The sequence below is a fragment of the Motacilla alba genome, chromosome 20, assembly GCF_015832195.1.
Source record: "Motacilla alba alba isolate MOTALB_02 chromosome 20, Motacilla_alba_V1.0_pri, whole genome shotgun sequence".
Lineage (NCBI taxonomy): Eukaryota > Metazoa > Chordata > Aves > Passeriformes > Motacillidae > Motacilla > Motacilla alba.
This window is the reverse complement of record NC_052035.1, coordinates 14971672-15461894: the sequence shown is the minus strand read 5'-3', so window position 1 is coordinate 15461894 and position 490223 is coordinate 14971672. Positions and strand designations below refer to the sequence as shown.

Here is a 490223-nt window from a genome sequence, read left to right as displayed (position 1 = left end):
ATAGCAAAGGTTTTTCCCCTTCTCCCAACTACTCGCCCAAACACTTAGCTTTTGGAAAATGAGCGAACAAAATCCATTGTTGGTCGGATGTGGACATCGAGACGTCCTCCACGTGTGCTTTGGTGTGGCCATTTCCAAACATTGCCTACAAACCTCCTCACGGTACCTAAGAGAAAACAGAAAAGGTGACTATTGCCCTCAAAATGAGTAATCCCCAGGACTCCTCCACACCACTGTCCCAGCTCACCTCAAATCTTGATTCGACTCCAGAGGCTGTCCCGAAGATACCTGCAAAAAGAAAAGTACACGCTTAGCATGCTGCTGCAGAACGCTCACCTATGAGTCATCCTGCCTAAACACCGACTCACCCGCTTGCCTCTGTTCCTTGGCACACCTAGGTCAGTGACAGCACCTGTAAGGAAACAAAGCAAAGAAGGATGCTGAGATACTGGGAAAACACAACCTCCCTGATCTGACAAGTATGCCACACCTATACCTAAAGCTTGTACCCACCTGGCATCGGGCATCCTTGCCAGGATAAGTTGCAAGTGGACCACCTAACAAAAAAAACAACAGTGGATGCTTAGAGTTGCACCAGAAATTGAGGCCTCAGCAATAACAAATGCTGGCATCTTTTGATCACTGCTCACCTTGCCCTCCTCAACTTGACTGCTGATACCTGGCTTGACTTCCTAAAAAAAAAAAAAAAAAAAAAGGCAATGAACAGTGCTGCAACAGAGACACCATTTACACTTCCCCTGCAAACACAAACCATGACTGACCTGCTCGGGGGAAACCACGAGCCCAGAATGGGGCGCTCTGCCAGGGATTTTATCCTTCTGCACCTGAAAGAAAGTTAGAGCAAAAGTCAAAGGGCTGCAGGATAACTTCAGTCAAAGGGCTGCAGGATAACTTCAGTCAAAGGGCTGCAGGATAACTTCACAGCTCCAAACATCCAGTGTCAATCTAGGAATACCATCTAGACTCCAACTACACCCCACACTACAAATCTCAAGTCTCCGGGACTTGTCCTATGGCACCAGGCTACGCAGCAGGGCAGAGTGGCTCCGGCACAAATATGTGCACACACCCGTGACACAGGACAAACAATAGGGACACAACAGGGACAGAAATCTCTTGGCAAGAGGAATGACTGCAAGGACCAAAAGAATGCAAAATGAGATGACTGAGGCGAGATCCACGGCGAGCTGATGAGGCTCAGAGAGCCCAGGAGAAAGAAGATGCTAACTGAAATATTTATTCCAAGAAACTGCAAAGATGGATGCCCAAGAATGCTGCGGTCAGAATCCTCTACCAATCCTCACATTCTTACAAGTCCTAATCCACCACAATGGATCCTTGTGCAGCGCAGCTGTCCATGCAGCTCAGAACAAGACCTGAAAAGACATCTGACCGGATGCTTCTAAAAAGAGTGGCAGTTCTGATGCCTGTCTGAGCTCCCGAGTCAAAAGTTCCCTGGCATCGCTGCCAGGCGAAAGAATGCAGAAATCACAGATGCGAAGAATGCTGCCAAGGTTTCTGACAGGCCCCTCAAAGGGCTAAGGAAAAAGACATGGAATACCAAAACAACACAGAATGCACAATAGACAAGTGACACGAGACACACCGGGACTGCTCTGCCCTGCGCACCTCAGTGCTGTGATCACAAGTGACACTTTCCCTTTCAGTGGCCTAAGGGCCACTTCTTCCACATCCCCGTCTCCAAAGCAGACTCAGAAACCCCTCCCAGTAAGTCCCAACCCAGCATCCCACTTTCATCCCCTCTGTGGGGCATGGCCCTTGACTTATCTCTCTCAGACATCCGAGGATGCCGATCCATGTCCGGTGTGAAGGAAGGCCGCCTCACAAGCTGGGAAGTTCCTGCTGTCACTGGGCCATTGTCTCTTAGATAGCTACATTAAAGAAAACCGAGCATCAATGCATGATCTGAGCAGCACGTCGGCCAAAACCTAACACGTCTGCTGCTCACCATTCTGCTGAGAATGCCCAGCTCCTCAGGCCACATGCTTTTGCTGCGCTCGGAGGCCACACCGTCGTTGCAGGGTATGCCTGGGTTAAGAGGAGACGAGGTGATGTGGCTTAGCTGAAACCTGAGCGGACCCTCGCTCCTCCTCCCTGCTTCCCCAACTCACCGCAACTCCATGGCTGTTGCCAAAGGCGACCCGGATGACACCTTTAAGTAAAAAAGGCAAAGGCTTCATCACTGAGTGTTGTAAGAATCCCAGAGGGCTCACGAGAGCAGCAAACGCGGTCCATCAGCCAGTGTGTGACGGGAGCTGGACATACGCCGAGTCAATTGCCTAAAGCACACAAACGAGAATGGAGGCTTAGAGTTGCACCAGAAAGTGAGACTTGAGCACTAGAAAGGCTTCATTCCAGTAGTCACTGCTCACCTTGCCCTCTTCAACTTGACTGCTGATAACTGGCTTTACTTCCTAAAAATAAAAACAAAGAACACTGCTGTAACAAAGTCACCATTTATGCTTCCTCTGCAGATACAAACAGTGACTGACCTGCTCAGGGGAACCTCCTAATCCAGGATGGGATGCTCTGCCATGGATTTTATCCTTCTGCATCTGAAAGAAAGTTAGGGCAAAAGTCAAAGGGCTGCAGGATAACTTCACAGCTCCAAACATCCAGTGTCAATCTAGGAATACCATCTAGACTCCAACTACACCCCACACTACAAATCTCAAGTCTCCGGGACTTGTCCTATGGCACCAGGCTACGCAGCAGGGCAGAGTGGCTCCGGCACAAATATGTGCACACACCCGTGACACAGGACGGGACGTGACAAACAATAGGGACACAACAGGGACAGAAATCTCTTGGCAAGAGGAATGACTGCAAGGACCAAAAGAACGCAAAATGAGATGACCGAGGCGAGATCCACGACGAGCTGATGAGGCTCAGAGAGCCCAGGAGAAAGAAGATGCTAACTGAAATATTTATTCCAAGAAACTGCAAAGATGGATGTCCGGGAAACCTACGGCCAGAATCCTCTACCAGTCCTCACATTCTTACAAGTCCTAATCCACCACAATGGATCCTTGTGCGGCACAGCTGTCCATGCAGCTCAGAACAAGACCTGAAAAGACATCTGACCGGATGCTTCTAAAGACAGATGCGATTCTGATGCCTGTCTGAGCTCCCGAGTCAAAAGTTTTATGGCACTGGTGCCAGGCCAAGGAACTCTGAGATCACAGATGCTAAGAATGATGCCTGGGTTTCTGACAGGCCCCTCAAAGGGCTAAGGTAAAACACATGAGACACCCAAACACACAGAATGCACAATAGACAAGTGACACGAGACACACCGGGACTGCTCTGCCCTGTGCACCTCAGTGCTGTGATCACAAGTGAAACTTTCCCTTTCAGTGGCCTAAGGGGCACTTCCTGCACATCCCCATCTCCAAAGCGGACTCAGAAACCCCTCCGGTGAGTCCCAATCCAGCATCCCACTTTCATCCCCTCTGCGGGTCGCAGCCCTCTACTCATCTCTCAGACAGGTGGGCATGCCAATCTGTGTCAGGTGCAAAAGAAAGCAGCCTCGCCATCTGAGCAGTCCCTGGTGGCACCAGGCTGTTGTATCTTGCTCTGCCAAGAGAAAGAAAACCAAACATCAGTGCACAAGCTTATCAGCACATCGGCCAAAACCTAACACGTCTGTTACTCACCACATTCTTAAGAATGCCAAAGGTCCTCGGGCCACACGCTTTGGCCGTGCTCAGAGGCTGACGCCATTGTCGCAGGGTCTGCCTAGATTAAGCAGAGACAACTTGATTTGGCATTGCTGAAACCTGAACGGACCCTCGCTCCTGCTCCCTACCTCCCCGACTCACCACAACTCCTTGGCCGGTCCTGATGGCTACCCAGATAGAATGGTGAAATAGAAAATTTAAAGGCTTCATCGCAGAGTCCTGTAATATTTCCACAAGGCCCACATGTGCAGGAAACCCAGTGCATTGGCCGGTGTGTGACGGGGGCTGGACATACGCCGAGTCAATTGCCTAAAGCAAACAAACGAGAATGGAGGCTTAGAGTTGCACCAGAAAGTGAGACTTGAGCAATAACTACTTCTGTACACTACTCAATGCTCACCTTGCCCACTCAGCCTCGACTGCTGCATCTGCCTTGACTTCCTAAAAATAAAGACAAAGAACAATGCTGTAATATAGTCACCATTTATGCTTCCTCTGCAGATACAAACAGTGACTGACCTGCTCAGGGGAACCCACGAGCCCGGGATGGGTTGCTCTGCCAAGGATATAATGCATCAGCACCTGAAAGAAAGTTAGGATATACGTCAAAGGGCTGCAGGATAACTCAACAGGTGGAAACATCTTTTGTCAATCTAGGAATACCATCTAGAGTCCAACTACACACCACATTACAAATCTCAAGTCCTTGGGACTTGTCCTATGGCACCAGGCTACGCAGCAGGGCAGAGTGGCTCCGGCACAAATATGTGCACACACCCGTGACACAGGACGGGACGTGACAAACAATAGGGACACAACAGGGACAGAAATCTCTTGGCAAGAGGAATGACTGCAAGGACCAAAAGAACGCAAAATGAGATGACCGAGGCGAGATCCACGACGAGCTGATGAGGCTCAGAGAGCCCAGGAGAAAGAAGATGCTAACTGAAATATTTATTCCAAGAAACTGCAAAGATGGATGTCCGGGAAACCTACGGCCAGAATCCTCTACCAGTCCTCACATTCTTACAAGTCCTAATCCACCACAATGGATCCTTGTGCGGCACAGCTGTCCATGCAGCTCAGAACAAGACCTGAAAAGACATCTGACCGGATGCTTCTAAAGACAGATGCGATTCTGATGCCTGTCTGAGCACCCGAGTCAAAAGTTCTATGGCACTGGTGCCAGGCCAAGGAACTCTGAGATCACAGATGCTAAGAATGATGCCTGGGTTTCTGACAGGCCCCTCAAAGGGCTAAGGTAAAACACATGAGACACCCAAACACACAGAATGCACAATAGACAAGTGACACGAGACACACCGGGACTGCTCTGCCCTGTGCACCTCAGTGCTGTGATCACAAGTGAAACTTTCCCTTTCAGTGGCCTAAGGGGCACTTCCTGCACATCCCCATCTCCAAAGCGGACTCAGAAACCCCTCCGGTGAGTCCCAACCCAGCATCCCACTTTCATCCCCTCTGCGGGTCGCAGCCCTCTACTCATCTCTCAGACAGGTGGGCATGCCAATCTGTGTCAGGTGCAAAAGAAAGCAGCCTCGCCATCTGAGCAGTCCCTGGTGGCACCAGGCTGTTGTATCTTGCTCTGCCAAGAGAAAGAAAACCAAACATCAGTGCACAAGCTTATCAGCACATCGGCCAAAACCTAACACGTCTGTTACTCACCATTCTGCTGAGAATGCCCAGCTCCTCAGGCCACATGCTTTTGCTGCGCTCGGAGGCCACACCGTCGTTGCAGGGTATGCCTGGGTTAAGAGGAGACGAGGTGATGTGGCTTAGCTGAAACCTGAGCGGACCCTCGCTCCTCCTCCCTGCTTCCCCAACTCACCGCAACTCCATGGCTGTTGCCAAAGGCGACCCGGATGACACCTTTAAGTAAAAAAGGCAAAGGCTTCATCACTGAGTGTTGTAAGAATCCCAGAGGGCTCACGAGAGCAGCAAACGCGGTCCATCAGCCAGTGTGTGACGGGAGCTGGACATACGCCGAGTCAATTGCCTAAAGCACACAAACGAGAATGGAGGCTTAGAGTTGCACCAGAAAGTGAGACTTGAGCACTAGAAAGGCTTCATTCCAGTAGTCACTGCTCACCTTGCCCTCTTCAACTTGACTGCTGATAACTGGCTTTACTTCCTAAAAATAAAAACAAAGAACACTGCTGTAACAAAGTCACCATTTATGCTTCCTCTGCAGATACAAACAGTGACTGACCTGCTCAGGGGAACCTCCTAATCCAGGATGGGATGCTCTGCCATGGATTTTATCCTTCTGCATCTGAAAGAAAGTTAGGGCAAAAGTCAAAGGGCTGCAGGATAACTTCACAGCTCCAAACATCCAGTGTCAATCTAGGAATACCATCTAGACTCCAACTACACCCCACACTACAAATCTCAAGTCTCCGGGACTTGTCCTATGGCACCAGGCTACGCAGCAGGGCAGAGTGGCTCCGGCACAAATATGTGCACACACCCGTGACACAGGACGGGACATGACAAACAATAGGGACACAACAGGGACAGAAATCTCTTGGCAAGAGGAATGACTGCAAGGACCAAAAGAACGCAAAATGAGATGACCGAGGCGAGATCCACGACGAGCTGATGAGGCTCAGAGAGCCCAGGAGAAAGAAGATGCTAACTGAAATATTTATTCCAAGAAACTGCAAAGATGGATGTCCGGGAAACCTACGGCCAGAATCCTCTACCAGTCCTCACATTCTTACAAGTCCTAATCCACCACAATGGATCCTTGTGCGGCACAGCTGTCCATGCAGCTCAGAACAAGACCTGAAAAGACATCTGACCGGATGCTTCTAAAGACAGATGCGATTCTGATGCCTGTCTGAGCTCCCGAGTCAAAAGTTTTATGGCACTGGTGCCAGGCCAAGGAACTCTGAGATCACAGATGCTAAGAATGATGCCTGGGTTTCTGACAGGCCCCTCAAAGGGCTAAGGTAAAACACATGAGACACCCAAACACACAGAATGCACAATAGACAAGTGACACGAGACACACCGGGACTGCTCTGCCCTGTGCACCTCAGTGCTGTGATCACAAGTGAAACTTTCCCTTTCAGTGGCCTAAGGGGCACTTCCTGCACATCCCCATCTCCAAAGCGGACTCAGAAACCCCTCCGGTGAGTCCCAATCCAGCATCCCACTTTCATCCCCTCTGCGGGTCGCAGCCCTCTACTCATCTCTCAGACAGGTGGGCATGCCAATCTGTGTCAGGTGCAAAAGAAAGCAGCCTCGCCATCTGAGCAGTCCCTGGTGGCACCAGGCTGTTGTATCTTGCTCTGCCAAGAGAAAGAAAACCAAACATCAGTGCACAAGCTTATCAGCACATCGGCCAAAACCTAACACGTCTGTTACTCACCACATTCTTAAGAATGCCAAAGGTCCTCGGGCCACACGCTTTGGCCGTGCTCAGAGGCTGACGCCATTGTCGCAGGGTCTGCCTAGATTAAGCAGAGACAACTTGATTTGGCATTGCTGAAACCTGAACGGACCCTCGCTCCTGCTCCCTACCTCCCCGACTCACCACAACTCCTTGGCCGGTCCTGATGGCTACCCAGATAGAATGGTGAAATAGAAAATTTAAAGGCTTCATCGCAGAGTCCTGTAATATTTCCACAAGGCCCACATGTGCAGGAAACCCAGTGCATTGGCCGGTGTGTGACGGGGGCTGGACATACGCCGAGTCAATTGCCTAAAGCAAACAAACGAGAATGGAGGCTTAGAGTTGCACCAGAAAGTGAGACTTGAGCAATAACTACTTCTGTACACTACTCAATGCTCACCTTGCCCACTCAGCCTCGACTGCTGCATCTGCCTTGACTTCCTAAAAATAAAGACAAAGAACAATGCTGTAACAAAGTCACCATTTATGCTTCCTCTGCAGATACAAACAGTGACTGACCTGCTCAGGGGAACCCACGAGCCCGGGATGGGTTGCTCTGCCAAGGATATAATGCATCAGCACCTGAAAGAAAGTTAGGATATACGTCAAAGGGCTGCAGGATAACTCAACAGGTGGAAACATCTTTTGTCAATCTAGGAATACCATCTAGAGTCCAACTACACACCACATTACAAATCTCAAGTCCTTGGGACTTGTCCTATGGCACCAGGCTACGCAGCAGGGCAGAGTGGCTCCGGCACAAATATGTGCACACACCCGTGACACAGGACGGGACGTGACAAACAATAGGGACACAACAGGGACAGAAATCTCTTGGCAAGAGGAATGACTGCAAGGACCAAAAGAACGCAAAATGAGATGACCGAGGCGAGATCCACGACGAGCTGATGAGGCTCAGAGAGCCCAGGAGAAAGAAGATGCTAACTGAAATATTTATTCCAAGAAACTGCAAAGATGGATGTCCGGGAAACCTACGGCCAGAATCCTCTACCAGTCCTCACATTCTTACAAGTCCTAATCCACCACAATGGATCCTTGTGCGGCACAGCTGTCCATGCAGCTCAGAACAAGACCTGAAAAGACATCTGACCGGATGCTTCTAAAGACAGATGCGATTCTGATGCCTGTCTGAGCTCCCGAGTCAAAAGTTCTATGGCACTGGTGCCAGGCCAAGGAACTCTGAGATCACAGATGCTAAGAATGATGCCTGGGTTTCTGACAGGCCCCTCAAAGGGCTAAGGTAAAACACATGAGACACCCAAACACACAGAATGCACAATAGACAAGTGACACGAGACACACCGGGACTGCTCTGCCCTGTGCACCTCAGTGCTGTGATCACAAGTGAAACTTTCCCTTTCAGTGGCCTAAGGGGCACTTCCTGCACATCCCCATCTCCAAAGCGGACTCAGAAACCCCTCCGGTGAGTCCCAACCCAGCATCCCACTTTCATCCCCTCTCTGGGTCACCGCCCTCGACTTATCTAAGACATCTGGGGAACCCGGTCCATGTCAGGTGCAAAGGAAGGCCACCTCGCCATCTGGGAAGTTCCTGCTGTTGCTGGGCTGTTGTCTCGTAGTCTCCTACAGTCAAGAAAACAGAGCATCACTATGTGATCTTGGCGGCACGTCGGCCACACCCAACCATTCTGCTACTCACCGCTCTCCTAAGAATGCCCGGGTCCTCGGGCGGCACGATTGCGCCGTGCTCGGAGGCCACGCTGTCGTCGCAGGGTCCGCCTGGGTTAAGAGCGGACGAGGTGATGTGGCATTGCTGAAAACCGGAGTGGACCCTCGCTCCTCCTCCCCGCTTCCCTGACTCACTGCAACTCCTCCGCCATTGCCAAAGGCTACCCGGGTGCCACCTTTAAACAGAAAAAGCAAAGGCTTCATCACCGAGTCCTGTCGGACGTCCACAGGGCTCACGAAAGCAGCAAACCACGTCCATCAGGTGGCTGGTGACGGGGGCCTGGCATACTCTGAGTGGACTGCCTAAAGCACACAAACGAGAATGGACGCTTAGAGTTACAACAGAAATTGAGACCTCAGCAATAACAACTGCTTCTGTCCACTGGACACTGCTCACCTTGCCCTCTTCAACTTGATTGCTGCTATCCGGCTTGACTTCCTAAAAATAAAAACAAAGAACACTGCTGTAACAGAGTCACCATTTACACTTCCCCTGCAAACACAAACCGTGACTGACCTGCTCGGCCGAAGCCCTGCATCCGGAATGGGGCGCTCCGCCATGGATTCTATCCTTCTGGATCTGAAAAAGAGTTAGAACAAAAGTCAAAGGGCTGCAGGATAACTCAACAGGTGGAAACACCTTTTGTCAATCTAGGAATACCATCTAGAGTCTAACTACACCCCACACTACAAAGTTCAAGTCCCCGGGACTTGTCCTATCGCACCAGGCTACGCAGCAGGGCAGAGCAGCTCCGGCACAAATATGTGCCGACACCTGTGACACAGGACAGGACGTGACAAACAATGGGATCTCTAAACACAAACATCACTTTATACTACAAAGTGTGACACAATGATGAGAAAAGAGTTCCTGGCAAGAATAAGTAGTGGTGAGGACCACAAGGATGCCAAAAGAGATGACTGATGCTCAGGGGACAGTGGATGGAGGCAGCTCCTCTAAGGAGCAGAAGACTGGAACAGAGTGACCTGTTATAAGACCTGTTGGTCACGATGATCAAGGCAGCTGTGAGACAATGATATGTTTAGAATGTTCTCTATATCATACAATCTTACGTGCCCCAGGACTTTACAGCTCACGGCTGGAAAGGATGGATGCTGATACAGCCGGGAACAAGGCCTCAAAAGACGTCTATGACTCGATGCTTTGGAGATGTGACTCGAGATGCGGCTGAGCCCGCCGGTAAAAGAACAAATGATACTGGCATCCTGCTGAGAAGCGCCAGCGTTCGAGAACCTAGACACGACAGCTGATGGTTTTGCTAAGGGCCTCGAGGGGAGAAGGCAGAGATATTGGATCCAAGGGACCCCAAAGACACACTAAGTAACACAGGACACCGAACGACACGACACAGACCGGAACTGCTCTGCACTGCATACCCTACAGCTGCAATCGAAAGCAGAGCCTCTCCCTTTAGCTGTCCCAAGGGGCCCCTTAGAGGACATCTCTTCACCCTCTGCAAATTTTTAAATCTGTCTAGGAATTTCCAAGCCACTACTCTCCTATCATCCCATCTCCAGGCTGTGGCCCCCAACTTATCTTTTGGATGACCGGTGAGGTGAATCCACGTTGGACCTGAAATGAGTCTGCCTCAGAGGGCCCTGTGATCCCCTGTTAGCCTCTTAGTCAGCTACAATAAAGAAAACAAAACACAATGTATGAGTTCAGTGTTATGTGGGCTAAATCCCATCAAGGCAGCTACTTGCCCTCTCCTGAGTGTGCCGGAGTCCTTGAGTCTCCAGCTTCATCCTGAGTCCAAGGCTGTGGCTGTTATTATGAGCAGCACGTGGATTAGAGAGACATAAAGTTACATGGCATTTCCGTGACTGCAATAGATGAGCTTGTGCGCTTGTGACATGTGAATGCCTCTGCTACCGTTGTGAAAAGCCTTAGAGGGCCCTCAAATAGACACCATTTCTCACACTGCTGCCTTCAAAACCCCTCCACAGTAACTCCTAACCAGATACCTCCTCCCTCTCCCTCTCCTAGTCACAAACCTCAACTCATCTGAAACCTGAATCTCAAGCATCATCTTTGATACAGGGAAGATCCCTTTTGTAACACAATGAAGCTGCAGAAAAAAACATTGTACTTGACACAACCTGGATTTTCTGGAAGTTATGCTCCTCAAAAAAAAAAAAAAAAACCAAAAAAAAACAAAAACAAAAAAAACCCCAAGAACAAAACCAGAAATTATAAAAGCACTTCATCACCCCTAAACACACAACCCAAAATCATGAACTCAAATACTCCCTGCATTCAAGGCAGTTTTCTTCATAGCATCTTCAAAGCCTCTATGACTTCAGATACCTAAAATTACCTGCTGAAAACAAGCTATGATAAGCTAAAAGAGCATCTTCACTGAAATGAGAGGAAAGCTCTTATCCCAGCAGATCCCAGAGAGGGAATGAAGCCCCTCTGCAAAAGCTGGGGTTAATATACCCCTGATGGTGCCCGCCTCTCGTTCCCATGGCACCCAGGAAAAGGGAGGGGGGCAAATCCCACCAAGTATAAAAGCCCTCAGAGCGGCTGCAGCTGTTTGGCTCCTCTACCTTGAATGCAAGGGGAGTAAAGGGCTTGAAATAGGAGAAAACTCTTCAGGGAAAGGACAACTTTTTCTTTTTTGCTACACCTACTTAGAGCAAAAGGGCAGAAAACTGGTAAGAAATAAAACTTTGTGTTTAGGTAGTGTAGCTAGACAAATTGGGTAATTTGCTGTTAACTTAAATATATATTCCTTGGTGACTACTGAGTAGTACTTCACGTGTGACTGAGTAGAGAGGAATATTAATGATATGAGTAGTCTAGGTCTCCTTGGGACTTCTAATTAGGGCAATCTACATTATAAACAAAAAAAAAAAAAAAATAGCCTCCCAGGCAGCGTAAGGGTTAAATACATGCTAGGCTCACCCTTCTCTGAGATATTTGGTCCTAGGGCATAGAAAGAAGCGCCCTGAAACGCACATTTAAATCCTTAAAATGCTGAAAAAGGTAGAGATTCCTTCAAGTGAACCCCTTAAAATGAGAAAATGGGGCAGTTACCTCTATTGAAACTGATACAATGGCTAATTAATGGCTTCTTCCCTTTAATTTAATCCTCTAAAATATTGGGAAAAGAGGGGCTTTCCTCACTTTAAATCTGTCTCGTGATGAAAAAAGAAGTTTGAAATCCAAACCCTTAAGAAGGAGGGGCAGCTGGGCTTCCCCCTCAATTTAAGCCTTAGGACAACAAAAAGGGGGTGGTTACCCTTAATTCAAAACCATAAAAAACATTGCCAAGGTTTTCCCCTTCTATTTAAACTGGAAAAATAATGGAAAATGGGGACTCACTATCAATTAACATCCCTAACAGCATAGAAAAGGCAGGAATTCTTTCAACTGAGACCATTAAAATTGCAGGGGAAGCAGATTCCCTCACAATTTGAACACAAAAAATAATGGAAAAGGAAGCTTTTTCCTTCCACTTAAACCCCATTTCTCCTAATAACCCCCCTCTTTTTATGGGAGTGCTGTGGAGGGTCTGGAGGCTCTGGGGAGGGATTGACACAGTAAAAGGAGAAAGTTGGAAGCTCTCTCCTGGATCCCATATGCTGCCCCTTGGCAAAAGGTTCTTCCCACGGTGTTTTCTCGAAGCGATGCTCCGTGCCCCGGGTGGGTCCGGCTGCTCCCCAGTCCCTGCTGGATGCTCCAACCATATCTCCTGGAGGGACATGTAGGATACCCCCATCAGCCCCTCTGGACTATCAGCTCCCTGTGCAGATATGCCCAGGTAAGACTCTGAAAGGAGATGGTCACACGGGGTGCTGCTAGACCTTGGAGTGGAGGTTGAGATAAAGAAAGGTCCTGTGGGGAGTTCCCTCCCCTATAAAGCCCTTTGTCTGCCCCTTAAACAATGGGGTGCCAGACTTTTCTTTCCAAGGAAACTAACAAGTCTTTCCTCTCTGTGTGCCCGTGGCCAAAACTGGGATTTGGCCTCCACAATTGCAGACAGAGAACAATTTCTCACAGACCGTAGCTGCCAATACCAAGAACTCTTGCTGCCCCTGAAGTTCTCCTGCAAACAGACATTGACACACAGCAGGGGTGAGTTTGGTTTTACAGGGAAGAGGGCCGGTGTTCGTGCGCAGGATTTCTCCCGGAGCGAAGCTGCCCCCGCCGAGAACTCGGGCTGTCCTGGCAGTGCCGAGCACCTCCTGCAAAGTGGCATCAGGAAACTCGGGGGGTGAGTTTTTCTGTGCAGAATTTCTCCCAGACTAAAGCTGAGGGCATCCAACCCTAACCACAACAACTTAGCTGGGTCTAAAACTTGCAACCTTGGGACTGGCAGCGTGGGATCCAACCCACTGTGCCACCACTGGGCCCCTTCTAAAGCATTCCACTGCAGTCCTAAAACTTTGCCTTTTCAGAGGGTGCTTCTTCTGATCCTGACTGTAATCTTCAAAATATGCTAAAGAATCCTAAAATAGCATTGAAAAAGCCCCAACAATACCCTAAGAAATCCCAGAAAAGTCCTAAAAAACCTTCCAAAGTCCCCTAAATATCTTTAAAAGTCCTGGGGAAAAACTCAAAAAAAAACATGCTCAGCCTCCGCATTCCACCTCTTGCTCTCTATCTCACAGATGTCATCCCTACACCTTTCTGCAGTGGGTCTTCTTGTCCTCTGAGGGTTCTGTCATTGACCTCGTATGAGGGTTGCTGTGTTGTCCCACTGGGAGGGTTCCGGTGCGGTCTCGCTGTTGGGGTTGCCGTGTTGTGCTATTGTTGGGGGAAAAGGCTGCTGTTAGGGAGGCTGCTTAGGGTGAAGTTAGGTCTGGAGTGAGGGGTGCTGTACCTGTACCCTACTCTTGCTTCCTAAGCTGATCCCTGTAGCCCTGATCGCCACTGGACTGTCCAGCCCTCAAGCCCTCTCCCTTTACCCCTCAACCCCCACCCCTGCCCCCAGCCCACGGGCTCTGTGTGTCACCCTCAAGCCTTCTCCTTTTTCCCTTAGCCCCCAGTTTCTCTGTGTCATCCTCCGGCTGCCCCTGCTACCCTCAGCATCTCGGTGTGTCACCCCCTGTCCCCTCTCTCTCCCTGTTCCTCCCTCAGCTCCCAGCCTCTGTCACTCTCAATCCTCCGCAGTGCCCCTCAACCTGCCCCTCAGCCTCCATGTGTCGTGCCATGAAAAGACCCTAAAAAACCCTAAAAATTCCCTAAAAGACCCCTAATCTTCAAAATGTCCTAAAAACCTGAGAGGCAAAGGTCATACACTCTAGGTTAGAACCGGTTGGCATACACTTGCACATGCAGAGCCAAGCAGACACAGACAGACACAGGTAGTCACACACGCTCACACCTACTCACACACTCTACTCAGCCCCAGCATGCGTGTCACAGGCCTACAGTGATTTTGGTGCAAGAGCACTACAGTCTGTGTGCCAGCCCTACGGTTCTGGTGGCATGTTCAGCCCTCATCACGGACATGCAATGATGACAGCTTGAGCCCCAGTGATTTCAGCTCTTGACCCACAAGCTTTATTTCACTGACAGCTCTCTTCTTCCAGCTGCAGCTGCACGATTCTCCAGCTTCAAAGGGCAGCATCTTGCTCTTGGCTCCAGCCCTGCAGCACTTCAGCTCCTCCCCGAGGCTCTCTAAGCCCAGCCCGCCATCAATATGCCAGCCCCACCGTGATTTCAGCTCCTGCCCAACAATCCCCAGTCACCGTGCCAGCTCCTGCCTCATTTCGCCTCGATGCCAACAGCCCCCTTCTCAGGTCTACAATTTCTTTTTCATTTTCATTCAGCCGAACCCTAGAACGTGGCAGCGCCTACGCCGTCACGTGACGCAGGACAAAGATGGCGGCTTTCGGGACGGGGTCTTTTTTTTCGGTTTGTGGCGCTTTTTGTGTGCCTTCCGCGAGTCCCCGGTGCCGGTGATGGTATTCCGGTGCACCCGCACCGGAAGGCGCCGCGGGAAAGTGGTTTTGAAGCGCGGGGTTGGTGACGGACTTTCGATCCGGCAGCAAGCTGGACGGCTGAAGCTTGTTGGGGTCTTTCCTGCGGCACTTGGGGCGTTTCGAGGGGAGGGCCGGGGCAGGGCGCCGTGCCGACGCGCCGAGGCACCGTGTCGTTGGGGGGGGGGGGGCGGTGTGCAGGCACGCGGTGCTCGTCGGCAGGGGGCAGTGTGCCGGCCGGCGGGAGATGGGTCCGGGGCGGGACGCAGTGGCGGCGGTGGGGTTTGTGTGCGGGGTGGGCTTGATGGTGACTGATAGCTCTGTTGGAAGACTGCCTGTTTATCTAGTTAAATCATGATCCAATTAACTCTTGGTTGTCTAATTTAGCTGCTGCTGTGGATGTGCGTACTGTTGTAGTGGTTAATCGATTCCAGTATTAGATAGTGCCATCTGGAGCACTAATTAGGGCCCCCTCTAGACTATGTGTAAAAAAAGAAGAAAAACTATATGTCTGGTGCAGCAGTAGAAAATTCCAGGCTCCCGGGGAGTAAATATTTTTCTCTAAATCGTTATTTTTTTTTTACTCCCAGAGAGTCTAATGATACAGATACCGCATTTCGTGACCTCTACGAACACGAAGCAAGTGCCGCGGGCACGCGCCGGGGGGTGAACGGCATAGCCAGCTTCCCCCGGGACCGCTTCCTCCTCCCCGTTTGAGCCCGCCCTACTGCAGAGACCGCGGCGATGCAGAGGCGACACAGGAGCGCTGGCGCCAGGCTGAGCCTGGCGGCTCCGGCAGCGAGTCCGGCGCGGACTACAAGTACCGTGAGCTCCCGTGTGGGTACTACAGGTCCCACAATACCTCACGCCGCCTGGTGTCCCTGCTTCGGTCCCGATTTAAATCCAGGCAGTGAGGAAAATGGCGGTGCGGGGCTGAGTGTGGGGGAGATGGAGATGTAGCTGAGCTTTGGCTCATTTCCCAGGTGAGTGGGATTCGGAGGGAGGGAGTGAGTAACGAGTGGAGAGAGGGGAGTTCTGGTTCGCGTTTCCCTGCTTCTAGTGTGGAGTGGGACTGGGATGGCGGAGGGAGCGCTGCCCCTTGCCGGGGAAAGGAGAAGCTTGGTGGTGGCCTTGAGGGGTGGCTCTTTTCTGTCTTTCGCCCCCCTCCTCAATATGAACGTGGCTCCCTGACGAGAGGAGGAAGGGGAGCGTAGATGGGTTGTGTGTGAGGAGTATTCCCAGGGCTGGAGATGAGGGGATTCCCCGGGCAATGGGGCAATGTGTGGCTGCCTTTACCTCTTTTTAGCTATTGTAACTTTACTGGTGACTGAGTTCTGAAGGGGCATTCCTGGGGCAGTGGCGGGGAATTGATGTGTGGGCTGAAGGCTTCCCGTGTCGCTATGTGATGCACATCTAAGTGTGGTGATTTTGGGTGGAGGTTCCTCGTAGAATACAAAGAGACCTGAGGTCGCTGTGGACCTGGCTTTAGAATCGTCTGACCCAAGGTTTCTCAGTCTGAGTAGAGGCGGGGTGTGGGTGAAATACCTCGGTTAGAATGGCCCTCTCTACTATTCGTTTGGGTTTATCTGGTACCGAGGCGGTTCCAAAGACCTTGATAATCGCGTTCTCCTGGTCATCCTGTAGCCTCGGTAAGTTTTAGAGCTGACTTCTCTTGTCTCCTTCTTATCTCTGGTAATAAGAAAAGGGATGAAAAACACTGCAACGGAAAGGTTCATTTCCATGTCTCTTGTCCATTTCTGCCTCGTAGCTGTAATGAAACTGTTATTGAGGGGTGGAGATGAGATTCCCACCCCCCCGCCCCGGCTTGGGTGGCATGCCACTGTAGGTGTTACTGTTTCTGGGATATAAATAGGGCGATTATGAGTTAGAATGTAGCGGGAGGTTGAGATAATTCCCACGATCCTCTTTCTTTGGTTCTAAAGTTGGTTCTATTTGTGGTTTCTGCTCCTACTCCTGAGCACGGTCAAGTTTTCCTTTAAAAGCGAAACTTCTCAATTTGTCAGCTCATATTCAGACTCATTTGAATCCTCAGTATCTTCTTCCTCTTTTACATAGAAGTTAACAGAAAATAGTATGTTGGAGTCTAACTAAAATAACTAGACAAAACAAAAGGAAATCTGATTCTGTGAGGGATGGCAATTTCTAGTATATGGTATCTGTAATACATTTTAAATGGATTCTTAAAATAAGCTTAAAATTTTTTTTAAGCTTCATCACTATTGTAAAAATAAGTACTTTCTCCTGGAATATTTCTATCTTAAAATCTTCTGCTTCACTTGACAAAGTCATATGTTCTGAACATAAAATGTAGCTTCATAGAAACAAATAGTATATGAATGAAAACCAGAGAATAAAAGCTTGGGTTTAGAAGAAAAAGACAAAATTGGGTCCTTTTGGGGGTGGGGTTGGGCTTTTTGTTTTGTTTCAGTTTTGTTACTTTTGATTTTAAACAAGATTGTGCATTATAACATGCAGTGATTACATTTACTGTTAACTGCTGTTACAACTGCTGTTCAACTGACTGTTGTAAAGAATTTCCTTCAACTCTTACTACTACTACTACTGGTTTGGTTTTTTTTTTAACTAATGCCATTGGATTTGATGGATTCACTGCTGACGTGTGAAGATAGAGGCAGTGGGATATGGGAAGTGATAGACAAAATAAACCCAGCATTCAGCCTCACTTGAAGTACCTCTCCTGATTACAGTGTGTTATTGCCAGTCTGATTTTATTTGGAATATGACTTGCGTGCATTTTGGGGCTTGCCTGTGGCTTTGTGTTTCTTGGCTTTGGATTTATTAACTTGCATTGCCTAGTTACTTTTTTTTTTTTTTTTTTGCATTGTATCACTGATGTAGACCCTAACATACAGCTGAGCCAAAATGCAGATTAGGAAGAAGCAAATCCATTTAACAATGGAACCTTATATTTTGATCATGGTGGGGTTTTTTTATTAATAGTGGACAAGAAATCACAATCACAAAACCTTTATTATTAATATCTGTGGTATAGTTTCCTAGAAAATGGGGGTTGTTTTTATTTTTCAAGAACTCTGAGAAAGAAAAGGTATCTTGATTATATTTGCTTGCAAAATTAAACCGTTTGTAGCGTGTGAAAAGGTATTGGACACTTGAGTCTGACACTACAGGCTGCTTCAACTCTTGCGTTTAAATGAGTCTCTCTTGAAAGCGTGGTCTTAAAGGAGTGTACCGTACAGGATCTTCTGCATTTCATGTTCAAGGTTTTTGAGTACTTAGAAATATCTTAAATATTCTTCCGACTTGTTTTAATTTTAAAAAAATGGAGGAGAGTGGGAAGGTAGGAATAGTACCCTTTATGCTAAGGACATCTGACCTGAATGCTGGGGCAGCCTGCCTTTGTAGTGTTTTTTGTTCGTTTTTCCCCTTTTTGCCCCTGACTCAATCTATTGATGTTTCTAGGTGTAGTGTATTAGGAAAGAGGCAATTGTAAAAGAATTTAACTGCTACTGATTTAAATCTGCTATGGAATGTATTTCCACTCACTGTGATTTTCGTATGCTGCATTTAGTTGAGTGAAGGTACATCAAATTATTTTGATTTATCAAATACCTCCATATTTATTTATTTTAATTTATCAAATACCTCCATAAATGGGAGGTATATTTCAAATGAATCCTGTTACTTTAATACTACTTAATTGGTGACTTTTTAAATGTACAGTTATGAATAAACTGATTTTTGAAAAGTGAAACACAATTACTTTGCCTTCAATCTCTTGAAGGATATATAGTCTTCTGTGTGCTGTGTGTTTAATAACAGAATGCCCCGCCTCACTGAAACATCCCAAAGTGATTGAACAGGTAATGTAACCGGGACTGGACGGGGTGACTTTTGTTGCGGTATCTTTTAATTGAAGGGTTAAGTAAAAGAGAGAACTAAACGATTTACTTTACTCCAAAAATCCCCAGTGAAATACATGTTCTGCCCAGTGTTTTGGGGAAACGATTGTTCAAAACAGTCAGGGGTTCTCTGTTCATTTTGTGTGGGTCCAAAGAACTAAATAAATCTAAATCAAAGGTAGCATTCCTCTGGTTTTGCTTTATGCACTCAATTTGTAGTTCTAATGCTTTGCCAATTGCCCTATAGAGTATATGAGCATCTTAACCTTGCTGGGTTTTTTCATCACGTTCTCTGGAGGCTAGTAAGGCACTAGAAGGCTAGAAAAGGGTAAACTGTGCTACTTGCTTTTTGCTGCTACGTGTGTCTGAGGGGTAGCATTCTATGTGGATAAACTTTTTCTAAAACCTTTTAGACAGACGTCTAAAAGGAGCACAGACGCGTGTGTGTGTGCGCACGCAGATAAACAATCAGTATATGGTAATGCTACATTGTTTTTTTTGAATCTTATGGAAGAACTAGTAAAGGGTCAAAAATTAATTTCTTGTATTAATAATGACAACTTTAAAATGGTTTTCTATTTTTGGCAGCTTACATCTTAAGGAAATGATTTCAAACAAAAATTTGCAATGTCTTTGTCAGTGATTTGGATCGGCTTTTCAGACATCATCTCCTATAATAATTTCTCTTTCCCCATAAAGGCTAGGCTACGGAGGTTAGGTGGAAATAGGGAATTATGACTTGGTTTGCAGTTCTTTTTGTGCTCAGTCCATCTTTGCTGCTGCAAACTAAAGTAAACATAGCAGCATCTTTTGTTATAGTACCCTCCTGGTTTCATCTTCTATGCCAGCCTTTTTGATGTTCAGAGTAGAGATTTCTGACTCAATGGGCCAGAATGTCACTCAGCACATTGCTTAACATTCTTAGGTAGTAATTGAAAGAATCCCCTCCTAATCAGTATTTCAAGTATTTATCTAGTCATAGGTTCAAAGGTAGCGCTAATAGCAACAAAAGCAAGCCTACTTTATCTGCGAACTGTTCACTTGATTAAAATAGAAAAAAGCAAACATCTCCTGTTAACCTAGAATGTACATTTGATTCCCCCCTTAAAATCAGGAAGGCAGTTTCTCTAATCAGTGCACAGAAAACTGAAAAATGGAAACATCTTCCCTGGCTGAAGTAGCTTTCAAAGACTTTTGTATTACAACTGTAGGTTTTCTGGTGAACCCCCTAATTTTGGTGATGTATGTTAGAGGCTGTTGAATAAGATTTGTAGAGGTCAGGTATAGAACTAGTGCTAGCAAACTTGGCAGGCTTGTATTGGCTGTGTGAGAGACAATAAGCAGGTAACATGGATGATGAGTGGGACTCAGGAACAATGGAAAATTGTTGAGTGCAAATTCCACTAAGTTGAGGGACAGCCATTACTTGATCGTTTAACAGGAACAGAATAGCTTGTGTGTCATCCACTGTAGTTTCTGTTCAAATGTACAGCTACAACGTAGCTTTATCAACTGCTTTGTTTTCTCTTACCCATCTGTATCTCTGTAGCTGAACCTCCAGTGACCTCTATCAAGATTAATACACAGTATAATAATATTTCAGATTGGCCAAGCAATACTTTTGGTAGATGAGCAAATTTTTTTTTTTATTTCTCCTCATATTAGGTCTGCTTTATAACAATGAAACTTTTGCTTTAAACTAAAGAGTCTGTCTAGGTGGAAGTGGAAGGTTGTTTGAGCAGTATATTTGAGACAGCTTTTTAAAAAGCTCTTTTAAAGCAGTGGAAATTTCCAGGCTTCACAAAAGAAAAGGAAAAAAAATTCCTAAAAACAAAAACAACAACAACCAAAAAAAACCTTTTAGGATCCGTTTTAGTGTCTGCTTTGTAAGTTGCAAGAAGAGAAATGTGAAAAGGAACCGCAGACATTCTGGATGTCAGCCTGAGAAATTTTCCACTGTTTCCTTTAATAACACGCAGGCACGCTTTTATTGCTGGAATTCCAGTTAGGAATCTTTTTCTGACTGGAACTTCAAGCTATTTGGTGAGCAAGTGCTTGCTAAAAAATCAATTGTCTAGAAATAAATTCTCATATGCCAGACTGTGCATAAACCACTCTCATGCTAAGTATCAACTACTGCTTATATTAATTTAGTTTCTTGTTTTACAGTGTTCTAACCGTTCCTATTTCTACATGATCACTGCTAGGTGACAACACATCTTTTCTTGCTTCCGATGGTAATTCTGGACCAACCTTTCCAGTAAGGACTGCATGCTGCTAAGCTAAAGGTCTTAATTATCCTATCTTTAATATACAGAGGAAGAAAGACATTAGGAAACACATCTCCTGTAAAACAGTTAAACTTAAAGACTATTCAATGGTTCTTTTTTAAAATATTGTAGTTTCAGATACAATGGTGAAAATCAAACTGAAGGGATCTATAGGTTCAACCTCATTTGTCTACCTTAAAGCTCTTTTCTGTGTAAGTTGCTCTTATTTACTAAAAGCTACCTGACCTTTCTCCAAGATGTAGAGCACTCTGCACTTGGAATGTGTCTTGTCTTTCTGTCACTACAGATATTTATTGTTGGCTTCTGCTGTTTTGGGGTAGGGCCTAAAGAATCCTTCATATACTGGATTGAGGTTTTTGTTTACTTAAATGCTGGAGTGGGAGCTAAGATACTGTATTTTGTAAAAAGTAAGCAGCATCACAACAAGCTCTTGTCTTACTAGTATTAATTGAAAATACAAAACCAGAACCCTTTAAGTGCACATTAATGGACTTTTGTCTTTTTAAGACAGCATAGTACATTTCCACAGCTCTCGAGCCAGGTCAGGACCATTGTGCTTCCTTTTCTGTTACCTCTCTTTGTTGGGCTACTTTTTTTTTTTTTTTTTTAATAATTATATAAAAATTTCAACATCTGGCTTCCTGACGGCTCGTAATCCTTTCTCATGTATTTACTGCTAATGAGAATGCTAATGACTAAAGTTAAAAGTAGCGCATGTTGAACTTGACATGAACCTTAATATCTTTTCCAGCTTATGTAAGGATTGTATTGTGAATTGTGTATTTTTTAATTGGTTGCTCACGGATTAAAAGTACTGAAATTACTGCCACTGTTTTGTATATCTTTTGGGTATCTTATATAAGCTTGTTACTTAACAAATTTGATGCAAAGTTAAAGCTTGACATGGACTTCTAAGTTGCAGTGAGACTTTTTTTCAAATGTAGATTTAGTAACTACAGGTAGTAATTCCAGTCAGAGTGGTCACTGAAGAAGAAGCCACGGTGACTTAAGAGAACTTTCTTTTCAGGGTGACTGACTGAATATATCCCTATCATTTGGTTTGGGAGACTTGTCCTTACTCCAGTGATGCTTTGGTCTTTATTCTTAGTGTTTTACCTAGGGAAGAAGAGGATGTGCTATAGCCAATAGATCTTTGTTCAATTTTCCTCCACCCAGTAAAATAAAAAAAAGTAAATCTGAATTAATTCTTCTGTCAAAATGACTGACCAGTGCTAAGTAGTGTACCAAAAGTTGAGTGTTGTCAGTGAAGAAAGAGATTAGAAGATTGAAAATACTACATTATTATACAGTCATGCTATGCCTTCCTCTCGAATGTAAGTATTTCTGGTATATGCAGTATCAACGAGTAAAATGGACTGTTTCTGTGTTTTTAATGAGACACAGTATTTCCAGCTTTTTTTTTTTTAATGTTCGCCTTACAGTACGAGGTAGATCTATACAAAACCACAAGTGTAATGGGAAATCAACTGGAGGAAAGTGTTTTCTTCTTCACTCATTTCAGTTACTCTCCTTATTTCCAGATGGCAGGGTTAAAAATAAAAAAAGGCTACTTTCAGATAGTGTAGAGTTTAACTACGGAACTGACTGCCACAGAATATCCAGCAGCTAGGAGACTCAGTCGTTTTGAACCTGGAAATTCCTGAACAGTAGATTGTAAACTTTGAGAGCATGCTAAAACACATTCATATGCTTTTTTTTCCCTAGGCATTCCTACTGGCTTCTGCTGTAGCGAATACTGTGTTCGGTAAGTTTTCTGTCACAACTAACTTTGTTTTCTCTGGATCAATTCTCATGAACTATTGATATTTAGGGAGTTAAGACAAGGAGAAAATAATTTCAATTCCCTTAGAAAAAGAAAGGGTTTTTTTTTAATGTTCCATGTTAATATGGTATATATTTTGCTGTCTTCCACCTCACTCGAGGAAATGCATGGTATGACCTGGCCTTGATATGTATCATGGTATCTAACACTGTTAGACTTTTGGGGAATACCTGGACCATTAAAGGATGCTCCTCCTAGGATGCGGGATACAGTGTATCCTTGTGTGTATATATCTGCCTTTGGTTTTTAATTCTCTCTATCACTAGTACTAGAGTTTTCTTCTTCCTGAAGTAACCGATAATTATTCTGAGCAAAGTATTTGTGTTATTTTTAAGGACTGATGATGAAACAGGATTTCTTAGCTAAATCTGTTCTGGGCTCAGTGCAGATATAATGCAAAACGCTGCTGGATATTGTTTGTTTGAGGTTCGGTCATAGCTTCTGGGGTAAGCAGTTTGAGCCTTCAATATTCGATTACATTGATATGTCAGCATCTATCCCTGTTGCTGGAGGGTAGTGAACTGAAAACTTCTCTGGACATTCTATTCACTGGGATTTTGGTCTCAAGAAAGGAAGCGCCTCCTTCGGAATAATCTCTTGTTGTAAGTTCAACCTGTATGTTGTGCAGTTTAGCAGGTGCCCTGAAATAGGTGAGCTGGCTTGGTTGGAGTAAGGTGGGGTTAAAGCAAAATGAAAGAAAATGAAAGGAGACAGTTGAAGGCAAACCTTTGGAGAATGATCTCTTCAAAGGACAGAATAATTTGAGGGTTTTTTCAGATACCCGTGTTCATCAAAACATTACTTTTCCTAAGCCATGTTTTGCAGACAGATGACACACTGGGGTAAATGAGGTGGAGACAAGTAAGAGTCAAGTAAGTAAGATAAATAACTTTTGATCCTGACTGGATGCTGGCACTTGTCTGAGCATACTGTCTAAGCATCCGTCATAAATCTACTTTGGATGAAAAAGAAGATCACATAAGTTTTATTCTTAAAGAGGATTAATGATATCAGGCTTAAGTTTAGTATGTTCTTACCTTGTGTTCCCTCCATGGTGTGCTGTGATTATCCTGTTATTGCTTGTACACTGTTACTTATAGGCTTCATCTGTATGAGAATGTAACAAGTTTTCATACGGATGAAAGCTCAGGAGTAAGGCTTTGTAGCTTTTTCATCTTTCAGTGGACTGTAACATACACTGAAAAATACTTACTGGACTTTGAAAAGAGAAGCTATTCTATGCCCAGAGACAATTACTAGTAACCTTTCTCCAAATAATTTTGACAGTGCACAAGAATATAAACTTCTGACTGCAGTGTACCTAAACATAACTTCCCATGCTGTGTGGGATGTCCTGTAGCAGAGGATCATTCGCTGGATGAATGTAGTGTGGCATTTACTGATAAGAAAGCGCATTGCATCCATCACGCTTCATAGCCAATCTTCTGCAACTGCATGACATAAAGGCATGACTGTGTGCTCCTCAGTTAGTTGCTATGTTTTATTTGCTAATCAGATGCTAATACGACAACTTTTCAATGACTCTCCAGCTCAGTTTTGTTGACTGTTAGGTACAGTTCAGTCAGTCTACTTGTATGGGAACTAAAAAAAAAAAAAGCAAGGAAATGTAAGGAAAAAGTAATAATAAAAGAAATTTACAGCTCTGTCCTGGCGTTTCCACCAGCGCACTATATGAGAATACATAAAGTTTGCATCCTGATGATGTGAAACTGTACAACTGCTTAGCCATTTATCTGTAAACAAGGAAGGAACTGGATCTGAAAACATAAATGCTTTTGGCACTTGAACAGGAAGGATATCATCCCATCTGGTTTTGGTAGTCGTAGACCTCTTGTACTAACTTCCAGAATGGTTGCTAATCTTCATAAAATTGCTTTGAATTTCTATGCTAATGTTGACAGCGTCATTTTGGAGAGTTCTGCGGATAAACATTTCTGCTTGAGGAGTGCCACTTGTATAAAAACTTTCATGAGTAAGACTGATTTTCTGCCTGCCTGAGGAGTCCTTGGGAGCTCATGTGAGATTTGTTGAAAAATGGCTTTTTAATGAAAGGTACTGGTTCTTTAAAAGAACATTAGAAAAACTGGAAGCATAAGGTTTTTATGCAATGGAAATTTCTTGTAAAGAATAGAAAAGTTTGGACCAAAAAAGAAAAATCCAGAGGACACTGAGAGCCTTACTTAAAAGCATGCCATTTTTTCTCATAAATGGGCAGGAACAAAGATCCTTGATGGTAGGAATGAATGTTGTGGTCAGGATTACATACTCTGTGTCCAGTAAAGATGGGACTGTTGATGTGTGTGTGCAAAATCTAAAGCATGCATGATATTAATAAGACATACCTCTTAAATCAGAACCAAAAAGAATGTGGTAATATATCTTAAAATTAAACAAAGTAGGGTCAATTGTAATGTTACTTTGCTATCTTAGCTGCCCATTGTAATAATGGTTTATCTCAGTATCTTATGTACTACGTCCCAGTTTATCTCTGGGCTGTAGTACATAATTCCCTGACAACAGTGTTTTACTGAAAGTCATCGCATAATTATGCTAGCATCAATCCAAACACCGTGACCAAAGTTAGTGTTGGTGGGTCAAGGCTTTGTTCAGTCAAGCATAAAAAAAATCTCTCAGGACAGGGATTCCGTAGGCTATCTGAAAGTGGTTCTGGTGTTCAATCACTATTTATAAACTGAAATTTAACTCGTTGCAGGTAGTAAGGCTTGCCTATTGCTCTTTTCTTGTAGGCCTCGGAGGAGACTCTGTTACTCTCCGATCTCTAATACCTCTCCGGGTGGTACTGCACTGTTTTATGTAGTATTGAGCGAAGATACCAATCTTTGGGCTTTTTCCTTTTTATTACTCCATCTTGCTTAATTTTTAAATAATTGAGCCCGTAAATCAAAGATTTTATTTGACCAGAGACATGCACAATACCACTGCAGCTTTGTTTTGAGCAGTAAATTGTAGCAGATGCTCTGTGATAACCTGACTGTATTGAGGAAAGATTAATTAACCTGATTTGGGGGGGATTCTGTTCTGTCCTTATTTTGCAATTTCACTGAAAGTATTGTATCTACTAAGCTCTGTTCGCTACGAAGGAAATACGGTACGGATTATGAAAAAGAAATAGAGGAAAGGGGATCCTAATTAACGGAATGCTCAAATCTGTCGGTATAACACAGGCAGAGAACTGATTTGGCTTTAAATATTGAATGGTAGGCATTGTTGTTGAACTAAATACTTTTTGCAGAATACCTCTTGCAGCCAAATGAAGTGTACCTGCATATACTCAACCTTAATCAGATTGTAATTACAGCATTGAGCTTGAAACATTTCCATATTTCAAGGACAAATTGGGGTTTAGAACTGGCGCCTTTGTATTAAGTAGCTGTACTTATTCCTTTCAATTAAATTAATCATAAAGAAGCACTGATACTATGCATGGAAAATGTGAACTATTTTGATTTCCTTTCTTCAGTAGCTTATTTTGGTTTTATTAGTTTCTAATCTTGTACTCTCATATCGGAGAGTCTAGTTTTGCCGAAAACTCGTTTACTTCATTAACAGGCCTTTAATTATTATTAGATCGGCAAATACCAAGATCTAATCTTAAAAACAAAGAGGATGTGTGTTTTTCAATAAATTCTTTAAAGACTGTATTTTAGTAGCATGACAGGAAAAGATACTAAGTAGGATTCTCAAAAGCATTCTTAAGACACCAGGCATTTAACTCCCCTTAAGGCCAGTTTGTGTGAGTCTGAGTAGACTCACACAGTATGAAACCCTGTAATGGATAGATGCCTTCCTCCCTACCCTCTGCCCACAGCACTCAAACACTTTTTCAGAATGTGAATCTACATTTTTAAAAGTGTAACATTTCTGGTGTAAAATAATATATTTGCTGACATTACTTCTCTAACTTACTTCTTGTGCAAACACATAAATAAATGTTCTTAAGTACTGCATCCGCTGACTAGCAAAATGTGCCAACGGCAAGGCGATGTGATTTATGGAGTATATTTGTTTCATGCTCATGGGCCCACCCTTACTGATGGGTGTAAATATATTCGTTGTGAGCTGTCATAATCAAGACAGTATGTATCACTGTTGTTTACTCTCCATTGGAAAAAGCCTGTGTGTTCTGTTTTGAATGTCACTGGAGCTCTCTAAGTACCCATGCTGGGCAAAGGCCAAGTTAAGATACAGGTCCTCGACAGACTTCAGATCTTGATTTATGAGATAATTATCTATTACTGTGTGGTAAATTGGAAGTGATTGCTGTGTTAGTGCTCATGAGACTTTGTGTGGGACTGGGCCCCATCAGGTCACAGAAAAGACTACTAATAGCCTTATTTGTCTGTTGCATCATCTGTGCAGTGCACAGTTTCAGGAATATGCTTAAATTAAGAATGTGCAACAAGGATTAAAGAAGTCTTGAGAGGTGGAGCTGACAATAGTATTTGAAGTTTTTGGAATGACCTCACATCCTTAGTATTTTCATGTAAGTTTCTGTATGTCTTTAAAAAGCTTATGGAAAAAATAGTATAATGTGCCATAAGGAAATTTCTACTCTGTTTGCTGGCAAGGTAGTCATCGAGCAGGGTGCCACCTTGCTTGCTAAACTGAGTGTGCCGTCTACACGGGTTACTTGCTAGAGGGGCAGGAAAGTGGGTTTTTAGCACTGTTGCATGAGACCTCCAGCTACCATTTCAAATGAAATCTTGAATTGGGAGGGAGGTAAGGGTGGCCTTTGCTAAGCCCTCGATCCTGCTGCTGCCTCATGCTTTGCGGATGCTGTGTATGGGTGCGGCAGTATAACCTAGGAAAATGTTCCCTAGCTACTGTGCTGCCAGTCACTTTAACTGCTTTGCAGCTGGCAGGTTTATAGAGAAGTTGCTCTTGGTCTTGGTACTATAGTGATAAAGTGTGCTCTGTTCTGTCAGCACAGAGACTAAGCTAACTTGGTTAGATGAAATACTTGAGGATCTTGGCCACTGGTTTAAAACAAAACTGAGCATGTTAGAGTACTTTAAATAAGGCACTTACCAGCTATACAGATATCTTCATTGGAGCAGCAAGATAAAGTTCAGTTTGTTTAGACATTCAACCAGTTTCTCTTCCAAAGCTTTAACTTCTTGGACTGAATAAAAGGTTACACTTTGTTCAACAGAAGCCTCTGCTCATATTTCAAATGTCTGAACCAGAAAGTAGTTCTGAGGCGTATGTCAGAGACAGGCATTAAAGAATTAGAACAGACTGCTGTGATGGAAAATGTTAGGCATCCTTAACCACAGATGTAGTTGTGCCTGCACAGGCACTGATATGCTGTAGTTTATTTTTCTATTTTAGGCAAAGATGCCTACCCAAAACTAGCAAGGTTCCTTTCTTTTTACTGCACCAATATGTCAAATCTAACTTTCATTCAGTAGCTCATCCTAAATTCAGCCTGAATCAACAGATGAAACATCTGTTGCAATGCTGGGTTTATCAAGGCTGTTTTATTAAAGATGAAGTATATTAAGTAGAGGGTGAGTGTGTGTATGTCCCTGTGCCCTCAGATGTACTTGTGGAAATGTCTGTTGGTTTTAAATGTTTTAAATGGTTTTCAGCGATAGATTCCTTCTATCCTGCTGCCAATGTGGTGCTACAGATTGTAGAAAAAGCAAAAATAATACTATTTCTGTTTGTTAGGGTGTTATTTTCACGACCTGTTAGTTTTAACAAGGAAGGGCAAACTATATCTGATTGGCCTCATGCATGATGCAAATGTGGCACGTTTTAAAAACAACTTATTTTCAAAAATCTTTACAAGGCTTAAAACATTTTTACACATTACCGGTGAATGCGGTTTACTTCTAATTGTTTCTGTAAGCTAGGTACAGTCTTCAGAAACTGGACAAATGCATGCTGTAGACTTCAGTAAAGAGCTTGCGTGCTTTCCCAAAATGTGGTTTTCCTAAATGACTTCAGAATAGGACAATGTGGATTGGGTGGAGCTGCACAGTCTCAGTAGGACTGAGACGTGCTGTTAATTCAAGGGCAGTCTCTTACTAGCTTCATTAACTGCATGATAAAGCAAAGAAAGAAAAGAAAAAAGAAAACTAAAAGATATATTTTTAAGGAAATTGCATAGAGTTTAGGAAAGGGTTCTCAGAATTAGTAGTTTTTTGTAGGTTTGATGGTGCAAAATCATTGTGAATCTTGTTTGCTTGGAACAGTAATTATACAGACTCAGACTTTAGTTATTAGGTTACGTATGTGGTGATGTAGTAAAAAAATCCAAATTTTACTCAACTTTTGTAACTGGTGTATTTTTGGAGACAGTGCTAGCAGTTGCCAGTATTGTCTTCCCATCCCCCAGCTTTTGAGTCTAGTTTGCTTGCAGCTGCAGTAGTAGGCATCCTTCTTTCAGGAAGTGACCTTGGCTTGTATTAATCAAATTCAGAAAAGACAGAAAAACTTCTTGCTAACATACTGACTTGATATAAAATTTTATAGTATCCATTTTCTTCTAAAATGAGGCCATCTCACAAAAAGGGCATTACTTTGTGATATCTTACTGTAAAAGAATTTCTCTAAAATTACGTGGTATTCAGAGAAGGCAAAACAACAAAACCAAACTGCACTTTTTACTGAGAAGAATGTATTGAGAGCTTTTAATAAAAGTAACTCAGTCTTAAATTGGTATTGGCAAAACTGTGTCCTAATGTGGCTAAGCTGTGAAAATACAGCATTATTTGATAGCATTTTCTGTGGTGTCTCCATTTTTGAATTACAGTAGTAAAGTTTGGTAGTAGGGCATGAATTCAATCACCTAAGATCTTGTGATGGCTTCAACTTTCTGACTTCAGGTGTTTTAATCACTTCCTGCATCTTTCGTTAGCATCTCTGAAGGCATTACACTTAGCCTCATAGTAGCTGCATTAAGCTGCTGCTGTGCCTATTTGCATGGATTAAGAAAGTAATCTACCTGTGTCGGTTCAAGAAATCACTGACCTTGCCCACCAGCTGGAAATTGGTTTTCTTTGGCTGCTCTGGAGTGGCTGACTATACCTGAAGCGGGTTTTAAGAGGCTTTGCATGATTATCTTATTGCCTAAAACTATTTCGTGAATTCAGTCGCGGAAGTATGATTTGCAAAAGTATGATATACGTAAGTTTGATTGGCAATGTTTTCATCCGGCATAGCTGTTTTGTAAGGGTCTTCATCCATTTTCTGGACCTGTATAGAGGTCTGAGACCGGAGTATCTTTCACCATTACAAAGTGCACTGAAAGCCTTTAACGTTCTGGGTAAGATAACTTACTGATTTTGAAACTGCATGTTGATGGAAAATTAGTAATAGCTGCCAACTGACTAATTTTTTTTCCACCTTAGGTTGTCATGTGCATTATCCTAAACAATCTACCTCGGCTTCAGGTTTTGGAAAGCTGGGTTGTATTTTCACCAGCATCCTTACTATAAACCTTTTCTGTATGTGGATGGCATATTTACTCCTTTTACCTCTTCTCAGTATATTCAGCTTCTTGTCAACCTTTCTGCACTGTGTTGGAGATCAGGCTATGCCGAAATACATGCCTCCAAATGTTTCCCAATTTGACTGCTTCCTGCTTTGGAATGGTTAGTTCTGTGTGTTTTACTCTGCAAATGTATGCGATGACTTGCCATTCTTGGTATCCAGTCAGAGCTGCTAAAATCTCTAAGGAAGCCTACGTGTTTCTGCTGTATTGAATCATTTTCTTAGGTTACAATGCTAAAGAATTTGCCTGAACTACATGCTTTACATACTTCCCTTCATGCTGTCTTGTGTTATGGTGTCTGTTGCTGCACTGAACTGAATGTCTTTACAGGAGCTTTAGTCCTCTTTCCTTGCAAGACCAATAAAGGGGTCATAGATCTGTCGCTCTCCTTGCTTGAGTATAGCTGGACATTGATTTTTTTTTTCAAGTTCAAATGCCAAAACACAATCATAGATCTTGTCATTCAGATTTGGTGTCATCAACATTTTCACCACTCTCCCAGAGAAAAACCTGGTGGCAGCACAGATTTTGGGGTACCCCTCCATGGACTGATTCACCTGGGTCTGTAGTTCCTGGGGTGAAAACTGCTTTGTTAGTGATGCTACAGTGGAACAAGAAGCCTGTTCTATGTTTGTGCTCTAGTTATGTAATAACATGAGTGAATATGCATCTTTCTTTTCAGGTGCTAAATGAAGACAATCTATTACAAATCTCATGCCCAGGGCATTTTTTACTTTTTTTTTGGTAAAGTTTTTTGTTTTCTTTTGCTTTTGTTTGTTCTCCTTTGCAAGATTTTGAAGACCTGAGGATTTTTGTAGCCAAGAGCCATGACTTCAACATTCATCCTTCATGGAGTAGATGATGTCCTTTTTTGTAGTCAACATCTAGAAGCAGGCTATTATTACTGGTGCTGTGAGGACTGGGCAGCAGGTCTTCTTGGGCTGCCCAGCCTTATGCCACAGTACCGTGGATTCCTCGTTTGACGTGAAGCAAAGTAAATCACTGCAGCTCTGGACTGTGCATTCAGAATCTTGTCTGACAGTTTTGTGTTTGTGCTCTCCCTCCCCTTTCTCAAGGTCGTTCCTGTTTGCCAGCACAAACAGGCGGCTCGTAGCTGTAACACCTCCAGAGTTAAGCGATGCTTTGATAATGCCTAGTATCAGTTCTAGCCCTTTGCTTACGGTCATGGTTTTCAGCTAAAGCGGGGGGAAAGGGGCCCTACTTCTGCAGGTCTCAACTTCTGACTCGCTGCCATACTGCTTCGGACGACTCCCCTTTCCTTTTATTTCCAGGCTGAAAGCAATTCTCAGTCCTGAGGCGGCTGCTGGGCGTTCTGCTGCTCGTTCGAAGGGAGAGGAAAGGGAGGAGAGGCCCATCTCCCTCACAGTCCGCTCCCTGACGGGGGCGGGCCGGGCCGCAAGGAGTTAAGGGCCGCTGCCGCCCGCGGTTCTGTCTGGAGCCGCCGCACGCTCATTGGTTGCAAAAAGGTGAAATTGAAACCACAGTAAACTTTTGACCCTGTAGCAGTTCTTGTGGAACGCCTTCCCCTTGCCAGGAGCAGAGGGCTTCTTCCCCCCCCCGCCCCGCTTCCCCCTTTTTCCTGTATTTTTTTCTCTGTGATCGTGTTGCACTGCATGCAGCCTCCCCGAGGGGAGGGGGAGGACGACAACAAGCGAGTAGTTTGCTTGTGTGCCGCTAACGGCAAAGCTGGAATTTGCCTTAAAGGCTACTGCCAGCTATCTTCTGAAGGTCTCATCGCTACAGAAGTAGGAGTCAATTTTTATTTTTATTTTTTTTTTCAGTTTCCAACATGTTTCTGAATGATTGAAGCAAAAACAACCCGACTAAAAGCAACCTACAAATTGATGCTGACGATCAGGGCTAATTAGAAAGTGGGGAAGGGAGGATGAGTCACCCGGTATGCTGGTTTCAGCGAGCTTAATAAACACTGTTGAGTTTTTTAAAAGACTGAAGTGGTGTCTCCTTACTGAAATCCTACGTTGGAATATCTCAATATTACAACTTAGTTCATACGTCTGTGAATTGAATACATATTTACCTAATCACTTTTCTATTCTGCATCTCCCTTAAACAAGAAAAGCTCCAAGACCTCAGTCTGAGAGACAAGTAGTGTCAGCTGAACTTCACTGCCAAATTGTGAAGTGTTGGAGGCCCAGAGTAGCCAATGTTAGGAATTTTTATTTAGGGTGTGACTCCAGCAAATTCTGGACCTAATTAACGTGTGTGTCATTTTCATACTCTGCAGATTTTATCATAAACCTGAAATATCTGTGGCCAAGAAAATTCACCTTCCCCTTTGTAGCTTTGCCAAATCAGACAAATTGTAGCAGCATTACATTTTCGATGAAGTATGAAAATGACATTTAGTTATTTCACATTTCTTTCCCCTTAAATGTGTGTCTTTTCACTGACAAAACAATCGCTGACTTGCTTACTGCGTCAGTTTCCATTTCCTCCCTCACTAGCTCATAGGCACAGGTATGGCCGCCTGTTCTTGCCGGACCATTAAATTTATTGAATGTTAAATGCCACTTAATCAGGAATCACTCAGCACCTTGCCTAGAGATAACATTCAAAACTCTTTCTCAACAAAGAGACCTGATGCCTGACTGCTTCAGTCTGTTGTTTCCACATCTCTCCTGTCTTGTTCTTGCAAATAGTTTCATCGGATTTATATAGTGCGTTCGTTTTCCTAATAAGAGATTAGGCTGGGGAGGGACCCACAACTGCTGTGATTTGGACTCTTTAAAAATTCAGTTCTGTAAGCTGTTTAGTGGTTAAAAAGTGCTTACTTTACAGCAGTGTTAATAGAGTAGGACAGAATTGTGGTAGTTCCGTGTGGGCTGTTCTTGTAGTGCTGCTTTGTTCTTAATGCAGCTTTTTCTGGGAATTGAGGGAGTCTCCAGAAGCATTGCCAGCAACTTCGAGGGAACGATGAATATTAAATTATTAATAGCAGATCCTCTGCACCCTCATGTGTGCAATTCTCCTTGCAACTGCAAAAGAAACATGCCCTGACATTGATCGTTTGTGGCCTCCCTGTTTATTCCAGCTAGTGTACCTAAGCAGCAGCTATTATATAGTTTCTTTTTCCCCACTCCCTGTAATTCGTTGTTCTCTCCTTCCTGTGCCTTTGTACATCCTGTCTGCTTCTCATTGTCTGTTTCATGGCAGTTCTCCTGCCTTCGCAGTGGAGCTGCAGTGAAGCTGCACATCATGTTGCCTATCGCATTAAAATGGAATAAATGCTCTTCTAAAGGAGAGTGAGTAACAACTGTCACAAATTAGGAATCAATTCTGAACTCTATTTCTGGAGCATAATTTAACGTGTCTAAGACTTGTCTTGAAAACTTGCGTGGTTGCATTGTGATAACATTATGCGTACCTGCCTTTTAGTGGTAAAAATCCATGAACTCTAAAATTGTTGCTGCGGATGCCAGCAGAAGGGTGGGAAACTGGCAAAAAAAGTAACACTGATACTGAAGCTACAGAAGCACAAATTTCATTAGTCCTATACATCCTATAACTTCAAAGGACCCCACTGGGGGCAGTGTTTTTGAAGATCATCAAGATTGAGAGCTAACTGCTGATAATGAAAAATCACTAGTGTAACCATTTCCTGTAATGAATATGGCTGAAAAGAAGGGTGTCACGGATACTGTGAAGGCATTTTGTAACCAAAAAGCATTAAATGAGCGGTCGCAAACTGAAAATATGTGTTGGTGATCTCTACTGCTTTATTCTGTGTGTTTATTCAGAGTAGATCTTGACGTTGGTTTCATCTCCCCATATTTCAAAATAGGGTCTTGCCAGCTGCTTTGGAGCTGCCCTATTAGAATTTTCTCCCCCACCAAGGTTTCCACATGGTGAATGAGAAATTTAAAGAGAAGCTCCTGCCACGGTGTTTTCTTCTTTTTTTTTCTCTGTCTAGAGTAAGCAGCTTTCTATCTCGAAAGCAGTTTTCTGCTTTCTTCTAAACAAAAGGAAGGAAAGGTGATTTAGAGGAGGTTTTAGAGCACAGCCTCTGCATTAAATGTGGATCGTAGAAACAGAACATTCTTGAAAGTTGTCTGTGAGCAGACAGATATTTTATCTGGTTTTGCTGGCTCTGTGCACAGTGCACACCTATGTTTCTAAGCAACTTGGGAAATAGTTGTAAATAAATTTAGGTCTCCAGACAGGAAAAAACACATTTACTGTCCCTTTCTACTTGAGGTTAATTTAAATATTTGGGTAAAAGGTTTTTATTTTCGCTGCTGAGGGTAAGATTTTGAAAGAAATACTACTTTCAGGCTTAGTATTTCCACTGGAACTGGTGATAGAATTCTCACTGAATGAACAGAAACTGTCTTTAACCAATGCTAAGTGCTTTTGAAAATTCCAGTAGAACTATATTAACTTTCAGTTTACCAGTGTATTATTTCTTGAACACAGAGAGGGAGAGGCATTGATATCACACATGTATTGCATAATTTTTTGACATACTGAGCTTTTACCTTGTTCAGGAAAACTAGCTAATACTTCTAATAAAAATTCACAAAATACTGTCATAATACTTTGTGGAAGAAAAAGTCTTCTTGTTAAAAGTATAATCACAGTGACATTTTTTACACTTCCCTGTCTGGCTTGGTAACAGTAGCACAGTAATAATTTTTCACTTACCCCATTGTAAATGATACGTGGTATCAAATGGAAGAGCTGGGGAATGAACAGTTCTGAAGTGGGCTATGCTGTAGGTAGAGTTGATTGTTGTATTTATATCATGTTATTAAAAAATAAGGTTTCTTTTTAGAAAATTCTGCCATTCTGATCCAGCCCTGCTCTTTTATTGTACATCTAGTGTTCCGAGACTTTGCTTGGTTTCTTGGTCTAATTCTGCGAGAAACAATTAGAATTTTCTAAGTGATTACTACAGCAGAAAATGTTCAAGTAAAATTGGACTGGAAAAATACAGAATTGAAAGTGGATATAAGAACAACATTCTTTTCTTTCAGGTTGCATTTGACTTGGTTAGAAGTTGACTATGTCCATTCTGGTAGAAAGTGTGTTTTAGAGGATTATATGTAACTAGATGAAAGATTTTTTAGAAAGGCTTCCATAGATTTCAGTGTCAATGATGTTTGTGTCACAATATCCTACTTTGGAAGTTAAAATTTGAAAACAGTAAACTTTTGACCTTGGGTAAATGTTGCCTTGTATAATGCGTAATACAGGAAAGTAAAGTAAAGTAAAAATTGCATTTTACTGGGCTCTAGTTTGTGGAAAACATAGTGTGTATTGGTTGGCAGTGCCTGACAGCTGATATTTATCAAGGCTAACATGAACTTTACTCATTCTTACATTTTGAAGCAGCTTTCTAAGCTCTGCATGTATACAAACGTTCACATGAACTTTACTCAATCTTGCATTTTTAAGCAGCTTTCAGAGCTTAACATGTGTACACATGTTCAGCCTGTGTTGTAGCTTTTAACATTTTGTACGAGAGATGTTAACTCTTACTAAGATGAGAATACACCCATAATGATTTTCATTTCTCAAATTTAGTCGCAATATAAGCATTTTGTAAACTAGCACTATAATGTAAAAATGTAAGAGTAATGTTTAAAGATCAAAAATGCTGTTAACTACTAACTACTAGTTGACTTCATACTTTCAGTACATGGGATTATACTTAAACATGCGATAAACTCTTGGAAGCATACATTTTCTAGAACTCATAAAATTAAATACAGTTAAAAGGCAGTTCCTTAGTAGAATAAATGCTAAAGCTTTTCTTTAGGTAAATAAAAATGCATGTCAGAGAGAAGATATATTTTCTGGCCAGGGATGACCAATTTTTGTGGGAGCCATTTTGGTATTGTGGTTAAACAGTTCATGTTCATTGGCCAAATAGTAAAAAACCTTGTCCTCCTTGCTTTAGATGTCATAAAGAATTATGTGATTGTTTTGGAATGTTAAAAATGCTGAATGTAATTATTCTTGTCTAATAGTCCTCTTGAAGAGAAAAATGTCTGGAAGAAATTATTATTTTCATGTTTTTCAGATTTTCTGTCAGTCCACATAGCTTGCTAGTCTTTTGGACTTACAGTTTCCTGTTACTTCAGTAACTCAGTGTTGAGGTGAACAGATCACAAATGTTGGCTGCCAAGTAACTAAAGACTGAAGGGGGCTTAAAACTAGAATGGATGAATATAATTATGATCATCATAATTTTAACCTGTGATCAATGGGGAAAGATACATTTTTTCCTCCTTACTAAGATGCTTATTAGAAACTTCATTCTTATATTTATTAGCACTCATACTAAACCTTTCAACCTGGAAGACACTTCAAATGACATAAGAAATAAATTCCATTTTTCTTTATTTATATTAGGGAATAATTTTCTTTCGTCTTTAACGAATATCCAAATTGCCAAAGACAAAGCATAAATTAGTGTCTGAAGCCAGTCTGGAATTCAGAGTTTGCTGGACCACTGTTCAAAATTCAGGGTTCCTGTTAGGAACCAGCAGGGTTTTAAACCTTAGATAGTCTCGAACACTCCTAAGAGGCAGAATGGATTCAATGCATTTTCTCTGTTGTTTTAGGTTGACAAAGGTGAAGGCCAAGATGAAGAAATTTTCAGAGCTACACCTTCATTCTCTCCGAGTGCCCCGTTTATGCCTTTGACCACTGTCTCCCTTGTTGGCTTCCTGTTTATGATGTGCTACTTAAGCATCTTTTTATAATCAGCTGTAGTTCAGTGCAAGGTGCAGTCTTCTCTTTTTTTAGTTCTGTACTTCTGTTTCAATTCATTTTCAGTTCTTCCCATGTAAACAAGCTTTCCACTTTTTAAATGCTAACCTTTTCCCTGTGGCATCCCTTTTAACTTTCTCATAGAGCCATGTAGGTATTTTTTGAGGTTTTTATGTAGGTATTTTTTGAGGTTTTTGTTCTCTGTTCCAAAAGTTAAGTAGGTGTAACAGGTATTATCCAGGATTCACTTGAGAGCCAGCATAATTTCTCCCTCTCTCTCTCTCTCTCTCTCTGTTGTTATTACGATACAGTCATAAGAGGGTCAGTGTAATCACTTTTCTCTCTTGAGGGCTGGGGATGTGTGGTGATGTCCTCACATGTGTGTAGAGATGTGTAGGTTAATATTCCACACTGCTTCTAAACTGCATGTTGTTTTGTTAAACACAACTAACCTCAAAGGACAACTATACCATCTTTCACAGTTTCTTTGATTTGTGTGCACAAGCAGTAGCTGATTAATTTGCTGCCTTCCTTTTCCTTTTTCTTTCCCGGTTAAAACTGTTTGATGAGATACCTGGTTTTAATAGTTTGAACTGGAGCTACAAATGATGTGATGTAATGAAGGAATGAATACCACGTTGTAATGTGCTAGAAGTGTTAGAATATATGTCTCATGCAGTGTATGTCTCTTTAATGAGGGAAAGTCTACTCCTGTTTTCTTTTCCTGTTTCTGTGTCTGAGTTTGTTTCATGACTCCCACCTGATTCATCTAAAAATTGAATTCAGCAGAGAGATCCAACAAGAAACAGACTAATTTAGTTACACCACATGAGGTTTCCTGACTGCATTTTACAAAATTATTCACATCTTCGTGTTACAAATAAAAAAAGCTTGCGAGCCTTCCTCCCCCACACCCTCCAGTATTGCTGGAGGCTTGTGTAAGGCTTCTATTGTCTCTGTTCATATTGAGATGTCACAGATGTGTACACTTTTCTGGGTTCTTTCCTCTCATGAAACTCTAATGACCATTCCTCCTTTGATTCCTTTCTCAGGCAAATTGGCGTAGGCTATACAAAATAAAATTTAGGTCACAAATGATTTTTAAATTATTCTACTTGAATGAATGGAAGATTTAGCTGCTGGTATATGTATATACTGGAAATCTGTGGCAAAGTAGGGCAGAAGATGGTTGACATAAAAATATCACCAAAGGAGTGTGCAGTTTTAGTGCGAAATGTAAGTGTGCAGTTGAGTTTTAAAGCTGTATTTATGCTATCCTGAAGATTAATGGTAGGTGTGTTCACCTGCACTGTTGAAACAACTAGGAGTATTAGGAATAACTAATTTTGAATAAATACTTTTAATTTTGTGGATTTTACTTTTAATTTCACCGGGGCCCTGCTTTTCTCTGTCATGTGTTTTGTTTGCTGTTAACATGGTTCTTTATCTGTTGCTCTTACTGGCAAACCGGGATGCGTAGGAAACAAATTAACAAGTAATGACATTCCAAAAATAGATCCATATGCATTTTTATCGGAGGAACAGGAGATGAACTCCAAGCATCTTCCACCTCTGACCGTGTCTTAACTAAAAGTGTCCTGTCATATTAATGTATGCAAAGTGAAAAAGGTTCAATTAATTGTCATGTTTGAGAAATAGCCCAGGAGTGCATGGTGTTTACTAAACATAAGCACTGCAGGGGAATTGTTAAATGAAACTTGGCAAGGTCTGAAAAATCAGTCTCTCTAAGATAGAATGTATAATATAAAATGAATGTGCATGAAATTAAAATTATTTAACATGTTGCAACAAGGTGTGCTTCACTGGCATTATAGATGGCACCTTTTTTTTTTTTTAACTGAAAGTCCTGATTCATTGAAGTCTCCAAATCATTTATTACCTAGTAAATCACCTTTTTGTCTGTGGGAGGAATGTGAGAGGGTGAAAGAGTAAAGAATTATCAAAGGCCTGTGTTTTGGAATAGTATTTTATTAGTTACTGTACTGATGGGGGAGGTGCTGGATAAGCACAGTGGTGTATCAATACAACTGATATAATGTCCTGTTTGCTTCATAATATATGCATAGGTGCTTTCATCTGAAAAGGTAATGAAAGACTTTTTAGTCTAAACTAGTTACACGAAAACCTCTTTATTTACTCAGTGTACATGTGTGTCTGTTTCAGTGGTTTGTTTCATTGCACTTTCAGATTCACAAAGCTGTAGTAAAGGTTCAGTGGCATTTTTTATCTGCTGCATTTTCTCCTTCCTCAGAGGTTTAAAAGTATGTTGATCTTATGCACTCTAATTTAAAGCGTATTGTATTTGTGTTCTTTTTTAAAAAGGCACAGTAATATTCTCTGAAGCATTTAAGGAAGATTGCAAGTGCTACCCTTTTTATGTCTTATTTTAAAAAGTAACCATTGTGTTCACCATATCTGGCACATTATATATAGGTATATTTTTAACCTGAACACAGTGTAGTGTGTTCTGTCTTTAGGTGTCTGTCATGTTGTTGTTGCCTGAGCCACAGGTAACAATATGACTTGTCACTTAGCCATCTCACCTGGACTGTAATGTAATGCTCTTTCTTTATGTCTTTTAAAAATTTGATCAAAAAATCTATCATCAGTAAACTTAGATTTGGTAGCCAGGCTGTGTTGGATGCTAAGGTTCTACATGGTGTGAATTGCTTATCTTTGTAGCTCGTCCCGAGAGTGGGTAAATCAGTCAAAGGTCAGTATGTTGAGCCCATTGAGATCAAAACATGCTGAATTATGGTTTTGGTTGAACACTCTTGGGTTTTGGTTGAGCAGGCTTTAGATAGGAAATTGTATGCTTACGTGTTGGAAGCTGTACTGATGAGAGATCCGATGGGGAAGCTGACTGCCCAGCCCCAAATGACAAGCGCTTAGTGCATGGCTGTGCTTTGATATAAGCACCCTAATAACGTAAACTAATTCATGTGAAGCGGAACAGATCACAGTGTTAAAATAAAATATTTTTTAAATTTAAGATGTTAAGCAGTTGGCTAATGCCTCTGTATTTAGAAGAGGAGCATGTGGGTTTAGCATAGGGACAAGAGTTGATTGGTCTACTGTTCAAAGTATAGCAGAGATGACAGTTACTTGAAGTTACCTATTATGTATTATTTTTGTTTTACAGGATGTGACTTAAAATGAATTCTGATTCTGAAGGTCCTCTGAAAAATATGCAGTGCTTGAATGTTTGCTAAGGACTAGTAAGTGACTGATCTCATATTTGGACTATATGTACCTTAACATTTTTAAAGCTACAGTTTAGGATATGAGAAGCATGTACTTAAAAAAAAAAATAAAAGGATGGGAGGGAAGAAAGAAGAAAAAAACCCAACTCAAACCAAAAACCTTACTGCACCACTGCCAGAAAGTGAAATTGCTGCTTATATTCTTGTGGATTCCTGTCTATGTAAGTGGAAACATCAGTTGTTTCTGTGGTCAGTCTTGGAGCAAAAGAATCTCTGCATAATATCAAGAATATTTTGAATCAGAAGTTTCAATACTTTTGATACTTTTTTATGTGTATTTGAGGGAGATACAATGTTGAAATAACAAATTTGCACTACATATACAGAGTTGCAGAATGGAGTATCTGTAGTTTTATTTATTATCAAAATTTCAATATTGCAATCTGCATCTTGCAAAAATATGTGCCTTATATCTTGCTTTTTAGGAGGGAGGATTCTATTTAATATTCTAACATTATATGAAATTCCAGGGCATGATCATGGTTCATTTAAATGAATTTGTTTGGTTTAATTCTTTGTAACCGGCTTATTTTGAATAATGCGAATTTCTGCTTAGTCAATTTCTCAAACAAGAAATCAGCTCAGACAGAAGAGCTTCCAAGGATGCAAAATACCACAAGTACACATACTTAATATAGGAAAAACTTGGTGGTTTTATGGGACCAACGAAGTATTTTAAATGTTTTCATGCAAAAAAAACAGGATTTAAGAAAATATTTTGGATATGTTTTAAATTAGTATTGTATAGTTGTGCATTTTGGAGGGTAGTCAACTGTTTCAGCAAAACAGATATAAAAACCAAATCTGAAGCATGTAATTGTTGGTATTTTTGCGTCCCTGCTAGGACAAAACCTTCACACTTGCCATGTCCTGTCTGCTGGATAGGTCTTTCATCTACCAGCTACGGAGAGCAGTGGCACAAGGGAATAACGCTTGAGCTGGACAAGGAAATGAGTGCATTGAAAGACAAGGTAGCAGAAAGCAATCTAAGGGATATTAAGTTAGTAGCTTTCTAAATTGTGTGGGGGTGAGTTGAGTAAGATGAGGGAAGAAATAGGTGTATCAAACTGAAAACTTTCTGCTTACTGTACTTAGTAATTTCAACGTCATTTTGGCTTCATTGTGCTGTAGGATGTGGCCTAAGGCACTTTGCCCGTTGCAAACATACTGTATTGTTGGCATGTGCATCGTTTTCTTGTTATTCCAGGGTGGAATTTTAGAAGACAGGGTCTTCTAAATTTAAAATTTTTGATTTTACCCTGGCAAAATACTGAAGCTGTGGCAGGTTGGACACTGCTACTCATAAGCTCTCATGATTTCTTTAAAATCTATGGTTTTGTTTGGAAGACAGTACATAGGCTGTTGCAATAGATGAATTAGTAATTACTGCAACTTATTTTATCTGCCATGTGCAAAACCCAGTACCTTTTAAACAACTCATTTATGCTTTTCACTGAGAAGTGAATAGACATATGAAAAGTGTATGGTACATTGCAAAGGATGTAGGCATGAGCACCTCAATAATAAGGACTGCTGTTTTTTCACCAGTTACTGCTGAGCAAGAAGATCTTTGTTATTTTCTGTTTTCTTGAATTTAGAAGAATGTCGGAAAATTTAAGATTATACATGCAGAGATGTTGCAAATAATCATGAAAGTTTGGAACTTTTGCTCCAAATATTGCTGCCTTTGGTTCCACTCCACTGGTGGGATTAGGAGCGTCCTGATAGAGTGGTTCATTATTGCTACAATCAATGGAATTAAACAGTGCCTTGCTTTGAAGACTTTGTTTTCGGTAATTTGTACTGATCTAAAATTTAATAGAATTTCTTGCATTTGCCCAGTTTTGTGTAGTAACTGAGCTATTCAATCAGTTTAAGCTAGCTTTTAGATTTATGTTAATCATGCAAATAACAGAAAGAATTTCACTGTAATTATTTTCTTTAAAAAATGTTTCATTTAGGTAGATAATATAGTGTGATATCACTAGCGGAGAAGTCTTTCTAGCCAGCTTTAGTGGTTCATAAGCCAGAAATAGTGTTGTTGCCTCTTAGCTCAGAAAGTAAGTTTACAAAGATGCCTGTGTTTGTTTTTTTGTTTTTTTTTTCTTTCAGTAGTAAAAATGCATAAAAGTGTCAACTTTTGAAACCTGTGTTTCAGAGCTGTCTTTTGAAATAGTTAACTTCAGCAAAACTCCCCAAACCCCCAAAATAGCCTTCCTTTTGGATAAACCTTTTAGCCCGTTAGAAATTACAGATTCAACTTCAATGAAGAACTATAATACCTGGTACTTTCAAAACCGGTGATTTCTTTCATTACCTCACTGAGGAGTTAATAATGAAAGAAATTGCTTCTTTTGCAAATACTACGGGAAATTAGTTTGACTGTTAAGAATTTGTACTGTAAATCCATCTGTATTGGGAAGCAGCTTCTGTAATTTCCTTAGCTAAACAGTTACAGAGTTGTTCTAGGCATGACCTGCCTGCGCAGCTTGTAGCGATATTCTTAGCGAAAGGAAAATGCATGTGCAGCAACTCTGCAGCTTCAGGCCAGAATAAACTACCACCAGCTACTTGGCTGTAAGAGTAGGGAAACAGTCTATGCAAATTACTGATTTTTCCTTCCTTGTCCAAGCTCCTATATTTCTCATGTTTCTGAGACAAATTGAAGTAGTTTTTGGTTTTCTATTTAATTACATTGTGAGTTATCTCTCAGTACAAGTAGATGTTAAACCAGAAATGACATGTCTATTCTAATTAATCTAAAACAACCATGTAACCTTCAAAATTATGTTATAGTGAAATGTCTATCCTAGCTCAAATTTTCAACTTCCTAGTGTGTTTCAAAATGCTTCCACTTAAACAGAATTTACTCTTGGATTCAGACATACTTGCTTTGTGCACATCCTTCCTGAGTTAGCCTTAAGACTTACATTTTAAGCTCTTCCTTTCTCTTTCCAAATTAGCTCTTAAACCTTCAGCTGTGACTATACTGAGCCTGTAAATGTAGTTAGAGAAGGATAGAAGCAGCAATCCTGGAAGTGTGTGCCGGTGTCACCTACAGCAAGCCTGAGGATGCAGCCTCAGCTGTGAGGTCTGTAGACATAAGACCTTGAGTCGTATGTAATGCTGAGTATCAGCTTCAATAATCAACTGCTTTTTGCGTGATCATAAGCTGGTTTTATAATCGCCTTTTTTCCAACTGCTTACCTGTTCAGATGAGTAGTTCTTCGTTCAGCTGAATGACGCTAATTGAAGGAAATACGATCCCTGCAATTGTCCAGTTCTGTACTGGCATCTAGTGGCCTAACAGTGTATTTTTCTTGAACTTTATGTAAAGTAGGCCACTACGGATGTATTTGGGATTTTTTTGCCCTGGAGGAATATGTGAATGGATAAAGCTCTTCAGACTTGCTCTTCCATCGCTCTGTTGGGTTTGTCTTATTCATCCTGTTTCTTTAGCAAACATTTATATGTAAGACCAAGTTCTTAACTGTACAGTTCATGCCCATAGTACAGAGTTAAGCATCTTTTGTAATTGTTTATTTCAAATGGAAGATTATGTTTGATTGTTGGGTTTAATTCTGTTGTAATTTTAAAAACATGTTATCCTCCCTTTTGTTATGTATATTGATTGACATGAAGATTGGTTATGATAGGATTTTATGTTAAGCATTGTAACATTTTATTACCTGCAAAGAGAATTTTTACTTTTAAAAGGTGCCATTTTATTTCTGGGCTTTTTTGCACGTGCTAGAGCAGTCCAGTCCTTTGTCCTGTCTAGCTTTCAAAATTTTGTACTGCTGTAGGAAGAATGTTCTTTTAAATTCTCCACGTGTAGAATTAAAAATCCTCCATGCTGCTTCATGCAAATCTGTTCTCGTGTGTCTTTGTCCTTTCAGTTTAGACTTTAGAAAAAACTACTAGCAGATATCCCGCCCCCGCCACCAACAAGAAGCCAATAAGCAAAAATTCAGTCAGTCAAGTAATACAAAAAGTATTGTCACACACTCATACATAACTAACTTCTTGTTCAACAGGGTGCTCATATTCTGTTCTGCAGAGCTTCTTGAGCCAGTTGGCCACCAGCCTCTGATACCTTAACATAAACTTAATTTAGTTCTATCACTTCCTTGTCCTTGTGATAGGTTATCACTGACTCCTAGGAATTTGGTCATCCGAGGCCAGTTTCTTTTAACAATTGTCATAATCGTAGTTTTTGCTTGTGGAGACAAAGAACTTTTTCTGTGAAAGGTTTCTTGATGCTTGGGTTATGTTATGCAGAAAGGTTCTCTCTAACTGACAAGTCTAACTCTGTTAACTAAATATTTAGCACCATTTATTGCCACTGCTGTAACGGGTAAAGATCTGCAGTCTGAACTAGAAAACAGTAAATGAAATTTACACTTAATTTGGAAATTTCTGTAAAAAGGATAAAATAGTGCTTAATTTCTAACTGCCTAGATCTGTTTTGTCTCATTGCAGTTAGAAGACCAAAACCAATTTTTTACATCTTTTTATATTCTGGTTGTGCTCTAAAGTACTCCAACTAAATACATAGCATAGATCCATTAAATTATTTTCCTCCCTCAGCGTGTTGTTGATCCTAGCATAGCAGGACTTCACATGGCTTTCTTCTCTCGTCTGTGTCTGTGCTCCTTTTTTCTCTTGGGAGTGAGGGGGGAGATGAGTGTCTCATATATATATATATATATATATATATAAATCTGCCAGGTTTGTTTAATGTAACTAGACTTCGACAACATCGCCTGATATTTTATTGGGTTGTGGCCCAGTCTTTGCTGCAGAAGCAATAGAAATGAAAGACGGTTGAAGTCTTTGCTTGCCTTGGCCTCAAAGTTTTTAGAAAACTATATGGATTTTAGAAGATTTTGTGAGAGATGTGAAAACTATAGTAACCTGTGAAGATGGCAATAGTAATCTGTTGGCTTTATGAAGAGATGAGTATGAAACTCCTGTAAGCCCCCTGATACACTCCTAAGGAGGAAAATTATTTGTTTCTGCAACTGTATTTTGGTATAACATTAATTTATTGCTTTCTTTTCAGGTTACCTAAATATGTGTTTAAATACTGAGAATTTCTTTTTTTTAGACAAGTTGGAGCTATACAGTGGTCCCAGTTTAATGGTGCAAATTTAAAATATCTCTGAAAAAAATTAAATTTTTAACCTTTACTTTTGCTTAGAGTGATAGAAAGCAGTAATAACCTGTGTTTTTGCTAAATAAAGGGTAGATTTTAAATTAAAAGAAACATTAAAGAAAATTAAAGAAACATTTTTTAGTAGCAAAATGTTTATGAATTTGCAGTAAGAAAACTCACTTGTAAATCTGATAAAAATACATTACTTATCTGGAGAAGTTCTGTGTATTTTGAATTAGTATTTTGAGCATTTTATTTACAATTATTATGTCATTGCTTTTAGCTGCTGATGCAAGGTCAAGATGAGCGGATTAGGAGAAAACTCCTTAGATAGTTTGACTAATGAGTCAAGGAAGCGTAAGCCATTGCCCTGTGATACACAAGGTGCAAGGTACGTTTACATAGAACTTAACTGGTTTTTACTGAGTTTTTAAAAATACTTTTCAAATTTGCATTGCAATTTAGAAAAAGTTCTAACTAAGGAATTTCTTTAGTTGAAAAACTCTCTAGGCCAGCTTCTGTTGTGAAGATAGGTAACTTTACTACTAGGTGTAGCTGATGAACTGTGCTTTATAATTAGACTCTTGTGGAAATTTTATTACAGTGGACATACCATAGAATGCGTTGAGTTGGAATGGACCTTAAAGATCATCTAGTTCCAGTTCCCCTGTCATGGGCAGGGATACCTTCCATTAGATTAGGAATTCCTTTTGAAGTTGTGATTGCAAGGCAAAAGAAAAAAACCTCTTGCTTTGCAGGATTTTTAAAGGCATCATCTCATATCTGGTAATTGATTTGACAGGCCTCATTTCAGGCGGTTACATTTATCAAAGTATACTGCAAGAATCTGAGCTTTTTGCTGGTTTGTTTGTACTTCTGTTTCTTTTAAGTTCATCTTAAATTTTGGCCATCTATGCTATCTTCCTGCCCCTCACCCAGCTCTCTCAGGTACTGTTGTCTGAAGGACTCCATTTTCTGTTCCCCAGGAGCTTCATTGTTCTCCACCACGTGAAGTTTTTATCCTTTCATGTTTCTTCTTCCTCTAGAGTATTAACTTGTATTAAATTCATTGTCAGGCACTGTGTGTACTAATATTTGTCCCTTTTATATATACATCCCCAGTGCCACATGCCAATTGCCTTCATCATTATAAGAGATCATGTATGAGAACCTTAAATGCTTCCATTGTATCCCAGTGTCTTTTTATGAGTGTCCTCCATTCCATTTTCTCTTTCCCTTTCTACAGTGTCTCTCATGCAGGAGCTCTTTTTCAGATTGTCACCCTTCATTAGCTTTATCTTTCAAGCTCCTGCTTTGTCATGTGTTTGTTTTTTCCAGTGTTGGTCCATGCATACTTTCCTATCTCCTTCACGTGGTTTCTTCTCAAAGAATGATTATTCTCTTTCAATTTCCTTGATGTGTCCATTCTTACCCCTGCCCCGAGTCCTTCTTTTCCTATTCTTGTCATATTGTGTATGACATTTCTCCCTGTTGGTTTAGTCTGTAGACAGTCTCTTTACTCAGCCATTAACCAGGGTAGGAAAAAGAATTTGAGAGAGACATTTTATCCAGCAACGTTAGGTTGTCTGGGATTCTGCTTTTCTTGCATGTTGAGATGGCATTTAGGTCCTGATGCCTAGAAATTTGTAAGGTATCACCTTCTGTAATCATCTCTTTACAATCAAACTGAAGGGTGTTAATAGAACTCTAAAATTCAGTTTTGTTTGTCAAGTAAATTTTAAGCAACTGTAAAGCAATTTCTAAGATTAAAATATACTTTCTGTATGAGTGCTACAATTTTATAACAAAAGCAGCTACTCTTTTCATTAAATCTGACAATAGAGTAAAAGTAAAAACAGGAGGATTTTTTATTAATAGCTTTCTTCTATTCTCTTGATATCAATTTGTACTTAAAATTCTTAAAAAATATGCAAACCAAACACAAACCCCAAACCAAACAGCAGCGTAACAAAACACACACATTTGCCCTTCAGATTCATGTTTGCTGGAAGAATAACTACGGCCTAGGTTTAATGGGTGAGTGTTAAGTGAAGTACGTTATTGTCCACAGAGTGAGCACAGGTTTTGTATAGGATGATATATAAGTATACAAAATAATGTTTTTGATTCCTAGTCTGATCTGCAGTGGTGAGAAGCGTCGACGTGAGCAGGAAAGCAAATACATTGAAGAACTGGCTGAGCTGATATCTGCTAATCTGAGTGACATTGACAATTTCAATGTCAAACCAGACAAATGTGCTATCTTAAAAGAAACTGTGAGACAGATTCGACAAATAAAAGAGCAAGGTACAGTTCCCTGCTAAGTCAAAATTAATAGTTTAATTTCATTGTGATTTCTTTTTTGTAGCAATAGTCTACTTGGGAAATTGAGTGGTGATTTTCACAATAGCATGTAACTGAACAGGTCTTTGGACTTTGACTTGATTCAAAACTTGAATGCGCCTTAAGTAATTTTCTACTTAAATGTAAACAAGTATTTATCATCACTTTTTATTGGGAATCAGGATTTTAAAACTTCGTATGGCCCTTCTTACCAGTTTTGTAACACAGACAAGTTAAAAAAAACATGAGATGGTACTCTACCATCTGCTTATACACTATACCAAATACTCACTGGTATGAAGAATACATGCCATTGCCTTTCACTTCAAGGAAACCTATCCTTTTCTTACGGGCAAGGCTCCAATCAGAGATAGTGATTTTTATGGATTTTTTTTAATTGCTTTTTTAGTGTGATTGAATGTACTCATAATATAGCCAACTCAATAAAGGAGAAAGAAGCAGTGCATCATTTCTTGGCAAATTCTGTCAGCTAGATTAAGCCTAAGTGATATAACACTTTTTTTTGACCGACAGGTGTATGCAAAACCCATGTTTTGAAATATAGTGTGAGGAGTATATATAATTTATTTTTTTAAACACCACTCCACCCCCATCTCCACCTCCCAGTGACTAGCCTCCCATGCTTATATGTGTCATTTGGGCAGTAAAATATTAGAAAAACAGAATATGCTGTGTGAATCTTACCTGTTGCGGTAGATTGCCACATCATATGCTAAAACAATTTTCAAAAATCATCTTCTGTTTTCAAGGTTTTTTGTAGTGTCGTTGAATGTATTCTAATATTTCGTTACAGAATTGAGATGTTGTACTCCTCTTGTGGTCTGCTTAACCAGCCAGCAAGTACCACAAAATAAAGCTCACGGTGTTTTTCTGTAATTCTGCTGCATGGCGTGGATTCCCGTTCCACCTTCCCTGCGATAAATTAACTTAGGATATTTTGATTCTTTAAATATGACTTTGTTATATGCATGCACGCACATACACACACGTATATGCTCATACAGACACACAGCTGTTAACATGAATCAAAGCCTTTTTGTAGAACAGTGATGATGGCATCTGAAGACCGTGACCAATGATAATGAGATGAAAATAAAACCTTAAGAAAGAGATATATATGAGTGTGTTTAATGGCTATTGAAAGACTCAGCAGGTATTCATCAGACAGTGTCTGAAAAACAACAAGAAATGTTCACAAAGCAAGTTCATCATGTCAGCTTCAACTGCCAAGTCAATTTATGTGAGCAAAGAGTTTGGCATTATGTGGCCGTGACGTATTTTCTAGTCTTAGCGGCCAACTGTATATGAGCCCTCCTCTCTCATTTGTGCTTCTTTTTGCCTTTATTTCACACTCTCCCTAGGATCTGGCTCGTAATATTAGAATGTGGCTATCACATGAAAAGTTGCTTTATGGAAATGTATCTTTTGGCTTTCAGGAAAAGCAGTTTCTAATGATGATGATGTTCAGAAAGCTGATGTATCATCCACGGGTCAAGGAGTTATTGACAAGGATTCATTGGGACCTCTTTTATTACAGGCAAGTACAAATTAGGCCCTAGTAAAACCCTATTTTCCCCTTATGGCAGGGGAAAATATTACAATAAAGTGTGCAATCCTGTAGTAATAAAATAGTATGCAAGCACCATGCAGAAGTATGTTTGAAAGGTTCAGGAATAAAATCTATCATGTTTTCTTAATTTTGCTGAAATTCTCTGTAGAAGGAAATAGAATAGCCTTTGACTTTTTCTGATATTCCTATGCTTTATTTGCTCTAGCAGTTATTAGCAAATTACTACTGAAACAGTGCTTATTTGTACAAGGAATACTTTATTCCTTTTAGGGGATAGACATTAAATGGAGGAGTTTTTGCAAGGAGAGGTTGTTATGTGTGTCTGCATTTGTGTTACTAAATTACAAAGCATTCTTAATGAATGTTGCCATCAAGTAAAATAATCCAAGATTAATAGTAAACAAAGATACATAGCAGATGGCCTTTCTTTATGCCTGGAAAACCAATCTGATATTCACAAGTTCATCAGAGCATTTTTGAATCTCAGTTTTTAAACATAGATATTGAATTTCTCTTTCAGTTAAGAACATACAGCATTTGGCTAGATCCTCCTATCTCACCACTTGATAGTGGAAATGTCTTCATGTTCATGACTCGCTACTTGTTTCTACTGAACTTCTTGTTTCAATTTGCTAACTATTGAATTAATGGTACAAATTCATGATCTAGTGTTCATATGAATCAAGAATGAAACAAGAAGGCTGGTTATCAATGTGAAAGCTGAATGGAATATCACATGGACATATTAATTATTATTATTTAAATAATTCCCTACCAGACACACTTTTCCTCAAAGAAGAATTTAAAACTTCATCTCTATCCTTGAAAATAAGAGAATATATTATAAATTGACATTTATCACCCACGCAGTTTTAAAATTAAATTATGTTGAGAATTAGTCGATATGTCTTACATGATATGTTGTCGTGTTAATATTTAGGCATTGGACGGCTTCCTCTTTGTTGTAAATCGAGATGGGAACATAGTATTTGTATCAGAAAATGTCACACAGTATCTGCAGTATAAACAAGAAGATTTGGTTAATACAAGTGTGTATGGTATCTTGCATGAAGAGGACCGGAAGGACTTTCTTAAAAACTTACCTAAATCTTCAGGTAGTAAAAGTTTATCTACTACACTTACTAGACTATTTGAAAACAGTCAAAGAAGACAAAAATACCTCATAAAGGATAACCTTTTGAAACAGATTACTTATATAAAGAATATTTTACCACAAGACTATCTTAATCTTGATAAATATTACTGTATTTTTACAATAGCATGCTATGAGAAATAAATGTGCTGGAAATTCACACTTTAGCCTTTGCATTTTGTTTACTTATAACTTTAAAAGACCGACAATAAAGGAACACCTTCCCTGATACCACAAGGCTGCTGAAGGAACTGCTTGTTTTTAAAATATGTGAATGACTTCCCAGCACTCTTTCAAGTGACTGAAAGTGTCATGCAAAAGAGAGAGTGTTTTTTACTTGGTTGTCAATATTCCTGTTTTTATTCCAAGCTATATTGATGGTATATTGCGAAGGTATATTAAAATAGTCTTTATTATCTGTAACTCAGGAAGAGGGTATCTAAATTAAGAAGAAGCAGTTACAAGTTGATTGTATCTGAAAATCTATACGAATTCTTACTGTGTTCTTTTAAGTTAATGGAATTTCTTGGAGTAATGAAACACCTAGACAGAAGAGCCATACATTCAATTGCCGGATGATGGTGAAAAGCTCTCATGACCTCTTTGAAGATGTAGGTGGCTACCAGGATATACGTCAAAGATATGAAACTATGCAGTGCTTCGCGTTATCACAGCCAAGAGCTATGATGGAAGAGGGGGAAGGTAGGAATTTTTGTGGAATTGTCATGCATAGAAATTTCTGTGAAAAGCTCTTTGGTGTTAAGCAAACCATTTTCAAGAACGCAGCAGCTTTAATCCTTACTCTCTGTACTTCCATTGTAACAACAAAAGATGATTCAGCTATTTTATTAGATTCTTCAACACAGTAAAACATGAGATGATGAAAGAAGAAACATTCTTGTTTAAATACAGATTTGCAGTCCTGCATGATTTGTGTGGCACGTCGTATCACAACTGCAGAAAGGGTATTTCCAGCAAATCCTGAGAGCTTTATTACAAGACATGATCTTTCAGGTAGGAAGGATACCCGGGAGGAAGGTATGAAGGAGTCTTCTTTGTCCATGTGCTCTTGTTTTAAATAAATGGAGTGTGTATGGTGTATGTGGAGTGACTAACAGAATTCATACTGAGAATTCCCAACTGCTTTTTACAATATACCATTGTTGGTAGTGAGGTGTAATAAAACCTGTGGTAGGCATTTTCTTCTCTATGTTACTGTTTGGTAGGTTGGTAAAAAGCATTACTTGTGTTTTAGCTAGCATTTCAAGTGGTTGTCGTTCTGCTTTCCTTTACGTAGAAGAAGTATTTTAGGTCATAGCTGGAAGTCCTTTAGAATGTTTATATTTTTATACAATACATGAGCTAATGAGTTTAAAGTGGCTTATGCTGTTTAAATTGAAAGAGTTGTATAATCTAAAAGGGACTTTGTGTTTATGATGTTCGTTTGAGGTAGTTGGTCGCTATTTTTTAAAATTTTACTCTGTGTGCATCCCTTAGGTTCCTGTAACCAGAGTCATAAGTTACTGTTTTCTAAAGCTCTGACATTGACCTATGGGGGATTAACTTCCTCTTACTCAGTTACATAAATCCCTTTCAATAGTGATGCTTTAAGAAGCAGCATCATATTCTCATATGGCAAATAATTCGTAAATATAACTTCTGTGTGCTCAGAATTTGGTGATTAAAAGGGTTATATTGGAGAAAAAAGAATTGTCATAGTCATAAAGAGTTTAACTTGTATATTTTCTTTCCTGTTAAGGCAAACTTGTCAACATTGATACAAACTCATTACGATCTTCCATGAGACCTGGCTTCGAAGATATAATTCGTCGCTGTATTCAGAGATTCTTATGCCACAGTGACCAGTCATGGTCAAATAAACGCCACTATCATGAAGGTAAAAATCAGTTTACAATGTTTGGGTCACATTGCTTCTCCTAGGGGCTGCATTTTTTTCTGGGGAAAAAAAAAAAAAAAAAAAGCTGAATTATGAATTATATAAGCCTATGTTCCTTTTTTTCCCCATGGTTTTTTGTTAATTAATGACCTCCTGAGGATGAGGAATTCTGCTGGAAGTTGTTCGGTTTTTTCAACGTGTTTGTTTTGGAAATTAACATGAAAAATGCCAGATACATGATCTGGGGTCCTCAAGGAAGGTGGTTTTCCACAGATGGATACAGCAATGACAGAGACAGTTATATTTCTATGATGATATGTCTTCTTTAATTATCATTATATTGTTATTTTTGGTTAATGTTAGTTTGATGTTATTTTATTTCACTCTTTTCTTTGTTAAAGAACCACTCTCTGAAAGTGATAACAGTTGTGTTGATGCCTTTTTCTTATTCTCAAGACACAGGGCTCAAAATATTTTCAGCGTTCCAGTGCTACACGTTTTGTAATGCTAATTTGTTAACCTGTATAGATAAGTGAAGTACAGCCACAGTCTTCAGTAAGAAAGATAACGTTTTCTAATTATTCCAAACTGTAATCTTTTTGAACAATTTACAAAGTAATTCAAGCACAGGGGATGTTAAATAAAGAGAAACTCATACTGTCAGAAAATGGATTTTCCATTCCGTTGGAAGTTCTTCAACATAACTGAACAAATGAATCCTAAATTAACAAGAGACTTGAAGCTCAATTTAAAGCCAATAGTTTCCACAATTTTTTGATTGAAGCATACTTAAAAATTCTTCCCCAAGCAGGAGCCATGGACTCCAAAATCTAGCCTTGGAAGTCTGTTAACAAATGCAGAACTTTGCCAGTTGTGTCTGGTGAGCACAAAATACTGCAGCATCAAAATAGTCTTGTCTGCTATTATCTTCCCTCTATTGATAGAGGAGAAATAGTGGAATACTTCCTTTTTCTCTGTATATGTTTTGGGTAGGTCTTATTTATTTATGTATTTATCCATTCATTTATTCATTCATTTATTTATTAATTTGTTTATTTTAAAGTTTTTTGTGTTTTGGAGGGGAGGAATCTTCAGTAAATGAAGGATATTGTGTCAGAAATATCTTATAATTCATACTAATAATTCTTGGGATTTTAAATATTAACTATATTTGTGTATTCCCTTTACAGCTTATACGCAAGGTCATGCTGAAACCCCATTGTATAGATTTTCTTTAGCGGATGGTACAATAGTGACAGCACAAACAAAGAGTAAACTGTTTCGAAATCCCATAACTAATGACCGCCATGGATTTGTCTCTACTCACTTCCTTCAAAGGTGAACTTAGTTGTATCTGTTTATAGTTTAAGTGTCACAGTTTAAACATGTATATCTGACCTTGAAGACAACCTGAGAAAAATAGCATACTAAAATATTTTACCTGATTAAAACTCAGATGGGGAATAATTTGGAAAACAGAGCTGCATAGCATACAAATAAATGTGTAAACCTCACAGAGTCCCATTTTAACTATGTGGCAGAAAGACAGTCACAGTCAGAAGAGATTTTTTTTCTCAATACCTGCGCAAAGCCTGATATGTTTATATTAGTCTTTTGTGGTAGCATTGATGAAACACTGAAAATAGAGGTGCTCAGTCATGTGCTTTTGCAGACCAATTAAAAAGACAACAAAACCTTCTCAGATGCATAATCCATAACTGAAATGTACCTTAGGTAGTATTTCCTATGATCTGTTCTTGTTCTTTGCAAAAATAATTGAAATGTCACTTTGGAGGGAATCTGTCTCCTTCTGGCATTAGAGTGCCTCCAGATGCTGAAAACTTAGTAACTTAGCTTGTTCAGGGTCACACACTGTTAACGTGCACAGTAGAATGGTGTCAAGCATTGACTCAGGAAGGTAATGAAAGAAGAAGGATCTGTAGATGGATAAATCTGATTAATTATCTGATCATTGATAAAAGCTTTTTGAGGCAATGATACTGTATGTGCTCATAACTCAAAGCCTTCAAAGGATCAAACATTTTTTTTTAGTGAATAAATGAATGTCATGGCTTAGTTTTGCTTTTGTGGAAGCTTGAATTCTCACTGCTCTTTTTTGGAAAAAATATTTGGGCAATTAATTAATAATGTCTTTGTACCACATGATTCCAAATAAAGTTTTAATTTGTTTTCTTTGGGTTTCTGGGGCTGACGTTGAATTTACAGAGAACAAAATGGATATCGGCCAAATCCTAATTCTGTTGGGCAAAACATCAGAACACCTGTGACTGGAAACACAAATTCTGTTCATGGTCTTATGAACATGTCACCTGGTCAAGCCATGCCAATGCAGAACAGAAACTATGGGATGGGAGATCCCAATGCAGTGGGTCAGCTCACCAGCGCTCGATATGGAAGCCCTGGGAATGTGGGGCCAGTGAACTCTGGAACTGGCATGCAGTCCTCTGCTTGTCAGAGTAACAATTTTGGGTTAAATATAAGTAGCCCACCACATGGCAGTCCTGGCTTAACTTCCAGCCAACAGAATCTAATGGTATCTCCCAGGAATCGAGGGAGTCCAAAAATGAGTTCACACCAGTATTCTCCAGTTACAGGTATTTTATTTTTGCTACAAACTCTTTTTTTTTTCCAAGCTATTTTTTCTCACTTTTATCTGAATTCCATCTTTCATCCATTTTAACTGTTCTATATGACCCTATATGTGTTACTTGAATGTAGTATACCTGACTTCATGTAATAACTCAATGTGGCAATCATACATAATCCAAAGGAAGAGTACATACAGGCAGTACTGTAATCTAATAAGTTTGTTCTCTGTCACATGATACAGGTATGCACTCGCCAATGGGATCTGCCAGCAACACTAGCAACAGCACTTTTTCTAGCAGTTCTCTTAGTGCTCTGCAAGCCATTAGTGAGGGTGTTGGAAATTCCCTTTTATCAACACTTTCTTCACCGGGTCCAAAATTGGATAATTCTCCAAACATTAGCGTAACTCAGCAAATTAAAACAAGTACCCAGGACTCCAAAAGCCCTTCTGGTTTGTATTGTGAACAAAACCAAGTGGAAAGTTCCATCTGCCAGTCAAACAGCAGAGATCTCTTTAGTGAAAAAGATAGTAAAGAGGGAAATCTGGAGACATCTGAAAGTCAGAGAGGACCATCTGAGAGCAAAGGACATAAAAAACTCCTTCAGCTTCTTACGTGCTCCTCAGATGAAAGAGGACATTCTACAGCATCAAACTCACCTTTAGACTCAAATTGTAAAGAATCTTCTACCAGTGTTACCAGTCCTTCAGGAGTTTCCTCATCAACATCTGCAGGGGTATCTTCCTCCTCAAACATGCATGGGTCCCTCCTGCAAGAGAAGCACAGGATTTTACATAAATTGTTGCAGAATGGTAATTCTCCAGCAGAGGTTGCCAAGATCACAGCTGAAGCTACTGGTAAAGACACATATCATGATGCTAGTAACACAACCTCCTGTGGAGAAGGCACTGTCAAACAGGAACAACTAAGCCCAAAGAAGAAAGAAAACAATGCTTTACTAAGATATCTACTAGATAAAGATGATATTAAGGAACCGCTTTCCAAAGAGTTGAAGCCTAAAGTAGAAGGTGTGGATAGTAAGATGGGGCAATGCACAAGTTCTACAATTCCTACTTCAAGTCAAGAAAAAGAGATGAAAATAAAAATGGAGCCAGCAGAGGAGGTACAGTATGATGTAAAATGATGTCAGTGGGCTAACCAGTATTTTATTATTAAGTGAATGACTAAATATAGAACACTCTACAGTGTGCATGTGCATGTGTAAACATTTCTAAAAAGGTTCTGTGCAAATGATTTGAAACAATAAACTCAGGTTTAATTGTGAATGAAAAAGCACAAACGAAAACAACTACAGGATATAGATATAGATATAGATATAGGTATCTATCTATCTATCTATCTGTCTGTCTGTCTATCTATATAACCAAATCTGATGTCCTGAAGTCCTGGATATGGTATGATTAAGGTAATATTTGCATATTATTCCTTAATATTAGATCTTAGCACATGTTGGGTTTTATGACTTAGTAAGAAATGGGCCTGTAACTGCCTCTGTACTTAGTTGGCAATGCAAGAGCAAAAGGTAAAACATGAGTTCATTTTGAATATATAAACAATACACAAAAATGTGTAATACTTGAAATAGCCATGATTTGGTTTAGTTCATTCATTGGTTTTAGCACTCTTTTTCTTTCTTAAAATGAGGGAATATGTTCTTCCAAGTATATATATATATATATATATATATATATATATATATCTCCAGCATTCAAATAAATACATATTAAAATATATAAATGTATATATAATTTGTATAAATAAATACAAATAAATAAATTCTAGAGCTGGAATTCTGCGAAATGTCATGATACAGAAAACTAGTACCATGGAGCAACTATTCTGAAACCAGCAGTACACTTGTTAGGAACAGATGTTCTTAAAATTATAATCTGTATATAATGTTTTTGTGTTTAAGTCCTAAGATTTGGAGCTTCATAGTAAACAGTACTGGTCAGTATGGCAGAATTTACTGAATCTATATAGATTTCTTAGACCTTGAATTTCCCAAATCAGTAATAACTGGGTAAATTAAAAAAAAAAAAAAAAAAAAATAAAAGCACCACTTTTTTGTTAGTTAGTTTGTTTGTTTTAGCTAATGCCTGACTATAAATAAAACACCTTATAACATTGTTTGAAGATCACTAATGGAAAAGTCACTATCAACTCTGTAGTAGTACACAACATGTAGTTTCAGTACTTGCTCCTGAGATGTAATTAAGGTATTCAGAGAAGTTTCTTTCATGAAGATGTCGATCCACTACATATGAATTATTTTCTATTGAAGCTGTATCTGATTTAAAGACAAATTTGTAAAGAAAGTTAGGACTCCAACTGACTGGAAAAACCTGTGCATAATTTTCATGTCTTGTGGTGTTCACTATTGGCTTTTTGATAAGTATGATAGATAAATTATTTATCACTGAATGGTACACATTCTCGATGTTGTTCACTATCATTATTGTTTTTATCTTTGTAACTTGTGATGTTTGAAATATTTTCATTTTAGTTATGTGTGTTTTCTGCTAATTCTCAAAATTGCCCGAAGAATTATTTATTTCAACTCTGTATTGAAATGCAGAATACCATAAAAAAAGGTATCTAAATGGTATCTGAATTTCTTTGGAAGTGGAGAGATAGCTCCAGATAGTGCCAGTGAATTAAAACATTTGTCTCCCAGTCATATATTTTAAGATTAGCAAGGATCTAAGTAAAAATTGAAGTACAGCCATATGAGAGTAAATAACCTTGGTATTTTACTGCATCATTTTCAGATGAATGGAGACTTGGATAATTTGGATGCAATTCTAGGCGATCTTACTAGTTCAGAGTTTTACAATAATGCTATGTCTGCAAATGGAAATAACCCTGGAACAAAGCAAGCATTATTTCAAGGAAATGCCCTGTTGGGTAAGGAATTAAATCTACCCCCTGGGTTTTAAAATTAGGGTTTTCTTCTTACTTGATGCAAACATAATGCATTCTCATATCCTTAGAGAATACCTTCTTCATCTCCTATATCTTCAAGGACAAATGTAATGCAAAATAGCTAATTATACTTTCATAGGCTATTATGTACACTATTAGCTGTCTTGACAGCTACTGTATACACAATAACATTCAGTTCCTTGTTTTATGATTTATTCTGGCTTTGTCTGATGTAGATTTCTCAAAGACAAGTCATCAGGAAAGATGTTTTGTGAGATGTAAATAAAATTGAGAATTTTCATCCCTCACTGATGACTAGGGATGTAATATGGGATTGGTGACAAGTTTTTAATTTCTTTCTTACTCTGTGTGAAAATATCTTGTGGCCAGTAAATTCTACTACTCCTCCTTGACATCCAAAGGAATGCCCTTCCGTAGTAGGAGGGGAGGATAACATAGCTGATAAACCAGCGACATTGCAGTTGTTGCTTTCTTTCATGACACTGGTCATCTCCTGATTATATAGGACAATGGATTGCTGAGATAACCAAAGGAGGTGAAACATGGATAATGAAAAATATAAAACCAGGTACAAGCACACATAAGGCCGCTGACACTATTGGCTGTGAAGCACAGTGATTTGTAGGTTGTCAATAGAGTACACTGTGCTCAGGAACACACCATGTCATTACAGAAAATTAAATTGAAATTAAATTAAATTAAATTAAATTGTAAAGAAGCTCTTTTTATTGTGTAGGGCCACAGGGAACTGTCTTTTACTTTTTCTGCAAAAGGTCGTAACTATGTGTTCAAAATGGGAATTTTTGTTGTGAAAACATAGGCAGCATAACTGTTCCTGCCTTGCTTAAGATCAAGTGTATGAGTTCATTTAAAGAGATGAGACTAATTGAAGTCATTAGTACCGTATTTTATTTAAATGTACAGTTGCATGCATCTTTTAATTCTTTAACAGGTGTGAAGAGTCCCCAGTCTGTGCAGACTACTCGCCCACCTTTTAGCAGAGCCTTGTCTTTAGAAAGCCCTGTGGGTTCAGGTGCTTCAGTGAGGAATGTCAATGCATTCTCTGTGTTACAAAAGCAAAACTTGATGGGTGGAAGTCCAAGAATGATTGAAAACCAAGAAAACTTTGGAGCAAATCTGGGTTTGTTGGTTGTATCCAAACAGCTCTCATTGTAAAGGAAATAGCTTTAATGTAAAAAAAGTTGCAACACTAAAATACAAATTTCAGTTAGAAGAAACTTTAACATGAAAGAATTTTAATTTTACCATCATTAAAACTTCTGAATTATTGTCTTAGCTAAAATTACAAGAACATAACAGTTTACTACCTGTGTCATTGCTAGTACTTTACTATAAGTAGTCATATTATTTTTTACTATTTTGAGTGTTTAGTTTAACATTTGCTTTTGATATATAGAAGCAAGAACAGTTCAGTGGCAGCCAGTCATTATGAATTTCATGTATCTTTAGACTTATACAGTTTTTGTATGATTCAGAGCTTGTCATGGTGAGCTCTAGATGCTTTTGTAGCACGTCAGTCAATTGCTCTGATATTAGCAGGTGCACTTTTATGAAATAGCAAAATAATTTGAAAACCAAAATACATCGTGTACTCCAGATAATAAATATTTGTGTTTTCTGCTCTTTGTTATAGCAAGTGCTCCCCACAGAAATGTGGCGATGAATCAGCATCAGCCAGGAGACTGGGGTTTGCCAAACTCCAAAGTGAACGGAATGGAATCTGCAAATTCTGCTGCAGTGTTGAGACCAGGACCTGAATTTAGTACAAGCCTTCCGAGGCCCCCAGAGGCTGGGTCTGTGTGTGGGCTGCCTGTTCGCTCTAACAGCATACCTGGTACTAGGCCAATGGTGCAACAGCAAATGATTCACATGAGTAAGTTCTTAACTTCTTATTGTCCCACATAGCACTATTTCCCTGGTTTCTTGGTAAGCATTCATCGTAAGAATCTTTGCACTATTGGTAAAATGCTAGATTTTCGTTTATAGGCTTTTTGAGGTAGAGACTGTTACTGTTCCCTGACTGTGACATTTTATGACTTTTTGGTGATATTCTTGTTTTCTTCTGATGCTGTGTGTCTCATACACAGATAATTTGTTCTGGGTCCCGAGATAGGGGTATAATTTCTGTGTGTTTCTTTAGTGCAGTACTTCTCTGCTAAATTCCAAGAACTAAATGGCATCTGTGATTCCATGTGTAAAGATACTAGCATTGTGGTTAATTTAATTCATCCTGTTTGATATGGATGCTTTTTTTTTTTTTTTAACTTCTTGGTTATCAATGTCTTTTAAAGTTTTTCTCTCGAGTGTTTCAAAATTCTTTCTACATGGAGTAGCCAAATTTCATATAAAGCCACATTGCAAATACCATTTTTCTTCAAAGTATTCTTATGTGCATGAGAGAAAATAAGCTGTATGTCTAAAATATAAACAGTCTTAAAGCCTGTGGGTTTTTTCCATTTTCTATGTCTAACAAAGGTTTAGTCTAGAGCTGAAGTTCTCCACTCAACTATGCCAATACCAGTATGCCACAAACCAGCTTAAATAGACAGCATTCCTTTCTTATAATGGAAGGCTACCAGGGCTGTCACCAGTTCCCTTAAAGAGACTTACTATATCAATACAACAAATGGATATAAGATTAAATACAGAATAAATTTGTGCAGTCCTGACTAAGTCAGAATTTCCTAGCTTAGCTTCCTAGAAATCATTGATGCTAGCTGATTCATACAGATGCCGAGAAATAATGCGATGACATAAACTCTCCGATGTCGTGCTGTATGTCCCTGGATAGGTAGAGGGAAAAAGGTACTCCCAAAGAGCAAATTGTTATGTACTTTATGTTTCTTTTAATTTCCACTCTGTATTGGAATTCAAAATGCCAGATTTTGATGTCACTGTGACAGTGTGTATTTGCTGGTACTCAGATGTCATTGTCCAGAATTTTTGTTGGGGTTTTTTTCATGAAAGATGCTGTGTCTTTCATGCTCCTATTTTTTAGAGACTAAAGGATTAGAAATAGCAATTCTGCTCTGACAGGGTAGCAGGTCTAGATCACTGTCTGCTGTATTTAAATTTGTTGTCTATTATAAATGTGAAATTATCTTGACTGTGAGTTCATGCGTGTATACACTGTAAAACATTATAATGGAAAGCTCACAAAGCTGCTTGACGATTTATGTGATTATCCTAATTGAACACTAGTAGAGCAAGATGAAACCTTCAGTTTTTAAAAAATATACAAATGTTTTACCTTGCAGGGCCAAATGAGATAAACATTGACATGGGAGGTAGTCCCTATGGACAGCCTGGACCTTCTAACCAACCTGGATTGTGGCCTGACAATATGATGTCCATGGAGCAAGTGTCACGGGGTTCACAAAACAGGTAGAATTGGGGAAGGTTTTAAGGTAATTTTAAATACAACTGTTCACTGTCTGTCAGAAGAATTGAAGACCTGGAAATAAAATTGCATAGCATACGCAGTGGGGATAACAGATTGGAAGCAGAATTCCATTTCTGGAATGTTTCAGAAATGTTTCCATTTCTGCTGGTGATCTGACTCTGGATATTTTTAATCCAGCTCCACAAAAGTAATTGTTAACAAAATCTATCAATCCTTGAATTGGGAGGCACAGAAAAAAGACATGGTAGACTCTGAAATCATATCTCTGTGGCAAAACTAGGAGAAAACAGAGTTTATGTGTGTTTAGGATGCATGGAAGATGACTGGACATTTTAGGGCATAAATTCTGAATTAAAGTTAAGTTTTACTTTGGTTATCTGGGTGACTATAACACTTAATCATACCCTGGTCAATATATTATATAAAAACTGTAGTTTTCCTTGTAATGGTTGTAATGAATTTCTTCACTGAAAGAGTGGTCAGGTATTGGAATGGGTTGCCCAGGGAGTTGGTGGAGACACCATTCCTAGTGTGTTCAGGAAACAACTGGATGTTGCACTTAGTGCTCTAAATATGGTTGACAAGGTAGTATTCCCTCAAAGGTTGGTCTCCATGATCTTGCAGGTCTTTTCCAACCTTATTGATTCTATGATTTTAGTGTTTGTTTTTTTTAATTTATAGACAATTAGTTAGAAGCTCTTTGGATGATTTCCTATGTTCGGCACCAAATATGGAAGGCCAGAATGATGAAAGAGCACTTCTGGATCAGCTGCACACACTATTGAGTAATACAGATGTCACAAGTCTGGAAGAAATTGACAGAGCATTAGGAATTCCTGATCTTGTAAACCAAGTAAGTAAAAAGATATTTTGGCCATTTATTTTCCGAAGACCAATATTATTTTGTTACTTGAACAGAAAGTCAAGAGAGCCTCCTCATTTACTTCGTCTCATCACATCCTCATTTTCATATTCATACATTTCCCTTTGGAAGCATTGATATTGACTAGTGATTTTCAGTAGAGGAGCTCAGTATGGATTAAATTTCTTGTGCGTGGCAAGAAATACTAAGTGGCATGTTCTTACAGAAGTTTATTGTGTAAGGCCTTAGTATATATAGGTGGAGTTTGGGGTGTAATTCATTATAATTCCATAAGCTGAGAATTCTGTTGGGTTTCCTTAGTAGCCTGCTGTCACCTGAGCTTAGGTTGTGAATTATTTGACTGTCAGTGATGTAGATGCTTCCCTCTCCTTCAGTTCCAGGTTGAATTTGCATGGCTAGCAAATAGAAAAAAGAAATTCTGTGAGTACTTTGGAAGTTGCTAAGACCCACATGACCACCATCATTTGTACAAACAGCATCAAAAAACGCAGAAGGGCTTGAATGGTGACACTGATCTGCCTGTGTATGCAGTGTGCAGCAAAATTGATTTTAAAAAAGAATTATTATTATAAATCACTTTTGCTGTTTCATTAGTTTGGAGACAGAACTAACAGTAGCTGTCCATGCTATGTTCTATCCAAGAAATTGCTGGCTGGTGTATTATGCTGAGTTAGCTTTATTGCTAATTTAGAAATTCTGTATCTACTGCTAGTGAAAACACTTCTGTATCTGTTGAAGGGACAAGCTTTGGAACCCAAACAAGATTCATTTCAAGGTCAGGAATCTTCAGTTATGATTGACCAGAAGCCTTTGTTATATGGTCAGCCCTATCAAGGGCAAGGGACAGCAATGCCAGGAAGTTTTAGTAACATCCAGGGACAACAGCCGTCTTTTAATTCAGTGATGAATCAGATGAGCCAACCGAGCAATTTTCCTCTGCAAAGTATCCATCCCCGAGCAAACGTGATGAGACCTCGGACCAACACACCAAAGCAGCTACGCATGCAGCTCCAGCAGAGGCTCCAGGGACAGCAGGTAATTTTTTGCTCCTACATTTACACTTCCTTCCTGTTTCAGAACGGAATCACTTGTGCACGGAATCGTGTTGCTTTACATACGTAACAATGGATATTACAACAGATGATTGAGAGGATGGATCTTTTATTTTGACAGTGCTTCTCATTGAATTGCCTGATGACTGTAGGAGTACAAGAACATTCATTAGGACAAGTGTTTCTCCTTTGTCAACCTCCCTAGGTACAGTTTGGATTGGTTCCTGCAGCACACAAAATGACTGCTAGCTAAAACAGTGCTTTTGTACAATGTAACTCTGCATGATCTCTTTATCCGTGTTTAGTATTTTTTCGGAACCTCACAGATAGCATTAAATTGGAGCTATATTTCTACTGTAAATCAGGTGTTACTTCTTTCTCACTGTGTTTTCTAGCTAATCGTTTGGGCTTATCTAGGGGTTTGCTTTCCATTTAGTGATTTGGTGTCGTTTTAGGTATTTCTTTGGATGAAAGGTGAGAGAATAGATACAGCTACATAGATCTTAACACTAGGTTGAAAACACTGCTTAAAAAATTGGTGCATGATTTCAGCATTGAATTCCCCACATGAAAATGCAGGCTTGATGTTAGATACAGTGTACAAATAAAACTAGGAAAACGGAACTACTGCTGTGTGACATGGTATGTGAACAGAATGCATGCAGGTAACACCAAGGCAACAACAACACATAGCTGAAGTACAAAGAGTAGGTTTATTCCATCATCCTGATTCGAAAAAACAGAGACACATACACTGCTAAGCTCATTTTAGAAGGGGCAAAAAGCACCCAGGCCTGAGCCCTGCATTCCATATCAAAAGGGCCTGGAGCATACACAGTCCTTCACCAGGCTGTACTTTCACATCCCCAGATCGTCTTATCTCCCTTCCTCCACCTTTACAAAGAGGCACAAGTCTTTGGGAAAGGCTTTTAAAAGTATTTAACAACATCCTGCTCCATTTTGTGAGAAAATTCTGTTTCTTCTCTGTAGACAGACAACATCCCAGAGCGAACATAAGTATGTGAATTTTCTCAGCCAGAGTATTTGCTAACATCTCCCTGGTGCCTGGTTGGTCCTTGAGAGAAAAAAATTCTAAAAACAACTTCCTTTTCTCTCTCCTTGCCAATCTTCCATTTTTCAACCGCTTCCCCTCCACACATGAAACGGCAATGCTAGGAAATACTGTGTTCTCTCTTGTTTTTCTGTGACACTTACTGTTTAAAACAAGTAGATAATCTGCTCTTTATTCCTAAAGAGAGATAATTTCAGGAAGATAAAACACCAAAGCCAGATAATGCTGCACTGTTTGAAGAGTTTTTCTTTTTGTGTGTTTGAGCTGTTTAAACAAAGTTTGTTTAAAGACAAGGCAAAAATTAGCCATTGCACTTCATGGATTCAAGAGGTCTGTAAAGAAAGTGTTCTTGCAGGAGTTGCCGTTACTTTGTTCAGATACTGTTATTTTCAAGCTAATAGTGCTAAAATGTCTTTTTCCAAGTTTATGAATCAGACCCGTCAAACTCTTGAAATAAAAATGGAAAATCCAGTCAGTGGTACTAACTCAGTGATGAGACCAGTTATGCAGCCACAGGTGGGATCCCAGGTAAGTATTTACTACAGTAGCCATTTGTTTAGAATTTCAACCTTCTTTCATGGCTTTACAGCATTCCTCTTTGGTTTTGTTCCTCTGCATAATTTTAGAAAAAGGGGTTTTTTTACCTCCCTTATTGCTGAGATTGCCGGGGGATTTGTTTGTTCGGTCATGCCGTCAATTCAGTATGCCAAGTTTTTCGTGTAAATATCATTTGTTTAGCACTAATGACAACTTAATGAAAACTTGTCTTAATATTTTGATGATTGTTTTTTGTACTCTCTGTGGGTTTTCCTTGACTTGCCGGGTCTTAGGAATGAGTTTGTTTGACTCTGACATGATTTTATTTGTAAAAACATCTTCTAATATGATTTTTCTTCTCTTTGGGGGATAGCAGCAAGGTTTTCTTAATGCTCAAATGGTGGCTCAGCGTAACAGGGAACTAATAAGTCACCATTTTAGACAACAGAGGATGGCAATGATGATGCAGCAGCAACAGCAACCTCAGGCCTTCAGTCCACCACCAAATGTGACAGCCTCAGGAAGCATGGATAGTGCTTTGACAGGCCCTCCAATGGCTCAAGTTCCTTCACAGCAATTCCCCTATCCACCTAATTATGGTACTAGTACTAACATGTTTGGCTTTTTTTTCCATTTGTCTGGTTTTCTTTTCCCTTTTTTTATTAATCCAAACTACCTAAATACCAATCATTCTGAAAAATGGACTATACTGCTACAAAAAAGGATGACTTTTCTCCTTCCAATCACTGCAAGAAGATGAACTAGAAGTACTAGGTAATGGTAACTGAAGTATTTTGTATCTGTCTCCTTTGTTTTATTTTAAGGAATAAGCCAACAACCCGATCCTGCATTTAGTAGAGTATCAAGCCCTCCCAATCCAATGGTATCATCAAGAATCGGACCCTCCCAGAACCCTATGCTGCAGCATCCTCAGTCAGCAACAATTTACCAGTCCTCAGAGATGAAGGGCTGGCCCTCAGGAAGCATCCCCAGAAACAGGTGAACTTCAGGATTACAACCTGTTTCTCAAAAAGTCTTTCATTTTGCTGGAAGTAGAAACTATGTTAAATAGCACGTAGCAGGAAAAGCATTTACAAGAGACAAAAGTAACTTTCTGGTATTGTGTGTATTGTCCTTCATCCTGCTCTGGTTTAGGAAATAAAATGATTATTTTATGCTTAGCTCCATTCATTCGTATTGGACCTCCACAATCTTTGTAACCAGAAGCAACATTCAATCTTTAAACATTAACTTAATATTTAAAGAAAAAATAACTTGGGGGAGGGGGTGGAGAAATACCAAATGTCAAATAGTATTACAATAGATGACACAGCTGTAATAGTAGCCTCCAAAAAGGTTGCATTAGGCATACACATACAACTGTGCATTTCTAAAAACCCAAATTCCTTTTGGGACGGGAGTTTCCATGTTAAACAGATACTAGGTAAAACAAACACGTAAATGTGAAAACAGTTTTATCTTTCACGTGTTGACAGCTGGTGCAGGGAAGGCATCAGTTTACATCAGTGTGTAAACTTCTTGGAAGGTAATTTTATTTGTCCTTTTGTACTTCAGTTCTTTTCCCCAGCAGCAGTTCAGCCATCAAGGTAGCCCAGCAGCATACAGTATGATGCACATGAATGGCAGCAGTGGCCATGTTGGACAGATGAGTATTAATACCATGCCTATGTCAGGACTGCCTATGGGTCCAGACCAGGTAAGTTGTACATCAAGACTGATGAAAAGATTTGCTGACTCTTTTTCTATTGAGTACAGTCTGCTTACATCCATTCCTCCTGGACAATCCTGCTCTCAGTTATCCTGTTTGTATTTGCATCTGTGGGCCTATTAATTTTATGTCCTAAGAGATACTTTCTTTTTGATGATACATAAGCAAATTCACAATGAGCCCAAGCTGTATGCTGGGATTAGCTGTTGACTTTGAAGTATCATGGATAGGACCAAGCCTTAAACTGCACAAAGGATGATTAAATACTTCTGAAGCTGGAAAAACCCCAGGAAAAAAACCCATGGACATTGTGAAATGCATGTTCAGCAGATCTTGAAAATTACATGTAATAGCTCTTACAAGTCAGGCTAAGAATCCTGCTAGTGCGGCATCCTTCTGGCAGAAACTGATAATGATACTTGCCCTTACAATACCTTAGAATAACTTGTGTATGCATAGCCAGAAACAATGGAAAATTTAGACCCCTCATTTAAGGTGAAAATGTGCTAATAACAGGCACTGAAAAGAAAGCTGAAATACAAAATACACTTTTGCTACAATCTTTCCACAAAATACCTGATGAGCAACATAATACTGACATAAGCTAAATCTATTTATGTAAAAAGTACCTCATGAAATTTTGTCCAGCATACCTGAGGAAGCAGTCAGAATAATGAGGACTTCTGGGGGTAAGTAAAGTTTTGGAGGACTTTGATACAACGAATGCCTTTTATAAATAGGAGAATATAAAGGTGAAATGTCAGATTTTACAAATCTACATGACATAAAGATACCCAAATAGTATGTTTAAGAAATTCTAGGACCGCATTTATTTTCTAGAAATTTATTTTCAAAGTGGAGCACTAAAAAGCTATTCCCCTGCTTCTAGGCATTGATTGGCAGTAGTTCCTTCTTCCAAATGCAGTACACAAACCATTTCTTTCAACAAAGATGTCTTCTCTGATGAAAGTATCTTTTCTTTAACAGAAATACTGCTGACATCTAGAACCACATCTTCAAACAAGAATGGTTGAATGCACTAGTGTTAGAAAGGAAAGTGACACATTCTTCATGGCAAGTCATACTGGGCTTAACAGAAACCAGTGATAAATTTCCTCATCCAGAGGAAAACAAACCAAAAAATCCCCTACCCAACAAAAATACGTTTTAGTAGAAGCAGCCTGTGAATTACTGTATGATGTAGGGTACAAAAAAAGGTCATTAATGGTTTTGGCACTCTTCCTCTAGGAATGTGAATTTGGTAATGCCATTTTAATAGATTTGATGAGTAGACTCCTGGAATACCTTATCTGTTTACTGTAGCTATCCAAAGCCCTTTAGCCCAGGCAGACGAAAGTGCTTGGAGAAGTCATAGTGGTAAGAATTCCCTGAATTCTCTTATAACAATATCTCATAGAGAATGTAGTTCTTAGCCTTCACTCTTTTATATGAATCCCTGAATAGAAATGCTGCTTTTAGTCTCCTATCTCAAGAGTCAGGGATTTCCCAAGCAAAGTAGCAGTGCAAAATTAATTGGCACATGCTAGTCCAAAATCCTGTCTGTTAAAGCCAAGGGTTGAAAAGAGAGGAAAAGCAATTTAAATTATTTAAACACAATTGTGACTAATATTTAGATATTGCTGTGCAGCTGAGTGCACTTTATAGAGGACTATAAAATGGATTAATGCAATGTCTTTGATAAGGACTTAATATGAAGGTAGGGTGTACTCATATTCCTTCACAAACACAATCTCTTAAGAATTATTTGAAAAGACTGCATAATGTAATGTTTTCTGTGTATGGAAAATAGAGCAATAATCTTTCATCTTTTTTTGAAAAAAAGCTTCAGAAAACTCAAGGCAAGACACTTCAGCCAGAATCAGAATTTTGCAGTCTTTTTTTGTGAATAAATTTTGTAAATATAATCTTGAAAAGAATGTATTATATATATGACTTTTGTAGGTCACTAACTCATTTTTGCAGAGTTTGTGAAGCTAAATGTTTAACAAAATTGATTTCTGGAAACTGAGTGTAGTTGAGGTCCAAATTTTTTTTTATTTTTTTTTTTTTTACATTTAAGGACTTTGAAGCTGGGTGACATTGGCCCACATATTTATCTTCTTTGGTCTTCAACACTTCATTTATTTTTACATGTTTAACATAGAGCTTTTTATAAAAAAATAGACTGATTTTTCAATACCTTCTCCACCTGTGAGCACTTTTGTTACCATTCTTTTTACCTGAGGCAGTTTGACACGAAGGCTTTGCTTTGTAAGATCTTACAATTTGTCAGGACAGACACGTCTGTCTATAATAGGTTGCCTTTTCAGCAGATGAATCTGGATTGTTTCTTTTTGGTGAATTTTAATGAACTCCGTATGTTCTTAGAAAATGTTTGTCTGTTGCAAAATACTTGTTTTTATGTAACATCCAGAAATCTTTAAAGGATATTAAGCCACATTTTAACCAAATGTCTACACCTCATTGGATTATTCTAATAGTAATGAATGTATTTTCTAAGCAGATTTCTGTCATAGCAGTATTTAAGTGTGGTTGCATATTATTTGCTGATAGTACTGGGGTTTTTTTCCCCCCTCCATTTTGGGTGCTTGAATCGAAGATCCCTTTGCACTTTTTGCAGTTACAAGGAATTAAACCGCTAAACCTTCCTAAGGGATGACCCAGAAATGTTTAAGATGTGTGGTGCTTCTGTTACGTTGTTCGTTGTGTAATGGAAAACTGATTTCTCCCAACTGAGTAAAAGAAACCAAAAATCCCCTGATCTGTGTTCTTTATTGCTTATTCTTGGTACTGTTAGCAAGATGGGGGTTTATTGTTCAGAATATTTGGTGACCTTCCATTTTAATAGAAGTAAGTTTCACTAGGAATAGTCTCATAAATTCAGCCTTAGCACCTAGCCAGCTGTGTTTCAAAGGGAATGTAGAGTCAATCATTCTACTTCATGTAACCCTGTCTCTTCCATTAGTACTGAGTATAGAGATTATCACAGCACTTCCTTGGAATTTCAGTCTGATTAAATGTGTGTTTATAATGCAAAACTTTTAAAAGCCTAAGGAACGTCTATCTTCATTTCTTGGATCATATCTATTTGTTGAGTAAGTGCTTTTTACTGAGGGTGAAAGGCAACAATCCCTTGCATTCTATATCAAATCAGAATAGAACAATATTTATATTTTGTAGTTGGTCATTATACTGATGGGAACTACAAACAGCAGTTGCTTTCATTAGGTGAGCTCTTAGACTATATACTGCTATATACATCTTGCAGTACAATTTTTTTAAATTAGTAATTCTATTTATAAATCTTTGAATAACTGGTACCTACCTGACTGACATTATAAAAGCGCATCCTTTTCTCCTATGTTTAGGATGTTGGAGCTTTCCAGTACCTACTTCTTTTTTTTTCCCCTCAATTAAAAGATGTTTAGTTTGAACTTGATGAAGGGGCAGGGGGTATTTTTAAAATCCATTGACGCCATATTTTGTGGCAGCACTAAATAGTACATCTAGTTTGAAATCTGCTGACATTTAGTTACCACCATCAATTTTGCTTTGGCCCTATAGCAGTAGATTTTTGTGAATGTTTCTTAAAATAAAACCCACATAACATTACTCAGCAGTAAGAGATAAATTAGCTAGTACAGCAAGCTCTGATCACTGCGGCATAAACAAGCATTGTTTTGCTTTGTCTCTCTTACTTTTTTGATCACATGTGTTTATTAAACTTCCATGTAGTGCACTTTTTTCCTTGGCCTAAAATAGTGCTTCTAAAGTGAGAAATTCAGACCACATTTCTGTCACAAGACAAAACTTACTTGAATGTTGCACCAGTTAGCACACCTTTTATTATAGAATTTATGTGCAGACCACCAGATGACAGAATGATACAGCAAGTGTGAAACTATGTAAATCTGAGAGCAATATTTTAAGAAATTCTCAGGAAAAGGCATACGGTATTGAGAATTGCATCTAAGCTTAGTTTACATTACAAGTATTGCTTGAAATATCTGTATCTTTATTTTGCAAAACAGAGAAATCATGGGGACTGATTTATAAAAGGATTGGTTGTAAGGTGTTACTGCCCTTCTGGGTCTTGTGTTTGGATGTTAATAATAATGTAAATAAAAGTTTCTATTTATAATCACAACTTGGTGATACTGTATGAGCTAATACTTTTAAGGGTGATTATCCAGTACAGGTCAGAGAAAATTCCCTGCTATCATGGATGAAAACTGTGTATAAAGAATGATTTATATTATATCCTAGTTGGCCATAAAAGCTGAGGGAGGAACAACTGAGACCTTTCACTTACAAGACACACATTTAGCACAGACACCGACTAGAATTTATGTCTTTTTCAACTTAAATAGCAAACTCTAGAAGAGCTGAAAGGAGGTGTTATCTTTCCCCAAACTTGGCAACAATGTACCTTTCATCTAATACCAGCTGCTCCTTGTGTCACATACAGGTCTCACAGCTCACTATTTTCTATAAAGGGACAAGATAATTTTTCAACCTTCTGCCTGACAAGTAACAGGTGCAGTAACACTGGCCCTGCAGGATTTTAACAGTCACAACCTCATCTTGCCGGAGACTATGAGCTAAATACACAAGGGTGTGCAAATTTTTGAAAAATCTAACCTCATATTCTTTCTACATGCCTACTGGGAATCGCAGATAGCTAAAACTTTTCTCTGGAAAGCACAAAAAATGTGGGGGTTTTGGGGAACTTAAGGGTTTTTTTAACTTACTTGTGTGGATCCAGGATCTCATCATCTAAGTAGATTTTTTTTTGATAATCCATGAAATTTTTAACAAGTTTAATGAAAATACATGGGTAGACGAAGACAGACATTCAGATTTTGTGCATGATTTAAAAAAGCTTGCAAGAAAGCTTTGGGTAGTGAATTTGACTTACCACATGTCATACAAATACTCAAGCCCAGTCTTACTTAGCATATATAAAGACTCTACTTCTGCTTTTTGAGCAGGGTTTTTTTTCTCATTCCAAAATACAAGTACATTTTTTAAGTATGGGGTTGTGATACCAGGGATCTACATGTCTGGATATAATTCCACTTGATTTTCCAAACTGCAAAACCAGGAAGGGTTTCAAAATAACTTCCATGCTGTATTTTTGCACTGCATTTCTACACGGGCAAGTTAAGTTTGCATTTTGAAAAATACCTCTTTGTTAGGAGTGAAGGCCACAGTTGGTTGAGTCTGTCCCATAAGCGCCCTCAGGCATTTGCCCTTAAACACAGATAGCAAAGTAACATGAAACAAATGATAAATACAAATCTTAACCGTTAGTGCCAGTACTACAACATATGTAATAATGTTCTTATGAAACTACTGAAATAATTCTGTACACTGTGCTTTCTTAGTAAAATTATAGGGTTTTTTCCCTGTAAAAACCTTTGAACAGTAACTGTCATTCACAACATCTACTCTTCTGCAGACTAAAGTATAACTAGATTATTGATTACAAGTACTGATCTCTCAGAGCTGCCTTTTTTTAAAATAAACGTAAAAGTTACACTGCTAAGCAAATGCTACTTTCTCAAAGGAACTGGTCTGGTTTTGAATGTACAGTATAATATTACCACATAAAAAACCTTCATACAAATCTGATTTTGTTAAAATTTAAGATGTACATTTACTGACATTTTTCAGAACCTTTAAAAATTAATAAATTCTGACTTAGCATTTTGAGAAATGGGGTGTGGGCATTACACTCTTTTTTATTAATAAATTTCTTCACAACCTGAAGGAATTTATTTTCAAACAGTACACTGATCAATATTTACAATCCCTCCAAAAATCTGGCATCCTGGGAATCAAGATTTTCTCTAATCTTCATAGAGGTGACAATACAATGAAAAAGTAGAAGTGGAACTAAAATGTATCCTCAGAGGAAATTGAAGAAATTCCATGTTGTTGAGAAGACTTGGTGCTGCTGACTTCAGTTCCTGAATCTTTTTGATGAACATTACCCCAGCATTAAACAAAAGCACCTTTGTTATCTAAATCTTGTTTTAGAGTTGTACTTGGTTTTGAAGTTTTTCTCACGACAACTAAAGACACAAGTGAACTGGAAATTGTTGTAAGGTCCCATCAACTGTCTGTGTAAACACTGCCACTGCAGGGGCAGTCCTCTTTGGGATGTGGCTGAGTTTCCTCCTCTGTCAATTCCTGAATCAGCGTTAGTTGTGTCTTCTTGAAGTAAAATGCCTTGTGAAGTAGGTGAGGTATAATCCAAAGCAAAAAAGCAGGTACAACAGTGGATTTCAGAGACCTGTATTTCTGACAGCATTTCCCATCATTTCACTGCTTTTATTCAACTCACTCACCAGTGCAAACGTTCTATCTATTTCAGCCTCAAAGTTTATCCAGTCCTTCAGATGAACGTTATAATTCATTTAGTCTATACATGGAGTCAAGTCCTGCCCCGTTTGTATCCTCATGCAGGTGCAGCAGCTGGGGGAGATTAGCCCTCCCAGCCTTCCCACAGTTGTCCTCTTTAAAATAAAACAAATGCAGTTTAGTGTATAACAGTCTAGTAGAAAGTGGTAAGAAAGGTATTTTAATGGTTCCATGCAGTAAAAACCAATGGAAACAATGTGAACCACCAATAAAAGCATAGCAAGTGTATGACAAACAATTCAGCGGTGTTTGAAACTTCAACCTGTACAAAGCTTGTTAATTCAACCTTCATTTTGGTTCTAAAGCCAGTCTTAGATCTCTTCAACTAGAAATAAAACTACTGCATTATATGAGCAACTCCTCTCAGGCAAGAAGACCAGACTGTGCCTAGGAAGGGACTTGCACCTGTGTTTTCCACTGCACAATTGGAGAGCACTTCGTGAGTTTTAATGAACTGAAGTCTCTGCTTTCTTTTTAAGAAACAGTAACAAGCAATGGTAACTTTTTAATAAACTTAAATTAGTACCTCATCTAGTGAGCTGTGGCAGTTTGAGAACTGCCAGATCATCACCACATTTTAAAAGGCAGCTCAGTAAGAAAAATGCAGTTGTAGATACAAATCTGTCTTGTAGTCTACTTTCTATTTTAAATTCCTTTTTCTGCTCACAGCACAAAGGCTGTAGTTGGATAAAGAGCAAGAAAATGCACGATGCTGCCTCACTACTTGTGAGAAATTACAGTCAGTTTTGTTCTTTCTGGATTGTGTGAAAAACCTCTAGGCAGCTGCTACTAGTTAAAGTTTAGACAAAACCAATGTACTGGTCTTTAATTTTTATTGGCAACTGACCATAACTGGTTTCTTAACTGAGCATCTACCTTTACTTGTTGGAAAGTGCCTTGACTTTAATGCTCCAAGATTCTCAAAAAACATGTACCCAAGAGGTTTTGTGCAGCAGTAGTTGTCAGTAATGATGGCAGTATCATACTTCTTGCATAATTTAGAGGACTTTCCTCCTAAGCATTCCGTGAGAATAGATGATGATGTTAAAAAGGTGATGCATGCAAAAAGAGAAGGGAAAAGTTAAGCAAAAGCTAATGCTTTTGGGTGAATTGCTCCCAACTCACAGTGACTTGGCAGCTGATGGTCTCTTCACATCTGGCCATTTTCGACGCTGAAACTGCCTAATTTTCAAGCAGCAAAAGGAGAAAAAAGTTAACCATCACCAAGAAAACAACCAGTACCACAATCTGAAAGATGAGGAAGAATAATTCAGCCAGAATTTTGATGACCAGGATCAGAACACATTGAAACAAAAAGATCCAATGTTTCAAAGCAAGTGGGGTGGAAAGGTCCTTCAAATGCCCTTTCAAGCCAGGCCTTTCCATGTGCTTCCCAATCCCACACTTGCTCTTTCAGCATGAAGGTAGTACTTAATAATGTAACTTTTTTTTTTTAATTTACCTGTACTGCTCATAGCTTCCATCTTTAAGTCCTAGATGAAGAAAAACGAACAATGTTACTAACAATTGTTTGTATGAGAAAAAACAGAGACTCAAGAATTTATCAAATTTTCTGATGCCTTGAGTAACCTAGTATGCCTTCACATCTGATCCTGCGCTGAGCAGAAGTTTGGAGCAGAACTCTGGAAGTCCCTTCCAACTTGAACTGACCTGTGTTCAGGTCTGTGAGCTTCATAGTGGCTGTTAGGGTATTCTCTCCCTTTTCACGATTATTGTTCCTTCCTTGTCTTCGCCTGCATCTCAGCAATATTTATCACAATGCTAAGGGTCTTTCTTCATCTTAAAAACATGACATAACATGAACTAAACATGTACAAAAATCTGAGAATGCAGCTATCACCCTCAGTGGCACATTACTATTGAAAGTAAATCCTAAAATCCTTTTGACTGATTCAAGTTTTATAATGTTAAGAGTAGTTTGGGGTTCTTTGGGGTGTTTGTGAGTGCAATAGAACAGGCACTTACCAAGGTCCATGTTCCTGGTTCTTGGATTGCATTGCTTATACCCTCTGCAACTTCTGAGTTCCATGAGCTGGACATGCAGTTGATTAAGAACATCTCTGTCAAGTGTATTGACTGCATTAATTAGCTGCAATAAACAGGAGGTTTTTCTTAGTGACTACTGCTCTGTAATTTGGGCATACAAATTACAGAATGGGCATACAACTTTGGGAATACAGCTGGTTTATCTCTAACAGGAAAGAGCCACTTTACTAGTTTAAATGATACAGGCCTTAACTTCATCCTACAGCAATACTGCGTGATTTCAATTTATTGTTGACAAGTAACAATGATGTATTTCTTGAGCTGTGATCTCAAGGTCTATGATCAGATACCTGATATGGATCGGTATTGAGATCAAAATACTCCAAAAATCCAGTAGCAAATTCACAGAACAGGAAGTTGTGGGTCTCGTTGATTGTCCTCAAACACCAGTATGTGTTGTTGTTGGCACTGGTACAGGCACAGAAAGGGCCCACTGAAAATTGAAGAGTTATAAAGACATAAGCTACTTGCTTCTGTCTTTAGCACTGCTAATTACTTTCTGTTTATAATATTACTTTATTCATAGACAGTTACTCTTATTCTCACTCCTGAGCTCTTAAGCAGAGAATGCCTTCCAGCATCAATCAGCTTCTTGTTCTGTGCATACCTTATCCACATGAAATGACTAATTACAGTAACATCTTGTCTAGTTCCTTTCGCTGGTTGGGAAACATTCCAGATGGTGAGATACCTTGCAGACCAGTGTACAGTATGCAATATATGTAGCATAGTTGCAGTTGGCTTTACGTCCTTGCCTTTCATGCAAGAATAATTACAACACTGAAAAAACTGTATGGCTTTGGTTACAGAGGTAATACAACCAGTAACTACTAGCAACCCAACATCCCAGCCCAGTCTAGCCAAAATTTGCTGACCTATTCTATAGTTTACAGTATTCTTACGTGTCCACAGGGGAGCAGTTTGCCAGTGCTGGTTGTCATGGGTGAAGCAGGTCAGACCAGGCATGCTGCATGTGTCATTATTTTTAATTCTCTTAAGCAATTTGCGCAGTTTCTTCTTCCGTCTCTGCTCTCGCAGCAGCCACAGCCTGTCTTTCTCCTGTAGGCCTTTCCTGCACACATGAAATGTTAGGGTCATGCAAACACTGTTAGACTTGAACATAGCTAAAACACCCCAAAGTAGCTAATAAAAATAAGTCACTCAGAGGGAAAGAATCCACATTTCTTACTTAAATGGTGTTTCATACAAATGGAGACAATTCTGCAATTCAATAGCACAGGAAAAAAAAAGCAGCCAAAGGGGCTTGTAGGCCTGAGGTTTGCAATGTGCTTTTTTTCAAAACCTTATCTTAGAATTTGCAAGCATTTTGATATGGGCTTAGTTCCTTGCCCAGGTGTCTCTGTTTATGCTTTTTAATACAGGATAAATTGAATACTATTACTGTTGCCTAGTGTGTAACTGGTGTGTACAGACCTAATATTAATATTACATTTTGCACATCCTCTCTCAAAGGAACAGGCCTTCACTTACTTGAAAGGATGAAGACTGGATCCTTTGTGTCTCAGTTTGCTCTTGTGTTTTGAATGGTAACTGGAAAATAAAAATAGCATTGCTGGTGAACAACAGCAAGACAACTGCCCCTATTCTTATAACATTATCAGACCGGATTTGGAGCAGATTTAATCCAGTGTCACTTCTCCCTTCAATTTATTAGTGTATGTGATGAATAAAGGCAGCCTCGCTCGACTGCATAGGCACTTCCTAGCCTCACTGCATCTCTGTTTCCTCAGATCTGTTGTCCACAGTGACATTCGGCATGCTAACGCTGCATTGCAATGTACATCCACGTCCAGCTACAAATTACTATTATTTTAGTTTTAACTGGTTGTTTCCCTACATGAGGCACATAGAATAAATAGATTTGTAATTAAATTACATTTCTGCAACAGAGTATTCCCTAATTTGTTCTGATAATGACAAATTTATACTATCCTCCTGTCATTTTCCTTCCGAATGCAAAAATTTCAATACCAGCTGTACTTTGTAGGGCTGGGAGGGGGTGTGGGGGTGTCCTCCAGTATTATTAGTTGGAAGTTCCAGGAAAACTTGAACAAGATGGCTTGAACTGTCCCAGCAAGAGCACTGTCTAATACATTCAGAGATATGCAGAGAATAAGCAGACATACACATTCTCGCTGGGTTACCACTGCTTTGCCTCTCAAGAAACGCCTACAGTATTTTGCAGAAATTTCCTTTCTGTGGAATTACAAAAGTCTAAAAAAAAAACAGCCTCAGTCACTGGCAATATTTTCTTATTGGTAAAGTTACTACATACACAAATCAGCAAACACAAACTTAGTTTAATAAATGTTGTTTTCTAAACAGTACATCTGAATTCAATTAGTTGCCAGATTAAAATCTCCTTCAAAACAAATCTTTTAAATTCTTAAAACTTTTGGGAGTTTTCATTAAGTTTAATTAGTATAACAAATTAATAAAGTAAGATGATTTAAGAACTATCTTCTTCAGTCAATTTTTTAATCTTGCACAGATGCTGGACATTTCATCAACTAATTCTAAAGGCTAAATCAAAGCCATTGCAATGCAAACACTTGACCATATGTAAGTCAGATGATTAATTTCTTTGATTTCAGTGGGATTAGTCATCTCAATAAGGCTATGCACAAATATAAGTGTATCCTATATCAGTCTGAAAATAAACATTTTTTACATTTTCTATAAAACATTCACCAAAAATAACTTCATCTTTACAGTACATATTAGGTAAACTCAGTTTAGCAGTGCATTATAAACCAATATAAACTTTCTGTCTGTTTACCATTGAGAATAATACATCTTAAGCAGTTTTTGACATGGGCTCCCATAACCCAAGAAATTGATTCTCTCAGAATTTTAGTGGATCTGCTGCTGAAACTCTGTTGCAGGATCCACACGGGCCACATCCACAGTCCACAATTGTAAACATCGTGTCTGTAGAGTACGTTGCACCTCTGAGGTTTTAAGCATGTTCAAAAAGGCATTCTGTGACACCAATAAGGTAAAGTTTTATCCACACCCTCTCACAGAGTCTACTTGGTAACAGGTGCTTTACGTGCAGCTAAAGCACAGCTGCCTTGCGGTTATGACTCCATTCAGATACAGCTTTCATTTTTGGTGATACTCATACCATTCTGCCACTGTGGCTGCAGTACTCTCAGTGATATCTGGCTCTCAGCAGCCTCAGAGCTGGTTCTGTCGTCACCAATGAGCAGGAGAAGGTGCTCCTGGGACTCTTTCCGAACAGCTTTTCTCAGGGGCAAATTCTATTTGGGTTACCATTTGATTTTGGAAGATTTTCTGTTGTGCTTATTTGCAGAGCAAGAGCTCAATTGTCCAATTAAACTCCTGCCTGGCAGACGGTGGGCCTTGTACTTGTGCAGCAGCCTAACTTCCCCTGAATGTGTACACAGGAGTACAGTCAGCACACAACCACTGAACAAACCAGATCCTGATCTCTCCTGTGAGGACATAAATCAGTTACATTTGCGCACTACAAATAATTATTCAGAAGTACGCAAAAAATTACCTTAGCTTGTTACAATCACACTCTTCAGGTCGCTTCTTCTTTAGATGACCTCTCACCTCCCTCAGGTTTTTTATTTTATTTTGCAAAGTTTCAATCTAAAAAAAAAAAAAAAAAAAAGAGGCACAGTGACAGACACAGATAGTCAGCATGATCCTATCACCCCACAGAAAACAAAGCTAAAAACACACACTGAAAACATCACTGACCTCATGGTCAATATGAAGTTTATGGTCCTTCCAAGCTTGCAGTGACCTGTACAGATCTGTGTCACACTGAACGGTATCGTTCTCCAGGATATAGCACCTTGGCATGGAAAAGCAAACAGTGTTTATTACAGTGGATACACACACAGAGAGCAATGCAAACAGCTGCTCTTAATAACACAGCTCCAGGACAAATGAGACCATGGATTGGAAATGACATTCAAAAATTCAAAAAGAATTCAAAGAACAATGTTCATTCAAGAAAATACAAGTGTGCTCTGAACCAGGAAGGAAGTCTGGGTTGGAGTTGCCATGGAAATCTTTAAGTAGAAAAATTCAATGAGAATATTTTTATCAAGCAGAACCTGTTGACTAAACAGTTTCTCTATGTAAATCATGCTACACAGAATTCTTGCTAATTCATTAGACTTTCTGCATAAATAATCATTACTAACTAGCAAGCATTGAAAGCATTACTCAGAAACAATTTCCCGATGCATAATTAAGTGATGCAGGGGTAGATGCAAGGTAAGATGTATTACTACACCATAAAGAAAAGAGAAGAAACTCAAAGATTAACAAACCAGAAACAAGGAAGTTTTACAATTTTCTACAAAAGTGATACTATCTTTCAAGGGTATCTCCTTCACATTGTAAGCAAAACACCCTCTGACAATATGAAGTCTTTATGTTTCACTAACTTCTAATGAAATCCAGTTTTAAAATTATTTAATAAAGAAGAAAGCAAAAAATCACCACTTGACAGATTTACCTGGAAAGTTTATTAGGAGTTGAATACCATGCAGCCATTTCTAAATGCCTGTTTAAATTAAAGCTGAATATTTGCAGTGTTCCTTTGTTTTCTTTAAACCACCTCATGTATGTTGTCCCACAGCCTTCTTTTCTGCTAGGGAAGGCTCATGAATAATGTACAACCTTCCTGATAGTTCCTTGTACAAATCTGGGATTCACCCACTACAGCAGCAAAAGTAAATTCAATTTGTTCCAGAAGAAAAAAAACAGTGATTTATGAGGCCTGAACATTCATGAGAGCTGGGATAAGAGGGTACAATTCTCTGATGCCTACAGTTCCTCATATTGGTGAGTTTCTAAATCACTTCTGTGAACAGAAGTCAAATGGAAAACACAGATATCAAGAGCAGCTACTTGGCTCCTGCATGTTTACATGAGCTAGTCATTAAACAATATAAAGCATGTAATCAATAATGACTGATGGATTTTCTGATAACTCACAAATGGAAATGGTGACTAAATGAATTAAAGTACAGCTGAAGAGACATTATCAGCCCCTAGATTCACCACGGAGGAAATTATTTTTAGCTGCTAGAGTGGTCAGATAATTGCCTCCCCTCTCTCAGTATCTTCCATTTCCCAATGCTCCTGGTCCATCCAACTTCATCCATAATACAGATTTTCCTCTACTAGCACTGATTTCAGAACAGTCTGTACAAAGCAACCAGTGACACAAAACCGGTTCATGCTCCAGTCAGAGCCTTCGGTCTCCAGCCAGGCCAGGTTACCCCACTGCACACTGATTTCCAGGAGTAAGGCCTCTCCTGGTTTCACGCAGGTTTAACACCCCTGTTGCCAACAGTTTTGCTTGTTCTCACTAGAAGCATATGCACTGATGAGTGGCTACTGTCTCCACCCAGTGCAGAAGACAAAAGCACTGCAGCAGCTCTTCAGGAGCTTCATGCCCCTCTGCACTGACAAAACTAAAACAAAACTGAAGACTATTGTGCACATGGGAATAAGAATTTTAGTGAAGCTAGACTGGGTATCCAAAAGGGATGCAACATGCTTAGCACACTTCAACCCACACATTTATGAAAAAAGCAGTCAGGAGCAAAAGGAGAAAAAGCTTTTAAAAACCTACCATGTGCACTTACCTGTGAGTCACTTTGATCAGATTAGGGGCTGTGTACTCTGCAATGCTACCAGTACCACTATATTCCCCCATGTCTCTATCTTCCTCCTCATGGAAAACAGCCCTCTGCACCTTGTGCCGCTTGGTGATGTTCCTTGGTAAGATGGGTTGGTATCCATCCTCTAAAACCAGGTGATAGGCAGCTCCATCCAGCTCAACAGATACAGAACGGATAGAGCGATTCCGGACATAGCTTGGTTTGAATTCTGCATGGATAAATTGGAAGAGCAGCAGAAACCGCATGTTAACAGTTTGCTCCTCTTTGTGGCTCTTGGAAGGAAAAACCCCAGCCCATACTGTGCTGTTTGGAGTTAACTGGATGACAGTGTTTGTTGCAGTTGTCCTGTGAGCTGCTGCTTCCTTAACTTTGGCATGGACAGAAGTACCAGTGGGTGGATGGATGAGTATGAGAGGGCAGGTACATGAGAGGGCAGGTACAAGGCAAATGCAAAAGAATGGCAAAGGGGGAAAAAATGCTCCAGTCCAGCATCAGTGAGAACAAATAGCTTGTTCAAATGGATGCTTGCTCTTCCCCCACAGTCACCAGATGGCAGTCACACCTTAAGCACTAACTGTGACAGTCATGACAGCCAGGCCACCAGTCACCCTCAGGGACCAGTTCTCTGTGCTTTTCTGCTGTCCATCATACAGTTCTTCCCTGCTATGATGCCTGCAACACATTCTTGAAGTTGTCCCAGTATTCCCAGTGCTCAGCCTGAGCCTTTTCCCAGTTCTATTCTTCAAGGCTAGGGCTAGATCCTTGATTTTTTTGGAAGGGATTAATACTTGAATCTTTATTTTTATCCACATGCAATTCTTTTCTTTGCAATTCTTTCCCTGATGTGCAGCCCAGGTACTCCCTCAAACTTTGCTTCTTCATTTGCAGCTCGAAAGCAAAATGAAACATTTGTTATGAATTGCCACTGTGCAGTACAAGATTCTCATTGATCTTTTCCCTATTACTATTTTCCAAAGTTCTCCGTTCCAGCCCAAATCCCCAGAACTCCTCTTCTGTTTGGTCTGGAATGGCAAAAAGAGAATGTAGTTATGAAATCTAAATCTGTATTTAAACTTCCCTGAGGTATGATGGGTCCATCTCTGACTATTTCCTGCTCACCACCAATGACTGCTGAGAGTCACTCATTAGGCACAATCATCTCATCCCTTGAGAAAAAAGTATAACGTAGGTATCACAGACACTCTTGTGCTCCCTGCCCTAGGGGAGCCTGAGGCTTTACTCTGTATATGAGGCTTGGAGTTATCACAGACATTACTACAAACAACTGAGTCCCTTGGATCCTTTGATCACTTCTCATTTAAAGAGACTGAAACACACAGCACACCTCCTGAGATGGGACTTCCCTCTGCAATCTGATAAAGGAAAAATTCAACCAACGTGCCAAATGAGAAGACCGATCCTTCCGACAATCCCAAGCTCCACAGAAAGGCCAGCTTCTTCAATGGGATAATCTCTCCAGCAAAATAAGCAGGGGGAAAAGAAAATATGGGACCGGAGGCTGAACAACCAAAATTGACCAAAAAATACCTTAACTGTCACGCTCTGGCATTAATCCAGAATGACTTTTTTCTATAAGCTTTACATTCATTTTAGATAGATTGCACAATCTCAAAAGTCGTTTTGCAGTCTGTGGGAAGCAGAATAAACATCTCCTCCCACCTGAAACTTGGCCAAGCATGATATTTTTGTCAGCACCACACAGAGAAAGCAGAATACCAGCTGGATTGTCTGTTTTTGCACATTTTCCATGTGTAGTTCAAAGTTTACTGCTGATATTAAGCCAGGTGAGTCACAGCTGAAGGGATAAAAAAAGCCACAAAAGACTAGCCCTATTTCAGGCACCCATTCAGGAAATGTTTGAATAAATGAGACGGAAACTCCCATCTTTTCCAAGGTAGGAAGAAGTTCTAAAAAGCTACACCCTACCAATGAGATTTAAAGTATAAACTCCCATTTCTTTAATCGTATCTTCATTTTATCTTGTTCAGCGCAGTCAACTAACAATTAATCTTCCTTCCAAGTCTAATACAAATTCAGCCTGCTAGACCTCAGTAGATAGCCCCAGGGAACCATCATCTACATGTCCCTAAACAGCTACGAGCCAGGTTACACCTCCCTTTTTTGCAGCCAAAGTAACACAGCCTTAGCACTAATTAATTGCTGTGGAGTGAGGCACCTCATAAAGGACTGCTTCTATTGCTTTATCCTAACATGTTACCCACAGTGCTGACTCAGTGCTGTGATTAGTATCAAATTCTGAAGTGGTTAAAATATTTAATAAGATCAATATTCATTTGTACTGTGTGCTCCCATCTGCTAAGTGGACTGCAGACATAAATACTAATGTTTAATTACTTATTAGTCAATCCTCCCCCAGGTTTTACTCTCCAATCTATTTACCTCCGTACACAGCCTATAAATAGTCAATCCAGGGCTGTTAAATATTTGGCCAAAAACATCTATGCTCCTTTCTTCAGGTTACTAAAGTCTGGCTTTGGTAAGTTCTCTGAATCTGATGCCTCTCTTCCTCAACTACTACATAAACCAGTTGTCTTAGAGATGGTATTGCTAAGAAGTTGCAACCTCAAAACTGGGTTGCAAAATGGAGTCCAGAGGAATTAAAGCCAAGAAAGTCAACTGCTTTCAGAGCCCAAATCATCCAGCTGGTGTTGCACCACTTGACCAGCATGTTTGTCCTCACTGGAACCCGAAAGGAACAAAGTTTTCCACTAATGTCTACGTATTTTGCATTTGGTACATAAAAGAGGGGTTTTTTTTTGATAACACACAGTAAAACTAGGCACTGTAAAGACATTTAAAAAAAATATCTCTAGTATTTAGAAATATAGATTAAGTTTAGATGTACTTTCTTATATCTCATTCTCACAACTGCCATTAAAAATCATACTTCAAATGCATTATCTGTAAAGTAATGGAATTTTTCTTTTTAGTAACAAATAATATTATTAAAAATGTCATTTTGATTTAGCATTGATACCTCCTCAAAAGTAAAATGACTGTCAGATAAATCTGAATAAAAATGCACTAGCCTCTTTTTACACACTACTGTTTCTTTACTATTCAGCGTGGCCAGTCCTCATTTTCCTACATGCAGCTTAAGAATTCCTTTGATCACATATGCTTGCTCATCACAGGAAGAGATCAAATCCACAGCAAGAAAATCATAATAGGCCACAACATAGCCAATGATTTTGAGAGCTCATTATTTAAATTTTCCACCTACTGCAAAGCTCTGTTTGATCTTTCTTATAAAAATAAGAGTATATTAAAGAAATAAAGAGGACAAAAATGCAAACATTCCAGACACCTAAACCCAGACATACCAAATATTCATGTTTATGGGTTTCTGGTGCTTAAGTGCTTTGCAGTCAAGTTATGTATTTTTACATTGTCCAAATAGCACATATATGACACAGCCCTGTTGTGAAACTAACTTTACTCAGTTTAGAAAACACCGTTGCCTGCTAAATGCACTGGTGCACCTGAAAATGCATTCCTACACTAGAAAGTAATTATTTTATCAAAATGTCTGGTGCTCCAGCCTCTACCAGCAATTTAGTCTGGTCTTTTAGACCATCTGTTCTCACTATATCTAAGTGATTTCAATCTTTCTGAAAGACCAATCCTTATACCCTATTAGGGTTTACAACATGCTTGATGCACCCTAGATGCAGGGCATCAATTCTGCTTTTCCACAAATGACTGTAGATTGGAATCCGATAAAATGACCTTTTGCAAATCTATCAATGTTATGCACAACAGAAATGAGTGATCAGGGCATTTCCTTCAAAACTTTGCTACTGCTTGGAACTACTTAATTAATGTGGACGTGACCCTTAGACCAGTTAGAAACTTCTATTTTCTGTTTGGCAGTAGTTCAAACGAATGAATAGCATTTACTGGCATTCAAGCAGGGCTGCAATGTAATCTCATGCACTCACCAAACTCTGAGTAGCAGAACCCAAAGGTGTCCTTGCAATTATGCAACCCAGCACAGACCACACTTTTTCCCAAGTCTCACAGAACAGGTCATAAAACCCCAAATACACATCATGAGTATCCAGGTCACTCTCTTAACTAACCATAGTCCAGTGAGACAGCTTTCCACATAAGCTGTTTAGAAAAACCTTGGTATGTCACCTTGACTTGTACAGCTTTGGGCTCACTTGCATTTGGTGTGTGATTTATTAGATAAGTGCATGTAGAAGAAATAGCCAATGCCAGTGAAAAGGTCTCTGGCAATAGGTCCAAGCTAACCTCTTCCCTGTACAGCACACCCCAGATGTGGGAAGAGGGAGAAACAAAGCATCTGTGGCGGCAAATACTTTAGACACAAACAGCGGCTATGTGATTGTCAAGATCCTGTTTTGTGTTGCTGAATTTTATGCCTTAGGTTCAATGAGGCCAATGACCTGAAGGTTGTAGTATAAACTCTGTCTCATCTGAGCAGAAAATGGGGAAAAAGCACCATTCTGATCCCTCTGTGAGAGGGAGCAAGTTTCACTTTTTTTTACCTCAACTTCCTACATACATAAACTAAAGATAATTCTACACTTAACCACCTCCTTTGGATGGTGTGAAAATTAGCAAATGTTTGGAAAGCAACAATGAGAAATACTTAAGTAAGTATTATCAGATAGCATTATATTGCCCTCACTTTGTTTTCCTGTCCTCATAAAGTGCCTTCCATCTACTGGTGTTGACTCCCCATGACTCAATTCATTCTGTGACTTTAAAAAAATTAGTTAAATAAGTACAAATTCTAGTGTTCTTTACAGATTGTTGGCTGTAGCACATGTTTAAACATCAAGTATAGTTGATGGAACCACTAATTTTTTTTCAACTCAGAATTTGCTTAGTAACTACTAATCAGGTTGCAAGACAAATATAATGGGAGAAAATAAATTTAAACTCTGTGCTTCAAGTTTGTGCCATGATATAAAAAAACTAATCTGCTAAATAGTTAAGGCTCTGTATTTGTGGAGTGAGATGAAAGAAACATTATAAGTAACTAATAATTCTGTGTTGCCATTTGCCTCTAATCTATAATTAAACTATATACTTCAAATACAGATGTTAGTCTGACTAAGATTTAACAGAGTCAGTAAAATGGGCTTTCTGAAAAAGCACTAACCTGTGCCAAAGAAACCACTCATCCCCGTTGGTTGCTATGTCTGATTAAAAGTCAGCCTTGTCTCTGCTGACTGAGCAGAAGAAAAGGATGTTAGAAGCAAGCAGCTTCAATAACAAAGTACACACATCCTTATTGAAAATAAATTACTGAAGTAACAGCTCCAAGCATTGCAGGAGCTACTGAAAATTTAAGTATTTGCTGTATAACACTGTTCATGTTCCACAGCCTATGTCACTGTGTGCAATTTGCCTTTTCAGCATGGGCACTGCATTTCCCAGAACGAAACATTCTTCCTACAGCCAGATATTCTCAACTCTGATTGTCCAATTCGAGACTCACTGTTTCATAGTTGAGATACACAGGAAATATGCTAACACAATTCAATGCCTGTGATTGTGGAGACAATTATGTGAGTTAGCAAACAACAGCTTTCTAAGGCAGAGACAGAAGATGCAGTGGGTTTCCTTACTTTTCTTGGAGAAGAATTTCTTTCGCTGTCTGATGTGGCTCAGCTTGTATTCATTCTCTTCACAATTGCAGTCTTCACTATTCCTGTTGTAATACTTGGGCAAAATATTGGAGGTGCCTTTGCCTTTGCTTGTAGCTGCCAAGTCTGCCATTCCCTTGCACTTGTGCAGCTTGAGTTTTCCACTGGCATCTTCCACACACTGCCATTTCTGGAAGAAAAATTTGGTTATTAAAAATCTGTCCCAACTGTGGTCTATCTCATGGCCAGCTCCAGCAATTTATCAGATATTCCTTGTAGTAAAATGGGGCTCATCTATCACCTATTATCAAATCAGATTATTGTAATCTTTCAGACAAAACAGCAACTCTTCAGAACACCATTGCATTTGTTTCTGATTTTGCCTCTTGGAGGCAGAACAATTGAAATTTCTTTTAAAAATCAATACTACAGCTAAAAACATGAGGGTGACAAGTGACAACTTTTAGAAGCGTTAACTGCAGCATAAACCAAGGACATTTAAGCCGTATCCTAATCCTGAGAGTCTTATTATAACTCTCAGCACAGTGGGACCAAAACCTTCCAGCTGGAAGTTTTCCAGATAGAATCATACTGGCATGGATTGACCATCTCGTCTCGTACCTCTTAAAGACCATCTCGTCCCACTCTGCTGCCATATGCAGGGGGACACCTTTCACTAGATCAGGCTGTTCAGAGCTCCATCCAAGCTGTCCTTTAACTCCTCCAGGGATGAAGTGTTTTCCAGGATTGCTCTACAAAAGCACCTGTTTCTCTTCAGTGACTTTTCAAAGGGTCAGATCAGCTGTGGAAGTCCTCAGCTGCATGAGTTTATCTCCACCTTGAGTGGTTTTCTTAACAGCTTTTTCCCTGTCAACACACTTGGGCTTGACTTGTAAGGGTGAGCTGCACTGGATGTCTGAAGTCTGAGAAACCCCTCCCTCTCGCACTCAAAACTAGACAAAATACTAGATGTCCCTGAACTCCAATTCACTCTGATACTCAAAACCTTGAAGTAACTTGCTCACAGTTCCTTCATGCTGTTGTCAGACCTGTACCTAGGGCATGAGAGTTTAGCTGCCTTCAACCTGGCACAGAAGTTCTACTCACTTCCCAGGTACATCACAAAATTATTTCACCTACTCCTTAATTATTCAACACTTTGCTAGCTACAGAGGCTTAGAGACACATAAAAAACCCCTTACAGTAGCAGTTGCTCCTGCTTTAAGAAAAGTTTTTCAGAAACACTCAGCTTCTTGTTGAGTCTTGAGAAGTGTTCCTCTTCTTCCCTATTACAAAGTCCTGTAAATTCCTCCAGGACTCACTGGAATATTGAGAATCTTCCAAATAAAAGAACAGAAGTAAAAACAGCAGCATCTTCCAGGGAAGATGACATTTCACAGCAGCCTGCAGCTCTATGAGGGAGACTCAGCCACTTCAGTTTGCACAGCAAGGTGTGCAAAGGTGTATATTTTCTATGGACATTCACTCCATTGTCTGCAGGTATGCATGTATTAGCATGTATTATGCATGTATTAGCAAAGTAAGAAAACAAAATCACTGTGCTTTTATTATCAGACTTTAATAGGAGTCAAAATTGACCAGTTCAGCACATTTACCTGCCACATATCACTGTGGCAGAACCCCTCATTTAAAATCATCCATTTCATGGTGTGCCTACTGATTTCCTCAGACACCTGGATGCCAAGTCTCCTGAGCTGTATCTGTGTTCTGCCTTCTGTACAGCCCAAGCCTTGCTCTGATGCAGATAAATCCAGCTTAACTTACAGCACAATGAATTGGGAAATCAAGACGAGATACTGACAATAAGATCTTTGCATGACTATCTTCATCTGTAAAGCAGTACATATTTACCTAGATTCAGTAACAAATTAATATCTGAAGAATAAATTCCTCTCTTACTTTTTATAAATGCCTAACACTGATGGATGTACGTACAGACTGAGGTTTGAACTAGAAGTTGTTTTACCAGAATAAACAATGCTTTCTTTCACAACTAAAAGAGATGTAAAAATGTTCGTTGCTGTTTCCCATTTCATCTGAACATTATTTTTGAAAATATATAAACAAACTGCATTTTCTGCTCAGTAGAGCTCTATGCTCTAGGTACATTTTAATACATGAAAAATGAAGTTTCAACAGAAGGCAAGTTCAATGCCATGATGAGAATTACTGCAAGTACTCTGATGTGTAGCCAAAAAATATTTTTTCTTTATTTCTTTCATCTCTTGTCAAGAGACTGATGCTCATTTTTCCCCTCCAGGTAAACTGGAAAAAATCCTTCAGTTTTTCGTGCAGCTGTATGCTACAGTGAAAACATCTCAAAGATTTTGCTGAAGGGCACATTGTATGCATTAACAGGCCCCACTGCTGAATGACTGCAGTGCAGATCTACCTAAATTACATTAGAAGCAAACATTGAGTACATGGAGTGGGCAGTGGACAGGCAGGAGAGCAGGGGAAGGAAAGTCTCAAGCCTTTACATTTTTCCCCAAAACAGACAGACATGGGCATCTGTGTAAATATGTCTGGGGTTCAACAGCTTATCCTTGGTCTGCTCACACTTCACATTCCCTGGGACTTTTCAGATTTCTCTGTGCATGGAATAGGAGGTCCTTAAAACTTGTTTACGTCAAAAGAAAGAGTTCCAATGACTTCAGCAAGCTTTCAACTAATTCTGACCCAGACGGGTTTTATCTTTGCATTAGGATATGAAAATTCACTTTTCATGCTGAACACTTCAAGTACTGTTAAATAGAGTGTCCGGCAGGATCAGAAGACATCTGCTAAATAACCACTGCATCTGCGTAACATCAACTCCCCAAGGAGGTGGTATGTTATTAGCTCATTCTACTTACTGTGCAGAACTATGAACAGCACCAGCCAACAGAAAACACTCATTTGTCATTTGAGAAGTTAGACTTCCTTCACTCTGAAGACATTTTGGGTGCACCCAAATTTAGACACAATTTATCCTCAAATAAGCACATTCATCTCCCAGTATTCCTATTGTCTAGATAGACTGCTAGGACATATTGTCTAGAGTAGGGGTTAGAAGGATTGAGATTCCCTTGAGAGCCCTTCACAGATTTTATTTGACTTGATTGTTTGGCAATTTTTTCTGATGTCCAACATAATTTTTTTTTTGCTCAATTTCATCCTATCACTTCCTATTATGCCTGACTGAACTGCTCAAAACAAGTCGTCTCTCTCTCTCCTGACAATGAGGATACAGCACAAGCATCTCTTATTAGCACATCTATACTGCAGAATTTATTGGTAATTTTGACTATGGAGTTGACATTTTATACTTCTCTTGAAGAGAAAATACTGATGGGAACAAAAAAAAAAGCTCTATTTCCCCATCCTACTTACTGGATAATGTTGTAGTAGAAAAATAACTTTTCTTCCAGTTCCTCAAATAACATTGCAAAATCATAAAACAATGGCTTGCTCCCATTCAGCTAAAATTTCAGCTCAAGACTCCTGATGACAATAAATTACTGCATATAGTATTCCTTAAAGTTTAGTATTTTTACAATACAGAAAATTATAATTGCTCTGTGTACTAAATCTGACATAGAAGCCACAGGAGGAAAAGAACATCTGGAAAATTCTTATACATAAAAATTGGATCCAAACACCTAAGGAACAATGGACTCATTTCACAGGTGCACTGAACTACATGATCAGTAGAGCCAGAAGTATGGAGTCTGGCCTTCGACAGTAAAAAAATTAACTACTGCAGCCTAAGTAGCCCATTACTGACTATAGCTTGGTACGTCACTCATATTACGTCTGCAAGAACAGCTACATTCCACAGACTAACTCATCCTGACAGCCCTCTGGGCTGCCAGAATATGAGGTAATGCCGGTGTGATAACAGACACATTAGCATGTGGACCCATTTACCTTCACCCTTTTGTCCACAAAATGTATTACAGTTCTTGGAAAGGGGTTCTCTGGCCCACACCTGCACGAGAGAGCAATGACACAGAGTCAATTTTGCCAAGAGTGGTGAATTCTCTGGAGATAGCCATGCTTTGCTTTTGCACTGCCCTGAAAAAAACCACAAAATCCTCTCCTGTGTATGTCAAGACCATGTATTGATACTACCGTGATTTTTTTTCCATTAATTTCTTCTACGTAACTTGTATCTAAAGTGAACATATTGTCATATCTGCCCCAAACAGTTACGCAACAAGGGAAATGACACACAGTCAATGAGCTTTATGCCCATATACACACAGCCTGTCTCCAGTCACACCTGCATGTGTGTTTTCCCAGTGTGTTTTTGTTAAGAGGAGGGATATACTGAGTTAACAGAATTTTAGCTTCCAATTACTATATGTAATTCCAAGTAACAACAACAAAATGAATTAAAAAGAGAATTCGAAGCAAAGCAAATTGTATGTATTTAAAAAGACCAATCTGTTATGTACATTGTAGCTTCTCATCACTAATGAATCCCAAACCACATTCTCTTTGGGAAATAAAACATTAAAACAGCCTAGGCGGTTTTCTTAGTGATAGTCAGAATCAATACAGAACACTTGAAGCAGCAATTTCCTGACTGACAGTCAATCTCACAAATGCTGTAATAAATAAAAATTTGAGCAAAGGTCACAGAACGAGCCATTTGATTTATACACTGGCATTGATGATGAGGTGAAGGACATTGACACAGTGAAGGTGTTGAGCTTAACCCAATTACAACTGCTTAATTGCAGTCAGGGGTAACAATGCCCTACCTGGCCAAGCTGTTCACAAGCTGTTTGATACTCAGCTCGCTGACAGAGGTCTTTCACACGCTGGTATTTGGGGAGAAAATTTTCTTCTTGTGCATCTACCTTCTCATTCTCCCTTTTATGCAGCAGTTTACTGGAAAAGAAAAAAAATTATTCTTACGTTATATTAACTCCAACACACAAATACAGTTAGCTGAAAAGACTCAGAGGAGTAGTTATTTTCCGAGTCCATAGCATCTCTGGTAGCCAAAACTTAACAGTCCAGTAGAAACTAGCATTTAGCCTGACCAATAACATACAAGTTATTCACGTCCTCTCTCAGGGAGCATACGAAAACATATAAAATCAAGACACTGTTACATGCCTGAGTGACAGGCAGTGACAACTGTCAATATAGAGAGACCACATCACATTCTACAGGGCTGCACTTTGGAAACCCCTCTTGCCCCCATTTATGTACTAAGGCAGAGGTGCAGAGGGAATGGCCAGCAGATGAAGATGCAGAGAGGAAGGGTTGTTCATAATCCCGTGATACAAGCAGGAGGGTTGGAGAACAGCAGCTGAGAGCAAACTGGGATGCCTTCCCATCTCTCAATCCAAGTAAACTCCCCTTCCCCCACCACAAGAGCACATTTGTGCAGGCTGTAGGCAGAGGCCATCCATTCCCTACAATCACACAATCACTGCCATTAGGCATACTGCAGCCGTGTCCCTGCTGGCACAGCTAAATGGCTTTAGACTGCAGCAGAGTGCTGCTTTGGCTTCAGCTATTCAATATCCTTCTATTTTAAAAGACTGGGCTTTGTGATTAACACTTTCCTTACCCTCTTTCCACAAGGAACGAGTCTCTCCATACCTTCATCTTTTTCTTTAAATGAAACCTAGGAGGAAACGAGGAGAGGAAGACGCAATTCCCACAAAACCAGTAACCAAGTTATGCCCCGGTTTTCTGTCCCACCCCTAATTCCAACAAGAAACATGCCACATAACTGCACAAGAGGACATCCAGCTCTATGAAGCAGGAACATATGCCTCTCCACTGAAAACCACAGGACATGCTTCTCTCACAGGAACTAAATTCGCAAAACAATTTCTTCAACATAAGCATGTTGAAGGCACAAGAGATTAACTGAATCTTCCTTGTTCACAAAGGATCACAAATTAAACCAGGATTTCCTGACTCATATTTGGGCTCTTACCCTACATCTACCCAAAAAGAATCCTAAAGCATCTGCTCCATTCCCCCTTTCCCTCCACCCAGCTACTTGTAAAGCAAATAGTTCTCCTTCCCTTTTTCTGCTGATTTTCTCTTCCAAGCATTCTCCAGCAAGTCTAATTCTCTTCCTCAGTCTTTTTCCAATGAAAGTACTGATGGAAAGTCTTAAATTAAAACTGCAGTTTTTAGTGCTAGCCTGTCTTTATATTAAAAGTCTGAAACACAACCATCACCTTCAATTATTTTACTATTTATTCAATATGAAATGCTTTGCTACAAATGATGCCATGAAGACATTTAAATATATAACTTACATAGCCAAAGACCTTCATGTGTAGCCCTCTCACTTCTACACAGACTACATTTAGTATGTACAGATGCCATGCATGCCATACAGCTAGAATATGAACATGGCAAAATGAAAATAAATAACTGAAGTGAGTTGTATATGCCAAATAGTCTTCAGACTTTCCAGTTTATGAGGTACTTAGATAGATGGTGATTTTATTACATCTTCCTTTAAATTTTCTGCATGCTGCTGAACACTTGTTCAGTCTCTCGTACAAACACATGCATGTTTCCATGCAACATTTTCATTTCTTACCTATTTACTGGTCTCTCAGAATCCAGCAGCTTTAGAATGGATTTACCATCCATATCAGATGGAATATCCAATCCAGCAATATCTAGAATTGTAGGTGCAAGATCAATATTCAACACAATGTGAGGATTCCTGAAAAAAACATAAGACAAAACAGTTTAAAGTCTATACAATAATACCAAGCAACTCCAGCTTCCACAGAGTCCAAAGACCTGAAAAGGCTTATTTCGTGACATCTGCAAATAAAAAAGGACACATTGTGATCCTTTTCCGTGAAGGGAATTAACATATAATATACAGATAAGTTGCATAACCTCAAGGGGACTAATACAAGTATTTAAAACTTTAGTAAAGAGCATTTCTGAGAAAACAAAATAGTTCATATGGTAAAGTTAGTTATTTTTGCACAAGACAGTTTAAAAACCATTGGAAAAACTGTTTGGTTGTCTTACAGAATCAAAATGCCTGTCAAATATGCTGATGACTTTCTTAAAAAGTAGATTTGGCAGGTAACACATGCTTTACCTGTTTTAAAATCTGGTATAGAAATGAGTACTTCAGTTCCTATCACAGTAGGCATGTTCTGAAGAGAGCATGAGAAATATACTGCTAGGCACTAGTAACAACTAAAAGAGACTGTCAATTTACAGTGTGAGACAGAAAAAGGAAAGGGATGAAGAAAAAAGCAGCACAGGAGGAACAATTATGAAGAAAAAAAGCGAGAAAATAACAGCTTGAACTACATGCCAATACTACGTGCTACAGCACTAAGCATGTAGAATTATTTTGTTATGATGTGCAGGCACAAAGAAAGGACGGGGCCAGATGGGCCGAAATAAATATTAGTGCAGAATTCCAGCTCAAAATACAGGACAGAAGAAAGCTGTTAAAGTCACACTATTTAATGAGATACTATTTTAAAATTACTACATCTTTGAGAAAGTAAGCAAACCAGGGCTGACAAGAACATAGGTGATGAATTAAATTGATGTCTCTGATTTTATTTTAATTACTAATAATTATGATGTAGCATATCTGGTAACTGAAATGAGAGGTTACTAATGACTTGCTATGGTCATTGCTATTAAAATTTCCTTGGTACCAAAAGGGAGTCATAATAATTATTCTGCAGGAAAAACATAGATGACTGAAGTTCTACCATTTAAAGAAAATCAGGCTGAGAGGGAAGATCAATTTATTATCTGATGTATTCCCTCTCCAAGGTGTTTCATCCTGTTCTTCCTATTTGCTCTACTGTGACAGGCTCTGTTCTGTTAGGATCTTGTCAGGCTGATTCTTTCCATTCTAACAGAAACACGTTTTCATCTTCAGAAGTCTTTGAAATATAAAATTCAGTGGGAAGGTTTCAGAGCTTTTAGGGATTATCTGGGTAAAGATCCTAGAACTACAGTAGACACAATGTGGCTGGTCTCTAGCCTTATATGTTGCAGAAGCACTAGCTCAGTCACTTGGGCCATGTTAGCACTGACTCTCCAGGAAGGTGAAAAACTGCAGTCAAAGCAAAAGAGAGCAGGTTTTTAGAAGGCTATTCCAGTTCATTTGAAATTCTGGGCTGCTGCAGACAAAACTCTTTCAGTGCTGAGGTAATATGTTTAGTCCCAAGTGAGGAATCCCTCCCTGCTCTTCAGAGAATATTGGTTTTTTCACATGAAAAACTTCTGAAAATAAATCAAACACAATGCAAAATCTACAGAATTTAACATTTTTATGCCTTCAGATAACGTGAATGAATGAATTTAACCAGCATATGGAATGAGAGGTTTTTAATAACTATTTGCTGTCATATTACACATTAGATCCATTCCTCTGCGGTGAAGAAAAAATTGTGTGTGGAAGATTGTGTGTGTAAATTATGCTAAGTCACACACACTGATATAAATATTAGGCAGTAATTTATGGCACTCTGTCCAAAATCATTACCTAAGAGCAAATATTTGCTATCTGAAATAATTGCTTAGAAAGTATATTTACTTAATTTTTTAGCTGATCAAACCTACCATTTTAATTAACAGTTATACTCTGCAGGCTTGTGTGCATCCAAATAACAGCCCTAACCATGTAGTCTCAGAGAATGAGCCAAACAGAATATTTTCTGGATGCCAATATATGAACTGGTGTTTATAAACTGAAACAAGTGACTCCAATGTTCAGCAATAATTATCTACATTATACAGTATACTTTTTTAACTTAAAAATGACAGTTTTATGTCTAATTTTCACTCCTTAAAAGAATGTGTTTCCTAGACTGGACAAAATTCAAAGTGGTTTTTCAGCTATATCCACAGAAGTGCAGTGGCTTGTGCTGCACACCCATGCAAGCAAAAAGGCAATAGCCTTGAGTTTGTTATGCCATCCTGTGCTATCAGTTCTGCTTTCTGAGGAGATGTAATTTTCTGCCAAAAATAAGCAAGACGGGCAGAACTTTGTGCCTCCATTTGGCTGCTAGGTCAATACAACTAGAGATGTGAACATGAAGTTTTCATGTAAAAAGCAAAGAACTTACAAGGAACCAGCCTCCACATTTGGTCCTCGGACATAGAAAGGGACTCTGATATCGAACTCATATGGCATGGACTTCCCCTTCACCAGCCCAAACTGTCCAATATGATAACCATGGTCTGCTGTGTATATTAGATATGTATTTTCCAGTTCTCCTGTTTCAGTCAACATATTGTAAATCTGAAAAAAAAAGCGAAACAAAATATGAAATTTATTCCACTGAGTAGCTCTACGCATGGAATGCTGCATATCACTTTCTGCCTATGTGTAACATACAAAAAACAACAGCTAAGGGTGCTATCATAATGAACCACTCTGAGTACACAATCACATCTTAATTTTACTAACTGAATATTGTGGCTATTACAAGACAAAATTCTGTGTTAAGGTAAAACACATTGGCATGCCATTTCAAAAATGTTTGGGTTCAGTATTTTGCATGAGAGCTGTCAAGATAGTACTAAATACATTCAGTAACAGAAATAAAAATTTCAAGGTGTCATTTCAAAGTTTTCTCTTTTATCTTCTAGCAGAAAGCAGTTTTAATAAAATGACAGCCCTTTGAATCTCACACATATTCAGGCAGCACTCAACAACCTTGCCTTCAGACAAATGACTCCCCATTATGCAGAATATTTGCAAACTATCTTCCAGATAAAAATCACTCAGTCATACTCTCTCACAATGGAGAATTAGGAGGTTTAAATGTGAATACTTCTACAGATTTACATGAGATACTATGTGAAATGTACCAACTTGAGCATCAATTTTTATGTGACATTTTCACTTGAGAAAGGTGAAAAGGTGGTGCGATACCACCAAAGTGCAGCCTCACACAGGTGCAATACATCAGCACAGGAGAAAAACTGTTGTGTTGGTTTGGGAGTTCATTTCTGGTTCTTTTTTCAGGTTGTTTTGTTTGCTAGTTAGGCTTTTTTGGGTTTTTGTTTTGGGGACTTTTTGTTTGGTTTTTTGTTTTGCCTTTTTTTTTTTTTGAGTGTGAGATTGTTTTGTTTTTTTCTTTTTAATTTTGAAAAACTAGTAACGCACATAATTCAGTAGAAAAAAATCGGGCTAACTTGGTAATTAGAACTAAAAACCAACCTAACTGATTTTGCCTGCCACAAATCACCCAGAGTGAAACCCTTTTACTAAACAGAAAATTCAAATTGCGTGGTAAAATCACCAATTTCCCCTAATGCTGGTATCCGATCCATCTAAACAGCTTCATTAACATGAAGCAGAGATCATATTTGCCTGAATCAGTAATTATAAGACACTAGTAACAAGCTTATGCAATGCCATCTACATAATCCCATTTCTGCCTTAGAGGACTCCTCTATTTTTATGTTCTACCTTTTTTGAATAAGAATGCCAAGAGATAAGCAGAAAAATTGCAACACCTTTAAATCCATGAAACCATTCTTCTTCAGCATAGCTTTCAGTGAATACAGACATTGTGTTGAAGACACATAGTTTGCATTAAGAAATCCCATTGTTACATGATGCAGACAATTTTAAAAGTACTCATCTATGTATTTATTTACTTCCAGTATTTAACCTCCTCCTGGGTCATTCCAGTTAGGACTCCTGTATCATCACTTTTTGCTGCTGCTGTTTTCTTCTCTCAGAAGCTCAGTGTTACAAGATCAAAACAGACACACATTTAGGTAGTTATTTCCAATAGGTTGTAGGACCACTTTATCAGAGGGTACATTTTTCGGATTTATGATCTGTAGTTTTTCAGGCAATCCCTTTCTCTTCCCCTTTATCAGTAGTGGTTCTGTGGCAAAAAACCAGCTTGTTCACACCACCCAACTCAGGGTACCTGTTTTTATGAGATGAGGAACCTTACACATTGAATAAAGAGACAAAATTATCATCAGAGGTGAGAGGCTTACACATTATTAAAAAACTGATAGTTTTTTAAACAGTCCTGCTTCTCCTTCTTTCTCCTTTATCTTCATATGAAGGACAATGTGGAGCTTAACTCAAGAAACAAACACATGTTTAGCTGAAAAACAAAAGTTGACTATTAATCTTACCATCTCCATAGAGTCATCCACAGACATGAGCGTTTGAAGGCGCTTTCTCTGGAGCATGTTAGTGAACTCCATGTGTATGGGTTTCATGGGACCAGTGTACCTCATTATCCAGTGCTTGTCTGGGTTTGGAGCATAATTATAACTAGGAGTACTAAGGAACAGAGAGAAAACCACAATGTTTTAGTCAAGTAGAAAAAGTCACAGTAATGAGTATTAACTTCCATTTGATCAACACTATAGGAAGTACTATCTGAGGTGCATGAGAAAATATTAAGATTACTTTTGAAACGTCTTCTACTTTCATGTTATGAAGCATGGGAAAATGAAAACCACTTGAGGGGGAATAAAATCTATGAAAAACATTAAACACACTTTATCTTTCCAGTGATTTCGAGCTAACAAGTACACATTTCAAGGCCAAGAGACTTAGCCTCAGAAGACTTAACTCCACGAGTATGATCAGGATGAAGCATGTATTACAGAGCTCCTACTCAAGCAATTGCTTTGTTTTCATTCTGCCCACATTAGCACCAAATACTAGGTCTTGTGCAAGCTGTTTAAAAATAACTATAGAACTTGCTGTAAAGGTTCTACTATGTTCTTTAACAGCTTTTTAGATTTCAGCACGACTGGTTACTTGAATATTGTCACACTTATGCACCAGAGGAGCACAGGCACTCTGCCTACTGGTATCCAATTGCATGCGAGCAGCAGAAGTCAACAAATAGCCAGACTTTAAAGACCTGTGAAAAAAAGTGGGATGAGGAAATAGGGCTGTATTTCAAGGACTCATTCCAGCCACCAGCTCCTTTGCTTGAAGTCCTGGCAAAACCCCAAGAACCTGATTCCAGGTGCCCCTGGAATCTCACTGTCCCTCCAAGTTCTTATGGTTCTGGGACATCATTAAAGTGATGAGGAAAAATATTGTCCATAGTTTCACATGGTTGGAAGTCCCAGCAATCACTTTTCTATGCATAATTATATAACTTTAGTTTAGCTGAACCTAAATAAAAGATTTATTTTATCACCATGATGTCAACTCTCTGCATAACCAACTCACTAAAAACTATTATTATAGCTTACATTTGCAAGAAATACTATTCTTATGTGCTATATTTATTTCTTAGTACTTCAGGTTGAAGACCACGTTTTACAATTTCTTCACATCATGGCTCAAACACATCATGCGCAGAGTCTAAAACATTAAAAATTACTTTTGCTACGTAATTTGGTTAGGCTTCCTTTTTTCATTCAAAGCAATAAACTCGGTCTATGCAAATTAAATACTCATTTATTTTCCTCTTAGCAGCACAGAATTTCCTAACAAATTCCTATTTGAGAAATTTCTACTTTTGGTTTTGTATAGGCAACAGAGCAGCAAGGTTATTAAAAGTTATTAAGCTAAAAAATAATGTAAGTTGAAACTTCTCATCAAAATACCGCATATCTAATGTATCTTTGAATGTGACAGTCTTATGAGATTTAATATAAATATTAAACTAATAATCTGACCATGACATTTTTTATGCTGAAAGCCTCTGTTAGATGCTATCTGAAAAATGTGCATATTTGGCAAGGGGAGGCTTCTTCATACAGGGAGGAAAGGGCTGATGCCTATTCTTTTTGTATTGTTAATATTCTCTTGAATTTCAGAATGTTATTGTGGTTGAAATAATGACATTGCCTCTTTGAAAATGATGACAGTTATGGAAACTGTTGCTCTGTGATGCTCAGAATGAATCAAAAATGCTTTGCAAACTCCTTTTCCACTTACTTTGTGACTTCCTGGCTGATTTTAAACCTCCCACTATTTAATCCAACTAAAGCCCACAATTTTCTTTGATTACTACAAATGTAACTCTTTAATCCTTAACAGATTTGTCCGTCTTATGGGAAAAATACAAAAATTAACATTTTGGAAGCTAACTGAGGCAGCTTCTTCCAAAGTACCTACAAGGGAAGCCCCAGACAGATTGCATTTGACCTTGAAAAAGATGGGTGGTAACATGTACCCTCTACTGAAGTAACATTTCTGATCACTCTTAAATTGCCCAGCTGCCACATTCTCTACAGCTCACAATATAGGCAGCAATAAGGGAAAACCATGTAGCTGAGGGATTTGCTCTGTGAATAATTTTCAAACAAGACAAGACTGCAGATGCACATGGAGAGGAGCTCTACATTATGAGATGGAGAGAGTCTGCAGTATAGGGCAGAATGGTCATACCAGACAGAACATGGTACAGAACCAAGAGAACAGCAGCATGAATTAGCCACAGAAGTACATATCAGAGCTCAGAAGCAAAGCAGCACACTGACTAAAATCCATACCACTGGCTTTTAGTTGTTACTAGCAACGCCGCACGATGCAGTATGTACATCAGTCAATACCAAGCACTACCCTCCCGCTTTCCATTGGCTTCTCTTTTCCTCAGAATCCACTTACAGACTTCACCAGCACTGCCACAGGGAAAGGTGGAGGATCATATCACCTGGTACACTGCCTTCTGCTTTGGGGACTAGGCAAAGACTTTGTTCAGGGTATTGCTTATTGCTTTAGGGCAATTTGTAATTGTTCCACTGCATTCTGATCCTTTCTTACAATATCCACATGACAATGAAACAGTAAGAACTGCCTGCAACCCTTTATCATTGACAGATTTATCTGTCACTGAGACTCCCTGGAATTTGGGAACAAGGGAAAAAATGGAAACCAGAGAACTAATTTGCATCATTTCCCTCACTATATGTACATGTTCTGCATTTTTAGATTTACTCAAACCCAGGTCAATGAAAACTCTGACAGAATACTACTACTACTATTACTATTACTATTATTATTATTATTATGCAGTGCTGGAAAATTTGTTTAGAAGACAACTGTCAATTTGCTTGTGTGAGATGTACAAAAAATCCTATTTTATGTTCATATCCAAAAGAAAAACATGGTTCCTTAATCTACCAGGATATCTTTTTCTACAAACAAAACTTCCTTTCAAAAAGTGATACTTGCCATGTAATCGTTATCACTCTAAGAAAAGTCACCTAAAATTAAAAAAAAAAAACAAAAACAACTAAACCAAAAGTGTAACTACTTTATAATTAGGAAGATAAACCTAATTTGTGTGAACAATTAAATTTAAAGTACTAGCAAAAGAAAAATAGATGTATTTAGTCAGTATTTTTCATTGCTTCCATCCTTCTACTCTTTTTCATTCAGCTAGGAAGTAAATTGCTACAGAATGTTGCCTGATAATCATCTCTGAGATCCAAATGCCTTCCAAAGGAACCTAATAAAACTAAGCTCAGTACTGGATATAAGCCATGAGAAGTTGCTCACTGGGCATTTCCACAATTTTCATTTCAAAGAAAATGAAAGCATAAGATGGCAAATAAACAAGAAACACTTAATTGCTGATGATCTGTGCCACAGATTCTCTTGGACACAGCAGAAAATAACAAAATATGTAATTCCAAGTTATGCAGTAACCAGACAATAAAACAAAGGAAACTTCTCTCAGACTCTATTTTAAATAAAACAAAAAAGCTCAAATGGCTTTCACTGGACTTTGGGCTAGCCTGAGGAGCTCTGGCCATCAATTGAAAATTGTTTCCACCAGTTCCCAGCTCCTCCACAAACCCAAAATAAAACAGAATTCGCCTTAAAAAAGGAGGGGGCAACACAGAGGAAGAAAGTTACACATGTTGAACATCAAGGAAGGCATGAAGCCAGTAATTAGAAAACTGTAGGAATGCTTTCAGTTGCATCAAGAGGTGATTTGGGAGAAGCATTCGTTTTACCTCCTTGTGAGGAGATACCTGTAGTGCAGCATTAAGAGTTGTACGTGCAAAATGTCTCTGTGCTATAAACAAGAAACATTTCAGCATGGAGCTTATGAGCATGTTCCTTCAGGAACCAGGTGATACTGCTTTTGGGATCTGTTCAAGACATTGTATTGGGTCATGTACGGTGTAATCTGGTGCTGCAGGCCTGTATTCCTGTTCTTTCCATAAAAGAAACAGGAGTAATATGTATTGCATACTACAGTTTATAAGTAAGGACAGGGAGATAGAGTTTCTTCTCCTGAAGAGATTATAGCCCAAGAACCAACTTTTGATCATCGTGCTCAGAATAAAAAGTGCTTTACTTCCCAAATAAGCTGTAGCAATGTCCAATGAGTTCAACATGAATCATTTATCTCAATGAGCTACAATTCTGAGTTCTAGATGCAGCAGCCATTCTCAACACACTTGTACTGCCCCTTTACAAAAAAAAAAATCTGGAAACTCTTCTTATATATTTGTGACAAAGTTATGCCAAGAATACTATAAAGAAAACATTGTTCCCCTGAGACTACCCAGAACTTCCATATTCCAGAACCTGAAAATCAATCAAAGTTTTTGTTTTTTCCTTACATGTGTTCTGAGGCATTAGGAAAGAGTTGTGAGTACTGAGGGGCTGAATCTTCAGGACCATGAGGAGCAGCATGGCTTATAACCATCAATACAGGCCTGTGAGGATACATCTTCTTTGATATTCTAAAGAAGGTAATACTGTCATTTGTAATCAGATCAGTCAGATAATCCTGCAAGTAGAAGCAAAAGTATAATGAGACACTTGAAAAGGAATTTCAAACTGGGGGAGGCAACAGGAAGGAGAGGTCTGAGGTATCATAAGAAACAGGAAAAAGGAAGCTAGTTCACTTAGAATGGTATGAGGAGGAAGTAAGTTACAAGTACTAAAAACTCAAATAAGAGAGATACTAACTTTCAAATAAAGACTCAAATAACTCTTCACTGCCTAGAAATACAAAAACCAACAGCTTCTAGCTTTATTCTCAGAACTGAATGGCACTAAAAGAGATCAAATAGTAACCCTTTCTTCCTAGAGTGGGTAACGACACAATGAAAACCACAATACTAAATACAATGACCAGGTATGAATTAAAAAAAATTATCAGTGTCAGTATCTTCAAGATGTACAGTCCAACCTTACATCATAAAAATACTTTGAAAATGTGAATGGCTTGATGTTCTTTTCTTTTTTAACCTTCTTCTGAACCAGAAATCACTAACACGAGAAGATGGTGGGCTAACAGAACCAAAGACTTCATTCACTATTACAGTGACAATCTGATAGATATATAGCTCTGTCACACATTGTTGAGAATTTAGAAAACTTCCTGTAGAAGAGTTGGACTATCTCTATATGTTCTAAGAAGTATCATTATCATTCTTAAGATATCTGCAAGAGCTATAGGGATTGAAGACAGGATTTTTAATGACAAACCATGCTCTCCCTTAGGTGCTCCCCTGGAAACACTACAAATATAAATACCCCTCAAACATGAGTAGGATGTGAAACTACACCTTAAAAAAAACCCAAATAACTGTCATGTCACAGCAGAATGGAAAATCAGACATAACATCTGCCTCTGGTCAAGCCAACAGGTACAACGTGTGGTACAGACTGGACTGCATCTCCTTTTGAGTACAGCTTTCTGTCCACAGTTAAGACACTTGCTCCTCTTCACTTCTGTCAACAACCTTGGTCTGAGGAGTCAGCTTGTCATTCAAAGGAAGCCTTTTTCGTGGACTATATTTACTTCCCCCAAGTTTTTTCTTGTCTATCCCAGAAGAAGGCTGGCAAAGTCTCCATTTATAATTTTACACACTGATACAACACAAGGCATGACTGTTACAAAACTGCCATAATTATGACTGTTACTGGGGTGGCATTTTCACTCTAAATAGGCATTAAATGAAGAACTTCCACTCATAAAAGTACACAGGAGAAGGGAAAATGTACTAAAGCAAAATTGACTTCTGAACATGCTTTCAATGCCTGAGACAATATTCATAGTTCAGAGAGAATACTTAAGTGCTCTCAAAAATGGACTGTCATTGATCTTCATCATACTGCTTCTTTAAGCAGGTCAATCACTTGAAGTGTGCAACTCATCTTTGATTTAGCCACTACAAGAGTACAGTTTTCCAATTTCATTTTAAAGATACAGGTTTCCACATGGTCAAAGTGAAAATCACTGCAAACCCAGCATTTAACAGGCCAAAAGACCAAAGAGAAACATTTCACTGACCTGATTTCTAATAGTTTTTTTTTTTAAAGGCCCATACTGTAGAGGTTGTAGTTGTAGAAAGTTAAAAGTTAATCTAAAAAATGTTGACAGAAACTGAAAAAGAAAAATCAAAGTAGAATATATCCTGTAAGAAAATCTGAAAGAATTTAATTTCCAGAGGAGTTTAGCAGTTACTTTAGAGGACAGAATAATCAGTGAATTTTTTTTCTAGTTTTCCACTGGCACATAATTAACAATAACTATGTTAAACAGATAGGACTAAAAAAAAAATCATCTGATTATGCTGGTAATTGCTGGAAAATCACATTTCCAGCAATAAAAATGGCAGGAAAGAAAGAGAAAGAGTCTTCCATTTCAGCTTCTGTTTGCTCATTTGAACTCCAGTGTTAACGTCAACCAGCACTGTTCTGCACACTGTTTTTCACTGTAGCTGCTTATTATGCAAGAACATGAAGATTATAAAAAGCTTGTATTTCTATCATTTTATTTTTTATTTATTACTAAACTCTGTAAGAAAAAACTAAAACAAATGAAATGTAAACATTTTCAAGTCTTGCACGCACGAAACAGAGCTGAAGGTATTGGAACATAAAGCTCCCTGTTGGCTCCTTGGTACAACGGAGATGGAGAACAGTGCCTATGAAATCACTTGGCTGACACTTTTCTACACAAGATATATTTCCATCATAACATTTCAGTACACAGCTGTAACAATTAGCTCTGTCATTCTCCACAAATCTGAAGGAAAATAGAAGACAAATTCTGCACACTAGTTTGCCCCTTCCCCTTAGTAGCTGGTGATGGAGAAGATAACCCTAGAAGACTGCGAAGTTCTATCTCTCAGCACAAAGTATGTTCAATTATAAAAGGCAAATAGGGCAAAGGAAAGTAGAAATCCCTGACATCAACTTTTTAAAGGAGAAACTGGCTGTGAACACTATGTTAATGAAACACAAATAGGAAGGCAGGACTTGTGATCACTAGGAGAAAGCAAACAAAACACGTGTTAAACAAATATACATTACTAATCACTCCAGAGTGAGTCAACTTTCTTAGTTATACCCTAAAACTAGAGCAGTTTATGGATAGATTTAGTCACCATCATACTACAGAGTCACTTCTGCCTACTTTAGGACTTCCGTAAAGCTGGTTCCTTTGGAAAGGAACGCTTTTAGCTGAAATAAACATATTCCTGACTGCAAGCAGGTTTTGAACTGTAACATGTTAGATGAGGAAAAAATAAAACTGCATTTGACAATGACTATGAAGCATTTTTGTAAGTTTGATCAGGATATAACATCCTTGAAAGGATATTAAAAAACATATACATCTGTATGCACAGAAATACAAACGTAATAGTTAGATTCTCCAGTGATTCAGAATTATCATCAACCAAGATTCTGTGAATACTCCATAGTATTGTGGCTGTGAAAGAAGGTCCTTAAATGAAACGGGTGGGTCTAGCTGGAAGGAAATAAGAGTCTCGTCTCATTACTTCTTGTGTAACTCCCCTGCCACAATAATTATCATTCAAAACGCAGAAATAGTTAACCTGAAGCATTTAAGTCTACCTTCACATCTTCAGCTTGTCATATTTAACACAGTCTCAGAACATTTTACTTGTTTACCCTGTCAGTAACAATGGTTTCAGTAACACAACCTTCCCAGAATGGAAGATAATGTCCCAACACTACTGTAACTGGTTGTAGATAATGTTACACATAGCAGCTTTCAAGTACAAAAAGAGGCCGAAACTATAAAGTGCAGCTTTCTTGTGGTCATGTCCAAATGTTAATAGAAATGAATCAACAGGACCTACCCTGGAGTAGTCATATCCATGCTTCTCCTTCACTCCATTTCTACAGAGTGTGTAGTTGTAAAATCGAGAATTTTTAAGTAATCCAACCCATTCTTTCCAACCAGGAGGCACGTAGGAGCCATTGTATTCATTAAGGTACTTTCCAAAGAAAGCTAGGGGTAGAGAAAGCAGAAGCACAGTAAGAAGGCATAACAGAAACACCACTGCTAAATTGATTCACTCCTTTCTGTTTTTATTTAAAATAACTTTGTTCTCTCCGTTACAACAGATCTGAGATAAAAGTTCTGAGTCTTAATCTTGCCTCTGTTTTTTTGTTATTTATATCTCCATAATGCAGATATTTTGATTTACAACCTATGTACAGGAGAAACTGGACCAAAATACCCATTATAATTTCTTTTTCAGTACCTGATATATTTGGAGTCAGACCTCACATTCCTCCCCCCAGACTCTTCTCTTCATATCCTTCATGATGCTGAGCTGCATCTATTCACCTATTAGTGCCCCGTGAAACTGCATTTACCATCAAGAGTGTGAAATTAGAACTCATGTTTTCAGATATTAACACTCTATATTTCAACATGAATGCTGCACATCAGGTATTTTGAAAATGCATTTAGAGCACTGCTCCTCTGACCTATTTCAACAGACAATTTTCCAGACAGTGACTTGGGTTCTGAGCACGAGTCTTAATTACACATAAAGATTTGTTTACCTCTCTAAAATCTTTTACTTCTGTATTTGATACCAGTTTTCCTCAGCCCAAAGTTAAACATTTGCCCAATTGTTAGTATAGTGATGGAGTGGGGGGAGAGAGAGAACACGTCTGTCCTTTTTTTCAGATGTGTATCAAGCAAAAATTACTTTTAATACTTTTTGTCCCCTGAGAGACAATCAGAGGGAAGCAGATGAGAAAGTACTCTCAGCATTGTGTGGAACAACCAGTTAGCCCAAAGGTCAACCAAATGCTGCATTCACATCATGGCCAAATATACTCTTAGACCGACAACGTATAGTTGAATAAACCTAGTGAAATTATTGAATTTACTGCAGAAATATGGGGGTTCTGAGATAAAAGTCCTGTCATTAAGTATTTAATTTTGTTCCATGGGTAAGATTTTTTCAGGAGATATCAGTTCTTTTTAGGTATTAAAGTAACTGACCAGATTTTCCAAAAATCAGTAACTCCTAAGTACTGAAGCCATCTTCAAAATTGTCAACAAAATGGTCTCAAGTCAGCACCTTTTGTGACAACCAAAAATATGACACTACTGTAAGGATTAGAAGATGTCGTGTTAGTATAATTACCTTAGTAACTGCAAGAAATCTAATGGGTTGCATAAAACATACAGTGAGTCTTCTGCATCTTAAGAGTATTTTCAAGGAGCAGCTTAAGACTACATTTTATTATCAGATCCCTTTAGCTCCTTCATTGAGATACTTCATCAGGTAGACTAAGAGGAGAAATACAGGTGTGTATACACACACCCATTTTAGTCTACTGCGCGCTGATGGCCGATTTTTCTATACCTTATGGCACACCGACAGCACAGTGTGCTGTCACATGCTCCACCCCTCATTATCACAGCCAAAGGCTGAACTTCCCTTGAGCTCGGTCTCTCTATTCTTCCAAGTACAGTGCCTAACAAAGTTAGTCAAGCATTTTAAAGTGCCAAAGTTGAAAAATATGAAACTGACAACCGAGGCTGAAACCAAAGAAAAAATTAGGGGAAAGATGCACCTTTTCCATCGCCTATTTTTCACTCACAACTTGTGCAAGAAAAACCTGCACCACACTGCTCCCTCCTGCCTGCATGCGACTAGCACATTCCCAAAGGTGTCAGCAGCAGCACAAGTCTCTACAGATCCCAGCCACAAATGCCACCACCTCAGAGAACATACTACACAGCAGAAAGACTGATCCCCAGAAGAATCATCTTTTGCAACAGAACAAAACCCAGGGAAATCACAATGGATAGAGAAGTGGCAAAGGAGATGTGAAAACAGCAGCAGAAAAGAAAAACAGATGGAAGCTATGAAGTGGAATAGAAGAGTACAGTTTCTGCCTTCAAGATTACACCAAAGAGAAAAGAGGAGAGAAAAACCACAGGGAGATGGCCTGGGTTATGAATTCATTAAAAAAGCTTTCTCACTCCAAGGTTGTGAACTGAAATATATAAGCAAGCCTCAAAAAGCTTTACTCCTCGAAAAACCCCCAAAATAAACAAACAAAAACCCCACCCAAGCCAACAAACAAACAAACAAGCCGCACCACAAACAAGGAATTGGGAAGCTAAACTGTACATCTGCAGGGCAAGCCAGTAGTACCAAAGGACCCCAAAACTAAAAAATAAAACCCAACAAATTATTATTGCCAATTATTCCTAAACACCTTTCTAGGAATTGATTGCCTAGAGAAATCATACCAGCTGACTGCCCCAAAGCACAAGAGGAGCAGTCCCTTCTCTCTCATTCTTAATTTGTTTCATATATCAGTTTTATGAAAGAAGTCAAACCACTAATTCCTTTTTATAGCACCTTTCTTGGTTGTTCTGCACACTTCAGGTAACTGTAGGCCATATTCTAGGTTTGCTAGGTCTTCAGTTCAAGCACACACGGTATTTTATTTCCACCTTCTGAAAAAGGGAAGTCTTGGGATTTTTGTTGGCTGTTTGTTTGTAAACAAAAAATTCCTGAAGTAAAAATAGAAGGAAGTTAAATCAACACCAAGACTTAAGCTCTGGCATTATGTACTTAAGAATGCCAGAAGTCAAGAGGAAATTAGAATTAAAATACATACATTAGCCTTTGTGCTAAGTCTGAGGTAAGCTTCTAAGGAAGCTTTCAGATGGACCCAGCCTTGATCTTACCTGTCCTGTACCCTGTATTGTTGAGGTACACCGCAAAGGTGCGTATTTCATGCTGAGCCTGCCAGGATGGAGAAGAACAGTTCTCATTATTGGTGTAAGTGTTGTGGTTGTGGACGTACTTCCCCGTCAGGATAGAGGAGCGAGATGGGCAGCACATGGGCGTTGTCACAAAGGCATTGATGAAATGAGCACCTCCGTGTTCCATGATACGTCTTGTTTTATTCATCACTTGCATAGAACCTGAAAGAGGGAAAACATTTCAGAAATATTTTCTTGTTTCAGTCACAAGAACTCAGATACCACATGAGAGACCTGAAGGAAGCACAAGTAGTAAGGGCACTGCTATCTCTGAGTGAACCCAAATCCAGAGAGATTACTGATCCTGCCTCAGTGAAGTTCTCCCATCGTTTCAGTAAGGACTAAATACTGAAGTCCTAAGTGAAGATTTGACTCAAGCATGTTGACATAGAGAAATAAAAGAAGCATTATGATCTTTCTCTAAATTCAAGATTTACAACCGTAACTATCTGCAGCACCTCTACATCCTTTCTAGAGCTGCTAGTACTGTTCCAGAAGCTGAGGGTGAAAAGCACTTTATGCAGCAACCCTGACCAAATCATACCTAGTCTGTAAGTGTTACTTAATTTTTGGTTTCACAAGAAACCTCATGTTACCTTTTGTGCCAGCCTTATGCAAAAGGCTGAGGGTTGTAAGCACAGAATCATTCCATCTGGAAGACTATTTAGTCCAAACTACTGCTTAAGAAAGGTCTGCTGGAGTTGTTGTGTAGTTAAATAGTTCTATTCCCTAATGTAAGACATTAGGAGGTACTGATTTCTCTAATTGTCACTGAACCAAAGACAACAAAAAGCTCCCATAATAATTTCCATAACAAGTTCACTGAGTTCTAGCTATCTGCTTCACCCATTCTGGTAACAGTCTTACTAGCTACATTTTCTTAGGTTTGATTCTGCAGAATGAGATTTTTAGATGACTACTCAGGGCAGGTAATACTCTTTTTTATATAACCAAACAAATAAGCAAGGGACTTTGATAAATTGGGGTAACATGAATAAAAGTCTTTTTGACCACAATTACTGAATGCCACAATGCTGCCAAATGGCTTTTCTGTTTATTTAAGATAAGGTTTTGGTCAAAGACTGGATCTTTACCATAGACATCCACCTAACTAAATCTGGATCCATATCAGCACTCTTCCTAAACCCAGAAACACCAAGGATCAGACAAATAAGAAATTTAGTTTCCCTCCTCTATCAGTGCCTAATAGTTAAAACTGAGCAAGTTAGAGAAAAAATTCTTGATCTAGGAAGAATTTCAATTTTCTAAAGAATTTTTCATGGTACATGTCAACAGCATGACCTTGCAAAGGAGATAAAACCTGTTCATCACCAACCCTCCCTTCTCGTTATGAGCAGAGAAAGCCAATTGACAACATGGAAAGGAACGTATGGGCTCATGCTAGAATAGGGTTGGGGTTAACTTGCCCAAGGCTGAGTTGGATTAACAGCTCAGCTTTAATCAAAGCTAAAGGTTGCATCCTACAACCATCTGGCACAAACTATGTTGTTTCTGTCAATAATGGATTTAGGTTTCTTCTAAGCTCTTCTAAGCTCAGGATTTCATCATGAAATTGCAACAGTACAGAGCACATTGATATAACCAGGAGTCAAAACCTAGAGGCAAAATGGTCATAAGCCACACACAAAATCTGACTCTCTGGCATCATGAAGGAAGGTTAATTGCTACGGTAGGTCATTTTACCTAAGAACTGCTGTGGCATTAGTTTGAGACCATTTTGTTGGAATGAGTATTAAAAAAAAATTAAAAATCTCTTTGTGCATTTCTCAGGTCAGAGCACATGTCATATTACTTTGTGTCAAGAATCAAGGCAGGTTATTGCACTGCCCCCTTAGAATTTGCTAAACTTCAGATATCAAAAAGGAGTTTCTGAAGAAAGCAAGATTGTACCTTTTTGTTTCTATAATAGCTGTGTGTTAAGTGTCAGTGCTTAAAGGTACTAACAATACAGTTAACAAATATAATAGCTAATTATACATTATGTGAGCTTGAAAACTGCGGATGCTTCCTCTGCTGTCTTATGAGCTAGCCCAAGCATAAACAGGCAGTCTGAAAAAATGTTTTGCCATCGCAATATTGAAATACAATTTAACAATGCCTTTAAATGACAGAGGCATTTATGCATAAATAACAGTACATGTTAAGACTCCCCTTGGGGACAGTAAGCTTCTTTAATAAAAGAAGCTGTACTGCTGTAATGACAATGTCCTATATATCAACAGTCTTTAACACAAAAACATATGATCTAATCTGCTTCTCCAGCTTGAGAACTAATACAGAGTGACAGGGCAGTGCAAGGTAAAAATCCAGCATACTCTTCTGTATAATCTTAAATAGGCCAGCTTTAAATATTTTAAACACCATTAAACCAGTCAACTAAAACTTATTTTCTTCCGTTTGCCTCCCATACACAGACATCCATTCTCTGGCAGATTATTTGTGTGTTAATCAGCAACTGGGACCTCACCACATCACCTTGGAGCTAGAAAACCTTCTGAGGTTTCACTAGCGGATATATGACAAGAAGTCATGCTTTCTAAGTGTCAATATTTAATTCAGAAAATGTTGCTAACCATCTAAAACCACTGATAATAAACAAAAATCTAGCAGTTAAAAGTGAAATTTCTATGCCATTTTAAGAAAATATTCATTGGACTACTATGAAAATATGGAAGTTCAATCAATTTGAAGTGTTAAAGTTACTCAGTGAACAAAGTTAAGCAAACTTTATGTTGAAATGTCACTTGAAATGTGTGCTTTCCATAACTTTGTTTCGCCTATCTTCACAGTTCACCTCAGGGACAAAGCTGATATTTTGACTAATATTAATGGAGAAAATATACATATTAATTATTAAAAAATATTGACTTCCTATGAGTTGTGTTTTGTTGAAGGAGGGAATAATTTACGTTTTATGGCGCTCCAACTGTTGAAGAACTTGTATTAAGTATCAAGTGATTTGTCTACTCTGAAGCACTTCAGAAGTGTTTTCCAATAAACTGAACCCCACAATTTTAATTAACTGTCTCGTAAAGAGTTCTCTTTTTATTGTATTTGAAACTCATTAGACACCCTTTTCACATCTTCATTTCCCTTTCTTGAACCCAAGACACCCTCACATTTAACAAAGCATCTCCACATAGGATAACTAAGAAAAAATTATCTTCCATGCTACCTTTGTAGCTTTTCAGAGGAAGGTCTCAAAACAAACAAATCACCTCTCACTCAGATTTCTTTAATGTGGTTGAAATAGCTCCTAAAAAAATCAGATCTTTCTCCAATTAAGACTACGAAATGAGCTGGTTGGTTAAAGCCATAGCAGTATGGTAGACAAACCTGACTCAACTGGAGATACTGAATCCACCACACAGGGGACATCAGCATTATACTAACTTGGATGTAGCAGGGAAAAAAAGTCCATTCCTAATTAATTATTCCTTGTCACCATATTCCTCTTCTTTATATTATGCTTGTCAATACAAGTCTTTTGATTAGACAGTCTATCCAATATGTCTGTGTCCGCAGTTCGTGATGCTCTCATTTGTCTTCTCCCATTTGTATCCATTACAATCTACACTTATTCTCCTTTGATGTCCTTCAGAGATTCTGCATTTGATCTACCAGCCCTTCATCAGTATTTTCCTTCTTCCAATACAAGGCCAAGTTTTGGTTTCCAGTAAAACTCAGTAAAATGATTAAGAGTAATGTGAATAAAAAAAAAAAAAAAAAAAAAAAAAAAAAAAACAAACAAAAAAACCCCCACAACCCCAAAACCCCACAAAAACCCAAAAAATAAAAACCACACCAAAAAAATCAAAACAAAAAAACACCACCACCTCCTTTCAGGAAAGGACAACATTGTCTTTCCGGTAAGCTCCACCTGCTACTGGCACATTGCTAAATCTATCTTTAAATAAATAAAGGAAAGGCTGTTAAAGGCACTTGAGATTGTGTTGCATTCCCTTTTACCTCCAAAGTAGCTACAAGAGAACAATGAAAGCTAAAACACCAATCAGTTGCAGAATATTCTTAGAAACAGATGAAATCTTACCCACAGTTTTCTCTGCTATGCTTTCATAGGTTCCAACTTTTCCTTAGCTTTTATTTGTAATTCACATCTTGTTTTCATCTTGCTTAAATGCACTAACTACAATCACCACAAATGGCAATTTTGATTAACTTGGACAGCTCACCAGACAACAGACAAGAATAAAAATTAATTCAAACAAATATTGAGTCTCCCAAAGCCATTAGTGGCAAATGATGAATATCCAATCTCAGCTCCATCAAATGGATTTTCCTTAGTTAGATCCTAATTTGCGTGGACACATGCCCATTATCCTTGAAATTGGAAAGCATCAAGTTATCAGGGAAGTGAAATATACTGCCCAAAGGACTTACACAATTGCATCAGAAATACAAAGGCTAGCACAAAATAGAAGATGATACATTTTTTAGGACCACCTTCCAAGCCTGCAAGAAAACATACTTGGGTTCTTTGGGATATACGTTCTTGAAATTGCTTAATTTCTGATCCAAATAACCATTAAAAAAAGGTGACAATGACATCATCTGATCCTGTTAATTTGAATGGCATTTAATTAGATGAGATTACTTCCACAGCAGTTTTCTTACCACCTTGAAGAAGAATGTGACGTCTATGATACTGCAGACATACAGTAATATTGATACAAAGGAAGCATCTGTACAAAGACTGCAACATTGCTGTGATTAACTTCTCAACAAGATGAGTAAGCGTATGAGAAGTACAAGTTGATTAATTTTATGTTCTATTTCTTCTGTAAGGTCTGTTTTCCAAATTTTCCTATCCATACTAGAAATCGGATGCAGAAAAATTTGGAGGCAAAACTGCCCCACCAGACTACACATACAAGCGTTCTCATTTTTCAGATGACTGAGGTTTCATACACATATGAGAGTATCATTCTAATGCAAAATTATTAATGTTAACTGGCTTGCGTTAATCACTTCTCATAACTAAAGACAGCATTTGGTAAATACAAGCTTGTTCAGGTAACACAACAAAAGCCAAACTGTCAGTTAATTCATTATTCCAAATCATTAGGCATAGCATGCGTTTAATCTTCATCTTCTTTCTTCAACAATTAACACAGAGTTGATAGCAGAGTAGATCTTTTCATTCTGTGTCATTTTGGTCAGTAATCAACTACACATCTAAATGGACAATTACAAGAACAGTATGACTGTGTTAGGTAACATTTAAGTAAATAAAATGAAAATTGTGTACGTAATGAATGGCTGCAATTACACAAGAGAATTTGGATAATTACATGATGCAATTATCAGTTATGAATTTAAACCTACTGTTTTGGCATGCAGCTTCCCAGGTTATACTTGTAATTGCCAGAAGCAAAGCTTAGGTGTTTAGATGAAGACAGACAGGCATGAACTTTGTATTTCCATAGGAAGAGGAACTTTAACATTTTGGCCCTAACTTTTGCTGTCCCTGAATTGCAGGCAGATGGAAAGGATGTTCATTATAAAGGCAGGTTTAAACTTGTTCTTCCTATCATTTTTCACACTGAAAAAAAATTTCTTATTTTGAATGCAAGGATCTAGCTTCAAGAAAAAGCAATGTCATACTCATTGGCCAAAATTCTCTTTGTACTGGTCTCTTACCAAGTTCTACATCCTGATCATCAGTAAGAACAAGGATGATGTTTGGGCGGATGTTTCTACGGTCTCTTTGAAATCTTCCCTTCAGACGCTGATTTAACAGGAAAGTTGAACTTCCATCCAACAGTGATAAAACAGTCATCATGAATAATCCAAGGACAATACTATGCTGTGCCATGTTGTGCTGATTTAATGTTCTCTCTGAACAAGGTAGCTTAACGGCTTCTATTTCTTTTTCTTTGCAGGTCTCCTATAAGGGAGAGGGAAACAAGTATTTATCTATATTTTCACCCCTCTGCACCCATCAAGGAACAGCCAGGCTCTCTCCAAAGAAGTAAAAAGCAATGTACTTGAAATAATCTTAACTCCTAAGAAAAAAAAAAACTAACCAAACTTCCAAAACAAACACTTTTTTTTCTAGTGCCAGCTAGAAGCAGAAACTTGAAAAATTAAATTCATAAGCTGTTATCAACATAGGCAATGAAATTTCGCTCCAAGCTCAGATCTGGCAGCAAGCTCAAGGATTTAGCAAGGTTTCAAATTCTTTTGCTTTCATACACATAAATAGCAATCACCCTCTTTCTTCCTTAGTGATCCATTTACAGATGACATTTTTGTTTACATCAAAAGTGCAGATGTTGAAGAGGAAAAAACCCTATATCTATCATAATTCTTAAACAGGACTGTAGTAAAATTTACTGAGCTAACAACATATTTGCAAAGTCAGAGAACACTCAGACAGAAGATTTGTTCTATACTGATTTATCTTACAAATTCCATTAAAGAGCAAAGCTGCCCTGATCTTGGAATTATGTCATGATATTGTTTGAAGTCTACTACAGCTTTGATGTTAGTACAAGATCCCTTTGGCATTTCTGTTGGCTTCCAAGATTATTTTTAAAAATATCATTATTAATAACAAACACATTTGAAGGCCCATTACTGCTAAAGTTCGGGAATGGATGCACCAAAGTGACTTGCATTGCCTATGACTTGATTGCAAAACAGAGCACATCTAACTGGCACTACTCCTGTTAATGAGGCAATGAAAAATTCTTAGTAATTCCTACAAGGAGATTACAAGAAATGAATTAGCATGCTGAAAAATCTTTGAAATCACAGCTTTGCTCAGTCATCTTTTGATATAAAGGGATCTTCTCTTGCCTTCAGAAGTCAAAATAACAATACGAAAATGTACCGAAAATATCAAGTACTAATTATTTCATCAGATCCAGCAATCAATGAGTCAGTTTTTTATGAATTCCCTCCTTGCTCCGTGTTTTTTTCTGGACTGGTACCAAAGATCTTTGGTACAAGAAGGAAAAATCAATTTAAAATGATGCAAGAGAGATTCTCTGATTTTTGTAAAGCCCAGAAATGTCAGAGCAGAAAGAACATAGCACAATGTGTTTTACCCTAAGAAACATGTTGGCTATTCTACCCCTAGAGAAAACAGTTTTTACTCCAGCAGCTTATTTCATAGCCACATTATTACTTTCTCTCTAGTAATTGCTCGTTGAGATAAACTTTCTTAATCAAAGTTTTCATGCAACAGCAAAACCATTGGTCTGAAAAATTATAATCAGTTTTTATGCTCACATAAGAAATGTATATTGAATTTTCACATAAGTCAACAGATACATTGCTATACTAATATGGAATATTTGTTAAGGGTACTTTCCAAATTTGCACACTGATAGGGTTTGGAGGAAATGAAAAATCCTCCTTCCTTACTAGTCTGTCCAGTGGGTTTCACAGGTAGGGGAAGTTACCTTTTTTCCTAATAAAAATGTATTTATATATCCCAATACTTGTTCCAATGGGCAGGGAAAGAGCTTTCAAATTTTACAGATGCAGCTTTTGTATCTGCTGCTGCTAAGAAATATGCCAGGCTATAGCAAAAGAAACACTGAGAAGTTCAATCCATTTTCATTCCTTGTACTAAGAATTCCATCTCCAGCAGTATAACTGGGAAGAATCATGTCAGAGTCAATGTGTTACTACTGTCCGGAGCAGACAAAAGCAGCTTGAGAAAGAAACCTGCATCTGTTTCAACAGGGGAGCGTAGAAAGAAAGTTTGCTTAGCAGGCACATACTCTCAGATACGAGCTTTTTGAGGGAGGAGGTAGAGAAATACCGTCTGCTCCTCAGAAACTACCACATATGTACTTTTGTTTAAAAAATAAACTAACACTACAGATGTATTCATTACACACAAACATTTTTCTGAAGGTCTGGAAGTTCATGTGGGTTTTCTTCAGTCTATACTAGCCAACAGCTTCCCAAAATAAAAGGATTTGCTAACTTTTCTTGCAGCATTTGGAAGGCTGCTCATTCTTGCTATATCTGCTCAGAACCACCTTCACCACAGTGTTGTGTATCTGTCTTTCTTACATTTTTCTCATCAGTAAAACAAATACATGGAAGTAACCTCCCGACCTCATTGCCTCTCTCCCCTCAGCCAGTCATTTCCTCACACTTTATTGCCCCTCACACACTCCATAACTAAAAATAGAAGCTGTCCCCAGCTAAGAGAGCTGCTTAGCTATCTATGAAATACTTAAGACATTTGAGGACACACATAAACTGCTCTCCCGCAGCTATTTTATCCACACTTGTATATTTGTGATTAAAAGAATTAGTGATCTCTGAAAAGATACTGTGAGTGGAAGAGAGAATTTCATGTCAGATACAACAGACATCTTCCACCAAACCTGTTACCTCACTCCCCCACAATGAATATTTTTCAGCTATTGTGATGTGTTATGTTCCCATTGTTATCAGGGTAAGAACTCCCAGGAATCAACTCAAAGTGTGTAATTATGTGCAGAAGTCATACGATAAGTAGAAAATCAAAGCAATTTTAGAAAATAACCTATTTCTTAAAGTATGTTTTTACAAGACATACATACCACAACTAACAACATATACACAGTACAATCCAAAAGCTAGCTTTAAGTAGTTACCAGAATAGCGACACAAGAGTGTCCCTCATGGATTGCCAGTGGCCAAATACAGATTGGTTTTTTTTTAACCGCCAGTCTTTGCTGAACTTCTAGGAAGAAACATGAAGTTCTATTAACAGTTCTTTTCCCATTTCTGTCAACAAGGTGAATCTGCAACTTACAGATAAAGCCAGAACAGTTCCAAGCAGTGCCCCAACCTTTTAATATAGCACTTTTCATATAGAACCCTCTCCAAAATGCAATTGTGGTATGAGTGGTAGAGATGGTTCATTGCTCTCTGTGTCTTTGCAGGCCATCCTCCAGTACTAAAGATGCTTAATCTGTAGTGGTTCTCATGAGAATTAGGCATGTCTCGTATTTTCTTCCAGATTACACATACGAACTTGAAAAATCTAGTCACTCATGTTTTATATTTAGGAAAGTGCAATCAGAAATTTATGAAATCTTCTTCAGATGAGGCATCTAGATGAGCTTTCTTAAGCCTGTCAAACTTCTTAGAAGGCTGCTTTTGAGGAAGTCTGGTCCTCTTACTTCCTCCTTTGTGGCAACACAAAATGTTACACTAACTCACGTTATAAATGTTGAAGAGATAAAACTGGACATCCACACTCCATTTATAAAAGAAGTCAGCAAAAGGCTGTTTCCAGGTAGCATTTACACCAAGGAAAAGACTTCTTTATAACACTGCCCTCAGTAATCAATGTCAGTTCTATAGCAGCAGAATGCACAGGGATGACTGATGTCCGTTCTATCCCAGATGGTATTTTTAACATGCTATTGATTAATATTGCTTGGCACAGATGTAAGAGGCCCCATGTGTGCAAAATTATTAACTGGCAATAGCTTGCATAGACTGGTGCTCCCAACCTCCCTAATGCAAGTCCCAGCACAACTGTCCACTGCATAAGCTCTGTGCAACTTCACTGAAGTCAGGTAATTCAGTTATTATAACACAACCAAGAATAACATCAGACTCTTCCTGTAACTCTGTATCAAATATATAAGTCTGCTTCAAGTCTACTTCTAGAAATTACCGCTTTGAGTAATGGTTGCATTAACTGGCTTTGGGTTTTATTTGTTTTGGCTTGTTTTCCTTTTGAATAAGTATACTACAAAACACTAAGTACAGAATTGGTATGACAAGTCCAACTTGCCCAGCAGCCACCACAGAACGAGGTAGCTGCATGTGAGCCACACAGTGGAACAGCACATTAAGGGAAAACTGGCTACAGAGAGGCAACACACACCTGCTCTCAATATGGCTGGATATTTTAGCTGGAGCCAATACCAGGTGGATTATTTAAGCAGACCTAGGTGTGCAATTCATCCAACGTTTAAATTCATTGAAATACATGGTGCTGGAGACATTCCCTAGCAACCAACCCAATCAAATCCACTCTACCAGTTAAATGGATTCAGCTGTGCTGCTATTCTTTTAACTGGAGTCACTCCTTTACATTGAGCTTCAGTTATGCTAGGTCTTCTCTCACTAAAGCTGTCAGCCATCACTTCAAACCATTATATTGTGTTTGTAAGAGATAAACACATTTTCATATGCGGACTGGGAAGAATCTTGTTTGCAATTTAACAAGGTTCCCAGGGGGGGACTGGTATCAACATTACTGCTGTAATCTAACAACATGCTGCATTTGCTTATAGTTTTCTTACTTTCTGATTTTTTTTCCCCCCAGGCAGTCAAAAATTTATGAGAAAATACAAAAATCAAATCCCCAGTGCTAAATGTGACTCTTGAAGATTACAGTTGTGCTGATTTACAGTCACTGAATTACTATTAAGACACATTCTTCTGACTTGCTTGCCTTATGCTGGTGAACACTAGACAAAAATGAAATATTTATCACAGAGAAGCTTGGTCAAATTACAAAATCTCATTCATATTTTGTAACTTTATTTTGAATAAAACAGAATTGTAAATTAGTTATAAATTTCCCTAGGACTTGATATTTTAAGAAATGTTCTAAGCACCTCAATCTACTTTCTTTCTGCCCACTGCTTGAATATTACTGTTAGAGTTTCCCAGTGACACAAAAAGAGTTAATTAGTCCTCTGATAGGTAAAATTGCTATTTGGATCCCCCAAATACATAATAATAAACATATTTTTCTGCACCATATGCAACACCCAACAAAAACTTGAAAGAAACAAAGAATTATTTTGCTATTTTACCTAGTATTGTCACACATTTTTATATAATAGATGCAGTCTTTGACTTAAGGATAATTATATTAACTTGTATTAAGTACAGTAAAAACCACTGACTTATACTTCTGAAAATACTGTAAGGGAATGAGTGCAAATGCTTCAAGACAAAAAAAAAAAAAAAAACAACAGGCAAAACCAGATACCATTACACATACACATCCTACCAAACAAACACATTTTTTGTAGCTGTATACAGGGAGGGGGGGGCGGGAATCTCCCTGTGTTTATACAGCTGCAATCACACAAAGGCGTTCAGATACACACATTGCCCAGATCGGTCCGGTGATGTGCCAAACGTGAAGCTGAGAGCTATAGTATCCAATTGTCTTTTGGGAACTGTTTTCCGCACTGCTCCGCCGCGGCGCGGCTCCCTCAGCCCGCACCCCCGGACCCCGCCGCGGCCGCCCGGGCCCTCTCCCACTCGCGAGGGGACGGCACGACCTCCCTGGCCGGTCCGCAGCCCACGGCGGCAGCCAGCGAGCGCCGACCCGCCGGGCCGGGCCGGCAGGGCCGCAGCAGGGCGGGGGAGCTCCGCAAGCTTCCAGCACGGCTGGCCGAGGCCGGTGAGACCACTTCGCCTCCAGTCTCCGCCCGCCCCTCGGGCCCCCTCGTTCAACTTCCAGCCCCACCCGATCCCTATACAACTACCTTAGACCCGCCGCCCAGCTTCCCCGCGATGGCAGCCCGGCTCTGTAGCCAGCAGCGGCACAAGCGGCACGGCCGCCCGCCGTCCCTAGCTCGCGAGGCGGGGCGGGGGCTGCGGACCTCCCCTCTCGCACTCCCCACTTACCCGCGGAGCCGGCGCTCAGCCGTGCCAGGCCAGGGCCGGTGCACCCACCGCCCGCCCGCGGAGCCCGGGGCCCGGCGGCGCGGGGAAGTGCATCCTCCGGCCGCGCTGCCGGGCAGCAGCCGAATCCTGTTTCCCAAAGAAGCGTTTAGAGGAAGCGCAGGGGCGGGTGCTGCCCCCGCCTCTTCTTCCTCCTCTCCCTTCTTCTCCTCTTCCCGTTTAAAAAGTTCATTTACCTCGAGGATCCTCCTCCCGAGTTTGCGCAATGCCCAGCGGCGCACAGGGAGGAAACCTGTCCCACCAGCCCCGGGCTTGTTCAAAGTCCAGCGGCAGCGCAGCGGCGAAGACGACGGCGCAGCCCCGCACCCCGGGAAGCCAGGAAGGTCCCAGAGACAGCCCCGCTCCAAAGAGAAGGGACCGACGCTGAGCTCCCGCCTGGTGCACAGAGCCTTTCTAACCGAAGGGGATAGTCCATGGCGGGCGGAGGAAGGGGAATTTAATTGCCCCTCATAGTCTGTGCTCTTCTTGTCCCCTATCGCTAGCTCTTGCCGAGTGCTGCCAGCCCCACGCAGCAGCTACCCCCCCCCCCCCCCCAACAGCGCTGTGGGGCGAAGGACGGAGGTGACAGACTCCAAAGGGGCTGAAGGCCTGCGTCTGCCCCGGACCCTGCTCCGAGACACCTGTGATGTTACTTCAAAGCTCTTTGAAGCTTTCGACTGTGTTCACAGAAGGTGCTGTCTACACTATCGGTGACCAGTTACATTTTACTCCCGGAATTTGTTTGGCTAACTATCTAAATTGGTAAGTTCTTCACTGGACACTTTAAAGACCTCTTTAAAAATATCTTTTAAAAAGTACTTTAAAAGTACCTTTCAAAGATACTAGCAGATTAACACATTAAAAAAAAAACCAAAAAACAAAAAACAAAAAAAAAAAAAACCAAAAACCCAAAAAACAAACAAACAAAAAAACCCCCAAAACTAAAACAACAACAACAACAAAACCCAAAAAAACCCATAAGAATGAAACGTTTTCTTCTGACATTCCCATGCTGATACTGTCAAACATTCAGCACAGGTTACCCCAGAATTTCCTGACACTTCTTATTACATCTAATATTCTGTTCAATCTTTGATTTATTAGGACTTTTGCTTTAAAACAAGCATTGCCCTCAGTGACCTTATGCGGACTTTGCTGGAGAAGGCTAACAGTCTTGAACAATTTTTCACTGTTGGCTCTGTTCTTAGCTATGCATAGACAAATCCTAAATAAACATCTCGGGGTGTTTCAACGTGTTGCTGTATGATACTGTACAGTAAAATGGCACACACTTTCTCCAAACACAAGGATGTCACTAAGTTACCAAGTGTGCTCCTGTAGGGACAGGAATGAACAATCGAGGTGAAACACTATATGTCAGTACTACAGTGTTCACACTAGGGGCTGCAACAGCACAACTGTGTTGGAATAAATAAACCACTCCATGACAGGGAGTTACACTAATCACAGACTCACATGATGTGCATAAAACAGGACCTACATCTCACTAGCATTGTGATAAAATTCTTTTACTGCTTTCTGAGATAACATTCAACATCTAGCTAGCAACTTTCAACTCACAATGAAACAATTCACAGACAATTTTACAACACACATATAAGCCAGGATGTACTGATTCTGCATATTTTAGACATAAATTCGTGTCTAAAGGCAGCTTAGAGTCACCCAGAGTCAAACAGCCTTTCAGGCCAGGAACAGAACGAGGAACCCAGCATTCCTGTGCCCTAACCACAGGCCAACAGTTTGCTACCTGCAACATGCAACCTCTATAAACTACCTCTAAAGGGACTGCAAGCAGTAACTACAAAGCCAAAGAAAATACTAACTTTGCTATACAGTCGTTTACATTGAAGAGGAAAATTGATTATCTCCCTGTTTCTAGAGGACTACAAGTGGGATCTTCCATTTTAAGAAACACATGACCTAATATAAAACTACAATTTCATTAATATAAACTACAAGCATCAAAAGATACTGAGACTAGTGTTAGTGACATTAGTCTAGGAACCTAAATTTGATTTCATGTCACTGGAAAATCTGTCACAATAGATTAATCATTTCAACAAAAGAGTACATTCACCTCACAGGGAGTGCATGTAATTTCCATTAATGTTAACGGGAGTTATACAAGTGCATTAAGAGGATAATACAACCCCTGCTCTGAGACAACCCTGCAAAGTGGAATGTGCTTCCTCTTCAAGAGAATGGCATTTTCATCTCATGCATTTCAAAAGAAGTTGTTCTGGCATGGGTACAAAACAGGATGGGTAGCAACTGTTATGCATCCAAACTTGAAGTGGTTTAGTGATTTCAGCTAGTTTAATACTATTAATAATGCTCAAGGACGCACCTGAAGGATGAAGAATGTTAACTAAATGAACTATTGTTGGTCACACAGCCCATAAAAAGAACAGCAGCCTCCATTTACCCCATTTGTAAGTGACCCTTAAAATAGTGGCCTGTAGGTCAGTAATAATTTAGTAACTTATTTTAATAAATAATTTTCATTTTTATAAAGAATTCATATTTTTCTTTTGTGCATCCTGATCTTATTTTCCTTTGTTGGCTTTCAACAGGTAGTACTACAGTGCTCAGGCTGCCTCCTCTTCCAACACCTGGATGTTTTATGGATATGGAGCGACAGGCCAATCATCAACTGAACACATTGTTTAATTGACGATTAGCTGCACTCTCAGCACAATCTGGTATGTGACGCAAAATGTGAAAGAGTACTACATTAATTTTTACTAAAAATTCTTCTAGGGAAGACAACAGTCACTCCCTTATGTAAATAACATTTCCTATTAAAATAATAAAGTATGTAATGATAAAATACTCCATGTCTATCTAAAAATAACTATGCTCTGATTTGTAAGTATTAAAGCAGAAAAATGTAAAATCAACTGATAAAGAGGATGGCAGAAACAGCAAGCCTCAGCACGACAAGCCGTGGTCCCCCAGGCATTCACCATTAGCCAAGGGTCTCCTCACATGACCGCACTGGCTCCATTTATCTCCAGCAGTCCAGTCCTAGCACCCTGAACGGTCACCTCCATGTCCTGCCTCTGCACATTTCACACACTAGCACAGGTATACAATCTATGTTATGCACTTTCTGCCATAGAAAGGTTTTGTTTGCAGTTTTTGGGTTCAGATGAACTTGATGCGCCTACAGCAGAAGTACTTTCACTTACAAGGCCTATCCTGTAGACACAAAGTCCAACGGGATGCACCCAGACTTTACCTCTATTAGGAATATTAGGAAAGCTAAGTTTATTTACTCTGCTTTTCATTGTCTTCTAATTACCACTCTACCTCAAATACTTAAAATAGTTATATATATATATATATATATACATACACACACATCTGGATCTGACCGGATATTTATGTCTTCTAAGCTAGGCTTCAAATGGACAATACCAAGAAATATTAGGAGAGAAAATTACACAACTGCCTGCATTTCGCACACTCGGAAAGTAATTTTCTTGTTCTCTTGCCTCAACAGCACAAGTGAGGCAAAGCTTATGGTGAGATGTGATATCTGTTATTGGATCAACTGCTACAGATGGGAACGAACAGACACAGCCTCAGGCATATCAAGTGCTTCTTCAGATCTGAAACAGAAGCAGCTATCTTCAAAGTTAAGCTGCTCTAAATATAACTAATGTGTTAATCAAGCCATGTGAAAGAAAAGTAGTTCAGATCTCTCATACAGGAAGGCTTGCTAACAAAGAAAAAAGGAGACAGATTGTTAAAATAAGTAGTAACTAATCTGCTGAAAAACACAGACTTGTTACTGAGGTGGGAGAAATTAGAAGAGAGGTTAAGAAAATTACAGTATACCTTTAAAACCTATGTCTAATAAGTCTATCATTTTTACCTTTTATCAAAGTCATGAATTTTAATATTAAGGCTTATCTTTTGAAGGTGTTTTGTGGATTTCCCTTCAGGGTCAGGACTGATTCATCAGAGACAAAGTAGTTACTTTATGAGAAATGTTCATCTACCAGTCACTGGCATCTTTCTTACTGATCATCTGCAAGGACCTTGAGGATTTCGCAATTCCCTTTGTGTGAGGTCATGTGGTGCATTTGGGTATGCAGGTTACTTCCTCTAGAGACAACAGAGATGTATCAGCAAGTACATATGCAGTTTTGATAGTGTTATGGTAGCTTCATTACTGGTAACATGCAGTCTTTTTTCAAAGATATAATGCATACCTTGTACATTCTTAAAATATAAACTACTATAATTTTTAAAAAGTTGGTTTTTAATGACAAATCAGTTTCATTTTTTCTACCAGGTATCAAGGGTAGAGATTATTTATATCATGTTTGAGGGACACTAAAGCCATTCGAATTCTTTCTACTTTGTTCAAGACAAAAAAGACACTGAAACAGAAACATGTGCTGCCCCTGGCTAAAGAACACTTTACTTTCATTTCTAAAATGTTAAAAATAAAGTTGAACCTACATATGAGCTTTAGCATCAGTCCCCTACCTTGAGAGTTTACAATCTTCCATAAGGTAGTGGCAAGACTTCTGCATATGAAAAAACCTAGATCATAACTACAATACTATACCATTAATGGCTACTGACACAGTGATGTCTCAAATCAGAATTGTTTGGGTTGGAAGGGACTTAAGGATCATTCCTTCCAATCTCCTCATGGGCAGGGACACTTTGCACTGTCCCAGTTTGCTCCGAGCCCTGTCCAACCTGGCCTTGATACTTTCAGGGATGGGGCAGCCACGGCTTCTCTGGGCAACCTGTGCCGGTCTCTCAGGTGCCACCCTCAGACAGAAGAATTAAACATCATGGTTGCCCTTCTGGCTTAGAATACATATAATTTCTGATTTTCTGATTTTTTTTTCATAATTATGTCTTATCCTGAATTCAGAAAGAAATGTATTAATAACTAGAAGCACAGTTTATTTTTCCACCACTGCAAAGCTCTGGCATTATCAGTAAGCAACAAATTACAGGCAAGATATCTTACAGTAAGCCTCATTTACAGCCCTGAAATAGAGAGGACTGATTTATCAGAAGTACTAAGCAGCCACACAAAACAGTTCTGAAAATTTATGTTGCTTTTTTTAAGTCCTGAAACTGTAGTTGAACATTTTTGATGTCTGGCAATGCAACCTCTTTATTTGTACTTAGTTCACTTTGTCTTATTAGTATGCTCATCATTCTCACGACTGACTTCAGCAGTAATTCTTGAGAATCCCAAAGTACACTCACTACTTCCCATGCCAAACATGAGTGTCTGACATGACATCTGAGTATATTTCCACAGAGATTATTTTTCACAGACAGGTTGAGCCTCACAGACTAGAGCTGCAGCCCTCAGGACACTTGAAAATTTCCGTATGCCCAACTTAGAAGTCCATATCTAAGTGCCCAGAGCCTTCATACTTAGCTCCATGCTTTGTCATCTTCTGTGCTGCTGCAGTGAGGCACAGAGATGATGTATCAAATGGAATGGCAAACAAGAGTTCTCTGGTCCTTTTTCACCTGAGAAGAAAAAGTGGAAGCTTATACAAGAAGCCAATACTCACTAAAATGAAAAAAAGGTAAAAGACAAAATGATTGAGAAGAGTTCAGCAGGCAATACATCCCGTTGCTGGAGGCAGAAAATTTGATGGCTTGAGCTGCAGCCTAGGTCAGAGCCCCAAGATCTTACATTGAGAGTATCACTACTGTTAGTTCACTGATTGAGAAAAGGTCAACCCATGAATGTGTCTGCCAGAGTATATTTTTTCTGGCTACATCCCAAACAGTCAGAAATACAGGAATAATTTAGATGGCTCATATGAATATAAAATGACTGTACAGACAGTAAATAACAATAAATCCCTGTGTATAGATTCATTCCCTTTAAACAGCTCCAAAAGGCAATACAAGCCAGGAGAGTAGAGAGAAGCAGGCCCAGAACGAAAGCCAACAAGAAACAATGGATTGCATGCAATAAAATTTAATACAGTGCAGTTCCCATTCAAATAGGCCTCAGAGTTTAATGATGCAACCTGACTGATTGTATCAAACATAATGAACTGCCCAAGAACATGAATACCACCCTACTACTCAGCATAATTGGCAGCTAAATCAATCACAGCCTATGTTTATGCCATCTTCCTTCTCTTTACTGGTAGAAAACTCTTTTTGAAAGTGCTTTTGCTCTTTCAGAAAGCTTTTAATTTCTTGCACCATAGTTCAGTCAAGAATGTTAAAGAAAAAAAGGGTGGTTTAATTACTTGAAATAATTGGAAAACACCTGAGGATACTGTTTCTGCTCTTCCAGGGGAAAAGGGTTGAAATTAAAATAGCTGATTTTAATGCAATTGAAAGATCAGTACCAGACCCCATGGCAAACTAACAGTATGTGTAATAAACAAAAAGAGGTTGCTGCAAGAATGCTGAGATGTCACTGAGCAATGGATCTACGGGTCTAAGATGGCTGCAGCTTCCTGACCTCACTGTGAAAGTGAATTAAGTATCACAATCACTAGATGGAAGTTTCACAAAGAAGACACAAATCCTCCAGAACAGATTTGTGTAAGATAAGTGGATTCCATATATCTAGGAAATACATGCATATGTATAAGTAGATCCAAGGGGATAAGGAGAATACAAGATAAGAATAGATCAGAGTAGGATTTTTTCTGAAGAGGTAATGGGTTATGTGAAATGTAAGGCACAAGATTTCAAAGTCAATTTTTTTTTTTTTAATAGGGAAGAAGTGAAGAAGCACACAAGAGACATGATAGTGAGAATAAAACCTGGAACAGTGATGACACATCCATTAAAAGCCACAGGATGGATTTAGGCATCTAGAATGTAACTGTGCAAGAAGTTGGTACTGAAAACTAAGATAATGATGAGCTCTTGAACTCAGAATAGCTGAAGTTACCCAAGACTTCTCATGTTTAAGACCGAACCAGTTGTAACACCAACCTTTAGTTTATTCAAAGATAGAAGGAAAAAAGCCAAAAAACTTCACCATTGCTCTATTTTTCTAACTGAAAGAAAAGCCTTTGCAAGTCTTTGGTTTGCCAAGAAAGCTTTCATCACAGAAAGAGGAAGCTGTAGCCTCACATCTATGGAGATGTTGCTCTGTGCTGTAACACACAGTCCTTCAGGACTCCCTGCTATTTTATCTGCCCCAGGAAGAGATTTCTATGCTTCTCTGAGCTCGCTCCCACCCACACACCTTTAGAAATGCAGACGTATTTTGCTGGGCAGAAACAGCTTTATGATACCTTAGATATCACTGTTTTCCAGGATGCAGATTCAGAACTCTTAAAATATAGAATTTCAACTGAAATCCATAGCACTGCTTCCTGCAGAAGTTGGACTGGATGGGAAGGTTTTCTTCTCTGACATGGACAATTTAACTCTCAGCTACAAACAGCTAACAAATCTTTTCCAGTTATGTAATACTGACTCCTCTCAATTTCTGTATATTTTCATCTTTGGTGAGCAAGGTCAGGAAACAAGTCCTGTCTCTAGCTAGTCCTCTCTGTCAAGTCCTGTCTCTAGCTAGTCCTCTCTGTTGTCAATAACCAAACTCTAGGCATTGCTGAGCATGTATCATTATTATTTTTTCCATTATCCCATAAGAGCTCTAGCTTTTACAAAATTACCATCTTACAAAACCACATGAACACTTGTATATTTGTACACACATTCACAGTAATCAACAATACTATTTTTTTTCCTTTGCCAACAGTCTTGACAACTTTAAACTGTACAAGAAGCAAACAATTTTAACTACGAAGTTTACATACCTGTTTCTTTATGCAGCATGTAATTTATACACAGAATAACTGGACCACAAATGACAATGATGAAGAGGCAAGATTTTTTTTCACTGCATTTTAAAATGGCTGCAGCAGATGCCTTTTTTTAGTCCTCGAAAGATTGATGATTCCATTATTTGTAGTATTCAGCAATAAATCTCTGAGTTTAGGCTAAAGTGAGTACTTTTCCCTACTTTGAATCTTCCATTACACTGTTATTAATCACGTTTAATCATTCATTTACCTCTCACTGCTATTCCATTTTGGGAGGACTGGCACATTATTGATTTTTGACTTTTACCCTTTAGAAGCTGGGTAAAGGGCTTTGCAGTTGCTTAATCAAAAGTGACATGATGAGGGCAGGGAAGCTGCAGACCTCAGCGAAACAGCAACTAAACAACATGCCAAGTTATGATAAAATTAAATTAAGAGTCAACAAAGAAAGCAAAATATAATAAACCAAAATTATAGCAGATAACCTCATGACAGAGACCACAGAGTACAAAGCACTCCTTTGCCTTGCAAAACTCACATTGCTAGGAAAGAGGAGACCCAAGATTAAGAAGGAAGTTAAACTACAAATTCCCACAAAAAGAAAAATGCAAAGCTATGTTCTGTTACAGAAATGTTAATGTGATTTGGCTCAAGTAGATTCTCAGTTGTTTATCATGCTTTTTTCTCAGAGGAAGCATCACTTCAGCACTTCAAATAGCAACTGTAACAAGAACAATACACAATGTAATATTTTGATAGCTGGCTTCTTCTCTACTTACTAAAAAAAAAGATATTTTTAAGAAAGTCAAAGAACTCCATTTGTATCTTTAAAAAGAGTGCATATAAACCCTTAATTTCATCTACAATATCTAGCAAATTATGCAATAAACAACAGATACAAGTACATTATCAACTCCGTAAGAGCAGCAGTAATGTTGGCTTCATATTTTAGAAGGCCCAAAGGAAAAAAAAAAGCGCATAAGAGATTGTTAAAATTGTCAGGTTCTTGTACAACCCAGTTAGAGAGGAGCAACTAGAAATGGGAGAACCTGTGGACAAATAAAAGAGCTCCAGTTCCTATTGCTCTTTCCTGAAATTCTCAGCTTTATTGTTTTTTCACCCTTGACATCATGTTTTGGCCTGTTCGTCATAAGTCATGCCACCCCAATTCCACTAACCTCAGTATAGAATATGAGAACCAGAGGAAATCAAATGAATTTATCAAGCATTACGTTTCATTAATGTACTTATTTTTTCTGTGTATCACATTATTAAAATGTGTAACACCCTGGCAAAAGATATTCTCAAGACCAAACTACATGGACCAGTACAACTCTCATCATTAGTTTGTCATGCACCCTGCATCTACAGCACTTAATTGTCAGTAACTGTTTACACTATGGCTACTATGCAGCAGTACTTCGGGTCACATGCCAGTGACCTCTCTAGGATCTCTGCTGCTGAGTAAAATCATATATTTTGTCAAAGGCCACTGCAAATGTTCTAGTATGACTTATTTTGCAAGTTAAATGAGAATATGCAAGGTGTGTCACCCACAGCATGACTTTAATCTGGCACAAAGAATGCAAGTAAAGTAGTTCTGATATGAAAGGTGGCACTAGTGCAGGGGAGGTGCTGTTCCCTGGCTACATTAACTGAATGAAGATTATTAATAAACTGTTTATGAAAGTGAAGTTGACCTCTTAGAATGTGATAAATGACAGAAGAAGCTCAAGAAAGAAAAATCAATAATGATGCAACTTTAAACATAGTATGCACAAGCCTACACATGTGCAAACAGCATGGGGTAACTCCCCCGGCCAGATTCTCATCTGTCTGGCAAAAGATACTGTCTAGAAGAAAGGGTCCTTCAGAAGAAATTTGAAATTGAGTATTTCAAGACTGTATTATATACAGAAATTACTAGTAAATTTTCAAAGCCTTGTTGCATTATACCTACAAGTTGTCCGAATTCCAGTTTTTCACAATCTGATACATTTTCATGTAAGCATAACGCAAGAAAATAAAATTGCAATGCTCTTACTCAAACAGTATGATTTGCAAGCTCTTGTATTAAAAGGAAAGCAAAAATATAAGGTGAAAGGGAAAACATTAAAATTTAGGAAATGCTATTGTTCATACACTGTAATTCATGTATAGCCCTTTCACTTTAATTGTACAATTAAAAATATTTTCATAAATGCTTCAGCATAGAGAATGCAATAACAAAATACAAGGATTGTATTTCTGAGGGTGTTCAGTATCTTGGCAGATCAGAAGAAATACCGGGGGAAAGGCCTTCTGAACTCTGTTTTGCTGAGTTCACTCCTAAGGACAGCATATGCAAAAAAAAACTAACTGGCCAAAAACAAATGAAAGCATGGATCATATAACCAACACTGCTTTTTGCTTTTGTGCCGGAGTAAGATTGTTAAATCAGAAAGACCAGTCCCACAACATCCTCAGCCAAGCTGAGTCCCTGCTCCACGCGAGAACAGTTCTTAACACACACAGACACACACAAGAAAATGATTTTTTTCTTCCTAAAGGCTTTTTTTCCTTTTCCTAGGAAACAACAGTATAGTCTTTCTCAAAATTCAACAATGTCAAACTGTCAGAAAAAGCTCAAAGTGAAACTAGCACATTCTAAAGTTCTTACAAAATAAGGGACAGCAAGCAATGCAATTACAGGAGGTAATCCCTGTTTCTTCTGTAATATTAATGTGTGCTCTATGTCCTGTGGTTTGTCAAAAGAACTGTAAGATGGTACCCTATAATTGTTATCATTAAATTGTGGTTTCAAATAACATGAAATGAGACCTATCTTTTATAGTATGAAGATCTTAGCTGATATCTCTTTCTTCCTTAGTCTTATCATTATTTACAGCAATTCTGAGCAGTAGGGCCTCCTATTTACTCAGACGGAAACAAGGTGTGCTTCATATCTGCAATACTCAACCCTTCTGACAGGCATCACAAAAGTTTAACATCACCTCTCAACCTTACTTCAATCCAACCATTTAATGAGATCTTTTACTTTGTCTGGACACTTAGACTAGCTCGTAGTTGCTGCGACCAACTCCAGTGCAGGAGTTTTGATGAAATGGCAGGGAAGTAACTGGTTTCCCAGCCATAAGCAACCTGATGAAAAGGTTACTGCTCACCAAATACTGACTGAAGACAAATTTATCTATAAGTTTTCCTTATTCTGTCCCCACCCCAGTTAAAAAAGAATAACAATAATACAAATGTTTCTCACTAATCACTACAGCACATTTTATATATTTCATTTTTAAAATACAAGTGTCTTCATCCAAATAATCCTACCAATTCATGTTATGCACAATTTTCAGTTCCCCACTATCGAAAAAAAACAGACCCAGAAGGAGACAACACCTACTTTTCTGATACTATGTGGCAAAGTAGTGCCAAAGTCAGATGCTGTGGAATATAACTACACTGTAAAAACAACACCATTATTCCCCTGTTATATTTCATAATTTGAGTAAATTAAAGCAAAATGCTCAGTGCTCACACCAATCAGCAGCAGTAAATTCCAGTAAAACCAGTTTCATTTGGACTACTATTTTGTATAAAATGTTAGTGTTTAAGTAATGAAGCATTTGGTTGCTTGGGTTTCATGCAGTTGATTTTATTTTACATTGCATTGCAGGAAATCTGAGCCAAAGGAACAGAGTAGAACACAGTTGAGTTTGTGGGCATATATTTCTGGTTTTTGACATCAGTGTTTGAAAACACAAGCCAAACTTATTTGCCTATAAGACTTGAAACGAATATTCACCATTCTGATTCAATTCTAATGATTGACATGATTACAGCTCTGGGCAATGAGTTGGTCACACAGCCTAACAGTGTGAAAAGAGAAGCAGCAAAATTAATGGAAGACAGAAATGGAATAATTAAAGTTTGTTAATTACTTAGACCCCAGCGATCTTGAATTCCACAATTTCTGGTTGGCATCACGCACTGAATCACAGAAACATTCCAAGAGAGCAAAATCAATACTAAAGCACACTGCATCATATGATATCCACTCTGACTACCAAACAGTTAATTCAAACCAATGCAGTTTTGAGGATGTAACAGCAAAGTATCTAAAGCTAAAATAATAAAGTGCTGGATATAATAAAGCCATTTCAGAGTGATAGTACTGAATCATTAAACTTGGAACAAGCAAACTCTTACTACACTGAACACAGAGGTAAAGGCAGCCTTGCTCTTGCTATCTCTGAGGTTACATGCTAGATTTTAACCATTGCTCAATGGCTAAGCAGACCATATAAGCTGACAAGAGTCATAGCATATGTGCTTCTTGGTATCCAGAAGGACTAACTGGTCAAAAATATTCACTAAGGCAAAAAGGTACCTGTCTAATACAGGCAAACACGGAGCCCCCTTCAATTTGCTAGCAGAGCAAGTAGTGCATGGGTGGCTTACAGCAGATGTAGCTGTACACTTGTATTCCTCTTTCAGTGGCTATACATACATGCTTTTCTTAAGTCCAGTTGCATGCTGATGCAGACTCTGGCATAGAAATTGGAAATAGAAAAAAGAAAGCTCATTTTGGCAACAGGAGGCCTTCCTGAAAGCATAGTAACTGAACTCTGACACTACTCAGATTCTCTGAATCAACAGAGGCCATTCAATTCGACATCTGTTCAGCAAAGCTAATCACATTCAGTGTTTAAATTTCAGAGTAGACAGTGAGACTAATTAGAAATTTGAATTCTTAGCAAGTAGAAGAGGAAACTATTGGCAAGTTTTTAAAAGCCAAAAATTCCCAAGGTTCCCTTAGATGAAGAAAATTTGAGATGTTTGCTTTGGAGTTTTAACTCTCCACTCAGCAGACATACATTGTCCCATTAGTTGTGAAAACAAGCAAACTACTGTCCTAACACCTCCAGTATTTGAAGCCTACTTTGCTTCACAAATCAATTATTAAAACTGTTCTCTCAAGAAAAACAGATCCTTTCCCCATTTTTTCCTCATTTACAGCACTGTAAATGAACTGTTTTACCAAACAAGCATTATTCCAATAAGGCAAATTAGCTGAGGTAGGTAAATCACAAACTCATTGACAATAAGTTTTATGAAAAATTAAGTAGCTGACATACAGCAACATTGCCATAAGCCTCTTACTCACACTGCTGTATTTCTCAGCATGGCACAGGCACGACTTTGTTTCTGAGGTATAAAGAGACTCCTAATTAAATCTTCATTCTTCAGTGTACCAGGATTTATTCTTCTTTATATGAGCTCAGATTATTATATTTAATGCTGAAAAATGTTAATTTTCTGCCTAAATTCACCAAATTACAGATGGGATTTCCTTACAATTCTCGGTTGTTTCCAATTTCTTTAAAATAAAGTGCAACACATTCTTTTGGTTGAAATTAATTGCACTACTATTTCAGTCCCCAGAGTAGGCATCTGAACAGCACCATTCTTTAAAAATTTCCATTTTAACATATGGTTAGTATTTTGGAGTGATCTTAATCCATAGTCATAAAATTCCATGTAATTGCCTGTGTCTTAATGGCCTTAGGCTTTGAATACAATCACTGGTCTTTGAACACTGCCTGTCACTTTTAGTGCTTGAGTATTGACGTTGTATCTCTTTTAGGTTCTTTTGAGCCCTTTAATGACTATGCCAATTAATAATGCATCATTCTCTCTCCTCTAGGTAATTTTAATTGCTGTAATTTATGTCCCTAGACAATTCTTGCACTACAGATGGAATCTATACTACTGTAGCAACTTAGAAGATCACACTCTCAAGGTCCTTACCAGATAAACAACACAATATCAAGTTTATAGACATCATCTATAATTGACATCAATTACTGTTCAAGGAAACAAATAATGATATTACAGGTAATAAACAGTTCATTTTTATGTTCTGGAGCAGTGGACTTCACCAGTAAGGCTTTGACAATTAATTGTAGCTTCATAGTGCTTTATGAAGTTACTCAGATCCCTCAAAAGGGAAAAATCCACCTAAAATTAGCAAATATAGAGGTTACACACTTCTTCAAAGAGGCCTACACCTTTACATAGATGTTCTCAGAATATTTATTATTATTAATAATAATTAGATATTATTATATCTAATAATTCCCAGGAATGCCACCTCTGAGGTAGTATTAGAAGGCAGCATAAACACTCAGGCTTAAAGCCTGAGACAGCGCGTAAGATCAACTTCAGCTTTTTATTAAAACATGTTAGCAAAGCTCATGGGCACAAAAATAAAGCAAAAAGAAAAACTATTTATCATTAATCTCTATTCAGCTCTACAGACAGACCAAAGTGAGGGGTATAACCATGAACTGTGTCACATATTAGATTATTATTCAGTTCATCCCCTTGCCAGTATTAGGGATGCTTCACAAATCATACTCCAGTGTTTTGCTTAGTACAGCTTACATTGATCCATAGCCCTATGAAGTTCAATCCCTCTGTTTTTACTGTTGTTATCTCCTCATACTTTCAATCCACTTCATGAAAACCATCAAGCTCCTTGTGCCAGTGATTTCCACTTCCCTTCCAAAGCCAAGCATCTTTCTGGCCTAAAGTATCACACCCTAGTCTCATTAATCATTTTTCTGAAGCACATTGGCCCCATTCATCTCTGTCCAATGGACATAAAAACATTAAGAGAGCCTACAACCTGTGTGTGCTTTTAACTATGCACAGTACAACCCATTCAATTTTCCCAGTAGAACGTCACACTGTACTAGAATACTTTGTCTTCTCACGTGCATCAAAACCCATTAAAAATGTGTTATAAATGTCAGCTTTGGACCAAATCGTATTTCCCCTTTTATGGATGATGAAAGGTCAGATGAATGGTTCGACTTCAACAAGGTCAGAAATCCATGAAAAAAGATGTGAGTGGCTAACTTGCTTGTTACATCAGTAGACAAATATATACACTGGATTTAACTTACTCCTAACCTGGAGTTCACCAGAGCACTATTGCAGATTACTTTAAGACTAGAAACCCCTCCCTGGGTTCAGTGTTGTACTGAATGAGACTAAAGATCCTGGACATAATTTGCTATTCCTGCTATTGATATAAGTACTATATTTCATTCAAATGACTGCCCTCAAGCACAGTAGTAACCATAATTCTTGCATAACTAATGTGCACCTGGTTAAATAATCAAATAAATTCACCTCTACAAGTGTCCCAGACGGTGCAATTTGTCCCAGTCATCTTTAACTGATCCTTTCTCTCTAGACACAGTGCTGTTTTTAACAGACAAGATTACTAAATGAAAGATAAACTGAAAAGCAAAACTTGCTGTGGCTAGCAATGCATATATTATCATTCAACTTCCAAGCACCCACTGAAGAATTTCTGAAACACTACACATTTTTAATTAGTCTATAGTGAACTCTGCTGTTGTATGTTATCCTCAGAACTCATCTACAACACTCCATAAATGTACAGGCAGAAGTAAACAGAGAAAGGTGAAATCCTTTACCACCCTGGTAATACATGTTAAGCCAGAGCATGCCAACTTACCCAGGTAACATCCATCATTCTCCATTTCTAGAAATTATCAATTTACACCTGCAGATGAAGTTTGCATCTAATGACTTCAGCATTACCGTCAAACTCATTTTGAATTTTTTTTTGTGCCATACATCTGACAAACTTCCTACTGTTGTGAACTGTCATAGCAGATGAGTCAGTTAAGAAGTATACACCTTACACTCATATCTTATTTAGCACTGCAGTATTTCTTATTAATGTCATGTACTGTATCTTACTCTCAAGCTGGGGAAATGCTCAGCTTCATATTCATATCTGCTCATAGTTCTGATGACTCCTTCTATTATTCCCTCTAAGGCACAAAATGTGCAGAGATGTACCTTCTCTCATGTCTTTCAGAAGAAATATCCTATTCCAATCTCTGCTACCTTCTTTTAACCTCACACACTTGCCTCCTTCTCCACTTTTCAATCTCTAATAACAAATGCATGACCGATAGCCACTTTTCTTTCAGAACTGTATCTGGGGATAGGCAACATGTCAGACCCACAAAATGAACTAAAGCTTTTTCTTTCTGCATAAAAAAACTCCCCTTCCCCCAAGCTGACAAACTGGGATCTTTCCTTCACATGGTTAGTCTCTGCAAACTTCTAATGTAAACAAGACATCTTCAAAGAGAAATAGTCTAAAGAGGCAAAAGTAAATGCCTTTTCTCTTCCTATTGAATTATCCCAGTGCAAATGTACTGAAGTCACTTGACTCCAAATTAATGCCATATTCTGTTCTTGTCCTGGCATAAGTAGATTCAATTTGCTATTAAACTCATGGATTTAACAGCTACCTGTCTTCCTATCTCCCAAATCAAGAATATTTTTCCATACAGAAAACTTTCCAACTGCAGAGTTTTACTCGGCCAGTTGGGTGTTATAGAAGAGTGACATTTGCAGGCATCAAGACAGCTTGATTGTTAAAAAAAATCCAAATTATTCTACATATATTCAAGATACAACAAAAATTAATTCAATAAAATTCAACACAGCCACGGTATATTCTTTCTATAAACATTCTCAAAAAGACATTAGCATTGCATTTGGTTTACACTGTGGTAATAAGGGAAGAGGTTTTTTTTCAGTCTTAAACATCTGCAGTACCTGGGGAGATCACTATGTCTTGTTAAACTCTTCCTGGAAGAAAAGTGGATTGACAGAAGTTACTTGAATTCTGCACTCTGTTGAAAACTATTTGGCAGATGAATCGTTGTCCTTCTCACAACAGTTAGGGAGCACAAGGAGGAGAAAAGAGAAAAAGAGGCAGATAATTAAAAGCTTGGTACTTTGTTTCAGAGTTTTTAGGTATATTGTTTAAAAAGAAAACCATAACAGGATGGATTTGAATACATTAAGTATGTATTCAAATCTTGGGTATAGTAATGGAATCAGTACTGTTTGCCAGCACTAATTTCCTGTAGTCCTTACCCCTAAAGCTGCATGGCAATTTACATTTTAACTTTTGAGAGGAAGGTTTTTGAAATTATATCCATTAGGCTAAACAACTAGATTCATGAATGTCATTAACACACAACTTACAGTCATGTTTAAAAGATCAAAACTCAACTTTTTTTTTTACATATTTGCCTTTTAAATACAAATCTAACCTCACAATAACACTGTTTTTTCCATTAGTGTTTACACTTCAAACAGAACTATTTTCAAGCACAAATATAGGAGATAAGCTTCTTCATACCATTCCTATATTACAGAATATTTATGCAAAGTATTTTCAGTCCTTTGAGACAAACAGAGGTAGTATCTAAAGCGTCCTCAAGTGCCCACAATGTAGGCACTGGCAATTAACCTTCCTGAAAGTGTCAAAGTGCACTGAAGAAAGAAATCAAACAGGAGTGGAATCTCTCACACGTTCAGTTAAGTAATTCAAATTAGGACCATCACAGAGGTAATTTCTTTTCTATAAACAGATAGAGATATTATTTATTATGATATTCATCAAGTAGTATATGAAATCTTTGATGATAATTCAAAACATTTTAAAAAATCTTTTCCCTTTTTGCAAATGCACATGCAATGAGAGTCATATTCGGCAAAGAGAATTTCTGAAGTTTCTTTCTGAAATACTATTTCAGAAATGCTTTAACATTTTCCTTTTTCTGTCGTTCTCATGCTTCCCTACTTTCACCTAAAAAAAGTTAATCACAGTTCATTGCATTGTGAGGTTCTCAGAAATTACTTGTGATAAATGAATGCATGACATCAGACTGCCCCATCAACAAGAGGGCAAAATTACTTTTACTCACAAAACTTAACCTGAACACATACCACATGAGAACATTACCCAGAACACAGTACGTTTTTCTTACCCGGTCTTGAAGGAATTAAGGTTCAGCCTTCGATCTAAAAAAGTTGTTCTTGGCTCATAAGCAGCAACTGCACATTTGTACAAACTATGAATGAAACATCAGATATATCTATACAGGGATAACTTCTCTCATTGATTTCTTTTTAATCACAAGGAATATCACTGAGCTTAGGATTTGAAATACATGAAAAGTATACTCCCAAGCTCTTTAAAAAGTTTGCAATCTGGTTATTTTCAACCACTAACCAAGAGAAGCAATTCCCTTATAAATTTAATAATAATAATAATAATAATAATAATAATAATAATAATAATAATAATAATAATAATAATAAATAATTTCTCAGTCACAGTTGGTTTTTTCCTCTAGCAGTAGGAATACTTGGAGTTGATATACGGAAAGGACCCATGGAGACCACCACCAAGTCTGAAATCCTATTAAACAGCTAACAATACCAAAACTAACAGACCCTGACAGAATAAGCTCATAAAAAGAAAAGACCGGGCACTAAGCTGTGGAACACTAACTGCCTTTATACATAGAACTCCCTGTACTCTCAGATGACTGACAGAAAAGTTCTCATTTTCAAGACACTCCAGTCAGTTATGAGAGAGGGATTTAATATCTCACAACTTCAAATTCCTTTTGTTTCAACTTAATTTTCAAGAAAACCAAAGCAAGACAGAGGCTGATATTGTACATCTTCTGCTGCCACAAGAAAAAAAAAAAAAAAAAAAACAAACCAAAATCAAAACAAAAATTCCAGGAAAATACGGGACATATTTTCATCGTTTAAGTTTAGGCACAAAGCCACATTGTAACAACATAACAAACCACAACTTAGTATTATTTCTAGAGATTCACTCTTCTTTTTTTCACCTTTATGAAAAGGAGAAGGGCTGCAGTGCCCAGTAGGATTCAATGTGGTGAATGTTTTACATACATGCCCTTAAAATAGAGGGAAAAAAAACCAGTTTAACCACCTGGTAGAATATATGCAAAATCCCATCTGGATGGCAGTGGTTTCACAGCAAGCCACACCGCTTGTGCAGTCCTGTCTCAGGCATGTTTCTATTATGTTCAATGTGTTTTACAGGTAACAAGGAAATGAAGACAGATAAAAGGGTATGCCAGTTCTTCCCAGTTGGAGCAGGGAGATGATCTCAAGCAAAATTGCAAAACATACCCATGGCATACACTGAGCAAAGACACTGCTTATTTGGTGTGGTGCTCTAAGCCACCTGACTAAACAGAGCAAGTTCCCAAGAATCTGTTAGTGGAATTTCTCCCATCCCTCTAGACATTTCATATTTGTAACATATGATCATCAAGTGACTGGACAAGTGTCCTGTAACAGCCCAAAATTCCACATTCCCCTGCAAAACCCATCTCTCTACATGGACAACAAAGGACTCAGGATTGCCCTAGGAGTGTTGGTCTGCTTTTTGCAGAGCATTCAAGAAGTTGCTTCTAGCTGTTCTTGTTGCTGCCACAGGCAAAACAAAAAATAAGTAAGGATTTTATCTCCAAAGGAAATGTGTGCTAAAAACTTCAAGGAACAGACAGCACAGAAAGGATTGGCACTAGAACAGCTGTTTATCAAGGCTTCACCCTGTAAGTGCTTGATGCTCTAATAGTCAGAAAATGCTCAGGTTGTTTGGGATTATGCATTACTGAACAGATCTGTAACATGGACAGTATGAACTGCTACTATGAAAGGGTGGGAATAACATTTTTTACCTGATCGTTGTATAACTTTACTTCCTTAAAAAGAACATATACTTCATGGATGAGCCCACCCAGGTGCCAGAGAATCCCATTTACATCAGAAAAGTGGTACTCAGATCTGCCCTTAGACAAGATCTTCATTATTATTTTATGGTTATATTCAGATTTATTTGCATAACACTTCCATTCAATACTAGAATAGCATCAATTGCAAACTTCCCTACCAATATCTGTACTGGTTCTAGCTTAATTTAAAGCATGAAAAAGAGGGGAGTTCATGGGAAGCTGCCAGCACTAATGTCCTCCTGCACTTTAAGCAAATAGTTTGTTTCCTCCACAGGAGACAGATCAATACTCAAGAAACAAAAACAAAATCAAGAAAAGCTAAAAGCTTAGTCATGTAAATCAGGGGGGAAGAAAAGTGAAAGAAAGCTCCTCATTGGCATTCTACAACTTCTGCAGACCCCCATGGCCCATTAGCTAATTTCTGTTAAAACACAGAGCTCTGGAATGATAAATGCCAGTGGCACATTTCTAAAGGTTTGTGGTTACTGAAATAAACATGTCCCTGTTCCCAGGACACCAAGAGACAGAAAATTAACCAGAGGTTAACTGGGTCATTAGCTATAGCACAATACAGGTCACTGCAGATTTAATTTAGTTTGTATTCGGCTAAAGAATCAAATACAGCAACCAGTTCTCACAGCAGGAAAGCACGTAACTTATCAGCGTGCTGACGTATCTTAGCTACCAGGGCACCACGTCTGTCATGATTCATACCACTTTTAACTGATGTCACATTATTTTGATGAATCAAAATACAGCATCTACACACACATGCATACAACTTAAATGGTTCTGAATCTAAGTGTTCATATACATGCACAAATACTGAATATTAAACATCAAAGGTTTTCTTCCAAAACAGGGTTGGCAAGAAAGTAGTCAAGACACAAGCGTAAAAAAAAAGTCATGTGGGTTAAGAAAAAACCCAAAAAATTAGGTTTTAATGAGTTTGATCAGCACCTAAATAACATATATAAGTATTTTGTCTCAATACAGTCTCTTACGAACAACATACCTCAGCAGCTCTAACATGAGAAGCCCAATAGCCCAAATGGTTCAAGAATTGGTAATACAAAACAAACATTTAGAACCTGTTTGTACCCCACAGATATGCATCAGTCTGCCCTAAAGAAGAGGATTTTGAAAGAATGCATGAATTATCAAGAATCCTATATAATGTGTTTCAAAGCAGTTGGGTCAATTTACTTTTTTTAAGTAGATTGATCTTAAGGCCTCGAAACAGGATTAGACAGAACAAAACAATAAATAGATTTAAGCAAGCACTTCAAAACCTTTAATTCTCTGCAGTAAAATTTTTATTACAAGTGTGTAGCTCTCCTAGAATTCAGAGAGACATCTAGCACCTGCATTAGTAACTAATAAACCTAATGCTTTTCTTCACTTCATCCAGAGCTATAGAAATGTGTCTCATGAGTTCTCTTGCCAAAACTTGCATCAAGATCAGAACTGAAAAAGAAACCAAAAAAATTTCATTCCGTCATACTATTCAGTCTAGCTTCATAATCACATGAAGGTACAATTTCTGCAGCACAGGGCTTCTAGAGCAGATGATGTAAAACATAATACCATTTAGACATCAGAAGAACCACCAAACAAATAAACCCCCGTGGAATCCTTTCCCTTTCCTCAGGGAAATCCCCAGGGCCTTGCCCTGGAAGAATGTACCAGAGTCACAACCTAGGCTGAAAGACTTCCCCATGGAACCTTGCAATGCTGCGATCCACCCCAATTTACCTTCCCTGTATGTTCTTAAGTCTCGTGGTTTCTCCTTTCCCTGTTTCCTCATTGGTTGTGATATCCCTGGTGGCCAGCCCTGTCTTCCCTGTAGGCCAATGCCCTTTGCCCTGCCCTTCATGCCACCCCCATGCCCTCAGATCATTGGCCACTGACCCCTACTTAACCTTGTGCACGACACATGGCCAGGTCTTTTGTCCCTGATTCCCTTTCAGCGTGCTGGAATAAGCCTTAGCTGGAACTTATCATACAAAAGGCCCTTCTGCCTCTCTTTGCTGAGCTAGCTGTGGTGAGTGTGGTGTGTGGACTAGACTGCTTTGCCTGAATGCCTACCTAGGCAGCTTTTTCACAGGAGATGCTTATTGGGAAATAGGTAGCAGCTTCCACCATCTAAACCCTCTCACTGCTACAATCCCCCAGTACAATATGATTTCCACACCATATGCTTTAGTGTCATTGTTTGGAATTTGTTCTCCCCCCATCCTCCAACAGATGATGTGGAATGTTCAGTAACATCTAAAATTTATAGTCAGCTAAATGTTATTACACTCCTGAGACATCTTTTTACAATACAGTAGTAAATCAACCCATAAAAGGCTTCCTGGGAAATTAGTTTATTAAGTGCCTCAACTCTGTGCCTACCAAGAGTCAAAGAAATCCTTACCACATTCCAACTTAAACACAGTAACCTTCACAACATACCAAACACATTCAGAGGTCATCAGATAAGCAATTCTAAATGCTGCTGCTTCTGAATACAAAGTTTACATGGGATTTAGAATACAGCTTTAAATTAACAAGTCTTTCTGTTTTTTTAAATCTAAGTCAGTCACAGAGCCTCATTGTTTTCTTTCATTGGAAATGTCATCTTTCAACCTGCCATTTTGCTAACCATTTCCTCTCTTTTTCAGCTGTCTTTTTTTCCCCAAACAATCTTATTCTAATATAGTTATGCACATATCTTCAAGTTAGTTCCCTTTTCTTCATATCACGTTACTGATCCATACTCAACAAAGAGCTCAAAAATGCAAACTACTACCCAGAAGAAAGCTTCAAGAATCTTTGTGAAAGGTGCAATCCAAACATAAATTGTTAAAACAGTAATACCGGTTCAATTCAGTGAAAACATACTTTTATAGGCAAAGAAATTCCATCAATGGTTACTAATTGCAACATGTAAACCCAGTACAAATTGCAGAACTTGCTGAGCCATGGAGACTTCTCAGTATCATACCTCTTTACATCTGTATTCTTGTTACATGCTGAAGTGCCTATTATCAGCTGCAATAAGAGATAAAACAATGAGCTTGGTAGGTCTCTGTAACTGCCTTGGTGTGAGAATAAGAATACTGGATTAGGCCAGGACATTACTTATCTGCAGTGGCCCAGTACTATCTTTACTTCTGAGATTCTTAAACAGGTATTTTTAAGTAGACCAATAAAATACACGCCAAGTTATTTTCCAATTTCTGCTGATACAAACTGAGGTACTCCATTGCTCAAAATATGTTTTCACCACCTTCAGTACACGCATGATAATATTGCTTATAAACCCACTGCAAAATAAGGTCTTGAAACCTTATTTTGCAACATCCTTGTTCTATTTAGTAAGGTAGAAATGGACATTAATGTGCCCCTCAACTATGTAAACATGAACATAGCTAGGAAAAGGCTACTGTGGCATGCTTTCTCTCAACTTTTCTGTCATTTGAAGAGCCTAACTACTTCGAAATTGTCACACAAGTTTTTCTAAAGAAGGAAAGAAAAATCAAGGTACTCAAGTAGAAGTCTGACAGATCAGAAGAATTTTCAGTGAACTGCATTGTACTTTTAGTGATTTTTAGCTCAGCCTTGCATTTTCTGCAACTTACGCACCATGAATAGGATTACTGTAATACTGTTATTAAATCCTACTTTAGAAATAAAACAAGTTCCTATCTGCAGTACATAATTTCACCTTGGAACTCCATTTAAGGCTCCAACCACAGAGAATAGTTGACATCTTCTGCAGAGGTTTCCACTTGAAGTACACTAACTTTTCTATTACTGGTTTCTACAGAATACATGCTAACAAAAGAAAGAAGATAACACAGAACAAGTATAACAGTTTTTTCTTTAGTGACAATATAATAGAAAAAAGTAAACTTGGACTATTTCCTTCAGAACACAGGGCAACACTGGAAACACATTTAACCAAGGGAATCAGACACTCTCCCTAAGGCTACTGTAAAACAGGAACAGAATCTGGGACCAAAGATTCAAAGGAAGCTACTTCTGCAGCTGATGATCTTCCCTTCTGTGTCAGCAAAGTACAGAAGGTGAATACAATAAACAATTTGAATACTGTTCTGCAGTATCAGAGTCTATTCTAGGTTATAACCTTTCTAGAGGTAGCAGGAATTCACATCAAGGTATATGAGTTTATAGAGGACATTATTTTTGCCTTCCCCCCCCCCACCATCTCCGCGCAGATGATGATTCATTTCTTCTGATTGATTCCTCTACTGAAAACATTTCTTCAGAATTGTGAAGAGCAGGATTACAAAATACAAATTTCTGGGAAACTGACAGACACTCAAACATTTCATTTTAATTGACTTGAACTTAATAAGCTTAGTTTGTGTCGTGCAAAATAAATCAAAACTAGACAGTTCATTTTCTCACAGCATATAAGAAAGGGATAGGAAATAGAAGAAAATCAAGAGTATAAAAACTGGCATATTGTGGTTCAGTGTTTTAAAATCCTGATCTGCTAATTGTGAGACTTTTCTCAGCAGTAAATATAAATTAAGACTGTGATCAAGAGTCAAATTAACTGAGTCACTGAGATAAATCCAGAGTAGGTTTCTTAAAAACAGAGAGCAGAGGTTTGAAAGACATTTAATTGTCCTTATTCTATGATGCTTTCAAATTTTCTTTCAGGTTTGATTTGGGGATTTTTTTTAATTCAAAAGCACAACTGAAAAATTCGTTTAATACAACACCACATAACTACACTGCATTCATTAGGATTAGCGACATATGTGCTACACACCAGCGCCAACAAGATATTTCAATTTTTGTTGCTATGCACACATGTCTACAAGGATAATCAGCATACTGGAAAATTCTGACCTTGGTTTAGGTTTGTTTTAAATCAAAACCACTTTGCAACAGTGGTTTCCCATGGATGTCAGGTGCTCAGTGCCAACCATCTTGCTCTAAGAGACTGCCTAAAGTGTATTTATTTAGTAATGCAGAATAGTATCTAACTACACACTAGGCGATGAGGATGAAGCTGCTTAGCATACACAAACATGTAAATCAAGAGCTCAAATTTAGTGTTAATAGCTTCTCGGCTTCTGATACAAAACTTCCTTACTACATAGTCGCCATTAAATTTTTTCACACATGTAATTAAATCAAGGGACTAACTTACCTTTATCCACCACAGCAGTCACAGAATATTTTTTAGTTAAAAGTTAAAATTTCCAGTAATTCTTAATCTTTTTTTTTAAATTTAATAGAACTGTTCTTTTAATTGCAACATCTTCATTCTTACTAAAACTGGCAAAAAAATTTCAAGGTATCTGAAAATTATTTTTGTAGTTTTGAAAATTACTAACTATCAAGGCTGTCTGGTTCTTTGCAAAGTACAGCCATATTACAAGATAAAAGCAGGATGAACTCACAGTTTAGTTTTATTGTTTGATAGCACAGTAACTTCAGCTGTACCTTTAATGAGAAATGGCACTGACTGAAATATAGTACTCAGTCATGCTTTAGAACATTGATGCAGAAGCTATAAAATATGCTTATAAATTGTTCTAGGTAATAAGCTACTCTAAATGCATCACACTGTTGAAGCTTTTATGATCATTCTATGATCTAGCAATGTTAGTACTCCATCATGAAACCACAAATCCTTACTCTGCTAGAGACAGGAAGACTAAAAATCACTAGGATTATCTGAAACTAGATTAAGCCTTTCCCTAAAGTCATGGTTAATGCATTCACCAATTAAACACCTAACTTAGTATTACAGTTAGCCATCTGATGGAAAAGGACTTAACAAGTGAACGAAAACTGTTAAAAACTAAAAGACAGTCTCAAAATTTTCAAGAATATTACAAGAGGAGCAAATGGAAACTACACCATTTTTCTAGAGTGAAGTGCTGGACTACTTGCCTAACAAAAGCAGGACAAATTCCAATTCAACAGCGGTGCCTGAAAGAAAGGAATTCACCAATACACATATTAAGTATGTATACCAGTCTCCAGCTTTTTTTATAGAGGTGAAAATGAATCCTCTTTTGCTTAGCTGAAATTCTCCTTTGTTGAACTTGTACTATCATTTCAGAATTTCTTCCCACACACCATTTAAGTGAAGGGTGAGGAAGGGTCATAGGGACAGGCAGCAGAGAAGCAGTTAACCAGCAAAAAACTACATGGAGAAATTCAGACAATTTCCAAAAGTTAAACAAAAATCCAAGTGTATAAGAAATTCATATAAATAGGAAGTGGGGGGCAACAGGAAAACAAACAAACAAAAAGAACGGAAAAACTCCCAAACAACACCAAAAAAAACCAAAACAAAACCAAAAAACCAACAACAAAAAAACACACACACAAAATACCCAAACAAACAAAAAAAGACAAAGTAAATCTCACTCATTAATCTTGTCAGGTTTCAAATTAAATCATGGTTTGTGCTAGATTAAACCCAAGATATTCTCAAAAATGTGAGCAGACCGGAACATCCATTTTATACGTAAGCCTATATGTCATTCTCTATTATGTCCACTCCAGCCTGAGAAACTGACCCAGCATACTGATAAAAAACGAGAACATATTCTGTCAAGAATACCCCAAGAGACAACTAAAAAGGCAGGTTTTATCTACTCTTCATGAAAATGGGCAAAGGCATGGAGTAGTCTACGCAGAAGTACAATCTCACTGAAATTTTTAACCAAGATTCTTTGATGCGTTTGTAGAAGTTCTTGATCTTACTTTCACTCAATTCTAAATTTCACAGTAAGACAACATCTTCAGATGGCTGAAGGAAGTATGTTAAGAGGAAAAAAGTGAAAAAAAGATTGTGCTTCACTGAGGAGTTACAACTATTTTAAAAATATTTTACCAATTTTATAGCATTTTATGCTATCTACAAGTAAGTAGAGAAGATGTAGAAGTATCTACAAGTAAGTTAGAGATATCTGGCTTTCAAATTAATTACTTCTATAAACCATTTTGAAGGGAAGGTAAAATACAAATTTGCACCAAGTTGTAGAGTTTTTCGAGATTAGATATTAAATCTAGCATCTCAAAAATACGTATTTCTATTGCACAGCAAAAGTGTTTCCTTTAATCTATCACCTTCTTTCTCACAACACAGAAGGCTCTTACTCATTTATGTATCAGTTATGAATCAGTTATATTTGCAAATGTGATATCACTAAGTCTGTTTGAATTACCATTTGTAGATAAGCAACCATAACTCTTCCAGCCTGAGATCCTTATAACAGAAATGCTCAAGAGGAAGTCACAATAGTGAAATACATAGACTTTCTTAAAAATAAAACATAGCCAGAGGAAAACGTCATCCATTACAACTTAACATTTTGTTTAATGAAATAATATCAGCTACTTAGGTAAAAAAAAACCATACAGATATTTTCCTATCCATTTAGAAGAAATGATGGAGAAGCTGGTAGTGAAAGGGGAAACTAATCAAATGAGTTTATGCAGTGCAGACAAACGCTTTCAGCTAGAAATTACCCACAATAAGACTGCTTGCAAGGAATCTATTGAAGAAAAAAAAAAAAAAACCCAAACAAAAAAGCCCATCAAATAATATATAGCCAAAACACAAGCACAATTAAAAGTGTCTTTTTTTTTTTTTTTCAAATATCCAACTCCAGGGGGAAAAAAAATCCAATAAAGGATTTGAGACTAACACTATTTTCTGAATGAGACTAAAACAAACACCAACAAACCCCTCCAAATTCAAATGACAAAATATCCACACTAGGGAAACCCTGTGATACCAGAAACCTGGCCTTCAATTCCATGATTTGTGTTGAAGAGTGTACAGAGTTCACCTAACTCCCTAACAGAGATTAAAAATAAAGCTGTCCTACTTACACTTACATTTTGAGCACTTAACTTCTCTCATGTTCCATTTCCCTACCCTCCCACCCCACCCCCAAAAAAAACAAGAGGAGCAGCTAAGGTAAACTGAGATGGCAGCAAGGACAGTTTAGCTTTTGAAAAGCACATTTTAACTTTTCGGTTTCACTGCTGTAGAAAATTTTATGAAATGCAAGGATTAGTTGAAGTCTATAAAAAGGATTGACTCTGACTACTCTAATAATAGTTTAAATCTAAAATATATGCTCATAGGTGTCAGTTTTACTTTAACATAATGAGAAATTCAAAAGAAATATATCTTCGTGCAAACTCATTGAAATTATTCTTGGTGAGGAGAGAGAGAACTGCTATGTACATAGCTAGCACCAAAACAAACACTCCAGTTACATTCGTTGGAGAACTCAACCACATTATACTCTAGTGCATAAGTTCTAAAAGCATGGCCTGCCATGCCTTATATCTTACATGCACTGAGAATAAAAGCTATTGCACTGCAGATTAATTTTGGAATGCAGCTGCCACTTAATCAATTTAAGGGCTTTTCACAACAACTCTCTGACGGTATAAGAAGACATTCACTATTAATAGGGAAAAAAAAAACAAAAAACAATTTATTGCCATGGTAAAAGTTTTGAAAAAAAACACATAGTATTTTTACCATTAATTTCCTACTAAATTTAACATTAGTCACAGAAAAGCATAATCACTTATGCATCCATTCACATGTCTAAAGGTTGGAGAAAACAAAGGAGATGACACAGATGCTGCACCACTGCATGCTTTAACAGCCATACATGATTTTAAAACAAACCAGCGACAACGACCAAAAAAACCCCAAACAAACAAAAAAACACCCCCCCTCCCTCCCCCGCAAAAAAAACCAAAAAAACAAAAAAAACCAAAAAACCAAAAAAACCTAAAAAAAAAAAAAATACTGAGGAAAAAAAGTCCTACAGCCAGATTTATGCCTGGTGCCTTCCAGGGCTGTTGAACAGCCCTGCACAAGGCTAGAAATCTGAAGTTTCTAGGACAGGACGTTATTTGCCACTGTCTCACAGACTGACCTTGGACAAGTCACTTCCCTTGCATCTCAGCTCCCCACCTGACAGTCCGTCCCCCACTCGCCACTGAACGCCGAGGACCGAAAGCCGGTAATTACCCACTACAAGCGGCTCTGCATCGGTGAAGCTGCAATACAGGGAAAGGGGGAGCGGGAGGAGGGAGCAGCGGTTTCCCTCACCTACAGGTGATAAAAATTCCCCCGGCATGGATTCTGTCTCCCACCCGGGGGAGAATCCGCCCAGCCTTTCCCCGTTTCCCCAGCGCACCGGTTAGACCGGAGGTGGCAGCAGCTCCAGCTCCCGGCCCCGAGCGCGGGCAGCAGCCGCGCCCTCCGGGCCTCGCGCCCTCAGGGCCTCCCGCCCCACCGCCAGAGCAGCCCCGAGGGCCCTGGCCAGCTGCGCGTGGATGCGACGCCACTCGCAGCCTGGCCGGGGAGACACTCACAGGTGCTGGAGCCGTCAGAGGCGACCAACGTTCCGCTGCAGAGGTGGTCTCGGCACCCCGGCGGGAGGCGAGCGAGCTGGGCTGCGGGCGCTGCGCCCCCGCCGCAGAGCCGCCAGTGCGGCGCGCCCGCCCGCCCTTTCCCGCGTCGCTGGCCAATGCGGGCCGCGCCAGGAGCCGGCTTGAACCATCTGTTGCGAGGCGCCTCCCCCAGCCCCTCGCCGGGGGCTCCCGCCCAAGCGCAGCCAAGGAGGGGAAAGCCTGTAGGGAGCCCGCGACTCCTGCAAGAAGCTCTTCGCCCTGTGCATCTCGGGGGCTGGGGCCGAGCTCCGCCTCCTTGTCCCCCCCAGGAATCGCCCTGTCCCTGGGATGCCTCTTCTCCCTCAGCGTTCGGCTCCCCTCACAGCGCGCTCGGCGCTCGCCCGGACAGCCACTTCAGGAGTGCCAGGTGGGGCAGCGAGAGGATCGGGGATGCCAGGGAGCAAGAGCTGCATGTGGGACTGATCCTCCTCAGGTGTGTAAGCGATAAAGTCCCGATCTAATAAAATTTTTGCACTTCCCACCTAATAACAGGAATTCTCCACATGGAATGTTGCACGGAGAAATGTGTCTCATCCTGTTTCAGTGCGAGAAACAGGGCTAAAACCTGTCTGTGTTTAGACTTAGACGTCTCTTGTAAGCAAGCTCTCCCAAGAGTCAAGTCTCTTTCACTATTTAACGAGTTTGAGTTTTGGCCTTTCACGTTCCCAGTCGGAGGGTTTTCCCACAAACATGAGGTCAGTCTGTCTGCACAGTCCTTTATTTTGGGTCTCAACAGTAGTTGGAGATACTTACAGCGCAGGTGTAAAATTTCACAAAAGCAGAGCGATAGTTCCTGCTTTACTTCTCTTTTTGTATTAATAATTTCCTTGTTACAGACCTCCCTGATCATGCTTTTTAACCAGGTGCCTATGTTTCCTATCTATTCAGCAGAGAAAATCCAGGGACTAAGACACTAGCTTTATTCAAACAGGTTCTAGAGTAATACTTTTAGGCAGTCATGTCAAGAAAAAGATGCAAATTTCTCTCAACTTTCTATAACTTAAAGTTAAGAAAATAATCTTGAAATTCATGCTGTGTAAAGGAAAAAAAGGTGCATTTCTTTAATGGGTTAACATAAGATCTAATTTGTCTTTTTTTATTTTCATTTTTTGAAACTGTCAGATTCTTATATCTCACCAGAACGGTGTCAAATTACAGGTTTAAAACTGAAGTATGGACCAGACACAATGTGCAGGACTTCAGGATTTGACGTATGGTCAATTTTATGATGGGCTGCTCAGTTTTAGGTGCATTTTTTCATAAAGTTTTTTCTTTGAGATCTTTAGAAACTGAAGAAGCTATTATGAAGTGTTAAACAATATTTTCACTGGTCAAATACTGTACTTTCACAATCTTGTTTTTAACTCACTTCATATGAAGTGTTTAATGTTTTTCCTCAATGACTTTATATTTTGATAACTGTTATTTAAGGAAGTAAACACATTCCAAGAAGATTCTTCCTCTCTGGAGATGCTTGAAACATGTTTTGATTTATTTTCATCTTTGCGTCCCAGCCCTAAATCAATATTGATTTTGATGTGAAGGGTAAGTGTTAAATGACTTACTTAAAACTTGTACTGAGAAAGCTTGCTCTCACTTACCTGCAGGCTGATGGGCAACATGACATTTAGGTCTTGACCTTCTTGGATTCTTGTTCTTTAAGGACTTCAGTGATGCACACAGCTCTTTTGATACAGATAGGCAATCCGAGGAGGTTACATAAAGAGTATCACTGCTGCCAGGAACACAATAGCTTAATGTTAGCATTTTACCCCATGAAGAATAGCTTAACTGCTGGGAAAGGAATGAGGACTGATGACTCGTACAGCCCTGAGGTCATCAAGAAGTCGCTTAGGAGTTTTCTGTTGACTTTGATTTTATTTAACTTCTTCTCTGTGCCTTAATTAATCAAACAGTAAAATAGATGGGAACCTGGGGACTTGAATGCACCCTTGAAGCCATGCCCATCTGTAAATCTGAGGGAGTTGCTCACACCCAACTGCAGTGCTGTGCCCCCAAAAGTGCCAGCACTAACCGTGGCCTTTGTTCCACAGACTGCTTGGTTGTGAGTAACTGCCTGGGAACCCCATTCTGTGTAATGTTACTGAATGTTTCCTTGGTGCACGTAGGAAACATTTGCAGGTGTTTCCTGGTTTTGGGGGCTTTTTTATGTGCAAAAAGTAAATAGCAAGCACAAAATGCTGCAAATTCCCTTTCATGGTCCTTTTGCAAAAGAAAGAAGAGGAAAATTATGTGAGAAGTGAACTGTTACAAATCTATTTTAAAATACAGGTGAGTACATTTACACCATGGATTTGCAAACCAGAAATTAATTGTTTTGTATTCTGCTAGGATGGGCAAAAATTTTTTTTTCTTCTCTTTTTGATAACAAAAAAAGGAAGGAAGGAAGGAAGGAAGGAAGGAAGGAAGAAGACCTCTGTTCTTGACATTGTTCATTGTTAGCATCTACAAAGTATAGAGTATACGAACAAGGTCTTACATGGAGCTGTGTCTCAGTGGTTTGTTTGTGAGTATTGTTATTAAACTCAAATTTAAGTTAAAATAAATCAACAACATAAAGATTAAAAATAACCAGCTGAAAGGTTGTGTGAACCCTGATGTTCTGAGTGCAACAAGAGCCAAATGCTGTTTGCAGAAAACCAATGAAGCACAAAATATAGCAGCATGTGTCCCTCCCTGTGTGCATTATTATCTCTCACACATTATCTGAGGCACCCCATCTTGCACAGTGTGTGGCTGAATAACCCCCTGCTGCTGAGTGGATTCATGCCTGCTGTTCATTTTTGAAAAGTAATTTTGTACAATTATCCTGCTAAATATTGATAGCTTTCACCACTCCAGCCACGGCTAATTAAAACACATACTGTGTAAAATTTTAATTAGGATTCACGTCAGGGTGAATAATGATAAAAAGAAAGAAAGAAAAAAGAAAGAAAAACAAAACCAGTTGGCGTTTGTGGGGGGACTTTATTTATGACCTGCTGGTTTGCTATTGAACCTCTTTTTAGCCTCAGATTTATTTCCCCTCCCAGGTTGTTCTCAACTCCTGATCTGAGGGTGTGGAAGAAAAAGTTCCTTAATGTGAGCCTGTATTTTACACATTCTCAGTAGAAGGTTATATGTTTTCTACTGTTGGTTGCTATCCTTTCAATTGCACAATAATGACTGCAGGAACCAGGCATTTCCTGGGGATTGATGACCACTGAGCTGGAACCTTGGCCCCAAGGAAGAGAAGGCAGTCATTAACTTCAACTGGACTTCATTTATATTCTATACATTGGTTTTGGTTGCACATAAGTCAAAATAATCATTAAAGGATAATACATGTGAGAGAGGAAATGAATCCTTATTTTAACTTACATGGCCCACATTATTCCATTTGCTTGAAAATGGAAAAAATTATGTAAAATCTATAGGAAGATACTTCTCATGAAGCAATGTGTAGAATTCAAGGCATTTGATTGTTATGTGTCAGCTGCACAAAAGCTTTGGAAGTGTTTTTAGGCTTCTCTGATAATGTTAAAATTTAATGCATGCAAGTTTTAATTAAAAATTTTATAGAAAAGGAGTGAGCAAGTATACACCAAAAGTAATTTAAATTCAAAAAGCCACCTACATTTTGTAGAGAAATTTATTTTTATTTGGGGGCTGACTTTGTCTCGCTCACCACTCTCCATATTTGAGGAATTTGCATTTAGGTGTTAGACAATTACAAGTGTGTCCATAATACAAATAATTTCCTTCAGTGCACTAAAATAACATTACTTAGTGTTAATTTTCTAAGACTGCCACTTACTAAAGGCACTGCTATTTTTTTTTTTTGCACCCATTGACTAACAGACTACTCAATGGGCTTTCTTCAGTGAGAAAGGTTAAAACCCAGGTGGATTTGTGTTCACAGACAAAACTTTAGGATCTTAGAAAGGTAATGAAGGCAACAGCTGGCTACAGCTGAGCCTTTTGGCAGCACATCTTTTTAATACATCATGTCTACAGAGGGGGCAAAGTCAGACAAGATTTTAAAGGGCCTCTTGCTACACTTGTGCTGCCAATTTATATTTGTTCTATTCTCCTCAAACTGTGAAGGAAGAATGTAAATTGTAAGTATTGCTGACTGGAATATATGAATGATCCCGATTATGTTATGTGAATCGATGAAGAGATATCATCATTGTTTAGAGATAAAATTAACCAAGTATGGAGAAAAGACTATTTGCATTCATAAAACACTGAATTTATTATCTTAATAATATTGGAAGAAGGTGTATAGGAAGGAAAGCTCCAATGTTAAATATTTGTCAAATGAGCCTTTATTATTTGTCAGTGTGTAATTTAGTTAGGGGTAATTTATTTTTGTTGCTGATTTTAGGGGGTCATTCTCGGTAGTTCTCAGCATGCTGAATTCAGCAACTCCTAAAGCTGTGGCTCCTTTGAGCTGAGAGTCCAGCCCTGGCCCATCTGATCTGTGCTTTGCCTAACTGTTAATGGAATGTGATCACAATATATCTTTCAGCTCTTTTTTGTTTTTTAGGTCAAAATGTAACCATCAGGGGAAAAAAATTACCTCATATTATGTGAAAGTTATGTGTGCACCAATTTATGTATTTATAAATAGTAATTGCAGCTAAATTTTAGATTATTTTCATATTCTGTTGTGGTTTGGATTTTTCTTCAGACAATATAAGTATGATGACAGGTTCCTAAGTAAGCTATTTACAGCTCTTCTAGAACAAATAATAATTAATAGTCATAAATGTTTGCAACATTTAAACAGATGCAGAAGCCTAATATGACAAATACGTATACTAATTTGGAAGTCTGAGAAAGCAAAATGCTGCTGTGACTGTCTTCCAGCATGAAGAATCCTGCTTTTGAAGGGGCTGTCTTCCCCGGCAAAACAACAACCTCTGCTAATGAGCATGTTTGTCACTGTGGTACGTCTGGTAATTTGCTCTTACCACATCCTTATGGAGCAGTAGGGGCCTGAGCCATCAAACCCATTATCAGTATGCTGCAGTTCATTTCACCCCATCTATGTTGGAGGTAATTTTGTGTTATACACCTTCTGTCCAGCAGTCCATTCAATGGGAGTTGAACAAATACTGTGTACTAGTAATGCAACATAAGAAGAGATCAATAGCCTCGGGAGCTTTTGGATCAGTCTGTAACAAAATATAATTGGGTTTGGTACTTAGATCTGCACAGACTTAACATCCTACCTGCTGAGGAACAGGATCCCCCACCAGATATGGAAAACGTTAGATAATTTGGCTGCCACAGAGCATGTAGGGGTGCTATGTAAATATACCCCATGCCATGAAGCCACTTCTAAGCCTTTGGGACTAAGCTCTGTGAGGAATTGCTGGGTTTCCACAGGTTCCAGATCCCGTGAAGATATTTCAGCTCAGGCATAGCATGAGGCTGAGTTGTCTACATCACACCAGGCTGTGGCTGAGTTAAGAAGCTGCCAGAACTCAGAGCCAGGAGGATATTAACTACTAGCAAACAGCACTGAGTGTGTAGCACACTGCAAACATGATACTTCACTATGCCTGTTGCCGTTAATGTTATGACTGGTAAAAAACCAGTTTCATGTGCCTCAGGCGCTGAATAGACATTCAGCTATTGAAACAATGAACTCTGCTTAAACTTTTGTTCCTTTGCCAGTTCTTGGAACATCTTTAACAAAAGCAACAAAACTGACACCACTGCAATGCAATGTCTTTTCCTCTTTCATTAACTAGCAGTGCATAGATGTTAGGGGAAATGTAAAGTTACAGATAATGTAGTTTTATTGTCAGGTCTTGGGAATTACTTTTTAATTTACTTTTTAATTTTCAGAGACTACACAAAAGGCAACAATGTATAATAGATGTGGCAGCATTATAATGTTGACATTTCAGAATTGTAGAATATTGAATTTCTGCAGATGACAATGAGTATCCTGCATCTTTCTTTTTCTCCCCTTGTAACATGAACTTAACATCAACTGTTTTATTAACATTATTTTATTATTAATGTATCAAGATACGCAAACCCTGATCTTTAAGATATGGCTGTAAACTCTGTTCTTCTGGTGACACTGATCATTGATGGAAATGAACTAAAACAGGTTTCCTTTTTCTTTGTGTAAGGAATGATCTCCATTTCTGTCTGGAGATAATGTTTTTGTTCAGGGCAATGATGAATTCTGTGTAGAATGCTTCCATCAGAAGCGTAAAAAGAAAACAGATGTGTTTACATTGTCTCCATGGAGACACAAACACACAAGTTAAATTCACACTAAGATCAGGGAGAAGATTCCTCCTACTTTGTCTTCCAGAGAAGAGGGATTGCAGACAGAATATTTGAAGCAAATGAGACAGAACTGACTACAGACCGTTTTTCTTCCTTGCCTTTTCAGCAGAGGATTCTTTGATCTTTCAGTGAAGATTCTGGAATGCCATGGTGGCTGCTTGTAGTTCCACTAGGATTTTGGTAAGAGTTCAAAGTACTCTAAAAATACTTGTATGAATAAGTACTTGTATGAATGTTTTAAGTAATGATAAACAGGTAATTCTCTACCGCTACTTCATTCCTTGTCTCTAACATTGGAGTAACTTCAATTTATTGAGTGAGCAGGCATTATTAAACCATGTGATGGTTATAAACCATATGATGTTCCTTCTGCTCCTTGTTTGGAGGACCATTGACTAGGTTTGCATAGCCATTAACTATAAAATATTTTCCTACCATATTTCCATCCCTTTGCACATGTCTATTTTCGTGGACCTTTACAAACCACTGTTTCTCCAAGCAACTGCAGTTTGGCCATATGACACATCTGAAAACTGTTTGAGGCTTGTAGTGACTGGGAAAGGGAGAAATCTTTTCCCTTTCTGCTTTTTATCTTGAGACCATTATTTATTTACAAGTGATACAGGGCTGAATATATCCTTTCTAAGTGATGCGGCTTTTTAAGTTAGCTGAAATTCAAGTAATAAAGGAAGAAGAGATCTTACCTTTAAATTTACCTTTTCCTTACCAGAGGAAAATAGGTCAGTACATTACATATGTGATGTCAAGTGAAACTTTGTGCAGTTTCATATTCCACTCACCCAGCAGTACTTAGTAGTCTGGTAGATCACCAGGATCATAAATCTATTGAATATGGTTTATTCCAATATGATTTATCCTCTGATTCCTGCTGCAGTCACAGGAATGGGCATTACTCCTGTTAGTGACTGCTTAGTGTATTAGCTGTCTTCTTTTGTTTTTTCTTCTGACCAAATTAATGACTGTGTCACTATCTGCTGTCCAAAGATAACTTTTGAGGGGGCTTAGGGCATTGCTGAGGCACAGCACTTACCAAGCTACCAAGGTTTTTGTTATGTAATACAGAAGAAATTATCAGAAAATAGAAGAGAAGGAACAGAATCAGTTCAGAAATTTAAACACAAAAAGAAAACTGTTCTTGTAACTAGTTTAGTCAGCTGAACAGTGGCATTTGAAATTCACCAGCCAGTTTGGTTTATTTTCATGTGATCTGTTCACCCTTCCCAGGAAGCAAATGATATGTAAGTATTCTTCACACTGACCTAGAGGGGCCTTTATTTCTGCAGCTGCTATCAGCTTGTCTTATTCTTATAACTACAAAGAGACAAAGAAAACACAGATCATGCTCTATTAGTTCTAGCAGTCTGTGGCATCTCAGTTCTAAGCAAAAAGTGGAACCAGGTCTTGAGGTTAAACATGAGAAAACAAGCCATATAAGTTATTTCTGCTGATATAAGTAGAGGAGCTCTTTTAAAAATTAATATATCCAAACTGACTTATGGTCAAACTTGGCTTGCTGTCATTAACTTCTTTTGCCACCTACTGTTTACTTTAACCCATCTATTTCTTCTGTTGCACAGGAAGCTAACAAAATTAACAGTTTTGAATTCACACTTCACTTGTCTCAATCAAAACATTTAAACCAGGTTTAAAAAGATTTTAAGATGCCTGATTTGCTCATTACACTCAAAAGAGGGAGCTGGATGCATTGAACCAGATGAAGTCATGCTTCCTATATGTATATAAGATTTCTTATGCTGATTATAGTTTTACCTTGTCACATGTAGGACACTTGGCTGTAAAACTATTAATGTCTCCTGGGTATACTGTAGTTTCTATGATGATAAATTACTCTCTTCCCTGGGAGAGTATGTATTAAGGTTAGCTGTGCACTTATCTTCCTGACAGACTCAGTGTGGGTAGAGGAAAACAATTAGCCTATTTGAGAGCAAATATTTTGAGGAAGAAATTACACAAAGAGCCAAGCAACACTTCCTTCATGTAAAGACAGTGTGGGTCATGTCTATGTTTATGTCTAAACAGATCAGTTTAAAATAATTAATGGAAAAATTATTTAATGATAATAGCTGTTCAAATTATTTGAATAATTTGATTATAGCTCAGTCAGAGCAGGTTAAGTCAATGAGAAAATCTGATGGCCAGGGAGGGAGTTTGTATCAAAATAATGAAGCAGCTGAGTTCACCATCTTAAACTGAGGCTAGTGTTGCATCTATGAAGGGGGAGATAAATTTAATGCAAGGCTTGGCAGGGTAGAAGTTAAATTTTTCTGAGGAATGGGAACTTGTTTTTCAAGACAGCACTCAAAGCTAGTTGAGAGAAACCAGTAGTGGGACTATGGAATAAGAACCAAGTAAAATTACTCCAGTGTAAAAGGTTAAAAGGGAAGAAGATTCCTTCTCTTTCTTCTTATTTTTTGCCATGTTTGGCTCTTGTACACAATGCTGAACAGCAATAGATTTTGAATTCCTTTTCCTTATAATATACGGTGCTTTTATTTTATGGGCTTGATAAGGACCAGGAAAACCTTTGTAAGATGGACTTGGTACGTGCAGCATCTTTGCCACCTGATGTAGAGCTTGTTTACTTTGACATTGAGCACGTACTTCATCCTCACTTTGGCACATCCTCTAGTTATTAAAAGATTCCAGCTTTTGGCCAACCTTTTTAACAGTCATGGGATGCTTTGGGTTGGAAGGGACCTTAAAGGTCACTTTGTAACTGATGTACACTAGCGACTTTAGGTTTGCCCGGTTCCTGACATTTTAGTGGAAGACAAACAGCCTAAAAAGATAATCAGATACTGTTCTCCCCTCAGTTTGTGCTGAGCTACAAATTTAGGTAAGGAAGCCTGTAGTCCTGATCATAATCTTCCATGTCTATGCACTTATCTTCTGGTCATAACATTATCCAGCACTTTTCTCAAACCTCTTTGAAAGAATGGCACCTTAATGGCAGCGAGTGTCATTATATTCATCCTGCGGCTAAATAATGAGGTGCTGAGATCCTAAGCAAATAGAGTAAAGGGGGATTTATGACTGCTGATCTGACTCATGCTATTGGTGCATGAAGGTGACAGAAAGTAGTAAGGAGATGTCTTACCCAGTTAATTTAGTGAGGGGGAAAGCGAATGCGTAATATGATTGTTCTCACACAGCTTAACCTTGCACATGTGATTTAAAACCCCAGGTTGAGAGACTAGTCTCTCTTTGATTCCTACATAGTCAAAAGAGAGAGATAGTCCCTCCATTATCTCTTACAGGAGCTGTAGAGAACAGAAGCTTAATCTTTCTCCAATGCCTGCTTCTAAATGGTTGAGATTTACTTCATTTTTATATTGAATTTTTATTAAGAGTCAATATTATATGCTGTAAGAGAAACTGATTTATCAGTACTATTTCTGTCAGGAAAGCCAGTTAAAATGGAAGAGCCTCTGCATATTTAAAACGAGGTTTGTTGATAGACTGTGTGAATCTAAAGGCAAACTGCAATTATATGCTGATGGGTTATGGACATTTTCCCTGAATATTTTATACAAACATATTATTTGTTCATTCAGTAAACCTGGAGCACTTCAAAGCAACTATTTGCATGAAACACAACATTTTGATTGGCAGAATTCCATCATCATGGGTACAGTTGTAAGCAGATATATAAACAATAGGCAGCTAATACTTTTATCCTGAAGTGACAGCTCAAGCCAAAAGCATAATTTTTAGATGCAACATCCTAATGGTGTTAGTGTGTACACACCTATTGGTAGAAACAAAATGACCAGTGTTGGCTGGGAAGTCTGTTTTTGAAGGACTTGCTTGAAGATTCTACACAAGCAAGTGTTCAAGTACAGGCTTCACTTCAAATTACTGCTAGCAGAAGCATTTATCCTTCTTATTGTCATTCTTCTTTTAGAGTTATAGTGAGTCACAATGTCTGAAAAGGTTATGAAGTATGAGTTGAGAGGAGGAGGTGATAATTCCTACATGAGAGCAAAACTGGTGACCCTTGTATTATACTGCAGGAACATAATGCTTCTTGTTATTTCTTAGGGTAGAAAAACCACATAAGTTAAAGGATGAAGCTAAGTAAACACTGTGAAGATGCATTCAAGGGTAGTTACTCAAATGCATTCAGTTCAACTGCACTTAGACAGTTTTTCCTTTTTATATTTCAATATACCGTCATATAAATAGACCTTTGTCTCAGATCCTGGGAAAAACTGCATATATATATAGGCAGTTAAGAAAAAGACTAATTATTTATTTCCAGCTTGGAGGAAACAATAATGGACCATGTGCATCACAAAGTCGACAAAATCAATTGAAAAACAATAGTTTTACAAACCCTGCCAGGCTGTAACATACTTACAAATAAAGTTATGCATAACCAACAACTTCATAAATACGAAGGTCTGTTTGCAGAAAATTACAAACAAATGTTTTATTCATGCCATGCATAGTTTATTACAGATAAAATCTCTGCATATTTGATTGCAAGATCAAATCCTCCTGTGTCCTTCTCTTGCATGTGTAGGAAAGTGAAGAAAGTAGTTACAGTGGACCATGTTTGCCAGCAAAATATAAATCCTCTGAGGGTGAGTGGGCTAATTGTACAAAAGTCTTTTGCTAGCTGTTGAAGTGTTTCTGTGGAGCTATTTAACAAAGTTTCTTTTCACAGAACCTCTCTTTGAAGGGGATGGGTTCTTCATTGCAGAGAAATCGTATATATTTGGCTTTCGGTTCATAATGCTTCCTGGTGCTGAAATGCAAAGGTTCAGGCTGAGTTGAACCAGCAAAAGATCCTCCCCTAATTATGACTTCTCATAATCCATCTCCCTACAAAACCAAAAATAAAGACAAAACGCACCTTAACTTGCTCAAAAGAAGAGAGAAAGAAAGGAAGAAAGGAAAAGAGAAGAAAAAAGAATAAGGAGATGTGAGGGTATGTCTCTTCTTGAGAACCTCAAGGATGAACTTATTGGCTGCTTGCTCAATGTGGATGTGATCAACCAAAGTAGTGCATTCAAGGGATTCTGAACATCATTCTTTCCACTCTTTTGCATGTGTTATGATGCCAGGTTTTCGAAAAGACATTCAGAAAAAGTTGGCCATGGAAGGCAGGAGGAGAAGGGCCAAGATCATAATTCAAGCCTTCAGCCTTGCTGTTTTTCTTGTAGGTACAGTGCAATGCCAAAACTGTTTGCATGCAGACTTCTAGTGTAGTTCTGATCACACTCACTGCCAACAAATTTCAAGCCAGGAGGTGGGATGATTCAACATGGAGGTGCTTTTATGTCCCATAGAGTACATATCCCCTCCTCACATTACCAGAAAAAAAAATGTATATTCCTCAGGATAAATGAGGAGTATAATTAACAAATACAGGCATTTGACTATCAGGGTGTCAAATAAATACAATAAATAAAATTAAGGAGGACAATAGAAGGAAATGTAAAGTAACAAACCTTTTTTGTTGCCATTTTTTGCTTTTTGAACAGTCTTAACCTGGTATGCATGTTATATCTATGAAATATACATGATCATTGTTAAGAAGAGGAACATCTGTCAGCTGGTGATTGGTTTAGATCATTTTCTCAAAGCTAGACTGAATAATATTTACATAGTACAGCCTATCATTCATTATTTACAAGAATTTTCTAAAAAATTTTTGAAAAGGAAAACCTGGAATTTGGTAGATTAATGATCACAAAAATTCAGTAGTTCATACAAGAAGAATCAAACTGCAGTGAGAGTATTTACCTTTAAATTAGCAGTCTCGTGCAGTGGCTTCTGCCCTAGAGAGAATTTATCTTCTTTTCCACTGTAGCTTGTCTGTTGGTTATTATACAGTCAGTTGCCACCTTGATCCCCACTACTTTCTAAGATCCAGCATTTCAACTGGCGTTTTAGTCTCTTGGTGTTTACTCAGTACAGCTTCAAGCAAAATAACCCATTGACATGAGTGGGAGCTGGACCTAAATAAGAACAGCAGATTCTGGCCCCTGAATTGTAACTCTTTGTGCAATGCATTTGTCCTGCTAGTTGGGACACACATTTATGTAACTCTTTATGAAAGATTCTTGGTTTTCATTTGTGCAACAGAACAATGAAAACTGACTAACCTTACCCATAAACTTATTAGAGCTGTGAGGGCATCTTGAGGGCAAGCTGTGAAAGTGCTCAGTGCTTTCCATTCAGATGTTACATTATCTCTTGAATTTAACTGAACTCAGGTAAGACACTGGCTCTTCATGTTTATAATTTTCAGAGGGGCATAAATTCAGCAATGTGCTGGATCAGCTGTCCTCTTTTCTGCTAGCAGTGCATTTACAGCACACACATGCTCTCAGGTGATTATTCTCTTATCAGTTACAGTATCTAAACTTTTTTCCTGATAAATCTAGTTCATTCAAATCAACAGTTCAAATTATGTGTTTTCTGCACCTCAGGAGGAAACGTATGGCTCGCTTTTGGTTTAGTAACTTAGAGAGATTGAGTTTTGAATCATGTAAATGGGAAGCGGGTGATAATTTGTAATGCTATGAGTGCAATTAGTGAGATAAATACAGAGCTAGATTCATTTTCTCTGAAAAGAGGCAGTCTGATTGCTATGCAAAAAAGCACTTTTATTTGTGATACTGGCTGTTCATAATGTGGTTTGCAATGCACGAAGTGGCATTTTGATTTGGAGCTTTAAAAAATTCCAGGATGAATAAAACATGAAATTAATTGCCAGAGAAGAACCTTTGCCAGACTAGATGAGATCTACTGTGCTGAATAGAGAACATAACTTATGACAGGATCTGTTCCACTCCCAAAGAAAATTATGTCAATACCAAAAAGGTTAAAAGCACTTCAAATAATTTGCAGTACCTGTTCATATGCAGGTTGAAAGTGCATATGTAGGTTGAAGGTATACATGTATTCATGTGTCCCATCATCCTGCACGAGGTATTAGAAAAGAAATATGTAAAACATCAAACTCCATGCTTTGTATTAATAAATTAGTATAATTTGCAGGGAATGCTGTTAGGTTGGGATAATAGGCAAATTTGGATGTTTTGATATATGGAGATGTTACCGAAATCCTTGAAATATTTGGGATAAATAAGACTCTTTGCCTTTTTAGTGTTAGGGAGTAACACAGTACTTTATTCTTGGCTAAGAGGTGTATGTATGTAGCTGAGAAAGTTCTGGCCTCCACACAGACCCCAATACAAGACTTTTTCACTTCTCCCTACACTTTTAACAAACAAAGAAATTAATGTTCATTGGTTCTAAGTTGCATAACTCTCTTCGTTACTTAGTGTTCTGTCCCCTATTGGTTATTGATTTCTCACTCTTCATGCTAATCTGGTCCACATTCTTTAGTCTTTATCTCTTGCTCAGATGGGGAGACTCCAGCTTTCCAGGTCTTAATCTCCTTTGTATCTTCTGGTTATGCCAATGTCCTTGAAGTACCCTAAATTTAAAATCCTAGATGCCCAATCTTCAAATCCCTTTGGTTTTGTTTATTGAAGCTTGTCAGGGCTAGTTTTAACAAACTTTAGGTTTGTATGATTTAATGATCCAAATAACAATGTCTGCTAAGAAGAAACTTAACTGATGCTGGCTAAGAATGGGTACTGCATACAACTAATTAAAAATTAACTCAGAAATTTATATAATTTCCAACAGAGGATCCTAAGTCCCTATGTGAACTTGTATATTAAATGTTCAAACTACTTATAAAATACTGCTGAAATCGAGGAACACTCCACATGCCCATGAGAATTCTGGATATCTGTTTAGGAATCTCAATTTTTGTGTGTGTGTTTGAAACGGCTGGAAGACTGGGTGTGAATCTCTGAGTAGCTGTTGCTGAAGTGACTTGCCCTGTCAATAGATGGATTTATAGGGGAACTTTAATCATTCAGTTCTGTCTCACAGTAGAAGTCCAGAAGAACAAATTGAATGTGCATATGTAATTTTAGGAAACATATAGTAGTGAATATTATTTGAGTTGCACTATTTTTTACCGAGCTATTAAATTCAGCTGAGGTTTGTTGTGGATTTGCCTTGAATGAATAAAGGAGCAGGTTTTTTTAGGTTGCTAAAATTTTGTTCACTTTAATTCATGTTGTCTTATATACCTAGAGTCCACTTGAGCACCCCTTGGAAGTGAAATCCAGAAAACAAACCAGTCTGGAACAAAGTAGGAAAAAATGCCATGAGGGAAATTAATAACCAAAGGAAGAGGAGCAAGCAGATTCTTACACAAAATACACACAAACTCCTACAAATCTAGAGCTGTAGAATTTAATATTCCAATATGCTTTTCGAAAACACATGAAAGGGTTGTGTACATGTGTTGAGTGTAATATGATCTGTAGGAGAGGAAAGAAGATAGTTTTAAACCTCCTTGTCTAGTGAATGGTGCCAGAGACCTCACTGAAAATCACAATCCTTCTGGAGGCTGTGATAGGAGGGAGTCTTACCTCAGTTACAGCTTGATTCTTTTGTTTGTAACCTGAGTGATAACAGATACAGAGGAAGGAGATGAAAAGAAGTTGAAAGGAAGGAATGCATGAGTGAAGATTTTTTTTTTCCCAAAATGTGGGTAGGTTTCATGAATTTCTGTTTATTTCTATGTAAATTATGAATTAAAGGTAGAAAGTTTAGGGGATTCACAGGACCATCCAGCAGAGGGAGAGATAAGCAGAATATTTAGCTAAATGATCTTGAAATTAATAAAATACTCATACCAAAACAATTTTTGTATCAGTATTTGTTACACTTTTATTGGTATATTTTAGCTGGATGTTTTCTGCGGATCTGTGAATACCAGTGAGCTGAAATATCTTTTAAGCAAATAGAGAAAGAAGGTAGAGATTTCTCTGAGGAATGAATATCCATACCCTAGATATTCAGGGTTTTGTCTGCAATGTAATTAAGCAGAATTTGAGCTCTTTCACATGTAAATTAGGTCACTGAGAGCACTGCCAGTCTTAATCCTTTTTCTTATTGTTTACTGGACTTTGCAGGTTTACAGGCTACCTTTTAATTGGAAATTCTTAACATTTAAGTATTTGGTCTTTTATGTCTTTTCAGCATTTCACTTTTATCACATTATATTATAGGATGCAAATCATACCACGGTCAATTTAATTTTGGATTAATGACTGTGCCTTCTTAGACTTCTCTGAGGCAGCATTTAATAGAAGGACAGTTCAAAAAACCTATCTTACCTTAGAATTTCTAGACTCACGAGTATTTCCCCAGTCTATAGGTATTGAATCTCTGTATTTGACCTATTGCACCTGTAATAAATAAATGAAATATATTTGTTTATGAAAAATTTCACCTGCCTATCAGAGCAGACATGAAAAATTTTCACATAGTAAGATCTCTTTAAATCACAAAACATGATTATAAACCTATTTGAGCCTAGCTCAAGTATTGTGGATCAGATCTTCAGCTGTGGTTACCACATATATTTGTTGTCTGTGGATGTATTCAGTTTACATCCAAAAGTCTAGACAGTAGTTTGTGGCTATTGGATTTTTTTTTTTCTCCTGTATGCAATTTTCACATTTAGTCTCTGTACAGGTGGTATTTCAAAATATGAAAAAAAGAATGTGTGCAAACTGTATGTGGGGCAGCTGTGAAAAAATTTGATTCATTGGTTAGGAACAGATGGTTTGGAATTCTCAGGACAATGTTATGTGGCTCTGGATGAAACCATGAAAGCCTTCTCCTGATCAAAGGTCACATGTACCATCTTGGGACTCTCATGCTTTCCAAAGACCAGGTTGTTTACACACACAGATTATTACATCAAATCAACACATGGTGTTGATGCAGTAGTATGGATATCATGTTACTTGACACTTCAATAGCTGTTCTCCAGTGGAGAAAGGGTTTGTCATACTGGTAAAAAGACTGAAATATAGTTTATTGATGTCCGTATTACGGATTGTGCAAGAATGACATTTTAATTAAAGAAAGGAAAATGAAAAGCCCAGCTCTTTAAGCCAAGTACTTAACACTAGTTCAAAAACCAGGTTAACCAAGCATAAAAAATACCCTAGAGGCAGGAGAGGAAGAAAACCCAAACTCTTTAAGTAACCTTGAGTTGGGTTCATGAGATATTAATTCAATATAAACTGACCCAGTGACTCTCTAGTTTGTGGTTTCCTAGACAAATAGGGCCAAAAGGTACACTGAGAGACTATCAGAACATTCCCTGAGTTCCAGACCAGGATTAACTGTCCTTTGCAATGTTTGCTTGCCTGTAGGTAACAACCATCACAATGTCTACTTAGTAACCTATCCCCTTGTTTCACTTTGATTGCTGTTAGAATAGGCCATTCCCCACACAGATTTTAAAGCTGTTACCATGTTTCCCTTTGGTCTCCTAAGACTGAAGAAAATTAATTTCAGTCTCTTTTGTAGTAGGTCCTTGTTCTGGTCGTTCTTGTTCTCCTCTCCATTCTCTTCATGTTCTTCTTGTGTTTCTTAATATTTTTTGGATGGAGTTGATATTGCATTCCAGTTGAGGTCTTAGCAGTGCTGAAGAGCCCAGAATAATTCTTTTGCCTGTCGTGCAGGTAGTATTAGCCTTTAGCAAAACCAGAAGTATGGTTGTGGTTTTTTTTGCAAAAGTGTGACATTTTTAAAGTACATTGGCTGATTTATGGGGCTCTTTTGTGCCATTAATTAGGCCTATATGTCATACATAGCTATCATCCATTTAATTTCCATTGCTGTTCTTAATTATTTTTCCACTTTTCCAAGATTTTTTTTTGCATTGCTATCCTGTCTGTGATCAGAATATGAAGGTACTTGCTGATGGTTAATCGTACACCATGCAATGCTTTTGCTGGAAATACCTGCTTGTCTGTCTCTGGTGTTTGGCAAGGAAGCATATCTGGGTTCCACCTGCTCCTCTCTTGGGACTTCCACACAGGAAATGTGTATGCACATGTGTGTGTGTGTTCTGACAAATAGGATGGAGGATATGAATTTGTTTCTGATGAAAGATGAAGATTTTGCAGAGGTGCCATCTGTGTAATGTAGCACTGGACCAGCCAAGAATTGTGCATTTTTGGGAACTCTGTTGTAGACTGACTGCACTTCTCTGTACTCAGACTGATCTGATCTCGTAAGGTGTGTAGTGCTCTTGCCAGCTCACCTTGTATCTGCTTGAGCTAGTGGATCTTATGGCCAGGTAGCCATTTTTCTCTTTTAAATTTGATTTGATTGTTTCCTCGAAAGATTAATTCTTAAATGCTAAAGATTGAAAATTTTATTATCTTCAGGATTTGCGGGATGTATCAATACAAATCTTAATACTATTATTTGAAGAATGCCAGAGTGAATAAGAAGAAATGTATGTTTCTATAGACAGAGAATGTGATACTGCTACTGTTATATGTAATAAACTGCTAGAGAGACTTTTTCTTTAGTTCTGAATTTGAACAAGCCTATTAAGAACAAGTCACAAGCTATTTTGTTTTCAGCCATTCAAAGCTGCCCAGTTTAGACACATTCCTTTGTGGTAGTTTGAAACCACTTTGTTCTACATCTGTATGGTCATCTTGATTAAATTTTAATGTGAAAGCCATATGCATAAGGCCTGGTGAACTAACAGCCAGGGATAAAGTCACCATCTGCTCATTTTGTCAAAGTTTTGTGCTTAGAATTTCTTTTTACATTCAATAACAGGCCCTGAATGGCTCTTACAAAGGGTCAAATGAAAACAGGAAACCAACAGAAGGCACCTGTCTGTTGTACAGAAACTGGTTGCAGTTTCTGTTTCTTGATGTTTGGGTCCATTAACTTTCCTGAAGCATTCTTGGGAATACTTTGGCTTTTACTTTGCTTTCAGAATTTTCTCAGCTTGTTACATGTCCATGATCTTCTGTACTGTACTGTTGCTCAGCCCGACAGTATTTTCTTGTATTGAAAAAGATGGGACTGACTGATTCTCACGGTAATGAAAGATTCTGCACAGATAATTCCTACTCCTGGCTTAATCCTTGGCTTTGGAGTGGCTGTACATATTGAGTGTAAAACAAATTCTCAAATCTTGTTATTTGTACCATCTGAGTAAGGAGAGGGAGCAAAATGAAAAAACAAATCATGTACACTAATTTGGTTTTGCCATCTCTTTTCTGTTTTGTTTTGGGCTTTAATTAAAATTTCTTTTGAGTTTTGAGCTCCCTGAAATCTGGGGAGGGGGTGGGTACTAGTTACTAGTATGTATTTTTTATCTTAGGGTTATGATCCTGTTCCTCTTCTAGTCAAGGTAAATCCTACTGATTTTCAAGGGAGCTGAAACTGACTTGTCACTACACAGCACACCAAAGTACTTTATACTCCAGGAATCTGTGTCACCTTTCAGGAATATTTTTTCAGGCTTTTTCCTTTTTAAAATCTACTCTCTGATTATAATGGTATTTTAGTTGTATCAAACCAACAGATGGGTAAAATGCTTTTTTCTGTGAGTCCGTTTCTTTACCATGTTGCATTACTGCTTCTGCTGTAACCATTTCTTCTGGAACCCAAGCTGAAAAAAACATTTGTTAATACACCTCTAAAGTTTCCTATAACTCCTGCTGTGAGACAGGGCCTGTGTTAGCCTTAATGACTGCAACTGCTATACAGCATAGTGGCCTCTTGTCAAGATTTGAGTGGCACCACAGAAGTACTACAGGGACCCTTGCCAGAGTATGTTTTACCCCAGGAAAGATTATCCCATTTTTAAGAACATATCTGTTATGGAGAAATACTTTTCATTTCCTTTTGGGGGCTTGGTTGGAAATTGTCAATGACTTATACATCCTTCCATTCTCCCAAAGTTTTGTTTCGTTATGGCAAGTCCATATGGCCCTTTTGGTCATTCAGGTGCTTGATAATACTGGGAACTGAGGCACAGGGGTATGTGGCACAGCCCTCCATGTCTGATTCCACTGTCCATGCTGCTCCTGCTTTAGAAGATGGGATGAGGCTGCAGGCATGGGAACAGAGGAGTCATTTAATGAGTACTTGGTTTGCAAGTACTCATTGCATAAAAGAACATGTCATCTGATTCAAGTGGAGATTTTCACAATTTACCAAGATTTTGTTCCCTTCTTCTATCTATATATTCATTCAGTATTGCTGCTGCATTTGGTGGCCTGTGCTTTCCAGCCATGCCATGCAGTGTTATTTAACTGTCTGTAAAGCATATTTGTCTGTGCAATTCAATTTTCATCCATATTTTTCTAAATGTTCATGTTTCTTCATAGCATAATCTTACTCTTTTTAAGCTTTTTAACCCTTTGAATGTGGACTCATAATTTTCATCACCTATACAAAAATCCTACAATCTGAGGACAAGCCTTCAGAATAGGTAGATACATATTGCCGTTTGTGCAGGCAGGGGAACTAAGCATCATGCTTTTAGAGTCACATCTTGACAGAGCAGAACTGATACTATTAGATTCCCTTGGGATCCCACCTCAGTAATGGGCCAATCAATCAGCACATTGTTGTCATCCATTCCACTTTGAAACAGTTTATTTTCTGCTTTAGATCCAATTATTTTGAACAGAGCTCTATAAAAAGGAAAACAGTTTATATCAATTAGTAGAAGCAAACATATGTTCTGTAGCTGTGCAAAGATCCTATTTAATATTCTCAAGTAAAGTTAGGACATGTACATATTTTAAAATAAAACATAACATGTCACATATGATTGTGGCAGAAGGGGAGCTGAAATGCAAAAACATTATGAACGCCGCAGATGAGGGTGTGTGAAAACTTAGAAATATTGATATGTCGCCTAGTTACTGTGTGAGAAGCTCTGGGAAATACTTGTGCAGCATGTGCTTTGCAGGACAATTTCTTTGGCGTAACAACAATTGAGTGGCAGCCTGCATGATTTGCTGCGCCTGAGGCCTGACAGGAAAGAGTACAACCAAATTTCTGATCATGCAGGATGCAGGCTCTTGCTGACTGACCACCTCAGTCACCAAGCAGCTGAGGTGTCCATCATCTCTCACAGAACAGCTGCCCAGTAGAAGTGATTGACCCCAATGGGCCAAACAGCCTGTGCTGCCTTTTATCTGCCTAAGTCATCTCGGGTGTGATAGGACCTTTGCTGCATTTTGGGACACTGATAAGGAAAGGATAATTGAAAAGAGAGAGCAAGCAAAAATAAATTGACAAGGAAGTACAACAAAAGAGGGACAAGACAGAAAAGTTTGGTCTTTGCTATTTTAAAAATGAGAGGGCAGCACTGTGAGTGATGGTAGGACATTACAGGTTTGGTTGGGAGTTTCTGAGGACAAGAGGAGCAGGAGATACTGTAAGGGAAGGGAACATGGGAAAAATGGCAAAGGTACAGAGTTATCTCAAAGTAGGGAACATAAGTCACTTGACAGCATCCATGGTATGAGTAGGGAGCCACAACCTGCATGAGAAATTCATGAACAGAATATCACTGCTCAGCACCTTGCACTGGATTCATGAAGAAAAACACTTTAGATGTAACAATTGCCTTCCTGATAAGGCAGCCATATGTGTGCATGTTTTTTGAGGCCTTTAGCCAAGAAGGAAGGGATTTTAAGGATGTAAAATAGTTTGTGTTCTTAAGAAGAAAAACAGATGTCAAACATCAAGTGGTGTCATGGACATCACTTGCACAGTTCACTTCATGGAAGATAGGCTCAGGATGTTTCTGTGGGAATTGGTCATCCCCCTGTGTTGGTACCAGTAAGCACTAGAGGAAAGCTAGGTTTGTCTTGCATTTTTCACTATTTGTAAGACATGTTTGCTCTCTACTAATTAATAATTTGTTACGTGAAGGAAGGGCTTTTCTATTGTCAAAATTGTTGTGGAGGAAAGTACAGCTGTATATCAGAGTAACTGACATGGTTCATACACTGCGACCCTCAGCCTAATCTAAGGCAAGGGAAATTTCACAATTGGCCACTGTCTCTTAAATCAGAGGAGTTGCATCAGTCTAACATGTGGTTGAATAAACTTGGAGTTAGGGATTCCTGTGTAATTATGACAGTAATTTATCTGAGGTCTGGATTAATTAATTCAATCATTGTGAAAGCACAGCACCATTTCAACATGCTGTGGTTCTCAGCAGATGGAGATGTATTTCAAGCTGTGTATATGTTTGAATGAGACAAGGCAAGCATACAGATAAGCAAAAATAGACTAGGACCCAAAATGCATTTGCTTTTTTTCTTAAAAGCTGAAATACTGCTTGACAACTACTGAACATCTTGTCCTCCTAGAAGCATTTGTTTCTTATTCCATGAAATTAATCTGGTCACATTTCAAAAAATGTTGTTCTGTCTTAATTGTATTTCTTGTTTAATGAATAAATCTCACTTTCAGGGTCTCTGAGTATAGAAGTTAGAGTTATGAACTATAAAGGTGTTGAAATTTTGCAACAATGAATCCAATAAAGAGGATTAATTATCATTTCTGTACTGTAGACAAGAGAGACTGATGTTGTTTTCTTACCTGGCACTATGAAATGATAATCTGGCAATGGATATATGACTTTTACTGACTTTCATGAGCCTTGGGAATGTGGATGCATCATGTGATACATTTTTGCAGTCTGTAAACACTCAAACATTCACCATTTCTTCCAGTCCTCAGGAAACAAATTCTAAGAAGTGTAATAAACCAGAGATGGTATATTTTTCAACTGAGTTATCTCTACAACAATAATAATTTGCATGGCTAATGCACCTCTTTTACATGCAAAATATGGATACACATTCGTAGATTGGATTTTCACTTTGTAAAACTAAAGACTATAAAGAGACTTAGTTCTTTTGTGAAGAACTTCAAGGTCTACAAGTGAACATACTGTGTAAGAGCTAGGTATTACTATCTTTTATTACTTTCTTCAAAAGACTGCCAGGGTGTCAAGGGAACCAAATGTATGGAATGGTGTTTTTACATTGGAGACTAGTAAAGATTCAAGCAAATAACTAAAGTACTTTCTATGGGTTTAATTAATTTTAGACATTTGAATAATATAATCCCTAATAAAAATGTTGATGAACCTCTATTTTATCACAATTTGTAGACTCTATAGAGAGCCTTAAATAGTGGGAGATTTATAATTTTCTAATTAGATTTTTATAATTTGTCTTGGGGTGCATGTGTATTCATGAAATCTGAGAGAGAGCACAGTTAATCAGAAGGATGGTGCTGAGCACTATTAGAGCCTCAATTGTGTGTGCAGCTGCATAAATGTTTGATTGCAGTAACTGGTATTCAGAAATGCTTGTGCAGCTTTTAAGTATGGCTATACGTATGTTTGGCCAAGTTTTTTGATTATGATAGATTGCACAGTTTTAAAAATTGGCAAATACATGCATAAAAGTATGATTTTAAGTTGTATGTACATTGCCCATGACTGTAGGTGGATGTAAATAGGGAATGCAAGCACCTGATTAGTTGATTGCAGCTGAATGTACAAGTTCTCTGTGAGCTGTTATTGAAAGTATTTGCATAACAGACATGTACACCCAGTGGTAAAATAGTTACTGAAATTGGAGCTCCTCAGCTCATTGACACATACAAGTTAGGAATACAAGAGAGAACAGTTTTGGGATGTAGAAGTTTTCTAAACTACACTTCTTGAATGTATAATTTATCATTTAGAAGGGCTTTCCATCAGAAGGTTGTTCTGGCACTGAGGTAATGATGTTGTGTACTGTGAAAGGACTGAAATGAATCATTCTGTAGTTGCTGGGGAAATAGCTCTTTACTTAGCTTGAAAGCAGGGACAATGCAGGCTAGAATGGTGTGAAATTGTAATGAATCGTATGTAGTATCAATCTATCTTTATGACAACAGATCCAAACTTTGCAATACTTAAGCTGGCATATAATGAATATGTTATATCATTATGCTAACAAGCTGCTTCAATGTTTTTGTGGATTCCAAAACACTATTGAGGGCATGGAAGCCGTTTAGCTGTATCTAGCTAGAAATGAGAATGAGTGGATATGACTGAAATCCTGTGCAATAATAAGTTCACTTTAGTTTTGTGTGAAGCTAGATTGCTTTTTAAAAAACAATTTCCGTTCTGAAATGGGTGATAATGATGTAACTGAATACATTATCCAAATCAAGATTTTAATTTTACTATGAATTGCACAGTATTAACAATTTTAGGATTAACTAGCAATGGACCATGTGTTCTTCAGATTATGATAGCTGTTTGAAAATGAACAATCCACTCACTGTTAATGTAACAGGGCAAATTCTATGCCTCATGTAACACCCAACAGAAGCCTGTTGGATTTACATCAGATCCTGGTTTTAAAGTTTGCTTTTTTTTTGTTTTGAAAAACAGCTTTGTATTGCATTATTCTTCCCAGAGATGGCTGTGTAGCTTTGCAGTGTTGTACAGGTTCACTAAACCTTGACAACCAAGATCCGATCCTACTCCAGAGATTCATGCTTGCTAGCCTAATAAGAACATGGTAAATTATTATACTTTTAATCCCACTGGATTTCCCTGAGGAGCAAGGAAAAGACTTACTTCATTGCTTGGCGTGTCAGGATCCACTGCAAATCCACTGCTACTGTTTCAGTCCTGGTGCTCATATGGACTGGGAAAGCAAGTCTTGAAATTACTCCAGAATATCAATTGAGGTAGATAAGAAATGAGGCCATGGTAGTTCAGAAAGTAATGAGAGTAAATGACGATGAGAGTAATTGAACACAGCCAGCATAGTTGGTTTTTACTGAACTTGGAAACTATCAATTACATTTTTACTCCTATTTGGATATTGTGAGAACCAAAAGTGTCCTTATTGTATCCTGACTACATCCACTTTGAATCCACCATGGTGATCTGTTACTCAGAACTGAGACAAAAAATGCAATTCCTCTGATCTTGGTAGGTCACAGAGGAGAGGAAAGCTTCCATTAGAAGTCTCTGCTCTGGTAGACTTTCAGCCTAGTAAGTAATGAGTAACATTGCTGTTCCACTTCAGCAGGCTGTCAAATTAAATACGTTTCTGTGATGATGCTTCTGGCATAGCTGGCCTAATGCATATGCAATTCATGTATTCAAGTAAAATAAAAATTAAATAACATGCACAGTGAGTGTGTGAGCTGGCAAACCTTATGCGATTTCTGTGACTAAGGTAGGTGACTTAGGTGTTAAGTTGTGTTTCCCTGGAGCAGGAGGAGAGGCCTCTGGTGTAGAAAGTTGTAGCACTAGTACAGCCAGGGTTCCTGAAATCATCAGAAGTCTTCACCTACATGCCTATTCCCTTGGCACTAAGAGGTAGAGTGAGATGAGCTGCAATGGCTCCAGCTGTAGGACATATTGGAGTCTTTTCAGTAATGCAGACACCTCTAGAAATAAATTGCAAAACTTACATTGCAAAGTGAATGGCAAAAGCCTGACTTTGAGATGTAGAAATGCTTGAGTGAAATCAAAATTTCTACAGGCATCTATGAGTTTTGAACCTAGTTTTCCCAGGGGCCTCGATGTTTGTTCTAGCTGTTAGCAACTGCTGACCAGAAACAGAGACAGGTCTCTTTTACAAGCTTATAGGAGCTGTTGCAGCTGGCTGACTCTGGGAGCTTACAAGGGCTAAAAGTATGGGAAAGCTTTTCCTCTGTAATGCCGTTTTGCCTTGTCTCTCTTAGAGGTTATACTGAGCACCCTTTATCGTTGAAACAAGGGCTAATCCTGATCCGATTTAAGATCCTAGATTTTTCTTTCACAGAGGTAATAACTGCACAACCCCCTCTTCCAACCAGACAGGTATGAAAAATGTTGATTGAGGCAGACTAGCTTCTGCTTACTGTTTAGCAGTTGAATACTTTGTGTGCCGGAGGGCATGAGGCAAGGAGGGAAATGGCAAACAAGACTGGGAGACCAAGGACATCCGCTGCTTGAAGACAAATTTGGTGTAATTGGAGTAACTGAAATGTGTCCTGTTCAGGAAATAGGCTGTAATATTACATTTTCCAGATACAGAGTATAAGGACAGGCAAACTTCACTGAGAACAGAGGAGGAGATATGACAGTCTGAATGAGGAAGGACATTATGCTGAAAACAGAATAACATTCACATGGATGGCGACTAAGAGACACCTCTAACTTGAGGCTAAAGACTGAAATGGTTAAACAAGTATAACAGAAAACAATTACAGATCTCCAAGGGTTGGATGTAAAGACAGATCAGGAAATATTTATGTAGACGGGGGACTGTACTTGGGCTAGGACATTGATCATATGAAACTGTAATTACTATGACATTGACTGGAAGGGAGGGATTTAGGAAGCTGGAGCTGTGTGTATTGACAGATTCTTCCTACCCTGCAGCTTGACAACCAACAAGATTAGAAGCCGTTTGGAAAAAGCTGCAATGGGTAAGCAAGGCAGCACATTTGCTGATGCCAGCACTCAGGCCAGAATGACATTAGCTGAAAGTTAGGATGGAAGGAAATTGATGTTGAGTGTGAGTATGATTCTGATTTCCAGATGTGAGGAAATCCGTGTTCTGTTGTACTCTGGGGCCATAATTTTTGGGCGAATTGAAGAGAATGTCATTTTACTGGATAACATAAAAGGTTAGATTTCAAGACTACATGTCCTGACATAGGTTTGAAACAGAATCACTGACCCTAGTGGGGTTTGGTTGTATTTGTCTTAAACTTTAGAGAATATATAGCTAATGCAAATATGATTTCTAACTAGGATCAAGGAAGTAGACAGCAAGTATCTGGCCAAAATTGCAAAGGCCTAGCTTTTGTAAAGGACAAATGGAAAATGAGATTATGCCTGTTAACTAATAGATTACAAAATACTAGAAAATGATAGGCCCAGAGCACAATTTTATTCAGTTTGGTTTTATTAGACAAAAGGAAAGAATGTGGTGCTTTTAAAGAAAAATGTAAAGAGATGTTGAAAAGAAGTAGATCCTTCTAATGATCAAATATTAGATTGAAGTTAAATAATCAGGATTTATTGTCACTGATACATGTTACTGCAGTTATAGTAATCACATCCATCAAAAATGTACCTTCTGTAGGTATCATCTGATATATAGCATATATATGCACATTAGTTTGCATTAAAAAAGCAAGGACAATAGCTTTTTGGACCTTTTCATTTTCCTGCTAGTCATGTTGTTTCTGATACATGTGAGTTGTGCTGTGACACCTGTCTAAGCTATTCTCTCACTAAAAGCAATTAACTCATGATTTGGTGTGTTCAACCAAATAGCCTTGCATTTGTTTTGATGTTTTTGTGACTGTAAGAGGGTAAACCCAGCAAGTTGACACTGAAGAAATGAACCTTTAAAGCTGTATCAGGTGGCTACAATGTAAATCTAAACTAAGCTAATAAATATAACATAACATAATATAACAATATTCCTCCTATAGTGAAGGTACAGGAGGAAAGTTTACAAAGAATGTAAAAAGTGTTTAAAGAAACTTACTAAGAAGCAAACTGTGTGAATAAATATTGGCTAGTGGGACAAAAATCTTCACCCTTCCTCTTGCTCAAATAGTGCAGTAATGTTTAAAAGTAACATTTTTTTCATATGTATATGACACAACACTATAAAACAAATACATATTAATGCAAAGTCTGTAATTTCTCTCTTTGGACTGCTATGAGACAGGATGTTAGAAGCTTAATGGAGAAATAATGCTAACCTCTTCCATGTTGTTTTCCTTCATGCCATAGCAGTGTGCTTCCATCCAAGTGACATACACTGCAGTCTGGTGTTGACATACATTTTCTAGCCACTAAGAGACTAAAGGCTGCTTTTAATTTACATATTACATCTGAAAGAGAAGTTGCTGCTCTCCTTAGGCATAGACTATGATAGTTACCAAAACATAAGTGCAATTTTTTTTTAAGCCAATGGAGTCAGTGGAGTCTGGCTGCATCCACAGCTAGCTGAAACTGGACTAGTTTTTGTAGATGCAGAAGAATTATTCCTTGAAAGGCAATCTCTGTCCTCCAACCTGTGGGTGAGGTGAATTTGCTCCACAATGCTCCAGGCTGTGTTAATGTGACTTTTCAGCTTCTTGGCTTGAAATAAAGTTAGCCAGTTTGCTTAGATCCCACAGAGAGTATGCCTACATTTATTTGCAAAATGCCTTGCCTTCTTGCCACAGTGTGATCCAACATAAAGCTATTGAACTTGGAGTGTTCTGTCTGCAGAGCTTCAGTGTGAGCCTTGAGTACACAACCTCCAAGGGACTGGACTGTATCTGCCTGGAGGATGGAGGATTGCATGATGTGGAAGTAGTTAATGCCAGCCTGCAAAAAGACAGCTTGAGGAGGAGTTCTTGCTGGGTAGAAAGAGTTAAGACTGACAAGATGGTGACAAATACTTTTTCTGTGGATGCAGATGACAGCAGTTAAGTGGTTCAGACCAACCACTGAAATCATCACACATACCTATTGAACGGCAGATGACAAAGATGCAAAGCCCTATTCCAACAGTCCTTATGTAATTTTTCCTGCAGAAGTCTTTTAAAAGCCAGAAGACATAATTTACAGGAAGACCCATGCCCTTTCTTTCACTGACATAACATTGTGGACTAACTTGTGGTGTATATTTACACTGATGTAATGAATATTTGATGTAAAAAATTCTCTCATGAGAGCTTCTGTGAGCTGTTTGCTAGGAATGTTCATCATGACTTTTGAAGTGTTAACTCTTTGAATGGGCAAATTATATTACTCCACTTATTCTGCCAGATTTTTGGTAAAAATCTGCAGTTCTTTTGGATTGAGATTAATGGGGCAGTATCACACAAACCCCAACAGGATCTGTCATAGTAATCTGATAAATTTAGATACTTCCAGAATGAATATGATTTTGAAATGTAGTTAGCATTAATATCTTTTAAGAACCACACCAAATTCACTATATTTTTCAGCAGTCTGGCCTAGATATTCCCTCTGTAGAGTACTTCTAGAGAACTTCAGCAAAAGATAAGGAAATAAGCTGTTTCAAAAGCATTTTTCTTATGTATATGCATTTTGCAGGCCAGAGAGTAAGAGTTTACACAGCCACACAACTCCTACTGCTTCTTTAGGAGATTAAGTTTTTTTCTACAGAATGCTACGGGTTGTAAGGGATCCAGTTCCAGCACTCCCCCTGCCATAAGCAGGGACACCTTCTGCTAGCCCAGGTTGCTCCAAAACCCATCCAATCTGGCCTTGGGCACTTCTGGTCTCTGGGCACCCACAGCCTCCCTGGGCAGCTCAGGAGTGATGCTGTTAGTGTGGGCCAAGCCTGAGGCAGAGAGGATTTACAGAACATACCCAGGATATGCTCTAGGGATAATGGTGAGATCTAGGAAGGTGCAAGGGGGAAAGATCGACACAGCACAAAGGGGCAGTGGCAGGGAGCAGTGGTGAGAAGATGCCTGTTCTGAGTCACAGCACTGGCACTGGAATATGTAGCGTTTCTCTGTGGAGGAGCCTGGGGGGAAGGTGATCTCTTCTGCTTATTCAGGTTCTTTCTAATGTACAAGCTTCTGACCATGTTTGCGCAAACAACACTAAAATACAAGTAATATTAACATACATGTGCTGACTGACAGATATAAATTTGCTGCTCTTCTTGAAATATAGTGCTAAAAATAATACCAAACTGAAAGCTCTGCGAGATGTGCATCTCCAAGAATTTTTCTTTCTTTTAGACACTAAAGAGATAGTAAAGATAGTCACAGAAACAAGAAAAACAGCTTAGCTGTATTCCCTCTTCTATCTGCAATGTGATTTTTTTCATTGAGCTCAAGCAGGCTGTTTTCTGCATGTCTTTCCCTGTCTCCTAAACGCAGTCCTGTGTATTTTTGGAGCTTTCTTATTTCTGCAGAGGGAATCACTGCCATCTCCTGGTCAAGCAACAGAGAATAATAGAATCCTTCCAGCCACTCATGAGCTATACCATTGTCCCACTGTGTGGAAGCAGGGATTTTCAGTGGGGATCCCTATGGGTTTGGTGCAGGCCATTCCATGACTATTATACCAGTTATTTATCTGAGCTTTCAGAGAAAAAGGGAGCACTTAATTCATTGTAGGTTGGCTGTCTGGTCCAACGGGTCCTGACTACTCTAATTTGTACATTTGTTCCATGATTGGTGCAATATGTAAATGGAGATAAATCCATTATTTGCACTATAAAAGCGGGACAATTTAAGTGCTATTTCCTTAGACAATGCTACAACATTATTTTGCAGGTTTTTTCAATTGCCTTTGGATTTTGTTATCTTAAATGACATTTAATGATTTTTTTTTTCTCACCACACCATTAATCCCACTTATCAGATCATTGCTGAGCAGGTCCTGGCAGATCCCAAGAGAGATGTGAGCAGTGTAGTGCTGATCACACCCACCCAGAGTGAAAACTACTTTGTTTCTTGTCACTCAAGAATTTCAATGCAATGTTAATGCAGTCATTTCAGTTAAAATTACATCTTGTTCTCATTTCCTATCCATACAGATTTGAAATAGCTCCCTACTACATAGTTTTAAACTACTACTTTAAAAAAAAAAGAAAAAGTGAAAACTTCTGTTGCATTTGCATTATATGCTCAAACCTGTTGGTTGTTGCTGGTTTGCAATCAACTCCATAACACTGATTCCACTGAATTTATTGAAACTTCACCCAAGCAGGTAGAAGAAAAAAGGCTCAAGGTCTGTCATTTCTTGCAGCAAGACATACCATGTGTTGTATCAGCTCTAAAATTGCTTATTATTTCCAAAAACTATAATAAACTCCCTGAAAAATAAAACAGAACTGATGGCCACATTAACTTTCATGCGATAATTTGCAGATAAATTCCATCAAAAACCCCAGTATTCAAGTATCTCTAATAATATTAATTTCATTTTTGCACATTAAAACTGTGATAAAGCCATACTAATTATTTTTAATTATCTCAAGATGAGACTGTCATTCATGTAATTATGTAAGTAATTCAAAGCTGATGAAATAGTAATGCATCTTTCTGCATTGCCTTCAAAGTGCTCATAACTAAATTTAATTTTAAGCAGGATCAAGAAAATAATCACTGATTCAAACATTAATTACTAATTTTAATCCTAATTCATTTAAAAACAGACCTATTTTTTGTAGACTCTGCAAGGCATTAATTGACATTTTACAAAATGAGTCATTATTTTGGCAAGGAGAAGTATTTTTCAAACAGTGAATCATGACAACCAGAAGGGGTTGTTTAAGAGCGCCAAGGGAGCTTTGGCAGCTCAGTGAAAGCAGCTCTATTTAGCAGCAGTTTGGCTTCTCCAGGATGACTGGAAAAGTTGTGGTAACTCTCTGCTCTTCACACCAGCCAGGGCAGTGCTCTCTGCTTTCACTGCTGCCAGTGGGTGAGAGAGCTGAAGAAAGTGTGTCCTAGAAAGTGTGTCCTAAAGCAAAGAAACAGCTTTATTGAGACATGCTGGAACAGGATAGAGAACACTTTAGATCAGTTTAGAAGGGTAAGAATCGGGAGGTTTATTGCATTTTTTCTAATCCAGTTTGAAATGGACAGAGTCTGAGCAATCTGTTCAGGATTTGACCCAGGAGGTTTTCTGTCTAGACCCTCTGTACCTGCTAAACTCCCTTGTTAGGAACTGGGAGAGTTACAACATCCTTCAAAAATGGGACAGATTTTTGGATGTAAATTCCTTTGGTAAATAACTACCTTTTTGATATGTAACTTGTAAGAATTAAACCCAATGGCTGACTGGTTCTATAGGATATGTTAAGAAAAATTGCATTAATATATCAGTAATTTTTCTGATAGTAGATCTTAAGCCCCAATGAGATTATTATAACGATCATGTGCAATAAGTGACAAATGTCATTCATGGGTTTTACCACTTTTTTATGCAGCTAAAATTGAGCTAATTGCTCAATTTTGCTCACTCAAATCATATGCTTTGTAAGCTCAAGAGTGACCAGGACTCCACCTAAGGGAGCGTACTGTATATTGACTACATACAGTCAGCCTACATGTGTTACCAATTTCACCTCTCTCACCCTTCAGCTCCTCAGAGAACCCATCTTAGAACTGAAGACGGCTTGCATGCTCTTCTGCTGCACTAGGCACTGCTTCAGCCTTTACACCTTGCTTCGCACAAGTTATTTCTTTTTTTGTCAAAGCCTGATGGAAGGAAAACTTTCAGCCAATATTTAGCCCTGAACACATTTTCTCCTTCAGGCTGTATTTATGTTCAGATTGAACTGTCTTTACCTTTCTCATTATTATCTAAGAAGATAAAGCCATCCGTTTTCTTCAACACCTAGCTACTGCATTTTCACTTAATTATTTGAAACAAGCAGAGAGGCCTGAATAGTTCTCCATCATAACTGACCACCTGTTTCCTAGTCCAGGCATGAGCTTTCATGATTCTATCAAATTGCCTCTGAGTCATCTTGTGACAAACTTTATGACATGGTCCTTTTATTATCAATTATCAAGAAATATAGCAAAATATTTTGTTCAATCTTCAACAGCATGAACTAATATTTGTGTAGAAAAATCTAATCCCACTAATTTCAGCCCGTTCAAAGTCCTTCAGGGTTTTTTGTATGTGTACTAAGATCCTTTGCAAGATTAGTGTCTCCCAAATCAGCATCACCCCAGCCTGCCAATATATGTGCTTCAGGGGCTAATAATAATGTTCAGCAAACTCAGTTACGAGACACATACACAAGGAATTCCACTCACAGCTGCCACCCAACCACACCCACTTCATCATCAAGCTGCTATAGCTCCATGTTCTCCATCTTGACTGTTGTCCACATTTTCCACACTTCCACTGTATGAGATGTTCCAAATCTACAAAATCTGCACTTGTTGTGTTGTGCCAGGCCTAATTCTTCACTTTTAGCCCTGGAAATTCTGCAGACCTAATCTCTCTTTGCTTGCAAGGTGGTTCGTGCTTTGCTTTCTTCTTTTTCCACTTGAACCTGTTAGTTACCAGCATTGGTTCAAACCCCACAATTTTACATCATCAAACCAGTTTTTCTTTTCTACCTTAACAGGAGTCTGTGGTCTCCCCCACAGCTTTAGGGGATGGCACAAACAGGAAGAGTTCAGCTCTACACTGCCAGTTTGAGCTGAAATCAAACCCAGCTTTCCCCTTACCACTTAAAGTTTTGACTGCTCCCCATGCCATACCAGCATATCAGAACTTAAAACTGCTCAACAGAATGCAGGGCAAAAGAACTAAAGGGTGTAACAGAAAATGAGATCAACCTTCTTTCCTTATAATATAAACCAACTTTTAATAATAAAAACGTCTCTCAAGTTTTAAGTGAGAATAACACATACATTTCAGTGTAAAACAGTGCACAGTGTAAATGCCCTTGGACACCCTTCTCTGCATCTGTCATGTTGCCAGAGGCTGCAGGCATGGGCCAGGATCCTGCCCAGGCCATTCTGCAGAGCACAACTGATGGAGACACAGGCAAGGTTCACCCCACAGGTTCTTCTTTACTTTGGGGTGTTCCTACAGTTCTAATAGTACTAAGTACATTTGAAATTCTGGATTCAGTGAAGAAACATCCATTTTTTCTTCAAATAGCAAATGGTAAGAGTAACGTCTCCAAAATTAACAAAAAGTGCATTGAAATAGAGATCTGTTCATCTGGTTGCAGTCCAGAATGGACACCCAGTACCGAATCTGTATCCCAAAGCTGGCAGTCCATAGGCTGTCCTAGTTCCCTGCAACATGTTGCTGCAGATCAGAAAAAAACAATTAAAAGTAAGAAATAAAAAAAGAGAAAATACAAAATAAGTTTCTTCCCCAAAATTATTTCAGTCTGTGAGAGAAGAAAATAAATATTAAAAAAACTAAGAAATGAGATTCAGAGCAAACTGCATCTCCTAATTTGCCATAAACAGTTTTGTGTTCAAGAGAAGATTAGAAAAATTAGAGACGCCTTCATGTCCAAATGAAAACATCCATTAGTTCTTGAGTTGCTTTGGATGTTAACAAAATAAAATCAAGCCCACTAAAAAACAAACAACAACACAAATAAAACCCCCAGACCTTTATTTTCTAAAATATACATTACTGCAAAGTGCTCCTGGGTTTCCTGACTAGGAGCTGGTTTAAAGGAGGCTGTGGAGGAACAGGAATGGGGGGTTTCTTGTACGCCTGTCATGTTAGGGAGGGCTGGTCATGTTAAGGCACTCACTCCAAAAGAACATTATTTCTGTCCTGAGACTCCTGACATGCTTTGATTAGTTTCAGCCAGTAACTTGGAAAAAACTACAGTGCTTAGGGTAATACTGACAGAATGGAGAACAATTTTTCAAACAAATAAAAATAAAGAACATTATATACATGATTCCTTTTTCCTTTTAACTTAAAAGCACTAATACATCTTAATGACTGTATTAAAGACTACTTAAATATGGAAGATTTTAAATAATGTAGATTTTTTCAGTAAACTGGGAGTAGCTGTGTAACTGCCAGTATATTGGTCCCATTTTAAACAATATAATTTTTATTTTCATCTTGTACATACAATAACATGATTAAAAACACATATTATTCCACTCCACATAAATAAGTATAGTTCTTCTGACCTGTTTTAAAAACTACATCTGTTGAAATAATCAGATGATCAGACTGTATTTTTTCTTTGTAAAGTTTTTGTAAAAATCCTACACTCCTTTTCATTAGCACTGTATTCCAGAGTACATAATCACAAGGCATTAGTAAAAAGAGTTAATCAAAAACCTGAAAGCTACAGTAAGTAAAATGAAGTAATGATAAGAAGTATTACGGAATGTATACTCTGCAGCATAGAGAGATTCTCTCACTGGGCTGAAGTGGAAAATTACTCCAGAAGAAATTCTTTATGTTCCTATTTGAATAAACCACAGACTGTGCTATTCTTTGCTCAAAAGTGCAGGTCAGATGATGAAAACGTGGCATTTCTGAAACTACCACTAAAGGATGTTGACCAAAACCTGGTGGCAGTTAAATGGATGCCAGGGGCAGTACAGGGAGAGAGAGGGGTGTCCAGCAGGATCTTCTGAACCAAGCTGTATCTTGAAGTCCACAACTTTCTGGTGGTTGCACAGACAAGTCACCAGGAGAACTGTGCTTTCTTGAAGCATTAATGGTCATTTTCCAGGCATCTAAATGGCAGCAGCCTCTATTCTTGCCTGTGGTGTTTGTTTCAAGAATTTGAAGTCAAAGAAATGCATGGATCCTGCATGGGCTCCAGGAGTTCAGAGGCAGATTCCTGACGCCTGGGCCAGCAGGTCCCTCTCCTCCAGAGCACAGCAGCCCCATCGGGGTCAGTTCGCAGGGTCTTCGGCCAGGGCTCCTCAGAGCCGAGCGCTCTCGTGGGGCTGCCAAGAGGTGCCTCTTACTCCTATAAATCCCCCTCTGTCGGCGGCTGGCACAACCTATAGAGTCTTTAGTGCAGAGGAAGAGTAGGGAATTAAAGATCACAGAGAAAATGACAAAGTTACTGGATTCATGTACGAGGGTCAGCAGCTTCTTTGTTATTCTGCAAGCTTTAGAGGGTATGATGCATCAAGAATATGCCTATTGTTAATCTTAGTAATTGCAAGTTTAGAAGTGCCACTAGCCATTCGTTAACTAAGTGTTTACAATATTATTTGAGACTCTCCATCATTTCCTCTTAATTTTGGTTCAATTTGGTTTTTCAACAGTCCCTTCTCTCTTTTTTCTATTTCTTTTGATTTTAAACCCAGTTCAGCATTTTTCCTGAACAAAAAAGTTCTCCCTGTCATACAGGGGGTACCAAACACATAAAAGAACATATCTGCTTGTTGACATGCTTAAACAAATCTTAAAATTAATAATCATCTTCTCAGAGAATTTTTTGACTCACAAGAAATTGACAATAGTGGTTAAACACATGTTTAAACACTAAATACATGTTGACTTGTCATTCATGTATGTTTTTGTGAGCTTTTTCTTGGCTTTTTCTTCTTTACATCAGAATAAACTAAAGTCTTTTATAACTTCTCTTTCAAGACAGCTGTTACAGATTTGTGCTAATATAATCCTGGGAGTTAATTCACTAGATCTCCTTTTAACTTTGCTCAGTTTTGTTTTGCATTATGATGGAACCCAGTAGGAACACACATATCCAAGTTTTATTGCCCTGAAATAATCCAAGTCAATAGTTCTGGAATTTATCACTGTGATTTAGAGTGTACTCAAAAGAAAAAAAAAAAAAAAACCTCATGATTTGTTTTTAAAACTGTTTCTTCTTGAAGGTAACATGGTTATGGCCATATCAATGGAGCCAAAGTAATGTGTGGCCATTAATATGGCAAAATAATTACACTGCCAAAACACTGATGGATGGCACCCAGGCCATGGTACAGGAGCCAACACCATTGTTTTATTTGTTTTTGAAATAGCAATTAAAATCTAACAGAAGGATAAGGTTCTAAATGCAAAATTCTACTCTTTTTAATGTCTCTGAGAAAATGAACCAAGACTGTTAGAGGGAGCATCACCAGTGTCTCTAAAGTTTAAAATCATTTTCTATAAACATTTTGAGGAGTGGATAGGAGAGAAAAAAAAGAAAAATCAAAAGAAGGGCTAAACCTCAGAAGTCTTAATGGGCGAATAAGATATCAGTGTTTAAGGATGTTTTCTTAACACTGAACCAATGTGCTCTTTGGAGGACTCAGGCACTAGCAAACACATTTGTTCTGTCTGAAGATATGACACAGATTTTGCTGATGCTGATTCTTGTGGGCCAGAACTGTTTGTCCTTCATGTAAACAATGCCATTAACAACAGCAGAATCAGAAGTTTCTCTGGTATTTGGAAAGATTCTGTATATATCGTCATCTAAACCATGACAAATTGTTACTGCCATTGTGGGAAAATGCTGTGTTACAGTTTATTAAAGAACATTCTTTTCTCTCTGAGAGGTGAAATTGGAAGAAAATGACCAAAGATACTTTACTTAAAAGTAAATGTATTTATTCTCCTGTAGAGAGAGATGCACATGTCTATCTCCCATTAGATGCAGTAGGATTCACAAAGGTACAGGACTTTTCAAAGCTGCCTTCTAGACAAGCCCATATAAAACCCTGGGCAACTGAGGTCCCTTAGGGCTGCATTACTGTGTGGTTACTCTGACTGGAAGTGCTTGCTCTTAAACCTGCTCTACCAGAACTAAACCATCACATTCTTGTAAGCACACTACTGTATTATCTTTGCATATCTGCAGTCAAATTTGCTGTTCAGGAATTTTTCTTTCTAAACATTCCAGAGATGACTGGCTATCACTAGCTTTGCCAACTCCTAGAAACAGTCCAAAAAAGATCAGCTATATTTGATTCAGAAAATGCAGAAACCCTTGAATCTGATGATCTGCAAATTGTAAGCATCAAAGGTGATTCATCTATACTTAGTATAGATTAATGTACTTAGTACAGGGAGAAAAAAGAATGATTCTTTTTTCTTTTTTTCCAGTATTGCTACTAAGATCATCTTTGATTATAGCAGGAACTCCACAATTGTTACAGAAACAAAATCAGCACTCAGAGAAAATGTATAATACATAATAACCTACCGAGGTGCATGCTGTGGCATTTGGTCCATCACTTTCAGATTCTTGGCAGAGATTTCAACCCTTGGTCCCTGTGGAAACAGAGAATTTATGGTACTGACAGTATTGATAAAGCAAATGATCCTTAGGAAAAAATATTATAATGGGAGCGTGGTTCCTATTTGAGAATCCATTAACCACTTCTAAAATATTCGGAATCCATTGGGTGGATGTAATTATCATCTATGTTTAGATGACATGACATTACCAAACCATGACATTACCTAAAAGATAAATTAGTCCCAAACTACTTTACAAACACTGCTGTCTAGCACTAGGTAATTTCTGCTATTTTAACACTATGATTGAGGCTTGGATTTTTTCTGTACAGAAATTGTCTAAAATATTCTGCACATTCTATCTCTTCTAACCGTCAAGGCACACACAATATACACTGAGGCATAGGTTTGAATTGCTGTAACTTTTGTACATACAGAAGTTAACTTGTTTCTCTCACACACACAGGTGTAGTTATTCAGCCATTAGTAGGAGTTGGGACTTGTAGGTGTGCAGTGCACAAAGTACCGTGCCACAGCACAATAAACTGGTGTTTGCACCATGATGTTACGGGACAACAGTGGCATGCAGCAGACACATGCAAACACTCACCTGCTTTCGCATGATGTCTGTAGCTTGCATGATACACTTGGGCAGGAGTCCATGGCTGCGGGCCAGTATGGCTGCTTGCTCCAGGGACACACTCAGCGTACTCCTGAACGAGGGACCAAGAGTTAGGAAATCACAGATCTTAGCTTAGAATGTACAAATAGGCAAATTTAGAAAGTATAAATAGGTTTAGAAAGTATAAATGTGCAGAACACTTACCTGTTAAATATTGCTTCCATTAGCTATTTACTTTTATTTACTTTTTTAGATTTTCTTACATACAAAACTATTAAATTACCTCAGTCTTGCTGCACTTGGATAATGCAATTATTTGAGTCTCCAGCATCATTACTACAAGGCTGTGTGTCACTGCTCTTCTGCATTGATTTATTTTAAAGGGATTCACTAATTAATCTTTATTTTTGAGACACTGGCAGAATAGTGGTGTGTTTCAAAATCAACATGTGCACACACCAAGATTCGGAAGCTATTTTTGAGCAACTTCCTATATTTTCAATGTGCAACTGAAGACAATGCTGACTACAACTTCTATGCAACAAGATCACTTGGTCAATTGCATCAGATGAGGCACTGAAACACAAAGTCTTTTGTGTCAATACTACTTATTAAAAAAAGTATTAAAAGTTACAACCTACCCTGAAGTAAAGATGGCAGCAGATTTAGATCCTTATTATATTCCCTTAAAATTTCCCTTATTTTGCTTTGAATAGGATAACATCTCTAGAAAGAACAGAAGCTGCCATCACAGAAGCAGCACACAGGTTTAACCCTCACTCACCTCTGCATCCCAGTGGCGCACATGGTGATCTGACAGGCTCCCAGCCGGTAGCAGAGCTCAAAGGATATGGGCAGTAGGCCAGCTCCTGATGAGACACTGCTGGAACATCCTGACTGCATTGGCTTTGTACTAATGAAAGACTTCAGCAACCTGCAAAGCTCATCCATTGCATTGATAGGGCGAATAAGCTAAACAAAGCAATACAAAAACAATCCATAGCATATTAACACCAAGCTACAAAAACAAACATTTACAAGTCTTTATACTATTGTCTAAGCATAATATTCTACCTGCAACTGCCACACAGTAAAAACTATTTACAATATTTATGAACTTTGGAAATGGCAAAATGAAATTACTTATGCTTGGGATAGTTTTTTATCACAAATCACACAGATTGTTTACAATGTGTATTACATTGCAAAGATGTTCCCTGCAGCAGCATTTTAATGCTTTACATGCACAAATCCACGTCACCTGCCCAGTCAGACAGACTGCCTACACGTGAGATGCTGGGCAGTACTATTTTCTTGTTTTCTTTGCAACAAAGTGAACATAGTGAACAAAGTGTAACAAATTGCAAATTGAACATTTGTTCGTTTTCATGCATCTGTGGGAGAGGAAAATGAGCCCATTCTGTCTGGCATTAGACACTGTGCTTGGCAAGGGCAGGCAGGGTCACACAGAGTCTCCTTAGTGCTGCAGTGAAGGGGGTTTGTGTCTACCCAGGTTCTGAACATTTTCTCAACAAAAGAACTGTAGCCAAGCTTCAGAGAAATTCAGATTCCCCCCTTTAAGGTCAGGAATATTTTAAAATGCTGTTTGTGTTTGTATAGATCTGCCATACAGGTATCCCACAACTGGAATTTTAGAGATGTTGAAATAATACTTCCATGAGAGAATTTATTGCAGAAATAAGCACAGAAACAATACCTGGTCAATCTTCACTGCAGTAGTATTGGAATCAGTGGGCAAGTTCGATCTTTCTAGGTAAAATGTCCTGCAAAAAGGCCAGCAGGTACTACATTAGTTGGGTTTGTCCCACTTCAAGCACATATATGTATACTATCTTGTATAAAACAGCTGAGAAGGCTATGCTAAAAATCTTGCACTTGAAGATCTGCTTCCTTATTAAACCATTGAGACTGCAGTAATTTACAGAGTCTATACTACTATATTCCAAATTCCCATTAAGAACAATATAATTCTAGCTCTGCACAAAATTCTGAGGTCAAATCTGCATTCCTTCTGAATGGGCTAAACTATTGGGAAAAAATTACTAAGTTTCCCACACAGTGAGGATCTCCAAAAATCCTATTTGTACAAAAATCTCATCAGTAATGAAACATCTTTTTCATTAAATTTTAAGGCCCTTGATAAGGAGTGCCTTGAAATTTTCCATGTCTTCTAAGGCAAAGCAGAAGTACAAAATACCTGAGTTTACGGTAGTATTGCTGCACTTTTTCGAGTGAAACACCATTAATTTGCTGTGGGAGTTCTTCTAGAGATGAACCAGCTGGTTGTGATTGCCCCTCTGTACTCTCCAGAGCTGAAGAAGAAAACACTTTACTAAAGCTATATTATTAGTGTTTTTTAAAAATTCATGTATTTATCTCTGTATCATCTCATTGCTCAGCAGATGACTGTTGGATCATGTCAAGGCTGATTCTGTCAGTCTATAAATTTAATGCTTTTCCCAGTATGGGAGTACAGTGGTAGTATCACAGAGATGAGCTTCACAGAAAGCAGTTCTGTCTGACAGCAATTACTCCCCATTAGTGGTCCCTTCAAAGAAATTTCCTGTGTTGTATTTTGGTGTGAATATTTGTGAATATTTGCTTATCAAGTTGATTTCTAGCTCAGATGATTCTGTCATGGTGTTCGCTTTTTAAAACACTTCTTTGTAGCCTGGGCATATCTCTTGATCCTACACTAGATCAAACTATCCATGTAGTCCAGTATAATGTCTCTAAGGCTGAGGCATAAAAAAGCCCCAAACGAGTACATCTTGTTCTCATAACTGTGTCTAATTCTAAAGTCTGATACTTCCCCGGGGCTTCCTAAAATAGAAATATCTGCTTCCTAAGTAAGTCTGTAGGTCTCAGCTGCTTTTTTAAGAGCTTCATGATATTTTCTTATTTTTAATCTTTCAAAATCAGTAGTTAGTTTATTTTTCTCAAGAAAGCTTTTTATAGACACCTTTTGTAAAGAGCACTGTGTGCAGTTTCAAGGTTCCCCCATTCTGAAACCGAGCAGGCAGTTTGGAGAAGTAGTAGCTGTCAAGATAAAAGATAACCTTCAAGGCCTGACGACTTCCTTCGATGTGGTAGACGACATGAGTATCTGGAGAAATAAAGATAAAACACTTGCTGCTTTACCACAGGAGAAGAATTGTGAAACCATTGCTATCTGAGTTTGTTGGATTATCTAATGACATATCGCATCACCATAAGGTGAATAAGGGACAGCCTTTATGGAGAGAATGCAGGCTCTGAAATCTTATACTTAAAAGATCATAGTGCGACCTAGTATGATGTTTGATCCAAATACAGTAAATATGGTTAATAATTAGAATCCCATGTTGTTTCATGGCATTTCATATCCATGAAAAGAGAGATCTGGCAGGGTAAGACACTGGACACTGAAAAGCTGGGAATTCACCACAGGGAGTGTGGTGCTAATTCTCTGTCATATCTCCTCCCCCTGCACAGAATCACACAGATGAGGCACACTGGCACAGGCCACAGCTACACAGCACAGAACATGCACCACCATTCCATCGTGTCAGTCCTGCTTTAGGGGCTGTGTGCTTGCGGGGGAAGCTGAGGGAATACAGCAGTGCCTCAGAGAAGCTGCCAAGTGCTCTCCAGGTGTGACATGGTCTCTTAGATTTACAATCACAGAGGATATTGGTCCATAGAACATACCAAAAAAAAAAGTGTCTCAAAGAAACAGGGAATACTCACTTGCTACAAGACTTTCATCCAGCTGCTTGAAAAAAAAGGCAACTTTGTCTAGTTCAGCCAGAGTAACCTGGATGTCTTCCAGCATGGTGCGCTCCTCCTTCTGTAGAGCAAGGCAACAGATACAAATAGGTTATTATCTGCCAGAAGATGAGTGACAGGAAGGTACTGTTGTTATGGGCATGTTCAGGACACTTAAAGCGGAGTGCAGAGCCTTCCATTAGCTCCATCCCAGCCAGGAAATCAGCTTTTTAACTCTGTGATACAAGTATAACCACCCTTTGCTAAGATGTCATTTGATGAGATTAATGGAGTAGAGAGGGTTAAAAACAGAGTAAGTTTGAAGGGATCTCTTTTTCCAAACTTCACAAATGTGAAGAACAGCTGATCAGTTACTGCAAAATAAATACTGATACCTTCTATGCAATGCAAACAAATAGCAGTTACACACATAGATAGTTTGGACTGCATTTTATAAAAAATCTCCACACTCAATCTACAATGTCTACAAAGCAGAGGAAAAAACCTCCCTTCTCTATAATATCAGAGCTACTTGTCTATTTTATGCATCTCTTTTCTTAGCATTTTTAGAGTTTCAGCAGTTGATCTCCTGTAGCTGTGGCTCATCTGTTCATTAGGGGCAAATTAACTATGCAAGCACAGCTCCTCTCCTTAGACATGGTGCCTCAAGCCCCAGCACCACAGACTTCTCGCCACAGAGAGAGACTGAACTCTATCTGTCTGAACTCCTGCAATACTCAGAACTTCCTCACTCATTTGGGAGATGCGTGTCCTCACCAGAGGATGGCAGAGGACACACATTCTATTAACAGCTGGGCACTAAAAGCTCTCTAAATGCAGCAGCATTACTCCAGATATGAATCCTGTTTTCTAGAGTGTTCTAGTGTGACAATGGGTCCAGCATTTGTGAAGAGGTGAGTATGACTAGATGAGGAATATGGCACTTGGTTGTCAGCTGTGGAAATATCCAGAGTTTGCAGTAGTGAGAGTCTGAATATGCTGTTGGAATGCAGGTAAGAGGTTCAACAGCTCTGGCTGTGCTGAGTGGCACAGAATCACACAGACAAATGTAAGCAGACCCAAGGACACCACAATTCTTATTCTCACCACGATGGGGGAGAGAAGAGACTGGTAGTTCAGTAAAACTCCAGTGGCTGCTATCTGTTCCAGCCATTTTCTGCTGGCATCTCTGCTGCTCTCTTCATATTCCCCATTGTTGTTGTATCGATAGTTGAGAGCAGCCAGTAACTGCTCTGAAAAGGTGCAAACAGCAGCCACAAGAGACTGACAGAAGATGGAATCGCGTCTCAGCTGTAGCTCAGTATCTGTCAAAGAAGGGGAGAGAAGCATAAAGAAGTCATGAATACTTCCTTCTCACTGCCAACAAAGTAGTTTTTGTGTGTGTGTGTGCGTGCACATGATGTTTGGCTTCTGCTGTAGCTTTGTAATGACTTCACAGATAACCTCTCCTTGCTGTGTGACCTCAGTGGATAGATAACGACAGTACAGCTGGCACATGCACATGTTGCGAAATTTTCTAGTCCAATTGACTGTTCATTACTCCCTCTGCCATCTGCATGCTCCTTCTGACTGGAAAGAAACTAACTACTAGAAAGTAACTAACTCCTTAGTTATAGCAATATCTGGATTAATTCCCTTCTTTTTACATTTACAGAAGCAAGAGAATTATTGAAAGGTCTCCGCCATTACTTCTCTCCTGGGCTATTGGAGATTAATCTTCCCCCATCCATCTGTATTTTGTGGGCTTCCCATATGCCTAATGCATTAACTGGGCCCATCCATACGGTACCCATTGGTTTGTTTCTTGAGAGAATTTCCCCTATGTTAATTTTGCTTCCAGTGTGCCTGCCAGGCAGCCACATGCTGGTCAAATCAATCTTGTCACGCTTCAGGGGACTGCAGGCCAGAGAGGCACATGAATAAGTAAAGAGTTACTTCCCAGGCACCCCCAGCCCCTCCAGCAGGCTCTGCAGTGCTGCAGCAGGCTCTCATTGGCAAGGCACTGTTCCCTAGGGAAAGAAGCTGAAGACATCACTCAGAGGCTTTGAAGGTCTGGATTATTTTTATAAGCACTGAACACACTAGACTGACTAACACACTCCAGGCCCTGGGCCATATCCTCAGCTTAAGGGCAACCATCCTTCTTTCCAGCAGATGTTCATGGAAATGCTGCAGGAGATGGGGCATCCAGAGAGACACTTTGGGAGACATTTTATCTGCTATCAAAACCCAGCTTTTATGGTCAGTAGACTGGCACACAGCTTGGTTTGGACAGACTCACAGACCAGCCCTGGCAGGAGCTGAGAGGTAAGTTAGAGCCATGCAAATCTCTGATCTTCATTCTATGAAGATTTGAGAATCAAGTGTGGCACCAGTTTCCTGTTATGTATTATGATATTTTCAAACAAAAGGACTCCAAGTAAGCGTTACAACTACAATAAGACTGTGCCCAGGCTCCTTGTAAAGACCTGTCCCTTGCTCTGCGAGCACAATGTTTGGTGTGTGGTAAGAGGTTCCTGATGTCCCCAGCGTATTTGGGTTCTTCTTGCACATGTACGGTCTTGATCTGTTCTTGGCTGTAATTTCACTATGCCTGCTTTGTTTGGAATGATGACAGAGTCCATGGGCTCAAAAAAGTTGTGCAATCGATCTAATTTTTGCTGCATGTTCTCACCACAGCAGGAAGGAGTAAAGGGAAGGAGGGTTCTCTTCCATCTGAGGAGGAGGATTGTACAAAGGAAAAAATGAAGACAGAAAAACCCTGTCTTAGGGAATTCTTGGGTATGTTTTTTCGGTAAAAAAAACACAGTCTTAGGGACTTCTTGAGTATGTTGTTTTGTAAAAAATGAAAACCCCTTACCTGTGCATTTTAACAAGGCCAAAAGCAGCTGATTCTTCCCATCTAAAACAGTGAAGAAAAGAAATGCTGTAGTCAACATAATACCAAGGTAGATGTGATTGCAGCTGGTTAACAGTTTCCTCATTCCCCCCAAATCCCTGGCACCTGCATGGCCATGTCTGTTTACTCTGACAGCCCTCACCTGCACAGACATGTTCATGACTGAAAAAAACTAAGTGTAAAGCAAAGAATTTTACTGGCTACACCATCTGTTAACTACCATGAATTACTGGAAACAAATTGCATTTGCAGATGAATCCCTAAGGAGGTGATTACTATTCAGTGCTTCACACTGATCTGTAAACATCAGTTTCATCTCCTGTTTCAGTTCAACCAGACTGCAGTGGTTTAGGATGTTGTAATATCTGACTAGCATTCACTTCACAGTTCGGAATATACCAAACATCTCTCTCTTCATTTTCTAAAAGGGTTTAAAAAGCACAGGAAGATAGATCAGTCTAACATCAATCTGAATGGGCTGATGAAATAAAGTAAGGGGGGAAAAGTTCTTTGGAATTGTTGCACAGGTGCCATTTTACCATAAAGCACCAGGACTCTGCAAACCATAACCTGCTCTACCTGGTCCTCTCTAGAGCCTGGGACAGTCTTATTACGAAATGAGTTAAAATTATGAAATCAACTGCTAGATTTGGTTAAGATCTCTTCTCCCTGAAGGTAGTAACAAATGTTTCCTTATTTACAGACCTTCCACATGTTTCTGTATAACGTCAACAAGGTTCTTGATGCGCAGCGGAAGGTTCCATGGATCTTCCTGAATGCTGGCTTGAATATTATTCCGGCACCTAACTGTGGTTTCTTCCTTCTGTTTAAATTCTAGAAAACATGGAGTATGTTAGCCATTTAGGAAATGCCACATAACTAAGAACGGCTTAGGAGTGATAATGTGAATAATGATGAAAGCAGATAAGCAGTACCAATAGCAGTAACTGGGAATTCAAAAGATCCCTAAATAGAACTGATAGAGAGGGCAAAAGACTATTCCCATAGTCCCATTATCAGCAGCCTCCCTGCATTGCTTTCAGGACTGTGGGCCTGGCTGACATGCACAGTGCAGGGAGCTCTGCCCCACTCACTAGACAAAGAACCCCTGTTTCCTCTGCCTTTAATGATCTGCAGGCAGCTGTACTGGGTAGATCCAGGGAATAAGATCAACTTTTTGGCTGCAACTGTCACATCCCGTAATATGATGAGAAGTTCTAAAATATCCTGCTTTCTTTCACCTGATGAAAGCTAACTATTAATTATAGAGTAGAAAATTTATTCTCCATGACTTAGCTATGTAGTTAAGCCAAACACCTCATTGTTTGTGATGAAGTGCATAAGCAGACAGAGAAACAAAAAAAATTATGCCGAATAACTAATCCTGGAGAGGACCAGAAGAGCATTCCAACGTCCATCCATCACAAAAAGGTGTCTATTGTAGCTATTAAACAGACACTGCAGTCCAGGATTCCAGCTGAGTGTAGGCAGAAGGTTTGTCCATTCCTGAGTGTGATCAGTTAACTAAAAGACTCTCTCAGGGTAATTAATCTACTTTTAATAAATGAGGTTCTGTTTAAGCAAAATAAAAGAAACATCTGTTATTTCTTCACTTCATTCCAACAGTGCATGGAAAGGCTAACATATGCTCCTCAAGTCTACACAAATGTGAATGTGTTCATAGAGATGACTACATATAACCGAACTTCACAGGAGTTATTTCTGGAGTCAGAAAAAAAAAAAAAAAAAGCAGGAAAATATCTCTAGTTCTAGAGTTTGCCACTGTAACTAAAAACTAGAGCCTGTGAGAGGTTGGAGCTCTCATCTCCTACAGCATCTGAGGTATAGCAGGAGTAGTAGGGAATATTTCAGCTTTCAAGTGGGAAAGGAAAAACAGCAAATATTTCAAAAATAAAATCTTGTGTATTTCAGGCAGAAAAGAAACATCCTGAGCCCCAAAAGACCATCAAGACCAAAGAGTCATCACACTCCCTGAAGAAAAAGAAAACATGGTATCATCTCTTTGCTCTCTATGGGAATCAGTTTTCAAAATAAGTGTTATGTGAGGATGAATTTACTCTGGCTATCATCCATCTGAAGAAAAGCAGAGTAAGTCACTAAGCAAACTGAGGTAGAACCTTTGGTGCCTTGGATGTTCAGTGGTCAGACCCTCATCAGCTTATCAGAGCACTCCTTCACCTTGAATCTGACTATCCCTACTTTGTACCCTTTCAAATACGTTTACAGCAAAGCGGGGATTTGGAAACTTGTGAAAAAGCTGCGAGAATTGAGCAGCATGCAACAAAAGAGGCTTCTGTGTGTTTCAGGAGGAATTCCCATGAAAATGACCTCTTAGAGATACAATCATTTCAGTGGTCAGACATGGTACCTGCCTAATGCACAACTGGGTAGACTGCAGAGTTAAGGAATTCTGTGTGGCCATAGCACATATGCTTTAATGTTAAGCTCTGATGTCTTAGAAATCACATTATTAAATACAGTCAATCTATTTCTTTACCTTGCAAACTGTGGTCCATGGGAAAGTGCTTGGTTTCCTCAAAGGCCTTATTTATTCCTGGTCCTTTCAGAAGTGCATTGATTGCATCAACCTACAATTGGAGCGTTATCGATCAGTGTCAGTAAGACTTGCACAAGAAAATCTGAACAGAACTCCTGTGGAAAACTGCCACAGCCCTTACACTATTTGTATTTTGGAATGACTGACATACAGCAGTCAGACTTTGTAGCCATGAACTGGCCTCAAGAGCCTCTCACATTTAATAACAGCATTTTGCACAATGATGATCTGCATGCTGATAAGAGAATAGCAAACAACTCTCTGTGGTTACACATTATAAACACATCTGCACGCTAAACTTGTGAGAACCTCCTGAAATCTGCAAATGTGATCCATTTTCATCAAACAAATTACTAGAAGTTTGTCCTTTTTTTTCAAGAAAGCTTTTTTTCCCTTAGTCTTAAGCCTTAGGTAGGGCAAGTCAGCCTTGCTTAAATCACAAGGCAACTTTAATAACACAGATAAAAGTGATTCATCAAACTGTCCTATAATATACTTATTTACAGTGTACCCCAAAATCTCGATAGTATGCCTTCCTCAAAATATTATTTCATAACACAATTTAGTACTTCAAATTTCTTGATTGACATTGATAAAGAGAAAACAATTCTGCGTAAGAATAATGCTTTACATACCTGGTTAAAAAGGTGTTCCAGACAGCCATGAAGTTTGTCTTGCTTGTCTAAAGGTATTCTCATATCATTGGGAAGCTCATCTCCTAATACAGGAGAAATGAAAAGCTGAATTTACAAACATGATCTGTGATGAGGCATGGGCACACCTTCACACTGGTGTGAAGTAAATAATGATTGCTGCTTTATCTCCAACTCTTAGGAGAGTTAGTTATTAGTCCAATAACTAAAGAAACTTACCCCTGCCTAATACCTCTCCCATGTTCCAAATTTACTGTGGTTTATTAGAAAAAGGCAAATCTGTATCTTTATGGTCTTGTGATTAGTTTTGAAGAGACCACCGGTGCGAATTAAATATGCAAGTGCTTATAACCAGCAAAGACTTCTCAGCACTGCTGCAGGGCCAGGCACAAGAAGGATGCCTGTGACCTGTGCACACACTCACCTGATCCCATCTCATCACTGCCCAGGTAAGAGCTGTTGCTCCGCACGCTGGTGTAGGACAGCACGGAGTCCCGGTTACTGTTACACTCACTGCAAAGGAGAGCACAGAGGGGACTGAACAAAGGCCGTCCCCACACCCAGGCACCCACGCTGCTATTTGGCTTTATTAGCATTGTCTCCCCAAACCTAGCTCTGTGAAACTGAAATGACTGTAACTAATGACATGCACAACAGCCATTAAGCAAGAACTCTGGAGCTGGACTGTCACAGGATGCCTTCTTCTGTTTGCAGTTAACACTGAATGCTTAATACATCATCCTGCTTCTGTAAATAACGAAAACGGGCATCTCCACTAAACGTTTGCTACCAATTCTCAGGGTATTACAGCATCCAAATCCAGCATATAGGGAGGTTGCAGCAGCACAGATACTGGGGGTGGGAGGGAAAATTTAAGGAATCTAAGCCACTGGAAAATCAGGCACTGCAGATCCTGCAATGAAGTGGAGGAGTCACGCCAGCTCCACACCAATCTTGGCTCATGCATATCTGGAAAATTCTACAGTTAATCTCCTCTCTTTAAAGTTCACTTTAACTATTCTCACTGAAAGTAACCAAAAAGACTATGGATCTCAGGCTGTCCCCTTCCAATGAAGTGACAATGACAGTGGTTTTAATGGTACAAGCCCAAAACAAAGCTTAACAATTTCTCCACTGTCTCTCCCTCTGAAGTAATTTTTAACTGAGATGAGAGAAAAATATAAGAGCAACTGGAAGAACCCTAATTGTGATTCTTGCTGTCCTTTTTTAAATCTACTATCAAAGAAATCTGGTTTTTTTTTCTCAGGAAGATTAATACTTATGGCAACTACTCTGCAATACAAATCCTTATGAATTACACCTCCAAAATTATCACAGAAAAAAGCCTTGTTGGCTATTGCAAACAAGATATTTTCTTATCTAAATTTGCTTGAGTTTGTAGCTAATCAATGCTCTTTTAAATGAAAACCCATAAAAACACATTCCCCCTCAAGTAACTACTATCTGTAATATATGCTTAATTCTCTGCCTCTGTCTAATACAGATAAGACAGAATAATGTTTCTCTAACATTTCTCAAACAAATGTGTAGAATTCTGGAACAAGTGACAAGCCCAGAGAGACTGTTTGTGCTGTCACTTTGTTAACCAGAATAAATTAGCCTCAGTTACAGAAGTTTAAACTACAGGGATACCCTATTAACAGTGAAAGAAATAAAGCACATTTCACTGAGAAAGCGCCAAAGCACACGTGCTGATTGAAATCTCACACAGAGATGCCCCAGATCTCAGCACTGCAATTACTCGTTCTATTTCTTTATTGACTTTGTATTTGCTGTCCTCTGAGGCGATCAATATTCAACCAGACAAGACCCCAAGCAACCAATCTTACTGGCCCTGTCCAGAGCAAGGGATTGGGCTGTGCAGACTCTAGGGACCCCTTCCAACACAAATTGCTCCCCTTCTGCCATTCTGGAGTCCTGCACTGGTGGCATCAGTGGCACCTATTGCTACTGGTACAAGTGCCCAACAACAGCAAGTGAAGCATCAGGATTGCAGCAGGAACGTTCCAGAGACAGGTCATTCATTCAGGTCCCTGGAATCCTCCCAGCTCTATGGAGTTACTAGAAATGTAAAAATGGCCTAGTAAGGTTGTTAAATTGCAGTGATCAGACATGGCCGCAATTTTTTTATCCCACTTATTCTGAAGCTGAGTGTCCAAATGTTTCCCCCCAAAACAGAGAGAATTGGGAGTGAGATTTCCTTTGGTAGCAAATATTCCTGGAGAACTAGCAGTCAATCATGTCCCAAAAGGATTTTAAGACACCTGAATAAACATTTCTGTTTGTGGTTTCAAAGGGCCATTAAAAACAAAAAATTCAATGTCCATTTCTGTTTCTCCGTGTCTTAGACTTTCAGGAAAATTGGCTGCAGAACCAAGTGTTAATAGCAGCTATTATAAGACCAAGCAGTCTGAGAATTCTGCTGGACTTCTGTAGTTTCTGGCTACAGGACACAGAAAGTCACAATAAACCTAATTATTTAATTTTGTTCACTTTTCTGGATACCTTAGTTATTTTGGCATTATTTTGAGGGAACTATTTTTGCTGTGTATGTCTCCAGGGCAATAAATGTAATGAATACGTCAGTGAGGTGAATACTCTACTAAGTGAATACTACATAATTGACTGACTGGAAAACAACTTGTTTGTTGAATCCATACTGGAATGAGAACTTTGAAACACAGTACTAGTAAGGTACAAGTGGCACAATCTTCAAACTGACCTGTAGGAGTCTCTGAAACTCATTGTGTCATGTCCAGAGTCTTCCTGGTCCTCCTCAGAAACTTTGAAACAGACCTTCTTGATTCCACCATGCTCCGCTTTGTCAGCATCACTTTCTTCTGTTCCCAGGGCAGGTGAGGATGTGTCCTCAGTAGATGGTGGCTCACAGGCACCAGCTTCTGTAGGTTCTGTTATGGTGGACAAAAGTCTGCAGAAGCACAACATAGAGCTCTCAGTCCCACAAATGAACTGTCACAACTAAGGCTAAATGCAGCCATCATATGCAGAAATCAGAGCTGCAAGACTGCAAGTAGGTCACCCCAAAGCCTCTCCTCCAGCCTAAGAATCCAAATTCTCTCAGCTTTTTCCCACAGCAGAACTGCTCTGTCCCTCTGATCATCTCCATGGCCTCCTCTGGATTATCTCCCACATCCTTCCTGAGCTGGGCACCCCAGAGCTGGAAGTAGTTCTGCAGGTAGAGTCTCTCCTGAGCAGGGCAGAGGGGCAGATTCCCCCCGGCTTCACCTGCTGCCTCTCTGTGGGGCTGAGCCCAGGACACAGATGGCCCAGGACTGAATGATGCTGTCAGTGCACACTGATGGCTTATGTCCAGCCTCTCAGCCACCAGCACTCCCAAGTCTTTCTTGGCACATCTGCTTTCAGTCCCTTTATTCTCCAGCCTGTCCCAGCTAGATGCAGCACCTTGCACTTGGTCTTGTTAAACCTCAGGAGATTTCCATGAATCCCAGTTGCCAGAAGGTCCTGTTTCCACAGGTACTCTACTTCTATAAGGTGGAACTTAATCACTGTAACCATGGTGGCCTGAAAGTCCTCGCTTTCTTCCTCCAAGGCACTGGATTTCTCCTCCTCAGCTCACTGGCTGCTCTACCCAGTGGCCACCACCCTTCTGTATACACAAGGGTCCATGTGCTTTCCACTCAGGTAAAGTTTTGGTCATGTGCTGCTTTTGGCAGGGATACAGGTACATTTTTTTCCATTGCCTGGTATGGGACTGTTGTGGATTTGTGCTGAACACAAAACTGATAATACAGAGATGGCCATGTAACTGCTGAGCTAACACAGAACCAAGGCCTTTTCTGCCCCTCGTAGAGCCACACTGGGGAGGGGGCTGGGGTGTGTGGGAGACTGGGAGGAGACACAGCCAGGACAGGTGATCCCAGCTGACCCAAGGGATATTCCAGATCATGTGACACCATGCTCAGCGTATAAAGTGGGTGGAAAAGGAGGAAAGAGCGGCTGTTTGGAATGATGGTGTTTGTCTTCCCAAGTCACCATTGCACAGGATGGCACCCTGCTCTCCTGAAGGTGGCTGAACACCTGCCTGCCCACGGGAAGCAGTGAATGAATCCCGGGTTTTGCTTTGTTTGCGTGCAGCTTTTGCTTCAGCTGTTGAACTGTCTTCATTTCAACCCTTATTTCTGCCTTATGACAGACAAAATCTCAAGGGCTCTTGACAACAAATAAATTCTTATTTTAGAATATACAGTAAGCAAAACAGTGTCTGTCAAATTCAGGTAGACTTTTAGAAGCAAAAGACAATAATACAAGCACTGGGCAGTGGATCTGCCCAGAAGTAGATCTGACACAACCAGCGAGGACTTGTCATACAAGGGCAGGTGTGAAGAGGCAGACAGCTGGGGCCAACAGCACAATGTGCTTTTGGAGGTTACTGCCTCAATATTATAAGGATTTCTTTCCCCAGTGCATATAGGATTTTGTACTCACTTATTTATCTGAATGACATACTGCTTCATTTCCTTCACTGCAATGTCTAGTTTGTTAAAAAGATGCAAGTAGGAGTCCTGCATCTCCCAATCTTCCTGTTTCAGCAGAAAACTGAGTCCCCTTTCTTCCCAAATTGTTCCTCCATTCTGCTGGCCAAAGCTACCATCAGGATCTCCATCTTCTGGGGCTGGACATCTCCAAGATGGTGCAGCCATAGTGGTGATGCAATGCTGCGTATATGAGACTGGACTTAAGGTACCTTATAAACATTAAATGATCTAGTTAGTATGGCTCTCACGACTTTCTCCACTCCATCCCAGTGATGATCATTTAAGATAAGCGGAGTTCTGACATGAAAAACTAAAATTTCACAGAACTGTTTCATATAATTACATTATATGACAAAATCATTCTGGAAAAATACCCAAAGAAGTTGGGCTTTTTTCCTGCCATGCTAACCAGATATTTTGAATTTACTGCAAATCAGAAACTGGCTAGATTATGCAAGTAAAGACCTATGTCCACATGTATACTCATAGAAAACTTAGAAGCTCTCTAAAAGCATTTGTTGAAAAGTTAATGAACTTGTGTTCTCAGGAATCAGTCTGTGCTATTATTCGAGCTCTACAGACATTTACACTTACACACACACACACATACATAGAAAGGAATAGGATTCTGTCCTTACAGAAGATAAATAAATTATTTTTCATTTAGAATTGCTGACAGTTTTGGTGCAGTACTTTGCTACCTACCTTAGCTCATATTAAAAATTCAACTGCCCAAGCAAGCAGGGGTCCTTTACAAAACTCAAATTGAATAGTCAATGCCATTGTTCAGAAAGTTGGTTAGTCTATAGTTCCCTCTTCCAAACATTCCTGCACTCTGACCTTCACAAGGCAATGAATCAGAAGCATGTTAAGTCAGATGATGATAAAAAAATGTTGGAACTCAACCAGATTGTAGGAGAAATGCTGCATAGCAGCAATTTATCAGAAAATAGATCCCCTGAAACAGTAGAGACTTTCAACTCCACTGCATGGATTTTACTTAGTAATGAGAGTAGAAAGCAGCACTACAATGTGATTGACTTCAGTTTTCCCCCTGAATAAAGCACTAGCATTGACATCAGCCCCTGCTCACTTTTAGTCAGCAAGTCACCTCTACTAAGGGCAACAGCACCCTGGCCATGCAACTAGCACGAGATCATGCCCAAACAGTTCATCTAGCAAAAACATGGCACCTGAAGCCCCTCTATGCTTGAAGCCATTTCTTTTTCACAACACAAGAAGGCTGCCATTTAACTATAAAATTTTAAGGAGGAAGAAAGGGTACTGGCAAGACTATGTTTTCTTGGAACTTATATTTGACCTTGCTGAGCAGTGGAAAAACACAGCCTTTTATACAGATCAAATCAGTATGATTTGGAAGTTAATTATCACCTTGCTCTGGATCAAGACCAATAATAGAAGGTTTCCGTCCAATGCGAATACTGAATGATCTCCCTGCTGAGGTAGTGCTTTTGGGGTATGATACCTCCATGAGGTTAATATGGCAGTTGGTGGGGCAGAAATCCATGCTGTTGAGGGAATGAGGTTCCATAACGGCTTGTTTGAAGGCTGGGCTCACCTTTGTTTTCAATTCATCTGCAAACTGGGAGAAATAAAGTAGGTGTGTGCTACTGCACCTTAAAAAAATTTTTGAAGCAATACAGACAATTCTTTTCTCTTCCTGCTGCCTATTCCAGAAATCCAGGAATTCAGATTTCTGCTGCAGCTGGAATAATACATTAAAAAAAAGCTCATAAAACAACAAAGGAAAGCAATTAGCTATACCTCCTAGCACTCTCTTTTCAAGCAGCTCAGGCAACTGCACAAAAAAAGCACATACACTTTGTTTGTTTACACCATGATACACTGTAGTTACATTCATGTTAAATTAGACATGCATCAATCTGTTCTCATATTTTTCATTAATACAGTGGAAATTAATCTGCAATAATATGTCTTAACCCACAGCTCTGACAAGCAGAAAGGAGTGATTTACAGACAAGGTATTTTCACTCAAAACTTGCAATTTCAGTAACTTGCAGAACTGTCCTCATGCCTCTAGGATATCCACTTCAGAAACAGTTTGGATTCATTAATAAAGAATACTAAGACCCACTTAACACAATGAGGTATTGTTTCAAGACTTCACCAATAATTAGTAGTGTTGTACCTCTTGGTAGCTCGTGAGCCTCCTGCTAATGCTTTCCAGCTTAGTGTCACAGATTTGCCGGAATTCATACTGAGGCATGGTGGCCACAGCACTGCTTAGGGATATGAGTCTTTCGCAGTTCCTTACAAAATTACTGTCCTCTGCGGCAAAGGCCTCTAAAATCTAAACAAAAAGACAGGATGTCAATGGTATGAGTCCTGGCAGGGAGGGAAAATAGTTTTCTTCCACTGAGTGAGAGGCAAAACCCCATGGTTGAATAAAGCTGCCTTCAGAACAAGCTGCCTTTATTACTGCCTGAGAACCACTATGTGTCTAATAGTCAAGAGTCATCTACCATTCCTTAAAAATGTTTAGAATCACAGAAGTGGATCAAAATATCCACTGTCCAAGTTACCTGCTCTAGCATGCTTCCACAGGACATAACAATAACGTTACTGGGATGTGACAAACATTCACTATTAGCTTGTTTTTTTCAGAGATGACCAAGCCACTCAGCACTCTGCTGCTTTCCAATAGCAGCAGTTCTACTCAATTCCTGTAGCAACCCATCCAGCCTCTCAGGTGGGAAAAAGTTGCTTGATTTTCTTGCAAGCTAAAGCAAATTCCTGCCTGAAAAGATTAATCTTAAATATCAGCAAAGTGTATGTTACCAGGCAGATAAAAGCAAGAATTCCACAGCTGAGGGCTCCCCTCCATCTGCCTCAACAGCTGAAGTCCTGGAAGCACTTGCTGATTACTCATACCAAACAAGCTATTGTAACTCATTCTAAGGAATAAAACTCTAAGCAGGGCTGAGAAGACCAATGTCAACCTCAACTGAAGAGCCAAGCCCACAGAGGCCAATAATAAGCTATATTATTGTTTTCCCATTCTGTTTAGGCAAAAGCTGACCATGTATGGTTTTCGGTACCTTTGCAGTGAGAATGAAGCAACCTTTTGGTTCCACAATTTTCTCCAGGACAAAGGATTTGATTCCTGCACTGCTAACATATTCATATACCACCCCGTGCTCCAGGTGGGTGTTATCCACAGTCAGGCTGATGAGAGGGGTTTCTTCACCAATGACCAGTGGAGAAATTACAGTCTGTGGTGTCTGGGCTGGAACCAAATTAAGTCATTAGAGGTGTCTGGCAGCACATGTCAACACAGGCCTTCCCAGGCAAGAGAAACCTTCTGAGAAGAATATTGATTGCAGAGACACAACCTTTGGCTCAAAGAATGTTAAACTATTTGCTGCTGGAGACTGAGAGAATATTCTTAGGAAGACATTAGCTGTTGGCCATTAATGGAGACAGTGAGAGAGTTTTAGGTAATACACCTGCTCCAATCCCCATTCTGATGTTCTTCCATGTATGTGCGCACATATCCACGCTCAGGACACTACTTCTAGTTCTGTTCATGGATCCTAGCAGAAGCTTATAAGGGAAGGGAAGTATGCTAATCTCTGAGTCCTGTTGTCTACAATAACTCTCTGGAAGACTGAGATGTGAGGCAGGGATGTGGTGAGGAGAAAACATTTTTTGCACATAGCAGTTCTATTGTCACTAGAGACCAGATTCAATTTCCAGTCAAATTGAGATTTGCCAGGGAGTTGCTCCCATACTTCTACCAGGGTGCTGCTCCAGCTGTTCCACTGCTGGAACACTCTGTGACAGTGAAATTACCAGCACCACAGACCTTGCATGGGATCCACACAGATGTGCATCTGTTCCTGTTCTGGATGCCAATGGCATCCAGAGAGTCCAGACTCAGTCCTTTGGATTAAATTTTGCTTTAGTAGACTCCCTTAACATCTACTTTTCCAAATAAGCCCTCAACATGAAAGTAGACCTGTTTTTTGAGCTATGCTTTCAGAAGTTGGAGGAAATTCACCCATACCTTTTCCTCAAACAGTGGCAACATGCCTTGAAGACTTGCTCCAGATCAAAGTAATTTAACATCCTAATCTTTAATCAAAAATAACAGAAAAGACAGATTATTCTAGTAACTTGCAGTAACTTGCAGACGTTCCCTCTCCATCAGCTACTGCCCATAAATGCATGGTTTGCAGGGGCTACCAAAAGATTCTAAAAATGCTGAGTATCTTCATTCCCATAACTGGCTGTCTTGTAGAGAAAAGAGAGTCAAAGGTGCACGATTTCTAGGTGCATCTCAATTTTTTCTTCCCCTAAATAAACTGCAGCAAAGAAATATGTCTTCTGGCAGACCTCATTCAATTACAAAGCTTTGCTAAGACAAAAGATATTCTACAATAATAATTATACTTCATATTTCTACTGTGGTTTTTCTTCTGAAAGCCTCTGAATTGTCCCTAGATTTTCTTCCCCCATGAGAATCTTTACCTGATTCCTGTTGGCTGCTTTGAAGGGGTTCCAATTCTGCATGTCCTTCTAGTGCAGAGTTGTCTCTGCTGGAGCCCAGGCGACTGCCATTCAAACATGCAGGGGATGCTGCTTGCTGAACTCTGTCCTCTTCAGCATCTTCATGTGTTCTGTACACCCACTGATACAACCCCTTTCAAGAGATATAGGCTTCAGCTAGGACCTCAAAATGCCCAATCTCCAAATATTTGGACTACAGAGGTGAATCTAGCCATCAATTCTATGTCTTCTAAGTAGACTGAACTATCAACATTACCCCAGTTTTTTTCTGAACTTCAGAGAACATAAAATTTAGATCAATAGCTGGGTAAACTTCCATGGTTAGTTAATAATTTTCAGTACTGTACGCATGAAATGGCTTTCATATTATTTGTAGGTGTTTTGCAACTATGGGAAAATGGAATCAGGTCCCCTCAGTGATAGCAGGACCCTGGCATAAAAGCAAATGAGTCAAAACAAACGTGTAGAGGTTCTTTTTCTGAATATTTAGTGAGCATAAAAACACAGGAATAGAGGAGGGCAGAAGAAAGGTGGAAATTAATGTACTTCCTTTGAGGTTGTGTGTTCATACCAGTGCTTCCTGCTGCCTGGTCCTATATGCTGTGAAGTGCTCCAGAACTTCTTTGTAATTTCCACGTGTTGCATTATTCCCATTAACTTTCAAAATACACTGCCCTGGATGAAGGCCTACGGCTGCAGCCTCAGAACCTGAAAAATAACAGGAGAGAAGTTAAACAGAAATGCCATCTGCCTATGGATGAGAATACTGGAAAGTTTGCAAAAGCTTTCTGGTTAGAAAAAGTAAGAAGAGCTGGGTCAGTCCTGTCATGCCTTTGCTACTATTCAGAGAGCTTTGTTGTGTAAGGATAACATCATGTGTCTATCCTTCATGTCTTCAGCGGTGCTGGCAAAAACAGCAATCTCCTAGGTCTAAATGTATTCATGCTAGAAATTGACATTTCTGTGGAAAATTGTTTGGGATTCTTATATGGTTCTCTTTTAGCCTTATGCGGTCTTGCTTAAGTACAACTGTTGTATTTGTTCCAGCCTCTTGCACCTGGAAGACAGAACACTTGCATGGTACACAATTTGCTACACAAAAAGACCACGATGTCAAATGTAACTTGTCCTTTCCAGGCAAAATCCCGAAAAAGGACAATCTTCCTAGCTACAACTTCCAGCTTGCACTCCAAACAGTGAAAAACTGGTTGTAGGTGCTGCTACAAAATGGTGTAATAAATGTGTGTCCCTGGAAACGCCATCTGTGGGCACTGCCTAAGCTAACTGCACTCAGCTGGAGACACATATTTGTTCTGAAGGAAGGAACTGGTGTATGTTTAAAAGGTTGTATTTTCTGCATCTGCTTAACACGAAGGTTAAAGCTGTGCTTTGCTTGTAGCTCAGGTAAATATGTCAGGCAGAGAAGTAGTAAATATCTCTGTCAAATTGTGTTTTCTCCTTTTAAAAAGATCAAGGTGAGCAGTTTGCCTCTGTCTTATACTGGTAATTTGTAGCAATGTATGCCTGTGTGAAGGGAGAAGTAGTCTCCAAGTCTTATGTCGTACTTTGTGATGTCCAGATTGTGTTAACGACTTGTCTACCGACCTGCTGATCCTACAGCACCTTCAGAACCCAGACCCAAATTGTGGATGACTACAGGTAAAAATATTGAGGAAGCCACAGACAGCACGACCCCTCAACTTTTTCTCAACCATCTCAGTTTTACCAGTTTCTTTTTCCCTGTGGCTGTTAAGCTTTACCTTAGTAGTCTCAGAAGAAACAAGGGAAGGGTCACTAAGCAAGTCCACTTCTAGCTTGCAAGGGCTAAAGTGATAATGCCTTCTAAAGAGTCCATGGTACTGTACATTGCAGCATTAAAGTTTCTTCCACTGTGGAATTAAATTATTCCTTGTATTGTGTTGATGGGATTAGAGACCCAATACTTAGTTCATAAGAATGATGCCATTTGTCTTAGAATTTATTTAGGTGACAAGCAGTTTGAGGCAGGAAATCTGTTCTATGGTTATGTGAATGTGATTCTTTTTTATCACAGGTTCTTGTCACTATGGCCACTAAATATATGAGAATTTGTACAGAATAAGCTTGACAATGAAACCTGGATCTGTCTTTGTTGAAATATATATATATATATATATATATATATATACATACACACACACACATATATACACACATCTATCTATTCAGCTGTACTCCAAACTGAACTGCACCACAGAGTTTCTACTTACCTCTTCCTACTGCGTGAACATATGGTGGTGCTGCTCCCCGGATCTGAAAGCAAAGCGCTTCAGGACAATCTGGGATTTTAATAATCCTGAAGATAAATAATGAAAACGAGAAAGCATGGTTTTAATTTAGGCTGCCAGAGTTCTGGGCAGTTCTTAACAGCATCTTTCCTTAGCATTCACAACTGGGTTTGGATGAAAGTAAGCATCCACAGTGTTTGCAAATAAATAACAAATAAACAGACCTGAAGATACTCCATCTTCAGTCTCTAAGGCAGATGGGAGATTCTGTTTGTTATTTAATATTTGGCACTTCTTAATTTATTACATCTTTAAGTGAATAAACATTTGACAGAAACTTTATAAGGCCCTATATTTATTTCCATTTCTGTGCAAACTTCAGTGCAGCTGTGCTGACCTATACCAGCAGAGGATTTTTTCCCATTAAAAAATTTTAAACAAACAAAACACACTGGACAAGACATTCTGGACTAGAATTCAGCAACAAATGTTCACTGAGTCTTTCAGTTCTATGGATTACAGAATCTAACAATACACAAGACACTAACAAGGCCAACTCTCATTATAAGAAAAAATAATAGACTGAAAAACTGTAAGGGCTGATATTATTAGAGTCATCCAAAAATAAGCCAAGCTTCAGTGAGTGGAAATTGTTTTTCCATGCACATAATAGAGTATGAGAAGCTTCACACCTGAGAAAGAATGACAATCCTTGCAATTCAATTTTGTTTGTAGACAAGGAAACCAAAAGTAATCTGTAGTACAAAGAGAACACATGCCAACGTCTCCTAGTAGCCCAAGGGGCATCACTAAAAACAAGCCATGACTCTTGTACCCCTCATTTCTGTCATGCTTTCCTATTGAGTAGCTTCTGCACAGTCAAGTGTTTACAGAGGTTTCACTACAACTGTAGGAGTACTACTTAGTAACTGACATTTCTCAATAATCTTTTCTCTCTGCCCATCTTGGCACTTACTCCTTTGATTTGGTGGCTACCAGAAGCCTAAGTGGCCTTCGTGAGCAGAAGGACTGGGATAAGATGGTTTCCACTTCAGCAAACGGGCGTAGGAATACTAAATCCTCATTGATGGAATAGATCTTTCTTCCTGCTTGCAGGCCAGCCATCTGCAAAGGGAACAAACACCACAGAGCACTTTGGATCACTGGCAGCAACTCTGAAAGCTCAGGCTTCAGCGTTCAACTGTTCCCTACTTATGGACGTTTCTTGGATTACTTTCACATGGAATATCCTATAAGTAGTGTTGGTTCATCAAGTCATTTGCCACTCCCCCTTAAAGTTTTCTGCACTTACAGAAAACAAAGATATTTCTCCAGTATCTTTGGAAATATGCCACTCTACAGATGTATCTTAGTTTGCAATGGATAAATCTTACTACTTTTCTGCTGCAAATTTTAAAGGGACTATTAAAATAGGAGACTATAAAAAAACAACGGGTAGGGGGACACAGCTGAAAGCTCGGGCCCCATGACAAACTGTCTGTGATACCCAGTGAGACGCAGAAACCCTGGGCACAGGAGCTGTGGACAGTTTTCAGCCATCAGCCTTGCAAAACCAACCCATAGCCAGTCAGTAAATGTAACCTGGTTTGAAGTGGTGATAAGAACTGTCTCTGCTTTAAGTGAAGTACTAGTTCTTCATTAGCTTAAAAAGCCATAAGATTTTGACTTTAATCCTTAGGTTTTGCACCTAACTTTAGTTATTTGGCAATGGTCACAGATGCAATGACAAGACTGAGATCCCCTACTGTGCCCACTGGACAACAGCCTCAAACACACCCCTTGATGATCTCTACCAGTTAAAATGTAACATAGCAACACTTGGACTAGGTATTAGGTATCAAGGAACCAATAGATAAATTATTAAACCTTCCAGATTATAATTACTTGGTATAACTTCAAGGTTCAGCAGTCGGGTTTCCTTCTAAATGTGGCAAACCCTTTTCTATTCTGCCTGGAATCCACTGACAAGTTTCTTGACTTGAAAAAGGAGGTCCACACAGCACTAGTCTCACATAGACTCTGGCTCGGGAAGATGCAGATTTAGTTCTTTGCTGGACTAGTATTATTAGATCAAGTTCAAAAGATGCACTCATGGTCAAAGATTATCTTGAAAGATCAAGAAAAAGATTCCTTAGAAAATGGTGTGCTGCCATTTTCCTCAAACACAACAGATCTGCAGGCTATTCCCCAGGCTTCCAGCCAAAAAAAAAGGGCAGAGCATAATCTGGCAGGCAATGGTTCACAGCACAGGTTTAGATTAATAGATTAATAACATTTTTGGCCAACCTATGTTGATTTTGAGCACTAGATAAAGCATAGGTTTGGTTTCTTTGGTGACCATAAACCAAATGAGAATCAGGAATACTGAAATAATTTCATTCTAACACTCAACTTCAGTTCAAAGTTCCTTCCCGTGTGACATTTTCAGCTTGCTAAAACCAATCCGTCCACTTCAGCTATTTCCATTAGCAAGTCATCCAGGAGTTATTTGTAGTTCAAAGGGGTAACCAACAAATTTTAATGCTGACATTCAAAAATTCTGTAATAGTTAATTAAAATTTAATTAAAAGTCCAGGAATTTCTAATTAGAAGCTCTGTCTTGTTTGCCACTGTGAAACCCTTGACAAGTCATTTAGTCCTCTCTTATCTTCAGCAGTGTATCTGTGCCTTATTTTGGTAAATGGAAGATCACACTGTGTGATCCACATAAGAATTCTGTAGGGCTAAATGGGTGATTAAGAAATACTCAGATCCTAAGACATTTGGGCCATCTATATGCTTCAAAGAAACAAAGCAAATATATTCTGTAGAACTCCTAAAAAAATACCATAGAGAGAAATGACGGCCTGCTTTTTAAGGGAAAAACACATATCTAAAAATACAGCTTTCATTCAAATAAACCTGTTTCCCCATTAAACACCTTTGCTATCCCAAAAGAGTGTTACTTTCCCTCCCTCCTTAAATGAAAGTTGCTAAGGAACCTGAGGTAAGCTATCATCACACAGATACGGCTCTCATCCTATCACTTACCAATAATTCAAGTCCCCCAGTAATGCTAAAACACTTAGCAATTTACAGAAACAGCTTATTACCAGGAATTGTAGAAGACAGCCATCTTCTATTAGCTGCCTTTAAAGGAAACAGATTTTAAAAGGATAGATTTTAAAAGAAAATACTTTTTTCTAAGTATTGAAACATCCAAAATATGAATGTGAGGTCCTACCTCAGCAGAAGACTCTCGTCGAACTGACTTCACCACAATTACTTTGTTCTTTTCTTCTATGTCAAATCCATAGTCATCCTCTTCTGGTAAAATCTTAAACAGAGCACAGTATTTACACATATTTATGCTTCACAAATATGGAGTTCACAGAAAAGGTGAAGATTGGAGATGAGAAATTAGACTTTTCATTGCAAGCCACAACTGATCTGGACTTCTGTCTTAAGATGGAAAGGGACTACCAGACCATTTGGTCTGAATGCCTACAAAACATGAGCCATAAAACGTAATCTTAGTTATTTCTGCATTGATCCCTTAATATATATTAAAGCAGATTTTCCAGAGTTACTCAGGTATGACTTGCAGTCTTTAAGAAGTGAACAATCTATTCCCACCCTTGAGAGTTTTTTCCAATGGTTAATCAACTCTTCTTTTAGAAACTGCATTTGCTTTTAACTCCTAGCCCTTCATCCTTCAATAGATCTTTCACTTTTGGATTACAGAATTCATCATTATTCAGTATTTTCCATTGGCGAATGAACTACAGATTGAGTGCAGTCATTTGTTTATTTTTCAGAATACATCCCACCTACCTGATAATGAATGATCTGAGTGCTTCTCAGCTATCAGTTTCACATAAATTGCAGATCTCAGGCCTACCTTTTATAGATCTAACTGCACACTACATAATTCTACAGCATAAAGGCAGTCTGATGGCTAAAATTCTGTCTAATGAGAGGACAATTCCTGACATCCATAAGTCCTTCCTCTAGAGACAGGCACATAGGCTTTGTGTAAGGGAAAAAACACCAACTCCATACCTTGTGCTCAGTTTGTACCTTACATGGTAGACAGAAGCCTTCATAATTCTTGCTCATTAACTTCTGCTTCCTCTTGTTTGCACTGAGGTCACACAGGCCCACCTTATACATATTCTTTAAAATCATATCAATCATGACAAATATACATTTCATTCATCCTTTTCTAGTGGTTTATTAACAATAAGTAAAAAGCTTAACAACTCACTTCCCATTACAGAAAAATAAACCAAGCCTAGCCACTGGTAAATGGACAAGTGGAAAATCTAAGTGATAAACATCTTGCATTTGAGTAAACATTATGTATTTAAGAACCATCTGATAAAACAGAACTGATTTAAGAGGAAAAAATAAAGCTACTCAATCTAGCATGCCATGGGGGAAAAAATTACTCAGAATTGTTTCCTTGCTTCTGATGATTTTTGCAATACTTTAAAATACTGTCCTTTTTCCTTTAAAGTCAATTCCATCAGATTATAAATGTCCTTCTACAGGAAATCACCTTGGGGGAAAAAAAAAAGTCAAGAACCAGAATAATTCTGTCCTGCAGGACACATACAGTCAAGTTAAAATAATGTATAGCAAAATATCTGGGGAAATGTCCTCATCAGGTGATGTTCACATTAGAGGATGCACAAGAAAGTAAAAGGATTGGAAGGTAAGTTTCCCATTTTTTGGCTATTTTTAAGTATTTTTAGAAACAATGCTAGTAGTGCTTGTTCAACAAAGGACTGTGGAAATTCAGGTCAATTGCAGGTTAGCTTTTTAATGTCGCAAGTGGAATGAGTTTCAGCCCAACACAACATGCATTTTTATCATTTCGTATCTGGGATTCAATGGAAAATTTCTAGACTACCTCTCCTCTCCAATTTGCACTTTACATTTGAAGGGACCATTCAGATTCTTCCGTTGAATTTTGAAAGCATTAGTGAAACAGACATTCAAAAACCTGGAGGCTTTGATATGCCTAACTTCAGTTGCCAGCAGCTACACAGCCTTACCTAAGTCTTGGAGTGCAGTCATCATTACTGCGCATGAAGATCTTTTATTTGCTATTATTTTTAATAGCCTACCTCACCCTAATCATTGGTATTGCAAATATGAATTGTTTGAAAGCAAAGAACTAAAACACTTTTAAGAGCCCCATGTGCATCAACATTAGGAACTTCCTGTGCTGGAGACACCCCTTATGAAAAGTCAGACTATGGATAATATTCCATTTGCAATACCTGGAGAAGGCAATGATTCATTCTTTATTATGAAGTAGGAACACCCTGCTATTCCACAGCTGAACCCCACTCGTCCCTAGGGAGTCCAAAGCTATTAACTGAATTGCCACCTGCAAGAACTACTTCTATGCACCTGAAGCCCAATCAGTTTTTGGAATGTAAGGCAGCAGACAATCACATTAACAGTGAGACTATTTTAAAAACAAGCATGTTTAATGAAAAACAGAGGGCAAATGTATTCAGAACACATTCAAAGAACATTTTGGCAAGGGGAATGGGATCTGCAGAGATGAAAAGATGTGCCAAAAATGGTCTATTACATCTGTCTCACACAGCAGCACTCCTGGGGACATCGACACCAGAAGAGACAGCACAGCAGATCCATTCCCTGAACCTGGGTCCAGGATGCACAATCTTCTCTCACATACTTCCCTACACCTCTCCTGCAAAACCCTTCTCTGCTGGACACACCTGAACACCCTGACATGGGTAGTAATCTCCTCAGGAGCAGTGACTTATCAGAAAATGTCAGATTTGAACAGTGCAGAAAATGGAGGAAGTTTCTGAGGCCCTCAGCAGCATTTAAAGACGGCTACTTTCCTGCCACCCTATCTCCCAGGTTGTTCCAGTCTCCTCAGCTTTTCACAACTCCACAGATTAAGGGGGTGGAGAAACTTATCCACTCAACAACTAGGATTTCATGGCAGTAGGAAAGCATATTTCAAAAGCCAGTGCTGAGGAAATTCCAATAAACCTCCTGTGGTGGGATCAGGGGATGGGAAAGATTAATGCCCTATCATGAGTGTAGAGGCAAGTAGTGATGTTCCACAGACAGCAAAGCCTCAGGATTACAGCTGCTCATAATTGCTAAACACAGCATAAAGCAGAAGTCAGGCGGAATTGCTTTGTGGGTAAGTGTAATGAATTTATTGTACTGCTTTTGCTGGGTCTTCACAAGTCCCTTCACTCAAGGGACTGTTAACTTATGCATGCAAAAGAAAGCAGCTCATGACTTAAGCATGACTGCTACAGATTTGACACAAATCTGTGCCCTCTAAGTAGGAGATTTTCCCTCATCATGTGCTCTTTATTTGTTTTCTGCTTGAGACAGGACTGCATTTTGACAGAGGGTGACTGATGCACTTCAGAACTACAACAGCATTCATATGGCTTAGCGAATGATGCTCAGAAATATCTGTGCTCTTATCAGTCTTTTAACTTGCATCTGAATTTACCTCACACATAAGCGTGTTTGAATTCAAACTGGGCTTAAACTTGATGGCAGATCTCTTCCAAGAGAGTAGAGCCCATTATTTTTTCCTCCACCATGTGCACACTGTGATACCTGCTAAAACATCTCCAGCTCCCAGCTCCCTTACACTCTTGCAAGGGCTTCTTGGAAATAGAGAGGGCTTGAGCCGTGCACTGGAAACAGGTGGGAACTTCCATGCACTTGCACCTGAGTGAACTGTACATCCAAAACTCCCAATACAGCAGGATGATCACAAGCTCCAGAAAGGGGCCTGCAATGTAAGGATTTCCCATGCTCCTAGAGTAAGTTATGCAGTCTGCCTAACTAAAAAGTCAGAGGTATAGAAGTTGGAGATATACAGCAAAGCGGATCAAGAATTAGTAGCATTTACGCTGTGAAGAAACACCTAGACATGCAATTGCCCATTTTAATTCTAGTCTCTCATTAGTCTCCCCTATTATAAAACAATACCAGTTTAGCAGAAACATCAAGGTTTACACATTCACATATTTCTCACCAGAAGATTCTTTCCCAGGATGTTTTCCACAAGCTTGAAGTCATTACGTAATTGTTTGCTCTTGGAACTGGTGCCCTCCATCTCCTCATCAGCATAAAAGCGGAAATATAAGGATTCATCCTTAAATTCACTTTTCTCCAGGACTGGAAATTATATTTATGAAATACATACATGCATTTACATAGAGAAAAAAAGAGAGAAACAGAGGAGAAAGTTAAAGGAAATTCTAAATATTTCCCCATCTTTATAGAACACAGACCTGATGCATCCCTATCAGCCAGTTCCTCAGCTCTGTATTTTTAAGCTAATTCTGTATTTTAGGACAAGAATTTTCTTCACAGTGCACAGTAGCTCATGACATGATGTGACCTCCCTGGCATGCAGAATATATATAAAATGCAAAAGATCCTCTTGGAAGGAAGATGCTACTCAAAACCTCATGCTCCTTTCCCACATCCAAATGAATATTAAAAAACTATAAAAGGAGCAAAGACAGGTAAAGGGGTGGTTTAAAAGCACTTAAGGTGTCCACATAGACTAAGGCTCAACTTTAAAAAAATAATTGATAGGAAAATGAGATCTACAAAATTCTAGAAGGCATGAAAAAGTTCTTTACCAGTTTTTTAAAATACAAGACCTGGGGCCTTCAAATAAAAGCAGCAAGTGATAAGCAGCTCCAACATTCAACTTACGCAAAGGTCTTCCTTTACAAAGAATGCAACAATTGCCATAAGTTTGCAGGGGCTCAGAACAGACCAAATTCTTTAAAAAATACCCCAACTATTCTTACATTATTATGAACTACTATGGAAGGTCTCCATTCATTATTTACAGTAATCTGCTCTCAGAAATACTATTCAATATACAGTGAGTAAATGTTATCTATGACTAAAACGGAATGTTTCATTTGAAAAACTACGTTTACTCTTAGGACTTGTATGTTCTATTTCATACTGATACAGATGTGATTTGTTTACTTCCCCTGTTTGATGATGGATGATGTCTAACTTGGCAATTTGGCACTTCAGATTTGGATGCCTCAGCACTGAGGATTGTGTTTGTTATCCAAGAGGCAAGAAGTAGGCAATTTTACTTAACAGCTGATATTTTTTGGTGATATTTCAGGACAGCACTTGGCTTGTGCATTGCTCACATGGCTCTGGAAGAGATGCATTGAAAAAACATGTTCCTTCTAGCTTGTCTAATCCCTTCAGTGCTTCTCATAACTATCAGCAAGTGGCTTCTATTGGGAAGGCACCAGGCTTAGCCATGTATTAGCTTGAGGACTGTGTTCTAGAATGACCTGCAGGAATGCCTGCAAATTTTGTACACAGCATGTATGACACAGCCTAGAATAGCTAATCTGACCAAAGTAAGAGCTCATTTCATTTGCTGGGGAAAGAAAAATTGATGCATTACCATGATGCATGAAGCCGTTATTGCAGAGTCCCACACCCAGTGCAACAGCTTCCTCCCGAGTCTGACAGTCTCCCTAGAAACAGGAGAATAACATTACACCTCAGACCATTTCCTAAGATAAATTATTCCCCCTTCCCCACCGCATAGCTTTCAGCTCTGAAATTAGCAGGATGATCTGTGTAGGGAACAACAGCAAGCCATTAAAACAGGTATCCCATTACCCAAACACTTTTCATTCCTCCAGATAGCGTCTCTCCCTCCTACAGGAGCCAGGGGATCAAGGACCAGCACTGGGGAAAGATACCATATTATCTCAATGTAAAGACATTTTATTTGAATTCAGAGTGTTGGACTTCAGGACCCATTAGTCACAGACAATAAAACTCCTCCTTTGAAGCTGAGAGATCCTATCCATATTCAGCTCAAGGGAGAAAAAGCTAAGTATGTGAACTCTAAAGGTCAGACAGGTTAGAACTACAGTGGTAGTTTGCTTACGCAGCAGATTACAAAGGCTTCTGTTTCTCACTACCTGAAGCCTTGAGTGTAGTCCTTCAAAACAGGTACCAAAGGTGACTTGCAGATTTACAGACTTCCCTGAAATGGCAGCCTTAAGCTTTATACCTACAAGTCAGTTAATTATAAGAAATGCCTAGTTTTCTCAATATATCTGCTAATTTGCAGCCACAAGTGAAGACTTTAAAAACATGGTTGTACTTTTTAGGCAGACAAGTAAGTTTTAAATAGTGCTGCTAAAAATCAGAAGGCACTACTGGTCTGACAAAGATTGTTAACACTGGTCCCTTGATGTGAGATGAGCAAAGGGACACAGGGGAACACTGCTACCCCAGTGAGAGCAGCTGCTCAGCTCATTCCAGCAGGGAGGGCACCTGCTGCTTTGGCAACAGAAGCAATTTCAGTGTATTACTTTCAGTCCTATTTAACAAGAAGCTGTATCCTACACAAGTATTACACCTTTTCTCCCCTCCATCTGAAGAACTGGATACCCAAAAGCTCTCACAGCAGCTGCAGGGGAGTGTACTGACTATGTTTTAAGCAAAAACAAAGCTGGGTGTTTCAAGCACCCTCTGATCTCACCAGCAGAATATCAGTCTGACTTCAAATGCTGCTAAGGAGAGCAGTAGTTATCTGTCAAGCAAATGTTGGCAAAGACCATCACTATGGTGTATCAGCATTATTTAAAGATAGGATAGAACAGGATCACTTCTGGCCAATCCACAGCACTACTAGCTTTTGTTAAAGAGGCTGCGAGCAGAAAAGATAAAACTTTTACAAATTAAGAACTAAATACTGTTGTCTTAGTAGAAAAGGCATCAAGGCAGTTCTGAAAGAATTGCATGACCACGTAATCACACAAGGAAAGCCAAGAAAATAGCTTTAAGAAAGCAAAAGTTTAACTTTTATTATGATCTAATTTCAAGTCTTCACAAGTCTTCTCTCATTTTCAACATCCTGTCATTAGACAATGCTCAACGCTCACATTGTGTTATTTTATGGGATAAACGGATGGTTTATTTTACAGAGACTGGGATTTAAAAATCCCTATTTATTTTTTCAACTGTAAATAAACCGGAGGAGAAATGCCTTCTAATATTGGCATCTTAAACCTTTAGCAGTCTATGCTTGTTCTAGGCAACAAAATCTTTGCATAGGAAGAGTATAAACTAGATTTGGCTACTCCTATCATGTTACCTTGGCCTCGAAACATTCCCCTAGCCAAACAGCATTCTCTAATTAGAAAACATAGCTTTAATCCTTTCAGCTCACTAAGTACTTCTAAATGTTATGTAGGTATTTGTCCAAATACAATAAAGGCAATAATGAAAATCTTCAGAAAACAGAGCCATTTACAATGATCAGTCTTGACAAAATGTGTCTCAACCTTTTAATACAGAAACTAGATGTGAAACTTGATACACTAATTTTGACGTGCTAACTTAGGTTTATTCCATACAGTCTCTCCATTTGAGTCATCAGAATTACAGAAACAGTTTACACTCAGTACCACAGTGAAGAAGCATGTCCAGAGCACATTACTATTACTCTTATTACTACTGCCACCATTACAATTATTATTACTGCTGTCTAGTTTTGGTAATGATGTGATGTCTCAAGCCCTAATCATGGTGGCTGGTTGCTTTGGGATGTGTAAACCCAGCAATTAAGATGGTCTAAGACCAAGACTGTTTACAGCTCCCTGGGAGGAAGAAAGAAAGCAGATGCACACAGGTAAGAGCAGCAACCAAACCACTTCTAAATTTTCCACTGATAAATTGAAAAAGGAAAGTTTTAGGATTATGAAGTGCTTCTTAGCAAAGAGAGTATCTTAAAACTTTTCTTACCTGTGCAATAAGCCAGTCCACTAGTTTATTTGCAGGGATTACTGATTTGTATGTCTTTAGGTGGTAGTCACGGTCTCTAATTAAGAAAGAGAATTCAGGGAAAATCAGGACAAAAAGGTATACATTTCTTTTACACTCTAAACCTATATATACTATTGTGACCTACTACTAATAAGCAGCCATCTTTTCTCTGTAGAAAATTTTAAACTTCTCTAGCAGCTTGAATTAGGAAGATACTTCAGATCAACACAAAGCAATGTTACTTAAAATTTCTCTAGATGTTGTTTCAAGTCATCTTCAGGGAGCTCACGTTCCCACCAGAGGCAACCAGAAGATTCTTTTCACAGATGTCCTAAGCTGCTGCTGTAACTCAGGTTAGAATACCGCCACCAGCAGTCCCACTAAAAATCACACTTTTCTGGCTGGAAATCATCCAAAATCCATTGATGTCCAGCTTATATCTTTTGGCTCAGTACCAGTCCCATCTATAAGCTTTAATAATTCTTCTCTAGCATTTACCTATTAATATATTCATAGACAGGGACTCTACACATTCCCTCTGTGCCTCCTTTTTGTGAGGCTCATGGAATTAGGCAGCTTTTAGTCTATTTTGTCAAGAGGGATTTTCCTTTCTTGAAGTATTTCACTTCCTTTAGTAAAATAACACGTAATAGCCAGACACAAATATAATATGTAGTATCCTTTAATGAATTAGATAATTTCAGTCATTGTAAATAAGAAGGGATGTGTTCAGTTCTTGTAACACAACTGGCACCAGCTCACACTCAGCCCTTGCAGAGAGCAGCACTGTTCCTTCAAGAAGGAAAAGGAACCCTATTGTAACTTGATGCTTTTTGCAGTTTTCTTCAATTTCTCTTCTCAAAGCCATGGAGATAATTGATGGTTTTAGCCTTTTGTGAAATATTTCTAAAGAATTTTGGTACAAATACAAGCAGCATATGTGGCTCAGGACATCGGCATTAACACCTTTCACCTCCAAGGCCACTGGATTTAATCCAGTTTGGAAGATCATAAAAGCAATTTTAAGGCTGTTTACTGGCCCATGTGAAAAAAGTTTCATGGTCTTGATCCAGTTCCTAGTTCCACACCACAAAAGCCATTACCACAATTAATTTGCATTAATTGGCTCCCTCTCATTGAGAGTCTCAGTAGAGAGGCCAAATGCTGAATGGGTATGAAGAATTAATTCCTCTCTCACCCTTGGGGTGGTCCTTGTATTTGAAGCTTGAGCTCAACTGGCATGACTGCAGAAGGAAGCACAGCCACTGGGGCTTTTTTATAGTCCGGATGGATCCATGAGGCAGGCCAAGACAAGACTTCATTCTTCAGTTCTGTCAAATCAGCCTCTTTCATTAGAACCACACTATCCAAATCTGCCTTTTTTCTAAAAATCGAATATCCAAACACCATCTAAAACCTGTCCTACCCAACCCTGTTCCTTTTACTAATCATCTACAGATACAAGTATGTTGTGACTGGCTGTTGTAAATAAATGCAGCAGAAATGTCTCTGTGTTTGCAGAATGCAGGGTGTGAGAAATTAGAAAGAAAAGTGGGACTTTCAGAGCATGGAAAAAAACCAACCAAACATGACAGTATTTCCAGTAATGTGTCCTCAGAAAAAAAGCTTTCCTCATAGTGCTTACACACAGTTTTCAACTTGTCTCCCAGTAATGCGCTAAACACAGCGCATTACTGTAAGAGTTTTCTGGGCAGATTTCCCCTCTCACACTCTCATCTTGGGAAAATGTACTTTTGAAATGTCAGCACAATAAAGGAAAACATTCAAATATTGAGCACTTATGAGTAGGGAGCTCCAGATAAGAAGTAATTCTCAAAACTTTCCTAGAGAAGCTGACAGTTTCAATATGCTGCCATCAATCTTGGCCCAGTCCTTCCCTGCTTGCAGGTCAGTATCAATTTTAGTTTACTCTCTTTTCTCCCCATTTCAGTCTACCCTGAACAGGAGCAGAACATGAAACACAGAACATTATCCAGAACCATGAACTTCAGGTGAATAGTCAAATACAGAGGAGGGAACAATCGAAATTTTGGCAGAACCTGGCTGCCTCAAAGAAACTAGGGGAATAGAATATTCTTCAGAGGGTCTAGCCACAATGCACTGACATATTGTCCATCACATACATAAGTGGGAATAAGTTCTCCCACCTCACAACTCCCCAGAAGTACATCAGAGATACATTCAGAATTTTCAAAATGTTTTTACTTTTTATACTTCAGTCCCCAAAGTAGCATGATTTGTTTCCAATGGTGTACATCATCTCAAAGTGACAGCGTGTGAAGATTTTACTTGAGGAAAAATATAAAGGCAAAGACGACCAGAAACTCCAAGGCTTCCAGGCAATAAAACTAAGTAGAATTGTATCTCAAGGTTATCAATAAACCAGTTTTGAATTTGTGATTCCTCCAGACCTCTGTGGCACATGTACCTGCTACTCCAAGCAGCTTTGCCAATTTTCTAGAAGGAAGGTTGCACCAGAAAAGGCAGCATGAGTGAAGGGATCAGCTGTCCAGATGCCAGATAAAGCAGTGCTCCAAAGGCACAGCACAAAGCAATGGCAACAAACTTGGCAAAAGCTATCTTCCTTAGGCTAAGATGAGGCTTGTTAGAGGCAAAAAGTCATGATAAGACAAAACAATGACAACCTGAGAGATTAGGTTTTCTAACATGGCTATAAAAGGAAGAAGGAATAAGAAAGAGAAAGGCAGGAAGAAGAGCCCAAACATACTGAGAATTAAGTCCATTCAGAGGGATCCTAAAACTTCGGAGATTCCGGTACCTTTCATTGATTATACACAGATTGTGTTCATGATGTCACTAGCACAGATCAATCCTGATATGAGAAGCTATCCTAATAGCTTCTCCAGCTGGGAAGCTATTACAAAAACAGCACACTGACAAAACACCACAAGATGGGCCTGTGGAGTTATTTTGTCCTTGTTGATTCCCTAAAGCATTACAGTAGGTCCACTTCAGTTTGTGGGTACCCTGAGAACATTTTTTGAACTTCACATCCCATCATTTCTACTCTGCATACGAATTGCCATCTTCGGGGTGGAATGTGTACATGCAAATACACACGTGCATCTACAGAATCATTTTGTCTGCCATTGGCAGCATCATGCTTTCCTGCTCTCTCCACACCTTTTGGGCTAAGTGAAATCTGTGCCATTGTAGAACAGTTATTCTGGGAAAACATCCAGAGTTCTAATGATGCAAATTTATGACTTATAAACTGTAACTATCATTGCAGCTCCTTTTAGCACGACAGTGGTATCTCTCAGTGAAAATTCAGTTGTACAACTCATGGACAAGAGGTCAGTTTTGTTGAATTTGGGACTCCAGACATCTCTACTAGATGTTTTTTCTTTCTCATCAGTTTTTGATTTGTAAAAAATTAAGTTCTTCTAAGTGAAAATGCTTAATCTTCTATGCAGTTGTAGAACAACTACAGAGCTCAGAGTGGTTTCCATTATAGGCCAGAAATATTCATCTGATGTCACAGCAAGGTAAGCAACATCTGAAAAAACATCTCCTGTGCTCTGGGAAGAGTTACCTAGCACTTGCAGACTATCTCAATTCTTCAGCAGTTATTATACAGAGCCAAGTCCTTAAGATTCCACACAAAACTTTCAGGGTTTCTTCAAATTACAGCTTCAGGTTTTATTCTGCTTCAGACTGGCTTTTGCTTTTTAGTGCTCTGAATGACAGAATCCTAGCAACACACTGAAATCTGTTTACATCACTTCAGCGCCTGTTGACGTTTTCTATAACCCAAATAATACAGTAACTACAATCCCCACCACATGGGGCACCACACCTGCCCTGAATCAGAGCCACTATAACCATACCCAGCTGCTCACTCTCCCTGAATCCCCAGGTCCAACATCCTCTAGTGGCAGCGCTGCAACTACTCATCTAAGCTGTGGAGATGCAAGGGCAGTAGAAGAGCCAAGAAAATTCAGAAAACTATTGCTTATAGTAAGAAACAAGAAAGATTTCAATAGTAACATCATCTTTTTAACAAAGCCAGATAATAAATACAAAGGGATCACGAAGGGGAGCTTACTTGACAACTGGAGTATACAGGCAGTGCAGTCGGCAGTACAGCCTCACCCCCTGGAGAATGGAAGATGCAGAGTGTTAGCAGCTTTTTCCTTTCCAAAGAAACACTGACTAGCTAATGCTAACAAGACCTGGACACTGATGTCTCTACTCAGCTGGAATTTTTTAATATTGATACTCAAAACAGTTCCTTTAGCCTCTCTGTCAAATATTCTTTCTTCTTTCTTGTCTTCCAACAGCCAGGAATCTGTTTTTACCTCTAATCACCTCCATTACAACATTTTCTCCATTAATCCTTCCTCACAATTAACCCATTAACCAATGTCCATAAGCAAAAAAATCAAATTTATTAAAAGGTATGTGGACAAATATGGGTTCAACAGAACTCATTTGACAAAGAGTTATCAGGAACAGTTAAATACTGATCTCTTTTATCCCCCTGAACCATAATGCCCAGATCTGCAGCAGACATGTTACCTACTGTTCAAAAACCTTTTGTTACTCTACTGGGATTGCAATCAGCAGTCTTGGGTGCAGTCACAACTGTAATGGTGTTCATTGCTAAACTCTGCTTCCTCTCCCTAATGTGAATGTCTCCTGTGGCATTAGGATGGACAGCTCAACACAACACACATCAACAGCAATGGCAATCTCCCACACAGCAGGTCAATGACATTCAGAGGGAGAGCAAAATTCTTGATGCAAATCACAAGGTTCCAACTAAGAATGATAATGCAAACCTTGGACACGATGTCTTCCAATTCACTTCTTGGCTTGTACGTTCCATCATCATAGCGAAATCTGTACATCACCTGTTCGTTCTTAAACTGGTGCTTATCTGAAACTAAAACATCAATATGATAATTTAAATTGTCTTTTGTCCCCACCATGTTCTTTATAGGCCAGTTGGCAAAAACTGGATTTTTTACAATTTTACATCAGATTCAGTTTATGTAAGTCTTTGGAAACAGTCCTAGTGAAGGGAATTGGGATCATCTGACCTTTCTCAATGAGTTTTGAACAAAGGGTTGCAAATTCCCACAATAGTTATCACAGCACTTATAGTCATTTTTGCCGTTGCCCAAAACCCTGCGACCCCAAAAGCAGAAGCATGCTGGTGGCAGGAAATACAGCTGCCAGAGGTATTCTTCTATCATGGTTCTTACAGTTACCAATGGGTTCCTTTTAAGAAGCAGACTGGGTTTTTTTGTTTGTTTGTTTTTCCACCCAGAAAAGCCATTCCACAGTACAGCAGTTAAAATCTTATGTGGTAATGCTATCTGCTGATGAGCTTCAAAGGTGAGGACACAAAAGATGTTTCAATGTGATCAAGAGCCATTTCAAAAAAAGCATTGGCCAAAGTCAGAAAATACTTTAAAAACATACTCAGATTCAGATTTATCCAATGCATCAGACTGGAACATGGCTGAAGTCTACATCCAATTACATGTAGGTTTATCTAGTCTCTATTCTAAAGCAAACTATTTCCACAGAAGGCAGAGGTGGGAAACCCTCATCCTGAAGATGGTAATTTAGTAACTAGTAGAGGTCATTTGTTTCACTGAGTAGTAAATAAGTGGCGATTTTCAGTATAAAAGTGCCAGGAACTGAGCAAATTAGAACAAAGTAATAAGAGTATCCTGCAGATTTTACACTATGTAGCAGAGAAATGCAATTGTTCCCACCCTGATTTAATGGAAGCCAGTTCAAACAACAAAGAGGAGGAGGAAATCTGGAGAACAGGTAAGGTAGGGCGGCCGAGTCACTGCAGTATTCCCTGCCTTTGCCAACATCCCAAAACCACGACCAGATCTCAGTGCCGGAGTACTCCTGAATACTTTGGATGCACCATTTGATGAACCAAGAGAAAATATGGATTTACACTATTTAAAATGCATCTTAAGCAACATCTGATTAACCTGAGAAAACTGGCTCCTCTGGATGACTAAAGACAATCCCCTGGGTTAGGCAGACTCCAAAGTACCAGGACACAGTCTGAGATTTAGTCTGCCCCTTGCAGAGTGGGTAGGATAATTGTTCAGATGGCAGACACCAGAAATTCTTAAGACCTTCCCTCACTACACAGGACATCCTGGTCTACAATTCAGATTCCTGCTTTTGATAAAATTTTCCCTTAATTTCACAGGATCAAAAAAAATTTGCAGGATTACATGTATCCCCTTTTGTCTACAGGTGAATCTCTAAGATGTGCAAATTATTGACTCCTTCAAGTGTCTGCAGGCTCTGGATTTATGAATTTCTAAATCAAATTGATTCTGTATTTCTAAATCCAATTGAGAACTGAGTTAGCAGAAAGTGTCTTCTGTGTCTGGTACACAGATCAGGTTCTGATCAATTCTGTGCCCTGTGACAGGTACCAGAACTTCCCCATCAGCAGTCCCAGATAAAACAGCCAGAACTAAAGAATATAAGGAGAAAATTTCAGGATAAAACACATGGTGCTCAGCATTTAGCAATCTTCTATGGCCTGGCTTCTCAGACTGGCTGAAAGAGCAACGACGTTATGCTGAGTGAAAATGACACATAAAATATAATTGCCTAATGCAGAATGTGGTTAAGGGTCTCATTATGCTACTTATAAGCTCTTGCTACATTAGGAGACATAATAGGATACTTTCATGTTTTTCATTACAAGTACCTTCCAGTATTTAACAGTAACTTTCACTGAAAACATGAACATCAGGAACTCTGAGGTCACACTAAAACCACACCACATGCATCTTACTGAGGGTATTTGAATAAGGAGAGCAGTAGATCGAACAGCACAACTTTTGAAGTGCAAATTTGAGTTAAGAGAAAAAAAACACTGATGAAAGTGTCAAAGTATGAACTTATGGCAAGGTAAACAGTCACAAGAAATAGCAAGTCTCAGGAGAGCCTTCTGCACCAGCAGTGCATGTGTGCACATTCAGAATGTAGGCCAGTAAGAGTGTTTCAAAGAGCATTTCTCACTTAGAGGGATCCCCCCACAAGGGATTCAGAGTGCTTCAGTTCTCCAAAACCAAGTTCTCAAAAGTGTTTAGTGCTTTTGAGCTCATGCTCCAAACTCTTTGAAGGCTGAATGTGCCTGAAAGCACATCTTGGTATGTGGAGATGGAAGTATATGTGCATGAGGGACTATGGGACTGCTTATAACAGATTTCTCCATGTGCTAATTAAAAGAAGCTAACATACACGATTTCTTTACAGTGTTACTGTCACCTGAAAGACAAGTTTGTGGTGCTAGGTAACCAAGAGATTAAAGTAAGACTAGCCTAATTAAATGGCTCCCTTATTAAAAACTGATTTCGAAGAGACTGTATGAAAATGTAGACCAGTGGTGACTTAAGACCCATCTACAGTATTCCTTTGATGTGCATTTTGCAGCTAAACTCATCAGAATGCTGAAATTGGAATAATTAGAGTAGGACTGTGTTGCTCTGTCTGCATAACACAATATGGAAACAGTAGGAATCAGCAGGAGAAATCTGAATTTAAACAAGGTAATCTGGATAACGACCTTTTAGTAGAAATGCAGGTAGCACAGAAAATTTTCAAACAAGCATACTTCAGGTCATGCAGCACTTTTGTACATGCTGTCCTACCCTTCTAGAACACCTCATCATAACACTTCAAGGTCATCAGCTGGGTCAGATGAAGAAATACAATCCCACACTATTTTAAAAAAGAAATTCTTGCCAAATGAGCTGGAAACACAACCAACCCTCCATTATCCCTTTCTTTTGCAACAAGCAGAGTCATTTGAATGACCCATCACCTGTGCCCTGGTCTAAAAGAGCACTGCTCCACTCTTCTCTGGATTGCTGATGTCTCATGTGCAAAGTTGTATTTATGGAGTGCAACATTTTCAAACACACATAGTACAAAGGAATACACCCGATATACTCCCCAACTAAGATGTTACAGAGAAATCAAGCAACTGCAGACACAAATACTTTCTGGATACCAAACAAGTTCTCTTTTCATGGCATAAATGTGCCCACTCATTAATCCCAAAAATCACTAAACATTTTGAAGATTTGATGGATATGGCAGCAGAAAGTATTTGAACATCATGTGAACAGTTTCAGTAAGTTTCCTACCCTTATTTCCACAGCATTACTGAAATCTGATATCTTTTTATGACATGCCACACTCACCATGATGAATGATTCCATTTTCCAAGAGTGCCTGTCCCAGGTTAACCCCTTCCTCTGGTTTGCTTATCTCTCCAATCTCAGTGAGCCAGGATACAAACTCGCTGCAAAGGGGAGCAGAACACAGGTTAGCTCCAAGTGGCAGCAGGCACTTGCCCCTGCGAGTCCTCAGCCAACCACAGGAGACTCTCCTTGAAGTAAGTGTGAAAACTGTTGTAAGCAATGGCACGTCTACCCAGTGGCATTATTTCCTACATTCCTGAAGGAAATACTCTGTAGAAGATTTAGCCTGCTCCCATCATTGCCCTAAGCTCACTGACAGTGTGCACACAAAAGGAAAGATGACACGGCTGTATCTATAAGGATGATGCAAATCCTTATCTTATGGAGCAATCCAGACAACCATGGGGGAAAAGATTAGCAAGCAAGATTAACTGAGGACCCTAAATCAAGTACAACAGTAGGGTATCCTCCCTTTCCAGTTATTTCTTCCCAAGTTACCTATCCAAGTAGTGTTCATGATTTGACTTAATTACACATGCTCATCTTCCTTCACTAGGTCTGATTTCTGTTCCCAGCCCCATGGTGTAACTGGATTTGCTTTAATGCAATCACAGTAGGACTTAGGACAGAAGACTCAACCTACTGAATTCAGGCAGTACAGAGAAGTAACAGATAGCATGAGTCCCACTGACAGGTTAATTTAAAGTAATTTTCTGAAGGTGGTGCCTGGCAGATTACATACAGCATGCTTCTACTTAGTACACAGAAGATGCTAAGTCTCATCTGCTGCTCATGCAGCACAAAACAAAACCTCTCTGTTGAGGGGCAGAGCTGCACATATAGGCAGAATAAAGGCCAAAAAATTGATAGATATGTAGGATGTTATTCATTAGAAAGGAAGTGCAAAAAAGCAGCCATAGCAAGCCTGATGAATCCAGCTCTGTCAGAGCCCCAGAGGACTGAGCTGTTTGCCAGGTTAATTATCAATTATACTAGAAATGTGTTACAGTCATGGAGAAGAACAAAATGAATATATGAAAGTAGAGCAACTTGTGGGAAATGTGAGTTCAATAAAACACTTGGGTGATTGCCAATGTGCAGAAGGTTGCTGCTTAACAAAGCCAGTATCCATGTCTCCACCTGTGGGCTTTAACTGAAGTATTTTTAGTCTCTTTGTATTTATCGGCACTGACTGATCTAAGCTATAGGAATTATTTGCATTTTGCCTTTAAAATAACAAAACTTCAGGACTCAAAACTTGGTTTGCTGAGGGGCTACCCTGTAGCTGTCATAGTATAGAAAAAGCAGCAGAATCTATTCAACTATGCCAGGAGATTCCCATGGAAACCAGTAGAGTATTGGGAAGTCCCTAAAGCCAGATTAGTGGCATTGGTGAGGATGCACCTTGAGTGCTGTGTCCAGTTCTGGCCTCTCAGTTTGGGAAGGACGTTGAGACTCTGGAGCGCATCCAGAGGGGGCAACGAGTGAATGCAGAAAAGATATCAGCAAAGTTATTTGCTGTGGGAACAGCTAGAACATTAGGAGAAATAATCCTTTTGTAAGAGATCAGGATACCTGTAGATATCTCCGTCTGGGCTCAGTTAGCCATTAGCAAAGGTCCTCACTACTGGAGTGCCAGGTGGCTGTCCAGAAAACTGAGGGCATTGAGCAGGACAGACTGTAAGCAAACACACATTTCAAAAGGAAAAGTAGTAGCAGGAAATCCTGGATAGGACTAACTAAGCACAATATCAGGGAGCCCACAATAGACTCATATATAAAAGCACTGGAAGAATGTAAGTTTCTGACCTTTTACCTTTTTTTTTGCATGGAAAATAAGAATTACCATTACCAGATCTCAAAAGTTTTGGTTTTAATCCAACAAGATCAACTGGGGGGGTGAAGGATGTGTGTGAAGAAGAAAAAAACAACTACTTCTCCAGTATCAAGAATTTTTTTTTCTAGCTGAAGTATCACCAACCGATGCTACCAGCCTGCCTTCTGCCAGGTAGAAAGACACTTCCACCCCTGTGCACTGGCAATGCTGCTGCAAACTGCTGTTACAGAGGCCAGAGAGGGAAGGGAAATGAATGCATAACTGCCTCAGAACTTTTTTTTTTTTTTTCCCACAGCTGATCATATCAGTCATTAACAGCTGAGGTGGAAAAGTCTTAGTCTTCTTAGGTCAGCTACTGAGTACTGTGCCCCACAGGACACATCCCTACAGCAGCCCCACTGCTGCCATTGCCAATCACTGACCCAAGACGCCCACAGAGTCTCTTCTGCTTCCTCACATGTCATCCTTCAGAATTAGTTTGTCATTATTTTGTAATATCTAGCTGAATCAAAGAGGTTTTTCCAGCCAATGAAGTCCTATACTTCTAACAAAAATCAGGTCACATGATGCACAAAATTTCATTGGTGCCTGCTACAATGACAAACCGTAAACTTCTAAATACAATCCTGAGGCTTGGACATTTCAGTGGATTTAAGTACCATCTGGAAACCATTTGCTTGTATACCAAAGAGAGTCCAAGTTAGGCCACCAACAGCCCGGAGCTTGTGGGAGTTTAGGGTAGTTTTCTTACTCCTTCTGATTATCTGAGGCAGCTATTACGACTTGCTGTAAAACAGAGTGAGCTGTCACACTATTCAGCCTGTGTATGGTGTGAAACAAAAATCAATGATTATTTTTTTAATAAATCACTACTGTAATGGGGCTTGTGGTCTTTCTAATTAAGCTGCATCAAAGCACATCTGATCTGTGTCACAATGCCATCCCCAGAAATTCTAGAGTCCATTAGCTGGTGTGAAAACCTTTTCAATTCAAATACTACTTACTTGCCAAGAAAGCACTTGGGAACAGTACTTAATTTTCTTCTCCTGTCTTTGATAAGGTTCACTTTCTTGCTCATCATCATTTGGTACAGCTTCTCTCCTTTCTCTGCAATCATGACATATGCATCCCTCTCCATTCCCAGTTTCAAACCTGGAATATAAAGCAGAAATTCCTTCAGATCTTTAACATCAAATAAAACGTTTCCCTTGAAGTCAAAAGCTGAGGCCAAACAGCAAAACTTGCAGAAACACAAAAATTGATTGACTTATTTTCCATTTAAAGGGGAAATTAGGTATTTTTTTTATCTGCATACAAAACTGTCATTGGTAAGTTTGACACCAGCAAGATGCAGCTTTTCTTCCACATTTCAAAAAGCAGCTTTAAACTTATGATTATATCATACCACACAAAAAAAGAATGGTTTACAGAACATGAAGAAAGTCCAAAGTAAGATGAGCATGGGTCAGGGCAATCCCAAGCACACATACAGGCTGGAAGAATGGATTGAGAGCAGCCCTGGAGAGAAACACTTACTGCAGGTGGATGAAAAGCTGGACATGACCCAGCCACATGCACTGCCACACAGAAACCCCCCGTGGGCTGGCTGATGCCCCAGCAAGAGCAGCAGGGGAGGGGTGGGGGGGTCTCCTTAGATTTGCAAATTGCTTTAGGAGGACAGCATTCACAAAAGGTGTTTTGGTGCTGTAGATGCTTTATGTCTTCTAGCCTGAACACAAATAATTTTCTGGGTATGTTACTCTAGAACTTGAAAATCTGGGCAACTCTGGAGTCCAAAAGAGACACAGATTTTAGACACCTCCAAGACTAGCTTGAAAACAGGCAGCCTGAAGTAGCCATGCCTAATTTTAGCAGAGATCAACATTAGGCAGAATTTATGTGATCGGTGTTAAGCTAGAGAAAAGGAGAACTGTGCATTTTTTGGGAAGAGAAGTTCATCCTAACTGCTTTATGGTAAGATACTGAAATGAATCAAGAACCTTCTGAGACCTCAGAGCTCTTTCCTAGCTTTTGGATAACATTAAGGACAGATTTTAATTTTCTCCATGAAGGAAAATGTGTAACCTTTTCTCTTTCTCTCAAATACATTTATGTGCATATACATTTGTCCTACAAGATCATTCAGTACAGTAAAAAACACATCATCCACTTACTCTCTCTCTGCTCCCTTTCCTTGATTATAGCATCCAGCCACTTCTGTTTATCCTCAGCCGTCTTGGCCATACAGACAAACCACTTGTTTTTGGCTGTGTTGTGAATCTTCCAGCCATTTGTCACCGTGTAGCCATTGCTGTGGTAATCTGCTGCAAAAAACCCAAGCACAAAGCACACAGTGAGCAGGAAGCCTGCTCCTTTAACCAAACCAGTGTGCAACACTTTCAGTAAAATCGTCTTCTTTGCAGACCTTGATTCCTGAGGTGTTCCTCACTGACTGCCCATGGAACCAGCTGTACTTACCACTCTGGAAGTACAAGTATCAACAGGTTGTTCAAACTGACTGAATGCTTCAGTCCTAAGAGTAACACTTGCTGATTTCACCTCAGAAGAACTGAAGTCTTTTAAATACAAGGCCATCAGTGCAAGAGTCTATGATGTTTGTTCAGGGTATTTGTTCTGAATTTTCTGGGGACACACTATCATCCTGCACTGTAAGGATTTCTGTCCCCACGACATGGCAACTCTTTATGTGTCGACTGTTTAAAGGACATAATACTAATTCCTGGCTTATTACAACAGGGGCAGTGGTGGTGCGGCCTTTAAGGATGGAATCAGAATGCCACCCGGTCTTCCTGGCTGTGTCAGGATACAAGAATCATAACAGAACTGCCATTCCTGTATTTTGCTCATGGTCACATTCCATGCTACTACTTTGGATACTAAGGCTAGTATTTAGTAGCATTCTGAATGAGAAGAAGATCCAGAAATTCTGGTTTTTTAGCTGTAATGGCTTAAGAGGTAAGAAAAAAAATGATGGAAAGAAGACAGAAGTAACTTTTATTAAATTAACTTGGACTAGGGCCAAAAATAGACAAGCTTCTGGGAACACATACTCTTAATAAGGTCATTTCAGAAGGAAGGACTAGTGCCTGAAAGCATTTCCAGTCTTTCAACCACATAAGTTGGTCCAATAATGAAGGTGCTACAAGTTCCATAAATTGCTTCAGATTTCACTAAAAGAGATAGACAAGTACTTTTGCACCACGTTCCAACACAAGATCTGAGCTTCCTGTGTCCTTAAAAGACAATATTTAGTCACTTACCTGTTCCATCTTCCACATTCTCTACTTCCATGACTTCTGTATTTATTCGGCCCCTGAAGATATAAAGGGACCCATTGATTGACTTCGTCCTTTTAGATGCTTTTTTCCCAGTAACTCTGCAATTAGGATGAAGACTGTTACAACACATAAGCAAACGGTCTAACATATATATGAATAAATCAATCTGAGATATGACTATTAAAGGAGGATTCCAATATAGCGACTGGTGGTATTTGACCACACCTCTGATGTTAAATAATTGGAATACTCATTCAGATTTCCAAGATAGGTGTGTACCACTGTTAGTATAGCAATAACAAGCTTGTTTTGCCAGATTACATGAAGATGGGGGTGGTTTCAAGATTTACATTCTTGATGGCTGACTGAAATACATGTCCATGAACAGCACATGGTCTTGGGATGACAACTGTAGCATCACCTGACAACATTATCTTTGACTCCTCTGTTTGCCTAAAGCTGTGATCATTTTGTGATGTGCACCAAACTTCAAATATGAAATGGACTACATAAAGAGGCCAGTGTCACACAGTCTGCCACATGTGTTACATGTTTTTGTAGGGAAAATTCTGCTGGGGCAATTTTGCACGCAAGTTTACATCCTTATCCATAAGCTTTATAGTGTCTCTGTTGAATTCAGGAAAGCACTTTTCATTACTAGTTATGTTCTGATTTTTATGGCTAAAATGGGTTTAAAACCATCCAAGTGACACCTGTTGTGCTTTACTATCCAAGAATAACCCTGCTATACAAGCCAAAACACGACTAGTAACAAATGGTCATTAAGAGGTGGCAGGTGTCCAAATTCCAGTCAGTGAAGGTTCTGCTGTGGAAATTTGCCAGTACCTCGTAAGATTCAAAAAATATTGCAGTAAAAATCAGCTGGGGAAAAATTTCTTGTCAGAGTGAAATACCTACAATAAACTGCGGTGAGATTAGAATCACTCTTTATTTCTGAACGTTTTTTTCTTTTACAACTACCTTTAGTGACAAATAGACATTTGGTGATGACCACATATTTACATCCAATCAGATTGACGGGGACTGTGATCTTGGAGCTATTCGATCCTTTCCTAAAGACAACTCGTCAAGTCAAAAGAAAACCTGTCCTGGCTGCCCTAGGGAAACATTTCAACTGTTCCTACATGAAACATATTGTTCCTGACCTCAGGGTTCAATTTAAACAGCAGTCTACAATCCTACTAAAACCAAAAAACAATACTCAGCTCTGAAAATCTGTGTCATCAGTTTGACAGACTTCCCTACACTTCTGCAGAAAGAGCTATTGCAGAGTTAAAATCACAGATCTAGTTCTGATTCTAAACACATCTTACACTGGGTTTGACAATCCAGCTCCTAATTTATGTTATTGTGAAAAAATATGATGTCCAGATTGGAATGCTGCATTGTTGACTACTTATCAAAGACCGAGCCCTGAATTCTGACTGCATTTTTAAATCAAGAAATACTCCACTGATTTCTACAAGTTAGCACAATACAATGAGATGAAAATGAAGTAATTTAATCTCAAATTAGGAACAGACAGAGACAGTTTCTTAATGGGGCTTCAGTATTTTTTAGGGTGTGTCCCACTAACATGTCAGTTGTTTGAGAGCAGCTGGCCAAATGGACACACCAACACAAAGGAAAAGACACTGATTTCCATTCTAGACTAACTATAAATAGCAGTGAGACAGTAGAAATATCCAAAATTAAAGTAGCTCAGTGATCAAAATATATCTTGTACATTAGACAACTCCCAGCAGACTAAATGATATATGCTTTTTAGTGGAAATCAGATCCTCGACAGCGCATCAGTTTGAGTTACATTGTCAGACAAAGGTAAACAATACCAATTCTTTGAGAAATCCAACTGTTATAGCAGGCTCCTCCAAAATCAAGCCAAACTACAGAGGAGCTTGGTAATGTCTCCTGTATAAAAAGAAAGTTCTGATTAAAGGGCACTAGAACATTTCGTTTTCAAAATCTTAGTCTTCCACGAAAACTGTCTGAACAGCGCTGGAGTTAGGCTAACCTCAACTACAAACTGGCTAGAAAAACAGTTTCTAAGAGCTCTGAAGGAGTAGAAGATTAGTATCAAATGAACTGTTTGTTTTTTTTAAGGAATGGTTTCTGTTAAAAAACACACAAATTTCTGAACTCAGTTTCATACAGAATTTTGGACTTTGGTAAATCTGATAAAGGGTCCAAGTGAAGTGTTTCCTCTCCCTTGCCTTATTTCAGAGTCAGAATGCTTCAGGTAGATAACATTTTAAGTCTTTTAGATTTAATGCTGCATTTTCTTTTAATTTAAACATCTATATCTCTTCTAATTTTGAATGTAGACGACACCTAGTAATTTGTATTTAGGCTGTAAAAATTCAGCATTATAAATTGTAAAAACACAGAAAAGTCTGAACATTACTGAAATTAGCTTTCACAGCTTAATGGTTCCAAAATTTGCACTGCTTCCCTGGGAAAAAAAAAAAAAGACAGAAAGAAAAAGAAAAAAATAAAGGACAAAAATACCCAGATTTTGAGAAACTGGAATTTTCTTTGGAGAGAATACTGGTTTTACAGAATTTCTGGTTGGGTTGGCTGTTCTATTTGGCCATCACCAGTAAGGAAGTATAACTTGAGCAGGGGGATTATATTACAGGAAAGGGAGGTAGAGGAGAAGAGAGTGCAGAAAATGCATTGTTGTCACCCTGATTTTCTAAGACTTTGCTAAGCCTTCTGATGTTTGCATTCTTGTAACAAACTTTCTCACACACAGTTCTGTAAACAACTTATGTTTTGCATTCTTTCATGGAGGAGGAGAGAATTGATGGACTCTTGGTCTGTCCAGTGTCATTGGAGAGGTGGCACTGTCACCCTCCAATCCACTGTCACTTTTGGAAAACTATAAATGTTGGAGTTAGAAAATAAAGGTCACTCTTTTTTGTTCACCTGGAGAGCAGCAGTGTCCGTGTCGTCTTTTCGTGTCGTATTGCGACACATTGTAAATTCAGAACAGACCAAGACATGAGAATGAGACTGGGGTTGTGAAGGTGAAAAGCTCAGGATACCATATAATTGCTGCAGAAGCAAGATGCCTTCCACTCTGCCAATGCTATTTCAATTACAAGCAGCAAGTGTTAATAATACTTAAGGTTTATCAGGTGGGATGATGCAAAAAATTACCAGGATAAGAAAGGGAGACAACAAACAGAGCACATGGGCTGTAAATACTGGCAGCAACAGCCAAATCTTCATCTCTTTCCCACTCCCCTGGGCCCTGCATCTACTTTATGTTTGCTTAATCTTCCACTTTCCCCTGTCTTGGCTTTTTATCATTTTTCACATCACCCTCTTATGCTTTGCATAACTTCGCAATGTAAGTTGGCACCTTCACATAATTCCTGGAGATGCAGCTGCCCTCAGAAGCTTTTTGTCTGTAAGAACTCACCTTGAGCTTTAGCTACACTGTTTTAATTCCTCTTTGGACTGCACACTTCTCAGAGGGGGGCACTCTGATACTGCCTGGAATATTTATCCTACCACATAGTGACTTCTCTCTCCTATTGCCTAAGTGATAGAAATAGTCAAGAACAGAGGAAATTTTGACCTGTGACTCAGCCCTACAGAGCAACAGAACATCAGTGATCACAGTGAGTGATCAGTAAATGATCACAGCTTCCACCTACGAATCTTCTGAATGGTAAAACTGAAAATACAGAGGGACTCACCGGGATTTCCTCTTGCAATAGACCAGGAGATTATCAAATAGAAAGAACATTCTCTCCTGGATGTTTCCTGCTGAGATTTTTAACAAAGTCCCTTGCAGCAAGAGCTGTGTGCAAATATCTGTCAGATTTGACCCCTGAAACATAAAAAAGAGAGATCAATTTTCCTTTATGAGTGTACAATGAAGGTCTTTTACTAGCATGCCCTTATTTTATCTGCCATTAAACTGTGAAATAGCTGATGCACTCATAAGGATTTCACCCAGATCTATTTGCCTTTCAAGTGAGATCTACCCATTAGAAATGTCAGCTCCATTCTAGCTCTAACACCTTCCTTTCTTTCATAATCTTCTTGTTCTGCTACAATTTAGCACCAGCCTGCACACACAAATACACTTTAAATTCTAAATTCCTCTGAGTGATGCTGCCTGCACCTTCAAGAGCGTTTACATGTCACAAAAGAAACAGAAATAAATCCCTGTACACAACACGAGTCATTAAACTGTGCAGTTAACAGCCTCCAGGGAGCTTGCTGGTCCTGCATCCTACCTCCCATCCTTCAATGTGGGACTGCAACTGTTCAAGGGCTTCCAGTTTCTCCATCTGTCTCTTGGTCTCATTGATATTTGTACAGACTGTCTTCATTGCCTGCAGTGCGTTCTGGACAGCTGGGTGATCAGGATGCTTGGAGGGAGTCCTCTTAGCTAATTCCTTATAAAAAAAAGAGAAAACATGGAAACTGAGAAGTGGTTCATAGAAAGGTATGAGCATTAGCAAGCAATCCTGCAGGAAAATGCCAGAACCACTGCAAAACTAAAGAGAATTTGGAGGCATTTTACTGCAGATGCTGTTCTCTATTCTTCATGTGTACAGGGTTAATATGAATGCTGTTAAATGAGGCAATTGCTCATGTTAAATATGCTACATTAAGAGAGCTCAAGTATGTTTTGCTGTGTCAGATGTGTTTACTTTGTATATTTAGAATGTGTCCTGCCATCAAGACAAACAACACCTCTGCTCTGAAGGAGTCCAAAAGAGCCTCTGCTTCACTTGTGTCAAAGTACAACAGCCCAGTTAAGCCCTGTCCACTTGAAAACAGCAGAGGCAAAACTCAGAACCTGACAATATTAATGAGTTTGGCAAGAGGGGCAACCACTGTCAACTCACAATTAATCATTTCTTTAGACCAATAGTATTTCATAGTCAGACACAATTGAATAAGAATACATTAAAGAAATCTAAAATATGGCTGGTAATTTAACCTTCAAACATCATATGGTGTTTAAGACTGAAATACTTCACTTTCTCACTATCTTTTGCCCCAATATGTTATTTGGTTGTTTAAAAGTCCTGTGCTGATGAATTGCATAATTCTGCACGAGACACAAGAATGAATTTGGATACAGCCAGAGAGCCTGCCCAGTACTGTGATCTGAATGGAGCTAGACTGCTTCCATCCATCTGTGATTTACAGAGTAACAGATGCACAGGAAAAGGAGGCTTGCTGCTACAAATGTCAGTTGATATCAAAATGAAATTCCCTGTGGAAGTCTTTCCTCTACTTTTGCTGAAAGTGAGGCCAAGAAAAGTAAGTGTTTAAAAAGCAAAGGCAGGAGACAGGCATTATGCTTTGGTGACACTAGCCTCTGTGATTGCAACACAGATTACTCTCACTAAAAATCAGCGAAGTTCTGCAGCTCCAGTATCGCCCATACTGCACTGGGAACAGGTACGTACACACTAGCACTATCTAAACATCCCATTCAGAAATATCCCCAAAACACAGAGAATGACCTCTTCATTCATAGCACGCCTTGCTGCAAGAAACAGCATCTTCCCCATGCCAGTCACACCCCGGGAGCAGGAGTGGAGGCCGGCTGGAGAACGGCAGGGAGGGTGCTGGCTGGGACTGGCACTGGCCCTCCACAGCGCTGTCTAATGCTGTCCAAGGCAAAGCCGCGCTACCCTGACACTGCCATTTCCCAAAAGAGCAGAGCTCGGCGCTTTTGAAACAGGGAGAGACCTCTGGGTACTTATTTCTTTTAGTGACACATTTATGATGTGTAAACTCTAAGAACATTTGACAACATTTTGAGAGGCAGGTGAAAGACAGCTCAGATGGCAACACCTGGGTAAGCCTTGTCCTCCACAAAGCCCACAGACATTGCTGTCTGGAATTGCTATCTCCTGTACTGCAATTGTGTGCTAATAGGGTCAGGAAATAAGGCTGCTACCAGTTGCAGAGAACTACTTCTTGCCAAGGGTTTCTTAAAATAATTCATAAAAGACACATTTCTTTCTTTTTTTTTTTTAAGAAGTCTCTGACATCCTTCCCCATGTCCTCCCTCATTGCACGATATTGACTGTATACGTCAAACTGACAGCAAATATACTTCGCAGCTGAAAGTTACACATTCCTTTATTTGAGAAATTCCTTCCTCCTACCTCTATTCCCCTGAGGACACTCAGACATGGCCTAACATGGACTTTGTCCATGGGATGCTGACACTGTGCACTGACTGGTGCAGATCCCTGCTGCCAGGCTGCCCCGCTCTGCGCCGCAGCCCTGGGCACGTACTGACCGTGGCTTCAGAGCTGCGGCCCTCGCTGGCCTGCTGACCAACACAGCTTCACGGAGATAACAAAAGACAACACACTCCTTTATCACTTCAAAAAGTTAAGTTAATCAACAGTTCAGCTCCAAATGTGCTTAAAAAAGAAAAAAAAAGGCAACAAAAACCCAAACCACCTTTCTGTAAACATATGTGTTCCTGGCAGTTTTATACTTGTATTTTACAGTTTGTAATATTTGCCTGCACTAACCAGAAAATAAATGATACATCAGACTTCCTCTGTGTACCTGCAAATCACAATAGTTTTTTTCATTCTGCATATTGTCAAAACTTGTAATTTATGTCAATGTCTCTGCAGGATAAACACTTGACAAGCAATGGTGGATCAGATAAAATAGATTAGCTTCAATATGCCACTGAACCTACAACACATGCTAATTTAAAATGCAATAAAAACATGTTTCTGGTTTTATAAATATCAGCAGTTATTTGCAATTATATATATATATATATATATATATATGTGGAAGACAAAACCATGATTTATAAATTGACAGCGCTCTTTAGGGAATAGACAATTTTTAATATTACGCTACATAGAGTTGGATTTCAACCACACAATGTCATGAATCTAAGAGCAGCACAACTTTTCTTGGAGAAGGGAAGGGGACGAGAAAAAGCCAAACCTCCAAAGATACATATATTCAGTTGCGGCCAAATAGAAGGTTCTGTCTCTTGAACAGCTACAAGAGGAATGGAGAGATGAGGGAGGCAATAAGGTAAGCTTCCTTCATCCTGTTCTGTATTCACACCAGTAGCTTCCCATCTTTCCTTTTCCAAGTGCAGGCAGTGATTCATGAAGGCCTGTGTGTGCCTCACTGCTGGGCTTTCCTTTCCAGGGGATTCTGCCTTTGGTGACTCCTCTCTGCATACAGGTTTTTCCGCCCCTCCCAGGGCCAGAAAAACTCTTCTCCACACGAAGCAATACATAATTACTGTCCTAATCGCCCATGGAGTGGTACGACCTCAGATGTTTCTAAAGGATCAGAGGTGGAATGTGCATTTCTGGCTGGAGTCTGAGCAAATCAACAGTCAACAGACCAGACCTCAGGCAAGGTCGAAGCCCTGTGAGCTCTGGGCTCTCAGGAGCAGCAGGGTGGGGCTGTCATGTGCTGCGAATTCCTCCTGTGCCAGAGGAAGGAGACAGAAGTGACTGTGCCTAATCCCCACACGATGGTGTGATTAACTCATGATTACCACTGCCCCAGGGTTTGCTTCTTGCTGACAGAAATGCTCTTTATTAAGGGGAAAAGACCATTTTTGTTCAGAGACTGGTGTACACAACAGCTCCTTCTACTCTTAAGCAGTAGAGTTGAGACTAGTTAATAGAGTCCCACAGCACGGGCGAGACAGAGCTGCCTTCACCCAAACCCCCATGCTGGAGGCATCTGCTCGGCAAGTTCTCCAGCCACCCACTTGTGCTGTGTGTCCTTCATCTCTGCTACCTTCCTTCTTCCCAAAAAAACCAATGCCCATCACAGCCAACAGTTTCATTTTGCTTGAGCCTAGTCCAAGCCCCTTTCTCAGTTATAAGGAACTAATTTACTGACTGACAAATTCTACACTAATTTTCTTGTATGTTGTCTGAAGCAGACAAGAACTGCATTGGGGCAAAAATACTTATATTGTTACTTCTCTATTTGTAGAGAGATTATGAAATGCCATGGCTAAGTTTGAGTCCCATCCTTCAAACCATACAAAAGGCTTGCAAATTAGACAGAGAAAAAGCAACAAAAATTATAAAACTCAAGCTCCCACCCCACCAACCCCAACCAAAAAAACTCCAGCAAACCCCACCCACAAAGAAACATCCCACCCTCTCCCCCTTCCCCCCAGAGAAAATCTCCAAACTGAAAAACCCATCCAAAAACCTGTTTACAGTCAGGCACTTCAAAACTGCAACGTTTGTGTCACAAAAAATGGGAAACTAAATAAAATTGAAATGTATTGGACACCATCATCTGAATAATTGTTCTGTCTCCATCATTTGTTAGTTAAAAAACCCAAACAGCTTCATCAGTGCATGAGAAAACACAAGGTCACCTGTTGCAGGATGCCATATTTCTTTGGAAATTACTGCAATGCTTACAATGGATCAGTACTTGGAGATATTCTAGTGCATTATTTCTAATTAAGTAACTCAAATCAACTCCATATCAGATTCTATTCTTCTGAAGAACACACATATATGTTATTAAGTAGTTACAGTATTTAAAATATGTGCCTTAACTTAGTACTTCAGTTTACTTTCAAACACAATCAAGTCTGAATTACCTTGTGCATACTAGCTTTATCAAACCTACCTACTTGGCTACAATAAATACTTACATTAGACAAGGTCATATCAAAGTTACCAGATAATCTGGATGTTCACAAACTCTTGCTGAAAACAAAGTAAAAGAGGAAAGTAGGCTAGCTTTGGTCTAAGACTTTTCTCATCAACTGGAATACAATAGTATCTGTTTGCCCTGGGAATTAGATAAAGCAAGATCCAATCCCCATGAATACAAAAGAGCTATTTCAGGAGCCATAAATGAAGTCCAGTAGCAAAGGGAGAGCAAACACTTAATTTGAAGGTTGCGCTATTTTTAAATCTATCTCTTTTTTCCCTTGCTTGGAGAGCTCCATTTTCCTGGTCAGCATAAACAGAATCTGGCTGAGTTTTCCCTTAAGTGTTCTCATGTCTGAGACTTTTGTGTCTGCTCTGGTAATTTAATGCTAGGAACTATCAAATAAGTCTTGAACGGGACACAACTTATTCGCTATGAATTCACTACCTTTGAGAATCAGAATCAACCACACTCTATAATGGACACTGATATTTTCTGAGCTGAACAACTCCTAGTGTTATGGTATTATTTCACTGACTGAGGCAGATTTGTTGCCTACTGAAAGCCTAATTCCTCTTTGCTTTTTCTTAAAACTTTTATTTCCTGTCCAGGAAGTCCTAGTGCATGATGTTTATCAGCCTGTACACAAGAAGAAATCCATAGCAAAATGGAATGCAGCCCCATGAGGTGCCCCGTCATGGCCCCTCCCTGCAAGGCTGTTTGTTCAACAGGTACACGTGGGTCTGGGTCAGCTGCCCCAGGACAAGGGTAGGCACAGGGGGGTAAATTCATCTTTAGCCCACTGTGGCTAGAAAGCAAGAAATTCTGTTTCAGTCCTCATCTTGGTGGTATTGGCTTTGGCTTTCAAAGAAAGGATGTTTGGTCCCCAGGAGTTTTGACATCACAGAATTCTTATTTTCTTCCAGAACTCATAAAGGGACCTTTCTTTCAAAATGTGAGGGAAAGTATTTTTATTTTTTAAAATTGCTTTTCTTTTAGTAAACACAGTGTGGCACTAGCTGAGGAAGAGATTGATTTCATGGAAGACTGATGGCTGTTAGCCACAGAGTATCTACCAGGCCACTGGGGGATGCAAGCTCTCCCAGAAACTGCTTTCTCCTTTCTCCCTCTTCTTGTCCCCATCAGGCAGGTGACCCAACCCTGACCAGGAAGGATGAGAGGCAAGTTAGCTCTTTTCAGGTCCTTTATGCTTTGTCTTCTATGGTAAGAATACTAGCAAGGGGGCCAATTAGTGCCACATACCATAGTCATTTCTGGATTGACACCCCCACATTGGGAATTCATATGAGACAGCCAAAGAGTTTTCAAACAAGCTGCCAAACAGCTGTCAGAAGATATAGGATTTTGATCATTACTGACCTGCTCACCATCAAACTAGAGACCTTGTAATGAAAAATATATCCCTTTAAGAGTGCCCAGAGCCATCCAGTCCCTCAGAACATAGGCACAATTCTAGATGAACACAGCTTTAAAGGAAGTGGCTGAAACAGCCTGCACAAGCCTTAATAAACATCTGAAGAGCACTGAAGTCAAAAGGCTTTAGTTAGTCAATAAGTCACCCTGTCTGCTCTATCCAGACCATAACAGGATTTAGCAGCCTGCCAGCATCAAGCAGCTTTTTGCCTGTACCCATAAAAAGCCATTTTCTTCAGAGAAGATCCAACTTTCAGAAGCATAAATCAGGAAAGCAATAGTGGCAACAAAAGTCAGGGCTAAAAAAAATGCAGAATCACTCCAAGAATAAAACAATCATCTGGAGAAATACTTTCTCTGGTTTACCTTGAGCAGAAGAGGATATTTGCAAATTCTCTGAATTGGAGTCAGCAGATAACCCTCTAGTGGAATGTCTGTTGTCTTTCTGCCTCCCAAGAGCATGCAACCCTATAATAAAAAAAAGAAACAAATGTTACCTCAGACAAAAGCTTTCAGATTATTTTTGACACAATTTTGTGTTTCTAAAACATGTGTTATGGTGAGAAAGCACTTTACCACACCTAAGGTACAGGAAATGGCATTTCATTCACCATACAGCCATCAAGTCCGCAAAGTTCTGCAGGCATCAGCAAAAGAAAATTTGCTGTGGATAACAATGGCTGTGCAGAATGGTATCTTCTCAGAGAAATACTATACAGCTGTGACTCAAAAACTATTCTAACAATACGATGGAAAACAGCAAACCTAGATGGACCATTACCTAAAATAATCCAATAAACCCCCACAACAGATAGAACCTGTTGTCTTTGTTCACTATGTAAAGTTGTATACTGTCAGTCCAGAAAACTCTTGAAGGCTAAAATAAAGCCTACTAACTAGCAATCATGTAATTAACTTTAGTCCAATTGTTATGTCTGAACTGAACTGGAATTGAAACAAATTAGTCATCTGCATAACATCCACCAATTCTCTGGCAAAACATTGTGCCTGAGCACAGCTGGACAAACAGCCTGGGCACACTGGCTGGCTAACCAGCACACATGAACTTCTCAACAGATTATGGAAATTCATTTCTCAGGATTGATATAGAAAGGGAGTTTAAAAACAGGGGATGACACTGGGAAAAAAATAACCCTTATAGTCCTTAACCTGTCCTTAATTTGTAACAATAATCTGTAATCTTTGTGACAAATCAATACTGCCCTACTGTAAGCTTTTTACACATTCCCTGATGATTCTACTATTGGTTGTTGCTAGAGATAGGTAGGAGCTTCAGGTGGCTTTCAAGTCCATTTCAGATAAACTATGTCCACACTCCTATGCTCAACCATGAATATGGACTTTGCTCCAAAAGTCACTCCAGTTGCAAACCTGTCCTGTCCACACAGAAGTTGAATTTTAAATGCAGTTCAGCCAAGAAGTGCCTGCTTTGGGGCATCACCAGTAGTGTTTTCCCCGGTGAAATACGTGCTGTGGCTCAGACACACTCTGAAATTTAGTGAGCTTTCTGGCTGTAGCTCTTCAATTCTTCTCTTCAAGGAATGTTCACAGGCATCATACATTAAATCTCCTTAGTCCTAACTGGTATTTTTTATAGGCAATTGTCTGTAAAATAACCTATCCCCAGGCTATTCTAGATCTGTGGCATTGGCTACCCAGCTCACAATGCTCCCTGTCCAATTTCCAAGTCTCAAGTGATTCCGTCCTTGCCATCTCTTCTTTCAGCCCTCTCCCTAGCTCTGGGCTCAAAACTGCCCTTTAACACTTATTGACTTTTCAAACACAGTCTCACATTCTATGTTTCAGCAGCTGTGAGGGGGCAATTGGGCCAAATCTATCCTCACAAGTAAAGCTTTGTACTTTAGTGATGCCTTCTCTGCATAGTAGCATTGTAGCACTGGTTTGGGAGGCAGAGAAGAGAAGGGAGGCCTGAAAGAAACTTCAGCACCACAGCTAAGCAGACACATCAGTGCAGCCCTTCTTCCCATATTTACTGCAATTTTAATAGTCTTTTGGATTCGGGCGCTGCAGCAAGCCACAGCAGACAGTGTGACATCTTTGTTGTCCCTCGTAATCAGTTTGCCAGCAGCTGTCTCTAACACAAACAGAAAACTTTGTCAATCCAGTGGAAGTGGAGAATATTCCAAAGGTTGGGAAGGACTGAGTTTACATGCACTTTCCCTCATCCTTCTCATTGATTTCCCTCAGCAGAAGCACCCAAAAAACCTCACGAACAAGTTAAGGGACATTTAGTAATTCAAAGTAGTGGTTTGATAAGGTTCATTAAAACTCAGACATGACAAAGACACTCTGCCTATGCAACAGCACGAGGGCAGGCTCCCTCTGAGGCCTGTATCTTGTGGCTAAAAGAATGCTTTGGTCCTGCTTGTGACTGATGTTTACATGGAAGTTTTCCTTTGCTGTACTACACTGGGAAAGAACAGAACTTTCACAGAAATAAAAAAAAAAGAGCAGAAAGAAAAGCAGGTCCTTTGCAAGAAAGACAGTCTTTATTTCACTTCATAGAATTTACTAGGAAAAAAGCTGATTAGATGAATTATTCCCTCACCTATGTGCCAACCCCGTTACAAATGCCACTCATCCATGGCCAAGAAAACAAGACATTCTAAAATCAAGCAGAACTGGGGTGAAAGTAAGGAAGAGCAACAACCAAGAAAGGAAAGAAAAGTAAGGAATGCAGTAGTAGAAGGCAGTGCCCACTGACTGTTTCTCCTTCTAGCCCAGCCTCTAAGGAGTGTTTGAAGGCTGTATGGCCACAGTCCCTCCTTGGATGGGAGTTAGGTTACTTTTGACTTAAGCAGCAATGATTGACTCAAAACAATTCATCCAGACTACATTTCTTGCCCACAAGTGGACCCATGGAGAAAAGGGTGTCAGAAGCAGGTCACATTTTTCTCATGAGCCTGCAAATGGTGAGTTGGTCAGAGAACTGAGCAGGGGACCAAATCCAGTGAGAACTAGCCTCAGTCTTGCTGCTGACTTACTGCCTTATTCCTTTCATCTGTGCTTGTTTTTTCTATTGATGTTTTAACAAGAAAATCTTCCTTGTTTCCAGTGCTATCACTCCTGCTGGTAGTGCTCCATTCTGTGCTTCAACTCATCAGTGATTTCCGTACCCCTCCACCCTGAGTGCTCCATACCTGCAGTGGGTAATACCTGCAAAACGCCCAGCATTCCTGGGATACCAAAGAGTTATTATGAGCACAGGCAAAGTCAGATTATTCAGTCAAGAGTGCTAGAGAAGGTGCTTACCAGAAGGAATGTTCTCACTGTGGGGATCTTGTTCAATTCCATCAGCAGTCTGAGTGCCTTCTCATGGTTGCTACAGTACTCCTCATACACAAAGAATTTGTCTTTCTGCAAGGAAAAACAAAATAACTTATTGACTCAGACACCACTGGAGAGATTATTTTGCCACAATCTGCTACCAAATTCTTCATAATCAGAGGTGGACTCCAAGTGGCATTAGCACTGGAGTTTTCAGGAAGTGTGTGACACTCGTAATGTGAGTAATGTATATAGGTTCTCACTAATTCCTGACTTACTGTAAGTTAACAGAGACTTTTCTGAGCACAGAGACTTTCAGCCCTTTTCCTCTTAATGCTTCACTGAGACCATTGGTATTCTTTCCTGAAAGGAGGGATTTTGCTATCTTGGGAATACTTGCATGTGTGTCAGGATATTCCACGGAAGTAGCCAGAAGCAAAACAAAGCCAGGAGCAAGGGGCCTCACCACTCCTGCAGGAGGAAGAAAGCCAGGTGGCTGGGAAGAGCCAAGGCCTGAAAGAAGCTCTGAAATCTGGAGGGGAACTATAACACAAAGCAGTCAGCTGGAAATCCCCTGCCTTTCAAGGGGTGAGAGCCAGGCCCCAGTAGGCTGGCTGGTTTACTGTGTTCTGAAACAAGCAACAGACAAAACAGATATATATAATAGTTTCTGTAACTGGAAGAATTTCACCAAATAACCAACATATTACAGATAATAAAGGAAGGGAAGGGTAGCTTCACAACTAGATTGAGCTACTAACACTGAGACATGTCACACCCACCAGCACATGCTGGAGTGAAATCCCCTGTTAAGAAATGACAGGCAGCTGGCAGGCCAGGGTCCAAGTTCTGCTCTACTGATCTTCAGATTCAAAGACAGTGCAACTCCTTCTATATAAAATGATCAGAGATGCTGATCCCATTGCAAACACTAGATATCTGGAAACACTAGAGTGATTGACAAAAGAAGCAGGAACAACTATTTCCATGCTGAGCAGATATGGCAAGGGGCGAGTTGATCCTCTCAAAGCTGGTAGGAAGGGCTGAGCTTTCAGCAGCTATATTCAGAGCCTCCAGTATTGCATTCACCAGAATAAAAGGAGGGTCATGAGATTGTATTAGGCTTTAGGCAAAATGAATGATTCAGAAGCCAAAAAACCCATAATTTTTGAGTGCTTCTCAGGATAGCACTTTATTTCATGGTTCAGGTTAGCTTCTATGCCATAATGCAGTACCATGTGGAGGCACCCAGATAAGCTAGTTTGTATATCAAAAATAATTTCAAAGCATTAATGTGGCACTCTGCAGGGTAATATGTGAGGCTTTCCAGAGCTACCATCTCAGAGCACAAAGCCATGTAGCCAATGCCTTGCAGAGTTTGCTGTTGCATTCACAGCAGGATTCTGGTCTGAAAACATTCCATCTGAACCTTTTAATCTCTTCCAGAAAATCTGAACCTTTTAATCTCTTCCAGAGAATGTTCCAGAATTTGGAAGTTAATTTTTTTGTGTTTTGATTGGAGTTCTAGCACTTTTAGAGCTTCCTGTACCAGCTGAAGGTACTTTTAGCATCTAGCTATTTTTAAGACCGCACACAGTGATCCAAGCAAAGAACTGCTGCCAGCTGAAGGAGTTTACTAGCAGGAAACCATGGGACTACAGCTGCAGTCACTGGGTATTCCCTTTGCTATTGTCATAAGGAAAAGAAATTGCATTTATGTCAGTTTAGGAGAATTTGACATTCTGGTCAGGTGTTCAATGACAGATATACATGTTCAGAGTCCGTAAAATGCTTTTGCGTTTGGTTTAATTAACTTCTCCCTTCCTTGTACTTCAAAAGAAAGAACTGAGAATAAGTAGATTTATGTCCAAACACAAGAACAATGGTACAGAGCAAACAAAACAACAGCCACAAAGGGTATGGTGCTAAGAGTTGGAATGAAGATGTTCAGGACTTTTATCCTTCATCGGCAGCTGTTCATGTTGCTATTGAGGTGCAATACTGGGAAGCTGCAAAGAAACAAAAGTTTCTGACCGCTAGATGCGGAAAAGGCAGGCCTGGGTCCACAGCACAACAGAAAAAAGGCAACAGGATTGTTGTCAACCATAAAAACAGGAGAGTTACAGAGTAAAATAGATATAGAAGTTTTTCCCACATCTCCACTCACTTCTCCTCAACTCCCTGGATGCACACAAGCACCATGCTAGGCATTAAAACCAGCAGCCATTAACACAGAATCATCTGTTACACCAGCGCACACAAAATGTCACTGCTCAGGTTTCTGACTGCAGCTTTGAGTGCCTGGAATTTGGGAGGCTATATTTATCTGACAAAATCCTTTTGCTAAAGCTCAAGACAGTACAATAATTATACACACACCAGAGTGCTTTCCTCAAGTCTTTCCCAGCTGTACCCCATGCCACTGACCCACAAATATGAGAACTATGCTTAAAATTACTCCATGTCTGAAGTGTTTCATTTCCTCTCTGGGTGATACTCAGTCCTAGGCTCTCCCATAGCCTGGTGAGGAAATTATCAGTTACATAATTACAGATGTTAGCCCAGGAATTCTGAACCTGCAGTTGTTCTAGGTTAAAGTGCAATTATGGTCAGAGATGTGACCAGATAAAAATGGCACTTTCTTACTCAGCAAATCTGCTGGATACACAGTTAGACCTTCTGTTTTGGTGACAGAAGACTGTACTGTTCTCAGTTTGGTGAAAATAAGTCTTTAACTATTAGTTTATTCTCCAAACATGTTATTTTGGATCCATTAGTACTGTCCACAAATTAATGCAAATTTGAAAACAGTTTTGACTAGAAAAAAGCAAATAAGACATTTGGAAAACTGCAACATTTTATTTGAACATATTTTTAACGAGGCATGGCGTTTTCTTGTTTCAAAGCAGGCTGAAGCCAACCTTGTCAACATCAAAAGCCTAAACAGAAGACATAATTCTCTATGAAACAATCTCCCAAATGACTTAGACAGTGAAACTGATCACTCATGCAACATTGCTCCAAAAATCGATCATAACACACATTTCCCTAGAACAAGATTCTAGCTATTACATCCCCAAACCTCTAGCAATATGGCAGTATCAGAAACAAAGGATCAGACAATTCTCTGTCCGTCTGCTCAGTCACACACAGTCACACCCTTTCCTGCCCTGCAAAAGCGAGCCTGTGCTCACAAGGTGTGGTCACTCCATGGTCAGCACAAGCGCCCTCTCTGACATTAGAGACGCGTCTCACATGCTGTTTTAGTTTGAGGCTGTACACTAGATTTGGAATGAATATTCAAGGATGTTCTGTACCATCTGTTACAGTCACACTGCATTGCAGCTCCAGAATAAACTCTAGCACCTACCATCAGACAATGAATTTCTGATCACCCAACCTACAGCAGGGCAGACAATGTCTGTCTTCTGAAGGAAAACAATTTTTCACACCTGAATATCAGAGCAAGCACATTTCATTGTCTCTTAAAATATTTAAAAAAGACAACATGCATTAATTTATTTTTTTGAATTCTTGCAAAATCTGCTTGCTTGCTTTAGGTGTTACTCAAGACTCAAATCCTTCTGAACTAGAGGTCCTTGGGACAATATTGGGCCCATAACAACTACCATCCTTTGATGTATTCAAAAAAGGTATCAGTGTGGCACTTGAGCACATGGTTTAATGGTGAACACGGTGGTGGTGCTGGGTTGACATGGGACTTGATGGTCCTAAATGTCTTTTCCAACCTTGATGATTCCATGATTCTATAAAAGCAGTGTTCTGTTTCTGAAGGCTAGTGGATCGTTGCCAAGTAAGGCTCTTCTAGGCCAAGACAGACCAGAAAGAGTCAGGCCTATGTAGACTAGAGGACATTAAGGATACACAAATCTCATGAAGAGGACCCAAGCACTGCAGTCTGATGGAACTCCACATGGTGAATCTGGGGATTGCTACAAGGGTATACGATACACAGAAACTTTGAGAAAACATGGTTCACTAGAAAAATTCAGTGTCTGGATAAAACACTGCTTCAAGAATTCTCAAACTATTCACCAAATTTTTAAGTATTTTTAACACTAAGTTTCTAAAGAAAAGCACCTCTGCTAACACCTGGCTACTGACAAGTACTGGACTTGTAATCAGGACCAGGAATGACCTTGCCAGGTGATCACAACAGTGGATACACTAATACATTAAAAATTCAGGGGCCTTATGTCACTTCTTCACTGCAAGCTCCCCACAGGACTCACTGTGATTTGATGATACTGAAAAAGCAGCACTGAGGGAGTTCCAGCACTTCTTCTGAGCATATTACAACAACAGAACCCTGCCCAAAACAAAAGACCAAAGAAATGTTCCCCATGGTTTCCCCTGCATGAAACAGCAAGAGCATGTGCTGTGAAGAAAGCTCCTGAGCCACGCCGGGACACGCAGCGCTGGCAGCGAGCGGCTGCTGCAACCTGTGACCCTAGGCTGCTGCAAAAGGGCTGCACGGACACCCAGGCTGCTGCACAGAGCACGGACACCCAGGCTGCTGAAAGGGCTGCACGGACACCCAGGCTGCTGAAAGGGCTGCACGGACACCCAGGCCGCTGGAAGGGCTGCACGGACACCCAGGCTACTGCACAGAGCATGGACACCCAGGCCGCTGGAAGGGCTGCACGGACACCCAGGCCGCTGGAAGGGCTGCACGGACACCCAGGCCGCTGGAAGGGCTGCACGGACACCCAGGCTACTGCACAGAGCATGGACACCCAGGCCGCTGGAAGGGCTGCACGGACACGCAGGCCACTGGAAGGGCTGCACGGACACCCAGGCTGCTGCATGGGGCACGGACACGCAGGCCACTGGAAGGGCTGCACGGACACCCAGGCTGCTGCACGGAGCACGGACACCCAGGCCGCTGGAAGGGCTGCACGGACACGCAGGCCACTGGAAGGGCTGCACGGACACCCAGGCTGCTGCACGGAGCACGGACACCCAGGCTGCTGCACGGAGCACGGACACGCAGGCCACTGGAAGGGCTGCACGGACACCCAGGCCGCTGGAAGGGCTGCACGGACACGCAGGCCACTGGAAGGGCTGCACGGACACCCAGGCTGCTGCAAGGGCTGCACGGACACCCAGGCTACTGCACAGAGCACGGACACCCAGGCCGCTGGAAGGGCTGCACGGACACCCAGGCTGCTGCATGGGGCACGGACACGCAGGCCACTGGAAGGGCTGCACGGACACCCAGGCTGCTGCACGGAGCACGGACACCCAGGCCGCTGGAAGGGCTGCACGGACACGCAGGCCACTGGAAGGGCTGCACGGACACCCAGGCCGCTGGAAGGGCTGCACGGACACGCAGGCCACTGGAAGGGCTGCACGGACACCCAGGCTGCTGCACGGAGCACGGACACACAGGCCGCTGAAAGGGCAGCTTAGGCAGGGAGCATGAACATCACACACCCCTGCCTGCAATACCAGGCAAGCACCTGCAGGAGTACTGTTTCTGAGGCACTTGAAATTGTGCTGCTTTTTTTAAACTTTTGGAACAAAAGCAGATAAATTCTCAGCAATAAAATGTGATCAGATGGGTGAGAAAAAAATGAAAAAATTCAACAGGAAAGGGAAGAGTTTGTAAAAATACATCGTTGCTTAGCTCAGTTTGATGTGGTGTCCATTGTTCTAACCTCATTCACAATTTTTTTCCCACCCTACCTACAACTTTCATACAAGAAACACATTGTCACAGTATTGCTACAAGCCTTAGAGAGATTAGGGCTTGCTAAGGGGCTGGAGAGCTTATGACAGGAAACTGTATTTTCAGATAGCATTAAGTCATTGTACTTACAAATTTTAAGAAAACATTTCCCAGTTCATGCTGAGACTGGGGTTCTGGTTGCAAACAAAATTCCAGAGCAGCCAGGAACTCCTTGTGAACACCAAGAATGTCTTCGATGTTAGAAAATAAGATCTGAAATATAAGGAGAAAAACATTGCTTGTTTTCAATATATGTCAGCGTTTTTTACAAAGTACTAATGCCAAAATACTGTGGAGCTCTAGACTTATCATGATAGGATCCAGAGCTCAGACAGGGACTTGTAATGAATGAATTACACTGTTTTTGCCCTGTTTCCTAGCCCCCTATAAAAATATTTATTGCTACTGAAATACCCACTGTAAATTAAGGTTATCTTTGCAGATCCCTGAGTATGATAAATGCAAGCAACCTCTTTTAAGTCTTGAGAATACTTCCTATGAGAACATCCAGGTAAGTGGAACCACAAGGCCAAACTCATTTTGCAGGAGACAGAAGCAGGGAGTAGATTGCCTTTCCTTCCCATGCATTAGAAATCCCTTTCTGGAAGAAAGGGACTTGAAGCTATCACACACAAGGGTGTACCTGTAAATAGGAGACAAAATCTGCCACATGGAATCTAGCCTTACACTGCCCAGAGTACAGAATAGTGTACATTTCTCACAAACCTCAAGAGCAGCATTTAGAGTTCCCTTTCACTGACCTCAGTGACACCAAAAGGCACGTGTAGAGGGGGAGAGCCCCTCATTCAACCTTGTATTAAAAGGTAACAGTGACAGTTAAATGATCCCTGTGATTACAATATACGTGTGCTAAGGGGAATAAACTTCCAGGGTGAAAGATGCTATAAACACATCATAAATCTTGGTCATTTTCATACAAAATATGAGAAGAAAGTGTGAATCCACGTGTAGGAGATGGAATACTACCTAGAGAGGGGCAGAAGTCCTGATGTGAGGTGACAGCCATCAGTAGTGGCAGCCACTGGAGGGAAGGCTAAATGGGCAGAGTAAATCCTGAAGTCTGCAGTGACATACATGTTGCAGAAAATGTTTCTGTCACTTTGCTTTAACTATGTCACTTGCAAAGAGAAGACCTGCAGTGCAGTCAAGCAAGCTTTCACATTGAAAGAAGCCTCTCAGATCTGGCTCAGTGAGCGGGTGACCCTAAAGTATGCAGCATGACAGAACCAGCCTTCATCTTCCTGGCATTTGCTGTGGGAAGTGATCACGCCTAACATCTCCAAACACTTCCTAAAATGCCTTACTGTAACACTAAACTCTTCAACTTTATGCAGTGGAATTTATTCACCAGATGTAGCACTGAGTCAGCCTGGTGGCTGGTGATGTGGAGCAATCGATAAACAAACAATAATCTGTAAATTAAGTCTAATGATTAAAGTTAGGTCTGAAACCTCAATTCCTGGTTTAAAACCTCAATTCCAGTTTAAAACCAATTTCTCTCTAGTTTAGCATGGGTAGACAAGATCAGGATTTCAAGGCTTTCCTCTTTGCAGGTAGCCAGGTTCAACTCCATACTTCCATTACTCACAAAGACGGGCAGAGTACCTATCTCAAACTCCTCCTTCAAGCTGACTGCCAGTCCAGAGCAGAGCCTGTTGTATCTTCCTTGTCTTTGCTTCCCTCTCCCTTCAGGAATTCTGAGATACAACGCTCTGCACCATCATTATTGCCCACTTGTGCCTCAGAGCTCCCTTCTAGCTCTCAAGAAAATGAAAGATTCTGACACACTGAATTTGCACTGACTGGCTCTGGACCCCAAAAAAGGCAAGGGATCTAGGATCCTTTCATTGTTCCCTAAAAACTCCCTCTACTAATTCAAATAGAGCCTGCAAGCGTCCTGTCATGTGGCTGAAAGGGATGTGCTGATGCAGTAGCCCTTGCCTGCATTGCTTTGCCAGAAGCTGTGCCAAAAGCGGATTAACAAGCAAGAGGAAAACATCTGTCAGGGATGACTTTATCCTTCAGGAGCAGTCTTCAGGGATGGTTTTGGCTAACTGAATACTGTCAAACAAAACAGACAGGGGCTGTGGATTCCCTGCCTTTCCTCTCAAAAGCATTGAAATGGCCCCTCAGTACTCTACTCAGCGTTTCACAAATCTTGCCAAAAGTTACTATTTCTGACAACACTACACTGTTGTCAAATTTTACTAAAATTAGCTGGTGAGATGAAAAATTACTGGAAGATGACAGCTATAAGAATGGGCAAACAGATTGACAGACAAACTGTCAACATGAGCTCCTTTCCTTAGGGAATGAGCTTAATAATAAGCATCAATATGACAAGAGAATATTTGATATTCATATCCCTGAATCTAGCCTTTCATTGCATATGACTTCCCCTACCAAGAAAGCAAGGAAGACAGAAGAAATACCTTAACATTCTCCTCTGTTATGTACTTCTCAGCTTTGTCCACTGCATTCTGTCGAATCCGGTGAAGAAATGCCTGCAGAGATAAAAGAAGATTTATGTTCAAATTGTTTGATAAGTTTGATTTCACTCTTTTATTTCCTCTAGGTTTCCATCAACACAGTGTGCCTGGTTACCTTTAAGACTGAAAGAATGTAAACATTTAGGTACTCCCCACCACAGATATCCAGGCTGCATGCAGGCACTACCAAAGACATTTCCTACAAGCTGTTGGGCTTTGCCTGATAATAAATGTCTTCCCTTTGTTGAAGCTTTTAGCTTTAATTATCTGTTGCTAGCAGTAGACAACAGCAGGGTCCATTGGCTTCTCTGAAGGTTTCCTGTGTCTCCAGGATGCAGCTGTTCCGCCCCCGGGGCAGCTTGCTTGGCCCACAGAGATGTGTGTCAGCAAGGGACTGCAGTAACAAGGAAGGGACAGTCACACTGCTGGAGCTGAGGCATATCAGAGCCATGAGCTGGGGCTAGGGACAAGTTCAACAGTCTCAGTATGCGGGGAAGGGAAATGGAAATCACCAGACAGTGCCTGTGATACACTGTCCTGTTCACTTTATTTCAGTTGGTTAAAAAAAGACAAAGCAATGCTACAACTTTTTACTTAGGTCGGGTTTCCCCTTCTCTCAGCTCTGCATAACTCTGGCTTTAACAGCCAAATCAATAAAAAGCTCCACGCCAGATACAAATGGACAGTGATCTGAATCCCAGCCTGAAAAGCATAACTCTGGCTACTGGAAGGAGTTGGGAGGACCTACTTGCATTTGCATTGAACACACCCACAAACCTATTTGATTCAGTGGGAAGGGTTTAGAAAAGAACACTGCACGGGATTTCCATCTCAAGACTCCTCTGGTTTAGCAACTACTGGCTAAAAGGCACTTCTGAACCGAGAGCAGAGAATTTTCCTATCCACAGGCATCAGAGCAGAGATGGAAATATCTGCAGGAGAGACTGAAGGGCAGCCAGTGAGGACAGAATCTGCTGCAATATACTACATAATCTCTGCAAAGAAGGGAAGAGAGCTTTTCTCCCTGGTCTTGTCAGTGGTTTCTAACTTGCCCCCCACACAAAGGAGTGAGCCCTGGGGAATGCAGTGAACAAGGATGAAAGAACTTCTCTTACCCACCTGAGAGAGTGAAAGGAAGTTTGTCATGCCTTTATTTAGGGCACAAAGCAGCTTTGTTACAGCTTGATAATAAAAAGCCTTTAAAAACTGAACTATTCCTGAGCAAGATCCATGTCAGCTGGTGCATACTCCTCTTTTGCTATTTCCCTTTTGCCTGCTGGGATCAGCAGCAGCTTACAACCTGGTAAGAAGCAATGTCACTGAACCAAACTTACAGCTTATGGAATGCCATCATCTCAGGTGTTTTCCTTGGCAGACAGTGAACATGTTCCTTTGACTTTCAGCTCTAAAAGGGGCATATCTCTGTTCCAGCTTAGGCATTGCCATTCATCAGCCATTCACACATGAATGACAGCTCTCTGTCATTCATCAGCCTTTACAGGGCAGGTACCAGTAAAAAAGACATTAATTAATGAGGCACAGAGACCCTACATTCGTTTTTAGCCCTGGATTTTCAACCCACTTCTGAACAAATTTCAGGGACCATAACCACATTGCTTGTCTAGTATTGCTAAATAGGAAGAAGACCTTCATTAGATTCCAGCTAGATTTGGAGAACTCGGAAGAGTTTGTGGGGACTAAGAAGTCTGAAGAATAGATTCCTGCATCAAAGGAACAGGACACATATGCCAGTGACGGAAGGGTTATTTTGTAAGGACCAGTCAGTCCACCCTGCCAATAATCTGGCCAGGAACTGTAGCGCTGAGGAGCAGTCAGGGAACTGCCTGAGATGAAGTGTTCAGCATGATGCCCGAGGACAGGAGGAATAGCTGCTGCACTCCCACTTCAGCAGTGGGTGTTGAGAGCTGAGCATTAGTAACCAGGCATCTGAGTCATACAAGGTGGCACATCATTCTAGAGACACTCATTTGCTAATGGCAAGTCAGGCAGTGATTTTCCTCGCTTTAACCACAAACATATTCAGAGACAACAAACCCAACTGAAATGATCAATTAATCTACATAATTAGCAGCTCCACTGGTGACTAATAGTTACCTACACATCAGTCCCAGTATGAAGGTTCTAATAATAGAGAGCTGTATACAGGAAGTGCAAATCACATTAGCTGTTACAGGCCACTCAATAAAAAAGTGGAGACTGTTCATCTTAAAAACAGCTTTTCTGTGATGCTTGTCTGAAAAGACCACATGATGTGAGCACAAGAAAGGGAGAAAAGAAGAGAGGAAAATCAAAAGAAAAATAAAAAAGGCACAGAAGCAGAGAGAGGAAGAAGGATGAAAGACCTAGAAGGGAAACACAGTCAACTTTGTAGATAGTCTTTCAAATCTCCTACAGCCTCTGATTTGCCTTCATGTGCATGGACAGCAGTCTATTCAGTAATAATAAAACAAGACAGTTACAAAATATTTTGGTCTTACAAGTTTAATAGCCTACTTTCCAAAATGCAATTCCCCTCAAATTAACAAAACTTAGTGGATGCAGAACAAGTTTGTTCCCCATTTTTCAATACCAACTGAGGTGCAAGAAGAATCTTTTGCAATACAGTCATTCAAATAAAAAGTATGAAAACCACAAGCTATTAAACAGCAGCTCACGGAGATAATGCTGCATGTCCCGTTCACATGGCAACACCACTTTCTTCCAAACCACTTCCTGCTTGGAAAAAGCAACCCTTTTCCCAGAGATGTTATTCTGACATTCAGGTCAGCATTTCCCAAACTTCTCCAGTGACTTTTTTGTGCTGCTTGTTTTATTAGGGTCTAAGCTTATCTGTACCAGCACTAGCCTAGTCCTCTAGTCACCTGGTGACACAGACTCCAAGATCTATTACACAAGTAGTGTACAACTCTTTTTGGGGGAAGGGAGTGCTATGATCTTTCATGAGACCTATTGATTTAGCTGGAAAATCAGAGTTATTTGGACCAGAACATCACAAAAGTGATGCCAAAAGAGAGAAGGTGGTGGTGGATGAATATTAAAAATTTTGCTGTGCCTATATCTTATTTACATTCTAAAATATTCTGTTATAGAAGAGGAAGTAGTTGAAAAGGTAAAAGCTTGTCTGGTCACCTAAAGTTACTGAGACAAATTCTCTCTCGCTGCTCCAACCTCTTCGCACTCTACGCAACTCACATATAAATTCAAGGGATCTGGTCCTTGGCATTTTTCACAACGAGCTTTCAGGGACCCCGCAGTATAACCCTTTTCATCTGCAACACCTTCAATCTCTGCAGCAACTAGCCTCCAAGGAGATGTAGGAGCATGGTGGTCAGCTTTCTTAGGAGATCTTGAAAGTATGACCTAGGGACTCTGAAAATCATTCCTAGGACACTGCAAGATGATCACAATCACTCCTCCATTGCAATCAAGAGCAGAAATCTCTGCTGTGGCATGCTGTTGGTTTCTTCTTCTCTGAAACTATCAGATATTACTGAAACAACAACCAACTGCAGATCACTGAGAGTGTTGAAGAGCTGAAACTGATGAACAGGCAACAAAAGTAGGCTCTGCTTCCTTCTATCTTCTTGTGGTACCCTGTTCAGGACTTACAAGGATAACAATGTCACAAAAAGCAGAGATGACAGCTGACAGCACGACATCTTTCCTCCTTATCCCCTCACACTGCATTGCTCCCCTGCCACTCCGAGTGCTCCACTGTGCTCATGCTGGGCCAGGTCTGAGCTACCCAAGCTGTTTGTTAGGGCAGCAGAGGAAGAGAGAAGCACTGGAAGAGCCCATGGATCCAGAACAAGAACAGGTCATGGCACAAGGCAGGGAAAAAACAGAAAACTAGGCTGATCGATTTTTATTCTCCTGACAAAGATCTTCCATTTTGTGGAATGTGCTCAGTATTGGAAAAACAGTCCAGAGAAGACTTGTTTTGGTTTAAAATTCTGCTGTGGTAACATAATGTTTATTTGTGCACTGTAACTTGTTGTCCCAGAGGTCTGCTATTCCCAAACTCAGCAGGCCACAGCTGATGCTCCTCATGTCATGCATAAAAGCACGATTTATAGTTTGTCTTACAGTACAAAGCCTTGAAGGATTCAAGCAAATCTATGACAAATTAGAATGAGCAGAATGAAATGTTTCCTTTCTGCTTCACATCATGTTGCAGTTCCTTCCAATACAGACTAAGAGAAACATATTACAAATCTAGAATTAAATTTAAGTATAAAACTTCATTTCATTAAATAAGTATTTTTTAATGGCCCCATTCGCATGAAAGTGTTTTGTTCTTCTATTCACGGTCCTCATAATCCACTGTTTCAATGAAATCTCATTGTTTTGAGTGTCTTTGCAGCACCTCTAAACCACAAAAGCACAGAGTATATTTTAAGGAAAGAATCTGCTAATTGTTAGTTGTTGTCACATTAAACAGTTGCACACATGAAACACACGAAGCAACTGGGATAACTCTTAAATGCTTTTCATACGAGCCCTGTTAAACTCAGCTTGTAGCCTTAACCAGGGAAAATTAGTATTTTCCATCTTCTATGCAGCAGAAGTAACGCAAGCCAAACACTTGGGATGAGGCAGTGACAGTTTGCTCATGCCCTTTCTCAAAATTTATGTTTAAGGCAGATACTTCCTCCTCAAGCATTCAGAAATAGCAAGAGACTTCTTACTAAACAGCAAGGGAGGCAAAGTGTGCCTGCCCCTGAGGGAAACGAAAAGGAGAACAGAAACAGACAGCGGTGAGGCAACTGGTCACTGGTCCCCGTGTTGCTGGAGAAGCAACAACTTAAAGCACAATCCTGTAAAACCTGTTTCCTGAACAGCTGACTGGAATGTCACACATTGCACTTAAGAGAAAAGTGAGACAATTTCATTAAACTCATCAGTGATCAGGACTGATTCAGAACAAGGGTCCAGGCATGTAAATGAGCCTAGAATTTTCAGAGTTAATATTAATAAATTGCTTTACATTCGTGCCGTCAATTGTTTAAAGCTTCTTGCAAGTGCAGATACCTTGTTTCCAAGAAAATGTGCTCACAGTGACAAATTAAGAGGTGACATGAACAATAAATTCCAACATTTGACCACCACTAGCATCTTCACCTTCCAACTACAGCATAGGGGTCATATATATGAACAAGAACTTGCAAACGTAATTTTAATTTCTCTTTTTTTCATCACTTGAATTAGTGTTGCCACTAAATCTGGCTGTCAGAAGTCTTTGCCCCCGTATCAAAAAAAAACCCCTATTGCTTTAGCAAAGCAGCTCAAAGGTTCAGCTTTACTGAAATAGTCTGACAAATTAAAATGAGTGTTTGCTGAAGTTCAAGTTTTAAGAGCAGATGCATCCTTGCTCATATTACTCAATTGTTAGCTTTGAACTTTGTCATTTTGATCATGTTCTTTTGCTTTCTATCAGATATGCAGTTCATAAGCTAAAGCCCTACACAAATGACAGGAAACAAATATCCTGCATCCTCATCCCACATGTTAAATGCAGTTCTTACCTGAGTTGACCTGAGGTCTGAAAGACAATGCAATAAATAATCTCAAAGTAACACAACAATGACTGCATAGGGCTTTCAAGAATTTTTTTTCTTGAAAAATTATTTATTGAAATCTTTCCTGAATTTCCCTTCAAGAGTGTTGCATGGCTCACAGCCTTGGGTCATTACCCAGCCTGGAATCCAGACGCCTCAGCTGGGGTGAACCTGCTTCAGTGCTGCTGCTCCTGCCACAGCCTGCAGTGCTATGCGCTGTTAGCCAAGATCCACTGCTGTCCATCCTAGAGACAGCTGGATTTTAAAGAGAGATGAAGGAATTCTTGAGCAAATACAGATGACTGGTTTTCCAACATCTCTTGCTGTCCTGGGCACAGGCCAGTATACAATGTAGAATACTGGGCCTGACTCGGGTTTTTCAGTTGTGAAATTAAGTTAGATTATTGGAAATCAGAAGCAACTCCTTTGACATTCCCAGCACTACACATGTAAAATGGAGCAATACTGAAGCAACAGTACTACTTTTAAAGAGCCTGTTACTACACCTCTTACTGGCAATCCAGTATTGTCTGGAGAAGAAGGAAGAACTCAAGCATCAGATGAGTTCATTATACTGAAATTCTCCTAAACAATAGAGCCACAGCTGTGAGAGAGAGCAACGCTGCAAAAACACTGTACCTGTAGCTGAGCTCTACAAGCAAATTAATTCATCAGCAAACACCTGAACAGGGACTTGCCTGATAGACAGAGGTGTTTAGTAAGAGGAAATAGCACCAGAAATATCTTTTATTGCCCTAATTTCAGGCTTCCTGTGTATCAAACTGGCTTTAAAGCCTCAAAGCTTATTGGTACATTTTATTAATCTATCCCCTGAAGAGGAACTAAATTATTAGCTAACCAAAGTGATTAATTTAAAAAAAAAAAAAAAAAAAGAGAAAAAGTCACACGCATCATGGAGCATCAAACACTCTCTGCAAACAGCACAGGCAGTCTGAGCTGTAGAAGCTGGACAATCATTTCACACACACAAAAGCACAGGAGTTACAGGAGGCACCATCTCTTCCCACAGCAGACTGCATGAACATTTGCAAAATAAGCAGATTCCATTTCAGGTGAAACTGGAAAGACCCTCCGAAAAGAAATGCAGCTTCAGTTGCAAAATTCAGATATGTCACAAGGGAGAGATCCTTTGACCTGAAGCATACTTTTGATAGGTATTTTTTGTAATTGTATAGGTACATAAGCAATAAATACATGTACCCATATTACAAAACCACCACTCATACTGGCAATTCAATAAACATTAACTAAGCATTGATCATGGCAATTAGAAACTTCTTCCCCACTTCTTAGTCTGACATAGGGTGAATGCTGATAAATACTACATGAAATATAAAGGAGCAGTCAGAAATTCTGCTATTAAAAATTAATTATAAGTGCATGTATGAATAACATGTTTGAATAAATAACTTGATTATTTCTTTAAATACTAGATAAGAGAAACAGCTACTGCTAATACGAAGTATGTGCCTGAGATAAATCTAAAACTCTGATTTGTCCTTAGCCAATCCTGAATTTTAAGATTCCTGCAGTTATTGGCTGATTTATCTTACATGTATCTTGTCGTTGTTACACTGCCTATAACATCAAATCAATCACAAAATACTGGCATTGCACAGCACTGGGACTTTCAGCTGTGCTTTAAGGACTCAGACATTCCAACTGCTTTCTTCTCACTTTGAATTTCTTGACAGAGGTCCAGCACAATATGGCTCCTGTCAACAAATCTCTGGGGCTTAAGTAAGGATTCACCTCATCTACTCGCACCCCCTGAAAGCTGAAGCCTTCCCCGAGTTAGTGATCCAGGTTCCCACACCAACAGAGCAATGGGCAGGCAACTTAGAGGATGAGTCACTGCTTTAGGAGGACGTTTAAGAAGAGAGACCAAATTACCATCTAGAAAGGTTTTCTCCTTCTGTCAAGAGTGAGCCTGTGTGATAAATTTAGCTCAGACCACAGTCCCCTGCTGTACCCCTCTCACTGCATCGGCAAATACAAATCCCAGGGCAGTGAGCGTTACTGCATGTCTCTAGAAGTGAACCAGGACTGTCTCAGTCACTCATGGACGCTTAGGGACATGGGGGCACTGCAAGTTGACACATGCAAAATTCACATGCACGGACTTTCTCGGCACAGTGGTATTGCGAGACTAATCACAAGTGAGCTGATCTAGCAGCACTTCCCAGGAAGTCTTTTACAAAGAAAGCTCTAAAAAGATCCCGGACCATTATCTGCACTTCCAGCATACTGCTGTTTACACTGGAATTCTGCAACAAAAAAGCCAGTCAAACCAAATTCATGCTTTGACTGATGGAGGGAGGTGGAACTGAAGGGAAGTCAAAGAGAAATACGTTGCAGTGTTTCTCACTCCAAAGAGAGATCCCTTTCTTAAGGAGGAGCAGTTTTCATTTAAATTACAAAAGCCTTTTGTGAAGTGAAAGACAGGCTGGTGCTGCAGAAGGGCCATTGTCTCTTCTCCATCATTGCCCTGACGTCTGCTAGTCCCTCTTTCTCCAGTCACTAATATTTGCATTCTCAGACAGGTCAGAAGATCCCAATTCACTTCAGGGCCCCAAAAGCTACATTTCTCACCTCTGAAATCCTTTAGGACTCATTGCTATTAATTTCTGTCTATCTCCCATAGCCTGACTTCTCTTGACTCCTCTTCATGGTCTCCCTCCTGTACAACGTTATCTCTATAACACTTTGAACAATCTCATTATTGTAGATTTTTAAAGAAACCCAAACCCCTCCTCTTCTTTGCTTAAGCATGCCCTTTGTGAATATCTATCCCTGGAAGATTCCAGCCCACTCAAATATCAATAGAAAATTTATTTGTCTGGATTTTCAAAAGAAACTTAAGAAAGCTACATGGGTAATTCTCTCAAGCCTTTGGAATATTCTCCCTTTTACTGGCCTCTTCATGTCATTTTCCCCGTTCTACAATCATGAGATTTTTTAATTACCTTACTGTACCATTGCACTCTTCAAAATGCTTTCAGGACAAAGTTTGGTTGAACAGTGTGGTTTATTTCATTCCACTTTTATGTACAGAAATAAATCCAGACAAGTCTGTGTCTACTCAGTCTTTATGGTACTTTAACAAAAGTGTTTCAGAAGTAAAGGCCCAGTAAAGAACATATGCATTTTTCAGGATTAAATTCGCATTACTTACATTCACTGTGTTCATAGTGAAGAGATGCCTGCAGATTGCAACCAGTTCTACATTAGAGGCTCCAACTACTGAGATGCTATCAGCACCAGGGGATGTTTAATCAGGTTTCAGGCTCTACACAGCTACTCTTTTTTCAGGAGGGAGGTAGAAGCACCAGAGAGACTAGAAACATCAAGTGGTATCCAAAAAAAGTAAAATCAAGATGATAAATGAAACTGCAGCAAAAATTAGAATTTCTTCAAATAATATTTCAAGATAACAATCTAAGCTGAAGAACTTTCCTATCAGAAAGACTATTCTCTTCGTCTTCTACTCTTTTTCTTTCCAGTGATGGAAATACACTTAATACACTAAACATGATATAGACAACACAGAGGAAAACTTTAAAATTAAATCTAGTTCCCTGAAGTCCATGGAATACTCTTCATTAGTTGCAACACAGCCTAGGGCTTCACCTAACTGAGGCAGACCAGTTCAGCTGACTGCCATCAGTTCACTGACACTTGCTCTAAATCAGCTGTAAATCTAAAGCCCACACAGCATTATCTCGGGTGACCCACCAACTTCATCTACATTGCAAACATGTAACAAAATCCCAGGATCTCATTTCCTAGGAACACGGTCTATGCCCTGATGATACGCATTTAAGATTGTCTCTCATAAGCCATTTTAGCATCAGACTTTGGATCTAAATATTGGTATTGGTCCCAGAGATAGACCTCCCCTCTCCAGGGCAGGTCTATCTGGCGGGGCTGGGCAGCAGCAGCCCGGCTCCCGAACACGGCCGGGAGAGGCTCCCTGTGAGGGGGAAAAGGCTGAGGGTCCCGGGTTTTCCCTGAGGCCCCGAGCAGCTGGCGAAGGGTCCCCTGTTTAGTGAGGTAGGTGTCGATAAGGTCCCAGTTCAACAGGCGCTCCTACGAGCAGAGCATCACTCACGGTGGGAGAAGGCAGCAGGAGCCGGAGCCTCGCAGCGGTGGCGAACTCTCCCTGCAGTGACCGCGCCTGCCTCCCTTCATGCCGAGAGAGGAGAGCCAGGAGCAGCCCCAGCCCCAATCTCCTCTGCCCGCAGTGACCGCGGCCTGCCTCCCCTCATGCCGAGAGAGCGGAGCCAGGAGCAGCCCCAGCCCTGCCTCCCCTCATGCCGAGAGAGGGGAGCCACGAGCAGCCCCGAGAGAGCGGAGCCAGGAGCAGCCCCAGCCCCAGCCCCAATCTCTGCCCGCAGGGACCGCGGCCTGCCTCCCCTCATGCCGAGAGAGGGGAGCCACGAGCAGCCCCGAGAGAGCGGAGCCAGGAGCAGCCCCAGCCTCCCGGTATCTCTCTCCCCAGGAGAAACCCCTCAGCCAAGCGAGCAGCCAGTCCCACCCCTGCCCCGAACCTCGGCCACTGCTTTTTTCTCTCTTCAGTACCGGTGGTAATTGTCTCTCAGCAACAGATGGGAGAAGATTCCCTGAGAGAAAGAATACAAAAGGAGCAATCCTAACCTCCAACACAGTGCATTTACACTTCCCACCACAGGAAAGAAAGTAAGTTAGCTTTTGAGTTGCCAATTTCTTAGCATGTGCTTCGCCCTCACCCGGTGACTGTCCTTGCACGCACAGCTGCACATGCAAAATCTGCCTTGATGTATTTGCAATTATTTACACACACAAAAAAAAAGAGGGGAAAAAACCCGAAGAGCATCTTTCACATGTTGGTTTAAAAAAAGAATTAGACAAATGAACCTCACAAGTACACTTTCATTACTACCCCAGAGCAGGAGCAGACGGTTTGGCTGAAGGTCCAGCAGCTGATCTGAGCTGGTTTTCCAAATCAATCTGCACCATTTTGAAGTGTGCACCACCTGGGTGCTCATGGGAATGGCTCTGAGTTTCCCCACCAGATTGCCTATACTGCAACACAGTGGAAAGCACAGACTGTTTGGGAAAAAAACAAGCAGGAGAAAATCCTTATTAATTATTAAATAAATTGATTTCATAATAAATTTATTATTAAATAAATAATAAATTATTTTATAATAATTTCTATTATAAATTATTATATGTAATTTATAATATAAATAAACATTTATATTATTTTTATAATATTAATATATTTATATATTTTATATCATAAACATTTATATATGCCAACATTTTAACAAAATCAGAAATCTCCCTGAAAGCAATGTCATTCATGGTCCTTAGTTTGGTTTTTTTCTTCTCTTTCAGAAACAGCATTACAGACCTAAAGGCTGCTGCAGAGTGGTCTAGAGCCAATCTCTGACCACAGGGCACCTCAGAAACATCTTCAGAAAGCTTACTCAACTTACTGGGTCAGGGTTTCTGCCCAGCTTTACATACCTAGAACATTTAGGCTACTCAAAACCACATCCATTTGGGGTGCCCAGACAGACCTAAACTCTTCACTGCACCCAATACTCCGTGGTTAGCAGTCACATTTCCTCTTGGACAAACGAAAAATATGCCACTTTGTCAGGTCTGAGAGCTAGATGAGTCTAAAACCACTGCCTGTCCCACTGCCTCAAGCCAGCCAGAACTGGGTTTCATCGTTCCCCTTCAAATACATTAGTTTTCTTGTGACAGACTGAAGAAAATCTCTCTCTCATGGTGGCACTCCTTCTCTGCACACATGTTCTTACAGAACACAATCATATCACACACAGTCTTCAACTCCAGCTTCCTGTGAAACAGAGTGACGAATGAGACCATTATATTTTAAACATAAAGGGGAAGTTGAGCTAGTGAAGCTTGCTGCAGCCCCTGAACTGAAGGGCTCCAGCAGGCAGACTGCTCTCCCCAGCCTTCCCATGGCTTCAGACCGGCCTGGAGGGTCTGCGAGGCCATGCTGGCGTTGCTGGTGCCAGGCCTGGTGTTCTGACTTGTGGCAGGAGGGCGGTGTTGGCAGCTGTGTTTCTAATCTATGCATAGTCTAGAGCAAAGCTAAAAACACAGCTTTGGTATATACACTTGCTCTTTCTTTACAGAGGTGCAAACAGATGGAAAACCTTAAAAGGAATTACTAAAATTTTAATTTTAGAAGGGGCTTTGTGATCAAAACAGTTTGGTTTAAGTATCATGATGTTTTTAAATGAAAACCAGATAAAATTCGACCTTCCTTCATCTGAAGCCAACTGTATTCATTACACTGTTAAGAAACATCTCTCCAATTCTCAATCTGTTTCTGCAACCTGCCCTTTTCTCAGTACTGCCACACCTTTCTCCCCTGCCTTACAAAAACAATTATTAAAGCAGCTTGGGGACTGATCACCAGGACAGTCCTCTAGAAACTGAACTATTTTCAATGTAGGTATCTCAAATCTGCAGAGCTGCCATTAGGATTACATATGACTTTGTTCACCACTCCATCCAGCTGCAGGAATTGTCCCTGCTGAAGAAATGATATCAAGCACACTGCCTGCATGCCAATGCACTGGTTGGTGAGTTTAGTAAACCATTCATTCAGGCTGCCATCTTCTCTTCTGCAATACTTTCCCTTCAGCTGCCTTTTCATTAGAGACTGACTAGTAGCACCTACAATCTAGCAAAGAAATTCACACACGGAGTTCCCTTTAGAGCCAATTCTCCTGCTATTCATCCTATCTGCCAGTGCAGCAGCTCCCAATCAAAGTCCATCACCAGTCACCTCTGACACTGCTGGCACTACTTCCCCCAAGGATCCATCTCTATCAGTCCAAAGAACAAACCTCAAAATATGCTGCCAAGCTCAGGTGCATGCTGGGCCAAAGCAAATAGCTGTTTTAAACCTCATCTACAACATTTACACACTGGATTGAATGTAGCCTTTGCAAGAGTACCAACTGCATCTGTGCACTCAGCTGATTGCCAGTTACTGAGTGCTCACACAGGGCTTTTATTCGTAATAAAATATTTAAGAGTGGAAAAACACCACAGAATTTAATAAAAGAAACACTCTTAGACTGCCAGTGCCTTGTGGTGCATCTGTGCAGATGCTTGGAATTCCCTACATAAAGCTGGAATTTAAAGTTCTGCTAATTAAATAAATGTCTATTTCAACTCAATTTTGTATTAAAACAGTAACCAATTTTACTTCTACAAAATAAAGTGTGAAGTCCTGGATTATAAATAGGCTCCATTTGTGGATCTGTTTTCACAGCTACTCTGCCCAAATAGCTGACTGTTCAGAGAAAAAAACACACACAATTTGCATACTTAAGCACAACTGCATTAGCCAACTTAAAAGGCAAAACACACACAAAAAGCTGAATTTAGACATCAGACGTTTTAAATAAGTGTTGGTCATTCCCATAGAAAATGCAATAGATCTAAAAGCTTTTTAAGAATAAGTGTTTAGAAGCTTATAGAGGCAGCATCTGTTCTAGTGAACTGTTTCAGTCTTTGCACAGTAAAGGTACCAAGAAATTCTGGATGCTCCATCAACTTCCACATAAACACAGGACCCTTTTTCAAATCCCTTTTTATTTGAGCCATGTACCAACTTAAGGAACTGCACTTAAATGCACTACAGATGGTAGACAAAGCAAAAACAGGAGGAAAACTGGAACTGCAATCCTTCCTCCTTTCCTAAGAGCCTAAGCAGTGTCTTGCTCTCTGTACTCTGGGAATCACTCCTCTGATCTGAGAAGAGCCCACCTTCCTTTTTTCAACGCACTGACGCTGAAAGCTGTCCTGTGGTTTTCTGGGGAGGAAAGCTTAGAATACTCTCTGCTAGTCTTACAGCAGGAAGCAGAAGAGAAGCTAAACAAGAAATGACAAAAAAAAAATCTCCTGGGCACTTAACTGAACTTTGAAAAACCAACATAAAGCTCTGACACCAACATCCCTGACAACACAAAAACAGCCATGCCAAAGCACAGGGCCTTGCTCTTGGTGTCAGCCACTTGGGACCGAAAGCAGGTAATACAGAACACCCATGAGAAACATCGAGAAACCACAGCAGGAAGTAATAAGCACAGGATGTCACAAGAAGTATTTATATTTATTTTACTTCTTTAATTCACCTCCAAAAAACCTAAAATCTTCTTCAGGGCAATGGCAATGCTCTACTGAAAGCACCTCACAGCTGGGAGCACATCATCACTATAGCTAGGTGGCTGTGCATGATTTGATTCTGACACTTACTATCTTTACAATGGAAAATGTAGTTTGTCATGCTATTACTGCCTCCAGATTTGAGAGGAACCCATAAGCATTACAATCCCTTTATATATATTCTGGTAAGGTGGCTGGAGTTTTTGTTTTGACTTTTATTTCTCTCCTAGTAGAATGGTCTTTGAGGCACTGCAAGATCCTTCAATGGTAAAGGGCTGCTGTCTGCTCAAAGCCCTTTTCAGTGACCCCTGGCTCTCTCCAGGTAGCAATCCAAACATTTGTTGGTTTCACTTACTGTTCTAAAAAGCAACATAAGGCAAGATGCAATTACCCACAAGTCACTATGCTACTTCTTGTTTTATTACTTCTGGCAAATGGAGTAAAAAACAGTAAAAGCAAAGCATTTGATTACTGTTTGCTAAGTACAGAACCTGTGCTGAACCTCTTTATTTTCTGAATACCACAGTAAAGCTATGCATGAACATTTGGTTTGAAACAGACCACACAAATTACTCCCTGCTCACTGTTTTGACTCTTGGCTGGCTGCTCTTCAACTCTATCATTGGCACCATAAAATAAAGCACCTGTTTCAAATGCACATGCTGATTGCATGGGCATAATTCTACAGAATTAGGAAGTTCTAACCTCAGCCTTAAAAGTGACAGGCCCCTTGGTACTGATGGGATTTCTGGCTCGTTATCATACTGCTAATTTACATAGCTTTTATCCCATCACTCCCGATGCCTTGTCAATTACTGATTGGAAAGGCAGGCTGGTATCTCATCTTTACCTCACCCCTTGCCCTGGGGCTGCCAGCAATGCTTCTAATTACAGAACTGTCACGAACCAAACTCCATCTTTGGGGCAGCACCCTTACAAGAGTGAACCACACAAAGTGATGCCAGAAATCTTCTGAGATGTAACCCATGGCCCTGGATCCTCCTGTGCATTATAGTGCTGCTGGCACTTCATACAGGAGGCAGAAAGATTACAGCAATGATTGTTCAGAATCTAGATCATTAATTATGGTGGTTATTACTTACAAAACCATCCCATTATTCTAGCATTCCCTTCAAAATCCACTGTTTTTAATTAAATATAACATTACTACTATAACAAATAATATTAGGCCTTATTACCCAAATGAAGTAGAGTAATTTCTAGGAAATGCCTTCCTTCCATCATAGATGATGTTGACATTTTTTTATTTTCAGAGTACTTAACTTTTCATGTCTGAATGCTGAAGCAACAAAATAACCACAGGGTTATTTCAGGAAAATCTGCTTTGAGTGCTCCTTGGATTTGTTATCTTTCCTACAAAAGCTTAATAAATCAGTACTAATTTGTAAGGGAGAGATGGCATGGTTCAAGCAAACTCTGCAAAACACTAGAACATTTCAAACATCTCTGTAAAACAAACAGAACATTGGTCATATTAATATAGGCAAAAAACTAAGTCTTTTCAGGTAATTATGAAAGAAACTTTGATCAGAAATAGGGAAACAAAGTACAAAGAAATGCTAGTACGGCTGGTCATGAACAAAGACATGTTATAGATACTGAAGCCCACTGTTCTCATCAGAATAGTTTCATGATAACTATATTCACATTTCACAATTATCCAAAAGGGTCGGGTAAAAGGAGGTACAGCACGAGTGACAACTTCCTTCCCAGAATTCAAACCTTTTTCCTTTAGCTTTTTCCAGAAACAGCAGAAGGAACAATAGAGAATATGGGAGAAGGAGACAGGCAGACCTGTGAAGAAGTGAGGTGTGTGAACAAAAGGCAAAATTTTCCTTACAAGTTTTCACATGGTGCTGTGGCATAAGATAGCACTGGAGTGCTAATGAGCCTGCACCTCGGGGGAGTGACTGCAGAGGTTCCTTGCTTAAAATTTAGAATATGCCTGAATTCTGTCTCTGAAATAACTGATTAATTTTGACCTAACACAGAATTAAATACTGTCTCTGACATGACAAAATAAGTGACGGGAACAATATAAGCACTGCCCAGGAACATGTTGGCACACCTTGCCAAGATTTCTGCACTCCATTGCTTCTTTTTCATTCTTTGATAAACCCAGTTATAACATCCTTGCTTTTAGGTCTATAACATGTGTTATAGGATGTCTTGTTCTAGTTTAGTGACAAAAGGAAAGTAAATGCTTGTATATCAGGTGTTTTTTCTCTCAATAGGACAGTTTTTTGCCAGGCCTCACAAGGACAGGGAACACAACCCACCCTGGCTCCATGGTGTCAGGTCATGGAGGTCTCTACAAAGACAGCAGATGTGCTTGACTGACCTGTGTTTTTTGGTTCACATTACTCCAAGACATGAACTTAGGTTTCAGATCTGGAAGGATCTGTTCCTCTTCATCTTGGTATGTTTGCACTTGTATCTCCAAATTTCATGCTAAGCACTCACCACCTACCCCTTTCTTAGACAGACATTTAATGTGGGAAGTCCCTGTCAATAAGACCCTGTGGGACAGAACTTGCATGTCAGACCCACAATGCAACTTACAGCTGGTTAAAAAGGACTTTGATTTCATGGAAATGATCTGTGGCTTTTACCAAGGCTTATTTTTTTATATTAAAAAGTACACAAGTGTGTATCCATCTTCAGCTCCTCTAGCCCACACCACACTTTCCCTCTCCTGAGTGTCCAAGAAAGTACATAACCAAAGTGACCAGAAAACCACACTCAAAATGCAAGGAGTAGATTTATCTCATTGCATTGCCAACAATGCTGTTAGGCTCAGCTAGCTCATCCTGGGATAGAGACACAAGGAGACACAGACCCCACTCTGCTCAGCTCATCCCAGTGCACAATGGCAGGGGGAGGGAGGCCGTGGCCTCCCCCGGTATAAAGGACTTCACACATGCGGAGGGAGTTTATCACAAGGCTGTGTTTTTATGATCTGCCTCTCTCTCCCAGCAGGAGGCTCAGGCACATCCCTGAGAGTGTGTTATCTCTACACAGGAATTCTCTTCACAAAGCAGGCAGCTGATCAACAACACTACCACAATAAATGGAGTTTCCCCACACTGATACTCAGCATTCTCAGCTGTAAGGTCACTTTGAGCAAAACCATTTCCTCCTTGCCAAATCTTCTGGTTTTAACCCTTTCCTCCCAACACAAGACTTGTTTGGGCCAAGAATTTCACAGGATGTATAAAGAAACATTTTTCTTATTTGCTTCTCTCATCAGAGTCCAGCTTATTCTTATTCTTTGTGTTTCTTGTGTATTGTTTTTAGAGACTTCAGCTTTCTTAAATCAACATGACCAGCCCAAGAGAAGGGAATTACTTAATCCCCTACCAGAATACATGGGATTATTTAGAGAAAAAATATTTTTATATTGATGAAAAGTGATTGTCTTTCACTGTTGCAGTGATTTTTTGGTGTTCTATAGTCTCAATCTATTCCCTGTGTAAAATTTAAACACAGAATGACAAATTAGCAACTCCAGAATTTAAAACCAATAAAATGGTGCCATTTATAACCTAGAGTAATCCACCTACAGCCCACAGTAAATCCCTTTGGATTCTCCATTGGCATTTCCTCGTTTGCAAAACATAAACAGCATCATTTATCTACATCTTTGCCATGACAACAGAAACTAATGTACAGGTTTAGACAAAGCCTATCTATCCTATCTCTTAAGACTTGTGAGGATCAGCTCTTAAAAATAAAAGATGGCAGCAGGTCCACCTCTTTCCTATGCCGGGGGCCCCAGAGCTGGACAAAGTACTCTAGATGGGGTCTTGGGAGGGCAGAACAGAAAACTCTCATCCTAGCCATAGACAGAACACCACATTTTAGTTAAGGGTGTTAACAAATGTTTCCAGGGTAACCTAATGGAACCAAATGAAAAACAACACAGAGCTATTCTTACCTTCCCAAATGGATACAACAATGTACGTCTCCTGCTAATGGGGCTCTCCTGCACATGAGCACCTTCTACTCATGACAGCCACCACCAATTCTGCATGGAGCAGCTCAAACATTCCTTAAGAAAGGGGGTACCAGAAAGCTTCTTGAGCACAATGTGGAAGTTGAGCTCTTCAAAACTATTCAGCAAAGAGTTAAATTAATCAGCATTTACCTTATATCACTGAGACATATACTACAGAAACATCTAAAGACACTGGCAAATATTAACCCTTTCTCTTCACCACTCCACTCACCAAGAGCAATTAAGTCTGAGTTGCATCATTGTTTTTCCATTGCAATATCCTCAGACTGGAAAGCAAAGCTTCTAGAGATAAAAATTATATGACTGAACTACATAGAGATAGAAACTGATACAGCTGAACTGCAAGGTAATAGAAGCTCGCTGCCTGAAACACCCAGGGAATTACTACTTTGACCTGAGGGGGCATCTTCTTTACTCTCACCTGCCAATCAGGAACTAAGAGCACAATTTATTAAAAGAGCCTCTCCTATGTCCTTCCTCCTTTTGAGTCATCACAGCAGACACCAATATCCTTAAAATTTAGTAAAAAAACAGTAATAGAGGAACAACACTTTCCAACTGTTTTCCTTCAAACAAACTTTCATGTTACCAGATTTTAAAAGATTTGTTCACATACACTAGCATAAAACTAGTCTCTATCATGTCAAGCACACACAGAACAAATGTTTAAAAGACATGCTCTGTTTTCCAAAGGCTCATTATGGTGACCATTAACTATGGGATGGTTTATTCCAGGTAACACCAGTGAGCCATGCAAGGATGTTTTAAATGCTCAAACTCACCATATAAAACTTCAGTCATTGTAAGAACATCTTGCCCTACTGAAGCACATTCCAGAGACAATTCTGCACTGGCTGAATATCTCGCAAGTTATTGTTTCTACGCCCTGTATTCCATCATGTTACATTTTTGATAGGTTTCGTAGGACATACTCTCAGAATTGGCTTTTGTAAAACATCTTTGATGACTGGCAGATTGCATCCCAACCAGCTGCATGAGCAGGGAAGCGGCTTTTTTTTCTGCAAAACACCCAGACCCTTCACACAACATACACCAGAAAGGACAAGCCTCTTGCAGAGATTTACAGCTTTGTATACAGAAGGTGCTCTTAAAAAAAAAAAAATCACTAATTCTACAATATCCCTGGGCTCTTCTTGATACATGATCTTGATTATCAAAATGCTAGTTGCTAAAACCATATTCTGGTGCTGACAATAATCTCTATAATGATCTGTTCTGTCACCATTCCAGCAATGGAGGTGAGGCTGACTGGCCAGTAGTTTCCCAGATCCTTCATCTTGCACTTCTAGAAAAGGGGACTGACACTGTCTCTTCCTCCAGTCGTCAGGCACCTCTCCCACTCTCCATTATTTTTCAGAGATGATGATGGGAGAGCAGCTTAGAAACAACATCTGCCAGCTCCCTCAGCACCCATGGGTGCATCCCATCCAAGTTCATGGATTTATGGGCATTTAGTCTGCCTGGCTGAAATCTAACACAACCCTCTATTAACCAAGGTTAAGTCTTCCCTTCTCCAGCCTTCCACTCCTACCTCCAGGGCCTGGGACTCCTCCAAGCTGACCACTTGTATCAAGACTTTACATGAGAATGAAGAGGTAGAATGAAGAGAGAATTCAATTGTGGGCAAAAGACAGTATTTTGATCTTGCTAATTTAAAGGGATTTAGTTAAGCAAATGCAAACCTCAATGCAGACACTGATTTCTATGGAAGTATCTTTGATCAGGTTAGTTTGAAACTCCCCATAGATCTAAGCTGAACTGCAAATAACCACTGCTAAAAGGTTTGCACATGAGTAGCACTTTGGTTTAAAATCCCTTCGTTGAGGTTGGGAGGAAACTAGTTCCAATTCAAGAAAGAAACTAGTACTTTTTCATGCAGGGCGATACATCAATAATAAAAGAAGTCATAGCCCAGCCCTATCCATCTTTTCAATGTCTGCCTCAAGTCACAATTGGAACAGGAGAACTATAAGGCTTTGTCAGGCTGACATTTGCATAACATTGCCAAGAGTTCCTTTGAGTCAAGCTTCTGCTCAAGGCCCAGTTTCATGGCTATTTGCCTATGCTGATTGCAATGATGCTGGCTGTCTAGAAGCTCCAATTCTAAAAGGCCCCACTAAAGTTCTATTTGTGGGTTGAAATCTGGAAGGGCATTTTCAATAGGATATGTGATTTTACTGCTCAGGTATCGAGTGTGACACTGATGTTACATAGCAACACAAGGATTCCAGCCCTTGCTCTCGGGTAGCAACCCTTACAACTGACACTCCAAGGCTCTTCTGTTATTCATTAAGGATCACATACTCAGATGGTGAGAAAAGGATGTTCCATTTCTAAAGTCTGAGGATTCATGAAGTTCATTAAAATTTCATTCACTAATCTCCAGCATTCTCAGGAGTTGGGGTGTTTAACTAACAAAACAAAACTAACATTTCAGACATGCCTGATCAGCTCTGGATGTTTATCTAGAACCGGAATGTACCAAAGGCAAGGTCTCATCTGATAGTTCAGCAACCCTCCCTTCTGCAACAGAATGATGGCATGATCAGGCTAACTCCAGGACACCCAACAGCCTCCCAAGTTGTCCTATTAACTAAAGATGCTCTCTTCAGTATCACCCACTAAGATGAAATACGAGAAGCTGAAAGCCTCCCTCACAAAGAGAAACAGGCTCAGTTACGAAAACGTCACACAGCAATATAAGCTGTCACTGACCCAGAAGCATCAATTTTACATTGCACTAAGTACAATGAAGCAGTCACTGAGGCTAAGTCTCCCATCACAAACAATATTCCCAGCAGTATTTCTGCACACAGCAGACCTTCATTGACAGCTTGTATTTTGCACTAATTCTGAAGTCTTACCAACAAAAATGCTCTTATAATTTCAGTACCAACAAAAGAAGCCACAGAAAATCTGACTATCAAATACAAGCAAAATGACCAGAGCTGCAGCACTGAAGTGTGCATGCTATTTAAATTTTGTTATAAATAAGATGAGCAACTGATCAGTACAGCTGTCTCTAGAAAAATCAAGTGTTAAGAACCCTTCTGATAATCAAATCAAGACATGCAAAACAGTCCAGGGATTTTTAATGGTAACGTAGGTCAGATGACACAGCATTAGTCAAACACTCACAAATCTCTTACCTATTGAAGCAGAGTGAATGCAAAAGAATATTGAAATCAAGATGAAATGTTACAGGCAAACAATACAGGAATGCAGAACAGGAATAATTTAGGTCTATGTGTTCCTAAGGAAACTATCTACCTCTCACTCCTTCCTTTCCATTAATATCTCCCAGAAAAATGTCAGCTCCAAGGCCTTCCCAAAGCACTCAGCAACTGAATCTTGGAAACAAGCCTGGAAAGTTGAATCCAGGTCTGATGAGAGGGGTGTCCTTCCCTGGAGGTTTTAGATTTGCCTGTACACAAAAAATTTCATTGCACTGTCAGGATGTTGTACCAACAAGGGTGGACGGGTGACATTGTCAGCTCCTTCCTTCCAGTGGGCAAGAGGCAAAGCCCCTTTGACCCAAGAGTGACCGTGCAGCAGTGAGAGGCTTCAGGCTTTCCCCTCAGCACAGCAGGGCACTGTCATGGACCCTGCCCAGGGCTTGCTTCCCACACTCTTCTGCCCTAGTTACTACACAGCACATTAGTTATGTGCATCAGTTATCTGTAGCAGTAACTGATGCAAAACATTAATCCTATGATTTAAAAAAACATTAATCCTATTAATCTGCAAAACATTAATCCTATGATTTAAAAAAACATTATGGACTGAACAGATACCGAATCATGTTGGAAAAGCCTTAAGAGCTGTAATTCCTGGACAGCCTTGACCCATAATCCATTTCCACAATGAGCAAAAGGAATGCTGGTTAATCCTTCATGTTAGAATCCACTCCTCTCATAATTGGAGCTAGCCAGTTAGTCCTGACTTGGGATGAGAGGATTTTCTAAAATATTTGAAGTTATCATACAAAAGGATCGATCTGAATTTCAACCAGCTCTGCATGTAAGATACTCAGACAGCCTCTCAGCAATGCACTGGAATAGGTCTGAGAGCGGCTCAGAGAGAAACAGATCTCCACAGATGTAGGATTCTCAGTTTTATCCATTCATCTTGAAAAGAAAGAAGATCTGACTCACGCACAAAACTCTACTTATTCTTCTGCCTACTAGAGAAGACAATTTTTGGGGAAAACCAATTATATATAATATATATATATATATATGCGCAGCAGTCCTCAGAGTAAATGCATCCAAACCTAGATATTGTAACCTCACTTAAAAATAAATTTGGATTTATTTATAGTTCTAATATGGGATTAAGAGCTTTGCTTTGTTTTGATATGACTAATGACCAAGGTTCTTGTAATAAGCAAATGCAGCTGCCATTGACAATGAAGAAGTCTCTAGGGAGGAGATGAGGACTGCATAATGAAGTTAACAAGGAGAGGAGGACACAATGTTTTGTAGAGGATCTGCTTGAAAGCACATACAGTCTCTCCTCTCTCAGTAAAATGCTATAGAATGCTTTCATAATTAAAAACATTCTCAGGCCACATGTTTCACAAGAAGATACATCTTCAATAAATGTGAAACTAGTACAAACTTTTCCATTACATAGTTTTTTACTCTGAAAGGGCCTTCACTTGACAATAAGATTGCTCAATATATGTAAGTATTCATTATGCACTTCAGAAATGAAGACTATTTTCAAGATGTAAACCTTGTTTCCATGATAACAAAAATATTGAAAGTCAGTTTTAATGATGACCTATAAATGTTATTCTTTAATACTCAAAACTGTATTAATAGAGAAACAAATATTAACAGAGGAAAAAGGTTTATGCCAGCAGTTTCCAAAACAGAAAACCCTGAGTTGCTCCAATTAGCTTCAGAAATCTATCTAATTTTCCAGTATCCCAAGTATGCATTTTTTCAGTGACATCAGTGATACCTGGTGGACACCAAATTACTCAAGCTCAGGTAGCACTACTTGGACAAATCTCAGGTGTTTTTTTCTAATATGGAACACCTTGCAGGACTTTGCTCTCACTGAGCTGGGTTACATGATCCGCTGCCTCCTGAGCACTTTTGCTGGGGGTGAGAAAACCAGCTGCCATCAGCTCATCCTGCCTTGGGAGTAGAAATGTTTCTGTCTCTTAAAAGGTGATACTGAAATACACCACTTGAATAACTGTTCCAGACATAGCTTAGAAATAAACAGTGAGAACTCCACATAGGATTGTCTGATGGTGCAAAGGAGATGATGCTCACAGTAAATTCTGCAGGTAAGTCCTTCCCTTTCCTCACATCTCAGGAAAAACATTTACATAGTTGCTATCATCAACAGAACTGCATAACCTGAATTAATCCTTTTAAAAATATGATACTTCCCTTCATTTAGTCAGGAATAAAAAAATTAATTAAAAAAAATTAATTCAAAAGTAATTCTGAGATTTTCACATAAAACTGATGGACATCATACCTGAAAAGTATCATCTTTTGTCAATGGCTGTCATGTTCTGGTAGCCAACACAAGCAACTTTGTACCAGAGTCATCAGATGATCTCATTGGCACTATCCAAGTACAGCAAACCTTCAGGAATATTTTGTAGCATCATTTGTCCAACACCTTACTTCAATCTCCCTACTCCTGGAACAGGGACTCCTCCTTACTTTGTTTACTTCCCCTCTCAGCATCAAGCTGTAATTCTCACCTGGGGCAAGACACAGGTGACTAGAATACACAAGCTGATACATCCTGCTGCTGTACAGGCGTTAATGAATTACAGTATTGGGAAGAGAAGACAGGGTATAGGGTATATAAAAAATTGTTGAAGCTGAATTTAGGTCTCCCTAGTAATGCCCTAACACTGAAATAAAACCACATAAAGAGACACAACCCATCTGGGATGTCTTTAGACCAGGATATAACATACATATCACCTTCGGATTTCCTACAGCTGCCCTGACAATCAGTGCCAAAACATCCTGGTGATCCCAGGCTGTACTCATGGCTACTACTTCAGACTTTAGATAGATAAATCCTGTGAGAGCAGTGTTTCACTTCCAAACTCTGGGGTCTTGTCATTATATTTGCAGACAGAGGTTTAAACCTTGTAAATGCTGCACTGAACAACTACAAAAAGTCTTTAAGATGCAAGGAATATAGGAGGATTTAAAAACACCTCTGCATTATTTCTGAGCTCCCTTTGATTGGTGTCCCCAACAAGTAACTTGTGAGTAGGAAACGCAATCTCTGCATAGCGCTGCTCTGCAGTGGTCTCATCAGGGAAAAAGTACTACCAGGCAGAACCATCTCCTGGAGAGTTGCCCTCGTTTTCTTCCTGTGAATTTCTATAAAATTGTCTCCACTCGACTGCTTCTGAATAATGTACAACAACAGATGAGAACAGTGATTGCCAAGGGAGCTCCAGCCAATGGCAGCTCAGTGAGCCCACTGCTGTGCCCCAGCTTCCACAAGCATTCTGAGGGAATCAGAAAGATTCAGACTGTTAAAAAATGCATGTGCCACGAGAACAAAGAATACCTGACAGTTCACTTAGGACTGAAACAAAGTTCCCAAACCACCTTCTGCTCACAGGTTTCCCAACTAAAACCCAGGCAACTCCAAAACCTATACCAGACATTACAAAGTAAATAAATAGTTTTTCCTGACTTTTATAACCCACTCTAGTACCCTGGGCATCCTTAGAGAAAACTCTGGTGACAAACTTAATGAAATATTTGCCTTTTTTTTTTTTTTTAATAGGATTCAAGTGTTAATAGAAAAGAGGGATTTACACTTCAGAAAATTAAATGCATCAAAAGGGGAACACAAGATTCCTACCTACATTTACACTTGAGCTGTCAAGACTGCCCAGTCAACCCACAGCAGCTCTTCATTCTTCAGGCAGAGGGAAAGGCGTATGTATCTATCTCACAATGGCGTGAACTTGTACCCATATTAAAAGAACTGCTAGCCAGAGGAATCACTGAAGGGGGTCTCCTTTCTAGATAGAACCAGTTTAAGGTGTTTCAATATGAATAGTTTACTCCCACACCCCACCACCTCATATCAGTGAGGCTGGTCAGGCGTAGATATGCAAAAGGATGAAACCTTCAGGGGAAAATGCAGGAGTCACAGCAGCCATGAAATACAAAGAGCACAGCAGCCCTAACACACACCACAAGCTGCATTACTGAGCTCCACTCAACTGCATGTGAGCTACACACAAAGCCCATCATGTAACTCCTTCCCTTGCAGATACACTGAGTTAGGAGGCAGCTGTGTCCCTTACTCAGTGCTCCACAGACAGACAGCATTTCCTCTGTAACACCGCCCCTCATTCTCAGCCACACTAACTTGCAGTGCTGGATCTCTCCTTGCGTACTAAGCCTGTGCTTCAGCCTTTGAGAGGAATTATTCCAGTTTACACCAGAGGACAATCTCTTTCCATTACATCCCTTGACACAACTCAACTCAGAGTTTGTCCTAACCCCTCCCAAGATGTTGGCTGATATTACTCAGTTTTCCTTGCCCTCTTTTCTTACTTCCCCATGTACACATGTATTTTCAAAACGCTGGTCCTGCTACCAAGGGCACTGTAGCTGCTGCATGTTTGTAATCTGTATTACATTACTCAAGAGTCCTGCTAACTCACACCATAAGTAGTTACTGTGATACTACCTTTTTACATTGAGTCCTTTTTACAGAGAAAAGAAGAAATATTTTCTAAACCAAGAAAATCATTTTTGTCTCCTTATTTTGAAATTGCAGTGAAACCTGAATAAGAGTGGGAAGGGGCATCTGTTCACACTGAGGCAAGAGTTCATCTGAAGCTAGGAACAGATAGAGTTTTTCTAATGTGTAACTCCTTACAGTGCATCATTATAGCTGTGAGTGCAGGACTGCAACACAAGAGCTCTTTGACAGACGTCAATTTCAGCTGCAAATATAAACTCAATCTTGCTAAGAATAGAAAGGTTGATTTCCTCTACCTGACTTCGATTCCCACTTGAACCTAAATCTTGTCTTTCTCACATTGCTCATCCAGTCCTCCCATGAGTCTGCTGTCCATTTCCACCCATCTCAGCTCAAGTAAGGAATCATGGGTTATGTGCTGGACAGCTGGTCACAGACAGCTCTAGAAATGTCACTGGAAGCTGAGTGTTTTCAGAAACAGGCAAATACATGCCTGCCACAGGGCAATGGTCCTTCCAGGAATTTGGGTTAGGCAGCAGAGACCACTCATGCAGCAGCCTGAAAGGCCTCATGAGACAGAATGTTCATGCCAGCAAAGCAAAATGCAGCCCCAGAGGTTTTGATTAAATTGTGTAGATGACAATACAGAATAAATTTAATCAACATTGCTTAGTTCACAGTTTTTCCCATAAGCTAGAAAACAGAGAGGAAGGAAATAATTATACAGTGGCACTCCTTCCCTTAGACAGGAATCCTTGCACAAAGGTCAAACTACCAAATTAGCAAGAAGTACTGAAAACTGGAAATGATGGGAGAGATTAACTACTGCAAGTAAAACTCACAGCAAAGCTTTCCCTAACCACAAACAGGACTTTGGGAGACATAAGCAATCTCAGTTTGGGGAGATGCTTTACTTCACACTCCATTCAAGCCTGACAATGCTGACTACAAGCAGCAGGCATTTACTGATAGCATGTATTTAAGACAGATCCTGTTCCATGACTGCTAATCCAGTTCTTCTGCAAACGTGGAAAGTTCCATAAAACTTTTGGGGGTTCCTCCAATCCAAGAAAATGTGATAACATACTTAAGGTTGCATGTCGTTCCCAGACTTCCAATCATGTCATAGTTTGTGATCAAAGCAGTTGCTTATATTGATATCAAAAAAAGGTGAAATTTTCAGTGGGTTTCCCAGACATGTCTGGCCACACCTTGCAGTGTGAAGCAGTGTATTATGTGGATAGTAAGGTGTGTTAGGCACAGAACCCCAAATTCACACAAAGCTGGTCTCACCATATGCCTGTACAAATCTGTCTGACAGTGGGTAGTGCAGCATGGTATCTGGTGCCAGCATACTTAATAGTAAGAAGTCATATATGCAACAACCACATTTGCATTGTAGAGACAATTTGCAGACAACTGGCATGAGGCAGCCAAATGTCTCCTTTACAACAATGCCTAATCCACAGAGCACTGTGGCAACAAAAGGAACTACAAGCTTTGCATCAGCGTTCTGTATCTCTGCTCTGCCAAATGCTAACAGAAAAATCTGCTTGTTGTCCCTTGCACAGCAGCACCAACATGGGTCAGCATCTCAAATTCAACCCTGTACATATGAAAGAAATAAAATAACTTTCAAAACCATCAAACAAGATGCAACCTTGGAAAGAAGATAAAAGGAACTAGCAGAATGTGATGACAGTATCAGTCAGAGAGGCTATCAAAATAACCACCCCATTCAAGGGCTTCCATCAGCCTGATTTCATATGCTGAGGCAAACTGGTATTGGAGTTGAAATGCTACAAAGGACTCAGAATGACCTACTTTCACTCTCTATGGACTAAGACACACTGTAGTCCCTACTAATAATATACATGCTTCAGTTTAAATCATGTGCTACAATCTGAACATTGTTTCAGTCCTTAGAGTAATAAAACTCAAAAAAACTAGTTTACAGAACCATCTTTAATACACGAGCATTTCAGATGCTTGCCACGGACTCATGAGATGAGGCTTGATCCTAAAGAATCTGTTCCTTTTCTGTTGACTCCTTACTGAAGTTAAATCTCCTCTACTTTAGAGAGTTTGGCAGATTATGGCACGAGAACACCCATTCAGTTCTCAAAGGTATTAATTTTTGTAGCTCTGATATTATTAAATTCAACATAGCATCCTGTGTGTTTCACTAAGGTCTTCATGAACATTAGGAAAATCTATTTGCATTCCATTACTCAAAAGATATATGGCAAGGGAATAAATGTGACAGCTTTATCCTAAACTGTCAAATCACTGTTGGCTCCTGGTTCCCAAGAACTTAACTTCACACCTCCACCTGCCATCTTCCAGACCAAAGAATCCCAAAATGCTTTCAAAGCTCTAGATAATGTTTCGATTATACTAGTTTACCTTCTGACCAGAAACAAGAAGCACATGGACTCACAGGAATAAGTGGGGATTACCTCTCACCAGCACAAGTTACTAGAAATGTGTGTGAACTGCCATTAGGAGAATAGGCAAGCTTTTACTCTGTCTTACATCCCCTCCCAAAAAAAAAAAAAAAAAAGAAAAAAAAAAAAGAAAAAAAAATCCACACCAAAAAGACTTCAGAACCATCTGGCCAGCCCATGAGGTAACAATCCTGACTTCTTTTGGATGTCTCCATACTGTGAAATAATCCAGGAAAATCTATTCAGGCATGTGAAATTTTCCAAAGCAAAACAGGAACCAGTTGAGATTATCTAGGCAAAAGATCAAAAAAAATTCAAGCAGCAGACAATATACTTCCAAGCCAAACAACAATCAAGGTTCACAGAGCCTCTCTGAGAGCTTGGCCTGGGGAATAAACCCCATGCTCAGTAGAAAGAGGCCTGTCGACTCAGCACCATGAAATTGAATAAAACCTCTCTTTGTGGCAGCAACCAGGGGAGAAGCACAAAGGGTCTCTGCCACTGCAGTGCGTCTGAATGACAGAGGCCTCCAGCACCTCCAGCACTCCTCCCACCCACAGCAGAATCCCAGGAAACTGAGTGCTTATTCATGACTTGGGCTCTGTCCATTTTCTGAGTTTCCCTCTACATCCTCCAACGCCGACTATTCAACAATATCTTCTTTTAGCTCGTCTTTTGTTCAGCACTTCCGCATTTAATTGCAAGTTCATGGGTATAAAGTGGCCTGAACAGCTGAATTCAGTCATCCTGATTTGAAGGCTCCTTTTCCTCATAAATGGGGAAACAGTTCTTTCTCTGTCTTTCTGTCTGTCTTCATTTCCCTTTCCTTGGCCACTTCTCCCCTTCCCCCTCCAACCCGGCAATTTTTCTCCTTCCTGTTCCCTTTCCTATCCCTTATTTTTTTCTGTGTCTCCCTCTAAATCAAACTGATACTTCTCAGAGATGTTGATGTGTGCAGGGAAGGGAAGGCAAAGCTCTCAAACACTGGCACCTGTCCTTGAAACGGCTCCCAGGCTTCTGCAGCCATTCCTAGTCTGCAGAACAGAACCCCCACCGCCCCCCGTGCTGAACACATGGGCCGACAGCTCATGTGATAACACTGCTCTCTGATAACAACAAAACCTCTGCAAAGGTAGCAGCTCCTCTGTCTCGTACAGCAAGTTTCAAGGGAAAATCTGTACACTGAAGCTGTAACTTCTGCATCAGTTAACAGGGAGGAAGCAGCAACACAGATAAACAATGCACTTGAGTTCCCCATTACAACATGAATTCTGACTGCACTGATGTCACCTGCTCTCATTCACTAGGCAAAATAGTTTATTAACACTGCAGTGTGAAAAAAAAAAAAAAAAAAAGGGAAATAAAGACGGCAACAGGTGTCAGCTTGAAAGGACCTACAGTCCATGCTGGCCAGTTTTTTGACAATTACCATGCCAAAAAGGGGGAAATCTGGTGCTAAAACCAAGAGCCATAGTAAAACCACTACTGCCCCATGAAACCTGAGACACAAACCCACAGAGTTAATTATTTAATTGGGCCACATGATAAGCAAAATTTCACCCCCTTCTGCATTCTTGCCTCTTTCCACACTCCCCAGATATCTACAATACCATGATTTTATGCAAAGATGAAAACTAGTGGGAAACAGAAGTGCGGAAACTAGCTATGACTTCCCTGCTAATAAGATCAAAAATTATTAAAACTGTCTTTTTGTTCCATTTTATTCCAATTAATTAAAAAGCAGTGCAGAAGGGAGGAGGCCTTCTCAGCAAGGGTTAGTGCAACAGTGAGTGTTCTGCTGTGAGACAACATAGTTTGTTTACATTTTGAATATGGCTGTTTGAGGCAATATCGACATGGAATTAAAACCCACTTCCTGATTTCAGGAATCTATGTGATTTAAAACAAACCTTGTTTTACAGATCATAAAACAGTATTTTTTTTTCTCATTAAGCTCAAAGAGCACTAAGTCTTTCGGAAACAATTCTGACAAAATAGCATGTAAGTCTTAAGCAGATTTTAGACATTACTTGTGCTGCTTTGGCAAACAAAAGCATCCCATTCCACTTACTCATGGCATTTTATGAAGTACAACTTTGATACAGCAAAAATAATCCAGGAATCCTGAAAGGAGATCTCCCAAAAACAGATGATCAGGCATATGCTCAGGCAGATCATATCTTGCAAACAGATTTCAGAAGCAGACTTTAAAAAACAGCACCATCTGGATCAAATTTGCAATTCTATCCATAAATAAGAAGGGACAGCTTGTGGTACCACTACAAGCACATTTATAAAGTGTGGGAATACCAGGCTGTGAGGCAAATGTGCTAGGGGGAAATTCTGTCTAGAGGAGCGAAAGATAGCTGAACTATCAGCTATCAAGCTGATAGTATAGTTCAAGCTTAGTAGCTGAACTGCTAAGGAAGTGGAGTGAGGAAGTCACTTCTTAGAAAAACAAAACTATCCAGGACGAAGATGAGTGGAAATGAGGGAGCTGAATGCCAAGAATTTAGAAAAAGGCAAAGCCAGCAAGGTTCTGGAGCTAAATTGTAACTTATGAAGAAGGATAACATTCGTTTGACTGCACAGCACTTCCTTTCTACTATGGTGCTCCTGTGTACAGAGACAGCAGAGCCAGGCATGGAGGGAAAGCTGACAGTGTCTGGTTTCCCCGGGAGAACCCAGAAAGAGAATTTCAATGTACAACTGAAAACGGTCCAGTGATTTATATCTTTGAGAATCCAGGCAGACAAAGCACACTTATTCTTTTGACCCAAGTGACTAGCCAGAAATGTGGGGGAATTACATGTTGTCCCACTTAGAAGAAGAAAATTCTTAAACAAGTTAGGTCATTTTGCTTCAAATGATAGAGAATATTAGTATTCTCACAGTCACATCGCAAATTTATATTGTCATCTTCTGGATTGCCACAGAATCTTCAAGTCGCCATATTTTCAGGACATATGGAACCGGAAATAAAACAAATTACCTGCTTAAAAAAAGATTACTTATGCAGTAATTTTACAATATTAACCTCACTCAAATGTGAAACACCCCCCAGTACCACAGGATGTCCCCCACGGTATCTTTCCTACCACTGGTAACAGCCTCATAAAACTGGATTTCACATTTTTACTTCAGTGAAATGCATAGTCCCAAGATTCCAAGATTACTTTTGTTTCACTTCCTTTAAAAAAAAAAAAAGTCCACACTTTTTATGTGTCTTTAGGAATTTGTTCTGGTTTTAAATATGCTTGGCTTTTGGAGAAGTCAGGGTAAATTGTTTGGATTGACTTACAAAAGTAAGTCACATTTACTTTGCTAAGAACTGGAATGATTTAGGACTTAAACACCTCTTTTCTTGGTTATCCCTCTGCTGCTGGAAGCTACTGTCCTTACTCTCATCCAGTTTATGTGAGCTATTCCTCTGCCTCAGCATCGTGTCAGCCTGCTCAGTTCAAGGTACCAAAGAAACACCTCAAACTAAACTTCCTAACTTTTCACTCAGATATATTAAAGAGCCCTCACAAATTTCAGTGAGACCAAAAGGATAAGGGTTATGAATACATAAAATCAGGTAACAGGAAATAATCAGTCAGGGAAGCTGCCTAAAAGCTTTTGGTACGCTGCGATCCGCACGCGCGTTTCTGAAGGAGCGCAGCCAGGGCTGCCTGTGCCGACTGGAACAGCATATAGCAGCATACAGCTACGCTGGCCCAGCGCCCACGCGGGACATCCTTGGTGGCAAATCCAGACAGGGAAACATGGACTGGCTCCTTGCTTTTGGATACAAACACTCAGGGTACAAACAGGACAGGATATGAAGTAGCATGTCAGACAAATGGCTTTTCAGTTGCTTTTGAAGGGAATAGTAGACCTGTGTTCCCACCACTGAAGCGAATCTATACCTACCTGGCATTTTATTTAATGAAAGATTTGCATGGTATGAAAAAATAGCAGGTTTTTCTTGGTTAATTTTTATGTTTTTCTGAAGAAACAGCCACTGCAACTGTAGAATTCGAAACCCGGAAAGGCAGATGCGAGCTGCTAAGGAAGAGCAGCTTCATCTAATATTTAGCATCACACTCTTTATGCAAGAATACCCTACATAACACTTCAGATTCTGCCAAGACTTCCAGCTCATGCATGCTTTAGTAGTTGTACCACACATCCATAGCTTATGCGTTTGGAGTCATTGCTGCTATGTAAACTCATTGAGACTCTACTCAAATCAGTAACAGACAAGAATTCACTACAAAAAAAAATCCAAGAACCCCGTGATTCTGCTATAGCTTAGAAGGTACCCACCACTAATAAACAGGCAAAGTATATATACATGTACATATACACAGAGTGTGTGTGTGGTACGGGAGGTACTGTTCTGGCATAAGTATTAGAAACTAAAAACTGAAACAGATAGAAAGCAGGAACCTGCTCCAAACTAGCTGTAATTTACTGCCAAACAAGATTTTTAGGTAAGACTGGGCAAGTATTCTAGCCAGGCCTCATTGCTTCTCTTCCTGGGCGTAAGCAGAGTGCAGACCCTCCTGCCCAGAGCACGCAGCCCCCAGGCCCTGTGCAGGTGGGCACTTGCACACAACTCCTCTTGTTGCACAGGTACAAACCTAACAGAATTTTCTTCCTCTGCTGTTGCCTATTCCTCCATTAATGTACAGAAATCAAATTTCAGAGATGCTGTACAAGCATTAGCACTTCTGCATTTGTAATAATGCCTGCAAAGTTAAGTTTTTACATATACACACAGACTATAAAATCAACTGAATCTGAAATACATAAGACATTATTTTTCTAATCTGTTCTCTTGCCATCTTCTTTGTGTCTTTAGGTATGTAATTCCATCATAAGCCAAATGACTGATCAACTTTATATGAAGGGAAAACATACTTTATTTCTCAGCAATTCATAACCTTCTGTTTATCACCTTGATAATCAAAATAAGTACAAGAAATCAAAATAGAGTCCCCTTGGAAACAGTTCTTTTATACTAAAATTGCTATAAAGGCAGCTCCAACTAAACCTGGCAAATGAAGAGTAAGGGCAGATGAATCCTAAAAAAAGCAGTTTTGTGCAAAAATAACAAAAAAAATTGCTGCATACACCTGAAGATTAAATTAACAACTTTTCAGCATTCACCCTTAATTCTTAATTAGGAGACCTTTGTACAATTACTTTTGTCAAGTTCTGGACCCATGGAAATTTTCCCGGTTGATTTTATAGCAGAAACACTGGTATCTTTTTTCTCATACTAACACTCCTTTGCCCTTACCCATATCACCTTCAAGAAGAGACAGAATGTGGAGAAATTGAATTTCATGGTTCCTCTCCATCTCTCTCCTGAAATGTGTTTTTCCTGATAACAAGAACTTCTTCAATGGGTATGAAATATTGGTATGTGCAACATGCACACCTCACACACATCTCTGCTCATTAAAGAAAGATGTGGAAAGAGAACTTCCTATAGCATTTCACCATGTCTGAACTTCACACTTGAAACCAATCTGAAATTGATACCCATCTTTTCTCTTCCTTCTCCTGCACCAACAGGACAAGGTGTGATAAAAGGATTGCTTCACCAAGAACCGAGTGCCCTTTTCAGAAGTGCTCTTAAGGAGATCTACGTACAACGAAGCACCAAACTTTTTTCTTCCAGGTACGCCAAAGCAGATCACCCTTTTGGAGAGCCATCCCAGAATTCTGACAGCATCACAGAGCCTCACATGAAGTATGTGCAGTATATCATGCTGAGTGCCTGGGATTGTGTGTCCTACCCAAAAGCTTCTAAAGGCAGGAGAGTTGCCCCAGAAAAACTGACAAGTTTGAGAACTGAGTATCATAGTACCTAGACACACAACAGACAGGGAGATTTCTATCTAGCTCCTGCCACTGTCTGATGTTTAGACTGCTGGGAAAGAGAAACTTTCTCTTTAAGAAAAGATTTGTATCATGATGAGTGAAGACAGAAGTTATTAACTTAGACAAATTCCACTTAAATGCACATTACAGCAGACAGGTCATATACCTCTAAATTAGACGCTTTGCAATGAAAAAAATGTGAGATTTCTGTTACTGGTGCCACAGTTGGGGTATCATTAAACAAAAAAGGACACTCAAGCCCAAACTACTCCCCATACACCAAAAAAAAAAAAAAAAAAAAAAAAAAAAAAAAAAAAAAAAAAAAACCAAACAAAAAAACCAAACAAAAAAACCCCAAAAAACAAAAAACCAAAACCACCAAAAAAAAAAAAAAAAACAACACCAAAAAAAAAACCTAACACATAAAAAATTTGCTTTCACTTCATTCCAAAGTTTCAACCCTTCTGACCAATTCCACCAGCTCAGCTGAAACTTGCTTACACAGTAAATACAACAAAATAGCATAAGCCTAGAAAACAGAAGCAGACTAAGACAGCATGTTTCTCTTCCTCCTTTGAAACTGCCACTCAAATATCATCTGTATTTAATACTTCTTCTTTCTAAAAATCAAGGTAAGTGCCTAAACCTCAGCCACTCCAGCTGCCATCTCCCAGTCAACTACAAACTGTTAAATAATGTGCATTTGGGCTAAGGACTGTGACTCTCATTTGCAAACTGATTTTAAAAAGCAATTTTTGTCCTCTATTCTGTTCCTTCCTCTCCTTACGGTTACACCTCTGTTTCTGACAAGACTGCACCTGTTGCTTAAACACTGCCCTCTACAACTCAACATTTAAGCATTTAAACAAACTACTGTAGCCTTTAATCTGCATTTATACAGAAAGCTGCAGTAGCTGAGGAGATAAACCGAGACACCCAGTGACACTATGGGACTTCACCTCCAAGCAGTGGGGCTAGGCAAACAGGCATGGCAATAATTGGCCTGGTCATCTCACTTTAACATACTTGTAAACATAAACCAAAGCTCTAAGCAGTGAGTAAGAGTGAAATTGGTGGGAATATCTTCTGGTTTGGTCTACTGCACTCTGAGATAACTAAATGAAATATGGATTCCAGGATAACGGCGTATCACATACACCAGCATTTCCAATTGCTTCCAATGGCCAATACTGAAATTATGATCTCAAATCATGCACAATATTAATGTTGTATTGTGTTCTGCATCAACCAGTCCTGGTGGACCTCCACCTCTCCATCTCCTTTGAGCCATGCAACAGTGGCAGTGCCCTGCTCCAGCAGGAAGCTGAACACACCACGTCTTTCCCCTTGTACAAAGGTACTTGCACCTCACCTCATGAACCGCTGGAGTGAAGCAGAACAGAAATAGATTGTGGGGACAGCAGAGAGTTTGTGATGTGGGACACAAGACGCAACAGGATGCTGTAGTGGTGCAGAGATGCAGAACTGAGGAAACCAGTCCAACCCCACCTCAAGCGCCAGTACCCACCAGACCAGGTGTCTCAGCAGGTCTTCGTTTTCCAGACAGGTCACACCAGCTGGCATATGAGAAAAGGCAAGCAGTGCTCCTATGAGGGCATTATTCCACCTCTCCACGCACCACCCTCGCTCAAAATCTCACCAATCTCTTACTCGAATGGTTCAATAGTCTCATGATTGCAGAGATGTATCAGGCTACTTTTTTATTTTGGTACTGCTTAGTTTGAATAAAGTAGTCACGGCCTCTCAGAGTCAGAACTGGTGAATAAAAATATTCTTATATGAAAATAAGGAGAATTTTTAAGGACAACACCAAATAAGTATGGACCGAAAAGGTATCTTGAAAATGAATGAAAAGGAAGGAAGTGAAGCCTTAGAAGTTTGGAATTGTGCAGAGGGGTATGAAATCTACCAAAAATAAATGCTCTTGTCCCAGAGGACAATTTTCCATGGTGAATTTCAGAAATAAAATACTTCTTTAATTCACCTTCAAACTTCAAGTCTGAACCTTGGAGACAGAAAATTACAGAGGAAGAAACTTCCTTTCTGTGGCATCTCTGAAGTTCCAGCTCCTCACCAAGAAAAAGAAGTGCAGAGAAGGCACATAAGTGAAATGTTCTAGATATTGACTTCTGTAACATCTTTTTCAAAATTTCACCTTGGATTCAGCTTGGCATTAGACAGTTTTACCTTGCTTTATCAGACTATTTTTTTCTAGTGAATGCAGGGGCATTCAAATCACTGTACAGCAGTACATTCAAACCACGGACATTTTCACTTCGTTTCTGTCTTTTAAAGCCTTTGTGCTCAATGTGTGCTTGATTGCAGAACTCAGGCTTTACTGCTTTAAAAAGTACTTCTGCATAGTGTTGAGAAGGATGTGTTTCAGCAGCTAGCACAGAAACAGACTAGGCAAGTATGAAACCAGATGTCCAAATGTTTGGACACTGGACTTGCCGAGATTTTAGCATGAGCACAACTGTTCAGACAACTGCCACTGAGCAATTCTGAGACCTAACATAGCTTCTCTGTTTACATTTTTACTACTCTCTGAGAGTATTGGGAATGTGCTGATGGCAGCTCCTGAAGGACCAAGACTTACATTCTACACCTTACGTTCACACAGGAACACTTTGGCAGGAAGACTCTCCCAGCACAGTCTCCTGCATCCAGCAGAGGTTGTCCCAGTGGGAAAATTGTTAATGCCTCCAATCCCCATGGATTCTTTGTGCACAGAGACTGCCTCTGGTTATGCCTAACAGTCCTCCTGGAATTGAGCTAAGACCACCAATTCGTCCAGTGCTAACTGCCAAGGATGTGTCAGCTGGATGTCAGAAGACTGAACATTCTTGTTGCAGTATTTCACAAAAAAATTCACATCGTTTATGTGACATCTTTTGCTCAACTTTTTCTCCTAAAGGAGGTAAGAAATGGAGACAAGGCTCTGCTAGTTACTTCATTGGCATCCTTTGTACAACTCATTTTGCCTTTCTGCACCTCAGTTTCTCCATCTGATAAATACTGGTGCTCCATTTTGAGAAGATCCAGCCAAAAAAAGTGCTGCATGAACCAGTATCTTTATTCTTAATGCACTTCACAACAAAACTTTCTTCTTCTTTAAGTGAAATAGTCTGTAAAGTTTCTTTCCACCAGATTGAGCTGGTTTTTGATACCATGCTGCCCCAGCAGCTCACCCAGAGCCACATTAAAAGAGAACTGATGTCATGCAGCCTTGCCTCCGCGCACCACCTGGACATGGTAACTGCTGCCACTGCAATTTAATTCTTGCTTGCTGTTTGCAAATTTCAGTTCCTCTGGTTGTGTCCTGTAAAAATTTTGATTCATACTTTACTGTCCAAATATTGTGGCTTTTCTTGTGCAACTGCTTAAGAAAGATGGCCTGTATTGTGCAAAAGGATCTCTTATGACACAGTGCATGCACAGTATAACAGACAAAGCCCACTAAGAGCCTGGCTGTTCCTTCTAGCTTTATTTCATGTCAAGATGCATATTAGCTATTTTTCAATAGAGGTCACAGCGGAAATACCAGATGTACCTTGCTGTTCATGGTTCACACTCTACAAGCAGAAGGTGCTGATACTGCAAGGTGACAGGCACCTGCTAGAACAGGCTGAGCTTTCCCAGCTCCTCCTGGCTTCTGCACCCCTCAGGATGATGTCTGTGGAGGTAGCAGAATTCCCAGAAGGCCCTCTGCCAGACATCATGCAAAACGGAGTATCATTCCACATATTCCTTCTTTTTTGATTTTCCTCTGCTACTTGGTATAACTGCAGAAAACTTCCAGCACCCTTCACCAACAGGTCACTCCACAAGCAAGTTTCATCAGTTTGATCTGTCCACCATGCCAAAAATCAAGATGAAGCCAAGCACACTTAGAGAAAGAAAGGCTTGCTTAACAGTCAAAAAGAGGAAAACACATTTCTTCAGGGACTGTTTTGCTCACTGCATAACTGCCACATTTGGCAAACATATAAAGAACCCAACCCAAACCAACAACAAAAATCAAAGCAAAGTAATAATAACTGTGCATAAGTGTTAATTTATAACAACAGGAACTGTCCACAGCTGATTTTTTCAGAGAACCACCATAGCCAGTGAATAGCGAAAGATTATGTAAGGATGTCATATGTCTTAGTGACCCATTCTAACCACGGAAGTATTAACTTCAATACAGAAGTACTGATCTGTGCTTCTTTTTGACTCCTTCCATTTATCTAAAACCAATACTCCTTCCAATTGTGTATAGTTCAAAAGCCTGGTCTATACTTTCAATTCAGTGGTCCAATTTTCTTTATAAATGCTCTTTGCTCTTGTTTCCTAACTTCTAAGTGCAGTTATTCTGGCAAATGCTTCTTCTAAGTGTTGAAGGATGAATGCACAGAAGTGAAAAAAGCTGTCTACAGTAAGATTCTCTGTCCTTGCACAAAGGCTTTGCAATCATTGGAAAGGAAAGCAGTAGCAAGCAAGAACACGGGAGGCAATGTCATAGGCAGAGGACTGAATTCAGCACAACCCTGGGAGTTCAGTGCTGGCAAAGCTGAAGGCCTACTCAGTAAAAAGCAAAACAGGTACTGCAACACTCAATGCACTGTATTTCACGTCCTCTCTACCATTTAATGACCAGGTTAAAAACTCCCATGGTACTTTGGTATTAATAACTTAATTGGTGAATCTCACTTTTCAACTATACCTCCTGAAAACACTGTCTTTGGTCCACATAGCCGGAAAACCATTACTTATTTAGTGACAAGTCTTCAGAACACATTCTCCTTGTGTGAACAGATGACTTGTGCCAGCACAGAGGATGGGACGTGTATTTGTAACAGTGGTAGTTTCCACCATACATTTTTAAGAGCCAACAAAGGAGATAAACTCTGTGAAAAGTGTCTCCCCAATACGCATTTCTCATTTCTGTTGAGGGATCATGCCTCTGACAAACCAGTGCTCAAAGCAAATGCACTTCTGCAGCTCTTTGGAAAACTTCCCCCACTGTTCTGTCCGTATTGTCTTGTCAACACCCTCTCCTCACAAACAGCTGCTTCACATCTGAACTGATTTCTGAGCACAGTTTCAGTAATACAACAAACAGCACCTCCAGCACCCAGAGGGATATGAGCTAAAAAATTATATGCAAGTGTCCAGTGATTATCATTTGGGATATGAGCTAAAAAATTATATGCAAGTGTCCAGTGATTATCATTTGAAGTCTTTTATTTTCTTCAATAAAAAAGGAAGTAAATAAAAGAGAAATGATCAAGCACCCTTCATATGAAGGACCAAAGTACCTTCAGTCAACAGTATCCCAGCTGACAACTGTCAATGTTGGCAGTGAATGAGGTAATTACCATCCAGTTCCTTTTCACACTGTCCTGAAGTAGTTGACAGCCATTCAAATTGTATTTCCTTTCTGTCTCCTCCTCCACAGATTAAACATAATAAAAGATCCCAAGTAATGATGGCAAGAGTCAGTAATGGCAAAAATCTAAGGAAGGCTGATAAAACAGGTTTCTAGCATTTCTGACCTGGCACCTAGAACTTTCACATAATAACAAAGCATCAGAAGTAACACCATCCACATCAGCACCCTCAGGGAAATGCGAGCCCTGGGTCTGGGTGTGAGTTCCAATCTACCAGAATCCCGCTTTAGCACTAAGAGCCTGGGGTGGGACCTAGGCCATGCCTCCACTGGTGAGCCCACAGGGCCGGGACATGCGCCTGAGCCTTGCAGTTCTGAGAGAAAACCGGGAGAACGTTTCTGGCATGCCCAGGCGGGGCCTACGAGCACTCTCCCAGACAATTGTCAGGCATGGTGCCAGCTGGGGCAGGCCAAGCACCATTCCCAGCAGGCAGTCCGAATGCAGCCATGCTGCTTGGAGACTGGAGTTCAGCTACAAGACAGGACCAGATCATGCCAGCTGGCCACAGGGCCAAAGAGTAAAGCCTGGTGCTGGTTTGTTTACTACATATGTAGCCTAAGTCTCTTGTTTAACAATACAGGGCATTAACCACTGACCAGGTCTAATAACACAGATAAACTTTTGCGTCCATGCCTTCTCCTCTGTGACCTACATATTAAATAGCACACAGCCTACTCATGTATACCTACATTAAGCTTGTTCATTTTTTTCACAACAACATGGATGCTATTTAAGAATCAGGTTTGAGAGTCCTAAAAACTTTCACAGCCTTCTCTTACTGCCCCTTCATACAAAATGGAAGGGGCTTCTTTAGCCACCTAGTGATGAGGTTAACAGCCAAGGCTCCCTGTGAGGAGACATTCAAAGCAGTTGCCAGATAAGACAGAAAGTCCCATGGGATCAGAGACTTGCTATGTAGCTGAAACCCACCCACCTATCCGAGATAAGAATTTGCATTTTAGTGAGTTCTTATCGAGAGTCTGCCACCTAAGCAAGGCCCTCCACCAGTGACACACACACTTTGAATATCAGGGAACTCCTCTCATTGTCAGCTTCCTCAGCATCCAAAAAAATCCCTGAATGCAACCTCTTATGTTTTCCCCTCTTTCCTGACAAGTATTTCCCTCATGTATCCCATGACAGGTTGCTCCAAATTACCCAAACCATGCTAGGATGCCAGAAGCATGAGCAGGCAAAACTTTCAAGACAGAAATGTTATCACTAATGTAATTTAGTGTAGACAAAAGAAGGTGTAAGAGGGTATGGATGATTTTGTTAGGCTGTTTTTTAAATCTAAGCCCATTTTGTCGTGCACAAAGGTAGTAAACATCTGGAAGACATCCAGTAAAATGAGATTCATGGGTTTAAAGCTTTTCTTGCTAAATTGCTCAGATCCCAAAGATAAGCATCACTCCTTGGTGGCAAGCTCAGCAGTCAGTGGCACTGGTGCAAAGGACTGTAGCAACCTCTCTGCAGAAGGTGTTTTCAGGGAAGGGGCAAGCAGTGTGCCTCTCAGGCATCAGCATTTGCTCATTCTGACACCCTAGGCCAAGACATGTCAGCAGAAAGGATGTGGGTTTGGTGTCACTGGCAGCAGGCTCTGGTTCACAACTACACCAGCAGCCTGATATATGCAAGCCAGACTCCTGGCCAGATCACATCAAGGTCCACACCCAAAACATACAGTGAAACAGTTCCTACCACATGCTTGAGGCAGGAGCCCTGGAAATGTTGGTCCTATCCCTTAGCTAGTGGTAACTTAACAACTGATAAATCCACAGGGAATATATAAACAGCACTCTGCCTATCAGATTGTTTGCTCCTTCTTTTTTTTTTTTTTATTTGAAAGTGTATTACTGAGCCACATAAATTAAGACTAGTCTATGAAGATTTTTTTAAGGACTAAACAACTGCACTTGTTTAAAAAAAAAAAAAAGTGTCCTCATTTTAGATAAGCAAAGAGGTTTGGGAACCAATAAATTAACCTGTTGGCACAAGAAATGACCACAGCAAAACCAGAAGTACAAAATGAAAGGTTAAGAATGGTCACAAAATTTACTCCATGAGTCATGAGACATCAGATTAACTGCAACAAGGTATTATTTGTATGGCTGATATGCTTCCATAAAAATAATTTCAGCAATGGGAATAGCTGAGAATACTGAGAATGACCCAGTATCCTCACGTGAACCTAGATGTTCCTGTAACTCAGTTCCAGAGTCACATCATCTCATACCAACTTCTAAATAACCAGGATTCAGAAATCTGTGGCCCTCTCTGCAACTCAAAGATACAGGATACATAAAATTGTCACTGTTTCCAGAACTGTAGGAAGTGTCATTGCCAGCTGGTTTGCAACAAGTTCTTGCGCTGATAGCACTGGGTGAAAGGGCAGACAGGCCTAAGACGAGCCTCAACAATGCCAGAACAGTAAATTCAGCCTTTCTGTCCCTAGGCTTGAAGCGGCCTATCAGAGCAACATTCAGCTTTGGGCACTCAGTGTCTCCTGGCCTGACATATGGCACTCAGCTGTGCAAGCAAGGAAGAAGACTCATTAGGAAGGGTGAAGAAACTCTTTTCTCATCACAGAGCTGTTTTCTCTTATTCTGCTCTTGAGAGCTGCAGTTCAAAGGGAGCCAATGTCTCTTCACACAAATGGCACCTATAGAGGGTGAAGGTGACATGCAGAAGTCAGGTGTTCTAACCAGACAGCCACCCTGAGGTTCTGTCCCAGTACAGATCCCCTGCAGTTCTCTACGTCTGCTACAGCTTAGCTCAATCGCACCTGCAGAGGTAGTGTGAAAGCTTTAATCGTGCCTGACTGGTAATTAAGCAGGACTCTTCATCTGCGGCAGTGTTTAAATCCAACCCTCTGGTGAGATCTCAGGCATGTTGTTGGTGCAATCCCCAGTCCAAGCCTCAATTTGTGGCACAGAAGGGAAAAGCAGTCAAAGGTAGTGTTCAGTCTAGATGAGATGGCTTTGCAACAACTGCATTGTTCCACAAGAAGTCTTTGTAACCAACTGAGAAACGACATGGTTGCCTATTTCAAGTCATTTTTTGTCACTAGCTGTACTCACTCCTGGTAACCAGGAAGGCTGCCATTTGTGCAGGAATTTCAAGCATCATCAAAACCAAAAGATACATCACCATTTACATCCCAAACCACACTACAACTGTGCAAGGCCTTTACCATTGCAGGCTGGAAATCCATTAGGGAGACAAAAACAGAAAAGGAATTCTATAGCTGGAAAGAAGACAGAAATTCATACAGTCCCTTTATATTTTCTTTTAAGTGCCTGAAGCAAACAATAAGCAGGCAACAGAAATAAGTAATTTCTTGAAAGCTTAATCTGTCCCAGACTCATCTGGGTGCCCAAAGGCAGGATCTCCCAATGTGCTTGGGAGATCCTGCTTTTTCAAGCCTCAGAAACCCTCTGTGCTGGGTGCCTCTGGGAGTGCCAGGATGTGCACACAGGAAAGCTGGCCTGCAAACACATCACCCTCTACTCCTCGGGAGGGTTCAGTGCTGCACTTCCAGGGCACCCCCCAGGAATACCTGACTGCTCCCATAAATGCTTTATGCTGACACCTAGTCCCAGTCACTGGTATAAGCAATGAGTTGCTCCCAAATTCAGGTACAAACTCAGACAAACCTTTCTCTCCTGTCACAATAACACTCTGTATACTGTACAAAACCTGTAAGCAATCCACTGCCTCACTTGGTACTGCTAAAGCCTTGGGAGTGCCTTGCACCTGGTGTTTTGGGCACTAGAGTTCAGGACACAAATAGATGAGACAATCCAGATAACAGCACAGGAATTATCAGAGGTAAAATTAAATAGTTTTTGAGAAAGAAAACAAAACAATTTGACAATTTAGCATAATCTGAAGCAAAATGTGAAAACATTCTTGAAATATTTAAGGGATTGATGCAAAAGAAAAAAGAGCACTAAAAAGATTAGACATTATGTTAGGCATTAAAAAGACATCTCTAATACTAACAACATCTAAACACCAGGATAAACCATCAGAAATGAAGATCTTTCCATTTTAGAACATGATGGGATGGTTTGTCAAGATTCTCTCCAAGGCTACTTTCCACGATTCCATGATACAATGTGAAATTGAAGAATTACATTTTTCCCCCCTGCAAACCAGTGCTCCTGACTATGGCAGAAATACTGTGTGATGTAAGGAGTGGAAAATTATCAAAGCTTTTAAACTTTTTTGCTTCCTACATTTAGGGACAAACAAGTTTCCCATAATGGGTATCAGTCTGCTTCCTGCAAATATCAGCTGAAAATGTTGTAAAATCAAACATGCATCCAGCTGTGTACCAAGCAACTCTAATACTCTGCTGTCTGCGATGCTTGGTTCACTTTTTGATCTGTGTGCCCTTTCCTACCAGGGCCCAGGGTCTTTGTTCCTCCCTTCCCTCAGCTCCCACAGTGCTATCGCAGGAGAGTTTTGTTGCAGAGGCACCAGCGTGGCTCTGGGAAAGCCCAGGGCAGCCAAGCACTCCCTCCTCCCTCAGAGATCATGGCACATGTTCAAACAGCAACTGGCATGCCTGAGATGAGAGGGAGGGACGAACAGCAAAAGGGCTGATTGATCACAGCACAGCAACCAAGAGGAGGGAGAGATGCAGAGCCAGAAAGAGGTCAGACACCTCATTCCAAACGATGTAACAGGACCAAAGTAGGTCTGAGATAAAGGGTAAAAAGATGCACACCAAGCTGGAGTTAAGGGAAGCAAAGAAAAATTAGTTTCTCACCTCTATGGCAGTAAACTGGTGAAACTACACAGGGGATTTATTAATACTTTCTCACCATGGAAATTCTGTGAGAGTGCAAAAAGAATAAACACCTTCTTTCACAAAAAAAAAAAACCCTCCTATGTAACTGATTTGTAAAGCCTGACTGCAAAAGGCATGGGCTCAGCACACTATTTTCAAAGTGGCACACTAAGCTCATAAAGCTCAGAGCAGGAGAGAACCTGGGTATTCTGGATCCTCCAGCCCTGATCTTAGACCCATGGCTGTAAACTGGGCTCTCTAGACCACAGGCTCAGATGAATAAATATTTTCAGAGTTTTCTCTTTGCTTTGTTTTGCTTTTCAGTGTCCCACTTTTGCTTCATCTTTCTACATCCAGACTGTTTTCTTCACTTTCTTTCTTTGTATCTGGGGCAAAAGAACCTTTTAATCTATTTGCATTTCAGCCTTTAGTCGCTGATTTTGCACTACACTTGGCCTAAATAGAGAACTCTACTAGTGGAATTGCCAACCTCAAAAGCCAGTAAAAACTCAGAAGCATTATTGTTTTGCTAATGTTCTATCTTCAATTCGTGCTTTACTACCAGAAGGGCTACAAACGTGTAATTTAAAATTAAATCCGTGATCTTCCTCAATTTACATACATCAGGAACCAGACTTAAAAAAAAAAGCTCTGTGACTTTAAAACTAAAGAGAACATCTTTTGCAGTTCTAACAACTAGCTGTAGGTGACCAACTGACCCAAAATAACAGATCAGCAAAGGTAATTTAGATCACTTCCAAACAATTTCCTTTCCCATCTCCTTCCTCTCCCCTGAATGCTCTTTTAGCTGTCTCCTAATAAAGGAGCACCATTACCCAAACCATATGGTTGCCTTCCAGAATCAGCGTTTATCTGTATCTACTGAGGGTGAACAGGCAGAGAACAGGGTAGGACAGGAAACCACAGCTCACAGCTGAGACAAATGGTCTGTTTGCTACTCTGTTAGAGCACCAGAGCCTCATCTTGGATGCAAACTAGATTGTGAAATAGAAAGGGAAGGGGGGGGGGGGGGGGGGGGGGGAGAAAGACCAAACGAAGCCTGTGATGCTTATCATGTTTCAAGATGGGTGGAGTGCAAAACTCAGACAGATCAATTACACCTACAAAGCAAGCAAGAAAGAGGAGCAAAACATAAATATTTTGAGTCTGTAGGATGTGGGCTAATTTATCTGATGGCACACGTCGTAATGTAACATTTATACAATGGATAGGATTGAAGAGGACTTCTAGTTTTCAAACAAAAATAAAGGAATGCATGACACTAAAACTTAAAAATAGTATTGTTACAATTACTTATCCAATTTGATACCTATCTGGTAACAAGTCACCTTTCCTACTGTTTTCACGCCTGCACAGAACAAACAGCAATTGCTCAAGCTAAAAGTACATCCTGTCATTCTGACATTAAAATTTACAAGTTGGTGGTTTGTCTCTGGAAAGATGAAAGAGACATATATATACAATGTAGAGAACAATTTGGCTTTATATATTTGCAATTACCTAAGCTGCGGGAGCTGTATGTGCAGGTTTGAGTTGAATGTTGGGTGAAATAAATGAATGTGGGGGAAAATGTGATGCAACAAAATACCTACCACTGCAACCCAGTGTACTGGATAAGTACTGCTCCAACACTTTCACATGTAATTCATGATTATATCTAGAAAATGGTAAAAAAAACCTTTTACAAACCTGACTGCCAATTGCTGTGCATCCACTATTTAATCTGTTTTTAGAATGATGGTCAATGAGTATGTCTGAAATTGCTCAGGGCTCTTGTGTCTCCTTACTTGAAAGCTGGTCTTTAATTACTGAAATATTAGAGTCAGATTTGACTGTGTTTCTGTGGAATGACCATGCAACAGTCAAACACACCACAACCTTTCTTTCCCCAACAAACTGTGCATGACTTCCCTGTACCAACTGACATTCCAAGCAAGAACAGCCACCTAGAGCCTGACTAAGCCTGAGGGCTGCACCCTGCAGACACTGCACTCAGCAGTGCTGGCAGCCCCACACTGCCGCACGGGACTGCACGCCACAGACAGATGCTGGCATTTACCCAGCAGGTCACTCAAACTAAATTATCACCTGGTGTGATTCCATCACACAAAAAAGAAGTATTTATAAAATTACATAGGACAATATGAACATTTCTGTATACGATACAGAGTTTAAAAAGGCCAAAGGATGAACTGCATCTTAAAGCTTGGAGACTGAAAATCCTTATGGTTTATGATGACACCACAGACTTAGAACAGAATTATCTGTCTTTATGCCTTTGAAGTTTATCTTACTCCTGAAACTTTTACTAAAGTTCCATAAGGATCTGACGATGTTCCACTTTGCTGCTTCTGCGATCAGTAGTTCTTTAATGATGTTAGCAGCAGTACATTTCTATCTGCTCCATGAGTTCTCCCTGATGCTTAAGAAGTTTGGCTGTGTAAAGAGCCTTTACTAGTGCAGCCAGTAACACAGCTGCATAACTGCAGTATTGTCTATTAATACTCCTGAGTTACACAACATTTCCTCAAGAATAATTCCATAATTAGCAATAATACCATCCCTGCCTAACAAAATGGCAAATAAAATGGGACACAATATTGTGTGTGTATATTCGTAACTAAATCGGTAATTTCAGGTCATCAGCTGTGAGCTGGTAGAAGAGTTAGAAAACAGAACTCCATATTCTATCACTTTATTTAATTATAGCTTTAATTTTACTTTATATTAAACTTTAGATACTCACTTTATTAATTTATGAAAGCAAAAGATGGACCAGAATCTTTTAGGTAACGCAAATAAGGGCTGAGTCCTTATGTTAATAATGAACCTATTTTCCCCTGCATGTTAGTGGGAAAACATTTCTAAACATAGAAAAAGAAAAGAAAAAGGAAACCTTTCCTTAAACATGTTCATCTCCTAAAACAGATTAAAATACTGTAAGTAAACTGAGGTTATTTTGATCCATTTGCAAAGGCATAGTATTAAATACATACAAGATTCTAAATACTTAAGAGATTCTTGTACATTACCAGGGAACACAGGAAGCTGCTGCTAGCAAGCAACTTCAGTGCTGTGAATACACCCATAGAATTTAGCTGTTTGCTTTTTAAAACATTGTTTATTGAGAACACTTAATGAGGACTAGGGCTTCAATAGCAAATATTTAACCAAGAGCACAGATTGCCTCACATAAGCACAGCTGTCCCAGCCTACTTGGGGGAAATTCATTATGACGATAAAAGATATGAGCTTCAGCCTTCCTTTACTTAGCCTAAGCTATTGATGTTTCTTATGCAAAAGAACCCATACCCCACATCTGTCTCATCTCCTTTTTGACAGGAACAAGTTTCCAGAAGATCAGGGTACTGCAGTTCTCCTGCACAAAACAGCAGTCTTTCAGTGCAGCCAAAATTACACCTGGATCATATGGAGTACAAACCATTTCAGTACAATTCACACAAAGCACAAAACAACTAACCTTGCCAGTCACACTGGAGCGTTAACCTGGTACATTATCCCAGGTAGTATAACAGGGTATGTTTATTTTGCACTGGGTAGGTGCTGCCCACACAGAATATGAGCTAGGGAAACAGAGATCCAGGGGGCAGGAGGGATGGCTCCTGAGCAGTGATGTCAGCATGCTCAGGAGAGCCAAAAAACAGGAGTCAGGTGGCCTCCTGTGTGGCCAAGCACAGCTGAGAATACAGAGTCCCAGGGCTACAGCAATACTTTCATCAGTGTCCTAAAGCAAAACTTCTGGCCTATAACTGCATCTAATCCCAGTGATTATATAGATGATGTTATCCTTGCACGTTGTGTCGGCTGTCCAGAGTGGGAGGGGGGGTAGAATTCTTTCCTGTGGGCTATCTTTTTAGAAGGATTAAGTTATGGCCATCCACTAATTTATGCAGAAAATATTTCACACTCCAAATTTTGTTTTTAAAAATTTCATCCCACTACTGCTCCTTTTACCCTCCCATGCTGCAGTAGATCTTCATTCACCTTCCCTTGGGGCTAACAACATTCAGCTATAAGAAAGCAGTTGTACAGAGATTCGGTCCATCAGATGTAGGTCAATGACTGAAGAAACTGACATTATTTAGGACAGCACATGAATATTTGACATGTGCACAAAGTTAAGCTGTGTATGAATGCTGCTCTAAACTAAGTCCCAGAGATAAGAGAGATCCTATCCCTCAGTGCTTGACTCAAACATAATGACTAAAACACAAATTCTGTAGGGGGGTAAAGCCGCACTTCCAGATCAACACCACAAGACAATACTATAGCCACTCTGCACCTGGTGGCAAAGTGCCTCAGAAGGGCTCTAACTGCCAGCAGGGCCAGCCAAGACCTCAGCGAGTGCGCTCCATGAGGATCTTCTGCCATTACCTAGGGCATATTACTCACTAATGGAAACTGCCAAGTTAACGAATACAAATAAATAAAAGACCTGTTTTGTTTTTTTTAATACATGAAAAACACATTTAGCTAACACTGTGAATACATTTAGCTGTAAGAACCAGAATTAAAAATACATGTAGATTGAATCTACATTCTAGCCTGCAGCTAACAAAATCTCAAATTCAGTACTTAGGACAGAGGAATTTTCTGAGGGATTTTGGTTTTGTTTTGTCTGCAGGGTGGGGCTCTTCTGCATCTTAGAAGAAAACCTCCTAACACTGGGACAGAACCACAGTTCTAAATGAAGCTAACTGGCACTTCAGTTGGAAAACTCAAATTAAAGGCTCAGAGTTCAATTACTGGAGAGAGAAAAGGAGGGTTCAAGTAGAGACTAGTTCATAAAGCAACCACATCCTTGTAATTTATCTTTTATGCTAGACAGTTTGCCACTTTGGTGAATCTGAAAAACACTGAAGACAAACTGATTTTAAAAAACAAACTAACAAAAATCTTGCCAGAAGGACAGGTCAAAGGGAGCCCAGGGTCTAAGTGCTTTTAGATGAAACCAGAGTTTAGTCTTTATCTAGAAAAACACCAGAAAGAATTTCTGCCCTTTTAGAAATCTCTGCAGAGACTTCCTTTGCTTTGATTCTTGATCTCTGTGTGATCACTAGTTTCTTCCTTTTTATATACATATATATATGTTATCTAGTAACATTTACTACAGCCTCTTCTAGTTATTTGCAGGAGTGTGGCGGTACACAGATGAATTCCACATTTAGAATCTACATAGGAAAATGGAAATATCCAGATGGATTTTTTCTTCTGAACTAGCCCGTGAATAATTTCAGAGGCAGGTATAATTGTTTCCACATGCACAGGGTGTGTACCCAGCACAATCACAAATTTGCGTTTACCATTAAACAAAGATATATGTACAATATTTATTTATAAACAACTGACAGTAAGGGTATATTTTCCAAGCGCGTGTAAAAGCAACTTCTGAACAACAACCAAAGGGCCGAGGCATTCTGAGAGCAGACCTACTCCTGGCTCCGTTACTGCCACCCCGGGGGCCGGGGGCGAGAGAACCGCAGCTCGGCCGGCCCCGCGCTGCCAGGCGGCCCCGACCCCGGGCCTCTCCAGCAGAAACTCCCTCTCGGCGGGGCGGACCCGGGCGCGGGCACTTCCACAACTTGCGCCCCGCCGCCCTCGCAGCCCCCGGCGCGCCGGGAGGAGCCGCTCGGGCCGTCCGCCCGGCCCCGCCGTGCCCCCGAGGGCGCTCCCCGGCCCCGCGGCGCCACTCACCGACTGCAGGAAGCGGAGGGTCCCCACGTAGTCGCGCTCGGTGCTGAGGATCTCGTTGAGGACGCAGAGGCGGAGGCGCAGCTGGCGGTCGGTGTCCCTGGGGCAGCCGGCGGGCTCGGCGGCGCTGGGGGCGCCGGGCGGCGGCGGCGGCGGCTCCATGGTGGCGGCGCGGGCCGGGCGCTCCGCTCCCCGCTCCCTCAGGAGCCCCCCATGGCCCCCTGGCCCTGCCTCGCCCGCGGGCGGAGGCGTTACAGGAGCCGGGCGCTGGGCGCAGCCCGGCTGCGGGACATGCCCGGCTAGCGGCGCGGCACCGCTGAATAGAGCGCGAAGGGAAGTCCCGGCGGCGGGGAGCGGGGAAGGAGGGACGGGGCGGGCACAGGCGGCGGAGCCCGGCCCCGGGGCCGGCGGCGGGCAGCGGGGCGGGGCGAGAGCGAGGGCGGTGTGGCTTTGTCATCTCCCGGTCCCGCACACCCTCGCAGTCGCCTGTCCTCGTCTCCGCGTCCTGCACACCCTCATGGCCGCGTGTCCTCCTGGCACGCAGCCCCTCTCATCCGCACTCCCTCATCCTCTCCCGCATGCACTCCCTCACCGCCGTGCGCCGCAGACCCCGCACGCCTCGCCCTCTGCCCCCTGCGCTTCACAGTGTGCTGAGCTGCTGCCCAGCCCGCTCAGCGCGGTCACACGGCGCGGCCGGACACGGGGCTCGCCCCACGGCGCACGAACACAGCCAGCGCGGTGGCACAGCCAGTGGCACAGCGCGGTGGCACAGCCAGTGGCACAGCGCGGTGGCACTCCGCGGTGGCACTCCGCGGTGACACTCCGCGGCTGCCCGCAGGAGCGGGGACTTGCCCCCGGCCCTACGGGCCCTGCCCGGCCCGCCGCCAAGCGGAGTCACACAGGAATGTCACACAGGAATGCACACAGCACAATGGACACAACGCGCAGAAATAAGGAATCGCAGGCTTCCATGCCAACAAAGAATAAATACAAAAGCAGGCTTCATCGCTGTGAATCCAAAATGCAGAGGTTTTAAGTTGGTTGCGACTGCTTGTGCAAAGTGAGTGCGCAGCACAAGGGCAGAGATGAACAGGGCAAGCTGCGCACAAAACCAGGCTGAGGGCTGCAATTCAGCACTACTCCCCCCATTCCCAGAAGGCTAACTTGGTTCATAACGGTGGAGATTCTCCCAAACAAGAACCATATTCCACCATAAGAACACTGCCAGGCTTTTGCCAAACTACAAATACTTTTTTTTTCTTTTTCTCTCTCTCTTTTTTTTTTTTTAATTAAGGAAAAAGGTTTCAAGAGGAAGATTTAAGAATGTTAATAATGTGAACTCCTAATAGGCATAATAATAGAGACATTTATTGGATATACTACCTTGAAAAGTAAACTTAGCAAAATGAAATGTAACAAATAATGTAATAATTGTCATCTTCCCCAGGCTAAACCAAAATATCTCTTGAACTTTTTTTATCTCAACATGGGCTTTTTTATTTTCTGGCTGATCACTATTCTGGTTTTTTAAATTTTCTCTTCAGGAGTAAGTGTTGGTAGTCTAACACAGCCAATCATCATCTCAAGGCTTCATGGATACCGCATTACATGGAATGAAAAAACAGCTCTTGGATCAAGACACAGTTGCAGCAGGCTGCAGGTCTGCAGTGTAAAGAAAATATCTCAAATATCTCATACCTAGGGCTTTCAGCCCTAGGTGTGGAAATTGTCTTTATTAAGTGTCAATATTTTTTTTCTCCATGTCTCCTAATGAGGTAGTCTTGGGTCAAGGTGTGCTGTTATCATGGCTCTCGTGATACCCTGCGGTAGCAGTTTCTGCATCCTCATCAGTGACAAACGTTCCCCTCACTCCCGAGTCAGTCTGAAACACGGTTGTTTAAAAGGGGAAAGAACATGTGGGAAAGGCCTTACCGCCCTGAGTTTCGGGGGTCCGAGGGACAAGCCCCGAGGGGGGGATTGGCCAGGGCGACTCTGGGCTCTGGGCAGGTCTCAGCTGCGCCAAGCAGCGCTCTGGGCTGCGGGAGAGCACTGCAGGGAAGGGACATGGACAGGCAAGCAGAATCTCTGGAAGGTCAGATTAGACTCTAAATTCACCGGTTTTCTTTCAAGTTCTTTACATTTAACCTTTCATTTTCTTCTGAAAGTCAATACAACATTTACTCATTTTGTGTCCAACTTATCTCTTTTTTAAAATCATCAAATGGTTTCGGTTTTTTTCTGTTTGGGGCAAGAGGTAGGCGCAAGACTTTCTTTTAAAATATCCTAATTAACTAACAATACACCCTGTTAGGAAAAATCACCATCACCAAAGCTACGCCCCCACCCTGTGGCTGAGTGAGAAAGTTGTTCGTTTTAAAGTTGTTAATTTGCTATTTCTATCTCCTGTGCTTACCTCAAAAATCCTATAAGAATTTCATTTCCATATCAAGTGCTGAGACAGGAGCCTATCACAGCACTCTAAATTTACCATTTCAGTTCAGCATTTACTAGTCCACAGCCCTTTTCCCTAGAGTACAGAAATGCTCAAAGATTCATGGGAAATTGGTAAGCTGTGAAGTGTGGGTCCCAATTTTGGCACTCAAGTCTGTACGTGACATACCCGGCTTAACGTAGCTGAAGAATTTCCTGAACTAGAGGTTGTATCTGGACCAGTTTTACTAGCCAACAATGGGCATATTTCCTATTGAATCTTCCTTTGACACACAAGATGTTCGCCCTTTCCAGGACTCTTTAGCAGTTTTTTCCACATTTAATGATTCCTATATGAAAAAAAAAAAAAATTCTTTTGCTTTAGACCTGATAATTTTCTTGGTTGCATCTTAACTTCATAACTGCAAACAATACAGCTCAGTCACTGTCTATGCTTTACTCACCATTTGAAGATTTTGCAGACCTTTAGTTTATTTCCCCTCAGTGCTCTCCACACCAAGTTAAAATGCTCTAACCTGTTAGACTGTCCTCATATTGAAGCCATTTTGCATGGCTAACTATCTTTCTTTCACTTCCCTGTACTTATAGCTCTACTATATGCTTTGAGAGACAGCAGTAAATGGTTTGTGCGAGACGTTAAAGAAGTCTGTGTGCCAGGGACCTGTTCAGGATACAGTGATGGTCTGTGCTGCTTCCACAGAGCATGGAAATGCTGCTGCTGAGCAGAGAATAAACCCTGACTCCAGCAACTTAATTGAACTTGTTTATTGAATGGCAGCAGCTAATTTAAATTCCAACATTGCATCTGTAGATATGCAGAGTAATTCTAGAAACTTCAGTCAAAATAATGTAGTTAATAGAGATTTCCATGTGTGTGGTTAAAATCAGGTTCTGGCCTGTGTGCAGCAGACATGAATCAGCTTTCACCTGTCCCTATATAATTCATTGGAGATAACTGATTTTGCTAAAGCCACCGCTGATTTATTCTAGCTAAGAACTAATCCCTTTGATTTCTACAAATTATTAATTTTCAAGCAAGATGTATGGAGGTAGTTTGCAGTGAGCTTTGCAGAAATAATTTCTTAGCTTCCGACTCTTCAGGAACCTAGACTGCCAGTGGAACATTTGCATTTCTCTTGTTAACATCAGCCCAAAAATAGGTTTAAGATAAAGATGCTCAGGTAACTTGACAGCAGAGTGACTTGGAACAAATAGAGGCTTAGAGGGAACATGGTGAACAAAGAAGAAGAATTGCTAGGAAGTGTGGATGGAATTCTCTGTGATTAGGAAATAATATAATGCACACATTAAGTAAACTCTGAAAGCACTTAATTAGACACACGGTGTGTGGTAGAAGGACATAAGTATTATGTCCATTTGAAAACAGGGAAACTGAGATGCATGGTCTGAAGTGGCTGCCCAAGAATACTGTGAATATGTGCAAAACAGAGCCCACTCAAAGGGGCCCCCACAATGCCACACCAGTTTTCAGTCAGCAAATCAGATTTTACCTGTGGGGTGTTAGGCCACCTGTGAGTGTGATGAGACATCAGTGACCAAGGCTTGTGCTTCTCTTTGCTGTCCCCACTTCCTTGATAACCCTAATACCCTAGAGAAAACTGAAGGTTAACGCCACTTCATGCCATGAAGGATTCTGGACTTGAGAAGAAAGAGGGAGATACTATAAACTGTATCATGGGACCTGCACACAAGCTTTTGTAAGATGTTACATCAGTGTCTCACTTGGCAGAGGGACAGCACCATGAGAACGGAGAGTTGCAGCCTTCCCATGAGTTCAGGGGAGATGGACAAAAGTTTTTGAAAATATTCCTGGTATTGAACTCACTAATTAATTGGAAATGCAGCTTCTTTCCTTTTCATAGGTTTCAGATTTGTGTCAAATCCTAAACACATATAATTGGAGAAGAAGTGTGTGTTATTTCATACATTCTATATTCAAGTCAAAACATTCAGTTTTGGAAGACACTCTGGGAAAAGGCTGTATTTGCTATTACTCACTCCTCTGATGCTTCTTTTCTTTCCACTGTCTGATTCACTTCTTTAATCATATTTCCCCTCTTTTGCCCTTCCTCAATCATACCCACCTACTTAAAACTAATCACATACTAAAAAGTGCATAATTAGGTTTTCATTATGTCCTTTCCTGACATAATTTTTGATTATGTAATTAAGGGTTCTCACTGAGCTCTTAAACTGAGAGAAGATTTTTGGTTCAATTAATCAAATGGTCCTTCTCAATTCAGGGTAGTTTAAAGCAGTTTTGTTTTTAAGTCAGGTGCAGAAAGTGTTTCTATTACTCCTGACATAATGCTATATGATCTGATCTTTACCCTCTAAAGCCAACAATGGAGAAGCATAGCCTTGACAACAGGCTCAGGTATATTTATGTAAAGAAAAAAATATGTATCAAACTTCAATATGCTTGACGTAGGATGATTTTTTAAAATTTTGCAAATTCCCTTTTTTCTTTTGTAAATTGGAAGTTTGTCAGATTTTTATTAAATAGTCAATTAAACTGGGGTTGTTCCAAGTGATTTTTTCCCCATATGAGACCATTTACGAGTTTGCAACTCTTTACACTTTTTTTCTGACAAATTAACATTCTTATAAAATTTAGTCTTTTGGGAGGGTACTAAAAAAGGCTGCTGGAAGATTTGCAGATTGTATGCAAATAAGTATTTGCCCTGCACTAATACAATCAAGCAAAGGTTCACTCTCTGTATTTTGTTCTCTGTAAGTACCTGAAGTAAAAATAACATGAACAATAGTGCTTGTTTTTGTTTTGTTACAAATTGCTTGTTCCTGACTGCATTTACATTATTTCCTCTGCCAGTACATTGAACAGGAAAAGCCACCTACCTCTGTGTCAGCACAACCAATGTATAGAAATTGTAATGAGGAGGTGGAGGCTGGAATTCTGTGGCTGATTCAAAACTCATGGTGTTTTCACAACTAAAGCTGGAAAGAATCTTCTGAATGAACAGAGAGCTGAAGATCATAGAAAAAAAATGTTTTATGGCACATAAATAGACCTGGAATACATGGCATCTATGCACCTGCTCTTTTTTCTCCAGTTCTATTCTTTGCTTTTCCCGACGCACCTCAGTGGTGTTGAAGATACAGAGCATGATTTTGGGGCAAGGGATTGGCACCAGCTCAGCAGTTTGTCGCCAGTTGAAGGGGTTTTGGTGAATTGTTCTCAGCTTAAGATCAGACCATGCTTGAGGGACTGACTGGGCTGGGGCCCACTCGGTGTGCTGTGTGAGGAAGAGGAGCAAACATCACAGAATGCGCTGCTGCATCTTCTGCGTCTTTGACACTCAGTGTTCCACATGCAGCTGTGCAGAGATGTCATTTCTGGGATCTACTGTCTGCACCTGCAATTTTGGTCAGTTTTTTTTAATACTGAAGTGTATGAGTAAACTAACATGCATTTCTGAGATGATATGTGAATTCTTCTCCACTAAATACTGAGAGTGATGGAGGTCTGCATTTGATAAACTAAAGATCTTTGCTAAGGATCAGCTGAGCCAGTTTCATATCACATCAGCACAAAATAGAGAGCTTGGTCATAATACATAATTTTGCCATTTATAGGCTCCCTGTGCATCTTGTATCCAGTATAAAACTCTCTCCATGGTTATTGTAGTGCACACATTTTTTATCTATAAGGCCGAATTCATGTAACCTGGAAACATGTAGTCATCGGTGTAGCTTGGACTGCGTTTTTATTGTTGAACTTAACTGAAGTGTGAGCTACCCTTTTTTCCCTTTCGACATTGTTGCATGTTTTCACCACTTCCTTTGTGACACTGTGGTGAACAGGATCAGGAACTGATCAGCTGATCCAGCTCAAATTAACTGGAAGGCAAACAAACAAAAGGTCCCTTTTTGAATCAGATTTGCTCCCTGACAAGCTCAGTGCGCAACCCCCCAAGAGTTACTGCAGGCATGAGAGGAAGTGTTCAGTCATGTGGTAAGGGCAGGGATGGGAGAAGGATGGGATTGCCTCCTTTAGCAGTAACTCATCTACAGATCAGTTTAAAGCCATTTGTGAAACTACAGCCTTGCACAACTGCCTGCATCAACACTGGATGCAGTCCTTGGAATTATAACCACTTGTATAAAGTCAGTGCATGGGCTGTGAGCTCACAGTGTAGGGGGAGAAAGATGTTCTAGGAAATCATCACCAGGTCTAACAAAATATTAATCAACTACAGCAGGGATTCCTCTAGGGAAGGGGAATCAGACTTTTTTGTACTATTGATATTTTCAAAATAAGCTTCTTTCTTTTTCCCTGGTTGATCTTTGTGCAGAAACATTAAAAGTGTAGCAATAAAAATCCCATTAAACTGACAGTGTCACTCGTTAAATCACAGAACACTTTCATTTGAATTACGGTGTAAATGCTGTACAAGTCTTAACAGGAAGCCATTAGTAACAGAGTTAGGAGGAGGCTCATGTGCTTTGCCATGGAGGATGGAACTGTAGGCTCACTGCTATGCTGAGGTTGCTTTTCAAGGGAAAAAGGAAAGATAATTTGATAGAGAATGCTTTGTTTAAACAAAAACTACTATAGGGACACTTAAAGTGTACAGGGTTAAGCAGCATGTTCTTTCCTGTTCTCAGGATGCTTCGAACTGCATTGTGCACAATTTTACAGCTTTACATCGATGGGTGACCGCCGTGATGTTTTATTACATCAATACTCCCAAGTGCTCAAATGGACTGCCACAATTCAGACTTTTCTGGGAGTTTTGGAGACTTCTGACAGCAGCCCTGAGCTCTGTCAGTCCCTGGGGAAGGTGGCAAAATGTCTTTTATGCTTGCTTTCTCGCAAGCACAAGGAGAGAGAACAGCTCTTTAGAAGCATGCAGACAAAGCCTTCTCTTGGGGTGGCTGATGCTCTGGACATGGCTTGCACGAGGCCTGTATTGTCATCGTTCCAGCACCAAAGCTTCCACAGGGTCCCATGTTTCCCTGGAGGGGAAATGTGCTCCTTGTGCTCCCTTCCCATGTGCTCCTGTGGAGGGCTGGAAGGCAGTGGTTTGTGTGGGCTTTGGCTGGATTTCTGTCTGGAATGCACCAGGGCAGCAAAGCACGCTTGTGTGAGTGCTCACACAAACACGCCAGCTGCAGTCACTGACAATGCCTGCTTGCTGAAGGGTGGAAAGGGGTGGGTTAGTAAGTCTGAGTCTCCACATTTCATTGGGATGATGGTATGGAAATTGTTTTTCTGTTCTACTGGCTGAAGAAATTACAGAACCATTTCTGTTTCAAATTGAACGTGCTGCCTTGGAACACCAGACCGGGACAGTTAACAGGCTCTTTCCTCTGTGTCAGTTCAATACATTGCAACTCAGTTTTTGCACCTTTGTTTTTTGTAACTTTCCGTCAAATGGTGGCTGAGACTCAAGTGGTGAAGTACAGGGACGAGGGGAAACTAGAGCAACAAAATAGTGGTTTTGGAAAGAAGGTGAAAACATATAAAATAAAGATGAGACAGAGATTTTCAAGAAAATTGTGGAAAAGTTTCCATTGACAACAGCATAGAAAAATATTTTTGCACTTTGTAAACTGAACTGCTCTGGAAGGAGAGAGAAAAGATCAGTTCCACAGATCCAATTTCTACACACGTCTTTCAGTTTTTTCAATATGTTTCTTCTGATCCAGTAACATTTAGTCTCATGAAGGATTTGGGAAATATTGCAAGGACAAAGAAAGTGAAGCTTAAATAAAATAAGAGTGACTGGATAGCTCACTGGGCCTGTTGAGTTATGCATTTTAATTCTAGTCCAATAGGAAGAAGATAGATACAATAAAGCCAAATCAAAACAAAGCTCCCTTTGTCTCAATGAAGATTCCTCTGAAGAATACCTAACTGCAACTCAAGAATAAATGAGTTCAGTAATGAGCAGAGAGAGGAAGCCTTTCCTGCTGAGAGGAAAGGAAACAAGCCTTCTTAAATCTGAATCAAGGAGCCAAGAACCTGGCTTTGGGAAAGACATGAAGAGTTCTGTACATACATGAGTAAGGTCTATACTGTATGGTAAAGCTAGGGACATTTCTTGATGAAACTCTGAGTTTCTTACAAGAAAGTATGAGAAATAAAGATCAGATTAAGGTCAGAGAGAAGGTCACTTATCATTTTAATTCTTCATAGAGCTACTCATATCTTCTGACTGAAGTTATCCTGATAGAAACCCACTACAATTGAAAACCAGGATCTTCAGTACCTTAGTATTCTGTTTCCTTTGTTTTTAATGAGTACAAGGTTCGTGTCAACAAAATCTGCCTCGTTATACACTTACCTTGGTGAAATGCAGAGTGCTGTACAAAACAGGCTGTTCTGTGCACAGACACAACGTGGAACAGCCAGTTCCGTGCCATTCAGATACACACAACTCTAACTAGCACTTGCTTGTGTGGCAAATAAAGTCTCATTATCACCTCTCAGACAGGAAATTTGCAAGTGAGTGATTATCCAGCCCCGGGTCTTCCACCTCTCCAGCACCTCAGGGTGTGGGAGCTACTCAATTGCATTTGCATCTTTCCAAACAATTACAGGTCTGCTCTACAGGCAAAAGCAGGAGTTGGCAAAAATATTTTTCCCAACTGCTCCTTCACTCTGGCTGCTATCCTTTAAAAATAAATGCACTTTTTGTTGTTTTCAAATCATTTTGTTTCTAATGTTTCTCTGTATTTAAGTAACGGCAGACTTTTGTGGCTTAGATATGGTTCTAAACACTGTAAAAGGAAAATAGTTAGAAATTTTCAAGCCTGAATATGTTAAGCTCTTAAAATGACTGTGTTTAGGGCTGCTGCTCAGCAGAAACACACGCTGCAATCAGTGAGAGCAGTGGTTGTTCAGTAATAGGTGCCATGAAGGCAATAATATTTGAATTTGTGAACACTTTGATTTGAAGTCCGATCTTCAGATTTTATTGCATCTCTGCTTGTCTGAACACTGTTATATTCCTAACACATCCTCTTATGGTTACATACTATTTGTTATCAGAACAAGGAATAGAGGCTGCAATTCAGCATCGAAGGGCCTGTGTCTGCTTCTGTCCAGCACGCGTGATTTATTGTGATACCTTCATGTGAGTCTGGTACCACAGCTGACCTCAGGATTGGTTCCTTCTGCCAGGACAAGTGAAAAAAAATTTATAACTTGGTTTTGGTTGAAAGGTCAAAACAACATTTATTTAATATAACAAAATTATTCTGTGGGATAAGTATCTGCTTTCTTTGGACAGGCTGCCAATCTTTTGAAATGTGAAAAAAGTGAAAACTGCAGATTTGGAGTGTAGCCAAAGCATGTATTTCAGAATTTTTAAAAAAAAAGTTCAAGTTCTCTTGTGAGAGAGAGAGAACTGCAAATCTGATCTGACGGCTTTTTAAGGAAAGAAGAATTTAATTTGTATTTACTTAAAATTGTATAAATCTCACTTATTCAAAATACTGCTATTATCCTTTGTAACTTACTTCAAGGTAAAATATTGGGCTAAAAGGTAAATCCCAGCAGCAAGCAGAAGTGCTGCAGTCAGGTTTGAGAGCCGGGCGGTGGCTGGCTGCAGTGCAGGGCTGGCTGCAGTGCAGGGCTGGCTGAGATGCAGGGCTGGCTGCAGTGCAGGGCTGGCTGCGGTGCAGGGCTGGCTGCAGTGCAGGGCTGGCTGCGGTGCAGGGCAGGCAGAGATGCAGGGCAGGCAGAGATGCAGGGCTGGCTGCAGTGCAGGGCTGGCTGAGATGCAGGGCTGGCTGCGGTGCAGGGCAGGCAGAGATGCAGGGCTGGCAGAGATGCAGGGCTGGCTGCAGTGCAGGGCAGGCAGAGATGCAGGGCTGGCTGCAGTGCAGGGCTGGCTGCGGTGCAGGGCTGGCTGAGGTGCAGGGCTGGCTGCAGTGCAGGGCAGGCAGAGATGCAGGGCTGGCTGCGGTGCAGGGCAGGCAGAGATGCAGGGCAGGCAGAGATGCAGGGCTGGCTGAGGTGTAGGGCTGGCTGCAGTGCAGGGCAGGCAGAGATGCAGGGCTGGCTGAGGTGCAGGGCTGGCTGCAGTGCAGGGTGGGATGAGGTGCAGGGCTGGCTGAGGTGTAGGGCTGGCTGCAGTGCAGGGCTGGCAGAGATGCAGGGCTGGCAGAGGTGCAGGGCTGGCTGAGGTGCAGGGCTGGCTGCGGTGCAGGGCAGGCAGCAGTGCAGGGCTGGCTGCAGCAGCTCCTGCCCAGCCTGGCCCAGCTCCGTGGACAAACAGTTCCAGAGCCTCTCCTGCCAAGTGATTTTTCTTTTCATCTCATGACATTGCACAGTGCTGTTTAGACATATTGTCTGTCCTTTTTTCACATTACAGAGCTTCTCTGGGCTGGAGTGCAAGTTCTGTGTGAGGCTGTAAGATGGTCAGAAGACACAGAAGGTCTAAGACTAGGATTTGAAGAAAATAGTGGGAATGAAAGGGAGAGCACTGTCTATACAGATCATGGTGAAATGCCTCACTAATATCACATAAATACTTGTATAATTACTCACTTAGTAGTTACCTAATTGTTTTGCTAGCAGTGGGAGAATGCTTTACTATGTGGATTTATTGATTTTAGGGCATGCAGTGTTGAACTGGAAAAAATTAGAGAGTTGAGACAGTGAATCAAATGCGGACCTCCCTGGGAAATCCACTAGTAAGTACATTACTGGACAGCAGGAAAAGTGGCTGGAAGCCAGGCAGAATAAATAGAATTAGTCCCAAAGGAAATTATTAAAAATGGACAGAAGAAGGGAAAAGAAGTTCTATGCTAATGCTGGACTGGGAACTAAGCTACTATACAGACCAGGGCTGGTTTTCCAAGAATTTTCCTGTCCATTCTGCATCTATTTTTAGGCTGTGGTTTCCTTCCTAAAACAAGCTATGTAGCAACATGCCAGTGGGAAAGTGTTGCGAGGTTAGTTCTGTCAGTCAGTACAGAGCACCTGGCCTCTGGGCAGATATCCAGGGAAGCTTCTTGCCAAGGAAGTAGCTTGTACAAACTGTGAACTCTGTCCACCTGTTAGGCATTGTTTGCTCATGATTTATGTCTTGCACTACAGACATATTTGCCACAATGAGCTATTTACAGAAGCTTAATAGTAATTCTTGTAATTGGCACTGAATCCACTGGCAAGCACATGCATGCAGATACATGCATTTCTTCCCCCTTGGTCTGCCTTCTCTCCCACTGGAAAGGCTTTCTCTCTCTGTTTGCCTGCAGCCAGCGACACACACCACGCAGCTCGCTCTGCAGCACGGTGCTGTGCTCAGTAGCAGCATTGCACTGGGCTAAAGTGCCTTTGAATTAGCCAAATGACTCACATTCTTCCCTCAGAAATCAGCCACTGTAATCTTAAAATACTTTGACAAAAAGAAAATTTGAAAATAGTTGTAAGAATGATATCAACCCCATTATTCTTTCACTGCACTTAGTTACACAGTGATGTCAGTGTGAGGAGAGCGCTGTGTGCTGAGCAGGCATAATTAGACTTTAGAACTGTCTGTCTTTGGTGGTTGAGACGCTCTGTGGGCTGGGAGACACCGAGGCATTGTGCCACGTGCTGGGAACCCAGCTGCATTTGGTGTTCAGGTGAAAGGAGCCCTTGGCCATAACCAGACTTCAGCTAGGGGAGCGTGCCATCCACCAGCTCTGTGCTCCTCATCTGCCTCTGGCAGTCAGAGAGCTCGCTGAAACTGAGGCCTGCTACTGACTCTGGGCCCTCTGAAATCCAAACCATAACCTCAGTGTAGCCCTACACCTATGAATTCAGATACTACTCCATGATTTCAAAAACAGGGGTTTTGCCTGAGAGAAAAATTTTTTAAAATCTCTGTTAAACCATCTGTTCAATCTATTTTCTAAAAACTAGCCTGTATCCATTTGCTTCTCTCCTGAGAACTAATCCCGTCCCACGATAAAAACCCTAAAATCAGAACTGATAATTTGGCTGACAATATGTGAAGAGCTCTGCTGCTTAATTAGTTCTGCAATGCTGCTGACAGTAATTACAGCCTCCTTTTGTGTCAATAACTAAGTCAGCAACTCTCAAAAAAGATTCAGTGCCTTATTTGGCTTTTAGTTATGTCACTCCTGCATCCCTGTAATTTCAGTGATAACAGTAGAATTACCCTTAATGTGCAGGAGTGTAAGTGAAAGGAGCACCCAGACGTGTACATTGGGGGTTGGGTTAGCAGTCACATTTCGTATTGGGAGCATATTTAAAAAATATATGTCTAAAAATACAAGCACTGGTCAATTTTCCCTGGGAAATAATACTAACCTGACACTTTGCACAGGTGTTTGGGGCCTTTGTTAGTGGTTTTGGGCACAGAAATTGCAGTTCTTGACAAATCAACACTAAAGGTCCATTAATGACATTTTGAAGAGTTAGAGTCCTGCTGTTTGGAAAAAAGGAAGCAAAACTGCAATCTAAAGAATTGAATGTGCTCCTGTATTCTCCATTAGATACGGCTGTCTGAATTTGAAGGAGACCTTTGTGGAACTTCCATGAAGTGACGTCTGTGTGCAGTGGTGATTAATAGAGCGAGGAGGGTGTCAGTGGAGGAAATTCGGATTATTGCCACACGTCCTGCTGGCTTTGGAGCCCTAGATTTCGGCTGGGAGGTGCTTTACCTAGGCAAAGGGTAAAGGGAGAAGATTCAATTAGGTATAAAGTTATTAACGGAGGGTCAATTTCTGTGACTGAAAACTTAATTTTTAGTGAGTCCTCATTAATGTACAACTTTGACTTTTTTAGACGTGCTCTCTCTTCATGCCTCATTGCAGGACGGTGTGAGAGTTAACAGAGATAATGCGAATGGTGAGACACTTAGGTTAGAAGCGTTATAAAACCGAGCATTCCACCAACGCGGCCTCCCGGGCATAATTTACAGCTTTTCTCCGGCAGCACGGCCCGGCCCTCAGCCTCGGCTCTGCCCCTCAGCCTCAGCCTCAGCCTCGGCTCTGCCCCTCAGCCTCAGCCTCAGCCTCGGCCCCGCCCCTCAGCCTCGGCCCCGCCCCTCAGCCTCGGCTCTGCCCCTCAGCCTCAGCCTCAGCCTCGGCCCCGCCCCTCAGCCTCGGCTCCGCCCCTCAGCCTCGGCTCCGCCCCTCAGCCTCGGCTCCGCCCCTCAGCCCGCCCCAGGCTCCGCCCATATCTCCGCCCCTCGCACGCCCCTCGCCACGCCCTTGGATCAGCATCTCGCTCCGCCCTCGACTCCGCCCCGTCTCCGCCTCCGGCACCGCCCCTCGCTCCGCCCCGTCACGCTCGGCCCTGTGGGCGGGGCCAGGGCCGTGTCGAGTCACGTGACGGTGCCAACATGGCGGCGCCGTGGCGGCGGCGCGGCCGCTGAGGGAGGCGCGTCCCTTCCGGGTGTGCCGCGGGCCCGAGTGCCCGCCCGGCTCCTGCTCCCGGCCCCCGCCCCGCTCCCGGCCTCGTCATGCAGCCACCGGCTCACGAGCAGGACGCCCGCACTAAGAGCATGTTCGTGTCACGGGCTCTGGAGAAGATCCTGGCGGAGAAGGAGGCGAAGCGGCCCCCGCACGGGCAGCTGCGGAGAGCCTGCCAGGTGGCGCTGGGTGAGTCGGCCCGGCCCGGCCCGGCCCGCGCGGGGCGCGGCGGTGGACGGGGCCCAGCGCTCCGGCACATGTCCCTTCCGCCTCGCGTCCCCGCAGGGTGTGGGGATCCTCTCGGGACCTTGGAGCGGAGGGAGAGTTCTCCCTCCAGTACAGGACGTGAAAATAGGAGGGGAAAACCTCCTATTATTTATTGAGTTCTGGTTTCGGTGTGAAACAGGAGGGACTTGGTCTTGCCACTTCGGTTTTGAGAAAATTAATTGCAGCTTTTGGACTAGGAAACAAGAGCTTTTAAGGCCCTCGAGTTACGGAGTCCCAGAGCTTCTCGGGATGTTAAATCTGACCTCTGATCTCCAGGTCGTGTTTGGACTGGCTAGGGACTGTTGGCATAGTGGCCAAGTACACGTAATATCTGTGATGTTTTCAGAGCTGGCAGCACTTTTTGGGAAGTTGGTGGACTGGTCCTGAAATCTGCAAGTACAAGCTTATGTAAAGGTCCCTGTGGTAAAAGTTCTGACAACATACGGTGTGTCACAGAGAGGGAAAGATAAACTGAGGCGAACAGTAGAGCTCTGCAGCTGGAGTTCTCCGTGGCCCTTTCTTAATTTGCAAAAGTGACATTTCTCTTTCAGTTGTGGTTGCTTCCCATCAATATTTTCCTTTGGGAACATTTAGTGTATCCAAGACAGAAGAAAAGGGTATGTAAGGAGGCTGGGCAGGTGCAAGTTGGGTTGGGTATGTAAGGAGGCTGGGCAGGTGCAAGTTCTGTCCCAGGCAGAGTGAGCTTAAAGAAATGCTGTCATTTTTATCTTCCTCCCAGCAGTCTTTACTCCCAGGAGATCTGTAGGAGCTACCTGTAGTGTAAACACGTATGCCCGGCAGTTAGAAACTGCTTTTCCTAACGAGTTCCTTTTCCTGATCTCTTCCCCAGCTGCCCCCACATGCACTGAACCCATTTACAGGGCTGAGAACCTGTTTTGCTGCTATATAAATAGATTTAGAGGTTGAGAAAGGGAACTTCCTTGTGAGCTGCCTGGTGGAGGTCTGTGTTTGCTAAGGCAGTGCAGGCGATGATTTTGGGAGCAGAGTTGTGCCACAGCCCCCGTTGGCCCCTGCCTCTTGGGTTATGGCTATGCCTGCGTGTTCTAAGGTGCAGTGTGTGGGAGGGGAGCTCACGCTTGTCATGGTGGACATAAACCTGCTCTGAAAAGGAGTCCATGGGCTTTCTTGGACTAAAGCAGAGGTCAGCAGAAAGAGAGAAACTTCTGTTGACCAAGTGTTAGGGGCCTGAATAACTGTATGGGAGGATCTCTGTTACATTTGGTGAATATTACTTGATTATTTTAGGTTGCTAACAGGAATGGAGTTTCTTTATTTACATGTGATTTTTTCCCCAAACTTTATTCTATTTTGGTTAAGCCTTTTTAAATTTTTTCTCGAGTGAAAAAAAAAATCAGTTTTATTTCCATATACTTAATTTTCATTAATCATATACTTTGTATTAACTAAGACTATGACAGTTCCAAAAGTGTCAACTTAATTTTCAAGCTCTGTGCAATAGTAAATATGTGAGGAAATGTGGGAAGAATGTTACTGGCAGTCTGAAGAATTCAGGCCAAACTTTGTACCCTACAGAAACTGTCAGGGATGAAAGAAGCTTCAGTGTTGTGAATAATAATAAGAAGTCCAGTTAACACTGAATAAAAATAGTTCTGTGTGAAAGAAATGTGGTTACTTTATGAAAGTGGTCATTGTGTCAGCTGTTGTCTGCTGCACTTTTCTTCAAGTAATACTTCAAATAATCCATTTCTACTTACTAAATCCCCTTTGCTGCGCAGTCTTCTCGATGCAGCGGTGTTTTTATTGGAGCCAGTTACAAACCAGGCAACACAGGCATGGAGCATGTGTAGCTGCTCCTGGGATGAGGGAAGTCTAAGATGAATTTTTTTTTTCCAAACAGGGAGAAACAGGTGTATTTTACAGCTGCCTAATAGAAATGAACCATTTTTTTGTGGCTTCTGCTATGGTGTTACTGCAGTAGTGGTTCTATTACTTACCTATGCTTTACATTTGTTGTTTGGTGAGAGAGAAAGAAGTTTCTAACTGTGGGAAGGATGGTCTCGTTTTCTTACATGACTTCTATATTGGTTTGTACATGTAACTCCTGAGAATTTGGGTAAATTACTACTGAATGTTACTGTCTCTCTTGTGTAGGAAATATAGGTATTCTTTAATTCTAATTTTAATCTGCTTTAATTTTTCTAAATTTAAATTCTTCTTACCCTTTTTTCCCTGTAATTCAGTCTTTTCTCTGGGCTAATTCTGATCAGTTTTGGACTACAAAATACGCATGACCTTGTAGAAATCAGAAGTAACATAGGTGCAAATAGGACAGAAACACAAGTATGGAGGAAAAGGAGCAAAACTACTTCACCGTGGTGTTTTTTTGCCTCTTTCCACGCCCTCCTTTGAAATACACAGCATTAATGTTAAGTAAGCAGAGTTTGAATAGATTCCTTCATTCAGTCTCTTGCTTCATCAGTAGGTGTAACGGTTGCCTCCTGTAGTTGTAGTGCCAGTAAACCCCAGGAAAGATTGGGAGAAATTGAGGGTTTTGAACAGAGAAGCTGTTCTGCTCTGCTTTAGAAAACTGTGTTTTAAAGAAAATTTATTTTCAATAGACCATTGTATGGTATAAAAATAGTTGCTTAATAAGCATTTGCATTTACATGAAGCTCCAGGTACACATGATTCTTAGTAAATCTACTGAAATTGTCCTGAAGAATTTGCAGTGGAATACTGACAGTCTGTATCCCAGCAGTTCCTATTAGACTAATGCTAATTGTGCACCTGGGTCACTCACATAAACTATTACTCCTGCCCTACTGGGGCTGTTTTTAATGACACACTGTGCAGCCACCCTGGTTGGGCAGCCTTCTCTGACAGCCTGGGCAGCTCCACATACATATCTTCAAGCTTTGTAAACAACAGAATTTGTTTAGTTAGCTTGTTAACAAATTAAAATCTTTTCAACCCTGCCTTCACTTAGGAATCTGATTGTGTGTTTAGGAAGTCTCTGTGTATAGATGACAAATGTCCAAAATCAGTTGTGTTTCTTGGTTTGGCCTCTTGGCCAGCGTGTTCAGAGGGCGCTGGGGCAGAGAGCAGACTCTGGCATGCCCTGGCCCTTTCCTGAAGGGCTCTGCACAGCGTGTGTGATCGATACCTGTTGGGCTTTGCGTGGAGTCGAAGGCAGGCTGGGCTTGGGCAATGTGGTCAGCTTTACTGGGCTGGGGAGGGAAGCTCTGGCTGCTCCTCCACGCGTTAGTGTTGGCCCAGCTGCCTGCTGCTCGGACCATGGCCCGTGTCCTTGTGTCAGCACAAGCCATTTTTGCACAGGCTCGCTTGCTGCAACTGACACAAACCTGGCTCCAAGGCCACCAAGCAGGCATTGAGCTGCAGGCAGACAACAAATGTACTCTGGCTTAATGTGTAGTGTTCAGTACAAGTGAACTGAACCCATCCATCTGCTAGAGAAAGGCAGCTACCCAATGTGAGCTTCATCCTGCCCTTGTGGCCAGAAACTCTGGAAGAAATTGCTGCAAGGCCATTCTTGTTCCAGGTCTGTTGCTTGGTAGGAATGCTGCCAGACTTGCGTTAGATGGGCAGCACAGGGCTTGAAGATGTTTCTGACTGAAAGGGGCGCCGTGGGAGAGACAGGAAGCTCTGGTACCCAAAGCGCACCAAGTGAGGGGTCAGCATTGTGCTGGGGTGACCAGGTGTTGACCAAAATTGGAACTGTGTTCTGTAGCTGCAGTAGGGAGCTGAGCTGTGCTCCTTACTCCTGTGACTGGAGAAAAACAGGACCAGTGGCAGGCGGTTTCTGGAAGCTGGCTGCATCTGGTTAGGGCTTGGCAAGCTGTTCTTGGCAGCAGACTTCAATTAGGCAACTATTTCTGTTTCACTCTGGTCAGACCACCAAATGAGTTCTTCAGATACGGAGGTTTTCAAACTGTTTTGATGTAATCAGTAACAGAAGTATGCCTGCAGCTTTCTTTTGTCCTTTCATTTATTCTTTTCTGCCAGTATTATCTATTAAAATACTGTTGTGGTGAAGATGTTTTCATATGGCTTTAGAAAAGCTTTTATTTTAATAAAATTGTGGGAAACTTTGTCAGGCTTTGGTTAGATCTTTTCTGTTGTTGCTGTTTATAGAGTATTTCTGATACTTAAACTGTTGTTGCTCTAATATGGGATATTATTCTTGCATTATTTTTCCAGTGCAAGATCTATGACAAGTATCAGTAAAGATGGGCATGATCATGTCTCCTTATGACTATAATTGTTATGAATCTTTCAATTCAACATCTTTTTTACTCTGCAAAACAATCAGTATGGGGGGAAAATTATCTCCTTGAAAGAAAGAGAAACTTAGTGGAGTTTTTGCATTAGAAAAATTTCTTCACTAAGAAAAGGCTCTGTACACCTTAGTTCTGCAGGGTGTCTGAAATACAGCATTAATTATGTTTTTGCTGACCCTGGCATCCTGCTGTCCATGGGATTGTAGCTGTAGCTAAAACATGCCTTTCTCTGCCAAGACCTGGAGGCAGGACTAAGTGTTCTGAAGGTGTAAAGCTACCCAGAAGACTCTGTGTTTAAGCAGCAGTTCCTGCGTGCTGTGGGAATGTGCTGTGCTAAGAGCAAGGCAGATCAAAACAGGGACACAATCCATTGGTGGGTCACATACATTCTCAGTAGCTCTTTGGATTGTAATATGGTGTTAAAGGTGGGGAAGGTAATTGAATCAAAAGGCCTGAATTGAAATTATGCTGAACTGAGTCACCTGATTGGTAGGCCAGCTGGATCCTGGAATGAAAAGCACAGTGGTTTAAGAAGTGGTGCTGTGCAAGATTTAGGTTGTCTGTTTGGCACAGAAAACCTTGGCGATTTCTTACCAACAGCCTCCATTCTGTTGTCTCCTCTCCAGTTGAAGCCTAAAGCATCAGGGGATGGTGGTGCTGGCTTTGGGGTGTCACAGAGCTGAAAAGTTCTACTGACCCTAAAGCCCCCAGGCCTCAGTGCTGAGTGCTGGGCTTGGCTTCTGCAGGGCTGGCAGGTGATAACTGCTCTTTAAAGCTGCTGGATATGGTTGGTTGTGTGGTGGGCTTGAGGAGAGCTGGGAGCACTGTGCACCTCGGGCTCTTCCATTTTTCTGGTGTCTCTTTGGCTGATTCTGGGGTGGATAACATTACTTCAGTTGGTGTGACATGAGAACTGAGGGGTGTCAGACTGATGCTCATTGACAAGTGGAAATGGCAGAGGGAGCAGCAATCCTGGATGGAGCTTATTACTCACGGCGTATAGTTATACAGATTTTCGCTATGTTCTGCTTCCATTTTCTCTATCCAGTGTGGGTAGTAATTTTACAAAATCAGTACACGCTGTGAGGATTAATTCCTGTGCCATTTACTGACAAGCAGGTCTGGACAAAACCCGATAATCTGTTTGCTGCAGTCCCTGTTCTTTAGTGTGATTTGTGTATTGATTCTCCTGAGACAGAAGAAATTCCTGAGGTTCACAGACAGCACTGAAATCTTCTGAACTGTGGACATCTGATCGCAAACAATGGTGTCTCTCCAGAGTTGTGGAGTACAAGTATTGAATGAATGATCATTTTCTAATACCTGCAATTGAAACAAGATTTGTAAGCGTGGTAATTTGCAGAATCAGGGCAGTTTGCAGCATGTGCTGTAGGATGGGATGGAAGGTTCTTCTGGTGTTACAGATGATGTAGTTGTACAGCCTTACTGTGGGTGCTGGTTTAGATATGAGTTTGTCAGTGTTCACAGTGGGTGCTTATGCTGGTCTGTATTGTGCATCGTGGTGATACCTTAGAAGTCCTCAAAAAGCCTTACTAGAATCTTTGGGATCTGCTGCTGTATACAAGAGAAATGAGAAAGGAACTTTCTTTGCCCCTGTATTTAATTTTATGAAAAGCTCTTTAAAAGTGTAGTTAAAAGGACAGAGTGGATTTGAGATTTCCTGTTTCCTGGGAGCTTGTCCAGCTGATTCCTATTGTAAGACTTAAGATGAGCAGGCTGGCTGGCATGGCAGGTAAAGGGAAGGTTGGATGCATTGGACTCATAGTTTATGCAGTAGATTAAAGGCTTCTGCAGATCTGAGTGTCCTGTGGTGTGGACTTACACTTGAATAGAAGTTGCATGCTATGCCTGAGAGTTCTAAAGATACCTTTCGTTTGGAAAAAGTAGCTTTTTAAATGTAAAATTTGAGAGATACACCTTTCAATAACTGGTAAAACTCTGATCTCTGAAGCTGAGGTATTACAGGAATGGACTCAGCAAATACTCAGGTGCAAAACTGGATTTAAGCATCTTTGCTTTATTACTGTGTTATTGATAATGATAACTAAGGCTTGATTTTTTTCTCTCTTCCAGATGAAATAAAAAGTGAGCTGGAAAAGCAAAGGTAAATTATTAATTACTCTAAAAAGAAGGGTGTTAAAAGAACAAATGGAATAATTTTGTGGAAGTGTAAGAGTGTATATACATTATAGCAATGAGTTTGTGAATACCCAGACCCACCTTTCTGCCAAGAACATGTGGCCTGGCCTGTGTGTTTCACTTACACAATGTTTGTGCCTGTGGGTGCTCAAGCCATAACTGCCTATGAATTTCACCAGGAAAAAATTACGAAATTTCTAAAAGGTGCCATTTTTTTTGCTTCCTTTTACTGGACTCAGTATCCTGATAGGAAGTTACAGGGAGCAGTACATGCCCTCTGTTTGATAGCATGTACTCTTTATTGCCTAGATCAAGAACACCAATTTAAATATTACTGCAATAAAAGTTTTTGAAAAGTTTTCCAGGACTGTGCTATAATTGAAAATGAGCAAATGGGTCTCCAGATGTGTTTCTGTTTGCTTAGTGTTCCGCTTATGGGCACTGTTTAATCTATTTTGAATAACATGGGTAGATATATCAGTTGTGTAGGAGTTTTCCAGTATTTCAGATAGTGGGACAGTGTTGGAGTGTAGTGAGGAAAGAGTTAAAAGAGTTATATGAAAAAGATCAGATAGAATATAAATAAATGTAAAATGAGTTTCGTGTGATTTTTAAAGAAAATTGATCTTTGTTTAAGAAAGTATATGCAAGAAAGCTGCAATACCTTTTTATGCCGCTGTGCATTATTTAGCTTTAAATTCAGAAAAAGGAGAAAGTGTAGTTTGCTGTGATATACATGCTTAGAAAAATTAATAATTCTTTGTATCTGACTTAGAGAAGGCACTGCTGCTCCACCAAAAGCAAACTTCATTGAAGCAGATAAATATTTCCTTCCATTTGAGCTGGCCTGCCAGTCGAAGTCTCCACGCATCGTCAGTACTTCCCTGGATTGTTTACAGGTAGGTGTTGTGGGTAAGCTTGGTCAGAGTGAGATGGAGAAAGCTGCAGTGACCAGATCTGGCAGGCAGCTCCCGCAGCAAGGAGTGGCTCTGTCCCCTGCCCTGGGGCCAGGCCAGGCAGCCCCTGCCCTGGGGTCACACTCGGCCAGCACTGGGCACAGGGAGGAGCGTGGCTGCCCTGCTGTAGCCCCTTTGCTGGGGTATCCTTCTACCAGGCAGTAAAGGTGCTTCATCTGTCGTGCTCCACAAAGAGTATTTCCAAGGGGCTTCTTGTGGTGCACAAGGAAGTTGCGCTCTGGAAAAGACTGGTGTTAAATTTTTTTTTGTCTAGTTATGGTATGAAGAAATGGCCCGAGTTGAAAACGCTTTTCTGTCATACTGAAATCTGTCATACTGAAATGTTTTGTCTATATATGTGAGCAGTCAAAGTATTTGCTGGCCAGGCTGTAGATGGAGTTACATTTTTACATTAAAACTGGTTAAGTGAGGTGTGCTATCTAAACACACCTTTTTATGCTGTGCTAAACTGTGTTTTTCTTAACAATATATGGTCATCTAAGCTGCATTCTTTCTCTTTAGAAACTCATTGCGTATGGGCATATCACTGGCAATGCTCCCGACAGCGGAGCTCCTGGAAAGCGCCTGATTGACCGAATAGTGGAAACCATTTGCAATTGCTTTCAGGGTCCTCAAACAGATGAAGGAGTACAACTGCAGATCATTAAGGTATTTTATTCAATTCATTTTGGTGCAACATTAATTTGCTTTCTCTCTCTTTCATTTTGTAACTTAAAAAAAAAAAAAAAGGCAAAATATTACTGAGGGCCCATTTGCTCCATTTCTTACATTGTCCTGTGTGTCACTGCATTCAGGAAGGCTGTCACTAGGGCAGAATTGGTGAGGAAAATGTACTTCCTGTTGGGAAAGCAGAATGTAAAGGAGTATTTTAAAAATGTTTGTCCTTTCTGAGATAAACCATCTTTCAGACAACCTGGTGCTCCTCTTAGAGGCTCGCTATGCCTACCTCCATCAGGCCAGGGAATTGCTTTCAGTCCTGACAGCAGGCCCTGGAACTGGGATGCAGTGCCATGGAATGCTGTTCAAGCCTGTCTGCTCCCCTGGCCATTTTGCCAGTGTATGTTCTTGACAAGGCATGGTAATGTCTGTCAGTAGTGTGTATTCTGGTTCTGAAATCTTCTTGGGCTACTGTAGCTGAGGTTGGAAGTTAGTGAACCTTCTAGTAATCCAACTTGACATTAGTGTGGTCCAGTTGGCTCTTGTGTGGAAATGAAGCTGTGGAATACAGTACATTTTTTTGGAGGTGGAGTATCTCCCTTGGTGGAAATTTAGTTTTGATAAGACCTCCTAAGAACAGCTCAGGAGAGAGCAGAGATGTGGAAATCCTTTTGAACATTCTTTGATTTGAAACGTTGTTGCTTGTAAAGCCTTAAAAAAGATACCTGTGTTTTGTAGCTAACCCCATGATTATTCTGGAAGACATGCATGAGGAGCATTGCTGCCTACTTGCTTAGGTTTCATTTTTACCGTGTTATGGACTTTTCTAGGCTCTTCTCACTGCAGTAACATCTCCATATATAGAAATTCATGAAGGAACAATTCTTCAAACCGTTAGAACCTGCTACAACATCTATCTAGCCAGTAAAAATCTTATTAACCAGACAACTGCCAAAGCTACCCTTACACAGATGTTAAATGTAATTTTTACACGGATGGAAAATCAAGCTGTAAGTAGCTATTACTTTTTCTCATCTCAAATGTTTAGGCTTGCAAATGACTGAAAGCTTTTGTTTATTATTGTTTTTAATGAGTCTGTCATTGTAGTTGCATATCTGTTGATTTGTCATGATAGAAAACCTGTGAAATTCTGCAGTGAGGCATACTGACTGAGTTGAAAGTAAGAGGTGACGTGCGCTGCTGATAACAAGGTTTCACACCATGGCTTCTGCCAAATGGCATTGGATAAACAAATGATGCTTTTCAAATAAACTTGAAGTGTATCTTTTTAATCTTATTGGCCAAGTGATTGTAGTTTCACTGTTTCCTGCTAAGACGTGCATTCACAAAGGAACACCAGTCAACATAGACAGGATTTCCCTCAGTGTATTCTGTGCTTAGATGAACCTTTCCGTATGTATTTTCCAAGTTGCAGGAGTCCAGAGAAGCAGAGCGAGCGCAGAAGCCTCAGTCCCCCGCGGTGGCGGGGCCACGGTCCCCACGGCCGGGGCAGCGGCAGCACAGCTCCTGGGGAGGCAGAGCCGGCACCGCCGGCACCGTGCTGGCCAACGGGGAGCCCGGCCGCGGGGAGCCCGGCCGCGGGGAGCCCGGCCGCGGGGAGCCCGGCCGCGGGGAGCCCGGCCGCGGGGAGCCCGGCCGCGGGGAGCCCGGCCCCGGGGAGCCCGGCCCCGGGGAGCCCGGCCCCGGGGAGCCCGGCCCCGGGGAGCCCGGCCCCGGGGAGCCCGGCCGCGGGGAGCTGCAGCGGGGCTCCGCATTGCTGGCGGCAGGTGAGCACAACACAAACTCTGTTACTTTCACTCACAGCAGCCTGTTGAAAAGGGCTCTTGGAGGCCACTTTGAGGAGCAGTGATGGGGTGACTGGCTCCCTTGGCTCTCCTCAGCAGACTTCCAGAGTGTGCTGCCATCCTTGGCTTGTGTCTACACTATGACTGCTGCAGAAAGATTCCTGTTCTCCCTAGAATTCCAGTTAAGCCATGTGTACTTTATCTATAGAGGATTATAATGGAATTTGACTTGAACAGGTTGATAAAGGGGAAGGGAAGAAAGAGAATTGTCATGGTATGTAGGCTGCTGTCAGGTAATTGAAGTCCTGTGGTAAAAATGATGCATATTATGAAGACCATATCATCAGCACTTACTGCATCTTAATTAGGAATGTTTGTAACAGTTGATAAATAAAAATGATGAAACAACTGCATTAAAAATATTGGTGCTTTGATTCAAACAACATAAATAACATCAATGAGTATTTTTTAATGACTTCTCACAAATTACTTTCAATGAGAGCTGCTGAAGAAAACTGATAAATTTTTATGCTTCTGCCTTTGTCATGTTTTTCCTTTTAGTCTTCTTCCTAAACAAAAATACTAAATTAAAAATTCTCTCTGTGTTTCACTAGAGGAAACGATTGATGGAGGAAAGGAAATGGTTCAAGGCATCTTGGAAGATGTGGTGGATTCAGCTGTGAAAGGTAGTAAAGTCTTCTAAAGTAAAATAGTTGCATATGTATTGATTATAGAAGCATAGAAGTAATTTTTGTGACTAAGTATTTTGACAAGAACTCCTACTAAGGCAGCAAGAACAGGTTTTGATTGTATCACAATATTCTTTTGCTGGTAACTGAGAAACTTTCCAGTTTACCAGTGGTAGAGGTTGACAAAGTCGTGGGATAGAAAACTCTTGCATGATTTTAATCATCTTTCCATTTTCCCCTTTAGTGGCTGAAGAAAAGCAGGTAACAGAGCCTGTCAAGGCTGTGCCTGCACTAGAGACTGCAGATACTCTTCTTTCTGGCTCTAGCAATGAAAATGTACAAACAAATGGGATTCCAGATGATGGGCAGTCTGTTTCTTCCACTGATAATCTGGTAAATAACTGCACTGGATGCCAATATACATGTACGAAAGAAGAAATGTTTTTATTGTGACAACTAATAGAGTGGGATTTGGCGGAAGAAAGGGACAGAAACTCTAATGTGTGTGTCCTACTCAGATTCAAAAAGGAAGCAGCAGCTGCAATTTAAGCATATATTGAAAATACCTGTCTTAAAATTTATTATATTAGTTGTATTTTTATACAGAGTAGGGACAGAGACAAAGGGTCAGTCAACATGTGTGAAAAGATCCAGGTCCCTTGTAATCCTGTTTAGGTTTAGTTTAAACTGTAGCTCATTCTCAGAGGAGCTGTGGAATCTCCTAATTGCTCTGTTTCTTTGTCTCACTGGGGGTCTGTGTTGTGTTTCTTATTCTCAAGGAAACTGATATATCTGGACATCAAGCTGCTGCCAGATTTTCCCATGTTCTACAAAAGGATGCCTTCCTTGTGTTCAGGTCACTGTGCAAGCTCTCCATGAAACCACTGGGGGAAGGACCACCAGATCCCAAGTAATGTGACTGGATTTATTATTCTTTCTATTACTATATTCTTTCCTGGTAGCTTTTAGAGACAGTTAAGTTGCTGCTGGATAGTTAAGCAGGTATTCAAAATCCACTTGCCAGGCCCTTGGTTTAGTTAGCTTGATGAATCTAGGATTGAAAATAGCTTCAAATTATTAAAAACTCAATACTTGAGATTTTTCATTTTTGTATAATAGGCTTGTTAATCTTACCAGTTGGAGTGGCCTTGACTATAGTATTTGTGAAGCCTTTGGTGGGAGAGTGGGGAAGTGCTCAAGAAGCACTGAGCTGGATTTATTAGGCTGGTCTAAGATGTTAATATTACTGAAAAAATTTCAAATTTGGATGGTCAAAATTCACTTGGCTGATTTCCACCCTCTTGCCCCCTGCATTTAAATGAATCAAAATAGCAGTAGTTTCTTCCTGATGTAGAAGAAATGCTACACTGCTAATGTTGAATGCAAGTATATGCTAAGAAAATATAGAAATGCATTTAATGTTGAATTTTTTTCTAGATCCCATGAGTTGCGTTCCAAGGTTGTGTCTCTCCAGCTGCTTCTCTCAGTGCTGCAGAATGCTGGTCTCGTTTTCAGGACACATGAAATGTTCATCAATGCAATCAAGCAATATCTTTGTGTAGCATTATCTAAAAATGGAGTCTCTTCTGTTCCTGATGTGTTTGAGCTCTCTCTTGCCATCTTCCTCACACTGCTTTCAAATTTTAAGACCCATTTAAAAATGCAGATTGAGGTGAGAGGCTTTTAATCTATAAATTGCATATGCTCTAGTTCTCAAAATACTGTTCTCAAGGTAAAAAAACAGCTGGAACTTTCATTTTAATGTCCTTTTTTAGTTTGTTTGATTACTAAACTAATATATTACTACTGTATCCAAATTCTAATATGCATGAAATATTACTGTTGAAGAGAAATTACTGAACAGAAATGAATCTGTACATTTGATGTGATTCTAATAATTTTCAGATCATCAAGTTCTTAATCTTATTTATTTTGCAGGTGTTCTTCAAAGAGATCTTTCTGAATATTCTAGAGACTTCTTCAAGTTCCTTTGAACACAAATGGATGGTGATTCAGACTTTAACTAGAATTTGTGCAGGTATTTGTGTAAAGGAATCACTTCTTCTGGCAGCAGATGAAAATTATTTTGAAAAGAAATGCCACATATAATGTTTAAGTACGAAAATTTGAATTTGATCCTAGAGTGCTTGGGTTAAATGTCTGGATTCATCTGCAGTGTCTGCTCCAACTGGCTGGTTCCTTTTAAAAATTCTATCGCACAGAATCCTAATACTTCCATTTCCTTTTATTTTCCAGATGCCCAGTGTGTAGTGGATATTTATGTTAACTATGACTGTGATTTAAATGCTGCTAATATATTTGAACGTCTTGTAAATGATTTATCCAAAATTGCACAGGGACGAAGTGGGCATGAGTTGGGAATGACACCATTACAGGTAAGGAAAACAGCTTTGCAGATAAGGTACTACTGTTTCATAAACAGTGCTATCTTTGCATCGTTACAGATACTTCCAGAGGTTCATGTTGTCTGTAACCTACTGATGTTGCTTACTTTTTATTAGTTTAATAATTTGCAATTGGGCGCCAAAACAGTGCCATTAATTACTTGGTGATTTTGCTGCCTGTTTGCACTGTGAGACCAGGCTGGTTCTGGTCTCTTTAGTTTGGCTGCTGAGGGAGAGCCAAATGAGCCTTCCTCTGCCTCAGTTAAATTTCTTCCTTTCTGGAGCTCATAAACCAGTGGTACCATCGGTGGGGTTTGCTTTGCACAGACTTTAAGCCATATCTCCACCATAAGCATTTTATTTTTAAGATTATACTTTTCCAATCCTTAGAGGGAGACTGTTGTAGAGACTGTTCAGCATGGTTTGTTGGTTTGATTTTTTCTTTTTTTCTTTTATTCTTCTTCTTCATGTTTTAGGAACTAAGCCTGAGGAAAAAAGGACTTGAATGTTTGGTTTCTATTTTAAAATGTATGGTAGAATGGAGCAAAGACCTTTATGTGAACCCAAATCATCAGACTAGCTTGGGTAAGATTGTTTCTGTATGGAGAGACTGATTTATTTAATCTGTTCATTCTTGTGTTTGTTCACTGTTGAGAAGCTATTCAGAAGTGTGGGTGCCAGGTTTGTACCTTAACAATTTGTTTACACAAGTGAGGTATTTTATGAACAGCTGTTAGTGCTGTTGCAGTAATTGATTCTCCAAGTGTCTGTTTTGAATAACTGGGTTCTGTGGATGAGCTTTAGCCAGGCCCTTGTCTACTATAAAGGCTGATGTAGAATAAGACATACGACCAGTCTCGGAGTTACTAAGTGGAACTACTGGAATTTCTCCATAGATGCTACTGCTTTTCTGCCTTTTGTTGGATTATTTTAGAATTCCATCAATAGAGCATCTTCATGTAGTGTAGTGCAGACTGCCAAAGGTATACATGGTAAAACAGGAATATTAACTCATAGATTTCTGCTTAAAAGTTCTGTAACTAAAAGCTCTTGACTGAACAAGGATAAGTTAAGTCTCACCTTGTTTGTAAATAGGTTCATATAAACCATCTGAACAGGAAACGGCTGAAGGTAAATGCCTGGACTCTGGAGGGAGGCGGAGTAGTGTCAGTTCCTTGGACTCCACTGTGTCGTCGGGAGTCGGAAGTGTTGGTACCCAGACTGTTGTCCCAGATGATCCAGAGCAATTTGAAGTCATCAAGCAACAAAAGGAAATAATTGAACATGGGATAGAACTGTAAGCCCAGTATGACATGAAAACTAAAGTTCACTTTAAATAAATTGTATTGTTTCTTATGGTCTCACAGTCACACCTGTAGGGATACTTAGAAATTGATATTAATGCTGAAGATTGTTGTCTGCTGTTGTGAAAAACCAATGCTGGAGGCTGTTGTAGTTAAAAGGAATTTAATATAATCCTGGGTGGAGTGGAAGAGGTTTTCACAGCTTTCCGTTTTGCTGGCTCAGCTCCACAAGAGTGTGTATGTCTAGAGAGAAGTTGGTTTGAGGGACACAGTTGTCTTGCAGCTCTTACATGATTAGTTGCCTAACTAGAAAGAAAAGACATGGAGCTACAGCACAGAATCTTTGATTTATGAGGACTCTGTAAAACTCAAATTTTATAGGCTGTTATATTTTTAATTGTGTGTCAATTTCCCCATGTTTTTGTCTGAATAGGTTTAATAAAAAGCCAAAGAGAGGAATACAGTATCTACAGGAGCAGGGAATGCTTGGCACTACAACAGAGGACCTGGCACAATTCTTGCACCAAGAGGAACGCCTCTGCTCTGTAAGATTACATGCAGCACAATTAATACCCTTGCCCCTGTACCTTTGGCCCTGCCTCCAGTATCTGTGTGCCCCTGCTCTGGAGTTCATATCTTAGAGAAATGAACGTTCAAGGCTCCTCATGGACACACCTAATGCTGCCTGCTGCTTGCTTGCTGTCCCAGGCTTCTTAGTAAAGTACTGTGTTGTGATAAAGTGCTGGAGGGTTCCCCATCAATGGGATGTGCATTTTGTCTGTCCCTGGAGGCTGGAGGGAGGCAGAGCAATGTCAGTGGCTGGCAGTCCCTTGCCAGCAAGGGAGGATCATGTGCTGCAGTGGCAAAGCATTCTCTGCTGCGTGAGCAGCTGGGCACAGTTCAGCTTTCCTTGGCTCTGCAGTACTGCAGATCTTGCCTTTGGCAGGGAGGGAGGCAGGAATATGCAGACTGAAGGGGCACATCTGGGACCCCTGTCCCTCCCTCAGCTGCTCTGCCCATGCGGCGGCGTGTCAGCTTTACAGAGCTGACAACTGTGCAGCTCTTGGCATAGAAACCCTCGTGCAGAGCTGGCACTTGGATTGCACAGTAATAACTGTCTCTTGTGTTTTTTAGACTCAAGTAGGGGAATTTCTTGGGGAAAGCAGCAAGTTTAACAAGGAAGTGATGTATGCCTATGTAGACCAGCTTGATTTCTGTGGAAAAGACTTTGTCTCTGCTCTGCGTATATTTCTGGAAGGTTTTCGTCTGCCAGGTGAAGCCCAGAAGATTGATAGATTAATGGAGAAGTTTGCTGCTAGATATATTGAATGCAACCAACGGTAATTCAAACCCTTTGTATCAGATCAGTGCCCAAAGAACATTCCCTGGCTGTACTGTTGTGTGGCCCTTAGGGGCAGGGGGTTGATTAAGCTCATACCAGGCCAGGAACTTTTGCAGGCTTGTGTGAGGAGGAGATCTTGCTGCTGATATTGGATAGGAAGGATACTGATGCTGTCATTTCTTTAAATCCCAAGTACTTGCTAAAAGGAATCACTGGGAAAGGGAAGCCCTAAGTATGTTAAAATCCAACAGCTAATACAGAGACAATTTTAGATGAATGTAGATCAGTCAAGTATAAAAAACCATATTAAGCAGTAGAAATGGCTAGAATTAAAAAAAATCACGACATAAACAACTAATAGCATATTACAGTGCTTTTGCTTGCCTGTTAGATGTGGAACAAAATGGTGTGTATGTTATTTGATACCAAATAGGCAAAGTTGCTATTGTTCCTAGTGCCATCAACACTGAAGTTTAGTCAGGCTTAATTAGTTCCTTTTCTTGAGTCCAGTTGGTGTATCAGTGGGTTGGTTTTATATCAATTTTAATGAGACTCTGTGAGTAAAAAATAAGCTGTCATTTAACTTTTTTAAGATTATACACTATTGTTCTTTGTGTAATCAGTAGGGAATGTACTTGAAAATCTCAGTCTAGTTTTTAATATTGCAAAGATGATGCACTTCCCCACCCTTTTTATTTGTGTTTTAAACTGCTCGGGGTTTGATGCATTTCTAACGGTTAGCTTCAGGCTTTGTTGTCTCTTTGGTTGAGTCCATAGCACTTCTGGCTATTTTTCTTGCTATTTTTCTTTTTCTTGGATTGAGGAATTGAGAGTCTGTAAACCTCTTTTGTTTTTTTCCTCCCTCAGGCAAACACTATTTGCTAGTGCAGACACTGCCTATGTTTTGGCATACTCCATTATAATGCTGACTACAGACTTGCACAGTCCACAGGTAGAAATTTCAAAAATACAAACTTACAGAAGTCCCAACATCCCTGGAGCTTGCGTTCAAAATCTGATATCCAACTTATTCCTTCTTACAGGTAAAAAATAAAATGACAAAGGAGCAGTACATTAAAATGAATCGAGGAATCAATGACAGTAAAGACCTGCCAGAAGAGTATTTATCCACAATCTATGAGAAATAGAAGGAAAGAAAATTGCGATGAAGGAGACAAAAGAATATGCAATTACAACCAAGTGCAGTAAACCAAGTAAGAAGGAACTAGAAACTGGGAATAGCACAGTGCTCTTGAACTGTGGCAGGAACCAAGGGATGGCACAGTGGTGTGCAGAGTCCTTGTGAAAATGCCTTGGGGCAATACGTAAAGTACATTTGGAATGGTTGATGAGGTATATGGATGAAACTGGCTCAGTTACAGCTTAACACTGCCTTCTGTGGTGGGAAGAGCCATGTAGGTGCCTCTGGCACCACTGCAGAGCAGCACTAGAAACCAGATCTCTTGGGGTTTTTAAACGAGTGTGAGGAATAACTCAAGGGGAACTTACTTTGCAATTAACTTGTTTTTATGTGCTAGACAACGAGCGAGGGCTTGATTTGGGCTGGTTTTTTGTCTTTCTCCATAGTTCAGTGGCTGGGAGGTGTCATAGTCCTCGTGATAGTGTTTGAAAACCAGAGAGATTGGAGAGTTTGTTGTAATCTATAGTCCCCTCTCCTTATACAGACCAAATGAGGGCTTCTTTGTGTAGCGTGCAGTAGAAACCAGTATCCCCAGCTGTACCCTACTTTTACTCAGAATAGCTGGTACTAATTTAATTCAAATTAGTGAATTCTGAATCTGCAGCATAGTGGTTTTCCGTGTGTTTTTATGCTGTTTGCAAGTTTTCTCAAAATAGGAACAAAATTAATTTGCTTCAAAATTGAAGTTGCACCCTGTAGTATAAGGATAAAGAAGCACTAAGTTATTAATTCATTTACCATGGTGGTGAGGGCTTGTTTTGTTTTCGGGATGTGAGCCTAAGAAGACACAGGATTTTCCATCCACATTTACAGGCAGAATGACTTAATAGAGTATGCACCTCTGACTTGGAGCAATTAGGTAATAGTGTGTGTTATATAGTAAAGGGCTGAATTAGTTATTTTGTACAGAATAAAGTCTTACGTTTGGGTGTGGTTTTTAGTGCTGGATTTCCTGGCTTGCAGCCTGGGGCAGCCTCCTGACTTCTAAGATTTTGTAAGATTTCTATCTTTAGATTTTATTTGCAATACCTTTATTTAACATTTTGTGATGCTCAGTGTGAAGAGAAGGAATATGCTCTTGTAAGAAAAGCAAGCTGTGTCTGTGTGTGGTGTTCCCCTTAGGTGTAGCTAATGAGAAGCAGCGGAGGTTGCTGTACAACTTGGAGATGGAACAGATGGCAAAGACAGCCAAAGCCCTCATGGAGGCAGTGAGCCATGCAAAGGCACCTTTCACCAGTGCCACTCACCTGGATCATGTCAGACCCATGTTCAAAGTGAGTGTCAGGTTCTCACTGTGTCTTTGTTGTGAAGAGTTTAAAGCATGGGAAAACGAGTGGAAAATTACTTTGAAGAGTTTGCTAATGAAACACATGGACTCTTTGGGTATTTTTGGTATATAAGCAAATATACCTTCTGGTATATAACCAAATATACCTTGGGCTTCAGTAACCCAGTGTTTTGGGTTAAAGCTGTAAGAGACCTCTGAATTTAGTTTCTTCCTCTGTTTAGCTTGTCTGGACTCCACTGCTGGCAGCTTACAGTGTTGGCTTGCAGAACTGTGATGACCCAGAAGTCGCGTCGCTGTGTTTGGAAGGAATACGCTGTGCCATTAGAATAGCCTGCATCTTTGGAATGCAGGTTGGTGCCAGACGTAGCCTGGGACTCACTGAGGGCCATGAGGGCTCTGGGAGGCAGGTGAAGAATTACAAACAGCTTATACATAGAAGATGAAGTGTCTCATCTGCTTTCTTGAAATGGTAAAAGGTCTTGATGTAATCAAGCATTTCTTCAACTCTGCTTTTCTTGCTGAACCCTCTATTAAGAGCGTTTGCTAACTGGCATCCTACTCTCGTTTAGCTGGAAAGTGCTCTGACAGTGCCAACTATCCATAGAATGAAAATTTGTAGGCAAGTTGCTTTCTCTGCTTCTTTGGGGACTTGATTTTCATGCTTGTTTCCCTTTCTTGTAGCTTGAACGAGATGCTTATGTACAGGCCCTTGCTCGTTTTTCCTTGCTGACCGCCAGTTCCAGCATTACAGAAATGAAACAGAAGAACATTGATACTATTAAAACACTCATTACAGTTGCTCACACAGATGGCAACTATCTTGGCAATTCTTGGCATGAGGTAAATCTTTATTAGTTTAAATAGTGAACGTGGTGTCATATTTTTTCTACTACTATCAGTTCCCAGAACTTGCTCCAAAATGTGAAGAAAGTGCATTATATTTTAAAGTTTTTGGGTTTTTTTTCTAATATGTATATAAAAATAATTTGCTGCATTTTTTTGAAGACCCTGTGGAAACTGTGTGACAATATTGTAATTTTGTGGCTGCATTTGATATAGGATTTAAATTATATCAAAAATCTCATTTGACTTCAGAAAATTCCTCATATAAACTATTTTATTCATGTTCATGGAAACAAAAATATTCTAGCTCACAGGTCCAGACTTGTCTGTGCAATGTTTGGCAACATTTACACCATAAGCACATGAAAAATTAGGGCTAAAATACTTTGGTGGATGATTGGTAAAGATGAGCTATCAGGATTATATGCATTTTCTTAAAGCCTATTTTCCAATAGCAATTTTTTCAGCTCTAAATCTGTGCTGTTGCTAAAAGGAGCATTTTTGCTGCATTGTGTTCTCTGGCTCTAGTCTTGGGCTACATGATACAAGCCGAAATGTGCTAGAGCTGACAGATGCCTCAGACCTGGCTCACAGCACACTCTCCTGAGTGCTTGTGCCAGCCAAGGGATGTGGCTGTGGGGTAGGAAGAAGGAGGCAAGCACAGCGTTGGCATTTAAACTCTCTGGGTTGGAAAATTGTTACTCAAGTGGTGATAGCTGCAATGTTTCAGTCTTTTCATCTCTAGGACAATAAAGTCTCTAGAAAATCAGCTCCAACTTGTTTATAATCTTGAAAGTTGATGGTGTAAAAAGTAATGAAAAGATATCCTTTAGTAGTTAGAGATCCAAGTTAGATTTTGGAACACCTTTTTATTCTTGTATTGGAATGATTAATGGTGGCTGATAATATTGAATGCAATCAACTTAATTTTCAGTTTTATTAGTAATGTTTTAACTCCATCAAAGCTGTTATAACGGCCAAAGTTGTTTGAAATGGTTGGAGAACCTGGGAAGGTCATAAATATTAAATACAAATATATGTTAAGAATACAAAGATGGTGGTGTGCAAAAACACAATGTTAAGTTTCTTTTGATTTTAGATCTTGAAATGTATCAGCCAGCTGGAACTGGCGCAGCTCATAGGAACTGGCGTGAAGACTCGGTATTTGTCTGGTTCTGGGCGTGAGAGGGAAGGCAGCATTAAGGGCTATGCCTCTGCAGGAGAAGAGTTCATGAGCCTGGGATTAGGTAAGATTGCCTGAACTTCACAAAGATGCACATACAAGTGGAGCAAGGATGTTAAAGAATCCTCAATGTTATAACATACTTGAATATATTTACTTGCTTCCAGGGGAAGCTGTGTTGGATTAATGAAACTGTGTATTCCAATATGTGTTTATAGTTACCAAATCTGCTGTAACTTTAGAATTGGGTTAAGCTATTTAATAACTCCTCCACATTTATTTGTTGGAATATGTTGTCAAAACTGTTTTGCCGTGCGAACTCATGGTTTTGTTAAAAGTATTAATTTAATAGAAAAAAGAGCCTTTTATTTTTAGGAATTAATAGATGTTTCAATTGATTTTCCAGAGGAATTTCTTATCTTTACATGTTGGGCTTGCTGTTCCAGTTCATATTGTTTCTGCAGTGTGTACAAGAAAAAAATCTTAGATTTTTGTCTTAAATTAGAGGGACAAGGCAAGTTGCCTTAATCTTTGTAAAGCCACTAAGGAAACAATTTAATTTTTTAAAACTTTGGAGTGCATGCTATAATGATGATTACAATGAATACAGAACTGTGTTCAGCATTAACTATTTGTAGCTGACTTAGAGTTCATCTTTTAAAATAGTATTTTATCTGTTCCAATTTTATTAACAATATCATATCACCTTAATCTAATAAATATGATGTTTAGCTGGGTAATAATCTGACACAGGTCTGGCAAAGGCACTATCTGCTCCATATAAATTACATTGTAGCTAGAAGCAGTGGTCACTTCTCTTTGTCTACTTGTTTGATGTTGGAGTTAATATAAAGTTATTTCCTAATGGAAATACTGTTTTTTAATGGATTTACGGCAGGGAACCTCGTTGGGAGTGGGGCTGACAAACGGCACATGGCGAGCATCCAGGAGTCTGTGGGGGAGACCAGCTCGCAGAGTGTGGTGGTAGCAGTAGACAGGTACTGAGAATGTAACCTCTGCACTCCTACCTAAATCATCATCTTTGTCATCTGCCCTTCTGAAGTGTTGTCTAAAGAAATGCTTCTCTCCTAAACTCTGTGTTGGAATGGGAGTTCTCAGTAACTGCTGATGCAGTGGTGCAAGTCTGCACAATCATATATTCAGACTCGCAGTGTTTGTTCTAACCCTGAACACGTCTGTTACCACATCAAAGTCCAGGACATGTGGGAATGTTCTCTGCTTTATCAGTGTTCAGTATGGACCACTATCAGCAGTCTGAACTCCTCTCGAGATCAAACAGCTGAAGGGCGAGAAGGCACCACAGTGCATCCATAGTCTTTGTCCTGTCTGTTTTGACAGCCACAGCTGACCATATTCTTAGAGGATATGAAGATCAAAGGTGGTTGATAACCAGTAAAGTCTTGTAGCAAAGCTTTCTGTCTTTTTATTGTCCCCATGAAATTTAACATGCTGTCACCCAAATGAGTGTTCCAGTATAACTTGGCCTGGGTAAACTTGTAAACAGCCTGTGCCTGTTGTTGCAGTGGGGCAGGAGCAGGGTAGACTGTGACTTGGTGCAGGAAAGATGCATGTACTGCTGCCAAGGAGCAAGAATACAAGAGGTGCAGAGTTCATGGCATGGAGGACTGTGAAGTACCTCCAGATGTGCTGACCTTTTGCTGCAGCACTGAGCTGTAACTGATTCTTGTGGATTGGCAGCTGAAACTCCAACTCCTGTATTTGTTGTAGGATATTCACGGGCTCCACGAGGCTGGACGGGAATGCCATAGGTACGTATGGGGGGTTCCAGGGCCCCTGGCACAGGAGCAGCCTGGCTCACAGCAGGCTTCTCCCCTGCAGTTGACTTTGTGCGGTGGCTGTGTGCTGTGTCCATGGACGAGCTGGCGTCCCCACACCACCCGCGCATGTTCAGCCTGCAGAAGATCGTGGAGATCTCCTATTACAACATGAACCGCATCAGGCTGCAGTGGTCGAGGATTTGGCATGTGATCGGAGATCACTTCAATAAGGTACTTTTTAAAATCAAGTTGCACAATGTGCATAAATAGTGGGACTTCTTTAATCAGCTTTTCCCTTCTGTGTTCTTAGTGGCTTGAACTCTGATATAGAAAAAAAAATCCATTCGAGGCACCTAAAAGAAGCACCTACTTAAAATCTAAAGTGTACAAATATAAATGTTTATAGGAATGATCTTTAATTATATAATCTTCATTATATGATTTGGTATTTTTGTAATTTTTCTTTGTCTTTTCCTTCAGATAAAATGCCAAGTTAGTTTTCCTCTAAAATGTACATAGGTGATCCTTGAACAACAGTTGTTTTCCTTAGGAAATTGAATAATGTTAGGATGAGATTTTTAACCAAAGATTCAATTTATATTATTTTATTTGTACTGTATTTATTTGCATTGTACTGTATTTTAATTTTAGCATCTTGCTAGCTATTACAATTCTGCTTGATGCATTCAAAATCCATGGGTCTGTTTAGATGGATGAAATGACAGAAAGCCCCTTTCAACAAGACCCCCTTCTTTCCCAAGCAGCAGAACACTAGAATGTGCTAGCACTGTTTAGTGGCTGAGATGGAACTTGAATGATGAATTCGTTACTCATATAAATGACACATTAACTGATAAGTGTTTGACAATATGCTTTTCTTCTAGGTTGGGTGTAACCCTAACGAAGATGTTGCCATCTTTGCTGTAGACTCATTAAGGCAGCTGTCAATGAAATTTCTTGAGAAGGGAGAGTTAGCCAACTTCCGCTTCCAGAAAGACTTCCTAAGGCCTTTTGAGCATATTATGAAGAAAAACAGGTGTGAGGCCCTGCAATTTCTGCTTTAGCTTTAGTCCCACTTAAGGATGTCACTTGGTATGGGTGGTGATCATGTACAGGGAAGTGGGGGAGTTACTTTGTGCCAGTGTAAAGTAGTCTTGCTTTCCTTTCTCTTCTCTTTATTTTAAGATCACCGACTATTCGAGACATGGTGATCCGCTGTATTGCTCAGATGGTGAACTCTCAAGCCGGTAACATTCGTTCAGGCTGGAAAAATATCTTTGCTGTCTTTCATCAAGCAGCGTCAGACCACGATGGGAACATCGTAGAGCTGGCCTTTCAGACTACAGCACACATAGTTAGTAAGTAGTGCTTGACAGATGCATGCACCCAAATTAGCCTGGCTGCTGTGAGTCTGCCTCAAAAGGCTCATCTGAATAAGGCTTTTGTATTTCCAGGCAAATAAACATAACCTTGCAGCCAGACTGTTTAAACTCTGCAGCTGGGTCATACCCTTTAAGTCTCCTGAATGCTATGGATGGGACAAACTAGATAGAGATACTCTGCTGTAGAACTTAGGAACGTGGTTGGTGAGGTGGGACAGGGAAGAATGCAAGAGAGGGCAAAGAACCATATTTAATGTAGAAGATCTGGTCCTTTTGTGCTTGTCTGTTCCATAGCAGTATGCCATGGGTGACATGCCTAGATTGATGCAGTTTATCTATGGATTTTTATATCAGTAAATTTTAAAAAGTGTATTTGTTTGTTCTTCACAGCAAATATTTTTCAGCAGCATTTTCCAGCAGCAATTGACTCATTTCAGGATGCAGTAAAATGCCTCTCTGAGTTTGCCTGTAATGTTGCCTTCCCGGACACCAGCATGGAAGCCATCAGGCTTATTCGCTATTGTGCAAAATATGTCTCAGAAAGACCACAGGTATATTTGAATTTTTAGCCCTGCTGCATTTTCATACTCTCTTCTACTGTTAAATGGAGATTAATTACTAATTTGTATTCAAAGCTTATTTGGATTAATGAGAAATTTTAGTATTACGTAAGCAGTAAACTAGGGCTAGTTAAGTAATGTTAGGTCTTGTAAGTCCAAATGGGAAATAACTGAATTATAGTCTTTGTGGGTTTTTTTTGTTTTGGTTTTGTGGTGTTAAGATGACTTGGAGAGCAGTGCTTCCTGTTCTGTCACCCTAGTTATGTCTAGTTCAGGTGGTTACAAATGTGTATTCTTCTCCATCAGTCTGTTGTGTGAATGCTGAATGTAATCCCTGGCTGAGGAGAGCCTGGAGTTACATTGCAGTTGCATGCCCCCAGTGCATGCTGCTTTCAGCGTGCCAGAGACCTGTAGAACTGGTTTCTGCCAATTTTGGGTTTCATTACGTGTATTGATGTAACAGTTGTCTGTCACTCTTAAAGTAGCTTTCCAAGAAGTCCAAACTTCAGCAACTTGTAGGGCCTTTACCTGGACTGAAGTAAAAACAGATTGAAGTATTTATTTCCATATATTATTTTCTAGTATTTTTGCAAATACATCTCTAGTATTTTTGCAAATGACATCTCAGAGCTATAATTATATTTTGCAGAATTGGAGTGTTACAGTAGGAACTAAGCTAACTTTCCAAGTTTGTCTGTACCACTGGTAGTATCTAAATTTGTTACATATAAAGTTTTTTAAGATAATTTTTTCTTTAAATCTTTTTTCCTACTGATCTTCAAGGTATTGAGAGAATACACAAGTGATGACATGAATGTGGCTCCTGGGGACAGAGTATGGGTTAGAGGATGGTTTCCTATTTTGTTTGAACTTTCTTGTATCATCAATCGTTGCAAGTTAGATGTTCGTACAAGGTAATAAAGCTATTCTTTTTTTCCTTTTTTCTTTTAATTCATTTAGTGAAGATATCACAGGAACACATTCTAACATCTGTTCCTATGCTTGTTTGGGTTTGTTTATAGAGGCTTAACAGTGATGTTTGAAATCATGAAGAGTTACGGGCATACCTTTGAAAAGCACTGGTGGCAAGACCTGTTTAGAATTGTGTTTCGGATTTTTGATAATATGAAACTCCCTGAGCAACAAACGGAGGTAAAACAACAACAAAAAAAAAACACCCAAAAAGCAAGCATTCCCCAGAGTTGTCTTTTTAAGAACTTGCACATTTGAGTCAGCAGTTTCTATTGACATCAAATATTGCCACCTCATACTGCCCCAGACTTAACTAAACACCTTCTGTATTCCTTCAAATTCTGTGGCATGAATGAAACTGGCCACAGTCCAGTGACCTGTCTGTGTGTCTGCCTGATTATTTTCAAGGAGAATGTTGTCCCTCTCTTGGGAGCATGTACAGTTTTCTGACCAGTGTTCATGTGGCCAGCTAAGTGCTTCTGATGAGACATCTATGGTCGTGAGGCTTTAGCTCAGAGTTCTCCTCTCCTCAGAGCTGTGTCTATTGTTGACCAGCCATGTATAAGCCAAGTGTTGCCATCATGGAAGAATCCCCATAAAACCAAAGACTTTTCATTTTCTGTCCCAGAAATCAGAGTGGATGACCACAACGTGCAACCACGCCCTTTATGCCATCTGTGATGTGTTCACACAGTTCTATGAAGCTTTGCACGAGATTCTTCTTCCTGACATACTTGCACAGTTACACTGGTGTGTAAAACAAGGTACCTTATTTACCTGTATCTTTTGAGTAAATGTAGTTTTAAATATTCATTACTTAAGAGGGGGAAGGTTAACTGAATTTTGGAAGAATAAAAGAAAAATTCCCATTAGGACAGTATGCGTTGCAGTAAATTGATGCAGTATCATGAGTATCTGAGCATCAGTCTTTTTATTGAGTTAGGCAACTTTTTTGTTACTGTGTTCATAAGGGGCTCATGGTGTTACTGTGACACAGCAAAAGCTTTTGGAGAATGGCATCAATCTTCTGAACCTTCTGCCAGCAGCCTTTTGTAGTTTGACTGCAGCAATACATTACCTCCTTTATTTACACATATAGATACGTGCATGTATTCTGATTTTTTTCTTTTTTCTTATTTTCTGGCACCCGCTTCTTCCCCCTTTTCCCAGCCAATGAGTACTTCTAAATACAGCTTTGTAAAGAACAAGTTTTCTTTCTGGCTCCAAGTCTTACACCTGAAATCCTGCATGTTACTCCCATGGACTATCGGGGGACGATCTTGCAGTAAATCATAAGTTTCCAACTGCTGCTTTTCCTTCCTTTTTCTCACTCTGTGCTTCCCTTCTGCCCTGTCTTTTGTCTTCCCTGGATGGATTTTCATCTCATGAAGGCTATTTTGAAACTCTTTTCTTTATTCAGTAGATTCTTCAGCTTCATATTGTTGTGATATGTTGTATAGGTAGGCTTTGAGCCAAGAGACTGTGCATTTCACAGTATTGGTAAAAAATTTTAATGGAGCATAATAGGGAATACTTAATTTTTCCTTGATGTTGTAGAAGTTGATAAATATGGAACATTTCTTTTACAGATAATGAGCAGTTGGCACGATCAGGTACAAACTGCCTAGAAAACCTGGTAATACTCAATGGACAGAAATTCAGCCCTGAAGTCTGGGGCCAGACATGCAATTGTATGCTAGAAATCTTCAAAACAACTATTCCTCATGTGTAAGTTCATAAGTTTAATTCTTATATTGGTACCCAATTCTAAAGCAACAATATTGACCTTTTTTTTTCTGTTTTGTTTGAATTTTTGTTTGATTTTTTTGTTGTTGTTTTGTTTTGTTTCTTTAACTCATTGAAGCTTGCTGACGTGGAGGCCTGTAGGAATGGAGGAAGATTCATCTGAAAAACACTTGGTAAGAGTTAACTCAGGGTGATAAACTGACTTGAAGGGTTTTGCGTTAGGCTAGCTTTTGAAATATTTGTTGTAGTCAATGCACTTGTCAAGGAATTGATAGTAGATTGTATTTGGTGTTACTGTAAAAAATGATGTAAAGAATGGATGCAGGAAGCCTTTGAATCTAGGACTAGAGCAGCCCTCTGGAAAGTGACAGCTGGTTGGGAGTTAGTGTTTCGGATTCCTGGAATTGCTCTGCACTCTCTTCTAGGATTTGGACCTAGATCACCAGTCTTTAAGCAGCATGGATAAAAATGCTTCTGAAAGAGGACAAAGCCAGTATTCAAATCCAACAGATGAGAGCTGGAAAGGCGGTCCTTACGCAAGTAAGGAAAACATACAAGCTTTTTCAATGCACCTTTATAGCCAGTCTTAATTCACTTCTGTAACCCTCTACAGAAAGTTTCGGGGCAATTAAACTTGGGATAAGTCTTTGCAATTTGTGTTTATGCCTTGCAGTGAGATCTTCTCTTTAGAAGATAATTCACAGCATTACTACATATCAAATTATTAAGGGGAATGTCATATTTTGCTAGCCTGCTGTAAGTGAATCATCATGAATTGCTTCTGAAACTTGTGTTGCTCCATTTCATTAGACCAAAAACTATTTGCTGGCCTCCTGATCAAGTGTGTGGTACAGCTGGAGTTGATACAGACCATTGACAACATAGTGTTCTATCCAGCAACAAGCAAGAAGGAAGATGCTGAGCACATGGCTGCAGCTCAGGTACCATCAGACTTACTTGTAACCTTGTGGTGACAGTAAAGTACAAACTGTGGAACGCCTGACGTGTTCACAAAATAGAGTCTTCTTCTGACTTTTAGCATTACCCTGAATGCATGTGTAAACTACTCTTAAGCTGTGATTTTTTGTCTGCCTCCAGTGCTGCCTGTTGTAGTATTACCTTAATTTTTGTTATCAATGTAATAGATTATAGTTGTTTTATCATGAATAGATACTATCAAAAATGGTTTTTGTTTGTCTGGGGGAAAGCATTCTTTTCTGCTCATTAGACTGAGTGTCTTCGTTCAGCCACAGCTGAAGCTCTGCTCAGTCTCTGGATGTTTGCACAGGAAGTGTTGCAGAAATTGAACTTCAGCAAGGTCAATGGTATCAAGGTCAAAGATTTCATTCATTGCCGGCCTCAGAGGCGTCCCTGTCCCTGAAAGTTCTGATTCTGGATAGTAGTGCAGTAGCTCTGGCTTAGCTGTTAATAAAGCCATAAGCTGGAAGTTCTGGCTAGTGCATTCAGGTAGTGTTTTGGGGATGGTATAGTTAAATTCCTAGTGAAACTAGCTAAAAATATTGATCCATTTAATTAAATTTTACATGAACCAAAAATGAGGAATTTCTACACTAGGCAACATTTAAACCCGCGCTGGTTTTGTTGTTCATTTTGATGTTTTTAGAATTCAACAGACCTACCCAGTCAGCTTCTAGAGAAGAGGAAATGTTCTGTACCATATTGCTGTGACTGCAATGTTTCAATAAGGGAGTTCTTCCCTCACCCCTGAGTCTTATTTTCTTATCAGTAACTAGGGTAGATCATAACTTCTCTCTTAAGTAGCCCACTAAGAAGAGTACAGCTCTGATCTTTGACAGGACCACCCTGCTGTGTTGCACTGCACTAATATTGCATTGCACCTGTAAATGGAATTAGAGTTACTGGAGTTTATGGCATGTGTTCTCCCTCTCTCTCTCTCTTTAGCGAGACACATTGGATGCAGTTATCCACATTGACACAGAAGACCAAGGAATGTATAAATATATGTCTTCACATCACCTTTTTAAGTTACTGGATTGTCTGCAAGAGTCACACTCATTTTCAAAAGCCTTTAATTCAAATTATGAGCAGCGAACTGTGTTATGGAGAGCAGGTGAGGCTCTTATTTTTATTTGATAAAAATGCTGAACTACACTTCTAACTTTAAGTATCATGACACAGCAATGTGCCATTGCAATTGCCTCTAGAGTTTATTGGACAGTTGCTTGCTTTTATTGCTTGTCTCCTTCCTTGAATAATTCTTGAATAATTCTGTTTGCTAAATTACCTGGGTTTTTTTTAATTAGAGCTGCACAGGTGGTACTGCTGTAGTTAAGTATCCTTATACATAAATCAGAACTCAATCAAAATTAAGGAGGAGGAAATACTGTCTGGACAAGAAATCATTACTGGTCACTAGCGCAGATATTGTTGATAAAATTTGTTTCTGGCTAGTAACGCCAGCTTTGGATGTTCCCTTTTGTCCTGTGTGGGACTGATTTCTAGGGTTCAAGGGTAAATCAAAACCCAATCTCTTAAAACAAGAGACCAGCAGCCTGGCATGCTGCCTGAGGATCCTGTTCCGGATGTACGTGGACGAGAGCCGGCGGGAGGCCTGGGACGCGGTGCAGCGGCGGCTGCTCAGGTGGGACAGCCCTGCTGGGGGAGAGCCCTGCTGCTGCTGGGGGGAGAGCCCTGCTGCTGCTGGGGGGAGAGCCCTGCTGCTGCTGGGGGGACAGCCCTGCTGCTGCTGGGGGGACAGCCCTGCTGCTGCTGGGGGGAGAGCCCTGCTGCTGCTGGGGGGAGAGCCCTGCTGCTGCTGGGGGGACAGCCCTGCTGCTGCTGGGGGGACAGCCCTGCTGCTGCTGGGGGGACAGCCCTGCTGCTGCTGGGGGGACAGCCCTGCTGCTGCTGGGGGGACAGCCCTGCTGCTGCTGGGGGGACAGCCCTGCTGCTGCTGGGGGAGAGAGCCCTGCTGCTGCTGGGGGAGAGCCCTGCTGCTGCTGGGGGAGAGAGCCCTGCTGCTGCTGGGGGAGAGAGCCCTGCTGCTGCTGGGGGAGAGCCCTGCTGCTGCTGGGGGGACAGCCCTGCTGGGGAAAGCCCTGCTGGGAGGTGTGGCTACTCTGCACTCAAAGTTCACTTAGCAGTAAGGAAGCAATCTGCCTAGAATAGATGGAGCACATTCTTGCCCGACGTAGGCTTTTCTCTGTGGAAGTGCTGGTGTCTGAATAGTTTTCCCAGCTGAGTACACAGTGACAGAGGTATAGTAGGATACACTAATTGAAAAACAGTGCAGTATAAGCTGCTGTACACCTGGAATTTAAACAAATGTAGAAAACAGTTCTAAATTAATAGAAAATAATATTTGGGTGAGTTGGTACATAAAAGTTGAAAGTACTAGTCTCTTATCAAATGTGGAGATCTCCCAACTTGCTCTTGGTACTAATACAATGGATTCTGATCTACCAGCACGTATGGATGTGTTAATCTGCTTAGTCCTTCTTTAATTAAAAGAGTGTCCTAAAAATAACCACAGTAAGTGGTACAGTTTGTACCTTGTGTTGACAATCTGCAGCAGGGACCAAAAATTTATTAATACAATAATAATTCTTCCCAATGTATGATGCTGAGCTGTGCAGATCTTTTTTAAACCAGTCCAAATTTGGAGGGAGAGCTCTCTCGTGGTGCTGTTGCCTAAGCTGTCCCAATGTCACAGTCAGGAAATAATGTTTGCAGGTTGAAAGTGACAGCACTTCAATTACAAAATGTTTATCAGGCAGATTAATTTTCCTTTTCCTTCTCCATCACCAAGTGTTTCTGTTCAGTTGCATGAAAAGTATTTCAGTTCAGTTATTGGGAACAATTCCTGTACCAGAAAAAGCAAATTTTTGTAGTTAAAGTTGTTGCATGCGATTGAAAACTCCCATGGAGGTGCATCTTGCTTGAAAACAAAGTACACTGAAACAGAGCATGTAATCAAAACTTTTTAAGGGTTTTCTTTATCGTTTGTGTGAACTGTGCCATCTCTGCAGTGTGTGCAGTGAAGCCCTGGCGTATTTTATTACTGTCAACTCAGAAAGCCACAGAGAAGCCTGGACCAATCTCCTGCTGTTGCTTTTAACAAAAACACTAAAAATCAGTGATGATAAGGTAAGAAGGGGCTGGAAGTCATGTCTGCTTTTGGGTGTGTTTTTCATTCCTGCTTCAGCCTGAGTTCAGTCTTTGTTTCCATCCAGATTGGAAGTGGGCCCTTCCTCATAGTGAGCACTCTCCTTGCAGTACAGCAGTGGCAGCTCCACTGTCTGCAGGCATTCTGCATTGTGGAAATGGGGCTGCATCCATGCAATTCCCAGTTGTGTGGGAATGTGGATAGAATTACTGAACAGCTTTCATATAAAAGCACAATGAGTGTGCAGTAAGGGAGAGGCTTATGCTGTATTACAGATGCACAGGAATGGTAAGGGTGAATTTCAGCCCTGTAGAATTGGAATTCCAGTTTCCTTGACAGCCTTGGCAAGAATAATTTTCAGGATCTTGGCCCTTTTGAGAAAACCAGATATTCATGTTGCTAGAGATAGACTCTGGTACTACCTGTGGGCTGAGAAGTCACAAAACCCTGACTCTGTTTAGGGGGTAACACCAAGGCACGCCCTGCGTGCGCTGCTGCCGCAAACAGCGCGGAGCTCGGTGCCCTTGGGCCGTGGGGAGGGCTCGGGTGAGACCTGCTGTTTTAACAAGTTGCTGTAGCCATGAAAGTGTCAACACTTTTTGTTTTGCTCTAGCAGTCGAGAATGACGTTCTGTTTCTGTATCTTGGCTAGTTCAGGGCACACGCTTCCACCTATTACCCGTACCTGTGTGAGATCATGCAGTTCGACCTGATCCCCGAGCTGCGGGCGGTGCTGCGCAAGTTCTTCCTGCGCATCGGGCTGGTGTTCAACATCTGCACCACGGGCGAGCAGGCACGCACAGCTGGCACGAGCCTGCCTTCCTGGTAGCTGCCAGTCACCCCGTATGTAAAGCTGTGTCCAGAGGTGCATTGAAGTGGATGGGAAAAAATGGGACCCTGGTGTATCACCATAGGAGCAAGTTACTCTTACCACAATGGCATTTGGGAACGAGGAAAATAATCCTGTTCTGTCCATCCTACAGAAGTGTCAGCAGTTTTATTTAAATTATTGCTTACAGAGTCCATGCAGTAGGTGTGCAGTCTCTTTGTTTCAATGCTAATCATTTGTATGATCCAGTATGTCTCTTCCAGTCTTTTATGCACTGCTCAGTCTTTCATCCCGGCTAGAGCTGATAAATCAGCTGGGTTTCTCCACAGACATTATGCCCCTTGGAACTAATGACTGTATTTGTGTAGCCTTGTGATGTTGGCAAGTGTTCATAATAAACTTGACTGTGGTGGCCAGTGACCACCCGCGATCCCTCTGGGTTTTCCTTTGTGTCCAGGACCAGGCCAGGCAGGACACTGGGCTGTTGAAGTGGACAGCCTGGAGGATATCCGGAGAAGGTTTTCCTCCTGTTTAGAAAATGACTTATCTTTTAGTTTATGGAAGATTTTACATCAGGAGCACCAATAGCATCTACTCCTTTAGCTTATTAGGCTTGAGTTAAAGGCATTTAATAAAAAGAAAAGGCATTCCTTTTCCTTTCATACATTGGCAGATCATAGAGCATACACAGGAACATCAAAAACAAGGCTCAGAAGAAATAAACCTACCTTTTTAACCCTTGAATATAATTTAGCAGTAATGGTGACTGATCAGCAAAAAGTCCAGTCCTTAACACAAGTTTGTTTCCTTTTACTGCAGATCTGCAAGTTCTGATTTGTCATTTAGTGCAAATGATTTTTGTTCTCAACTCTTAGTTCCTAGTAGCATCTAAAAACCCTGAATTTCCAAAAAACAGCTCTAGCAAAATGAAACAAGTCATTCACGTGCTCTAAGCTAACAACAGAATTCAGTGCTTTGAAGGCTTTCTGTGAAGCAAAATGTCTCATGACACCACAGCTTTGCTTGCCCAAGAGAGTTTTCTTTCTTTCCTTGAAATGCATCAGGTTTCTGTGACAATGTTTCTATGACAGGATGCTGTCTTGACCTTTGAAATAATTTTAAATTTCAAGTTTCAAGACTTTTCTAAACCAGGAAGGTATGGCAGGATGGGAAGAGAGACTCCACTTCCTAAAATAATGCAAAGTAGTATTAACTGCTGTGCCATCCAGAGTAGCAAACCCAAAATATTAACAGTATTTAAAGAAAAAAAAACAAACCCACAAACAGCATCAACAACCTACCTACTTGAATGGAACTAAGTGTTTAACATTATTTTGTTTTTTGAGTTGAGTTTCCTGGTAGGATGGCCTCAGGTGAGGTTGTCTTGGGATATGCTGCTCTGAGCTGCTGGGAATGTGCTGTCTTTGGAGGGGTTTGTGTGGTTGTTGTTTGGGATTTTTTTTGTTGTTGTTGTTGGTTTTTGTTTATTTGTCTGGTTTGTTTTTTGTGATCTTTTTCCAAAGGGTTTTTATGGTGCTCCTCAATACATCAGTTTGTCCTGTGTAAGCATTGTTTAGGAAAGGTTTTACAGTCAGTAGTAGTGACAAAGCTTTCACAATTTATTTTCACGTTTTATTTTTAACCAAAGAAGAGTGGTAGTTGTGGCTCTTTGACTTTTAAATGCCCATTAGGTTAAATCTATACACTGCTATTTAGTAGAAGGGAGTGAATGGCTATATATGAAAATAGGAGAAGAATGAAAAATAAGCAATGCTGGTATTTAACTTGCTGCATTTGAAATATCCTTTTGTGTTGCATCTCGTGTAGCTGCTCATTCCCTGGGAACAGCACTGCATTGGGTACTGCAGAAAATGAAGTATTTATTTTAATTCTATTTAAATCTGTAATAATATGCTATTCCTTTTCTTCTGGTCGTAGGTAGTCCTAAGGAAAATATTTGAACCATAATTTTTCAGATTTGGAATGTGTCACTGCCTCATGGAATGTGTTCCCTCATGTCCCATCAGACACACCTGGCCCAGCTGCATGTGTCACAGGTTTGAAAGCCCTACAGTCATGTCTTGAAAAAAGCCTCAATTTTGAGGTCTTAAATGACTTCACAGTTGCTTCATGGGCTTTCTTTAGTGTAAGGGGCAGCATTTGTAGTTTCTCTCTGCACACAGGATAAGCGTATTTAATCCACGCTTCCCTTCAGCCTCTGGTCTGAGACTGTTCTTCTCCTTAAGAAAAGCTTTTGTTGTATTTATACCAGGTGCAAACTGCTGAAGTTGGGTATGAGATATCCAACCAGCCCAGGGGCTGCAGAGCATGAGGGAGAAGGGGGCCTGGGATGCAACTGCATTGCCAGAGCCCAGCCCTGCCCCGTTCCTGCAGGCACTGTCCCCAGCAGAGCAATAATCAGGGTGTGCTCAGCTACTGCACAGCACTCTGGGTTTTCCTCAGAGAGTCTGGAAGGGCTGAACCCTACTCCATGCTGGCACAGCCCAGCCCCTGCAGCGCTGCCAGCTGCTCCCTGCATGCTGGTTCCTGCATCCCAGCACAGCCCAGCCCCTGCAGTGGTGCCAGCTGCTCCCTGCATGCTGGTTCCTCTATCCCAGCCCAGCCCCTGCAGCGGTGCCAGCTGCTCCCTGCATGCTGGTTCCTGCATCCCAGCCCAGCCCAGCCCCTGCAGTGCTGCCAGCTGCTCCCTGCATGCTGGTTCCTGCATCCCAGCCCAGCCCAGCCCCTGCAGTGGTGCCAGCTGGTTCCTGCATGCTGGTTCCTCTATCCCAGCCCAGCCTCTGCAGCAGTGCCAGCTGGTTCCTGCATCCCAGCACAGCCCAGCCCTCACAGCTGGCTGTGTGGCGAGCAGGACTGTGCAGTGCAGGGAGGGAGGGAAAGTCAGCTCTTGGACGGGCTGTGCAGCAGAGGGCTGTGCAGCTCACCGTTAGGGCAGGAATCCTGGAGACCTGTGCTTTGTTGCTGTGAGTCATTTCAGGCCTCCGAGGGATGGGAGGAGGAGAGGATGCTGATGAGGAAAACCCTAAACCCTCCCTTTTGTGGTGATTAAAAACTCCTTCATGTTGCTTCTGTTGTGTCTTACTGTCCAGGAGAAGGCTGTTTCTACAGCAGTTTGTCATCCATGTCTGGTACCTCACATGAACAATCTAAACCAATGTCCACTACTACAACCAACGCCCCCCCAGATTTTAGCTCAGTCTCAATATTCAGGAAAAAGATTAAAAATAGTAACTCTGCGAAAAGCGCATCTCCCTTTAATCTGTAACTTCAGTTTGTTCAGCATTTTTGTTTAAAACTTATGTTTTCACATATTTAAAATGCCTGTGTTTTAATATCTCTGTATTAAGTGCATTTACTATCAATAATTTAAAGACTATTCCTTGCCAATGGATGTATAGAGTTCTGAGAGAATACCAAAATTATATAATATGAAAAACTATGTAAAGTTTTCTACATGAAAATACGATGTATAATAGTTATAATATTCCATGCTTTAATCAAGTGATAAATCAATAAAGTTTTACGAAGTGTTCATTTTTTGTTCAGGTGCTTCCTTAGGCGGCTCAGAGCCTTCGGCGCCACTCGGGCTTCTGGGGCGGTTCCGGTTCGCGTTTTATACCGCACGCTCCGTCCCGGTCCCTGCTCCGCCGCGGGGCCGGGCCCGTTCCCTTGACAGTGCGGGGGCTCCGGCCGGCCCCGCTCTGCTCCGCCGCCCGGGCCCCGCTCGCCCCCGTTCCGGCCCCGCTCCGCTCCGCGATCCCGGGTTCCGCTCGCCCCCGTTCCGGTCCCGCTCCGCTCCGCCGCCCCGGCCCCGCTCTTCCCCGTTCTGGGGCTCCGGCCGGCCCCGCTCTTCCCCGTTCTGGGGCTCCGGCCGGCCCCGCTCTTCCCCGTTCCGGGCCCGCTCCGCTCCGCGGTCCCGGGTTCCGCTCGCCCCCGTTCCGGGCCCGGGGCGGGGCGAGGCCGCCGCGCTACGAGAGGCGCCGCGGGGCCTTGTGGGAAGGGCCCAGCCATTGGCTGCCGCCCATAGAGCGCGGCGCGGATTGGCTGCCGGCGGCGCGCCCTGGGCCGACGCGGGCGCTGATTGGCCGGGCGGCAGCGCGATGGCACCGCCCCGCGCGATGCGGTCACGGAGCCGCCGCCGCGCCCTCGCCCGGCGGTTTGAATGTGAAGCGCAGCCGGAGCGCTCGGAGCCGCCGCCGCCGCCGCCGCCGCCGGGGGGGAACCGACAGGTAAGGCCGGGACGCGCTGCCCCGCACGGCGATGGGGCTGGGGCGGCCCCGCGCACCGGCGGTACCGCGGCCGCCCGCGTGCCAACTCCGCGCTGCGCTCGGCGCTGGGCCCGCGGCGCGGCCACAGGCGCAGCGCACCATGCTGGGCCCTTCCGCCCGCCTCTCGCGGCCCGCGATTGGTCCGAGGCCTCTGGGCCCGCACAGCCCGCGCCCCTCATTGGCTGCGGCAGCTGCCAGTCCGGGCTGCCGCGGGGGAGGGGAACGGAGTTAGTGTGAGGCTCTGGGGCCGCTCGGGATCTCCCGCGGCCCCGGCCCGGCCCCGGCGCCCCCTCACGGCCCCGCCGGCCCGGCCCGGCCCCGGCGCCTCCCTGCAGGGGCCGCCGCGGGCGGCTGCACGAGCGGGGCAGACGCGGTCCGGCGCCGGGACGGACGGAGCCGCCCCGACCCTTCCGCAGGTGAACGGCCCGGCGGGCCGCGGGAGGGCGCGGGCCGGTCCCCGCCGCAGCGTCGCGGGCCGCTCCGGCGCGGCCTTGCCCCGCGGGAGCGGCGGGGGTGCGGGGCCGGGGCCGCTGCCGCCGCCCCTGGCGCCGCTGTCCCGCCCGCGCTCTGGGGAAGCGGGAAGCGCCCCTGGGCATCCTCAGAGCTCTGCCGGGATGGTTCTCCCAGCGGAACGGGCTCCTGAACGCGCTTCGGCACGGGAGGTGTCCGGTCAGTGCTGGGTGAGGGGATGCAGTTGCGTGGAGCTCTCCCCGGTCCGAGCCCAGGGGCACGGCCGCGTTCTGCTAGGTTTGGATTTCTTTGTAAGTGCTCTGCGTTAATTTGACTAAAGTCGGTGATAAAGCACGCTTTATGGGTTTTCTGAGGTCTTTTCTGCAGACAGTTGCTACAACCCAACACAAAGCACCATATCACTCCAGCTAAGTACCACCAGTGCTGTTCGTACTGGAAAACAAACATGAAGAGCTAGAGGAAGAGAAGGAAATAAGGTTTCCTTCATATGTAGGCATATGTAGGCAACAGGTCAAAATATGTTGGTGGGTGTGAATTGGTGAACAAGACTATGGACAAGTAAACCCCAAAAGCACAGGAAACATGGGAGAGGACTGTTCAGATAGATTTTTACTTCTTGCAAAATATGTTACTATCTGATTTACTTGTTAACATTCATTAATTTAAGAGGATACTGCTGCTGTCTTTTTAAATTACATAGATGCCATAACTGCCATCAAAGTTGTGTCATTAAAACTCACTGCCTTTGCAAGCGTGCTTATACAGAACTGTTTATTGCACTGGTGATCATCATGAAACAACTCCAAAGTGGGACAGGTAAATTTCAGTCAACTGTACTAATTGTACAAATTGTACTAAATAGAAACTTCAGAGGAAAAATGGAAACATTTGCTTCCTCATACATTTGCTCCCTTCCTTTGTAGGGAGTGAACTGTGCTGCTGGTGGTGGGAAGGATGGGCAGGACTGATGATGATGTCCAGAGGAGCATCTCCATTAAAGCACATCTTACAGTCATTGCATTGCTGTAATTGTAATTAATCCAGTGCAGGCTGTGAAGTAAATATATAGCTGTGGTACAGATAAGAATATGTGTGGGAGGATTACTAGAGAGGAGCAGTATGGACTTATTGCAGATTTATTCTGTAAAAAGTATTGCATTTAAATTAGCTCTCACCCTAGTCTGAACTAATTTTATAGGGAGCATAAACCAACTGGCTTTGCACAGACTTCTGTCTCTTTTAAAAAAAAGTATTTTCTTTTGAGATTTTTCTTTAATAAGGAGGTTTTGTTTTTTTGGAAAAGCTTTGACTCTTCAACACACTTTGAATTGTTTTGTTTTCAGTTACGTAGGGCAGGACTGTTCAGCTGTTTCAGTCAGGAGCATTTCTGGGGCTGGCAGCAGACCAAAAGCAGAACCAAGTTCCTGTTGTCCTGAAAGGGCAGGAGATCATCTTTTGGCTGTGCCTGGTTCATGTCTGCAGGATGTGTAAGCCTTTTCTGGAGTTTGGGGTCCATCAACCAGACTCTCACAGTTACCTGCAGCTTGAGGAGAGGGATGTTTGCTGTGCCTGGTGCACCCTGCTGGGCCTGTGCTTGTCAGGAGTTGTCCAAAAGAGCTGCTGTTGCTTCTGTGGGAACTGGTTTTAGATGGGTAGCTTTAGGATAGATTTTCTGATCTCTGGTTGTAACAAAACTACTTGTGGCTTTTAGGTTCTGCCAAAATGGAGCTCAGTGATGCCAATTTACAAACTTTAACTGAATATCTAAAGAAAACACTGGATCCAGATCCTGCCATAAGGCGTCCTGGTAAGTGATTCTCATGATTGAGAACAAAAAAGTTCTATTTCTTTTTGTCTTTCCTGTCTCTGTGTAGCAAACTTCAGTGGATATTTATGCAATAACCTCTTTACAGAAGTTCTCAGTATTCTTTTAAAATGAAACCTTCAAAAAAACTAATAAAGGGTGGATACAAATGAAAAAAAAAAATCTGCTTTTTGTGATTTTGTTTTTCTGTATTCTTGCTCTTTTTTCCCCCCCACTGTTATTATTTAAAACAGTGCTGCTGCTTCTCCCAACAAGTGAGGATTTACTTCTCTGGGTTGTGGCTTTTCCAAGGGTGAGGAGGCAGCATTTCCCCGTCCTGCTGGGGATCCAGAGCTCTTGTTGGCAGCAGGAGCTGGGGAGCAAAGAAGCCGTGATACCTTTTTCAGACATGTTCCTGTGAAGCTCTGGGCAGTGTTTGTGTTGGGCGTTTTACACAGACACTTGGGGAATGGTAGGATTCCCAGTAGAGAAAGCAGCTGAGTTTTGCTAACCGCAGTGTCTTCCCTTACAGCGGAAAAGTTCCTTGAATCTGTGGAAGGAAGCCAGAACTATCCGCTGTTACTCTTAACGCTGCTGGAGAAATCACAGGAAAGCGTCATCAAAGTTTGTGCATCTGTAACCTTCAAGAATTATATTAAAAGGAACTGGAGAATTGTAAGTATTGTAGAGAGGAAGTGTGCTAAGAACTAATCATCCTTTTAGGGTACAATAAGCAGATCCACATCCCACCCAACTCAGTGTCATCCGTGAACCTGCTGAGGAAGCCCTTGATCCTGTCACATAGATCATCAGTTAAGATATTAATCAGTACTGAGCCCATTAGTGACTGATGGTATAGATAAGCATAGCTTGAACTTTTGAAATTGCTAACTTTTGATTGAAATGTGTGGAAAGATGGTAAAAGGGATGTGAGAAGGGTAGTGGTACCATCAGGTTTAAGGTATCTCAAGATTCAGTGTCTCCCTGGAGGTGCTTTTCTCTTTTAATTGCTGGATGATTTCTAGGTCTCTGAACTTCAGTGCTGTCACCACAGATAATGTGACTGTCGCTGCTGTCTCTGGTTGGGAGAAGCCACCTCATCATTTTATTTCTTTAGTAGCGGCTTTGCAATTTTCTGCTGCTTGGTGCTGCTGACTGACTGGACTTGGAGCTGATTGGTGTTTTGAACTGGTTAGATAACTTAAAGTCAACGTTAGGGTTTTGATTGTGTAACCTGCACCTTCATGTGCGGTCTCTAGAAAGGATGGCTCAAGACAGCTCTCACAAAATCAGTTCGTGGGGTTGGCAGAGGTGCTGTTTGGTGTGGTGGAAGAGGAGACTTGGTTAAATGTGGGGATTTTATTGCCATGTGCACCCACCCTCACTGCTGCTCAATTGCTGACCTGAAAAGTTTCCCTTAGGGAAGAGAAAAATACTTATTCAAAGTTTTACAGAAGGATATTATTTTTTTCAGCTTTTTTCAGATACTGCTGTTCCAGATTCATTGAAGGCAGTGTCTCTAACAGGATTGCTTCTTAGGTTCTTCAGCATTGTAATAGTTCTGTAAATCAGTATAAACAGTTGGTCTCTGAAATGCTAATCCTCTCTCATTGCCTGGAGAATGCTGATATGCCCATAACTTAATTATTGTTTTCATTTTAGGTTGAGGATGAACCAAACAAAATATGTGAATCGGACAGAATAGCCATTAAAGCCAACATAGTGCCCTTGATGCTTAGCAGCCCAGAACAAATTCAAAAGCAGGTAATATGTCATTCCTGATTGTATCCATGAAACTTTGGGAATATTCTAAGCATGTCTAGAGTCTGTGGTCATTGGCAGAGCTCAGTTAGTTCCCTTACCAGTGAGCTCAGCCTTATCCAAATAACTTTGAGGATACTGTTACAGGTATTTCTACCTCCTTTAACATTTCTTTAAGATGATTACTGTGTAATCTTATAACTAAGTTCTAACATTAGGCAGTTAAATAGCAGTTCTAGAAAGTGAGACTGTGTAAGCTTAAGGTGAGATTTTTGTATTTGTTTGGAAAGTAGTAGATAATTTAATCCAGTGGTTTTTGAATTGGACAAGAATAACCAGGATTTTCTGGGCTGTTGGCAGCATCTGGCGTGGCTGCTGTGTGCTGTTCTGTCAGTGATGGCTCCGTTCCTTTGCAGTTAAGTGATGCCATCAGTATTATTGGGCGGGAGGACTTCCCTCAGAAGTGGCCAGACCTGCTGACAGAAATGGTGAATCGCTTTCAGAGCGGAGACTTCCATGTCATCAATGGGGTTCTGCGCACTGCCCACTCTCTGTTTAAAAGGTACTGCAAATAAGGGAGTTTGTGTATGGATGGTCAAAGTTCTGTTCAGCGTGTTTTACTGTTAGACTTCATTTTGCACATTTACAAAAGCCTATAGTTGTGACTTCTACATACGTCTTTGAAGTAGTTATCAAATTGTACACCCTGCATGGTTTTGAACCTTGTTGCTTAGTTCTTGTTTACTTTACAGTATTTTTTCAAGGTTCAGCGCAAGACAAAATTCTGTGTGAATTAATCTAGTAATAAATGTGAAGACTATTCTGGTTTTTATGTGTTTCTCTCTTACTTGTCAGGTACCGCCATGAATTTAAGTCAAATGAATTATGGACAGAGATCAAACTTGTTCTTGATGCCTTTGCTTTACCCTTGACAAATCTCTTTAAGGTATTTCTTGTTGAATTATTGCTAAAACAAGTTTCATGTTCTGAATTGCTTGCTGTGGATACCTGTAAAATTAAAACTCAAGAATTGTTGTTTGAAACTCTTAAAGGAGTTCAAATTCAAGGCATGAAGTGAGATAAGACTGATAAGAGGATGAAAAACAACTGTATTTTCTGGTTTAAAAAAAACATTCCATGACACTGTTCAATATTTTTTGTTAGTGTGGGTTTTCTACTTGACAGTCTTGCATCTTTTTCTAGGCAACTATTGAACTTTGCAGCACGCATGCAAATGATGCCAGTGCCCTGAAGGTTCTCTTTTCTTCTCTCATTCTAATTGCGAAGCTGTTCTACAGTTTAAATTTTCAGGTGAATCTCCTTGTTCTTGGGATAGTTTTGCTTTGTTGTGAGTAAGCTGGTACTATAGAAATAATTTGAGGCAGCCTTTAAGGCCATACTTTATGCCAAAAAGAAAAATCACCCATGCATCTGTTGAAGTAAAAGCACAGTAAGGAAGGGTCATTTAAGACATTAGCTTGGCCCTTTGAACACAAGTTCAAGAGAGTCTGAGCTAGCACTGCTTCAAGGAGGTGTTGTATGGGGCCTCTGAGTAGGAGCTGGGGAAGGCAGGAGTCCAGTGCCTGAGTTTCTCTTCACTGTGCCCCTTTATAAATGTGCCTGTGCTGACAGGAGCTGGGTCACCTAGGTGAGAATCCATTACGTGTAGCTCTGTGGCACTGTGGGAGCAGTAATTCTGGGAGCACACAAATTCTGGGTGTTGGGGTTTGGAATCAGATCTACAGTTTGTACATTGTATGCTCTGTGGGAAATGGTGAAAAGCTCCCTTGCTGAGGTGACGTTTATTTAGTGTCTCAACATGAACACAAGTCTGTGGCGTGTGATTGTGCCTGGATTCCTTGGGCTGCTCTTCCATAGGAGGCAGAAGAATGAGCTGGAGTTAAAAAAGACTTGTGCTCTCTTGTTCTGAAAGTGAGAGGTGATGCTCATTCATTATAAAAATGTGAGCTGTTTAGAGTCTAAGCAACTAGTTTATTTGGAGCTAGTTGTACTCCAGGGCTCTGCCAGAACAGTTTTTGTTTGGGAGGAGGAGGAAGGGGCACTGTTTCAATTTGAAGATTGTTTTCCACAGGTTACTGACTCTCAGTAGATTATAAGGTGAATGCACTACTTCCAGTGTAGGTATGTTATCTAAGCAGTGCAGTCAGAAATTAAAATGTAGATATATGCTTTTCTTCCACAGGATCTTCCCGAGTTTTTTGAAGATAACATGGAAACATGGATGACAAACTTTCATAGCCTTTTAACTTTAGATAACAAACTCTTGCAAACTGATGTAAGTACTGCATAAACCACCTGGTTTGCATCTGCAGGGGAGAGGGTGGATTGACAACCTAAGTCTAATTCTGAACAATGCAGTGGTTTTTTGTGGGACGAGCAAAGGAGTAGAATGACTACAAGAAAATGGAGTTTAAGAGAAGTTGCTCTGCTGTCTAAGGAATTTGAGGTTCAGTTCTTCAAGTTGTATGACAGTTACAGGTATACCCTGGTGTGCACAGAAATCAAATTACCAATACTCATCACTGAGTTGATTCTTTCAAGAGCAGCTTCTGCAGTAACCTGACCATTAGCATCACTCAGGATCATTAGCAGGGCTCAGGATTTCTGTATCGGTCAACTGGTTCTAGAAAGAACTTGAAACAATTGAACGCAGGGGGCAGGACATCTCTTCAGTATTAGCTGTCTTGGTCTAGTTAAAGAATCAGTAATTTCACTGGTGAAAGCTGATACCAGGTCAGCAAAGCTCCAGTTGTTTTTGTGAATGTTTTCTGCATTTTAAGTGCTGTTGTCTTCCATCATCACATCATCACAGCACAATAGTTTGCCACTTGATGGAGCCAAAACGACTCTATAAATTTCTTGATAACACATAGGGAGGCATATTAAATGTATGTTGTGCTCTAGTTAACCTTCTGCTGAAAGAAGCTGTGCTGCTCTTTTGTCTCGTGTCTGTGCTCCCAGCACAAGCACTCCTGCAGCTGAACTGGGACAGGCAGTAAAGCTGCAAGGTGGGGGTGGAGGGAAGAGGGGCAGACAGAACTGGGGTGGTGTTTGGTTGAGTTGTTTTTTTTAATTCCAGTTCAGTTTCCCAGTTCACATTGTAGTTCCACAAATATCTGTGATCTGGGGAAGGAACTTCTACAGCTACTCCAATAAATTGTTGTCTTTTTCGTATTACATTTGTAAATTAATTTTGTGTGAATTATTGTGTCTGTTTTCAAGTACACAGTACTTGATATGAAATGTAGATATGATTTCTAACTTGAAAAGCAGTTTGGGTACAGATCAGCAAAATACAGTAGTTCTAGGGACAATGAGAGGGATTTCTTTCACCTGTTTAGGACATGGTAAAATGGTGATTTAAATATTTACATTAAATACATTGACACTTCTAATGTTTAGTGTTGAGGTTTGGATGTTTAAGTTCTTAGTTTTGTTTTATGTGAGGATGAAGAGGAAGCTGGCTTGCTGGAGCTCTTGAAATCACAAATTTGTGACAATGCTGCTTTATATGCTCAAAAATATGATGAAGAATTCCAGCGCTACCTGCCACGTTTTGTAACAGCAATCTGGAATCTGTTAGTCACCACTGGCCAGGAAGTGAAATATGACTTGGTGAGTTGCTAAAATCTGATCTTGTCAAGTTTAATAATAAATCATGAATGGATCAGTTGTGCTGAAGTTTTGCCTTCTGTTTGTGGTGCTGTAGCTGGTCAGTAACGCGATCCAGTTTCTGGCCTCAGTTTGTGAGAGACCGCATTACAAGCATCTGTTTGAAGACCAGAATACATTGACAAGCATCTGTGAAAAAGTTATTGTCCCCAATATGGAATTTAGAGGTAACTTTCTGAGACTTAAATTTTGAAAAACGCAACAAAAATCTAACTAATTATCATGACGTGTTGCTTTGCGGGACTGAGAATTGAGGATTCCCTTTTGTGTGCTTTAGTGCTAGATTCAAACCCAAGTTTCTGCAGCAGATTGCTGTCCCATGGGCTTTGTAGAGTTGTATGAACATACCTAACTTTTCATGTTGAAATCCCAGTGGAGGAAGTCTAGGTCATGTGCCACCAATAAATTTCTACAATTAAAGTGAGTATCTGAGTAATTCAAGGAGCCTAAATAGGCAGGAGTATCAGGCCTACCAAACTGTAGTGTTTAGTTCTCCAGGTTTTGATACTCATGCTGATCCTATATATAAAATGCTGTGAAAATATATTGCAGTGATAAGTAGCTTCTTTCTCTTAAGTCTGTGACTCTGAAAGCCTCTTCAAATACACCTGGTGTTGAATATGTGTTGAGGTTTTTCTTAGAATCAATACATCAGCCCATGGGTATGAAAGACTAATTTGTGGGACAGAAGCTAAACAGACTAGTCTGGCTGGATATTTCTTGTTAATTAATATTACTGTTACAGAAAGGTCCTTGGAAAAAATAGCAAGTTGATAATGATACATCCTTTTACTATAAAAACAGACTTCAGTACTTCAGCTTCCATGTATTTTGTATTTTCAGCGGCTGATGAAGAAGCATTTGAAGATAATTCTGAAGAGTATATAAGAAGGGATTTGGAAGGATCTGGTAATCCACAGATTTCTGCTAAGAATACTTGGTCTTTAAATATAGCTCTAAAGAGCTGAAGCAATTTACTGAAGCTTTTATAGCTTCATTTTGAAATTGAGAAGGTTTCCACACACCACCCCCAGCTGGATTTTATCCAGTCTGTGATCAAGCCTACTGTCACGATAAGCTTGTCATAGTGTCTTTCTGGTTTGAACAATGTTTTCATAGGGCTTTTTCCTTAATTGGATTGGTATGTCTTCTGCACTGCCCACACTCTCATTTCAGCAAATACAGCCTGTAAGTCAATGCTGAGTAGTAGCCAGTTGTGTATTTAGTTCCTGTGTGTGGAGTTTTAAGTAACAGGGGGAGAGACTCTGGGTGTTGAGGCTGAAATTCTGCCTGGGGTTGCACACAAATTGTGCTCAGGCCAGCTGGCCAGCAGCCAGGCTGGGACGTGGCATGTGTTCAGAGCACTGCCTGCCCTGGGACACGGCTGTGCCAGCCCAGCTGCTGGAGTGCTGGGGGAGGCTGTGCTCTGCAGCCAGGCCAGAGCCTGACTGAGCCAAACTGGCTCTGTGTGACAGGGCTGTGCCACCAGCAGTTCACTGACAGACACTTTGGAAGTGATGGCATTTTGTAATAGGTTGAAGAGATTACTCTATGCTTGCAGTGGAGGAGAAAATTGGAGGAAACATTTTTGAACTTTTTTCAAGAAAACATCATTCTTATCCAGGATTGGCTGCCTTTTAGGTGTTTGTGAAGTTTTTTACAAAAATGTACTGTCAGGTGTAGTGGGCCAATAGCTGGCTTGTGCTCCAGCCTCCTGCAGTCTGATGGGGCCGAGGGGTGGAAGTGAGAAGGCTCATGGATAAAGACAGTTTAAGTGAAAGAAAGAGTAAGGAAAGGGGAGAGAAGTTAGTGACTCACCATTGCCCACAGGCAGACTTTTGCCCAGCCTGCCCCTGAGCAATGGCTACTTCTCCCAGACCTGCTCCCTCAGATTTCATTGTTGTACAGTGTCATACAGCATGGAACGTCCTGCTGGTCAGTTTGCATTAGCTGCCCGGGTTGTCCCCTCCCAGCTCCTTGCCTGCCCCAAACTACTTGCTGGGAAGGCAAAGCAGGAGGAAGAGGAAGCCCTGACAGTGTGACGGTGCTCTTCAGCAGCAGCCAAACCCTGGGTGTTACCAGCAGCTTTAGTCATGGTACAAAACACAGCACCAGAAATGAACTCCCTCCCAGCCGGAGGCAGTACCTTCGGCTACACAATGTCCAGCCAGTACCAGCCCCCCTGCGTGCCTGCTGCCACTGCTCAGGGGCAGGTGTCCCTTCTCCTTGGTGTACAAGTAGTCCAGTTGTGACAGTAAATAAAAGGCTTACTGGTGTTCTTACACAGCAGTGTGGAGGGTTGCAATAATTAACATGGGGTATGGCTGTAACTTGGGAAGCTGTTACTGTTTTGATTATTTTGTTTATTAATATGAAAAGCTGTCTTTCTCATATACTAAGAATCTTTGGTTCTCATGCAGATATTGACACAAGGCGCAGAGCAGCTTGTGATCTGGTCAGAGGCTTGTGCAAATTTTTTGAAGGACCTGTAACAGGGATTTTTTCTGGCTACGTTAATTCTATGCTGCAAGAATATGCAAAGAATCCATCTGTTAACTGGAAGCACAAAGATGCAGCTATTTACCTTGTAACATCTTTGGCATCCAAAGCTCAGACACAGAAGGTACTTGTACATTTTATTCACTGTAACCTGTGTGCATTCAGATATTACAGTGCAGGTTATTTTAGATATTGCAGTACAGAGGCCTGCTGTTCGTTTCAGCTGCTTCAGGAAGGGAGTAACTGTGTGTGTGTGCAGTAGTTCAGGTTGATGGGATGAAAAGCTGCCCTTTTTGTGATCCTGTAACAGTTGGTGCTCTCTGACCTTCAGGTAGATGGGGCCCTGTGCAGGCCTGACTGGCATGTGGGATCCAGCCAGATAAAGGAACAAAACTGCCTCAGCTCTGGAGCCTCTGAGCTCTGAGTGGTCCCGAGGCACTCTGGAAGCCATGGAAGGCAAATAGAGCTTTACAGAAGATCAGACATGCTAAGCAGACTAAAAGGAATTTAAATGACTCTCTGAGTTCTTGGTATTTCCCAATATTTCCTGCGACCTGAATGTTTGATTGTGAATGACATGTGAATGCTAATGATGGCTGGAAATGGATCTCATGACTTGCTGATAGGCTGGAGACATTGAAAAAGCACAGCTGGGCTAAACTGTGTTTGGAAACAGGAGCATTGTATCAAATGCCCTATGGAACAAGTTTAGATGTACTACTAGATGTTTTAAATGCTGTTACAGTTCAAATCTCAGTGTCTTTACAAGACAGATTTGAGGCAAACATAGTAAAATGTGTACATCATTTTATGCAATTTTGCTGAAGATTCTCAGTCTTTTCCTGAAGCCAGATGTATACTGCTGCTCAGCAGTTGTTAGTGGTGTGTAATGGGAACCAGTCTGGTAGCATTTGGGAAACTGCAAAGTTTGTGTCTTTTTCTATGCTATTTAATGGCAAATATGGACTAATTTAGAACACTTCATTGAAAAATCTCCATCTAAAAATCCTGATTTAAAAAGAGGTTGCATTTTTTGTAAGAGAAAACTAATAGTAATTTTTTAAAATTAGTAAGAAAACTAGCAGCTTATATGTCAGCATATAAAAATAAGAGTTGTTTTTTGCTTTGTCCAGCATGGCATAACACAGGCCAATGAACTCGTTAATCTGACAGAATTCTTTGTGAATCACATTCAACCTGACTTAAAGTCTGCTACTGGTAAGTTGGTGTTAATTTTGATTGGGTATTTTTGTGATGTATCATAACCTTGACAGCGACCATTGTTTGTGAAGTCTCAAGCCCTCCTTTATCAGCAGAATCTCTGAGACGGGCTCTTAACATCTGGCACAGAGTAACAAACAAAATTTTGTTTGGCCAGCGGTGAAGGAGCTCTTACAGCAAGGTGGATTGCCACCTTACCACCTGCTCTCTGCAAGATCAGGGCATGTGTCCACATGGTTGCTATCAGCTGCATGCTTAAACCTGTTGAATCAAAGTAATTTGATTTCTGTATTTGAGACCTTATGGTAAACTTCTACGCTCTACAAAACCATGAGAAGTTAAAATACTGAGCCCTATTGATGAGGTTGTGGATGTCTAGATTTAAATCATGTGGTTTATTTTACACTTTAACAATTATCCTACTACAGCTGAAGCATAGTGGGTTGTCTCAAATTGTATAATTGAAGGCTGCTGAAATTGAAACCAGAAGATAAAATTTCATCTGAGCTGGACTGTACTTTTAATGGTACTGGGATGTGATTTGTACCTAAAACTGATATTCTAACAGTGCCAGTACGAAAGTGCAGAAACTAAGAAATGTAGAAAAACATTGTCTGTATTATTTTCTACAGGGGAAAATTATTACGTAGTGTCAAGTGTCACTTGTATATATAGTACATGTTCAGTAATCACATTTGTATGAGGAATATCAACGAAGTTTGCATATTTTTCTATTTCAGTGAATGAATTCCCTGTGCTAAAAGCAGATGGTATCAAATATATCATGATTTTTAGAAACCAAGTAAGTTTTTCTTTCACTCCTATGGAAAAAACATATTGTAGGTTGTTACTTTATACTTGCCAAGCCTAATTTATCGCACTTGGCCATATGCTAACTCAACAGGTGTTTGATAGTCATATACAACACTTCATGCTGAATTTTTAGTTGAGAAAGTAAATGATATTGTTATAAATATCCAATTAACATGTAGTCTATATGCTGTCCATATGCTGTGGGAACACTGAATATCTTAGCTTTTCAATTCTGGGACACACTCAGACGTTTCCAAGTCAGTGTTAGTCCAAACACCCCTGATTGCTTGTATCATTGCAGTAGTTGTTACGGAGTACAGCAGTTTTGTCCTTAATGTTTTCTGATTTATGAGATAGGATGAGAAAATATGTTACATATTATTCTAAATTCTGGATTACCTTTATTAATTTCTTATGAAATATATGTGATATTGGTTTTTTTAAGCCTTGATATTTTAAATTACCTAATAAGACAAAGTAAAATGGAAAGGGAAATTACTTACTGCTAATGCAATGTACCACTGGTTTTCAGGGGAAGTATACAAGCCATGACAGAAGTAGGTACCTCCTGGTTGTTGAGATGTGAAGGAGCAACAGGAGGAGCCTCCCAAGATACCTCCCTCTGCCAAGCTCTGCATGTCACTGATGAGCTTGGCTGTGCTCTAGAGTTGAACCATCTGTATTTTTAACATACTTACGATTTGTTGCTATACTTTTGTAGGTACCAAAAGAACAACTGCTGGTGTCTATTCCTCTCTTAATCAATCATCTCCAAGCAGAAAGTATCGTGGTCCATACCTACGCAGCCCATGCTCTTGAAAGACTGTTTACCATGAGAGGGACAAATAATGCTACCCTGTAAGTTTTCAAGCAGAAATAAATTAATTGCTAATAGATTTTGAGTATTAAGGATGAGAAATACCTGTGTATACCTGTGGATCCTTTGTGTCATATGTTATGGTGTTGTATAAGGCTTGAAGTTTGTGACTCTCTTTCATCATTAAAGAGCTGTGTTTCATTTAACAGCATTACAGCTGCAGAAATGGCTCCCTTTGTAGAAGTGCTGTTAACAAACCTTTTCAAAGCTCTGACACTTCCCGGCTCATCTGAAAATGAATACATTATGAAAGGTAAATGCCTAATGAGTCCTGCAATATAAGAATAACTTGGTTAACTTGAGGTAAAGGCTTACAGTTACAGGTTCCTGACATTTTTATTTGCAAAACCTATTTTATGCAAATGTGTTGAAGAGTCTGCAGTTACTTATCAGGCTGTGTCAAGAGAAACACTAACAAAATGGTACGAAGTTATTTCTCAAATGGTAGACTGGTAGTCAGGACAGCTCCCTGGACAGTGTCAGGGGAAGATCTGAGCAGTCTGGTCATGGGGAGGACACGTGGTCATGGCTAGTGAAAGGATAGATCTGATCATGGCTAAGGAGATGCTGAGATCTGAGACTTGCCCAGGACAGGTGATGGCCTCTGTAAAGTTACTTGGTCTCCTGTGTTCATCTCTAGAATGAGAATAAGGAGGGTTTGTTTATGCTTTGTCACGGTTATAGATTGAATGTTCTTGCAGCAGGTGCTCTTTGTTCTGTACCTAATTCCTTTGGATCCTATTTTAACAGTAAAAGGTAAAGGATTTAGGCATATGTTGAGTGGCAGTGTATTTTGTCCTAAGAAACTAAATTTTTCCATTTATTTGCAGCCATCATGAGGAGTTTTTCTCTGCTGCAGGAGTCCATAATTCCATACATCCCTTCTGTCATCACACAGCTCACACAGAAACTGCTGGCTGTCAGTAAGGTAAAGAAACAGAGCAAAAGGGTCACCTTTCACCTTTTAGAGCAGTCTTGCTGAGGATTTATGTCCTGTTGGTGGTGTTCTGTTAGAATATTCTAAATAGTTCAGTATTTTCTGATGCAGCTAATTTGAAACAGCATTCCAGTGAGGTACTGCCTTCCTTTTAGAACATATCCTCACATCATTCTTCCTGCTCTCTTCTGAAATTTAGAAGCAGCATATGAATTCTTTCTGTAATGCTGGTTTGTTGTAGTAGAAATGCTTGCTTGTGCAGAGGCCACCAGTACAATAATTGGTTTTATCACAACTCCTGTATTCTTTGCCCATGAAACTTCTGAAGCTAATAATTATTGGCATTGAAATGTGGGATTGAATTAAATAAATTACCCTTCTGCTTTTGGTGGGTAAAATTCTCTTCATTTTTTATTGAGACTTGTCAAATTCTTAACCATTGACAATAGGGAATGCCTTAGAAACCTTAATTGATTGTCCAGAAAACTACTTCTCTGTACAGCTGAAACTCAGCTGCAGCTTATAAGGAGTATTCAATAGAGAATTGACTGGACACCTGAAAGTTGAAAAAATAATCTTCTTCTGGGTTTTGTTCTATGGTCTTTTAACTGTTTGGTAGTTTATATAGAGCTTCTGAAAAACACTTGCTACCAAAAAAACCCTCTCCTTTATGGAATTAATTTTGTAAGCAATTTGTGTATATTAATACATAAGTTACAAGTATCCCTAGTCTGAAATGCTACTTTATTTAGTCTTCAGTTGAAAAAAAATATATATTTAGCAAAATAAGTGACTTGTCTGCAAGTTTGGGTTGATTTGTCTGTTTGCAATTTGTTTTCAGAATCCCAGCAAACCTCACTTTAACCATTACATGTTTGAGTCAATCTGCTTGTCGATAAGAATAACGTGCAAGGCAAACCCAGAGGCAGTGGGGAGCTTTGAGGAAGCTTTGTTCCTGGTGTTCACAGAGATCCTGCAGAATGATGTGCAAGGTAAGGATAGTCAGTGAGTGCCTGTGCTCTCTCCACTGGGGCTGGCTTCTAGGATTTACCTTTATGGCAAGCTTTTTGTAGCACAGGAAATTCAAGGGGAGAAACTACATTTTCACACTCTGAAAGTGTTTAGATTGTTCCATAGGGTATGTCAACAGCATTCGCTTACTTTAAATTGCGTTCTTAAAATATCTAGCAATCACTACTCCAAAGCCTCTTAATATTATTCTTAATTCTATTGCCTTTTTTTTAGTGCTTTGGTTTTTTATGTTCTGAAACATTAAAGGGTAGAGGAAATAGAAAGTGTATAGATGCAATGCTTACTAATTTTTGGATTAATTACATTTAAAAGGTATGTTTCTTCAGAGTTTTATTTATTGAAATCTTAGTGATAATATCAAATTTGTGGGTTAAACCCATAGATATGTGGTTTCTGGGAACTGACAGTGATCATGTTGTCTGACTTTGTAAATGTCCTCATTTCTCTTCCAGAGTTCATTCCCTATGTGTTTCAAGTGATGTCACTACTTCTAGAAATGCATAAAAATGAAATCCCATCATCTTATATGGCATTGTTTCCCCATCTGCTCCAGCCAGTTCTCTGGGAGAGGACAGGAAACATTCCCCCTCTGGTCAGGCTCCTGCAGGCTTACCTGGAGCGGGGTGCCAGCACCATCGCCAGCGCTGCCGCCGACAAAATCGTGAGTTCCTGGGGCAGAGTCAGTGTTGGCCTGGGGACGAGGGGATCTGAGGCTCCAGATTGTGAGGAGCTCCAGCAAACAGCTCGATTTGTGCAGAGTTTGGTGCTTACATACAAAGACAGACTAATACTCTGAATGTAGCTTTTTGGGTGCTTTTCTATTACGTGGGTAAGATGCATTCTAGGCTATTACGCTTTTGTCAACTGAGATGAAAAATTCCTGCTTTTAGTTCTTGCTAGCAGGTAAGTTGCCACAGTTTTCCTGTCTTGTTTGCCTCATGTTAAACATGTGCATAATGAGAACTCTCAGGTTCTGTTCAGAACGGTCTTGAGAAGACTGAGTGAGAAGAAGCCAAAATGTGTCTTCCTTGGCCTGAACCATAAACACTGAATCCTGGTTTAGGTTATGGAGGCTTTTGCCTTGATGTATGCCTTAGATGGTAATGGTTGATTTTCTGGTAGGGTCACATATGAAGAATTGTTGTCTAGGATTTTATATCTGCTTTTCTTGCAGCCTGGATTGTTAGGTGTGTTCCAGAAGCTGATTGCCTCTAAAGCTAATGATCATCAAGGGTTCTATCTTCTGAACAGTATCATTGAGCATATGCCTCCGTGAGTATGAGCTGAAATTATATTTAAAGCTAACTTCTGTAGACTTTAATTATGAAATATATGAACATGCCAAATGCTAATTTTTAACAACTGAAAACATCACATTTTTCAGTCAGATAGATTTGAACAATTCTATATATGTTTTCTGTGAAGTGACATTAGTTAAATCCTAGTGTGAATCGAATAACTATCCTTTTAAATTTCCAGTGAATCAGTTGACCAGTACAGGAAACAGATCTTCATTCTGCTATTCCAAAGACTTCAAAATTCCAAAACAACAAAATTTATCAAAAGTAAGTTCCTTGCTCTGTGGAAAGCTTTGGTGACAGCAGCAGTTCAGAGGTGCAGCTGTGCAGAACAAGAGCCCTGTCGCGCCCCGCAGATATGCGCAGAGGGACAGTGCTGACTCCCAGGACTTGCTGCCAATTATTTGTCATCAAGAGGGGTGGATGGGGCAGTCACCATAGCAGGTGACACTTACTTCATGAAATTGAGGGAATGGAATTAAAATAATGAACAAGACTGGCGCATTTCTCTTCCTATCATAGTGTATGATGTCATTATTGAAAATGTCTCCGTTTAATCTCCAACCAGCAGCAGCAAACTTTCCCTCTCATGCAGCACAGCAATACTGACCACATGTCCTGTAGTTACCTGTAGTTGTGTGTTAGTGCTGTGAAATATTCCAAGCTTGTGTCATTTTGGCCTTGGTATGATTAAATTTATTGATAAGGCTTTATGTTGAACTGGTAAAGCTGTGACAGATTATTGCAATACATATTCTGGTTATTCATGCTGTCACAAGAAGATTGTCATAGTTATTAAATTATTTTAATGATACTATCACTACAGAAATTATGCAGTGTCCATTACTTAGCCCTGTAAAATCTGATTAATGGCATCTGATAGGAACAAGAATGATACAGTTGCTTATAATGGTCTTCCACAAATAAAGGTGAGGTGGTGCTTTTAGTATACTGCACCTGTGCAAAGGGGCTCATACCTCACCTCAGAGTCTGCATTGTGTGAAGTTTTCTGCTAAAAGTAGAGTTTTTGGAAGAGTTTTTTGGTTCCTGATCTGAAAATAAATGCAAATGGCTTTTCTAATGCCTTTTTATAACTGCTATAAGGGGAGAAAGGAATAATTCTTGTCTTGTTGTACCACCTTGTTTTTGTGTTGTGGTATGCGAAAAGCTCAGTTTTTACACAAATTTCAAGGCAGCAAGTTCATGTACTTCACTTAAACTGAACACATATAAAGACTGCCTTTTCTTTCCCCTTGAAAAACTTGGAATGTGTTTTGCTGCTGACTCTAAAGCTATTATTTTGTTTTTGCATGAAGTTTTACTTTGTCTTTTTTTGTTACAGGTTTCCTCGTCTTCATTAACTTGTATTGTGTAAGATATGGGGCATTAGCTCTGCAAGAAATATTTGACAGCATACAGCCAAAGTTAGTATGTTTTCTTTGTTTGGGTTATGTTTAATATGGCTGTGTTATTTTTATCTTTTGAAGTAAGAAAGAGTTGTCTGTTTAGCTAGACTGTCAGACAACATTTATCACTAATTTGAGTGGCCAAATGTTTCTCTTAATGTGGTTCATTTAATTGTCTAGAAAGTTGTCAAATTATCTGGTTGTTTCTATTCCCTAGTGATTCATATTGTTTCTGGTTCTCTTTTGTCACCATAAGGCTGATGAGGCTTTCTAATAATTTTTCTCTCAATTCCATAGGATGTTTGGAATGGTGTTGGAGAAAATTATAATTCCTGAAATCCAGAAAGTGTCTGGACAAGTTGAAAAGAAAATCTGTGCTGTTGGGATTACAAAAATATTAACAGAATGTCCTCCCATGATGGACACTGAGTACACCAAACTGTGGTAGGTACCACACTTCTTCAGGTTGTGCTAGTGAGGCTGTTGGAGTTACTGAAAATGGGAGCTCAGACCAAAATACATCCTTGTTGGAAACTCCATTGTGATCTCCTCAGACCTACAAGGCTGCTTTAGGCCTTTCATCCTGTTTCTGTTTCTCAACAAATGAAACTGTATTTTCAGAGAGGGTGACAGAACTGGTTTGAGATGTTTTTGGTGGAGATAGCACTGATTTGGCTAGCTGGACCTGCATTTAGGGGAATACACTGCTTTCCTCCAGCTTGTATTCTTTCTCAGAAGCTAGGCCCAGTTTTGACTTAGAGCTCTTCTAGTCAGGAGCATATTCCTAACCTGGCAGAGAAACTGTAATATCTTAGCTTGAGAGTGGAATTGTGGGGAAAGCTACCAGGGAAGTTTGATTGTCAGCCAGTCCAGCAGTCCAGCACGCCTGGTAGTTTGATGACAATCACCGGATCCCAGACTAGATCCCCGAACTAGAATTTTGTTTTTAATATACTCAGAGGAAAGTTGTGGTCTGGAAAAGCATTGCTCTTTTTAGGCATGTTTCACGACAATTTGATCTGATAAATACATACTTAGCTCATGCTGTTGACAGGAGTACCCACATTAATTCTTCTGGTCCAGCATACCTTGGGCATTTGCAATTTCAGTAGCCAAGCAAGTACCTGCAAAGGCTAAATTACAAGGGGTTCCAAATAACTTGAGCATCCTTGTAGGATACAGCCTGTCCTAGCATATTCTAAGCGCTCCAGTTTTGCCCTCCCCTCTTTGCCCCCAGGATTCCTTTGCTGCAGGCCCTCATTGGCCTCTTTGAGCTGCCTGAGGATGACACGATCCCTGACGAGGAGCACTTCATTGACATAGAAGATACTCCAGGCTATCAGACTGCATTCTCCCAGCTAGCCTTTGCTGGGAAGAAAGAACACGATCCTGTAGGTCAAATGGTGAACAATCCTAGAATCCATCTGGCACAGTCTCTCCACAAACTGTCTACAGCGTGCCCAGGCAGGGTAGGTGACTTGTGCACTCGGATGCTGATGCTGCGTTGTGCAGAGAAGAAATGCCTTCCTGAAAACGGGTCTCTTTGCTAATGTTTGATAATCAGCAAAATGAAGGAGGTCCTAACTAGAATGCAAGATCGTGCTGTGTTTTATTCTTCATTGGAATTACAGCTTTTGCAAGGTTTTTCCTTAGGAGCCTTAGAAAGGCTTTATTTTCACAGCACATAATTTTGCAATAAGCTTAAATATGCCATTTTAAAAAAGAAAATTTACACACTTGGTGGTTTATAACTAATGTGTCTCGAGTTGGATTGGTTGCATGCACTTGTTGAATTCAGGCAGCTCATATAAAATTAGACAAGGTGAGTGTACAGTTAACTCTTTTAGCCCACAGCGTGTTTGTTTTCCTTGAGATTTTGGTAAGTAAAGGCTGCCTGCTGCTTTCCCCGTGGGTGGCTGCTCTGTGTCTGGCTTTGCGCTGCGAGTGACAGCAGGAGGCAGCAGGGCTCGTGCTGCCCTCACTGACACCTGTGCTCCCCTGTGCCTCAGGTTCTGTCCATGCTGAGCACCAGCCTGAACGCAGAAGCGTTGCAGTATCTCCAAGGATACCTCCAGGCTGCAAGTGTGAGTCTGCTCTGAGCCGTAGAGACTCCACGAGCAAGATCAAAGCTGGTTTGTTATGCAGAACGTCGACACTGACTTTTTTATAGCGGAGCTCAGACAAAATGAAAAAGCTGCTTGAAATTGTATTGCAGATTCCATCTTGTAAAAGATAGGTGTGGCTTTAAGCTGAAACTGAAGAATTTGATGGTTTGTGTACTCATAGATAAAGGTGGCTAACTTCCATTCCCGGTTTAATTTCAAAGGGAATAGTCATAGCGGTTTGTTATGAGACTGATTTGAAATCTGCATCTGCAGTGTTTGGATAATACTTGGAAATGTGTGGAGAGCCCTGGCTGTAGAAACTCACTTCAGTCACTAAAATTCCTTTTCATTTTAATGTTGTCCTTTGTATTTCTTTTGTCTTTCCTTAAACTTTATCTGAATTGTGAATAAATAAGAAGTACTTGTTTAAAACGCCTGTCACTGTGCTCTTACTGTTTCAGAAGAATATAGTTGTTTTAAAAAAAGATGTTTTACACTTAGGATAGAATATGAAATAGTGGGACTGTGAGGGTTTTTCTTTACATAATAGTTTAGGTGCATTGTAGGCTCATAGGGAGCAAATCTGACTCTGGAAGAGCAGAGCTGTTGTCACTCTGGCTGCTCACCAGCAGGCACAGGTGCTCTGGACAGGTCCTGCAGCGCCAGGCACTGAGGGCAGGGGGCTTCCCTGGGAGCAGGGGTCCAGGTGGGCTTGTCCTGCTCCATTGGAGTTGAAGCAGTGATCCTGGAGGGAGGGCTGAGTCGGGTGTTCTCCGTGTCTCCTCGTACATGCGCTGATGAGGCTGGGGGGCCTGGAGCGAGCTCCTGCTCGTGGCTGTTGGAGTGAGCAGTAAATGCCTGAGCCTGTGGGTTCCCAGGGGCACCAGGCTGCCAGGCCAGGCTTGCGGAGGCAGAAAGCAAAGACTCGAGTCCCCGAGTGCCCTGGGCGCTGCGGGTGTGCTCTGCAGCTGTGTGCAGCTGTGTGCAGCTGTGCCCCCAGAGTGCCCTGGGTTCTGTAGGTGTGCTCTGCCAGCTGTGTGCAGCTGTGCCCCCAGAGTGCCCTGGGCGCTGCGGGTGTGCTCTGCCAGCTGTGTGCAGCTGTGTGCAGCTGTGCCCCCAGAGTGCCCTGGGCGCTGCGGGTGTGCTCTGCCAGCTGTGTGCAGCTGTGTGCAGCTGTGCCCCCAGAGTGCCCTGAGCGCTGTGGGTGTGCTCTGCCAGCTGTGTGCAGCTGTGCCCCCGGGGCTGGAGGCGTCGGCTGGGCCGCGTCTGCCCACGGGCTACAGCAGCGCCGTGGCTGGCGGGATTACTTGCGGGTGTTTCCCTGCTCCTCGCAAGCCGTGTTTCGGAATGCGCGGTTTCGGTCGGGCGCCCGTCGGTGTTTGCGGCGGTGCCTCGGCCCGCGGCTCCCCGGCTCCGCTCCGTGAGGGAGCGCGGCCGCTCCCGTGCGGGGCGGGCCCGGGGCGGCGCCGGAAGTGACGGCGAGTGCAGCTGCACCGCTCGGCCCCGCCCCCGCACAAGGCACACCGGGAGTTGTAGTTTCCCGCTCTGCGGCTCGCACGGAGCACGCTGGGATTGGTAGTCGCCGCGGAGGAGGCGGTGCTCCCGGCAGAACGGCGCGTCCATTGGCCAGAAGAGCGGCGAGAGGCGGGGACTCTGGGGGCTCGCTCGCTGCCGATTGGCTGCGTGGAGGCACCGCCCCCGGCGCGGTGGCGTCAGTTCCGGCGGGCCGCGCCGCCCCGCTCATTCTCTTTGGTGTTTGCCCTGTGCCGCCCGCCGGTCCCGCCCGGCCCATGGACTGAGCGCCCCCCGCCCGCCCCGGCCCGGAGCCGCGCCCAGCGCAGGTGAGGGGGCGCGGGCGGCCCGGGCCCGGCGGGGCCGCGGGCGGGGGGCGGCGGGGCCTGGCGGGCCCACGCCGGGCCGGGGCCGGGGCCGGGGCCGTGGGGAGGGGGCGGCCCGGAGCCCCCTGCCCGTCCGGGCTCGCCCTGTGCCCGTTCCCGGCCCGGGGCTCATCCCGCGCTCGGCCGGGCTGTGCCCGCTCAGGCGGTGGCGGGGCCGGGAGGGCGCCCCGGCGGGGAGCGGACCGCGATGGGCCCGGCTCTGGCGGCCCCGGCCCGCGGCGGGAGTGTCGCGGCCGGGCGGGCAGTGACAGCGCGCTCCGCGCTCCCGAAGCGGCGGCCGCGCTCCCGGTGCCGTGGGCGGGGGGAGCTCGCTCTGCCCTGCCCTGCCCGCCGAGCCCGGCGCGGCTCCGGGCGGCAGCGGGGGCTCCGGCGCGGGGGCCGCGGCAGCGGAGCCGGTTCGGCCGCCGAGCGCCCAGAGCCCAGCATCCTCCCGGGCCAGCCGGCCGGGCTGTCGGGACAGCCCCTGCGGGAGCCCCTCCCGGCGCAGCTGCACGGGCAGCCCCGGCTTTCCCCGCGTTCCCACCGGGCTTGCAGCCGGCGCTGCTCCGGGATCAGTTCTGCCCGCGTCCGGAGCAGAACACTCGTGTTTGCTGAGGTGCGAAGCAACAAGTCCCGTTGGAGCTTCCCCTGCCGCTGTCAGGCCCGGAGGCAGTGCAGCTTTGGGTTTCCGTGCGGGGATGCTGGACCTGGAAGTGCCAGAACCATTTTTGTGATGCGTTCGTCTGCTGGGAATTTTTGTCGTTACTTTTCCAGCAGGTTTAGGGCAAACCTGGGAGGAGCATCCTTTGGAATGTCAGCGAAGGCTAGGTGTATATATAAACATATATCTGTGAACTAAAATATCTGAATGAAGTCTGTGGTCTGCATTTGGAATGGTATATTTATAAAATCTCATTTCTTATAACTGGAACGTGCAAGTGTACTGCACAGTTCTCTTGCTCAAACTGGAGGCAATGTTTGGGTTTGTTTTTCTTTAATACTAGTGGACATGAGAATTTGAGTTCTGATTATGCAGCTATGGCTGCAATGTAATAAAGTGATTTCTGGTTTGTCTGTTGATTATTTCATACATGCAACAAATGTGTGTTCTAACTTTTACAGAGATTCACTCAAGGTCTGTCGCATCTTGATGAGAATGTAGAAAGCCCAGGGGCTGAATTTTTACTATATTTTCTATTTTCTGAAGTTGTATCACAAACTTATTTCCAAACTGTTCTGAAAGGATGCATGCAAGAAACAATTCCTTTTTATGTTGGTATTTTAAGCAGCCACTCTGTTCAGAGTTTTTCATAACATCATGAATCATTTTTGCACTATCAGTACAAGTCAGTCAAAATGTGTTTTGTGGCAAAATTATTCACAGGTTGAAATAAATTTGAAGTGATATGACTGTACAAAGTCAGAGCAAAACTGGAAATTGCTTTGTGCCTTTCAGATCTTCCTGAAGAGCAGAAGCTTTATTAACTAACATTCCAAAAGCCCTTTTCCTGGCTCCTTTGGCCAGGCTCCTGCCAGGGCTGGTTATTTCTCTAGAGGTGCTGCAGATGCCCCAGGGCAGTGCAGGAGAGCTGGCCGTGTTGGCTCTCAGCAGTGTCCGTGGGTTCTGTGGCTGTTCTGCAGGGAAAAGCTAAAATCTGTGAACTGCTTTGTCACAGCACTGACTGAGCTACAAGTATCAGCCGTTTATTCACTATATCACTTCCTGGTTTATCAATTTGATTTCTTTGAACTGTCTGGTTTATGCATATGTTTGGTAGTTCCCTCTTTTCATTCAGCTTTTACTTTCAAATTTTAGCTTTTCTTCTCTTATTAATAATCCATATTTTGGCTCCCAGGCTACTTTGCATAACATTTAGTGTTTGTGCCCTTACCAAAAAGAGCAGCATCTTTTTCTACAGTGTTACTTTTGGGGAGGACCCCGTCTTGCAGAAATGTTGCAGAATATTTATCTAAGAAGGAAACATTGTTCAACCAGTATTTTACATTTTGCGCAGATACCCTTAATTCTGTAAAATTTAGTCATTATTTATCAATTTATAGAGAGGCTTTCCAGTTGTAAATAGATGCTGTTAAACACAGTTGCAGTAGCTTGAGAATTTCATGCTGTGTGTTACAGAGCTACCCCTAATGTGGGTTTTTCAAAGGTATTTTAGGTAACAGCGTCTCAACAAATCTAGAGTTTGTGGATATTTATTTTTTGTGCCTCAGAACAGTTGATGGCTGTGTCTGGCATCTGTCCTGCTTCTCAGGCTGCCCTGCCGGGTGCTGGTGGGGCAGCGTGGGCAGTGTGTGCAGCCAGGGTGGGCATGGGGACGCTGTTCCTGCCAGGGGCACACGGAGCGTGCAGGAGCTGCCCCCGCTGAGGAGCAGGACCTTTGTGTGTGCTGGTGCTGACAGGAGGGAGGCCTGGCCCTCGCAGGCTTTAGCCTCTGGTGTTTGCAGTGCCTCTCAGAGCTGGGGCAGCCTGCGGCAGGAGCCTGTGGGGTGCTGTGCTGCCGGGCTGCTGTCTGACGGCAGCGGGGCCCGGTCTGCTGGGCGAGAGGGGCAGCGCGCCGGGCCAGGTGCTCAGGGTGTGAGCAGTGCTGGGCCAGGTGCTCAGGGTGGGAGCAGTGCTGGGCCAGGTGCTCAGGGTGTGAGCAGTGCTGGGCGTGCAGCCCCTGCAGGGGCAGCCGTGCCCGGCCAGCTGCACAGGGTGTGAGCAGTGCTGGGCAGCTGCACAGGGGTGAGCAGTGCTGGGCAGCTGCACAGGGGTGAGCAGTGCTGGGCCAGGTGCTCAGGGTGGGAGCAGTGCTGGCCCAGCTGCACAGCGTGTGAGCAGTGCTGACCCAGCTGCACAGGGTGTGAGCAGTGCTGGGCCAGGTGCTCAGGGTGGGAGCAGTGCTGGCCCAGCTGCACAGGGTGTGAGCAGTGCTGGGCCAGCTGCACAGGGGTGAGCAGTGCTGGGCCAGCTGCACAGGGTGGGAGCAGTGCTGGGCCAGCTGCACAGGGTGTGAGCAGTGCTGGGGCAGCTGCACAGGGTGTGAGCAGTGCTGGGGCAGCTGCACAGGGGTGAGCAGTGCTGGGCCAGCTGCACAGGGGTGAGCAGTGCTGGGCCAGCTGCACAGGGTGGGAGCAGTGCTGGGCCAGCTGCACAGGGGTGAGCAGTGCTGGGCAGCTGCACAGGGTGGGAGCAGTGCTGACCCAGCTGCACAGGGTGTGAGCAGTGCTGGGCAGCTGCACAGGGTGGGAGCAGTGCTGGGCAGCTGCACAGGGTGTGAGCAGTGCTGGGCAGCTGCACAGGGGTGAGCAGTGCTGGGCCAGCTGCACAGGGTGGGAGCAGTGCTGGGCAGCTGCACAGGGGTGAGCAGTGCTGGGCCAGCTGCACAGGGTGGGAGCAGTGCTGGGCCAGCTGCACAGGGGTGAGCAGTGCTGGGCCAGCTGCACAGGGTGGGAGCAGTGCTGGGCAGCTGCACAGGGGTGAGCAGTGCTGGGCAGCTGCACAGGGTGGGAGCAGTGCTGGGCAGCTGCACAGGGGTGAGCAGTGCTGGGCAGCTGCACAGGGTGGGAGCAGTGCTGGGCAGCTGCACAGGGGTGAGCAGTGCTGGGCAGCTGCACAGGGTGGGAGCAGTGCTGACCCAGCTGCACAGGGGTGAGCAGTGCTGGGCCAGCTGCACAGGGTGGGAGCAGTGCTGGGCAGCTGCACAGGGTGTGAGCAGTGCTGGGCAGCTGCACAGGGGTGAGCAGTGCTGACCCAGCTGCACAGGGGTGAGCAGTGCTGGGCGTGCAGCCCCTGCAGGGGCAGCCGTGCCTCTGCCGCCTGGGGGTGGCTGTCGGGGACTCGCAGCTTGTCACCAGCAGGGGAACCCTCTGAGCCCTCTGTCACCGGGGCAGGGCGCTTCAGTGAGCCTGCAGAGAACGGTTTTCTTGGTGCATTTTAAGCCCGTTGCCTGTCGTTCTGTCACTTTAACCATAAAGAACAGATTGTTCTTTTCTGCTCCAAAATCCTTTCCAGTACGTGAGCTGCTGGTTCTCAGGCCCCAGCCAGCCCTCTCCTCTTCAGAGCACACAAGTTCAGGCCCTTTAGCAGTTTTCCCACAGGTTATGTTTCTCTGAAGGGAGTTCCCATAGGTTATGTTTCTCTGAAGTTATGTGTCTCTGTTCTCTTTTGGGCTTTTCCTCCTCTGCCTCTGCCTGGAGCCTGGTCCCCAGGCGGGCGCAGGGCTCCAGCTGAGGGCTCGGTGTCTGGGTGCAGACCTCGCTCGGGTGGCTCTTACTGCTGCATCTCAGGATGGAGAGGGCTTTTTCTGAAGCAGCCTGGCAGCGTCAGCTTGTGCTGGGAAGTGGTGTTGGTTGTAACTCTTCTCCACTCTGCTGTGCCCATCAGTGGTGTCTGTGCCGTGGGGACCAGCGGGCAGAGCCTGCACAGCCCCTTGGGCTTGTTCTGCCGAGGTGGAGGAGTTCATTCTTGGCAGGGCTACCAGGAATGGCTGGGAGAGAAAATTCTGTTGTCTTTATGCAACTTGGTCTTGACCCTGCCTGCAAATGGGATGCATTTCCTTGTTTCTCAGATGCTTAGTTTAGGCTCCAGGAAACCCTGTAGAAGAGGAGTTGAGCTGACTGTAATCCTCTTGTGTTCCCTCTTCACTCTCGTGTTGGTAAACACCAGGTGTGCTGCCAGCCTAGTTCAGGCTCTGCATCCTCCTTGGTTCCAGCAGGAGAGCTGCTCACAGTCCTAGGAGTCAGCCTAAGAGTTTGAAATGCCTGTCTGGAGTAAATTCAGGAGCTCTGTCCTCTTCTAACCCTGTTCAAGATTGGGCTCTCCCCCATTTTGTGGCTGGGAATGATGTTGCTGGCATCTGCATGCAGTTGGCTTAGGCATGGAAAAGAAGGATTAAACACTTTGTGCTATATTTGTAAGCAGAATAAAATAGGTTTTGATTTCCATTTAGAGCAGTCCGTGCAGTGACAGGTTTCATATGCAGCACTGAGATAATTTTGTTCTGAAATGGTTTTAGCCTGTTTGCGAGTGAAATCACCAGATTGGAAATGTAGCCAAAAGGTAGAATTTATATAATTTTCTGTGATTAATAACTACCAGTGTTTCTCAGTTTGTGGCTTGCTTTTGGTTTGGCTTTGTGAATGAAGGTCTGAGTCTAATTTTGGGAGCTGATCTCTGGGGCTCTTAGGAAGAAGAGCTTCACTACAGAAGAACTGGAAACCTCAGTACAGAAGGAAAATTGGCAAGTGACTCTTGTAATTCTGCAAAGAGCACTGTTGTGAGATTCCACTGCTTGGGTGAGAAACATCAGCTGGGGTTGGGGAAACAGCAAAGAAGATTCTGGGATCAGGCTGGAAATTCTGCTTGGAAAAGCAGCTGTGTTGAGCAGTTTGTCAGTGCTAGTGGAAGGGTCATACAAGTCCTTGTGATCAAATAGATGAGGCAAACTCAGTGGAGGGTGAGAGATTCACACCGGAAGATTTTTTTGTGCCTTTAGGAAGCAAAATGCTAACTCTCTGTTTTTTCTTTTAGGCATTCTCCATCATAAATTTCCTATTTAGAACTAAATACAAATCATCGCTCTCTGGATCTCCTAAAGGTACTGGAAACTTGCTTAAAACATTAAAGTTTCTTATCTTTCTTATTTGTATCATATTAAAAAAATGACAAATTGTGGTAAAACATGATTATCCATAGGAAGTGTTTGATTTATTTGTTTGGTCCTCTGTCTTCTATCTGCAACTCCTGTGTGAATTATAACACAAAAAGACTCCAAGAAAACTTTTATCTAAAAATGTTACATTCTTTTATATATGAAGATCTTAGTTTATTTTTGGCTGAGTGGACTGGCCATGCTCACATCTGCGTTCATTTCTTTGGTTACCTTAGTGACACCTGAACTTGGCGTTTTAATGTGTTCAGAATTTCTGGGAATGTTCTAGGCATTGATGCACCAAAAGAAAATAAAAATCTAAAAGCGTGTTTTGAGTATAATCTGCATATGTATCTCCAGGACTAATGAGACCTGAATATTTTTGCTCTCTAGTAAAAACAAAGTTTTCCAGGTGGTAGTATGATAAGTCTGGCATGTTTATGATGTTTTTTTCCAAAGTAAAAATACTCCAGATGGTAGATTTGGTGGTGTATCTGTTGTTTCCCAGTAGTTTCTTACCTCCTATTTAATAGATAATTAAATCTTTCTGTCCATGAATGTCTTAATCTAGGTTCCCCTCCTAGACTTGTCTTTAATCTTGCTTCTCCTCTTAAGCTAAAAGCTTCCCTCTGACTCATTGCTGCTCCTCTCGCATTTGGAAATCCATTCACAGGTTCAGAATTTGAAGCTCACAGGGCACTAGTGGAGTTGTGTTGCTGCTAATAGCCCCCTGCTGGTGGCTGGAGCAGTGATTTCTCCTTTTCTCCTATGAGTTAGGAAAGAATAAACATTTGTTTGCTGCCCTAATCAGACCTGTAGGTGACTGGTGTATGTGTGTGCATGTGTGAGTGCCTTGGTGTGTAAAATGGATTTACTTGGCTGTAAAATGTATTTTTAATTAATAAATTGGTATGTGGCTTGTAAGTGGATATGGACAGCTGACCTGTTTGTGTCTATTTAGGTTCCACTGGCTGAACATGAAGATAGTTTTGCATCCATGTGTAAGAGAAATGTAATACTAATTTGTCAGCACAGGGAGGATCTGTCACAGCCCCGCTCCCGGGCTGGGGTGCGTGCTGCCCTCCCAGGGGGTTTGAAATGGCCACGGGTGCCATGAGCACTTCCTGCCCTTGCTTATCGTGCTGCAGAGCCCAGTGACTCTGAATTGATGCTTGAACTGTGACTGAGACGTGCCCTGACTTAACTGGAAGTAACCTTCAGGATACATGTAGCTGATACAGCTTATGAGCTCTTGCACCTCTGCTTTTCCCAGCCAGAGCTACCTCAGCATTTCCTGCCGGACTCCAGCTTTTCCCCTCATAAGCAGCTTGGCATTCTTGATGATCCTGGGGGAAAACTCCATGATAATAATAAAGGATGTATTCTCTAAATAGATTTTTGTAAAGGCTGCATTTATTTCTTGCCCTCCAAGTGAAAAAGTTTAACTTCAGCTGGTAGAATGCATGAAATGTAAGTTGTCTGTGGAAGTTGCTCTTTGTTCAGTGTATAACCACTGGCTCTGGGTGCAAGTAACAGGATTTGCTTCCTAAGTGGATTCAGTCGTGGGGAAAGGAGATGGACAGTAGTGAACAAGCATAAATAAAGCTTCTGTACTACTCTTCTGTGAATGAAAGAAGTGTGAAACACGATGGGTGGAACTGTGCTGTGCAAACTGGATGTGTGAGCGACTAACTGGACAAAATGGGAACAATGGGTGCTTGGTTGAACACTGTTTCCCTTTTTGCTGATGGAGAAATTATTTCAGTAGGTTGTTAGAGAATGCTAAATATTTAGTATAATCTATTTTTCATCTTTACATTTTAGGTCAGCAATTTGGCTTCCAAAATTGGAGTTTGTCTGCGTTCAAAGCTGTTTGCCTACAGTAATCTGCTCTGGTTGGAAGTGAACATGTCTCAAGTTCAGATTCAGAATCCTTCTGCTGCCCTTGCAGGGAGCCAAATACTGAATAAAAACCCATCTCTTTCACAGCCTTTGAGTATTCCTTCTACTACCAGTTCTTTGCCCTCTGAAAATGCAGGCAGACCTATCCAGAACTCTGCTTTGCCCTCTGCTTCAGTTACGTCCACCAATGCAGCTGCAGGTAAGATAGAGGGTCAGTAACTGTAGATATTTTTAATGCTTATGGTTTGGTATGATATATTCCTGATGTCTTGCACCTACATTAAAAGTAATTTTTATCCAACTGCAGTAGCTCTCTATGGAATGAAATCTGTTGGAGACAGGTACAAGCATACTTTTACATAAATTTCCAGCAATTAATTGATATGTTCGTAAAAATAAAGAATATTTTTAATTGTATTACATTAAATTTTTGAAACATTACTATCAATCTTTTCTACCAGTAGCTTGGTTTAAATATGAAAAAATGTTGTTTGAAATAGTTTATTTAGTTCTGTTATCTTTAGTTATTTTATGACCAGTTTAATGATAAATATATTATGCTATCAAAATGCAACAGAACAAATAACGGGTAATAAAAAATAACTAATGGGGGAAAATAGGAGAAGGGAAATGAAATTACCCGAGTTTTTTAAATTATTCAAAGCAAGTTATAATGAGGAATACTTGGAAGATTTGGTCTTGACACGTACTAGATAAGATGGGAGCTGTTTGCAGGAGTCTTCTAACTTCATGCTTCTGGCTTGTGTTAGAACCTTGAATTTAATGATGGTGCTTTTGCTGGGAAATGGATGATGGAGCATTGCTAGGAAAACCCAAAATTCAATAGGTTGTTACCAGTTTGGCCAGCGAGCAAAGCTGTCTATTCCAGCCTTGCAGACAGCTAGATGCTAAGCCACTGAGATTTCTTTTTTAATTAAAATTTGTAGTAAAGTTCACAGTTATCAGTTCATGTATCGGATCTTATGTAACCTTTCAGCTCCTTCAAACATGGCAAACCCCAAAGAGAAAACCCCCATGTGTCTTGTGAATGAATTAGCCCGTTTCAACAAGATTCAGCCCGAGTATAAGCTTCTGAGTGAGCAAGGTCCAGCTCATTCTAAGGTAAATGTTCATACCAGTTTCTTACTGCTGCTGCTCACCTCCTTCACCTTCAGGAGTGGGAAGGCAATGTGTGTGATTTTAGTGCAAGATGATCCAGAGTAATGGAGAGGAAAGGGAAGCCCCCCACAGCATCGGTGGTAGGGAGTGTGAAGCTGGTACCTGGGAAGAAAAAGTTGAGTTCCAAAAAATGTCTCATGAGCTTCAAGGTGTGAAGGAGTTGACATTTACAAAAAGTATTGGAATAACATTCAGAACATCTGTTCAATTGTGTTTCATTGATCTGTGGGCATGTAGAAGCTTTTATGGTACATTGTGAACTTAACTTTCTTCAAACTGATGAAAAATATCTTTAATAAACCTTTTAGAGGATTAAAGCAAGGGTGGAGTTAGTGTTACAGAGAAGGGTGAGTTTCCAGTCTGCTGTTCAGTGACATGGGCACAGCAGCTCTCTTGGGGCTGTCACCTCTCCCCACACAGCTCTGAGTTTTTAGCCTGTCAGATCTCACGTAGGATACCTGCCAGCTACAGTTGTTGTGAAATTCTTAGTTCAGTAATCGGGAAAATCCCGTTGATGCCCAAAGTGATGGAAATCTGGAGATGACCTGGGAGTTAAGGAGAGCTCGCATTACTGTATTCTCAACTTGTGCATCACTGAGAGACTCACTGTTTTGTGTAAGAGAGTCTGATAAACTACATGAATTGTGAAGAGGCTTTTTACAAAATACCTGTTTGTGGTTTTGAGGTGTTTACAGTGCAGCTGACTCTTGGGGACCAGCACTGGGAAGCTGAAGGAACTAGTATTAAAAAAGCGCAACATGCAGCAGCTGCCAAAGCTTTGGAAGGGACAAAATTCCCGAAACCCACGGCTCGTCCATCTCGTAGTGAAGGCAAGAATCCAGGTATATGCCACAGCAAACTGATTTAAAATAATCATACATAGAGAGAATACACTTTTCTGCGTTTGGTAGGTATTGGGGTTGTATCACGATGAATAAAAACTGTGATTCTTCCTGTTTTACAATGGCAGTTGTCAGCTAGCAAGCACTTACTTTGTCTGTGCATCTGTTCCATAGGTAATTTTCTTTTGGCAATTACCTTACACCAGACTCTTGTACTGGATTACAGGTGATTTCTAAGCCAGTGAGACCCGTGGTAGAAAAAATGACACTTACTGAGTGTTCTTTCTGTGGTCAGAATGGACTAGGGGTCAGTTCTTCATGCCCACAATACCAGCACTGAGAGAAATGTTTTAGCCCTCAGCAATTTACCTGCCTTTTGATGAGGCCCGTTGCAATTTGAAAGTGAAGAGTCATAGAAACCCTTCTAGGTCATTGAGGACAGAGAAATGTTTGATCATTCTCAGTAAGCAAGAGACACAGAAGGGATGTAGCATGTCTGGTAACTTAAAAGTATATTTGGAGAAATTTCTTCACTGCAGAAAATTCTTCTTCTGCACTTTGTTAGATACACTGTAAATGTAGGTAAATTAGCAGCTTCAGAAATTAAAAGCAGAATGATAAAACCCTCCAAAACAAATCCAATAAGAGCTCCCAGCAAATTCACTTTGTAACAGGATTTGTCACGACTGTACTAGGCAGCTTTAATGTGCATCATATAGACTTATTCCCTTCTTGTTCATTAGCAGTTCTGTTTGGAATTCAGTCATTTAAGATGCTGCATGTGGCAAAATTTGAGCTCATATTTCCCTGCTGTGAGCCAGCAATAAGAGTTTAAATTGTCTCAGTTCCTTGTGACAGTGGACAACCCTTTCTATTCCTTTTTCTGTAGACAGTGTAACCCCCACAGTGGAGTTGAATGCCCTTTGCATGAAGCTGGGGAAGAAGCCCATGTACAAACCCATCGACCCTTACACGGGGATGAGATCCACCTACAGCTACACCATGCGAGGTGGCACCTACCCCCCACGGTAGGTGTTGGCTGGGGTGCAGGCTCCCCCCTCAGCACCCCTGCCCTGCTGCTGCCTTCTGGAAACTGCCTGTGTCCCCCTCCCAGGGACACTCACCTCCTGAGGCAGGAGCTTTGGACAAGTCCACCCACCAGTACCTGTAACTTGCCTTATTGCCAGTGCTTTATTTCTTTGGGGTGGGGCAAGGCAGCTGGACTGAAAGTTGAAGTGTTTTTGAGAGTATTCAGGTACAGCCAGCTTCATTAAGCACATAGCTAAATATTAGGTAAATATTTCTTGCATTTCCTTTCTATGTGAAAGCAAAAGTGAAGAAAACAGGTTGATGCTGCTTCTTCTGAAACTATTTAAGTTAAAGTTGCAGTTTAAAGAATTTTATGTAGGCATAGGAACTTAAAATTCAAAGCTTCCTGGCTTGCCAAGTCCGTAGAAGTGTGGTTATGTTGTCTTGATGTAGCACTTGGTCAGAAATGTGTTCCTGTTGTAAAGCAAGGAATGTCAATATTTGTTTCAAAGGTAGCTCACTAAATTATTTTAGACTCTAAATCAGAATTTGTCTTTTTAAAACTGGCGCTTCAGTGCTGGTGTGGTTACTGATATCCAGGAGATTGACCTACATCTGACTTAGGTGTCTGTTTGCTTTGTAGGCCAAATCATTTGCTTATTCCCCTCTCTCTTTGCAGGTACTTTTACCCCTTTCCTGTTGGGCCTTTACTTTATCAAGTGGAGCTTTCAATTGGAGGGCAGCAGTTTCATGGGAAGGGAAGAACAAGACAAGCTGCTAAGCATGATGCAGCTGCTAAAGCTCTGAAAGTTCTGCAGAATGAGCCCTTGCCTGAGAAACCAGAGGTGGGAATTAATCTTAGTGTTGTAAGCATAAATTGCTAGACTAAACTGGGATGTTATTGTAGATTTTTTTCCTTGTTGAGGAAACAGGGAAATCTAATTCTGTGTAGCAATGGTGACTTGTGTCAATAGAAACACTTGGATGTAAAAGCATAAATTTCTATGGAACTAGAATTTTCCCAGATGAAGTTATGTTAATTTTTTACTGTCATGTTTTTCCACAGCAATGCTGTAGACCTCTGTCAGATATGAGCACTGGAAGCATAGATAGGAATTAATATCTTACCAGGTACAGATCATACACAAACTTCTGAAGAAGTGCATAAATGGGCAACATAAAACTCAGGCATGGATTTACTTCCTAGAACAAATTCCTACATGATTTTGGAAAGAACCATGGAAGTTCTAGAAGAGCAGGAAATGCATAGAAGTAGTAGACTCAAACACACATTTTGATAGGAATATAAGAAGTCAGTTTTTATCCTTTCATATATTTATGGCTGCCCAGCATTTCCATTCCAATACCGTTATTGTGTTTTTCATGCTTTTTTGTTGAGTGGCTTTAGGCAGAAGGTCTCCCTGTGAGCACAGGGGAGCTTTGCTGCTGGGCTGGCTGGGAGCCTGCGCCCCTTCATGTGTGTTGGCTGCTTTGGGCAAAGACAGAACTGTAACTTGCAAGCTGGGAAGTGTGAGAGCTTGCTGGATGTGAGTCTGGCTGTGTGCTGAGAAAGGGAAAATGAAGAATTGGACAAGAAGGTAACAAAGGGTCTCAGACTGAGAAAAAAACTTGCTGGGAACTACCAGGAATGGCAGAGCAAGAGGCTTGAGGAAACGTGAATCCAAGAGACACTGAGGTAAAACTTGGTGTGCGTGGGAGTGAGCATTGCCCAGGGGATTGGGCAAAAGCACTGGGTCAGACAGGGCAGAGGCTCGGGAGGCACTGATGGAGGTGCTTCGGGTGAGGGAAAGCTGTCCTGAGGAATGCAGACTGAAAGACAGAGGCTCCTAGGGATTACAGATGCTGTTGGGAAAAGAGCATGGTGCTGGGAACAGGAGCTGGGACTTGGGCTGAGCCCTGCCCTGAAACCTGAACTGGTGGCTGGCACAGTGTGGGCAGGGGCCAGCTGGTCATCATGCAGGAGATGCCAAAGCAGAGGAGGGTGTTCCCCTTCAGTTCTGGGAGCCCCAAATTCTGGAATATTGTTCTGTGTCAGTGGTGCAGAACATCCCCTTTTTGTGCCCACCCTTGTAACATGAGCTGCTCTCGTGGGCCCGTTGCCCCTCAGGGAATGCAGACCCAGGGAGAGCAGCTCTGTGGGGCTCACAAGTCACTGAATTATTCTCTGCTCACTCTTCGAGGAATGCTTCAGTACAGGTCACTTTCTGAAAATGTATAGAATTGTGGAGCTGGATAATGTGAAATCTTCAGAACAAACTGCAGTTGTAGGGTGTCTCATTCTCTGTGAGGGGTGTAAATCCAGAGGTAGAGGAAGCAAATGAGGCAAGAGACTGCAAGCAGGGAGAATTATTTTATTAATAAAAGAGGACCTGAATGGTGTCTTGACCTTGAGAAAACTGAGTTTGTCATTTTATTTTTCAATTTAAATTTGACTTGTGCGTAGAAGAAACAGTAGAAAATACAGCTTAGGAAAGGAGAGTGGGCCTTGGAACAGGGTGTGCTGGTTCATAGCAAGCACTTGGATAATTAAGTTTTCATTTAAAGTTTGGTACTTAAATTCATTGATATTTGTGGCTTTCAACTGTTGTAGTTTGAGGTGTGTCTGAGGGAATTGTTTCTGTAGCAGCATTTCACCATAGCCAAGAGGAAGGTAGAATAAGGAAGGTTGTGGTGCTGAGTGAACCCTGTTCATTCCTGCATCCAGTGAGGCAAGGGCCTGAAAGGATACAGGAGTGCAAGGTCACAAGAGATGCTGTTAAAAATGCCTGTATACAACAGAGGCAAACGAAGATTTCAGAAGGAGACATAATCCTGATACTTCCTAACAGTCATTTGATGTTGCCAGTAATTTTCCTTTTAAAGGAGGTTATTTTGGTGTATCCCATTTGAGTGTACACTTGTGTAAACAGAATATTCTGATGTTTGAACTCACGTGTTTTAAGGGGGAGTAGTTTTGTACATTTTTTTATTTTTTGGGGGGATTTTTTACAAGGTTTTTTTTTTATGGAATTTTACTCTTGTATTTTTAAATTGGAAAATATTCGGTGCATAATAACAGTTGGGCGCAATGATCTTAAAGATCTTTTCCAAGCTAAATGGAGAAGGGCACCCCAGGGCTGGGGCTGGCACTGGCACCTGTACTGCCCTGCCAGGGCACCCCAGGGCTGGGCTGGGAGCTGCACTGCCCTGCCAGGGCACCCCAGGGCCAGGGCTGGGCCCAGACTCCAGCCTGATGGACAGGGGCAGCCCAGAACAGTGCAAAGTCTGATGGGACAGTGGGAGGAGTGAAAACTTGAGATTAAATTAGTCAACTATTTTTTGTCTAAGATGGGAAAAGCCTGTCTTAACTGGTGGGATAAAAAATCCTTTGTGTTTTAGACTGACCTGCTAGTGGCAGATACGGGGGATGCTTGCTGCCATCCAACAAGTTTTAATCTATGAAAGCTCTCTGGCTCAGCTCCCTTGCTGCTGCTCCAATAAGATACTTAAATAATTTTTGTTACCTGGGTGCATAACTAGTATTGTGGCATGATATAATCAGTGATATTGTTGTTGTTCATCTTTATCATAATCTTTCCAATATCACTGCTGGACACCCAAAATTTCTCTGCTGCTGTTGGCATGCCTTGGCTCATGTTGGTGCCAGCATCAGTGAAGATGCTTTTGGAATCCCAGTCAAAGTTTTACCTGGCAATACGTAGACGTGCCTGTAGGAAAGCTTCACTGGCAGTGTTGTCCCAGCAGGGTTGAGCTCTCAGAGATGGTCAGCATTTGATTTAGGGCAGGTTCCTGAGGGGATGTTCTTGACATGAGAAAGCAAAGCTGTAGATGAAGCACGTACAAGGGAGCATGTGAAAAGACACGACTGTGCCAGGGGTTCATCAGCCATCCCTCATTCACACTGGTCCCACTCTCAGAATCTTTATTTTTCCTGCCCTTTCTCTTACCTGATCCTGTCTTAGTGCTTTTGGTGCAAATGTCCAATCAGTATATGAAAATTGTATTTCATAAAGGTACTTCCATTTGGAAATCAGTGCACTTAGCACTTCAATTTCATTTTCTATAAACACATTTTTAAACCTATTGGCCCTTATTCCATTTGTTCTTTCTTGTAATGAGCACATGAAAATATGAAGGTTTGAAAGCTTTTACACATACACGTTAATGAGCTTTTTAAGATTCAGTTCTGTAGTATGTGTGTGGGCTGCTTTTCTCCACATTCATGTAACATGACAGTAAAGGTTAGAGTATTTAAAATTTGGAGAGTTCAGTAAAGTGTTTGAATGGATAAAATTCAATTTAATAGGATCTTTATTTTAAATAGAGTATGCTTCTTTTAGGTTAACGGAAAAGAACCAGATGATGAAAATCTCAATAAATCTGAAATAAGCCAAGTTTTTGAGATTGCACTTAAAAGGAACTTGCCTGTGAATTTTGAGGTATGTTTACTTTACAAGCTCTAGATTTGTTTTTGTTAGACTATTAAGGGTGCACATTAAGTTGAGTCTCTCCTAGATAACCCAAACAACTGACTTTTAACACGTCTTGTTAGTTGTGAGTACACTTCAACCTTTGACAGTCACCCTGATTGAGTGGAGTTTATGTGGTAAAGGGGAGAAAGGAAAAATCCACCTGTTCACAAATTTGTGCCCTGAAATGATCCCATGGAGTGAACAGCTACGCTGTGGTTATCTGTGCAATCTTTTTTCCAAGCTTTTTGAGAAAAGCTTATTACACTGAAGAACCAAAACACAGCCCTGCATTAATGGTTAGAACATGGAAGTGCAGAGTCGAGGCAAAAGAGTAGAGCTCACTCTGAAAGACACATATGGAAGTATTTGCTTAATTAAGCACTGATCTGGACTACCCGTGAGTGCAGAATCTCACAAGTAGGTTTCTTTTCTTGCCATGAGGTGACCTCATGTGCGTCTGACTTTCCTTTCCCTTTGGCCTGGCTGCTTGCTGCCTCTTTGCCCCTCTTGATCATTTCAGTTACCTCAAATCAGGAGCTTCCACGGGAGTGTCTCTGTTTCACTAAAATATTAATTTATCATGCTGCTTTTCTGAGCTGGCAAAGTAACATTTAAGCCAACCATCTGAATTATTATAGTAAGAAAATGCAATTGTATGTAACTAAATTGCTTCTGAAACTGTTCTATGAAATTTTACATGAAACTTTCAATTATTGCAGGTTAGCCTGAGTATCACTGGTAAAAATACACTGTCACACAAAGCCAATTGTGGGTGGAAGCTCTTAAAATTAATTCTTACTTTTTGAATTTATGGATATTTTGGAGTATGATGTGTTATGAATGGAGTTAAAAGCCTAAATCTGTAGTGGGCAGCTGTCTCTTAGATGTCTTCAGATTTCTTCAGAACTTCAGAGTTCAGAAATCAGAATTTCTGGACTAAAATGCTAGATCCCAAAGAGTTGCTTTCTCTGTAATGTTTTATTGCTGTACCATGACATATTTAATGAGGTGCTGTTAACTGTGGGGAAGTGCACACTGGTGAAATAGAACAGTCCTATTTTTGTACTGAAACAGTAAATCATTAAATTAAATAGCATGGGTTAATGACTTGTGTAAATACTGTTTACTGCTTGCTGCATCTGATCTTTTAAAAATATATGCTTAGTTGGGTGGGAATATGTTATTAGAGTATGCTTTACTTTTTGGATTGTATGAGAATCTAAAATCTCTTTATCCTTAGTTCTTGAGAGAAGTTTGCTATAAACAATGTGCCCTGCCATTTTTAATAAGTGTTTATCACGCTTTCACTCAGTTTTTCCCTCTGAAACAGGTGACCAAGGAAAGTGGTCCTCCCCATATGAAGAGTTTTGTAACCAAGGTATCAGTTGGAGAATTTATGGGTGAAGGTGAAGGAAAGAGCAAGAAGATCTCAAAGAAAAATGCTGCAATAGCAGTCCTAGAAGAACTGAAAAAATTGCCACCCCTTCCTACAGTTGAGAAAATGAAGCCACGAATCAAAAAGAAAACAAAATCAATAGTGAAGGTAAGGGGGAAAAGATTGGAAATTTTGCTGTGCAAATAATCATCAGAGAGGCTTTTCTGAGTCAGTTATAAACACTCTTCAGCTGCTCAGCCTTTACCAGCCCTCTGGTGCAACAAATGAGCTGGTACTTTGCTCCCACTCTAATGGGGTTCTGACACCACTTTTATAGCATTTATCAGTAAATTCAGGATGAAAGAGAAACCTTATAAAGGAAAGAGCAGCACATAAAAATCAAGCTCTGACTTTCAAGCCTCAGACTTTACAGCTTCGGGTACAGATTCTCCTGCAGGCTTGTCCCTCCTAATATAGCAGGATTAGAACTTGTAAAGCTATTAGCAGGGTAGGTTACATGTGGTCAAGTGTGACAATGGAGCCAAATAAACTCAGTATTTCTCTTTGGCTGTGACAGTGTTTTACTAAGCAACTTTTATTTCAGTATTTTTAAAATCTAGAGATGAATTAATTCAGAGGCATGCTGCATTCTGTCTATTATACCGAATATTCATAAAGTTTGGCTTATTTCCTAAACACTGTTCTACATAGCTGCAAACAAGTCCAGAATACGGTCAAGGAATGAATCCCATTAGCAGACTTGCCCAGATACAGCAGGCCAAGAAGGAGAAGGAGCCCGAGTACATGCTCATCACAGAACGTGGGCTGCCCAGGCGCAGGGAGTTCGTCATGCAGGTGGGTGTGATGGCACAGGCCTGGAGGTGTGGGGCTGTGACTGTGGCACAGGGCTGGAGGTGTGTGAGCATGGCACAGAGCAGGGTGTGGGGCTGTGACTGTGGCACAGGGCTGGAGGTGTGGGGCTGTGACTGTGGCACAGGCCTGGAGGTGTGTGACCATGGCACAGAGCTGGAGGTGTGGCTGTGACTGTGGCACAGAGCTGGAGGTGTGTGACCATGGCACAGAGCAGGGTGTGTGGCTGTGACCATGGCACAGAGCAGGGTGTGTGGCTGTGAGCATGGCACAGAGCTGGAGGTGTGGCTGTGGCACAGAGCTGGAGGTGTGTGAGCATGGCACAGAGCAGGGTGTGGGGCTGTGACTGTGGCACAGGGCTGGAGGTGTGTGAGCCTGGCACAGAGCAGGGTGTGGGGCTGTGAGCATGGCACAGAGCTGGAGGTGTGGCTGGCACCTCATTTTATTTTCTTATGGCAGTCAGGTTGTCAGGATGATATACAGGTTTAACAGATTTCCATGAAATGATTTAACAAAATACCTAATGGGCTATATTCACAGAAGATAAAGGTTCAAGAAAATTGATCTGAGTAATTTAAAAAAAAAATTGCACAGGGCACCAGTAGTCTATGTTGTAACTGCCCAATGTTTTAATTAACAGGAGTATTAATACTCTGCTAAGAGGTACTAAGCTGCTTATATTTTGTAATGTAGGCTTTATTAACACTAACCTGGGTTCCCAAGGTGAGATGATGAAATACAATTCTTTGTGTGACTTCTGTTTGGGTTTTTTGTGCTTGAAGGCCAATGATTATTGATAATAAATGACAACTTGCTCAGAACAATGGTCACTTGAACTATTTTGTGACCCATGGCATGCTGGAGACACAGATCACTTAATAAGGGAATCCCCATACTGCTGCTTAAGAATTGAATTTTCTTCCTCTTCTGTCCAGGTGAAAGTTGGTGTACACACAGCTGAAGGAATGGGCACGAACAAAAAGGTTGCTAAACGCAATGCAGCAGAAAATATGTTGGAAATTTTAGGTTTCAAAGTCCCTCAACCTCAGCCTCCAAAACCAGCATTAAAGACAGAAGAGAAGGTGAGTCTTGAGGAAGCAGCAGCTGGTTAATGCTGCAGCAAAGGCTGAGCTGAACAGAAACAGCTTTGCAAGGCAGTAACAGGGTAGGAAGTTTATTCCCTCTGCCCTAGCCAGGAAACAATTGTATTGAGAGGACTGCTCTCTGAAAAACATACTAAATATCCAGTGTTCTGGATACATTAAGTGTCTGGGTTTTCAGGTAAATGAAAGTCTCATCAGAAGGATAAATTAATGTATTTGTGCTTTATGAAATGTCTCAGAACCTGTGATGATCGATGTGTTGGTCTTAGAAACTGTAGATTATAGTACTCTAGATCATAGTACTCTAGAGTACCTACCAACCTGTAGGTTATAGTACTCTGCTAGCAGGAGTTTTACCCAGCCTTGTCACAGTTGCATGAAAAGTTTTACAGGTCTCTCTGGTGGGTCCCTTAGGGAAGGAGCCTTCTGTGTTCTGCTGGTGATTCAGCAGATGCTACCAGGGAGTTCAAACAGCAAATCCAGGGTTGGTTTTCTCCTTTTCATGCATGTGCTCATTGGTGTCTGGTGTGCTCCCCTCAGCAGTACCAGTGACTAATGGCAGTTAAACTGGCTTTGTTCTGAGTAGCTGTGTTCCTAATAGCACTTCTCTGAGATGTGGTAGTTTTAGGCCTTCAGTGAATAAGAATCACTGAACTTGTCTTTTTTTTGATAGCAATGTAGTTATTGATGTTTTTGAATAATAACTTTTTCAGTAAAATTTTGGCTGGTCAAATCACCTGCATCTTGAAAACTTTAGAATTTGGGGGAAAAGAAGTTTTAAAGGGATATTGTGTGTTTGTGTTCTTTTCCTTTTATTTTTAAGACCCCAGTGAAGAAACCAGGTGATGGAAGAAAAGTCACCTTCTTTGAGCCGGGCTCTGAAGAGACTTCAGCTAGTGAGTACCCTGGCAAAAGCAGCAGGGCCCTGTTGGGGGGTGTCAGGTCTGTTCCCAGTCCCTTCAGCAGTGCCATTCAGCACTCTGGCATGAGCAGAGCTGTGCAGCTGCTGCCTTGCCAACCACATGGAGCCTTTGGAAAGGTTTGGTTCAAAGCTCAAAGAGCTCATTCCTCCAGAGGCCCCTGTTCCTGGCATGAAGATGAGAAAGGGTGTCAGTGCTGGTCAGCCTCGGGCAGAGTTGGAGAGGGAAGGAATGGCCTTGTCCAGAACCCCTTCAGTCTGTGCCTGGTCTCTGATGGCTGAGAGCAGGAGCAGTGCCTGCCCTTGTTTCAGGCAGTGGATAGTTGTGGAGCCAAAACACCTCAAACAACCTGGCCACCCTGTATACAGACATTGCTTTTTGGAATGTCATCTGGTGGGAGGAATCATTATGGAAAGTTTGTCTGTCACCACAGATTGCTGTTCTGGAGAGCATATTTCAGGTATTTCACATGTTTAAGCATAACTGTGCTATTTAAATTATAGTAAGTTGGAATTGACTTGGACTTTAGTACTGTTCTACAGCATCCATAAGATCTTAGATAAACTTCCTGACTTCCTATTCAGATTTTGCTATCCCTGTTTTGTTCCATTTACAAATCTTGGCTTTAATCCTTAGACTTGAAGCAGCTCAGTCCTGCATAACTTCATTAATCTGTTCTGCCATAAAAATGACTCCTTGGTTTGTTTTGGTGGCACTATCTTCCCCTTTCTTGAGCACACCTGTGCAGGTTTCACCCATAGCTCTGTGTGACTTCCCCTTAAGCTGTTCTTATCCCTCTTTAACTTACACCATAATGTCAGCAAATTGCTGCCAGTTGACTGTGGCTGGACATTTGCTGTAAACAGTCTTGCCTCTTTGTGCTAACGTTCCATTTTACCTTTCCTACCTGCTTGTTCTCACAATATACAGTTTAAACTTTGGGGACTGTCACTCTCTTTACATCATTTAATGGTGGCTCTGGCCATCCTGTGATTTCATTATTTGCTCCTACAGTTTAAATGATGGAATCAAAAATTCTGAAAGCAAAAGATGTATCTAGAATATGGTTGCAGCTGAGGGGTGTGTGAGCTTGACTGACTGGAGAGGCTCCTCCTGGAGGTAAAGGTGCTCCCTTTGGCAGAAGCAGCTGAGCCAGTAATTCAATAAGAAAACTCTGTCTCGATGATGCTGAAGCTCTGACCCTCCAAAGGCTGATTGAGTTTACCAAGTTTGTTAGTCTGTCAAAAGTAATTTGAAATGAATTATTTTTTTCCGAAGTGACTTTTGGTGCCTGTGTGTGCCTGCAGGAGGACTCTCAAGCAGCAGCTCTTCAGTGTGCACCTCTCTCCTCCCAGGTAATAAAGAAGATGAGTTTAGGATGCCTTATCTCAGCCATCAGCAGCTTCCCGCTGGAATTCTTCCCATGGTCCCTGAGGTTGCACAGGCTGTAGGAGCCAATCAAGGACACCACACCAAAGAGTTCAGCCGGGCAGCTCCCAACCCCGCCAAGGCCACGGTGACGGCCATGATCGCCCGGGAGCTGCTCTACGGGGGCACCTCTCCCACCGCCGAGACCATCTTGAAGAGCAGCACCTCCTCAGGCCACTTCCCCCACGGGCCTCTGACCAGGCCCTCCGAGCAGCTGGACTACCTTTCCAACGTCCAGGGAATCCAGGTAGATGTTCAGCTTCACCGGACTTCTTCCAAAGCCATCCAAGCTGGTCTAGCCTTTTGTTTGTTCAAAAGCTTTTTAGTTCTGTTGGTGAGAGATGAGTTCTGAGCCTGCTGAAATTCATGTAACAGTTTTGCTTTACCTATGCCACGCACCAAATTTTACGTATTTTTAAATTTAATTTTCAAGTGTGCATTTCTGTACCATTCTCAGCCCCAATTCAGTGCTACTCTGAGGTCTTGGAAGAAGAAAATTAAAGATGCATTTTCTGAAAATTATCCCAATGTAGGAAGACATTGTGGACTTGAACTTGGCTGATGTGAAATCAGGTTTTTTCACTAATCTGTCATACATTAACATTTGCTGTAAGGCTCTGCATTTTCTCATATTTACTCCCTTTAATGGGAATTGCATTAAGTTCCTATATTCATGTGACAGATGAGCTCAGTGGATCAAAAAGCATAATATAGAAATTTGAAATGCAGATAGCAGTGTTTAGAATAAAGGTTCCAGTAACAATCATTATTAAGTAGCCACTTGCATTCAGGAGCCTTGCCAAGCTCTTGTGAGTACTAAAAGACATTGTAAGTGAGGTTAAACTTCAAACAGAGGGATTCTACTGGCTGAGAGAATGATGAGAAGAAAGGCTCAGTGTCATTTATGGGCAAGTAATCTGTAGCAGTTGTGGTATACTTGCGGTACCTGGTTAAACGAAAAGAAGTAAATGCTTCTCTTTTCTTCAGGTTGAATATAAGGACTTTCCAAAAAATAACAAGAACGAGTTTGTATCTCTTATAAACTGTTCCTCTCAGCCACCTCTGATCAGCCATGGGATTGGAAAGGATGTGGAGTCCTGCCACGACATGGTATGATGAACATTGCTGAAATGCTGCTCTTGGGCCCTCCCTGAGGGGAGACCAAGGTTTTATAGCACTGATGGGAGCAGTTAGAGGTTCTACAATTCCCTGGCTAATTTTTGTCTAATATTTCACAGGTTGCAGAAATAATGGTTAATAATATCAGAATGTAATCTAAATAATGCTTAATATGCTAAACATTTGATCACAGTTTTGGTCTACAAAAAGCACATGGAACGTATAAACCTAAGAGCAGCTCAGCTTATTTCCTTACTATATCAGAACGGGCTGATGTTTCACTGGGAACTGTGAGACTTGGGCTCGGGTTCCCAGACTTGCAGTGGAAGTGGAATCCCCTGTGGAAGAAATGCAGTTCAGCATTGGACAGTAGGAGACACTCTAAATCTGTTCAGCTCCCTTTATAGAAAAGATTTTTTATTACCAGTGGCTGAAATATTTCTTTGTGAAAGAATGAGCCTGCTGTAGTGAAACCTGCAGGGGACTTTGGCTCTAAAAGACTTTAGGTGGAGCTGATAGGAACTTAAAAACTTAAAAACAATCTTTAAAAATATCACCAAAATAAGAACATTTGTTTGGGTTAAGTGTGTGCTTTCACTAAATTACTGAACTGTCCTGAGGCTGAATTGCTGAGTGCTCTCTCTTCTCTTTAGGCTGCATTGAATATTTTAAAGTTGCTGTCTGAGTTGGACCAACAAACCACAGAGATGCCAAGGACAGGAAATGGACCAATGTCTGTGTGAGTGGTTCCCACCGACTTCCCTGGCACTGATGCAAATTAACCCTGTGAGAGTTTTAGACAAATACGTGTGAGGGTTTGATTTGCCAGGAAGGTTGAAGAGCCAAGGGCTGTTTGCCCTCCAGCAGGAGCAGAGGGAGGGTTGGGTGATCAAGCCTGTCACTTTCACGTGTCAAAGGCAAAGCACTGAGCAGGAGTGAGTGGGTGAAGTGTGCTGGCTGGGGTGTGACCCCAGCCCCGTGTGGCAGCTCTGGGCCCAGCAGTTACGGCCTCCCTCAGCTCAGCTTCCCACTTCTCTGTAAGGAGGGTGACTCTGCAGTGGCCCTGGGGTTCCCAGTGCTCCTCTCTCCCTCTTGCAGTCTTGTGTGTCACAGGTAAAGGGATGTGCAGGGGTCAAAGCTCATTTTCAGCAGAAGCATGGAGAAGTGCAAATTATTCTCTTGGCTGGGTTTGGGAGGAGAGAAAGTTGAGCCTTTCATTGAGATAATAAGCTCTCAAATTAACAGTGGTGGAATTAGCAAAGTGCTAACTGATTAAAAATTAGGACAGTAATATGGTAACAAATTGTTAAATGCACATCAAATTATTTGTATCCAATTTAAAGTATCTTATTTGTGGAAATAGTGTTTTGTCTCCCAAGTAACAGGTGTTATCTCATTTTAGATGTGTGAAACAAGAAATGGAAAGTGACCCTCTCCTCAAACCGGCGAGCGCAAACCCTTTGGGACAAACACTGGACAGCACTGCCTGAAACAGGCTCTTGACTGAACCCAAACCCGAAAGCACCAGAGAAAATCAAATGCTTCCTCTTAATGTAACCTAACTGTTGGAGTGCTACAGTCTCTACAACCTACTGTAGTGTCTAAATCATAACTGTTGCTTTTTCTTCAAACAGTGATACATTTTTAGTTTCATTATGTTGTTTTGATTGAAATGACACTATACATTTTTCATTTAAAAGTTTCTTAATTGTATCTAGAACCATAGCACAGTTTAGAAACTTTGTCTTCTGAGACTGACATGTTACCTGTGAACTAACTTGGGAAGATCATATCCATGTATGTGGTTATTTTGGTTTTATTGGAATAGCAGCGTTTCACTGGAAACAGGCTGTGTCCCACCATTTTAAAAAGCCCCATATTTTTGCAAACCAACCCTAATTATCTAATGGTTGAATGAATTTAAACACTTTAGGAATTTTAAACTTGGTTTGATCATTTTTGGTTAATTTCTAGTTTTCTTGAGTGTGGGGTCGGGGAACTCGAATGCAACGTGACTTTCAGTGATCTCTGAGCTGTGTTTTAGGGACTGTGTGTTGGTGGCTCACAGCTCACTACAGTACAGGATATGATCTCAATGTAGTGCATATAAAACTGCAGATTGATTTTCCTTGAGTGCTTTATACTGTTTAATTACATCTCCATGTAGGGCTGAAAAAAATTACCTATGTTTATATATAACTGTGTTGCTTTTGATGTTGTGTTCTTGCGCACGGTGGGTGCGCGCTGAGGTTTGCATTGGTCCAGGTACAGCACGATAGCCGCGCGAGTTCAGTACTGCTTCCGTTCATTGTTTACGCTGGAATTTTTTCTCCCCATGGAATGTAAGTAAAACGTAGTGTTTGTCACCAATAAATGGTAATACTAAATTTTTTTGGTTAGTTTATTCCTGTACACCACCAGAGGGGCTGCTTTTTTATAGATTTGTAATGCTTGTGCTCTAGTCTGGGCAGTGTGTTGAGCTGTGGAGTAACTTCCAGTGGTTCTCGAGTGCATAGAGAATGTTCTATGTTCTGTGCTGTGCAGGGTGTGCAGACCTGGCAGGGCAAGGGAATGCAAAGTAACGTGGGTACGGTTTGTTATTTGTGCCACAGTGTTAGTGCAGCTGTATTAATGGGAGCTCAAACTGGACTTTAAAGTGAAACTTAAAAGTTTGCTTGAACGAGGAGCCTGGCACAGCCAGTGGATGGGACTTCCTCGAAGTAGAGACTTTAACTCTGTTTCCTTGTTTGCTTGTGAGCTGAGCCACAGCCTTGCGTGCCTCAGCGGCGCTGGGGGCAGTGCTGCAGAGCAGAGCGTGGCTCCTGCAGCAGCGCTGGCCCCGAGGCTGACACGTGTCGCTGTCTCGTCCGGTGTGAGCTACGGTCAGTGTTTACTTACCTGTGACCTGCAGGAGCAGTTCCTGCACCTGTGTGCAGCGCCCGCGGGAACTTCTGCCACAGAGGGCAGTTCCTGCAGGTGCTGTCTCAGAGCTGAATGTCTTGGCCATTTTATTTGCATCATCCAAAGCAATCGGGCCACAGGAACTGCAGACCAGATTGCATTGAATCACGTTGGGTGTGATCATTATAAGCTAAAAACCCCCAAACATTGTAAAGGTTTTTTTGTTTTTAATTTTTTTTACATTTGTAGAACTAAAATGCTGTACATTTAAAAATTAAAAGAAACTTGCTAGGCTGAGGCTTTGTATTGCAAATTTTTCCAACTGAGAAACTCCTTACTAAACCATCGCTATTGGAAAGCAGGGAGCGCCCTGACAGCAGTGGGCCCAGGTTCTCCCTGCCTTCATCTGCTGCACTTGACTTTTCTCCTCGGATGGGACTGGAGCCTGCTCTTGGGACTCTTCTGCAGCAGTCGCTTGTGGCTAATGCTGTGTTTTATAGGAACCTGGATTAAGGCACTTTGGCACAGGGAGCTGTTCAATGCTGTTGAACACCCTGGTCCCCTCCTGGGCCTGTGTAAGAGAAGTGTCTCCTCTCCCAGACCTTGCTGCAATCTCAGCCTGCTGGTGGGACACTCCGTGGCACCGTGTGGATTCTGGGTAAGCTGGCATGAGCTCTGGATAAAAGTGGGGCTTTGCCCGAGTACTGCTTGTTTCTCCTCAGAACTGCCCCCTCGTTGCCCCACAGCCTGTTAACCTTGCAGCCACTCTGCACACAGAGCTGCCCAGGGCAGGGCAGGGAGGGCTGGGCTCACCATCTTCCACTCCTGGTTTCAGTGCCTGAAGGCCTGACTCCCCAAGGAAGAAATATGACTTTGTGATCCATCAGTCTTGGTTTCAGGATTAAGATCTGAAAGAATTTGTGCCAAACTTTTTGGAAATGTTGACCTGCAAGATAGCTAACATGCACCTTTTCATTCTTATAAAAGGCTCTGTAGGAGAGCTGAATGGGAATGGGAAGCAGCCTGGAGCCATAGCAGTAGTCCATCCTGTGAATTTTGTGTTGGGATTTTTCCTACTCTAAAAGAACGCTGTGTGTGATTTAGCAGAAGCTCATGAAGCTGTTTTTCCAGCCCCCATCAGTGTGCTGACTGTTTCATTTTGACTATCACTGTGAAGCTGCTGACCCACAGTTCAGGGGGATCTTTTAATGGCTTTCTTGATGCCTTTTTTAAAAATAAAGTCTATCTGCTGGAAAATCACAATCTGTATTAGAAATGCCAAGAATATTGTAGGCTTCTGGTGCTGATTTTCTGGTTTAGGTTATTATGTTGGGAAAGCACAGGTTGTATCCCAACCAAAGTTTAGATTTCTTCATAGTCCTGTTTTTAAAAGAACCCTGAACATAAAAATGTAGCAGTTAAGAGGATGGCACATGAAACATTTAATGCAACAAAGCCTTGTTTAGCAATTCAAGAACAGTTCATCTTTTCCCGTCTCCCGTGCCCAGAGAAAAGAATGGTTCCGCGCTGGCACTTGTGAGCTGGCACATGGGAGATGCTGACAGTCCCTGTGAGGGCTGGCAGAGAATACAAATACATTCTTCGGGGCTGTGGTACTTTAAAAAGAAATAAACGTGTCTTTGAGCCATTTACCCTAACCCTGAGCACGCCTGTGAGGCTGGGCAGGGCACGGGAGTGTCCCCTGATGTCCTGGGACGGGCTGTGGGGCACCAGAGCTCCTGCTGCACTGCAGGGGAACGAGGAGGAGAACTGGGGCTGGAGACTTTTGCTGCCTCTTGAGGAACTTCCCGAGTCCAAGAAGCCTGACTGAGCTGAATAACTCATTTAGCTAAAGATATTTTCCACCTGGTTTTGCCAAGGACACTAAAACCCAAACCTAAAATTGAATAAATTTAATACTAAGTTTTGTTGCAGCTGTTGACTATCTCAGACCTCTGCCCACTTTCCCTTCCTTGCCAAGCTAGGCAGCACAAATCACGTTTACAGTTCCTTTTGCGTTGTGCATGTGACAGGGGTTTGCAGTGTAACAAGATTAGTTTTCCCTGTAATCCTCTTAAAATGTCCTTCCTTTGATTGTCTTTTCATCTTTTGGTGTTCTGGTACTTGGATTAACAGCATTGAGATTTATTCCACAAGTCCTGTTTGATAAGCTGCTTTCAAAAATTATTTGCCTACAAACACACTTAATTTGGAAAAAGCATTTTAACAGGAGCTGAATGAAGCAATGTGTATTTTACAAACAGAAAAAAAGCAGAAGGTGGAGCCATGACAGGATTCTGAGCCAGTCTGGACCAGAGCTTCTTCCTGCAGGCCACAGCTCTTCCTCTCCTGCGTTTAGTCCCAGCTGCTGTAAAGGCTTCTGCCTTTGTTCCTCTCCCTGCCCGCGCCCCCGCGTGGCTCCATTTCAGCCCCATCTCCTCCGCTGGCAGGGGTTCCTGCGGAGACAGGGGCTCCTGCGGAGACAGGGGTTCCTGTTCCTGCGGAGACAGGGGCTCCTGCCGTCCCCGGGAGCGCAGCCCCAGCTCCCGCGGAGCGCAGCCCCAGCTCCCGCGGAGATCAGCCCCAGCTGCCGCGGAGGTGAGTCCCAGCTGCCGCGGAGCGCAGCCCCAGCTCCCGCGGAGATCAGCCCCAGCTCCCGCGGAGCGCAGCCCCAGCTCCCGCGGAGCGCAGCAGGCGCAGCCCCGGGCGCCGAGCGCGGAGCCGCTGCCTCGGGAGCGCCCTCAGCGCTGGCAGGAGGCAGGGCTCCCCCGGAGCCGCGGGGCTGCGCTCACACCCCCTTCCCAAGGCGAATTTTTAGCTACAAAAACCACCACTCATGGCGGTGCTCGGGTTACAAACTGGGCTGCTTTCATTCAAGACACATCCTTTGCTTCCTATTCCATTCCTCACGTTACTCAGTGCAAACTATTTAACGCAACATAATGTTCCTGTCTAAGGCACCTAAAAGGCAGGTACCTGTGCCGTGTACCCCCGATAGGGGCAGGTCCCCCGCCTCGGCCCCGAGCCGAGCTGGGCTGAGCGGCCCCCGCCGCGCTGCTGCGGGCCCGGGCCGGCAGCGAGGGGAGCGCGGCCGCGATGGCTGTCGGCGCTGCAGCGGCCGTGCCTTTGGACAAGCCACTGAATATCTCTCAACTGTTTTTTATTTTAGTTTGCAAAAGAAAATTAAGAGTCCAAAGCCACGCTGGCCGATCCCAAAGGATGCCAAACGTACAGATACCCCGCACTCCGCTGCTCGCCCCCCTCCGCCTGCCCCCGGCCGCCTTCACGGCCACAGCGCAGGCGGGCGCGGCACCGCGAAATGGCGGCGCGGCCAGCGGCCCCGAGCCCCTCAGCGGCGGGCGGAGTGCCGGTCCTGCCCCTCCCCGTGAGCCCGGCCCCGGCTCCCGCGGGCGCAGCAGCGGCTCCGCAGGCCCCGGCGTGGCGGCAGGGCGGCAGGGCGGCCCCTCAGCGCGGGCGGCAGGGCGGGCCCAGGGCGGGCGGCAGAGCGGCCCCTCAGCGCGGGCGGCGGGGCGGGCCCAGGGCGGGGCCTGCGGAGCCCATAAATTCCCTCGCGCGAGGTTCCGCGGCCTTTCGCTCCGGGTAGGCCGAGGTGGGTGCGCCTTCTGCGGGCAGGGAGCGTTCGGGAAGCCGCTGGGGGTGGGCCGGGCCTCTGCGGGCGGCCAGCGGCGTCTCCGGGCCCGCCGTCGGGGGCAGCCGCCGCGCCGGGTGACCGCCTCGCCCCGCTCGGCCCGGGCCCGTCCGCTCGGGCGCGTCACCGGCTCCGGCCGCGCTTCCCGCCGGGCCCGCACGGAGCTCCCCGCGCCTTCGCTGGCAGCGCTGATGACTCTTTCCCCGTCAGAGCGGCAGTGTTGACTATCGCTGTCCAAGCCAGGTCGTGTCTGATGCACCAGCGAAGCGGCCGCGGGCCGGTGCTGGCCGTCCGCCGCTCTCGGTTCTTACTGTGCTTCGTTTCCCCGTAGGGCGGCGGAGCCCAGGGCGCCTGCGGCAGCCCCGAGCCCGGGGCCAGGCCGGCCATGAGGGCGCTTCCCCGGCGTGCGCCGGCAGGCCCGAGCCTCTGCCGGGGCCAGGCGGTAAGTCTGCAAAAAACTGTTCCGTGGCGAATTAAAACCGCGCGTATTCGTATTTGCTCTTTCACAGAGCTTGCTGAGTTACCTGGGCCGCGCATTGCCGGGGTGGCGTCCCTGCAGAGCGCCAGGGGTGGGTCGCTCCTGCAGGGGCCGGGACGGGCGGGTCGGTCCCGCGCCGCGCTCCGTACGGCCCCGAGCTCGGGCAGCACGGCGGCGAGCGGGGCCCCACATGGACACCGGGCCTGGGGCTGCAAAAGGCAGTGTTTACCTGTAATCTCTTCCTGACGCCTCTTCTTCTGTTAAGGGTCTTGGCTGTCTTGAACTCTGCTCTAGAACACCCATACGTTGCTGTTCTCCATTTTTTTGGGCCTATTTCCCTGTCCTGTGTACTTGCAGAGCATGCCGACCAGCCACATTTGGGGGGAAGAATTTACATTACCTCCCTCATTGCCTATAGTTCTTCCAGGGAAGGTGGGTGTGTGACACAGCTGCTGTGGGTGTGCAGCCACAGCTCCTGAGGACTTGCTGGTGTAAGTGATGACTAAATTTTTTCCCCATCAGAGCGACAGTGTTGATTACTTGCTATTCAAGCCAGATCGTGTCTGATGCACCAGCAGGGAAATGCTGCTGTGTCCCACACCCTGGTGTTTACAAGTGCCCAAAATATTGGAACTGGGGTCCTGATGCTGATGGTTCCCTTTGGCTTTACCCCCAGGACACTGAAGGCAGAAGTGGGGGATTGAGCTGTGCAGAGACCTGAAGTTCAGGCTGCAGCTGACAGTGAAGAGGTGTGTGATGTGGGCAGTTGTCTGGTTTGCTCCACCATGCCTGGCTCTCTAGCAAATAATGGTAAGCCTTTGAAGTGAGTGTGAATCACTTTGATTTAATTTATAAAGGAGAAGAGGGGGAAAAAGGGGAAGAAACACCTTTCTGCAAGGGAGTTGCTTCTAGTTTATCCCTACAGACCATACTGAGTGTTAGCCTAGGTATTGTAGAAGTGGGAGTACAGGGACATTGCTCCTGCAGAAGCATTGCTTTGAGGTCCTTTGTGCCTCCCGTTCCATCATGTCCCAAGTGAATAGCAGCCAGCAGGCCAGGAAGCTGCAAGCTGCCCCTGTGTGAGCTGAGCTGGGACAGCAGGGTGGCTTACAGCTCTGTCCTGTTTGCTTCCCTGCTGCATTGTGTTCAGAGGGCTCATTCTAGGGGCACAGAGCATGGGCTTTGTGTTCAGAGGGCTCATTCTCGGGGCACAGAGCATGGGCAGCCCTGGATGGTGGGCAGCCCGGAGCAGCTGCCCCAGTAAGCAGCAGGAGCCACTCTGGCTGAAGCGGGACCTTTGCTGGCCAGGTTAAGGGAGTGCCAAGGATTGCCAGTGTGGGCATGGCTCTGCCACTTCCTCTGCTGTGAGCTCATAGTGCCTGTGGCTCTGCCAGGGGACGTGGGAGTGTGGCACAGCTGCCGTGGGTGTGCAGCCCCAGCTCCTGGGGACTTGCTGGTGTAAGTGATGACTGAATTTTTTCCCCATCAGAGCGACAGTGTTGATTACTTGCTGTTCAAGCCAGATCGTGTCTGATGCACCAGCAGGGAAATGCTGCTGTGTCCCACGCCCTGACAGGGTCTGGTGCTGACAGTTCCCTTTGGCTTTACCCCCAGGGCACTGTGGAGGCAGAAGTGGGGTTTGAGCCTTTAGGAGACCTGAAGTTCAGGCTGCAGCTGACAGTGAAGAGGTGTGGATGAGGGCATTGCCTGGTTTGCTCCACCATGTGTGCCCCTTTGTCAGGGGAGAACGGTAAGTCTTTAATTCACCTATGTTCACTGGCTTTAATCAAAAAAAAGGGAAAGAATACCTTTATTCAAAGGAAGGTGCTTCTGCAGTGCCTTGGCAAGTTAAAGTCCCTGGAGGTTTGGCAGAGTGGGGATTAGTATTGCAGAAGGGGCCCTTCTAAGTGTTAAACCTGACTATCCCTGTTAAAGAAATCCAGTGTCCTGCAGGGAAGTTTTTTCCAAATATCTCAAATTAAGAGCAGAGAGGTCTGAAAGGTTTCAGTTCAACTTCAAGGGCATAAATGTAATGTTTTTGTCTTGCCCTATTTAAGCAGTGTTAAAACAAGGTACTTCTTGCAGAGTCCAGGAGCTTTTGTTCTCTGCAGTTTTTGGGTTCACTCCCCCCAGTGGGAGGTTCTCAATGTCTTAAAAAGTAGACAATGGTCATACTTTTACCAGTGTGTCTGTTTGCAAGAGAGGGGTTGCTTTTGGTGTTCTTTTTGTTACTTGAAAATAAACTATATGACATCTGAAAACCTGTCTGTGTGGTTAGCATTTCACTATTTTCTTTAGAAAATGTGCATAACAGAACTTCATCAGATCAAGAGCTGTTCCACTGGCTTGTCCAGTTCCAGCCTCATGATGCTGTTGAGAGCAGCTGCTCTGTCTCCAGGGAGGCTGAAGTCTCCCCAGAGCAGGATTGTGCCCACTCTGAGCAAAAGGATGCAAGTACTCGGTGCAGATGGTGGAGCTGGTTGAGCTGGCTGAATGTTTCGTGGCAGTCTCTGCACTGTCAGTTCCTGTCAAGTCCTGCTCTAAAAGCTCCCGCAGTGCAGTCTGAGTCCATCCTGTTTGGAGTGCCTGGCGAGGAGGAAACTCCCTCCCTTTACAGAGCAGCCTCTGTCTCGTGGTTTTTATGGGGGCTGGGGTGGATTTTAAAAGCTGTGCATTTGCTGTTCGAGGTACAGTGGATAGACAAAATGTTTGTTCTCTTGACAGGTTGAGATTTATAAAAAGTTGTCCTGGGCCCCGCTGGAGTTTAAGAAGATGGATGGTTCTGCTGCTCCCATGCTGCTGCCTGGGATCCTCATTCAAGCCACAGCATTCCTACACCCTGCAATAGGGTGACCTCTGAAGCTGTCAGGAGTGATGAATCGGTGTCTTGCCAGCTTAGATGGGGGTGTTACATTTTCTGTCCCCTGGGTTACAAGGCATGTAACTGGAATGGATTCTGGAACTTGCTGCCCGTTCAGTGCAGGTGGATGCTTTTGTCTGCAGGGGCTGCATTCCCTGCCTGGCAGCTCGTGTTATCCTGCCATGGTCAAACCTTTCCTGGGAGCAGCTGTCAGGTGTTGGGAGGATGGCCTTGTGTGTGAGGGACTTGGTTCTGCCCTGCCATCCAGAAAGCTCTCGGGTGTATCCCTGGCAGCCAGCCTGTGCAGAGGGCAAGGGGTGTCTGGGTGCTGCAGCACAGTGTGTTTCTGTTCTGTTGGAAGCCTGGTTTTAATAAAATCTTGAATAATGGGTGAGTTTGGCTGGTAACTGAAATCCTCCTGACCCATGTATAACAGCTCATTCCTGGCTCTCCCAGTGCTTTGGGAGTGAGCACAGCACCAGAGTGCTGCTGTGGGGTGCTGGAGCTGCCTGCTGCCTCAAGCCAAGCGGTCTCATGGCAACTGAGCTCCACTTACCCTGGAGCAGGAGGGCTTGGCTGAGGCTTTGGCTGCTGCTGTGCTGCAGGTCTGGGAGAGGTGCAGTCTGCTCAGCTTCTGTGTAATTCATCAATTTCAGTGGTGCTGGGGTGGGACTTGGGGAGTCCGAGCTGATAGTGGCCTTTGGCACGTATGCTTAGTAGGAAACGGCAATGATGGAAAATCAGCTACTATTCAACATTCAAAGCAGTCTTCAATTAAATTGAGTAGAGATTTTTCTTATTCAATTAATGTAAGCAGCCTGATCTCTTAAAACTGCTTACTGGTGAGGGACCAGAACTGCTGCTAATACAATTACTTTCATTAATGTAATGAGCAGACCTACCAGCAAACATTCTGTAGGGAGGAGAGAGTGCATGTCCCGTGGGAGCTGGAGGGACAGATGCAGCTGAAGCATGTTCTTGGCATGTTTTATTGCCTGTGCAAGAGCAGTTGCTCAGGTCAGGTTTCAAGCTCTGCTGCTATTGCATATAGGATGCATGCATCAGGATGAAACTTAAAACTGTTAGTAGGTTACTAATCCCAGGCAATCCCTGAGTGCTGGAGGGATGGACTGGGCGCCTGGGGGGGCAGGGATTGGGCCCCTGGGGAGGCAGATATTGGGCCCCTGGGGGGGGCAGGGTTTGGGCCCCTGGGGGGGCAGGGTTTGGGCACCTGGGGGGGCAGGGTTTGGGCCCCTGGGGGGGCAGGGTTTGGGCACCTGGGGGGGCAGGGTTTGGGCCCCTGGGGGGGCAGGGTTTGGGCACCTGGGGCAGGGTTTGGTCTTGCAGCGGCGCTGCGGCCCGCAGGGGGCGCTCTGTGCCCGGCCCGCAGGGGGCGCTCTGTGCCCGGCCCGCAGGGGGCGCTGTGCTGCTGCTGCTGACCCTCAGGGCGCCGCCGGCCCGCGGGCAGCCCGAGCCCCGGAGCCCCCCAGATCTGCTCCAGAGCCCCGGAGGTGCCGCGGTGTCCCAGAGCCCCCCAGATCTGCTCCAGAGCCCTGGAGCTGCCGCGGTGTCCCAGAGCCCCCCAGGTCTGCTCCAGAGCCCTGGAGCTGCCGCGGTGTCCCAGAGCCCCCCAGGTCTGCTCCAGAGCCCTGGAGCTGCCGCGGTGTCCCAGAGCCCCCCAGGTCTGCTCCAGAGCCCCCAGAGCAGCTGTGACAGAACCTCCTGGGACATGGGCAGCCGGGACAAACACTGCTTGGGCTGTAGCAGCCATGGGGGACAGACAGCACCGTTAGAAAATCTCTTACTGCAGAGCTTTGGTTAAGAGGTGGGGATGAGGAGGTTTAACTCTGAGTTTAAAGCAGCCTGGCCTTTGCTGGCCCTGGTCAGCTCCCGAGTTTGTGTGCTGGATGGCTTGAACGAGGAGCTGGAGGCCAGAAGTGTGCTCTGGATGAAGGCTGACTTGCAGCTGCTCCTGTGCGAGGAGGGCTGCGGGCACAGCAGAGCCGCAGCGAGCCCACGCTCCGTGCTGAGCTGAGCTGAGCTGAGCTGAGCTGAGCTGTGCTGAGCTGAGCTGAGCTGTGCTGAGCTGTGGGGCTCTGCAGGGCTGGGCCAGGCCCAGCTCTCCGTTCATCAGCTGCAGCACAAACAGACCTTGCTGTTGGTACTTGTGTAACTTTCTAAACTGAAGCCTGGAGTCACTCACTGGGCTGATATGTTTAAGCAAATGTTTACTTTTCTCAAACAGATCTGTTTCTTGGTGCCATGAGCATTTGAGAGAAAAATAGCACAGATTATTTCTCTGTCTGATGTTGCTTTTAATAGAAGTTTTCATACACAGGGAGAGTTTTAACATTTGTATTCCAAAAGACCCAGGCATATTTTGACTGCATGGTGATTGTATTCTTTTTAGACCCGTGTGTTAGCTGCTGCATTAGTTTATAGCAGAGCACAGCCCATTACTAATTGCTGCTTCTAATTGCTGTGTTATTTCCTCTCTGTTCAGTGATAAGATTACGTGACACATCAGCTGTGCTGACAGGCTGGACGTCACCATGGACAGCCAGTGAAGCACAACTTGAGTTGTGCCCAAGGCACATCCAGATTTTGGGACCCTTAGTCTGCTCCAGGCAGTAAGAAGACGTTGTTTTGAAGCAGAGCATTTCTGTCTCTTACAGCATCCACTGTTTTAAACAGATGTTCTGCAGCTATAACTTTCAGACTATTAGACTCTTCCACAGTGGTGGAGATGTTGCTCAGGTCAGTGCCTGTGGTTTTCTGCTGATGTGGTCTGTATGTGACCTCTTCTGTCATTCAGAGGGGAGTGGCCTCAGAGCAACCAAAGAAAGCTCTTAACTTGCTTCTCTATGATGTCCAGCTGCTGAGCAATAGCTGTGGGGTCTGTAGGCAGCCCTGGTCATTCAGGCAAAGGCCTTCCTTTACCACCCACAGCACAAGCCATCTGACTTGTCAAGAATTTCTGGTGATCCCCACACTGTAGAACGTGTGTTGGGACCCATGGGCCGAGTCCTGCAGGCAGCAGAATAAAAGGTGATCCTACCAGAAGTCCAAGAGAACTGCACTTGGTTGTCTGTGTAAACTTGTGAGATCCCAGGGCGAGGAGTTCCAAAAAACGTGGAGGAGAAGGTGCAGCTAGCCTGTTTTCCCCAAAGGTTACCATCCTCTGCTTGTATTGCTTTTAAAACTTCTATGGTGACCAACTATTCTTTTCATCAACGAAAAATGTCCCTTTTTATACTACAGTGAACACCCCCTGGTGCTCCCAAGGACATCCCTGCAAGCTGTCCTGCTCCTGAACCTCTCCCTGTGTGACAGACTAGCCACATTTCCTTTCTGTAAAAGCACACCTGCTTGGCTCCTCACAGGGCCAGCAGACCCACCCAGGCTTGGCGCTTTGTCTTGCAGGAAATCTCTTGCTGGGTTGGTGGTCCAGCATGTCTTGGGCCATGTTCCCTTGGCATCTTTAGAGCCTGTCAGGAGAAAAAAAAACCCAAACCCCAAAAAATCCCCAGGGCTATGTCAAACCAGACCAAGAGAGAGCTGCTTTCACTCTGGGAATGTAAGATAAGAAATAAAGTTTGCTCCTTGCTGGGCATCTCCAGGCTGAGATGCCTGGAGCAGGATCCAATTTTCCTAACCACACAGGGCCAGTCGAAATTGCAGTATTTATGTAGACACATAGCTTTCCGAAGCTAATTTTCATTCAGTCTGTGCATCTCGGAACAGCGTGAAGGTGTTCCTCGTAGCTCAGCTGTTGGCGAGGCGGTGTGGAGCAGGGCAGGTGAGGGCTGCACCTGGGAAGCGTGCTCAGTTCCCGCCCCTCGGGGAACTGCGCAGGAGCCGCGCCCGCCCCTGCTCTGTGCGAGGGAATTAGCTGAGTAATGCAATCTCCTTGTCGATGCCCTTCCTGCTCTAGATCAAGCTGGTTAAATGACTTACCCGAGGTCACACAGCAAGTGACTCATTGGCAGAGGCAGGAATTAACATGGTGTCTTTAAATTCCAGCTTCCGGACTCCACAGCTACTGATTTCAGTGCACTTCTCTTTCCCAGTCTTTACCTTTAGGCCTCTTGCTCCCTGAAGGACTTGCCTCACGTGCGATTCCCAAGCTGGCAATGTCTGACCACTGCCAAGAAAATGAGACACCTGTTCTTTGCTGCAGACATCTAGTGATATACAAAGAAGCTAACATTCTATTTCTTATCTTTTCTGAACATTTTACCATGTTATGCCCAAGCTGATGCTGTGCCAGGCCTCCTCTGTGCCCATGACTCCAAAATTGTACATGCTGAAGGTGTTAACCTGTCCTCTGATGTTATTTTCTGTTTTTCTAGAAACACCTTTGCTGCAGTTTCCCTGAAGTTGGAACACTCTGTCCATACCCAGTCTGAGTACAATAGCATAATCACTTGCAAAAAAAAAAGTCAGTGGGTGGGTTTTATAAATCCCAGTTCAGTGTTCAGCAAGGTATAACATCTGTTGTGATCAATATTTTAGAGCAAGCCTCTTTGATTAAAAAGTTACAGTAAAGCCCTTTGCTTTGCACTGAATAGCTAAATAATTCACAGGAGTGGCTGTAATCTCTCCAAGCTTCTTGCATTTCGAATTAAGAAGAAATTCAGGGTAATTCTGTGGAGAGGTAGCATAGCCAGCTGGATCATTCTCCTTAGGAGCTGCTGTACTGGCAGTGAAGCGCCTTCCATTTTTAATGGCTCCTGAGGTACGCTGGAGTCAAATCCGGCAAAAAAATTGGTCTCCTCTATCATCTGTTTTTGATGATAATGTGTTGATAATCTGGTGGGTAAACGCCAGCAGTCAGGACTGAAGAGTTTTTGGTTTGATGAGTCCACAAAAAGGGATTGCGGGTGCGTGGACAGTGTGAGATGGCACAGGGCGGGCAGGAGGTGAGGGCAGGGGATGAGGGCAGGGGATGAGGGTGGCACAGAGCGGGCAGGTGAGGGCACAGAGCAGGCAGGGGATGAGGGCACAGGGTGGGCAGGGGATGAGGGCACAGGGCGGGCAGGGGATGAGGGCACAGAGCGGGCAGGGGATGAGGGCACAGAGCAGGCAGGGGATGAGGGCACAGGGCGGGCAGGGGATGAGGGCACAGGGCAGGCAGGGGATGAGGGCACAGGGCGGGCAGGGGATGAGGGCACAGAGTGGGCAGGGGATGAGGGCAGGGGATGAGGGCACAGGGCGGGCAGGGGATAAAGGCACAGGGCGGGCAGGAGGTGAGGGCACAGAGCGGGCAGGTGAGGGCACAGAGCAGGCAGGAGACGAAGGCACAGGGCGGGCAGGTGAGGGCACCGGTGCGATGGCAGCGAGCGGCACCTGCCGCCCGCCCGGCCCCGCCCGCCGCGGCGCCTCCCGCCCGTGCGGGGCCGGGCCGGGCAGCGGAGCGGGGCCGTGGCCATGGGCGGCCGCCGCCGCTGGCTCCCGGCGCTGCCGCTGCTGCTGCTGCTGCTGCTGCCGCTGCCGCCGCCCGGGCTGCCCCGCCGCCCCTCGGGCTGCGCCGCCCGCGGGCTCTGCTGCCCCGGCCGCGACCGCGGCTGCCTGAGCGCCGGCCGGCGGCCCGACGGCTCCTCCGGGCCCTGCTACTGCGACCAGGCGTGCGCCCGCACCCTCGACTGCTGCCACGACTACGCCCAGGCGTGCCCAGGTGAGCGACTGCGCCCGCCTGCCCGCCTGCCGGGCCCAGCGGCGCTGGGGAACGCGGAGCCTGCAGGAGACCTGCTGAGAGCTGCCCGGGACAACTGTGGGACGGGTCTGAAATAAGGAAGGACGTACTGAGCTACGTCAAAAAGTGTTATTTCTGCAGCAGACGTTTCGCTGGCTTCATTCCTGTGACCTTCCACGTCCCCGTTTGTTGCTCTTCCTCCAGTCATCCCCTGTGTGGTATCGCAGTGGAGTGCCTGGAGTGGCTGTGCAGAGCCTTGCAAGACAACCTATCGCGTCCGGACGAGGCACATCGTCCAGGAGCCCAGGAACGGGGGAGAAGCGTGTCCTGCTCTGGAGCAGAGGGCTGGCTGTGTAGAGTACTGGACTCGGCAGGGAGCAGAGTGCCAACAGTCCCTGAGTAAGTCCTCTGAAAAGAGTCTGGAGAGTCGTGGGGAGGACTCTGGTCTGGGTCAGCAGAGCCGGTTTTTCCTCTGTTTGAAGCATTGCTTTTAGACACGGGTATATTTACCAGGGGCCTGCCTGGGCTAATTGAGAACTGAGCTCTTCACGCAGGAGCTTAGGCACATCCTTCCCAGGACAGTGGTGGAAGTGGTGCCTACCATTTGCTGTGATCGCTGTGTCTCAAAGGCGAGATGTTACAGGTCTGCTGTGCTTTCACTTATACAAGTGCAAATCTCTGGAAATTTTGGTGAGATTGGCAGATTTATGTTTAAAACTTCTGTAAGTGGGTATTGCACACTTTTTTCCCCCATTTATTTATTTACTTATTTATGTATTTTTTATTTATTTTATGACTTACGTGCAAAATTTGCAAAGGAGCGGTACCTCTCCATGCTGAGGTACGCCTTCTCTGCACTGGAGCAGAGTGCTGCAAGGGAGACCTCCAGATAATCTCTGCAGAAAAAGCCTGGGTTTAGTTTGTTCAAATCAGGTTTTCATGGAATGCCTTTACTGACTTTTTAGAAGAGTTGCTTGTTATTTTGGTTGGAATTTTGAGGTCAAAATCTGTCCAGTCTGGATGTCAGCTGCAAGTAACTTCTTCCAACCTGTTGAGAGCTGGCATTAAGTGGACATTGCCTGCCCCTCTGGCTTTGGGTGTTCCTGTAAGTAGGCTTACTCTGCTCAGGCAAAAATCTGGCAGCTGTACAGATTCTCTTCTCAGTGGAATGGCTGACAGGGATAGGTAGTATGAAAACACAAAGTTAGAATTGTTTTTGTCTCCTGCTGAAGGTAAACCCCTATGCCATTAAAAGCATTTAATTTTCTGTTTTGCAGACGTAACTAGCCTTAGAGCAGCATTGCCACTGATGCTCTGTACCCTTTCTCTTTGGTATACACAGTCCCAGCATTAATAACCACGGGAGGATTTGGAAAAGCGAGGAAGAAAAGAGCTGCAGCTGGTGGCAGTGAAAGGGCAGGGTAAGTTGCAGGCTCAGTTCAGCTGCACTCCACCTGCAGAGTCTCTCTGGTTGCAGGTGGGAGAGCATCACGAGGAAAACCTTCACAGACCAAATCTTAGCTCCCATCACAACCTGCTCTACAAAATCCATTCTGAGTAACTGAGGGGAGACGATGGAGGAAATGTGGCTCAGCACGTGGATACCAGACTTGGAATTAGATTAGTCAAATGCTTGACCAGTCTGTGTCCCTGTTGGCAAAAACAGATGCCGGTCATACCTGATACTTTTTATATGTTAGCTGAAAGCCTCAGCAGAGTAGTTTTATTCCCTATTTCACCTTGTCAAAATGCAGGTACATGACATGGTCTGTTCTTAATGACCTTGGATGGGGGGATTTTTTGGTTTAGTTTGGTTTTTCTTCATCAGTGGCCTGTGGTCCTGCAGGTGTGCGCTGCCCTGCAGCCCCGCGCAGGCCTGCCCGGTGTTTGAGCTGACCTGGCCGCTGGTTGCAGGTACTGCGTGGAGTTCCAGCTGGTGGCCCTGGCGCCGGGCTGCCTGCAGCGCCAGCCGCCGCACGGGCGCTGGATGCGCGCGCTCCGGGAGGGACGCACGGTCTGCGTGGAGTGCCAGCACCCAGCCCTGCTCCCGGCCACGCAGCACTGCCACGGGGACGGCGCCGGCAGCCAGCTGTGAGAGCTTCACCTCTTGTTTGCCTGTTGGATTTCTTATTCTCCTTCCTTGAGCCACTTGTTTCAGGGTCACAGTGCTGCATGCAGCTCTCTGGGGAAATTGGGGGTCTGTGGGCTATCCGTGGGCAGCTCTCTGCACAGGGCAAGAGTTCATCCAGTTGTGGTGGCTGTGCTTCTCCTGAGGTCGGGGCTGGGAGATACCGATGTGAGAAATTTCCTTAAACCACTGAATGATAGAATCTGGGAAGGGGCACAGTGCTACAGAAAAATGTCAGTTCCTGTCACTGTTGGGTTTTACTTCACATTAGGGCAGCCTGTGGGCCTCACTGTGGCTGCTGCTCCTTTAGGGTGGCAGAGAGGCAGAATCGGGCCCATGGGGTAAAAATGGATGTTATCAGACTAAATGGGATTTGTGGGTGATTTAAGCCCTGCTGTACCTCGTGGTGACTGCCCTGCGGTGGAGGTGCAGCTCATTTTCTCTCACCTGTAATGACTGTGTTTCAGGAATCAGCTGCTGCGCTGGCAGGCAGTGGGGAACCATCGATGCAAGGGAACCTGGAGGAGAATTCGCCGGCTGGACACTTGTTCCTGCCCTTCTGTTCACAGCTTCTTGTTCATCTGACTCCTCCTGGCAGTCCCAGCGAGCCCCCGTGTGCGGCAGCAGCAGGAGCCCCAGCCCGAGCAGTGGCTGCTCCGTGTCAGAGCCTTTGCTTTCCCTGCCTGTCCAGAGGCCGCTGGCTGGACAGGGGCACCTGGAATCCTCTCTCTGTGTGTTCCTCAGTTTCCAAGGAAATCAGGCTGGGAAGTGCCAATCTCTTTTTTCCCTGAGAGAATCTTGTCTGACCTTGATGACTTCTTGCAATTCCTCCTTTCTTGAAAGGAATGAGAATTTACCAAATAACAAATCAAACAAAAAAGGCAATAAGAAGCCAGGTTTAATTGTTCTTTTTTTAAAGTCTTAATGAAGAATCAACAATGCAAAATAAATTAATCCAAGTGCCTTCTTTTTGTGGCAACAGCACTTTGTGGATACTTCCTGCTCATGCTTGTGTATCTGTTCCTTCTATTTTCATCCTCCCCGGTCTCATAATTTCATTTAGCCCTCAGTCTTACAGAGGGCTGATCTTGTGCTGCTGAGGTAATGACAGAACTTGGACATACTTCTCCATAACCGAGACTATTCTGTTATCTCTAGCTTTCCAAACATTTTTTGTCCTTTATTCTTAATTTTTTCTTTCTTTTTTTTTTTTTTTTTTTTTTTTTTTTTTTTTTTTTTTTTTTTTAAGAACACTCATCCTCCAAAAGGTTTGAGTAGCAAATGTTCATTATTGCTACCTGGCCTTATCTGAACATGTCAATAATTTGATAGCAGGCTCAGCACTTTGATGTCTCATAAGCAGTGCCAGCTGCAGCAGGGTGGCAAGGCTGGGACCCTGCTGCCCTGTTCAGCTCCTGGCCTCTTACAAACCCCCAGGGCTGCAGCTCTCTTCTCTTCTCTTCTCTTCTCTTCTCTTCTCTTCTCTTCTCTTCTCTTCTCTTCTCTTTCTCTTCTCTTCTCTTCTCTTCTCTTCTCTTCTCTTCTCTTCTCTCTTCTCTTCTCTCTTCTCTTCTCTTCTCTTCTCTTCTCTTCTCTTCTCTTATCTTCTCTTCTCTTCTCATTTCATTCTCATTTCATTTCATTTCATCTGCTCAGCTGTCAAACCTCACCATTCCTGTGCAGGCTCGGGGCCCCTCAGGAAGGTGCTCGGGATGCTCATCCTGCCCTGCCTCTTTGTGCAGCGAGCCGCTCCTCCAGCCTCTCCTCTGATCTCATTAAAGCTCTGGTTTCAGCAGTTGGGGATTTGTAATTTTTTTTGTTGTTGCTGCTGCTGCTGCTGGTTTTCTGCATCACCACTCATGCTTATAATTAAAGTGACAGCTCTTGAACTAGTGTGTCAAAACAGCATGATTTAGTCAGAAAAGTACTGGGAAGATCATCTCTAACCAGACAGCAGTGATTCATGTTTAACCAGGTAAAGGGAAACCCCGGATCCTGCTGGCGCCTGGAGAAGCTTCCCCAAGGACAGGGTGCTGGTAGCAGCTTGCACCCCTGGGCTCCACTGCTTGGGGTTTATGATGGAAACTTTAACACGATTTGTGTTTGTGTCAGGGCTGCAGCTGGACAGCTCTGAACCTTAGCAAAGCTTCTCAGACTGATTGTCTAGAAGCTGTAAGGAAAAAAACAAAAAAGAAATGTAAAGGAAATTATTTTGGTTTGAAAATCAGTTGATATTTCTGGGTTGACTGGAAATTCCTTGTTTCCAGAAGCTCTTTGTTCCCTGGTCTCTTGGCATCACAAACCAGGTATGCCAGTCCTGAAGGAATCTCAGTGCAGAAATGTCCAGTGTGGGTGGTGTTTGCAGCACAGGAATGTGCACTTCTCTGTGGTGTGTGGGGCAAGAGGGGCACAGGGCTGGGCAATCATCCCGAGAGCTTCTGACCCCCTGCTTGCTCCTACTCCCAAGCTTAATCTTGGTCAAGTTCTGACCCTCCCTCCTGCTTTGCCCGCTCTGTGCTCTGCTGGCTGCAGCCCACGGGGCTGAGGATAGCCCAGTACAGGTGCAGCCATCTGAGTGTCACTGCTGTGTGGCTGAGATGCCCTGGGGCCCCATGAGCTGCACATGGGAGGCCTTTAAATCAATCCTGCTTACAATGGCTGTTCTCCAGCATCCTGGTCTGCAGCGTACAAGCATCTGGATTAATGGCAATATTTTTATATTGCCCTAAATAAACTTCCATTCTTGACCAGAGTGTTTTACTTCATTACATGGGAATGTTAAATGCAGTATTTATCTGCAGAGCTATGCAATCTTACAACAACAACATTTGATGCTGCTTAGATTAAAGGGCTCTGGTTTCAAGGGCAGAAAGGATTTGTAGCTGGCAGGAACCAGCCCTTCCGTGCTTAGGTACCACAGAGCAGGAACCTGAGCTTCCAGTTCACTTTCCAGGAAAGTTTCCAACGCTGAAGTCACTGACCTTTGTGAGAGGATCACTGGAGTGACAGACTGGTGCTGGTCCAGCGGGTCCTCCTGCGCTGCTCCTGCTTCTGAGGCAATGTCCTCTCTGTGCTAGGGATAGTATCTTTGATTTCAGCCCTTGTGACCCGAGCTGAGGAAGAGGAGTGAGTGGGGGTGTGCAGCTGCTCTGTCCACGCGTGCTGCCCTGTGAGGGTCACTGAATTGGGAGTCTGGTCCTCAGGTGCAGCAGCTGGGAGGGTGCAGAGGCTGCAGGAGCAGCTCTGGGCAGCCTAAGTGCTGCCAGGACCTGTGCCAGATGGAGGTGAGTATCCATGACACACTTGTGAATTGCTCTAAGAGCTTAGTGGGTGGGAGAGGAAAGAGAAGGGGGTGGTGACAATGGCTTTCTCTCCCATGCTCTCATACAGAGGAAAGCTGACGACTGGGAGCTATTGAAATGCTTATAATTGTCTCATTAGAGACAGAAAATGTAATTAAAAGGGATAGCAATCTCTCTCCAAATTCCAAACATTGCAGTCTGTCTTTGAAAGCAATTCTGGCTATTAGCACAGGTGGTAAAGTCCCAGCAATTGAACCCAATCTAATTGCTGTGTCAAACCACTAAGGAGAAAAAAATGAGTTCCCCTCCAGATGCCACCAGCCACACTGCTGCGTGGGGAGGGGGCACAGGCAGCCCAGGCGGGGAGCAGTGGGCAGCCAGGGTAGGTGCAGTTAGTTCAGAGCTTTTGGTGCTCTTCACAACTTTCAGAAAGGCCTTCAATTCTTCAGAGCCTTACAGAGATTACAATAAATTCAGTTTTGTATTTCTCAGACATTATGAGGTTGACTGAAATATTTGGCACGTGAAGCTTGACTTCAACACCTCATGTATTTCCTTTGAGAGAAGATCTACAGAACCCTGCTCTCTTGCTCTCTCATTGAGTTGCATGTATTGCTTTTCTTCTGGGACCAAAATGAAAAGCACTGAAACGCAGAGGAAAAAAAATCTTCCTGGGTCTTGCTTAGCCCATGAAAAGTGGAGCTGTAAGAATTACTGGGGTGAAAGCAGTCACCCTCCTGGGTCCCCCTGGCTCAGCACTGGCTGTGTGTCTCTGCTGGGAGAGTCTGCCTGATCCAAGCAGTCCCTGAACCACCTGTGACACGTCCTGCTGCTCCTCTGCCAGGGGGGCCGAGAAACCCTGCCCAGAAAACCACGAGTAAAGTGGAGGACTGGAGGGAGGGACCACCTTATGGCAGCTGAGAGTTCACCTGCGTCTCCACAGTCTCCAAGATCTCCTGTCTCAGCTTTGCAGCCTGGACAGTGCTGAAGGGGATGGAAAGGAAGCAATCCACAAGGAAAGTAAAACAGCTAATTTTTTGTTTCGTTTCCCAAGAAATAAGAGAAGATTTTTGCAGCTAATGAATTATTTCTGAAAACACTAGTATGAGCTGCAGGCAACATTAGCTTCAAGTTTCCCAATGAGCAAGAATCACTTATGTACCGTTTTAAAATTCTAATGTATTTTCATTTGCTGTAGCTCAGCTCTAACATGACTGGAGGTCTGGAAAGAGGCCAGGAGAAGTTGCCATGTTTCCAACAGATTACTGTCTCCTCAGATGAAGCAGAGGAAAGCAGTTCCTGGATCCTACTGAAGCCTGGGGCTACCAATTATATCAGCAGAGAGGCTCCAGGGCCCCTCGTTAGCGCTGGGGATGGGCAATTTCAACTGAGCAGAGAAATTGGTCGTGTCAGAGGTTACCTTTGCTTTGGACTTCAGAGCACTGGGGTTTCTGCCTCCTTTTCAAAGAAACCCTATGGCGAATCTGGAGGCAAACCCCAGCCAGGAATGTGGACGGAATGCCGTGGCCCCGCAGCAGATGATCCCTCGCGGTCCCGGGGTGATGGTTTGAACTCCCACCTCTCACCAGAGCTGAGCCTGGGGCACAGGGAACAGGGAAGGGGCTGCTCTGGCAGAGTCTCCAGGGTTGTGTGGCTTGCCGTGGCACTGCTCAGTGACTGAGGGATGTATCATCTGAGAGAAAAAGAGGAACAGATGGCAGAGGGAGTTACAGTGGGAGGAAAACCCAATTAGAAGTCCCAGCATGGTTTGTGTTGGGGATATGGATCTCATACCTTAAGTAACAGCCAGGAAAGGAGAGATACCAGGCTTTGTCACCCATGGTGGAGAAAATTCTCGTTCCAGGGAGAGAATGATATGAAAAAACTTTGGTAAAGCTTCTGGGAGATTCTTCTCTGAAGGGAGAGTGAGTGAGGGAGATACACAATAGGCAAGATGGACTTAACATGTCCAGTGTGTGGGCTCAGTATTCCAACAGAGGTTTTTTAATTTCCCCTTCCTGGAAGAATGTTTAATAGTTAAAACTGCAGCCTGACATTCGGAAGTCTGGGGAATATCCCAGATATCCCCCAGGGAATACCCCTGGGAATATCCCCAGCCCCTCCTGGCATAAGCACCTTGGCATCAGTCTTGGAGGGGGTCACTTGCACCCTGTTTTGGCCATCCAGAAGTTATTTTTCAGAAGCAGAGATCATTCCACGGCCTGGACTCAGGCAGTGGCACCTCTTAGCCTGCCCTGTCCTGCCCTGCCCCTGCCCTGCCCAGCCCCTGCCCCTGCCCCTGCCCCTGCCCTGCCCTGCCCTGCCCTGCCCTGTCCTGCCCTGCCCCTGCCCTGCCCCTGCCCCTGCCCCTGCCCTGCCCTGCCCTGCCCTGTCCTGCCCCTGCCCCTGCCCCTGCCCCTGCCCTGCCCTGCCCTGCCCCTGCCCTGCCCCTGCCCTGCCCTGCCCTGCCCCTGCCCCTGCCCCTGCCCTGCCTGGCCCTGCCCTGCCCTGCCCTGCCCTGTCCTGCCCAGCCCTGCCCTGCCCCTGCCCTGCCCTGCCCTGCCCCTGCCCCTGCCCCTGCCCCTGCCCTGCCCCTGCCCCTGCCCTGCCCTGCCCTGCCCCTGCCCTGCCCTGCCCCTGCCCCTGCCCTGCCCCTGCCCTGCCTGGCCCTGCCCTGCCCTGCCCCTGCCCTGCCCTGTCCTGCCCTGTCCTGCCCTGCCCCTGCCCCTGCCCTGCCCCTGCCCTGCCCTGCCCTGCCCCTGCCCTGCCCAGCCCTGCCCCTGCCCTGCCCCTGCCCTGCCCTGCCCTGCCCCTGCCCTGCCCAGCCCTGCCCCTGCCCCTGCCCTGCCCCTGCCCTGCCCTGCCCTGCCCTGCCCCTGCCCTGCCCAGCCCTGCCCCAGCCCTGCCCCTGCCCTGCCCTGCCCTGCCCTGCCCAGCCCTGCTCTGCCCTGCCCCTGCCCTGCTCTGCCCTGCCCTGGCACAGCGGTGGAGCTCTCACCTTCCCCTGCTCTGCCAGAGCTGCTCCCCCCACAGCTGCTGCAGGTACAGGTGATACTGTCCAGGTGATGTGCAGGTGATGTGCAGGTGATGCTGTGCAGGTGATGTGCAGGTGATGCCGTGCAGGTGATGCTGTGCAGGTGATGTGCAGGTGATGCTGTGCAGGTGATGCTGTGCAGGTGATGTGCAGGTGATGTGCAGGTGATGCTGTGCAGGTGATGTGCAGGTGATGCCGTGCAGGTGATGTGCAGGTGATGCCGTGCAGGTGATGCTGTGCAGGTGATGTGCAGGTGATGCCGTGCAGGTGATGCCGTGCAGGTGATGCTGTTCCTGGGAGGGCAAGGAACAGGGTCTGTGTTCTGGAAGCAGGATGAGGAACAGGGAGTGGGCAAGAAAGAGTGAGAGATTTCTGGGTTTATTCCCTAATAAAAGGGCTACGGAATGAAATAAAAATAATAATTCCTAAATAACACGAGATATGGGAGGATTAATGTATTTTTGCTCATTCTTTCTCACTCCTATTTTTTCCATTAAATTATATTTCTACCTGGTGCTACGCCCCCAATGACCTTGCTGAATACACCGTTTGGTCTCAGACCACTGACTGATGTTGATAAATTATTCTTATGGAACACGTATGTGCTTTCTGAGGGGTGCTCAGGAACAAAGGGTCAGAGCTAAATACACCAGCAGAGCTCAGGCATTCCCAGGCCTCCCGACCAAGCCAGCCTAGAAACTCACAGAAGCAGCCCTGGTGGAAAGGACTGCCCGTCCTTAAAGCTTTTTGTTCTCTATAAGGAAGTCCTAGAAATGCTGTTTGGTGAGTTTATTCTGGAACTTATGAGAGTATCAGTTGCACAAACTTTTCCTGAGGTAGGCATATATTAATAAAACTGCAACACAGAATGGGGTCTTGCTGTCCTGGAAGTCCTCTTTAAACACCTCAGTGTCTGTAAAATCTTCCTGCAGCGCGGGGTATGGCCCAGCCCATCCCACCTCAGCTTCCACCCATCCACCCTGGCACCAGAATAGCAAAAGTATTTAGTTGGGGAGCAGGCACTTACAAAATCCTTCCTTCACTTTCTCCTCATTTCTGTTACGTAAATTCTGTATTTCCTGGAATAGAGGCTCTGAACTGCTGAACTCAGTCTGAAGGCAGCCCAGATAACGAGCTCATCCACATTAATAAGAAATCAACTGTTCCTTTTTGCTGGGTTCCCGGGGGAGCAGCTGGTGGTCTGCTTTTTCCATGCAGCCATTCTCCTCCATACTGAAACGCTTCAGAAGTATTTGTTTGTCTGAAAATGTTACTGGAAACCAAGATAGCTGCTGTGAAAAACAAACAGAGAAAGCCATGGGTTGTTCTGGTCAATTAGACCTTTGGAAAGCAGGTAAATATTTTATATATTTATTCGATAGCTGCATTCAAGCCTCATGGCTCTTAATTTACACTTTCTCATGCCTGGGTCAATCTTCATCCCACTGTCCCCAAGCACTTGCCTCTCCACTGTCCAGGACAGTGCTGAAAGCTGCATCACTCTGTGGTTCATTTTAAGACTAATTTTCATCAAGGCATGAAAACAGCATTTTGCATTATGTAATTTTGGGTTTGCACATGGACCAATTCATTTTAATTTCAATTATTACTGACCATGTCTGCTTGCATTAGAAAACTGGTACTGGATATAGCAAGTTTTTTTAATTTTTTTTTTAAATTTAAATCTATTTTCTATTGATTTGGATATATATCTCTTATATATCTATAGATAGGTATCTATAAAACAAAGAGATATATATATAAATGTATATAGATCTATAGATACAAATAAAAGGGTAAAATTAAAAAAATCTATTAGCAATGTGGGTTAATTTTTAAATTATATAAGGATTAAACTCAGTGATGCAGTGTTGCACATACTTTTGTTTTTCAAGACTCAGGTTAATGCTCAGTACTTGTGCTTCCAGCCAGAAACCACAAACTTTCATTGCTGTGACCCATTAGTCTCAGCTTGTGCCTGGATGGTTGAAAATGATACTCTGGGGCAGAGTTACCTCTAAATGCTCTTGCTTGCTGAATAATAATGATGTTGCATCTCTTAGTAGCCCAATTTCCTTACCAAAAGTAGGAAGGAAGGTAAGTAAGTAGAGAGAGGCCGTATGGAAGAATCTGATTCATATTTTATAAACACCTTGTAAATTATTTATATTATTACTTTCTCTTCTGAAACGATCAAAATACATTGAAAAGCTGACCCTTTCTTCATGTTTATCTGTGCTGAAATGCCTGAAGAGCCTCTCGGGGCTTGGCTCCTCAGGATGATGTCGGGTGGGAGTGGGAACACCCCTGGAGAGGGCTGTGCTGCACTCCCAGCTCTGCATGCCAAGCTAAACTCTGGAAGAACTCTGCTGGGTTTGCTGAAGCCAGAATCAGCAGTGCTCAGTGCCCGTGGCTGATTTCTGGGACCCCTCTGGCTGCAGGAGATGGGTCTGGGGGAGCTGCTGGGGCGCAGCGCCCTGGCCCGGGCGTGCTCTCCCTCGCCACAGGGCTCTGTCTGCTTGCCCTTTGGGATTGCTGGCTGTCTCCTGGCTCGGGATGAGGCAGACCTCACCCGGCTCTGGCTGCTCAGACAGCAGATCTTGTGGGTTTGTAGGTGCTTTAGAGGATGGTGTGCAACAAAAAACCAAAAAGCTTCCTAGCTCAACCTAAACATGAACAATCAAAGGAAATCCATTCAGGTGGTAAGGAAGAGCTGGTGAGGTTATTTCTGATGGAGCCAGAGAGAGCAGGTCCATGAGGACGTGGGCTGCAGCAGGAGGAGAGGAGTGAGATTTTTGGCCAGTATATGTGACCATGAAACAGAGCAATAAAGGCTTAAGGTTTTTCCATTCCTTTTTATTTATTTCTGTAGGCTGTAGTAAGGGACCATTGCTTTAAAACCCTTAGACATTTGGACATATTTTACAAGACAGAACAGTTTCTGAATGTCACACATTGATCACAGTTTCATACTATTACATGCATATAAAGACACGGAATTTTTTTAATAATTTGTTTTACAGAAACAAGTGGAGAGGTCAATAAACTTCAACAAAGAATGACTAAATCAAAGTTACAAAAAATGTAAGACTCTAAGTACACTAGTATATGGCTAATGTTGCTGTAATCACCCCAAAGTGCCAGGGCATTGAAACATTTCTTAAAAGGGAAGAAAACATCTGCTGGTGCATTGGACCAATATAATTGAGTGAATTCCAATATGACTCAACGAAGAGATTGTGCAAGACATGCAGGATCTGCTGGGCACGAGCCCTGCCCTCCCTTAGAGCCCTGCTGAGCGTGGCTCCCCACTGACTCCCCGCTGCACAGGTTAAAAATGACTCCGTGCAAGGCCAGGGAGACAGGCTCCCAGGCTGCCCCTGCCGGGGCACTGCCAGGCTCTGTTTCCAGCTTTTGATCTGAATGTACCAGCAGAGCACAGGAAACACAATTTCCAGTTTTTATTTGTCATTAGGTGTCACTTTCTGTTTGCAAAGGACCCCTCAGCTTTCCTGGGGCAGTGAGGATGGGCGCTGCCTGGGGCTGTCCCCGGGGAGCCTTTGCCAGCCTGGGCTGTTGGGGGACCCGGGCTGGCCCTGGCACCAATGTCCCCTCCCTGTCCTGAAACTGCTTCACTGGCCTGAGGAGAGACAGGGCTTTGCTGCAGGAAGTGGGGGTGAGTGTTTTTAATGCTCTTCTGGTCGGAAAGCGAGTTTGGTTGGCAGCTGTGGCTGGCCTTTCTGAGTACCATGGCTTCATGGCTTCACCATGGTATCATGGCTTCAACATTCGGAGTGAGATGGAGATGCTGCTCCCCCGCCCTCCCCCGACACTGCAGCGGGGAACGGTTCCCTGCAGAAGTGATTTTCTACCCTGACCACCAAAAAGCCAGAGAATGGGGAAAAGAAATGTTCTTCACAAACCTACAAAACTGACAGAAACAAAATAAATCCCAGGGGCTGCGGGAGCCAACGTGTGGCAAAAAGCATAACAGGAAGAGAAGTCATAAATGGCAGAGCTCCTAAATGAAAAATACAGTCTAGAGAAGAGCGGATGAATGGTCTTAAATGCAGATTACCAGCAGGACCAGAGGTTGTGCACAGTTCAAAGTGGCCCATGGCCGTGGGCAAAGCTCTGCCGTGGGCTGGGGCTGGGGTCCTGCTGCAGGGACAGCCAGCCTGGGACCCTGCCTGTGGCATCCAGTCCACAGAGCCAGCTGCCCAGGAGGGATGCTCAGGCACCTCTGGAACGACTGCCAGCCTCTTGCCTGAAGGATTCGCTGCTTTCCCAGGCATTCAGTGCCTGTTCCCCTTCCCTCACCCCGCTGGTTTCCAGGGAGGTGCTGTGGGCAGACACCTCCAGCCCTGAGGCCATATAAAGCTTTTAGAGATGTGGGTTCAAATTCTTTACTGATCTAAAGGGGGCACAGCTCCATTTGCCTCAATGAGCTTTAATTTACAGCAGCGAAAAATTTGGCATTTCATAGAAATTTGGCTCCCTGGCTTTCATGAGGCTCTAATTTTGAGGGATCTTTGCCTGGAGTTCAGCCTTATTATTAATTTTTGAAGGTAGTGTCACTGCAGTCTTGGAAAGACCCCTTTAAAAATAGAGGTTAATCCTTTTTCAGTCCTACAGAGCTTCAACAGTATTACTTCTAGTTAAAAGGAAGAAGGAAGGTTTTGCTTTCTCTTCTAAGCCTCTAAGACCGAAAACTTCTTGTGCAACGAAGCCAGAATAAAGCAAAGCAAAATTTGGAGTAGTATTTACAGATATGAACACTTGTGGCACCCAACCATTGGTGTCAAAGGACACTTATCGTGGCTTAGGTAACGCCAGCAACGAAGGGGATGCACATCCTGGATGCAGACTTCCCATTTTCCCAAGGTTTCCTTTGCCTGGCCCAGACAAAGTTTCAGTGCAGGAGCCTAGATGTGACCAGCACGGGGTGCGAGATGCATGCTGGAAGATGAACAGCTCCTCCTCAAAGGGCTGGGCGCTCTCGGGCCGCTCCTGGCCTGGGCGGGAGGGCAAAGTTAGGACTGGCCTGACTAGAAGCTTTCTCTGGTTTTGTTGGCTATGCTCTAACAAACTTGCTGACATGGAAGGCGCCTTTTGAAGGGATTAATGAGATCACTGACGATAGATATGGCAGCCTATTGCATTACTTGTTTTCCTAGGAAAGAAAAATCCCGCTCAAGCTTCATTTGTGAACGGGTCCTGCCGACCATCGCTCGCTGACCTGGCTCTGCTGGTTATTCCTTTAATTTCAGGGACACCTTCTGAAACACACCCCCTTCCAAATGACACCTGTTTCAGGTTTATTGGCTATTACAGTGGACACGTAAGAAAATCTCACAAACAAACAAAAGGAAATGGAACCAAACTCCATCTTTGGCAAGAGCATGGTCACTGACCAAACTGCTGGGCCGAACCAGAAGGAAATGTCTGTGCAGAGCTGGAGTGGCTCTGAAGCTCTTCATCGTGCTAAACTTCAACAGGCCACGAGATGGCTTCAGGATGAACGTTTATCTCATGGCCTTTTTACTGAATTGCTCAGAATATAGATGTGAGTTCAGCTACAAAGGAGCAAAGAAGGTCATTACATAAGCAGGTACATGGACAGATTTTACCATAATAAATCAAAATCTGGTCCCTTTCTGAATGTTTATATTTCTTATTCCTCCACAATTTCTTCTTATTTCCTGATTTTCTCTGGGACCAAAAATAAAAATTCCAAAACCCAGCAGGAAATGAAAATCTGGACACTTCTGTTTTAATCCAGGAAAAACTTCTCTGAAGACGCCTGAGCGTGGTCAGGTCACTGCCTTGAATAAGAGCCTAAATTGTCATGTTTATCCCAATTCCATCATGTCACCATTAAGACAATTAGATTCAAAACCCGTCTCTTCTTTCTGTTTTCAGTTTAATCAATGTAAATCTGGAGAAACTGCAGCCAGGGGTGTGGGGTGACCTTTCCCCTCTGTCACCAAGGGCAGAGTCTGGCCTGCTCCCCGTTTCTCAGCAGGAACATCTCAGTTCCCACAGCCAGTCCCTGGTTAAAGTACCACAAACAGGAAAATACGAAAACATGACAACATCAGACAAACCCCATGACCTTTCACAGATGCACTTCCAAGAGGAATGTTGCAGGTGTTCATCAGAAAAAAGAAAATAACAACAACAAAAAGGTTGAGGGATCAGCTGTGTAAATGAACACTGAGAGAGCATCTAATATATTATTCTGTAATACAAAAGAAGAAATCTGACTTGATTGCCCTATTATAAATTTGCTAAAAATACAGTTATATATTTATATTTTTATATATATATATGTATATATATATAATTTTTTAAATCTGAACAGAAAAATAGACTACTCTGGAATGCATGAAAGTCACATGACTTTTCCATACATCAGATACTTATAAAGCCAACACAATGGCAAGCAGGAGGTACAGAGGTAACGAGAACATCTGTACTTTATTCAAGAACCATTTAAAGCCATATTCTCCCCAGACGGGTGATCCAAATGAGCTCAAGGCAGCACTTGTCCTGTGCAGAAGAGCCTGGCAGGAGGGAGCAGCACCTCGGCCCCCCGGCCCGGCTGCTTCCCTCAGGAGCTGCAGGCTTGCTCTGGGATGAGGAGCTCTGAGGAGCTCGCAGCAGAGAGGACGTGGCTTTACACCCCTTGTCTTTGTGATGAGTTTTACATTGCCTTGTCATTTACTATAAACTGTACCGGCCATAATTCTGTCAGGACATAAATATACAGTAGGTACAAATATTAACAGTACATTACAATTTTACAGGAGAGAATACTGCTTTCCTTAGAAATGTGTTTCTTATTAGCTGCAAGGGAAGAAAAGGCTACAGTTTATCACAGCCATAGTTGCCAAACAACCTGACGGCCTCAGATGTGTTTCTCATGACTCGCCCAGGCAGATATTCCCCGGCATTTGACACACGGCATGTTCAGGAAGGGAATGTGCGTTCCGTGGATTTCTTTTCCTCTCTCTTGCCTTCTTTTTTTTTTTCCCTTTCTTCTATCTTTTTTTTTTTTGACTCTCAAACCTTTCAGAAAAATGTGGATTTCACAGGAGACTCATTTGTTTTGGGTTGGGTTTTTTTTTCTGTAAGTGTGCTTAGGTGAAGTTTTTAGGAAAAGGCACTGAGAAATCTACTGCAAAGTCACTGCTTTTTTCCTCTGTTCCAGGCTAAAACTCAAATAATCTTTAGCCTCCTGGTTAAGGAAACTGCACCCTCTCCTTCCACATACACATACATACATATATACATCCACACATACATGTATATATATATGTAGGCATGTGTTAAAAGTGATGTTGATGGTGTGAGATACAAGCAAGTGCAGACACCACACGTCCAGAGAGAGTCCTTGCAGGTATGATGTCTTCTGCAGCAGCAGGTGAGGCTCTGTCAGCTTGCTTGACACTTGGTGCACAGTAAATTTGCAGACCTGAATTCCAAATACCAGTGATTAAACCACCCCCTTTAGCTCGGGGCAGGAGATGTTGCCTGTTTTCCCCAACCACCATGGACGTTGGGAAACATGTGTCAAAACAAACAGAAATTAAATTGTCTTTCTAGGATCTGTAGGATTTGGTGAGCATTGTGTTTTCCAAGCACTGCCTTTCCTGGGCAATGAGTACAGGTTAGTCCACCACAGCTTCAGGTTAGAGTAGATTTCCCAGTGCTTACATTATATATATATATGTGTATTATGCACACACACACATATATAGATACATACTTCATATTCAGACTTTATTTCATTAAAATAAATTAGACATACTTCCTTTTTAAGTGGGCACAAAATGAGAGCTACATCTTTGTACACAAATAAGAAAGAAATGCTCTTCAAGCATATTATATGCTTAATTTTAAATTATTTGCTTTCTATAAGAAATCTATAGGACTTTGGCTACTCAGACTTAAAAGGAAGATTTTTTAAATGATACTTTTGAATTTGACTTTCAAAAGTGACTCAGTAAAATGCTACTTTAAAGGTAGGACTAAATAGATGACATAAGGTGTGTGCCATGAGCCATCACACATGGCAGAGGGCCTTTGGTTACAAGGAGAGTTGCACCAGTTGACTATCAGATAAAAATGATAGAATTGTTGATTTATACATTTTTGTCAGTGCCATCTATAAACCAAATACATCAATTTGGATGAGAGTGTGGTAAATACTACACTATATGGCTATATTTAAATACTTTTGTAATATGTAAAATATGACTTTTTTTCCACATGAAAGCATCAGCTCTAAAAATATTTAACTTGGAAATCACTATTACTTTATAATAAAAAATTCCCTGATTTTTCTTCTTTTTACATTTGTGCTGATGGCAGACATGACTGATCACTGAAACACAGAGATTATATTATAACTGTTCTCTTTAAGATTTCTCGTTGCTGCTCTGTGGCCTCAGAGAGCCACAGAATAAATCAGCGTTTAAAGCTTATCTGCTGGAAGGTTACCTCACGTTTTTGTGACGACTCAATCTCAGCCAGTATCTCAGCAATGCGCGGGTTCCTCTAAGTACACTTTGTATTTGCTATGGCCAAGCCCTGCCCTGCTGCCCCGGCGGAGCCAGCGGCGCCCTGGGCTGCGGGACCGGGAGCGGGAGCCAGCGGGGCCGGAGCGCGCCGAGCCCGAGCCCGGCCGGGGCTGCACGCCAAGGGGCACAGCTACGAGCATGGGGCACAGCTCCGAGCACAGCTCCTGCCAAGGGGCACAGCTCCGAGCATGGGACACAGCTCCGAGCATGGGACACAGCTCCGAGCACAGCTCCTGCCAAGGGGCACAGCTCCGAGCATGGGGCACAGCTCCGGGCACAGCTCCGGGCACAGCTCCGGGCACAGCTCCTGCCAAGGGGCACAGCTACGAGCATGGGGCACAGCTCCGGGCACAGCTCTGGGCACAGCTCTGGGCACAGCTCCCTGCCAAGGGGCACAGCTCCGAGCACAGCTCCAGGCATGGGGCACAGCTCCGAGCATGGGGCACAGCTCCGAGCACAGCTCCTGCCAAGGGGCACAGCTCCGAGCATGGGGCACAGCTCCGAGCACAGCTCCAGGCATGGGGCACAGCTCCGAGCATGGGGCACAGCTCCCTGCCAAGGGGCACAGCTCCGAGCACAGCTCCAGGCATGGGGCACAGCTCCGAGCATGGGGCACAGCTCCGGGCACAGCTCTGGGCACAGCTCCGGGCACAGCTCTGTACCAAGGGGCACAGCTCCGGGCACGGGGCACAGCTCTGTACCAAGGGGCACGGCTCCGGGCACAGCTCCGGGCACAGCTCGGGGCACAGCTCCGGGCACGGGGCACAGCTCCCTGCCAAGGACACGCCGGGCAAAGCCATCCTCACAACACGCACTAGCTCCTACACCAGAAATGTGCTTATTGCTTTTGTCCGTACATGCTGCATTCACTGTTACGGGCTACAGACAGTGCTGCACGGCCGGCAAGGACACATGGCTACATTCAGGACTAACCGACACTCGTTTTTTACAATAGGAAGGAACAAAACGCAGTGGACTCGAGTGGCTTCGGGGGGTCTTCCTCTCACGGGTGCCCCTCTGCTCCCACGTCCCGTGTCCCAGCTCATCCCCGGACCCGCTGCCTGCAGAGTGCTACGGCCCGGCAGGACCCCAGGCCAGGTCAGGAAACGCTCGGTGACGGAGTCATTTACAACTGAGTTTTACAGTAGAAACAGAGAACAACATAAAAGGTTACCATCACAGTTATCACAGGACAAGTTGTGACTCGCTACAGGCTTGTAACAAATCACAGTCACAACAAGAGGCACAAATTAAAGTAGTGCTTGGTTAAAGTGCTTGATTGTTACACTCTGCTATCCTACTCCAGCATTGCAACAACGACAACAAAAAGTCAACATAAAGTGCTTTCCCCTCCCACCCCGAGATTAAAAACCAAAGACAAATTATTTCCTACACAATTTGACATAACTTTATTGAAACAATAATATTTTAAAAACCTAGGCTGGTGGCTGCTAGTTCTGTTCACTTAAAATGGTCAGATCTCTTTTTTTTTTCCCTTTCCTCTTTATTTTCTCGTTTCATTTAAAAATGACTGGATGCTATTAAAACGCCAGGCCTGATTCTCCTGCCTCTCGCGGCCGCTTCGTGCCAGGGCCCTGCAGGAGCCTCTCCTGGCGAGAGGGAGCACAGCCAGGCCTGGCACGGGTCACTAACGAATCCCTCTTTTTGCATATTTGTGTAACACTTGCATATCTTTCGCTGCGCCGCTGGGGCGCAGAAAGCTCCGCAGCAGCCTGCTCGTCCCCGGGCCGGGCTCGGCTCGGGCAGGGCAGGCACGGCTCCTGGGGCCGGGCTGCGGCTGCGGGGCCCGCTTCTGCACGGCTCCTCCGGCTCCCCGGGCCACGCTGGCCCCGGGGCAGCGCCGGCTCCTAGCCAGGGCAAGCGCCAGTCTCACTGCGACCTGGGGCGTGTTTGGAATTAGATACAAGTGGTGCAACTCACCCTGCTAATATTTCAAAAGAAAATATCAGGTCCTACAGGATATCAGATTGTTAAACACACAAAGAGCATTTTAGGAATTGTTTTCTCTAGACCATTAATTGTTTCAAACGCTTTTCGCTTGGATTTTCCAATAATGCAAGTGTTCCCTGTTACCTTTGAACATAATATCCATCAGAGAAAGCTGTAGATGGGGAGCCGCTGCCCTGAAGCAGTGAGCATTGTGTTTTTGAAAGCTTTACACCAACCCCAGCAATTTATTCCAGAGTTCAAATCTGGCTGCCTTGGCATCCTTTATGGAACTAATGCAAATCAGATGTTAATATTTCCAAAAGGAGCTCTAGCGTTCAAGGGGAATGGATGGATATTTGGTCACATTGGCTTCACTGGACAACATGAAAGGAGATCAATGTGTGATCATGATTTGCAATCATTTTTTTTGACTGATGTGGGCAATGTCTTTAGAGTTGTTTCAGAGAAGGACATTTTCACAAACCCACACTGGACCTCCCCCAGACTTTTAGAAACAGGTGGCTTGTTTCAGCCAAGTTCATGCCATGCAGAAGCTCTTTTGTTTGTGTTGACTGTGAAGATATTCCTCTAAACTCTCAGTAAGTTCTGTCAGACCCCACCTCAGATGCTTTGATCATGTGTGTTAGCATGTCCTCCGCTGCCTGGTAATACATGGACTTCTGGGGAAATGTGGTTTTCTAGTCTGACAGTCTCCTGATTGCCCTGGGTTCTTCCAGTGATACCTTCCATAGAGTAAATGCAGTTCTGCCCTATCAGCTTGGGGGAGGTGGGTAAAGCAGCAGCTTCTAGATGGTTCTTCTCTGTTCTATAAACATGGTCCTTTTGCTTTAGATAGCCACTGTTTGCAACACTGTACTTGGGACTCACATTTCCAGGTGGACTGGAATCATACATCAGCTGACCTTCATCATCGGTGTCAGCATCTATGTATTTGTGTATACCAGCATCGTGGAAGTTGAAAGCGAGGGCTGCCTGGGACTCTGGTGACTTTGGGGGGGTTCTGGCGCTCGCAGTTGTGTAGATGGAGGTTTCCGGGCTCATGAGAGACCTGTCACAGAGCAAGGAAGCGTCTGTGGCAGCAGCAGCAGCTCCCCGGCTCTTGAGAGGGTCTGGATATGTTCTCAGTACGTTTGATGCTGGTACAAATGTGCTGGTGTCCTCTTCCATGAAGTTGACTTTCAGAGACCTTAGTTTTAAAGGGTTACTGGCCTTTATGGAGCTTTTGGGACTTTCAATGAAAAAAGCAGAACGGTGGCTGCTTTCGGAGCTGGGGTTCACCTCCCCATACCTGGCCCCGCTGCCCTCGGGCCTGCCCTGCTCCTGGACGAGGCCGATGCCCCCCTTGCAGGGCAGGGCGGTGAGCGGGCTGTGCGAGAACCGCGCGGGGTCGGGGAACTCGGCGGCGCAGCTGATGAAGCTGTCGATGCTGGACATGCTCCTCATGTCCACGATCCCGTCCGTGCGAGTCGCCAGCAGCGGCACCATGGGGCCAGGAAGGGTTTCCATTTCGAGCTCTTCCTTTTGCTTTCCAGCTTGACCCGGCTCTTTAGTGATAAGGTTTGGCTGGGACTGCGTCTTTGCCATTTTGTTGTACATGTCCTCGAGCTGTTGGACGTTCAGGTGTTGGGGACTTGAAGATGACCTGGCTTTTTCTGGGGATCCTTGCTCCTTAGTTTCAAAAGATTTACTAGAACTAGTTTCAGAGAGTGTTCTCTTGGTCCATTTCCATCTGCTCGGAGACAAATGATTGTCCTGAACTTTATCCTTTTTGGCTATGCTTTCTCCATTCTTTTCAACCACAATGTCCATGAGTTCTATGCTACGGGCAAATGCATCCTTCATGTTCATGGAAACAATACTGCCGTTTCTTTTTGCTCTTTCAAGAGCTTCCCTGCGCTTAATGGCTTTCTCCTGCCTCTTCTGCTCTTTGTAAAACTCTGAGAAGTTATTGACAATAATTGGGATGGGAAGAGCTATCACCAGCACACCAGCAATGCAGCACAGTCCTCCTACTATTTTACCCAAAAGAGTTTTGGGGTAAATGTCTCCATAGCCTACTGTTGTCATGGTGATTGTTGCCCACCAGAAAGAAGCTGGGATGCTCTTGAATTTTGTATCATCCTCATCCTTTTCTGCAAAAAACACTAAACTGGAGAAGATCATAATGCCCATAGCCAGAAACAGGATGAGTAATCCGAGTTCATTGTAACTCCTCCTCAGTGTAAACCCCAAGGACTGTAAACCCGTTGAGTGCCGGGCGAGTTTTAGAATCCGGAGTATCCTCATAATCCGAAATATTTGGACCACTCTTCGTACATTTTGGAACTGAAGTACACTTTTATTGGATTCTGTGAGGAAGATAGTAACATAGTAGGGTAAAATAGCCAACAAATCTATAGCGTTCAGCGGGCCTTTGAAAAACTTCCATTTCTTAGGGGAGGAGAGGAACCGCAGGAGGTACTCCATGGTAAACCACGCGATGCACACCGCTTCCACGTGGGCCAGCTGGGGGTTATCTGTGGTCTGCCCAAATTCATCCACGCCTTGTAGCTCAGGAAGCGTATTAAGGGACAAGGCAATTGTAGATAGTACAATAAACATGATGGAAATGATTGCCAAAATCTGGAAAGGAAAGAGAAAACAGTGAATTAATCTCAGAATACACAAGGCTGTCTCTAGCTGCCGTTAACACATGGCTGTATTTTCATTCACTCCTTGCAAGACCCATTTTGCTCAGTACACAGAAGTCGGATAACCAATGCATCCTGAGCTGAGTTTATTTTGGAGGCTGTTTTAGTTATGGCAGTTGCATAAAGGAGATAAAGCCTCTACTTTGACTCCTGGGCTTTCATCTCCATGCAGTCAAGGAACACGTAAGGAGCAGCTAGGATGCCAGGAGGGCTGTGAAGCAGCAGGAGCTTTTGATTAACTACTAATTAGGTGCCCAACAAGACCCATCTGGACAACAAGCTCTGAAATTTAAGCAAGAAGGAATGCAATTGTGAATACACGATTTGATCAGAGCCATGTCCTCCATTTAATGAACGGTTACTGCTGTAATTTGGGGTGCTGATGGCTAATTACAGAGGTGTGTGTACAATTCTACTACATAAGCGTACAAATAATACACTCTTGTTTAATGACTCTTCTCTAATTTGATTCTTGACAGTTGTGAAAAACATGACAACTTCACCAAGCCTTCTAAGCCATTTTGAGTTTTCTGGAGGAGAGAGCAATCATCTGAGCAAACCAAGCTGGACAACACTGAGGCAGCCAAGGCAGGGCAGGTCCAGTCACTGGGCGCCTCACACGTCTCAAACTCAAGAGGATAAAATGTAAATCAAGTGTCTCATGGTGAAGTGTGGGGGTATTTTGACATTAATTACTTCCTCATGGTGGCTTGTTTCCCAAGACCATCTCCTGGAGAGCAGGCACTACCCCTGAGAAGCAGAGAGCCTGATTTGCTTTCCTGGAAGGCTCTTTTGGTGGCTTTGCTGTCATTTCTTTGTTTACCACCCACCATTTCTGAAGGTGCTCGGGATGTTTGCAATGGTAATTTCAATTAGTTTTGCTTGGCTTTATCTCTGCCCACTATACACAGAAGGACTTATTTGTAGGCTTAGATGTGTGTACCTGTTGGGCTTTATCTCCTTCACTTTCAGTGTAAATATTAACACTCCATCTTTATGCAGTGAATGGCATCCAGCAGCAGTAATTGGTGTCAAACCTTCTGTTTCCTTTGATATACCTTCCTGCTTTGAAGATCAAGGCAATGCCAGATGAATATAAATAAATAAACTGGGAGATCTAAGGGTAAAATTTGATTTTGGTTTAGGAGATTTAGCCACAAAGCTAAGCAATAAACAGAGACAGACATTTATCATTTCTCCCACAAGCTGCAGCAAGATGTCACTTGTGCTCCCAAGGTACAGATTTTCCCCCTTAGTCATCTACTGCAACCACTTCTTTGGGAATCTTCTCAGCCTAAGCAAAACTTTTAAATGTGAGTTGATTGTCCTCAGTTATTCAAGGCACTTTTCAATAGGAAAGTACATAAAATTGAGATGGAGTGTCTCCAGCAGGGTTTAGAAGATCCTTCTCCTTCTGTAAGAGATACCTTGCCTTGGTAGCACCTACCATCCACAAAAGCCACCCACGGAGCAGTTGTGCACAGAAAACTGGATCCAGCTGCTGCTGTCAGGCTTTAGCACTGTTCAGTTGCACAGGGCTCTGTCCCAAAGTATTTACAGTCTGGGATTTCAGATTATAGAAATCACCATCTGTCTCTCTAATAAGGTTTCCCATCTTGGCTGCACTGAACCTCTAGCTTGGCAGCTCTTGTATTTTCCACTGTCAGTAATGAGAGACAGAAAGCTGGAGGGAAGACATTTACACTCCAGGGAGGCCTCTAGGGATGTGCTGCATCACAGGCAGCCTTTTCATTCCATTCCTGGCCTTTCCTCCTCCCTTTACTCTTCCAGGTTCACCTCTCTTTAACAAGAAAAGCCAGTGGGACCGATTTCACCTTGAGCAGAAGCAATCCCCCTGCAGTGCACAAGGCTCCAGCTCTCATGAAACTGGAAATCTTTTTTCCAGTCACTGTAAAAAAGCACCTGTGGTCCCTGTTCCAGAGCACTGACCCCAAATCTCGCTGCTTCTCCAGCTGCTCACGGCTGCGTGAAATGGAAGGAAGCACGGGACACGGCCTCCTCCTGTGATCTCCATGATTCCTCAAAAGGCATTGAACGCAGGCTGATGCTCGTGAGAGCCTTGGATGGGCAATCAAGAGCTGAGGTTGAGCAGCCTCAGGCACGGGAAGGTCCCTAGAGCCCAGGCTTGGACTGGCAGAAGGAACAGGGATGGGAAAGTTCAGCATCAGAGCTGTTAGATTTTGTGAGTGCTGCTGAAATGTCCCCGTTCCCACTTATGGAGCAAGCTGTCCCTGTCCCAGGCCTGGCTGCTGGCCTAGCTGGAGCATGTGGGCTGTTTATGGGGACTGGGGAAGGCACCTCCAGCATCCCTGCAGGAGCACCCAGAGCTGCTGACTTGGATGCCCTATAAAATGCATAACTAAAATTGGAAAAGCTTGCAGCCTAAAATTCAGAAGCAGAGAAAGAAATCAGGAGTCACCAACAGCTAAAATGAGTGACATGAGGACACATTTGTGACGCAGGCAGGTGCAGGAGTCCCTGCACAGTGGAGCCAAGCTATGAGGAGTGCTCTCCAGGGCTGGACTGGGCAGGCACCCTTGGCAGAGCAGCACAGACGCTCCTGCAGCTGCTCCTAAGCCTGACAGGGGTCAGCTGGATTTTCCCCACACAACTTTCAGACCATTTCCACTAACAGCTTGCATGAGAGAAGCTCTGCAGTCCCCTTCCTCTTTGCTTCTCTGTATTTCTCTTGCATTTCACCTGTAGCAATACACCATAAATTGTGACAATCCCCTCAGGTACTCTACCAGGCTGCTTGCAGAAGGTGTTGGAAGGAGTCCTAATGATGGCCCTGGCTTGTGGTGCAAGTGTCAGTATGGGCAGGATTTCAGGAAAAAACTTCTGCTCCACTAAATCAGCTGCTTCACAAAGGTTTTGGTGGAGTGAATCTCTGGATTGCTGCTGTGGTTCCTTTGTGGAAGCTAAATAACCCAAGAACAGGCAGGGCAGGGTTTTGGATCAATTCAAAGCAGTTGCCTCAAAGTGATTAGCATGATTGTACATACACGCTGGTTATTACACATGCAAATGAGACAAGCAAGCTGATTTTGGGAGCAAGTGTAGCCAGTTTGTGCAACTGCTGCTTCCTGAGGCAAGATGGATGTGCCATGCTGCCAAGCCTTTAATGCCCACCTCCTGCACAATCCCCCCAAAACCAGGCAGGCCGCCTCCACCTGGCACCTTTCAGGAAATAAGCCCCTGCCCTGGCCTGAGCCCGCGTGCTGGTGAGAGGGGCCCCAGAGGTTCCTCCTCTGAGATGCAAGGCCTGTGCTCCTCCCTGGGGTCAGCAGCTCCCACCTCTCCCTTTGCAGCAGCAGTTTGTGTGCCCACCCCGCGGGTGGCACAGAGAGGGGGGTTTCAGGCAGCACGGAGCTTTGCTGATATTTATTGCTTGGTAGTTTTCTTTGCACTGCTAAAACCCCTAACAGAGATAAAGGCATAAGACAGGAGACTTTCAAGGCCATTAAAATTTATGAGAACTGGCTGTCCCAATCCCATAGATGGCTCTAAAACCTCAGGGTAAGCAGATCCGAGATCTCTCTGATCGTGGCAACATGCCCTATACTTTTTCTGTCTTCATACTCAGTAATGAAGCTGATATAGCAAGGAGAAGGGGTGGTGTGTGGGAGAGAGTAGGAGGGTGTTTGAATATAGATTCGATATTCTTGGAAATACGATGAGGAAATTGTTATGTAATCAAGAAGTTCAATAATGGTTTTGTCTAATGTGCTTTTTTAGCTCCACCAAGGCCTGCAGAATAAATCTGGCATCAGGACCAGGTTTCATTCATATGCTCCATTTACCAAAGGATTTTTCCTGCAGCCCCTCTGCTTTCCCAAGCTACAACACATTTTGAGTCAGGCTGTCCAGCTCCATCCTGCCACGCCTATGCCAGCCTCTGTCTCCCCAGGCTCCGAGAAACAGAGCATGGTGTATTTTGAGCAGTATCCCACGTGCTGCACAGTGCAGAAACAGATGGAGAGTTCCTTAGTCTCCTCCCTGCTTGATTCTGCACAGGAATAACATCTCCTGCTCACAGCAGCTATACATGTCTGTGGTATTTATTGACAGGGACTTGTTTTAGGAAACATCTCTTCACTAGAAAATGCCTAATTATTCATAAACTGAAAGAGTTTACAGAGCACATTCACTCCTGATCTCAAGATTCTGACCACTGAGTTTGCAGAATGTCTTTTCTAGACAAGGCTGAAGCCATAATGAAAGGTAACACTTGCTTCTTGCATCATGGCAAGTTGAGGCCAAAGTGGGGGCTATGGTTGCACGGGAAGTGCAGAGAACCTTTAATCCGCTTTTTTCACGTGGAAGGATGTTAAGATGTAACACCTTGAATCTCCAAACCCCTTAAGTCCTGATGGTCCCTGCTCAGGAGTTTTCCCTGACCTGGCACTTTCCATGCCCCTTCCAGGCGCTGTCCCTCGGGTCCTTGGGAGCCCCCTGCTCCAGGAGCTCTGTGCCTGGAGAGCTGTGTTCCCCTGGGTGCCCCAGGCACTCAGCCTGCAGGAAGGCAAACCCCTGCACTCCTCTGCAGGCACTGCTGCACAGCATAACCTCCACAAAACCAGAACCAAGATTAAGTCACTTGTGTTTTGCTTTGGAGACATATGAGATCTCAGTTTTGACGTTTGCCTGGAAAAGCCAAGATTGAATAATTCTGAGTTATTTGATTTCAATTACAGCTGTAATAAGTTCATCTGTTGAGAGAGTAAGTCTACTTAGTTCAGAAGAGGATACTTCTGGTGATTCTGTGTCAGTGCTTTGTTTGCCAACAGGCGCCCAGAGAGCTGCAGCTACAGCTGCTGCTGACTAAGGTGCAGCGGGCAGAAACCTTCAGGCAGAGCTGGCTGTAAACTCTTCAATACTCTTAAGAACATGTTTAGTTGTCAGAGAGCTATCAAAGCCCATTAAATGATAAATGGTGTCAGTCTTCTTTCAGAGCAAAGCCCAGAAGTAAATGGTGCACTGGAGAAGAAAATTATAGATGAATGAAAATACTGAAAAGGCAAACTTGAAAAACACGCTGCCTTTAGACATCAGCGCAGTGACAGTTCTCAGCAGAGGATGAGAGGGAAGCATCTGTCCCATTTCTGCTGCTGCAAGCATGGGGAAGTCAAAAAAGAAAACAAATGAATGGCACATGGAAGCTGAAGTTTCCCGTTTTTCTCCCGGCCTTGCCTTGTGCCATGCCAGGATGATGCAATCCCAGCAAGCAGCTCTACTGGGAGACACGGGCCCCACAGCCCCGCTCAGACCACGCAGCGCAGCCCTGCTGCCATCCTCCGGCAGAGCCGGGGTGTCCCTGCGGGCTGCCGCGGCCACGGCCCCGTCCCGGCCTCGGGCGGGCTCTGCTGCCCCATCCCGCGCACATCCCGACCCTCCGTGCCCTGCGGAACGCCGCTCTCGGAGGGGCCGGAGGGCAGAGCGGGGCTGCACAGCCTGGGCCTCCCCTGCGGGACAGGGACCGGCACCGAGCCGGGCGGAGGCTCCCAGAGCATCCCCCGCTCCGCAGCCTGCGCTCCGCAGCGGGACCGGGCCAGGCTCCCACCCCTGCCCGACAGACCCTTCAGAACCTGCCCCTGGCCGGGGCTCCCCTCCCGGGCGCATCTCCCCTTCCCGCCGCCTGCCTTGCACTCAGGCTGACAGAGGTTTGGACTCAGAAAAAGCAAAAATAAATCAAAAATATAGAGCAAAAAAAGCCTGCCTTCCACCCCAGCGCTGGTGAGCGCTTGAGAACAGCTCTTCAAGATGCCTCTGGGATTTTACCCTGCACCGGGGAGAGTCAGCGCTCGGGATCGACTCCCAGCAGGCAGAGCAGCCTGCCCAGCCGCAGACGCTGTTTGCAGGGGATGCTGAGCTCCAAGTGTTGGTGTTTGCAGGAGTAGTTGTGGGAGGCCTTTTTTTTAATGCTTAAATTCAATCAGGAATGTGCCAAGATAGCATGAAATCAACTAAATGTAATTAAGCAAAAACTATTAGCTTGATTGCTAAACCAGTCTTCCTCTCATGAATATGCATGAGAATAATTGATATTAATTCTTTTCAAATCTGAAGCACATTAGTCCTGCATATTATAGTGTAGAGTTTTTGGAAGACTAAACCAGTTCCACTGCTGCTTTCTCACCAAAAGGCATAATTAGTCTTGCTGCAGGGAGATTTACCGAGTCATTGATGCCATCCTGAGCTGCCACATAGAGAGGAAATTAGAACAGAGCTCAAGTGATGTTTTGCCTGAAAAAAACAATGACCTGTTTAACATTTCTTCCAGAAACGTGTTAGGAAAAGTGACAAATCCATTTACCAGCATCAGCCACACTAATGGCACTGTGAAGAGACAGGGAGGCCTGCAGGAGCAGTAAATCCCTGTGGACAGAAGGGCAGGGGCAACATCCTCTCCTGCTGAATGAGCTCGAGACCAGCATGGCCCTGGCAGCTGGGTGTCCAGGTGTCCAGGTGTCCAGGTGTCCAGTGTCCAGGTGTGCAGGTCTCCAGGTGTCCAGTGTCCAGTGTCCAGGTGTCCAGGTGTCCAGTCTCCAGGTGTCCAGGTGTCCAGTGTCCAGTGTCCAGTGTCCAGGTGTCCAGTGTCCAGGTGTCCAGTGTCCAGGTGTCCAGTCTCCAGGTGTGCAGGTCTCCAGGTGTCCAGTGTCCAGTGTCCAGGTGTCCAGGTGTCCAGTCTCCAGGTGTCCAGGTGTCCAGTGTCCAGTGTCCAGTGTCCAGGTGTCCAGTGTCCAGGTGTCCAGTGTCCAGTGTCCAGGTGTCCAGGTGTCCAGTCTCCAGGTGTCCAGGTGTCCAGGTGTCCAGTGTCCAGGTGTCCAGTGTCCAGTGTCCAGGTGTCCAGTGTCCAGGTATCCAGGTATCCAGTGTCCAGTGTCCAGGTGTCCAGTGTCCAGGTGTCCAGGTGTCCAGTGTCCAGGTATCCAGTCTCCAGGTGTCCAGTCTCCAGGTGTCCAGTGTCCAGGTGTCCAGGTGTCCAGTCTCCAGGTGTCCAGGTGTCCAGGTGTCCAGTCTCCAGGTGTCCTGGTGTCCCTGGGCTGCTCCCAAGGGCTGCCTTCAGCTCCCCCAGCTGCTGCTGCCCCTGGGCTCCTGCTGCAGCTTGTGGGGGCTTCTCCCCTGGGTTTCAGAGGGCATAATTTTTTTTTTTAACTGATTCCTGGAATAAGAGCATAAAATTTATGCCGAGGCACTTCTGCTGCCTCACAGGCTGTCCTTGGGGTGCAGCCTCTGACCAGGCTTTGCCTGGACACTCAGCCTGATCGAAGAGGAGCTTTGGAGGCCCCTCTTGCGCTGATGGGAAAGCCGTGGGCTCACACAAGGGGTTACAGCTGTTACCCTTGCAGTGCCTGCAAGGAAATTCAATGTTAACATTCTCGTTTTTTTCTAAAGAGACTTATGAAGCTTCTGCAGGTGGTGGGAAACAGACTAGCAGGAACACTCTAAGCTCTGAGCACCTTCCAAGCTCTTAGTTCTTCATTCTGCTAAAACCTTTTGCTTTCTTGCCAGCTCCTCAGCTCTCCACCATGCCCACACCCCCTCCTCCTGTCTGGCAGGCAGAGCTGGTGTCAGACAAAGGACTTTGATGCAGGGACACATCACACAGGAGTCCACCTTCCCAAGGCAGGGTTCCCAAGGCTTTTCCCTAGAGCAGAGCATGGAACCCTCGCTGACAGCTTTGGCACAAAGTGATTGAAGTGTTTTAATCTCAAGCACAGATGGTTTTTCCCTTTATAAGCACCAAACACTGGATTAGATCGCACAGATTTAATAAATAGCAACAACTGTATACAAACTGCTTACAAAAGCTGCTAAAAACTAATCCTTGGCAACAAATCATTCATATTAGCATGGGGCCATAGCAAGTGGTAAGTAGAGCCAGTGGACAGCAAATCTGTGGGAACATAAAAGGCAGCTCCACATCAGTAGTTCAATAAGAGAGTTTGATCTTGCCTCACTAGGAGAGTTTTGATGCATTCTTGCTATAAATATAGAAGATGAAACAGAGCTGTGGAGACGTATACTTGGTTCTTTGTTGGGGTGCCTTTTCTTCTTCTTCCTTCTTTTTTTTTTATTTTCTTTTTTGTTTGTTTGTTTATTGTTGTGTTGCTTTTGAGGTTTTTTTAAACTCAATTTGAGCTCAGAAAATGCTCAAACTCTTTGAAGTGTTCGCTGGCAGTCTGGGAATATTCACTCCACACTTGCCGACTTCTGGACATGGACACGAGAACAAACCTTTCCAAAGCACAGGGGATAAACACCAGCTGGGGCAGCCCTCGGCTCCCCCACAGCTTTGCCAGCCTTTCCTGCATCCCTGCATCCCAACGGCACAGGCAGCACCAGCACCTGCCTCTCCCAGAGCAGCCCCTTCTGCTCTCACCCCCTGAAAAGTGCCTTTACAGGAGGAAAATGAACATGAAGCCCCACTGGCCATTTTGATAGGGAGCAGAGCTGGCTTTGTTTTGCTTCTTGGAGCGGTTGGGCTGTTTGATTTTTAGTGGTTGGCTTACTGATATTTTGCATTTTCTCCTAATAAAAGTCACCTGAAACTGCTTGGGAAATGCAGATGTGCTGCCTTCTAGGGAAGGGTTATTGCAGAGAGGGGAGGGGAAGAGAAAGCTGAACAGTGCCAGGTGGTATATCTGATTTTAATCCAAGTGGAGAACAGCAAAGAGCAGCATGGAAGATTAAGGGAAATGACACACCTCACTGGGGTTTAGTGCATTTTCCAGTTACTTTTTTTCCTTTTTTTTTCTTTTTAATTCAGGGTTTCTGTGTTAATATAGGATGGTACCACCCTGTACACTGGGTGATAGAAATTAATCTTGTCATGAATGTACTTCTCTGAAGGGCTGAGCCTTCCTGAGCCCTTAATTTGAGCTGATTGGACTGGCTCATTATCATAGCAGCAGACACTGGAACAGCAAAGCTGAACCTAGCTGGAGCTTGCACGAGCACCCAGCACCTCTGACTGTGGCACTTGTGACAGTCACTGCCGTGGGACTGGGCTGCAAATGAGGCACAGGGTGAGCCCAGCACGGGGAGAAACCCACTGCTGAGCGGGGAAAGCAAGGCCAGGGCTAACTGCGAGTTGTTTAAAGAAGGCAAAATTATAAGGGCAAAACCAGTCAGCATGCCAGGGAAATAAGTTTATAAGAATTATCAAGGGATCTAGGAATAACCTTTCCACGGCTGCAGCCTGGCACAGACGTGAATGAGCATCCCTGGCAGCTGAGGGCTCTCTCTCCATGTGTTCCATGGAATGAGCTGGCAATTCCCACGGCGTGCTGAACGGCCAGACTGCTCAGCGCAGCTAATATTGGCTAATTGTTTTCCTTTATGTCTTGGAAAGAAGAAAGAGTCCTAGGGGCAGTGACACCGGGGCCATGTGTCCCAATTAACCTGCTGCAGGTTGTGCCAATCTGCTCTCTCCTGCATCCCCCTGCCCCACGGGGCACGGAGCGTGTCTGTTCCCATGGCCACTCTCCCCTGGAAAAGAAGGAGGAAGGAGAAAATGTGCTGCTTTCTATTTATGAATGTCCTGCCTTTGCTGCAGCCAGGCAGAAGGGTCTGACTTCTTTTCGCTCTTTCTCTCTTTCCCATTTCTCTGTCAATTGATTGCTCACTGCCAGAGGGCATTATTGGCTTCAAAAGCTCCATTTTCTACTTCCCGAGCTGCTCATCTTCTGCTGGCTCGTTGCTGTTCCTGGAGGTCAGACCCCAGCCCCAGAGTCTTTAGGCTGTTTTGGATTTGACCTTGAGAGCTTCTTTTGCTCACCCCACCACATGAAACAATCCTTTGATCATTGTAGGCATGTACTTAAAAAAACAAAATCCAGCGGGCAGAGATTATTTAATTACATCAGAGGCGAGCGGAAATAAGCTGGAACCAAACCACTCCCTGCTCTGGGGTGCTGGGGCCTGTGGCACACACCAAAAACCTGCTTCAGTTCTGTAACTGAGCAGCAGCTGTGCTCTGGTCCCAGCTTTTCCTATGCTTAAATTCAAGGGTTGCAAGACGCAATTGTGCAAATTACATTACAATTACAGCCTGTTCCTGAAGCATTTCCACCTGGAATGAAAATTCCTAAACTGTAACTTTCAGCAGTGGCCACTGAAAGCACCAGGCAAAAAAAAAAGATGGGAGTAGTGAATCCTGAACTTCTGTGCCACGCTGGCCAGCCTCATCTGGCCTGGCTGGGGAGGCGCGGAAGAGACGGCGGTAAAAAGGCAGAGGTAAAAACGCATTACAGAAAACATTTTTCTTAACTAAGCTGCTTATACACTGTTCCCTGCCGTGCTCTAGAGAGTTAGCTTGGTTTGCAGAGCCTCATGAGATTCAAATCTTTGGCACGAGGTTTCTGCTCTCCTCTGGGCAGCAGCATCTCTGCCAGACAGCAGAGCAGGGGGTGGGTTTGTCCAGAAGGGGCTCCTTAGATCAGCACTACCAGGAGCAGACCCTGCTCCTGCAGGCACAGGCTGGCACAGGCTGTCCTCTTCTGGGCTGAACAAGCCACACACGGAGCTGCCACTCCAGCAGCTAAGCTTGACTGGCTTTGGGCAGGCTGGAGTCAAACCAGGCAGGCTGGGGCGTTCTGGCTGACATCCTGCTTTGGGAGACGTGGAGAGGTCCTTGGCTGTACTGAAGCTGCCACGTGTAAGAGGTGACACTCTTGGAAAACAAATAAAAACCCCACACACACTCTGTTAGGGCAGGAGGGGGAGGGATGGGTCCTGTTTAAAGATGTCCTAATCGAATCCATCCCCTTCTACACCTCTAGGTTTTGCTCCAAAATCCAGTTAAACCACAAACCTACCAAAGATCCCAGCTACCAAAGGGAGGGTAATGAAGAGACTAGGGAAGAAAATGAGTGGCAAAGCTGTGCTCCTGGATTGTTTCAGTACTCCTTGGGAGAGCACCGAGTTCCTGACAATTTACCTTTCAAATCTCTCAAATAAAACAACTCTTGAAAATTGCCAAAACATTATTAACACAAACAGCAACACACAGCAGGGTGGTTTTGTCAGGTGACAGCGGAGGCTGCTCTCCCCAGCTGTCAGGAGCAGCAGCTGAGGCCACACCAGGTGGGTTTGGCTCCACTGGCAGGGGGGCACAGATGTGGGACCCTCCCTGTGCCCCTGCACCCCACGAGTGGAGACCACCAGTCCCACTCAAACCCCGGGTGCGCTGCTGCTGCAGCCTGAGCAGAGCTCCCTCGAGCACAGGATTCTCCAGGACTGGAACACGGGGTGTAACGGGCGTCCTCCTGTCAGTGCCACCTTCTGCAAAACCCCCCGGCTCTGCACCAAATTAATTCCCAAAGAAATGAGCTTGAAACTAGTGCGGGACCATGCCCAGCCCCCGTGAGAGGCAGCCTGGAAGAAGGGCCCTGGAGCGCATCCTGCAGGGCTCACCTTTCTTCCAAGACTTGTCCCTCCAGGTTCGGATGCTCAGCAGAATCCCACTTGGACCCTGTGGTCCAAGAATCCCTTCCAAACTTGCTGTTTGCAGAAAACAATTGCAGCCAATTTCCTTTTATGTGAATACGGTGGAAGGCGTAAAAGAAATGGGAAATTTGGAGGGGATTGGACAGTTTCTTACACAAAAATACAAGTGTTATTGTAAAAAAAAATTACTTTGAAGAAAAAAGTAACAATCACCAAGTCTCTGTGTTTGCAGTGCAGTGGCTGTGATGCCTAAAGATTTTTTAGCTTTTAATATATTTTTAATTTATTTGTAGCCTTGCAGATTTTTAATCTATAGTTGCATGGTTTCTAGTGCTTTTCCTGACTTTTCTCACAGTAAGCTAACCCTAACTAACGCATTCTTTAAAATCTGTTTATTCTTATTCTTAAGAAGGTAATTTCTGACAATCTTGTTTTTCGCCAGAACTTAAAAGACATAAAAGCACTGGGGAAAGAAACCCCTGGACCAAGTCCATGGGGCTGGACCAGGGGTGGGTCACTGGGTCAGCTGATCTCCTATTGGATGTACCTGCTAGTTAAACTAATTAATTAACCTTATAAAAACTGTAGAAATCCTTTCTCACGTGTGCACAGAGCCACACTTGTGCACCTGAAAGCTTTCACTAAAGAGTTGCTTTTTATATTATCACTCTTCATACTGCTTGGAAAGTTTTGTGTTTTTATTCCAGCCAGCAGCTGCTGCTTTGAAATCAGGCTCTGGCAGATGTTATTTTGGGGTATTTAAGCCAGGCTCTTGCTGTCACCATCTCAATGTTCTTGGCTTTGTTACTGTTTCTCTGTGTTATTATTCTGAAGAAAATAACTCTGTTTGTGTTCTTTTTCTGGCGAGGAAGGGCCGTGCCAGCCCCAAGTGGCCGTGCTCCAGGTGGCGGCGGCTCAGCCCCTCGCTCCTGCCGCAGGCAGGTGCTGTCACCCGGAGGGATTTCCCTGGCCAGGCACCGGGGTCTGCTGCCTCCCGTGCTGCCTCCCGGAGCTCCTGAGCCGAGCTGCTGCCCTGCCTAGGGCCAAGCCCTGCCTGGGCGTGACGCTGGGCCAGGTGAAAGGGCTGCACACGAGGAGCACAGCCCACCCGGCCACCCCCTGCCCTGTCCCCACCCTCACGCGGGTCTGTGGCACAAGAGCTGGGGTTCACAGGGAAGCCCCAGTCCCTGTTACACGCTGAAAGCTGAGCTCCTGCACCGGGGCCAGCCGGGCTGAGCAGGGACAGCTCAGAGGGACAGCTCGAGGCCAGCTCAGAGGGACAGCTGGGGGACAGCTCAGAGGGGACAGCTCAGAGGGAAAGCTGGGGGACACTTGGAGACATCTCAGAGGGACAGCTTGGGGAGAGCTCGGAGACAGCTCAGAGGGACAGCTCGGGGACAGCTCAGAGGGACAGCTCAGGCACAGCTCGGGGCCGGTTCAGTGTGGCATGGCGCCGTGGGCAGCAGCAGCAGCCCTGGTGTGCAGCAGCCCTGGTGTGCAGGAACCCTGTTTTGCAGCAGCCCTGGTGTGCAGGAGCCAGAGCGCAGGGCTGGGGAGGAGAGGAGAACTCAGGGACGGGAGCACGGTTCACTATGGGATGGCTAATGAGGCAAGTCTGTCTTTTTGCCAGCCTGCTTTTACTGGAGAACCCCTTGGAAATTCCTGGTGGTGAAATGCAGAAAACCAGAAAGCAAAAACCCTGAGTCATCTGTCTCAAACTGTCATAGCAGCTTCCCCTGTCAATCCACATGACCCACTCAATTCTCATCCATCTTCTCCATTTTGGGGGAGTTGTGAAAAATAACTACAACCATTCCAGCTGATTGGCTATAACATATGCTCAAGTGCATACGCAGTGATTTGGCCAAATTCTCCTAAGGCTGCACCACATCTCAGGCTTTGTATAAGCCGGGCAAGAGTACCAGACACAGTCAGGGGACCTGCTCTGCCCTCAGTGCTGCTGTGCCCGGGCAGACAGGCCACAGCTCAGTGCTCTGCAGCAGCTCAGACAGGGGAAAATAATGTAAAAAAAGAACGTAGTTACTAATGTCATTTTCCATTGAGATAGTGCATGAAATCAATCTATCATGCTAAATCTGCAAGTTCCAAACTGTATACATAAGGTATATTAAGGGATTTGGAAAGATTAGGACTGGCTCCTGCGCGCCTGTGTGTGTATAAGCACCGATTGTTTTATCTGTGAATTACCTGCCGCTGCGGAAAAGGCAGGGTAAGGAAAGCGGCCTCGCTGGGAGCAGCACCGGGGGGAATGCTCGCTCAGAGCTGAGCTCTGCCGCTGCTGCTCGGGTGGCAGAAACAGTCCCCGAGCGGTGGGGAGTGTTTGTCCCCTGGCTCCCCCCAGGCCGGGACCCCCAAGGCTGCAGCCCCGAGCCTCGCTCCCTGCCCGGCCAGGTGACGTCCCGACATCTGGAACACCTGCCTCCTCCTCCAAAAACCACTGACCGCTTCCGTGTTAAAAAACACAGCCCTGACCACATCCAGCACTCAAATGCTGCAGCGGCTGCAGCCAGTGGGAGGAAGCTCCTTGCTCCGAGCGGGAGGGGATCCCAGCGTGGCCTTCCCAGGCAGGAATTCCTCATGGAGCACTTGGGACAGGCTGAGCGAGACCGCAGGGCTCGGAGCTTTTAAACCTCCCTCTTGCCTGTGGAGCAGCTCGCTCCTCCCCGGAGCCACCGGGGCTTGCGGCTGCTCCCGACGGGCGACCACGGCTCCCGGCCGGCGAGCTGCCCGGCCCGGGACACAGCCCTGCCTGCCCGGCGCCTGCTCCGCCGGGAATGTCCGGGGGAGTGCCCCGGGAGTGCCCCGGGAGTGCCCCCGGGAATGCCCCCGGGAATGCCTCGGGAATGCCCCGGGAATGCCCCCGGGAGTGCCCCGGGAATGCCTCGGGAATGCCCGCGGCGAGGCCGGGATGCCCTGCCCAGCGCAGCTGCACCTCAGTCCCAGCGTCATGCCAGGGGAGTGCCCGCTGGGAGAGAGTTCCATGGGCAGCAGGTACTGGGAATGCTCGCTGGGAGAGAGTTCCACAGGCAGCAGATACTGGGAATGCTCGCTAGGAAAGTGTTCCATGGGCAGCAGGTACTGGGAATGCTCACAAGGGAAGAGTTCCATGGGCAGCAGATACTGGGAATGCTCACAAGGAGAGATTTACATGGGCAGCAGACACTGGGAATGCTCTCAAGGGAAGAGTTCCACAGGCAGCAGGTACTGGCTGTGGCTGTCAGCAGCAAAGCCCAGCACGACAGAACATGCGCTGTTCCTCGGGGCTCACCTGGGCTGGCTCTGGCTCAGGACACCCTTCCCAGCACTCACAGCCTGCGTAACTACGGGTTATAAAAAGCATCCTCTGAAAAGATTTTCCTGCTGGGTAAAGGCCCATTACCAGGACTTCCTGGCTTAGGCAGCTGCATATAGCAGCAGTAATCCTATTATGCTTATCCTAAACTGTCCTCCACCGAGCAGTGGAGTGAACTTTGCGGAACACTAGAAGCCTAATTAAGCCTCCAAGCCCGCTGTGAGCAGCTCAGTTCTGCCTCTGTGCAGCCGCAGGGTCACGCTGTGATAGAAAACACAAACACCTGTCCCACACGCGCCCCAGGGCTGTCCCCTGGCCCCAGGCAGCTGCTTCGAGTAAATGCATCAAGTTCCTAGCAGGGAGAGCTGTCCTACCAACTCTTTATGACAGAGAGCCCACATCCATGCCCACACACCTGTGGCAATGACTCTGCCCTGGCAAACGGCTGCGCCAAGGCTGAGGGCTGCTCACACACTCCTGCATTGCTGTGAGGACAAAGAAGCCTGGTACTGATCAGCCACGAGCCCGGCCCTTCTGGAGAGGCTGTGTAAGGAAGCAGCATCACGCCCACAGCCGGCACAAGACAGCCGGGCTGCAGCAGCCCTGGAGCCTCAGGCTGTGCCACGGTGTCAGGACAGCTTGGAAAGGCCTAGCTGCTTCATTCCAGCTGCATGAGCCTGCATGGCAACATCCATGCTTCTCCCAAAAGCTTTTCACACCTGACAATCTTTGAATGCCTCCGGAGAAAGCTGAATATCAAGGAGATTTCCTGGGCAGAAACCAAAGGGATGACGAAGGAGAGAGCAGCTGCAGCTGGAGAGGGCTAAATGGATGATTATCCTGAAATCCTAACATTGCTAACTAAAGTCTCAAACATTGCTTTAAAAACCCCAACACAGCTCTCAGTCCTGCACACAGCACGTGTCTCCCTGCAGTGGCACTCTGCGCGCTGCATGCCCAGGCCTGGACAGGACCAGACCTGACCCGGGGATGTCACAGCACATTTGCAGCACAGCAGGAGGTGCTGGCATCACCCCGTGCATGGCCAGCACGGCTTCACTGCTAACCACCCCTAAACACGGATTTCTGTGACTTTTTCAGAGCTTCCTTGTGCCTTTTCCTAATGGAGGGCACATCTGACACATAGCTCTAGAAATTAGTATCTTCAAATGCTTGCTTTTTTGGTGTAATAGACTGAGACTGGCTAAATACTTGTGCTCTTGTCTTGGCTGGCTGGTAACCCAGATACTATTAGTGAAGCACAACTGGGTCATGAGAATTAATATTAGCATCTGCGTTAGCTGCTTTATTTACAGCCCTGTAGCTGTCAAAAGTTGTGGTAGCTATAAAGGAACGCGGTTTATTCACGCTGACACCAGCCCTGGAATAGCAGGACGAAGGCTGGCTGGCTCCTCGGGACCAGGCTGGGCCCGTGGCAAGCACAGCCCCAAGCTGGGCAAACGCCCTGTGGACAGTCTGGGGTGAGGGGGACAGCTCGTCCCAGCTCACAGGGCCAGCAGAAGCCTTGGCTGCAGCACAGCCCAGCACGTCCTCTGCCTGCACTGCCCCACGCCAGGGTGAGATTCTGGGAGAACACAGGACGGAAGGACCCCTAGGTTATGGTCAGGTTATAAAATCTCTGATCACCGTTTCAGTATAATTAAGGAATAATTAACCTCCCAGCTCAGTAATTACAGAAGCCTCAGCCCCACGAGGAAGCAGCACAGGTCCCTGGGGGCGGGCAGTGGTCAGTGGGGACACCCCGCAGGCCCTGCTTGGGGCACAGCGAGGGCTCCCTGCTGAGGGCAGTCAGCCGGGCAGGACCCTGAGCACACAGGGTCTGCGAACAGCACCAGTATTTTCGTTTCCAGCCATAGACCAGAAGAGGCAGCGAGGGGGGCTGTGGCTCCTCTGTCCAGGGTGCTGCAGCCAGGAGCTCCCTGACACGCAGGTGCTGTCACACCTGGGCAGGCAGCGCAGGGCCAGCCTTGGCCTCCGCCTTGGAGCCAGCAGCTGTGACACAGTGGGACTCCAGCCAGTGCACCTCCTGCTGCTGCACCCTGTGAGGTGGCCACTGCCTCCTCTGGCAGCTGCCACCTCCCCCCAGGTTCTGCCTCCTTTCCAAAATCACCCCTGACCATCACAGCCATCCCGTGAACAAAGCCAGTGCTGGGGTTCAGCTTCACATCAACTGAGATTATACAGATTTCTGAGCAACTGAAGTCTCAGCAAGGACATCTTTAAATAACCATTGGCAGGGGTCTTTTTATCAGCAAAATTATTAGAAATATTTTGTCTTATCAGTAAAAATTATCAATTTATCACCCAGTCTGCTCAGAAAACCATGAACAAAGAAAACTAGAAAACAGTTTCACAAACTGACTTTCACAAACTGACTAGGCAACAACACTGCCAGTTCTCTGGGTACCCAGCAGTGATGTTAAACCAGTACAAAACGGCAGAGCAGACTTGGAGACACAGCCATTGCAGGCGGGAAAGGAGCTTGGGCTGCGCTCTGCTGGTGCTTTGCCTCAGGGCCAGGGCTGGAAGGAGCTTGGGAGCCCCGAGGGCAGGGCAGGGCAGCACGGAGGGAGGCGTCCCTGCCCCATCACTGCTGCACTGCCCATCCTCCCGCCCGTGGGTCAGGCAGTCAGCACCAGTGCAGCACCTGCGCCAGGAATGCAGCTGCCTGCTGACAGCCCAGGGTCACCCCACCAACCACAGCATCCTCCACGTGGGCACAGCAATCCTCACGTGCCTCTTGCATTCCTGCCTCAGTTGCTGCATGGATGAATTCTGCAGCCATTACAACACCACAAAGGCAACATCTATTTTTTAAAATGAGGAATCTGGCGGTCCCAGAGCCAGAGGCATTGTTCTCTGTTGGGTTTGGATACGTCAGATGCTGAGTTTCTTTTTTCCTTCAAGACACACAATTAGCCATCTGGAAGCTTCATCAACACACCAAAACAGCAGCTATAATTGTGCTTATTAAAGAAGAGGCGAAATCTGTCCTGCAGAAAGCAAAACTCTGCCTAGCACATGAACCCACGGCGAGTGTGACTCCCGTGGCCAGCAGTAACTGGTGAGAAGAGAAACTGTGCCTGAAGCATGAAGTGCAGGGTGAGAGGAGCAGCCCTCTGCTCTCAGCTTTGCCCGCTGCTGTTCGTGGCACAGACCCACCTCCAGCCTGAGACAAATACTCCCAAACTGCAAAATCCAGCAAAACCCAGTGACTGCCTCAGAGTGCATTTCACACGGCAAGGAATTGCCAGTCCTTGGAATTCTACGGGCCTGCTTAGGCTGAGGATGAGCAGAGGAGAGGTGGCAGCAACAGGAAGCTCCCCCAGCGGGTGACTTTGTCCTCAGGAGCCCCACAGGAACAGCACAGCAGGGTCTGCACTTGGCTTGGCCCACACCCAGTGCCAACCATGCCCCACCTGTTCCACCACCCCATCCCTGCTCACTCTGCAAACCTAAAACCCCTGGATCCTAAAGATCCCATTGTGCACATCCAGTGGCAGAAATTTGTCCCTGGAGGGTTGGATCACGTGTGGGTAGTGGGCAACAGCTGTTTGCATACAATCAAGTGTGATTAACCTTGAGAATACATTACTGCCACTCAACTCTCCAGAAACCCCACCCTAGCCCCCCCAAATCCTGCTCACTGAATCTCCTTGAACAAGAAGGGCCTGCAGGGAACGGGGGGATGCTTCACTGCACCCCCCTCACCAGCACTTGCAAGTCCCACCTGAGGATTACACAGAATTCCTCCCAGCAGTAAAAGCTCCAGGAGTACAATGCAGAAGTATTTGGAACACTTGAAAATACTGACAAATGCTGCTCCTGGATCTGAAGAATGAGTTGGAGCTGTTGCTCTCTGCATTGCTGCTGTGGGGCCAAGAGCTTGGGGCAGGGGCTGCTCTCCTCACGCAGAGGTTCACGGGAGGGAAATGCAAGGAGAACAGACAATATGTGAAGAACTGGTAGAAAAAAAGAGGTGCTCTGACTGGTTATTTCTGACAGAGAGCTCTGAGCTTCTGCTGGCTTTAGCTTTGCTAACTGTACTTTTTAATTTTGGCAAGGATGCCTGGAGCCCAGGAAAGGAATGCACTGCATATATAATTATAAATCAAAATATAATACAATATAATACAATAAGCAAAATGAACACTGAAAAATACCACTCACTAGCTGCATATGACATCTACCTAATTGCTCCAGGCTGTGAGTCACCACTTGAGTTAAAGAGGTGCAGCGGGGCGCTGAGGGCCAGCTCTGCACCGGCGCTCGGGCTCTGTTCCCCGGGCACCTGCCTCGTGTGGAAGGGAAACCCAAACCCAGCTCAGCCTCCCCAGGGCCCTGAGCTCGGCCCTGTCCCACCTCGCTGCCCTCTCACAAGCCTCAGCACCAGGCTGTACCTCCCGTGTTATGGGCAAAGAGTTAAATGCCTGAGACATGGGATCACAGACCTGAGAGCAGCCCGAAGCTGCAAAAAACCCGGGGCTGGGGCAGAGCTAAACATCGCCGTAAAAGGCAGACACTGGAACCTCCAGGAGATGGACACCTACACCAGGGCAGTGCTTTCCCAGAGGAAAAAAGGGAGAAAGAGAGGTTGTTGCCATGCCCCGAGGGCTGGAGCACATGTTTGTGACTAGAGGAGCCAGTCCAAACTCTAATCCCTGCCCTGCCAGGCTGGAGCAAACCTTGCAGGGAGAGAAACGATCCGACAGCGCTGCTGAGCTTTAGTGCTGGGCATGGGAGGCTGTGAGGAGCAGAAAAAGCTGGTGGAATTGGTGTTTTTAAGTGACCATTTTATCATAGAATATTCTGAGTTGGCAGGCACCCACAGGGACCATTGAAATGCAACTCCTGGCCCCGCACAGGACAGCCCCAAAAATCCCACCACGGGCGATCAAGGATTTAGAAAACAGAAAGGTGAGGGTGAGAGGGACAAGGATGCAAATTCAACAGTCTCTGCTGCTGACCGTAATGCCCGAAAGATCACATTTGCATGGAGATAATGAGCAGGAGGATGGGTGCAGGAGGAAAACCGCCCTGTGTGCAGCGACACGCTCCCCAAACGCCTCTGCACACACAGAGCTGCCCCGCGCTGCGATGCCCCGGCCACGCCAGCAGCCACAGCAGCACCCTCCCGAGCCCCTGCTCCCGCCGCTCCTGCGGACTTCCAAAACCAGCAGCGCAAAACAATTCAGTGCTGCTTCTCTGCAAGATGTCAGGATCCCATAACAATAAGTCACGATGATTTCACAGCAGCTTTCAGCCAGTTTCCGTCCTGCTGCCAAAGCCGTGTGTCCTTGGCTTTAAACTGCTTTCTCCCCACTGGAATCCAGCCACCTCTGCACTGGGACACACTGGGATTTTAATCCTGTAATTGACAGCATCAATCCTGGCCTCAGGGAGTTTCCTGGGAGTGAGGAACATGCTGCAGCAGCCTTCAGTTCTCTTTGCAGACAATCAAATATTTCCAGCAAGCTGTAAATCTTTGAGAAGTGAGCTGGGCTTTGGTCATCATTACTTAAATGGAGTGGATGGCAGAAGGTAGGCACCCGAAACCCCAATAAAAACCCCAGCCAAAAGGTGTGAATATTTCATTCCTCTTCTAGAACAGCAGGAACGTCACGGGATGTGACAATGCTGATGGCCTCCTGGCCTGCAGCTCTGGCTGGCCAAAGCAAGGCAAAAAAAAGCCTTTATTGCACCATTTTCTTTACAGGATTCCAGAAAAGCTCTTGGTACCTTTGAAACATCAGCAACAACCTGAGAAGACTGGGAGCATTTCCTTTGTGGGGTTTTAGTTCCTAATGTACTTCACGTTTGTGATGCTTGGGATGGGAATGACAAGGATTAAAGCCCATAAATCGAGGCTCCCAACACCCTGTGTGTGGTTTCAGTCAAGCAGATTTGTTTACAGCATTTTAAGGGCACTGGGAGGTTTGAGCATTTTTACCAGCTGTTCCTTGTGATTTTTGGGCAGCTGTCAGGATGTCATTGTCATTCCCAGCACATCTCGAGGAGGCTCCCAGAAGCCAGGGAATGGCAGCCAGGCACTCCAGAGGTTCACTGTGCCCTGCACTCTCTGCTGTCCTTGGGAAAGGAAAATCCCCCCATCTGCTGTGCCTTGGAGCCTGAGGGGTCTGCGGGTCACGAAGCTCCTCTCATTGAATGCAAGATGCAAAGACAGAAAGGAAGAACTTTTAAAACATTACTTGAGCCCTCTCAGAGCTTCTCACTAGAAGCTTTTGACTGGCTGAGAGAAACAAAAAGGTATTAACTGTGATGCTGAAAAGAGAGCCCCTTGCTCTCAGAAGGGGACTTTCCAGAGGATCTCATAGCACTCCGGGTTCATGTGATTGTCCCCTGCAGTCACCCTTTCTGATCTTCTGATCCACATCTGCTTTCCCCTGCAGGAAATTACCTGCTGTGCTTGGTGGCTGCTCTCCATCTGGTGAGGGATGGATCTTCATGGTAAGGCCTTCACGATATACAGGCTGTAATTTGGGTGTTTCCCTTTCTGCACGTGAAATTAATTTTTGATTTGCTCCTACTACAGAGCTTTTTTGTGGTTTGTTAATGCATTTTTTTTCTTCATTGATAATGCTTCCAGTGATCCATTTGCCTGTGAGCTCCAGCAACACGGAGCACATTTGGTCCTGGGACAGGGCTCAGTCAGTGCAAGGAAATAACTCGGATACTGCTGATGTTGATGCAGTACCTGCTCTTCACACTTTCAAACTTGATTACAGGCAGAAGGGCCCTTTGCAGGGCCATCAGGATAACTAGAGACTGAAGGGCTTTACTGTGTGCACAGACCAAGCTCATCTCAGCCACAATTCAGGCTGATGAAACAATCAGTCCCCCTGCTTCACAGAACAGGCTTTTAAACCCTGTCATTAGGAAGGTTAAAGAAAGCTGTAGTCTCTCAGCTCTTCCCTGTGCAAAACAGAGCACAAATTAGTATAAATCAGCCCCTCAGCACAACTCTAATTGGCATTTAGACTGCTAAAGAGCTGAAGACAAACCTACATTGAGACCGAGAGCATGAGTGTGCACAGTGACACAGGAGGCAGGTGACAAAGGGCCTGGGCACGGAGGGCAGGAACGAGGGAATGCCTGGGGAGACCCAGTCCCAGCAGGGAGGAACAGCACTCACTGTTAAGGCACACACACTGGAATCAGGGAGTCGGGGTCCTTTTCCCAACTGTGGCATTTTGGATTCGTTCTATGACCTTGGGTAAATAATTTATTCTCTTTGTGCACAGTTTGTTCATCTGTAAAAGGATGTGAACAGCTACTGCTCAGAAAGGTTGGCTTTTCCTGGCTGAGGTGAAGGCATGAGTCAGGGCAGACTTTGGCAGATGTGCCAAGAGACACCACAGAGGTAAAAAGTGCAAATAATTACTGTTTCTGTTACCTGAGGTAGTGTTAATCACAGATGTGTCAGTGGTGCAGCACTGACCAGAAGAGCTGCCTGCCATGGGAGCAGGATGAGTTGCCAGGCCAAGAAGAATAACAGAATATTGTATTTTCTCTCGGTGTTCTCCAACCTTACTGTGGATCTCCAACAGAAAACTGTAGGTTTTCTCCAACCTAATGCACAGTAGATATACTCACTTGGAATCTTGTGAGCTGGCTGAGGGTGATACAAAGTCCCTCACACGGAGCAGCTTGGACGTGACCACGTTTTCAGTCCCTTTCTATGGAAATAGTCATTCTAGTGCACAACAGTCCTCCCTACAGAACCTTCCTGTCTGCTTTGGGTACCTAAAATGGGTTTTTGGGGTCCATAACCAACCATTTTTCTGCACTTTAGAGTGACTGTGAGCATCACCAGTGGGATGTGGAATGGTCACAGTAACATTCAGTGATTTGATGAGCACAGCAGCTGACAGAGCTGGCAGCCTGGACTGAGCAAAGCTCAGAATTTCTGTCAATAGCCAGCATCCGCACCGAGACACCCGAGAACAGAATTCATCTCCCAATAATTAGAAACCCTTTTAAGTCAAGATATAATGCTGATGGTCTGTGTAACTTTGTATTTACTTTTTGTTTCCAGTAATGTTGGTAATGTACAGCGTCTCCTCCGTGGTAAGTGTCCACAGAACACCACGAAAGCCCTGTGCTGCTCTCCCTGCTGTTTGCTAGTGGTGTGAAAATGCAGAGCCAGCCGGTTCTCAGTGTCTCAGTGTCTCAGTGCTGGCCTGGATCCCTGTGAAGTCTCCGACTTCCACCTCAGTGCACAGCAAAGAGAAACCCAGCAGCAGCAATGCTGTTGTGGCATCAGCCTCTGGCAGCCTCCATCTCACCAGGGGACACGTGGGGACACTGCACAGGGAGCAGGGGAGCAGAGCAGGGTCTGGCAGGGCAGGGCCCCCACGGGGTCAGCGCTGCTCTGCTCCCGTGGGGTGTAAAGCAGCCCTGTGCCCCACCAGGGAGCACTGCTAGGGTCAGTAACAAACCAGCCTGGACTGCAGATGATTTCTCCTGCTCACACAACAGCAAACAGCATCCACACAATTGCCTCGAATTGCTTAGATTTCTATATCTTTTATGAAAAAGAAACCATGTGTGCAGATAAGGGAGCTCACATTTTAGGAGTTTCCTATTATAGATGTCATTCCCAATGGTTAACTCATCCAAGTGTGACTTGAGTAGCCCACATCATCAATATTAAATGTGACATTTACTATCAAGAGCAAAGTTTTGGGGCTGCTGCCAGCCCCACTCACAGAGCTGTAAATATTTTGATCACGGAGCAGGCAGGAGAGGGAGCGGCTCAGCCTCGCTCGCGGGGACCCGGGGCAGCTGAGGCTGCTTCCACAGAGCCCGAGGGGCTCAGCTGGGCAGCCCGGGCAGGGGCTCCCCAGCTGGCAGCCAAGGCCGAGAGCGACCCTGTGCCCAGGCTGGTCCCTGCTGGGCGTGGGACGGGCACACGGGAGGATGGAGATGGATGGAGATGTGACCCAGGTGTTCCTGCAGTGGGGACACACAGGAGGATGGAGATGTTCCCCAGGTGCTCCTGCAGTGGGGGCACGCTGCAGAACAGCTCCAGCAGTCCTGCACATTCCTGCACTGACCTGAGCACGGCACAGCCTGGGAACAGAGCAGCCACAGTGCCTGGGGAGAGAACCCCTGGGCCACCACAGCCCCCAGTTTCCAACAGAATCAGCAACGTGCCACCTTCCCTCCTGGACACCAGCTGAAGTCTGGCAAGTGACTTGTGCAAGGATTTGACCCTCTGGTGGTTTTACAATCACTTTGGAGGTGCTTTGTGCAATGGTTTGACCCTCTGGTGGTTTTACAATCACTTTGGAAGGGACTTGTGCAATGATCTGACCCTCTGGTGGTTTTACAATCACTTTGGAGGTGATTTGTGCAATGGTTTGACCCTCTGGTGGTGTTTCACAAACGGTTGCCCACGGCTGTGGCAGCCTGGAGCTGCAGCTGTCTGGGGTGTTGGCAGCTCAGCTGAGCCCCACGTGTCCGTTTGCAGCCATCCCTGCAGGGCTGCTGGGCCCGTGCTGGGCTCTCCTGCAGCTCTGTGGCAGCAGCTCCTGGAGGCAGTGAAGCTCTGCTGAGCCATGCACAGAGGCACAAACCCCAGGAGCTGCTGTTTGAAATATGCTGCATTTCAACAGCATTTTATGGGGAAGACTTTTTGGAAGACTATCAAACTGTGATTTTGAGGATGTGACCCAAAACTACACATGATGAAGAAGTCTGCAAGGTCTCATTAGTAAGGAATGGAGAAGTATAATAAAAACTGCAAATACCAACTAGCTTCATTACTTCCATTACCATCTTTTATCTTTAATTGTAAGCATCAATTTTTAATAAAGAAACTTCATGTCCCTGTGAGTTAGATCTTACTGAGAGAGACTTTCATTGACTGCAGGAGCACAGCCAGGCTAGCTGGGCCATGCAGACTGAGAAACAGGGTGGAGCAGCATCGAGCCTCTCACTCGTTGTGGTCTGCACGAGGAGCAGAAACCCTTGTTAAACCCTGCTCGGTGTCATTTAATGTTATTAGCCCTCCTGCACCAGAGGGATTTTACTGCTCCTCCAAATAATGACAAGCAGTGCAGCTGGACAGAGATGAGCTATTCACTCCCGTGATAATTGCTGCACAGTGACACTAAAGAAGCATTCACCAAAAACTTCCCAGGTTAATGATGTTTAATTCGTTATTAAATGCAGCTCATTACTGTTGGCCATTCAGCAGCCATCATCTTTGCTAATACTGCTGAATGCCTTGCAGTGGTCAGCCAGCAGGGGGGAAGGCAAGTTTTAAAAATATATTTTCACTTCAGAATAAAAATAAAAACAATTTCTGCCAGTGTTTAGTAATGAAATAATGCCTAATATCTTCTCAATCCCTTGCTTCTCTGTAAAATCAGAGTAGTCAGTTGTTTGCTCCTGGAACTAACATCTCCTTTACATGAGATGTTAAAGCTGAATTTCAGTGCAATCAAATCTCTATATTCAGCACTTGTCGCCTGCCTGCTCCCCTCATGCTGCTCCAGGGGGACAATAATCTTAACCCCAGCCTGTCTCTCAGCCTTTCCTCATGAGCCCACAGGCTTCCCCAGCAGGTACAGGCTCTCCTGCTCCTGAGGAGCTCCCAGCTGAGCTGCAGCCCCACGCTGAGGGGCCTGGGGCTGTGACACAGGGCAGGGCACACCTGAGGGATTTGGGGCTGTGACACAGGGCAGGGCACACCTGAGGGATTTGGGGCTGTGACACAGGGCAGGGCACACCTGAGGGATCTGGGGCTGTGACACAGGGCAGGGCACACCTGAGGGATCTGGGGCTGTGACACAGGGCAGGGCACACCTGGGGGCCTGGGGCTGTGACACAGGACAGGGCACACCTGGGGGCTGTGACACAGGGCAGGGCACACCTGAGGGATTTGGGGCTGTGACACAGGGCAGGTCACACCTGGGGGCCTGGGGCTGTGACACAGGGCAGGGCACACCTGGGGGCTGTGACACAGGACAGGGCACACCTGAGGGATTTGGGGCTGTGACACAGGGCAGGTCACACCTGAGGGCTGTGACACAGGGCAGGGCACACCTGAGGGATTTGGGGCTGTGACACAGGGCAGGTCACACCTGGGGGCCTGGGGCTGTGACACAGGGCAGGGCACACCTGGGGGCTGTGACACAGGGCAGGTCACACCTGGGGGCTGTGACACAGGACAGGGCACACCTGAGGGATCTGGGGCTGTGACACAGGACAGGGCACACCTGGGGGCTGTGACACAGGGCAGGTCACACCTGGGGGCCTGGGGCTGTGACACAGGGCAGGGCACACCTGAGGGGTCTGGGGCTGTGACACAGGACAGGGCACACCTGAGGGCTGTGACACAGGGCAGGGCACACCTGAGGGCTGTGACACAGGGCAGGGCACACCTGAGGGATTTGGGGCTGTGACACAGGGCAGGGCACACCTGGGGGCTGCAGCCAGGGCAGGGCACACCTGGGGGCTGCAGCCAGGGCAGGCTCCCAGTGCACCCCAGCTCACCCGGGCTGCTCGTGTGCCACGGGTGCCGGAGGCTGCCCAGATGGTGCTCTACTTCCAAAGCTCATTAGGGAAAGGGGCTCGGTGACTCAAGTCTAATTCCACATAAATGTTTCTCCGAGCCCTCGAGTACAGTTCCCAAACTCCCCTCGAGTACAGTTCCCAAACTCCCCTCGAGTACAGTTCCCAAACTCCCCTCGAGTACAATTCCCAAGCTGGAGCCCTCGCTTTTGATCTGCAGACCCTGCCCTGGCCAGGGCAGAGCTGTGCTGGCAGGGCAGCCAGGTACCTCCAGTGTGAGCCCCCAACACGAGGAGAGCAACGCCATAAACTCTGTGCCTCGGCCTCTGCTGCCTCATCCCTCGTCCATCCCGACTCCACAAAATGCCCCGGGGCACTGCACAGAGGGGAGACTGGGGCTGAGGGGACAGGGGACACGAGCCGCCCTCCCGAGGGCTGCGGAAACCCAGAGACCTTTCTGACAAGCAGAGGAGCCAAGGGTCCTGCCTCCCTTCTCTGTGGCTCCTCTCTCTTGCTGGGCATGGCTCTCAGCCCTCCCAGCTCCTGGGGCTGCAGCTGCCCAGGCAGACAGCACCTGGCGTGCCAGAAATGCAGGTGGAACCACAGACCAACCATCAGCCACAACAGCGAGCAGAGTCAAACAGAATTCACCTCAAACTCAATCCAGGAGGAAACAGATCCAGTGGTCTGCAATACACAATCCCCAAAGCAGCCACCCAGGAGCACCAGAGGCAGCAGGCAGGAACTCCTCGCTGTGCAGAAGTCTGGTTTTTCCTGCTGGATGGGGCACATCAGGCTGCTCTGCTCAGTTCTGCACTCAGCCCCCCTCAGACAAGCACAGAACTGCAGACTGAGGGAGCTGAGGTGCCAATTTCCTCCAAGAAGACATCTCAGCACTAATTCACATCTTCTGAGCTAAAAAAAATGTACAGGGTAATGTCAGGTTATAAAACAGGCCCTTGACTTGCCCTGGTTTAATTAAGATAATGAGAAGTGTAGGATGATGAGCTATGGTTCCAGACAGCAGGAAAAAAGGATGAAGAGCAATTACATTTGGAACAGAGAAGAATCTATGGAGCTAGAAGCTGAGGAACAGGCTGTGACAAAGGGGATGTCTACGGGAGATTTATTGGTACTGAAAATAGAGCAGGGCAGGACTGGGTGACTGGAGAAGTCTGGTGAAGCAGAGCCCTCTGCACCTGGAAGGCAGAGCCAGGGGTGCCTGACAGGTGGAGGAGAAAAGAGCTGGGAGCTCTCACACGGTCCCTCAGAGAGAGTCAGGGACAGGTCTGTGCAGCAGGGCTGCCCCAGAGCTTCCCCAGGACAGCCCTGGCTGCCCCAGAGCTTCCCCAGGACAGCCCTGGCTGTCCCCAGAGCTTCCCCAGGACAGCCCTGGATGTCCCCAGAGCTTCCCCAGGAGAGTCCTGGATGTCCCCAGAGCTTCCCCAGGAGAGTCCTGGATGTCCCCAGAGCTTCCCCAGGACAGTCCTGGATGTCCCAGAGCTTCCCCAGGACAGCCCCGGCTGCCCCCAGCCCCTCCCCAGCCCCAGGGCAGCCCCGGCTGCCAGGGAGGGAAGCCTGTGCACTCACGGTGTGTTGAGCACTCCCAGCAGGCTCTGACAAACAGCCTGAGCATGTGTTTAAGTCTCACAGATTTCAGTGGGACTTGTGTGGACCCAAGCTGAAGCATCTGTTCCGTCACTCTGCTGAATTGAGCTCAGCCACTCCCAGCACCCAGACATACACAAGAACATTTCCTCCTTGATGCAAAATGCTGGGAAATCCTGAATAAAGCTGATCTTACTGCGAGATGCTGTTGTCTCCGCTAGCTCTGGACCAAACCCAGAAGAGGCTCGGTGCTTTGTAGTTTAAACACAGTCTCTCCTCCCTGATGCATAGCCCCCTGCCTCATTTTTGCCCCAGCTCAGAGCCCACCTTGACAGAGTTTGGGTGAAGCTGTGAGAGAACCCGGAGCGTTTTGCTGACGCTTTCCTGATTGCAATAACTCCAATGATGTAGTAACACCTCCCCCATGCCCCGGAGCTGGTGTGACTGAGTGTCACACCGTGGTGACACTGAGTGTACCACTCTGAGCAGGGCGTTGGCTTCTCCAGCATTTCCACTCGCTGCCTGCAGAGACCCCTGCGCCACAGACCTGCCCTGTCTCTGCCCTCCAGGAAATCAGGATCACACGCTGCCCTGGGACAGGGGGAGACTCCAAACGGGTCTTTATGTGCGTGCTGCACCACTCAGCAGCACCACAATTAATCCAGATCACGTAGTTTTACAAGAAGTGCTTCTGCAGAGTAATTAAGCTTGTGAGAGAGCAAACTGGGTTCAACTTCAGTATTAAAAGAGCAGTCAGAGAAACAACTGGGAACAATGGGCGTGAAGAGGAGAGTTTAGAGAAGTGGCAGCTGATCAATATTGGGGTGACATGAGACTTATTATACACCTCCTTAATAAATATACATTTAATTTCTGATCTACTGCATCAAACCCACTTGTCTGACACTGTATTGTATTACATTTCTGTGCTGTTTTTATAGATTGAGTCCCAAGAACCATAATTTATTGACACTCCTTTATAAATCTTTAAAGGGGCAAGAGAGACTGACTTAATCAGAACGAATCGTTTCCCTTCTGTTTGGACTAGTTTAGAATCAGTTGCTTGCTACTTGATACAATTTAAATGACTAATTATGACTTGATTTTCTCCCCTCCCTATCCCTTTGAATCATAATCAGTGCTTTCAGCTAATGAATTTACCATTTTTAGAGCACTATTACAGAAAGACTCGGTCTTCTCCATGAACAGACTAATTTGTGCAAGCTCCCCATCGACTTCAGAGAGCCGAGTGATTAATTCACAAATAATTTATCTGACAAATGTTGCTTCCCCTCTCCCCCCCCCCAGCCTTGCAAACTGCCTGTGGGTGAATTCGAAATTTCCCAATTATTCATTATTCAGAATTCTTGCGGGTTCTTCCCCAGTAAATAAGTTTTGCTCCAAACAGTGAGTAGCTGCGATGCATGTGAGCACACTCTGTGCTTCCGAAGCCCCGTGGCCTCCTTTCGTGCCACAGCCAGGGTGGTTTCCACACCTAACCAGCACAGAAGCAACGGGGAATGTTACTTTCTGACACACAAAATTACAGCTAATTCTGTATAATCTTCAATTATTTACCTATAGGCCCACTTTGAAGTATTTTAGGCAAGAGTTACATAAGAGGAAAGTATTGTTACTCCTTCACGTGCCCTCCTTTTCCCGGGATGTGCTCCTGGCTCCGGCGTGGGCAGCTCCAAGCGCGGCTCCGGGAGCGATCTGCGGGAGCAGCCCCGGCAGGAGGGGGCTCGCTGGGGCTGGGGCGCTGCTTCTGCCTGTCCACGGCACGCCAGGGGACAGCCGGGGACAGCCGGGGACAGCTGGGGACAGCACGGGACAGCCGGGGACAGCCCGGGGACAGCACGGGGACAGCTCAGGGACAGCACGGGGACAGGCCGGGGACAGGCCGGGGACAGCCCGGGGACAGCCCGGGGACAGCACGGGGACAGCACGGGGACAGCTCAGGGACAGCACGGGGACAGGCCGGGGACAGGCCGGGGACAGCCCGGGGACAGCCCGGGGACAGCACGGGGACAGCACGGGGACAGGGCTGCGGCGCCCAGTGCGCGCCCAGCACCCGGGGCCGTGGGTGGGCTGCGAACAGCCCCCAGGGCTGAGCCAGCACCCGGCGGGGTCCCGGGGTCCCCCAGAGACCTCCCTGGCACCGGAGCTGCCAGCAAACGCGTGCACCTGGCTCCGGGACACCTGTGGGACTGCCAGCCCCCTGCCCGCTGTCCCCGCGCCCTGCAGCACCCGCGGGCTGAGCTGGCAGAGCCAGGGGGTCCTGCTCTGCCAGGAGATCAGACCCTCATCTGACGGTGAATTCCGGGCAGCCACCTACTCCACTCTTTACAGGGAAGGCTTTTCCACTTTTTGGAGCTAATATTACACGTAAGTAGAACTGATTTATGTGTGCAGAAGAAGCTCCCCAGTGAAGGAAAACAACCAAGGTCTGCGGAGGGAGGTTTGCCAGGGAACGTGTGACGCCTCTCCTCCAGCAAGGGGCTTCTTCTGTGGCAAACCCTTCACGGGAGAAGTGCTCCAGGCCGACAGAGCTTCATCTAATTTAAGGGAAATAACTCAGCCGCTTGCCCTCTGACCCCTGGTTCTTGCTGGTTGTCATGGAAAACGGACAGATGAACCCAGAAAGAATGTGAAGGAGAACTTTACCAAATTGAAACTGTAGCCCTGCAGCCTTGTTTGTCAGCCTGTTCCTGCGCCGGCCCCGCTGCTAAATAATTGAGCGGAGACGCTCACTAAGCACACGCTACAGAGGGAGCCGAGGGCGGCAGGTAAGCAGAGGCAGCAGCGCCCTGGCCCCGGGCTCTGCCCAGCCCTCCCAGCCTGCTGCAAAGGGAAGCCGCGTGGCTGCCCGTGTCCCCAGGGCCTCTGCTGTCCCCTGCTGCCGCTGCTGCTGGCCCTTGGGGCTGCCACAGCAGGGGAGGGACAGAGGGCAGGACTTGAGCCAGGTCAGGGGGACAGGAGCGGGGTCTGTACACGCGTATGGGGCTGGGAGTTTCCTGCTGCCTTTTGTGGCCCCTCTGACCCTATCTCACGTAGCAACACTGGGGGGAAGAAAAGCAAAGCAGGTATCCACGATGCATAAATAACCGCGTTGCCATGACAGCGGCAGTATCTGCAAGCACTGTCAGTACTGAGAGCTTTTAGGTAAATGAGACCTGACACCCTGCTCACAAAATGAAACTCCGGGGTTAAGCAGGTGAAAAAGGAGTCGAGTCATCTGCCGAAGGGCAAAGGGCTGGATAGAAGTGGTTTGGTTTTTAAAGAGATTTTTGAGCACAAGAGATATTCCACCACCACGCCTTTGTGAGGAAACCTTACAGAGGGTGTGAGTGGCAGGGCTGTGGCACAGGCAGGGTGTCACAGCAGTGATGCAGCAGATGCAGCAGCTTCACGTCCCCCCCGAGGCCCTGATGCCTGGGCTCCCCCCGTGTGTCCATCCTGCCCCTTGGCTGCTGTGACACCGGGCACTCACTGGGGCTGCTGTCTCTGGAAGATTTTACACTCTTCCCAAGTGCCCTTTTCCATGCTCATAACTGAGCAATGAACAGTGACACCCTCACTGCAGGGAGAGCCAAACTGTGAGCATGGGCATGGGAGGGGCAGGTTTGCTCTGTGCCAAAGAGAGGGGCACAGTGGATCATCCCAGTGCTCTAATTCTTCACCATCACCATCATCATCATCAATCTCCCAGTGCAATCCAAACCAGCGAGGCCTCTCAGTTTCCCCCTTTTTGTTTGCAGTGAGCTGCCTCTTGCTGTTCAAGACCCCTTGGAAAAGAGAAAGGGAGGGCAAGGAGAGGATGGGGCCACTGACACGTTGTGATGGAGACCTGCCTTATCAGAATATTCACCTTTGAGAGATAAGGGAAATGCAAGGTGGGTGCTGTGGCTGTGTGTGTGTGCTTTGTCAAACTCTGAACCTCCAGACCCCAAGCCAGACCAGGAGAGCACAGCAGCAGTGTTCTCTCTGCTGCACAGCCAAGCTGGATCCTGAGCTCTGAGTGCCCTCTTTGCCTGTTTAAAGTCTAAGGAGTGACAATCTTGGATGAGGCATTTCCAGCCAGTGGGGGTCCTTTGCCTGCTCAAGAGACCAATCAGCACCCTAACACCTCCGGGGCCAGGTTTCCCCTGCCTTCCCTGTCTTCACACACATGCCTAATAAGCTTAATGTCCCAGGTAATTACTTGAGGAGAGCTGATCTGCTATTCCACACTGGCAGCAATAGGCTGCTTTCAACCAAAACCGGGGAAAATCTCTCTGGTAGGTAAAATACAAGGCAGCAAGGAAGAAGCACACCAGCAGCTCCCCCTCAGCTTTAAGCACTGTTTCAGGGACTTTTCCCCAGAGCATTTTTTGACTATGATCTGCAAGTATTCGGTACAATTGAGGGGGTTGGCTTTATCCCAAAAATGCATTGCTCAGTCTCAGGTTTGTGCTTCTGGAAAATGATGTCTGTATTGAGGGGATCACTGCCACGCCTCCCCCGTGCTCCTGCTCTCCCCTCCCAGGACTGTTTCCATATCCATCCTGTCCAGCCTGATGGTGAACTGGGCCAGCGCCTGCTTCCAAGTTTATTTTTAAAAACTGTCTTGCTCTGCATGATTACTGGTGCCAATGCAAATCTCTGCTGGTCCCAGATGGAGAAGAGAGGCCAAGAGGCCACTCCTGCTGCAGAGGCACCCCAGCCCCATTCTGCACTCCCTGCTGGGGCCCAGAAAAGCCTTTGCCAGGGGGCACAGTACCCACGAGCTGAGCCCTGAAAGTGACCCCTCTGATGTGAACTAATCACTCCAAATTTTCCATGCAGAGTACTCCCAGAGAACATTTCCCTCACTGACTGCTGCTGCTCTCCAAGGAACCACTCCAAAGTGCTCTCTGTATATCCTACTTTGGGAATTACTAGTGGAACTAGTCTGTATTTTCCCCAGGGAAAAAACAGAGGTTTTTTTCTGAAACATTTTTTCTCCTTACTGGAAAAAGCTTCACTACTGGAGTTTTAACCATGAGGTGTAAGTCTTTTAGATAATTAACTCTTCCTTGGCTCTTTTAATTTTTTCAACTGTCTCTTAAAGACATGCAGGTGCTGGAGGAGGGGAGATGTGCAAGAGGAAGTCTCTGGAAGGAGCTCGTGGAGGGAACAGGAACGAACCTGTTGCTATGAGGCCCCGATGGCTTTTTTGGCCCTTTTTTGAAAGGAAGGGGGATCCAGATGTAATGTCAACCTGTGATTCGCAGCTTGTATCTTCTCATAGAATTTCAGCAGAAATCAGCACTTACAGCCGCCCCATGCCCCCTTTGCCAGGCAGCGCGGTCTGGATGCTGCAGCAGCTGCTGGGAGCTGCAGGGCTCCTCGGGGAGCACAGAGGGGACGGGGCACTCAGGCTTGCACAGCCCACGGGGTGTCCTGCACACTCCTCCTCCTTTCTGGAGGACAGGTGCAGACTCATGAGCTACTAAGGAAACCATCTACATTCACCTGCTTAAGACAGAAGTAAGTACACCGACTTAAATGGGAAATATCCAGCATGCTTTTCCCAACGTTAAAATCTCCTTGCACAGTAACCTTGTGACAGCCAGACAAGCGACCAGTGCTGGCCTTGTTTAGGTTTCTCAGCAAGCATAAGAAGATTATTATATACAACTTATTTCTGTGGCGATAAGCAGCTCAGACAATATGACTAAGGGTCACTCCATACAACAGGTCTGTGGAATTATTATAATTTTCTGGCGGGCAATGAAGTGAGCTGAAGGTTTCCAGCATGCAGCCTCAGGGCTTTGCCATTAACCAAGCAGCTCCATGCTAAGACTGAAGCTTGTCAAGAGCTGATTTTTTTGTTTCCCATAGGAAGTAAGGACATTTTGATATTTAGTGCATGACATTTCTGAAAATATGTTTCAGATAAATGAGAACATTTTGAGAATACTGAAAAAGTTTGTTCCGATCATGATCTTAAGAAACAGTGTGTGATAGAAAATAGGGTAAGCCTTGGAAAGAAAAGTCATTCCAAAACCAAAGCAAAGTTGGAGCATCTCAGCTTCACGGAACACAGTACCCCCTTGCTGTTTTCTTCCACAACACACACCTCCACTGGTATCTCCTCTCCAGGACGGCAGGCAACACACCCCACCCTGTGGGTAGCCCAGAGCTCAGGGAGCTGCTCCTTCCCTGGAGGCAGCAGCCCTGACTGAACCCTCGCTGCCCCACAGAACCCCAGCTCGGGGGTCCCAGCGGCTGCTGCAGTGCACCCCAGCTCTGGGCACAAACCAGAGCCTCAGCACCCAGCTGAGATCTGCTCCTTCGGGAGCTGCATCAGCCCAAACTAACCCCAAACCTGGACCCACCACAGTGCAGGAGAGCAGCCAAGCCTGTTTCAGCATGAGCTGCACGGGGCTGGAGCTGTTCTCGGGGGCCAGCCAGGTCCAGGCAGGAAGCACTCTGCTCCTCCCTGGTTTCCAGGGTTATACAATCCTTCACTCCCACCTGGAGCCACATTTCCCCTCCACTCCCCAGCTGTGCTGCTGTCCTGCAGGTTTAGTTGCACTCCAGAGCTGTGCTGCACCATCCAGCAACATTTGAGGCTGCAGGACAGTGCATTAGGAAACAGGTCAAAATGCCATGGACTGGATTTGTCAAGGGAAAAAGCAGTGCAACATTAAGGAATTCAGTGGATAACGTGGCTCCAGGTCCAGGCAAAGCCAACTGACCCGTGGTCTGACTCTGAACACTTGCAAATATCAAGTCAGGGGTTGCAAAAGGAGAACCTGGGGTGTTTTAACTGTATCGGACATTCTGACTCCATCGTTTGGATGGCATTCTGAAATGCCATCGTTTGCCTCAAGTTCTTCCATCCTGTTTCTAGTGATCACTGGGCCTCCATGGGCTGAGAAACAGGGCGGGCTCACCTCCAGCTCCTGCCAGGCTGGCTCCTGGGTGTCTGCACAGCCTCCAGTCCTGTGTGGCACCAGGGACACCTCCTGCACAGCCTCCAGCCCTGCGTGACACCAGGGACACGTCCTGCACAGCCTCCAGCCCTGCGTGACACCAGGGACACCTCCTGGGGAAAGGCCTGTGTCCAGCCCCACGAGGGACCCCCTGAGCTGAGGTGCTGCAGGTCTGGAGGGGATGGACAGCCCGAGCCCCAGCTGGAGGGCCCAGGGGCAGGGCAGGGGCAGGGCAGGGGCAGGGCAGGGCAGGGGGAGGCCCAGCAGGTGCCTGGCCTGGGGACAGAGCCCAGCACAGGTGGGTTTGGATTTACAGACTGCACATTGCCCCCGGGAAGGGGACAGTGTCTTTGAGAGGGAGCAAGAAAGGGGAAAGGAGATCATGTTTCCTCAATGCTCTTATCTGAAGCAAAACCTTAATGAGGATTGGGATGAGCCTGGATCGAAGGGAGGGTGCCCTGTGAGATGGTGCAGAGCTGGTGGCAGGTGGGGGCGAGTGTGGGGGCTCAGCTGGCCCGGGAGGCAGGGGCAGGATTGTCCCCAGTGCAGAGGAGCACAAGGGCACCCTGCCATGCCAGGCTGCACTGCCAGCCAGCTCTGCCCGGGCTGACGGCGCTGGCACTGCCCAGCCTTGCAGCAAGGCTTGGAGCACTGCCTGGGCTAACCGTGACAGATACTGCCCTGGGCAGGCACAGCAGGGCGTGCTCATGAACCCAGCCCCAAAGACAAGGACATGCTGCAGTAGGACCCCTCTGGCACCTCCCTCCTCTCCCCACCAGCACCCCCAGTTCTCACCACTGCTGGGCCTCCAGCGCCTGCGTTCTTGTGGCTCTAAAGGTTTTGGGACAAAAGGTGAACATTCAGTCCTTTCTGATGGAAAGAAGCCCTCTCTCCATGCTCTAAAGAAAGTTAAGCCAGAAGTCTACAAGCTTTATAGTATTTGATGTACTATCAAGAGAGGCCAAGAAGTACAGGAGTTCTGGAAAACACCTCCATCAACAAAGTGCTTTCCTTACAAGCCAGTGTGGAGATGGGAAGTCTGCAGGCTGCCCTGCAGAGAACCAGGCTGCAAACACAGCCCTGAGCTCTGTGCCACACTCTGGGCACACTCTGGCATGGCTTTTGTGCCCAGCCAGGAGTTATCCCTGCCCTCAGCAAAGGCAGAGCTGGCGCTTTCCAAGCGTCCTGGGAAAAGCCACACCGTGTGTGACTCCAGGAAGAGCTGCTCAGCAAATGGGAACTGCTGCCTGTCCCTTGTCCACTTGGGGCTGCTCACAAAGAATGGAAATGGGGATTAAAGGACTGAAAACTCACTGGGTACGAGCACTACAAAAATACCTGTGGTGTTTGGGGTGCATTGGGGTGCATTGGGGTGCATTGGGGTGCATTGGGGTGCATTGGGGTGCGCTGCTTTGGGGCTGGTGAGGGGCAGAGGCAGAGCACAGAGTGGCTCTCCATCCCCTGTGCTCTGACAGTGATTCCAGCCCCTCTGTGTTTCCATCCATCCTGAGGAAGCTGCTATGCTGACTGGAGGCCAAATATAGCAGGAAACATCAGTTGTGACAGAAGTTCCTCTCTGAGGGCTTGGAGAACTCAGAAGTGCCATTATTTCCTGCATTTAAAATGACTGGTAATCAAAAGCCTTGTTTGGGAAGCCCCATTTGTGCCTCACACAACTCTAGGCTCTGCTGTATACTAAAATCTCACATTAATTATGCATGAAATGTGCAGCTTTGGCTTTTAGGGACAGAGGAAACAGTTTTGTCTTGGGAATAACAGAGAATTATTTTGGCCTGGAGTCAAGAACACACAGCCCAGTTTTTGCTCATTTCATTTGGTTTTGGGCTCCTTTCTAAGTGCAGGCAGCTATTTGGAAAGGGCCTGTTTCCTACAGAAAGGAAAGTTACTGTGCTCTCTGCACATCCTTTCAATGCACCATTGCAGAACCCGGGCAGGCAGTGCCCTGCTGGTTGGCCGGGCTGCAGGGCTGGCAGTGACCTCAGGGGACTCCAGGGGACACGTCCCCCTGCTCCGGGTTGTATTCCAGCCCTGAACATCCAGCTGGCAATGCTCCAACACTCCGAGGCACCTACCGAGCAGGTTAGTGGGTAAGGAGCCTGAGGAAGGACTGCAAGGCACAGAGCTGACCCCGGGTGGGACGGGCGGGGAGCTCCCGGGGGGTGCCAGCCCGGCTGGCCTGGCCCTGCGCCCCAGGGGTGGCACCAGGGACACCCAGGGGCACCCAGGGGTGTCACCAGGGGCACCCAGGGACACCCAGGGGCACCCAGGGCCACACAGGGACACCCAGGGGCGCCCAGGGGCACCCAGGTGTGTCACCAGGGGCACCCAGGGACGCCCAGGGACACCCAGGGGTGGCACCAGGGGCACCCAGGGACACCCAGGGGCACCCAGGGACACCCAGGGACACCCAGGGGCACCCAGGGCCACACAGGGCCACCCAGGGGCACCCAGGGACACCCAGGGACACCCAGGGACACCCAGGGGCACCCAGGGCCACACAGGGACACCCAGGGGCACCCAGGGACACCCAGGGGCGCCCAGGGGCACCCAGGTGTGTCACCAGGGGCACCCAGGGACGCCCAGGGACACCCAGGGGTGGCACCAGGGGCACCCAGGGACACCCAGGGGCACCCAGGGACACCCAGGGACACCCAGGAGCAGCCAGGAGCAGCCAGGGGCACCCAGGGACACACAGGGACACCCAGGGACACACAGGGACACCCAGGAGCACCCAGGGGCACCCAGGAGCAGCCAGGGGCACCCAGGGACACACAGGGACACACAGGGACACCCAGGAGCACCCAGGGGCACCCAGGGGCACCCAGGGGCACACAGGGACACCCAGGGGCACCCAGGGACACCCAGGGGCACCCAGGGGCACACCGGGACACCCAGGGCCCTCTCAGAGCCCGGCTGTGCCTGCCCCGCCGCACAGAGCGCTCTCGGGGAGGGCCGTGTGACACCTGCCGGCGCTGTCACAGCCCGGGGCTGCTCCCTTCCCCAGCCGGGCTCCGCTGGGGGTGGCACAGCGTGGCACAGCGTGGCACCTCTCCTCACAGGTGGGAGGCCAGGTGTGGCTGCAGGCTCCGTGCCCCTGCAGCAGCAGCCCCCTGCTCGCCAGGAGCACCCCGGGCTGCCCATCCCCAGACCGCGCTCCGAGGAGGAACAAACAATGCCGAGCTGCCGCGATATATTTAACCGTGAGTCATCCTCCCAGAAATTATCAGCTGTGAAAGGCTTTCACCACCCCGGGAATAATGCAGTGATGTATTCCATGTGAATCGGTGCGGAGCGTATCCATGGCAACCCCATCCCTGCAGTTTGCCAACAGTTGGGGTAACCGGCCTGGAAGAGTTGCAGAAAATAACCCCGCATATTATGGGGTTTGGAAGGGAAAACCAGGCTGGTTTTGCACTGCAGGAGGCTCGTCTGCATGCCCCGCCTCGGCTGGCTCGTTTGGCACCTTGTGAGGCCTCCGGCGGGTCCCTCCCAGGGGCGACCCCCTCCCAGAGCCCCCGTGGCTCCTGGCACCCCCACGGGCCGGCCGGGCAGGGCATGGCCTGGAGCTGGGCAGGTGTGCTGGGCAGGTGTGCTGGGCAGGTGTGTGCTGGGCAGGTGTGTGCTGGGCAGGTGTGTGCTGGACAGGTGTGCTCCTGGGCCAGGTGTGAGCTGGCCAGGTGTGTGCTGGGCCAGGTGTGTGCTGGGCCAGGTGCGCTGGCCAGGTGTGCGCTGGGCAGGTGTGCTCCTGGGCCAGGTGTGTGCTGGGCAGGTGTGCTCCTGGGCCAGGTGTGTGCTGGCCAGGTGTGTGCTGGGCAGGTGTGAGCTGGCCAGGTGTGCTCCTGGGCCAGGTGTGCTGGGCAGGTGTGTGCTGGCCAGGTGTGAGCTGGGCAGGTGTGTGCTGGCCAGGTGTGAGCTGGGCAGGTGTGTGCTGGCCAGGTGTGCTCCGGGGCCAGGTGTGAGCTGGCCAGGTGTGCTGGGCCAGGTGTGTGCTGGGCAGGTGTGTGCTGGGCAGGTGTGCTGGCCAGGTGTGCTGGGCCAGGTGTGTGCTGGGCAGGTGTGAGCTGGCCAGGTGTGCTCTGGGGCCAGGTGCGCTGGGCAGGTGTGCTCCTGGCCAGGTGTGTGCCGGGCTCAGCCCCTGCCCTGCTCAGGCAGAGCCAGACGGAGCCCGAGCCCCGCGGGAGCTCGGAGCAGGTCCAGCAGGTCCAGCCGCAGCTGCACTCGTGCCTTCGGGCGTTCCCCAGCAGCTGAAACGCTCCGGAAGGGGTTTGTGCAAAGCTGCTGCCCCTGCTCCCCAGAAACGTGAGCGCAAGACACAGAAATCCCCCGAGTGAGCAGCCTGCTCTGAGCAGCCTCTGGCATTACTCTGGAGCTGGATTTTGAAAACCATACATAAAGCGTTGTGGAAAGCCTCAAAGAAAAAATACATTCCAATCTGCTCTTTGCTCTGGCACAGGTGTCAGACTCGCCCTGGTTCAGCAATGTGGATCCGACAGAAAATGAAAAAATGTAATTTTTCTGTATAGTGGCAGGATTTCCATGAAGTTGCTGGAACACAGCAGCTCCTGGAAGAGTGTCTTGGCTTGTCTGGCACTTGCTGGGTCAGCCTGGGGTCTGTGTCTGCCCCGAGGAAAGAGAAGCAGAGAAGGGCAAGTCCCTCCAGGGGATGGAAGGGCTGGTTTGGTGCAGATCACTGGGCATTAACAGGCTGCCCCTGCAAACTCAGATCAGGAATGCTCAGGAAGGGGGAGACCAGCAGAGCTCATCCCTCCTGAGCCTCAGTCCATCCTGGTGCTCTGGAGCCCGGGAATACAAAAGCTCTGCTGAGCTCTGCCCAGATGCCTAATGGGTTTGTGTCCTGGGGAGTGGAGCTTGAAAGCCTGGCCTGAGGCAGCAGAAAACACAAATTTCCCTTCGGTGCTAGGAGGTGAGTGACTCCAGCCCATCTTTATTTTGTCTGAAGCATTAGGAAAGACTGAACACTCCAAGGAAATGGCATCCATTCACAGCATGCCAAGGCCACCGGCGTGCTGATAAAAATTCTAATTGCAAGAGGGTAACTATCAATCTCTCTGACTCATGCTACAGAAGATGCTGAAATGGCACTCTTGTTTTCCTCTCTCAAGCATCCCGTCGCAACAATTGTCTCTTTATGATAACATCCATAAAGCTCGTGCAGTTCTTGATAGGCTTTCTAATTTCACTGAACAAATCCTTTCTATTTCCCTGTTAAGAATGAGGAAAAACAAACAGGGAAAGGATGAAGAATGGAAGAGAAGAAAAGAGGGAGAAAATTGGGTAAAGGAGGGTTAGGAAGAGAAACAGTTTGGCTTCTGCCAACCTAAGATTTTTTCAGTGTTCTAAAGAATTAGAACCAAATATTTATCCATTTCCCTGTGTTTCACCTCTCCAAAAGCTCCCCATGCCATGTGCCCCCAGGCCATCTCCTCTCCCACACATGGGACACAGGACACGCGTCTGCAAGCCCTGCTCAGGAGATCCAGTCCTTCTGCCGCGGGGAGAATTTCCAGGATGGTTGGATATGTCCCAAAACCCAGCTCAGGGAAGCGAATTTATGGATGAATCCATTATCATATTAATCCCCTGACTGCCTCGCAGACAGCAGGACTGTGTCTTGGCACAGCCCCAGGGCTCCTGAGCCCGTCCATGCTGTCAGCAGCGCTGCCTTGGCCTCGGCCAGGACCAGACAGGACAGCCTCGGGAACAAACGTGAGCAAAATCCCATTTGCTGCTGGATCAGCCTCAGCTGTAAATGGGAGGCTGAGTTTCCGACGGTTTGGTGGGGTGTGTTGGCACTGGCCAGGACACAGGTTCTGCACAGGCCCTGGTCGGTGCCTGTGGCAGGTGACAGACCTGCTGGGGTAGGAGGGAGGATGGGCACGGGTGCTCGGGGCTGGGACACTCCCCCCGGGCAGCTCCCAGTGCTGCTGCTGCTCCACGAGCCCAGGCACGACCAGGGACCTCACAGCACCACAGCCAGGCTGGCTGCCACCCCGACAGGGAACAGGGCCTGGGTTCTGAGAGGGACTGGGAGCTGCAGCTCCATCAGGAGCAGATCCATGACCATGGGAGCTGCAGCTCCATCAGGAGCAGCTCCATCAGGAGCAGCTCCATGACCATGGGAGCTGCAGATCCATCAGGAGCAGATCCATCAGGAGCAGATCCATGACCATGGGAGCTGCAGCTCCATCAGGAGCAGATCCATGACCATGGGAGCTGCAGATCCATCAGGAGCAGCTCCATCAGGAGCAGCTCCATGACCATGGGAGCTGCAGATCCATGGATCCCACGGGCCCTGCCTGCCCATGGCAGCTCAGCCCCCGAGCGGCTCCTGCTCAGCCTCCAGCAGTGCCCAGACTGTGGTGTGTGTCTAGAGAGGGGACAGAATGTGAACCTCCAGCTCCTGAGGCTAACCTGGGTGATGCTTGCTTGCTTGGTGATGTGTCACGCCAAGTGACTGCTGTATTTGATGTCGTTGCATTACATGAGGAGTTGCAAACACTCACATTTGAGGAAGGGTGAGAACTGTTTATATACACATGTGCAGGTGCATTCTGCTTTTGGAACAATGCAAACCCAACCACCCGGGGCACAAGGGAGTTACAGCTGCCTTGTCCACACTCTCGGTTTGGACAGTGGCTTTATGGACAGGGGAATGCACACATATGTTCCCCAGGACATGTGACTTTAACTGTAATCAAATTGCAGTGGCAATGTCAGGGCCAGAGCCCAGATATGCTGCCTGCCAAAATGACCATTGTGGTTGAAATTGTCCATGCAAGAAATCTCCTCTTCCTGAAACAAGTGGAGGTGGAGTGCAGTGGCCAGGAGGCACAGCCCACGCCTGGAAAGCTTCGTGCTTTTTGTACCTAGCAAACCACAAGGTGTGCCCTTCTCACCTGTGCCTTACTGCAGACCCCAGCTGAACCCCACGCCTGGCTGTGCAGGGACAGCAGCAAGAACCAGGCTGAGGTGTCTGGCCCCTGCTGCTGCCCACGTTCCATGGATACAACTCCGTCACTCCCTCTGGAGCTGACTCAAGAAGTCTGGCTTCCAAAGAAGCATCTCACCCTTCTCCTTTTCATTTCTGCTTGGTTTCTGTCCATGTCTGCTCTGTGCAGGCCCGCTGCAGCCAGGGCTGGACTGTGCCTGCCAGCTGGGCTGGGCTGATGACCACCAGAAACACCAAAATCCTTCCAATCACCAGGCCCTGCTGGCCTCTAGCACCCTGCAGACCTGCAATGCCAGTCATGTCCAAGAGGATACGTTTTCCTTACCCACATCTGCCAGGAACCATTTCACAGACTTCTCTGCAGCAAAAATAAACCCTGGTGGATCAGGCAGGCCTGGACACAAACTCCTATGGAGCAATAAAACCTCCCTGTCCTCCTCTGCAGAGCCACTGTCCTCCTGCTGGCAGTACAGATGTGCATGACAGGAACAAGATCAACAAATTTCTACCATGGCAGAATGAACAGACACTTCTTTTAGAGACAAAAACCAATGTACGTTTTCTGAGCCTCAGTCTGCCATGAGGCTGGCCAGCACAGTTGATACCAGCAACAAAATAGGATCTGAGTGGTTTTAAGGAGCCTGCAGAGCACATTGTGGTGCAGGACTGGGACCTGCAATGCTATTTTCAGGGCTGTGTTCTCTTCATATTCAAACATTGCTGGATCTGCAGCAGCCAAGCCACAGGGGGGGATTAAAAATACTTTCTCTGAACACAGAGCCCCAGACAGGGGAGACTGAGTTTCAGCCTATTGAGATAAGCAAATTGAATGTGCCATTCTGATAACATTATTTTCAAAAGGTAAGTTTTCCTCTGGAAGTTGCCACCCTATTAGTATCTTCTGTCCAGGTGTTACCTTTCATCACTTGTATTTTGCATCACCAAGTGGCATCTCTGGTGGAGACACACTGGCCATTGATCACACCATGTTGTCCAGAGGGCAGATGACTTTATCAATGCTCTATTAATAGAGACTCCATTACTCTTCATTGCTGCTTCCTTCCAGGTACCCTGAGACCTGGATTTCCACCGTGGCTGAGGGCAGAGTCCTCGTGTTCTCAAGCCCCAGCTGCCTGGTCAACCCTGAGGAGCCCCAGCCTCCCATCAAAGAAGGGTAATGTAATTTTGTACAAGAGCTCAACAAGGTGCTTTTACTGTGTTGCCATAGGGCTGCAAAAGACAGTTGTGGCTTAATTCCAAATGCTCACTTTTTTATCCCTCTGATTTTGTGTCCTGGACTGTGTATGCAGCAGCATGTACTTGTGAGGTTTTCAAGATGGTTCTTGAAATCATTCTTTGCATAGTTTCTCCTATGGACCAGCTGAGAGCAGCCTGAGGATGCTCTGGAGGAAAGCAGCCTGGGCATCCTCTCCCCGGTCCTCACTGTCACCAAAAGTCAAAACTCTCACAACATCTCTAAACCCTTCTACTGCTGAAGGTCTGGTGGCTAAAGAACCATCCATTTCCTCAAAAACCAACCTATGAAATGAATCATTTTGATAGGTGTCAGGATAACATTGTCCTATTTTGTAGGAATTCATGTTCTGAAATGAGTTGAGCTATAAACAAAGTAAGTAGAAAAGCAGAAAGATATGTGAACACAAATTTACATAGTTGGTATGACAACAGGGATGTTTTGTCCAGATAAGACTGAAAGGCCTTGAGGGGAGAATGAAAGAACATGTACACTCAAAAAAAATTGCAAATCTGGAATGGCTTCCCCAAGATAGACAAGAATTTATTAATAATTTCCTTCAGAGAGAAGATAAGGCTGGCACACAGGAGAATTAACCTGAGACTCGTCAGTTCTCTGTGAGCGGAGCCCAAGTGGTGAACAAACCTCTAGTTACATCAGAGCTGCAGCTGGGAGGGATGGTTAGTTATTAATTGTTAATTGCATGAGCATTTCCCCTGCCTTTCCTAACAAAGCTCGGTGTGTTTGAGAGATGAAGAGCTACAGCCCTTCTGAAGGTTCAGCTTTGAGTGTAGATGCCAGGAACCTCCAGGAATCCCCATTCTTGTGGGTGAACCCCTGGAGGTCTGCTGTCCCTCACAGAGAGGCACAAACTGGGGAAACCCTGCAGCCAGGAGTGTGGCCACCCTGGTAGTGTAAGACAAAAACTGGCCCCTGGTTTTGTCCCTTACAGAGAATTTTTGTTTCAGAGCTCCTACAGGAACAAAGAGCCAGGACTGCCTGGAGCAGCTGCTGCTTCCCCACGGGGTACTCGCGTGATGGAGAAACCCTACTTCCTTCCCAGGGAACTTGTGCTGGGGGCTGTGGGGATGGTGGGTGCTGGAAAACGCCACCAGAGCAAGTCTGTGCTGTTCCCAGCTGCAGCAAAGCAGACACGGAACCAAACGCTGCCTTTCCTCCCAAAGCGCAGTGCTTTCCAGCCGAGTCCCGTCTCTAACAGCCAGCGCGGTTGTAAGGTCGCTGTCCACGCTCCCTTAAAGCCTGCTGGGCGGCTGTGAGGCAGTGCCGGGTTGTTTCCCCCTTTCCCTGCAGGGATGCAGTGGGATGGAGCAGAGGCTGCCCTGAGCAGCCCGGCTCGGGAGCCTGCCCCTCCCGCGGGCCGCGCAGCAGGCAGCGGCCAGGGAAGGCTGCTGGAGAGATGGGGAGCGTGGCAAGGGGAAATCATGGCACGGATGGGCTCGGCTTGAGCCATGAGCCAGCCAGCGGCAGCACTGGAAACACCTCTCCCAGGTAATCCAGTTTTCTATGCACAGTAAAGGACGAAACCACAGGTAGATTCTGATAAGCCTCAGCCCAAAGGCGCTTCTGCGGGGGAAGATGGACAAACTGCAATGGAGAGCCTGAACATTTCCCACTCTGTTATCCCCTGATTTTAGCCATGACAAGGAGCTTTCAGTTCTCCAAACTTAACAAGTATGACCGGTGGTATCTCCAATTTGGCACTGTCAGTCAGAAAAATCTGTTTTGTGGAAGCTTGTGATAGTCTGGAGAGCTGTCATTGTGTTTTCTTTGGAGCAACAGAAAAGAGACCATGAGATAATGGACTTTGATAATGTTGAATTGTTTCAGGTTGAGGAATTATGATGCTTTGTGCTAAAACTACAAAGTCATAATCCACGATAAAAAATTAAACAGCTAGTGTACCTTATACTCCTATACATTCCCATTTTAGAGCTTGTATTTCCATCTGCCTCAGAAGCCAAAATGACACAAATTGAAATGATCAAATCAAAGGGAAACATTTTTACCTCAACAAAATGAAACGCCTTTGATGTTATTGAAACCAAACAAGAAAGTCAAAATGATGTGACATTTCCCATCAAAACTTAGTACTGGCACACTTCTGTGAGACGTTTCTGACGTGAGGATCCGGGGGCCCCGTGCCCCCCAGAGAAGCCTCCCTTCCCCACCTCCTGCTCCCTTCCCGTGTGCTGCCTTCACCTACAGCATCTTACACTTGCTTCAGAAAGAAATTACAAACTCCTGCTTGAGAGAGAACGTTATGCTTTGTAAAATCCTATAGAAAATCCTATAGAGACCAAAGAGAGGAAACAAGAACTGCGTATTCCATGTGCTACATTCAGCACCTGAGAAGTATCTTAATAAAGTTGGAAAACAAGATAACACAGTCCAAAAGTACTAAAAGCCTTTCAGTCCAGGCCTCCCCCGTACAGGCCAGTTCAGGTGGAATAAAAAGAGGAATTAGTTGTAAAAATCATTAGTATGTGATTTTTTTCCAAAATGTTCAATATTTCTAGGTCTGCCCTTCAATATTCTAGGGAAGAGAAATCTTAAACTCTGATTTTTGTGTTTTGACTTCAGGGAGCTCCTGTTTACAGAGCAGTGTCTGAGTCAGCCAGTTATTTAACTATCACAACAGAGACATCAGCTGAGACTCAGTGAAGCTGTTCCTCTACCTTTGCAACCCGAGAGTCCCCCTCTGGCTCCGGGGCTTTTCTCTACCTGGCTGCTAAAGAACCAGCCTGGCCAAAAACACTGCACTGTGCCCCTGCCAGCCAATTCTCTCACAGAGGGGAGAGGAAAACTCATTTACACACGATTCTTTCCCAGAGGACAAGGATTCTTTGCCTGTCTGGAGGCAGCAGCGGGGTCGGGGCACGGGCGGTGCCAGCCTGGACAGTCCCTGCATCCCCCTGCATCCCCTTGCATCCCCTGCATCCCCCTATACCCTCTGCACCCCCCTGCACCCCCTGCATCCTCTGAGCATCCCCCTGCATCGCTGGGCATCCCCTGGGCATCCCCCTGCACCCCCTGCATCCCCCTGCATCCCCAGGCATCCCCCTCGGGTTTGATGTGCTTTACTTCAATGGGTTGCAGCTCAAATGTGCTGCTCTGAGGAAAGCAGAGCACTTTGTGCCTGACTGATTCATTGGAGCTTTTATTTCAAACACTTCTCAGGATGAACTCACAGCACAGGGCTGAGTTACACAACTGGAAACACGCTCACAGAAAGAGCCTGCAAACATAAAATAGCTCTGGAGCTAATCCCTTCCCTAGGGTGTGATCTTGGTCTTTGAGGCAGCCCTTGGAAGGACCTGAAGAGGGCCCCATCCTTCCCCATACACCTGCACATGTGTGTCCCCCTGGCTCCAGGTGCCCCTCGGGGTCAGCACGCACTGACCAGCTCAGGAAAACTCATCCCCTTTGTGACCTCGCCCTGCACGGGTTTGCTGTGCCCGGGGCCTCCTCAGCTCATTGCCTTCTCCCATCTGACCTGCCCTCTGCCAGGGAAGCTGACCAAATAATGTTGTTTTGTTTTTTTTTTCATTTCTCCAAATCATATTCCTAATTTGAAGAGATAGTTTTGGACAAATTTACTAAAAAGTGTGGTGATCTATGGAGCAACTTTCTAAAAGGAACTGTTAAATGCTGGCTCCAAACCATTGGTGGGAGCTGAAGCAAATTTATTGCACAGCTTGGGATGAGGTCTGAAGAGATTCTCTTACCATTTCCATGGGACCAAGAGGGACTGACTGTGCTGCAGTCCACAGACACAGGGTAGAGCAAATAGATGTAAGAGTGAGGTCAGAGCCAGTCTTTAAATCGTTACATAGCAAACCATGCTGGCTTCATTATTTCGTTTAATGACACATGAACTATGGAGGTGTGGGAGGAGAAAATTAGTATCTGGAAAAGCCAAGACTCGGATGAAAACATTTTATCAGACAAAGATCCTTTTCCTTTCTTTAAAAAGGCTAAAAAAGAACAGGGAAATATCCAGAATAAGAAGCCCAAATAACACCATTAATCCTGAGCAGAAAAAGACACTTGTTCTTCCTGGATCCCTGGAGTGGGATGAGAACATTTTATCCTATGCAGTGTTGTGATCTCCCTTGTTTACTTGTTGCACATTGCATGCTCCTCTTCCAGCAAGCACCAGCCATTGCCAGTCCTTCAGCAGAGCCCAGCCTCAGTGCTCAGCTCATATTCACCACTGCTTCAGAGCCAAAATGCTGAAAATTATCTACCACTCGAACTCACTGGACTGCCAAAGCCAGCTGCTCTTGCTGCCTAGCTTCCTCTTTCAAAGGAAAGCCTTGGGTGTCCTCTCACACCCTGGTGGAAGCAGGATAGTTCTCCTGAAGCCAGCGGGGCTGCAGAGATGTCAGCGTGAGGCGTGTGAGAGGCATTTATTGCTGTTGTGTTGTCTCTGTTGCCATAACTCCCCCAGCCCCTCAACCAAATACGTGCTCCGGTTGTACTGGGAGCTGTACAGCATGTGATCCTTGCAGCCCTTGGGCTCAAAACAAGGCTGTTTTGTTTCTCTCTGGTGAGGAGCCACCTGGGCTGGTGCAGCTCAGAAGCACCTGCGGTGCTGCGGCAGAGCCTGGAGCCCCCGGGCTCAGCTCCCTGCGAGGGCCAGCACAGCATCAGCACCGGAGCCAGCCCTGCTGCCTCCTGCCTCTGCCCTCTGCTCCCCGCGTCCTTCAGAGGACGTTCCCTCCACCAGCCGGTGGCTGTGCCAGCCCTCCTGGCGTTTGGAAACAGCCTGGGAGTGTTCTGCCGAGGGTCCAGCTCGGGGTCTGCCCTTCACAGCAGCAGCAGCAGGGAGGGAGCAGCCCCGGCCTGGCGCTGCCCCAGGGCACAGGCTGGGTCTGCTCCGCAGCATCTTCAGTGCTTTTGTTATCCACATCACCGCTCCAAGACAAGCCTAAGCCATGCTGCGGTCCCCATGGAAACAGGTCCAAAGAGCTCCGCTTGGCTATTAATCAAGGTACATAAATGCCCTTTCTCTTCCGAAGGTCCTGAGGAAATGTGTGCTGTTAGCAGCCCCGGGAGCAGAGGGACGTGCAGCAGGACACATCCCTGGCACAGCACAGCTGGGGCTGGCATGGGGCTTTACCTGCTTTACCTGTGGGAAGATGGCAAGGAGGAAACCTGTTGGAATCTTTAGCGTGTTTTCACCCTTTTTATCCCACAGTTAATTGCTCAGAGACATGAAGTCACGCTTTGTGTCCTTGGTCTCGGCGCTTGAAGGCCAGTGGTGGCATTTTCAGGGATGGTATTTGGGATGACAAAGTGTTTGCAAGCAGGGGTGAATCATTTCCCTCAGGACACCCTCACACTTGTATTCGGGAGAAGAAAATGTTCTGCCTTTGGCCTTGACAGCCTCTGAGCACGTCCCAGGCCCACCCACGTCGGCCAGCACAGAACCAACACAAACCCCAGCACCAAACTGCCACCACCAGGGGCTCGGGGCACGAGTGGGACATCCTGACAGCACAGTCCAGGAGGGCCTTTAGAAAGCTCAGACCCTTCTCCTTTGGAGCAGACAGCCACTGAGGAACTGTGCTGGCAGGAAACGTGTGCCCTCTCCTTCACCCCTGCCTGGTTCTCAGACTGAATTTGCACTGGAGAGTGATGGAAAGTTTATGTCCATATCAGAAAATAAGAAAAAAATATATAAGCAGGATAATCTAAATTTCTGAGCTCTATAATTTCAAAGTATAGTTGTAATATAAAGGTTCATTTTTAATAATAATTTTTAGCATTAATTAGCTGAAGTTTTATTGTAAAAGCTGTTTTGACTCATGCATCAGAAAATAATTTCAAAGCTTCTCTTAATCTCCTGCTTTAAATTTGTTTCAAAGAAGGGAGCCCTGCAAACTGTCATTTTCCTGTATCAGCTTCAACTTCAACAGTCATCTTCCAACAAAAATATTTTGCCAGAAAGTTCCCAAACAGCATTTCTACAGCATCACATTGTCCCTAGATCTTAAAATAGGAGACTTAGGGTTATCAATCCCAAAGTCTTTTTTGGTTGCAAACACATTTTTTCTTAAAGGGAAATCAGAGTTGTGAGCACTTTGACCAGCAGGCCTGGCTTCCCAGCTGGTCCTGATGGCCACTTCGTGCCTGCTCCAGGAGCTCTCCAGGATGGGAACTGGCAGGGCCCAACCCCAGTGCAGACAGACCTGGGAGCCCTTGGCCATCTCCCTCCCAGGTAAGCCCGGTGTCCTGGCAGAGCTGAGCTTCCTCTGTCCGTGCCTGGCTGCCCCGATTCCCTGAGCAGAGCCCTCCCTGTGTCCCCCGTGCTGTGGGCCAGGGACCTGTGGCATCCCTCTCACCTGCTCATCCAAAAACGAAAGCTGTACATTTGCCTCCTCCAGTGCCCCCTGCTCTTTCTCCCTTGACATAAAGGGTGCCCTGAGGAGTAAAAAGATAAATTCCCTCTTCCCTCTGCCTCTCTGATGACAAGCTACGATCAGCTTTGCTGATGAGGTGCCACAGAGCACAGCCACGAGCTGCTGCTGGAGCAGCACGGCCACGAGCTGACACAGAACCAGCACAGCCACGAGCTGACACAGAACCAGCACAGCCACGAGATGATAACACAGAACCAGCACAGCCAGGAGATAACACAGAGCCAGCACAGCCACGAGCTAACACAGAACCAGAACAGCCACGAGCTAACACAGAGCCAGCACAGCCACGAGATAACACAGAACCAGAACAGCCACATCTGGGGGCTGTGACCACGATGGCACGGGGAGCTGGCACTGGGGGCTGCACAAAGAACAGGCACAGGGAGCTGGCACTGGGGGCTGTGACCACGGTGGCACAGGGAGCTGGCACTGGGGGCTGTGACCACGGTGGCACAGGGAGCTGGCTCTGGGGGCTGTGACCACGATGGCACAGGGAGCTGGCACTGGGGGCTGCACAAAGAACAGGCACAGGGAGCTGGCACTGGGGGCTGTGACCACGGTGGCACAGGGAGCTGGCACTGGGGGCTGCACAAAGAACGGGACTGGGGCTTGATCCAAAAAAACTTCTCTCAAAGTCTTCCCAGATACGAGACTGTCTTCACTGAGTCATTACACATTCTTTAAGCAATGACACTGAAAATAAGACCATGAGACAAATGAGAATGAAAATCAGCCAATTCTAAAGTTACACATTCCCTCTCTCGAGTTCAGAAGCGGCTGCTCAGAGGACACACACAGATCCTGTCCTTATCCTCCGGACAAACTCAAACAGGAATTGCTTGCCCTCTGACAAGTGACTCTGTTTTGCACAGTTTCCAGGTGAAGTCTGAGTTAGAGGCATTTTTACAAAGAAAAGAAAAGGCCCATCATCTTCTGTGCCACAGATGGAAAGCTGGGTGGTTTTGTGAGCACAAGATCGGGGTCAGAACAGGTCTGAGTTTTCTGTTTCTAGTCACAAGCTTTACAAAATAACTCTGGGCCAGCAACTCCCACAACCTTCTCTGCATGGAAAGGGCAGTGACCTCCTGCCCAGCTGAAAAATGAAAATAACCAAGGTCCTTCTGACCTCTTCCCTTTCTTGCAGAAGAAGAAAGGCTGGGAGAGGAGATGGACCCACAGTGACTGGGGCACATTTAGGATGCCCTGTTACCCTCCTTCCAAACGACTCCTGGATTCCGTCAGGCTCCAGCTTTTCACAGCAGCTTCTGCAGAAAGCAAAATACAGGAGCTAATCCTCAGAGGCAGCAGCTGAAATAACTGGAGGTCAGGCAGCCAGATCCTGCTGGGTATGTTTGAGTCTTTCAGAGAATTATGAAGTTTTTCATAGAAAGAAAAGGTTATGTTTGAGCTCCTGTCTTTGCTCAGAATTAAGGTGTCCTGGTCCTCTGCTCTGCCCTGGAGGGAGCCACAGCTGAGTCCATGTGCCAAGAAACAACAAAATATTTAGATACTTATTTCCTAGCTGGACTAACAGATACAGGCTGTTAGGCATTTGCATAGGAATTAGGGCCATTAGAGCCTTTCAAAACTGGACTTAAAATTTGTTTTATCCGTACTGAACCAGAAAGCCTCTGGCATCATCATGAGAACAAATCCCACAGGGGCTGGCTATTTTGCACATCACTGCCTTATCCCTTGGGCATTAACACTTTTGGAAATTCATGGGAAAGCACACACATGAGACTGCTTTGGGCAAAAGTCCCTGGCCTTACAGAAAATACAGTGGTGAATGATGATCTCAACATAAAATTAATGACCCGAGAATATTTTCTACTTTTCTTGTCATAATGATGAATTTGTGGAACTAATAAAGACAGTGGATAAATGGTTAATGTTCCCTTGCAGATGGTCACAGTTTATTACTATTATTACTATATTATTATCATAATGATTCAGAGACTGGCAGGGAGAACCCGTCCAGCAGTGCAAAATGTCTTGGAGATGAATGTCACTTTTAGCTCCTCCAGAACTGTCCCTTCTTTAGAGCTCTCCAACAGTAACTGCTGTACAAGAGCCTCTCCAAAAACTTATCCCTATCATTTGCCTGTGTTTCTTCAAGGAAACAAAAACAGGAAATTCTGCAGACAGCTTCCTTTCTGAGCAGGCACAGGCCCACAGGCTCTTGCCAGGGCACACTGGCAAGGTGTGGTGGTGCTTTTCAACCTTCTACAACTGGAAGGAAGAGCCTTTTGTGACCTATCAGAACTTTAAATGGGAGGCAGAAGTAAAATGTTTCACAGCAGCAAAGTTTCCTGGACTTGACTTCTATCTGAGGAGCCTTCCAGAGCACAGCTCAGCTGTCCTTCCCAAAATACAACGTGTACTGAGCACTCTCTGCCGTGTCTGAACAGCTTTTCTGCTCCACTTTTCTCCTCAAAACCATGCATATTCTGTGGTTGTTTTTCTTTAAATAGTCTGGTCCGGCCTGGCAGGAATGAAAGGCACAGAGGAACAGGCCAGTTCTCTGCTCTCTGCTCATCTCTTTGCTGTGCATAATTGTGGATGTGGTCCAGTCTCCCACTGAGCGAGTGGGAATCTTTCAGGTTAGGAAAAACCAGGGCCAGGATCTGCGTTTCACACCTGAGGGAACTGCTGCCCAGAGCAACATTTCTTCTGAATCAAGCCTTTATCTTGAGTGTCTTAGAGCAAGGCCTGGCTGACAGCATCTCCTTCCCTGCTTTGTCTTGCTCCTCCACCAGCTTTGCTCACTCAACTTTGAGCAAGTTGAGACAAGTTCAGCCAAAAGAGCTGCATGGGGAAGCCTCTGTGTATTCCCAAGCAGGCAGACAGGAGTGGTTTCCACTGCTGCCGACAGCCAGAGGAGCACGGGGAGCTGGGGGCTGCCAGCAGCTGAGAGCAGCAGGGCCCCAGGAGAGCCACGAGTGCCAGTGATGGGCTGGAGCCGATCTCCTGATCTCAAACCAGCACAGCAAGCACATCCAGGGAAGGCTCTTTGACACCGCAGCCCTAAATCCTCCGGCTCCATCCCTCTCCCAGGAAACCCAAACGGTGTGTGACGCCTCTCTGCTGGGGAAGGGCTCCTGTGTCCCAGCCAGCTCCCTGCCTGTGTCCCAGCCAGCTCCCAAGGACTTGCCCTGCACCCCTACCCCTGACAGAGGATGTGCTGGCTGTATTGTCCCCTGGACACCGTTTGTCACACAAAGCAAGAAATAAAATTCAAAACAAAATAAAACAAAGCTGATTTTCATTACTCCAGAGATTTTAATTTGGTGGGACTGCCTCCTACTCTGACCATAAAATGCTACATTAAAATCAAATGATATTACAGGAGCATGATGCGGAGTAAGGGCAGGGATTAAAAGCCAGCTGTAATTTTAGCAGTCTTGTCTGTAACTCCTCGGACTCTGGATGAGGATGATGAGCATGTTTTACAGACACACATTTACTGGCTGTAATTTATAGCCTGGAGCACTATTGTCTTTGTATGGAAAGAACAATTCTGTCTTCCAGTGAGCAAACAGCTCTCCAGAAGGCACCCAAGTCCCAGAGAGCAACAAAATGTTTAAGGCAGAATAAAGAATTTACTGCTGGACCAACAGAGACTATATATAACCTCTTTTGCCAGTGACCTTCCCTGAACAACGCCAACGAGAGATTCCAGCCTGACAATGAGATACAGCACTCTGGCAATCTGCTGTTGATGTGCAGTGGCTGAGGGCACAGCAGCCTCACTTTCCCAGTGGAAAGGGACGTGCTCTGTGCAGACACCAGCTCTGAGCTGCCCTGCAGGGCAGCAGCACTGTGGGCAGTCGCATTCAGCGTCCTTCCCCAGCTGGAAAAGCCCCTGGCACAGCTGCAGAGCTGCTGCCCTCCTCCTCCTCCTCCTCCTCCTCCTCCTCCTCCTCCTCCTCCTCCTCCTTTCCCCCAGGACATCCTTCAGCCCCACGGAGAGCTCGCTCTCCACACTGTCCCACACGAGCCTTAGGGACAGGGTGGAGGCCAGTCTGTCACTCAGTGGTGACTGTGGGGTGACAGAGCAGCCCCAAGGGGATCCTCACCATGGTTCCAAGTGATAACCCTGAGCAGCAGCTCTGAAAGAAAGCCGAATTTTGCAGAACCAAACCCAACCTCTTTTGCTCCCCAGTAAAAATGGATTTGTTGCACATCAGTTATCCAGCACTAACCAGCCATCTGAGCTCTGACTAATAAAGAGGTGAAAAACGTTCATTTCAAACATGCCTGTTTCCCAAAAATGCACCCAATTTATGCACATTTAATTACTGCAGTTGCAGAATAAAATAGCCTTTTCCTGTATGTTCCCAGTAATTGCACATGGTCATTAGCATAGTCTATGCATTAAAGAACATCTTAATATTTAGTGGTAAAAATAGTATCAGCTCTCTGGATGGTATAAATGAATGGCTCTAAAGTTCTCACAGTTTACTTCCAGTAAGGTTTGCTCTGTAATTTTAACCAATCAACATATTTTTGGTCGACAAATGTGAGCCGATATGGATCATGTTGCCTTGTGAGGCTGAAAATAGATTGTGCAAATATGCTCCAGGCTGCGGAGGCGGCTCATGCAAGGGAAGCAAAAGACGAGGAGAGAAAAGATGGACACGTTTTGGATCTCGAGGCTGGGTTTGAGTCTGTCTCATCTGTCTGTGCTCGTTAATCAGTGCAGAAAGGAAACGCTGATCCTTTTCACAGAGTGCACCGCTGGGAGTGACAGTGCTTCCCACGCCCAGAGAGGACGCGGCGGAGCAGCGCCGCGCGTGTCCCTCTGTGTCACACCACAGGACAGCAGCTGGGGCTCAGGCTCCGCTTCCTGATGCAGCCTGCAGGATCCTCCAGGTTGCACTGACTTTGAAAAAAGAGAAAAATCTAGAGACTTGTAGGGTGAAATAGAATTTGACAGAAGTGCTTTTTCCTTTCCACTCCTATTCTGCACGTATGAAAAACGCAGGGAAGGGCACTGTGAGGTTACACACACACGAAAACCAGGCCTAGCCAGACTTCCTGCAGTCTGGGTCAGCACAATCCCTGCCCCCAGTCTGGCGTGGGGCACTGGGGGTGGAGAGGCTGGGAGCTCTGTGTGCATGCAGAGGCTGAGGATGCTGAGCCCAAACGCAGCCCCTGCCCAGCACACAGCTCAGCTGAACCCCACAGGCTCAGAAAATCTGGTGCTTAAGGCACCCATATCTCAAACCTTCTGCTCATAAATTTAAGATTCACAGCAGCCCTAATATTCGCCGAACCCACACCGAAATTGGCAGTTTGGTTGGGTTCTTGTTGGAAGACAGTTTTATGATGTAAAAATAAATCTCTATTACTGCTTAATATTTTGTCATACTCCAACTTTTTGTTTCTTCTAAAGAATAAGAGACACTTCATTAACTTGCTCATTCATTTCAGGAAAAAAAATATTTGAGAACTCTGAAAAATGTTCAAGAGCAACTTATATGAAGATCTGTAACAGCTGGAGTGGAATTATTACTTGTTC

At 42.7% G+C, this 490223-nt stretch overlaps 9 protein-coding genes, 4 long non-coding RNA genes and 3 other non-coding genes across 50 annotated transcripts in view; 10 read left to right on the top strand and 6 right to left on the bottom strand.

Annotated features, from left to right (window-relative positions):
• Window positions 1-3485: 3485 nt before the first annotated feature.
• Window positions 3486-4365, bottom strand: LOC119710338. The gene is made up of 5 exons (XR_005259538.1): window positions 4242-4365; window positions 4123-4163; window positions 3864-4031; window positions 3699-3780; window positions 3486-3618 (listed from the first exon to the last, which is right to left on the bottom strand). It is a non-coding gene; the product is annotated as an uncharacterized LOC119710338 (long non-coding RNA).
• Window positions 4366-6900: 2535 nt separating this feature from the next.
• LOC119710251 lies at window positions 6901-7722 on the bottom strand. Its single transcript, XR_005259526.1, has 5 exons — window positions 7657-7722; window positions 7538-7578; window positions 7279-7446; window positions 7114-7195; window positions 6901-7033 (listed from the first exon to the last, which is right to left on the bottom strand). It is a non-coding gene; the product is annotated as an uncharacterized LOC119710251 (long non-coding RNA).
• Window positions 7723-8690: 968 nt separating this feature from the next.
• On the bottom strand, window positions 8691-9130 carry LOC119710250. The gene is made up of 3 exons (XR_005259525.1): window positions 8982-9130; window positions 8818-8897; window positions 8691-8741 (listed from the first exon to the last, which is right to left on the bottom strand). It is a non-coding gene; the product is annotated as an uncharacterized LOC119710250 (long non-coding RNA).
• A 5998-nt stretch (window positions 9131-15128) lies between these two features.
• NCOA3 (nuclear receptor coactivator 3) lies at window positions 15129-69614 on the top strand. 12 transcript variants are annotated; one of them, XM_038158592.1, is made up of 24 exons: window positions 15402-15781; window positions 22717-22756; window positions 40297-40372; window positions 43381-43508; window positions 45859-45966; window positions 47710-47882; window positions 49376-49476; window positions 50450-50624; window positions 51176-51364; window positions 51575-51676; window positions 52422-52559; window positions 53750-53897; window positions 54786-55174; window positions 55411-56291; window positions 57961-58096; window positions 59088-59276; window positions 59790-60029; window positions 61414-61540; window positions 62241-62412; window positions 63181-63477; window positions 64990-65094; window positions 65477-65702; window positions 65928-66102; window positions 66679-69614. In XM_038158592.1, exons 5-24 carry the CDS (start codon window positions 45878-45880, stop codon window positions 66953-66955), a joined length of 4329 nt encoding a protein of 1442 aa, XP_038014520.1. In that variant the 5' UTR covers window positions 15402-15781; window positions 22717-22756; window positions 40297-40372; window positions 43381-43508; window positions 45859-45877; the 3' UTR covers window positions 66956-69614. The 12 variants fall into 12 exon arrangements, with proteins under 12 accessions (XP_038014517.1, XP_038014524.1, XP_038014520.1 ...); XM_038158599.1 differs by lacking the exon at window positions 43381-43508 and having other exon boundaries at window positions 15403-15781; window positions 66679-66820; window positions 67820-69614; XM_038158589.1 differs by lacking the exon at window positions 43381-43508 and having other exon boundaries at window positions 15129-15781.
• A 652-nt stretch (window positions 69615-70266) lies between these two features.
• On the bottom strand, window positions 70267-149433 carry SULF2 (sulfatase 2). 9 transcript variants are annotated; one of them, XM_038158605.1, is made up of 22 exons: window positions 149310-149433; window positions 136903-137013; window positions 114401-114647; window positions 108641-108880; window positions 105771-105922; window positions 102270-102439; window positions 97854-98004; window positions 95813-95988; window positions 93292-93420; window positions 92296-92352; window positions 91475-91604; window positions 86688-86895; window positions 81007-81250; window positions 79100-79196; window positions 78894-78988; window positions 76838-76897; window positions 76249-76418; window positions 75637-75779; window positions 75266-75389; window positions 74742-74772; window positions 74405-74461; window positions 70267-73374 (listed from the first exon to the last, which is right to left on the bottom strand). In XM_038158605.1, the coding sequence occupies exons 3-22, from the start codon at window positions 114573-114575 to the stop codon at window positions 73344-73346; spliced, it is 2640 nt and encodes an 879-aa protein (XP_038014533.1). In that variant the 5' UTR covers window positions 114576-114647; window positions 136903-137013; window positions 149310-149433; the 3' UTR covers window positions 70267-73343. The 9 variants fall into 9 exon arrangements, with proteins under 9 accessions (XP_038014533.1, XP_038014531.1, XP_038014532.1 ...); XM_038158603.1 differs by lacking the exon at window positions 136903-137013 and having other exon boundaries at window positions 149310-149406; XM_038158604.1 differs by lacking the exons at window positions 136903-137013; window positions 149310-149433 and adding an exon at window positions 128227-128510.
• LOC119710413 (proline-rich proteoglycan 2-like) lies at window positions 144940-193624 on the top strand. Its single transcript, XM_038159413.1, has 4 exons — window positions 144940-145066; window positions 149127-149820; window positions 155812-155885; window positions 192935-193624. Exons 1-3 carry the CDS (start codon window positions 144940-144942, stop codon window positions 155867-155869), a joined length of 879 nt encoding a protein of 292 aa, XP_038015341.1. The 3' UTR covers window positions 155870-155885; window positions 192935-193624.
• PREX1 (phosphatidylinositol-3,4,5-trisphosphate dependent Rac exchange factor 1) lies at window positions 182789-304464 on the bottom strand. 3 transcript variants are annotated; one of them, XM_038158585.1, is made up of 40 exons: window positions 304097-304464; window positions 254142-254213; window positions 251779-251901; window positions 245922-246026; window positions 242994-243095; window positions 236780-236941; window positions 236234-236367; window positions 232488-232603; window positions 231381-231530; window positions 230211-230358; window positions 227370-227470; window positions 223950-224053; window positions 223214-223263; window positions 219103-219178; window positions 216743-216815; window positions 215324-215466; window positions 211511-211603; window positions 209243-209391; window positions 208249-208334; window positions 206571-206707; window positions 205961-206132; window positions 204529-204716; window positions 203619-203780; window positions 202841-203051; window positions 201399-201657; window positions 199654-199860; window positions 197335-197423; window positions 196893-196975; window positions 196198-196288; window positions 194385-194513; window positions 193641-193682; window positions 191867-192084; window positions 190742-190841; window positions 189975-190118; window positions 189210-189324; window positions 188709-188775; window positions 187776-187963; window positions 186980-187082; window positions 186335-186402; window positions 182789-184184 (listed from the first exon to the last, which is right to left on the bottom strand). In XM_038158585.1, the coding sequence occupies exons 1-40, from the start codon at window positions 304253-304255 to the stop codon at window positions 184142-184144; spliced, it is 4962 nt and encodes a 1653-aa protein (XP_038014513.1). In that variant the 5' UTR covers window positions 304256-304464; the 3' UTR covers window positions 182789-184141. The 3 variants fall into 3 exon arrangements, with proteins under 3 accessions (XP_038014513.1, XP_038014514.1, XP_038014516.1); XM_038158586.1 differs by having other exon boundaries at window positions 184111-184184; window positions 231381-231527; XM_038158588.1 differs by lacking the exon at window positions 304097-304464 and adding an exon at window positions 254314-254609 and having other exon boundaries at window positions 184111-184184.
• Window positions 304465-317847: 13383 nt separating this feature from the next.
• ARFGEF2 (ADP ribosylation factor guanine nucleotide exchange factor 2) lies at window positions 317848-352412 on the top strand. The gene is given in 40 exon segments (XM_038158971.1): window positions 317848-318154; window positions 324607-324637; window positions 325448-325571; window positions 326151-326297; window positions 327137-327316; window positions 327736-328093; window positions 328726-328797; window positions 329045-329193; window positions 329580-329710; window positions 330238-330472; window positions 330739-330838; window positions 331057-331196; window positions 331682-331790; window positions 332301-332502; window positions 332943-333054; window positions 333644-333849; window positions 334719-334803; window positions 334895-334988; window positions 334991-335065; window positions 336175-336326; window positions 336562-336690; window positions 337022-337180; window positions 338283-338430; window positions 339265-339364; window positions 340116-340156; window positions 340227-340396; window positions 341050-341201; window positions 341351-341523; window positions 341938-342098; window positions 342891-343021; window positions 343130-343259; window positions 343708-343843; window positions 344669-344807; window positions 344944-344998; window positions 345251-345365; window positions 345636-345766; window positions 346749-346917; window positions 347310-347448; window positions 348836-348953; window positions 349624-352412. Coding segments are annotated over 40 exon segments (5514 nt in total). The 5' UTR covers window positions 317848-318015; the 3' UTR covers window positions 349801-352412.
• Window positions 352413-353907: 1495 nt separating this feature from the next.
• CSE1L (chromosome segregation 1 like) lies at window positions 353908-374438 on the top strand. Of its 4 annotated transcripts, none has more exons than XM_038159190.1 (25): window positions 353908-354050; window positions 356272-356367; window positions 356897-357039; window positions 358027-358128; window positions 358542-358687; window positions 358981-359071; window positions 359329-359436; window positions 360329-360421; window positions 361594-361761; window positions 361856-361985; window positions 362662-362727; window positions 364239-364441; window positions 365451-365535; window positions 366279-366340; window positions 367073-367209; window positions 367378-367481; window positions 368059-368156; window positions 369007-369157; window positions 369650-369858; window positions 370372-370469; window positions 370677-370762; window positions 371838-371919; window positions 372199-372345; window positions 373139-373370; window positions 373911-374300. In XM_038159190.1, the coding sequence occupies exons 2-25, from the start codon at window positions 356283-356285 to the stop codon at window positions 373998-374000; spliced, it is 2916 nt and encodes a 971-aa protein (XP_038015118.1). In that variant the 5' UTR covers window positions 353908-354050; window positions 356272-356282; the 3' UTR covers window positions 374001-374300. The 4 variants fall into 4 exon arrangements, with proteins under 4 accessions (XP_038015118.1, XP_038015119.1, XP_038015115.1 ...); XM_038159191.1 differs by lacking the exon at window positions 353908-354050 and adding an exon at window positions 354347-354505; XM_038159187.1 differs by lacking the exon at window positions 353908-354050 and adding an exon at window positions 354549-354850 and having other exon boundaries at window positions 373911-374438.
• A 1276-nt stretch (window positions 374439-375714) lies between these two features.
• On the top strand, window positions 375715-400519 carry STAU1 (staufen double-stranded RNA binding protein 1). 7 transcript variants are annotated; one of them, XM_038159133.1, is made up of 16 exons: window positions 375715-375847; window positions 381414-381480; window positions 383359-383635; window positions 384434-384558; window positions 385301-385457; window positions 386347-386485; window positions 387166-387331; window positions 390848-390946; window positions 392292-392522; window positions 393066-393209; window positions 394160-394306; window positions 395151-395223; window positions 396555-396922; window positions 397663-397785; window positions 398448-398533; window positions 399211-400519. In XM_038159133.1, exons 3-16 carry the CDS (start codon window positions 383443-383445, stop codon window positions 399221-399223), a joined length of 2064 nt encoding a protein of 687 aa, XP_038015061.1. In that variant the 5' UTR covers window positions 375715-375847; window positions 381414-381480; window positions 383359-383442; the 3' UTR covers window positions 399224-400519. The 7 variants fall into 7 exon arrangements, with proteins under 7 accessions (XP_038015061.1, XP_038015062.1, XP_038015057.1 ...); XM_038159134.1 differs by having other exon boundaries at window positions 398448-398580; window positions 399197-399334; XM_038159129.1 differs by having other exon boundaries at window positions 375722-375847; window positions 399197-400519.
• A 3762-nt stretch (window positions 400520-404281) lies between these two features.
• Window positions 404282-407592, top strand: LOC119710381. 2 transcript variants are annotated; one of them, XR_005259545.1, is made up of 5 exons: window positions 404282-404305; window positions 404676-404786; window positions 405499-405632; window positions 406437-406572; window positions 407547-407592. It is a non-coding gene; the product is annotated as an uncharacterized LOC119710381 (long non-coding RNA). The 2 variants fall into 2 exon arrangements; XR_005259546.1 differs by lacking the exon at window positions 404282-404305 and adding an exon at window positions 404563-404587.
• LOC119710431 lies at window positions 404523-404607 on the top strand. The gene has a single exon (XR_005259551.1). It is a non-coding gene; the product is annotated as a small nucleolar SNORD12/SNORD106 (small nucleolar RNA).
• Window positions 405308-405398, top strand: LOC119710429. The gene has a single exon (XR_005259549.1). It is a non-coding gene; the product is annotated as a small nucleolar SNORD12/SNORD106 (small nucleolar RNA).
• LOC119710430 lies at window positions 406275-406365 on the top strand. The gene has a single exon (XR_005259550.1). It is a non-coding gene; the product is annotated as a small nucleolar SNORD12/SNORD106 (small nucleolar RNA).
• A 5495-nt stretch (window positions 407593-413087) lies between the features above and the next one.
• LOC119710419 (somatomedin-B and thrombospondin type-1 domain-containing protein-like) lies at window positions 413088-416489 on the top strand. Of its 2 annotated transcripts, none has more exons than XM_038159423.1 (5): window positions 413088-413359; window positions 413582-413776; window positions 414720-414798; window positions 415292-415468; window positions 415973-416489. In XM_038159423.1, exons 1-5 carry the CDS (start codon window positions 413113-413115, stop codon window positions 416088-416090), a joined length of 816 nt encoding a protein of 271 aa, XP_038015351.1. In that variant the 5' UTR covers window positions 413088-413112; the 3' UTR covers window positions 416091-416489. The 2 variants fall into 2 exon arrangements, with proteins under 2 accessions (XP_038015351.1, XP_038015353.1); XM_038159425.1 differs by having other exon boundaries at window positions 415224-415468.
• A 15322-nt stretch (window positions 416490-431811) lies between these two features.
• The window catches only part of KCNB1 (potassium voltage-gated channel subfamily B member 1), an 89862-nt gene continuing 31450 nt past the window's right edge, over window positions 431812-490223 (bottom strand). For all 3 annotated transcript variants that reach the window (XM_038159153.1, XM_038159152.1, XM_038159154.1), the window contains exon 3: window positions 431812-435019. In XM_038159153.1, the coding sequence (XP_038015081.1) occupies window positions 432998-435019 (2022 nt within the window). In that variant the 3' untranslated portion in view covers window positions 431812-432997. The remainder of the gene's footprint in view (window positions 435020-490223) is intronic.

Coding starts and splice junctions, on each gene's coding strand:
- NCOA3 (XM_038158589.1), top strand. CDS start 45,878: ATGAGCGGATTAGGAGAAAACTCCTTAGATAGTTTGACTAATGAGTCA. Junction 53,898..54,785: donor TCTACTCACTTCCTTCAAAG/GTGAACTTAGTT, acceptor TTGAATTTACAG/AGAACAAAATGGATATCGGC. Junction 66,103..66,678: donor GGAAGCATCCCCAGAAACAG/GTGAACTTCAGG, acceptor TTTGTACTTCAG/TTCTTTTCCCCAGCAGCAGT.
- SULF2 (XM_038158605.1), bottom strand. CDS start 114,575: ATGGCACAGCATAGTATTGTCCTTGGATTATTCATGATGACTGTTTTA. Junction 95,989..97,853: donor TGGATGACTCTATGGAGATG/GTAAGATTAATA, acceptor TTTTTTTTTCAG/ATTTACAATATGTTGACTGA. Junction 91,605..92,295: donor TCGTTCCTTGTGGAAAGAGG/GTAAGGAAAGTG, acceptor TTTCTTTTCCAG/TAAACTGCTGCATAAAAGGG.
- LOC119710413 (XM_038159413.1), top strand. CDS start 144,940: ATGAGGATGAAGCTGCTTAGCATACACAAACATGTAAATCAAGAGCTC. Junction 145,067..149,126: donor CATTAAATTTTTTCACACAT/GTAATTAAATCA, acceptor CCGTTTCCCCAG/CGCACCGGTTAGACCGGAGG. Junction 149,821..155,811: donor GTGGGACTGATCCTCCTCAG/GTGTGTAAGCGA, acceptor TTGCCTTTTCAG/CAGAGGATTCTTTGATCTTT.
- PREX1 (XM_038158585.1), bottom strand. CDS start 304,255: ATGGAGCCGCCGCCGCCGCCGCCCGGCGCCCCCAGCGCCGCCGAGCCC. Junction 232,604..236,233: donor TATTGCAAGAGGAAATCCCG/GTGAGTCCCTCT, acceptor TCCTAATTGCAG/AGTTACTGGGAAAAAAGCAT. Junction 204,717..205,960: donor AAGCAGCCAACAGGAATCAG/GTAAAGATTCTC, acceptor ATTTGGTTCCAG/CCCAGACACCACAGACTGTA.
- CSE1L (XM_038159187.1), top strand. CDS start 354,778: ATGCAGTTGCGTGGAGCTCTCCCCGGTCCGAGCCCAGGGGCACGGCCG. Junction 358,129..358,541: donor CAGAACAAATTCAAAAGCAG/GTAATATGTCAT, acceptor GTTCCTTTGCAG/TTAAGTGATGCCATCAGTAT. Junction 359,437..360,328: donor TCTACAGTTTAAATTTTCAG/GTGAATCTCCTT, acceptor TTTCTTCCACAG/GATCTTCCCGAGTTTTTTGA.
- STAU1 (XM_038159129.1), top strand. CDS start 383,443: ATGTCTCAAGTTCAGATTCAGAATCCTTCTGCTGCCCTTGCAGGGAGC. Junction 384,559..385,300: donor AAGGTCCAGCTCATTCTAAG/GTAAATGTTCAT, acceptor TGTGGTTTTGAG/GTGTTTACAGTGCAGCTGAC. Junction 393,210..394,159: donor GCAGGGAGTTCGTCATGCAG/GTGGGTGTGATG, acceptor TCTTCTGTCCAG/GTGAAAGTTGGTGTACACAC.
- LOC119710419 (XM_038159423.1), top strand. CDS start 413,113: ATGGGCGGCCGCCGCCGCTGGCTCCCGGCGCTGCCGCTGCTGCTGCTG. Junction 413,360..413,581: donor CTACGCCCAGGCGTGCCCAG/GTGAGCGACTGC, acceptor CTCTTCCTCCAG/TCATCCCCTGTGTGGTATCG. Junction 413,777..414,719: donor AGAGTGCCAACAGTCCCTGA/GTAAGTCCTCTG, acceptor TGGTATACACAG/TCCCAGCATTAATAACCACG.